Consider the following 576,716-nt stretch of genomic DNA (forward strand, 5'->3'; position numbering starts at 1 on the left):
TGACTGTAATTGGTTTCACTGAATGACTGAAAGGAGTGAATCTGTCGTCTGCACTCAGCTCACTTTTAGTTACTTTAAGCACCAGCAGGTTTTGCTTCATTTCACTGCTGCTGAATATGTATGTATGTCGTAGCATTGCTATCTAACTCTGCCATTACAATTACTGGCATATTCCTATGATGCATCCTTTCGTATTTACTGGACCAATACTGCAGTCACGTTAGGGACCAAGAGCACCACTTTTAACTGTGCAGACAAGCAGAAATATCGAGCTGGAAACTGTGACCTTGAGGTTTCCTGTTGAGGTACAGGTAGCTCAGGGGATACGGAGCTGGCCAACCATGATGTAGACCTAGGTTTGAATTCAGCTCAGTCTACCTGCCTCTGTCCTTGGTCAAGGTATACTGAGTGTGATATGCTATAATAACATACAAATATTAAATGTTTATGAGTTCAATGGTATGAATATTTCATGAGGTGAAAGATGGAACATTCCATCTTTCACCAAAATAAATATTCATTCCATTGAAAGAATGTAAAAACATTCGTTATTTGTTTTATACAATGACTAAAACAGATCCTTGTCATTTGATATTATATTAATTTATAAACAACAGAAAAGGGACTTACATTTTGGTGTGCATCATTGGTGCTTCGACATCAACAGTCCAACACAAACTTTAAATAGGAGTCCAAAATTGTTCTCAGTCAACTTTGAAAAACAGATGTAGTCTGTGACACTTCTAAAAAAAAAAAAAAAAAGACTTTGTGTAGTTCCTCAGTCCAGCGAAAAATCACGTCAGAAATTTGTCCAGGTTTTCAAGACGGCTTATGGCGTAGTGGATATTTGTGTGTGTTTGAAGAATTAGCAGTGTCAATTAGCTTGTTCACATCGTCGTGTGTCAGCAAAACAAACTCCACCATTTAGTTAAATGCCACCCCCATAGTGTGTGCATGGGCGGTTTTCGCAGCATGTAATGGTGCAAAATGTATGGAACCAAATTTGCACGGTAAATGGAACCATATTTGCATGCTAAATGCAGCACAACACAAATGGGACAAACAATCCATGTCACATGACATACAAAGCACTAATCAAATGACAAGGATCTACTCAGCTGTTATATAATGAAGGCTAACCAGTGTGGGCAATCCAAACTTTTGAGCATTGGTCATTTATTAAAACTAATTGTGCAACTGACAGCTGGTGAATACATGATGTCGACAGCAGTATGGAAATATGTATTTTATGTGTGTTAATGGCTGTAAAATTTAATTACTTCAGCCACTTGCAAGTATGTGCATTGTGCTTTTTTAACATATGAGCCCTGCCGCATAACTGAGTGTGTTCATGCATCAGTCATCCATCCATTTTCTATAGCCGCTTACTACAATCAAGGGTCATGTGGGGTGGATCCTATCCCAGCAGTCATAGAGTGTGAGGCAGGGTACACTCTGGACTGGATCCCAGTCTGTCACAGAGCCACATATAGCCAATCAAACACATTCACACCCACGTGCACACCTACAGAGAATTTAAAGTTTCTGATTCACCTAAGCTGCATGTCTTTGGATGTGGGAGGAAGCCAGAAAGCACGCAGAGGGAACTCACACAAACACGGGGAAAACATGCACCAGTGCTAACCACTAAGCCACCATGCTGATGCACTGGCAATAAAAAAAATAATTACACCTCTGTCAGAGTCTGGGAGTCCTTCCATCCTACGAGCCACACGATGGCCTGCACGAACAATGATGGTGCTGAGAAAGCGAGCCTGACAGCAGGGCTGACTCACCAGCCTCAAATGTGTTCTCTTGTGGGATCTAAAGACATGCCCAACATCTGGAAATGTACTATCCAGATGATCCTTGCAGACATTCAATATTTCCTCTGAAAATATAGATTAATTCCAGTATATAGAGAGTTATTGGCTCTTTATGACTCCACAGTGTGATTATTTATTTATTTACTATTAGAGAAAAAATTATTCATAACCATCCCAAAGACATATCGTTGTCTTTGGCTGCTTTCAGTGATGCCGGTATTTGGTTAGACTCTTTCTCTCCGATTGTTCTGTCTGAGTTATTTTCATTAGTCACTTCGTCCAAACCATCAACATGTCTATTAGACCCCATTCCTACCAGGCTGCTCAAGGAAGCCCTACCATTAATTAATGCTTTGATCTTAAATATGATCAATCTATCTTTATTAGTTGGCTATGTACCACAGGCTTTTAAGGTGGCAGTAATTAAACCATTACTTAAAAAGCCATCACTTGACCCAGCTATCTTAGCTAATTATAGGCCAATCTCCAACCTTCCTTTTCTCTCAAAAAATCTTGAAAGGGTAGTTGTAAAACAGCTAACTGATCATCTGCAGAGGAATGGTCTATTTGAAGAGTTTCAGTCAGGTTTCAGAATTCATCATAGTACAGAAACAGTATTAGTGAAGGTTACAAATGATCTTCTTATGGCCTCAGACAGTGGACTCATCTCTGTGTTTGTTCTGTTAGACCTCAGTGCTGCTTTTAATACTGTTGACCATAAAATTTTATTATAGAGATTAGAGCATGCCATAGGTATTAAAGGCACTGTGCTGCAGTGGTTTGAATCATATTTATCTAATAGATTACAATTTGTTCATGTAAATGGGGAGTCTTCTTCACGGACTAAGGTTAATTATGGAGTTCCACAAGGTTCTGTGCTAGGACCAGTTTTATTCACTTTATACATGCTTCCCTTAGGCAGTATTATTAGAAAGCATTGCTTAAATTTTCATTGTTACACAGATGATACCCAGCTTTATCTATCCATGAAGCCGGTACTTGGACCCAAACTGTTTATTTTGTATATCAATGACTTTGTGAATGTATCTAAAGTACTTGGCAGCATATTATTTGCTGATGATACAACATTATTTTACTCTGAATCAGATATACAGCAAGTAGTACAAGTGATAAATACAGAGTTGGAAAAAGTTAAACATTGGTTTGATATAAACAGATTGTCACTAAATCTTAAAAAGACAAATTTCATATTGTTTAAAGACAGAGTGGAAAAAATGATGTGTCATTAAAAATAGATGGAATGGACATACAAAGGGTAAAAGAAACGAAATTTCTAGGAGTCATGATTGATGAACATCTTACATGGAAGTCACACATAAATTACACAAAAGGAAAAATAGCGAAAGCCATTGCTGTTTTGCATAAAGTAAAATTTTTGTTAAATAGTTATGGTTTATTAACATTGTACAATTCATTGATTGTCCCATATTTAACTTATTGTGTAGAAATCTGGGGATCAACATGTACAACTTATACACAACCATTATTTATTCTGCAGAAAAGAGCTTTAAAAATGATTAGCAATAGTCGTTTTAGAGATCTATCTAATCCATTATTCATTAAGTATATGTTGTGTGGGCCGCTGAAGAGGAGGTACTGCTGGCTCACCACCACCAGAGGGCGCCCTGCCTGGAGTGCGGGCTCCAGGCACCAGAGGGCGCCGCCGCCCCACAGGAGCTGCCTCGGTAACAGCTGTCACCCATCACCTGAGACAGCTGACGGCAATTATCACTGGGGTATATCAGCAGGACGGCATCTCCACCTCATCGCCGAGATATCGTTCTACCTGGAAGGTAATAATCTCAGCTGACTGCTTGACAGTAACCTTTGTGATTTTTGTGAGTGATTGCAGACTTTTTTCCTCCAACGAGAGGTGGAGGTAGCTTCCCTGCCGTGCAGGTTGCTGGGTGCAAACGCGCCCACGTTTAATTGTGTTCTTATTCCTCGCCAGCAGTACCAGGTCCGACACGCGGAGGCAGTGGCCACCTGGGAGTTCGGAACTTGGCGGCTCCAGTATTCCCGGGGTCCTGTGGCGGAGGAAACCGTGTGGTTCCGGTTCTACTTTGGAGAGGCGTCTCCTATCTTCGAGCCTGCCCACACGACACCTTTGTGAATTGAACTTTGTCCATTGTTGTAATTTGTTGTTTTTGTTGTGCACGTTCGCAACAGTAAAGTGTTGTTATTTGACCTATTCCATTGTCCGTTCATTTGCGCCCCCTGTTGTGGGTCCGTGTTCCTACACTTTACCAACAGTATAGGGTACTTAAATTTCATGATTTAGTTGATTTGAAAATATTACAAACAATGCACCAAGCTAATAAAAATACCTTACCAATAAACATTCAAAATATGTTTGAAAAAAGAGTAAGTAGTTATAATTTGAAAGGAATAGAAGTCTTTAAAAAACCAAGATTCAGAACCAAAGTATAGGAACGGAGTATTGCAGTGAATGGTGTAAAATTATGGAACAACCTCAACAAAGAAATCAAAGAATCAAGGTCACTTAAATTATTTAAAAAAAAGTATTAAACTAGATGTATTAAGTAAGTATGAAACTATGAAATAAGTCAGTGGGTTGTGACAAAGTCTAAAATGTAATCTGTTAAATAATGTTGAATAATGATGCTTACAATTGAAAGATTGTATTGTAAAAAGGGGCAGAAAATATAAGACTTGTTCTTCCCTCTGCTCCTTTTCATTCATTGTCTTGTAATATATTCATTTCTGCTTTTCTGTTTTTCTTTTAAATGAATTAAATAAATATTGAAAAAAAAAAAAAAGCCAGAGGACACACACCAATTAGCTAAACTGCAGGATTGTCTTACAGACATAAAGAGATGGATGACCTCTAATTTCCTGCTTTTAAACTCAGATAAAACTGAAGTTATTGTACTTGGCCCCACAAATCTTAGAAACATGGTGTCTAACCAGATCCTTACTGTGGAGGCATTACCCTGACCTCTAGTAATACTGTGAGAAATCTTGGAGTCATTTTTGATCAGGATATGTCATTCAATGCGCATATTAAACAAATATGTAGGACTGCTTTTTTGCATTTACGCAATATCTCTAAAATTAGAAAGGTCTTGTCTCAGAGTGATGCTGAAAAACTAATTCATGCATTTATTTCCTCTAGGGTGGACTATTGTAATTCATTATTATCAGGTTGTCCTAAAAGTTCCCTGAAAAGCCTTCAGTTAATTCAAAATGCTGCAGCTAGAGTACTGACGGGGACTAGAAGGAGAGAGCATATCTCACCCATATTGGCCTCTCTTCATTGGCTTCCTGTTAATTCCAGAATAGAATTTAAAATTCTTCTTCTTACTTATAAGGTTTTGAATAATCAGGTCCCATCTTATCTTAGGGACCTCGTAGTACCATATCACCCCAATAGAGCGCTTCGCTCTCAGACTGCAGGCTTACTTGTAGTTCCTAGGGTTTGTAAGAGTAGAATGGGAGGCAGAGCCTTCAGCTTTCAGGCTCCTCTCCTGTGGAACCAGCTCCCAATTCAGATCAGGGAGACAGACACCCTCTCTACTTTTAAGATTAGGCTTAAAACTTTCCTTTTTGCTAAAGCTTATAGTTAGGGCTGGATCAGGTGACCCTGAACCATCCCTTAGTTATGCTGCTATAGACTTAGACTGCTGGGGGGTTCCCATGATGCACTGTTTCTTTCTCTTTTTGCTCTGTATGCACCACTCTGCATTTAATCATTAGTGATCGATCTCTGCTCCCCTCCACAGCATGTCTTTTTCCTGGTTCTCTCCCTCAGCCCCAACCAGTCCCAGCAGAAGACTGCCCCTCCCTGAGCCTGGTTCTGCTGGAGGTTTCTTCCTGTTAAAAGGGAGTTTTTCCTTCCCACTGTCACCAAGTGCTTGCTCACAGGGGGTCGTTTTGACCGTTGGGGTTTTTCTGTAATTATTGTATGGCCTTGCCTTACAATATAAAGCGCCTTGGGGCAACTGTTTGTTGTGATTTGGCGCTATATAAATAAAATTGATTTGATTTGATTATTTATTGTTTTCTACATACAGGTGTGGTCTTTATATACACTCATCATGTAGATGAATATCATGGCAATATTGGACCTTCAATTATGTCCTTATTTTTCTGGGAAACACAGCAAACATCTTTCAAAAAAATAAAAAATAAAAAAAATTAACAGCAACAACAAGTGCACAAGTTTTAATTTTGGGTTTTCTGAACTCAACAGTGGGTGAAAATGGACATTTTTCCATTCACGCTTCCTTCAATTATATGACGTTTGTCACTGCTGTTTGCTGAAAACCAGCCCCGCACTATGATGCTCCTGCCTCCAAACTTCACTGTTGGTATGGTGTTTCTTGGTTTGCAGTGTCATTTGACCTCCAAACATGGTGTGTATTATGGAATCCAAGAGTTCAATTTTGGTCTTATCTGATCAGACTTCACTTCACTGCCATAATTTAGGCTCTGTACCTTTGGCACATTTAAGGTAGCATTACTTGTATGTCTAACTAATAATTTCCATGGTTAACTGGCAGCAATTATCACCCACCTATCACTTTGTGTTCACTAAACACTATCTGTTTTTGTTTACATGCAACATATGCAAGAGAGAATGAAAGCGATAAAGATAGCAATGGGTTGTTGTTTGGTGTGTGTATTGTTCTGTGTGTGTGTACGCTGGCTGCTGCAGCGCGGTGGGCTGTAATAGAGAAGAGAGCGCATTAGGCACACTCAACAGTGAGGCAGCAGGAACTTGAAGCCGAACTCCACAGCATCCTCTCCATCTGTAATCAGCAGAGTGAGAGGGCAGTCACACCCTCCTTTTACCTCCACACAAACAATTCATGTTTCGTTCCAGCCTGTGTGCTTCTTTATCAGTGTATTTCCTCTGCTTTTTTCACCTTTGATTAATTTAACTGACAATGCTTTACATTGCAACTAACCTTTATTGACTTTGTTATAGGGTTGCTATAGGAGCTATGATTTTAGTGATGATATGGAAGGAATATCTCGATTCTGAAGCCAATTTATGTGAGCAGAGTAGCAGAAAGTTTGACCCTTTGTTTAAGTAAAAAAAGGGCAGTTTCATAGTTCAAATGTCTCTTGCTCAAATTGTAACGATCAGAGTGCGAGCTCCGTAGTATCTGTAACATTGTTCAAAATTAATACGTGTTATTAATACAGTCGTGTAGATAAGTATTTGGATGCTGTCACATTTTCTGTAATTTTCCGTGGCAAAAATGAAGTTGAAATGATCCATTCAAGATGTGACTGAAAAGTAGGTTGTTTAATTAAAGGTGCTGGACAAAAATATCGCATTAACCATGATGGAATTATAGCCATTTTAGTCTCCATTTTCAGAGGCCAAAAGTAATTTGACAAATTAACATAATTAGAAATATTAAGGATTGTTGAAAATGCTTTGATGAAAACCCACTGCTGTGAATGAGTGCCTGAAGTCTAGAGTCATCATCACCTGATGATGTTTCCTCTTCTGAGGTAATTTGCCTTTTGGACTTTACTGCAGACTCATTTAGCTGCTGTTGGTTTGTGGGTCTTTCTGTCAATTTTGTCTTCAGCAAGTGAAAAGAATGCTTGACTGGATCTATGGCTGATACACAGACCCTGATCCATGCATATTTTTCTTCCAGATTGCTGCTACCAGACTTTTAACAGGAAGCAGAAGGTTTGACCACATTACACCCATTTTGGCATCTTTTCATTGGCTTCTTGTCCCCGTGAGATCAGATTTTAAGGTTCTGCTATTAACCTATAAAATTATTCATGGACTAGCACTTCCCTATTTAGCTGACCTACTTAAACCCTACGTATCGGCCCAGGCTCTGTGTTCTCGGCACAGGACTACTTTGTGTCCCTAGGGTGAATAAAATGTCTGTGGGTCACAGAGCTTTCTCTTATTGTGCACCTGTTTTGTGGAATGATCTCCCTGCATTAATAAAACAGTCAGATTCTGTAGAGACTTTCAAGTCCAGACTTAAGACACACTTATTTTCCCTTTCGTATGGCTAGCATACTGGCATAGTATGTTACTATGCTTCCTCCCCTTTTAAATTCACTCAACCTTTTCTAAAATCTGGGTCTTTTAGTGAAGCTTAGGCCCCAGTCACACAGCACTAACGAAGGACACCAAAGCCAAAACAAAACAAGAAATCTGGACTTAGGCTGACATTGTTTAACCGTTGTCCACCTTCGTTCCTGTAGCTGGCGCTATGTCAGAATTTTTAAACTCTTAAAAAATATGAATGAATCCCAACAACAACCTCAATTCATCTGTATTTCATTTTGCTTTCTGTCTTGACGGTTCCTCATTGTTTGTGTAGTTCCCATAATGTTAGCATTGTGTTTGACAGTCATACAACTTCATACAACCTCCCAAGTCTGACGTCTTGCATGAACGTTGACTATATCTGACTGGATCAATAACTAAAGCTCCAACAAGCTGCACGTAACATCCTTGTATCGCTGATGACTTGTTCATGTGTGGGACAAAAAGTAACGTTGTCATACAGAACCAATAGCGCCAAGAATGTTTTATCAACTACTGTAACTATTTCCACATGTTCCAGCTGTTTGTGACTGGCCTGCATGTGCACACACGTTGTTGTCAAGATAACAAAACCCACGCCTGTATCTGATATCTGTCCGATAGGTTAATTTTGTGACTTCACCCTAATTATGGCCTCATAAACTTCCATCAACACCTCTTTGGACCTTGAGAGTTCTAATGAACAGCTACCAAAGGCAAATTCAACACTTGTAACAATGAGAAAACAGGCAACCCTATTAAACTGCATGTTGTCCAATTACTCATGGCCTTGCAAAATGGAGAGACTGTGTATAGTGGTTATATTTCCTTAATACCGAATGTGATTGTTTTTGTTAAATCCTTTGAATTAAAGCTGAAAGCCAACACTACAAGCACATCTTGATGGTTTCATTTCAAACCTATTTTGGTGATATTATGCACAGAAAACTACAAAAAGTGTCCCACTATCCAAATACTTTTTTTGCAGAGTGTTCACTCTCACACAACACACCACAAACTGCTGTCTGTACGTCACAGGCACTAATAATAAACCTGTTTCTTTGAACTCAGTGCATTACATTTCCAGTGATCTCCACTCTGAGTCTCATAGTGTACTATATAAACAGAAATGGCTGTCAGTTCAGCCTATTCTCATGGAAAATTTACAGTGAAACATAAAAAACATGAAACAGTTATATTGCACACTGTCTGCTCTCCTTGTCTCTCCATCCATCCGCCCATCACATCATGTGCTGACGGCTGCCCTCTAGATCCCTTAAGGAGCCAGTTCCTGAATAAATGAATAGAACTGTTAAATTACAAGGTTGTTTATTTTGTCATTATGTGTTATGCTTGCTCACTCCCTCTCTTTTCTCTGTGTATGTTAATATGAGAGATATGTCAATGTCTGCATGTATATTACTACTACAGTACTATATACTATGAAATAGTGCTGTTATATCAATGCATTGTTAATCAAGTCTATGAGTGCTGTACATTAGTTAACTGATGATTCATTTCTGAGAAATCATTTATTCATTTGTTTATTAATTTTATTTTAAAACAAAATTTAGGAAAGAAAGAATGAGAAAGAATAGGGCACCTGTTCTGAGAGTTGTAAAAATGTAACATATGCTCAAAATAACAATGAAATAATGCTCTCTATATTATAATTGTTGGTATGTTGGTGAATCAATTACATTGAAGAAATACGGCCAGCAAGCTGTATTTTTTCCATAATACCATATAGTGGTTTATAGCAACCCTTCATCACTTAAAAGTTAGCTCCAATCACTTTTTTTTTTTTTTACATAGCAAACAACAGAATAAAAAGAAAATCAAGCATAATAAATGACACAGACACAACATTAAATACATTGCAAGATTTTCTGATAAATTAGTCAAGGTGGAAGTAACCTTTGTTTATAGCTAACATATTTTTAAAAATGTTGACCAGTTAACAAACAATGTTTTTGATCTTCGGTACAAATTTAAGGTAACCACATGATTGTTTAGTTGCAACATTTCTGCCTGTGCTTGGTATGCTTTGCTTTATTTATTATTTTGTTATTTGATAGTATGTCTAAAGCAGATGGTCACCCCACCGAGTCTGGTCTGCTTGAGGTTTCTTCTTGTAATCAATAAAATACTTGAGGGAGTTTTTCCTGACCATTATTGCTAATTTGCATGTATTAACTATGTGATTAAGGTAGCAAAAAAATGAACTTGTACTTTAATTTCCTCCAGCGTATAACCAATATAAGACAAAGACAGGACAGGAAGCAGAAAGTTTGGCCACATTACACCCATGTTGGTGTATCTTCATTGGCTTCCTGTCCCTGTGAGATCAGATTTTAAGGTTCTGCTATTAACCTATAAAATTATTCATGGACTAGCACTTTCCTATTTAGCTGACCTACTTAAACCCTACGTACCGGTCCAGGCTCTGCGTTCTCAGGGCGCAGGGCTACTTTGTGTCCCTAGGGTGAATAAAAAGTCTGTGGGTTGCAGAGCTTTCTCTTATTGTGCACCTGTTTTATGGAATGATCTCCCTGCATCAATAAAACAGTCAGATTCTGTAGAGACTTTCAAGTCCAGACTTAAGACACACTTATTTTCCCTTTCGTATGGCTAGCATACTGGCATAGTATGTTACTATGCTTCTTACCCTTTTAAATTCACTCAACCTTTTCTAAAGTCTGGGTCTTTTAGTGAAGCTTAGGCCCCAGTCACACAACACTAACACATATAAGCACATATCTGTTGCTTAGTGGAATAAGAGGTTGGGTTGCCAGCAGGGCTGGACTGGGGAAATTTTTCAGGCTGGGCATTTTTAACCAAGACCAGGCCACCACCAGGTATCGAAGGGGAAAAAAATTAAGCCTGCTGTGACAGCGTGTTTTTTTTTTTTTTGGTCCCTTAACCGATTAATGTGCACCAGGAGACACATACATTTTAACACTATAAGAAGCATTATGAAAAGTTCTCCCGAAATACAGTTATCATAGGCTTATCAAAAGTACGATCTATTGACAGTAGGTCACATTACTTTTTAGACATAATAAGCCATCATTTCATTCAGCCTTGTTACTTAAATTTAGAAATAGAAATTATATAAAAACATTTGTTATAGAAATACTGTAGGCTACACTATAAATAATATATCATTACTTGTGTGATACAATTCATCATATAAAGCAAGAAATGACTGGATGACTGGACCAATGACTGGATACAAAGGTTGAACTTTTGAAACTGCAATACACAAAAAGCCACAAGATGGAGACAGTTGTCTATCTCACTACAAGATATAAGTAACATCAAGGATTTATTTTATTACCAATTTGTGTTGCTAATCAACTTAGAGAATGACACAATTTAAAGTAAAATGTTAGGTATGTGAAATTATTCCAGGACTTGGGAAAATACATTTTAGACAGGGACGCCGTTATACCACGCCACCGCACCACAGACTGTGCAAAACAGCATACTTCGTATGACCGACGCACGACCGTCACACAAATAGAATAAAGAATAACAAAACAACCTGGCGGCGACAGCATGGTAGCTAGCTATGCACACAATTTGCACAGGTTACATTGCTAGGCTAGGTTATGTGACTGGCAGAGTTAGCATGAACGAAAATAATATCCAACCTTGAGTGAATCTGAGTGACCCAGTTAGACAGCACTTTACTTCGGACCAGAAGATCAGAATGTCTCTCTCACACACAGATGTCTGATTTATGAACAAGTTAGGTTGCTGTTCATCAATTTATAGCTGAAGTTAACCTTCACTTACCGTCATGGCCGTAGTGGTCCCCACCTCACTTTATAGTCACCCTTTCTTGACTTCAATGAAAATAAATACTTGTTTTATAAAAAGTAAAATAAAGACCTCTTCCTTGACCTCATATTTAACTGTTGACAGCACTGTAACAGTAAAACTTGTAATTTCTAACCTACATTGTTTTAAATGTAACTATTAAATTCTTTCTAACATTTTTCTAACATTTAAATTTTCTCTAAACATTTTACTTGTCGAAATTATTATTATTTTAAGTAGTATTAGTAGTTGTAGTAAAAAAAGGCTTCAAAACTGGACCTTTAATCTAGGGGTGTTGTGAGGGGGGGACATCCCTGCCCCACGCCCCCATTCCATCTGGATTTGCCCCTGCTTTGGCATTTGCGCACAAAAAATGAATAACATTTATTTATGCAGAAAACATGACCAGATTTACAGGTCAGAAAGTTTTATTGCGTTTTCACATCATGTGGTCCTCAGAAATAGAGTTTAGGTGCATTTGAGTGGAAAATAGTGTTATTTGTTGATGCGTCGTGGAGGATCAGCTATTTTAACGTGCAGATACGGAGCGGCTCAGCACGGCTCAAGTTTATGTTGATATTTTGGACACTTTTCTTATCCCATCAATTGAAAGGATGTTTGGGGATGATGAAATCATTTTTCAAGATGATAATGCATCTTGCTATAGAGCAAAAACTGTGAAAACATTCCTTGCAAAAAGACACATAGGGTCAATGTCATGGCCTGCAAATAGTCCGGATTAATCCAATTGAAAATCTTTGGTGGAAGTTGAAGAAAATGGTCCATGACAAGGACAGCAATCAGAGAAAGTTGGAGCCAGATTGATGAAGAGTACTGTTTGTCACTCATTAAGTCCATGCCTCAGAGACTGCAAGCTGTTATAAAAGCCAGAGGTGGTGCAACAAAATACTAGTGATGTGTTGGAGCGTTCTTTTGTTTTTCATGATTCCATCATTTTTTCCTCAGAATTGAGTGATTCCATATTTTTTTCCTCTGCTTGGTCTAAAAAAGTAACTGTTACTGACTGCCACAATTTTTTTTTCTTGATTTCTTATAGTGTTTCTTAAAGCCAGAAAGTTGCCATTTGAAATGACTTTAGTTTTGTGTCATGTCTGTGATCTGCTTTTTTTCTACAAAACTGAACAAATGAATGAACATCCTCCGAGGCCGGTGATTCCATAATTTTTGCCAGGGGTTGTATATAGTCTGAGGTTTGAGTTCTGGTCTTGGTGCCTGTCTGTATTCTTGGACAGTTCTTCTTCATTGTCCCAGTTCACCCAGTTATAAGTGGGTACCATCCTTGGCTGGGGAAGTAACATCTGCTGAATTGGTGTCCCATCCAGGGGTAGTGGTAAACTCTCATCCACTTACGCTATGGAATCCAGAGATAAGCAGCGACTCCATTGAGCCTCTGGGCCTATGTAGGACTTGCTTCTTTCTTACATGTTGTCAAAAGTATCACCCTTTTGACAAGAACCCCATGGGACCTCTGCAGTCAACTCAGCTTCCCTTAGGAGAACAACATAAGTTAGATCACAGAAAATAACTGATCTATTCAAACTGATTTTCCTCTTCTCTTGCAATTGCTGTATCTCACAAGAACAGATCAGTTTGGTAAATTAACTCTGGCTTGTCACATTTCATTTTGTGTGTAGTTTTGGTGTACGTGGTACGTGGTGCAGCTAAGGGCCTGTATATTGCACATAATAGCTTATATCCATTTTATGGAATAACTTAAAACTGGACTAGAAAATGGTGAGTTGATAACCACCTGTGTCGTCCAGGGCTGCCACTCGAGTCTTTGTGTTGCCAGCTGTCACAGAGATGCCCAAACTTTGATGAATTAGCCTCTTGAAGTTGTGGAAGTGCATCTTAGACTGTGATGTGTGCGCAGTACTTATTGGCAGATATCTGCTGTGGATCAATTTGTCATTAAGAATACAAACACTTTGGAATTAACCAGGAGCTGGACTCTCCTTGGAGAAGGTCAACACTGTCGTGTGTGTTTGTGTATGTGTTCTTGCAGAGCATGCTCAACTGTGGTATGTATGTCTGATTTGATTAAGATCTGCAGGGACAGACAAATCCTGTAAGATTTCACTGCACAGACTGCTGGACCTGAACAAAGCCCAACAAACAAGATGCTCATAGATTCCTCTGAAGACTCCTCGTAGATTAAAAGAGAACGCACAAAAGAAATCCAGACCAATTTGTATAAGATGTTTCACAGCATCATTACGTATGTGTATAGAAATGCAATTATGATGTGAATAAGTGAAGTCAGTTTTTGGTGGTGTTAATGTGGTAATATAATACTGCCACTCAAAATAGTAACAGTAGACTGTACTCATAAAAAAGACCTACAGTATAGGTCACGTGTGCAAGCACAATAAGGCCTACAGTTATGTTTTGAAGTTAATGAACAGTGACGAATGGCAGCTGTGTACAAAAAAAGTACTACATTGCACAAGGGATAGTATTGTTAATGGTAGTGACAGCAATGGTAGTGGATGAGGACTATTACTGCTACTGTTGCAGTGGTAGTGGTAGGAAAAGTAGTAATGGTAGTGATAGATGTAGTAGTGGTAGTATTTGTAGTGACAGTAGTGGTATAGTTGCAGAGGTTGCAGAGGGAAGAGGTGGAATGGTAGCAATGTAGTACTAAGTACCTGAAAAGCTGAGTGAGGATTCGGAGTGTCTGGTTTGCAATTGGCTTAGATCAAGGCTGCGATCCAGGACTTACTGGACTCAGTCATCAGAGGTATAACTGTACAGTGCATTTTTTCACATTTTGTTATGTTATAGCCTTATTCAAAAATGGAGTAAATTCATTTTTCCCCTCTAAATTCTACTCACAACACAAAAAATGGGAAAATGTGCTGTTTTCAATTACATACTTTGTCCTGATTAAGTCCCTGCCAGGGATGGGTATCGACAACCGGTTCCTTTTGGGTATCGTTAAGAAATGGTTCAATCCACCGACATCAATAACCTTTTTACTTAACGATTCCCTTATCCGTCCTTCAGAGTGGCCGTTGTTTTTGGGGGTGTTTGTCAGGAAAATTATAATTTCTCTACATTGATTACAGACCCTACAGCGGGTCTGTAATCAACTTTTCTGCAGCGTGGCTTTGCTTTGAACCTCGAACAAATCGAAGCAGTGATTCACAGATCGAAGCAGTGCTTTGATCATTGCTTCGTTGATTAATTTTTTTCTTTTGCCTTCCCCCGCTAAAACCCTAGAGAGCATATGGCTGTGAGTATTATTTACCTTTTTTATGTTAAACCGACCTGTTATGGTCTTCTGAAACAGTTGATAGATGTATTTTATAACTTAAAAACGGGACTGATGCTAACATGTTAGCGTGTCTAAGACATTTTCAATGTTAAAGTTAGCATTAAGGAGTTGCAGCTGTCAAGCGTTTGTTGTTGTAAGAGTCAAATGTATTACAAATTGTAATATTTTTTACATTTATTTTTGTTTATATATTAATAATAATAGCAAGCACAACAATAATAGTAATAATAACTAATCTAATGATTATATATAATTTTAGAGAAAGAGACAAAAAGAACCTGAATAAAAACACTACAGAAAATATAAAACCAACTAACAATTATCATCATCATCAATTTTATTTATATAGCGCCAAATCACAACAAACAGTTGCCCCAAGGCGCTTTATATTGTAAGGCAAGGCCATACAATAATTACGTAAAAACCCCAACGGTCAAAACGACCCCCCTGTGAGCAAGCACTTGGCTACAGTGGGAAGGAAAAACTCCCTTTTAACAGGAAGAAACCTCCAGCAGAACCAGGCTCAGGGAGGGGCAGTCTTCTGCTGGGACTGGTTGGGGCTGAGGGAGAGAACCAAGAAAAAGACATGCTGTGGAGGGGAGCAGAGATCAATCACTAATGATTAAATGCAGAGTGGTGCATACAGAGCAAAAAGAGAAAGAAACACTCAGTGCATCATGGGAACCCCCCAGCAGTCTAAGTCTATAGCAGCATAACTAAGGGATGGTTCAGGGTCACCTGATCAAGCCCTAACTATAAGCTTTAGCAAAAAGGAAAGTTTTAAGCCTAATCTTAAAAGTAGAGAGGGTGTCTGTCTCCCTGATCTGAATTGGGAGCTGGTTCCACAGGAGAGGAGCCTGAAAGCTGAAGGCTCTGCCTCCCATTCTACTCTTACAAACCCTAGGAACTACAAGTAAGCCTGCAGTCTGAGAGTGAAGCGCTCTATTGGGGTGATATGGTACTATGAGGTCCCTAAGATAAGATGGGACCTGATTATTCAAAACCTTATAAGTAAGAAGAAGAATTTTAAATTCTATTCTAGAATTAACAGGAAGCCAATGAAGAGAGGCCAATATGGGTGAGATATGCTCTCTCCTTCTAGTCCCCGTTAGTACTCTAGCTGCAGCATTTTGAATTAACTGAAGGCTTTTCAGGGAACTTTTAGGACAACCTGATAATAATGAATTACAATAGTCCAGTCTAGAGGAAATAAATGCACGAATTAGTTTTTCAGCATCACTCTGAGACAAGACCTTTCTAATTTTAGAGATATTGCGTAAATGCAAAAAAGCAGTCCTACATATTTGTTTAATATGCGCTTTGAATGACATATCCTGATCAAAAATGACTCCAAGATTTCTCACAGTATTACTAGAGGTCAGGGTAATGCCATCCAGAGTAAGGATCTGGTTAGACACCATGTTTCTAAGATTTGTGGGGCCAAGTACAATAACTTCAGTTTTATCTGAGTTTAAAAGCAGGAAATTAGAGGTCATCCATGTCTTTATGTCTGTAAGACAATCCTGCAGTTTAGCTAATTGGTGTGTGTCCTCTGGCTTCATGGATAGATAAAGCTGGGTATCATCTGCGTAACAATGAAAATTTAAGCAATGCCGTCTAATAATACTGCCTAAGGGAAGCATGTATAAAGTGAATAAAATTGGTCCTAGCACAGAACCTTGTGGAACTCCATAATTAACCTTAGTCTGTGAAGAAGATTCCCCATTTACATGAACAAATTGTAATCTATTAGATAAATATGATTGAAACCACCGCAGCGCAGTGCCTTTAATACCTATGGCATGCTCTAATCTCTGTAATAAAATTTTATGGTCAACAGTATCAAAAGCAGCACTGAGGTCTAACAGAACAAGCACAGAGATGAGCCCACTGTCTGAGGCCATAAGAAGATCTTTTGTAACCTTCACTAATGCTGTTTCTGTACTATGATGAATTCTAAAACCTGACTGAAACTCTTCAAATAGACCATTCCTCTGCAGATGATCAGTTAGCTGTTGTACAACTACCCTTTCAAGAATTTTTGAGAGAAAAGGAAGGTTGGAGATCATATTTAAGATTGAAGCATTAAATAATGGTAGGGCTTCCTTGAGCAGCCTGGTAGGAATGGGGTCTAATAGACATGTTGATGGTTTGGATGAAGTAACTAATGAAAATAACTCAGACAGAACAATCGGAGAGAAAGAGTCTAACCAAATACCGGCATCACTGAAAGCAGCCAAAGATAACGATACGTCTTTGGGATGGTTATGAGTAATTTTTTCTCTAATAGTTAAAATTTTGTTAGCAAAGAAAGTCATGAAGTCATTACTAGTCCATCAGAGTAAATGTAAATGTTATTAAGAAATGATCAGACAGAAGGGAGTTTTCGGGGAATACTCTTAAGTCTTCAATTTCCATACCATAAGTCAGAACAAGATCTAAGATATGATTAAAGTGGTGGGTGGACTCATTTACATTTTGAGCAAAGCCAATTGAGTCTAATAATAGATTAAATGCAGTGTTGAGGCTGTCATTCTCAGCATCTGTGTGGATGTTAAAATCGCCCACTATAATTATCTTATCTGAGCTAAGCACTAAGTCAGACAAAAGGTCTGAAAATTCACAGAGAAACTCACAGTAACGACCAGGAGGACGATAGATAACAACAATAAAACTGGTTTTTGGGACTTCCAATTTGGATGGACAAGACTAAGAGTCAAGCTTTCAAATGAATTAAAGCTCTGTCTGGGTTTTTGATTAATTAATAAGCTGGAATGGAAGATTGCTGCTAATCCTCCGCCTCGGCCCGTGCTACGAGCATTCTGACAGTTAGTGTGACTCGGGGGTGTTGACTCATTTAAACTAACATATTCATCCTGCTGTAACCAGGTTTCTGTAAGGCAGAATAAATCAATATGTTGATCAATTATTATATCATTTACTAACAGGGACTTAGAAGAGAGAGACCTAATATTTAATAGACCACATTTAACTGTTTTAGTCTGTGGTGCAGTTGAAGGTGCTATATTATTTTTTCTTTTTGAATTTTTATGCTTAAATAGATTTTTGCTGGTTATTGGTGGTCTGGGAGCAGGCACCGTCTCTACGGGGATGGGGTAATGAGGGGATGGCAGGGGGAGAGAAGCTGCAGAGAGGTGTGTAAGACTACAACTCTGCTTCCTGGTCCCAACCCTGGATAGTCACAGTTTGGAGGATTTAAGAAAATTGGCCAGATTTCTAGAAATGAGAGCTGCTCCATCCAAAGTGGGATGGATGCCGTCTCTCCTAACAACACCAGGTTTTCCCCAGAAGCTTTGCCAATTATCTATGAAGCCCACCTCATTTTCTGGACACCACTCAGACAGCCAGCAATTCAAGGAGAACATGCGGCTAAACATGTCACTCCCGGTCCGATTGGGGAGGGGCCCAGAGAAAACTACAGAGTCCGACATTGTTTTTGCAAAGTTACACACCAATTCAATGTTAATTTTAGTGACCTCCGATTGGCGTAACCGGGTATCATTACTGCCGACGTGAATTACAATCTTACCAAATTTACGCTTAGCCTTAGCCAGCAGTTTCAAATTTCCTTCAATGTTGCCTGCTCTGGCCCCCGGAAGACAATTGACTATGGTTGCTGGTGTCGCTAACTTCACATTTCTCAAAACAGAGTCGCCAATAACCAGAGTTTGATCCTCAGCGGGTGTGTCGCCGAGTGGGGAAAAACGGTTAGAAATGTGAACAGGTTGGCGGTGTACACGGGGCTTCTGTTTAGGACTACGCTTCCTCCTCACAGTCACCCAGTCGGCCTGCTTTCCCGGCTGCTCGGGATCTGCCAGAGAGAAACTAACGGTGGCTAAGCTACCTTGGTCCGCACCAACTACAGGGGCCTGGCTAGCTGTAGAATTTTCCACGGTGCGGAGCCGAGTCTCCAATTCGCCCAGCCTGGCCTCCAAAGCTACGAATAAGCTACACTTATTACAAGTACCATTACTGCTAAAGGAGGCTGAGGAATAACTAAACATTTCACACCCAGAGCAGAAAAGTGCGGGAGAGACAGGAGAAGCCGCCATGCTAAACCGGCTAAGAGCTAGTAGCTGCGCTAAGCTAGCGGATTCCTAAAAACACACAAAGTGAATAATGTGTAAGTAATTTAGAGGTGATTCAGCAGAGGGAGTGCTTTAGTTAAGGCACGTGAAGATTACACTGTGAAGCAAATCGTTATCTAGGTAACTAGATCAATCTAACTGCGCAGATTAAACAGCTAACAGATACAGCAAAACACCGCTGTGCTCCGGAACAGGAAGTGATATAATACCGCAGTGAGAGCCAACCACCAGTAGAGGCAAGTCACTAGGTGTTCCTGTGAACACCTAGTGACTCTTACACCTCCATTTCATCCCTGTCTTATTTAAGTTTAATGACAGTTTGTTTCGGTCAAACCATATTTTTAATGTGTTAATTTCTTCAGTGTTTTCCTCCAGAACTATCTGCCAAGTTAGAAAACTGCTGCATCCTAGTAAGACCAGAATACTACTGGAATGAATTTGAATAAGGAAAGTTGTTTTTTTTCTCACCTAAATAGATGCTGCACTTGCTGCAGTTTATTGTCTGGAATTGTCCCAGATTGCATTTCAGAGCTTCTAGAATTGAAACATTTTCATGCGGGTGGTGTTGGGGGGTAATTTTGTGTTTCAGCTTTTTTTGTTTTTCACCACTTTCATCCCTGAATATGTGAAATCCGTGAGTCACTTTTGTGTGGATTAAAGTTACTAACTGGGACTCCTGTCTTGTTGCGAGAAAGAAACGAGAATCGTCCTCCGTTCTGTTCACACAGCTCCAAATGCTGCGCGGCTCTCTGCCGAGTCAAGTTAGAACGATAGAGTCCAGTCGGAATTAATAACTTCAAAGCGAAACACTGTTTTGTTTATTTTTTATTTATGTCCAGAGATCAAGGATACAGTGACAAATTTCATATTTATTTACTTTAAGACTCAATGAAATACATAGAAAACCTGTAAAGCCTACTTTTAGTACAAAATTCATAAGAGGTATCGATAAGGGAATTGATAAGGAATCGGATAGCTAAGCAGAATCGATAATGGCATTGATATCGATAAAATCTTATCAATACCCATCCCTAGTCCCTGCCATGTTCTCACAGTGTTTAACACTTTCCCACTGTCTTACCATGTGCATGATCACACACACACACACACACACACACACACCATGCACAATACATTCTCTCAGTGTTCTTATCACAAAAAATCACAACCCACACATGCGCCACATTCTCTGTCCTTCATCTGTCCTGTCCTTGCCAGTGCTCATTGGGCATTGTGTTTTTGTCATTTGTTCTGCAAGTTTTCTTGTGTCCACGTGTAGAAAAATGTGAAGTAAATTTTGAAGTAAATCTTGATTTGTACAAGGAGGTGGGGAGAATGTTGTTTTTATTTATTTATTTGGGGCTGTGTTTCAGCACCACACACAGCACCAATCACATTTTATTCACAAAGCAGTTCAAAGACAGCTGCTGGGACAGGATGTTCTTGCCACACTTGTACTATGTCAGTGCAGTCCCTACTAGGTTTAATTAAGTCATTAATGCATCCTGATTTAATTCTTATTGTGTCCTGACTCAACCACATCCTTGCTGCATATTTTTATGTCTAATGTTCATCCATGTCCTCTATGTCCATGGAGAATACTGTACACCACAACCTTAACAGTTTCCATTTCTAATAAATTGTTCAGGTAGTTACTGTGACTTACCAGTTTTTTGTGGACACTGTGGAAACATGGCTGAGTGTGATGAGGGTATAACCAGTGACCTCAGGTGATGAATGGATGTCTTTTCTGTCTTTTCAGAGAATCCTTGGGTAGTGCTAGAATTACTTTGCTTCAAATGAACAATTACTTAGGGAAACTAAGATGAGTAGCAGCGATGACAGTTTGGCCACGTGGCACATTTCTGAAGTGCCTCGGTGTTGAGGTCCCCAGCAGATGGAGAAGGAGAAAGAAAAAGCCCATGTTTCACACAGTGGAGGCAGATAGATGACTACTTTCAAGAATTGGCAATGGACTAGTTGTCTGCCTGGATGGTTGCCATCCAATAACCAAGACAATTCTGTAGTGTAGTGGATGTGGGGACATGCGGCACCAGTGAGCCCTCCCACACCTGACCTGAAGTAGTAGCACCTGTTGTTTCTCTTAATCATTTCATTATAATTGCAGTCGTAATAGTAATACTTTCAGTTCTACAGTAGTATCAGTCGTAATCGCCATGTAAAATTGTGTAAATCCTTGGGGAACATTAGAATAAAGAGGTGCTTAGACACCGATAGGATGCCCTCAGAAACTGTGCTCCTCCAGCACATTTTAATTGCTCCTGTTATTATGTTCTGAAAAGGATTGGCAAGACTTGAGAAGTTTAATGAGACAGAGTGTGGTTTGAACCTAAAGTGGCATGTCCTATTAGCACAATGTAAAGAGAGAGAAGGGGGGTTTGGATCACAGCGTGTCACGCTCACAGACTGAAGCACATTAGGGAAGCCGTATCTGTCACAAGGGCAATCATTGTGGAGGAGACGCTGAGCAGGTGTTCATTTCCTCAGTGTGTATCACCGCGTCATTTGAACCTGCTAAATTATATACAAAATATGCACAGCCTTAATGTTCCTAAAAATGCTGTGGCATAGAGATTTTCAAGAATGAAATCATAACAACTCAAATCTGTACAAAGGGGAATGATTTTTGGGTGATCTGGTCTCCTGGAAAGCTTATCCCTTACACTGTAAAACTCAATGAGTTAGTTGAACTCAGTCCATTTGAGGAAACTGATTGCCTTAAACCATTTGTTTGCCAACTTAAATAAAATAAAATAATTTTCAAAAATTTTATTGTTAAAGTTTAGTAACTTAATTTATAGTTAATTAAATGTATGTAAATCTGGTTTATGTTTTTAAATAAAAAGTGACAAATACATTTCTGCCTAAAAAATTTGCATTATATTTTGGATTACATTTTTTGATGCATTCTTTGGATTACTTGTTGACGATAATCTGCTTCTAAAAAAAAAAAAAAAAATCTAAAAGGACTACAACCGAATGAAAAATGCTAAATGGCAGCCCGTGACCAGAACTTGCAGCTCCCCTCAGGACGCGAACTCACGATCTCCGACATGGAAGTCGGACTCGCCAATCAGAAGGCTAAAACCCAGGGCTCTGGCCTTGTGACCAGAGAATTCTTTTGAGCTGTTGGGAGTGAGGTTTGCTAACTACATATGCACAGCGACACCTGCTGGCCTCCGTTGCATAAACTAAATTAAAATGAGTGAATGGAATACACTGGAAATACATCATCAAATGCCCAAAAACTTTAAATGCACTTAAAGGAACTGAGTTGCTATGACAACAATTCATTTTTGAGTTAGTTTAATTAATGGAAATGAGTGACTACAACTTTTTTCAAAGTTTGAGTTACATTAACTTAATTATTGTATGAAAATGGAGTGTTCAGTTTAACAGTGTATTAGTTTCTCCAGCTTGTGAGCATTTTTTAAAGCTATAATAGATGCACACAATCAGGAATGTGCACCTGCTTTGAAGGTGAAACACATTACTTGATAAGTAGAAACAGTCAGTGTCTTGGCTACTGACAAATATTAGTTCCAGCTATATTACTTTGGCGATTGGGGGAACAGTGTTGGCCAATACTTTGGTATGTATTGGGATTGAGGTAGTGCACTGGAGATGGGGAAATCAGTCAGTTCCCTTGAGCAAGGTGCTTAATCCCGAAATTGCTCCCTGAATGACTTGTATGGCAGCACCCTGACATCAGTGTGTGAGTGTGTATGCAAATGGACATCATTCCAAAGAGCTTTCAGGTGGAAAAATGCTGTTTAATACAGTCCATTTACCTTTGAGGTTAATACAAAATGACATTTGTCCGGACAAATTTGCAATCAGGTTTTACAGCACAACGTATTCTCATTGTGCATTTTTTTGTGATATGAGATGAGATGAAAAATTTCTGCAGCCATACAAATTTCTGCCCACATGCGCAATGGGCGTTTCGCATAAAATGTTAAAAAGTGCGCATTTGCATTTTGGTTATGGCTATCCACCCTCTTGGTGTCATGACATCACCACCTTCTGGCAGAAAAATAGGATGTGTACAATATCCACAAAAAAAAAAAAAAAAAAAAAGTACAGATTTTTGTGCACCATTTTTTTACTATGGATTTTTCATGAGAATAGGCTGTGCAGTGACAACTTTGAAAAAGGAAACCTTTGGAAACAGGTGAATGTCATGATTGGGTATAAAAGGAGCATCCCCAAAAGGCTCAGCCATTCAGAAGCAAAGATGGGGCGAGGATCACCACTTTGTGAACAACTGCATGAAAAAATAGTCCAACAGTTTAAGAACAATGTTTCTCAATGTTCAATTGCAAGGAATTTAGGGATTCCATCATCTACAGTCTATAATATAATCAGAAGATTCAGAGAATGTGGAGAACTTTCTACACATAAGCGTCAAGGCCGAAAATCAACATTGAATGCCTGTGACTTTGGATCCCTCAGGTGGCACTACATTAAAAACCAACATCATTGTGTAAAGAATCGTACAGCGTGGGCTCAGGAACACTTCAGAAAACTGTTGTCAGTTAACACAGTTCGTTGCTACATCTACAAGTGCAAGTTAAAACTCTACCATGCAAAGCAAAAGCCATATATCAACAACATCCAGAAACTCCGCCGCCTTCTCTGGGCCCGAGCTCATTTAAAATGGACAGACGCAAAGTGGAAAAGTGTGCTGTGGTCTGATAAGTCCATGTTTCAAATTGTTTTTGGAAATCATGGATGTTGTGTCCTCTGGACAAAAGAGGAAAAAGACCATCCAGATTGTTACCATTGCAAAGTTCAAAAGCCAGCATCTGTGATGGTATGGGGGTGTGTTAGTGCCCATGACATGGACAACTTACACATCTGTGATGGCACCATCAATGCTGAAAGGTACATCCAGGTTTTGGAGCAACACATGCTGCCATCCAAGCAACGTCTTTTTCAGGGACGTACCTACTTATTTCAGCAAAACAATGCCAAGATACGTTCTTCACGTGTTACAACAGTGTGACTTTGTAGTAAAAGAGTACGGGTACTAGACTGGCCTGCCTGCTGTTCAGACCTGTCGCTCATTGAAAATGTGTGGCGCATTATGAAGTGCAAAATACGACAATGGAGACCCCAGACTGTTGAACTACAGAAGTAGTACATCAAGCAAGAATGGGAAAGAATTGCGCCTACAAAGCTTCAACAATTAGTGTCCTCAGTTCTCAAAAGCTTATTGAGTGTTGTTAGAAGGAAAGGTGATGTAACACAGTGGTAAACATACCACTGTCCGAGCTTTTTTGAAATGTGTTGCAGGCATCCATTTCAAAATGAGCAAATATTTGCACAAAAACAACAAAGTCTATCAGTTTGAACATTAACTATCTTATTAACTATCTCGCTGTGAAGCAAAATAGCTAATCACTAAGCCACCCTGCTGCCATGCAAAACCCAGTACACAGAAAATGCCACTGTGTTCATCAGTTTGTTTCAGTGTTTAATTTGTCTGTCATAAGAAATGTAACTGGCAAATGTGCTCACAACTGTCTTCTGGATAATTGTCCAGAAGACAGGTGAGGTGAAGTGATGGTCTAGTGGTTAAGCGGGCTTTAGACCAGAGGATCCTCAGTTCAAAACCCAGCCAGACCGGAAAATTGCTAAGGGCCTGTGGGCAAGGTTCTTAATCCCGTAGTTGCTTCCGTTGTGTACTGAGTGCCTTGTATGGCAGCACCCTGACATCGGTGTTGTGCTTCAGCTGTCTGCCTCACTCCCCATCTCTTCCTGTTTCTCTGGGCTGCGTCACAGAGCTGATTGAACACACCTGCCAGAAATTATCCTCACCAGCATTTATACCTTGTGCTTTGAGAGCAATGCTTTTGGAGTCTTCCCCTTTAAGAGAGAGAGCTCTGTGTGCTGTGATGACGTCAGTGTGTGTGTGGCGGGCTGAGCGAGAGGAGACGAGCGTGGAATGGAGCAGGTTAGCAGGGAGAGAGCTAAATATCAGAAAGAAAAGTGTGGCTTTACAGAAGAAGTGTTTGGTTAATAACTGCTGTGAATAAATATAAGACTTAGAAGGGCAAAGTGTGTCCATCCATCTGTTCGCTGGCTGTGGTGCAGAGTCAGTCGGGTTGTTGAACCTGAAGCTAGTTCAGCCCTGGAGGACAACTGAATGTTTTCCCCTATGCTCCTGAACCACGGTCCAGGGGCCGAGTAGGAAAGTTCAACATTGGCGACCACGAAGGGACCTTGGAGTTACATAAGACGACAGTGGTGAGCGATAAACAGCAAATCAATATGGACAATAATTGCTATCTGATTAACAAGCACAAGATGCTAAGTAAAATGGTAGCCATTAGCTGCTGTCCTGCTGATGCAAACACAAGTCGCACTACTGGGGATGAAATGAATTATTCCAACCCGTTCATGATGGGGACTGCAGTTGGAGGATGGCAAGAGGATACTGAGTGAGCTGAATGAGAGACCTGGAAGTGTGAATCCCTTTCTCTGTGAAGAAGAGCCATTTGAAATGAGGCAAGGAGGGGCACAAAGTCCACATGAGTCCCAGTTTTCAAGCACAAATCCCTTCGCTGACAAAAAGTACTGTTTCCATGACTGTGACATATGGAACAAAGCACCATGCCACCATGCATATAACCACCAAATGCAGCATGCAGCTACGCCTTCAACTGCTGCCTACACAAACCCTTTCTCCTCTGCCCATATGGGGAGTTTCTGCCAGAGTATGCCAGTTGCATATAACCCCCCCATGCCCCACAGACCCAGGGCCACAGGCCCCGTACTATAACATACCACTGGACTTTGCTTGTGAACATTCACCACAGCAAAAACTCAGTCAGACTGTGCAGCTAAAGAGCCTTTCCCCCAAATCTGTGTGGCCGAAATCATGTGCACATCAGTCTCGGCGTGCACATCACCAGGTTTCATCAGAAAGTCAGGATGACTGGGATCAGAGAGAGCAAGTTCCAACCTTACGGCCTGGTCAATATGATGGCACCACCACATGGAACGAGTTCCTGCACCGGTTTGAAAGCTGTGCTAAAGCAAATTACTGGTCGGAAAAGTTCTGCCTGGTAGGTGCAGCAGGAGCAGTAGTACACAGACATCCCCACTCATCACAGTGAGATTACTGCCACTTGGTGGAGGAAATGGAGACTGCATATGGCCCTTCTTCAGAGCATGCAGCTGCAGTGGCTGTCGAGCTGAGACGGAGGGTTTGCAAACCGGGTGAGGCTCTTCATGTCTTGAGAGATGACATTTACGAGAAAGTGTCCGTAGCCTACAGCAACAGGACTGAGACTGAGCAGGACTCCATTGGTGTTGAAGTTTTTATTAATGCTGTAGGAGATACAGAAATGGTACAGAAACTGTTAGAGGAGCAGTCCCAAACACTAGCCCCAGCCTACGATATAGCCCACCGTCATGAGACCACCAAGCGGGCAGCGGCATATGTTACAGGCCTCATGCACTCAGGGGCACATGCCATGAACGAGAAGAGGACCCGCACTGCTGCCATCAGGGAAGGTGCAGAGGAGGAGGAGGAGTGGCTAAAGACTTCTGTGGCTCCACAAGCAGCCAGTTGGGAACCCAGAGCTCCTAACGCCAGCTTACATTTCCCGCAGACCTCCTTGAACTTAAAATATGTGCCAAATAAGGGGAGGGGCCGTAAAAACATGAACTGGGAGGAGATTCATTGTCACAACTGTTCAGGTTTGGGTCACATGAAGAGAAATTGCCCCTCACCAAAGAACGCTAACAAAGCCCAAGCTTCAACAGGTTTCCCCAAAACCTAGAGCCCTGCTGTGCTTCACCTAAAAGCACCAAGTCAAGAAATGAGCATCCACATGAGAGTGCATAAACTGGATGTGTGTGCTGTGCTGGACAGTGCAGCTCAGAAGAGTGTGCTACCTCTGTACTATTACAATGCCCTCCACCCTGCCGAGCGGCTTCCACTCCAGCCGTCAATCACAAAGACTCTGCTTGGTATCGGGCCTGGTGATGTGCCTGTGCCTGGACAAGAGTATCTGGTTCGAGGCCACCTTTGCAAAGAGAATGAGTTAGAGGTGAAGTAATGCTGGGCCCCACCAAAGGCTTTGCTGAAAAACACAAACTGTTAGTTGCCCAGCCCTCCAAAGCAGTGCCCCTCCATTGTTTTAACCCTGGCAATACCACTGTTATTGTAAAGGAAGGGGCCATTGTGGGGTTTCTCCACCCTGTCAAAGCTGTACAGCCCACAGAAGTCACAGATCAGGTAGAGCAAGCTGACAGCTGCACCACTGCTGTTCCCCCACACCCACAAGAGCTCCATGGCCAGCGCTCCACTGAACTAAAATCAGAAGAGCAGCTCCAGCTAGCCCAGCTCCTACGCACCTATGAGGGCGTGTTCTCCACTGGCCCCAGTGACCTTGGCTGGGTGCAGCATGACATTGTAACCCGGGCTGGCACTCCAATTAAGCAACCGCCACGTCAGATGGCAGCTGAAAAACAACAAAGTGCAGACCAGCAAATTCAGGATGGATTAGAGGCGGGAGTGGTCCGCCGCAGCCATAGCAGCTAGACTTCCCCAATAGTGATGGTGCATAAAAAGGATGTGACGTACCATCTCTGCATAGACTACAGAGCCCTAAATGATGCCACCATCAAGGATGCATACCCGATACCTCGCATCCAAGATACACTCGACATCCTCCCCACTGCCAAATGGTTCAGCACACTGGACCTCACTTCAATTTCAGTTTCAATTTATTTTCATTTATATAGCACCAAATCACAACAGAGTTGCCCCAAAGCACTTCACACAGGTAAGGTCTAACCTTACCAACCCCCAGAGTAACAGTGGTAAGGAAAAACTCCCTCTGAGGAAGAAACCTCAAGCAGACCAGACTCAATTGGGTGACCCTCTGCTTGGCCATGCTACAAACATAAATTACAGAACAATTCACAGAACAATTCACGGAAGAATATACAAGAAATGCTATTGGCGCACAGGACAGGAGGATCGCTAACACAAATACAACTCCCATCTCTGGATGGAGCTGCACCTTAAACAGAGAGAAAAAAACAGAATCAGGCATCAGAAAGACAAAAAATACTGTATAATTTGCCAGCATTAAACAACAAGAAAAACAGAGAAATACTAAGGTGATCGACGGCCACTAGCCCTAAACTTCACTAAAAGACCCAGAATTTATGGAAAGCTGAGGCCGCGGCCCGCTCCAATTACTAATAAATGAATTAAAAGACTAAAAAGTGTAAAACAAAACTGTACCAGTATGCTAGCCATATAAAAGGGAAAATAAGTGCGTCTTAAGTCTGGACTTGAAAATCTCCACAGAATCTGACTGTTTTATTGATGCAGGGAGATCATTCCACAGAACAGGGGCACTATAAGAGAAAGCTCTGTGACCCTCAGAGTTCTTATTCACCCTAGGGACACAAAGTAGTCCTGCACCCTGAGAATGTAAAGCCCGGGCCGGTACGTAAGGTTTAATTAGGTCAGCTAGGTAGGGAGGTGCCAGTCCATGAATAATTTTATAGGTTAGTAGCAGAACCTTAAAATCTGATCTCACTGGGACAGAAAGCCAGTTAAGGGATGCCAAAATGGGTGTAATGTGGTTGAACTTTCTGCTTCGTGTCAAAAGTCTGGCTGCAGTATTCTGAACCAATTGGAGACCCCTAATGCTAGACTGCGGTAAACCAGAAAATAGAACATTGCAGTAGTCCAATCTAGAAGAGATAAATGCATGGATCAGGGTCTCAGCATCAGCCACAGACAGGATGGGACGAATCTTCGCTATATTTCGCAGGTGGAAGAAAGCAGTCCTAGTAATATTTCTAATGTGGAGGCCAAAGGACAACGAAGGATCAAAAATTACCCCAGGGTTCCTCACTTTGTTAGTGTGATGTATGACACACGAGCCGAGGCTGAGCGTTAACTAGTCAAATTGATGCCGATGTCTCACTGGACCAAGAACCATCATTTCAGTCTTATCAGAGTTTAAAAGTAGGAAGTTTCTAGACATCCAGCTTGTCACTGATGCAAGGCAATCTTCTAAGGATTTTATGTGAACGAGATTACCAGCAGTTATCGGCATGTATAACTGAGTATCATCTGCATTACAGTGAAAGGTAATCCCAAAACGCCGCAATATGTGCCCAAGGGGTGCTATATAAATGGAGAAAAGGAGGGGGCCTAAGACAGACCCCTGTGGAACCCCAAATTTCATGTCACTAAGGTTAGAGGTAGTGTTACTGTGCAAAACACAGTGAGAACGACTGGTCAAGTATGACGTCAGCCATGCAAGGGCACTCCCAGTAATCCCAAAATGATTTTCCAGCCTATCAAGTAGAATATGATGATCCACTGTATCAAATGCAGCACTGAGATCTAACAGCAACAGAACCGTAGTGGTGTCCGAATCCATTGTAAGCAGAAGATCATTCACCACTTTAGTGAGAGCTGTCTCTCTAAAAGCAGAGAATATTTTTAAAATATTTTCTAAAAGCAGACTGCAGTGGCTCAAAGAGATTATTCTCAGTAAGATAGTCTACGAGCTGCCGTGACACCACTTTTTCCAGAATTTTAGAGAAAAATGATAGATTTGATATCGGCTGATAGTTTGTCAATACACTAGGGTCAAGATTAGGTTTCTTAAGTAATGGTTTAATCACTGCAGATTTGAAACATTTAGGAACAGATCCAGAAGTTAAAGAAAGATGAATAATTTCCAGCACAGGCGGCCCAAGGGAGGGCCACAGGTCCTTAAACAGTTTTGTTGGTATAGGATCAAATAAACAGGTTGTGGTTTTTGTTGACATTACGAGTGTGGTCAACATGCCTAGTGAGATACTATCAAATTCTGTAAATCTAGGTAATACCACAGTTGTGGTACCCACCTCAATAGCAGGGTGTAGTGGCTGGGTTAAGGCATGCCAGGATATGTTTAACCTGATGTCGTCTATTTTCTTCCCAATGTAATCCAGGAAATCTTGTGCTGTAGAAGGAGAGTGAACTACAGATGGTTGTCCATGCACAAGTGTTGCCACCGTGTCGAACAAGAACTTTTAGGCCTCTGCTGGTGGTTGGCTCTCACTGCGGTATTGTATCACTTCCTGTTCCAGAGCACAGCGGTGCTTTGCTGTATCTGTTAGCTGTTTAATCTGCATAGTTAGATTGCTCTAGATAACTAGATAACGATTTGTTTCACCGTGTAATCTTCACGTGCCTTAACTAAAGCACTCCCTCTGCTGAATCACCTCTAAATTATTTGCACATTATTCACTTTGTGTGTTTTTAGGAATCCGCTAGCTTAGCGCAGCTACTAGCTCTTAGCCGGTTTAGCATGGCGGCTTCTCGGGAGTGACATGTTTAGCTGCATGTTCTCCTTGAATTGGTGGCTGTCTGAGTGGTGTCCAAAAAATGAGGTGGGCTTCATAGATAATTGGCAAAGCTTCTGGGGAAAACCTGGTCTTGTTAGGAGAGACGGCATCCATCCCACTTTGGATGGAGCAGCTCTCATTTCTTTTCATTCAAAAAGAAAAAATAATATAGCACCTTCAACTGCACCACAGACTAAAACAGTTAAATGTGGTCTATTAAACATTAGGTCTCTCTCTTCTAAGTCCCTGTTAGTAAATGATATAATAATTGATCAACATATTGATTTATTCTGCCTTACAGAAACCTGGTTACAGCAGGATGAATATGTTAGTTTAAATGAGTCAACACCACCGAGTCACACTAACTGCCAGAATGCTCGTAGCACGGGCCGAGGCAGAGGATTAGCAGCAATCTTCCACTCCAGCTTATTATTTAATCAAAAACCCAGACAGAGCTTTAATTCATTTGAAAGCTTGACTCTTAGTCTTGTCCATCCAAATTGGAAGTCCCAAAAACCAGTTTTATTTGTTATCTATAGTCCACCTGGTCGTTACTGTGAGTTTCTCTGTGAATTTTCGGACCTTTTGTCTGACTTAGTGCTTAGCCCAGATAAGATAATTATAGTGGCCGATTTTAACATCCACACAGATGCTGAGAATGACAGTCTCAACACTGCATTTAATCTATTGTTAGACTCGATTGGCTTTGCTCAAAATGTAAATGAGTCCACCCACCACTTTAATCATACCTTAGATCTTGTTCTGACTTATGGTATGGAAATTGAAGACTTAACAGTATTCCCTGAAAACCCCCTTCTGTCTGATCATTTCTTAATAACATTTACATTTACTCTGATGGACTACCCAGCAGTGGGGAATAAGTTTCATTACAGTAGAAGTCTTTCAGAAAGTGCTGTAACTAGGTTTAAGGATATGTTTCCTTCTTTATGTTCTCCAATGCCATATACCAACACAGGGCAGAGTAGCTACCTAAACTCTGTAAGTGAGATAGAGTATCTCGTCAGTAGTTTTACATCCTCATTGAGGACAACTTTGGATGCTGTAGCTCCTCTAAAAAAGGGAGCCTTAAATCAGAAATGCCTGACTCCGTGGTATAACTCACAAACTCGCAGCTTAAAGTAGATAACCCATAAGTTGGAGAGGAAATGGCGTCTCACTAATTTAGAAGATCTTCACTTAGCCTGGAAAAAGAGTCTGTTGCTCTATAAAAAAGCCCTCCGTAAAGCAAGGACATCTTACTACTCATCATTTGTTGAAGAAAATAAGAACAACCCCAGGTTTCTTTTCAGCACTGTAGCCAGGCTGACAAAGAGTCAGAGCTCTATTGAGCCGAGTATTCCTTTAACTTTAACTATTAAAATTTTAAAATTTAAAATTTTAACTGTTGGAGAAAAATTTACTCATAACCATCAATCAATCAATCAATCAACTTTTTTCTTATATAGCGCCAAATCACAACCAACAGTTGCCCCAAGGCGCTCCATATTGCAAGGCAAGGCCATACAATAACCATGAAAAACCCCAACGGTCAAAACGACCCCCCTATGAGCAAGCACTTGGCCACAGTGGGAAGGAAAAAACTCCCTTTTAACAGGAAGAAACCTCCAGCAGAACCAGGCTCAGGGAGGGGCAGTCTTCTGCTGAGACTGGTTGGGGCTGAGGGAAAGAACCAGGAAAAAGACATGCCGAGAAGGGGGGCAGAGATCGATCACTAATGATTAAATGCAGAGTGATGCATACGGAGCAAAAAAAGAAAGAAACAGTGCATCATGGGAACCCCCCACAGTCTACGTCTAAAGCAACATAACCAAGGGATGGTCCAGGGTCACCCGATCCAGCCCTAACTATAAGCCTTAGCGAAAAGGAAAGTTTTAAGCCTAATCTAAAGAAGTAGAGAGGGTATCTGTCTCCCTGATCTGAATTGGGAGCTGGTTCCACAGGAGAGGAGCCTGAAAGCTGAAGGCTCTGCCTCCCATTCTACTCTTACAAACCCTAGGAACTACAAGTAAGCCCGCAGTCTGAGAGCGAAGCGCTCTAATGGGGTAATATGGTACTACGAGGTCCCTAAGATAAGATGGGACCTGATTATTCAAAACCTTATAAGTAAGAAGAAGAATTTTAAATTCTATTCTAGAATTAACAGGAAGCCAATGAAGAGAGGCCAACACGGGTGAGATATGCTCTCTCCTGCTAGTCCCCGTCAGTACTCTAGCTGCAGCATTCAGAACCAACTGAAGGCTTTTTAGGGAACTTTTAGGACAACCTGATAATAATGAATTACAATAGTCCAGCCTAGAGGAAATAAATGCATGAATTAGTTTTTCAGCATCACTCTGAGACAAGACCTTTCTGATTTTAGAGATATTGCGTAAATGCAAAAAGGCAGTCCTACATATTTGTTTAATATGCGCTTTGAATGACATATCCTGATCAAAAATAACTCCAAGATTTCTCACAGTATTACTAGAGATCAGGGAAATGCCATCCAGAGTAACGATCTGGTTAGACACCATGTTTCTAAGATTTGTGGGGCCAAGTACAATAACTTCAGTTTTATCTGAGTTTAAAAGCAGGAAATTAGAGGTCATCCATGACTTTATGTCTGTAAGACAATCCTGCAGTTTAGCTAATTGGTGTGTATCCTCTGGCTTCATGGATAGATAAAGCTGGGTATCATCTGCGTAACAATGAAAATTTAAGCAATACCGTCTAATAATACTACCCAAGGGAAGCATGTATAAAGTGAATAAAATTGGTCCTAGCACAGAACCTTGTGGAACTCCATAATTAACTTTAGTCTGTGAAGAAGATTCCCCATTTACATGAACAAACTGTAATCTATTAGACAAATGTGATTCAAACCACCGCAGCGCAATGCCTTTAATACCTATGACATGCTCTAATCTCTGTAATAAAATTTTATGTTCAACAGTATCAAAAGCAGCACTGAGGTCCAACAGAACAAGCACAGAGATAAGTCCACTGTCCGAAGCCATAAGAAGATCATTTGTAACCTTCACTAATGCTGTTTCTGTACTATGATGAATTCTAAAACCTGACTGAAACTCTTCAAATAGACCATTCCTCTGCAGGTGATCAGTTAGCTGTTTTACAACTACCCTCTCAAGAATCTTTGAGAGAAAAGGAAGGTTGGAGATTGGCCTATAATTAGCTAAGATAGCTGGGTCAAGTGATGGCTTTTTAAGTAATGGTTTAATTACTGCCACCTTAAAGGCCTGTGGTACATAACCAACTAACAAAGATAGATTGATCATATTTAAGATTGAAGCATTAAGTAATGGTAGGACTTCCTTGAGCAGCCTGGCAGGAATGGGGTCTAATAAGCATGTTGATGGTTTGGATGAAGTAACTAATGAAAATAACTCAGACAGAACAATCGGAGAGAAAGAGTCTAACCAAATACCGGCATCACTGAAAGCAGCCAAAGATAACGATACATCTTTGGGATGGTTATGAGTAATTTTTTCTCTAATAGTCAAAATTTTGTTAGCAAAGAAAGTCATGAAGTCATCACTAGTTAAAGTTAATGGAATACTCAGCTCAATAGAGCTCTGACTCTTTGTCAGCCTGGCTACAGTGCTGAAAAGAAACCTGGGGTTGTTCTTATTTTCTTCAATTAGTGATGAGTAGAAAGATGTCCTAGCTTCACGGAGGGCTTTCTTATAGAGCAACAAACTCTTTTTCCAGGCTAAGTGAAGATCTTCTAAATTAGTGAGACGCCATTTCCTCTCCAACTTACGGGTTATCTGCTTTAAGCTACGAGTTTGTGAGTTATACCACGGAGTCAGACACTTCTGATTTAAAGCTCTCTTTTTCAGAGGAGCTACAGCATCCAAAGTTGTCTTCAATGAGGATGTAAAACTATTGACGAGATACTCTATCTCACTTACAGAGTTTAGGTAGCTACTCTGCTCTGTGTTGGTATATGACATTAGAGAACATAAAGAAGGAATCATATCCTTAAACCTAGTTACAGCGCTTTCTGAAAGACTTCTAGTGTAATGAAACTTATTCCCCACTGCAGGGTAGTCCATCAGGGTAAATGTAAATGTTATTAAAAAATGATCAGACAGAAGGAAGTTTTCAGGGAATACTGTTAAGTCTTCTATTTCCATACCATAAGTCAGAACAAGATCTAAAATATGATTAAAGTGGTGGGTGGACTCATTTACTTTTTGAGCAAAGCCGATAGAGTCTAATAATAGATTAAATGCAGTGTTGAGGCTGTCATTCTCAGCATCTGTGTGGATGTTAAAATCGCCCACTATAATTATCTTATCTGAGCTAAGCACTAAGTCAGACAAAAGGTCTGAAAATTCACAGAGAAACTCACAGTAACGACCAGGTGGACGATAGATAATAACAAATAAAACTGGTTTTTGGGACTTCCAATTTGGATGGACAAGACTAAGAGACAAGCTTTCAAATGAATTAAAGCTCTGTCTAGGTTTTTGATTAATTAATAAGCTGGAATGGAAGATTGCTGCTAATCCTCCGCCCCGGCCCGTGCTACGAGCATTCTGACAGTTAGTGTGACTCGGGGGTGTTGACTCATTTAAACTAACATATTCATCCAGCTGTAACCAAGTTTCTGTTAGGCAGAATAAATCAATACGTTGATCAATTATTATATCATTTACCAACAGGGACTTAGAAGAAAGAGACCTAATGTTTAATAGACCACATTTAACTGTTTTAGTCTGTGGTGCAATTGAAGGTGCTATATTATTTTTTCTTTTTGAATTTTTATGCTTAAATAGATTTTTGCTAGTTATTGGTGGTCTGGGAGCAGGCACCGTCTCTACGGGGATGGGGTAATAAGGGGATGGCAGGGGGAGAGAAGCTGCAGAGAGGTGTATAAGACCACAGCTCTGCCTCCTGGTCCCAACGCTGGACAGTCACAGTTTGGAGGATCCAAAAAAATTGGCCAGATTTCTAGAAATGAGAGCTGCTCCCTCTAAAGTGGGATGGATGCCGTCTCTCCTAACAAGACCAGGTTTTCCCCAGAAGCTTTGCCAATTATCAATGAAGCCCACCTCATTTTTTGGACACCACTCAGACAGCCAGCAATTCAAGGAGAACATGCGGCTAAACATGTCACTCCCGGTCTGATTGGGGAGGGGCCCAGAGAAAACAACAGAGTCCGACATTGTTTTTGCAAAGTTACACACCGATTTAATGTTAATTTTAGTGACCTCCGATTGGCGTAACCGAGTGTCATTACTGCCGACGTGAATTACAATCTTACCAAATTTACGCTTAGCCTTAGCCAGCAACTTCAAATGTCCTTCGATGTCGCCTGCTCTGGCCCCCGGAAGACAATTGACAATGGTTGCTGGTGTCGCTAACTTCACATTTCTCAAAACAGAGTCGCCAATAACCAGAGTTTGATCCTCGGCGGGTGTGTCGTCGAGTGGGGAAAAACGGTTAGAGATGTGAACGGGTTGACGGTGTACACGGGGCTTCTGTTTAGGACTACGCTTCCTCCTCACAGTCACCCAGTCAGCCTGCTTTCCCGACTGCATGGGATCTGCCAGGGGGGAACTAACGGCGGCTAAGCTACCTTGGTCCGCACCGACTATAGGGGCCTGGCTAGCTGTAGAATTTTCCACGGTGCGGAGCCGAGCCTCCACTTCGCCCAGCCTGGCCTCCAAAGCTACGAATAAGCTGCACTTATTACAAGTACCGTTACTGCTAAAGGAGGCCGAGGAATAACTAAACATTTCACACCCAGAGCAGAAAAGTGCGGGAGAGACAGGAGAAGCCGCCATGCTAATCGGCTAAGAGCTAGTAGCTACGCTAAGCTAGCGGATTCCCAAAAACACACAAAGTGAATAATGTGCAAATAATCCAGAGGTGATTCAGCAGAAGGAGTGCCCCAATCAAGGCACCAAACAGGCCATGAAGCAGCACAGGCAACGCACGACAACGGTGCTAAAATAAAAAAAAAAAAAAAAAAAAATTAAAACGAAAGCGTTAGCAAGCTAGTTAGCCTGCCAATGCTAATGAAAGTTAGCTGATAAAAGTGCTCCGTCGTGATGTTTCGACCGTTAGAGGTCTTCCTTAGGCGTTGGAGCACAGTAAAAAGTAAAAAAAAAAAAAAAAATTAAAAAGTAAAAAAGTAAAAAAAGTAAAAAAGTCTTGAAAAAGACTGTTAGTTCAAGTCCAAAGCAGCAGGTAGCAGTCTCTATGTAAACAGTCCCAACAGAGAGCCCTCCAAATCCCGCAACACACGCAATCATGTGTGATTGCGTCAGACAAGCTTCCATCCCAAAGACATATCGTTATCTTTGGCTGCTTTCAGTGATGCCGGTATTTGGTTAGACTCTTTCTCTCCGATTGTTCTGTCTGAGTTATTTTCATTAGTTACTTCATCCAAACCATCAACATGTCTATTAGACCCCATTCCTACCAGGCTGCTCAAGGAAGCCCTACCATTAATTAATGCTTCGATCTTAAATATGATCAATCTATCGTTATTAGTTGGCTATGTACCACAGGCTTTTAAGGTGGCAGTAATTAAACCATTACTTAAAAAGCCATCACTTGACCCAGCTATCTTAGCTAATTATAGGCCAATCTCCAACCTTCCTTTTCTCTCAAAAATTCTTGAAAGGGTAGTTGTAAAACAGCTAACTGATCATCTGCAGAGGAATGGTCTATTTGAAGAGTTTCAGTCAGGTTTTAGAATTCATCATAGTACAGAAACAGCATTAGTGAAGGTTACAAATGATCTTCTTTTGGCCTCAGACAGTGGACTCATCTCTGTGCTTGTCCTGCAAAAACAATGTCGGACTCTATAGTTTTCTCTAGGCCCCTCCCCAATCAGACCAGGAGTGACATGTTAAGCCGCATGTTCTCCTTGAATTGCTGGTTGTCTGAGTGGTGTCCAGAAAATGAGGTGGGCTTCATAGATAATTGGCAAAGCTTCTGGGGAAAACCTGGTCTTGTTAGGAGAGACGGCATCCATCCCACTTTGGATGGAGCAGCTCTCATTTCTAGAAATCTGGCCAATCTTATTAAACCCTCCAAACCGTGACTATCCAGGGTTGGGACCAGGAAGCAGAGTTGTAGTCTTACACACCTCTCTGCAGCTTCTCTCCCCCTGCCATCCCCCCAATACCCCATCCCCGTAGAGACGGTGCCTGCTCCCAGACCACCAACAATCAGTAAAAATCTATTTAAGCATAAAAATTCAAAAAGAAAAAATAATATAGCACCTTCAACGGCACCACAGACTAAAACAGTCAGATGTGGTTTATTAAACATTAGGTCTCTCTCTTCTAAGTACCTGTTAGTAAATGATATAATAATTGATCAACATATTGATTTATTCTGCCTTACAGAAACCTGGCTACAGCAGAATGAATATGTTAGTTTAAATGAGTCAACACCCCCAAGTCACACTAACTGTCAGAATGCTCGTAGCACAGGCTGAGGGGGAGGATTAGCAGTAATCTTCCACTCCAGCTTATTAATTAATCAAAGACCCAGACAGAGCTTTAATTCATTTGAAAGTTTGACTCTTAGTCTTGTCCGTCCAAATTGGAAGTCCCAAAAACCAGTTTTATTTGTTGTTATCTATCGTCCACCTGGTCGTTACTGTGAGTTTCTCTGTGAATTTTCAGACCTTTTGTCTGACTTAGTGTTTAGCTCAGATAAGATAATTATAGTGGGCGATTTTAACATCCACATAGATGCTGAGAATGACAGCCTCAACACTGCATTTAATCTATTATTAGACTCAATTGGAAACTGAAGACTTAACAGTATTCCCTGAAAACCCCCTTCTGTCTGATCATTTCTTAATAACATTTACATTTACTTTAATGGACTACCCAGCAGTGGGGAATAAGTTTCATTACAGTAGAAGTCTTTCAGAAAGCGCTGTAACTAGGTTTAAGGATATGATTCCTTCTTTGTTATGTTCTCCAATGCCATATACCAACACAGTGCAGAGTAGCTACCTAAACTCTGTGAGTGAGATAGATTATCTCGTCAATAGTTTTACATCCTCATTGAGCACAACTTTGGATGCTGTAGCTCCTCTGAAAAAAGAGAGCCTTAAATCAGACTCCGTAGTATAACTCACAAACTTGCAGCTTAAAGCAGATAACCCGTAAGTTGGAGAGGAAATGGCGTCTCACTAATTTAGAAGATCTTCACTTAGCCTGGAAAAAGAGTCTGTTGCTCTATAAAAAAGCCCTCCGTAAAGCTAGGATATCTTACTACTCATCACTAATTGAAGAAAATAAGAACAACCCCAGGTTTCTTTTCAGCACTGTAGCCAGGCTGACAGAGTCAGAGATCTATTGAGCCGAGTATTCCCTTAACTTTAACTAGTAATGACTTCATGACTTTCTTTGCTAATAAAATTTTAACTATTAGAGAAAAAATTACTCATAACCATCCCAAAGACATATCGTTATCTTTCGCTGCTTTCAGTAATGCTGGTATTTGGTTAGACTCTTTCTCTCCGATTGTTCTGTCTGAGCCTTCAGTTAATTTCTTTAGTTACTTCCTCCAGACCATCAACATGTCTATTAGACCCCATTCCTACCAGGCTGCTCAAGGAAGCCCTACCATTAATTAATGCTTCGATCTTAAATATGATCAATCTATCTTTATTAGCTGGCTATGTACCACAGGCTTTTAAGGTGGCAGTAATTAAACCATTACTTAAAAAGCCATCACTTGACCCAGCTATCTTAGCTAATTATAGGCCAATCTCCAACATTCCTTTTTTCTCAAAAATTCTTGAAAGTGTAGTTGTAAAACAGCTAACTGATCATCTGCAGAAGAATGGTCTATTTGAAGAGTTTCAGTCAGGTTTTAGAATTCATCATAGTACAGAAACAGCGTTAGTGAAGGTTACAAATGATCTTCTTATGGCCTCAGACAGTGGACTCATCTCTGTGCTTGTCCTGTTAGACCTCAGTGCTGCTTTTAATACTGTTGACCATTAAATTTTATTACAGAGATTAGAGCATGCCATAGGTATTAAAGGCACTGCGCTGTGGTGGTTTGAATCATATTTATCTAATTGATTACAATTTGTTCATGTAAATGGGGAGTCTTCTTCACAGACTAAGGTTAATTATGGAGTTCCACAAGGTTCTGTGCTAGGACCAATTTTATTCACTTTATACATGCTTCCCTTAGGCAGTATTATTAAAAAGCATTGCTTAAATTTTCATTGTTAACGCAGATGATACCCAGCTTTATCTATCCATGAAGCCAGAGGACACACACCAATTAGTTAAACTGCAGGAATGTCTTACAGACATAAAGACATGGATGATCTCTCATTTCCTGCTTTTAAATTCAGATAAAGCTGAAGTTATTGTACTTGGCCCCACAAATCTTAGAAACATGGAGTCTAACCAGATCCTTAGTCTGGATGGCATTACCCTGACCTCTAGTAATACTGTGAGAAATCTTGGAGTCATTTTTGATCAGGATATGTCCTTCAATGCGCATATTAAGCAAATATGTAGGACTGCTTTTTTGCATTTGCGCAATATCTCTAAAATTAGAAAGGTCTCAGAGTGATGCTGAAAAACTATTTCATGCATTTATTTCCTCTAGGCTGGACTATTGTAATTCATTATTATCAGGTTGTCCTAAAAGTTCCCTGAAAAGCCTTCAGTTAATTCAAAATGCTGCAGCGAGAGTACTGACGGGGACTAGAAGGTGAGAACATATTTCACCCATATTGGCCTCTCTTCATTGGATTCCTGTCAATTCTAGAATAGAATTTAAAATTCTTCTTCTTACTTATAAGGTTTTGAATAATCAGGTCCCATCTTATCTTAGGGACCTCATAGTATCATATCACCCCAATAGAGCGCTTCACTCTCAGACTGCAGGCTTACGTGTAGTTCCTAGGGTTTTTAAGAGTAGAATGGGAGGCAGAGCCTTCAGCTTTCAGGCTCCTCTCCTGTGAAACCAGCTCCCAATTCGGATCAGGGAGACAGACACCCTCTCTACTTTTAAGATTAGGCTTAAAACTTTCCTTTTTGCTAAAGCTTATAGTTAGGGCTGGATCAGGTGATCCTGAACCATCCCTTAATTATGCTGCTATAGACTTAGACTGCTGGGGGGTTCCCATGATGCACTGAGTGTTTCTTTCTCTTTTGGCTCTGTATGCACCACTCTGCATTTAATCATTAGTGATTGATCTCTGCTCTCTTCCACAGCATGTCTTTTTCCTGATTCTCTCCCCTCAGCCCCAACCAGTCCCAGCAGAAGACTGCCCCTCCCTGAGCCTGGTTCTGCTGGAGGTTTCTTCCTGTTAAAAGGGAGTTTTTCCTTCCCACTGTCGCCAAGTGCTTGCTCACAAGGGGTCGTTTTAACCGTTGGGGTTTTTCAGTAATTATTGTATGGCTTTTGCCTTACAATATAAAGCGCCTTGGGGCAACTGTTTGTTGTAATTTGGCACTATATAAATAAAATTGATTTGATTTTGATTTGATTTGATCAAATCAGAGTAGTAGGTCCGCTTTGTAGCCATTAATGCATGCTTATAGTCTAAGATAGCATCATGCCACGCAAGGTGAAATACTTCTAATTTTGCATACGCCATTTCCGTTCTAGACCTCTTGCTTTATGCTAGAGGTCACGCAGATAATCATTGAACCAAGGTGACTGTGATTTGGGGGAGCGTCGTTTTAACACAGGTGGTGCAATCATGTCGAGTGTAGTTTTGAGCACTGAGTTTAAACTATCCACAAGTCTGTCTACTGACTGGGTATTTGACAAATGTGAAGCTAAGACATCAGGCAGTCTAGCTTCGAGTTCAGTCTTAGTTGAGGAGTTGATACATCGCCGTAATGATATACTATAAGGTTGTTGTTCAACTAAACACGGCAGCGAAACTGTAAACTTATTGAATGATCAGACACCACTGATGTAAGAGGCATGATGTCAATATTCATGACAGCAATACCACATGCGAGAACCAGATCCAGGGTATTTCCACTAATGTGCGTCGAATCCCGAATGCATTGCCGAAATCCTAATGCATCCACAATTTCCATAAATGATTTGCATAGGGAATCAGAAGGCTTATTTATATGAATGTTAAAGTCACCAATGATCAGAATGTTATCTACACTAGTTGACAAGTTAGAGATGAACGCACCAAATTCATCTAAGAATTCAGAATATGGGCCAGGAGGCCTATATACAGTGACAAAGTAATAATTAGGTCAGAATTATTCTTCTGACCTTGGCAATGTGTAATATCCTGAGCAGAGCGGAGAATCAGATGCTCAAACGAGTGATATTTGTAACCCCCAACAGCTAATAAGCTAAACCTAGATTTATAAATAAGAGCAACACCCCAGCCTTGCTTCGCATCACGAGGGATGTGACTAAATGTATATGCTGGTGGGCAGGCCTCATTTAAGGGGAGGACAGCTGTAGGTTTAAGCCAGGTTTCACATAGCCCAATCATATCTAAGTGATGATCAATAATTAGATCATTGAGCAACAATGATTTTGAGGACAGTGATCTTATGTTAATGAGACCCAACCTAAGGACATCAGTGGGGTTGACAGTTGAACTGTTTGGGTTTAGGGGTGGTTCCAGAGTAGCATATATAAGATGCCTAGTAGTAGGTTTAGGTTTGAGACATTCCACACGCATTGTAGGTAGCAGACACAAAATCTTTGCTATTGCTGGAACAACCACTGGGCCAATCTCAATTTCAGCATCATCCAATACAATAATGGGTATTAAGTTTGGAAAGCATATCCCTCTATGATTTTTATGGACACGACTACGGAAGCAGGCCACAGTCTCAACTTGTTGAAACAACAACAACTTCTTGTTGTTGTTCCGGCTACTGGCAGGTCGAGTTGACCCCCAGGGCACGTAAGGCAGCTGCCTTCTGCACCAGAAAAGGACTTTTTGAGTGGAACGTCATGCCGTTTGGACTGTGCAATGCACCAGCAACATTCCAGCGGCTGCTGGATCGTGTCCTTACTGGTATGCAGTGGGAGACCTGCCTGGTGTACTTGGATGACATAATTGTGCTGGGCAGGAATGTGATTGAGATGTTGCAGCGTTTGGGCCAGGTTTTTGACCGTCTTCAACAGGCCAACCTCAAGTTAATACCTGCCAAATGTTGTCTCCTCTGCCATCAGGTGGCCTACTTGGGAAACATCGTTTCAGAAGATGGTGTAGCCACTGACTCCAGCAATATCCAGAAGGTGAAAGAGTGGCCAACACCTACATCAACCCAGGAGGTCTGTCAGTTTGTAGGCCTTGCCTCATACTATCTGCGATTTCTGAAAGACTTTGCTGCTGTGACTGAACCCCTCCAGGCCCTTCATAAGAAATGTGCCTGGTTCCCGTGGAGTGCAGAATGCCAGGTAGCATTTGATGAACTTAAACACTGGCTGACCACAGCCCCTGTCCTGGACTATTCACTCAACAAAGTTGACATGATACTGGACACTGATGCAAGCGATGTGGGCATTGATGCTGTGCTCTCACAAATCGAGCAGGGCAAAGGGCACGTATTAGCCTATGGGAGTCGCAAGTTGTCAAAAACTGAGCAGAATTACTGCACCACACGTCGTGAGTTGCTGGCCGTGGTGGAGTTCACAAGACATTTTCGGCAGTATCTCCTGGGGCGGCCCTCCATCGTGTGTACAGACCACAGCAGCCTTCGGTGGCTCACACGCTCGCCAGGTGGTTGGAAAGGCTTGCCGAATACGATTTGGAAATTGTCCATCGCCCCAGCCGGTTGTACACAAACGCTGATAGCCTCTCTAGGAGACCATACCGCCAGTATTGTCCAAGTAAGCTTCCAAACCCTTCCCTTTACTCAGAGAATGTCAGTCATCAAGCTGTGCAGTGCGACTTGGACTCTGACATCAACCAGGTGATGTTGAGCCCAGTGGGAGCAGAGGGACCCACAGCTCCCTCAGTAGTAAATCCAGTGGGGGTACACAAGGAAATCCCAGCTGATGTGCACGGTTCAGGGTTTCCTGAAAGAATCTGTAGGTCTGAGGTGAATAACTCTGAGCTGTTCAGTGGTTGGTCCACAGAGGAGCTGCAGCAGGCTCAGAAGGCTGATCCAGATATTGCGTCTATCAGGACATGGATGGAGGCCAGTGAAGAACAGCCACCCTGGCTAACAGTCTCAGCACACAGCCCAGCCACAAAGACATATTGAAGCCAGTGGAAGTGGCTCTACATCAGAGATGGAATACTGGTCAGGTGTTTCTACTGCCTAGATGATACCCACTTCTACCCACAAATTGTACTCCCTCAGGCCCTTCGATCCGATGTCATGAGACAGATGAATGAGGGGCAAGTAAGGTGACACTTTGGGGTAGAAAGAACTGCAGCCCGCCTGCAGAGCCAATACTACTGGTGCAGAATGAGAGAGGACGTTACCCTCTGGTGCAGCAACCATATCAGCTCTGCAGTCAGGCCCCGGAAGACACTGCAGGCACCTATGTGCACTGTCAGAGTTGGAGCCCCCATGGAATGCATTGCCTTGGACATCATGGGACCATTGAATGAGACAGAATGTAAACGGTCATTTGTGCTTGTGATTCAGGATTATATCACAAAGTTGTGGAAGCTTTTCCCCTGCCTGACCAGAAGGCTGTGACTGTGGCCAGAGTGCGGGCCTCAGATTGGGTGTCCCGTTATGGAGTGCCACAGACGCTGCACAGTGACCAAAGCCGAAATTTCGAATCAGAGGTATTCCAGGAAATGTGCAAATTGTTCGGCATTGAGAAGACATGCACCACACCTTTTTGACCTCAGTCTGATGGCCAAGTTGAGAGATTTAATGCCACCTTGCAAAAGATACTTGCCTCTACCGCTGAGCGCTGCCATTGGGACTGGGACCTCATGATCCCCTATGCTGTAATGGCCTACAGAGCAACAAAGCACAGCATAACTGGTTTCACTCCCAACTTCATGATGTTTGGCCAGGAAGTGAGCGAACCAGTGGACCTGGTGGCCGGTGTGCCCCCAAGCATGATACAACCAACCCCATCAGCCCCTGAATTTGTCCAACAGACCCAAGAGCACCTGGTGCGAGCTCATCAAATTCCCAGGGAAGTCCATGGTGAGTCTGTAGAATGTGCAAAGAGACAATACGATAAAAACTGTTGCTGCACACAATACCAGATTGGCGATGCTGTGTGGTACCTAATCAAGGGCACCTGGAAAGTCAAAAACAGGGTTAAGAAATTTCTACCATCCTATGAGGGCCTTTACTTCACCTTGGGACATTTATATGATCTGGTGTATCACATCCAGAAAGGCTCGAAGACCAAAGTGAAGGTAGTTCACCATGATCAATTGAAGCCATACCTCTGCCGTGACCTACTGGACAACACCTGGGTTCTGGAGTGGGCTCGCAACTGGGCACCTTTGGAGGTGTCACCCCCGGTGTTGGGTGAGGATCCTGCAGACTATACCCTGGGTTTAACTCCACTGTTTGACAGCATCGACACCACAGCTGGTGAAGCCCCTGACTGCAACTCTTCAGATCCAACCATGGCCACCACACCTATTCCCCCCACCCTACCCCCGGACTCGGCTGCTTCTCTTGACTCTCAGGACAGTGGGGGGGCGGGGTGGTGGAACATCAGCAGGGTCATAACCCTTGGAGGCCGATTCGCCAGTGAAGGTCACCGGTCCGGTTTGGTGAGTGGGTTGACTGAATTCATCATTCATAAATGGTTTTTCTTATAAAAAAAAAAAGAAAAACGTGCACAGGTTGTAAGCACTCAAATAAAAAGAGTTCCAAGAGTGGCGTGTTTTGACTTTTGCATTGATATTGCTTTTGTTATTTTGCTGTTCAAGGTGAGGTTTGAGTGTTATAAATGTCCTGCCCTGAAATGTTCTGCTAACCGCTAACAAAGAGCCCCAGATGGAAGGGATTTAGCGATGTGACAGGTGATACTACTCCCAGATTCATGCGCCGTCATGTTGTGCTCGTATGTGTACTTTCATGGAGTGGAATTATGTAAATTGCCATCCATAGTGGTGGTAGTGTTATGAAAGCAGCTAATGCTTTCGGAGTGTTCCCCTTTAAGGGAGAGAGCTCTGTGTGCTGCGATAACAGTGTGTGTTGGCAGGCTGAGTGGGAGGAGACGAGAGTGGAACAGAGCAGGTTAGCAGGGACAGAGCTAAATATCAGAAAGAAAATGTGACTTTACAGAAGAAGTGTTCGGTTAATAACTGCTGTGAATAAATATAAGGCTTAGAAGGGTAAAGTGTGTCCGTCCGTCTGTTAGCTGGCTGCCGCGCAGAGTCAATCGGGTTGTTGAGCTCATTGTTCATGGCATACTTCTTCAGCATGGGCAATACAGCGATGTATAGGCCCATGATAAGAAGAGATGGTAACACTTTATATTAACTGCACGCTATAAAGCATTAGAAAAACATTTATAAAGTGTAAGTAAATGCTTATTCTTACAATGAAAGAAGAATTCGTACATACACTTTAAGAAATAAAATGAATTTAATCAATAAACTTAAGGTAACTTTTTCCCCATAACATTGTCAATTAAGTGCAAAACAATATTGTAGTGGAAATTAATTAAATCAAATAAAACATTATTACTTAAATCCCTAAAATTAACAATTCCAAGTATATTGAAAATAATAGTATTTATTACATTTACAGCCCCTGTGTTTCATTTCTAAGAGTGTAGATCCATCCATCCATCCATTTTCTTCCGCTTTATCCGGAGTCGGGTCGCGGGGGCAGCAGCTCAAGCAAAGCTGCCCAGACCTCCCAATCCACACACACCTCCCCCAGCTCCTCCGAGGGAACCTGTCGTGGTCCTTTTTTTTCCGGTCGTCTCAGGATGTCTTCTTTAGATAACACAAACTAATTGCAAGTGGTTTGCAAGAAAAGGACACAACACTTTGGAATAATTCAGCCTTAAGCAAGATAAAATGCACAGAGTTTTTAAGTTTATTTAAGCCTTCGACACAGAGCTTATACAAACTGAGTCCTCTAGAGAGACTGAATATGCGACGACTGCGTTCATCTATATATTGGAGACCCGCGGGCATCGCTCCTCCTTCGACTTTTTTATTTATTTTATTCCCAAGACATGGTTTTCTATTGGAAGCGTCCTCTAGTGAACCCTAAGCAGGTGTTAGGTCATTATTTCAATGTGACAAACGCTCCCATTAAAACCTGAAGGATTTACAACTGATTTTTTTAAAAAACACTATCTGCCACAGTTGCAGCTGGCCTAAGGCCCACTGCACCTGGCCTGCGGGCTCATCCCTGCTGGGATATCAGCCAACTTGGAAAGTACCTAAGAGGCCTTGGAAAGTCCCTGACAGACCGAATGACTAATAGAGCCCTTTTTTGGGTTGAACACCTGCTAGTTCAGCCAGAGGACATATAGTTCAGATCAGGACACTTGATAGTTCATCATAGTTCAAATAAGGACCTAAAAAGTCTTCTACAGTCCCTCCTCTGGGACTCGAAAGAGTCCCATTACATCAACTATACTCTTGGGTTGTTTACTGACAAGACATCCTCATTTGTGCATTGCAATAAAAAATCACATCACTCAAATTACTGATAACTCTGGTGCGGATATGAATATCAGTGATATTTCACACGGTAAATATATTTAAGTGCAGGTGAACCTACATACTAAAGCACAAGGTGATCAATTAGCTGGATTATATCAACGCAAGGTGACATTCAAACATTGAGTTTTGGTGTAAATCAAGGCACTTAAAATGGCCACATAAAACAAGTTACAGCAAACTCTTAATCATGGCAAAGTAAAGGCATTACATTGACATTAGTGCAACCAATCATCTTCTGGCATCTATTGTCTCACTCAACCAGAGGCTCCAACCCATTATACTTGGTTCTACATATTATTTTGTTAAAGCATCACACATTTATTATTTAAATGCATCAAATAACCCCTACGTTACCACTATTTAGTCAACCAATCAAGAAACTATTCTAAGGTTAGCGCAGCTATATCTAGTTAAATGATAAACACAATAAATGGTTTCCCTTCATGTCCGTCCTTAAGTCATTTGCCTTAATCAATCATATAATGGTTTTCATTATAGGCCATTTCTCAACATTTTCCACTTTGTTTTTCTTCTTTTTCAGCTTGTTTTCTAATGCCCTTTTTAGGCGATGCATGTCTCTTGAGGCATGCTATAATTTAAGAAAAAGGGGTCCCTATGGTGCATCTTTACTACTAAATCTCCAAACACGCCGTGTAAGGGTCCCCTTTTTATAACTTTGCAATGTGATATCTATGTGTATGCATTTAGCTTTATCTGTGTTACGCAGATGATGATAAGGACAGACATTTACCCGACCTTCGTTACTAACATATATCCTTCTTTGTTTTTTTTTATTTACACTCAGATTTCTGAATCCAGTCCGCAATTCAAACTCAAGAACCAAGATCATCATCCGTTTTCAGTGCCATTACGTCAGTCCGCGCTCCTTAGCATTTACTCAGCGTCTGAGGTTTTGGGAGAAGTTGGGGAATATGGGGAGGTTGGCCTTTCAGGGGTAGTGGGGGAAGGATCAGGAATTCTGGCTTTCAGACAGTCACGCAGTTCTCTGATGGATCTTTCCAGCTCCTTGTGCTGCTTGGCCAAGTTGTACAGGGCCCCCAGAGAATTCTTGCCCACATTCAGGGTGGTGGTGGCCAGCCCTAGGTGTTCCCTCTCCATATGCTCCATCATGCTGGCTAGCATGTCCATACTAGACTGAAGACAACACAGTTGAGTATGGAGGCCCTCCTGAGCACAAGAGATGTTGGCATTGTCACGGTGTATCCTTAACAGGTATGCAGCTGTCTGACTCAGTTGTGGCATAATTTCATCAAATAGCCCAGGGGGAATGTGATTTGTGAGGGGCAGGAGCTGCTCCAAGGTTTTTGGAGCAGACTCTTGTGGAAGACGAAGCTCTTGAGCCAAGATTGCCATGTCCAGTGGGGTGACCATGACCAGATTAAGGTTGTGCAGTCCAGGGGACAGGAAGTACAAGGGGGAAGGCATCTCGTGTGTGGGGGGAGTATTGTTGATGTCGCACGGGCAAGTGGTTGGGACACTCTGGGCATTTAGCAGCCTGTACAAATCTCCCCTCTGTCCTGGTGGGTGAGTTCGGCTAAGGTCCACCCCTGCTGATCCTCCTCCAGAGGCACTGGGCTGATCGGAATATCTCTCCTGCCTTGGGGGTGGAAAGCTGGGGACAGATCCTAGCAGTGAATTGGGTCTAGGATGCACTTGGGCGGTTGCTGCATATGGCCGACCTTGGCTGCCTTCCCTGGAGGGTATCGTTGCCACTGGCACATGTGACTGTCTCCATGGCATCTGCGGAAGGGGTGTGTTCCTGAGTCCAAAGGGTCCTTCAGATGATGGTGGAGTCCTCGGGCTGACTCTTGCTGCAGGCAGATTCTGTGAAGCCGTCATCGCCAGGTGCTGGAACGATGAGGATCTTTCTGTTGCCAACTGGTTTAGCTGCTGGATGGATGGCAGCTGTGGCGACCGATCATGGCTCGACCGTCCCTCCAGTATATCCTCTTCTCCAAACAGTTCTGAGAGTCCAATCAGACTTGATAGAGGCAGATCAGGCATAAGTCCCTGATCAGGGGAGTCTGGTCTCTCAGCCATACTCCTGTGTCCTATTAATATACATATACGGTCATTATTACTACTTCATGTCATTCTTTCAGATATTGTCTATCCTATCCCTCATTGTTGTGGGTGCATGTGTGTGAATGTAAATGTGCGTGCATGTCTTCTTCATCGTCTACAATATCACCAAGCACGGTCCATCCCAGTCCTCCCTATCTGGGGTATACGCCACAATATTAGGTAGCTGGGGGCTATCGGGGAGGATAATTGGTATTTCATCCATTTCCATATATTCTGGTTCTCTGTCTATTTCGTTTGTGCTTTCTTCTAGGGCTCGGACGGCTAACAGTGGGAGCTGTCCTACTGTGGATGAAATCAATTTGTTGACAAGAAATTTTATCAAGGGAATACCACAACATATTACCAGCAAGACCGCCACCCCTGTTAGTGCCAAGACTACACCTATCTGATATAACCAGTCTTTCCATGATATCCACCCTCTCCTTAGAGCCCCAAATAGTGTAAATAGTGGGCCAATATTCACTCCATTCCCTACGATGTATCCAGAATCGTCAGTTTCATTTCTCCCTCCTATGGAGTTACTTAATAGTTCCTGTTGCATCTCTTCAAGTGTGATTAAGAGCTCTGTCAAATTTTCGTCTTCCCCTGTACGCATGGGAATAGCTGTGCAACATTCGGTGGCTTTGATCATAATACAAACTCCTTGTTCATCAGCCATCATCATCTCGATAGCTAATCTATTTTGCATTGTCATTAGCGAGGTGGCCTGCAGTTGTTCGGTTAATGCTCCTACAGCTGCCAATGTCCAATTCAAATATCTTTGTTGATTATACCACAAGTAATTAATCCACTGCACCTCCTGGAACCTAGAACGGACTTTTGGAGTAACCCCGAACAGAGCCAATGCCCATCCCCATTTATCCCCGTCTTCATCTGCTTTAACTCTGCTACTGTCTATGGCTTCTAATTGTCGGGGTATCCCTTCTGGTATCCCGTTTCTTACTGTGACGTTGTAGTCTGTCTTAAATGTCATTATTCCTCTTTTCTTACGAAGTTTCTGTGGCATGGGTTGTATTGAATTTGGCATTTCAATTACTGTTATTGCTCCTGTGAGCATCACGGGAGCACAAAGGCCTTTCCAATTAGGGGACAGCGATGACAGGAGTTTCCTTTTTTGTCCGCATATCCAAAAGATGTCAGCCAAGGGTACCGTTCCCTTAGCTAAATTTGGAGTAGATACCCATGAAGCATGGGTGAGATTCAGTCCAATTACAGACCCCCCTGTGGCCGGTACTATTTGTTCACACTGTATGCCTGCTGCTGGCAGGGTGTGACATACGGTAATGTTCCATGATGCTTTGGCCGGTTTATATTCTTGCTGCTTTTGCATACACTGTATGTGGTGTTTTGACTGGGTCGTCCCTACCTGCCAATCGCTTATGTATTGTGCTACTAATCCTTTAGCTATACAAAATGGGTGTATCATCCCTTTCTCTATTTTAATCATAGGTGGAACGGTTCCTTCTGTACTTAGAGGCACTGGACAAAGTTTACTGTCGGCAGCATATTTTTCATCACCTACTGCCATTTTCATAACACATTGTGTATAGCATTCTGCTTGGTCTGAGTTATGTTGGGGGCTCCTATAACAGTTGTTGATATCAGGTAGGGGTTTAGCCTGAGGTATCACACCCTTCCGGTGACAGGCTATGCAAGGCTTTTCACTGATCTGTCTAGCCGAAAATTTCAACCATTGGTAAAATAAATTGGTCTTCAACCCTTGTGTGCGGGCTAGGTCTGTACTGGGATCCCATCTCCCTAAGTGACTGCTTGTTTCTAGGCTTCTAATTGTCCTCTCTTTCCTTGGTTTGATTTTTACCCATTTTGTGGCTTCATGTACTGTAACAGTTATGTCTTGCTTGGTTTCCCTGCATCCTCTTTTATCACAAATTACCTCTATGTTGAGTGTTCCCTCCTTTTCACATTTGATGCTAATGGCTTCGCCTAATATGTAATCCCCCAGCTTTCCCTGTATTCCTATGTTCTTGTAGGCTTTTGATTTAATGTATACCAAATTATATGTTTTTCCTGTGTTTAGAATGCCTTGTTTAGTTGCTATTGCGGCCATGGCCATGGCACAGTCCGTTGTATGTTTTGGATGTCTATTTTCTCCCATACTGACCACCAGTAGTATGGACAATCCCTTGACTAATTCCTTAATCATTGTTCTGGTGACTATTGAGATGTGCTACTAGATGTGCTACTGAGTGAGCCGTCGCTAGATGAGCTGTCACTAGGGATGTGTGGTGTATCTGTGCTTTGTCTGGGTTGTACTTCCTGCGGTTCTTCTGTCGGTAAATCTACTGAGTTGCTGTCCGAGTCTGATGTCTCCTGTGGCCTGTCTATCTGTCGGTCTGTATCTCTGTCTGTCTGTTGGCCTGCGTCTCCAGTTGTTTCTGAATCTGCATCTGAGTCTGTCGCTGCTCTATCTGGCAGGGATCCACTACTCTCTGAAGCTGTGCGTCGTCTTTGTTCAATCAGTCTCTGTGAGCGCCTTGGCCGGTGTTCGCCTGGCTGCAGGGAGGCGTGGCCTTCCCTCGGTGCTGCTTCTGGCTGCAGGGAGGCGTGGCCGTCCCTCAGTGCTGCTGTAGGGTCTCTGGCTTCTCTCGCTTCCCCCCTTGGCCCGGCGGCTCTGCCAAGACGAGCTTGCCGAGGCCGCAGGGGCGCTGGGCCACCAATCAATCAATCAATCAATCAACTTTTTTCTTGTATAGCGCCAAATCACAACAAACAGTTGCCCCAAGGCGCTCCACATTGCAAGGCAAGGCCATACAATAATTATAAAACACAGTCTACGTCTAAAGCAACATAACCAAGGGATGGTCCAGGGTCACCCGATCCAGCCCTAACTATAAGCCTTAGCGAAAAGGAAAGTTTTAAGCCTAATCTTAAAAGTAGAGAGGGTATCTGTCTCCCTGATCTGAATTGGGAGCTGGTTCCACAGGAGAGGAGCCTGAAAGCTGAAGGCTCTGCCTCCCATTCTACTCTTACAAACCCTAGGAACTACAAGTAAGCCCGCAGTCTGAGAGCGAAGCGCTCTAATGGGGTAATATGGTACTACGAGGTCCCTAAGATAAGATGGGACCTGATTATTCAAAACCTTATAAGTAAGAAGAAGAATTTTAAATTCTATTCTAGCATTAACAGGAAGCCAATGAAGGGAGGCCAACACGGGTGAGATATGCTCTCTCCTGCTAGTCCCCGTCAGTACTCTAGCTGCAGCATTCTGAACCAACTGAAGGCTTTTTAGGGAACTTTTAGGACAACCTGATAATAATGAATTACAATAGTCCAGCCTAGAGGAAACAAATGCAACCCTACAGCAGTGGTTTAAATGAAACCAAGTGTCCTTACCGTCTACTTTGACTGCTGTACGTGAGGCAAGAATAACTTTAAAAGGACCTTCTCGGCGGGGCCTGTCCCACTTCTTTTTGAACACTTTGACGTAAACCAGATCACCAGGCTGGATGGTCTGATTTTCGAGTGGAATCTCTGCTTCTCTATCTTCTGTAGCACCTTTGACCTGCAAAAAGATAGTTTTGTGTATTTGGGTTAACTGTCTCAGATAATTATGCCATTCGCCTTGTAGCTGCTCCAGCGATGGTCCTTCGTAGGGTCCTCTCAGGTATGGAATAGGCATCGGCCGACCTGTAAGAGCTTCAAATGGTGTCAAATGGGTTAGTCGGTTAGTTTGTGAGCGCATTGACAATAGAGCAAGCGGCAACGCATCCAGCCAGGTTAGTTTGCCATTGCTGTCTGCTATGATTTTTGCTAGTTTGTTCTTTAAAATGCCATTAGCCCGTTCCACCACCCCATTTGATTGGGGGTGATAAACACACCCAAATTTCTGTTTGATACCCAATTGTTTGAATGTTTCTTGTGTAACCTTGGCTACAAAAGCCCTACCGTTGTCAGATGAGATAGTATCTGGAATGCCAAATCTTGGAAAGACGTCTCGGCACAAGAATTTGGCTACTGTTTTATGGTCTTGATTTGCAGAGGCTACTGCCTCAATCCATCGGCTGAACCTGCATATCAATACCAAAACATATCTCATTCGTTTAACTCGGTTTTCAGCTCCCATGTCTATGAAATCCATCATAAGATGTCTGAATGGCCCATCAGGGACCGGAATGTGGGCTAAAGGGGCTGTGAATGATTTCCGGACATTGTACTGTGCACATACCTCACACTCATTCAACAAACGGTCCACTGTAGCTGCCATATATGGTGACCACCAGACAGCTTTTAGTTTGTTCATAATTTGGACTCGTGAACAATGATCGGGTCCGTGGGCCCAAATGATTGCATGTCGTAATAAATTGGTGGGTAACACAAAATGTCCATGACTACTGCGCCACAGCTTCTCCGCTGGCCCCTGACTACGTGTCTCAATAGCGCCTCGTTTAACCCACATTCGTTTTTCTTCTCCACCGGCCCTACTTTGAGCCACTATCAGTGCATCAAGTGAAACCAGTGGGGCCCATCTTGGATGGTTAACAGGGGAAACATATTTTCCCTTGTGCTCCTTTGCGAGCTGCGTCATCTGCTAGGTTGTTACCTTGAACTATGATGTTATTATTCTTTTGATGACCTGCACATTTAATGATGGCTACCTCAGACGGTAATTGGAGAGCTTGTAACAGTTGGGAAATCGCTTCTCCATGAGTGACAGGGGTGCCATCTGCTCTCAGGAATCCCCTTTGTTTCCAAATGTTTGCATGTACATGACATACGCCATAAGCGTAGGCTGAGTCTGTGTAGATGTTAACACGTTGATCTTTAGCTATCTGGCAAGCCATAGTTAAGGCTTTGATTTCTGCCAGTTGGGCTGAACAAGGCTGATCAATTCCTTGGGACTCCAGTAATTCAAAGGTCTCACCATCCGTGTTTAGTTTAACAATCCCCATATCCGCATGTAATCCCGCGGCATCCCGAAAGCATGAGCCGTCCACGAACAGGGTTAGATCTGCATCTATGGTGTGATGATGCAAATGTTCTCTGGCTCTCAAAATTTCTCTGTCTCTGCCACACAGTTATGTGGAGTACCATCTAACGGTGTGGTCAATTTGGTGGCGGGATTCACCGTGTGACAACGTTGCATTGTTATTTCTGGAGCGGACAACACAACTTCATATCCAGTGTGTCTAGCTTGTGTTAAGACAAAACGTTGACTGGTTAGCAGGGCATGTAACTGATGCGACGTGTACAACGTTACTGCATGTCCCATGATTATGGATGATGCTTTTTGAAATGCAAAGGCAGCTGCTGCTAGACCCTGATAGCATGGTGGCAATCCTGTTTCAATGTTGTCAAGCTTTGTACTATAATAGGCCAATGGTTGTTTTCCTTCATTTGTTTCCTGCATTAGTACAGCACAAGCATAACCAGCTTTTTCAGTAACATACAAATGGAAAGGTTTCCCATAATCTGGGTTACCTAACGCGGGAGCAGATTGCATGTCTGTTTTTATGGCCTCAAAAGCTCCCGTTGCCTCATCTGTCCAGACGAGGAGTGCTGCATTGCTTGTTTGCCCCACTGCTCTAATCATGGCACGCAAAGGTGCAGTTTTTATAGCATAATCACAAATCCACGGCCGACTGTACCCTGCCATCCCAAGGAATGAAAGCATCTGTCCCACTGTTTGGGGTTTGGGAGCCTTGATTATAGCCTCCACTTGGCTTGGGGCTATACATCGCGTGGTCCCACACAACTGTCTTCCCAAGTATTCTACTTGTTGTTTGCAGAACTGCAATTTGTCCTTACTTACTATATGACCTCCATCTGCCAATGCACGCAATACAATTAATGAATCTTTTTCACACTGTTCTTGAGTCTCTGATGCAATAAGGAGATCATCCATATATTGCACCAATGTACTGGGTATGTCAAGGTGTTGTAAATCTTCAGCCAGGACTTTGTTAAAGATGGCTGGGGACAGGTTCAGTCCCTGAGGTAGCCGTGTATACGTTAGCTGTTGTCCCAGAAATGTGAATGCAAACAAATGTTGTGAATCTGGGTGCACAGGCACACTGAAATAGGCTGAACACAGATCGATTACTGTGTACCATTTTGCTCCAGCAGGGATGCTTGATAGTATAGTATGCGGATCAGGTACTATAGGTGCATCCATTTCTATTATTGCATTGATAGGACGCAGATCATGTACCAGCCGATACTCTTTGGTATTGTTTTTAGGGATAGGATAGATAGGAGTATTGCATGGGCTTGCAGTTTTTATTAAAACTCCAGCTGCCATTAGTCCCTTAATTACTGGTTTTATGCCTTCAATAGCCTGAGGTTTTAATGGATACTGCCTTTGGTGAGGCAGTTTTGCTCCCGGTTTTACTTTTATTTTTACTGGTAAGGCTGTTTTTACTAGTCCTACATCTGTTTTGCTTTTGGACCACACCACTGGTGGTATTTGCTCTAACAATTTCTCTTGTTGGGCCGATAACACCATCTGTCCCTCTGGTCTAGGATTGAGCTCCACTTTTTGAGCTATAGCCTCATCATTTACTTTTAAGTTAATTCGTATAAACTGCTGGTCTTTTGACAGATGTACTTGTGGACTTTCCATGTTTTGCCATTCTTCAACTTCTGAGGCTGTCTTTACCATTGGACCTAGGTCATGGGATTCGTACTTTTCTGAGACTAAAAGGGTCACATGAGGCGTGGCATTCGGCACTTGATACCATTGTTGTTCAGCTGAAGTTAGCTCGACAGAAGCTGCGGCCCCTTGGGGGCCTAAATAAATTTCTGTGGTGGTTATGTGAAACAGCCGTTGATTCATCAATGCATCCCAGCAGCATGCATAGTCAGCCTGTTCTTGTTTGGCATCGAACATCAGGGTGACATGTAAAGGTAAACTAGGTGTATATACTGCTGCATAGTGTTGTTCTGCCCAGGGCTTCCATTTTTCCCATTCCAGTTGGAGATTTGAATTTTCTGGTTGTAACTTCAGCCAGTATACCATGGGTTGCACAGGTCGGACCTTGTTTTCCATGTCCATAAGCACCATAATGTTGGTGAGTGCTTCGTCAGGAAAGTGTATTTGCAGTCCTTGATGGGTACACACTATCTGGGTTTGTAGCTTACATAAAATGTCTCTTCCCAGCAAATTCACAGGTGTATTTTGTGAGTAAAACAGGGGTGCTTCAATTGTTTTTCCTGCAATCGTTACAGGAAGTGGGCGTGTAAAAGGTATTATTTGAGTTTTCCCAGAGAAGCCGATGGTCTTAATTACAGACCCAGAGAGGGGGAGATGAGCGCCCATTTTCCCTATGCAAGAGTATGTTGCCCCTGTATCCACCATGAAAAGGAAATCTCTGTTTTGTATATTAACGGTGACGGTTGGCTCTTCCTTAGGTATCATAGAAATAGCCAATGCCACCGTTTCCCCCTCTGTCTTCTCTAGGCCCCCCTATTGCCAATAGGCAGAGGGTCCAACCCAAGGTCGGGCTGGACAATTTATCATTCGATGTCCAGGTTGTCCACAGCTCCAACACTCATTAGAGGGTTGATCCCCTATTGGGGGTGTTGGTCCCATAGGCGGTCCCGCTTGACTGTTCCTGGGAGCTGAGCTTTGGAATCTGCTTCCAAATGAAGGTTGGCGAGATCCTCTTCGCCACCCTCCTCTTTGACCTTGAAAGTTCCGTGACTCTCCTCTCCACCCATGACTGTAGGTGGGTCCATTCCCGGGTGTGCCAGTGCTATGGTAGTGATAGTGATGCTCCACTGGTGCTGAGACTTCTCCTGCAGGAGTGCTCCCTGCTGCTCCTTGGGGGCTCTGTGTGGCTGTTACCACAGGTGCCTGTATGGTGGCAGCAGTGTTTGCCGTAGGGCCCATGCTTGCCGGCTCAGAAGGAACAGGGGTCATCATTGGTGCCTGGGTCTTTGTTTTTTCTTTCTTGCCTTTGGTTAGTTCTCCCAACTGCATCTGCACCAATTTTTTCGTCAGGGATTTTGCTACATCTTCTTCTTTTTGTTTTTCTTTCTTGTAGATTTCAAGATGGTGACAAATATGCTCAGAGTATAAAGCCCAATTCATTTTCGATAGTCCCACGACTCCATCTAGGGCTTTCTGAACCTTATCTGGTAGAGCCTTTTTTACAGTTATTTTAAACAGGATTTCAGTTGCTGGAGAATGGTTCCATGCATTTCCTGTTTCCTCCGCCCATCTCTTCTGGAATCGGTGCAGGAACCTCTTTGGGCACTCCTCAGGTGTCCACTCCTCATCATCCAATTTAGAGGGATCCAAGACCTCAGGGTACTTTCTTCTCAGTCCTTCCCACATGGAGTTTCTATAGCGATTAAAGGGGACTTCATCATGTTGATTTTTGCCCATCATCTGCGTTAGTTCAACCTTTTCTGCTAATTCTTCAGTGTCATGTTTTCCCATTACATGCATTAGCAAGGCTTTTATGTCACCTAAAGACAAGGTTACCCCTGCAGTGCCTTCTTCTAAGGCAGTTATCCATCTCCCAGCTCCTTGGGTGATGTCTGGCAGCCTGTTGGCCAGCCCCACCATGTCTGTCCAGCTCCATGGGGTATACACATGATGACCATTCCTGACCACCAGTGGGCATATGAGGTCTTCGTCCTCCTCTTCTTCTGTGGGGGCTCCATACTGTCTTCCAGATCGAGTGCGACTGACTGGCCCCAGGCAGTCCATCCAGTTGGTTATATCTTGTTCTAAAGCCGTTATGTCTTTGGCTACACATTGTTGTCTTTGCCTGAGTCGGGCTTCTTTTGCACTCTCAATGACGACCTCACCAGAAATATTCCGGGTGGGTGGCTCTATAATGTGATTCCCTCGATTGGGCGTTGATTGTTGTAATGTTCTTTCCTCGGCGTCCCTATGTCTTTGTATTCTTTCCTCCGCTAGCCAAAGTTGCTCAGCTAGTACTTCATTACCTTTTCTGGCTAGATCCAGTGTGTCACAGAAGCTCTTGTGCCACTCTTTGGAGCCTCTATAGCCTGAGAAGGTCCAGTTGGCTGACTTATGGTGGGAGGGGACGGTTTTCAGTGGACCTCGGGGCGCAGGTGGAGACTTCAGGTCTTTCTCTCTATCTTCGTCTAACTCAGTGTTACTGTTATATGTGGCTCCCCCTACTGGTCGTGATGGGAAACCACTTACTTCTGGACTTGGAGACCTTGTATGATCCATTTGACAGATCGAGGACCTGTCTCCTTGTGGCTCCCGAGCTTTTAGTGTCAGTGTGAATTTGCCCTCCACATCCATGCCTTGGTCCTCTTCACGAGTTCCTAATACAAATTGTCCAGCTGTCCTTCCCATATCATGACGTTTGTATGGGGGTGGCTCTGCTTCCCAGCTCGGTGCACTGGCTTTAGTCTCTTTGGATCTTTCCTCTGTCATTTTTTCTCTTTTCTGCTGTAGCCTCTGCGCTTCCTGCTTGAACAAGGCCAAAACTTCTTTTTCTTCAGTGCGTTTTTTGTTGTTATTCACGTTCTTCTGCTGATCTTTAATTTCTTTTTTCTGTATTTCTACCGCAACTGCTTCACACATCACCGGATCAAATGATCCCTCCAAAGGCCATTGCCTTCCCCCATGTGACCTTTTGTGCCACTTTCTCATACATTGGTTGGCCTTAGTGCGTTTTCCTGGATATTTTCTTAGTACTAAGTCTAGCGGGGTACTTTCCCGACCTTGACCTTGAGAGTTACCCATGTAACCCTGACAAACGCTATGTGAGATGTTTCTATGGTGCTCTGGTAGTCCCTCAGGGGCTGTCCTGATCCAGACCAATAACTTGCCGGCTGTAACACCTGTTTTGTATTTTAAACCCTTAAAAGGATTAAATTTCCAACTGTTTTGCCCTTCTTCTTTTTCTTTAACTAAATATGAAAATTTACCTGTTTCCCACTGAACCTTCCTTGGGACCACAGTCAGAGTCAACCTAGGAAACAGTTCTTCACCTGGATCGGTTGGTAGTGTTATTAAATGATTTAATGGTATGCTAATTTCTTTATTAGGATCAGCACAAAGCAGCTCCAGCCATGGGGTTAAACCCTGATGCCACAGACGTCTTATCAGCAGCTCCCAATTAATTAGAGGGAATTGTTCTTTCTTTTGCTTCAGATTGATTACCTTAGTAATCTGCCATAATTTCTGATTGATCTCTTGTTCGTCCTGCCAATGTTCTGCTCCTACACTGTCAAAATAGGTCCTTTCCAGCCAAAAATGTGTCCTGATTCCCTGGGTTTCGATGTCTCCGTCAGTCAAGTAATGTTATGGGAGTATTATTTCATCATCACTTAAGTCTTCCATCAATGACTGTCTCAAGCATTGATCAGTCTGTCAGCTTTTTCACTATAATCTAAGCTTTAACTCTTTTGATTTATAACCAACTTTATTTCTTTAATCCTCTTACAACCCTAACACTTCCTAATGTCTTTGCTCCTGACTTTCTATTTTCCTTCTAATTTCTCACTTTCCGCTTCTCTTATCTTTTTCTGCTATGTTTGTTTATTAGTTTTCTCTCTTTGAAATAATATCTACCTTCTCTGTATTTACATAGCAGTCTCTTCTCCTGTCTTTTTTTTCCCCACTGTCTCTGTTTTCTCACTTTCCTCTTTGCCCGTCATGCACCTCCCAAGTCCTTCTGTTGGGTCTAAACGTCTCCTCCTCCTCGTACTCTTCACATTAATCTTGTATGTCAGCCAGCCTGCAAGCCCTCACAGATTGCCTGCAACTCTCCGCTTACTCTCTGCTCTCCCACACAACAATCTTCAAAAGCTTTATACACAAAAATTATTAAAAACAAATTTCTATGTATCTCTATCTAGACTTCTGCCACTTTTCACTCCGTGGCCCCAAACAACCCCCTTTTTTAATCACTTAACATCAATGTGTTCTGTTTGAGTATGTATCTCTTCTTCACGTTAGACAGCTCTCCGCCGCTGCCAGCAACTCATATATTATTTTTAACAAGCTCCTCTTTGAGCGTACAATATTTCATTTACTTCTACACCTTACCGCGCCTCGCGTGCGTATCCTGTGCTTTTCTGCACTTTCTTCTCACTTGTCCTACGCTCTCCAAGCGTACATTATATCTACTTTTTTCACTTACTGAGCTCCTCGTGAGCTTAATGTGCCTTTGCACTGAAAATACTCTCTTTTTCCAATTCTTTTCTTATTAAAAAAAACTCATATTACTGTGTACTTAATTACTTATTCTTCTCCCACGCCCCACAAGCGTGTATTTGGTGCCTTACTGCACTATTTTCTGCTTCATTAATTCTCATGTATTCTGCACTAACTCTTCATTTCATTTTTTTTATAGTTTTTCTCTTTTCTTAAAAAATGACGTCCTTTATTGAGCTCTTTTTACTTACTGTCAGCTGTGCTTCTTTGCACTTTTTCTCTTTAAATCTCTTTATCACGTACGGTATTTCTATTGCGCCCCCTCAGGCGCTTATCTTGTGCTTCTTCTGCACTTATTCTCTGTTAAACTCTTTTTTCTCACTTATTTTACTTCAGTCTCTTTTTTCTTTAAATAACCTTGTATTACCTTGTACCTATTTGTCAGTATACTCCCCTAAACTAACCCCTACAGCGCATGCTATCAGCCGGCACGTTAGTAACGAATTTCAACACCAATTATTCCCCAAGCATCCAGGTTAGTTCTCCATGCACTCTTTTCCGCACCAGAGTTCATGAACATTCCTGACCTTTCACTCACACAGACATTCTTTTTCCCGGGAACACATACACCTTCTGAGCATTTTATCTACAAGGCCTGATAATTTTCAATCTTATCTTTTTAGTCTCTTGTCAATTTTCTTAGTCCAGGTTCTTTTGGGTAAGAGGCAATTAAAAATATCACCTGTCAACTTGGGCGGAAATCCCAACTCACTCCTCCAGATCGTGCAGAAGTTATAAAAGGTTTCTGCTTACCTTTTAGTCGTGATCACTGTTATTTATGGTCTGGAGGGATGAGCCGGACCATCCCCGGCTGCCGGAATGCCCCTGGACCCTCCTGAAGCTGGCTCGCCAAGTTCTGTCGTGGTCCTTTTTTTTCCGGTCGTCTCAGGATGTCTTCTTTAGATAACACAAACTAATTGCAAGTGGTTTGCAAGAAAAGGACACAACACTTTGGAATAATTCAGCCTTAAGCAAGATAAAATGCACAGAGTTTTTAAGTTTATTTAAGCCTTCGACACAGAGCTTATACAAACTGAGTCCTCTAGAGAGACTGAATATGCGACGACCGCGCTCATCTATATATTGGAGACCCGCGGGCATCGCTCCTCCTTCGACTTTTTTATTTATTTTATTCCCAAGACATGGTTTTCTATTGGAAGCGTCCTCTAGTGGACCCTAAGCAGGTGTTAGGTCATTATTTCAATGTGACAAACGCTCCCATTAAAACTTGAAGGATTTACAACTGATTTTTTAAAAAAACACTATCTGCCACAGTTGCAGCTGGCCTAAGGCCCACTGCACCTGGCCTGCGGGCGCATCCCTGCTGGGATATCAGCCAACTTGGAAAGTACCTAAGAGGCCTTGGAAAGTCCCTGACAGACCGAATGACTAATAGAGCCCTTTTTTGGGTTGAACACCTGCTAGTTCAGCCAGAGGACATATAGTTCAGATCAGGACACTTGATAGTTCATCATAGTTCAAATAAGGACCTAAAAATTCTTCTACAAACCCCAAGGCATTCCCAAGCCAGTCGAGAGACGTAGTCCCTCCAGCGTGTCCTAGGTCTTCCCCGGGGCCTCCTCCCAATGAGACATTTCCGGAACAGCGAGGCCTCCAGGGGGCATCCGGAAAAGATGCCCAAGCCACCTCAGTTGGCTCCTTTGGACATGGAGGAGCAGCGGGTCGACTCCGAGCTCCTCCCGAGTGACCGAGCTCTTCACCCTATCTCTAAGGGAGTACGTAGATAAAGTCTTTAAAACTACATACTTATAGTGATGGGGAAAGACACTTGAGCTTTGTACATTATTAACAAATGATACACGAAGTATTGATGAATAAGGATAAGCAGTAATTGCAATCTTTACAAATGTTATAACTGATACATTGAGCATCAACTAATGCATCAACTAAACTAGCATCAACTAAACTAACTAATCCAGTTGAAGATTCAAGCTTCTCTACTATGGAAACCACCTGGACAACTGAGAGCCTACACAGAAACATCAACTAATGGTTTATTAATGCTTAGTAAAGGCTTAATAATTTGTGAGGAAAGAATGTAAAGACAATAAAAATATGATTTGTAAAGTATGTTTATCACTAATGAATAGTGTCTGATTTTATGTTTGTAAATGATAAACTATTAATTATCAACCTTTTAAAAATGGTTTATAAAGAATTAAAAAATAATTTATAAATGTTTTATAAAGACATTACATATTTTGTTATTAATAATTATTAAGCCATCTATTTATGTTGTTACCAATGAGCAGCTAATAAAAAAGAATGCTTTGTAAATGTTTTACAATTACTTACTAATGCTTTATAGCATGCAGTTAATATAAAGTGTTACCGAATAGTTTTCTTTCTGTACTGAAACAGCTTTTCAATTATGCGTTTATTCCTGTTGGTTCCATCTACCGTCATCTTTTTAGCTGACAGTGTGTGCTGAATTTCCCAGATTCTGTCTTTGGCCTGGGAACTGAGTTGCTTGTTCAGGTAAATGCTGACAACAAGACTCTGGTATGTCAGCTTCTCCGTCACAGAGATGAAGGCTGGTGAATTTTAGTCCAAGAATAAGACACACCTCTTTCAGTACCTCTCTCAGCCGACCACTTGAAGTCATTGTACATGTCCCCATGAAGTCCTTCTACCCAGTATCCAAATGGCTCACAAAACTGCTTTGTAGCATTGTGTATATGGTGGCAGGAATCTCCATCAATGTCAAGCAGATGTGTGGCCTTGTCCCACAGTCTCTTCTCCAAACCACACTTGGACCCCCCCCCCATTACATTGCAGAAATCCATCAAAACAGACATCAGATTGTTCCACAGAATTCCTTTCTTGGCAAACAGATCCTTTATGGCATTATAAAGTGATTCTGAGTCCACCTTGGTTACAGCCAACAACTCCAAATGTTCCGCAACATGTCCAGCATCTGGGTTGCAGTAGCTGATGATAATACACAAAACCCTCTTCAGATTGTTGCTTGTAGATTCATCGATGTTCAAAGAGAAATTGTGACTCCTCAGGTTATCAATGGTTTCAGACTGGAATGTCTCTGCCATCCCATACCTCATCTTGTACGAGGCAGCTGTGCGTGACATTGATAGCTGATTTAGTGCTTTGGGTTGGATGCCAGGGCACTGGACAACTCTATAAACAGTGCTGGACACAGTTCTGCTAATCCGCCAACCGCTAATTATCAAAGCTAATGTTTTCATTATCGGATTAGCTTTTCGGATAACTCTGAAAACCATCATCCGACCAATTATCTTCTGATAAATTTTGGTCTGATAATTTTTAGATTGCTAACATGTTTTTGCAGACGTAGTGAATAAAGCCTTAATAGATAAAAACATTTATTAAGTCTGATATCAAAGCTTTTAGTGCTTAAATGTTAAATATTTTGTAGCAAATAAACAACTCTATTCTCTCTCTTCTAGGCTGGACTATTGTAATTCATTATTATCAGGTTGTCCTAAAAGCTCCCTGAAAAGCCTTCAGTTAATTCAAAATGCTGCAGCTAGAGTACTGACAGGGACTAGAAGGAGAGAGCATATTTCACCCATATTGGCTTCTCTTTATTGGCTCCCTGTTAATTCCAGAATAGAATTTAAAATTCTTCTTCTTACTTATAAGGTTTTGAATAATCAGGTCCCATCTTATCTTAGAGACCTCTTAATACAATATCTGCTCTTTCCTCTGCAGTCACAAAGGAACTTATCACAAGATAATTGCTCTTGACACTATACTAACCTACCGGCAATATCACCCAAGTCATCCAGAGGCATACAATTTTATCTTATGGTTAAAATTTTATAACCAAACTAATTTTGGGCATGTTATTTAAATTAATGTAACTTTTGAAGTTTTATAAAGTGAAAATATCAGCTATATGTTTTAGTTTTAAAGTATTGCACTAATTTTCAAGGTTTTAGTGTGGACATGCTGTCTCCACAGTGCATTATGGGTAAAAGTTCACAACAGGAGAAATGCTTTTGAGACGCTCTGACCAGGCTCCACACAGACAAAAGCATTAAACGCTTTGTATATTGTGCCTAAAACTCTCGTGACTATATTCTCTGGGTTTCTAGACATTGTTATTGTGTTTGTTTTATGTAAAAATGCCAGAAGAAGCTCAGGTTGCCTCTACATTATTTTCAGTTGGAATCACTGTGAGTTGCAATCACTTCCTGTTTGCTCCTTAACGTTGTGCTTATTGTCCTTTACAACATTGTTTGTCATCTTTGTTCCAGAGTAATATATATAAGATGTCTGACATTTGGTTTGCGTTTATTAAATTCCACGCAGATTAAATGTAGGTGTAGCAGACACAGATTATTTGGAATATTTGTTTTGGCAAGTTTCCACTGTCTCTACTGCCATCTACTGGCCAGTAGTGTTCATGGCAGTATTCACTCTAAGTATTGAGATATCCATAATCCTTTGCGCACCAGAGAGTTGTTGCAGCCTCTTGCTGCAGCTAAAGAAATAAAAATGTACATTTTGGTTGTATAATGTTCAATTACAATTGTCGGCGTGGATTCTCTCTTTGCTGTTTAAACTGCAGCAACTCTCTGGCATGCAAAAAAAAAAAAAACTCTGGTGCACAAAGGATTATGGGTTAGAGTTTGAGCGTCTGGGCACCAGTAGATGGCAGTTTTCTATGCATTTTGACCCCAGTTATTTCAGATGGTTGTCTAATCACAACTTGACTTTTGGCATTTTTACATATGAATAAAATGGCATATTTTACAAAAGTCAATATAAAAGCACATTTATATGTAAATACCAACACACACGTCACGTCACATTAACGTGTTGGTTTTTACATAGAATGAATGAGTCAACCAGTCAGTGTTAGTGGAGGCTCATTTTACCCATAATCCCTTTGGCTTCTGTCTGTGTTTGTTACAAAACTTCAGAATTAGTGCATTATTTAAAATTAAAAGATGTTATATTTTAACTTTGTACAAATGACATTAATGGAGTTATTCTATCCAGATTAATTTGATTTTAAATCAAAACCATAAGTCAAAACTGCTTTATTTTCCAAGACTGCCTCACAGTGGCACTGCTATATTCTGTTAAAGCTTGTTTTTTGTGTGTGTAGAGTTGAACTTATCTCCTCTCAACTGCTTCACTGCTGCAAAATATGTAATAAACAGGAGCTTCCAGCAGTGGGCAGGGCACACAAAGACAGAAGTGCTGACTCATTGTTTGGGTTTCTGGTCACCTTTGGTGCAACAATAAGTGATTGTGGTGTTACAACTCAAAATCAGCTTGTTAGTAGTTACAAATGTACCGGAGACAATAAAGTTATCAGTTAGCTGTAGCTTCCGATAAATTTTTGGGCGGCTTATCGGTTTAGCTTTATAAAAGATAACTTTTCAGTTAGCTGATTAGCGGTTATTGAAGCTAACCTTTTGGTTAGCTGTGCCTACCACTGTCTATAAGTACTGGAGCTATTGTAAAAGGCAAAGAATGTTCCGCCAGCACTCCCAGGATTATGCCCTGTTGATAAAATAAATAAATAAAATTAGGTACTGCAATATCTCATAATTATATATGGCTACAATTGTCTAAACTACTGAAATGTTAAGCAAAAAGGCCAGAATAATTAAAGCTTCATCATTTGAATAGTTTCTACTTCTCTCTGAATTAAAAGCCTAAAATTTTCATTATGACACAAATAAAGAGGTGCAATCAATGTGTATCATAACTGGAAATACAGGTGTAAAAGAACGATACAATAAAATTCTATGTCTTATGATCTAAAAATTATTTCATTCTTCATGACTGTCAAATATCAAAATATAAAAACAAACTAAATGAATATATAAAACAGCGTTAAACAAATAAAAATAAAACTAAGTGAAATGACAAAAAAATATACAGAAAAAGAGAACTAAACAAATAATTTAAGAAATGAAAAATAAAAAATGTAAGTGAAATGAAAAAAAAAACAAACTAAAATAAAATGAATACATTGCAATGACCATGCATGATTTATACAGTACAGTACAGTACTACATAAATATACATTTCAGTCTACTTACTTCAAAATTTTTCGACGTGTCATCCTTAGAGATGATCGTTTTGGCCACCTCTGGTCTTTTTCTTTGCATTTTGGAAAAGTGGAAGGACACCATATGACGCTGTTGAGGACTTGCTCGAACTGGGCAGCGTGTAGTTTGTCCATCTGGTTTTTAAAACTTTGCATTGTTTGCTGCTACTGACGTGACTGTCCAGCAATTTCACACTACGGGAACCGTAGGTAACAGTATCCTGGCAGAAAATGCACAACACTTTTCCAGGTACATCAATTTTGCAACACTCGCCGAGGACGCAATCAATAGCCTCCTCGTTTCACGCAATCTTGGTTTGCACAATTCAATCAAGCCAATCCCACCCGAAACGATTCTTGACCGTAGAGTCGATTTTGACTTTTGAGTCATCTTTTCAGTTCAAAATCCTGTGAGCCATGTCGCTAATTGCTAATTGGTGCACACCACAGATATGACCTGTCACTGACCTGGTCATAAATAAACAGCCTCCGGCGCAGGCCCGGCGCCAGAAAAAAATATTAAGCGGACGATGAGTTTATCACAGGGGGCGGGGTCACCCCCCCCCCCAAAAAAAAAGTGCGCACCGGAGGGTACGTGCCTCTGAGCGTGCGTAATGAATTGGGTGTGCTCCTAGAAAGCTCGTGTATTTAGGCTACACCGTTGTAAGAGACTGACTGAGTAAGAGTAAAGAGTGATGACAGTATTTTTTTAAATTATTATTTGAACGTATAGACCCTCGGTCAAGTGATCTCCTGCATACCACAAAACCAAACCAACAACTGATCTGAGAAACGACACAAGACAGTAGATTAACCCCACATACAGCCCTCCATCACAAGCGCAAACACAGCGCAATTGAGCATGACAGTCACACAACGGGTCAAAGATAAACCTTTCATGTAGATATACAGTGGTCCCTCGTTTATCGCGGGAGTTATGTTCTAAAAATAGCCCGCAATAGGCGAAATCCGCGAAATAGACAGCGTTATTTTTTACAATTATTATAGACGTTTTAAGGCTGGAAAACCCCTCACTACACACTATACACTTTTCTCAAACAGGCATTAACATTTTCTCACTTTTCACACTCTCAAAGTTCAAACCTTAGTAGAAAAATAAGACCAACCTGTTTTCAGGCCCAAACATTTGTTTGAGAAATTAAAATAGAATGTTTTCCTATAAATAATTACAATGGCTTTTAGAACTAATGAATTTAATTTTAACGATCAACTTACGAGGTTGGACACATAACAAATTATTAATAGTGACTGACCAGTATTTCACAGTTCCTCTGATCGCACCTCTTCATCCTGGCGCCGCGCCACTGTCCTTCCTTTTTCCACTCACACCTCGCTGCAGGTGTCTTTTTCCGAGTGAAGAACACAGTTATGGGTAGTTGTTGGCGCTCTTTTTTCTTCTGGGCGAGAAGATTCTTATAAACAGACACGCAGAACACAATGCGCATGCTCTCCCTTCGCGGTGCCGCAGCAGGTGTCCCGTCATCTCAACAGAACACCGGCCTGCTTGATGAGGACGCAGAGCACAATGCGCTGTAAAAAAAAAAAAAAAAAAGCATGCAAAATTGGATGAAAAAAATCAGCGAAACTGCCAGGCGCTATATTTTCCAGTATTTCTTTTTCTTTCGTTTTTATTTTTATTTTTGATAACCCTCACATCCGAGGGGGCGAAGGTTGATGACGTGAAGGGGCGTCGCCCCCAAACGCCCCCTTGTGGCGCAGGGTCCGCTCCGGCGGCGGCGCAAAAGTCCTTGGGGGGAACCCCCCCCCCCAAAAAAAAACACCAAACCAAGCTGCCTGTGGGATCTGAATTTAGCGACATCAGTGTCTGTTAAGGACCCAAAACTAAGGCAGACATCAGTCTAATATTCCCCTCATTTTTTTCTCAACAAATTTGCACTAATATAAAAAAAATGACCCAGGCAGCTCATAAAAAAGCAGAAATCCAGCAAAAAGCTGAGATTTTCCATCCCTGAAAAATGACAGATATTAGCTAACAACACTGATTAATGGATGTTGATAATTTCATTCTGGATTCACACGCCATTCCAGCAGGGGGCATAAATCATCTATATATTAAAAGCGTGTGTAATTTTATTTAGTAAGTTCAGTGGAAGTATATAATATAATTGTAAATATGTTAAAAACACAAGAAAGTGAAAACACTTATTTCCATTGTGGTCCATTTAAAAATCAAATGACAAAATAGAAGTAATAATAAAATAATACACTCAACAAAAATATAAACGCAACACTTTTGGTTTTGCTCCCATTTTGTATGAGATGAACTCAAAGATCTAAAACTTTTTCCACATACACAATATCACCATTTCCCTCAAATATTGTTCACAAACCAGTCTAAATCTGTGATAGTGAGCACTTCTCCTTTGCTGAGATAATCCATCCCACCTCACAGGTGTGCCATATCAAGATGCTGATTAGACACCATGATTAGTGCACAGGTGTGCCTTAGACTGTCCACAATAAAAGGCCACTCTGAAAGGTGCAGTTTTATCACACAGCACAATGCCACAGATGTCGCAAGATTTGAGGGAGCGTGCAATTGGCATGCTGACAGCAGGAATGTCAACCAGAGCTGTTGCTCGTGTACTGAATGTTCATTTCTCTACCATAAGCCGTCTCCAAAGGCGTTTCAGAGAATTTGGCAGTACATCCAACCAGCCTCACAACCGCAGACCACGTGTAACCACACCAGCCCAGGACCTCCACATCCAGCATGTTCACCTCCAAGATCGTCTGAGACCAGCCACTCGGACAGCTGCTGAAACAATCGGTTTGCATAACCAAAGAATTTCTGCACAAACTGTCAGAAACCGTCTCAGGGAAGCTCATCTGCATGCTCGTGGTCCTCATCGGGGTCTCGACCTGACTCCAGTTCGTCGTCGTAACCAACTTGAGTGGGCAAATGCTCACATTCGCTGGCGTTTGGCACGTTGAAGAGGTGTTCTCTTCACGGATGATGCGAAGGAGATGTGTTGCACTGCATGAGGCATATGGTGGTCACACCAGATACTGACTGGTATCCCCCCCCCCCCCCCAATAAACAAAACTGCACCTTTCAGAGTGGCCTTTTATTGTGGGCAGTCTAAGGCACACCTGTGCACTAATCATGGTGTCTAATCAGCATCTTGATATGGCACAACTGTGAGGTGGGATGGATTATCTCAGCAAAGGAGAAGTGCTCACTATCACAGATTTAGACTGGTTTGTGAACAATATTTGAGGGAAATGGTGATATTGTGTATGTGGAAAAAGTTTTAGATCTTTGAGTTCGTCTCATACAAAATGGGAGCAAAACCAAGAGTGTTGCGTTTATATTTTTGTTGAGTATAATAATAATAATAATAATAATAATAATAGTGTATATATGATAACAAGAACCTAAACAATTTATAAATACATTAAGACAGTAAATTAACCTTTAAAAAAATTATGTAATTAACAGATAATAAAAGGGTTGAGTTCTTCCTCTAAAACCTGAGGTCTAACATTCTTAAAACATTGTGGTCTGACTCGCCATTCAAACTCATTATAGAAACTCTGCATAATTTATTTCCACCTTTGAAAAATGTCAGCTATTTATTTTATAAACACTACCCAATATACAACCCCTGGCAAAAATAAAGGAATCACCGGCCTCAGAGGATGTTCATTCAGTTGTTTAATTTTGTAGAAAAAAAGCAGATCACAGACATGACACAAAACTAAAGTCATTTCAAATGGCAACTTTCTGGCTTTAAGAAACACTATAAGAAATCAAGAAAAAAAGATTGTGGCAGTCAGTAACGGTTACTTTTTTAGACCAAGCAGAGGAAAAAAATATGGAATCACTTAATTCTGAGGAAAAAATGGAATCACCCTGTAAATTTTCATCCCCCAAATTAACACCTGCATCATATCAGATCTGCTTGTTAGTCTGCATCTAAAAAGGAGTGAACACACCTTGGAGAGCTGTTGCACCAAGTGGACTGACATGAATCATGGCTCCAACACGAGAGATGTCAATTGAAACAAAGGAGAGGATTATCAAACTCTTAAAAGAGAGTAAATCATCACGCAATGTTGCAAAAGATGTTGGTTGTTCACAGTCAGCTGTGTCTAAACTCTGGACCAAATACAAACAACATGGGAAGGTTGTTAAAGGCAAACATACTGGTAGACCAAGGAAGACATCAAAGCGTCAAGACAGAAAACTTAAAGCAATATGTCTCAAAAATTGAAAAATGTACAACAAAACAAATGAGGAACGAATGGGAGGAGACTAGAGTCAACGTCTGTGACTGAACTGTAAGAAACCGCCTAAAGGAAATGGGATTTACATACAGAAAAGCTAAATGAAAGGCATCATTAACACCTAAACAGAAAAAAACAAGGTTACAATGGGCTAAGGAAAAGCAATTGTGGACTGTGGATGACTGGATGAAAGTCATATTCAGTGATGAATCTCGAATCTGCATTGGGCAAGGTGATGATGCTGGAACTTTTGTTTGGTGCCTTTCCAATGAGATTTATAAAGATGACTGCCTGAAGAGAACATATAAATTTCCACAGTCATTGATGATATGGGGCTGCATGTCAGGTAAAGGCACTGGGGAGATGGCTGTCATTACATCATCAATAAATGCACAAGTTTATGTTGATATTTTGGACAATTGAAAGGATGTTTGGGGATGATGAAATCATTTTTCAAGATGATAATGCATCTTGCCATAGAGCAAAAACTGCAAAAACATTCCTTGCAAAAAGACACATAGGGTCAATGTCATGGCATAGGGTCAATGTCAATGAGCAGATCTGATTTGATGCAGGTGTTAGTTTTGGGGATGAAAATTTACAGGGTGATTCCATAATTTTTTCCTCAGAATTGAGTGAGTCCATATTTTTTTCCTCTGCTTGGTCTAAAAAAGTAACCGTTACTGACTGCCACAATCTTTTTTTTTCTTGATTTCTTATAGTGTTTCTTAAAGCCAGAAAGTTGCCATTTGAAATGACTTTAGTTTTGTGTCATGTCTGTGATCTGCTTTTTTTCTACAAAATTAAACAACTGACTGAACATCCTCTGAGGCCGGTGATTTCATAATTTTTGCCAGGGGTTGTAGAACCTGTAGATCTCCACGGACAACGCGCTAGTTTTAAAATAAGGCTGTAACATAACAAAATCTGGAAAAAGCGCTGTGAATACTTTTTTCCCTGCAAAGGCTAAACACAGCAAAATTCAGACATAAAGGTCATCACGCCATGCAGAAGTTGCACATCAGCCCCAAACAACCCCATCAATTCTATATGAATACATTTTTCGTGCAACAAAGAGATTTAGGCCACACTCATCCTGCTGACACAGAATCATGCTACTACTTCACTGTGAGATACTCCACTGGGGGGCTGGATTAATTAATATGTCACATGCTCATTGAATTAACAGCATAAAAATTAATTATTTTTGGTGAATCTTGCAACTTAAAAATTTAACAGGCATGTCATCCTATTTCTGGCAATAATAATGATAGTTATGAAGACAAAATGGTGCTGGCAGTCCTCTTAAACACTCTATATATTAAATGTCAAGCGCCTCTGTAAATATGTGTACATGTGTGACTTTGATCATGGAGAAACTGGGGAGAGCTGACATTTGCTGTTTGGTATGCTTATGTATTTTGAGGCAAGGATGAATGCCGTGAAAATGGAAAGTTGATGGGACAAATATTTTTGGAGAAATTAGGGATATTAGGTAAGAGAGAAAACTGACCCACCTTTCGTCAAAAAAGTGACAGCTGCCAATCAAAATCGACTACGTCACTAAGCCCCGCCCCTCTATGACGTCATAGCCAATCAGAATCGATGACGTCACTATATCCCGCCCCTAAGCCCCTCCCCTAGTCCCGCCTCCCAGCACCGCCCCTTACGACGTCACAGCCAATCATAATCGATGATGTCATTATGCCCCGCCCCTAAGCCCCGCCCCTAGTCGCTCCTCCCCTAGTTCCGCCCCTGGCTCCTCCCCTAGCCCCACCCCCAAGCTCCTCCCCTAACCCCGGCCAAGCACCGCCTCCAAGCCTTACCTCCCCTCCCACCCAGGGTCTAATATTTTAATGTCATTTTATTTCATGAATTAAAGAACGATTAAAAATACCTAGATCTTTTTAATGTATTAAAGAATTAACTAATTCTGAAATAATTAAACATAAATCAGTGTCTATTATTTAATGCCCCTTTAATATCTTTAATTCTTAAATTATTACGTTTCCTTTTCTGTTTTTTAATTCGTAAATTAAAGAAGGGGAACAAATACCCGTCTCTCTCGGCTGTAAGTCTTTGCAGCAAGACGGTCAAATACCCACGCATAGAGCCGCTCGCGGAAACATGACCCCACGGCTGTAAAACCTGTTGCAGACGCTGTGTCTGTGTGAGTGCGTGCGTGTGTGTGTGTGTGTGTGTGTGTGTGTGTGTGTGTGTGTGTGTGTGTGTGTGTGTGTGTGTGTGTGTGTGTGTGTGGCGGGACACCCGCTGAGCGGAGATGCTGCCCCGAGGTGATGAACCGAAAGAACAATAAACAATGCTCCTTATCACTCACGCCAGATGATGTTTTCTTTTAAGATATTAGCCGATCGATCATGGTGCGCGGGACACCCGCTGAGCGGAGATGCTGCCCCGAGCCCGAACAATCAACAATGCTCCTTATCACTTACGTCCCTGGGAACGAGTCAGCGAGCATTTCCACTACGACCGGTGAAGAGTGAAGATGCCTGGACCCCCAGCTATGGGTATAAAATAGAATAAATTTGCGGAAAAAATCCTGGAAAACCATGTTGTTTAATTAAGTTTTCTTGTCTTCGAGCAGAGTGCGAAAACCGCATCAGCTTTCAGGGTAAGTGATTTAAGTAATCTGTTTTGATAGAAATGAGTGTTTTTAAATGATGCACGCCGTCTGAAACTGTCTTTTTTTTTTTTTTTTTTTAGACAAAACCACGCAGACGGTCCAGAGCGCGTTCGGTCCCGTCCTCGGTAATATATTTGAAATAGTACAGAATATCCGCTTGCGAGGGTGATGCTTTGTATTCATTTATTTATGTTAATTCTAGAAATCAAGTCAGAGCCCCCTGAAGAAGTTCGAAGGCTGGAAGCCCCGACTTCACCACGCAGATGTAAGTAGAGCGATCGAGATTAAATCACGGTTAAAAACTCTGGAATAACCCGATTTTTTCTGTCACAGCCCATGGAGAAGCGGGTCAGTGGGAGAGACCCGTAAAACGATCCGCGGATGTACACGGTAAGGAGTCGGAGTTTATGTATTTATTTATTTATTTTAAATATTTAATAACTAACGATTTTCTCTTTTTTCAGCACGCGGTGGAGGGAGACCGTCTATTTTCCACCGACACGCAAGGCTCGAAGATATTCTGAGCTGGGATTAACCTCATCACGCAACTTTCTTGAAAATGTGTAGTCTGTTTTTATTTTTTTATTTTTTCTCTTATTCCGATGGAACGGGATAATTCATTTGAAGAGGTATATTAACTGAATTTCTTGAGGTAGATTCTTCCTGCTACAGATTTTAAAAGATGGAAGGAGAGAATTCACATCGGGAAAATAACTTCGGACGTGTATTGGATTTAAACGCTTCAATAATCGACTCATCAGGGAGCGCTCCTGGAGCAGATGGTCCATTACCCGAGGCGTTAAATTCGCCGCCTCGAAATAACATCGAGTCCGGAGAGAGACTTTTAAGCCGTGTTCGTTTAACACCGTTAAATGAGGCTCTTAACAATTTAGCGGCTGAACGAGAATCGGAAGAAATTAACCCCTACATCATTTCTGCGATTAACGCGATAAATTCGACGGTCCAGTCTGATACTGAAGAGCCCCCTGACCCCCCGCACACCTCACCTCCAGACGAGTCCGGTCCCGCGGCGTTGAACCAGGTACGCCTGACTCCGTTAAATAACACCGTAAACCTCCTCGCGTGTGAAGTTAATCCTCACGTCCAATCCGCGGTGGATGAATTAAATCAAACGCCTAACGACGCTCGCGCTTTTTCACCTTTAAGAAGTCCCTCCCCGTGCAATGCGCGCGGAGAAGAGATTTTAAACAGAGCTCGTTTAATCCCGATAAACGCGGCGATCTCTGTTTTGATGGAAGACGGGGATGATGCACGACCGGGACCCAGCCGACACTCTCCCATGACGGGTGGTGGGGCTGCTAACGTCATCAGGAGACCTGCTTTTAACAATATCGAAATCAGGCTGCCTCTCAATTTCCAGCGCGCCGACGAAATTCCCGACTACGCGGAATTTTACCGTAACGTCGTAGGGGCTCTTCATAACTCGGTCGAAAAGGCTTTAACACACGCCAGGGCCGGGGACTTTATCCAAATGGAGATTCGTGGGGACTCAGTCTACAACGAGGCCGCTTTGATCAGCTCATATAACGACGCTGGCGATGTGACGGGCTTCCAAAATCTGTTAGAACGATTGATACAATCAAATTCCAACGTTTTATCCGACGAGTCTCTGGAATTAGTGGTTCAAGTCATCCGCAACCAGAACGGCGTGGGGAAGCGCAGAATAGATGACCTCCTCCATCACGAGGTTCTGAGGAAAAAATCCAAATGCCTTAATATCGTGTATAATCCTGACAACAGTTTATGTTTCGCGATAAACCTCGTTCAGTTATTGAATCCTCATCTGAGTACGCACGAGGCGGAGCAGCGCGGGCTGGCGTTACAAAATAGCGTCGGATTAACGGAAGCTACGCCGGTATCTTTAGAGCAGGTGGGAAAATTTGAAAACGCTCTGGGTTGTAAAATTGTGGTGTTTTTCAGAGTCGAAGGGGAGAGAAAGCTGACAAAATTCCAGACAGGAATACCGGCGCAGCAGAAAACTCTTTTCGTTTTTCTGTTTAATAATCATTTTTACGGAATCATCGATTTAAAGAGATTTTTGGGAGTGAAATATGTATGTAAGTTTTGCTTTGAGGGGTACAATAACCACGCCTCCCATAATTGTCCGTCATATTGTAAAATTTGTGAATCCACGCAGTGTTATGAGAAAAATAACCCTGTATTCTGCAGCAAATGTAACAAGGAGTGTCGCTCTCCCACCTGTTACAGCCTGCATAAACAGCCGAAGTATCGTCCTTCCGCCGGTAAGTTCGTTAATGTGTGTGATAACAGAAAAAAATGCTCTCGATGTAAACGTGAGTATTACATAGCGTTTTCTAAAAACAGCGCTCCGCACGTGTGTAAGCAGAAGAGGTGTCATATATGCGGCGAGGCTCTCCAGGAGCCGAGCGAGGGTCACCTCTGCTATATGACGCCGGTCAAAGCTGAAGAGACGCATTCAGAGAAATATGTTTTTTATGATTTTGAAACGTATGTCGATAATAACGGGGAACACGTACCGTTTTACGTCAGCGCTGTAACAAAGACGGGTGATTTTTGGAGCGCATGGGGGACAGACTGCGTAGCCCGCTTCTTTAAACATTTTAGAACGAGAAAATTCAAAGAATACGTGTTCATCGCTCACAACTCAAAAGGTTTTGACGGCTATTTGCTTCTAAAGTATTTAGTCCAGCAGGGCGTAACCCCCGCTGTGATTATGACCGGGAGTAAACTATTACTCATGACAGACGCCGCCTTTAAACAGAAATATATAGATTCGTTATCTTTCCTTACAATGCGCTTATCTCAGATGCCTAAAGCCCTGGGGATCCGGCTGAAAGACGAAATCATCCGCAAAGGTTACTTTCCGCACCTGTTCAGTTCAGAAAAAAATCTGAACTATGTCGGTCCGTACCCTGACTCAGCGGCTTACGGGGTCGCAAATATGTCAGAGGGAGAAAGAGAGGAATTTAACGCGTGGTACGTGCGGAAAAAAAACGCAATTTTCGATTTTAAAGCCGAGGCCGTTATGTATTGTGATAAAGATACAAAAATCTTGGCTGCAGCCTGCTCCAAATTTATGTCTGAATTCATCGCTGAAACACTCGTGGATCCTTTTACCTGCGTTACAATCGCCTCGGCGTGTATGAAAGTCTTCCAAACTAACTTTCTTGCTCCAAAAACGCTGGCGATCCCCTCCGCCGACAATTATAGAACGAGGCATAAAAAATATTCGGACGTGGCCGTGCAATGGTTAGAATGGGTTGCTGAGACGCAAAACATTATCATCGATCACGCTCTAAACAGGGGCGAGAAAAAAATAGGAGGTTATTATGTTGATGGGTATGCTCAGATTGACGGCCGGATAAAAGTGTGGGAGTTTCTCGGATGTTTTTACCACGGGTGTGCAAGGTGTTTTACACAGCACGAAATAAACCCTCTCACAAACACCTCATTTGGAGAGCTCCACGCAGCGTGTCAGAAAAAAATAGCCTTTCTGCGGGCTATGCCGGGCGTCAGCCTCAGCGTAATTTGGGAGCATCAATGGCTTGAAATGAGGCTGAGGGATGAGAGCGTTCGGTGTTTCCTCGCCCGCAGGGGGTTACCGGCCCCCCTCAAACCTCGCGACGCTTTATACGGCGGTCGGACTTGCGCGGCCCGTCTGAGGTACACGGCTGAGCAAGATGAGACGGTCTATTATGTCGACGTGACCTCGCTGTATCCTTACGTTAACGTAAATTTCACATATCCCACGGGGCATCCGGAAATTATCGAGAGAAATTTCAGAGACCCCAGGACTTATTTCGGGCTCATCAAAGCCATCGTGTACCCGCCCCAGGGGCTAAATTTCCCCGTCCTCCCACACAGAACTCCTCACGGTAAACTGGTGTTTACTCTGTGTCGCACCTGCGCTGATGAAAATAATCAAGCTGCAGCGTGCACACACAGTCAGCAGCAGAGAGCTCTGTCTGGGACTTGGACGACCCCGGAATTCCACAAAGCTCTGGATACAGGCTATGCTGTAGCTAAGATTTTTGAAGTCTGGCATTTTGAGGAAAAAAGTGATAAAATCTTTGAGGGGTACATAAACACCTTCTTAAAACACAAGCAGGAAGCCTCTGGTTTCCCTCCCGAATTTGATAAAGACTCCGAGAGCAGAGAAAAATACATCACGGACTACTGGCTGAATCAGAAGATTCGTTTAGACCCAGAAAAAATCAGTCACAATCCGGCAAAACGACAGATGGCTAAGATCTGCCTCAACTCCTTCTGGGGGAAATTCGCCCAGAGGGCAAATCTGACGCAGACCGCGCTCGTTAAAAATGCTGACGATCTGTTCAGGTATCTGTTTTCTGAAGAGTACGAGGTCACATATCTAACATTCCTCAGCAGTCAGGCGGCTATGGTTCAATGGAGGTACGGCCCGCGGCACGTCAGCCGACCGGGTAAAACCGTCAATATTTTCATCGCGGCGTTTACAACGGCGTACGCGCGTTTGACCTTGTACGGTTTTATGGAGGCTGTGGCAAATCCTGACAGGATTCTGTATTATGATACCGATAGCCTGATTTACGTTTGTAGGCGGGGTGAAACCCCGCTGCCTACCGGTAATTATCTGGGGCAGCTCACCGACGAGTTGAACGGCGACGTCATCACAGAGTTTGCAGCGGCGGGACCTAAAAGTTACGCATATAAAACCGCACGAGGTAAAACGGTCATGCGTGTGAAGGGGATCACTCAAACCCACGAAAGCTGTCAGAAAATAAACTTTGACAGCGTCAAAGATCTGGTCGAGGGTTATATAAAAGATCCCGCCCTCGCTGCATCTATCATAACGCCGCAGCAGGGAATTAAACGTCATAAAGCAGTTTCAGTTTGACAAACGTGTCATTTCAAAAATCCTTCAGGGTGGTGTATGACAAGCGGCGTCTTTTAAAGGACGGGGAAACCGAACCGTTTGGATTTTGAAACATGTCTCACTCTGGAAATACGGTGGAGATTGACCCCAGACTTCAGCTCCCATTCTCCTGTCTCATCGTTGGACCGAGTGGTTCAGGAAAGACTGTGTTTGTGAAAACATTGCTGGAAAATTGTAGCCACGCTATGAGATATGTGCCTGACAACATTGTATGGCTGTATACGTCTGAACAACCTCTGTATTCTGAACTGAAGAATAAAAATATTAAATTTGTAAGAGGACTCCCTGACTCATTTCTGGACGACAGCCTTTTCCCTGAAGGTCAGAATACAGAGGTTGTTCAGACGTATACAGCCATACAATGTTGTCAGGCACATATCTCATAGCGTGGCTACAATTTTCCAGCAATGTTTTCACAAACACAGTCTTTCCCGAACCACTCGGTCCAATGATGAGACAGGAGAATGGGAGCTGAAGTCTGGGGTCAATCTCCACCGTATTTCCAGAGTGAGACATGTTTCAAAATCCAAACGGTTCGGTTTCCCCGTCCTTTAAAAGACGCCGCTTGTCATACACCACCCTGAAGGATTTTTGAAATGACACGTTTGTCAAACTGAAACTGCTTTTATGACGTTTAATTCCCTGCTGCGGCGTTATGATAGATGCAGCGAGGGCGGGATCTTTTATATAACCCTCGACCAGATCTTTGACGCTGTCAAAGTTTATTTTCTGACAGCTTTCGTGGGTTTGAGTGATCCCCTTCACACGCATGACCGTTTTACCTCGTGCGGTTTTATATGCGTAACTTTTAGGTCCCGCCGCTGCAAACTCTGTGATGACGTCGCCGTTCAACTCGTCGGTGAGCTGCCCCAGATAATTACCGGTAGGCAGCGGGGTTTCACCCCGCCTACAAACGTAAATCAGGCTATCGGTATCATAATACAGAATCCTGTCAGGATTTGCCACAGCCTCCATAAAACCGTACAAGGTCAAACGCGCGTACGCCGTTGTAAACGCCGCGATGAAAATATTGACGGTTTTACCCGGTCGGCTGACGTGCCGCGGGCCGTACCTCCATTGAACCATAGCCGCCTGACTGCTGAGGAATGTTAGATATGTGACCTCGTACTCTTCAGAAAACAGATACCTGAACAGATCGTCAGCATTTTTAACGAGCGCGGTCTGCGTCAGATTTGCCCTCTGGGCGAATTTCCCCCAGAAGGAGTTGAGGCAGATCTTAGCCATCTGTCGTTTTGCCGGATTGTGACTGATTTTTTCTGGGTCTAAACGAATCTTCTGATTCAGCCAGTAGTCCGTGATGTATTTTTCTCTGCTCTCGGAGTCTTTATCAAATTCGGGAGGGAAACCAGAGGCTTCCTGCTTGTGTTTTAAGAAGGTGTTTATGTACCCCTCAAAGATTTTATCACTTTTTTCCTCAAAATGCCAGACTTCAAAAATCTTAGCTACAGCATAGCCTGTATCCAGAGCTTTGTGGAATTCCGGGTCGTCCAAGTCCCAGACAGAGCTCTCTGCTGCTGACTGTGTGTGCACGCTGCAGCTTGATTATTTTCATCAGCGCAGGTGCGACACAGAGTAAACACCAGTTTACCGTGAGGAGTTCTGTGTGGGAGGACGGGGAAATTTAGCCCCTGGGGCGGGTACACGATGGCTTTGATGAGCCCGAAATAAGTCCTGGGGTCTCTGAAATTTCTCTCGATAATTTCCGGATGCCCCGTGGGATATGTGAAATTTACGTTAACGTAAGGATACAGCGAGGTCACGTCGACGTAATAGACCGTCTCATCTTGCTCAGCCATGTACCTCAGACGGGCCGCGCAAGTCCGACCGCCGTATAAAGCGTCGCGAGGTTCGAGGGGGGCCGGTAACCCCCTGCGGGCGAGGAAACACCGAACGCTCTCATCCCTCAGCCTCATTTCAAGCCATTGATGCTCCCAAATTACGCTGAGGCTGACGCCCGGCATAGCCCGCAGAAAGGCTATTTTTTTCTGACACGCTGCGTGGAGCTCTCCAAATGAGGTGTTTGTGAGAGGGTTTATTTCGTGCTGTGTAAAACACCTTGCACACCCGTGGTAAAAACATCCGAGAAACTCCCACACTTTTATCCGGCCGTCAATCTGAGCATACCCATCAACATAATAACCTCCTATTTTTTTCTCGCCCCTGTTTAGAGCGTGATCGATGATAATGTTTTGCGTCTCAGCAACCCATTCTAACCATTGCACGGCCATGTCCGAATATTTTTTATGCCTCGTTCTATAATTGTCGGCGGAGGGGATCGCCAGCGTTTTTGGAGCAAGAAAGTTAGTTTGGAAGACTTTCATACACGCCGAGGCGATTGTAACGCAGGTAAAAGGATCCACGAGTGTTTCAGCGATGAATTCAGACATAAATTTGGAGCAGGCTGCAGCCAAGATTTTTGTATCTTTATCACAATACATAACGGCCTCGGCTTTAAAATCGAAAATTGCGTTTTTTTTCCGCACGTACCACGCGTTAAATTCCTCTCTTTCTCCCTCTGACATATTTGCGACCCCGTAAGCCGCTGAGTCAGGGTACGGACCGACATAGTTCAGATTTTTTTCTGAACTGAACAGGTGCGGAAAGTAACCTTTGCGGATGATTTCGTCTTTCAGCCGGATCCCCAGGGCTTTAGGCATCTGAGATAAGCGCATTGTAAGGAAAGATAACGAATCTATATATTTCTGTTTAAAGGCGGCGTCTGTCATGAGTAATAGTTTACTCCCGGTCATAATCACAGCGGGGGTTACGCCCTGCTGGACTAATACTTTAGAAGCAAATAGCCGTCAAAACCTTTTGAGTTGTGAGCGATGAACACGTATTCTTTGAATTTTCTCGTTCTAAAATGTTTAAAGAAGCGGGCTACGCAGTCTGTCCCCCATGCGCTCCAAAAATCACCCGTCTTTGTTACAGCGCTGACGTAAAACGGTACGTGTTCCCCGTTATTATCGACATACGTTTCAAAATCATAAAAAACATATTTCTCTGAATGCGTCTCTTCAGCTTTGACCGGCGTCATATAGCAGAGGTGACCCTCGCTCGGCTCCTGGAGAGCCTCGCCGCATATATGACACCTCTTCTGCTTACACACGTGCGGAGCGCTGTTTTTAGAAAACGCTATGTAATACTCACGTTTACATCGAGAGCATTTTTTTCTGTTATCACACACATTAACGAACTTACCGGCGGAAGGACGATACTTCGGCTGTTTATGCAGGCTGTAACAGGTGGGAGAGCGACACTCCTTGTTACATTTGCTGCAGAATACAGGGTTATTTTTCTCATAACACTGCGTGGATTCACAAATTTTACAATATGACGGACAATTATGGGAGGCGTGGTTATTGTACCCCTCAAAGCAAAACTTACATACATATTTCACTCCCAAAAATCTCTTTAAAATCGATGATTCCGTAAAAATGATTATTAAACAGAAAAACGAAAAGAGTTTTCTGCTGCGCCGGTATTCCTGTCTGGAATTTTGTCAGCTTTCTCTCCCCTTCGACTCTGAAAACACCACAATTTTACAACCCAGAGCGTTTTCAAATTTTCCCACCTGCTCTAAAGATACCGGCGTAGCTTCCGTTAATCCGACGCTATTTTGTAACGCCAGCCCGCGCTGCTCCGCCTCGTGCGTACTCAGATGAGGATTCAATAACTGAACGAGGTTTATCGCGAAACATAAACTGTTGTCAGGATTATACACGATATTAAGGCATTTGGATTTTTTCCTCAGAACCTCGTGATGGAGGAGGTCATCTATTCTGCGCTTCCCCGCGCCGTTCTGGTTGCGGATGACTTGAACCACTAATTCCAGAGACTCGTCGGATAAAACGTTGGAATTCGATTGTATCAATCGTTCTAACAGATTTTGGAAGCCCGTCACATCGCCAGCGTCGTTATATGAGCTGATCAAAGCGGCCTCGTTGTAGACTGAGTCCCCACGAATCTCCATTTGGATAAAGTCCCCGGCCCTGGCGTGTGTTAAAGCCTTTTCGACCGAGTTATGAAGAGCCCCTACGACGTTACGGTAAAATTCCGCGTAGTCGGGAATTTCGTCGGCGCGCTGGAAATTGAGAGGCAGCCTGATTTCGATATTGTTAAAAGCAGGTCTCCTTTAACGCCTCGGGTAATGGACCATCTGCTCCAGGAGCGCTCCCTAATGAGTCGATTATTGAAGCGTTTAAATCCAATACACGTCCGAAGTTATTTTCCCGATGTGAATTCTCTCCTTCCATCTTTTAAAATCTGTAGCAGGAAGAATCTACCTCAAGAAATTCAGTTAATATACCTCTTCAAATGAATTCTCCCGTTCCATCGGAATAAGAGAAAAAATAAAAAAATAAAAACAGACTACACATTTTCAAGAAAGTTGCGTGATGAGGTTAATCCCAGCTCAGAATATCTTCGAGCCTTGCGTGTCGGTGGAAAATAGACGGTCTCCCTCCACCGCGTGCTGAAAAAAGAGAAAATCGTTAGTTATTAAATATTTAAAATAAATAAATAAATACATAAACTCCGACTCCTTACCGTGTACATCCGCGGATCGTTTTACGGGTCTCTCCCGCTGACCCGCTTCTCCATGGGCTGTGACAGAAAAAATCGGGTTATTCCAGAGTTTTTAACCGTGATTTAATCTCGATCGCTGTACTTACATCTGCGTGGTGAAGTCGGGGCTTCCAGCCTTCGAACTTCTTCAGGGGGCTCTGACTTGATTTCTAGAATTAACATAAATAAATGAATACAAAGCATCACCCTCGCAAGCGGATATTCTGTACTATTTCAAATATATTACCGAGGACGGGTCCGAACGCGCTCTGGACCGTCTGCGTGGTTTTGTCTAAAAAAAAAAAAAAAGAGACAGTTTCAGACGGCGTGCATCATTTAAAAACACTCATTTCTATCAAAACAGATTACTTAAATCACTTACCCTGAAAGCTGATGCGGTTTTCGCACTCTGCTCGAAGACAAGAAAACTTAATTAACAACATGGTTTTCCAGGATTTTTTCCGCAAATTTATTCTATTTTATACCCATAGCTGGGGGTCCAGGCATCTTCACTCTTCACCGGTCGTAGTGGAAATGCTCGCTGACTCGTTCCCAGGGACGTAAGTGATAAGGAGCATTGTTGATTGTTCGGGCTCGGGGCAGCATCTCCGCTCAGCGGGTGTCCCGCGCACCATGATCGATCGGCTAATATCTTAAAAGAAAACATCATCTGGCGTGAGTGATAAGGAGCATTGTTTATTGTTCTTTCGGTTCATCACCTCGGGGCAGCATCTCCGCTCAGCGGGTGTCCCGCCACACACACACACACACACACACACACACACGCACGCACACACACACACACACACACGCACTCACACAGACACAGCGTCTGCAACAGGTTTTACAGCCGTGGGGTCATGTTTCCGCGAGCGGCTCTATGCGTGGGTATTTGACCGTCTTGCTGCAAAGACTTACAGCCGAGAGACGGCTATTTGTACCCCCTTCTTTAATTTACGAATTAAAAAACAGAAAAGGAAACGTAATAATTTAAGAATTAAAGATATTAAAGGGGCATTAAATAATAGACACTGATTTATGTTTAATTATTTCAGAATTAGTTAATTCTTTAATACATTAAAAAGATCTAGGTATTTTTAATCGTTCTTTAATTCATGAAATAAAATGACATTAAAATATTAGACCCTGGGTGGGAGGGGAGGTAAGGCTTGGAGGCGGTGCTTGGCCGGGGTTAGGGGAGGAGCTTGGGGGTGGGGCTAGGGGAGGAGCCAGGGGCGGAACTAGGGGAGGAGCCGGGGGCGGGGCTTAGGGGCGGGACATACTGACGTCATCGACTCTGATTGGATGTGACGTCATAAGGGGCGGGGGCTCGGAGGTGGGACTAGGGGCGGGGCTTAGGGGCGGGGCATAATGACGTCATCGATTATGATTGGCTGTGATGTCATAAGGGGCGGGGCTTGGAGGCGGGACTAGGGGATGGGCTTAGGGGCGGGACATAGTGACGTCATCGATTCTGATTGGCTATGACGTCATAGAGGGGCGGGGCTTAGTGACGTAGTCGATTTTGATTGGCAGCTGTCACTTTTTTTGACGAAAGGTGGCTCAGTTTTCTCTCTTAGGTAGCAACAGTGACCAATGGTCGTTAGTATGACCATTAATCAGTCCCTGGTAATCAGACTAGCTCTGAACAAAGGAAATATCTCAACCTTGCCATGACAAATGGCAAGGGGAGGTGATGGTCTAGTGGTTAAGGTGTTGGGCTTGAGTCCAGAAGATCATGGGTTCAAATCCATTCAATCACTAAGGGCCAATCACTAAGGGAAAATCACTAAGGGCCCTTGGGCAAGGCCTTTGATCCCTGTTGCTCCCGGTGTGTAGTGAGCGCCTTGTATGGCAGCACCCTGACATCGGGGTGAATGTGAGGCACAATTGTAAAGCGCTTTGAGCATCTAATGCAGATGGAAAATCATTTACCATTTAACACAATTTGCCACATCAATGAAATGTGGCAAATAAAAAATACAATTATTCACAAAACTTTCTCATTTTAATTTCCTGCACTTTCAGTTAAAATCACTGTTGAAATGTTGCTTAATGTATTACCACCCTTGAAAATTGTCAACTACCTATTAAAATAGGTAGCTGACATAAACACTATCCAATCTATAGCCCGTGGATCCCCATGGGCAACACGCTCATGGATGTTACAGCCTCGTGGTATCTCACCGAAATATTTGGAAGACCTATTACAGAATGAACTTGTTCTAAATTTGTCAGTTCAACTGGCTCACATTTTTCTCTGAATACTATTAAACAACTACAAAAGGCAATTAGCCATATTAGCATTCTGAACACAAGTGAGGAGGAGAAATAGGGACGAGGAGGCAGAGAGGTCTTGACCTTATCAAAGGCTGAGTGACAGAAGATCTGCTCAGAATATAGAGAATCTGTGTTTGAGGGTCAGTATTCTTGCTTTCACAGAGGAGATTATGATTTCAGAGGTATTTATATGTTTTGTTGATGGATGTTTATCTGCAGCTCTTTTAGTGGGAATGAGCCAATATTTTTAGTTAAATCTCATGAAACCTAGTTGAACACATTACAGGTGAACCTCGTTAAGGGCCCCTTCACACATAGTATGACTGTGGTCAAATTGTGCATGAATTGCACATGAAGCAGGAATTGTATGCAATACATGTAAAATCGTAGCTGCCTCTAAGGCCTCATACACCTGTTGCTACAACTATTTGTGCACACCAGCAACTGAAAGACATTCGATCCCTCTCGTGGCAGGTGCCGGCCAAATTCCAGGTGACACACACAAACATCTACACTAGAAAATGTGTGGCTATTAGCACAAAAACAGTCAGCAGACAATCACTTTCGAGCTGGATGTGAAATTTGTCTAAGTGCCCCCACGACTGTGAAGGTGCCAGAGTGCCCCCCCCCCCCTCCCCGCAGGCAGGGCGCCTCTCATCTGATCACAGAGTGACAACTTGGTCTGTGCGCTGAACAGAGACATCTCTCGTCCTGGACGTCATAGTTGAAGAACACATACCGTGTTTTGACGGACACACGCGTGTGTGTGCTTGCTGTCCTCACGTGGAAAGACAATAAAAAACATATATCGCTTTTGCATTGGGCTGGACAAACGGACCATCAGTTCATGTGGACATGGAGCAGGTGATCTGAATGTCACGTCTGTCTGACAGGACATGCATGTCGGGCCGGACATGCACGCGGGCCCGGCCCGACATGCGTGTCCTGTGAGCGGTGCAGACTATATGACAAACCAACAGTGCGACAAATATGCCAGTTTCAGTTACATATCAGCACAAATATGCCGTAACAAACGCCGTTTGGTTAGTTATTGTCATGCTTTGGTCCTGGACCGGCCCAGAACCTGCTTTTGTTCCCCAGTCTCCGTCCATTTCCCTGTCTTTGGTTCTTCTGTTTAGCTCTGAGTGTTTATTTTGTTTCTTACACTTTAGTCTTGGTTTTATGATTTGTTACACTTCATCCACGTTAAGTTTGGTTCTGGTTCTAGTCTCTGTTTCTTATTTAGTCATTATGTGTTATCACATTAGGTTTTGAGGATTATCTGTTACACTTCAGCCACTTATTGAGTTCTGTTCTAGTTTAGTCTTCATCCTTTACTTTCTGGTTATTCAGTCACTCTGTGTTGAGCACATTAGTCCTTCAGGTTTTTCTGTACACTCCTGCCACACGTTGAGTTCTCATCTAGTTTAGATCCAGCCTTTAATTTTCTGTTCTGTTTCTTCCTTTTCATTTGGTTATTCTGTTTCTCACATTTGGATTCTAGGTATCATCATTTCCTAATTGTTTAACATTTGTTCTGTCACTGTCACATTCCTCTTTTTACTGCTTTTGTCTGACATGCCCACTTGTCATTCCACTCTTGTCTCACTCAGCCACGCCTTCTTTCCTGCACCTGCATCTCATCACGCCCTGATTATCCTCTGCTTTTTAACCCCGTCTTCCACAGCTCACTGCTAGTTCATTGTGCATTCAGCCTCGTTCCAAGCCATCTGTATCCTGTCTTAGTCCGTGTTTTTGCCATTATCGACTTCTGCTTGTCCTTGACTACGTTTTTGCCTGAGCCTGTTAACCTGCTTCTCCGTGTCTGAACCCAGCCTGTTTTTGACTCTGTTTTTTGCCACCTCTTATGTATCTGTTTGCCCGTGCTGGAACTCTGCTTGTTTACTGTCCACGCCTCCGCCTGACGACCGTCCGTACCGCCGCCTGTCTGATTGTCTTCCTGTGCACCGACCAAGCCTGTTTCTGATTAAACCTTTACTAATCCTCCATTTGAGTAATGAGTCTGCATTGGTGTCCACCTGCCTGCCGTGCCACTTCAGCACAGATCCTGACAGTTATGAAGTCCCGTGAGTGGCATTTATTTTTTATTTAACCAGAGTTCTTTAACGGTGGGGTTCTGTATTGTGTCCCCTTTTATTTATTATTTATATCAACCCAGTGATATTCACTAATTATACACCTGGTTTTTATTTTATTCTTCTCCACATCAGCGGTGCGATGTGGTGCATCACGTCCCAGCTGCTCATGCTGCTCACACGACACTGTCGCATGCATGATGCCGTCGTAGTAGGTTTTTTCATGCCTGCCCGTCAGCTCGATGTTTTCGTGGTTCTCTCATATGAGCTGTTCTGCCGTGATTCGCCCTGATTTGTACTTAGTCATACTATGTGTGAAGGGGCCTTAAGTTGCGCAGGTTGGGGTCTACAAAATCGAACTACAAGTTATCTGAAACTGTGAGTTGATGTTGACCAAAGGCATATAGTAGCCTTTGTACAGTAGTCTAAATTTCCAGCACCCACAAATCGACCATGAGTGAAGCCGAAACGCGAATTACTCATACACGAGTTAATGGGGTTCACCTGTAATTTGATTTTTTTTTTTTTATTGTACTCCATTTATGAATTATAAATAATTTTAGAAATTCCTATACTATGGGTATTTTCCAACATTTTGCTCAGTTCCTCTGAAAGTAATATGTTCTTGGGGTGTCAGGATTTTCAGTTGAGCTCGTGCACCACTCTAGAGTATTAACATGCATCTGGATTTATTTGGATTATCTGGATTTATTTATTTATTTATTTCATCTTACATTTTGAACCTCAGTAGTTCACCACCATGACCAGTCTCTAATGGCTCTGATCCTATAGTGCCCCCAGTTTCCATAGCAACCATGAGATATTGTTTATGCACTGACCTGCGATCAACTCAGCAAAGTCTCCGCAAACCATAATGCAAAATGTGTTTGTGTGTAGTTTTCTCTGGGCCCCTCCCCAATCGGACCGGGTTTGACATGTTTAGCCGCATGTTCTCCTTGAATTGCTGGCTGTCTGAGTGGTGTCCAAAAAATGAGGTGGGCTTCATATAGATAATTGGCAAAGCTTCTGGGGAAAACCTGGTCTTGTTAGGAGAGACGGCATCCATCCCACTTTGGATGGAGCAGCTCTCATTTCTAGAAATCTGGCCAATTTTCTTAAATCCTCCAAACCGTGACTATCCAGGGTTGGGACCAGGAAACAGAGTTGTAGTCTTACACACCTCTCTGCAGCTTCTCTCCCCCTGCCATCCCCTCATTACCCCATCCCCGTAGAGACGGTGCCTGCTCCCAGACCACCAACAACCAGTAAAAATCTATTTAAGCATAAAAATTCAAAAAGAAAAAATAATATAGCACCTTCAACTGCACCACAGACTAAAAGTTAAATGTGGTCTATTAAACATTAGGTCTCTCTCTTCCCATGTCCTTGTTAGTAAATGATATAATAATTGATCAACATATTGATTTATTCTGCCTTACAGAAACCTGGTTACAGCAGGATGAATATGTTAGCTTAAATGAGTCAACACCCTCGAGTCACACTAACTGCCAGAACGCTCGTAGCACGGGCCGAGGTGGAGGATTAGCAGCAATCTTCCATTCCAGCTTATTAATTAATCCAAAACCCAGACAGAGCTTTAATTCATTTGAAAGCTTGACTCTTAGTCTTGTCCATCCAAATTGGAAGTCCCAAAAACCAGTTTTATTTGTTATTATCTATCGTCCACCTGGTCGTTACTGTGAGTTTCTCTGTGAATTTTCAGACCTTTTGTCTGACTTAGTGCTTAGCTCAGATAAGATAATTATAGTGGGCAATTTTAACATCCACACAGATGCTGAGAATGACAGCCTCAACACTGCATTTAATCTATTATGAGACTCAGTTGGCTTTGCTCAAAATGTAAATGAGTCCACCCACCACTTTAATCATATCTTAGATCTTGTTCTGACTTATGGTATGGAAATTGAAGACTTAACAGTATTCCCTGAAAACTCCCTTCTGTCTGATCATTTCTTAATAACATTTACATTTACTCTGATGGACTACCCAGCAGTGGGGAATAAGTTTCATTACACTAGAAGTCTTTCAGAAAGCGCTGTAACTAGGTTTAAGGATATGATTCCTTCTTTATGTTCTCTAATGCCATATACCAACACAGTGCAGAGTAGCTACCTAAACTCTGTGAGTGAGATAGAGTATCTCGTCAATAGTTTTACATCCTCATTGAAGACAACTTTGGATGCTGTAGCTCCTCTGAAAAAGAGAGCTTTAAATCAGAAGTGCCTGACTCCGTGGTATAACTCACAAACTCGCAGCTTAAAGCAGATAACCCGTAAGTTGGAGAGGAAATGGCATCTCACTAATTTAGAAGATCTTCACTTAGCCTGGAAAAAGAGTCTGTTGCTCTATAAAAAAGCCCTCCGTAACGCTAGGACATCTTACTACTCATCACTAATTGAAGAAAATAAGAACAACCCCAGGTTTCTTTTCAGCACTGTAGCCAGACTGACAAAGAGTCAGAGCTCTATTGAGCCGAGTATTCCTTTAACTTTAACTATTAAAATTTTAAAATTTAAAATTTTAACTGTTAGAGAAAAAATTACTCATAACCATCCCAAAGACATATCGTTATCTTTGGCTGCTTTCAGTGATGCCGGTATTTGGTTAGACTCTTTCTCTCTGATTGTTCTGTCTGAGTTAGTTTCATTAGTTACTTCCTCCAAACCATCATGTCTATTAGACCCCATTCCTACCAGGCTGCTCAATGAAGCCCTACCATTAATTAATGCTTCGATCTTAAATATGATCAATCTATCTTTATTAGTTGGCTATGTACCACAGGCTTTTAAGGTGGCAGTAATTAAACCATTACTTAAAAAGCCATCACTTGACCCAGCTATCTTAGCTAATTATAGGCCAATCTCCAACCTTCCTTTTCTCTCAAAAATTCTTGAAAGGGTAGTTGTAAAACAGCTAACTGATCATCTGCAGAGGAATGGTCTATTTGAAGAGTTTCAGTCAGGTTTTAGAATTCATCATAGTACAGAAACAGCATTAGTGAAGGTTACAAATGATCTTCTTATGGCCTCAGACAGTGGACTCATCTCTGTGCTTGTTCTGTTAGACGTCAGTGCTGCTTTTGATACTGTTGACCATAAAATTTTATTACAGAGATTAGAGCATGCCATAGGTATTAAAGGCACTGCGCTGCAGTGGTTTGAATCATATTTATCTAATAGATTACAATTTGTTCATGTAAATGGGGAATCTTCTTCACAGACTAAGGTTAATTATGGAGTTCCACAAGGTTCTGTGCTAGGACCAATTTTATTCACTTTATACATGTTTCCCTTAGGCAGTATTTTTAGACAGCATTGCTTAAATTTTCATTGTTATGCAGATGATACCCAGCTTTATCTATCCATGAAGCCAGAGGACACACACCAATTAGCTAAACTGCAGGATTGTCTTACAGACATAAAGACATGGATGACCTCTAATTTCCTGCTTTTAAACTCAGATAAAACTGAAGTTATTGTACTTGGCCCCACAAATCTTAGAAACATGGTGTCTAACCAGATCCTTACTCTGGATGGCATTACCCTGACCTCTAGTAATACTGTGAGAAATCTTGGAGTCATTTTTGATCAGGATATGTCATTCAATGCGCATATTAAACAAATATGTAGGACTGCTTTTTTGCATTTACGCAATATCTCTAAAATTAGAAAGGTTTGGTCTCAGAGTGATGCTGAAAAACTAATTCATGCATTTATTTCCTCTAGGATGGACTATTGTAATTCATTATTATCAGGTTGTCCTAAAAGTTCCCTGAAAAGCCTTCAGTTAATTCAAAATGCTGCAGCTAGAGTACTGACAGGGACTAGAAGGAGAGAGCATAGCTCACCCATATTGGCCTCTCTTCATTGGCTTCCTGTTAATTCTAGAATAGAATTTAAAATTCTTCTTCTTACTTATAAGGTTTTGAATAATCAGGTCCCATCTTATCTTAGGGACCTCATAGTACCATATCACCCCAATAGAACGCTTCGCTCTGACTGCAGGCTTACTTGTAGTTCCTAGGGTTTGTAAGAGTAGAATGGGAGGCAGAGCCTTCAGCTTTCAGGCTCCTCTCCTGTGGAACCAGCTCCCAATTCAGATCAGGGAGACAGACACCCTCTCTACTTTTAAGATTAGGCTTAAAACTTTCCTTTTTGCTAAAGCTTATAGTTAGGGCTGGATCAGGTGACCCTGAACCATCCCTTAGTTATGCTGCTATAGACTTAGACTGCTGGGGGGTTCCCATGATGCACTGAGTGTTTTTTCTCTTTTTGCTCTGTATGCACCACTCTGCATTTAATCATTAGTGATTGATCTCTGCTCCCCTCCACAGCATGTCTTTTTCCTGGTTCTCTCCCTCAGCCCCAACCAGTCCCAGCAGAAGACTGCCCCTCCCTGAGCCTGGTTCTGCTGGAGGTTTCTTCCTGTTAAAAGGGAGTTTTTCCTTCCCACTGTCACCAAGTGCTTGCTCACAGGGGGTCGTTTTGACCGTTGGGGTTTTTCCGTAATTATTGTACGGCCTTTGCCTTCCAATATAAAGCGCCTTGGCGCAACTGTTTGTTGTGATTTGGCGCTATATAAATAAAATTGATTTGATTTGTTGTTCCCCTTATTCTGTTTTCTTTTGTATGTTAATGTCATTAAAAATTATTTCCTTGTCAAACAACTGTTGTGAAATTGAGAACCTGCAGGGTGACTGTCCAATATTACCAAAAGGAATAGCACTTTTATCCTGACTTGTTACCTGAGTAGATTTTGACTTGTGGACTCATTGATTTTTTTCCAAATGTCCCAAATTTGCATCTGTGTCCCATCAAAAGGTCAGTTGTTATGATTTATATGATTTGCAATTCTTAGTTCTGTCTGTTCTGTTTTGTATTGCATGTGTGAATTGAAAAAAAAATGGATGCAATTTGTAATTCTAATGCGCATTTGACCGCCTACTGAAACTTTTATCACTCCACCACTAAATCATCAGCCACACCAAGAAAAACCTCATGAACCTCTACTACATGGGATAAAAACAAGTGAGATTTAATGCAGGTGGGGCAGAAATTTGTTTTTGATCAGCCGATGTACAATTAGTTGCTTTATTGCAACACACATGGCTGCAAATATGATGTTGATGTTATGTGTCGACGCGGGTTGAGGAGCGGACCTGCGTCTGACAGAACCCAGCGCTACAAATAACCAGAAAAGCGGTTCCAAAAACAATATATTTATTACACCCGCTGTGCATAAAAAGTGTAAAAACAAAAATAGCGTCCTTCTGGTGGAGTGACTGTTGGCACGCTCTCCAGCGCCCGCAAGGATCAAAGCCCGGCGCTCCTGGACTCACTACCACCGCCAAACACCCCCCAGGTGGACACGACAAACTGACTCTCTGTGAAGCAAAGAAGAGGTGAGGTAAGTCAGCAGTTATAACAATATCTTTCAAAAGACACACGCTATCAGCAACACATTCAGGTCTGTATCTTTTTTAACTTTATGCAAATGGAAGCTTCTCACAACAGGTGGAGGATCACTTATCCGCACGCCACAGCAGTGAGAAGCAAGCTGCACAATTCTCATCACAATTCAAGTATACTGTGTAACAAAACACCAAGTTACTATCAACAATTAATCAAACACTTAATTACCTTTAATGTGTGCTGACAGCATGTGTCCTCACCCTTCCTTGCTTCACGGGCTCGATGTGTCAAACCCAGGCGCGGTCCTCAGCGTCTCACAAACAAACATCACAAGGTCGCGTTCCCGGCAGTTCTGCTTGAATCACACATGACTTAAATGCAGAACGCCATCTAATTATCTGCTTCAGCTGAAAGTCTTTAAGGTTGCATGTGAGCACCAGTCACAGGTGCTACACATGATGTTGATAAGGGTGAGGACTCTTCAGCCAGCACCTTCTCCACAGACAAATCAGTTTCCATGCCACCTGAAGAGCAAAGAAAAGAAAAGAACACCAAAATATTCAGCCACACCCCCCAACACACAACAGTTGAAGTGCAATTTCATGTTGCCCAGCCTTTGTGGAAATGCAAGTTCTACCATTAAGACTCAGGAGAGTAGAAACAGTTAAAGATTTAATAATAAGTCCCATCGGCTTCTCCGTTGTTTTCTCTTGGAGTCTGCACAGCAGATCTGAAGTGGATCTGCATGTTGATTTAGCCCAAGTCGTATGCCAGATGCAGTTCCTGATGCAACTCCATATTACATGAAGAATGGGCAGGGGTTGGTTTGAACGAGGAGCTTTGACCACCAGCCTTACCCAACACTTAAAATTTAATACATAGTGATATTATACAGAATTTTGGGACATTCTTTAGGTCCCAGTCATGACAGTGAAGGGCAACGTTGATCTCTAATCCTGCAGTCAGAAGAAGGGCAGGGCTGAGCTTACCCCCTGCATCAGACAGGGACTGACTGGTGGGCGTGGGGTGGTAGAGGTAGTGTTTCAGGCCAGTGATTGCAAACAGCAGAGAGGTGAGTTGGTTGTGGGATTGCTTCCCACCTGTGACTTTTGTATGGAGTTTGCATGTTGTTTTTGTGCTTGCGTGGGTTCACTCCAGGTGCTCCAGCTTCCTCCAACATCCACACCCCAAGACATGCATGTTACGCAAATTTGAACTTTAAATTGACCGTAGGTGTGCGTGCTGCTGTGAATGAGTTGGTCTGTATATGTGGGTGATTCTTTAACTACGGGCACTATTGGCCTTGTAAATGTAATTTCCACCACACCATTGCCTTACAATATAAAGCGCCTTGGGGCAACTGTTTGTTGTGATTTGGCGCTATATACATGTGCTCTGATGTCACTGTTTATCTCCATAGAAACTACCCAAACAGTCTTTCATACAAACTGTTTAAAGGGACATTACAGTGTTGTGGTGGAAATTACGGCAATAGTGTGGGACAACTACATTTTGTTTAAAAAAATCACAACAGTTGTATGACATTGAATACCCCAATTATGTTTTGATTATTTTACTGATATTTTATTCAGAGATATTTTAAAATATTAGAAAAAACGTTTCTTTACCATTCATTTTTATCATTGAAGATCAAAAGTCTGGGTGTGGGACAAGCACAAAACGGCAATATTTGCATATAATGATGCTGAAAAAAAGGTGAAAAAGTCATCATAGACTACTAGAACAAAGTTCTTAACACACTTTCATTGTAAAGATAACTATGAAAGTGTGAAATTTCCCCTTTTTTTCTGTTTTTCATACAATATGATCAAAGGACATAATAAGTGCCCATAGTCTAAGAATCACCCATATGTGGCCCTGTGATAGACTGGCATCCTGTCCAACGTGTACCCCGCCTCATGTACTATGACTGCTGGGATATGCTCCTGTTCCCCCATGACCCTTAATTTGAGTAAGCGGGTATAGAAAAAGGATGGATGGATGTTACTAATTAGATGAATCTGAATGAAAGGTTTGATATCTGAGTCTTTCTGGTAGAATGTTACTCTACATTTTTCAGAGTACAGTCAGCTTCACAATGTTTTGGAAGTATTGAAAAGGTTCTTTCTGCACACAGGTAGGTTTATTCAAAAAGTAAAATACAAATCAGTTTCAATCATGAGGTCAGTTTTTGAGAAGTTGGAGGGATGATAAACTTAGAATTCAGTACACCAGCCTTTGTCTCGGGCTTTCTGCTGATGACGCACATCTGCAACAAAACTTTGGATAATGTTGTGAGGAGGTCAAAAGAAGATTTAACATGATGTTAGCCTACGCGGGATAGAAAAATGATGAGGTCTCTCAATCCCCAGGTTTCCCTGTTTCAGCTCCCCATCTGTGCCCTCACCAGGCTGGGGATCAATCCCTGCCTGCCCACCTCCACTCACACACTACAGACTCTTTATTAGGCCCTGCTCTGCTAGAGTGGATGCTGTAATTGCCGAGGGCCACTGAGAGCCAGCATCTTCGTCTACTGCGCTTTCGGAGAATGGGTCGCTAAGCATCAGCTGCGCACACTAATCCTTCCCATTATCCTGTGTGTTACTGCCGGGGCTGGAAAAACAGGCTGGATGTGGCGTGTTTTGTCAGTGCTTTTTTTATGTGTGAGACGTGTTTGTCAAATTTAAAACATGTTTTTTCCACACGTGTTTGTATGTATATGTGTTGTATTAGTAGTAGTAATAGTTGTGGTAGTCGTAGTATTACATCTAGATATGATAATTGCTGTCATCTTACTCTCTGCAGACACTGATGTGATAAAATATAAATTTTTGTTACCAGATGCTTTTCTTATGAATCTTGTTGATTGTACATGAATCAAACCCTTACAAATCTAACATCCTAGCTTTTAATGTTACACTCATTCATGCATGACTCCATAAACTGGCTCATGTTGATTCTGTTTGCTCAGTGTCTGATTATTTTTAGATTCAGTTTGCTTATATTCTCTTAGATCCGTATGTTTTATGCTCACTTAGATTTACAATCCCAAATCAGAAATGTTGGAATGTATGGAAAATGCAAGTTTAGAAGCAAACAAACAAAAGGCACTGATTTTGCATTTCATTGCAGACAGTATGAATCCATGATATATAAAGTTTTTCATGAGCAACTTCATTTCATTTGTTCATACTTGTATACTCAGGCGGCACGGTGGATTAGTGGTTAGCACTGGTGCCTCACAGCAAGAAGGTCGTGGGATTGATTCCCAGCCTATCTTTGTGGAGTTTGCATGTTCTCCCCGTGTCTGTGTGGGTTTCCTCCGGGTACTCCAGTTTCCTCCCACAATCAAAAGCATGTTTATTTAGGGTCTGCTCCTTTCTCTGCCTCTGACCAAAGCAGCGTCTACATCTGGAGTTGGTCTCCGGGCGCAGGACTGTGGCTGCCCACTGCTCCTAGTGGTTAGATTGTGTCTAAATGTAATTAGGATGGGTTTTGTTGTACGTATATATGTGCAATAACAATAAAGGCTCTATTCTATCTATTCCTGCATTGAAGGCCTGTAGCACATTCCAAAAACAGGAGGATGCTGAAGAATTTTCCACATTGCAATGTTATTGCTTCTCACAACACTTAAAGGACATTTTGGCATTTGAGGATACCGAGTCATGAAGCATTTCAAGTGTTATTTTGTCTCATTCTTCCTACAAATATGTCATAAGGTGTGCAACAGAACAGGGGCATTGTTGCATTTTTTGATTCAGTGTTCTATATACAGTGAAGAAATTAAGAAGTATTTGAACACCCTGTGGTTTTGCAAATTCTCTCACTTAGAAATCATGGAGGGGTCTGAAATTTTCATCTTAGGTGCATGTCCACTGTGAGACATAATCTAAAAAAAAAATCTGGAAATCACAATGTATGATTTTTTAAAATAAATTTATTTGTATGTTACTGCTGCAAATAAGTATCTGAACACCTACCAACAAGCAAGAATTCTGGCTCTCACAGACCTGTTAATTTTTCTTTAAGAAGTCCTCTTATTCTGCACACTTTACCTGCATTAATTGCACGTGTTTGATACCTGAATAAAATACACCTGTTCACACACTCAATCAATCACACTCCAACCTGTCCACTATAGCCAAGACCAAAGAGCTGTCTAAGGACACCAGAGACAAAACTGCAGACCTGCTCAAGGCTGGGATGGACTACAGGACAACAGGCAAGCAGCTTGGTAGAAGACAACAACTGTTCTGTTTATTTATTAGAAAGTGGAAGAAACACAAGATGACTGTCAATCTCCCTCGGTCTGGGATTCCACGCAAGATCTCACTTTGTGGGGTAAGGATGATTCTGAGAAAGCTCAGAACTACACAGGAGGACCTGGTCAATGACCTGAAGAGAGCTGGGACCACAGTCACAAAGATTACATTAGTAACACATGATGCTGTCATGGTTTAAAATCCTGCAGGGCAGCAAGGCCCCCCTGCTCAAGCCAGCACATGTCCAGGCCAGTTTGAAATTCACCAGTGACCATCTGGATGATCCAGAGGAGGCATGGGAGAAGGTCATGTGGTCAGATGAGACCAGAATAGAGCTTTTTGGAATCAACTCCACTTACCATGTTTAGAGGATGAGAACAACCCCAAGAAAACCATCCCAACCATAATGCATGGGGGTGGAAACATCATACTCTGGGGGTGCTCTTCTGCAAAGGGGACAGGACGACTGCACCGTATTGAAGGGAGGATGGATGAGGTCATGTATTGCGAGATTTTGGCAAACAACCTCCTTCCCTCAGTAAGAGCATAGAAGATGGGTCATGGGTGGTTCTTCCATCATGACAATGACCCCAAACACACAGCCAGGGCAACTAAGGAGGTGCTCCGTAAGAAGCATTTCAAGGTCCTGGAGTGGCCTGGCCAGTCTCCAGACCACTGGACCATCTGTGTAATCCCCATAAAATCGTCCCTGAAAGCCATCTGAATTTTCCGAATGGTGTCCACCTGGAGGTCTCTCACAGTTTCTGGAAAGAATTGATGCAGCAAAGCTCCAAATCGTTCAGACATTTATTTGCAATAAACTCCGACGAGAGGGGTGGACCACTGCTCACACAAAGCCTGCTCACAGGCGAATGATGCAACCGACAGGCGTGAAAAAACTCACGCATGTGCACGAAGGTTCAAGCTTGGCTGATGCAATCACACGTGATTCAAATCCATATGGTTTTTGAAAAAAATAAAAAGGTCGGATACTTTTCTAACAGACCTCGTATTAACATTCATTTTCACAGGTGTTGAAATACTTAATTGCAGCAGTACCATACAAATAAATTATTAAAAAATCATACATTATGATTTCCGGAATTTTTTTTTTTTTTAGATTATTTCTCTCACAGTGGACATGCACCTAAGATGAAAATTTCAGACCCCTCCATGATTTCTAAGTGGGAGAACTTGCAAAATTGCAGGGTGTTCAAATACTTATTTTTCTCACTGTATTCCTTGTAGGGGACCAGCTGGGACTGCAGGTAGGCCAGTTCTCTTCCTCCACAGCTGTACCTTTGTAATGTGTGCAGAATGTTGTTTTGCATTGTCTTGTTGAAAAACAGATGTTCCTGTAAAAGATGATTTGGCAGCATATATTGCCCTAAAATCCTAATGTACTTTTCTGCATCAATGCTGCCATCACTGAAATGTAAATCTCCTTTGCCAAGTGCACAGAATACAACCTCATACCATGACAGACCCTGGCTTTCAGACGTGTTGCTGATAACACCATGGATGGTCCTTTTCCTCATTGGTCTAGATCACACGACATACATTTCTCCCAAAAAAGATCTGGAATACTAATTCATCTGACTAAAATACATGTTTCCACTGTGTGATGGATCCAACCCATATAACTCCAAGCCGAGAGAAGTTGACATCACTTCTGTCTGTAGAAAAGAACGTATGGGTGTGCCTGCAGTTGGGTCTGTCCCCAACAGAGAATGTGTGGAAATTTTTTGAACAAAAAATGCAACAATATATTCTGTTCTTTTTTTTCCAGTTTTACATTCTGTTTACTTTATATTCAATTTACTTCATTTTTAGTTTTTTGAACAAAGAAGTTGTATAATTACAGTTCTATTAATTCCACGGAAAACGAGAGGAGGTAGCTCAGTGGAAAAGGAGCTGTCCTGCTTAAGGACCTCTACATCTGTACTCCAATCACCTGTTCCATTCCGTTACGTTATTTTTACTTAACAGTGAATATAGTTTTGCCTATTTTACTTTTTTTTTTACTTCGAACAGAAGCCTTTTTCCTTTCCTTTTTCTTTTCTTTTCTTATTGTTTATGCACCAATAACACCAGATCAAATTCCTTGTATGTGCGAACTTGCTTGGCAATAAATTTGATTCTGATTCTGCTAATATGGATCTGACTCATATAAATGGTAAATGAACTGCATTTATGTCTCATTCAGTGCTTTTCCATCTGCATCAGATGCTCAAAGTGCTTTACAATAATGCCTCACATTCACCCCGATGTCAGGGTTCTGCCATACAAGGTACTCACTATGCATTGGGAGCAACTAGGGGATTAAGAACCTTGCCCAAGGGCCCTTAGTGATTTTCCAGACAGGCTGGGATTTGAACCAAGGATCACTCTATTATAGAGTGAAATTACAGCTACCATCTTGTCAAATCAAGTTTGTCAACTCCAATCAGAGTCATTCACAGACTGTGATAGAACTGATTTAGCATTGTGATAGAGTATATTTAACTCTGTTTGGACTGGGAACAAATGTTATCCTGGTGGAGAATATTTTACTTTGCAAAATTTACTGTGGTCTAACAAAGCCCACTTCCTTTCTGTGGTGATCTTTTGTCTGGGGAAGGGGCAGGTTTCCTTCCACCATCAAAACATGTCGGGTTGCAACCCATTACGCCACAGTGAGATGGTGACAGGATTTCACACTTCAGTCCCTGTAAAACCATTAGCTTTTCTTGAGACAAGGTGCTAAAGTGGCACCTCGAAATCTTCCCTCAGACTCATTAAATTTTCATGCAGCCGTTCTCTGGTGATTCATACTTCACAGATAATTTTGTCTCTTAATCATTGTGATTACAAGTCTTAATTTAGGAATTAAAGCAATTTACATAATGGTAATAGTAATTTGCAGGGTCAATTCCAGTCTTTGACAGCCTAATGAGATATTAAAGCACCTTTTTTTCCAACTCTCTGTATGTGTTGTGCAATTATTAAAAGGGGCTTAGAAAGACGTTCAAGGCAACATATGGTTGGGGGAAGACAGAGGCGGGCCAAAGCCGCACACATCTCATTTTATTTCTCAACATACTGCATAGCTACGAGTATATAATGTAATCACATGCTTCGTGTGATCATGCAGGGCATTTTGTTCTCAGTACATAACACAGTTCAATGTTTGCAGGCTATCAGGGTTTCAAGATCCAGATTATCAATCAATCAATCAATTTTATTTATATAGCGCCAAATCACAACAAACAGTTGCCCCAAGGCGCTTTATATTGTAAGGCAAGGCCATACAATAATTACGTAAAAACCCCAATGGTCAAAACGACCCCCTGTGAGCAAGCACTTGGCGACAGTGGGAAGGAAAAACTCCCTTTTAACAGGAAGAAACATCCAGCAGAACCAGGCTCAGGGAGGGGCAGTCTTCTGCTGGGACTGGTTGGGGCTGAGGGGAGAGAATCAGGAAAAAGACATGCTGTGGAAGAGAGCAGAGCTCAATCACTAATGATTAAATGCAGAGTGGTGCATACAGAGCAAAAAGAGAAAGAAACACTCAGTGCATCATAGGAACCCCCCAGCAGTCTAAGTCTATAGCAGCATAACTAAGGGATGGTTCAGGGTCACCTGATCCAGCCCTAACTATAAGCTTTAGCAAAAAGGAAAGTTTTAAGCCTAATCTTAAAAGTAGAGAGGGTGTCTGTCTCCCTGATCTGAATTGGGAGCTGGTTCCACAGGAGAGGAGCCTGAAAGCTGAAGGCTCTGCCTCCATTCTACTCTTAAAAAAACTAGAAACTACAAGTAAGCCTGCAGTCTGAGAGCGAAGCACTCTATTGGGGTGATATGGTACTATGAGGTCCCTAAGATAAGAAGGGACCTGATTATTCAAAACCTTATAAGTAAGAAGAAGAATTTTAAATTCTGTTCTAGAATTAACAGGAAGCCAATGAAGAGAGGCCAATATGGGTGAGATATGCTCTCTCCTTCTAGTCCCCGTTAGTACTCTAGCTGCAGCATTTTGAATTAACTGAAGGCTTTTCAGGGAACTTTTAGGACAACCTGATAATAATGAATTACAATAGTCCAGCCTAGAGGAAATAAATGCATGAATTAGTTTTTCAGCATCACTCTGAGACAAGACCTTTCTAATTTTAGAGATATTGCGTAAATGCAAAAAACCAGTCCTACATATTTGTTTAATATGCGCTTTGAATGACATATCCTGATCAAAAATGACTCCAAGATTTCTCACAGTATTACTAGAGGTCAGGGTAATGCCATCCAGAGTAAGGATCTGGTTAGACACCATGTTTCTAAGATTTGTGGGGCCAAGTACAATAACTTCAGTTTTATCTGAGTTTAAAAGCAGGAAATTAGAGGTCATCCATGTCTTTATGTCTGTAAGACAATCCTGCAGTTTAGCTAATTGGTATGTGTCCTCTGGCTTCATGGATAGATAAAGCTGGGTATCATCTGCGTAACAATGAAAATTTAAGCAATGCCATCTAATAATACTGCCTAAGGGAAGCATGTATAAAGTGAATAAAATTGGTCCTAGCACAGAACCTTGTGGAACTCCATAATTAACCTTAGTCTGTGAAGAAGATTCCCCATTTACATGAACAAATTGTAATCTATTAGATAAATATTATTCAAACCACCGCAGCGCAGTGCCTTTAATACCTATGGCATGCTCTAATCTCTGTAATAAAATTGTATGGTCAACAGTATCAAAAGCAGCACTGAGGTCTAACAGAACAAGCACAGAGATGAGTCCACTGTCTGAGGCCATAAGAAGATCATTTGTAACCTTCACTAATGCTGTTTCTGTACTATGATGAATTCTAAAACCTGACTGAAACTCTTCAAATAGACCATTCCTCTGCAGATGATCAGTTAGCTGTTTTACAACTACCCTTTCAAGAATTTTTGAGAGAAAAGGAAGGTTGGAGATTGGTCTATAATTAGCTAAGATAGCTGGGTCAAGTGATGGCTTTTTAAGTAATGGTTTAATTACTGCCACCTTAAAAGCCTGTGGTACATAGCCAACTAATAAAGATAGATTGACCATATTTAAGATCGAAGCATTAAATAATGGTAGGGCTTCCTTGAGCAGCCTGGTAGGAATGGGGTCTAATAGACATGTTGATGGTTTGGATGAAGTAACTAATGAAAATAACTCAGACAGAACAATCTGAGAGAGTCTAACCAAATACCAGCATCACTGAAAGCAGCCAAAGATAACGATACGTCTTTGGGATGGTTATGAGTAATTTTTTCTCTAATAGTTAAAATTTTATTAGCAAAGAAAGTCATGAAGTCATTACTAGTTAAAGTTAAAGGAATACTCGGCTCAATAGAGCTCTGACTCTTTGTCAGCCTGGCTACAGTGCTAAAAAGAAACCTGGGGTTGTTCTTATTTTCTTCAATTAGTGATGAGTAGTAAGATGTCCTAGCTTTACAGAGGGCTTTTTTTTTTATAGAGCAACAGACTCTTTTTCCAGGCTAAGTGAAGATCTTCTAAATTAGTGAGATGCCATTTCCTCTCCAACTTACGGGTTATCTGCTTTAAGCTGCGAGTTTGTGAGTTATACCACGGAGTCAGGCACTTCTGATTTAAAGCTCTCTTTTTCAGAGGAGCTACAGCATCCAAAGTTGTCTTCAATGAGGATGTAAAACTATTGACGAGATACTCTAGCTCACTTACAGAGTTTAGGTAGCTACTCTGCACTGTGTTGGTATATGGCATTAGAGAACATAAAGAAGGAATCATATCCTTAAACCTAGTTACAGCGCTTTCTGAAAGACTTCTAGTGTAATGAAACTTATTCCCCACTGCTGGGTAGTCCATCAGAGTAAATGTAAATGTTATTAAGAAATGATCAGACAGAAGGGAGTTTTCAGGGAATACTGTTAAGTCTTCAATTTCCATACCATAAGTCAGAACAAGATCTAAGATATGATTAAAGTGGTGGGTGGACTCATTTACATTTTGAGCAAAGCCAATTGAGTCTCATAATAGATTAAATGCAGTGTTGAGGCTGTCATTCTCAGCATCTGTGTGGATGTTAAAATCGCCCACTATAATTATCTTATCTGAGCTAAGCACTAAGTCAGACAAAAGGTCTGAAAATTCACAGAGAAACTCACAGTAACGACCAGGTGGACGATAGATAATAACAAATAAAACTGGTTTTTGGGACTTCCAATTTGGATGGACAAGACTAAGAGTCAAGCTTTCAAATGAATTAAAGCTCTGTCTGGGTTTTTGATTAATTAATAAGATGGAATGGAAGATTGCTGCTAATCCTCCGCCTCGGCCCGTGCTACGAGCGTTCTGGCAGTTAGTGTGACTCGGGGGTGTTGACTCATTTAAACTAACATATTCATCCTGCTGTAACCAGGTTTCTGTAAGGCAGAATAAATCAATATGTTGATCAATTATTATATCATTTACTAACAGGGACTTAGAAGAGAGAGACCTATTGTTTAATAGACCACATTTAACTTTTAGTCTGTGGTGCAGTTGAAGGTGCTATATTATTTTTTCTTTTTGAATTTTTATGCTTATTAACTGATTGTTGGTGGTCTGGGAGCAGGCACCATCTCTACGGGGATGGGGTAATGAGGGGATGGCAGGGGGAAAGAAGCTGCAGAGGTGTGTAAGACTACAACTCTACAATTATGACACCAGCATACTCCGGAAACATCACGCGAGCATGTGTGTGTGTGTGTGTGTGTGTGTGTGTGTGTGTGTGTGTGTGTGTGTGTGTGTGTGTGTGTGTGTGTGTGTGTGTGTGTGTGTGTGTGTGTGTGTGTGTGTGTGTGTGTGTGTGTGTGCATAAAGAATATAATTTAAAACTGGCCCTATAGTTTTGACCAAAATTGGTAGGAATATTACTTTGATTAGTGTCTAGAGTTGAGTAATTTTTGGAGCAAGTTGGTCAAATTGGTCTGGAAGTTCAGAGATCAAATCAATCAACCAGAGATTTAATTTGAACAGTTAATGAATTAACAAATCTAAATGATTCATTTTTGCACTTATCCTTGTCCGAGTTGCGGTGGCAGCAGACGATGCAGCTCAGTCCACACTTCCTTAACCTCAACCAATTCTTCTAACTCTTCCTGGGCAATCCCAAGCTCAGGGGGCATAATAATAATAATAATAATAATAATAATAATAATAATAATAATAATAATAATAATAATAATAATAATAATGCTGTTTTCCACAGAGAATCCTTAACTATTTGATGTTCAAATTACAAGTGCTGGGAAAAACATTGCCAGAGGCCTGCCTGCCTGCCTTATATACTGTTGAAGCTGTTTACTTAGAATACCATGGAATATTCTATAACTTTGTGGAAAAGCACAGTACTAAGTGCAATGTTACAGAACATGCAGGAAAACTCCAGAAGGCCACAGAACAGTCTAGACTAATCAAGAAATAAGCATGATTTAGTTTATCTGTAAATAGAGGAATCATTCTAGGCTGTTCCACAACAAATAATAATAAGTTACTGATGTGGTTTAAGGAACATTTATGTTTTGGAGTTTGAAGCATGTGCATAGTGATCTGAAATATGTAATCCCACCGGAGATTAGGAGAACAGTGGGTTGGAAAGATCAAACACTCACTAGGACTAATGCAGTCACATAAACCTGACCACACATTTCATGTTCTCATCTAGCTTCTTTTGGCTCCCACTCTGTCTAACCCATGTTGCCAAACCCAGCGGTCCATGCTGTGCAGCCCTCTCCAAACCTGCTGCCACACAGCATTTACAAACACTTAGAAGTGAACTGGATCCATTCACAAGCTACAGGTGTTGATATTAAGCCTCCAAAGTGGCCTTTGTCCAAAAAAAAAACCAAAAAAAAAAGGGGAAAAATATACTGAGGTGAAGAAATATAGAAGATGTTCATCTGAGAGGCGCGGTTCTGACAACACACGGCCTGACTCAATGCTGCCATCTGCTGGACACACCTGAGAACACAGCTAAAGAAATAGACCGCATCAAATACACGTTCCTCACAAATTAACGAAGTTTTGTGTCTCTATCTGGACAAACTGGATGAATCGTGTTGGGGCCAAAGCAAATAAAGATGCAGCTTTTCGTGTGTCAGAGTTTATAATCCTTTAATCATGTATCAGAATTTGACTTGAAGTGAAAGTGAAGGTTTTTATTCTTAGTAAGCACATACAATCTAATTAATGTAGGCATCTTTACGTGTTAATAAATAAGCACAATGATGTGCTTTGATAAACAAGTTAACCTTTTGTTGCTTTATGCCGGACGTTTGAAATAAAGCCACACAGAGAATACATGCACCGGCCTGAAGTGGACAGTAGAAAGTACAACCCCTGGCAAAAATTATGGAATCACCGGCCTCAGAGGATGTTCATTCAGTTGTTTAATTTTGTAGAAAAAAAGCAGATCACAGACATGACACAAAACTAAAGTCATTTCAAATGGCAACTTTCTGGCTTTAAGAAACACTATAAGAAATCAAGAAAAAAAGATTGTGGCAGTCAGTAACGGTTACTTTTTAGACCAAGCAGAGGAAAAAAAAATATGGAATCACTCAATTCTGAGGAAAAAATTATGGAATCACCCTGTAAATTTTCATCCCCAAAACTAACACCTGCATCATATCAGATCTGCTCGTTAGTCTGCATCTAAAAAGGAGTGATCACACCTTGGAGAGCTGTTGCACCAAGTGGACTGATATGAATCATGGCTCCAACACGAGAGATGTGAATTGAAACAAAGGAGAGGATGTTCAAACTCTTAAAAGAGAGTAAATCATCACGCAATGTTGCAAAAGATGTTGGTTGTTCACAGTCAGCTGTGTCTAAACTCTGGACCAAATACAAACAACATGGGAAGGTTGTTAAAGGCAAACATACTGGTAGACCAAGGAAGACAAAGCGTCAAGACAGAAAACTTAAAGCAATATGTCTCAAAAATCGAAAAATGTACAACAAAACAAATGAGGAACGAATGGGAGGAAACTGGAGTCAACGTCTGTGACCGAACTGTAAGAAACCGCCTAAAGGAAATGGGATTTACATACAGAAAAGCTAAACGAAAGCCATCATTAACACCTAAACAGAAAAAACAAGGTTACAATGGGCTAAGGAAAAGCAATCGTGGACTGTGGATGACTGGATGAAAGTCATATTCAGTGATGAATTTCGAATCTGCATTGGGCAAGGTGATGATGCTGGAACTTTTGTTTGGTGCCGTTCCAATGAGATTTATAAAGATGACTGCCTGAAGAGAACATGTAAATTTCCACAGTCATTGATGATATGGGGCTGCATGTCAGGTAAAGGCACTGGGGAGATGGCTGTCATTACATCATCAATAAATGCACAAGTTTATGTTGATATTTTGGACAATTGAAAGGATGTTTGGGGATGATGAAATCATTTTTCAAGATGATAATGCATCTTGCCATAGAGCAAAAACTGTGAAAATATTCCTTGCAAAAAGACACATAGGGTCAATGTCATGGCATAGGGTCAATGTCAATGAGCAGATCTGATTTGATGCAGGTGTTAATTTGGGGGATGAAAATTTACAGGGTGATTCCATAATTTTTTCCTCAGAACTGAGTGATTCCATATTTTTTTCCTCTGCTTGGTCTAAAAAAGTAACCGTTACTGACTGTCACAATCTTTTTTCTTGATTTCTTATAGTGTTTCTTAAAACCAGAAAGTTGCCATTTGAAATGACTTTAGTTTTGTGTCATGTCTGTGATCTGCTTTTTTTCTACAAAATTAAACAACTGAATGAACATCCTCTGAGGCCGGTGATTCCATAATTTTTGCCAGGGGTTGTAGTTCATTACTGAGACAGTAATTCACGAGTATGACAGAAAGCAAAAAATGACATAAAAAATGTAACCCAGCAATGTATCTATGCCTCCTAAACATGGGCAAGTGAATTTCATTAAGCTTACTTGCCCAAATTTGTCACATAGGCCTAGGCCAGTGGTGTCCAAACTATTCCAGAAAGGGCCGAGAGGGTGCAGGTTTTCTTTGCAGCCACTGACTCCAGCAGGTGATTTCACTGATTAACTTCCCTTTGAGCAGGTGGGATGAGTTCATCAGTGACATCACCTGCTGGAGTCAGTGGCTGCAAAGAAAACCTGCACCCTCTCAGCCCTTTCTAGAATAGTTTGGACACCACTGGCCTAGGCCTATACACAATAATGGCCCTATATGGCTATCCAAAATCTGAATAACTGTCCAGAATGCGCTGAATAACTGTCCACACTTAAGCAGTTACAACTTTTACATGGGCAAGTGAATTTTGGCGCCACCTGCCCAGATTTGTCAAGTACCCTTGCCCCATCATCCCACCTTTCATTTAACCCCATCCCACCCCTTAATTTCATCAATATAAATGATAACCCAAACTAATGTCTGGAATTTTAATCACTGTCCAGATATTGAATAGCTGTCCACACTTAAGCAGTTATAACTTTTACATGGGCAAGGGCACTTGACAAATCTGGGCAGGTGGCGCCAAAATTAACTTACCCATGTAAAAATTATAACTGTATGAGTGTGGACAGTTATTCAGAGCATTCTGGACAGTTATTCATATTCTAGACAGTTATTCAATTTCCAGACAGTAGTTTGGCTTATCCTTGAAATGGGTCATATGGAGGGGTGGGAGGGGGTGAAATGGAGGTTGGTGGGCATGGGGCAAGGGCACTTGACAAATCTGGGCAGGTGGTGCCAAAATTCACTTGCCCATGTAAAAGTTATAACTGCTGAAGTGTGGACAGTTATTCAGCGCATTCTGGACAGTTATTCAGATTCTGGAAAGTTATTCAATTTCTAGACAGTAGTTCACCATATCATTAAATACAGTGAAATCGAGGGGAGAGAGGGTGTGAAATGAGGGTTGGGTAGGATGGGGCAAGTGTACCTAACAGATCTGGGAAGGTACACTTGCCCATGTAAAAATTATAACTGCTTAAGTGTGGACAGTTATTCAGTATCTGGGCAGTGATTCAAAATCCAGACAGCAGTTCAGCTTATCTTTAAAACTGATGAAATTGAGGGGTGGGAGGGAATGAAATGGAGGGTGGGGAGGATGGGGCAAGTGTATTTGACAAATCTGGGCAGGTGGCGTCAGTATCTGGACAGTGATTCAATTTCCAGACAGTAGTTCAGAAAGGGGTCATATGGAGGGGTGGGAGGGGGTGAAATGAGGGTTGGGGAGGATGGGGCAAAGTCACTTGACACGGGAGGTGGTGCCAAAATTAACTTGCCCATGTAAAAGCTATAACTGCTTAAATGTGGAAGGTTATTCAGCGCATTCTGGACAGTTATATTCAGATTCCAGACAGTGGGCCTAGTCTAGCCTCATCTTATTGTTGAAAGTCCTGAAATTGACTTATTGATGGGTGGGGGGAGGTCAAATGAGGGTTGTCTGGGGCAAGCAAGAGATAGATAAGCTTACTTGACATTATTGAGTCAGATCATCTGATCTGGGCAGATGTATTTTTCGTGGTAGGGGATCTAGAGGCCAACGGTAGGCCTAGATAAGTCTTACTCAGTTAGCTCTACTTGTCTTGCAATTGATGATGGATTTACTTAGATGGGGCCAAGCCTGGGTTGCTGGGGGTGGAGGGGACAACGACCATTCTAAATCTTTAGGCCTAACCACAATACCACCATTCTAGAACCGTACACTAGGGCTAGCCAGACAGCAAGCTTACCTAATTTTGTGTTTTGAAATCTACTAAATTTACAGTTGATTAGGCCCAGGCCTGGATGATTTGTTTGGTTGACAACTCACGCCATTTTGAAAAGATGTAGACCTATCTAAACACAGACAAGTTAAAATCAGAATTTTCGAAATATTATTTGTACAGTAGTCACTTGTCATCTTGACTATTTTTTGATTTTAAATTTGTTTTTGTCATTCTTGTATTTCTAGTTGTTGTTTTTTGATGTGTAACTGTCAGTTCTTTTCATAATTGTTTTTGCAGCACTTTTTTTTTAAACTCAAGTTGTGACTAGAGTGAGGTGTAAGGAGTTGACAGATTTAATTCAAAGCACAAGCCTAATAAATGAGTATATGTCTGTTTACGCTTTCCATATTCTGTCGTTGTATTTTTGGTTTAAGCATCAAAACCAAATTATTGTTTTATTTTGGATTTTTTAAAGGTAGAATTCAACAGGGCACGTTTATTTCCATTTTAAAAACCTTTTTTGCCCATAATACAACCAGAACTGCTTCATCGTGAATTACTGTCTGAATAATGAACTACTGTCTAACTTCACGCCGGTAATACAAGCTATGTTGCCATGGCTACTGAGGTTTAATATCTTTGCATTGCATGAGGGTTCTTTCACTTATTCTCCAGAAATGAAACGCTGCTACCAGCTCAGCACGCTGCCGTCTGGGTGAGAATAGAAATGTATCTGAACTACAATAAGATAAGACCATATTCAATTTAGTTTCAGTCTCCAGTCTGCTCTCTTACGTAACAGACAAAAGTACCAAAATAAAGAAAGAAAAAGCAAGAAACAGCTCAAAATGTACTCAGAGAGTGCATCCCACTGACATGTTCCCTTTAAATTAAATTAGCACCCATATTCCAATCTGAATCCACCACTGTTGTCCACCAGAAACAGATTATTATCTGGATCCTGACAAAATGCACTTATAGACGATCATGGGATCCTTCAACATCCACTTTTGAGTCTGATTGCTGATCTTTGTTTTTGTTTAGTTCACCTTTGTTCCTGCTTGTGATCCAGATCTTTACCTTTCTTCTTGGTCTTTCATCTTATATTCTTATCACTCATTTTAACTTCTGCTCACTGCTCTTTTATTTTAAGAAGCTTTAATGCGTTTCATTGATCTTTGATCCTGACTCTTGGCCTTGATTGCTGAATGTATGTCCTCATTGCTCATTGTGTTGTGAACACAAGAATCAGGATCAAAGGAATTTGGATCAAGGGGAATGATATAACCTTTGATCCAGATTCCTTTGATTTTCATGTCAAGATTAACACAATCAATTGCTGAACTGCTCAGCAATCTTGGGTGTGCAGGACAGATTAAGATTAGTAGTAGGAATTAGGATTAAAGAAATCAGGATCAAATATCAATGGCAGGCTCTACCCCCAAAATGTAATCAAATCTCCTTTGACTCACCAAATGTCATTGAAAGCTATTTGTGACATTTTTGAAATATCAAAATCAGGTTTATTACCAAGTACATGTTCATATACAAGAAATTCACCTTGTTGAACCAGTGCAAACATAAGGGCAACACAAAAAAGTAATTATCATAAGATAATGAACTATATATGTCTAGAAGGCCAAACTGACTGATGAGTATTATGTGCAGAAATTAGTCAACGAAAATAAAAATTACTGTGGTAGATAACGGGCCTAGAGCAGGCAAGATATAATTCCACTTATCAGGTGTAGACATGGCTGTTTTAAATATTGAAAAGTTTTAGTGTGTGGAAATTGTGATAGCTGAAAGAAGGAGCAACAATTTCCCATTTTGACAACGCATAGGGGAGGCCTCCTCAGCCTCCCCGGTAAGGTCTATTCCAGAGTACCGGAGAGTAGAATTCGACCGATGGTCGAACCTCTTATTCAGGAGGAGCAGTGTGGTTTTCGTCCTGGTCGCGGCACACTGGAGCAGCTCTACACGCTCCATCGGGTGCTCGAGGGTTCATGGGAGTTCGCCCAACCAATCCACATGTGTTTTGTGGATCTGGAAAAGGCCCTCGGGGCACCCTGTGGGGGGTGCTCCGGGAGTACGGGGTCCGGGGTCCTTTGCTAAGGGCTATCGGGTCCCTGTACGACCGCAGCAGGAGCTTGGTTCGCATTGCCGGTAGTAAGTCAAACCTGTTTCCAGTGCACGTTGGCCTCCGCCAGGGCTGCCCTTTGTCACCGGTTCTGTTCATTATTTTTATGGACAGAATTTCTAGGCGCAGCCAGGGTGTAGAGGGGGTCTGGTTTGGGAACCACAGAATCTCATCTCTGCTGTTTGCGGACGATGTGGTTCTGTTGGCTTCATCAAATCAGGACGTTCAGCGTGCACTGGGGTGGTTTGCAGCTGAGTCTGAAGCATCTGGGATGAAATTCAGCACCTCCAAATCCGAGGCCATGGTTCTCGACCGGAAAAAGTTGCTTTGCCCTCTTCAGGTTGGTGGAGTGTCCTTGCCTCAAGTGGAGGAGTTTAAGTATCTCGGGGTCTTGTTCACGAGTGAGGGATGGATGGAGCATGAGATCGATAGACGGATCGGTGCAGCATCTGCAGTGATGCGGTCGTTGTATCGGACCGTCGTGGTGAAGAGAGAGCTGAGTAGGGGGGAAAAGCTCTCGATTTACTGGTCGGTCTACGTTCCGATCCTCACCTATGGTCATGAGATTTGGCTCATGACCGAAAGAATGAGATCGCGAGTACAAGCGGCCGAGATGAGTTTCCTCTACAGGGTGGTTGGGCACTCCCTTAGAGATAGGGTGAAGAGCTCGGTCACTCGGGAGGAGCTCGGAGTCGAGCCGCTGCTCCTCCATGTCGAAAGGAGTCAGTTGAGGTGGCTCGGGCATCTTTTCCGGATGCCCCCTGGACGCCTCGCTGGAGAGGTGTTCCGGGCACGTCCCATTGGGAGGAGGCCCCGGGCAAGACCCAGGACACGCTGGAGGGACTACATCTCTCGGCTGGCTTGGGAACGCCTTGGGGTTCCCCCAGAGCAGCTGGGGGAGGTGTGTGTGGATCGGGAGGTCTGGGCGGCTTTGCTTGAGCTGCTGCCCCCACGACCCGACTAAAGCGGAAGAAAATGGATGGATGGATAGATGGATGGATGGATGGATGGATGGATGGACAATGCATAGGGGCATGCCAATTTACAGACGTTTTATAACAGTTCGGCCCTGCCCATTAACCTTGCAGGAATTCTGACAGAAAAAGCACCACAGGGGGCCAAGACAGCTTGTCATATGCATTGCCAATTACCCACGCAGGGGCCGAGACAGGAAACATCAATATGCACACCTCGGCGTGTTAACACCTGCAGAACAGGGGACACACTCTAACCACCAGTGGTGACACTTCGGTATGTGTTTCGCACATCTGGGCATTGTAGCGCCATAGCCTCGATTCGCCTAATTAAATAAAGTGCATTAATGCCACAAAAACCTGAGTGCAACTGGAGACAGAGACTGTGTTTCCACCCCCAGTTGAGAAATTCCTAAGTCATCTGGAGATCTTCAGATAAGTTTTGGAGACGTCCCCCAATGGTCCAACACTGCTTCCAGAGGAAAAAAACAAAGCCATAATTCAAAGTTCTTCAAAGAGAAGCCCTCGTTTTTATCTGTGAATTTTCGGCCATTATGAATTACATGACATTATAATGGCTTCACGTCAGAATCTGAGCTTCTCCAGGCCAGAAAAACCTAAACTTTATGATCAGACTAAGACAGGAACCTCTCAAGACTGCAAAAACTTCCCCCACGACAAGATGGGGCCATAAATCTTTGAGTCTCCACAACTAACTACTTTCTTTGTTTAAAGCAAAGACCTTTGGGTTGAAAGAAAAATTTAGATCAGCATTTCTTTCATTTATATCTAAAGACTTATGTTGTTTGCCTTTATGATTCAAACAAAATGCTTTGCATTTAATCATTCCAGATGTTGACATGTACTCATTTTTAACTGATGTGTGTTTAAGTGATCTTTTTGCAGTGTCAACTTGTTGATGAAGTATTCTGTTTTAACCAAATGGAGTGTTTAAGTGTCTGTTGATAATGGGTGTCCATTTGAGTGTCTGAGAATAAATAGTATTTCAAATTAATTAATGTGTTTAAATAACTGAATCATTTCTGTCTGCCCTCTTTTGTAAGACATGAAGCTTTCTGTGAGATTACACACACCCTAAATGGGCGGGGTTTGGTGACATCAGTCCCCCTTTAAAAGTTACAACAGAGTCTTGCCGTTCTCGCTTCTCCATGCTCTCTCTGCCGCTCTTCTCTTTTTCTTCTTTGTAAACACTTTGGACCAAGGGCCCGTTGCTAAGCTAAGCTAAGCTACCACGTGGCATTCATTCATTCATTCTTTCCTTTTGACAAAGTTTTAACCTGACGCTTTAAGGTGCGTCAAGTCTTTTTGAATTTTTAAGAGAACTTCCAAGCTGAGCTTTTCAAATTAAGAGCGAATTTACAGAAAAGCGACTTTTCCTTTTTAATATCATCTTTCAAAGCTCTTCAAGTTTTACTTTTTTTCTAAATTCACAAAGACTTTAATTTGGCTCTAACAGTTTTTAAAGCTACCAGACCCCACTTTCAACAAACACCTTCTACCTCTGGGTTCCTGCAAGCTGACCACGGAGCTGATTTCAAACCTGACTGGAAGTAGCCATCAGCGAAGCCAGCCGACACAAGCCCTGGGATCACTCGGGGACATCTCTGAGTTAACCCCTCTGACCCAGGTGAGTTCACGCTGCCCGGAGCATGGACATCCACAACGGACGGATCGATCATCCGAACCATATCTCCAACAGCAGCTAAGTGACCTAGTCGACGGTTCCACTAAAAGGGTTTGTTGTCTATGGATACAAAGTGGCTAATTTAAGCCTTTGGGTCCTTTAAACATATATATATGCTTGTAATATTTTTCTTCATAATTGGCTTCAAAATTCATCACTAAATTCCAATCAGATTTATTTACTTAACGTTTTAAGCTTTATCACTATTTCTTCCAACGTCTCATGAGTGAGTAAGAAAATTGCCTCCATGAATGAACTTATTTCTAATCACTGTCCACTGTCTTGTATAAATTGTAAATAAATTGTAAATATATTTTCTGCTGTGGCTTATTTTATGTACAGAAGGAAACTCTTGGTCAACCGTATCATAAGAATTCATGACTTTCAGATCAGAGATTGATTAAATTAAATCGAGACTAATTAATTAATTTGAGACTGATAAATTAATGTTTAAATTATAGTACCTATGCTATACAAAATAAAAATAGGTGGTGTCCCCATCTAATAATTAAATAATAAGTATTAAACCCTAAATTAATTATTTTGGTGACCCGTCACATTGGGCCTAGTCCAATCTAACTCTATTTAGGAGTTTAACTACTCATTCACTATAAATTGCTACATGCCTCTGGTTACCCGTGTGTGGGTGATTCAGTAATAAAGATTATTCCACAAATAAATGTTACATCTTTTGGGGCCCGCATGTGAAGGCTTTATTATTAAAACTGTCACACATCTATTGATGCTCCCATGTGGAGGCATAAAGATTTAAATAAAAACATTACATTTCATGGTTCCCCGTCGCGATGCCTGAATATCTGTAAAGCAAAGTGTCTCCAATAACTTACATAAATGTTACAGCATGTTACCACATACCAAACAGGAAACACACTTGGTATGGTGAATTATGTCCATTATGTGTTGAATGTCCACCACAAGTGTTTCTTTTCCTCATGTGACTGGACAAGTAGCACTGCATCGTCACCACTGCAGATGTCATTTACTCTAATGCAACAATCATACGCACCCTTTCTCTCTCCTACCGATGTCAACAATGGGAGCCAACATCCAGCACTGTCAGGTGGAACTTTCACACAGCTTCACAGCTTCTCAGAAACAGCGGGTCTGCAATCAACTTAGAGAAATGATAGTTGTCCCGATACACACCCTCAAAAACAACGGACCCTCCGGCGTAATGTGAACTGAAGGACCAATAAGGGAATCGTTAAGCAAAAAGGCTATTGATGTTGGTAGATTGAATCATTTCTTATTGATTCTTAACAGCAACTGGTTTTCAATGCCCATTCCTAATGCAGAGTATTTAAACTGAAATCTCATAGAGTCCGTTCGCAATAGCTGTGCACCGTGCAGCTGCTGTTTACTTATAGTTGGTAAGAAACCCACTTCCAAAATTGTGCCCATGAATATCGTGGGATTGGGATATATCGCCTCAAAATAATAATAATAATAATAATAATAATAATACGAGCGAAGCGACATGCAAATGGCATGAGCTTACTCATGGTACAGGGAGTACCAAATGCTGACTATTTACTTTGTATATTGCATGAAGTTTTTTAGCCATGCTAATGCTCCCCACAACCATTTACTGAAATTAAAGTCTGAAGGACCTAAATGAGATGGTGAGTACTTTCCAGGCATGTGAGAGGCAAATAAAGAAAAATGCTTAAAATGGCAGTGGCGGGGAGGGGGGAGCTAAGAGGGATGTAGTTGGGGTGAAGCTGAATGTTTTAGCCATGCTAATGCTCCCCGGAAGCATTTAGTGAAAAAAGTCTGAAGGACCTAAATGACATTGTGAGATACTGAAGAGCTTTGCTCATTCATGTCTGCGACATATACATATTAATAATATTAATATTATAATATTTTAGTTTTTTGAGTTGTTTGAGCAATCCATAGTTTCCCATTTCCATTGAGATGAGGATAACAACAACAACAGAAAAAACAAACAAACTAAAAAAACACCCTATCTAAGTTCTCTTCATTAGCTCAGTGACGGTGGCATAGTGGTTCGCATTGTTGCTTCACAGTAAGGAGGTCATGGGATCGATTCCCACCTGTGGGCTTTCTGTGTGGAGTTTGCATGTTTACGTGGGTTTTCTCAGGGTGTTGTGGTTTCCTTCCAAAGACATGCAGGTTAGGTGAATTGGGAACTTTAATTGTCCAGGCTTCCCTTGCAAGAGATCTTGATCCTGGTAAAATTAAAATGTGTCTTTCATCCTTTTGGCCAGTAGATGGCACTGTCAACCTCTGTGTCATGAAGCTGCGAGTGGTCAAATTTGTTTTTGATACGTTTGTGGCTCCACCAAATAAACACAAATAAAATAAAATATATATTACATTATGCGTTTTTTGTGCTATCCTCGCTGTTTTATTTATATGTGGAATATGTACTACGTATGCACTTTGTCATGTATAATGAATGTTACCCAATAAACCAAACCAAATGACAAATCAAAAGGTGTCAAAAAGAACACGTCTAATAAAGTAGAATGAACACGTAAATAAAGCAAAACAAAATAGTATAAATTATTAAATTAAACTAATATGTAGTAGTGTGTTGCGGTATTTATTTTGCAACAGTGAACTAATTTGTGACACAAACAAAATAAAACTTTCACAGTCCGCTATTTTTACATTAATTGAAATAACGTTCGCCAAATAAGGTTCTCACGGGGAGTACGCTGTGTTTAGTTTATTTTATTTGGTTTGTTTACATAAGTAAATTAGGTTATATTGAGATATGAATAGTTTCCTAACATTTCGGCTTATTAAGACAGGCTCTTGTATATGTTTGTGTGACATCTTTACACAATTTACTTCCATTAATGCAGTTTTAAACGTTAGGTTTGCTCTTTTGCTTTAAATGAAGTTGTAAATGTTAGTGTTAATATAACATTTCTTTTTGTTTCGTTGGGGTGTCAAACGCAAACTTTGGAGTGAACACTCTTTTCAAATAACAAGCTTTGATTCATCTTCGCTGTCGTGCGTCATGACGTCACGGTGGCGAAGGGCGGAGCGTAGGTTTTTGACGGCTCTCAACACACTCTCATGAGCGCTAAGGAGAGCGGTACGCTGAGCAGGGTGGGCTCTCAAAGGAGGAGTTCGCTCACTATCAGCTTCAACTGTTTGACATCAACCGAGTAAGTGCGAGTTTATTTTATTATTAATATTACTGTATTTTAGTTTTGTGAGTTGTTTGAGCAGAACTTTCTTCGCAGTTGTGTTTTTGTATTGATTGCGAGGAGACGTTGCTGGAGACGAGCTGCCATGTACGTGTTTCGTCTGTAAAGCTGAGTCCCAGCGCTGAAGTGACACCACTGTTTATCTTATTTACAGTTATATAGAAACACAATCCTGTGCAGACTTTCTGAGTTTATTTCTATAATAAAGAAAGGAATAAAAGATCTCAAGTTGTAAACCTCACAGATACATGCCAAATAATAAAATGATTGTAAAATATATCATAAAAATAATAATATTCCAGAGCACCACAATGGTAATACGTAGTTTATTATGCGTTAATGGGCTATTGTTGGTAATTTTATACCTGGATTTATTGTATACATTTTTCCTATATAAATTAAACAAGATAATTAAAAAAAATTATACAGTACAACCCAATTTTCTTATTGGAAGTGGCTATAGAAGGGCACAGCTAAACGTCACTTCCGGCGAAGGGGCGAATCCGAAGGCAAGAATTTGTACTTCCGTGACTGGCCGCCGCTAAAAACGTACTCGGGCTGTATTGATTGTCTGTTGGAATCAGCTGGTTTGGTTTTGTCTCTAGCTTGCTTCTAACAGCCAGCTGATAGTTATTATTGCCTGGAACAATGAGATTTATACACAGGGGTGCACATAACTGGTACTCATGGTGCTCATGTGTGCTAAACATCATTGATGCACAGCAGAGGCAAACACACTTTCTACAGTCTGTCACTGGGGTCATTCAATGTCAATTCAATGATTATTTGAGGGGCCTCACGCACTTTGTCTCAGATTTTCTTTAAATTTTAATCAAATATTCCCATACTATTCAGAACAACAAATCTGAAGTTTGAGGCCTGTAGGCCAAGTAGTTTCTGAGATATGGCCAATTTAGTGTGCCGTTTTTTAGGCAAAAAATATGGCTGTCATTTCTGAAGCCATGTTCAAGGTAGAATATCTCAGCAAATAATGGACTTAGAACCCTGACATTTTCTGTGGCAGTTGTCATGGACACCCAGACTTGGACTATAGTCAAACAACAGACATTGGGCCTCATGTATCAACGTGCGTACGGCGATATTTGAGTGTATATGGGGTGTACGCCAAAACGGCTGCGCTACTTGGCATTTATCAATGTGGTCGTTGGCGTACGCTGCGCTGAAAATATACACCAGGTCGAGAGGTGGCGTAAATTATACACCAAAATTAACCAGCGCTGGAATCCACATAAAAATGAAAATGATCAACATGATAAACAGTGCCATTATACAAATCAATGCATATGTTACATAAATAACACTTTCCTGATTATACTACATAATAATCAATACAAATCCCGCTTTTGCGGGATTGCTGGTCTATCGAGCACAATCCGTGGCCACAGTGCTGACCGCAAAGAAAGCGCTGCTCGCCTTTTTCTCCAGAGCCTGGAGACAGAGCAGCGCTGAGCTTAACTTTATGTGGTGTGATCATTTTAGACAATGGAATTGATAATTACAACTGTTGTCATTCCCTTCGCCCGTGCTGCAATCAGGTTTTGTTTTCTCCATTTGTTTGTTACAATAAAATAAATAAAGAAATACATCTTAAAAATAAAGAAATCTGAAAAATTAGGCGTGTCTTATTAATTGAGCGAGCAAATATCCACATGTCAAGAATTATTGACATGTGAAAAGAGAATACAGTGGTCCCTCGCTATAACGCGGTTCACCTTTCGCGGACTCGCCGTTTTGCGGAGTTTTTAGTCCAATTTTGCATGCCTTTTTTTTTTTTACAGTGTTCTGTGTGCTGCATGTCTGTTTATAAGAATCTTCTCGCCCAGAAGAAAAAAGAGCGCTAACAACTACTCATAACTGTGTTTATCACTCGGAAACAGACACCTGCAGCAAGATGTGAGTGGAAAAAGGCGCGGCGTCAGGACGCAGAGGCGCGATCTGTGAAATACTGGTCAGTCACTATTAATAATTTCTTATGTGTCCAATCTCGTACGTTGATTGTTAAAATTAAATTTGTTAGTTCTAAAAGCCATCATAATTATTTATAGGAAAACGTTCTATTTTTATTTCTCAAACAAATGTTTGGGCCTGAAAACAGTTTGGTCTTATTTTTCTACTAAGGTTTGAACTTTGAGAGTGTTTACACACGAGAGAAAAGTGAGAAAATGTTCATGCCTAATTGAGAAAGTGTATAAAGTGGTTTTACAGGGGTTTTACAGCTTTTAAACATCTATAATAATTGTAAAAAATAACGCTGACTATGTCGCGGTTTCGCGTATTACGGGCTATTTTTAGAACGTAACTCCCGCGATAAACGAGGGACCACTGTAACACTTTTTTGATTATACTACAAAACAATTGATAGGACGGCCGCTTTTGATGCTCTATTGGCACGCATCGTGATTGGTGGAGTTCTTTGTCTTTGCTGTCTACCTGGCTTCCATGTCGTAAAATGAGGATGTGTCTGTATCGGAGTCTGAATATTTATGGGCGTTTTTATTATAATTACGATTGTTTTCACCCGCCGCATTTATCAAGGTCATGTCAGGCGTACGCTGGAAATGGGCAGGTGCGCACTGCTTGATACATGTCACGGCAACTTTGGTGTACTTCAAATTTACACCGTAAATTTACGCCACAAGTGCGCAACGTTGATACATGAGGCCCATTGACACTAAACTGTGAAGTTTATGTATGCTCAAACTGTGGAAAATATTACATTGACTGTTGCGAGCATCCATGTTTGAGACACTGAAGCATACCATTTCACTCAAAGAAGCTTCCCATTTCTTGGCTCCTTAATGCCAGCTATACTGAAATCTGAAAAAAACCCATTTTGTGGTCAAAATTTATTAGAAGAAAAGCTAATGTGGGCAGTAAATAAAACTCTTCAAACTGATTCCATATTGAAGGTATTGATATCTACTTTATGTGTTATAAATATGGCCTTCTTTATGAAACTCCTTCCTGGTTAATTTAAGCATCCAATTAAGCTAATTTGTGCACTTGCGAATGTATGTTTCTAGTGCTGAAATGACAATTTCCTTTTAATTGTGTGCACACACTGCATTCATATGATTCATGGCACACCCCAGAATGCTTGCACATAGCTCTGCCAGGGGGATTCCCCAAGGTTTCCACAGTTACTAGGCTTCACTGCATTGCTCATCATGCAGGTGGATATAAGCCTAGTAACGGTGAAGTGCTTCCCTTTTGTTTTCTGTTGTGCATCATTTATTTTTAGCACGCAGAAGCACTATGAGTACCAGTTATGTGCATGTCTGTTTATACACCAAGCTGACCTGACATGAACCACTGTACATTAAATTGACTTTATTGACAAATCTGATCCCTTTGAAAAGTGACCAAATTACAAGTATTTGTATTGAGTTTGACAATGTTTTCAGCGGCCAAAAATGGCCTCCAGCGGGCACACGGGTAAAGTCTGCGCCTGCCTATTTGTACGTCGCTGTATTAATAAAGTTCGTACATAGCACAGCCTGGTTAAGGTTAATGTTAAGGTCAGGGGTTAAGGTAGGATTAGTAGTTGTGGTTAACGTAGTTTAAGAATCTATGTATCAATAGCAAATACACGTACAAGTGCTTAGCCTCATGATCACGTGACCTATATTGACCAAAGACAGAGACGCTATGTGAAGTTCACTATACGAATACGGCTACGTATGGATAGCCTCTGCCTTTCTTACAGGCTCTTGCTGTTGATATGGTGCCATATGCAAACCACAAATTGCTATTAGTATGGCACCCATTGTTATTTAAACTACTCAATATCCCTTAACCTAATTTTAGTGGTTGAAATTCGTCAATTGCCTCCTGTACTGTGTCAATGTTATGTTGTTCCTTTTTATCTTGCAATAATCACTGCAGTTTATTATTGGATGCCATAATTTGAAAACACTAGTAGGTACTGTATAAATACCTAATTCCACTTCTTATAAACTACCAGGATCATCAAAAATAAGTTTCCTTGTATGGTAGCTTTGGGCATGCATTGTTCATGCAATTTTACTTATTTATATTTACATAAAAATATAACATGTTCAGCAGTACATATGTATTTAAATTCAATGATTCTCTTACGCCTTCTGTATTGCGTGACTAGTTGGTCGCAGGCCAGTAAATCAGTGCTAAAGCCACTTGAATCAGTGTTCAAAAGGGCAATAAAAATTCACGATAGGAAATCCAGACAATATCATTATTGTCTTATTCTTTCTAAGTATGATTTTCTAAATTTTGACAATCTAATAATACATGCAAATATCTGTCTACTCTTTAAAATCATCTGATATGGCTGCTCCTCCCCTAAGAAGGTTTGTCACATTGTGCTCAGAAAGAACAACTCGAGCTACAAGGGCGACCCCTAGAGGAGAGTGCAGCATCGCTAAATGTAGGACCTCTTTTGGCAAATCTGCCTTTTCTGTTGTTGCCTCTAGTCAGTGGAATATCTTACCATACGACATAATGAAATGTACAACTTTTCCAACGTTTGCACAGCTGACAAAGAAATGGCTTTTATCAAAGCAAGTTTGCACCCACCACTGATGAATGTATGTGTATGAGAGTGTGTGCACGTGAGAGCACAGAGTGCAGGTGTCTGAAAGTATGATTTGTATATATGATGTATGTATGTGCCTATGTGTGAGAGTATAGTGTGAAGATGTTTGAAAAGTGTGACTATATATGGGTGATTCTTTAACTACGGGCACTATTGGCCTTGTAAATGTAATTTCCACCACACCATTGCCTTACAATATAAAGCGCCTTGGGGCAACTGTTTGTTGTGATTTGGCGCTATATACATGTGCTCTGATGTCACTGTTTATCTCCATAGAAACTACCCAAACAATCTTTCATACAAACTGTTTAAAGGGACATTACAGTGTTGTGGTGGAAATTACGGCAATAGTGTGGGACAACTACATTTTGTTTAAAAAAACAGTTGTATGACATTGAATACCCCAATTATGTTTTGATTATTTTACTGATATTTTATTCAGAGATATTTTAAAACATTAGAAAAAACATTTCTTTACCATTCATTTTTATCATTGAAGATCAAAAGTCTGGGTGTGGGACAAGCACAAAATGGAAATATTTGCATATAATGATGCTGAAAAAAGGTGAAAAAGTCATCATAGACTACTAGAAAAAATTTCTTAACACACTTTCATTGTAAAGATAACTATAAAAGTGTGAAATTTCCCCTTTTTTCTGTTTTTCATACAACATGATCAAAGGACATAATAAGTGCCCATAGTCTAAGAATCACCCATATATATATATATATATATATATATATATATATATATATATATATATATATATATATATATATATATATATATATATATATATATATATATATATATATATGATGAGTGTGAGTGTGAACAAAGTGGTATCTTTTGTATATGTCTGTGAATTGATAAAATGTTGAAAGTTTTTATGAATGGTATATTTGAGGGGCGAGGTATGATATGTTTACAGTATGAATAGTCTTTGTGCTAAATGGATTTTCTTTTCACTTACAAACTCTGTCTCTTATAGTTAGACATCAGCCTGTCCAGGGACTACAGGTGGGAATTAGTATTTTTGCTATAACCTGGCACAATGCATCTTTCCTGTTTTTTAGGTCAATGTATTATTGTGCACTGTCCCTGAGAAATAAAATCATACCATACCATACCAGTTTTTCTTATAGGTCTTAAAGTGTAGGTGACACCAAAAATGTGCACAAGCAATCACTAAAAATGATGACATGTTGATATTAAAAAAAAAAAAATACTGAATAAAAAAGTCAATGATAAGTGCGCAGGTGAAGGATGAACAGCTGTCTGAAGCCTGCACTATTTCAGCCCTCAGCCGCGGCCATATTGTTGCTACGTCATCACGAGAACGGGACCTGCTGATTCAAGCACAAATCAATTTGCAAACACAGAGATCGAGCTGTTTTTCGGACAATTTTTTTTTTCTAGTTTGGAGCTTTTTTTTGTTGTTTTTGTCCAGTTTGAAGGTGATTCTAAAGCAGCTATGAGGAACACAGCCTTATGGGTTGTTTTTTTTTTTTTTTGCCTTATTTATATGACAATGAGGGAGAAGAAACTTTGGAGGAAAACCTTCAGTCTGACAACAGTGACGATAGTGGTAGAGTTCAGAACACAGAATGATGATTATAAAATAAATAAATAAATAAATAAATAATGCTGGTGATTTCAGCATGCAGGAGATGATAAACTTTTTTCTCAGCTCTGTGGTCATAATTGACTGATTAAAAAGTTTTTAAAAAGTTTGTTTTACTATCCTTGACATCAGAAAAAAGTGATGAGGAAGTGTGAATTTTTTGTTTAGGTTTTTTTTTTTCTTAGAAACAGGTACATACATTTCCAATCTGAAAAATGACATGAGGGACTGAAAATATCCGCTATTTTTAAAATAAATGTTGTTTCCTCCTTGAATACAGTTAATGTACTGTATGTTAGTAGCATGATAAACATGCTATATGCTATTGAATATTAAAACTATTCCCACATGGAGTACATAATATAGTCTTACCTCTCCGTTTCAGTGAGATCATCTTCAGTGTGATGGAAACATCTAAAAATTATAGAATTCGTTGTCCTGGCTGAAGAAAAGTCCATGATGGTACAAGTCTCTGCTGTTAACGAGCCGCTTTGCACCACAAGTTGAAAGACTCCCAGCTCCTCATGTGCTCATAACGTCTTAGTCTGCACACAATGAAATTATCCCATGATACATAAAATAAAATAATGTGAAAATGCTCACATTCCGTTCCTGGTTTTTAAGTGACGCGCAGTTCAAAATCTGAATATCTATCTCTTCAGTCAGTTTTAGTCTTAAATACTCAAAAAAACTGTTACATATAGTGTCACTTAAACTTTAAAGGTGTTAAATTTGTAGAGGCTATTTTGTTTTTTCCATACATTTATCATGCTTGTATGCCGGTGTTAAATTTGTAGAGGCTATTTTGTTTCTTCCATACATTTATCATGCTTGTATGCCAGTAATCTGCATGAGTGAGTGTATCCACATTCTTTCAGACATGGTAACTCCAAAACTATGAATGCCAGTATCTTGTTATTTACCATGTCACTTGTTGGTATGTAATAGATGATGTGATTAATTATTGGTTGATATAGGTATTAGGTAACATGTTCAACTATTGATTGATCTTAAAACCACTTATTACCAAACAACAGTTTTGAGAGTTGATCAGTTGTTTCCATCATTTATCAGCCAAAACATTCTGAACATTTACTCTCTGTAGATTCTGCAGGATTTGTCAGTTTTCTGATTTGTGTCCCTGTATATAGAACTCTTTGGATGTTGGACTTGTGGTCAGACCAAAAAACACACATAGTGAGATGATAATGCCCAGCCATTGTTATCTCTGCCAGCTGACAGGGGAGGTTTTTGAAAAGACAGCATGGAGATAAAAGATTTGTAATCAGGACGGAATATGCCTCAAAAAGTAATTGGCTCTTCTCCTCACCCATGGACTATTTGTCCACAAAATGTTATTTGCTTCCTCTGCTTTTTGAGTTACTGTGCACACAGACAGAACAACAGAACATCTGATCACACAGTGTTTGACCCTGTCAGGTTGCAGATGTGTAAATAAAGTAATTTTAAATACAAATGACCATGTCTCAGGAACTAGACATGGTAATGACACATGGTTTTCATGCACTGCTGGGGCTAGCAAACTTATGAGATCAATGATGCTAAGTGAAGTTGAAAGCTGGAGGCACAAGACAGAACAGTCATCTATGCCTTGTCTTACTGGAGATATTATTAGTCTTTGTTGGTCACAGACAGTGGAGCAAAAAACATTTAATTATTTACACTACACTCTACATATAAATAAAATAAAATGAGTATGTTCTCTTTGCAACATAGTGAAGACCAGCTGGCCAAAGTGTCATGTTATTTACTTTACACAGATTTAAACATATAAAAGCAGCAAATCCTCATGCTTGGGGAAAAGTCCTGATAAAATAAAAAACTGGTATCTTCAAAAGGGACTTTTACCCTTCCTTATCTTGTTGTAATTGGTCTTGTGTATGTCTGTATGTAGAGAAAATAAATCAAAAATTGTTTGGCTGACCGTTTTTGGCAGGAATATTCTTTTGGGGTCTTCAGATGATTAATGTTTGGAGTAGATCAGTCAAAGATCAAGATTGTCAGAATTATTGTTATGAACTGTAGCACAAAAGATGATGTAAAGTTTATACAAGGGGCGATTGAGAAGTTTTGATCCTGACCCAGAAAACGTAGGGTGTGGTTCTCCGTCTTTTGCATTCTGAGAAACCAATATTTCTCAACATTGCACCCAGTGAGCCCAAATTTCACATACTGTCGAGAAATGTCGGTTTCTCAGAATGCAAAAGATGGAGAACCACCACACCCTACTTTGTCTGGGTCAGGATCAAAACTCAAGTATCCCTCGTATCAACACATTCATTTCTAATCAAATGGCATGACTAGAGTTATGATGATAACATCACAAAGATCTCATGAAATTATGCCATAGTAAGTAAGTCTCTTCAGGCTCCTCCCTTGTTTCAGTCGGCGTCGCCACAGCAGATCTGCGGTGGATCTACAAGTTTTACACTGGCTGCCCTTCCTGACACAACTCCAGATTACATGGAGAATGGGCAGCGGTGGCCTTGAACCGGGAGACATCCGCACTGGAAACACACACACTTAACTGCTTGGCCACCATCCCTGTCATATTTGTCAAAAACAAAAAACTTTCTGTTGGGAAAGTGTAAGTACACGGACCCACAACAGGGGGCGCAAATGAACGGACAATGGAATAGGTCAAATAACAACACTTTACTGTTGCGAACGTGCACAACAAACACAACAGATTACACAATAGATCAGAGGTCAAATTACAAGGTGTCGTGTGGGCAGGCTCGAAGATAGGAGACGCCTGTCCAAAGCAGAACCGGAACCACACGATTTCCTCCGCCACCAGACCCCGGGAATACTGGAGCCGCCAAGTCCCGAACTCCCAGGTGGCCACTGCCTCCGCGTGTTGGACCTGGTACTGCTGGCGAGGAACAAAAACACAATTAAACGTGGGTGTGTCTGCACCCAGCAATCTGCACGGCAGGGAAGCTACCTCCACCTCTCGTTGGAGAAAAAGTCTGTTATTACTCACAAAAATCACAAAAAGGGCTTTCTATCAAGCAGTCAGGCTGAGGATATTACCTTTCAGGTAGAACGATATCTCGGCAAAGAGGTGGAGATGACGTCTTGCTGATATACTGATGCAGATCAGATGAGTGGTGACAGCTGTCACAGGTGATGAGTGTCAGCTGTCACCCCGGCTGCTCCTGTGAGGCGGCAGCGCCCTCTGGTGCCTGGAGCCCACACTCCAGGCAGGGTGCCCTCTGGTGGTGGTGGGCCAGCAGTACCCCCTCTTCAGCGGCCCACACAACACTTTCATAGACAACAGTGATCCTTCAAAGCTCAATGCTGGTGCTACGGTCCAAAACATTACACAACAAACACAGTATTGTATGCATGCATAGGTTAAGCATTGCCTCTTGGGCAATATCCTTAATCCCCTAGTTGCTCCTGGTGTGTAGTGAGCACCTTGTATGGCAGAACCCTCACATCAGGGTGAATGTGAGGCATTATTTGTAAAGCGCTTTGAGCATCTGATGCAGATGGAAAAGGGCTATATAAATGCAGTCCATTTACCATTTAATGTGTATTGGACACCCTTGACCTCATACGAGACTGGTGGACAAGGTCAAGGGTCTTGAGGGGCCAGTCTCCAACAAGTGTTGCTTTTAAAGGTGTCCATGGTGGCTTATGATGTTGCGCCACCATCACATATTTCACTATAATTGACCATGCAGTAAATCTTTGAACTATGAATCTCGGATAATCAAAATATTTGACAGTTATTTGCCAATGACCAAGAAATCCTTTTTCCTTAACTATTCATTTCAGCTCAGCTGGCAAATCTAATGGAAAAAATTACATATAAGATTTGCATTGTGTAAAAATAGTGTCTGCACATTCTAATGTCAAATTCTTTAGGCTTATGTTTCTGCGCCGTTATCCTAAATGCACTCTGCAGCAGGATAAAAGTCGTGTGTAAGTGGTTACTAACAGTGATTTTGTATCGTATTCCTTTTAATTGCTGTGTTGTCTTATTGCTTATCTTCCTTGTTTTTACAGCTGCCAGGACCTTGTTAATGGTTGGCAGCTAACACAGGATTTAATAACCTTTTAGCGAGGTTTATTTTGGTCTCTGAACTGACTATTGCAATATGATGGGCTGAAGGCATTTTACAGATTGGTCGTCTGCAGCCTCATTACGTTGTGACGTGGAGTGTTTTCACTGCAGAGACCCATATTTGCTGCAACCTGTTATTATCAGTCTGGGAGACAGACACACTCACAGGCTTGGTAACAGGCAGACCGGCAGGCACCACAGTATGATGTGCCAAAGAAGCATTTGGAGGATTACACTTTCCACCTCACTTTCTCCTCTTCGTTGTTGAAGACCTACAAGGATGATGTAGTGGTGTTCTCTGCAATCAAAGACAGACCCTCTAGCATGAGCATGATGGACTGAAGGTTGGTTTTCATCCACTTACTCTGCTCTTGCCTGCTGATGCCCGTTTTATCCTCTGTGCATTTTCATAAAGTGTTACAGCTTATTGACTGGGCTGTATGAAGATAAACGTGTAGAGAGTTGTTTCCCGCTGTCTGGTGAGTGGCTCTGCTGCCCCTTCAGGGCTGTGTAAACACAGCCATTCATGTCTCATGCTGATGGTCAGGCCACCACGATGCATCATCACGTCACCATCCTTCTCTTGCTTCTGTACTCTTGTTGTCCTTCCTAACGTTATGAGCTGAGCTTGTGTCTATCATGCCTATAAAACAGATCACTGTAGTGTCTAAAGATGTAGTTGCCTCCTCTCCCCTGTGAGCTGTATGGTACAGCACTTTAGCGTCGGTTGTGATGATCTTTTATTTTAGATCAGGTGATGACATTGACAGCTTGCTCTGTGCCCGTCATGACTCATGACTAAGGGATCGCCTGCTTTTCAATCAATCAATCAATCAATCAATTTTTTTATATAGCGCCAAATCACAACAAACAGTTGCCCCAAGGCGCTTTATATTGTAAGGCAAGGCCATACAATAATTATGTAAAACCCCAACGGTCAAAACGACCCCCTGTGAGCAAGCACTTGGCTACAGTGGGAAGGAAAAACTCCCTTTTAACAGGAAGAAACCTCCAGCAGAACCAGGCTCAGGGAGGGGCAGTCTTCTGCTGGGACTGGTTGGGGCTGAGGGAGAGAACCAGGAAAAAGACATGCTGTGGAGGGGAGCAGAGATCAATCACTAATGATTAAATGCAGAGTGGTGCATACAGAGCAAAAAGAGAAAGAAACAGTGCATCATGGGAACCCCCCAGCAGTCTACATCTATAGCAGCATAACTAAGGGATGGTTCAGGGTCACCTGATCCAGCCCTAACTATAAGCTTTAGCAAAAAGGAAAGTTTTAAGCCTAATCTTAAAAGTAGAGAGGGTGTCTGTCTCCCTGATCTGAATTGGGAGCTGGTTCCACAGGAGAGGAGCCTGAAAGCTGAAGGCTCTGCCTCCCATTCTACTCTTACAAACCCTAGGAACTACAAGTAAGCCTGCAGTCTGAGAGCGAAGCGCTCTATTGGGGTGATATGGTACTACGAGGTCCCTAAGATAAGATGGGACCTGATTATTCAAAACCTTATAAGTAAGAAGGAGAATTTTAAATTCTATTCTAGAATTAACAGGAAGCCAATGAAGAGAGGCCAATATGGGTGAGATATGCTCTCTCCTTCTAGTCCCCGTTAGTACTCTAGCTGCAGCATTTTGAATTAACTGAAGGCTTTTTAGGGAACTTTTAGGACAACCTGATAATAATGAATTACAATAGTCCAGCCTAGAGGAAATAAATGCATGAATTAGTTTTTCAGCATCACTCTGAGACAAGACCTTTCTGATTTTAGAGATATTGCGTAAATGCAAAAAAGCAGTCCTACATATTTGTTTAATATGCGCTTTGAATGACATATCCTGATCAAAAATGACTCCAAGATTTCTCACAGTATTACTAGAGGTCAGGGTAATGCCATCCAGAGTAAGGATCTGGTTAGACACCATGTTTCTAAGATTTGTGGGGCCAAGTACAATAACTTCAGTTTTATCTGAGTTTAAAAGCAGGAAATTAGAGGTCATCCATGTCTTTATGTCTGTAAGACAATCCTGCAGTTTAGCTAATTGGTGTGTGTCCTCTGGCTTCATGGATAGATAAAGCTGGGTATGAAACTTATTCCCCACTGCTGGGTAGTCCATCAGAGTAAATGTAAATGTTATTAAGAAATGATCAGACAGAAGGGAGTTTTCAGGGAATACTGTTAAGTCTTCTATTTCCATACCATAAGTCAGAACAAGATCTAAGATATGATTAAAGTGGTGGGTGGACTCATTTACATTTTGAGCAAAGCCAATAGAGTCTAATAATAGATTAAATGCAGTGTTGAGGCTGTCATTCTCAGCATCTGTGTGGATGTTAAAATCGCCCACTATAATTATCTTATCTGAGCTAAGCACTAAGTCAGACAAAAGGTCTGAAAATTCACAGAGAAACTCACAGTAACGACCAGGTGGACGATAGATAATAACAAATAAAACTGGTTTTTGGGACTTCCAATTTGGATGGACAAGACTAAGAGTCAAGCTTTCAAATGAATTAAAGCTCTGTCTGGGTTTTTGATTAATTAATAAGCTGGAATGGAAGATTGCTGCTAATCCTCCGCCTCGGCCCGTGCTACGAGCATTCTGACAGTTAGTGTGACTCGGGGGTGTTGACTCATTTAAACTAACATATTCATCCTGCTGTAACCAGGTTTCTGTAAGGCAGAATAAATCAATATGTTGATCAATTATTATATCATTTACCAACAGGGACTTAGAAGAGAGAGACCTAATGTTTAATAGACCACATTTAACTGTTTTAGTCTGTGGTGCAGTTGAAGGTGCCATATTATTTTTTCTTTTTGAATTTTTATGCTTAAATAGATTTTCACACAACAACATTTTCACACAACAGTGACGATCTGTAAGGGCCCCTTCACACATAGTGCAAATTTGGTCGAATTGTGCATTAAGTGCACATGAAACAGGAATCGTATGCAAACCGTGTAATTTTGTAGCTGCCTCTAATGCCTTGTACACCTGTTGCTACAACTGTTTGCGCACACCAGTGGCTGAAAGACAGAGTGTGCGCTGTGAGAGCCCATCGAACCTTCTCACAGCAGGTGTCGGCCAAATTCCAGGGGACACACACGAACATCTAGCACCGCTCGCATGGCTCTTAGAAAATGTGTGGCCATTTGCACTCTTGGCACAACAACAAACTGCTTTGTCTAAGTGCCCCACGAGTGTGGCTTTGGTGTGTGCGCTGAACTGACAGGAGGTGTGGCTATGACAGAAGCGGCCGTGGAGATCAGTCATTCTGGACATCCCAGCTGGTCAGTACTGTGTTTGGACAGACATGGACATGGACTAACAACTGACCACTGTGGCGCACGTGTGTCTGTTTGCTATGATCAAGTTGACATAAATAAAAACATATATCACTGTGGCGACGGGCTGCAGCAAGCTGCGCGTGCACATGGACAGGCTGCCTCCAGGTTGAAATGGACCATCAGATCATAACATGCAGCAGGCAATCTGTCTGTCATGTCACCCACATGAGCTCTGTTCCACATGACGCAGTGTCCTGCGGTGCGCCATCCACAAGACACGCGTGTCGGCAAGACGTGCACACGGGCCAGCAGGACATGCGCCAGCAGATGTGGACATGAATGAGACAAGCGAACTGCTTCTCATTCATGTCATTTCATGACTGTATGTCAGTGACCATGGGTCATCTGCAGAGGAACAGACGGATCATATTTGTATTGCTCGCTTGATAAGAAGGATTTAATACAATGCAAGGTTTTTATATGGTATGTCATTTTAATTTTTTTTTTTTTAATGCGTCCATGTGCTTCCTGATATAAGGCAGTGTTCAGCACCTTTTACAGGACAGTGATACATGTTTTATGAAATATTTTACTGATTTGCTTAGGAAAAGAGGAAATTATCCAATTATAGACAACTTTACAATAAAACACACCCTTTCATGCATTTTAAAAGGCTTTAGGAAATCTGAGAACCCCACCCCCCACATGCCGGACCTTTCTAGAGATACATGTAAAAAGAACATAAGTCAAACCAAAACATCAAATGTAAAAATCTGGCAAAAACTGATAACCAACCACTTTAACTAATCATTTGACAGTCAAAATTCACGTGGGAAAGGTATATTTCAAAAATGAATTCAACTTGTATTGTAAAGTTGGGGGTTTCATAAATAAGTTGCACTCTTTTTCATGTTGCACTCTTGGTCATGTCCCATTTTTCATGGAATTGTCCATGGTTTTTGTTTTATTAAAGAGAGACAAACCACCATCATGCCATCTCTGTAGAATCACCCTGTCGCTTAATGGCCTGGTCACACAGCACATGACGATCGCTGAATGAAGGAAAAAAAAATCACAAATCATCAAGAAAAAGTGGACGAATGAGCCTGCACTTCTCCCATCACCGAAAAGCCTGTGAGTCCAGAGACGCAAAGAATGAAACAAAACCGAAACTAACAAAAGAAAAATGAAGTGAACGGCGACCTTGACGCTTTAAACAAAATCAAAATGAAACATTCATGATGGCGTGACTTGACAATGGGTATCAGACCGAGCGCCAGCCTGTGGTCATTTCTGCAGCTAGCCTGCACTCTCCACAACACCTGCAGCTGTGGGATCTGGTTGTCTTGACAACAGGTTTGTCTTCACAACAACGTGTGCGTAAATATTTAAAGTAGTTGATAAAACATTCTTGCCGCTATTGTGTCTGTATGACAATGTTGCTTTTCATTCCACACATGGACGAGTCACGTTCAGCTCATCTGAGCTTTAGTTATTGTTCCATTCAGATGTCAGGTCCCATCTTATCTTAGGGACCTCATAGTACCATATTACCCCATTAGAGCGCTTCGCTCTCAGACTGCGGGCTTATTTGTAGTTCCTAGGGTTTGTAAGAGTAGAATGGGAGGCAGAGCCTTCAGCTTTCAGGCTCCTCTCCTGTGGAACCAGCTCCCAATTCAGATCAGGGAGACAGATACCCTCTCTACTTTTAAGATTAGGCTTAAAACTTTCCTTTTCGCTAAGGCTTATAGTTAGGGCTGGATCGGGTGACCCTGGACCATCCCTTGGTTATGTTGCTTTAGACGTAGACTGTGTTTCATAATTATTGTATGGCCTTGCCTTGCAATGTGGAGCGCCTTGGGGCAACTGTTTGTTGTGATTTGGCGCTATACAAGAAAAAAGTTGATTGATTGATTGATGTCACCAATGTTCGTGCAAGACGTCGGACTTGGGAGGTTGGACGAAGTTGGACAACAATCAAAGGGAATGCTGATGGTACGGGAACTATGCAAACAATGAGGAACCATCATGACAGAAAGCAAAATGGCATACAGCTTATTGTCCATATTAAATGGACAATAAGTGCTGTTTTGTTCATTTGGAATATGCAGTCCTCAGTGCGCACCATTAATAGATCAAGTTGTCCATTTGTTTATGGGTGATATGGAGTTTACGTGTATTTTTATAAACATAGGCCTTTAGTAAGTGAAGTCCAGTGTGTTTAAAATAAAGTATTACAATTTGTAGTTTGAGTTAAGCAAATGCCTCTTTATGTCAACAGTGCTCTGTTCCCTTAATTAAATCATAAAACTCTAGCAAAGAGGAAACACTGTCTTATAGAGGAAATTTGCTTTCCTCTGTGTATTTTATTCTCTTAAATCCTTCTGTTACCTGTGGTGTCATAATGCACATATTTTAAATGCCACAAACAAAAAAGTATGCTTCATCTGTGTTCTTGTGCTATCAGAGGTTTAGTCAATACCTTTAAAGATCAATCAAATATATCTATACAGACTACCCACTCACAGGCCTGTGAATTCACTGAGATTATTCTGTCCAGCAAGATAGACTCCTTCACTTCCACAATAAAGGTGAAATTCCTTTTTAAAGGCTGTGGTTTCTCATGGCAGCGAGCCTCCCTCTGATCCGCTTCCTGTTTGAAGGCAGAAGCACAAAAGCAATAAGGGTCACACAGCATCTTTACAGTTCCCACTGTAAAATGTGACTATACTTAAATCACTTTCAGTCTGTTTTAAATGTGAAACTAACTATTGCAAAATTATTGATTGTAGGGTGAAAAATTTTAATATTTTAAAAACAGTCAACCAGTAAGTTGTCTTTGGTTCTAACCAATGAACATCCAATAACCTCTCACAATAACAACCTCAGCACTTAAGTCTGGATGTTATAATCCCCATTATTATCACTTTACCGAAGTGTTGCTAGGCCGGTAGCGTAGATTTACGTCGACGCTACCTGGCTGTACCCACCCGCAATAGCGAACGAGTATCGGTATACCCGCCCGCTGTGCGTAAACAAATGACGTCATAGCCCGTGCACAGCCCAAGAACTGTCCGCAGAGGAAAAGATGAAAAGGCGAGAAGTGTGTGTTGGTCCCAATATGGATATTCCGGATGATTTTCTCATGGATAGTACGACAGTGAACAGCAGCCAAAGCAGCCAGCTTGATGAGGACGCACTGGAGAATTTGGAGAGCAGCGCGTGCCAGCCGACACGACAAAAATTAAAGTGAGCCAACTTTTTATGTACGCGTTTGCTGGGTGTCGTGCGTTTTGAAATTACATTAAATATTGTTAATGTGATTCCACGTGTTGTGTATCTCAGTAAGTGATAATAATGCAAATAACATGCTGTTGTCGTGCGGTATGCATTTTCAGAGTCTCTCCATCCATGCCATCGCCCGCAATGACAGCTATTCGCTCTCGTCTAACTCGGGCGAATATCTGTCATTTTGGGCGATTGGGCATGGACGTCGGGCCTCTGAAAATGCATACTGCCCTCTAAAAGCATGTTATTGTATTATTACCACTTGTAGTATGCTGGAGAGGTGTCTGGTTACTTGAGCTCAGTAGTTTTTTTTTAAACAGATGACAATATGGCTGATTATTTTATACCTGTGTGCATAAAGATGTTCTCACCTGATGACACCACAAAGACCCATCAGCCACATTTACTAAACTGGGGGAGAAAAAAGCATGATTTTACTTCATAGCCAGGATGAAGCAGTTTGAGGTACAGCATCTTGGTCAAACTCATAGAGATCTAATGAGCAGCAATGAAACATTTCTGGAAAATGCCAGATTTCCATGTTTTGGTGGAGAACTGATATTTTGTACAGATATATTTGTGCTATGTTTGACCGGTGATGGGCCGTAAATCGCACATTGAGTATATTTGGTTTAGGCAGCACTCTGCATGTAACTTTAATCTGAAAGCAAGCAAGGAAGGAAGCATTGATTACTTGATGGTGCACTTTGTGTCAGATCAGGTTACAAGCATGTTCACATTTCTTTGTCCTTTTAAACTATCCACAAACACTTTGCGATCACACAGTAATTATTTGCTTCATCACAGACTGAGTGTAAATGAGAGAAAACTGCAGAGAAGTCTAAAGCGAGAAAGTTACCCTGTTTTTCATGTTTTTATACATATCTACCTGCTCTTATTAATACCTGATTATTTATCTCTTAACTGTTTCCAACTTTCCTGAGTTAAACATATATGGCTGGAGCTGGGAGAGTTTGAAAACCTGCAGGGCAGGTGCTCTCCAGGAACAGATTTCTGGAAAAGGCCCAAATTAAAACCTGGGAATGAATGAGGTTTGGTCCAAAAGGTCCAATGGAGCCTCAGAATCACAACTAAAGAAATGATGGAGTTGGTGGCATCAGATAGAAATATGACATTAACTAATTGCAACAACCTAAAAAGCTGTTGGCCAAAGACGAAGGCATTAATTAAATATTAACATCATCCAGAGCATTTACCAAGCAATTATACCAAGATCTGGAATTTTTCTGGATTCTTACATGTTTGCAGATGGAGGCAACTTGGTGTATGTTAACATTTGACCCACTGAAAATCTGATATCCTCAACAAAAACTGAAATAAATTGGTTCATTATTATTTTAAGGTAACTTAATACAGAAATAAGAATTTCTTACTGGCTGAAAGGTGGAGTTTGGAAAAAGCTAGCTTTAGGTAAACTTATAAAGTCTACTTGTTAAACAGTTGTTCTTACATTAAAAACATTTAAAATGAAAACCGTTTTCAAACTAAATGGGGAAAAGTGAAGTAAAAATGCAGGCTGTTTTTCAGTCTTCTGCATTAAATGCAGAAACACTGACGAAACATTCAGGAGAAATTTAAACAAAAATAGTTTTTGGTTATGGCTAAATAAGAAATTATTGTTGAAGAAAAAACCTAATGCTGAACTTTCATTAATTATTTTGGATTTTAATTGTCTGCGTTGATGTGTTTTATTATTATTGATGTTGTATTATTTATTGATAAAAGTTAAAAGTTTGAGAACTAGGAACAAATTATAAATATAAACATTTGAACCAAAACAAGTACCTCAGTAAACCTTAATCAGATTGAATTCCACACTAAATGTAACCAAGCCCTCTTTCTTGTCCATCCTTAATCACTTTAAGTTGTTTGCTGTGAACAGTCTAACAAAAACAAAAATACAAATGAAAGCACAATGTTTGCGATTGTCCATTTGATCTGATTCTCCTTGGATGTTGTTCTCCATGGCTTCCAGTTCTTCCTAGTTCCAGTCTTCCCTGGCCTCCAGCTCTTATTGAAATTCACCCTCATATTCTGTAAGATGCTGCTGGTAAATGCTTCTCTGCATCTGCCATTTTCTTCTTGTGATGGTCTCTCAGAGCTACTTGTTTTTTTTTTAAATGTATTTATTAATTTTGAATGTTCTTCCTGTGCTTCCAGCTATGTCTTAAAATGATCGTCTTTGGCCTTTAAGTTGTTGTGGTACTGGCGCTCTTTCTCTTGAAGACAATTGTCCTTGTCATCCAACTTTCTTCATGTCTTCGAGCTCCCTTCTTAAACCTTTTGCCAGTGCTATTTGCTCTATCCTTTTTATAATTTATCGTTAAACATTGTGCACATTTGTGCCAAGTAACCACAAACTGGCCATACTTTGGGAACACCCATCAAACAACAAAGGCCAACTGCTTATTGGCCTCATTGTAGCTAATGTGACTGTAGGGTAATATCTGCACCTTACATGTTTGCCACTGATTAATGCAATTTATTTTTCTGTGATTTATTGATACCATAATATCTGGCTGTGCATGGCTTTGGCAACTGGTGGTTGGCTCTCACTGCGGTATTGTATCACTTCCTGTTCCGGAGCACAGCGGTGTTTTTCTGTATCTGTTAGCTGTTTAATCTGCGCAGTTAGATTGATCTAGTTATCTAGATTACGATTTGTTTCCCAGTGTAATCTTTACGTGCCTTAACTAAAGCACTCCTTCTGCTGAATCACCTCTAAATTTTTTACACATTATTCACTTTGCGTGTTTTTAGGAATCCGCTAGGTTAGCGTAGCTACTAGCTCTTAGCCGATTTAGCATGGCGGCTTCTCCTGTCTCTCCCGCACTTTTCTGCTCTGGGTGTGAAATGTTTAGTTATTCCTCGGCCTCCTTTAGCAGTAACGGTACTTGTAATAAGTGTAGCTTATTCGTAGCTTTGGAGGCCAGGCTGGGCGAATTGGAGACTCGGCTCCGCACCGTGGAAAATTCTACAGCTAGCCAGGCCCCTGTAGTCGGTGCGGACCAAGGTAGCTTAGCCGCCGTTAGTTCCCCCCTGGCAGATCCCGAGCAGCCGGGAAAGCAGGCCGACTGGGTGACTGTGAGGAGGAAGCGTAGCCCTAAACAGAAGCCCCGTGTACACCGCCAACCCGTTCACATCTCTAACCGTTTTTCCCCACTCGACGACACACCCACCGAGGATCAAACTCTGGTTATTGGCAACTCTGTTTTGAGAAATGTGAAGTTAGCGACACCAGCAACCATAGTCAATTGTCTTCCGGGGGCCAGAGCAGGCGACATTGAAGGAAATTTGAAACTGCTGGCTAAGGCTAAGCGTAAATTTGGTAAGATTGTAATTCACGTCGGCAGTAATGACACCCGGTTACGCCAATCGGAGGTCAGTAAAATTAACATTAAATCGGTGTGTAACTTTGCAAAAACAATGTCGGACTCTGTAGTTTTCTCTGGGCCCCTCCCCAATCAGACCGGGAGTGACATGTTTAGCCGCATGTTCTCCTTGAATTGCTGGCTGTCTGAGTGGTGTCCAAAAAATGAGGTGGCCTTCATAGATAATTGGCAAAGCTTCTGGGGAAAACCTGGTCTTGTTAGGAGAGACGGCATCCATCCCTCTTTGGATGGAGCAGCTCTCATTTCTAGAAATCTGGCCAATTTTCTTAAATCCTCCAAACCGTGACTATCCAGGGTTGGGACCAGGAAGCAGAGTTGTAGTCTTACACACCTCTCTGCAGCTTCTCTCCCCCTGCCATCCCCTCATTACCCCATCCCCGTAGAGATGGTGCCTGCTCCCAGACTACCAATAACCAGCAAAAATCTATTTAAGCATAAAAATTCAAAAAGAAAAAATAATATAGCACCTTCAACTGCACCACAGACTAAAACAGTTAAATGTGGTCTATTAAACATTAGGTCTCTCTCTTCTAAGTCCCTGTTGGTAAATGATATAATAATTGATCAACATATTGATTTATTCTGCCTTACAGAAACCTGGTTACAGCAGGATGAATATGTTAGTTTAAATGAGTCAACACCCCCGAGTCACACTAACTGTCAGAATGCTCGTAGCACGGGCCGGGGCGGAGGATTAGCAGCAATCTTCCATTCCAGCTTATTAATTAATCAAAAACCCAGACAGAGCTTTAATTCATTTGAAAGCTTGTCTCTTAGTCTTGTCCATCCAAATTGGAAGTCCCAAAAACCAGTTTTATTTGTTATTATCTATCGTCCACCTGGTCGTTACTGTGAGTTTCTCTGTGAATTTTCAGACCTTTTGTCTGACTTAGTGCTTAGCTCAGATAAGATAATTATAGTGGACGATTTTAACATCCACACAGATGCTGAGAATGACAGCCTCAACACTGCATTTAATCTATTATTAGACTCTATTGGCTTTGCTCAGAAAGTAAATGAGTCCACCCACCACTTTAATCACATCTTAGATCTTGTTCTGACTTATGGTATGGAAATAGAAGACTTAACAGTATTCCCTGAAAACTCCCTTCTGTCTGATCATTTCTTAATAACATTTACTCTGATGGACTACCCAGCAGTGGGGAATAAGTTTCATTACACTAGAAGTCTTTCAGAAAGCGCTGTAACTAGGTTTAAGGATATGATTCCTTCTTTATGTTCTCTAATGCCATATACCAACACAGTGCAGAGTAGCTACCTAAACTCTGTAAGGGAGATAGAGTATCTCGTCAATAGTTTTACATCCTCATTGAAGACAACTTTGGATGCTGTAGCTCCTCTGAAAAAGAGAGCTTTAAATCAGAAGTGTCTGACTCCGTGGTATAACTCACAAACTCGTAGCTTAAAGCAGATAACCCGTAAGTTGGAGAGGAAATGGTGTCTCACTAATTTAGAAGATCTTCACTTAGCCTGGAAAAAGAGTCTGTTGCTCTATAAAAAAGCCCTCCGTAAAGCTAGGACATCTTTCTACTCATCACTAATTGAAGAAAATAAGAACAACCCCAGGTTTCTTTTCAGCACTGTAGCCAGGCTGACAAAGAGTCAGAGCTCTATTGAGCTGAGTATTCCATTAACTTTAACTAGTAATGACTTCATGACTTTCTTTGCTAACAAAATTTTAACTATTAGAGAAAAAATTACTCATAACCATCCCAAAGACGTATCGTTATCTTTGGCTGCTTTCAGTGATGCCGGTATTTGGTTAGACTCTTTCTCTCCGATTGTTCTGTCTGAGTTATTTTCATTAGTTACTTCATCCAAACCATCAACATGTTTATTAGACCCCATTCCTACCAGGCTGCTCAAGGAAGCCCTACCATTATTTAATGCTTCGATCTTAAATATGATCAATCTATCTTTGTTAGTTGGCTATGTACCACAGGCTTTTAAGGTGGCAGTAATTAAACCATTACTTAAAAAGCCATCACTTGACCCAGCTATCTTAGCTAATTATAGGCCAATCTCCAACCTTCCTTTTCTCTCAAAAATTCTTGAAAGGGTAGTTGTAAAACAGCTAACTGATCATCTGCAGAGGAATGGTCTATTTGAAGAGTTTCAGTCAGGTTTTAGAATTCATCATAGTACAGAAACAGCATTAGTGAAGGTTACAAATGATCTTCTTATGGCCTCGGACAGTGGACTCATCTCTGTGCTTGTTCTGTTAGACCTCAGTGCTGCTTTTGATACTGTTGACCATAAAATTTTATTACAGAGATTAGAGCATGCCATAGGTATTAAAGGCACTGCGCTGCGGTGGTTTGAATCATATTTGTCTAATAGATTACAATTTGTTCATGTAAATGGGGAATCTTCTTCACAGACTAAAGTTAATTATGGAGTTCCACAAGGTTCTGTGCTAGGACCAATTTTATTCACTTTATACATGCTTCCCTTAGGCAGTATTATTAGACGGTATTGCTTAAATTTTCATTGTTACGCAGATGATACCCAGCTTTATCTATCCATGAAGCCAGAGGACACACACCAATTAGCTAAACTGCAGGATTGTCTTACAGACATAAAGACATGGATGACCTCTAATTTCCTGCTTTTAAACTCAGATAAAACTGAAGTTATTGTACTTGGCCCCACAAATCTTAGAAACATGGTGTCTAAACAGATCCTTACTCTGGATGGCATTACCCTGACCTCTAGTAATACTGTGAGAAATCTTGGAGTCATTTTTGATCAGGATATGTCATTCAAAGCGCATATTAAACAAATATGTAGGACTGCTTTTTTGCATTTACGCAATATCTCTAAAATCAGAAAGGTCTTGTCTCAGAGTGATGCTGAAAAACTAATTCATGCATTTATTTCCTCTAGGCTGGACTATTGTAATTCATTATTATCAGGTTGTCCTAAAAGTTCCCTAAAAAGCCTTCAGTTAATTCAAAATGCTGCAGCTAGAGTACTGACGGGGACTAGAAGGAGAGAGCATATCTCACCCATATTGGCCTCTCTTCATTGGCTTCCTGTTAAATCTAGAATAGAATTTAAAATTCTTCTTCTTACTTATAAGGTTTTGAATAATCAGGTCCCATCTTATGTTAGGGACCTTGTAGTACCATATCACCCCAATAGAGCGCTTCGCTCTCAGACTGCAGGCTTACTTGTAGTTCCTAGGGTTTGTAAGAGTAGAATGGGAGGCAGAGCCTTCAGCTTTCAGGCTCCTCTCCTGTGGAACCAGCTCCCAATTCAGATCAGGGAGACAGACACCCTCTCTCCTTTTAAGATTAGGCTTAAAACTTTCCTTTTTGCTAAAGCTTATAGTTAGGGCTGGATCAGGTGACCCTGAACCATCCCTTAGTTATGCTGCTATAGACGTAGACTGCTGGGGGGTTCCCATGATGCACTGTTTCTTTCTCTTTTTGCTCTGTATGCACCACTCTGCATTTAATCATTAGTGATCGATCTCTGCTCCCCTCCACAGCATGTCTTTTTCCCGGTTCTCTCCCTCAGCCCCAACCAGTCCCAGCAGAAGACTGCCCCTCCCTGAGCTTGGTTCTGCTGGAGGTTTCTTCCTGTTAAAAGGGAGTTTTTCCTTCCCACTGTAGCCAAGTGCTTGCTCACAGGGGGTCGTTTTGACCGTTGGGGTTTTACATAATTATTGTATGGCCTTGTCTTACAATATAAAGCACCTTGGGGCAACTGTTTGTTGTGATTTGGCGCTATATAAAAAAAATTGATTGATTGATTGATTGATTGATTTGACAGTCGACCAATTCTGTTCAGAGTTGAACCACTTAATCCTTGATTTACACCCAATCCTTCCACCATTTTTAATCCATTTTGGCTCTAAACTATTTGAGTGAAATAGTTATGACCTTGAGTTTGGCCTGTCATGGTCACCCAAGATCAAAAATCATGTGACCAATAGAAAGCTGATATATTGCTACTTCATATTTATTCATACATAACATAGAAAAGTATATGAACAGATGATTCACAGTTTTCAGCCCAGTTATGAAAGCAGCTAAAGAGATGTAACAAAAGTGTAGAGTTGAGCTCTCAGAATAAAGTGTCACGATAAACCGTAGTGCCCTCTAGTATCCTGTTTATTGCATAATCATATAAAGTGATAACTTGACTTGAATTATGAAAATATGTAATTATAGTATATAATATAAATTATAATATATAAAATAAACATTATTATCATATACAGTATATATCTAATAATAATATCTATCCACATCATTCCAATTCTAACTTGTCTCTGTGCCTCTTGACTAAATCCTGACCACAGACTTTTAACAGCAAATGAGATTTTGCACTGGCAGAAAAAAAATGTAAATCTGGTTCTATTTGTGCAAATAACCTGGCATTTTGTTAACTTCAATCTTACCCTTTATCGTTCCCTATTGCTGTGTGGCTGTAACGCTCTCTCTGGTATGAGGTGTCAGCTGGTGCGTAGGTGCTTTCCAGTCTGTCGACAGTTGATGATGCCTTGCCAAAGCTGGTGGAATATGAGCCAGGTTGACCGAGTTGGAGACCTTCCCGAAATTAAACACTTGTCAGGTTAGTGAGTAAGGGCTCAGCATGTATTTCATACACTAATATCTTTTCCTCTTGTCCACTTGCAGATTTGAGAAATATTTTTACTGCTAGGCAGCTGAAATACTGGCAGTCTCCAGTAGGTAAATACTGGGATGCTGTTGTAATCAACAACTGAGGAGTAGTATTGGAGTCATTCAGGAAACACTCTGGTGGTGAGCTCATTTGCAGGCTCTCCATTTGACAAGGCATCCCCAGGATATGTCCGACCTCATTCAGCATGATGTTTTAACAGGCAGATTGAGGACTCACTGTTTGTTCTTTGTCAGGCTTCTCTTGTGACTTCCTTCATCACTCTTATTCCACAAAACCTTAGAGGGAGATTTTATACAACCCCAATTCCAATGAAGTTGGGACATTGTGTAAAATGTAAATAAAAACAGAATACAATGGTTTGCAAATTGTCTTCAACTTATTGTTGTGTGGGCCGCTGAAGAGGAGGTACTGCTGGCCCACCACCACCAGAGGGCGCCCTGCCTGGAGTGCGGGCTCCAGGCACCAGAGGGCGCTGCCGCCTGATGAGAGCAGCTAGGGTGACAGCTGTCACCCATTACTGGACACAGCTGACTCCACTCAGCACGGAGGTATATCATCAGGACGGCGTCTCCACCTCAGTGCCGAGATATCGCCTTGAGATAGAGGTAACATTCTCTGCAGCATATTCTGTGTTAAATTGATAAACTTGTTAAACCTTTCAGGACAGCTGACTACCGCTGGCCGAGTGATTAGATAAGTACTCACCTTCCTGCTTTTTTGGGACGAGAGGTGGAGGCAGCTTCTCCCCTCTCCGTGTTACTGGGTGCAGCCGCATCCACACCTATGTGTTGTTGCTCTCTCTTGCCAGCAGTACCGGATCCGACGAGCGGAGGCAGTGGCCACCTGGGAATTCGGGACTTGGCGGTTCCAGTACTTCCAGGGTTCGGTGGCAGAGGAGATCTGGATGGTTCCGGTTCGACCTGGACGGACGTCCCCTACCTTCGAGCCTGCCCACACGACACCAGCAGAATTCAGCTTAACCCCAAATTATTGATTGTTGTATTGGTTGTGCTCGTTTCACAATAGTAAAACTTGTTATTTATCTTCTCCATTGTCCGTTCATTTGCGCCCCCTGTTGTGGGTCCGTGTTCCTACACTTTCACAACACTTATATTCAAATGAATACACCCCAAAGACAAGATATTTAATGTTCAAACTGGTAAACTTTATTGTTTTTGTGCAAATATTTGCTCATTTTGAAATGGATGCCTGTAACATATTTCCAAAAAGCTGGGACAGTGGTATGTTTACCACTGTGTTACATCACCTTTCTTTCTAACAACACTCAATAAGTGTTTTGGAACTGAGGACACTCATGATTGGGTATTAAAGGAGCATCCCAAAAAGTCTCAGCTGTTCACAAGCAAAGATGGGGCGAGGATCACCACTTTGTGAACAATTGCATGGAACAATAGTCCAACATTTTAAGAACAATGTTTCTCAATGTTCAGTTGCAAGGAATTTAGTGATTCCATCATCTACAGTCCATAATATAATTAGAAAATTGAGAGAATCTGGAGAACTTTGTTGTGAAAGTGTAGGAACACGGACCCACAACAGGGGGCGCAAATGAACGGACAATGGAGGAATCAAATAACACTGTTTTACTGTTGTGAAAAAGGCACAACGAATACAATCGATTACAATATGGAGATAGAGTCTAATTACAACGGTGTCGTGTGGGCAGGCTCGACGATAGGAGACGTCTGTCCAAGTCGAACCGGAACCAACCCGATTTCCTCTGCCACCGAACCCCGGGAATACTGGAGCCGCCAAGTCCCGAATTCCCAGGTGGCCACTGCCTCCGCTCGTCGGATCCGGTACTGCTGGCAGGAAACAGAAACAGTCAGGTGTGGATGCGGCTGCACCCAGCAACACGGAGGGTGGAGAGTCCACCTCCACCTCTCGTCAACAACAATCAAGAAATGTAGGAAGGTGAGTACTTATCCGAACGCTGTCTGGTAGTCAGCTGTCCTACAGATAATCACAAGAACACAATTAAAGTCACACGTATGTGTAGGCTGAGTTTGTTACCTCTTTGGTAAGGTGATATCTCGGCAAATGAGGTGGAGATGCCGTCCTGCTGATATACCTCCTTATTGATTGGGATCAGCTGTCTCCGGTGATGGGTGACAGCTGTCATCCTGGCTGCTCCCGTAAGGCGGCAGCGCCCTCCGGTGCCTGGAGCCCGCACTCCAGGCAGGGCGCCCTCTAGTGGTGGTGGGCCAGCAGTACCTCCTCTTCAGCGGCCCACACAACAGAACTTTCTACATAAGCGGCAAGGCCGAAAACCAACATTGAATGCCCGTGACCTTCGATCCTTCAGGCGGCACTACATTAAAAACCGACATCATTGTGTAAAAGATCTTACCGCGTGAGCTCAGGAACACATCAGAAAACCATTGTCATTTAACACATTCACTACATCTACAAGTGCAAGTTAAAACTCTACCATGCAAAGCAAAAGCCATACATCAGCAACATCCAGAAACGCCACCGCCTTCTCTGGGCCTAAGCTCATTTGAAATGGACAGATGCAAAGTTGAAAAGTGTGCTGGAGTCTGATGAGTCCACATTTCAAATTGTTTTTGGAAATCATGGATGTCGTGGCCTCCAGACAAAAGAGGAAAAAGACCATCCAGATTGTTACCAGTGCAAAGTTCAAAAGGCAGTATCTGTGATGGTATGGGGGTGTGTTAGTGCCCATGGCATGGGCAACTTACACATCTGTGATGTCACCATCGGTGCTGAAAGGTACATCCAGGTTTTGGAGCAACACATGCTGCCATCCAAGCAACGTCTTTTTCAGGGACGTCCCTGATTATTTCAGCAAGACAATGCCAAGCCACATTCTGCACGTGTTACAACAGCATGGCTTTGTCGTAAAAGAGTGCAGGTACTAGACTGGGCTGCCTGCAGTCCAGACCTGTCGCCCATTGAAAATGTGACGCATTATGAAGCGCAAAATAGACAACGGAGACCCCGGACTGTTGAACAACTGAAGTCGTACATCAAGCAATAATGGTAAAGAATTCCACCTACAAAGCTTCAACAATTAGTGTCCTCAGTTCCCAAACGCTTATTGAGTGTTGTTAGAAGGAAAGGTGATGTAACACAGTGGTAAACATACCGCTGTCCCAGCTTTTTTGAAATGTGTTGCAGGCATCCATTTCAAAATGAGCAAATATTTTCACAAAACACTAAAGTTAATCAGGTTGAACATTAAATTTATTGTGTTTGTGGTGTATTCAATTGAATATAGGTTGAAGAGGATTTGCAAATCATTGTATTCTGTTTTTATTTACATTTTACACAATGTCCCAACTTCATTGGAATTGGGGTTGTATATATATGTGTGTTGTCTTTTATTTTGTTAGGCAAGTGTGTGGTTTCATTTAAAAAAAAAATGCATTTATGTACTGTGAATGATTGTGCATCTTCCAGTTTGTCCTGTTCCTGGAAAACTGAGCTCAAATGTTGTGTGGGCCGCTGAAGAGGAGGTACTGCTGGCCCACCACCACCAGAGGGCGCCCTGCCTGGAGTGCGGGCTCCAGGCACCAGAGGGCGCCGCCGCCTCACGTGAGCAGCTACGGTGACAGCTGTCACCCATCACCTGAGACAGCTGACGGCAATCATCTGTGGGGTATATCAGCAGGACGGCACCTCCACCTCATTGCCGAGATATCGTTTCTACCAGAGAGGTAACGTATCGAAGCTACGGAGTGTATCTTTTTGGATTTGTGCTTAGTTTGTGGATTACTGTTCCAACGAGAGGTGGAGGTAACTTCCCTGCTGTTCGGAGTCCTGGGTGCAAACGCGCCCCCATCTAACTGTCCTTTGTTCCTCGCCAGCAGTACCAGGTCCGACACGCGGAGGCAGTGGCCACCTGGGAGTTCGGGACTTGGCGGCTCCAGTATTCCCGGGGTCCTGTGGCGGAGGAAGCCGTGTGGTTCCGGTCTTACCTTGGAGAGGCGTCTCCTATCTTCGAGCCTGCCCACACGACACTTTTGTGAATTGACTGTTGTCCATTGCTGTGATTGGTTGTATTCGTTGTGCACATTCACAACAGTAAAGCTTGTTATTTTGACTTACTCCATTGTCCGTTCATTTGCGCCCCCTGTTGTGGGTCTGTGTTCCTACACTTTCCCAACATCAAATGTGACTTGACCTCGGTTTCATGCAGCACACTAAAGAGCTGTGCCAGCTTCTGTTGCAAAACTACTTGCACTTTCACCTCCTCATTCAGACACACACCCGGGTGGAATGTAACATGACCAGGCTGAACTCAGTGTGTCCTGTCGGATGCCTTTGATCCAGTGCACTGTTTGCGATGCCTTCTAACTCTTTTCTCACTGATTCGCTCCTCTATTGGATCTGAAATGCATCTCTTATCACACTGTTTTCCACAGTGCTGACATCATCTCCTGCTCTGTCAGAGCTGATACAATCACGCTGTCTTTGGCCCACTGACACCCGTGCACACCATATGAATACAGTAACAATTGTTCCTGTTTCCTGCCTGCTATTGTTGTTATAGAGCTGCTAAATGTGATATGATCCATATCCCATTAAAGAGAACACATATATCCACTTTGCCACACAGTAAAAATACACTACTCATTTTCTTTTTTTCTCTCTTTTCTGTTTGTTACTAGCACATTCACACATGCATCACAGCCAGAACTCTCTGGCCTAATTCTCTTATTGATTTGTGTCTGTCAGGGAACGAGGCAGACAAAGAGCAGTGATAGTCCACTGTGTGGCTCAGAGTGAACAAAGAGCGTTCTATTCCATGCTGGCTCCCAGACTCCTCTAGAACACTGCACGGCCTTGTTTAAGCTATTGCCATATTTTCAGTTGACCAACTATATGTTTGGCAACATAAAAATGGTGTAGCTGCTTCAGTTTCAAACATCACAGGCCAGAATGACCTCTACTTTGTGTTGGTTATAATCACATCAATATTTGGTCCACTGTCGATTTTGCAAGTTTTCCCCCCTACAAAGAATGCAGAGGTCTGTAATTTTTATTGTAGGTACACTAATGATTTAACCAACTTAGAAATAAATACTAGTATTGCAAATTGAATATGTGGGAAAACTTAGGAAACATTGCCAATGACTCTGATATCATCAGAATTGAACTACTAAATCAAAATGACCACTACCTTGAAAAATAGCCACATTTCGATTTTATTTATTTTCGCTTCTCTCTCTCTCTCTCTCTCTCTCTCTCTCTCTCTCTCTCTCTCTCTCTCTCTCTCTCTCTCTCTCTCTCTCTCTCTCTCTCTCTCTGTGTGTGTGTGTGTAAATGAGTTGTTAATAATAAGTAATGTACTGTATTTTCCTGAGCATTAGTCATAAGGTTTTTTTAATGAGTTTGGGAAATCCTACAAATTATACTCCTGTGTGACTTGTATACCAAAAAAATCACACTTTCGATGATGATGATGATGATGATGATGATGATTATGAAAATTCAGTAAGGTAAGTCTTCTATAATATATTCCAATTCTAAGGAGAATGTTACTAGTGTACACTAAGGTATATCTAAAAAAGGAAGAGTAGAATAGAAGTAGTCTGGGCCCCAGGCACTGAAAATTTCAGAGGACCGGTCTCGACTTGCTACACTTTTTTCTTGTTTTTTTCTTTTAGTATGACCCCTAAGGACACCTGAATAAGTGATCTGCTTTGCTGGAAATATTGCGAACTGAAACTGTGGCCATTTTTGTATATGCACCTTTGGTCGCTTCACCAAAAATAGTGAAAAATGGTATTTTCTCTTAAACTCCTTAGTGGGTTGGGTAGGCTACCAAAAAATGCACCCCAGGCACACACAATACATGTACTGACATCATCAAGTTCAAATATGCATTTAAAGAACATTTTTTTATTACTTATAACCAGAAAAATCTGAAAATTAACCCCAATTTTCATCATTTTCTCACAATTTTTCACATATACTTCATTTGTAATAAACTTTTCCTTTTAGTAATCATATCAAGCAATGTGTCATTCTTTCATGTGCAGAATATAGACTCTTCTGTGAAACAAATGTGAAAAATTGACAAAAAATAAAGGATCAGTGATGATTTTAGTGAGTCTCACCCTCAGGCCTCATATTGCAATTTGACCAAAACTATTGCTGTTAACAATAAATAAGAGAGGTAAACAGGAGAATTCCAGCTAATAAATAGCAATAAACAATAAATTTTAACTATTAGAGAAAAAATTACTCATAACCATCCCAAAGACGTATCGTTATCTTTGGCTGCTTTGTGATGCCGGTATTTGGTTAGACTCTTTCTCTCCGATTGTTCTGTCTGAGTTATTTTCATTAGTTACTTCATCCAAACCATCAACATGTTTATTAGACCCCATTCCTACCAGGCTGCTCAAGGAAGCCCTACCATTATTTAATGCTTCGATCTTAAATATGATCAATCTATCTTTGTTAGTTGGCTATGTACCACAGGCTTTTAAGGTGGCAGTAATTAAACCATTACTTAAAAAGCCATCACTTGACCCAGCTATCTTAGCTAATTATAGGCCAATCTCCAACCTTCCTTTTCTCTCAGAAATTCTTGAAAGGGTAGTTATAAAACAGCTAACTGATCATCTGCAGAGGAATGGTCTATTTGAAGAGTTTCAGTCAGGTTTTAGAATTCATCATAGTACAGAAACAGCATTAGTGAAGGTTACAAATGATCTTCTTATGGCCTCGGACAGTGGACTCATCTCTGTGCTTGTTCTGTTAGACCTCAGTGCTGCTTTTGATACTGTTGACCATAAAATTTTATTACAGAGATTAGAGCATGCCATAGGTATTAAAGGCACTGCACTGCGGTGGTTTGAATCATATTTGTCTAATAGATTACAATTTGTTCATGTAAATGGGGAATCTTCTTCACAGACTAAGGTTAATTATGGAGTTCCACAAGGTTCTGTGCTAGGACCAATTTTATTCACTTTATACATGCTTCCCTTAGGCAGTATTATTAGATGGCATTGCTTAAATTTTCATTGTTACGCAGATGATACCCAGCTTTATCTATCCATGAAGCCAGAGAACACACACCAATTAGCTAAACTGCAGGATTGTCTTACAGACATAAAGACATGGATGACCTCTAATTTTCTGCTTTTAAACTCAGATAAAACTGAAGTTATTGTACTTGGCCCCACAAATCTTAGAAACATGGTGTCTAACCAGATCCTTACTCTGGATGGCATTACCCTGACCTCTCGTAATACTGTGAGAAATCTTGGAGTCATTTTTGATCAGGATATGTCATTCAAAGCGCATATTAAACAAATATGTAGGACTGCTTTTTTGCATTTACGCAATATCTCTAAAATTAGAAAGGTCTTGTCTCAGAGTGATGCTGAAAAACTAATTCATGCATTTATTTCCTCTAGGCTGGACTGTTGTAATTCATTATTATCAGGTTGTCCTAAAAGTTCCCTGAAAAGCCTTCAGTTAATTCAAAATGCTGCAGCTAGAGTACTAACGGGGACTAGAAGGAGAGAGCATATTGGCCTCTCTTCATTGGCTTCCTGTTAATTCTAGAATAGAATTTAAAATTCTTCTTCTTACTTATAAGGTTTTGAATAATCAGGTCCCATCTTATCTTAGGGACCTCATAGTACCATATCACCCCAATAGAGCGCTTCGCTCTCAGACTGCAGGCTTACTTGTAGTTCCTAGGGTTTGTAAGAGTAGAATGGGAGGCAGAGCCTTCAGCTTTCAGGCTCCTCTCCTGTGGAACCAGCTCCCAATTTTTCTTTCTTTTTTTTTCTTTTTAATATTTATTTCATTCATTTAAAAGAAAAACAGAAAAGCAAAAAACAAAAGCACCACAATACCAGAATGAAAAGGAGCAGAAAGAAGAACAAGTCTTATGATTTCTGCCCCTTTTAACAATACAATCTTTCAATATACAGCATCATAGTCAACATTATTTAACAGATTGCATTTCTTTAACTTGTCACATACCACTGACCCATTTCATAATTATGACCATTAATTAATAGATTACATCACTGACAGGTTATATTTAAACTTAAGACACTCCAAACATTATTAACAGTTTACTTTTTTTTTTTTTTTTTACTTTCTTGCAGCCCACTGACTTACTTCATAGTTTCATACTTACTTAATACATCTAATTTAATATGTTTTTTAAATAATTTAAGTGACCTTAATTCTTTAATTTCTTTATTAAGATTGTTCCATAATTTGACACCATTTACTGCAATACTCCTTTCCTTTACTTTGGTTCTAAATCTTGGTTTTTTAAAGACTTCTATTCCTTTCAATTTCACTTTCAACAGACACCCTCTCTACTTTTAAGATTAGGCTTAAAACTTTCCTTTTTGCTAAAGCTTATAGTTAGGGCTGGATCAGGTGACCCTGAACCATCCCTTAGTTATGCTGCTATAGACTTAGACTGCTGGGGGGTTCCCATGATGCACTGAGTGTTTCTTTCTCTTTTTGCTCTGTATGCACCACTCTGCATTTAATCATTAGTGATTGATCTCTGCTCCCCTCCACAGCATGTCTTTTTCCTGGTTCTCTCCCTCAGCCCCAACCAGTCCCAGCAAAAGACTGCCCCTCCCTGAGCCTGGTTCTGCTGGAGGTTTCTTCCTGTTAAAAGGGAGTTTTTCCTTCCCACTGCCAAGTGCTTGCTCACAGGGGGTCGTTTTGACTTGGGGTTTTTACGTAATTATTGTATGGCCTTGCCTTACAATATAAAGCGCCTTGGGGCAACTGTTTGTTGTGATTTGGCGCTATATAAATAAAATTGATTGATTGATTGACTTATATTCAAGTCTGAAGGAGACATCATCCTTCCTGTTAGTGACAGCATATAAGAGTGCAGGATAACCTTGATCTGTCAGTTTTTGCAGGGGTCCAGAGTTAGTGTCTGTTTTTTTTCTGGCATATTAAGCAAGCAGTATAATTTGTAACAGGCCGCTTTCTCTTTGGTTGCTTTGTTGAAAATTTGGGCTCGATGATTCAGGAAGCAAGTCTTCAGATTTTCACCTGTCTTCATTACCTGCAACAGCAATAAGTAAGTCCCTTCGGCTGCTCCCTTTTTTGCACTTGGGGTCGTCACAGCAAATCCAAGGTGGATCTGCATGTTGAATTGGCACAGGTTTTACGCCGGATGCCTTTCCTGACGCAACTCCACATTACATGGAGAAATGTAGCAGGGGTGGGATTTGAACCCAGAACCTTCTGCACTGAAACCAAGCGCATTAACCACTTGGCCACCACCCTTCTGCAACAGCAATATATAACAAAGGTCAACAATGGTTTTGCTACCTGGTGAATATTAGCTGATATAAGGTATTTCAGGTATGCTGATTCCAAATCTGTAATCAGAATTTGTCTAGCACATCAGGTTCTTGAGTTATGCACATGCCAATATTTAGCTAATCTATTGATATTATGGCGCTTCTCATGCAAATGTAGATTGTGTTAAAATTTTCTAATTTTAGAATAAAACAGAATTTAACACTAATTTGGGTGATTTTGGGTTGCTGAATCCAAATATGGTAAAACAATTCAATCAATAAACTGCCAACATTGAGGGCCAACATTGCCAGAAGTTTGTAATTTTTTTTTATAATGATTGCTTTGATCAGTCTACAGATGAAAACCAAGTTTTTGTGGTACATGTACATCAAGTGATGGAATACTACTGGAGCCCTGAATACATATATATATATGATTAATCTAACCTCAAAAATGGTTTGTTCAATGTTCTAAAATCAGAAATGCAAAATATGAAAAAAGAGACCTAGAGATATTTGGCAAATGCATCAAATCTAGCACACTGCAAATGTTTATGAGAAAGGAACAATCTGTCAAAATCAAAATCAAGACGTGGCCGGAACGAGTCCAAGTTGGAAAACACAATGTAAAACACCAGGCATTGATTGATCCACAGGAAGTATACCTTCCTCCCCTGCATATAAAACTTGGCCTCATCAAGAACTTTGTGAAGGCAGTGGATCATAGCTCAGATGGCTTTAAATACCTGAAGCAAAAATTTGGGGCAGTCCAAAGTGATGCCAAGCTTAAAGCTGGGATTTTTGATGGACCTCAAATACGTGAGCTTATTAGAGACAAAGACTTTCCATCTAAGCTCAGACCCCTTGAACTAAGAGCACGGGAATCATTTGTGCAAGTGGTACAGAATTTCCTGGGCAGCCACAAAGCCACAAACTATGAAGAACTAGTTGACAACTTGCTCAAATCATACAAATGCATGGGCTGCAGAATGTCACTTAAGATTCACTTCCTGCACTCTCATCTTGAGTTCTTTCCACCCAATTTGGGTGATGTGAGTGATGAGCATGGTGAAAGATTCCACCAAGATATCTCTGAAATGGAGACCAGGTACCAGGGTCGTTAGAATGCAAACATGATGGGTGACTACTGCTGGTTTCTACAGCGTGAAACGTCTGTGACCCACAAGCGCAAGAGCAAGTGTTTGGCTCACTTTTGAACTGTTAAGACTAATTGTGGAGTGTATTAATTTGAGTTTCCTCATAATGATTGATATTTTGGTATCTGTGTAATTTTTTTCACCAGTTGTGTGTTCATTTCTAATGAAATCATTGAGAACAATTTGGCGACTGGCGTTTATTGGTATAGTCACATAACTCAAAATGTTGACATGCTAGAGAAATTCTGTTTGCATATTTGAAATCAGTATACTCAAATTAGTCAAAATCAGTTGTTTCTCTTCAGGTAGCAGACAAAAAGTTTTTTTTTTGTTGATCAGTGTAATGAGTGAACATTATAAGACAGGCAAGCCAGATCTTTATCTACTGTTTCTTACCACTAATTGCAGCACAACTCCAGAAACCTGCAGAACACAACAAAGTATATACATATAAATTGATTGTATTTTATAGGGACAACCCCTGGCAAAAATTATGGAATCACCGGCCTTGGAGGATGTTCATTCAGTTGTTTAATTTTGTAGAAAAAAAGCAGATCACAGACATGACACAAAACTAAAGTCATTTCAAATGGCAACGTTCTGGCTTTAAGAAACACTATAAGAAATCAGGAAAAAAAAATTGTGGCAGTCAGTAACGGTTACTTTTTTAGACCAAGCAGAGGGAAAAAAATATGGAATCACTCAATTCTGAGGAAAAAATTATGGAATCATGAAAAACAAAAGAACGCTCCAACACATCACTAGTATTTTGTTGCACCACCTCTGGCTTTTATAACAGCTTGCAGTCTCTGAGGCATGGACTTAATGAGTGACAAACAGTACTCTTCATCAATCTGGCTCCAACTTTCTCTGATTGCTGTTGCCAGATCAGCTTTGCAGGTTGGAGCCTTGTCATGGACCATTTTCTTCAACTTCCACCAAAGATTTTCAATTGGATTAGGATCCGGACTATTTGCAGGCCATGACATTGACCCAATGTGTCTTTTTGCAAGGAATGTTTTCACAGTTTCTGCTCTATGGCAAGATGCATTATCATCTTGAAAAATGATTTCATCATCCCCAAACATCCTTTCAATTGATGGGATAAGAAAAGTGTCCAAAATATCAACATAAACTTGTGCATTTATTGATGATGTAATGACAGCCATCTCCCCAGTGCCTTTACCTGACATGCAGCCCCATATCATCAATGACTGTGGAAATTTACATGTTCTCTTCAGGCAGTCATCTTTATAGGGATATGATTCCTTCTTTATGTTCTCTAATGCCATATACCAACACAGTGCAGAGTAGCTACCTAAACTCTGTAAGTGAGATAGAGTATCTCGTCAGTAGTTTTACATCCTCATTGAAGACAACTTTGGATGCTGTAGCTCCTCTGAAAAAGAGAGCTTTAAATCAGAAGTGCCTGACTCCGTGGTATAACTCACAAACTCGTAGTTTAAAGCAGATAACCCGTAAGTTGGAGAGGAAATGGCGTCTCACTAATTTAGAAGATCTTCACTTAGCCTGGAAAAAGAGTCTGTTGCTCTATAAAAAAGCCCTCCGTAAAAGTAGGACATCTTTCTACTCATCACTAATTGAAGAAAATAAGAACAACCCCAGGTTTCTTTTCAGCACTGTAGCCAGGCTGACAAAGAGTCAGAGCTCTATTGAGCTGAGTATTCCTTTAACTTTAACTAGTAATGACTTCATGACTTTCTTTGCTAACAAAATTTTAACTATTAGAGAAAAAATTACTCATAACCATCCCAAAGACGTATCGTTATCTTTGGCTGCTTTCAGTGATGCCGGTATTTGGTTAGACTCTTTCTCTCCGATTGTTCTGTCTGAGTTATTTTCATTAGTTACTTCATCCAAACCATCAACATGTTTATTAGACCCCATTCCTACCAGGCTGCTCAAGGAAGCCCTACCATTATTTAATGCTTCGATCTTAAATATGATCAATCTATCTTTGTTAGTTGGCTATGTACCACAGGCTTTTAAGGTGGCAGTAATTAAACCATTACTTAAAAAGCCATCACTTGACCCAGCTATCTTAGCTAATTATAGGCCAATCTCCAACCTTCCTTTTCTCTCAAAAATTCTTGAAAGGGTAGTTGTAATACAGCTAACTGATCATCTGCAGAGGAATGGTCTATTTGAAGAGTTTCAGTCAGGTTTTAGAATTCATCATAGTACAGAAACAGCATTAGTGAAGGTTACAAATGATCTTATGGCCTCGGACAGTGGACTCATCTCTGTGCTTGTTCTGTTAGACCTCAGTGCTGCTTTTGATACTGTTGACCATAAAATTTTATTACAGAGATTAGAGCATGCCATAGGCATTAAAGGCACTGCGCTGCGGTGGTTTGAATCATATTTGTCTAATAGATTACAATTTGTTCATGTAAATGGGGAATCTTCTTCACAGACTAAAGTTAATTATGGAGTTCCACAAGGTTCTGTGCTAGGACCAATTTTATTCACTTTATACATGCTTCCCTTAGGTAGTATTATTAGACGGTATTGCTTAAATTTTCATTTTTACGTAGATGATACCCAGCTTTATCTATCCATGAAGCCAGAGGACACACACCAATTAGCTAAACTGCAGGATTGTCTTACAGACATAAAGACATGGATGACCTCTAATTTCCTGCTTTTAAACTCAGATAAAACTGAAGTTATTGTACTTGGCCCCACAAATCTTAGAAACATGGTGTCTAACCAGATCCTTACTCTGGATGGCATTACCCTGACCTCTAGTAATACTGTGAGAAATCTTGGAGTCATTTTTGATCAGGATATGTCATTCAAAGCGCATATTAAACAAATATGTAGGACTGCTTTTTTGCATTTACGCAATATCTCTAAAATCAGAAAGGTCTTGTCTCAGAGTGATGCTGAAAAACTAATTCATGCATTTATTTCCTCTAGGCTGGACTATTGTAATTCATTATTATCAGGTTGTCCTAAAAGTTCCCTAAAAAGCCTTCAGTTAATTCAAAATGCTGCAGCTAGAGTACTGACGGGGACTAGAAGGAGAGAGCATATCTCACCCATATTGGCCTCTCTTCATTGGCTTCCTGTTAATTCTAGAATAGAATTTAAAATTCTTCTTCTTACTTATAAGGTTTTGAATAATCAGGTCCCATCTTATCTTAGGGACCTTGTAGTACCATATCACCCCAATAGAGCGCTTCGCTCTCAGACTGCAGGCTTACTTGTAGTTCCTAGGGTTTGTAAGAGTAGAATGGGAGGCAGAGCCTTCAGCTTTCAGGCTCCTCTCCTGTGGAACCAGCTCCCAATTCAGATCAGGGAGACAGACACCCTCTCTACTTTTAAGATTAGGCTTAAAACTTTCCTTTTTGCTAAAGCTTATAGTTAGGGCTGGATCAGGTGACCCTGAACCATCCCTTAGTTATGCTGCTATAGACGTAGACTGCTGGGGGGTTCCCATGACGCACTGTTTCTTTCTCTTTTTGCTCTGTATGCACCACTCTGCATTTAATCATTAGTGATCGATCTCTGCTCCCCTCCACAACATGTCTTTTTCCTGGTTCTCTCCCTCAGCCCCAACCAGTCCCAGCAGAGGACTGCCCCTCCCTGAGCCTGGTTCTGCTGGAGGTTTCTTCCTGTTAAAAGGGAGTTTTTCCTTCCCACTGTAGCCAAGTGCTTGCTCACAGGGGGTCATTTTGACCGTTGGGGTTTTACATAATTATTGTATGGCCTTGCCTTACAATATAAAGCGCCTTGGGGCAACTGTTTGTTGTGATTTGGCGCTATATAAAAAAATTGATTGATTGATTGATTGATAAATCTCCTTGGAACGGCACCAAACAAAAGTTCCAGCATCATCACCTTGCCCAATGCAGATTCGAAATTCATCACTGAATATGACTTTCATCCAGTCATCCACAGTCCACGATTGCTTTTCCTTAGCCCATTGTAACCTTGTTTTTTCTGTTTAGGTGTTAATGATGGCTTTCGTTTAGCTTTTCTGTATGTAAATCCCATTTCCTTTAGGCAGTTTCTTACAGTTCGGTCACAGACGTTGACTCCAGTTTCCTCCCATTCGTTCCTCATTTGTTTTGTTGTGCATTTTTGATTTTTGAGACATATTGCTTTAAGTTTTCTGTCTTGACGCTTTGATGTCTTCCTTGGTCTACCAGTATGTTTGCCTTTAACAACCTTCCCATGTTGTTTGTAATTGGTCCAGAGTTTAGACACAGCTGACTGTGAACAACCAACATCTTTTGCAACATTGCGTAATGATTTACCCTCTTTTAAGAGTTTGATAATCCTCTCCTTTGTTTCAATTGAACTAGCTCGTGTTGGAGCCATGATTCATGTCAGTCCACTTGGTGCAACAGCTCTTCAAGGTGTGATCACTCCTTTTTAGATGCAGACTAACGAGCAGATCTGATTTGATGCAGGTGTTAGTTTTGGGGCTGGAAATTTACAGGGTGATTCCATAATTTAGTCCTCAGAATTGAGTGAGTCCATATTTTTTTCCCCTCTGCTTGGTCTAAAAATGTAACCGTTACTGACTGCCACAATTTTTTTTCTTGATTTCTTATAGTGTTTCTTAAAGCTAGAAAGTTGCCATTTGAAATGACTTTAGTTTTGTGTCATGTCTGTGATCTGCTTTTTTTCTACAAAATTAAACAACTGAATGAACATCCCCCGAGGCCGGTGATTCCATAATTTTTGCCGGGGGTTGTACATTGTACAGTGCAACTAGCAAGGTAAGTGAAAGACAGGGCATTTGCCTCATGCCTATTCTGTAGTATTTTAAAAAACATTGTCTCCAATATGTAGCTGCTAGTTCCTGAAACAAGTGTAAATAGCATAAAAATACCATAATTATAAAATATTTTAAATTTATACAAATTTGTATTACAGTGAAGTAGCCCTCATGTATGTTTATTGCTATTTATTAGCTGGAATTCTCCTGTTTACCTCTCTTATTTATTCTTAACAGCAGTAGTTTTGGTCAAATTGCAATATGAGGCCTGATGGTGAGGCTCACTAAAATCTTCACTGATCCTTTAGTTTTTGTCAATTTTTCACATTTTTTTCACAGAAGCGTCTACATTCTGCACATGAAAGAATGACACATTGCTTGATATGATTACTAAAAGGAAAAGTTTATTACAAATGAAGTATATGTGGAAAAATTGTGAGAAAATGATGAAAATTGGGGTTAATTTTCAGATTTTTCTGGTTATAAGTAATAAAAAAATGTTCTTTAAATGCATATTTGTGTTGTGTGGGCCGCTGAAGAGGAGGTACTGCTGGCCCACTACCAAAGGGCGCCCTGCCTGAAGTGCGGGCTTCAGGCACGAGAGGGCGCTGCCGCCTCACAGGAACAGCCGGGAGTCAATCAATCAATCAATTTTTTTATATAGCACCAAATCACAACAAACAGTTGCCCCAAGGCGCTTTATATTGTAAGGCAAGGCCATACAATAATTATGTAAAACCCCAACGGTCAAAATGACCCCCTGTGAGCAATGGTCCAGAGTTTAGACACTGTCACTCATCAGCTACGACAGCTGTCACCAATCACCAGGTCATCACCCACACTGCAAAAGCCGGACGACATCTCCACCTCGTCGCTGAGATATCGTCTACCTACGAGGTAAAACTCTCAGCCGTTATTGTGCCGAACGCACGTAATCTGTGTTTGAGACTTTTGCAGACTTACCTGGTGATTACTCTCAGCCGGAGCTGGGGTTTGCGGATTGTGGAGGAGTCGACGCTCTTCACTCCTCACATCAAACCTGATAAGTAGTTACTCAGGCTCTGCACGTACTGTGTACTTGTTTCGAAGGTGGAGGTGTCTTTCCCACCTTAACAGAAACCATTGTTCCAAGCTGACTGTTTACTGCGTGTGTTTCCACACACTCATTATATCTGTTCCTCTGCTTCCTGCCAGCAGTACCAGATCCGACAGTCGGAGCCGGTGACCACCTGGGGACTCAGGACTTGGCGGCTCCAGTATCCTTTGGGTTCGGTGGCAGTGGAAATCGTGTGGGATCTCGTTCTTCTCGGGATGGACGTCTCCTATCCTCGAGCCTGCCCACACGTCACCTTGTATATTTTGATTGTAACCCAAAGTCTGTGTTTGTCTGTATTCTTGTTGTGCACATTTCACAACAGTAAAGTGTTGTATTTTGACTCATCTATTGTCCGTTCATTTACGCCCCCTGTTGTGGGTCCATGTCATTACACTTTCCCAACAATTTGAACTTGATGATGTCAGTACATGTATTGTGTGTGCCTGGGGTGCATTTTTTGGTAGCCTACCCAACCCACTAAAGAGTTTAAGAGAAAATACCATTTTTCACTATTTTTGGTGAAGCTACCAAAGGTGCATATACAAAAATGGCCACAGTTTCAGTTCGCAGTATTTCCAGCAAAGCAGACCACTTATTCAGGTGTCCTTAAGGGTCGTACTAAAAGAAAAAAAAACAAGAAAAATGTGTAGCAAGTCGAGACCGGTCCAACCCTTTTTTTTTTTTAGCTTTAGAGTCGGTGGGGCCCAGACTAAAGAGTAAAATAGAGTAGAGTAGAGCCACTTAGGTGCCTGGTCTTGAGACCCAGGGATGGTAGGTTGAAAAGCTTTTTTATCCCATGGGAGCTCTCCCTACCCACCCAAGCAGCTCAAGAAATTGGAATTATCATATTATTATATCATAAGACATATAATAAGCCATGCTAGCTTATTATAGGAAGACAAATTACAAAATATATATGTTATCAAAAGGAAAACCTAAAACTATGTATTATATGTTGATATCTATTATTATTAAAAAGTAAGTCTCTTCGGCTGCTCCCTTGTTTGCACTTGGGGTCGCCACAGCAAATCCAAGGTGGATCTGCATGTTGAATTGGCACAGGTTTTTACGCCAGATGCCCTTCCTGACGCAACTCCACATTACATGGAGAAATGTGGCAGGGGTGGGATTTGAACCCTGAACGTTCTGCACTGAAAGCAAGCGCATTAACCACTTGGCCACCACCCCCACTCATATATCTATTATTATTATTATTATTATTATTATAGGACTTTACCAGGAAATAAAGCATTAAACAAAGTCAACTCCAATAATAAAAGAATAAATGCAGTAATAAAAAGTACGCGACAACAATTCACAAAAATCCCAAATGAAAAAGCTGATAATACAGAGAAAAGGTGCAACCTATGCTCCAGTGGGACGTATACTTTGGTGTGACTTATATATGGGGTTTTCCTCTTCAAGAGGCATTTTTTTCACAGGTGGGAATTAAATGCCAAAAATACAGTACATACCAAATTTGAGAAACAATGTGATTTTATGTTTCATTACTCAAATCTCAAACCATAAACTTTGCTTTCAAAAATACAAACTTTCTTTTGACTCTTTTCCGAAGTTGGCTGATTTTCTCAATGGGTTTAGCGTCAAGTGTTTATGTAGTTAAACTGTATTTTTGATCCAGTGCATTATTTCACACTTGTCACTGTCTACGCAATGAGTCATTATGATTCCCTGCTGGTTTTGTTTTGTTTTTGTTTTTTTTTACCCCCTCCACTTCATCAATGCCAAAGCTCTACTGTTCTTTCACAGTCTGTTGGTTTGAACTGGCTGAAGACAATGATGGCAAGACTGGAGAGGCAGCAGTTCAGCTGAAGGGAAATGACCACAAAGGGAGGAATAGGACAGTGACACGTGTCTGTGTGTGTTGACATGTGAATGTGTCGCACTGTTCCACAGAGGCCACTGTGCGTGTGGTCATTTATCTTTCACCTTTGACAGAGGTGGGATGTTTCAGAGAAAGTGCTGACTCACTGAGGCCACCGACTCCTGCTGTCTCTGATAGTCTGATCACCAATACATCATACTGATATATTTTTGTTAATTTGAGCACAATAATTGTGATCAAATTGTTTCTAAGGCTGAACATGAGTTCATACAATTCTAAAAGTTTTGCAGGTTTTTTTTATTAAAACTGTGCACACCTTTCAATGTTCTAACTGCTGAGAAAAGATGAAATTTAAATTGAAATTTCTTTAGTTCATTTTTGAAATATTTAATTTCCAGCTGATTGGAGATCCAACCCCCATTTCTTATTTCTATAAACGATTTGCATATAATCTTGAAAGATACTGTACGTGTTAATGCAGGATCTGTATGTGCACTAACTGTCGGCTTAAAATATCAAATTCAAAATGAGTGCAACCTGAGCTGATTCACATCTGTTGTAGTGTGTTTCTGGTGTAGTATGTTTCAACACCAAATTAGAGCATTTCAAAGCAATTTTATTTCGAATCAGTTGGTGACATAATGAGGCCCTGTTTAGCAGAGCTCGTGATTTTTTTCCTATGTTCTCCAGAACAATGTTTGAAACAAACAAATGCTCCAGAGCAGTGTTTGGAGTTTGTCATCACTAATTTGCAGTACAGAAAAGTTTTGGCACTGTGCACAGCTACATCTTATATATGTTGTTTATTGTGGTTTTAGTTTTCCTTTCTGTTATATATTTGGCTCCAATTTATCCATTGAGTCAGCATTATGTTTGCAGTTCCTAGCTTGTTAGCCCGGCAGACTGGTGCGACTATCATACATGTACTGTAGGAAGCAGACAAAATACATGAATTTCCACCACAGCTGTTAGTAATTTTTGACAGTTTATCCGGGATCCACTAACCACCATGTTAACTGATCCTCATATGAAGGCAGTCACCTCACCTAATTATCCAGCAGGTGGCAGACACGTTAATGGGCTGTTACATAGGCAGTTCCTCTTTTGGTCTCCCTAGTGCGTCACCTGATGCAGAACATTTTGATTTTTTTTTTTTTTTATGGGCCTGATTTACTAAGATCACAGATAATGAGTGCTAAATTGCATAGGCAATCCACACCTTTGAGTGTTGAGCTGGCGACAGTATTACAGATGATTTACTAGAGTAACTCTGCAATTAATAGCCGGCAGTAATGTATCGCAGACAGCAAGCAGCAGTATGTAAATGAGGATTTTGCACCTGGTAGTGGCCATAAGTGCAAAATTTAATTAAACCAGCCACTCAAGTTAAATTACTGGATGCAGGTGCAAAGTATCTCTTTAAGGTCTAATATACGTGAAGACAACTCGGTACTCGAACAACATGAAATTTTATTGATTTATGTAATCCATCAATCCATTTTGCATACCTGCTTATTCCAGTTAATGGCCAAGTGGGGCTGGAGCCTACCCCAGCAGTCATAGGGTGTGATTTGGTGTTCACCCTGGACAGGATGCCAGTCTATTGCAGGGCCACATATAGACAAAAACCACATTATCTAATGCTGTGTGTATTATCTTTACTATCATTATTTCTCCAATGTGAAACTGATTGATTTCAGTGCTGTTGCGGGGGGTTTGAAAAGTTTTGAGTCCCACCAAAAAGAAACCACAATTGAATTAATGGAATGCTTTTATTTTTCAGCATAATCCCCCACGTAAATCCACACATTTCCAGTGTTGCTGCAGTGCCTTAATACCGTTCTCATAGAAGGTATGCTAGAGAACCATGCCCTCCTTTTTCTGGGCCAGGCTCAAAACCTTTCAATCACCCCTCGTACTATGTCCTTTGGCAGGCTGTTCCGTATAGCCACCACTCTTACTGTAAATATGATATTCCTTAAATCCAGAACTGTCCTTCTTTTAAATAATTTCTCACTGTGACTGTCTTCTGATCATGATAGATCAAGAGTACATACACTGTGCATCTTGTGCTTTGTTTGGCACAACCTCTGCCTGTTAATGCACTCGCAGTTTAAAAAGAAAACAGTGTTGTATGGTTGGGGGTGCCTGGCTGCCTTTCGTTTCTGTCTTTTGTTTCTGTCTTTTGTTTTTCCTTCCAGGTGGCACGCGTTTAGGACTGAGTGGCTGTGTGACTGAGTTATCAGGACCTCACCCTGATCACCTGAGGCTGATCATGTGCAGCTCGTCAGGACTCACAGCTGTGGTGCATCTACACGGATTGGAGCATGGTGGCATTTAAGTCTGGAGTACACAGTGTGTATTTGCCAGAGACTCGACCTTGTGACCAGATGGGTGAGATCGTCGTCTTGAGAGCCATCTCATCATCATGGATGCAGAGACCGTCCAGGTTTGATGCTATGGTCTGTGAAAGAGGAGGGGGTGAGGTCTCACGCTCCTCAGCACACTTCCTGAGGTACGTTAGGTTTTGTGACTAACATAAGTACAGTCAGTAAATGTGGTGTCCCTCACACCTTATTATATTGAGCTGTTATGTTAGTCGTTTAATCAGCTGCCACTGCAGTTGAGAATGTGAACTGGGTGTTCCATGCCTGCAGGGTGGGAAGCTGATTAGTGATTAAGCCAGGAAGTGTTTGCTGTTTATGTACACCTTTGAGTGGTCTCTCTGTGTGTGGAGTGTGGACTCACATGTTGGTTTCTTCTTTCACAGACTCGGTTTGTCGCGGCCACCTGGGGGGTGTCGGCGAGGTCCTTGGGTCCGAACTGGTTCTGGCTCCGGACCGTTTGTGCTGCTAGGAGCGCACTGCTAATCCACCTCGCCAGACCGCGCACTTTTTGTTTGTACTTTTATCACATCACTGTTATGTCATTAAATTTTGTTATCCTTTGTACCGTGGTCTGCTTATTTCATACTGGGTCCTTCAAACGCTGGTCGGTTCTCCGTCCTGCGTCCGACACATAACAAACAGTCTCTTATCGCAGACATTTAATTCTGGTTTTATCCATGGTGTTCTAGCAAACTAGTGAATAATTATGGTACATTCTGCTGGTGGAATGCACACAGAGAACTTTGCAGTTCTTTGTGCACTCCACTGGCAGAGTTTTGATAAAACAAGCTGCCTCAAGGCGCTTCACACAAGTAAGGTCTAATCTTACCAACCCCTAGAACAAGCACACAGGTGACAGTGGTAAGGGAAAAACTCCCTCTGATGATTTTGAGGAAGAAACCTCAAGCAGACCAGACTCAAAGGGGTGACCCACTGATAAGGCCATTCTGACATTTCCAAGATTTTGCAAAGTTTTACAAAACAGAATATAACACAACACAAGAAGATGCATTTGATGAGAAATCCATGCAGGCATCCAGTCCACAGGCAGGGGTCATCCAGCAGTGCTCATGCCATTCAGTGGGCATGTTCCCACAGCAGAGTCCATTCCATTCAAGCAGACCAGACTCAAAGGGGTGACCCACTGATAAGGCCATTCTGACATTTCCAAGATTTTGCAAAGTTTTACAAAACAGAATATAACACAACACAAGAAGATGCATTTGATGAGAAATCCATGCAGGCATCCAGTCCACAGGCAGGGGTCATCCAGCAGTGCTCATGCCATTCAGTGGGCATGTTCCCACAGCAGAGTCCGTTCCATGTCCGTTTCAGAAATTATGCAGTTGTCAAATCCAGCACATGACATTGTGACATCTGCACCTCAAACAGAGGAAAAAAAGCAGAATCAGTCAGCCAGAATAACTACACCTAAGGTATAATGCATCAGCATTAAGCAACAGGAAAGCAGAGGTGATCACCGGCCGTTAGCCCTAAGCTTGAAACAAGCATAGTTAAATATGCCTGGTGTTTGCAGTAAATGGTTTATTTATTTGTTTAATTCTGTGCGAACTCTGTGCTGTAAGAGCATTCTGTCGAGTGCATTCGGTTAACACCAAGGTTTCAAATTCACAACTGCAGACTCTCTAAGCACCTGCTTCCTTTTAATCTTCATAAATTGTGCTGCATGTGCAAACCACACCTAAATTGACAATCTGTGATATTTTGAGCATTTGACAGATGCTGCCCTTGTTGTGCACTGTTAGTAACTCAGCATGCAGGTGTATTTCTGAGTGCAGTGATGTTATTGCCTATATTGTGGATTAATGCTAGAAGGACGGGTTGGGTCTGTGGTGACGCAGAATATTTTGGTCAGAATAGGATTGCTGTAATTCACGTCCATGTAGTGTTTGTTTTTTCTGAGAATACTTAATCAAGGTGGAAATTTTTTTTTTCTCAAACTGAACAAACATGCAGGATGCGTGCATCAAGTCGGACATATAACTTGGGACTCCGGCAAGGGCGGTCGCATCTCCTCCTCTCTCCTCTATCTCTGCTCCAACCTTCATGTCCCTACTTCACCTTACTGTGAATTCCTCAAACTATATTGGATTAACCATGGAATTGATCAGCTGGTCTTTGAATGCTATTGACACCATTTTTTCAACAAGGAAATCAGGGCTGGGGGACCCTGCGTGCCCAGATGGACTACCCTGCGGGCTATGTTCTTGACGCCTGGGAGTAATGGCGTGTCGCATGCTTGGTGCCATTCTCTGTGGATCTATTTATATTTGGTTTTATTGTAGGAGGGCTGATACTTATTAGTTCATGTGCTGCCCTGACCTACCAGAGAATTGGCAAGACGGCTGCCACCAGAACCATGACCCCTCATCTGTCCGTCGTGATTAATGAGTTGGGCAAGGCGATACATTCTCAGACTGCATTAACTCTTGAACTCAGACCCAAATCGGATAACATCTTGGAGCAAATGCACACCTTGCAATGGAAGATGTCGGAGACAAGGAAATACTCATAATTTGGATCTGGTTGTTCATGTGAGCTGCGAAGGTGTTTTCACTGCTCAACCATAAACGTGGCAGGCTTATCAGCCTCTGAAAGACAAAACGCCCTGTTGTTTTCCTCCAGAAGAATTTCTACGGCCTTGGTGAACTATTCGGCTGCCTTCTTTCTTATCTTCTGCAACTCCAGCCCACACGGACAGAAACTGACATAAACTTAACATATTTGCCACTCACACATGGACAGAGACTGATACACATGCCCCCCCCCCCCCCCGTCCGCATCCCAGCCCCCGCTCGCGCCACTCCCTTCCCCCTCCAGGGTGCAGTGCAGTTTTAGCTGCTGTAGCTCCCCGTTCTCCCCCAAGCTGGTGGCTGCATGACCACATGTTGCTGCGGCCCCACACTCACATTGCCTCAATTCAGATAACGGACTGTTTCAGAGTTTAGTGCACATAAACAATGTTGTCTTTAATTCTGATGTGTGCCATTATTACGGTAAACTGGTAATAATTGTGGATTAATTACTGTATCTTGTCTGTGGTAATTGGAGTGTGGACGTAATCTCATTGTTATTGTACTCGTGTAATGACAATGACAATAAATCTCATCCATCCATAAAGCTTTGGCCTCTTGAAAGAGGATTTATTTTAATATATAACTGCAAACAATCAAGAAAACATTCAATCCAATGTTGAGCTCAGTTGTCAAATGAAGAAGGGGATTGCAAGACACAGATTAAGGAACACAAACGGAGCTTCAGGACAGGATTAACTTTTATTATTCACTGTGCACTCACGACATCAAAAATAAGCACACTCCACCATTATAAGCGATATTGTGACTGCCAGTAAAGGCCAGGTAGAAGCTTAACATGCCTCATTGTTAGCATTCTTGATTCGTTAGATATGTGACGGGGTTCAGGAAGTGATCAAGTTAAAGATACCAACAACTAGTGATGAAACATCTAGCTAATGAACAAAAACATTCATGAGTTATTTTGATGATCATCTGTTTGAGTAATTTGTTGAAGAAGTATGTTATATTGTTTTGATACACTTCACATGATTCCATATATATATATTCCAACTTCACACTCATCACCCTGTCAGACACTCGTTTAACCTCCAACACACTTTTAACATACTCATCCTTTAAAATGACCCCAACACCATTTCTCTTCCTGTCCTCACCATGGTACAATAACTTGTACCCACCACCGATGCTCCTGCTCTTACTTCCCTTCCACTTGGTCTCTTGCACACACAATATATCTATCTTTCTCCTCTCCATCATATCAGCCAGCTCTTTCCCTTTACCAGTCATACTACCAACATTCAAAGTCCCCACTCTCATTTCCACCCTTCTAGGTTTCTTCTTCTCCCGCTGTTTTTAGAAACGTTCTCCTCTTCTTCTTCATCGTCTTCGCCCAGCAGTAGCCCAATTTCCACCGGCACCCTGTTGGGCAACAACACCGGTGGCGGACGTTGTTAACCCGGGCTGCGACCGATCCGGCATGGAAATTCGATTCTTAGTCTGCATAGTTGGTTGGCTTGTTTTACGCCGGATGCCCTTCCTGACACAACCCTCCTCATTTATCCGGGCTTGGGACCGGCACTCAGAATGTACTGGCTGCACACCCCATGTGGCTGAGTTACATGGCTTATTCACTCTTAACAATCATAATGCATTTTTTTTGTTGAACTAAAGTGTTGTATATGTACACTCCACCATTATAAGCGATCACGCTATTGTGACTGCCAGTAAAGGCCAGGTAGAAGCTTAACATGCCTCATTGTTAGCATTCTTGATTCGTTAGATATGTGACGGGGTTCAGGAAGTGATCAAGTTAAAGATACCAACAACTAGTGATGAAACATCTAGCTAATGAACAAAAACATTCATGAGTTATTTTGATGATCATCTGTTTGAGTAATTTGTTGAAGAAGCATGTTATATTGTTTTGGCCCAAATATGAGGCTAAGATTTTAAATGCACAGCTGTCTTAAAATTGCAGATTAGAATGTGACATTGTGTATATATACATCCAGGACAGTAGGTGTAGAGAAGGTAGCTGAATGCATAAGGAGTTGACCTGCCATTATTTAGAGCTGGGTTCGAGTCAGGCACATGCTACCTGTCTGTGTCCTTGGACAAGACAAGTTCTGGCTCACCCAGCTGTGAATGAGTACCAGCCTTGGCTGGGAAAACAAGACTTTTGTTGTTTTTTAAAATGCATCATATTCACCAATTACATGTATAGGTGGTGGGCAGTTTGTTCTTTTGGTTTCTCCCTTTTTCATTTGGGGTTGCCACAGCAGATCCACTGTCATCATAGTCCATGAGCCAGTCATCAATGTTGACCTAATCGGTACCATTGAAGGTGACTAAACGACACTTAGAATCCAGCCTCAGTGTATCATGGCCAACACAAAAATGTATGATAGCCATCCCAGGGTGGTAGCTGTAGCGAGGTTGGGGTCAGTGAAGAATTACATAGTGGTCAAAATTTTAAATTGCTCCAATCACATTGAAAACTATATCATATTATTTGTCTGATCATAACAATTCCAAAAAAGTATAGTTTGTACTATCTATGATGGAATGTTCTGTGGTTATGGGAAAAAAAGCAAAAATGGTGACAACGGTCAATTTCAGTTTGTACAGGGGTCAAAAAAAGTTGCTAAAATTCAGTAAAAAAAATGATGCAAATTATTGTTTGGGTTAATAGGGTTCTAATAAGGAATAGTTTGCACCATCTGTCATGCTTAGTTATCATATTACAGGGTAACATATGTCACATGTCATAGAATCCAATAGATGTTGACCTTGTTTGACCTTTACCTTGGAGACCAAACATTCAACACAGTCAAAACTATTCCATTTATTAATCTTTTTATTTCAACCAATAATTTGCATCATTCTGTACTGAAATTGGAGCAACTTTAACTTTTGACCCCTGTACAAACTGAAACTGACCTTTGCCACAATTTTTGCTGTTTTTACCCCATAACTCCAAAACATGTCATCACAGATAGTCCAAACTATACCTTTTTGGAATTGTTATGACCAGACAAGTAATGTGATATAGTTTTCAACATGATTGGAGCATTTTTAAAGTTTGACCTCTGTGTAATTCTTCACTGACCCCTACCTGGCTACAGCTACCACCCTGAGATTGCTATCATACATTTTTGTGTAGGCCATGATACACTGAGGCTGGATTCTAAGTGTTGTTGAGTCACCTTAAGTGGTACCGAAAACCTGCTTGGCCCATGGACTATCATAAAAGATTTACTACCAACAATATATAATACATGCAAGCAGCTAGTATTGCAGAATGGGTGGTATCGGTTTGCGTTTGCTCACAGATCCCTAGTTTGATATTACTTGAGCTCTGAGAAATCACATGACCCTTGTACTGACCAGACTGGGAAAACAAATAAACAAAAAGCATACACTTTTGAATTTGAATCTGAATCAATTACCACCCCATGTGGCTGAGTTACATGGCTTATTCACTCTTAACAATCATAATGCATTTTTTTTTTTTGTTGAACTAAAGTGTTGTATATGTTTCAAGCTGATATATCATTTATTATATCTGCGCACAGTTGCTTGGATATTGTTTCCAGTCCTGTCCATCTGTGTGAATGAAATTAATCACTTAGGTTTGATCTGAGTTGGAATAAACTTGGTGAAATGATTGAGGGTCAGAAAAGCAAGGTTATTTGATTTTGAGAAAAATTAGTTGAAAATAAAGATCACAGGCCAAGGCCAAAAATTTGCTCTGATGCTTATGTGATGGAGGCCAGCAGGAGTTGCTGTGCAATAGTAGTTAATGGGCCTCACTCCCCCAAAAGCCCAAGGATACTCTGGCCACTCAGGCCAGGGCCCGTTTTTTTTTTAGCCGACTGGTCAGAGCATCTGCCTCTCTTGCCAGAGATTGTGAGTTTGCATCCCGAGGGGAGCGAATGGGAGGAGTCATACACAGCACAGAGCAGCCGCTACACTTATATATGCCATATGGGATAAGGGTCAAATCTTTGCGATATTACGTATGCAGATGAAATGTAGTTTCTGTAATGTATGTGTGAAAGTTCAGCGTGGGCTTAATGATAACCCTGAGATTTGTTTGCTTTATTCCTACGATGAATGGCACATGCATCCAGTATTAATGTTAGCTGATTAAACTGGTATTTTGGTCTCATGAGACCAATGACCATGATCTCAGTCTTGTCTGAATTTATGTAACAAGGTGAAGTCCAGATTGAAAAGATGTTCCTACTAGTGTAGGTGCTAGTTGTCCATCAAATGATGGAAATCCGTCAAAATCGAAATTCAGTTTCTGTCATTTCCGTCAGAAGTTCTCACTCGCTAAGTTAAAAAATGATTTTAATGCTTTACTTTGACACAAATCGGTTGAAAACCAAAGAATTTCGTAGTGTTTTGCAATAATGGAGGTTGCCATTACCGGAAATGAAACCGAAGCGAGTTGATTTGTTACACGAGCCGTGAATGGTTGGATTTCGAAGCGACTGTCACTGCACCCTCGAATACAATAAGGTAGGTATAGCACATGGGTTGAAGTTTTCCGTCACCACGACGGATTTCCGTCATGGAAAATTTAACCAACATACGCGCACGTGGTGTCATTTGTGTTTTGGAGTCGAAATATGATACTCTCACTGTCAAAGCAACATCCCATTCTGCGCTAATCAAAGCAGCAGCAATGTGCGCGTGGATTGCGCTGCACCACAGAGGAAGGGACTGTGTGAATTTTCACTCCTCTCTGCTCTGTTTACTGCTTGCCATGGGCAGTCGGTCCTTCTCCTCCCTGTCTTTGTGGGAACATTGGCAGACCTTCCCCAAGTAGAGCAGGGCGTGGCTTTGCTTTGAACCAGTTAAGCATTGATCCGACTCGCTGCTTCGATGATTCATTGTTTTATTTCGCTTTATCTTAATTTTGCCCCGCTAAAACCCTAAAGAGCATATATCTGAGCAATATTGACCTTTTTTATGTTAAACCAACCTGTCATGGTCTTCTGACACAGTTGATAGATGTATTTTATAACTTAAAAACGGGACTAATGCTAGCGCGTTAGCATGTCTATGGCGTTTTCAATGTTAAAGTTAGTATTAAGCTGTTTGCATTTGCATCTCAGCACAGTTTGTGTGCATTTGTTTTCTGTATAATAATTAATGGCTCAGCATTTGTTGTTATAAAAGAGTCAAATGTATTACAAATTGTAATATTTTTAATTTTTTATTTATATATTAATAATAATAATAATAGCAACAACAACAATAGTAATAATAACTAATAATGCCACAATACAATTTTAGAGAAACAGACAACAAGACCCTGATAAACAATGAACATAAATATAGAAATAAATAACTGTTTCCTGTGAACATCTAGTGACTCTTAAACCTCCACTTCATCCCTGTTTTATTTAAGTTTAATGACAATTTGTTTCGGTCAAACCACATCTAAAAGCAGTGTTTTTACATAAGAAAAAATAAAATGAAGTAAACTGCACATTTGTGTCTTTTTTCATGAAAATATATTATTTAAGATCACATATTACACTTTAGTCAGGCCTTTGAAATGCTTTTGTGGACTCTTGCTGTAATATGTTGTCAGTGGTTGAGATAGTTGCTGTAGGCATCTAAAAATGCTCATAATCAGGTAAAACCTGATGGAAATCTCTTTGTGGTGTGTCGGTGATGTATGTATATGCAAAATAAAACAAAACTACTCCAGGTATGTTTTTGACACGAATATAACATCATAACTTTGTTACAAGCTCAAACGATGTTGCGTGATAAAGGCCTTTTAATAATAACTCACTTAAAGAAATAATGACAGTGGAAACAATGGCAAAACTCACATGTAAGTAAAAAAAAGAAAACAAAAAAAAACGGTTAATTGAAAAAATAATCGATTACTAAAATAATCATTAGTTGCAGCCCTAGTTTGTTTTACGAGTGAGAGCATTTTACCGATTAAATGTGAATAAGCCAGTTTTGAGTTTCTCAGTGCGTACAGTATGTGTTTTCAATACTGGTGACAGTGTTACTTTGTGCACAGCAGAACAACGTTGTCAGTTGCTTTAGTCCCTAATTTTGTATTTTACTGACTGTACAGCCAGCAACCCAGCACATGTTTGGCCATTAGAACCGATCAAAATACTACAGAAGACAAAGAATTTTTACTTGACAGTTTGAAGTGAGTTTTCTTTGTTTCAGAGGGTTTCATACCCATTAAAATTCACTAGAATATACAAAATTTGACTTGCTCTTTTAAAAAATTTCTGGGGTAGATGCCCCAGGCCCCCCATAATCAATACTTCACAGTTTGAAGTGACTTTTATTTGTTCATTACCTTTATGGACAGAATTTCTAGGTACAGTCAGGGTGTAGAGGGGGTCTGGTTTGGGAACCACAGAATCTTGTCTCCGCTGTTTGTGGACGATGTGGTTCTGTTGGCTTTGTCAAATCAGCACCTTCAGCGTGCACTGGAGCGGTTTGCAGCCGAGTGTGAAGTGTCCGGGATGAATCCAAATCTGAGGCCATGGTTCTTGACCAGAAAAAGGTGCTTTGCTCTCTTCAGGTCGGTGGAGTATCCTTGCCTCAAGTGAAGGAGTTTAAGTATTTCGGGGTCTTGTTCACGAGAGAGGGACGGATGGAGCGTAAGATCGACAGACGGATCGGTGCAGCGTCTGCAGTGATGAGGCCGCTGTATCGGACCGTCGTGGTGAAGAGAGAGCTGAGCAGGGGGGCAAAGCTCTTGATTTACCGATCGATCTACGTTCCGACCCTCACCTATGGTCATGAGATTTGGCTCATGACCGAAAGAACAAGATCACGAGTACAAGCGGCGGAGATGAGTTTCCTCCGCAGGGTGGCTGGGTGCTCTCTTAGAGATAGGGTGAGGAGCTCATTCACTTGGGAGGAGCTCGGAGTCGAGCCGCTGCTCCTCCGCGTCAAAAGGAGCCAGCTGAGGTGGCTTGGGCATCTTTTTCGGATGCCCCCTGGATGCCTTGCTGGAGAGGTGTTCCGAGGATGTCCCATCGGGAGGAGGTCCCGGGGAAGACCTGGGATACGCTGGACAGACTACGTCTCGCAGCTGGCTTGGGAACGCCTCGGGGTTCCCCCGGATGAGCTGGGGGAGGTGTGTGTGGATCGGGAGGTCTGAGCGGCTTTGCTTGACCTGCTGGCCCCGCGACCCAACCTTGGATTAAGCGGAAGAAAATGGATGGATGGATGGATAGATACACTTTTTTATTTAGAAAAATCACTGAGAAAAAGTGATTTTTATAATTAAGAAGTGTGTGTCCAGAATTCCCCAGAATGCACCAAAATGCACCATTTTTTAAAAAATTTCCGGGGGGCATGCTCCCGGACCCCCCAGTACACTTTGCGTCTGCGAGACACAATTGCATCTGTTGCTTCACCGCACAAACCGTCCACAGCCAAAAAATGTTTAGTCAAACATTTTTTCTCACCAGCACCCATGTACTAGCTTGATTAGTGGAGAAGACCACCGTGAGCAGATCATTCACTCCTTCAATAAATTTTGTCTCTGTGGAGTGATACGTTCTGGAGAGGGGACAATTAGTCGACATGACACATCTTTCTGGCAAGGTCATATGTCCTCAGTGTGTCCATTTTTGTGACCTCAGACAGTCGCATCCTTACGTCATTGGCACCAAAATGGATCACAGTGTTGCTATAACTGGTGTTATGCCTGAGTCAGCTGTCTGACCTTGTGTGTTGCCGACATCCTTAAATGCTGGCATATATCACCTTTCCATTGGTCACTTGACTTTTGACAATGGGTGACCTTGAATGAATTGATCAAATGTCAACACCATAAACAATGATATATTATGGTGTCACTGAAACACATAATTTTCATGAAATGGTGTCAAACATTTAAGGCTTGGGTGCTGCACTCTCTGAATGCCATATGTTTTCATATCTTTTATTACACATTCTCACTCCCAACTTGTCACATTTTTATGCTTTCAGTGCTCCTTTCTGTCATGATGTGACTGGTTGGGGGATGCCTGTTGTGTCATTTCATGACTAGTGGTGAGACGTTTTTGTTTTTTTTTTTGGCAGCAGCATTATTTCTTTAGTCTGAATGACGTATTGTTGTGGCGAAATCCAGTATTCACAGAAATTAAAAGATTACAGTGGTCGTTAGTGAGTGTGTTACAAACAAAATGGGTGAATGCACGGCATTAAATTTTAGAGCGTCTCATAATCCCTGTTCTTTCTCCTTCCACGAGACAACCTTTCTACATTGTCCCTCTTTGAACTTGTTGCTCTGATCACCAGCTGTTCCAAACATCTCAGTCCATCCTTGCCTTAGTTCCCTTGTGTAACCTGCTGTTTCCTGGTCCTCTGTCTGCCCCACACTCTGTTGCGTTCTCACCTTCTGTATGATGTTTTTGTAGCAGGGTGCGTGGTATTGTCGATCCTCTCTATACTACCCCATCTTGAAATTCATGAAAAGTCAAGAGATTTTTAACCTATCAGAGTATCTCACCTTTTGTAAGAGGGTCTGAAATGCTAGGGTACTTCTTTGCAGTGAGCACAAGCAGCTGTTCAATCAGTGCACACCCTTTTTCTTGCTAAACCATCACCTCACCTTCTTCTTCATTTGTATCCGCAGGGTTCAGCACCATCTCTACACTCGATGATGCTTCGGGGTCCTGTGCTGACTCTGATTGCCTCCCTATCCCTGTTATTCCTGCCACAGCTGCTCAGTGCTCAGCCGCTGCATGCACGATGAGGCGTGGGACCAGCCTGCAGGGTCGGCACTCTAAGGGATCAGGGTCAGAATGTGGAAGTGGAGATCCCATCCTCAGAAGCAGCCCCCAATTTCTGCACCGTCGCCACACCCACGATCCACAGCGGCACGTCACCCGACCATGGTTCTCTTCCACCGTAGACACACACACAGCCAACAGTCCCGCCCATGGATATGCAGCCAGTGATGTATTGCTTTTGTCAGGATACCAGTCCACAGAGGAGGCGGACAGAGTAAGTGACAGCACCTGTGAATCATATTATCACAAGTGAGGGTGGAATGATACATAGCATATCGTCACAGTTGGGTGTGATTACTTTGCAGTGTAGTCAGTTATTGAATACAAATTACAATCTAAATACTTTTGGTTTATTTGGATTGCTTGTAATTTCAATTCTTTTGAGAAACAAATATATATACGAGGTCTATTAGGTCTAATAAACCGACCCTTTTATTTTTTTTTAACTATATGGATTTGAATGACGTGCGATTACACCAATCATGCCTGAACCCTCGTGCGCATGCGTGAGTTTTTTCACGCGTGTCGGTGACGTCATTTCCCTGTGGGCAGGCCTTGAGTGAGATATGGTCCCACCCTCTCGGCTGAATTCCTTTGTTTCACACGCTGCTCGAGACGGCGCGCATTGCTTTATCAAAATTTTTTCTGGACCTGTGAGGAATATCCGAGTGGCCACTATTCGAGAAATTAAGCTGGTTTTTGGTGAAAGGTTTAACGGCTGATGAGAGATTATGGGGTGTTTCTGTCGCTGTAAGGACTTCCCATGGAGCAGGACGTCGTGCAGCGCTTCCAGGCACCGTCGTCGGCCTGTTTCGACTTGAAAACATCCTAATTTAAGGCTTAATTCACCCAGGACGTCGTGAGAGAACAGAGAAGATTCAGAAGAGGCCGGCATGAGGACTTTATGCGGACATTCCACTGTTTAAGGACATTTTGTAATGAAAGACGTGCGGGCAAATTCGCCGAGTCGTTTCCGTGACGACTCGGCGAATCTGTGTGCACCGCCACAGGAAAAACACCTCTGTGTTGAAAACCATTTGTAAAATTCAGGCAGCTTTTGATGGCTTTCAACAAGTGAGTAACTGAGAAATTGTTTAACAGCTTGGGCATGTTCCAACTTGTCCGTTAAGGTTTCCAACCTTTCCTGTCGCGACCCCCCGCGGTTGGGTCCGGCCCGACGTGCGACTCTGCCCGCATGTTCTTTCATTACAAAATGTCCGTTAACAATGGAATGTCCGAATAAACTCCTCATGCCGACTTCTTCTGAAAGTTCTCTGTTCTCTGACGACTTACTGGGTCAACAGAGCCTGAAATGTGGAAGTTTTCAACTTGAAATGGCGAGACGCTGCCGCCTCGAAGCGCAGATCGCCGTCAGGCACCGTGGGCCGTCCTTACGGCAACACTACCAGACCAAAATCTCTCATCAGCCGTTAAAAGTTTTACCGAAAACCAGCTGAATTTTATTGAATGGTGTCCACTCAGTTGTGCCTTACAGTTTTGAAAAAATTTTGATCAAACAAAGCAGCAGTCTCTGAGCCATTCCTAAACAATGAAAAAAAACGACGAGAGGGTGGGTGACTCCTCACTCAAAGACTGCCCACAGGCGAATGACGTAACCGACAGGCGTGAAAAAACTCGTCTGATGTAATCACACGTGATTCAAATCCATATGGTTTTTGAAAAAAATAATAAGGTCGGATACTTTTCGAATAGACCTTGTATATATATATATATATATACGAGGGCTGTCAATAAAGTTACGGTCCTTTTTATTTTTTTCAAAAACTATATGGATTTCATTCATATGTTTTTACGTCAGACATGCTTGAACCCTCGTGCGCATGCGTGAGTTTTTCCACGCCTGTCGGTGACGTCATTCGCCTGTGAGCACTCCTTGTGGGAGGAGTCGTCCAGCCCCTCGTCGGAATTCCTTTGTCTGAGAAGTTGCTGAGAGACTGGCGCATTGTTTGATCAGAATTTTTTCTAAACCTGTGAGACACATCGAAGTGGACACGGTTCGAAAAATTAAGCTGGTTTTCAGTGAAAATTTTAACAGCTGATGAGAGATTTTGAGGTGATTCTGTCGCTTTAAGGACTTTTCACGGTGCGAGACGTCGCTCAGCGCTCTCAGGCGGCGTCATCAGCCTGTTCAAGCTGAAAACCTCCACATTTCAGGCTCTATTGATCCAGGACGTCGTGAGAGAACAGAGAAGTTTCAGAAGAAGTCGGTTTCAGCATTTTATCCGGATATTCCACTGTTAAAGGAGATTTTTTTAATGAAAGACGTGCGGACGGGTCCGCGCGTCGGGACGCAGCCGACGCGGTGCGGCGGCACAGGAAAAACACCTCCGTGTTGATAACCATTTGTAAAATCCAGGTGGCTTTTGATGGCTTTCAGTGGAGTGAGTATATGAGAAATTGTTTAACAGGCAGGACATGTTCCAACTTGTCCTTAAGGCTTCCAACAGAGGTGTTTTTCCTGTGGCGGAGCGTCGCGGCGGCTGCGTCCCGACGCGCGGACCCGTCCGCACGTCTTTCATTAAAAAAATCTCCTTTAACAGTGGAATATCCGGATAAAATGCTGAAACCGACTTCTTCTGAAACTTCTCTGTTCTCTCACGACGTCCTGGATCAATAGAGCCTGAAATGTGGATGTTTTCAGCTTGAACAGGCTGATGACGCTGCCTGAGAGCGCAGCGCGACGTCTCGCACCGTGAAAAGTCCTTAAAGCGACAGAATCACCTCAAAATCTCTCATCAGCCGTTAAAATTTTCACTGAAAACCAGCTTAATTTTTCGAACCGTGTCCACTTCGATGTGTCTCACAGGTTTAGAAAAAATTTTGATCAAACAACGCGCCAGTCTCTCAGCAACTTCTCAGACAAAGGAATTCCGACGAGGGGCTGGACGACTCCTCCCACAAGGAGTGCTCACAGGCGAATGACGTCACCGACAGGCGTGGAAAAACTCACGCATGCGCACGAGGGTTCAAGCATGTCTGACGTAAAAACATATGAATGAAATCCATATAGTTTTTGAAAAAAATAAAAAGGACCGTAACTTTATTGACAGCCCTCGTATATATATATGGTCTCAAAAAAAATGTACCCAAAAGTATTTTGACAGGTACAGAAAAACCAATCAATATTATCAGACATTTTCTGCATGACCATGTGGCTGAAGCATGTAATTTTTCTCCCCAATGCACAGTTTTTAGTTCAGTCTTTCCTTGTTGATGTTTTAACTCTTTATTTTTTACACCACATGATCAATGTAACCTCCTCACCTCTGAAGTTTCCTAAGAAACAAATCATCTGTCTCCAGTTTTACGGAAAACCACCTAGCAAATTCAAGTCTCCTTGCCATTTACTGGGGAGTTAGTTCGCTCTGAGACTGAATTTTCTATGGAAAGAGATGGAAGTCAGCCCTTAGGATGCATTGCACAGAACTCGACGATTTTTGTTCTCTGAATTAGGGTCAACTGCAGCATTTTTCCTGGACAATAATGTCTTGCAGAACAAAATGTAGGGTTGCTGAAATGAGAAAACACCATTATTTCCCAGTAAAACCATTTCCTGGTATTCATATTTCAGAGTACTTTTTGGTACTTTTTTTGAGACACCATATATATATATATATAAAAGGAAAAGTATCCGGCCTTTTTATTTTTTTCAAAAACCTGATGGATTTGAATCATGTGTGCAGCACGAGCCAACCTTGAACCTTCGTGCGCATGCATGATTTTTTTCACGCCTGTCGGTTGCGTCATTTGCTTGTAAGCAGCCTTTGTGTGAGGATGGGTGTTGTCTCTCGTCGTTTTTTCTTTGTAAGGAAATGGCGGAACGACTGGAGCAGTGCGACTGCATCAAATTTTGCCAGAAACTGGGCGACAGCTAGGTGGAAACCATTCGGATTATTCAGACAGCTTTTGGTGACGATCCTATGGGCATCACACGGATTAAGGAGCGATACAACCAGTTTAAAGATGGCCGCTCCATCAACACGCTGAAATGACCGGATCATTCCAAAGTGAACGCTGTGATGATGTGGGACTGTCGTGTGACTATCCAAGAAATTGTGGAAGAGGTGGACATCAGCACTTTTTCGGCACATTCCACTCTGACAGAAGATTTTGCCGTGAAAAGAGTTGCAATGAAATTCATCGGCATGAAGCTGATGGCGCAGCAAAAGCGCCTCCATGTTGAAGCCTCACAGGACATGTTGTGACATGCCCAGCCGTTGCACCATTCGGAAGATTCAGACGGCTTTCGGTGGCTTTTCAGTCATGTGACTATCCGAGAAATTGTGGACGAGGTGAGCATGCCCCAGCATGTCCTGTGAGGCTTGTTGATACTTTTTCTAACAGACCTCGTGTATATATATATATATATATATATATATATATATATATATGTATGTATATATATACACTCAACAAAAATATAAATGCAACACTTTTGGTTTTGCTCCCATTTTGTATGAGATGAACTCAAAGATCTAAAACTTTTTCCATATACACAATATCACCATTTCCCTCAAATATTGTTCACAAACCAGTCTAAATCTGTGATAGTGAGCACTTCTCCTTTGCTGAGATAATCCATCCCACCTCACAGGTGTGCCATATCAAGATGCTGATTAGACACCATGATTAGTGCACAGGTGTGCCTTAGACTGCCCACAATAAAAGGCCACTCTGAAAGGTGCAGTTTTATCACACAGCACAATGCCACAGATGTCGCAAGATTTGAGGGAGCGTGCAGTTGGCATGCTGACAGCAGGAATGTCAACCAGAGCTGTTGCTCGTGTATTGAATGTTCATTTCTTTACCATAAGCCGTCTCCAAAGGCGTTTCAGAGAATTTGGCAGTACATCCAACCAGCCTCACAACCGCAGACCACGTGTAACCACACCAGCCCAGGACCTCCACATCCAGCATGTTCACCTCCAAGATCGTCTGAGACCAGCCACTCGGACAGCTGCTGAAACAGTCGGTTTGCATAACCAAAGAATTTCTGCACAAACTGTCAGAAACCGTCTCATCTGCATGCTCGTTGTCCTCATCAGGGTCTCGACCTGACTCCAGTTCGTCGTCGTAACCGACTTGAGTGGGCAAATGCTCACATTCGTTGGCGTTTGGCATGTTGGAGAGGTGTTCTCTTCACGGATGAATCCCGGTTCACACTGTTCAGGGCAGATGGCAGACAGCGTGTGTGGCGTCGTGTGGGTGAGCGGTTTTCTGATGTCAGTGTTGTGGATCGAGTGGCCCATGGTGGCGGTGGGGTTATGGTATGTGCAGGCGTCTGTTATGGATGAAGAACACAGGTGCATTTTATTGATGGCATTTTGAATGCACAGAGATACCGTGACGAGATCCTGAGGCCCATTGGAGTGCCAACATCCAAGAACATCAACCCCTTGTTGCAGCAGGATAATGCACGGCCCCATGTTGCAAGGATCTGTACACAATTCTTGGAAGCTGAAAATGTCCCAGTTCTTGCATGGCCGGCATACTCACTGGACATGTCACCCATTGAGCATGTTTGGGATGCTCTGGACCGGCGTATACGACAGCGTGTACCAGTTCCTGCCAATATCCAGCAACTTCGCACAGCCATTGAAGAGGAGTGGACCAACATTCCACAGGCCACAATTGACAACCTGATCAACTCTATGCGAAGGAGATGTGTTGCACTGCATGAGGCAAATGGTGGTCACACCAGATACTGACTGGTATCCCCCCCAATAAAACAAAACTGCACCTTTCAGAGTGGCCTTTTATTGTGAACAGTCTAAGGCACACCTGTGCACTAATCATGGTGTCTAATCAGCATCTTGATATGGCACACTTGTCAGGTGGGATGGATTATCTCAGCAAAGGAGAAGTGCTCACTATCACAGATTTAGACTGATTTGTGAACAATATTTGAGGGAAATGGTGATATTGTGTATGGAAAAAGTTTTAGATCTTTGAGTTCATCTCATACAAAATGGGAGCAAAACCAAAAGTGTTGCGTTTATATTTTTGTTGAGTATATATATATATGTATGTATATATATATATGTATATATATATATATATATGTATGTATATATATATATGTATATATATATATATATATATATATATATATATATATATATATATATATATATATATATATATGTGTGTGTGTGTGTGTGTGTGTGTGTGTGTATGTGTGTGTGTATAGCCATTATCGGCACCAGATTTGACATTGGGATCCAGTTTTTGAATTGTTCAAAAATTTCATCCTGATTCTTGAAGTCATTGATAATACATGGTAACTTTTGGGTATTTGTAGTCTTAATGGCTTCAGTCATGTTTGAATTTCATTAAATGGAGTATTCACAGTGACTACAGCTTGAAACTCTTGTGTAATCGTGCTCCATCAGAGTAAAAATCTGAAGTTGAACTAATGTTTGTTGCGGTTTTTGATCAAAGTTGAACAGCTCGCTCATATCTGGCTGAGGGCATAGCTCCTTTCTTTTGTTTTTGGGCGGGTTACCAGGTCTGCACTTTATAAACCAGCCTGCTAGAAGGCAAGCCGGATTAAGCCGTTTCATCCTGTTTTTGCACTTTTTTGGATCATGGGCGATTGTAAGAGAACAGCACCCTGTGGAATAGCCATGTTAAACATTGAAGGACCCCAACCTCCTCAGGAAGTAGAGCTGGCTCTGTGTTTTCCTGTAGACCAGTACAGCTTATTGTCCAGATGTACACCTAGTTATTTGTATGTATTGAGCACCTTGTTAACCCCCAAAATGTGAATCAGCTGCAAATCGTGAATTATCCGCAAACCGTCAGTGTCAAATCCGGCTTCAGAAAGTAAAAACCCTTCCATGTGTTGCTTCTACATGTGCACCTATAACAGGTGATCTCAATAATTAGCTCATCCACCTGCCTGAAGAGCTGAACAAATTACAGTCAGCTGGTTTATTGGGAAGATGGAACAAATATGTGGCTGGACTTTTACTTTCTGAAGCTGGATTTGACACCTCTGCAAACCGTCAATTGCAAAACGTGAATACTGAAAAAATATTTCACAAAACATGAACACGGGTCTCAGTTTGGAAAAATATGCAAAAATTTTATTTTAGTGAATCATGACTTATCTTAATGATTAAAAAAAACCCACTAAAATCCAGTTTTGCACATTTTTCCAAACTGAGTGATAGTATAACCAGCAGGACCCACTGACGTATGCAGAAAATTTTGTACCACTACACCGTATAACATTGACGCTATTGAAAATTTAAACAATAAAAAATTCTCCCTTGTTTTTCACAATGACATTTTTTCCAAACTGAGTGTTGTAGTATAACCAGTAGGAGACCACTGATGTGTGCAGTGAATTTGGTGACACCACACCTGAATTTATTGAATATTTTACTGATGTGTTTTTTTGCACTTTGTAGACGGTCCCTACGCTTCAGTTTCTCCTCCGTCTGCTCGTTCAGCTCAATATTATTTTTCTCGCTCAGAGGACACCTCATATGGATAAAAAGTCTTGGATGCACTCTGTCAGGGCCAGCTGTTTTCCTGCGGTGTAGTCTTTTCACCTTTCATCTCACCTGATCCACGGTGATGGTGATGGTGGGGGGGGTCTGTTTGTCTTTGATGCTGTGGTAGCAGCAGGGCAGAGGGGTACTTCTGTGGGTGGTGAAGGTTGAAGTACAGGGGCTGCAACAAGTGGCGAAAAGGTAAGGCCCCTTTCACACCGATGCTGCTTCGAGTTGCTTCCTGTGGCGTCATGAAGATGCAGGAATGTCTGCGTCAGGTGCGAGCAGCAGGTGGGAGAGAGGAGGTGAGGACGCAGCCTACAGGTTCTCTGCACATAGAAGTCAGAGTGCACAGTTTGGCTGCAGCCAGACTGTGCACTCTGATTCCTCTTCTAGTTTATATTTGTTCTTGTGCTGAGCTGCAGGTCTGCGCTCTGAGTTCTGTTATAGTTTATCTTTTTTCTTTGACCGTGAGCTGCTCGTGCAAACGACCTGTCCGTGTGTAAATGTGGAGATGTCTGGAGTTATACTTGATGTGGACACGTCCTGTCTCCGGCAATCAGTCTGTTAGTAAGACTTATGTCCTTTTTTGTCCTTTATTTAACACAGTGATGAGACAGTTTGAGGGGAGAGTGAGGAGCTGCAGCAGCCAGCCAGTTTTTTTTTTTCTTTTAATTGTTCACATGTGCGCATGCGAACGAGTCGTTCATGAGTGGACTGGAGATGTCCGGACTTTTTACTGGATGTGGACATGTCCTGTCTCTGGCAATCAGTCTGTGAGCAGGACTTTTATGGACTTTATTTAAACACATTTGTGAGAGACTGTTGTGTGGGCCGCTGAAGAGGAGGTACTGCTGGCCCACCACCACCAGAGGGCGCCCTGTCTGGAGTGCGGGCTCCAGGCACCAGAGGGCGCTGCCGCCTCACAGGAGCAGCCAGGGTGACAGCTGTCACCCATCACCTGAGACGAGACAGCTGATATCAATCAACAGGGAGGTATATCAGCAGGACGGCATCTCCACCTCATTGCCGAGATATCGCTCTACCAAGGAGGTAACGTATCCAGCCAAACAGATCATCTTTTGACCATTAAATACTTTTTGCCTTTACACAGAAAGAGAAAAGACAGCAGGAGACTGTATTTTGGATAAGTACTCACATTCCTGCACTCACCTGTATTTTCCTGACAAGAGGTGGAGGTGGTGTTTCCACCCTGTGTGTTGCTGGGTGCAGCCGCACCCACACCTGACTGTTTCTGTTCCTTGCCAGCAGTACCGGATCCGACGAGCGGAGGCAGTGGCCACCTGGGGTTCGGGACTTGGCGGCTCCAGTATCCCCGGGGTTCGGTGGCAGAGGAAATCGGGTGGTTCCGGTTCGACTCGGACAGACGTCTCCTATCGTCGAGCCTGCCCACACGACACCTTTGGAATTCGGTTACTGCTGTATTTGTAATCTGTTGTGTTTGTTGTGTGAATTCACAACAGTAAAACTTTGTGATTTGACTTTCTCCATTGTCCGTTCATTTGCGCCCCCTGTTGTGGGTCCGTGTTCCTACACTTTCCCAACAGAGACAGTGAGCAGCAGTCAGGCTGAGCATTTTTTTCTGTGCTCTTTTTGAGCGTGTAGTTTTACTGCATTGTGTACACGGTATAAAAACAATCCTGCGTGATTTATACTTCGGGAACAATGGAACACAGCAGGAATATATATATATATAAATTGGTGCCGGGTTACGTTGTATTGTGAGGGCGTGGCTTCCAGTCACGTTGAGTACCGTCGCGTTGCCCTGATTTGCGCCGAAACCACTTAATTTCTGCATCAAGCACAGGATGCAAAAAAATTAAACATTTAATTTTTGGTGTCCGATTCGCTTTGTCCTTTGCGCCCCTCGCGCTGTTGTGGCGTTGAGCTACATCGTCTCAGCACTGGGTTGCTTTCCAGGTGGCGTCGTCATGACACCGCACAGCGCAACTCAAAGTGGGCCCGGTGTGAAAGGGGCTTAAGAGCTGCTAGTGGGGGAGGTGCAGGGATGGTGATTGGGCAGACCCTAACAGAAGCAGCACTGGTACACAATCTGCCGTACCAGAGAGTAAAATCATTGTAAATTACAAGTGTGCAAAGAAAATTTTGAATTGTTCAAAATCTCTGGCACGTATTAATTATGTGAGCTTCATATGAACATTGTGCAAACAATTCAAAACACTGAGTGTCAGTCCGAATCATTGCGTCAGCGCAGCACATGACAGCGCAGCTCATCCGAACGATTATGACAAGATGTTAAATCTACCATAAACATAATTTGACAGATATTTATAAGAAGGAATGAAAATGTAACTGTTTTACCAAGCTATTACAATCTAAATATTACAAATAATTACCTTTTAGATGATTCCAAATATGTTCTCCACGTCATGAAGTGAGAGAGAGGGTGAGAGGGATTGGGGGAGAGGGGAGCAGTGTGGGGGTGAAATGCATGCGTGTCAAGGTGCCTTTAAATCTACATCACAAGTGTGTATCCTTGTCACATATAGAGTAATTATTGTTGCTGTATTGAAATGGTGTGTTTGATATTTGGGGTGCACTGTTGTGTTTTGTTTTTACTTCTGTCATAGTAAATAAGTAGTCTTGTGTTAATTATATGTATTTGCATTGGTTTGCTTGAACCTCACAGATGTCTTTTTGGTATTCATAACCTGAAGCTATTTGAAATCATGCAGGCTGCACTTTCTCCTTTGTGTCACCAGAGGTCGTTGTCAGTTCAGATGACATGCTGTGAATGGCACTGGACTTTGTTCATGTGGAGCTTGTGTTTGCATTATGAGCTCATGTTTGTGGCAAAATAGACTGATTCTTGGGTTATTGACATAAGTGTTGCACACCCCCACCCAAGGATCAGACAGGCTATCATGGTCACCATCTCAAATTGTTGGATACACACTAGTTTTTGGGACAAAATTCACATAAGTGGCTTTGGCAGATGCTACCAAAGGTCACACCCAAAATTACTAAATTCTGTGTGGTGAAAAAAGATAGAAATTGTTGGCATCCTGCTATTTTAAGTGTCTTTATGTCTCCAGACAGAACTCTTCAATAATCATTTCTATAGGTTTCTGTGTAGGCTCTCAGTTGTCCAGGAGGTTTCTCTAGTAGAGAAGCTTGAATCTTCGACTGGACTGGGTTGCTTGACGCGAGGACGTTTCGCTTCAAATCGCAGAAGCTTCCTCAGCTAAAATTCTCGCTCTGGTAGTCTGACTTCTGCGTGACCCTTGTTGAGAAGAACAAACAGAAGCCACAAAAGCTGGAGTTTTAAACCTAACCAGACCCCTTCTACCGAGAGGCAGACTGCTGTGGCTAGTGACTAAACAATTGCTTTAATTAGCACCTATTGTGCTCTTGTTAGCACCCTCCTAATGACAGGGTAGCTGTCCCTCCTAACAATGGGACTGACGGCTCTCCTGATGACATGAATGACTCATTACCATGAACAAAAGACTGAAACTGCTTTGATCTGAGTACCCCATTACAAACACGGGACAAAGCGTGTCTCAGACCCCCTCCCCGGTTAAGGCTGGGTTTCAGCTGTTTCACATAGAATGCCTCCTTCACCCCTCTCTCAAACCATTTCTTCTCTCTGGCTAAGATTTTAACTTCCTTGTCCTCAAACATGTGGTTAGTGTCTTTAAGGTGGCGATGAACTGCAGACTGCGGTCCACTGGTGCCCTCTCTGCGGTGCTGGTATAGCCTTTTGTGTAACAGTTGCTTAGTCTCACCTATGTAGTGTTTGTTACAGTTTTCCTGACATCTGATAGAATACACTACATTGCTCTGTTTGTAACTAGGGATCCTGTCCTTAGGGTGAACTAATTTCTGTCTCAAGGTGCTAACAGGTTTAAAGTAAACTGGGATTTTGTGCTGTCTGAAGATCCTCTGTAGTTTTTCCCCTACTCCTGCTAAATAAGGGAGAGACACTCCTTCTTGTCTCCGTCTCCTGTCTGTCTGGTCTCTTTGTTCTCTGGGACTTCTGCACTTTACCCAGGGACCATTTCTATAAGGGAAAGTCTTTACAGATTATTGGGCTATTGGGACCATGCAGACAACACCCCAACCTCTTAAAAGTAAAACTCGACCTACCAGGTGAACTGTAGGTGTCCCTTCGGCCTTCTTCAGCCACTGGCGTCCTCAACATCGAGGCACCTGTGTGCCCACTCATACCCATAGAAAAGTGTTACAGTGATGTGAAAGTTTTTGCACCTTTGAACTTTTTACATGTTTGAATTTTTTTATGACAAAAAAAAGCAAGAAAAAAAATTTCAGGCGTTTTATATTGAAATTTTTAAAATTATGCCTTTTAAACTCACAGTGAAATAATCCCTACATCACGAATTAAACTAAATAAAATTCTGAAAGCCAAAAGGATGGTGTGCACAAATAAATGCACCCTTTGTCACACATGTAAACCGTCACTTTTACATCCAGTTTTCTTCACACAAGTCAAGGAGAAATGATGGAGAAATTGCACATTGTGCAAGTTTTGCATTTGTCTTTACTATACTCGCAGCAGCTTCATAGTGGAGTTGAGCTGAGAAGGATTTTCATACAATAAAACAGATCAACCCTTTGCTTGCATCTCTCGTGCTTTCTGGCAAACTGTGGTTGAAGTTTAAATTCTTACTTTTTAAGAAAATCCTTCTCTCTACCATTTCATGATGAAGCTGCAGAACTGGTGAAGTAAAGTGCAAAACTTGCTTTTTGTGTAATTTCTCCAGTCCCAGGCACAGAAGCGATAACATCTTCGGGGTTGTCTTGTCGCCTTGGTGGTGTTCCTCACTTAGTCGCCTTCTACATAATGACATTGCTGTCCACACTAATTATGCAGAACTTATCTGTGGTGAATATTTCAAGAAACAAATGATTTTGAAGTATAAATTGTTATTCTCTGTCCTTTTTGTATACTTTTTAAATAATTTCTGGTTCTTCTGCAAGAGATCATTGTTTTTTTCATGCAGTAGTTGACTTTTCAAGTATCATGATATTAATAAAAAAAATTACAATATGATTATTATGATTATATGTGTTATTATTTTCAGTATACTTGGGAGTGGGAGTTGCTGTAATTGTGGATGAATATAAACCATGTTACACATTGACATGTTCCATACAAACCTACATATTTACATAATCAATGTACCGTAAATCAATGATGCTGCCATAGCTGACTTCAGAGGTGTGTGCAAATATACAGCTTGTCTTTATTTGTGTCTCTATCAGATGTCATTTTATTAGTTCTTTCTTCCTTCCTGTCTTTTCCACATCATTTGGTTCTTTTTTTTTTCTTTTCTCCTCTGCTCTCATTGCCTTTTTGTTCCTGTTCCTCTTCTCTTTCTCTTCCTCCTGCTCTATCCCCCTGCTTTTAGTCTCTGGAGAGAGTCAATACAGACTGTCAGCTGGTCCCTCCTTCTCTACCACTCCTCTTCTTCCTCCTCCTCTCCCCCACCCTTCAGCTCTGACAGGAAGCAGGAGGCAACCTTGCCTCGTCCTACAGGAGCTGAGCAGACTGAATGCCATGTGGGGCGCGAGTGAATGGGTTCTGTTTCACAGTGTTTAATTGCTCTCTTGGAAGAAGATGTAGATGCTCTTGACGTACAATCTGTCTGCTGTGTGCCGTGAGCATCTTGCCTGAGTGATTGACACAGAGGGAGTTCTGGGGATCAGGATGAATACGAGCTGAGGGCAGCACAGCTGAGCTGGCTTTATCTCTGCTTGCTCTCCCTCCTGTTTTTCATTTCTCTTTTCTTATCCCTTGTCTGTGTATTGCATGGTAGCTGAGGGCAGTATGTATCAGAAAAGTGTGTGCATATCGATGTTTTGGGATGCAGAGTAGATTGTGAGCTGATGAGTACTTTAGAGGGACCTCAGTGCGTCAGCAGAACGTAGTAGAACCGGGCTCGTTCTGTGGCTCCATCAGGATGGTGCAGCGCTTCAGTCTCCGTAGACAGAACTTAAAGGTAAGATTAAAAAATATATCTTATGCACTCTGAGAGTCATGTCTTCTCATGCACACTACATGCTGCAGCTCTTTATAATGATAGTAGTACTTTAGTGGGGGTTGGGGGGTATACTGCAGTCTAATGCTGCGTGATACCTGTTATACTCAACTTGACTGTGCCTGCCTTTTTTGGTTGTCCATTGGCCAAACCTGGCATCTGTTCCTGTTTTTGGTATCACCTGCATCACAGTTCCAAGCGAGCTGAGGCAGTGCTAAAAGGTGACGTGAAGACAGAGAGAATCGTCACTATCACTGTGTCATCATTGTGTCAGGTGGGAGATAAAGTGAAGAAAGCCACCAGTTTTAACATGTTATTAGGCAAGTAGCGCTGTCTACGCGGTACTGTAACGCAAAACCTAAACCAGAGGTCTCAATCTCATTCCAGAAAGGGTCGAGAGGGTGCAGGCTTTCTTTGCAGCCACCCCCTCCACCGGGTGATTTCACTGATTAATATCACTTTGAGCAGATGGAATCAGTTAATCAGTGAAATCACCCGGTGGAGGGGGTGGCTGCAAAGAAAGCCTGCACCCTCTCGACCCTTTCTGGAATGAGATTGAGACCTCTGACCTAAACTATTCACTGATTTGTGTGTGTCACACTTTTCTTTTGTGTTTTGTTGAAGATGACATCATGGCAGTTTCATGTAACATTGCTATAAGGTTGCTACAGTCAGCAGTGGAAAAGGAAGCATCTGGTACCAAAAGTGAGTCATGTCATGTTGAGCTCGTACCTTGGGGTGGGGGGGTGGGGGTGTCATTGATGCACATTTGTTGCATTTCAGCTTTTCAAATAAGCATACTTTTTATCTTCGTATATAGTTTATTCGATACATGCAGCAATTTTATACATGTTATCTCACCTCTTCTTAAACAGCAACTTTTGCTCCAGCTTTAACAGAGATAACTCTATAATGTTTCTAGCAGTCACCACATAAAGATGTAATAATATATTTAAATGTTTGATATTTGCTGATAGGAGAGCTTTTATGACTTGCATAAAAATAACAGGCACTTTTACAGTGTGACACAATTACAGTCTTTGTCATATGTGTCTCCTGATGGTTGTGCAATCTTAGACAAACAGCTTACTTTGAGCTTGAGGAGCCCACTGATAGCAGGAGGTGGTAATGGTAGAATTTTTTTTTTTTTTTTTTTCCCCCAAATATGCTTACGTCCACTTCAGAGATTGTGCATTGTGTAATTTGGGAGATATTTCATATAGGAAGTGGGTGTCTACCATGACAAAAAAAAACCCACCCCATGCAAAAAAGAAAACTGCAATATATACTGTAATTTTAACATCTTTCGAAATATTAGAATGTAATTGTTTTGACTTCATGATTAGTTTTGATGAACCCTGCATTGAACACAACATTCAAGTTTATGATATATATACGAGGTCTGTGAGAAAAGTAACGGACCTTTTTATTTTTTTCAAAAACTATATGGATTTGATTCATATGTTTTTACGTCAGCCAAGCTTGAACCTTCGTGCACATGCGTGAGTTTTTCCACACCTGTCGGTTGCGTCATTCGCCTGTGAACACGCCTTGTGGAAGGAGTGGTCCAGCCCCCTCGTCGGATTTTCATTGTCAGGAAATGGCGGAATGATTTGGGCTTTTTTTTCCATCAGAATTTTTCAGAAACTGTTAGAGACAAGCTGCTGGAAAACATTCGAAAAATTTATCTGGCTTTCGGTGAAAATTTTACAGGCTTCACAGAGAATAAGGACTGTTACTACAGCTTTAAGGACGCCCCACAATGGCGCATGGCGCGCCGCACTCCGAGCCGCCATCGAGAGACAGAAAACACCAGCAACAAGCCCAGCTCTCCACAATTTCTCTTATACTCACTGGTCTGGTAAGCATTGAAAGCCGAGATAGGCATGTCCCAACTTGTCCCCTGGCACTCCGAAACAGAGGTGTTCCTTTTTCTCGCTCGATCAGCGAATCGGTCCTGACGTGCGAAGCCTTAACGCAGCTTTCCATGACAAAATCTCTTGTTAAAAGTGAAATCTGCCAGAAAATGGCTGATGTCCAGCTCTTGTAATAACCAGAGAAATTGCTCACGACGGTCCCAGCTCCACACAGCCATCCGCTTAGAAATGATGTGGTGTTTTCTGCCTCTCGATGGCGGCTCGGAGCGCGGCGAGCCGTGCGCCATTGTGCGGCGTCCTTAAAGCTGTAGTAACAGTCCTTATTCTCTGTGAAGCCTGTAAAATTTTCACCGAAAGCCAGATAAATTTTTTGAATGGTTTCCAGCTGCTTGTCTCTAACAGTTTCTGAAAAAATTCTGATGGAAAAAAAGCCCAAATCATTCTGCCATTTCCTGACAATGAAAATCCGACAAGGGGGCTGGACCACTCCTCCCACAAGGCGTGCTCACAGGCGAATGACGCAACCGACAGGCGTGGAAAAACTCACGCATGCGCACGAAGGTTCAAGCTTGGCTGACGTAAAAACATATGAATCAAATCCATATAGTTTTTGAAAAAAATAAAAAGGTACGATACTTTTCTCACAGACCTCGTATAATACTCCTAACTTGATAGTACTTGTTTTAGAGAAGTCACAAAAGCTACATAAGTACTGATATTATTACAGTGATCATGCAATTACACATGTAATTTCAAGTCACAGCATGGCAAGTTGTAGTAAATCAAGTGTCATGGCCAAGCCAAAAACAAGATGATCTCAGGCTAAAGAATTTGATAAAACCTTTAACAATGGTTTATGTTTTTAAATTTTTTGAAGAGCATGGCCTCCTCCTAAGTTCTGTTATTCACACAGTGTTACTGAAATAAAACCTTTGTGAAAGAATTGTGTTTATAAAGTTTTTGAAGAGCATGGACAAACTTTACACATAGCAGAATAGCCAGATAATTGAGAGAAGCCGCGTCCCACACGGCTTCCACCACCAACGGTCTGAAGAACACCGGAGCCGCCAAGTCCCGAGTCCCCAGGTGGCCTCCGTCTTCGGCTGTCGACCCTGGTACTGCTGGCAGAAAGCAAAGACAAGATGAATGAATGTGAGTCCGCACACTCAGTAATCCACAGTCTGCACACAGTTAGGAGGGAGCACCTCCACCTCCAATCACACACTCGTGCAGCTCCTGTTTAATCCACTTATCTGGTTTGGGGTGTGAGGCAAAGCCGTCGCTGTCACACCAAACGCCAATCTCACAGACAAGGACGAACACCACAGGATAACGGCTGCAAAAGAAGCTCAGATTATCACTCAACGATATGAGTCAGCAGAGAAAGTTACCTCTTCGGTAGTCGATTTCTCGGCGGTGAGGTGGAGTTGCAGTCCGGCTTATATAGTGGTGTAGATGAGTGACAGCTGGTGCGATGAGTGACAGCTGTCACTTCTTCTGGGTCTGGCGCCCTCTCGTGCTTGGAGCCCGCACTCCAAGCAGGGCGCCCTCTGGTGGTGGTGGGCCAGCAGTACCTCCTCTTCAGCGGCCCACATAACAGGACCCCCCCCTCAACGGGCGCCTCCTGGCGCCCGACCTGGCTTGTCCGGGTGTCTTTTGTAGAAATCGGCCAGGAGGGCCGGGTCCAGGATGAAGCTCCTCTTCACCCAGGAGCGTTCTTCAGGTCCATACCCCTCCCAGTCCACCAGATATTGAAACCCCTGGCCCTTACGACGGACGTCCAGGAGCCTGCGGACTGTCCAAGCAGGCTCCCCGTCGATGAGCCGGGCAGGAGGCGGCGTAGGTCCAGGTGCACAGAGGGGCGAGGTGTGGTGTGGCTTGATGCGGGACACATGGAATACAGGGTGGATCCGCAGTGAAGCTGGGAGTTGGAGCTTCACTGCGGCCGGGTTGATGATTTTGAGGATTTTAAATGGTCCAATGTATCTGTCTTTCAACTTAGGGGAGTCCACACAGAGAGGGATGTCCTTTGTTGAAAGCCACACCTCCTGCCCGGGCTGGTATGTGGGGGCCGGGGAACGCCGGCGGTCCGCATGGGTCTTGGCCCTCGTCCGGGCCTTCAACAGGGCAGAGCGGGCGGTCCGCCACACCTGGCGGCACCTCCTGAGGTGGGCCTGGACCGAGGGCACACCGACCTCTCCCTCCACCAGCGGGAACAATGGGGGCTGGTACCCCAAACATGCCTCAAAAGGGGAGAGGCCGGTAGTAGACAAGACTTGGCTGTTATGGGCATACTCGATCCAGGCCAGATGGTGACTCCAGTCCGCCGGGCGCGCGGAGGTGACGCAGCAAAGGGCCTGCTCCAACTCCTGGTTAGCCCGCTCTGCCTGGCCGTTTGTCTGGGGGTGGTACCCGGACGAGAGGCTCACGGTGGCCCCCAGCTCCTTACAGAAGCTCCTCCAAACTTGCGAAGAGAACTGGGGACCACGATCTGATACGATGTCCGATGGTATCCCATGCAGCCGCATGACGTGGTGGACCAGGAGGTCTGCCGTCTCCTGGGCCGTCGGGAGCTTCGGGAGGGCCACGAAGTGGGCAGCCTTGGAGAACCGGTCCACTATCGTGAGGATGATGGTGTTGCCCTGGGACGGCGGGAGGCCCGTGATGAAGTCCAGGCCGATATGAGACCAGGGGCGGTGAGGCACCGGCAGGGGTTGGAGGAGTCCCGAGGTCCTCCGATGGTCTGCCTTGCCCCTGGCGCAGATGGTACAGGCCTGGACGTAGTCCCGAACGTCGGTTTCCAGGGACGCCCACCAGAAGCGCTGCTGGACCACTGCCACGGTCCTACGCACTCCCGGATGACAGGAGAGCTTGGATCCATGACAGAAGTCCAATACGGCAGCTCTGGCCTCTGGTGGGACGTACAGTCTGTTCTTGGGGCCGGTCCCCGGGTCCGGGCTGCTTGCCAGGGCCTCCCGGACGGTCTTCTCCACGTCCCAGGTAAGGGAGGCCACGACAGTGGACTCGGGGATGATGGTCTCGGTGGGGTTCGACAGCCCCGCCTTGGCTTCCTCTTCGTGCACCCGGGACAACGCATCCGATTTTTGGTTCTTGGTCCCGGGGCGGTACGTGATCCGGAAGTCAAAGCGCCCGAAGAACAGAGACCAGCGGGCTTGCCTGGGGTTCAGCCGCTTGGCGGTCCGGATGTACTCCAGGTTCCGATGGTCCGTGAAAACCATGAAAGGCAATGACGCCCCCTCCAGTAGGTGTCTCCACTCTTCAAGAGCCTCCTTCACCGCGAGGAGCTCCCGATTGCCGACGTCATAGTTCCGTTCAGCTGGGGTCAACCTGCGGGAAAAATAGGCACAAGGATGGAGACCCTTAGCCTCCACGCTCTGGGACAGCACGGCTCCTATCCCTGAGTCAGAGGCGTCCACTTCCACTATGTACTGGCGATCAGGATCAGGCTGCACCAGAACTGGTGCAGTCGAGAACCGGCGTTTCAACTCCTTGAACGCGGCTTCGCACCGATCCGACCAGGTGAAGGGGACCTTGGTGGAGGTCAGGGCAGTCAGGGGGCTAACTACCTGACTGTAGCCTTTAATGAACCTCCTGTAGAAATTTGCAAAGCCGAGGAACTGCTGCAGTTTCCTGCGGCTTGTTGGTTGGGGCCAATCTCTCACCGCCGCAACCTTGGCCGGATCAGGGGCGACGGAGTTGGAGGAGATGATGAACCCCAAGAAGGACAAAGAAGTGTGGTGGAACTCGCACTTCTCGCCCTTCACAAACAGCCGGTACTCCAACAACCGCTGTAGGACCTGACGTACATGCTGGACATGGGTCTCAGGGTCCGGGGAAAAGATGAGTATATCGTCCAGATATACGAAGACGAACCGATGCAGGAAGTCCCGCAAGACGTCATTTACCAAAGCTTGGAACGTCGCGGGGGCGTTAGTGAGGCCGAACGGCATGACCAGGTACTCAAAGTGACCTAACGGGGTGTTAAATGCCGTCTTCCACTCATCTCCCTTCCGGATCCGAACCAGGTGGTACGCGTTTCTAAGATCCAATTTTGTGAAAATTTGGGCTCCATGCAGGGGCGTGAACACTGAATCCAACAGAGGTAACGGGTATCGGTTGCGAACCGTGATCTCGTTCAGCCCTCTGTAATCAATGCATGGACGGAGTCCGCCGTCCTTTTTGCCCACAAAAAAGAAACCAGCACCCATCGGGGAGGTGGAGTTCCAGATCAGCCCGGCAGCTAAAGAGTCCCGGATGTAGGTCTCCACTGATTCGCGTTCCGGACGTGAGAGGTTGTACAACCTACTGGACGGGTACTCAGCGCCCGGGACCAAATCGATGGCACAATCGTACGGTCGGTGCGGGGGAAGAGTGAGCGCCAGATCTTTGCTGAAGACGTCAGCAAGATCGTGGTACTCCTTTGGCACCGCCGATAGATTGGGGGGGACTTTAACTCCTCATTAGCCATCGTGCCGGGAGGAACCGAGGATCCTAAACACTCCCGGTGGCAGGTTTCGCTCCACTGCATCACAACCCCGGACGGCCAATCTATCCGGGGATTGTGCTTCACCATCCATGGAAATCCCAAAATCACTCGGGAGGTAGAAGGTGTTACATGGAACACTATCTCCTCCCTGTGATTTCCAGACACAACCAAGGTCACTGGCTGTGTCTGATGTGTGATTAATGGAAGCAGGGTGCCATCTAGTGCTCGCACCTGCAATGGTGCCGGCAGAGCCACCAGGGGGAGCCCTACTTCCTTTGCCCATCTGCTATCCAGCAGATTCCCTTCCGACCCCATGTCTACCAGTGCTGGGACGTGAAGGGTTAGATCCCCACAAAGGATCGTCACTGGGATTCGTGCAGATTTGCGGGATTTCCCCGCGTGCGTGTTATGGCCCACCCTTAGCCCAGTTTCTAAGGACGGGCGTTGTAGTTTGACCGTTTTGGGGCAGTCCTTCTGCATATGCTCACAAGAGCCGCAGACAAAACACTCCCCGCGGGCCAGCCTCCTTTGTCTGATGTTTGTTTTTACTTTGGCCCTGCTCGTGTCCATAGCCTCCTCAGCAGGGGGAGCTGTAGCCACACGGAGCTCTCTGGCAGTGAAGCGTAGGGACGACGTCACCTTTTCGGAACCGGAAGGGGGAGGGACGGCTTGTGCCCGGTCACGCCCCCCGGCCTGCTCCCGACGATGCTCATTTAAACGGTTGTCTAAGCGTATAACCAAATCGACAAGCCCGTCAAAATCCTGCGGTTCCTCCTTAGCCAGCAGGTGCTCCTTCAGGACCGGAGACAGTCCATTTACGAAGGCGGCGCGGAGCGCAACGTTATTCCAGCCGGACCTCGCTGCCGCGATGCGGAAGTCGACTGCATACTCGGCTGCGCTGCGACGCCCCTGTCTCATTGACAGCAGCACGCTCGAAGCGGTCTCGCCTCTGTTGGGATGGTCAAACACTTGTTTGAACTCCCATATAAACCCAGCATAAGACGTTAGGAGCCGTGAATTCTGCTCCCAAAGCGCCGTAGCCCAGGCGCGTGCCTCTCCTCGAAGCAGACTAATAACATAAGCCACCCGGCTGGCGTCTGACTCGTACATGACAGGACGCTGTGAAAAGACGAGCGAACACTGCATGAGGAAGTCTGCGCACGTCTCAACACAGCCCCCGTACGGTTCCGGAGGGCTTATGTATGCTTCAGGGGACGGTGGGGGGGGTCGTTGAACGACCAGTGGAACGTCTGTTACGGGCCCAGGACCAGCAAGAGGAGTGGCTGCAGCAGCGCCCTGATCGCGCGCTTCCACCCTGGCGGTGAGAGCCTCCACCCTCCGGTTAAGGAGAACATTCTGCTCGGTCACTAAATCTAGCCGAGCCGTGAAGGCGGTTAAGATCTGCTGCAGCTCACTCAACATGCCTCCCGCTGACGCCTGCGCTCCTGGCTCTTCCATTGGCCGTTCAAGCACGGGTTGACGCCCCTCGGAATCCATGACGAATGGCCGAGAAATCCTGTTGGGAAGGTGTCGTAGCACGGACCCACAACAGGGGGCGCAAATGAACGGACAATGAATAAGCCAAAAAGTAACAATTTAATGTTGTGACAACACACAACTAAATACACAAAATTTGCAAAGTCAATTAACACCAGGTGACGTGTGGGCAGGCTCGAAGATAGAAGACCCCCGACGAGAGAGAAGCCGCGTCCCACACGGCTTCCACCACCAACGGTCTGAAGAACACCGGAGCCGCCGAGTCCCGAGGTGGCCTCCGTCTTCGGCTGTTGACCCTGCTACTGCTGGCAGAAAGCAAAGACAAGATGAATGAGTGTGAGTCCGCACACTCAGTAATCCACAGTCTGCACACAGTTAGGAGGGAGCACCTCCACCTCCAATCACACACTCGTGCAGCTCCTGTTTAATCCACTTATCTGGTTTGGGGTGTGAGGCGAAGCCGTCGCTGTCACACCAAACGCCAATCCCACAGACAAGGACGAACACCACAGGATAACGGCTGCAAAAGAAGCTCAGATTATCACTCAACGATATGAGCCAGCAGAGATAGTTACCTCTTCGGTAGTCGATTTCTCGGCGGGGAGGTGGAGTTGCAGTCCGGCTTATATAGTGGTGTAGATGAGTGACAGCTGGTGCGATGAGTGACAGCTGTCACTTCTTCTGGGTCTGGCGCCCTCTCGTGCTTGGAGCCCGCACTCCAAGCAGGGCGCCCTCTGGTGGTGGTGGGCCAGCAGTACCTCCTCTTCAGCGGCCCACATAACAGTGGGGGGTTATTTTCAAGATATAGGATTCATTTTGATGCCAAAATGTTGGTAGTAATATTGTTAATAATTTCCCAAGTGGATGTATTGAAATTCTGACTTGTGATTTTACCACCTCCTGCTACCACTGATTTGCATCTGGTGATATTAATATGAATTACTACCAGATTAATGAATTGACTAATTATCGATTTATTGACTGCACTATTTCTTAATTGCATTGATTGGATATGTAGATAGTTTTGTGTTTGGACTGGATAGACTGCACCTAGGCTGACCGAGACCAAAGTAGTTTTGTGTTTCCTCTTCTTGGAATGGAATGGAGAGATAACAGAGGCATAAAACAGGCAGAGGAATATGTGAAGTATCAAAGGTGCCTAATGCTTTGAGTTGAGCACATACAGTTGTATGTAAAAGTTTGGACATCCCTGATGATTTCCATTATTTTCCTTTATAAATCATTAGTTGTTTGGATCAGCTATTTCAGTTAAATATATCATATAGCAGACAGACACTGATATTTGAGAAGTGAAATGAAGTTTATAGGATTTACAGAAAGTGTGCAATAATTCTTTAAACAAAGTTAGGCAGGTGCATAAATTTGGGCACCCCAACAGAAAAAAATACATCAATATTTAGTGGATCCTCCTTTTGCAGAAAGAACAGCCTTTAAATGCTTCCTTTAGCTTCCAGTGAGAGTCTGGATTCTGGTTGTAGGTATTTTGGGCCATTCTTCTTTACAAAACATATCCATTCAGTCAGGTTGTTGGTTTCTGAGCATGGACAGTCCACTTAAAATCACACCACAGATTTTCAATAATATTCAGGTCTGGGGACTGAGATGGCCATTCCAGAACATTGTACTTGTTCCTCTGCATGAATGCCGTAGTAGATTTTGAGCAGTGTTTAGGGTCATTGTCTTCTTGAAAGATCCAGCCCCGGTGCAACCTCAACTTTGTCACTAATTCATGAACATTGTTTTCAAGAATCTGCTGATATTGACTGGAATCCATGTGACCCTCAACTTTAACAAGATTCCCAGTACCTTCACTGGCCACACAGCCACACAGCATGATGGAACCACCTCCAAATTTTACTGCATGTAGCAAGTGTTTTTCTTGGAATGCTGTGTTCTTTTTCAGCCATATATTCTGCCCGTTATTATGTCCAAATAACTCAATTTTCGTTTCATCAGTCCATAGCACCTTATTCCAGAATGAAGCTGGCTTGTGCAAATGTGCTTAAGCATACCTCAAGCTACTCTGTTTGTGGCATGGACGCAGAAAAGACTTCCTCTGCATTACAGCATCATACAGCATCTCTTTGTGCAAAGTGCGCTGTATAGTTGAACGATGCACAGAGACACTATCTGCAGCAAGATCATGTTGTAGGTCTTTGGAGTCTATGGGTTGACTGTGACTGTTCTCACCATCCTTTGCTTCAGCTTATCTGAAATATTTCTTGGCCTGCCACTTTGGGCCTTAACTTGTACTGTGCCTACGGTCTTCCATTTCCTCACTATGCTCCTCACAGTGGAAACTGACAGCTGAAATCTCTGAGATAGCTTTTTGTATCCTTCCCCTAAACCATAATGTTGAACAATCTTTGTTTTCAGATCATTTGAGAGTTGTTTAGAGGCTCCCATGTTTCCACTCATTAGAAGAGATGCAAAGAGGCAAAACATTTGAAAATGGCCACCTTAAATACCCTTTCTCATGATTGGATTCACCTGTGTAAGGAGGTCAAGGGTCATTGAGCTTACCAAACCAATTTTGTGTTACAGTAATTAGTGCTAAATGTATTCAAATCAATAAAATGACAAGGGTGTCCAAAGTTATGCACCTGCTCAATTTTGTTTAAATAATTATTGCACACTTTCTGTAAATACTAGAAACTTCATTTCACTTCTCTAATATCAGTGTTTTCGTCTGCTATATGATATATTTAACTGAAATTTCTGATCCAGACAACCAATGATTTATAAAGGAAAATTGTGAAAATTATCAAGGGTGTCCAAAGTTTTGCATACAACTGTACCGCCTACAAGACTTTTCTGTAGATTTTCTTGACCCTTGTCCTCAAGAGTAGGGTGTTATTTGTTTTCCAACTTGACCGCAACCTATGTTTGTTGAAATCGCCATGTTCAAGATTTGTCATTCACACTGGCCCAATTGCTTGTGCAGGTATCATAGTCTCTTATTCAAGTCAATGCTTTTTGTTCATTTTCCACGCAAACATGTTTTCAACAACGCCTTGTTCTGGAGGAGGGTTGTTGCTTTGAAGCAAGTTTAAGATCAAACCATAGACTGTATACAGTGAGGAAGATAAGTATTTGAACACCCTGTGATTTTGCAAGTTCTCCCACTTAGAAATCATGGAGGGGTCTGAAATTTTCATCTTAGGTGCATGTCCACTGTGAGAGACATAATCTAAAAAAAATCCAGAAATCACAATGTATGATTTTTTTTAATAATTTATTTGTATGTTACTGCTGCAAATAAGTATTTGAACACCTGTGAAAATCAATGTTAATATTTGGTACAGTAGCCTTTGTTTGCAATTACAGAGGTCAAACGTTTCCTGTAGTTTCTCACCAGGTTTGCACACTGCAGCAGGGATTTTGGTCCACTCCTTCATACAGATCTTCTCCAAATCTTTCAGGTTTGGAGTTTCAGCTCCCTCCAAAGATTTTCTATTGAGTTCAGGTCTGGAGACTGGCCAGGCCACTCCAGGACCTTGAAATGCTTCTTACGGAGCCCCTCCTTAGTTGCCCTGGCTGTGTGTTTGGGGTCATTGTCATTTCTGGAAGACCCAGCCATGACCCATCTTCAATGCTCTTACTGAGGGAAGGAGGTTGTTTGCCAAAATCTCGCAATAAGTGTAAAACCAAAACCAACAAAACACAACAAAAAGATGTTACCCTGTGGGCCAACAGAGAGAGAGTGTGTTGCTGGAGCCCTGCTTATATAAAGAGCCCCAGATGACTCCAATCAACATGGCCCTGCCTCTGCCTGGAAGAGGACCCGACCCTGCAGGGCCATGACAATAGCAACTGCAGCACTCTTCATGAGGCTGACCAACTAATAACTATGCCTTGTGCTGTTTTGTTAAAAAAAAAAAAAAAAAAACAGAAAATAAGAAATGCTGAAAGTGTAACAAACACTCAGCCTATAGCCTGAGATGATAAATGAGAGGATAGGGCTGGAACAAGCTTCAGGATAGCAGGTGATGTGCAGTGTCACTCACTGAGTACCTAATACTCCTCAGCTTTTTTCCTGTTCAATCAACGATGTGCAATATGCATGAGTATTCAAACAACTGCCCACAGTATGTATACTGCACATTGTTACATAATGTGTAAAATTTCCTAAAAAAAAAAAAATTCCATGCTTGCAACTTTGGAAATGACAGGTTTCTGTGCTGCTGTCTGCGGGATTTCCTTAAAATCATGCTTGTTAGAGTCAAGTGGTAACCTTCGACAGTACCAAATGAGGCATACCCGGAACAAGAAAAGGGTGTAGTTACTTGACTGTCTTATTGAGACTGGCACCAAAACAGAGTAGGATCCCATAGGTAATCAGGTTAAAAGGCGGTGAGGCACCGGCAGGGGTTGGAGGAGTCCCGAGGTCCTCCGATGGTCTGCCTTGCCCCTGGCGCAGATGGTACAGGCCTGGACGTAGTCCCGAACGTCGGTTTCCAGGGACGCCCACCAGAAGCGCTGCTGGACCACTGCCACGGTCCTACGCACTCCCGGATGACAGGAGAGCTTGGATCCATGACAGAAGTCCAATACGGCAGCTCTGGCCTCTGGTGGGACGTACAGTCTGTTCTTGGGGCCGGTCCCCGGGTCCGGGCTGCTTGCCAGGGCCTCCCGGACGGTCTTCTCCACGTCCCAGGTAAGGGAGGCCACGACAGTGGACTCGGGGATGATGGTCTCGGTGGGGTTCGACAGCCCCGCCTTGGCTTCCTCTTCGTGCACCCGGGACAACGCATCCGATTTTTGGTTCTTGGTCCCGGGGCGGTACGTGATCCGGAAGTCAAAGCGCCCGAAGAACAGAGACCAGCGGGCTTGCCTGGGGTTCAGCCGCTTGGCGGTCCGGATGTACTCCAGGTTCCGATGGTCCGTGAAAACCATGAAAGGCAATGACGCCCCCTCCAGTAGGTGTCTCCACTCTTCAAGAGCCTCCTTCACCGCGAGGAGCTCCCGATTGCCGACGTCATAGTTCCGTTCAGCTGGGGTCAACCTGCGGGAAAAATAGGCACAAGGATGGAGACCCTTAGCCTCCACGCTCTGGGACAGCACGGCTCCTATCCCTGAGTCAGAGGCGTCCACTTCCACTATGTACTGGCGATCAGGATCAGGCTGCACCAGAACTGGTGCAGTCGAGAACCGGCGTTTCAACTCCTTGAACGCGGCTTCGCACCGATCCGACCAGGTGAAGGGGACCTTGGTGGAGGTCAGGGCAGTCAGGGGGCTAACTACCTGACTGTAGCCTTTAATGAACCTCCTGTAGAAATTTGCAAAGCCGAGGAACTGCTGCAGTTTCCTGCGGCTTGTTGGTTGGGGCCAATCTCTCACCGCCGCAACCTTGGCCGGATCAGGGGCGACGGAGTTGGAGGAGATGATGAACCCCAAGAAGGACAAAGAAGTGTGGTGGAACTCGCACTTCTCGCCCTTCACAAACAGCCGGTACTCCAACAACCGCTGTAGGACCTGACGTACATGCTGGACATGGGTCTCAGGGTCCGGGGAAAAGATGAGTATATCGTCCAGATATACGAAGACGAACCGATGCAGGAAGTCCCGCAAGACGTCATTTACCAAAGCTTGGAACGTCGCGGGGGGCGTTAGTGAGGCCGAACGGCATGACCAGGTACTCAAAGTGACCTAACGGGGTGTTAAATGCCGTCTTCCACTCATCTCCCTTCCGGATCCGAACCAGGTGGTACGCGTTTCTAAGATCCAATTTTGTGAAAATTTGGGCTCCATGCAGGGGCGTGAACACTGAATCCAACAGAGGTAACGGGTATCGGTTGCGAACCGTGATCTCGTTCAGCCCTCTGTAATCAATGCATGGACGGAGTCCGCCGTCCTTTTTGCCCACAAAAAAGAAACCAGCACCCATCGGGGAGGTGGAGTTCCAGATCAGCCCGGCAGCTAAAGAGTCCCGGATGTAGGTCTCCACTGATTCGCGTTCCGGACGTGAGAGGTTGTACAACCTACTGGACGGGTACTCAGCGCCCGGGACCAAATCGATGGCACAATCGTACGGTCGGTGCGGGGGAAGAGTGAGCGCCAGATCTTTGCTGAAGACGTCAGCAAGATCGTGGTACTCCTTTGGCACCGCCGATAGATTGGGGGGGACTTTAACTCCTCATTAGCCATCGTGCCGGGAGGAACCGAGGATCCTAAACACTCCCGGTGGCAGGTTTCGCTCCACTGCATCACAACCCCGGACGGCCAATCTATCCGGGGATTGTGCTTCACCATCCATGGAAATCCCAAAATCACTCGGGAGGTAGAAGGTGTTACATGGAACACTATCTCCTCCCTGTGATTTCCAGACACAACCAAGGTCACTGGCTGTGTCTGATGTGTGATTAATGGAAGCAGGGTGCCATCTAGTGCTCGCACCTGCAATGGTGCCGGCAGAGCCACCAGGGGGAGCCCTACTTCCTTTGCCCATCTGCTATCCAGCAGATTCCCTTCCGACCCCATGTCTACCAGTGCTGGGACGTGAAGGGTTAGATCCCCACAAAGGATCGTCACTGGGATTCGTGCAGATTTGCGGGATTTCCCCGCGTGCGTGTTATGGCCCACCCTTAGCCCAGTTTCTAAGGACGGGCGTTGTAGTTTGACCGTTTTGGGGCAGTCCTTCTGCATATGCTCACAAGAGCCGCAGACAAAACACTCCCCGCGGGCCAGCCTCCTTTGTCTGATGTTTGTTTTTACTTTGGCCCTGCTCGTGTCCATAGCCTCCTCAGCAGGGGGAGCTGTAGCCACACGGAGCTCTCTGGCAGTGAAGCGTAGGGACGACGTCACCTTTTCGGAACCGGAAGGGGGAGGGACGGCTTGTGCCCGGTCACGCCCCCCGGCCTGCTCCCGACGATGCTCATTTAAACGGTTGTCTAAGCGTATAACCAAATCGACAAGCCCGTCAAAATCCTGCGGTTCCTCCTTAGCCAGCAGGTGCTCCTTCAGGACCGGAGACAGTCCATTTACGAAGGCGGCGCGGAGCGCAACGTTATTCCAGCCGGACCTCGCTGCCGCGATGCGGAAGTCGACTGCATACTCGGCTGCGCTGCGACGCCCCTGTCTCATTGACAGCAGCACGCTCGAAGCGGTCTCGCCTCTGTTGGGATGGTCAAACACTTGTTTGAACTCCCATATAAACCCAGCATAAGACGTTAGGAGCCGTGAATTCTGCTCCCAAAGCGCCGTAGCCCAGGCGCGTGCCTCTCCTCGAAGCAGACTAATAACATAAGCCACCCGGCTGGCGTCTGACTCGTACATGACAGGACGCTGTGAAAAGACGAGCGAACACTGCATGAGGAAGTCTGCGCACGTCTCAACACAGCCCCCGTACGGTTCCGGAGGGCTTATGTATGCTTCAGGGGACGGTGGGGGGGGTCGTTGAACGACCAGTGGAACGTCTGTTACGGGCCCAGGACCAGCAAGAGGAGTGGCTGCAGCAGCGCCCTGATCGCGCGCTTCCACCCTGGCGGTGAGAGCCTCCACCCTCCGGTTAAGGAGAACATTCTGCTCGGTCACTAAATCTAGCCGAGCCGTGAAGGCGGTTAAGATCTGCTGCAGCTCACTCAACACGCCTCCCGCTGACGCCTGCGCTCCTGGCTCTTCCATTGGCCGTTCAAGCACGGGTTGACGCCCCTCGGAATCCATGACGAATGGCCGAGAAATCCTGTTGGGAAGGTGTCGTAGCACGGACCCACAACAGGGGGCGCAAATGAACGGACAATGAATAAGCCAAAAAGTAACAATTTAATGTTGTGACAACACACAACTAAATACACAAAATTTGCAAAGTCAATTAACACCAGGTGACGTGTGGGCAGGCTCGAAGATAGAAGACCCCCGACGAGAGAGAAGCCGCGTCCCACACGGCTTCCACCACCAACGGTCTGAAGAACACCGGAGCCGCCGAGTCCCGAGGTGGCCTCCGTCTTCGGCTGTTGACCCTGCTACTGCTGGCAGAAAGCAAAGACAAGATGAATGAGTGTGAGTCCGCACACTCAGTAATCCACAGTCTGCACACAGTTAGGAGGGAGCACCTCCACCTCCAATCACACACTCGTGCAGCTCCTGTTTAATCCACTTATCTGGTTTGGGGTGTGAGGCGAAGCCGTCGCTGTCACACCAAACGCCAATCCCACAGACAAGGACGAACACCACAGGATAACGGCTGCAAAAGAAGCTCAGATTATCACTCAACGATATGAGCCAGCAGAGATAGTTACCTCTTCGGTAGTCGATTTCTCGGCGGGGAGGTGGAGTTGCAGTCCGGCTTATATAGTGGTGTAGATGAGTGACAGCTGGTGCGATGAGTGACAGCTGTCACTTCTTCTGGGTCTGGCGCCCTCTCGTGCTTGGAGCCCGCACTCCAAGCAGGGCGCCCTCTGGTGGTGGTGGGCCAGCAGTACCTCCTCTTCAGCGGCCCACATAACAGTGGGGGGTTATTTTCAAGATATAGGATTCATTTTGATGCCAAAATGTTGGTAGTAATATTGTTAATAATTTCCCAAGTGGATGTATTGAAATTCTGACTTGTGATTTTACCACCTCCTGCTACCACTGATTTGCATCTGGTGATATTAATATGAATTACTACCAGATTAATGAATTGACTAATTATCGATTTATTGACTGCACTATTTCTTAATTGCATTGATTGGATATGTAGATAGTTTTGTGTTTGGACTGGATAGACTGCACCTAGGCTGACCGAGACCAAAGTAGTTTTGTGTTTCCTCTTCTTGGAATGGAATGGAGAGATAACAGAGGCATAAAACAGGCAGAGGAATATGTGAAGTATCAAAGGTGCCTAATGCTTTGAGTTGAGCACATACAGTTGTATGTAAAAGTTTGGACATCCCTGATGATTTCCATTATTTTCCTTTATAAATCATTAGTTGTTTGGATCAGCTATTTCAGTTAAATATATCATATAGCAGACAGACACTGATATTTGAGAAGTGAAATGAAGTTTATAGGATTTACAGAAAGTGTGCAATAATTCTTTAAACAAAGTTAGGCAGGTGCATAAATTTGGGCACCCCAACAGAAAAAAATACATCAATATTTAGTGGATCCTCCTTTTGCAGAAAGAACAGCCTTTAAATGCTTCCTTTAGCTTCCAGTGAGAGTCTGGATTCTGGTTGTAGGTATTTTGGGCCATTCTTCTTTACAAAACATATCCATTCAGTCAGGTTGTTGGTTTCTGAGCATGGACAGTCCACTTAAAATCACATCACAGATTTCAATAATATTCAGGTCTGGGGACTGAGATGGCCATTCCAGAACATTGTACTTGTTCCTCTGCATGAATGCCGTAGTAGATTTTGAGCAGTGTTTAGGGTCATTGTCTTCTTGAAAGATCCAGCCCCGGTGCAACCTCAACTTTGTCACTAATTCATGAACATTGTTTTCAAGAATCTGCTGATATTGACTGGAATCCATGTGACCCTCAACTTTAACAAGATTCCCAGTACCTTCACTGGCCACACAGCCACACAGCATGATGGAACCACCTCCAAATTTTACTGCATGTAGCAAGTGTTTTTCTTGGAATGCTGTGTTCTTTTTCAGCCATATATTCTGCCCGTTATTATGTCCAAATAACTCAATTTTCGTTTCATCAGTCCATAGCACCTTATTCCAGAATGAAGCTGGCTTGTGCAAATGTGCTTAAGCATACCTCAAGCGACTCTGTTTGTGGCATGGACGCAGAAAAGACTTCCTCTGCATTACAGCATCATACAGCATCTCTTTGTGCAAAGTGCGCTGTATAGTTGAACGATGCACAGAGACACTATCTGCAGCAAGATCATGTTGTAGGTCTTTGGAGTCTATGGGTTGACTGTGACTGTTCTCACCATCCTTTGCTTCAGCTTATCTGAAATATTTCTTGGCCTGCCACTTTGGGCCTTAACTTGTACTGTGCCTACGGTCTTCCATTTCCTCACTATGCTCCTCACAGTGGAAACTGACAGCTGAAATCTCTGAGATAGCTTTTTGTATCCTTCCCCTAAACCATAATGTTGAACAATCTTTGTTTTCAGATCATTTGAGAGTTGTTTAGAGGCTCCCATGTTTCCACTCATTAGAAGAGATGCAAAGAGGCAAAACATTTGAAAATGGCCACCTTAAATACCCTTTCTCATGATTGGATTCACCTGTGTAAGGAGGTCAAGGGTCATTGAGCTTACCAAACCAATTTTGTGTTACAGTAATTAGTGCTAAATGTATTCAAATCAATAAAATGACAAGGGTGTCCAAAGTTATGCACCTGCTCAATTTTGTTTAAATAATTATTGCACACTTTCTGTAAATACTAGAAACTTCATTTCACTTCTCTAATATCAGTGTTTTCGTCTGCTATATGATATATTTAACTGAAATTTCTGATCCAGACAACCAATGATTTATAAAGGAAAATTGTGAAAATTATCAAGGGTGTCCAAAGTTTTGCATACAACTGTACCGCCTACAAGACTTTTCTGTAGATTTTCTTGACCCTTGTCCTCAAGAGTAGGGTGTTATTTGTTTTCCAACTTGACCGCAACCTATGTTTGTTGAAATCGCCATGTTCAAGATTTGTCATTCACACTGGCCCAATTGCTTGTGCAGGTATCATAGTCTCTTATTCAAGTCAATGCTTTTTGTTCATTTTCCACGCAAACATGTTTCAACAACGCCTTGTTCTGGAGGAGGGTTGTTGCTTTGAAGCAAGTTTAAGATCAAACCATAGACTGTATACAGTGAGGAAGATAAGTATTTGAACACCCTGTGATTTTGCAAGTTCTCCCACTTAGAAATCATGGAGGGGTCTGAAATTTTCATCTTAGGTGCATGTCCACTGTGAGAGACATAATCTAAAAAAAATCCAGAAATCACAATGTATGATTTTTTTTAATAATTTATTTGTATGTTACTGCTGCAAATAAGTATTTGAACACCTGTGAAAATCAATGTTAATATTGGTACAGTAGCCTTTGTTTGCAATTACAGAGGTCAAACGTTTCCTGTAGTTTCTCACCAGGTTTGCACACTGCAGCAGGGATTTTGGTCCACTCCTTCATACAGATCTTCTCCAAATCTTTCAGGTTTGGAGTTTCAGCTCCCTCCAAAGATTTTCTATTGAGTTCAGGTCTGGAGACTGGCCAGGCCACTCCAGGACCTTGAAATGCTTCTTACGGAGCCCCTCCTTAGTTGCCCTGGCTGTGTGTTTGGGGTCATTGTCATTTCTGGAAGACCCAGCCATGACCCATCTTCAATGCTCTTACTGAGGGAAGGAGGTTGTTTGCCAAAATCTCGCAATACATGACCCCATCCATCCTCCCTTCAATACGGTGCAGTCGTCCTGTCCCCTTTGCAGAAGAGCACCCCCAGAGTATGATGTTTCCACCCCCATGCGTTACGGTTGGGATGGTTTTCTTGGGGTTGTTCTCATCCTCTAAACATGGTAAGTGGAGTTGATTCCAAAAAGCTCTATTCTGGTCTTACTTGACCACATGATGACCTTCTCCCATGCCTCCTCTGGATCATCTAGATGGTCACTGGTGAACTTCAAACGGGCCTGGACGTGCTGGCTTGAGCAGGGGGACCTTGCTGCCCTGCAGCATTTTAAACCATGATAGCATCATGTGTTACTAATGTAATCTTTGTGACTGTGGTCCCAGCTCTCTTCAGGTCATTGACCAGGTCCTCTTGTGTAGTTCTGAGCTTTCTCAGAATCATCCTTACCCCACAAAGTGAGATCTTGCATGGAATCCCAGACTGAGGGAGATTGACAGTCATCTTGTGTTTCTTCCACTTTCTAATAAATAATCATAACAGTTGTTGTCTTCTACCAAGCTGCTTGCCTGTTGTCCTGTAGTCCATCCCAGCCTTGTGCAGGTCTACAGTTTTGTCCCTGGTGTCCTTAGACAGCTCTTTGGTCTTGCTATGGTGGACAGGTTGGAGTGTGATTGATTGAGTGTGTGAACAGGTGTCTTTTATACAGGTAATAAGTTCAAACAGGTGCAATTAATACAGGTAAAGAGTGCAGTATAAGAGGGCATCTTAAAGAAAAATTAACAGATCTGTGAGAGCCATAATTCTTGCTGATTGGTAGGGGGTCAAATACTTATTTGCAGCAGTAACATACAAGTAAATTCTTTTAAAAATCATACATTGTGATTTCCAGATTTTTTTTAGATTATGTCTCTCACAGTGAACATTCACCTAAGATGAAAATTTCAGACCTCTCCATGATTTCTAAGTGGGAGAACTTGCAAAATTGCAGGGTGTTCAAATACTTATTTTCCTCACTATATATACTTGACAAACCCTTCATGACGTCAACCATAGGTTTTCTGTGGAGATCCTGAAGAGCCGATATGAAACCCAAAATTTGCTGTGGTGGGTGTCGCCATGTTGGCAGCACTTACTCTGCCTACGTCACAACTAACCCATATTTAGATGAAGCGGCAGTGCATGGGTGACACCATGCATGACCTGGGCAAGAATAATGAAGCCAGAACATGCCCCCCATCTTCAAGTTACTGGCAAGGTAAGCTAACTGGCTAACATCTGATCAGAGCTTTATTTAATTTTTTGGGACTGAGCAGTGGTTGTCATAATGGTTTATGTTGGTGTTGTCATGAAAAATTATGATGCGCTTATTTTGTCAGTAATTGTGGATTAGCTGATCAAGCTACCGATAGCTGCTTAAAGTGCTAATGCTGTTAGCATCCAAAATTAAATCACATGATCATTTCACCTGATGGAAATAGTGACACACAGACATCTTAGATGATCCATTAGGAGAAGTCACCACACCACAAGCTATTACAAATATAAGTAATAAAATGCTCAAAGCAACAGACATAGCTAGCAGCCACTGCCAGCTGTCTCTAATATAGTGATGCTGACCCGAGACTCAGCAACACCACTAACTGTCACGCAAAATGGCCCTAATTGTGCATAACCTTATGGCTTGGTAAGGTTAGATCTTACCCATGTGAAGTGCATTGAGACAGCTCTGTTCTGATTTGGTTCTATATAAATAAATAAATACAATTACATTGAAATGATGACTTAAAACCTTTTACACTAAGAAGTTAAAATAAAATTCACCCTCTGTATTGTCCTCATGGAGGGGAAGACTAGCTATAGAGACCAAAACTGTTTTTTTTTTTTTGATCAGGTTGTAAACATCCTTTTTTTTTTGTCCTTTAAAGTTGGACTTTTAACCTGATTACCTATGGGATCCTACTCTGTTTTGGTGCCAGTCTCAATAAGACAGTCAAGTAACTACACCCTTTTCTTGTTCCGGGTATGCCTCATTTGGTACTGTCGAAGGTTACCACTTGACTCTAACAAGCATGATTTTAAGGAAATCCCGCAGACAGCAGCACAGAAACCTGTCATTTCCAAAGTTGCAAGCATGGAATTTTTTTTTTTTTTTAGGAAATTTTACACATTATGTAACAATGTGCAGTATACATACTGTGGGCAGTTGTTTGAATACTCATGCATATTGCACATCGTTGATTGAACAGGAAAAAAGCTGAGGAGTATTAGGTACTCAGTGAGTGACACTGCACATCACCTGCTATCCTGAAGCTTGTTCCAGCCCTATCCTCTCATTTATCATCTCAGGCTATAGGCTGAGTGTTTGTTACACTTTCAGCATTTCTTATTTTCTGTTTTTTTTTTTTTTTTTTTTAACAAAACAGCACAAGGCATAGTTATTAGTTGGTCAGCCTCATGAAGAGTGCTGCAGTTGCTATTGTCATGGCCCTGCAGGGTCGGGTCCTCTTCCAGGCAGAGGCAGGGCCATGTTGATTGGAGTCATCTGGGGCTCTTTATATAAGCAGGGCTCCAGCAACACACTCTCTCTCTGTTGGCCCACAGGGTAACATCTTTTTGTTGTGTTTTGTTGGTTTTGGTTTTACACTTAGACATATTTGCATATGCATGCCTACACACCCATGCACTGCATACATTTTACATATTGACACGCCACACCTCATTACTTTGTTTTATTTAAAGTTAATTATTATTTACAATAAAGTTCTTTTGGTTGGCCTAAACCTTGTCTCCCCTCATTTGTTTGTTGCATGCTAGGAGCTGGCTTGTGACACTGTAATAACTTTTTCTTTTTTTTAAACCAGGCTACCCTCTAGTCTGGGTAAATACCTTTGCAGTACCATGTTGTCAAACTTGTGTATAATTAAACAATTGAGTTTCGACTGAGAGAGAGAGAGAGAGAGAGAGAGAAATGATGAGGAAGAGGAAGCTTGATGTCATCCCCATGCTGTTTGCCAACCACCACCCATCACAAACTGCTTTTAAAGGTGTGTGTGTGTGTGTGTGTGTGTGTGTGTGTGTGTGTGTGTGTGTGTGTGTGTGTGTGTGTGTGTGTGTGTGTGTGTGTGTGTGTGTGTGTGTGTGTGTGTGTGTGTGTGTGTGTGTGTGTGTGTGTGTGTGTGTGTGTGTGTTGTTGTTGTTATTGCTGGCGTTGGTGTACAATCATGGCATTCTGTTTCTAGGAATAATGGACATCTGTGGCATGTCACATCTTGGGATAAATGGTTTTGTCTGATGCATGACTCGTCTTGTACTAACTTTCAGAGTAAAGGTGTCTTTTTTAAATGCTCATGTCTTTTCTACTGTAATTTCTTCCTTATTATCAGTCTACTAAATCATTCTTGAGGTCATTGATCTGCAGAACAAATGGCAGCATAGACTTTAAATTAAGCTTATTGTTCTGCTCTTCTTGCCCTTTGTCCTCTCTGTCTCCTCTGGCACGCCACTGCCTTCATTGTGTTGTTTGTTTGTACTGTAGCATTACACGACTATACATTTACCATATTGTAATTGTTGGGTATTTTCTCCTCCAAACATTTTTAAAACCTTTAACAAGACAAACAGAGTCAAGAAACACCAGTGAGACAGAAAGTCAAATTTTACACGCGGAGTGCGGCCAGGCTGTACACCAAGGCTACACTCAAGTCTGGCCTGCTTTTCCGCTCTTTTTATTAAGAGACGCCCTCATCACATAAACAAAAAACTTGTCCTAAGGGTGGGGGTGATGACGCAAGACAAGTTTCTTCCCGTAACATAAACGCATACGTCAATAAGTGCAGCTGTAAGGAAGGACACTTTCTTTTACACAGGTCAGCACATCTCGTTCGTCTGTTGCAGTTATCAGCTGTTCTGCATCTGCCTGAAGTGTCCTGTCCTTCACACTCCTTCACACTAAGCACCACATCACAACAGTCAAAACGTTCTCTTACTCCCAGTCGTTAGAGGCTGCGAAAACAAAGTTATATTATAATAATAAGTACATCCAGCCCTTCATTCCCAGCTCAGATTGACCCCAGAGTGCTAAAACAAAATTGAATTCTCAGGCTTGGTTAAGACAGGTGCAAAACAGCACAACACCGTTCTCATGAGAAAGAAGACAAAGCTAAAACAAGGTTGAATAACACATACATTCTCAGGGTGAAGTGCAAACAGCACAACACCGTTTTCATAAGAAAGAAGACGAAGGTACAAATGTTTAACAGTGATAACATATATATATATATATATAAAATCCTTAACAGTAATTGCTGTATTTCCCACAATAATAGCAATGTGGTGTTTTTTTTTCATCCAACCATGCAGCTCTAATGTGGACCAGACTAAAACAAAAGGCAAACAAATTGGTTTGTATTTACCCGTTATTTAACAAGGTGTGTCGCTCAGACTGAATGTCTTCTAAGAAAGACCTCGTCAAAACAGTGGCATCAAAAGAGCAGAGATGAATTAACTGAGTTGAAAAGGGTCAGCCGGTTTAAAATGGAATTGATCAATGGTTGTTTCTTTCCATTCCTTTAAAATATGCTGTAACTCTCCAAGGGTTAGCAGTTCGGATATAGTTTTAATTACTCCTGCAAAATGTCCCAGTTGGAGAGTGCAATGCAGCACACTTTAATTTTTTTTTTTATTCCCCTTTCTTAATCCCTGACATGAGGAACAATTGGCTGTATGTAATCATCTGTGAATATATAAATGCCACATTTGATATGTAAGCAGTTGTAAGACAGCTTGGGCAGTTTTGCGCCGGGTTTGTAATCAGAGAAGAGGTTTTATCATTGAGCAATGGGCTACATCTGCTGCACTGCTTACTGGTGTTCCTCTTTTTTCTTTGTCTGCTTCCTGAACCTTGTCAAAGCTCTCGTCTCACTGCCTCATGCTGACTGAATCACCTTACCGCTGTGTGCCTGGTTTCAAGTCAATAGGGACTGTATCACGCCCTTCGTCTTTCAGCTATGCCCCATGTACAGCACTCAGATAGTGGAGCTGGCTGCCCGTTTCCCTGGTAACAGAGATGTTCAAAGAGGACCAAAGTGACTTTCTGCTGGGGATATTTGCAGGTCTCACAGCTACCTCATCAGCTTCTTTGCTGCAGTATAACCTCGTACACCAGGGAGGAAATGTCTTCCAGTGTAAGTCCTTTAGCTAATTCACTGTCAGTGCTGCCTTTGTATTAATTTCTAATACATATACACTACCAGTTAAAAGTTTGGACACATTTTCCCTTCAAACTGAATTTGCACTTTCAGTTGGAAGGGGATGTGTGCAAACATATGTCAGGGCTGTCAAATTTAATCATATTAATTATAACATTTGTGTTTGATAATCTAAATTAGTCATATAAAATTTTAGTACCCCCCCCCCGCAAAAAAAAAATCAGGAGGCACACAGAACAGAAAATGCAAGTTACTCAGCAATACAAAAGCAGTAAGCAACAAAATTTCACTCAGTTAAAAACAGTTTCAGATTTTTTTTAATATATAATAATTTTAATAGTTAAAATCAATTAAAATAAACTATTAGTGATCATGTTTTGGTGTTTAGTTATGATCTCCACGCTACTCAGTTTCTAGTATACAAATAATGAATGTTTATGAGTTCAATGGTATGAATATTTCATGAGGTGAAAACTGGAACATACCATTCAACGAGGCGGAGCTGAATTAAATATTCGTACCATTGAAAGAATGTAAAAACATTCATATTTATTTTATATATTGGCTAAAATAGATCATTGTCAGTTGATATTTTATTAATTTATAAACAACAGAAAAGGGACTTACATTTTGGTGTTCCACTATGATATATAGTCCAGTGATGCTGTGCACTGACTTCAGACTTCCATAAAAAAAAAAGACTTTGTGTAGTTCCTCAGTCCAGCCAAAAATCACATCAGCGTTTCATGTTAGCAGCTTTTCATGCATCTAGACGGCTTACAGCGGAGTGGATTTTGTGTGTGTGTGTGTGTGTGTGTGTGTGTGTGTGTGTGTGTGTGTGTGTGTGTGTGTGTGTGTGTGTGTGTGTGTGTGTAGCAACGTCAGTTAACTCAATCAAGTCATCATGTCGCTGTCCCCTGCACGCGTGCACACACCCCGCAACCTGGTCGGCACTTGTGTGTGTGTGAACAACAAAAATAAGACTGTATACGTCCTCAGTGCAGCAAAAAAAAAAAATCACATCAGAAATGAGTCCAGCTTTTGTTCTTTCTTCCTGCTAACAACCTCCAGGCAGCACAGTGGGTTGGTCTTGTGTGTGCGTGTGCACGCACACGCGCATATGCGCGCATGTACTCACGCGCGAGCATGTCTGTGCACGGGTATGCACACACGTGCATGAGGACGTGTGCGCGTGCACATGGGAGTGCAATGGTACCAAACGTATGGAACCAAATTTGCACTCTAAATGGAACCAAGCTGCACTCTAAATGCAATGCAACACAAATGGGCAGTGGTGGGCACAGATAACCAAAAAATTAACTTCGATAACATAATCAGATAACTGAAAAGTTATCTTCAATTAATATAAAACAATAAACAATGGAAAAGTGTCCCATCCAGAGAGACTTTCACTCTTTTCACTCTTAAACATCTTGTGTTACTTGTTACTATAATATAAACATAGAAGAAATTTGATTGGGCAATGCAGAGGCGAAAGTATAAGTCGGAGCTCAGCACATACAGTCCTCTTCAGCCGGAGCACAGAGCCTTTCACCGCTGCAGCAAGTGCTGTGTCTGATATAAAACACGTTTAAAAAAAATAAAATAAAATTACAATAGGGTCCTCGCAGGACTTTGTCCTACTCAGGCCTGAAAATATATGTCAGGTTGAATCTCCGTCCCCGCTGAGGAAGAGGAAGACTGTGGACGGTGAAAACCGTCGCTTCGGACACCAAACGCACACACGCCGACGCGCACATGCTGACGCACACACACACATACACTGGAGTGCAGCGCACGATCCGAGTTAACACACATGTAGGGGAAAACTACCAACAAAACGAGCCGGCGTGTCTTACATTTTATTTATCATTTGAAATGTTCACGGAGAAGCGCTGCGTAAAAACGGCTCTGCGTTTTGGATTCAAGAACGCAAAGAGTGCTGCGTTTGGTTGCTTTGCAGCGATTGTTGGTGGTGATGCTTAGAAAGTTTTTTTTTTTTTTTTTTTTTTACTTTTCCTTAAATTTAGCACAACTCTGTAGCTATCAGTGACTGTTTACAAGAGCCCGGCTGTTGTGTTTAACAGAAAAGTGTGTGTCTTCCAGGAAAAAGAGCAGCACTCACCACGACACCATCCAGTCTTTGCAGCATTCCCATCGGATTCATCCCACCGTGCATGTCTTGTTTGTGTAAAGCATGTTTAGTTCAGTCCTCTCTTTCTTCTGGATAGTTGACCACCAATAGAGTCCTCTGCTTCACTTACATTCACTAGACTTTGGAGGAGACTGAGTCTTTCTCAAGCAATAATAGAGCTAATTGAAGTGAGAAGGAAAGAAATTGAGTCTATTGAGTCTCCAACTAAGTCTGCCAGTTATAATGTCGATAGAACACAAGTCTTTAATCAGGATTTAAACTCCAACTCCACAGAACCAGACAGTTTTATCTCAGCGGGCAGACTATTCCACTGAAAAGGTGCATGAGAATAATAGCTCTGTGACCTGCTGACATGTTTACCTTGGGAACACACATTAATCCTACATCCTGAAAACACAAAGCAGAGGCTGGTATATATGGTTCAGTAAGATCTGCCCAATAGGGAGGCACTAGTCAGTTATTTTAATAATCAATTACCATAATTGAGAAAATGGGCAACCAAATAATAGATTAGTTGTTTGGTCCAGAAAATGGTGGAAAATGTGGGTAAATATTTTTCTGAACCCAAGATGATGCCTTCAAATGTCTTTTGTCCACAAGTCAAACCTATTCAGTTTATTTCCAGATAGGAGTCAAGATACTAGTAAAATAAACCAGTGTTAAAAAAAAAAGACTCAAACTGATCAAACGATTATCAAAATAGTCAGCTAATTTAATGGTTGACTAATGATTAATTACTAATCACCTAGTTAATCATGTGAGCTTCGGTGATTAATTTTGTGTCCAGTTATCTAACACTGAGAGCTGACTACAATTTTTGGTTTGGGAGTTTCAAAAAATGACAATTTAAATTACACTTGTCTTATTAGTGGGGAAAATGCAGTTTTTTCCATCCAGTTCAGTGATCCAAGTAAATGCTTTCCTCAGTAAATGTCTATTTGTTTAACATAGGACAACATATGGATTTTTTTTTTTAATGGAAAAACATTTAGTAGTTACTTACTGAGGTCAGCATTATTATATATATATATATATATATATATATATATATATATATATATATATATATATATATATATATATATATATATATACGAGGGCTGTCAATAAAGTAACGGTCCTTTTTATTTTTTTCAAAAACTATATGGATTTCATTCATATGTTTTTACGTCAGACATGCTTGAACCCTCGTGCGCATGCGTGAGTTTTTCCACACCTGTCGGTGACGTCATTCGCCTGTGAGCACTCCTTGTGGGAGGAGTCGTCCAGCCCCTCGTCGGAATTCCTTTGTCTGAGAAGTTGCTGAGAGACTGGCGCGTTGTTTGATCAAAATTTTTTCTAAACCTGTGAGACACATCGAAGTGGACACGGTTCGAAAAATTAAGCTGGTTTTCAGTGAAAATTTTAACGGCTGATGAGAGATTTTGAGGTGATTCTGTCGCTTTAAGGACTTCCCACGGTGCGAGACGTCGCTCAGCGCTCTCAGCCGCCGTCGTCAGCCTGTTCAAGCTGAAAACCTCCACATTTCAGGTTCTATTGATCCAGGACGTCGTGAGAGAACAGAGAAGTTTCAGAAGAAGTCGGTTTCAGCATTTTATCCGGATATTCCACTGTTAAAGGAGATTTTTTTAATGAAAGACGTGCGGACGGGTCCGCGCGTCGGGACGCAGCCGCCGCGATGCTCCGCCACAGGAAAAACACCTCTGTTGAAAGCCTTAAGGACAAGTTGGAACATGTCCTGCTTGTTAAACAATTTCTCATATACTCACTCCACTGAAAGCCATCAAAAGCCGCCTGGATTTTACAAATGGTTATCAACACGGAGGTGTTTTTCCTGTGCCGCCGCAGCGCGTCGGCTGCGTCCCGACGCGCGGATCCGTCCGCACGTCTTTCATTAAAAAAATCTCCTTTAACAGTGGAATATCCGGATAAAATGCTGAAACCGACTTCTTCTGAAACTTCTCTGTTCTCTCACGATGTCCTGGATCAGTAGAGCCTGAAATGTGGAGGTTTTCAGCTTGAACAGGCTGACGACGGCGGCTGAGAGCGCTGAGCGACGTCTCGCACCGTGGGAAGTCCTTAAAGCGACAGAATCACCTCAAAATCTCTCATCAGCCGTTAAAATTTTCACTGAAAACCAGCTTAATTTTTCGAACCGTGTCCACTTCGATATGTCTCACAGGTTTAGAAAAAATTTTGATCAAACAACGCGCCAGTCTCTCAGCAACTTCTCAGACAAAGGAATTCCGATGAGGGGGCTGGACGACTCCTCCCACAAGGAGTGCTCACAGGCGAATGACGTCACTGACAGGCGTGGAAAAACTCACGCATGCGCACGAGGGTTCAAGCATGTCTGACGTAAAAACATATGAATGAAATCCATATAGTTTTTGAAAAAAATAAAAAGGACCCTTACTTTATTGACAGCCCTCGTGTATATATATATATATATATATATATATATATATATATATATATATATATATTATTATTATTATTATTATTTTATTTTATTTTATTGGTATTTGTGAGGATGAGATCATGTGCGTTTATGTCTACATGTCAACAGTCAGTCACTATAGGTCATCTGTTGTATATTTATTTTTGTGCTGCAGCTGGTCCTTCCTCTTTTGAGCTGTCGTTTCTTTGTGTGTATGTGAGAAAGCATGCACGTGAATCTATACTGTTTTCTCAGCCGTTGCAGAATTGCCACATATTTGGTCGGTCAAGACGTTCTGTTCAACTTTGACCCACATGTCTGGGTGGGTTTATTGTATGCTCAACTTTGTGACTTTCAGTGTGACTGAAGCAGTAGTTTTAAATAAAATAATGCACACCTATTTATGGGTGGGGGGGTGCTTTTTTGCATTTGGTAGACTCTTTTCAAAGGGAAACTACTGATTCTTGACGAGGTAGGGAGGAAAAAGCATGCAGACAGACTGGGAGAGGGCACGCTCTGCACCTCTGCCACTCCCTACACGCTCTGTATCACATGTGGCCGTCTGATGAATTATGAATGAGACTATAGATCGCTGAGCTCATCTCTGCTCTACTGACCCACTTACCACACACACACACACACACACACTTCAAATCTGACCATAACCTCCAGAGAAACCTCTTTGTATTCGATCTCCAGCAGAAACCAGTCGTATATATCATAATCATGTCTCTGCTTGTAGCAACGCTTCATTTCCACATTTTTTTGCTCTTTTTGTCACGTTTACTTTCCATAGCATGTTTGCTGCTGTTTAGACAGTAACACAGTTGACTGAAGATGTCCCATCTGACATAATGCTGTATTACAGTGGACAGAGATTCGCTCATTATTTAAAATCAATTATTTAAAATTTTCATCATGGCCTTTCTTGACATTCTGTGTAATTACAAACTTCTGCATTCCACCATTTCCCATTGTCACTACTAGTATTTTACTGTTCTCTTTAGCATCTGAGCACAGACACTATGAGCCCATAAAGCGTATGTTAGGTTTAATAGAATGTTGAAATATGTGCAAAGTGCTGTTTGTCTCAGGAAGGAAATTACTATTATTGAGCGAGACGATACTGGCCACATACAAACTAGAACATGAAGCCTGTCAGGAAACAGTGGTAGTCAAAGATATGGCCCAGTAACAGTGTACTGTCTCTACCCACTGTTGGCTGTGCTCTCACTCCCCCCAGTGGTCTTTAACTGTAGTTGTCGTGATATTCTTTGCTGGTTGCCTTTTTTCATGGGATAATAATCCAGATTCATTCCACAAACAGAATATCGGCTGAGGAAGCGAGAGGTTTCAGTTGAAAGCCTCCTGGGTAGTGTTCATGCAGAAATCATATGGACCTCCAAGCTTGTTTCGAGTGTCAGTGATGATGATGATGATTGTGTCAGAGAACAGGGTTGTTTCCCTTCGACATTATGCACTGGCATGTGGAAAATGTATCCCACAAAAGTTAAAGCAACAAATGCAGCTTTTGTGGTTTTTGAAGGATTTTCATTCAAGATTGTCATGAGATATTATTATACAAATAATGAATGTTTATGAGAGCAGGAGAATATTTTCATGAATTAAAAAGATGGACTGTTCCACTCAGTGAGGCATCATTGAATACAACATTCCATCTTTCAACTCATGCAGATGTTCTTTCTATTGTATGAATGGAAAACATTGTTTGTTGTATATGACACCTAAATAGCATCTTGTGATTTGAGTCTTGTGATTTCTTATGCAACCCATCAGCTTGGCTTTTATATTTTGAATTCATTTATATCAAGTTGTAGAGATTTGCTTTCAGTTTGCATTTAAGGAAGATAATTTTAGAAAATTTTATTTCTTTGTATTTTTTATTTATTTATTTATTTATTTTGTATTTGAAATGGCATAAACAATTTAAAATATGTGAAATCAGTAGTTGATGAGAAGATCAGAATTGGCAAGATGCCATTTCTTATGTAATGTTGTGAAATATGCTGCTTGGTGATAAGCTAATTCACACACATTGATCACTCACAGTTCCAGAACAGAAATCAGGATCCAGATTATAGAATAAAATCTATTTGAAAGTGGGCATAGCCCTGGGACAGACTGGCATCCTGTCCAGGGTGTACACCGCCCCACGCCCTGTGACTGCTGAAGTAGGTTCCATCCGCCCCGTGTCCCTTAATTGGAGTGGGTATAGAAAAAGGATGGATGAATGAAAGTGAGCTTTCACATTAACATGTGTAATCACAGTGTGATAAAGAGCTTTTGGAGGATTCCGTATTGAGAAAGCACTCACCAAATCCTATTTCAGATCAGAAATCATCAGAGTGATTGGCTGCATCTTCCTGCTTATGAATGGGCTTGCAGTGTGTTTGAGCCAGCATTTAACATCTAGCCAGACCAGCTCTGTGTTTTTGGTCAGTGCCCTCTCTTGTTTCTCTGTTGCATAACAAGGATAGGCTGGGCAAAAACAAAAATCTGCTCCATCAAATACCAGCCACCACCAATGAGGGAACACTAAACACTAGACCATGGGGAAATATTAATTAATGCATTTCTAGACATTGTGTATCATAAATTGTATTAACAATAATTGAACATCACCACATATTTGGTAATTAAATAATTTAAATGCCTTTTTTGCATTACATTTTGGGCAACGTTTAGTTAATTGGTATGTCATGATTTCTGCAGGGGCATCATGCAGGGAACACTTGCTATATTGAATGATTTTTTTTTTTTTAACCATTAAACCTACAAATGAACACTTGCCCCTGTACCTAATCTTTACACTCTCTGGTTACTACTGTTATGTGGGCCGCTGAAGAGGAGGTACTGCTGGCCCACCACCACCAGAGGGCGCCCTGCTTGGAGTGCGGGCTCCAAGCACGAGAGGGCGCCAGACCCAGAAGAAGTGACAGCTGTCACTCATCCTCAGCACCAGCTGTCACTCGTTCATCATCATCATCACCATAAAGGCCGGACTGCAACTCCACCTCCTCGCCGAGAAATCGACTACCGAAGAGGTAATTTTCTCTGCTGACTCAAATCGTTGAGTGATAATCTGAACTTCTTTTGCAGCCGTTATTGTTGTGTGGGCCGCTGAAGAGGAGGTACTGCTGGCCCACCACCACCAGAGGGCGCCCTGCCTGGAGTGCGGGCTCCAGGCACCAGAGGGCGCTACCGCATCATGGGAGTAATCTGGGTGACAGCTGTCACCCATCACCAAACACAGCTGTTTCTACTCAGCACCGAGGTATATCAGGAGGACGGCGTCTCCACCTCAGTGCCGAGATATCGCCTAAGACCAAGGTAACATTCTCTGCAGCATATTCTGTGATTGATAAACTTGTTAAACCTTTCAGGACTGGTGACTACTGAGACCCTCCTTCTTTGGATAAGTACTCACCTTCCTGCTGAACTTTGCCAAGAGGTGGAGGCGGCTTCTCCCCTCTCTGTACTGGGTGCGTTCATCCACTCCTGTGTGTTCTTGCTCTCTCCTGCCAGCAGTACCGGATCCGACGAGCGGAGGCAGTGGCCACCTGGGAATTCGGGACTTGGCGGTTCCAGTATTTCCGGGGTTCGGTGGCAGTGGAGATCTGGGTGGTTCCGGTTCGACTGAGACGGACGTCTCCTATCTTCGAGCCTGCCCACACGACACCAGCGGATTCGACCCTAAACATTGTGTTTGTTATACTACTCGTGCTTGTTTCAGTAGTAAATCTTGTTTTTTTACTTCCTCCATTGTCCATTCATTGCGCCCCCTGTTGTGGGTCCGTGTTCCTACACTTTCACAACAGTTATCCTGTTGTGTCTGCCTTATCTGTGGGATTGGCGTTTGGTGTGATCAGCGACGGCTTCGCCTCACACCCCAAACCAGATAACTGGATTAAACAGGAGCTGCACGAGTGTGTGATTGGAGGTGGAGGTGCTCCCTCCTAACTGTGTGCAGACTGTGGATTACTGAGTGTGCGGACTCACACTCATTCATCTTGTCTTTGCTTTCTGCCAGCAGTACCAGGGTCGACAGCCGAAGACAGAGGCCACCTGGGGACTCGGGACTTGGCGGCTCCGGTGTTCTTCAGACCGTTGGTGGTGGAAGCCGTGTGGGACGCGGCTTCTCTCTCATCGGGGGTCTTCTATCTTCGAGCCTGCCCACACGTCACCTGGTGTTAATTGACTTTACAAATTTTGTGTATTTAGTTGTGTGTTGTCACAACATTAAATTGTTACTTTTTGGCTTATTCATTGTCTGCTCATTTGCGTCCCCTGTTGTGGGTCCGTGCTACGACACCTTCCCAACAACTACTCCTTTAAGTAAACAACTATCCGTGCTCAGTTTGAACTGTGGCAAAATTTCTCAAGGTCAGCCATTATTTTATTTTATTTATTTATTTATTGTGTCTGAAATAGAGGCGACATCAGGTATTAATCAAATTAGGGCTACTGTACATCGCCCTTTGTTGAACAAAAGTGGTGCTACATTCCTTCCTCGTTTCCACCACCAATTGAATTTCAGTTATATTGATTCTGGACTTTAAAAACCAGTTCTCATATCTTAAAATTGCATAACGTGACATAGCGATTCCCCCCAGCTCCTATATTGCAATTTATTACAATTTTATAATTGTACAGATAAAAATGGAAATAATAACTAAATTGCAATATATTGTTCCTCATTCAGTGTATGAGGAATTAGAATCTCCGTCTCTTGCTGTCTCTCTCTCTCTCTCGCTCTCTCTCTCTCTCTCTCTCTGTTCAGTTTTTTTTATAAGATACTTTAGTTACTTACATTTTCTTCAATTACAAGTTTTATCATATATAAGTAATATAATTGTTGATGGTTACTCATTTTATTTCAAAATCCAACTCAAGCTGATATTTTCTTTAGGCAATCAGGTTGAAAACATTTAATAAAATATCCCTGCTGTTGTTTCTTGAATGAGAATTGCATCCCAAACTGCTAAATTCTTGAAACCTTTTGTCTACTCTTCAATAACATCTCGTGGAAAATAGTTTTTCACAATGCTAGTATTATGTTTGTTTTATCATTGTCAGACAGCTTGATGGAACATGCTTTGTGGATTTAATTTAATTTTTTTGTATTATTATTTGCCAGAGCTATGAGATGGGGGGTTTTATACAATAGATTTATCTGATGGGTATTGACTCGAGTTGTGGATCTTGTTGTTGCTGTCAGTGCTGCAGTAGATCACAAAACAAAGGAAAGGTGCTTCATGTCTGCTCCTGAATTTATTCGTCTCTGTTTATCTACCTATACATCTGTCTGTCTCAAGCATGAATCTTCAATGTCCTCAGATGAAGCCCTTCTGGAAAAATAAAATATTGCAGTTCCTTGACTGGCTGCTTGAGGCTGGCTCCTAAAGGCAGCACATTCCCTTAGGAATCCATAATAAAATGTCCAAATGTAGAGCAAAAATAAACTCAGTGCATAAAGAGCTAAAGCATATAGGTCACTGTGTGATGAAAGAAGCCTGAACACATCCCTCTCTTCGAGTTGGAACCAGCTAAGCCTGGTACAAAAATGATTTTGGTCTCAATAAGTAGTTCACTACTGTATGGAGGCTGAATTTTTTTCTAACTTCTTAGTTTAAGATGTATTAAGCCATAAACGTATCTATAATTAGAGGCGTGGTCACCTTGGGTGACAGCAGCTGAGTCCATTGTCTCTACCTCTCGCAGTGTCTGACCATAACTCAGACTCTCGATGCAGCTGTTAGGGCCCAGTCACACGGCATATGACGATAGCTGAACGAAGGAAAAAAGTCACAAAGTCACAAATTGTCGAGAAAAGGTGGATGAATGAGCCTGCACTTCTTCGATCACCGAAAAGCCTGCGAGTCCAGCAGGTATCAGACTGAGCGCAGTCAGCCTGTGATCATGTCTGCAGCCAGCCTGTGCTGTTCACAGCACCTGCAGGTGCAGGATCTAGTTGTCTTGACAACAGGTTTCAACAACATGTGCGCACAGGTGCGTTCCAGCCACAAATGGCTGGAACGTGCATAAATAGCTAAAGTAATTGATGAAACGTTCTTGCCACTATTGTTTCTGAATGACGTCGCTTTTCGTTCCACACATGGACTAGTCATATTCAGCTCATCTGAGCTTTAGTTATTGATCCATTCAGATATCGTCAGCGTTCGTGCAAGATGTCGGACTTGGGAGGTTGGACGACAACCAAACGGAACGCTGACGGTACAGGAACTACGCAAACAATGATGAACTGTCAAGACAGAAAGCAAATGGGAATACGGACGAATTGAGATTGTTGTCGGGATTCATTCACATTTTTCAACAGTTTGAAAATTCTCACAAAGCACCAGCTACAGGAACGAAGCTGGACGACTGTTAAATGATGTCTCCAAAAGTCAGCGTGAGTCCAGAATTCTTGTTTTGTTTGGGCTTTGATGTCCTTTGTTAGTGACGTGTGACCGCGGCTTTACCTGTTGTGGAGGCTGTGTCTGTCATTTTGGAGTACTGTATTTTATTATAAACACCTGGAATAATATGGCTTGTTGCGTAAAGACACATCTTAACTGATCTTCTAAGACATCCTTGCTGTAATATTCGTGCTGAGTGAAATTCTTGTGGTATTTAATGTTGTACTCTACCGGTGTTAGCACTTCTGGCAGCTATCGATAGCCTGATCCATTAGATCACATTAATGCAGGATTACTGAGAAGATAAGCGACTCATAAGTTTTAATGTCCACACCAAAGCAAATCATAATGAGAACTGCCACACAGTCCCCAAAAATATGATTTAATAAACACCCAACCGAGGTTAGCCTGTTGGCTTAGCTAGTTCCGACTCAGACAGGCACATGTTCAGGCTTCTTTCATCACACAGTCTATGGTCTATCTCATCTCTCTATATTTGTACACCTCTATTTGGATATCAAGATACTTGTCTAGATACAATTACAAAGACATTGAAGAGACTCAGTCTGCTCTCAGACATTGAATGACCCTGATAATTTGTTGTACTGCTGCTATTATGTGTTATTTTCTTTCATACTTGGCTCTTGTACATGCCAGCATTTGATCTCTCTACTAAAATATTAGATGCTCTCTGACCTCTTGAGTCATAATAGCCCCTGTGTATAAAGAGTGCAGTTGTAGCTGTTAATAGGGCCAGTGATCAGACTGGATCATAGATTAGGAAGAACTGGACATCCACAGTTGCACAGGGGACTTCTTTTTATGGGGAAGATATTGTTCAGACAGGCCTGAACCCTGAGTCATTGTTGTCTTTCTCTTCAGACTTGAATTACTCCCAGTCTTTACAAAGTCCTGCCTCTTCTGCTTTTATATAACCATTCACAGCCCTGTACTCTTCCAGAGCACTTTTTTTGTCTTTGTGGATGTGACTGTGGTGGTCAAGTAACATCATGGCAATGTTACTATAGTGCACATACGGCAGGATTTACACTAGTACCAAAACCTTTTGCCATGTTTCAATTAAACATGGTTTGGACTGAGCTGTTTTGGGCTCTCTGGCATGCTAACACAGTCTGTCGGAGAGAGATGCAGATGTCTCACTCTGTGAAGATAGAGGAAGTATAGTGAGCACCAACACTTTTCCTTTAAAATCAGTAGGCTCAGAAATAAACAGCTTTCTTAATATTAATTAACAGATGTTCATGTTTGTAGTTAAACATGAATATCTGCGGGGGTTTTTTTGTTTTGTTTTAAGATACACTGTAACCTATGTTAATTTGCTGAATAGGTGTTTAATATGACCTTCCTGGATAACTGACAATCAGACATAAAGCTGTCACCCAAATGCCCATACAGTGCATCCAGAAAGTATTCACAGCACTTCGCTTTTTCCACTTTTAGTTATGTTACAGCCTTATTCCAAAATGGAGTAAATTAATTTTTCCCCTCAAACTTATACTCACAACACCCCATAGTGACAACATGAAAAAAGTGTTTTAAAATTTTTGCAAATTTGTAAAACAGTTTTAAAAACTAAGAACTCACGTGTACATAAGCATTCACACCCTTTGCTCAGTACTTTGTTGATGCACCTGTGGTAGCAATTACAGCCTCAAGACTTTTTGAATATGATGCCACAAGCTTGGTGTACTAATCTTTGGGCAGTTTGTCCCATTCCTCTTTGCAACACCTCTCAAGGTCCATCAGGTTGGATGGGGAGCACAGCCATTTTCAGATCTCTCCAGAGATTTTCAGTCAGATTCAGGTCTGAGCTCTGGCTGGGTCACTCCGTTGATAGCTTGGCTGTGTGCCTAGGGTCATTATCCTGCTAAAACATAAGTTGTCACCCCAGTCTGAGGTCAACCCTGACTCATCTTAATGCCGCTGAAAAACATCCCCACAGCAAGGTGCTGCCACCACCATGCTACACTGTAGGGTTGGTGCCTGGTTTCCACCAAACATGATGGCTGGCATTCACACCAAAGAGTTCAATCTTTGTCTCATCAGACCACAAAATTTTGTTTCTCATGGTCTGAAAGTCCTTCAGGTGCCTTTTGGAAAACTCCAGGCAGGTTGCCATGTGCTTTTTACTAAGGAGTGGCTTCCGTCTGTCCACTCTACCATACAGGCCTGATTGGTGTATTGCTGCAGAGATGGTTGTCTTTCTGGAAGGTTCTCCTCTCTTGACAGAGGAATGCTGGAGCTCTGACAGAGTGACCATCAGGTTCTTGATAACCTCCCTGGCTAAGACCCTTTTTCCCTGATCGCTCAGTTTAGACAGTCAGCCAGCTGTAGGAAGAGTCCTAGTGGTTCCGAACTTCTTTCATTTATGCATGATGGAGGCACTGTGCTCAATGGGACCCTCAATGCAGCAGAAATGTTTCTGTACCCTTCCCCAGATTTGTGCCTTGAGACAATCCTGTCTTGGAAGTCCACAGCCAGTTCCTTTGACTTCATTCTTGGTTTGTGCTCTGACATGTACTGTCAACTGTAGGATCTTGTATGTAGACAGGTGTGTGCCTTTCCAGTTCATCAACTGAATTTATCCAAGATAGACTCCAAATAAGCAGTAGAAATATCTCAAGGATGATCAGTGGAAGCAGGATACATCTGAGCTCAATTTTGAGCTTCATAGCAAAGGCTGTGAATAATAATATACCTGTAATTTGTTTCTCTTTTTTTTAAATCTCCTAAAAAAAATTTGCACTGTCATTATGGGGTATTGTAGATGTTTGAGGGGGAAAAATTCATTTCATCCATTTTGGAATAAGGCTGTAACATAAAAAAAATGTTGAAAAAGTGCAGCACTATGAATACTTTCTGGATGCACTGTATAGAATACATTTGTTTTTAAATAAACAAAGCTAGCTAAATGCTAACTAGCTAAAATTGCATGGCAACACACAGTGCCCCTTATTTAAAGTATGGCAATGTATACAAATTGATGCATGGAAAATTTGTGTCATGGGGCGTGAGCAAAATATTAATGCCATACAAATTGATTGATAGCTGTTTTAGAATATTTATTAAATACTTTATTACAGACATAATACAAATCACATTAGAATTACTATAACATCCAATCTCGTTTACTATCGTATGATTTCTAAGAAATCACCAATTGAAAGTGTAAATGTAAGTGACAATAACGCACTATAGTTATATATTTGCTGAAAAACTTGTAGACAATACTTTTGGACAACATAATAAACTTTTCCAAAATTATATTTTGTCACATTGTGCTTTTTCCACAAGCTTTCCATAAAACATGGCAAATCAATACGCAGAACCACATCAGATCTGCTGTGGTGACCCCAAGTGAAACAAGGGAGAAGCTGAAGTGACAGATGTTTTGTTGTTCTTGTTGTTTTTTTCCCCACATACTGGAAAATATGGAGTTCCCATATATCTTTCACATATGGGTTGTTTTACATTACCACACTGCCAAAGAATTTTGTTGTGCTCTTTAAGTATTCTTATGTGGTTATTTTACTTTTAGACAGATTTCAAATATGTGTTGTTATATGTGTTCGTATTGTAGACACATTTTGTGTTTTCACCAGCAGAAAGTGCCTAAAACCTGTTTTCACCAAGACAGTTTTTGCCAGTTTTTAATGGGGTTTTAACCATGATGTGTGTAAAATGTCCCAACCCTGAAACTCATGTTAGTTTCATTAACAGAAAAAAAGACGATGCATCGCATCATCATCTATCATCTGCCAGTACAGACTACAGTAATTCTGCTCTAACAGTCATCATGTGACTGCAGCATTTGTCATTTTGCATTCAGGTGTTGATGATCTGTGTGAATGACATGCACAGGCTTTGAGCAGTCCGTAATTAATAATAATTAGTCACCAGTACTGACAACATAAAAAAAACTCTTCTCAAGGTATTAACATCTACACTTAGTTTTTTCTTGAAACATCAGTCACTTTTCAGGTCATGAGAGCTCTCTGCCCGGTGTCTTTGTCAAAACCTAACCACTCTGCTATTTGGAGCATGCTGTTCAGGCACACTAAGGGCCAGAAAAAAACTCTTGCATCACTCTGAAAGTTTGGACATCACTGGACTGACAGGAGCTACTGCATTTACATAGCTCCCACAAGGGATGAGCACCTCAGGCTGGAATGACACCAAGAATGTGTGTAATGCATTTGTCTCTGGAAGGAACCTGTTAGTCAGAATATCCACTATGTGTTGCCCTAAATAACCAGTGTTCTTTTCTGTTTGTTTGTTTTTTCTTCTATACTTTTTAAATGACATTTGAAAAACAGCAGTATTTGTAAGTGAATGGAGGCCTTTGCCAGCTTAGTTTATTTGAATCACCATAAAGATTCCATGGACTCCAATCTTCTTGGAGTCCATGCAGATATATTGTGATACAAAGCATATTTTCTGTACTATAAGTGTTGTGTTGTTGTTTTACTTGTCTTGTAGGTCCTGCAACTTCTGTTTCAAAGCCACTTATTTTTTGAACAATGTTTATTCAAAAAGTTGTCAACTCAATACACACTTACAGCATAGTGACCTAAGAACAATGAGAACAGAGCGATTCAGCAAGTGAGCCATTCAAATACAGTATTACAAGCCTACTGGAAATAATAGGGGTACACCCTGCAAAATATTGCACAAACACAATGCAAGCAGCTGGGACGTGTTGCACCACATCACCCCGTGGTCGGCTGCTCTCAGCTATCGTGCCAGGAGCATGAATAGCCCCGCGCTTCTCTAAGTGTCCAGCGAGTAGTGTTGGATGTTCGTGTGTGACACCTGGAATTTGGCCGACACCTTCCAAAAGGGGGATCGAATGAGCACGTGCATGGTCTTTCAGGCGCTGTCTTTCAGCCATTGGTTTGTGCAAAAGGTTATAGTGACAGCTGTACAAGACATTTGAGGCGGCTCTGATTTTTCAAGAGTGGCATTTGACGCCTCCTTCGTGCACCATTCTGCCTCAATCGTGTTATGTGTGAAGAGGTCCTAAACAATGACAGGAGCCCACAAGTTCAGAAACAAGTCCATTTTCAAATTAAGCTTTATAGTAATTTTCTCCATCAGATATACATTTTTTTAAACCCTTGTGCCATTGAAGAAGAGTGGGAGGTAGAGGTAGTGCTTTTAGCCAAGACCTTGTTATCATTTTCTTTTCCACCAGTAAACAAATGTGAAGTAATTGTACTTCCCCTTTTCTCAAACCACCCACTGGAGTCAACCCTATAAAATAGTATTTTGGATCAAGCAGTAAGTTAAAACTTAGTATGGCTCAAATCTCTCCTTGAATCCCTTGACATTAAAATTTCAATTTTGGTTAATCACCAAAAGGTTTGAGTGGAAGTCTTGTTTTTATTTTCCCTTTCTTCCTCAGCGAGCCAGTGGTGTGGAGTTTAGCTGGCCTAGAACGTCTAACAGAAGAAAAGCCCCCTCCCTTAGTTGAGCTTTCTCACAACCCCTCTTTGCTTTGCTTTCTTTTTCGCTCTCCCTCTCATGCTCAGTGACAGCTCATGTTGCGCTGTTTTTGGCAGTTTTCTCCTTTGCTTCTCTCAGATCCTTCCTCTGGACCTCTGCCTCTTTTTTTTTTCCTTTTCTCTTCCTTGGAGGATTTTAAGCCCAGCGGACTTTCTGAACTTCACAGTCAGCTCGTCCTTCTTTTAACCCAACCTTCATCCAGATTCATCCTTCATATGATTGACTGTCTGGGCTCTCTCACCCCCAGACGTGGAGCAGACGGATTCTTTAGCTCTTCTTCACTCACCAGCTCTGACCGTCTGCTGTATCTGTGCTTGTGTTGCCACACATATCTGTGTTCGTAGTGGCACTGTGTTAGCAGTGAAACACAGTCACACACTTTGAGAAGCAGCTGGTCTGTGAACCAGCAGCATAACACTCAGAAGCCTGAGCTATCAATAGTCATGATTCACTGCTGGAAAGACAGAGTCTTCTCTGGATTCTGGATATTCAGTCAACACATCATTAATTCCTAGGAGCCTGGACTTCTTTCCTGTCAAGTGGAGTCTTTGTCCAGTGGACTTTGATTCGAGTGGATTTTGTTTGCGGGGTGTCCCAAGTGATTAAATGTGCTCCTTTCCCTCTACTCCGGCTGTGGTTGTCTCCTGAGGGACAAACACAGACAGATCAAACAAAACCCAAGACCAAGCTGTGCACGTGGGCCATGCAGGTCATCTTCAACCTGATCATTCGTGACACTGCTTCACTTCCTGCTTCCATCACTGTGAGTCTCCACTTGAATACTCCTTGTGAATATATGTGTGTTTTTTCATGACCATCTTTTCCAAACTGTCGTTTTGACATTTATTCCTATAAATGGTGTATGTGAATCGCAGCAACTTTTCTGTATATACAGGACTTAGAATCAAGCTTATGCTTGTATTTCAGAGTATGATATAATGTTGTATGTATTTTAGAACTAGGGTCATTAAAAATGCTACATTTTATTACTGCATTGATGGCATAAAAAGTGTTGAAACAAACTAGATAAAGTTTTTGTTTGAATATGATTGCTAAATCACGGGGTTTCAACTAGAGCAACAACAATTAACTGATTATTAATTGTCAACTATTTTGTTTTTCAGTTGATCATTTTGATCTTTGTCTAAATTCTCTGATTTGAGCTTCTTAAATGTGAATGACTTCAGGTTTTACTTCTCTCTGACAGTCTGTTGACTATCTTTGGGTTGTGGACAAAACAGAACATTTGAAGCTTGGGTTTTGTAAAAAATTGATTAATATTTTTTACCATTTTCTGATGCCTTATGAACCAAATAAGTGATGGATTACTCTAGAGAATAATCAACAGCTTAATAGATTAGAATGACAAAAATGTTGGTTGCAGACCTCTGAAATATGTCATGGTTTAGTTTTCTGTCTTTGTGTAATTGTGTGTTTGTCTCAGGAAGAGACAAAGCAGTGTGCAAGATTTTCTTCCATTTTTTTTTTTTCCATTAATGCCTTTTTTATTTTTGGTACTTTATGTCTTTTATATGTTGGAACTTTTAAAACTTTTTATAACAAATACTGAAATTCAAGTTATTGATAAACTTTATGGTTATCATTCCCTGATAGGTTAAAGACTAAATTGAGTAATTGAAAAATAATAGATAGATTAATCTATTACAAAATTAACTATTAGTTGCAGCCCTAGTTTGTCAAATATTGTGCACATACACAACCTAGAGTCAAGCTTGTGCTGTTAATTTCGAGTGTGATATCATGTTGTGTCGTTGAAATAGTGGCATTTCAAAAACCCTTTTGTTACTTTGTCGAAAACATAAAAGGTGTTGAATTTTGTTAAATTCCAAACTCTTGGTTTGAATAGGATTTTGTCTATAAATCACAGGGTTTTTTTTTTTAGTTTTTTTGTTAGAAAAGCGCTACTTTCAAATATCATTTGTTTTCACACTCAGATCTGTGTTTTTCTTTCTGGAGGAAGGCAGCAGGAAACGCTTTTCTCAGTGTCCTGATCCCATAAATACTTTCACACTGCCTGGTTGTGTGACAGTGTGTGCCCAGCCTTTTGTCTAAATTTCTTATTTTTGTTATTATTCATTTATTGAGTAAACTGCTTCTTGTTCAGCATCACATGGAATTACATAATTTTCCTTATTTAGTAAATGAGTTAATTGTTTCTAGCTGTAACTGAGGCAAAAGTGGATTTTGATTTAAATGATCATTTTTGTGTCAATATGACCACAGACTAAAAGCAGCAGTGGGCCTCAGGAACAAGAGATTTACATCGTTTCCAGCTTCCCCAACTCTGCCCACACATACAGTAATTACTTAGGGGAGGTGTGTTCAGCCAATCAATTGCTGGAACCAGTATAAATACAGCAGCGAGAAATAAAAATGCCTCAGGACCCACTCCTAGAACCACTATCTTAAAGGTTTAGACCCCCTATAATCTGTTTTGTGGTGAAATCCACAGTAGTTATTATGATGTTTGTTAAAAATTACCTTAGTATATCACAAAATCACAGCTGATTTTATTGCTAGTGAAGTATTTATTTTGTGGGTATTCCGTTGCAAATATAGTGACTTTGCGACATGAGATTTTGCAGAGGACACGAAGGAGGAAATGCATGTTTGTGTGCTTGGGCAACGTTCAAAGTTTATTCTACATTCAATGGAAACTGGGAACTCAGAGGTTTTGACCTCAGAGTAGTCTCCACTGACACCCCAAGAAGGCTGGAAGTATCAACATAGCAAGCCACTGTTCCACTGCACCATGAGGCTGTCTCACTGGTGATGCAGCAGACCAATGTCACACTGGTCACTGGTTTTCCAGTCACAGGCACAGACATCTGTCACTTCTTCCTCCTAAAATAAGGAGTAAAGGTCCTTATTTTAGGAGGAGTAAAGCTGTACTGTACAGTAAAGCTGTATGTACAGGGGGAGGTCATGGCCTAGTGGTTAAGCATTGGGCTTGGCCAGAGGATCCTTGGTTCAAATCCCAGCCTGACTGGAAAATCACTAAGGCCCCTTGGGTAAGGTCCTTAATCCTCTAGTTGCTCCCGGTGTGCAGTGAGCACCTTGTATGGCAGCACCCTCACATCAGGGTGAATTTGAGGTATTGTAAAGCGCTTTGAGCGTCTGATGCAGATGGAAAAGCGCTAGTGCTATACGCTTTGCATTTTTTTAATGCAATCTGCAGTCAGAGGGAGTTTTTCCTTACCACTATCGCCTGTGTGCTTGCTCTGGGGGTTGGTAAGGTTAGACCTTACTTGTGTGAAGCGCCTTGAGGCAACTTTGTTGTGATTTGGCGCTATATAAATGAAAATAAATTGAAATTGAAAATGATTGATGTAAAGCATATTCAGTGACTTGGAAATATCCATGTATCCATCCCATCAGTCATCTCAACAAAACTGGCTGTAAAAGTGAATATGTACTTACGCGTAGCCAAGGGTGGGCCTGGATGGGCCTGGGCCCGCCCACTTGTCAGCCAGGCCCGCCCCATCCAATGAGAAGGCTGAGTCGACACTCGACAGTCACCTGTTGTTGCCTCATTGTATTCCTATGATATGGTATTGCATTAGCACTGAGTGACAATTAATACATTTTGTCAAAAAAATCTGGTTCATCTTCTGTGATTTTTATTAATTAATTTTCAGAGTACAGTGGTCCCTCGTTATAACGCGGTTCACCTTTCGCGGCCTCGCAGTTTCGCTGATTTTTTTAGTGCAATTTTGCATGCTTTTTTTTTTAAACGGAGCATTGTGTTCTGCGTCCTTATCAGGCGGGCCGTTCACGGCACTGGTCGGCATCACCGCGATTGCTCTTACTGCCTCCGATGTGCTTTCTGCAGGCTCAGTAAATGCAGCAGCGGGCCACCTCCTCCTACCTGCTGTGCGGAATTTCGCCAAATCTGGCAACAGGTCCAGAGACTACGCTCGCTGTTTTGATCCAGATGTTGACCGCAGCCGCAGAGCTCCGTGGCCACTGAGAGAGGACTTGGATTCTTTGTGGGTCCCACATCCGTACCTCGGGAGGCAGTGAGCGAAGGGAGAGCACGCACATTGTGTTCTGCATGTGTCTGTTTATAATCTTCTCGCACAGAAAAAAAAGAATGTTTACACAAGAGAGAAAAGTGAGAAAATGTTAATGCCTGTTTGAGAAAAGTGTATAAAGTGTGTAGTGAGGGGTTTTACAGCCTTAAAACATCTATCATAATTGCAAAGAATAGCACTGACTTCGCGGATAAAAACATCCACCAGAACATCCACGTTGACTCACAGACTGAATGCACTCTCCGTGCTTTCCCTTGAAAGAGAACTGACCGAATCGTTGGACTGTGATGACGTGATAAGAGAGTTCAACAAAACCCCCGTCGTCTCCTGCTGTAGCATTAAAAGGATTCGTCAAATGTAAGTGTGAGACCATTAATTACTTTTTTCTTCTAAATAGGCCTAATTGTTAATATTATATTGCAACTGCCACGAATCATGTTGGTGTCCGTTCTGATGGTTTTTAATTTGGCCGTCGAGCCATGGTTTCCACTGTTTATCAACTTCATAATTTGGCCGCTGAGCCAACCTGTTTTCATGTTGCAGATATATTTTGAATTTTTATTTTAAAGGACTTTACATGACTAAGCGTTGCGTTGCTGCTTGCATTGTCCATGGGGTGCTTGTGTCTGACACTTTGCGTCTGTATAACTGCACACAGCATCTGTGCAGTTGGCTGAGATGTGTTCATCATTAAACTTGGAATTCATTTTTGAAACAATGCCTTATTTTAATACCTATTGACGTTTTGGGTTTAGGCCGAGCCAAGTAGGCTACCAGACTTGCACTGAGTGTGTGTGTGTGTGTGTGTGTGTGTGTGTGTGTGTGTGTGTGTGTGTGTGTGTGTGTGTGTGTGTGTGTGTGTGTGTGTGTGTGTGTGTGTGTGTGTGTGTGTGTGTGTGTGTGGCGCTGCACTGCAGCTTGCATTATCCATGAAGAGTACTTGTGTCTGACGTGTCGCGTCTGTGTGCTCACTTTGCCAGTGCTGTAGGCTAAGTGATAACATTGCTTGCGATGTCCAAACGAGGCATACTTTTTCAAACGGTGTATTATAATACCTACACCTTACCTACAACCCCAAAGGTTGGGCCAGTCTGATTTTTTTCTGGGTCCACCCATTTTATGATTTCTGCCTACGCCCCTGAATATGCATTGATAATAATCCTAATATATAGTTCATCCAGTTACTTATGGCTCTGCAAATGGAGGGACTGTGCCTGCAAATGGTCATAATTCCTAAATGTATAATGCACTATTTTTGTTGAAACACTTGATTTAAAGCTAAGCGTCTACCCTACAAGCACATGTTGATTGTTTCAACTACATTCCATTGTGGTGGTGTACAGAGATGAAATTATAAATATTGTCACCGTTGAACTACTTATGAGCATGACTATAATTTGCCTGAGACCCAACCACATTGTGTAAGACACAAAATGACAAACTACTGGGATCACTCAGTCAAGTTGTTGCTGTGACAATTATCCCTTCTGATCCCCAGAGTGGAGGGTTAAATATCAAACGAACTATTCAGGAGTGTGACGCTGAGCCAATCAGAGTAGTGAAGTTAGAAATTGAAGCGGAGTGTGTGTAAAATGTTAGAATGACTCTCTGCAGTTTGGAGGAGCACAGACACTATTGAAGCTCAGATCTGCACCAAGAAACTCTGTCTTAACACTAATCCAAGGTCCCATCTGTAATGGATATTGGACTGTAGATAAGGCTGGGTTTGAACGACACCTTACTCGGCCTGCGGTCACAAAAACCTTCCACGTTTTCTGTACTTCAAGGAATGCTGTAATTGGATAAGTGTAGAACAGAGTAAGGTTGCCAGACAGAAACCTGAAGTTGCAGGGTCTCTTCACTATCACTCTTACATATTGGCATGTGAAACTGCTGCTGCATGAAGAACAAAAGCTGAGAGGAAGTTCAGATGCACTCTGCAGGAATGAGAGGGATTACTAACCAGGTACTGTGGAGGACTCTTCATTCTTTCTTCTTCTTCTTTTTCACAATAGAAACTTCATAATAGAGAACATAATTTTTGTGTAAAACAAAACTGAAAGTTTATAAGGTTGGTCTCCAGTTGTTAAGGGGTTTAAACTCAAATTATTGCATCTTGAATACTTGCAGAGGTTTGACTTATACTGTAGTTTAATCAGCATGTTTACCTTGCTGATTGTATATAACTACCTTTAATATACTGCATTTTCTGGACTATAAATCACACCAGAGTATAAATTGCATCTTTTTCCTGGATTACCAGCTCTTTAATTAATTAATTTATTTATTTATTTATTTTGTGCATTGTTGTAGTGTGCGTCTTATTATTGCATTCTTTTATTATTAGCATTTGTTTTGTTTAGTGCTTTGAGTCCTGGGAAATTCCAATAAGAATAGTCATTATTAGTACTACTACTACTACTAGTAGTAGTAGTAGTAGAAACAAATATGTGATTTTATTTTTTCTAATATAAGTTGCAGGACCTCCCAAACTATCTTAAAAATGCAATTTATGCTCCCAAGAATAGATTATGCAAAGTGTGATTGATTCTTATGAAGAATTCTTAAACCTGTGTTGCCACAAATCTCTATATTTTGAAACAATAAGTAGCAGTCAGTGACAGTAAAATGTCTTAAATTTCAGGATGTGGATATGAATCCGTGTGTAACGAGCATTGTTGCCACATTACTTTGACAAGTTACTTTATTATTTACTTTTTACAGTTACATTTTACAGTTACTTTATACAGTTACTTCATTAGCAGCTGCCGACAACGTATTGGCAGCTGTAACTAATAAAGTAGCTAGTAATCTAACTTGGTTATTTTCAAGATTGAGTACTCAAAAAAGTAACTATTAATTACTTTGCTGATTACTCAATCTTAAAAGTAACCAAGTAAGACTACTAGTTACCTTATTAGTTGCATTATTTATTAGTTACAATTTGTTGGCAGCTGCTAATAAAGTAACTGCATAAAACTGCTAATGAAGTAACTGTATAAAACTACTAATGAAATAACTTTTCAAAGTAACTGTGGCAACACTGGTAACGAGGCTCTTGAAACCGTTTTGACTCCTTGCCCCCATGAGAACTTTTCAGTAATATCTTCAACTCACCTGATTATCAAAACTAAGACATGTTACAGGATTTAATTGAAGATAATAAAAAAATGTCTGGTAGGGGAGGTGATGGTCTAGTGGTTAAAGCGTTGGGCTTGAGACCAGAGGATCCTTGGTTCAAAGGATGTACTCCTGGATATGCAGCAGTGTCTGAAGGACCTCAGTTCAAATCCCAGCCTGACCGGAAAATCATTAAGGGCCCTTGAGCAAGGTCTTTAATCCCTTAGTTGCTTCCGGTGTGTAGTGAGTACCTTGTATGGCAGCACCCTCACATCGGGGTGAAACTGAGGCATTATTGTAAAGTGCTTTGACCAGCTGATGCAGATGGAAAAGTGCTATTTAAATACAGTCCATTTACCATTTATAAAGCAGAAGATGATTTATATCTCGATATGGCGGCTAAAGCACTACCAAGAAAAAATGTGTCTTTTGTGACATTATTTCATTTTCCACTCAGTGCATGGACTTGTTTCATATTTGTGTGACTTTGAGAAAATAACACATCTGTAGGTCTGAGCATTGAAGTTTTTCTGGCTTTTTCCAGAACTCTGGTGGGTCTAAGGTAAGCCAGGTCATGGCTATAATCAGCTTTACTGGGATCAGAAACTGTTGCATAACTTGGCCCCTCAGCAGGCGGACCCAGTTTGTGATGTAAGCAAGGGTGGAGTGAGAACAAGCTCATCTTTGATAGTGTGTCTGTATGCAGAGGTCTAAAGGGCAGCAAGCTGATCCACTCCGACCCTTTGTCTGACTGATAAAGTGTAGGCAGAGCGAGATCAGGCGGATCCTGCAAAGTTTCTCTCATTAGGCTCCGGTTGCTCTTGTGATGCAGCTCCTGTCCTTATTTGCTTCAGTGGCTCAGCACATTGGCATGTTTGCATCTGTTCACACTGGGGAATAAGCCTAATCTTCCACCGGCTTTAATTATGTGCATGATTAGTCACAGGAAAACCTGAATATTTGGAGATGGTGTTGATTGTACTAAAAAAAACCCTACATGTTCAGTTTCTGTAACTGTCATAAGCTAGTGATGAAACATTGCTTTGGTACATGTCAAGTAACATTGCAGTATCATAAACCAGTATGACAGCATGAAAAATGACATCATAACTATACAGTGACCAATGATCAAGAATATATCGGCTATCTCGAAGACCATAAATGATTTATCATATCTCTGGAACACTCGAGCGCCCACTGATAGACCTGTTTCACTCTGCTGGCATTTAGTTTATGCCATCAATCAAAGTATATAGATGACTTGATGGCGTTCTGTTCAGATCACTAGACCTCCTTATTACATCAGCTAAAACCTCTGTCCGCTCTGCACTGTAAGAAACTGCAGTTCAGTGTGTTTGGCTGACTGCTACTTTGCCTTCTTTATCTAATATGTATAATGCCACATTAGTATGTTTACTACATGTGAGACACGTGTGAGATGGCAAATCTTTGGATGAAACTGGCCTCCATTCATGCTTTATGTAAATAAAGCCGCTTGAGTACTTTTGTATTTTCAGCCAGAAACAGTCACCAGTCTTCTGGCGTGCCAGAACAGCAAAATATTCTTGTTCCCTGTTTAATGCAATCACCTTGGCTGCCGGTCAAGAGAATTTGCAGTGATCAGACTGACTGTTCACGACATTTGTTGGATAAATTTCCTCATGGATTGTGCCTCATTTGTGTTCTTCAAATAATTAATATGAAAATCATATTAACTGAGATTTCAAATTATTTGGTGTGTGTGTGCGTGTGTGTGTGTGAGAGAGAGAGAGAGAGAGAGAGAGAGAGAGAGAGAGAGACAGATTTCGGGGGGGTGATGCCAGACTGGATTTTCTTTCCTTGTATTGCATAGTTTTGTTGGCTGCCACAGTCCCAGATTAGGACCTGATGTAATCTTGTATTACGTGTCACAGTGCCCTCCAACTTCTTGTTCATTTCTGTTTACATTTCAAAACATTTATACCAAATATGTGTCTTTCTGTCTGTCGTCTGTCTGTCGTCTGTCTGTCGCCGTCATTCATGGTTTAAATGTCGGAATACTGGGGACAGTAGTACTATTAACGTGAGGAAAATGGCTCACACAGTGTAGCTGTTATTGAAGGTCTTCAGTTCATCTGCTCTCCAGGGTGACTTTAGGAAAATAGATTAAAACCTCCCTCCAATTTAGATAGTGTCTGTGACTTCTTCTTTTTTTTCGCAGTGTTCTGTGGGGAGATGGGGATCGGGTCAGCATCTGAATCTGCGCCTGTTATACACACAAATCAAATATCCTGTCCATCGTTCTCCCTGAATACAAAGTATTATATTCTTATCAGTCTGCATGCACGTTTCACTGGAGACAAAGAGGTGTGGGTGAAGCTCTGGATTTATTTTCATATCAGTTTATTAGCCATATAGAAGCAGATTTTTTTTTTAATGTTACTATTTATGCTTTCATTTCATTAACAACTTTTAATTATAAAAACTTTCGGTTTTCTTTTTCAAGACAGTGATCTCTTGTGCCTCCCCTCTTCTGACATAGCTACATACAGAAATGCAGAAGAAAAGCATCTTATTTCAGAAAATTGGGGAAATGACTAAGATGCATTTAACCGAAACTCAGATATTCTTCCGTCTCCTCTTTTTCTATTTTATCACTCTCAGACTGACCAGCTAGAAGTGAATGACTTGGGCCAGACACCCCTGGCCATGCCGTGTGTGGCCGACTGTTCAGCCCTAGCAGGGGAGGACAACACGCCAGACCCCCAGCGCACCAAACAGGTGATCGCCCAGCTCCAGCAGAAAATCCTCAGGCTCACAGAGCACCTCAAGATTGAGCAAACAGCCAGGGATGACAACGTCGCAGAGTACCTCAAACTTGCCCACAGTGCTGACAGGCACCAAATTACACGCATCAAGCAGGTAGGATGGCTGAATCGGTTAATTTTATTGTTTTGTTTGTTTTGGGGGGTTTTTTTGGTGGTGGGGGTCCTGGTAGCTAATTGCACATATCTAGGCAGTTAATTTTATGGGGGAACTAATCCTGTTAGATCACATTTGTATCTTTATAGCTATGTCTCATTTTAATTGATTTATGCAGTGTTATATGTTAATTCCCTTTGCTCATGAGCAACTTGTTTCCGGCCGTCAGGTTTTTGAGAAAAAGAATCAGAAATCAGCCCAGATCATCCAGCATCTACAGATGAAATTGGACCACTACCACAGGAAGTTGCGTCGAGTGGAGCAAAACGGAATTCCCCGGCAGCCAAAGGATGTACTTCGGGATATGCAGCAGGGTCTGAAGGATGTCGGAGCCAAAGTCACAGACTTCAGTGAGGGTGTGGTGGACAGCGTGAAGGGAGGCCTCTCCAGCTTCTCTCAGGCCACCCATTCTGCTGTCTCAAAACCCAGAGAGATCGCCTCAATGATTCGCAACAAATTTGGCAGCGCCGATAACATCGCCTCGCTCAAAGACTGTCTGGATGACTCCTCCATAGATGAAGGAGTGATAGGGGCCCATCACCTTCAGTCCAGTCCCAAATACGGTAGTGAGGATGATTGTTCTAGTGCTACATCAGGTTCAGCCGGGGCCAACAGCACCACAGGGGCTCCCGGAGGTCCCCCCAGTTCCAGTTGTTACACCCTGGACAGGAACCACAGTTCTAGTCTGGACATGTTTATGCAGGAGGTGCAGGAGCTGAGGGACTGTCAAGCAAAACTGGAGGAGAGCATCGATGGCCTGAAGAGTCATTATGAGAGAGAGTACACCGTTGTTATGCAAGCACTACAGGAGGAACGCTTCAGGTACAGAGACATTTTTTTTCTCCATAAAATATCAATCTAAGTCTTCAGCATTTGTCTTCTAAGACCAAAATAATATCTGACCACTGCAGCCTTCTCATCAGCCAGTGTTCTGGGAATAATTACAAACAAATCCTGTTCTTAAATAACTCTGCAGTGAATAAATCCATCTTTACCTTCACCAAGAAAGACCCAAACAAAAATCACCCAAACCAGCTGTCAGAGTTGAACCTGGTGGAAAAGACAACTCAAATTATCACAGAGAATGACCACGCGAGAAACACCGAGTTTCTTTTCTGATCAGGATAGAGAGTCGACGGGCATGACCCTCATCACTGCTCGTCAGACAGCTCTGAAGGGCCCGCCCACTCACCTCCTGTATTTATTGAAACAAAGTTGCATACAGACATATGGAGAAGACAATATACAAAACACTGTCTATTCTCACATTGATATAAAATGTTATGGCTGTCCACCTCTAGTCTCACGGTTTGTTCTCAGATATGAAACAAAACAGCGTCAACCCTGAGCTAGTGTACAGGTCACATCGCTCTCTGCCCAAGGCCGCTCTGTTAATTAAAATGTACATCTGTGCTTAGTAAAAAACAAGGCTTATGCTCTCACACACTGTATGTCGGCAAAAGTTCATCTTCCCGTGTGAGCAGTTCAATGATTAATTTAGCAGTTCAGTGATTAACTTAGAAAGTAATATTAAGTGAAATCACATGTGTGTATATATATATATATACACATTGGTTTTATTATTGGTGGTTCTGACATTATTAATAACTTACCCTGCACGCCACCACACCAGAAGTGTATTGTATTCACTTGTGTGAGTGGGTGGGAATATTACTTGGGTTAAGGTCTCCAGATGATTGACTTTTTGAACAGTTTGAAGCAGGTTGGTCAGTAAAATATTTGTGATTGAATGGTATTAGTGACTTCATGATGAAGTCATACGATTACGTCATATACCTTTAAAAAACAAAAACTTGCTCTGTGTGGTCCCTCAGACCTCAGTGCATGTATTGCTGAGGAAAAGCCTTCAAAATTCATCATATAAGCTTATATTTCAGTAGGGAGAGCATGCAGGATATGCATCGGCTCTGTGACACCTTTAATTTGTTTTTGTGATACGAACAAATTTTTTAAATGCATAAAACATAGGAGTCAGATGTGAACCTTTTGAATGGCCTATTTTGACCAGCAGACACGGAACCAAAAAATGTGGGGGGTGAAGAGAAGAAAGAAGGCGATGACTTAAAAATCTAATGTCATGATGAGAGTCATTTTTCTGAAACCTGATTTTCATTGCTGTGTATTATGTGTTGGAATTTTACAGTGTGAGGTTGTGCCTCATTTTAGATTTTGTTTCTTGAACCAGCCTTAAGGATTATGTTTATAGCAAACAACCATGAAAGCCATATGAGCTTTTGCTTAGCTGTGTCCTGTCTGTACTCCTGTTAACCAGAAGAAGTTGCAAAAACACACACCTTTATAATACTGTGCATAATTCAGTCAGGTACCACCTGGTCAGATGCCTTCGGGGTCTGTCCTGCATGTTTCTTTGTTTATGCCAGTTATGCCCCAGACTCTTGTCTCATGTTGATCACGTACTCAGGTGTGAATGTCTGGAGGAGCAGCTGAATGATCTCACAGAACTTCACCAAAATGAGATTCACAACCTGACACAGGAGCTGGCAAGCATGGAGGAGAAGGTCGCCTATCAGTCCTACGAGAAAGCAAGGGACATGCAGGTCTGTCTATGTCAACTGACATCCACAGTCACACAAAAACCCCCAATCTGCATTCACATTTCAAATGAATTCTCAGTCACAGCTGTGCGCATTTCAAATATCAGCACAAGTTGTCTTCCTGGGAGAAATTTGAGGCTAAAGCATTGTTTCACTTTTGATCCATTTGTGTATCTGTTGGATATTTTAGAGTTTTGCACTAAAATACAGAAAATACTGGGAGGAACAACTCATGTAGACTGTTTGCATTAGCTATGACAAGAACATTGTATACATTTGTTGAGAACTCTACCATACTTTACAACTCTGGTTAGCACTTAACTGCTTTTCTTTTCTCTGGCAGCAGGAGCCGGTTAAAACCTGTGAGGTGGGAAAAAAAAATCATACGAGGTCTGTCAATAAAGTATAGGTCCTTTTTATTTTTTTCAAAAACTATATGGAGTTCATTCATATGTTTTTACGTCAGACATGCTTGAACCCTCGTGCGCATGCTGTTATGTGTCAACGTGGGTTGAGGAGCGGACCTGCGTCTGACGGAACCCAGCGCTAAAACAACCAGAAAGCGGTTCCAATAACAAAACAATTTATTTTTCCACCCTTTGGTGCATAACAAAGTGTACAAACAAAAGCTGCGTCGGTCTGGCGGAGTGAAGGACGGCACGCTCTCCAGCGCCCAAAAGGATCGAAGCCCGGCGCTTCTGGACCCACGTTCACCGCCAAACACCCCCCAGGTGGACACGACAAACCGACTCTGCGAAGGATAGAAAAGGTGAGGTAAGTCAGCAGCTACAACTAATATCCTTCAAAAAACACACACTATCAGCAACACATTCAGGTCTGAATTTAAGCTTTATGTAAATGAGCAGCTTCTCACAACAGGTGGAGGATCATCAGTCCGCATGCCACGGCAGTGAGAAGCGAGCTGCACAATTCTCATCAAAGTTCAAATATACTGCATAACAAAATACCAAGTTACTGTTAACAATTATTCAGATAATCAATCACCTCTGATGTGTGCTGACAGCATGTGTCCCTCACCCTTCCTCCTTCACAGGCACGATGTGTCAAACCCAGGCGCGGTCCTCAGCATCTCACAAACGAACATCACAAGGTCGGGTTCCCGGCAATTCTGCTTGAATCACACATGACTTAAATGCAGAACGCCATCTCATTATCTGCTTCAGCTGAAAGTCTTTAAGGTTGCACGTGAGCACCATCCACAGGTGCTGCACATCATGTTGATGAGGGTGAAGGACTCTTCTGCCAGCACCTTCTCCACAGACAATAAATCAGTTTGCATACCACCTGGAGAGCAAAGAAAAGAAAAGAACACCAAAATGTCCAGCCACACCCCCCCAACACACAACACATGCGTGAGTTTTTCCACGCCTGTCGGTGACGTCATTCGCCTGTGAGCACTCCTTGTGGGAGGAGTCGTCCAGCCCCTCGTCGGAATTCCTTTGTCTGAGAAGTTGCTGAGAGACTGGCGCTTTGTTTGATCAAATTTTTTTCTAAACCTGTGAGACACATCGAAGTGGACATGGTTTGAAAAATTAAGCTGGTTTTCAGTGAAAATTTTAACGGCTGATGAGAGATTTTGAGGTGATACTGTCGCTTTAAGGACTTCCCACGGTGCGAGACGTTGCGCAGCGGTCCCAGGCGCCGTCGTCAGCCTGTTTTAAGCTGAAAACCTCCACATTTCAGGCTCTATTGATCCAGGACGTCGTGAGAGAACAGAGAAGTTTCAGAAGAGGTCGGTTTCAGCATTTTATCCGGATATTCCACTGTTAAAGGAGATTTTTTAATGAAAGACGTGCGGGCGGATTGCAGCGTCGGCTCGACGCTCCGCCACAGGAAAAACACCTCTGTTGGAAGCCTTAAGGACAAGTTGGAACATGTCCAGCTGTTAAACAATTTCTCATATACTCACTCCACTGAAAGCCATCAAAAGTTGCCTGGATTTTACAAATGGTTATCAACACGGAGGTGTTTTTCCTGTGCCGCCGCACCGCGCTGGCTGCGTCCCAACGCGCGGACCCGTCCGCACGTCTTTCATTAAAAAAATCTCCTTTAACAGTGGAATATCCGGATAAAATGCTGAAACCGACTTCTTCTGAAACTTCTCTGTTCTCTCACGACGTCCTGGATCAATAGAGCCTGAAATGTGGAGTTTTTCAGCTTGAAAAAGGCTGACGACGGCACCTGAGAGCGCTGCGCGACATCTCGCACCGTGGGAAGTCCTTAAAGCGAGAGTATCACCTCAAAATCTCTCATCAGCCGTTAAAATTTTCACTGAAAACCAGCTTAATTTTTCTAAACCGTGTCCACTTCGATGTGTCTCACAGGTTTAGAAAAAATTTTGATCAAACAAAGCGCAGTCTCTCAGCAACTTCTCAGACAAAGGATTCTGACGAGGGGCTGGACGACTCCTCCCACAAGGAGTGCTCGCAGGCAAATGACGTCACCAACAGGCGTGGAAAAACTCACGCATGCGCACGAGGGTTCAAGCATGTCTGACGTAAAAACATATGAATGAAATCCATATAGTTTTTGAAAAAATAAAAAGGACCTATACTTTATGACAGCCCTCATATATATGTACTTGCTGTGAAGTCACCTTTGCTGACTTGATTTTGATTGCTTCTGTACAGGAGGCCTTGGAGGTGTGTCACACGCGGATCTCTAAGGTGGAGCTCCAGCAGCAGCAGCAAGTGTCCAGTTGGAGGGGCTGGAAATCGCCACGGCGAAGAGCCTCTTAGGAAAGCTTATCAATGTGCTGCTGGCCCTTATGGCAGTCCTGCTGGTCTTTGTCTCTACCCTGGCCAACTGCATGGTCCCTCTGATGAAGACCCGAACCCTTTCCACGGTCATCTTCATTGTCCTGCTGGCTTTCTTGTGGGCAAACTGGGGGGTTTTCTCTGACTACACGGATCTGACTCTGGTGTTCACCTCAGTATGAACAGACAGAAACCTGCACATGTTGCTTTGTTGATGACAGAATCTGCTAAAAGTAGCTGCAGTTGAGCAGGATGGTTGGAGAACGAGAGCAGCCAAAGCTTCTAAAGTCACTGGAAGTTCGAGATGAAGACAGAAAGCAGATTTCCATGTCGTCCGGAATAGACCGTTTACATTTGTTTTATTTCTTTTTGAGCGGCTGTGAATCATCACCGAATACAGCATTGGAGGTTTTTTTTATCTTTAATCAATTGTAATGTTATTACTAATATATTTATTCAGTGTGCCATGTAGCATTATGCTCCTCTCAAAACTTCACAAAGGGGAGTTTGTCAAGAAACTAGGCTGCTGATTACCTCAAAGGGCCAGTCTTGTTTTAGTGACATGCAAACGTGTCGTTACGGTTGATTGCCTTCGGGATGAGAACTCTTACCCACCTGTGATTCACCTGAACTCATGGCTAAAAGCGTTCCTCCAAACCGTTCTTGCTGTGATGAATTTGTTCCGCCGGGACATTTTGAAGAACAGATCGTGCCTGCTGAATGTCCTAACAACCACAGACCTTTTGTGCTTTCTTGCAATTTCTAATTGTTTAAGATTATATGCTTTCACTTGTTTTTTCAAGTACAGCAAAAACAGTATTAAATAGGGCCACTTAGTATAAACGAAATTCCTGCACTTTAGAAGGATCCTAATGGCACATACATGGAGTCTGTACATTGTGCAACATGCCAATACTAGTGCACATTTTCATTTAAGAACCTCACACAGAAATGACTTGTACTTTTAGAACTAACTGCACAGGAAACTCTGAGTAATAGTGGGACAGATATGTATAAAATATCACTGCAATTGTGAGATTTATGGTAAAAGCTTTAAAATGTTTCACAGATAGTGTTTGATACATAAGTCCAAAAATAAATATAATGGTAAGCTCTCTTTTTTTCTTTTTTAATCATTGGAACTGCAGCATAAACAGATTCAGCATGCAAGAAAACATACTGAATCCATTCCAACCACAATTACATTTATTCAAAAAGAAAGGAGAAAAATAGAGCTGAGCACTATATCAACTTTTTTATTATATATCAAACAGTGTCTGTGCAAAATTTGGTGCCTTTACCATGAAAAACACAATCGTGTGACATACGGTGCATCCAGGAAGTATTTACAGCGCTTCACTTTGTCCACATTTTTTATGTTACAGCCTTTTTCCAAAATGGATGAAATTCGTTTGTTTTCTGTAACCTTCTACACACAATACCCCATAATGACAATGTAAAAAAAGTTTTTTATTTTTGCAAGTATTCACAGCCTTTTGCCATGAAACTCAAAATTGAGCTCTGGTGCATCCTGTTTCCACTGAGCATCCTGAGATGTTTACAGCTTAATTGAGTCCACCTGGGGTAAATTCAGTTGATTGGACATGATTTGGAAAGGCACACACCTGTCTACAGGACAGCATTTTTTTTTTTCTGTGCTCTTTTTGAGTATGTAGTTTTACTGCATTGTGTACACGGTATAAAAACAATCCTGCCTGATTTATACTGCGGGAACAATGGAACACAACAGGAATCATAAATTGGCGTCAGGTAACGTTGTATTGTGAGGATGTGGCTTCCAGTCATGTTGAGTACCGTCGCGTTGTTCTGACTTGCTCTGAAACCACTTAATTTCTGCATCGAGCACAGGATGCAAAAAAAAAAAAAAAAATTAAACATGTTTAATTTTTGGCGTCCGATTCGCTTCATCCTTTGCATCCCTTGCGCTGTTGTGGCATTGAGCTACATCGTCTCTGCACTGGGTTGCTTCCGCGTGGGCGTTGTTAGATGCAACTGGAAGTGGGCCCGGTGTGAAAGGGGCTTTAATTTTTTTATTTTTAATTGTTTTGCAAAAAAAAAATCTTTATGTTGTCATTATGGGGTTTTGTGGGAATTTTGGAATGACACTGTAACATAACAAAATGTGGAAAAAGTGAAGCGCTGTGAATACTTTCCGGATGCACAGTATCTGCCTGCTGTAAGTAAAACCAGTTTGCCTGGATCATTACCTTCTACTGCCACATTTGACCTGATTGGGTTCAGAAGGAGCAGCCACTGCTGCTTATTCAACTCGATCTCATTTGTAAGAGGAATGCTGCTGCTGTACATGAAGTGAAAGTTGCTGACGCTGTCATGTCAGTCAGATGCACATTGTGATGTTTTACTGTTCATCACTCTCCCTGTTAATGATCTGTGTGTTTTGTTTTTTTACTAGAAGTACACAATGTTACGATATAATCAGACAGTGCCAAATCTTAAACTACGCAGGGTTGCCTGAGCAGTCGATGGGTCGAAACACAAGATATCCGTTTGAAGAAGATCCTCAGCAAATGTATGCCACCATATTCTTATGACTCGTTTTGTATGATGTCATACAGAAAGTTAAATGCAATATTCCGTGCATATTCCTATGAATCTCCATGTGCATGCATAATGCACGTTTCACATTTAGTGTTCAAAAATGCACATTAGAGTTGCAGTTAGGTTTGGGTTTAGGGTTACAGATGTTTCACCATCTTGTCTGTGAAATTATCGCAGACTCCTAACTGTGCAGTACATGGAATATGTACAAATTAATCTGAAAAATGTGTAAGAATATGTGCAAATATTTGTGCATTGCTTTATCGTCTGCTTCACTATGAATTTTTCACGAGAATAAGCTGGCTTATTTGCATATGTCTTGAATGTTTGGGTATAAGCATTTACCTTTTTATTTTTATTTGTAATGAATAAAAAACATCTCCAAGGAAAAATATTAAGAACATTTCCCAATTTGAAAGGGAACCCCAGACCTTCAGGTTCTGTTTCAGGTTCGTCTTGCTTCCTGAAGTAGATTTTGTTTGCTCATTGACATCCAGTTATTAACATCTCTGCCATCTTGTCAAAGATGTGGCAAGACGACTGTACATAAGTAGGTTCATCCTGCATTTCATATCGAGGAGTTGATTTCGTAATGGATAATTGGAACTGTACAATTGCACTTTATCAAACTGCTCGATAACATATTCTGTAGGTCAGTATGAGACATTAGAATGAGGGCAGACTTCAGGGGTTGAGCACTCTTAAAGCAGTAGTCCTCTGTCAGATATGACAGGTTGATTCAGGTCAGGTTTACTGTCATTTCTCTGAGGAGTTTAGTCATAAATGTGCAGTACCTTGTAAACAGAATTGTTTTACCCAGTACTGTAGAGAACTACAGTGATACAGTGCACAAGAGTGAACTGAACTGTGACCTTACTTTGAACTTGGAGTAACTCTTGTGATGTACTGTTTTGTGCAAAACCAATCGAGTGCCTTCTGATGGTCTTTTCTAAGTGTTGGAAAAAATAAAGTGCATTCGTGACTGTTTAAACGTAGTGTGTCTGTGCTTCCCTGGACTTACGTCTGGTCAGTGATCATTAGTACAGTGTCCAAGTTTTTGCATTTTTAATAAATGAAACAAGATGTGCTTTTAGTGTAGACTTTGAACTTTCACTCACTGAGTTTAGCAAAAATATCACATTAACCATTCAGTAATTACAGCCATTTTCAGATACCATAAGTAATTGGTCAAATTTTAAATGTAAATGTCAGTGCAAATAATCATTGTTCATTTCTTCTCCACTTTGCGTCATTGTCCCAATCACGACGGAGCACCCTAAACGTTTCACATCCTGCAGATCACCGACTTCACCACTAGATGGAGGACGTTTGCCTCTTACATTCTTGAAGGTCATGCATGGGATGAGAGGTGAATGTTGGGCGGTGTGTGTGTGTGTGGGGGGGGGGGCTCTGCGCACACAGAGGTGTGTGACTCCTTATCAGGAAGGAAACAGGTTGACAGGAAAGTCCCTTTAAGCAGAGTTTTGCAGCCAAAAGTCAGTTTGGGTCAGCAGGGGAAATATTTTTTTTTTATGAGAAACACAGTCAATGCCGCACCTCAGCCGCTTGAGTTGAACGCGGTTTGCCTCCATTTAATGTGATGTGGTCGAACAGCACGCACGCGCACACGCTGCGGAGCATATGGACTGTGCCACCTTTTTTGAATGAGGGGGGAGGGGTGATTGTGTTAGACTCTATCAGAACCTTCTCACCCTTTTCACGTTGCCAGATTTCATGCGCAATGGCTGTGCGCCAAAATAAACCTGGGGCGCAGTTATCAGCTCCACTTAAAGTGACAACTGGTGATGGTGGGGGGGTCGGTCCCCAGAGGGGCCCACGGTAAGCAGGCACAGGCATGGCCAAGCGTCAACTTTAATTATTGCGCGCATTTAGAGATAGCACTTAATTTCCCTTCCACAAGTCACTCATTTCTGTACGGAGACCTGAACGCGCGCGCGCTCCATCCATCCATTCATAATCGTGCGCTTATGAGTGCAGCACGTGTGTCGAGTTTGAATATAAGGGAAAAAGTGTGTGTGTGTGTTGGGGGGCACAAGGTTCCCATCTGGTCGTGCTGTAACTGCGCTTACCGGACCGTCTGCACGGAACCAACCGGATCTCTAGAACTAATCTGAGAGCAAAGGAGGAGACGGTGACCTGTCATTAACCCCGAGATGAGCCAAACCACAGCAGACATTCATCAAAAAGAACAACACACCTCATCTCTAATGTGATAAAAAAAATAGACATCAGGTGTAAAATATGATTTTAATTTGCTAAAATGACCAATCGCAGCTGATAAACCCAACCATCCGATTGGATGACAAATTAAAAACGGGCTTCAAGATTTACCCAAAAGTGCAAATAATGGGGGCAAAAAAAAACCCCGTTCTGGTCCTACATCATGTTGAAATTACGCGTCACCAAAGCGGCTGAGTTGTTTGGTGGCGGTGCAGTGAGTGTTTGGTGTGAGCGCGGAGAGGCTGCACGGCGCGCACAGGCACAGAGGAGGAAGCGCGCCTCGCTCACCGCGTCATTCTGGGTTTAGGCGTTGAGCAGGAAACAGCCTTTCCTCTCGGATTGTCGCAGTCGGAACAAACACACTATTTTGTCTTTGCTCAATGCACCCCTCGGCACAGAACACGCGGAAGCCGGTCAGAAGGAAAAATGCCTCCTTCTATAGAGATTACCGTCCTGCTCCTCGGCGTCCTGGCGTCTTTGGAGACGCGCCGGTGCACCAGCGCGCTACAGATCCAACACACTTTCTCTTCTCAAAACCAGACCAATAACTTCGTGGTGGATCCGGTCTCTAGGAAGGTGTTCCTGGCCACCGTTAACATGGTGTACCAGCTGAACGGGACGCTGAGCGTGGAAGTCGAGAAGAGGACCGGACCGGTGGAAGACAACCTGTTGTGCCATGCGCCACAGCTGCCCCAGGCTCCGTGCGAGCATCCCAAATCCCTCACCGACAACTACAACAAGCTCCTGGAGCTGGACCGGGAGCAGGGGGTGGTGGTGCTGTGTGGCTCCGTGTATCAGGGCTTCTGCGAGCTCAGGAAGATTGAGAACATCTCGGAGATCGCCGTGGAGTTCCCGCCGCAGGGCGAGAAGACTGTTTTCCCCAGCATGCTCAACATCGCTGCCAATCACCCCAACGCGTCCACGGTGGGGCTGATCTTCAGGAGCCACGGTGGCAACACCCGGCTTCTTGTCGGGGCTACCTACACAGGGGCCGGAACCCAGTTTTTCCCCAAGAACCACAGCAAGGAGGACCTGCGCTTTGAGAACACCCCGGAGATCGCGATCCGCTCCCTGAACACGAAGGACTTATCCCGACTTTTCACGTACGACATTAACCCCTCAGAGGATAACGTCTTCAAGATCAAACAAGAGGTGAAAACCAAAAACAAGCTGAACTTCGTGCGCGCCTTCATCCAGAAGACGTACTCCTACATCGCCTTCAACAACGACGCCAAGACGGGCCACAAGGAGAGCCAGCCCAACAGCATCCTGGCCCGGATCTGTCTGGACACCGACAACCCCCGAAAACTCAGCGGGCCGGAGAGTCGCAAGCTGACGGAATCCTACATCCAGATGCCTCTTCAGTGCGGCCGGAACGGGAACATTTTCCCCCGCCTGTTGTCCGTGTACGCGGCGGACATCCACGCAGGTGAGGACGGGAGCCCGGAGGAGCCCTACCTGTTCGGAGTGTTCTCCAAAGCGGACAGGAAGTCCACGCTGTGCGCGTTTAAGTTCGGAGACATCGAGGAGGAGATCCGACAAGGTCGGAGGAGCTGCTCCAACTCCCCGAGCAGCGACGTGCAGGTGCTGGACAGCGTGATCCAGGGCTCCGGGGCCGCCTGCATCCAGAAGGGCAACCTGGTGGTGAGACCTTCAGCTGTTCTCTTCTTCATCATAATTAAATAATCAGACAGGATGAAATAATTATTTATGAAGGAAATTGAATGATTCTGCCTTGATTTCTCATTTCTACATAATTATACGATCACCTTTCGAAAAAATACATCACTTTTAAATGTCTTAGATTACGCACATTTTTTGTTTATTTAATCCTGTCGTGGAAAATTTAATTTTCTACACACGTCAGTAGTGGAGGTCACACGCGGGTGCTTCTGTGAAAGCAGCAGCAGGACTCTCTTATCAAATATGAACGGGTCAAAAGGTGACTTTGGTCTTAGAAATCGCTTCAACTCCACTCTGTCCTCCTGAGCAACACAGAGTCGGGTCCATAAATATTTGGACGCCGGCAAAGTTTTGCTTCATGTGAAAACTGCTTATTAGCCTCAAACAAAGTGCTTAAATACAATAAAGTATTATATCATGGATATATACAAAATAATAAGAAAACAACAAATACCACAAAGATGTTGGGGGGGGGGGGGGGCTGAACAGTTATGCTGGAGTTGAAAGGAAATGATTGTGATCTCAAAGTGCAGGCTGTCAACTTTAATTTGAAGAAAACTGCACTGAAATTACACTGGGAAAATGAAATGTGTGCACGGTTTCTGGTTCTGTCAACCGGAACCATAAAACTTGGTTGTTTAAAATGGGAGAATAACATACAATTAACTGCAAAAATTTGTTATAATTCACTTTTAAGTCTTTTTTTCTTTTTTTTTTTTGAATGAACATTGGATTGTTTTCACAAATTATTATTTATTTATTTTTGTCATACATAAGATTTTTGGATTGTATTGGCAGTATTTTTTTATTTTTTTTTTATCATTTTACACTGTGAATCAGTTTGATATTTTAACTGATTGTGGAAAAAAATACAAAGTCTGAAATAGTTTAGAATTCACCACCTGGTTTTGTCAACAGTCATATCCACAACAGCACTCAGAGCGCACATTCCTCGGCCATCTGTCTGCCTTTGACTGTGCTGAAGTACCACTGGGGAACTGTTTAACCAAAATATGAACAATATGGAACCAGTGAGAGGCCTGGGTGATACTAAAAAATGATCATTTTAATAAAACTTCCAGAGCTATTGACATACTTCAAAATCTACAACCGTTCCTTCACAAAAGAGCTTCTGCTCTACAAAATTATTAAAATCTATTCATATTACATTGATTTCAATTAAGTTAAATCAAAATTGCTTCAAAAGTACTTTCAGAGCAAATATTCAATGTGCTTTTTAATTTAAAATACTATTATTGTACAAGAAATTAAAAAGTTACATTATGTCATCCATAAGAAAAAAGAAAACATTATCTGGAATCATTTCCTTTTCTTTCATTTAATTTCATTTCCTTAACTTACATGTCAACCTCCTGTAGAGTGTTTTTGATTGGGCTAAACATTATAAAGGTTTTTTTTTGTTGTTTTTGTTTTTTTTTGTTTTTTTTTTGGCTCTACACACCTTCACAGTGGAAATAAAGTTAAACAGTCAAGATGATGTGAACTTTTAGCTTTAATTCAAAGGAGTTTAACAAAATTATTACATTAACCATCTCAGAATTACAGCCTTTTCTAAATAAATAGTCCCTCCATTTTCAGAGGTCATGCATAATTGGAGAAACTAAATATAAGGATTATTGTGAAATAAAAACATCACTTTGACAGCCAGTTTTCTTTAGACAAGTCAGGGGATTAACACATGAACATTTCCAAGCCATGGATTATGCTTGGATTACATTTATATCAATCATTAAGAAATACAAATATTGTGGTACTGTATACATCTGTCTGGAGTAGACACTTCTCAAAAACTGAGTGACCTTCCAAGAAGGAGATAAGTGAGGGAAGCCACCAAGGAGAGGGTCTTAAGCTATGATTGGGGAAAGTATTTAATGCAACCTTAGTCTGTTGTACTAATTATACAGCTTAAAGTATAATTGGTGGAGTGGCATAGAGAAGGATCTTCTCAAAAAGAAGATGTGAAGTTTCAGCTACAGTTTGCCAGAAGACATATTGCAGTCGTGAGCTTAGATACGGGCACTTTTCTTTTATGAAAATCCTTCTATGCTGTGCTCTGCACAGGGGTGGCGGCCAAATGGTTAAGTGTGTTTGTTTCCAGGTTCATGGCCATTCCTGCCAATTCTCCATGTAATGTGGAGTTGCATCAGGAACGGCATCCAACATAAAACATGTGCCAGCTCAACATGCGGATCCACCTCTGATCTGCTGTGGTAAACCCAAGTGAAACAAGGGAGAAGCCTAAGGGACTCACTTACTTCTCTGCTGTACTCCACCACAAAGCTGTGATGGTACAACAGTCCAAAGTTGCACTGTGCACAGTTTCTCCAGCCACACCCACTAAAGCCTTGAAGATCTTTAGAATTGTCTTGGTGGCTTCCCTCACATGTATCCATCCCCTGACTTGTCTAAGGAAAACTGGCTATTTGTACAGCATATTAACAAAAATCCTTCTGTTTTGTTTGTCCAATTACTTATCACTGAACAGTTTACAAAATTGCTGTAATTCCTAAATGGCTCATGCAGTATGCAGAGTATGTTTGCTAAATACCTTGAATTAAAGCTGAAAGTCTACATCTTGTTTCATTTCAACAACACTGTCAAGGTATTCAGAGGTAAAATTACAAATAAATAAAAATAAGTTGTGTCACCGTTCAGTTATGTATGAATCTGACAAGTAAATGCAACAAATTCCAAATGCAGTTCTTGAAATGTAGTGATGGGAATAACACACCTGACCATAAAATAACAACGCAGCCATTTATTTTGGACTTTCAAAACTATAGGTACCATACAGAAAAAAATGTACAAATCTTCTATTTTTCACCAAATGTGGATGAAAACACCCTGTCCTTAAACCGGAACATCTGAATTTTAAGAGGACAATCTTTAAGCATCAGAGCTTGAGGTAACACCGATTCTCACCATATACTTATGAGATGACTTTATTAGCTCAGTCTGTTATGAACCTAAAGTGAATCTATTGTTTTTAAGTATGTGTTTTTGCATGTGCATGCTAAACTAAACATTTGTTTTTAAAGTAAATGGTGCTGCACACACTTTGGCATCTTGTCTTCAGTCTGTACTGAAGTGGTGTTATGATAAAAGCAGCTTTGCACAGTTTTGCAGGAATGTAGTGAAATTCCAGCTTCTCATTGTGGGGATTTTGATTGACAGGGCAGAGGTTAAGGGACGCTGCCCCGTGCCCGCTGTGCTGTCGGGTCACAGAGTTGCCCTCCTCACTGTGACTGTCTCGTCGACTTTGGTCCAGGGCAGTTTCTCCCGTGACCTGCCTTCGGAGCTCAGTTAGCCCCCAGAACCTTTCTTAGATAAACAACTGCTTATACTCTGAGAGCAGTTCAGGATTAAAAAAAAAAAAAATTCCCACTGTAATCCTTCTTTCTTCTGTGAGAATAGGGTTCGTATTTCCTCCGTTGACTCTTTAGTTTGCTGATCTGAGAACGCTGATGTTTTTTTTTTTGTAGTCGACACTCTGAAGGCCAGAGCTGAGGGAAAGCCAGACACAATTTATGATAAGAGAGACGGAGCCGTGAGCAGAAGGGCCCGTGGGAAGCCAGTCTACAAATATCTTCTGTGCTTAATTCATTCTTGCCTCTGCGTGTTTTAAAATATTCCCAAAATTCCCTGTAGATCCCAGTGCTCATCCTAGCATGGCACTGATGTTTTATCATTGCCCACTGTGGATTCAACAAAAGAATCTTGTGATTGTTGAAGACTCTTGTACACAGGGTTCAAAAGCATGACGTGCAACATCCTAATAGCCGCTATTGCCTCACTTTCAATTTTTTTCTTATTCGTACTCTGGTCTTGTCTCTTTTATCATCATAACATGGACACTGATTGGAATTGAGTGTCATCCCAAATGAACACATTCCAAGTTAGACATGTCCAGAAATGGAGACCCATTCACATAATCATAAAGTTGTCTTGTGGCTAAAAGGAGTAATTGGGGAGGTGATGGTCTCGTGGTTAAGCGTTGGGCTTCAGACCAGAGGATCCTCGGTTCAAATCCCAGCCTGACCTTCACTAAGGACTCTTGTGCAAGGTCCTTAATCCCCAAGTTGCTCCCGGTGTGTAGTGAGCACCTTGCATGGCAGCACCCTGGCATGTGAGTGTGTTTGTGTGAATGGATGAATGTGAGGCATAATTGTAAAGCACTTTGAGCATCTGATGCAGATGGAAAAGTGCTATATAAATGCAGTTCATTTGCACATACGAGGTCTGTTAGAAAAGTATCCGACATTGCTCCTCCTGAATCCGAGGTTCGACCATCGGTCGAATTCTCCTCTCCAGTACTCTGGAATAGACCTTACCGGGGAGGCTGAGGAGTGTGATCCCCCTATAGTTGGAACATACCCTCCGGTCCCCCTTCTTAAACAGAGGGACCACCACCCCGGTCTGCCAATCCAGAGGCATTGTCCACGATTGCCACGCGATGTTGCAGAGGCGTGTCAGCCAAGACAGTCCCACAACATCCAGAGGCTTAAGGTACTCAGGACGGACTTCATCCACCCCAGGAGCCTTGCCACCGAGGAGCTTTCTAACCACCTCGGTGACTTCTGCCTGCGTAATGGATGAGTCCGCCTCTGGGTCCCCAGTCTCTGCTTCCTCTTCGGAAGACGTGACGATGGGACTGAGGAGATCCTCGAAGTACTCCTTCCACCGCCCAACAACATCCCCAGTCAGGGTCAACAGCTCCCCACCCGCACCGTAAACAGTGCCGGTGGAGAGCTGCTTCTGCCTCCTGAGGCGTCAGCCGGTTTGCCAGAATCTCTTCGAGGCCGACTGATAGCCCTCCTCCATAGCCTCCCCGAACTCCTCCCAGACCCGAGTTTTTGCCTCTGCGACCGCACGGGCTGCGGCACGCTTGGCCTGCCAGTACCTGTCAGCTGCCTCTGGGGTCCCACCTACCAACAAAGATAAGTAGGACTCCTTTTTCAGCTTGACGGCATCCCTTACTTCCGGTGTCCACCACTGGGTTCTGGGATTGCCGCCGCGACAGGCACCAGAGACCTTGCGACCACAGCTACGAGCGGCCGCATCAACAATGAAGGTGGAGAACATGGTCCACTTGGACTCCATGTCTCCAACCTCCCCCGGGATCTGGGAGAAGCTCTCCCGGAGGTGGGAGTTGAAGACCTCCCTGACAGAGGGTTCTGCAAGTCGTTCCCAGCAGACCCTCACGATACGTTTGGGCCTGCCAGGTCTGACCGGCTTCCTCCCCTCCCAGCGGATCCAACTCACCACCAGGTGGTGATCGGTCGACAGCTCTGCCCCTCTCTTTACTCGAGTGTCCGAGACACGTGGCCGAAGGTCAGATGATACGACTACAAAGTCGATCATTGACCTCCGGCTCAGGGTGTCCTGGTGCCACGTGCACTTATGGACACCCTTGTGCTCAAACATGGTGTTCGTGATGGACAAACTGTGACTAGCACAGAAGTCCAACAACTGAACACCACTCGGGTTCAGATTGGGGAGGCTCTGTTTCCCGATCACCCCCCTCCAGGTCTCACTGTCGCCGCCCACATGGGCATTGAAATCCCCCAGGAGAACAATGGAGTCCCCAGTCAGAGCGCTATCTAGTACCCCTCCCAGGGACTCCAGGAAGGTCGGGTACTCTACACTGCCGCTCGGCCCGTAGGCCGAGACAACGGTGAGAGATCTGTCCCTGACCTGAAGGCGTAGGGACGCGACCCTCTCGTTCACCGGAGTGAACTCCAAGACATGGCGACTGAGCTGGGGAGCAATAAGCAATGCAACCCCAGCTCTATCGCTTCTCCCCGTGGGCAATGCCAGAAAAATGAAGCGTCCAGCCCCTCTCCAGGAGTTGGGTACCACAGCCCATGCTGTGCATGGAGGTGAGCCCGACTATCTCTAGTCGGTATCTCTCAACCTCCCGCACAAGCTCAGGCTCCTTGCCCCCCAGTGAGGTGACATTCCACGTCCCAACAGCCAGGGGCTGTGAGCATGGACCGGGCCGCCGGGCCACCCGCCCTCGACCGCCACCCAATCCTCTCTGCACCCGACCCCCATGGCCCCCTCTGCAGGTGGTGAACCCACAGGAGGGCGGGCCCACGTTGCTCCTTTGGGCTGAGCCCGGCCGGGCCCCATGGGCTAAGGCCTGACCACCAGGCGCTCGCGCGCGAGCCCCAACCCCAGGCCCAGCTCCAGGCGACGTCTCGGTCCTTGATCCTTTCACTGGTCATGGAGGTTCTGAGCTGCCCTTAGTCTGACCCGTCACCTAGGATCTGTTTGCCTTGAGAGACCCTACAGGGAGCACAAAGCCCCCGACAACATAGCTCTTAGGATCATCCGGGTATGCAAACTCCTCCACCACGATTAAGGTGGCAGCTAGAGGGGGAGTATCGTATGGGACCATCGTGGTGAAGAGAGAGCTGAGTAGGGGGGCAATGCTCTCGATTTACCGATCGATCTACGTTCCGATCCTCACCTATGGTCATGAGATTTGGCTCATGACCAAAAGAACGAGATCGCGGGTACAAGCGGCCGAGATGAGTTTCCTCCGCAGGGTGGCTGGGCGCTCCCTTAGAGATAGGGTGAGGAGCTTGGTCACTCGGGAGGAGCTCGGAGTCGAGCCGCTGCTCCTCCACGTCGAAAGGAGTCAGTTGAGGTGGCTCGGGCATGTTTTCCGGATGCCCCCTGAACGCCTCGCTGGAGAGGTGTTCCGGGCACGTCCCATTGGGAGGAGGCCCCGGGGAAGACCCAGGACACGCTGGAAGGATTACATCTCTCGGCTGGCTTGGGAACGTCTTGGGGTTCCCTCGGAGGAGCTGGGGGAGGTGTGTGTGGATCGGGAGGTCTGGGCGGCTTTGCTTGAGCTGCTGCCCCCGTGACCCGACTCCGGATAAAGCGGAAGAAAATGGATGGATGGATGGATGGATATTACATTTCATCCTTTTAGCACTTTGGTTTTTATGACCCCAAACGCCTCCTACTTCTTGGGAGGTATATTGACAGACTGCAGGAGGTACACAGCAGGTACATTTTAAGTAAAAAAACACACACACACCTTAACTTGCATGCTGTGCGCACCGGCTTGTTCGGATTCTTATTAAAGTCCACCCTCACCAGCCGCTACGACGTAGTAAAGTGTGATATTTGCTACCTGACCTGAGTACAATGTGAACTGTGAAAATAAGGGCTCCAGTGAGCGGGTCGTGATCTAATATATAAGGGTGACTGTGACCCCAGTGACATCCCCCTTGGTGCCCCCCAGTCACCATACAAAGTTTGGTGTCAATTGCTTAATTACTGTGGCTGTGCATAGATGTAAGACTAACTGTGTGTGTGTGTGTGTGTGTGTGTGTGTGTGTGTGTGTGTGTGTGTGTGTGTGTGTGTGTGTGTGTGTGTGTGTGTGTGTGTGTGTGTATACGCGCGCGTGCATTTTTCAACCTAAGGGCCACAATGACCTCCCCCTTGGTGCCCCCAGTCACCATACTAAGTTTGGTGTCGATTACTTAATTACTGTGGCTGTGCATAGATATGAGGCTGACCGTAGTTTGGTGTGTATGTATGCATGTTTGTGCACATGCACTTTCAACCTAAGGGCCCCAGTCCCAGTGACCTCCCCCTTGGTGCCCTCAGTCACTATACCAAGTTTGGTGTTGATTGCTTATTTCCTGTGGCTGTGCATAGATGACCGTGAACGCTGACCACGTGTGTGTGGGTATGTGTGTTCGCGCATGTGCACTTTCAACCTAAGGGCCCTGACCTCCCCCTTGGTGCCCCCAGTCACCATACCAAGTTTGATGTCGATTGCTTAATTACTGTGGCTGTTCACCCCGAACACAAACCGTGCCACAGACATACAGTAGTGTTCAGAATAATAGCAGTGCTATGTGACTAAAAAGATGAATCCAGGTTTTGAGTATATTTCTTATTGTTATATGGGAAACAAGGTACCGGTAGATTCAGTAGATTCTCACAAATCCAACAAGACCAAGCATTCATGATATGCATACTGCTAAAGCTATGAAATTGGGCTATTAGTAAAAAACAGTAAAAAAAAGGGGGTGTTCACAATAATAGTAGCATCTGCTGTTGATGCTACAAACTCAAAACTATTATGTCCAAACTGCTTTTTTAGCAATCCTGTGAATCACTAAACTAGTATTTAGTTGTATAACCACAGTTTTTCATGATTTCTTCACATCTGCGAGGCATTCATTTTGTTGGTTTGGAATCAAGATTTTGCTCATTTACTAGTGTGCTTGGGGTCATTGTCTTGTTGAAACACCCATTTCAAGGGCATGTCCTCTTCAACATAAGGCAACATGACCTCTTCAAGTATTTTGACATATCCAAACTGATCCATGATACCTGGTATGTGACATATAGGCCCAAAACCATAGTAGGAGAAACTGCGGCCCTTGAGACCCCAAAAGAACAATTTTACTCTCATTAGTCCACGAAATATTCCTCCATTTCTCTTTAGGCCACTTGATGTGTTCTTTGGCAAATTGTAACCTGTTCTGCACATGTCTTTTATTTAACAGAGGGACTTTGCGAGGGATTCTTACAAATAAATTAGTTTCACACAGGTGTCTTCTAACTGTCACAGCACTTTTGCTCATTTTGAAATGGATGCCTGCAACACATCTCAAAAAAGTTGGGATGGAGCAAAAAAAGTCTGGGAAAGTTGATGAATGCTCAAAGAACACCTAACTGGAAACAGGTGAGTGCCATGATTGGGAATAAAAGGAGCGTCGCCAAAAGGCTCAGCTGTTCACAAGCAAAGATGGGCAAGGATCACCAGTTTGGGAACAAGTGTTTCTGTAAAGGCTGTCAGTTGTCCAGGTGATTTCCATAGTAGAGAAGCTTGAATCTTCGACTGGACTGGGTTGCTTGATGCGAGGACGTTTCGCTTCAAATCGCAGAAGCTTCCTCAGCTAAAATTCTTACTCTGGTAGTCTGACTTCTGACCCTTGTAGAGAAGAACAAACAGAAGCCACAAAAGCTGGAGTTTTAAACCTAACCAGGCCCTTCCTACCGAGACACAGACTGCTACTGGCTAGTGACTAAACAATTGCTTAATTAGCACCTGTTGTGCTCTAGTTAGCATCCTCCTAATGACAGGGTAGCTGTCCCTCCTAACGATGGGACTGGTGGCTCTCCTGACGAGTCTCCTGATGACATGAATGATTTATTGCCATGAACAAAAGACTGAAACTGCTTTGACCTGAGTACCCCATTGTAAACAAGGGACAATGCGTGTCTCATACCCCATCCCCAGTTAAGGCTGGGTTTCAACTGTTTCACATACAATGCCTCCTTCACCCCTCTCTAAAACCATTTCTTCTCTCTGGCTAAGATTTTAACTTCCTTGTCCTCAAACGTGTGGTTAGGGTCTATCAGATGTCAGGAAAACTGTAACGAACACTACATAGGTGAGACTAAGCAGCCGTTACACAAAAGGCTATACCAGCACTGCATAGAGGGCGCCAGTGGACCTCAGTCTGCAGTTCATCTCCACCTTAAAGACACAGGTTTTGGAGCAACACATGCTGCCAACCAAGCAACGTCTTTTTCAGGGACGTCCCTGCTTATTTCAGCAAGACAATGCCAAGCCACATTCTGCACGTGTTACAACAGTGTGGCTTCATAGTAAAAGACTGCATGTACTAGACTGGCCTGCCTGCAGTCCAGACCTATCACCCATTGAAAATGTGTGGCGCATTATGAAGCGCAAAATACGACAACAGAGACCCCGGACTGTTGAACAACTGAAGTCGTACATCAAGCAAGAATGGGAAAGAATTCATTCCACCTACAAAGCTTCAACAATTAGTGTCCTCAGTTCCCAAATGCTTATTGAGTGTTGTTTGAAGGAAATTTGATGTAACACAGTGGTAAACATACCACTGTCCCAGCTTTTTTGAAACATGTGGCAGGCATCCATTTCAAAATGCGCAAATATTTGCACAAATACAATAAAGTTTATCAGTTTGAACATTAAATATCTTGTGTTTGTGGTGGATTCAATTGAATATAGGTTAAAGAGAATTTGCAAATCACTGTATTCTGTTTTTATTTACATTTTACACAACATCCAACTTCATTGGAATTGGGGTTGTAACACTAACCTTGACCTATTTTAAGATGTATTTTAAGAGGTTAAAAAGTCACATTCTGTTTGAATCTGTTTAGTTTTGTTATTGTGTGATGGGGGTAACAGCCAGAGTAGAGCTGCACCGTGATGTCAGTGGCTGGTCTCTCCAAACCGGCTTCATTTTGTGCGTTTATATGCATGTTTCTCATATATTATGTAAACGCTAGCAAGAAATAAGCACTTCTAAAACTGGAAATGCTGTTTTTGGAACCCAATAACACCTCTTTACTTATCTACAAGACATTTAGCAGACATTAGCATGGTGATGTGACGTCACAGGCTGGTAGCTAGCTGCAAACTCTGTTTCATTTCTGTGTAAATATAACCTTTGTGTCATATATTGCGTAAAAGTCAGCGAGAAATAAACAGTTCTAAAACTGAAAACGCTGTTTTTGGAACCTGATAACACCTCTACAGTTAAGACATTTTGCGAGCGTTAGCGTGCACGCTAACTTCCTATGGAGTTAAATTTGTCTCATTAATACCTGCAAATCTGCAGAGGGTGATGTACAATTATTCCTTGATTTGCACAACATGAACAAATGATGATTTTATATGAACATGTACAAACTGTATGTGAGACAATAGGATCTTAATAATTAAACAACTGCAAATTATAAAGAACACAATGCTCATACAGCCGAGGGTATTTTAGCATTGTGTTATATTTAACTTTTTAATTAAAATCATCTTTACTAAAAATTTAAAAAGCTATCTTGTCAGAATTTGCATGAATATGTGTCGTCCGGGGACAAAAATACACATGTTCACCTGTACAAATATTTCACTGGACAAAATTTATTCAAACTGTACATTTCGAACATACATTTGCTCAAGCTATATCAATAAATCTGTCATCAGACTTGTTAATTTTTTGTATGATTAATATTTACTCAATATCAACACACCCTACACACTCCAAAGTTTGCGTAATAATGCCTCACTTACTCCGACTGAACCTTAGAGGGGTCATGAGGGGTCACAGGATAGACAATTTGAGCAAAACTTGGCAAACAAAAATAATAATGCCTACTTTACAATCCTCAGGATTTTGGTTTCTTTCATTTTCAGTACTTTCAATATTTATATTTTTTCTGGATGGGTTCAAGCCCAAAGGATTCCCCTGTTGCCACTTTGGAAGAGAACTGATGAGATTTTGTTGATTCCCGTATGCCTGATTCCTGATTCCTAATCAGTTTTCTGTGCAGAAAAATGTAGCTCTATGCAGGTATTCAGTGTTAGTTCAGTCATTTTCCTTGTTGCAAGATGGATATTTTGGAGTTGTGATGTCAAATCTGAAGTCATGATGCATGAGTTTTTGCAAAACTGAACTGTCAGAAAACCATGGCGGCATTAGCAAGAAGAATTGATAACATCTGACATACAATTCTGATGGATTGAAAAATTGAGTACCAGTAATCAGTCCCCTTGGGGATGCAAACAAACCCACGTGGTGGAAGATACTATCTTCTGTTTGCAGTGGTTTCAGCAACTTTAAGGTGTAAAAGTATTTTCTGGGTACAAAGAGGGTTTGGTATTATTTACTAGTTCTGGGTCTTATGCAAAGTATAATATCATAAAGTGATGTGTAGTCAGTATGCTAGAATAAAATTGTAGAAGGAGAATAAATCAGTCTTCCAGCTATTGGCCAGTATTACTACTACTACTAAATATGACAAAATGTGCACATTACAAATAAAATATGCAATTAATACAACAGATATTTGTATGATGCATCCATGTGGACCTAAATGTGGAATTGATCTATCTTTCTGTCTCTTTTTCCTCTCCCTAGCTGCAGCCGGAGCAGCTGGACTGCGGTGCGGCCCACCTGCAGCACCCTTTGGCCCTACGAAGGCCTCTGAGGGCTGTTCCCCTTTTTGAGTACCCAGGCCTCAGTTCGGTTTGTGTGGACAACATGCACAACCACACCGTGGTTTTTCTGGGCACGAGTAATGGACGACTCCGTAAGGTGAGAGCGCAGCGCGCACACATCACGATGACAGAGGAGGGGTGGTTCAAAGCGCGGTTCTTTTACAAACTGCGACTAACCCGCGGGTCAAAATGCATTTGTAGCATATAATATTCTCCGCTGAATAGAGTTTGTGTTTTTAAATGTGTTCAAGCCCTTAAGCTCAGAAAAAGTGTAATGCTAAGAGGGTTGCGTCACGGCGCTCTGATGTGGCTCGTGAGTCTTTCAATAAACTGAAGGTAGGTGCTTGAGGAAACACTAAGCAGGAATGTTTCCTTTCATCTTGTAGGTTCTCATCTCTGTCACTCCCAACCCCCTCGCTCCATTCAGCCATGACCTATCGTGCTCCATTAAAGCTCATCTGAGTGGTCCTAATCTTGTGCGCTTTTGTGCATCAGACTTGGTTGTTGTCTTGGGGGGGAAGCTGTTTAACAAGCACAACTGATGAAGTATGGCTCAGTCCCACTGTGCGTTGATCAGTTGAGTCTACCCACCTTAGCTTTTTGGAACATCTGCAGCCGGTCCAGGTTGTGAAAACCTTCTTTTGCAATTAGCAGCATTCCTTAATTCTGCCTCAGCCACATTCCTGGTCACCCCTGACTGGGCTGGAGAAACAGCAGACTGCCTGCAAGCACCACAAGCTGCTCCTCAGCTGCTGGCGGAAACATAAACGGACTCCCAAAAAGTTTCCCGGCTTGATTGTTCAGCATTAGATTGGTTACCTTTAAAAATCCTTCTGCTCCAGGCTGTTTCGTTTTGGGCCTCCTTGTTTTCCTCTCCAGATGACGTTCCAGCTCAGTGCGTTGTAATTGTTTTATTTTTTTAAGGCTTTATTCCAGATGCACAACATTAGCTCAGATGGTGTTTGTGTGTCTGTTTGCCTGATTGCAGGTTTGACTGTGTTTTTAGGTGTTTCACTGCGTCTCTCAGCCAGTGCGAGCGATTTTTGCATTCTCGCGTGTTTACTCGCTCAGATACGCACCCTGTGATTTTGAGCTTTATGTGTGTTCTCTCAGCATGTGTTATATAGGGAGCGCGGTAACTCTCCGACCTTGGTCGTCCTGGTCTGCGCATTTATATTTTATGTGTGTTTCTGTGTTTGTACATGTGTGTGCGTGTCTGTCTGTGCATGTGCCCCGAGGATAGAGCTGTTACAGGGGTTAATGGTGCTGTTAGTGTGTGTAATGTGATTCTGACTGTGAGTTTGGCTCAGGCTAAACTCAAGGGAACTGTGGTTGAGATTAAGTTAGGCCTTTTTACTGTCTTTGAGAGAGCCCTCAGTGAAGTAATTTGTAATTACATGCATTTTTTAATGAAGTCTCTCCTTCCCCATTACGGCTGACTTCCATTTTCTGCCTCTTGCAGTGGCCGGCTTTATCTCAGTCATTCTTTTCCAATTGGACTCTCCCTCAGCCAGTCCAGCCTCACGTCTCAGTTCATTGCTCATTGTCCCGTCTCTGTGTGTGTGTGTGTGTGTGTGTGTGTGTGTGTGTGTGTGTGTGTGTGTGTGTGTGTGTGTGTGTGTGTGTGTGTGTGTGTGTGTGTGTGTGTGTGTGTGTGTGTGTGTGTGTGTGTCTTCACTCCCTCTCAGATGTAACAGGCACTTTGATTCATGTTGCAAACTGACTCTCTCTTTTGGGGGCTTACTTATTTATTTCTGGTTGTGTGAGGATACATGGTGACTAATGGCATTACTACAATGAGCAGGAAATATACAGCACATGGGGAAAAAAGGTTTAATATCTTCTCACAAATTAGATAAATAAACAGTAAACAGTCATTTCAACAATGAAGGAGGAATATAATGAGCTTGGGAAGCCATAATTCAGTCTTAAGTCCTGTTCTCACTTTCAAGGCTTTGTATCTGAAGCCAGGTCCCCATTTGACACCTGTTTGTGTATGTTTTTGGTGGCGTCATTTCAGAACATTCAAATTGTTAAATGCCAAGATGATTTGTATATTTAATTCTTTAAATGTACAAACCAAATGAAAAAAAGCACCTGGCTTCAGTTACAGCCAATCAGAATGCCGCTCTCGAGAACGATCCAATCAGAGTAAGGCTTACTAAGGGGGATTTAGATTCGGCCAATAGTAAATGTAAAAATGCATGTGTTTTTTTTGTTTTTTTTTTTGCTAATCTCTATTTCTCATGATAATACTGAGAACGTTATTGTGGCCTTGTTTTTTGTTCGTTTACTGTTTGTTATTGCATTTGTTGAAATAAAGATTTGAGAGAAAAAACAATCTCAGAACATGGCGCCATTTTGGGTTCAACTGCGCTGAACTACTGAATGGACCTTTTATGTTTTCAACATTTTTTTTTACTCATTTAACCACATACAGCAACACATCCAGGTACAGGTGCCATCAAAATAAATATAGAAATAGTTAAGCTATCAAATTTACAATTTATGATGATTTCTTTAATTAATTTAAAGCCTGCTTTATGCAGCTGCTGCTCTTTAACTCCATGTCATGCAATGACGTGCCTGACAGTTTTAAAGTTCTACGATTCTGGATTAATGTTTTATTCTGGACTAATTTGACCCTCAACAAGCTTTTCTTTCTACAGTCATCACCTCCAAATCAATGGTAAGCTGTACATTCTCCTCTTTTACCAACTGTGCTGTAAATGTGATGTGGACTTTTCTGATCAATTTATCAGCGTGCGCGCTATATAATATGATGACAGACAAAGGATTAAAAGCAGAAAAGTGTCAAATCACAGCCATTTGTGTTTGATTTAACAGGTGCACGTCAGGCTGCGGGGTCAGAGTCTGAACACCATTTGAAAAAAACGAAACAGTCTGACTTTTAATCACAGAAATGATTCCTCTCCCACTTTCCACAAATCGGCAAGTGTCAGAGCTGAACTTTAATTTGTACCTCTGTATGTCCAGACTGCTCAGAGTTTTTAATGGAAATATACTGTGATCAGACGGGACATTTTATCCAATGTGAGATAAATATCCGCTGTACAAAATCCGTTATATACGGTGTTTATTACATGGAAAACAATACAAAAACTTTGGGACTTTTTTGTCCAGTGACTGTGAATGTCTGGTTTATACTTTACTTTACATTGGATTGAACAATAAACTTACCTCTCAAAGCTTTGATGATGATGTCAGCTTTCATCCCACATGGCTGACTTTATTTTCCCCAATTTTTCTTCTGTTCAGATCTGAAGGGAATCTGTACATCTTGAAGCCCTTGCTGTGTCTATTTGTGCATCAAAATGCACAGCAACCTCGCATTTTCAGCAAATAAATAGAATAGAATAGAATAGAATAGAATAGAATAGAATAGAATAGAATAGTGATTTTTATTGTCATTATACACAAGGTACAACGAAATTAAAAGACAACTCCCGTAGTGCAAAGGTGTAAAAAAGTAAATATAAAAAGACAAATAAGAATATATACATGTATTTACAAAGGAGCCAGTAGGTGTATATATAAGTAGTGCAGACTGTAGGCTAATGTGCATTCCCATGCCCATATTGCACTTGGGTAGAACATGTTGTTGAGTCTGGATATGGATGGACTGGTACCTCTTTCCTGAGGGCAGCAGTGAGAACAGGTTATGAACCATCGAAGCTGATGCTTCTGGCCCTGCGCAGACATCTGGTGTTATAGATGTCTGACAGAGAGGACAGATGCGCTCCTATGATGTACTGTGCTGACTTCCTGACTCTCTCCAGAGCCTTCTTGTCAGCCTGAGAGCAGCTCCTGTATCACACCAAGATGTTGTTGGTGAGGACGCTCTCTACAGAACACCTATAGAAGGACAGCAGCAGTTCCTGGGACAGGTTGACCTTCCTCAGTGACCTTAAAACGACGCTGCTGTGCCTTTTTCACAAGGGCATTGGTGTTGGTGCCCCATGTAAGGTCCTGAGAAATGTATGTTCCCAGGAACTTGAAGTCACTGACCCTCTCTACGGTGTCTCCCTGAATGAGAAGGGGGGGGGGGGGGGGTCCTCCCTCTTCCGCCTGAAATCTAGCACCAACTCCTTTGTTGTTGAGGAGTTAAGTGCCAGGTTATTTAGGGAGCACCAAGTAGTGAGGGTCAGGACCTCCTCTCTGTAGGCCGTCTCATCGTTGTTGTGAATCAGCCCAACCACAGTAGTGTCACCCGCAAATTTGACAAAGATGTTGCTGCTGTGGGTTGGTGCACAGTCATGGGTGTACAAAGTGTATAGCATGGGGCTGAGCACACAGCCCTGAGGGGCCCCAGTGCTCACTGTCAGCACTGAGGAGTGGTGGGACCCCATCCTGACTGACTGCAGACGGTTGGTGAGAAAGTCTCTGATCCATCTGCAGGTGTGCTCACCAATGCCCAGACTGCGCAGTTTGAACATCAGTCTGCTTGGAACAAGTGTGTTAAAAGCAGAACTGAAGTTCACGAACAACATCCTCGCATAATTGCCAGACTGTTCAAGATGTTGACACACTGTGTGGAGGGCTGTGTTGATGGCATCACCTGTGGACCTGTTGGCTCTGTATGCGAACTGGTGCTGATCAAGGCTAGGAGGCAGTAAGGATTTTATGTGCCTCAGCACCAGCCTCTCAAAGCACTTCATCACAGTTGAAGTGAGAGCCACAGGTCTGTAATCATTCAGACTGCTGACCGACTTGTCTCTTGGGGATGGGCACGATAGTGGCAGATTTTAGGCAGCTCAGGACTGTGCAGACAGCCAGCAAGAGGTTAAAAATGGTGGTAAAAACCTCTGCCAGGTGGTCTGCACAGCCCTTCAATACCCTCCCCTGGACACCATCGGGACCAGCAGCGTTCAACGGGTTCACACCCCAGAGCACCCTCCTGACCTCTTCCGTGCTCACAGTGAGGGCCAGATTGTCAGTGGGTGGCAGCATGGGGTCACTGCTGGACAAATAGCTGGATTTACATGCAGACACATTAACAGCCAACACTATTTTTGCCCCAAGATGGCACCACGAGTCACGTGACCGATTTTTTTTGACTCATCATGCCGCCACTCTCTAATAAAGGCACTCTAACCTAATCTAGCCCTGAAAACTGATGTAATCTGTGGTAAAAGTAGCACAGTAGAACAATGTGAACAATCAGGAAACTTTTAAACATTTAAAAATAAATTTGTGATGGCGGGACACATCATGATACACAAAATATGAATAATCAAAGGTCATTTGTATAGATGGAGGTAATATGTTAATATTTTTAATATTTTGTGATTCAGATGGCAACAGATACATTTTAGCTTTTAGCTTTGTGGAAAAGTGTGAGAATAGCCGTGTGAGTGCCACATAGTATGGTCATGTAGGACTTGTACACATTTGGGGTAGCTTGTAATAATAGTAGGAAACATGAATTTTGGCTGCTATTTTAATAAATCTGATCTGATTTCCTCACATTTGTTATTGGCACTTAATCTGGGGCCAAATATTGGGAATGGAGCCCAGCTTTTGAAGGTCATCACATGAAACCTTATTCATACTTTGGAAAACCTTAGATGGTCCAGGATAGTGAACCAGGAATTCTGTCATTGTGCCATTTTTGTTTTTTGTTTTTTTTTTGTTTTTTGTATGTTTTTTGTTTGTTTTTTTAAGTGTGGCAGGATTTTCAAGATGTCTGAAAATTGTTTTTCCACGAAGAGCATTGGCATACTTTGGTAATCCCTTACATTTTACTGGAGTCCATGATATTGTCTTCACTGGGAGGTTTTCTGTAAGTAACAAGGTTGTGCAAAAGTTCTACTTTGGGCATGGGATATGGTTGTTTCTGCACACATCACATGATACAAGTCTGCCACGTTACATCGCCACACTGCACATTAGATCACATTTGTAAGCAAGTGTGTCTTCCATGCACCAGTTTGTCATGGTTACATACCATAGCTTTCCTGGATGCACAAGTAGATCAGTGGTAAATGGGTTAAATTGCCTCCCAAAAGACTTGAGTTCAATTTCGGCTGAAGCTGTCTGTTTGTGTCCTAGTCAAGATACATCATCTACAGTGTCCCAGAACACATAGCTGTAAATGGGAACAAGCCTTGGCATCCCATCTAGGGGCAGCCATAGACTCTCAACTACTTCACAGTACGATATCCACGGATAATCATCAACCAGATGGGCTTTAAAGTCTATATTGGATTTCTTGATTTCTACTACCTTCTGGGATGCATAACAGGGCTTAAAGCGTGCCACCATCGGCACTACGGTGGCTTAATGGTGAGCATTGTTGCCTCACAGGAAGAAGGTCCTGGGATCACTTCCAGCCTGGTCCTTTCTGTGTGGATTTTGTATGTTCTCCCCGTGTCTGCATGGGTTTCGTCTGGGCACTCTCCCAGTTTTCTCCCACAATCAAAAACATGCTTATTTAAGGTTTGGTCCTGACCAAGGCAGCATCTCTACATCTGGAATTGGTCTCCAGGCGCCGGATTGTGGCTGCCCACTGCCCCTAGTGGTTGGATTGTGTCTAACTGTAATTAGGATGGGTTAAATGCAGAGGACAAATTTCATTGTATGTATGTACAATGACAACAATGGCCCTTCTTAAAAGCTTGTGCACGTATATTTTCACTCACATACAGTTTCAATCAAAGTTTTGGACACGCTTTCCCATTTAGACTGTATAGTGTTCAATGTATGTACAGACAGGTGACAAATTGAAAGGCAAATCTGAATAAATGAGTAGAGGAACACAACAAATGCAGATGGTTTCACACAGGGGCACTGCATGGTACAACTATACAATTAACATCCAGTCATAATCTGTGACATGTACAAAAATAAAACCACCAGACCTAAACCCAATTGTACCAGACCTTTGGGAGAGTTTGGACTGACATGTTGGATGCCACACTCCATCACCATCATTAAAATACCAGATCTGGTATTTTAATGACGGTGATGGAGTGTGGATGGAGTGTGACATATCTTTTGGAAGAATGGTGTTCCATTCTGCCAGAAGAGCTGCAGAGGCATGTAGAATCAATGCCATTTGTTGGTGTTCCCTCTAATTTTTCAACCGACCTAATATTTCCCACATTGTGACAGGTGCCACTGCAACGAGACTATCAATGTTATTCACTTCACCTATCAGTGGTCACAATGATGGCTGATCTGTGTATATTCTCACTCTCACATCCATATAGTCTTACTCTATTCTTATTCTCACATCCACTTTTTCAGTTGCAAATACAAATATTTTCACTCTCTCATAAACATACATACTGTATATTCTCACTCCTGCATTCTGATGGCTAAATAATTGGACCTGAGTATCTCCAAAACTGCAGTTCTTTTGGGGTGCTCCCAGTCTGTAGTGATGGGTACCTACCAAAAGTGGTCCATGGAAGTAAAACTGTTGACACAGTGTAGTAGCTTGCTTTATGTTGTGTTTATGATCCTTCCCACTCACTCCCCCCAGGACACAACTCCACAATCACCAGCATGGGAGGCAGATACTCTGACTAGTTGGCCAAAACCTGGGCTCTGGCTTGAGTAGCCAGAGTATCCTTTGGCTGTCAGGTTAGTGAGGCCTGTTGACTACCATGTGTACAGCGACTCATGCTGGCCTCCGTCACACCAACAACAGGGTCATGGGCAGCCAAGGCTCATTGTTGTGTGTGGAGACTGAAGGTTGGCCCATATGTTCTGATCCAATAGAAGGATCTACTGCTAGTGTCTTGGTGCCAGATACCACAGCACACCTTCAGAGATCTAGGGGAGTCGATGCCTTGATGGATCAGAGCTGCTTTTTAGTGTCAAAAGTGGGCCCTCAACAATAATAAGCAGGACGTCCTAATGTTATGGCGCACATCTTTCATTAAAAAATGTCCTTAACCAGTGGAATGTCCGCATAAAGTCCTCATGCCGGCCTCTTCTGAATCTTCTCTGTTCTCTCACGACGTCCTGGGTCAACAGAGCCTTAAATTAGGATGTTTTCAGGTCGAAACAGGCCGACGACGGCGCCTGGAAGCGCTGCACGACGTCCTGCTCCGTGGGAAGTCCTTACAGCGACAGAAACACCCCATAATCTCTCATCAACCGTTAAACTTTTCACCGAAAACCAGCTTAATTTCTCGAATAGTGTCCAGCCAAGAATTCAGCCAAGAGGGCGGGACCACATCTCACTCAAAGCCTGCCCACAGGGAAATGACATCACCGACACGCGTGAAAAAACTCACGCATGCGCACGAGGGTTCAAGCATGATTGGTGTAATCGCACGTCATTCAAATCCATATAGTTAAAAAAAATAAATAAAAGGGTCGCTTTATTATCTAATAGACCTCGTATATATATATATATATATATATATATATATATATATATATATGTGTGTGTGTGTGTGTGTGTGTGTGTGTGTGTTTATTTATTTTATTTATTCAATGTTTTACCAGGTAAGTCAATTGAGAACACTTTCTTATTTACAATGACAACCTGGTGTGTGTGTGTGCGTTTGTGTTAGAGAATAAATGTATTCACAGTGCTTCACTTTTTCCATATTTTGTTATGTTACAGCCTTATTCCAAAATTGAATAAATTCATTTTTCCCTCAAACTTCTCCTCACAACACCCCATAATGGAAACATGAAAAATGTTTGTTGTTTTTTAATTTTTGTTAAACTATTTACAAAAAATTATTTGCAAAGGAAATCACGTGTACATAAGTATTCACACACTTTGCTCAATACTTTGTTGATGCACCTTTGGCAGCAATTACAGCCTCAAGTCTTCTTGAATATGATGCTACAAGCTTGGTGCACCTATCTTTGGGTAGTTTTGCCCATTCCTCTTTGCAGCATCTCTTAAGCTCCATCAGGTTGGATGGGGAGCGTCGGTGCACAGCCATTTTCAGATCTCTCCAGAGATGTTCAATCGGATTCAGGTCTGGGCTCTGGCTGGGCCACTCAAGGACATTCACAGAGTTGTCCCAAAGCCACTCCTTTGATATTTTGGCTGTGTGCTTAAGGTTATTGTCCTGCTGAAAGATGAACCGTCACGCCAGTCTGAGGTCAAGAGCGCTCTGGAGCAGGTTTTCATCCAGGATGTCTCTGTGCATTGCTACATTCATCTTTCCCTCAATCCTGATGAGTCTCCTAGTCCCTGCCGCTGAAAAACATCTCCACAGCATGATGCTACCACCATCATGCTTCACTATAGGGTTGGTGCCTGGTTTCCTCCAAACATGACACCTGACATTCATACCAAAGAGTTCAGTCTTTGTCTCATCAGATCAGAGAATTTTGTTTCTCATGGTCTGAGAGTCCTTCCAGTGTCTTTTGACAAACTCCAGGTGGGCTGCCATGTGCCTTTTACTAAGGAGTGGCTTCCATCTGGCCACTCTAGCATACAGGCCTGATTGGTGGATTGCTGCAGAGATGGTTGTCCTTCTGGAAGGTTCTCCTCTCCCAAGGTTCTCTCATCAGGTTCTTGGTCACCTCCCTGACCAAGGTCTTTCTCCCCCGATCACTCAGTTTAGACAGGCGGCCAGCTCTAGGAAGAGTCCTGGTGGATCAGAACTTCTTCCATTCACAGATGATGGAGGCCACTGTGCTCATTGGGACCTTCAAAGCAGAAGAAATGTTTCTGTACCCTTCCCCAGATTTGTGCCTCGAATCAATCCTGCCTCGGAGGTCTACAGACTTCATATTTGGTTTGTGCTCTGACATGCACTGTCAGAACTGTGGGACCTTATATGTAGACAGGTGTGTTCCTTTCCAGATCATGTTCAATCAACTAAATTTACTCCAGGTGGACTCCAATTAAGCTGTAGAAACATCTCAAGGATGATCAGTGGAAACAGGATGCACCTGAGTTCAGTTTTGTACTTCATGGCAAAGGCTATGAATATTTATGTACATGTCATTTCTTTGTTTTTTATTATTATGATGATTATTTTTAATAAATTTGCAAAAATCTAAAAAAAAAATTTCACCTTGTCATTATGGGATATTATGTGTAGAATTTTGAGGCAAAAATGAATTTCATCAACATAAAAATGTGTAACAAGTGAACGCCCTGAATATGTGAGAATATGTATGTGTGAGTGAGAATATAATGTGAGCATGATGATATATGTTTGTAAGTCAGAATCTGGGTATGTGAGAGTGAGAATATATGTGGATGTGACACAAATGACAATATTTCTGAGTGAGAATATGTGTACTGGAAAATGTAAATGAGGCAGAGAATAGAATGTGTATGTGAGAATCAAAAAAATGAGAAGGCTTCTACAGCCCTCTATTGGCCGGCGGGGATGGGAGGGGACTGTACAGACTATAAAACTGGAAGAGGACTAGTCTATGAAGGCACGTCTGGAGTTGGTTTCAAGCACCACACCCACCTCTTGAACCCATTGCTGCCAACCACCAATATGAGGTCCCAAAGTGGTGCAACACATCACCATTCTAAAAAACCCAAACAAACTCATCAGAGGGACACCAAAACTCCTGCCATGGCTACATTATCCATTACCCCAACAAGCAAGATTGCACATAGTAGACCCAGATCACCAAAACACTAAAAAGATCTTAAATAAGAAACTTGGTGGGCAGTGGGACAACCTATCTGCCACAGGTGACCAAATCAAGAACACCATCTCTTTTTCTCTATTTTCTGCCCTTCCTCCTGCTTTTATTGTCTTTGTGTTCTTCACAGCCAGGTACACGTCCAAACATTCACGCTTACGCAGACAACAGCAGCTGAGTGCTTCTTGTTTGAACAGGTTCTTTCATGTGCAAGCTGACGGAGAATAGAGTCCAAACAGAGCCGCAGGTGTTGTGCTGCTTGACCTGGTGGCGCATAGTACCACAGTTCTATTAGCTCCTATTCAGCATTCAGTCCAGGTGTGTGGGCTGCTGTTTGCTCACTCTTTGTCACTGCATGAGTTTCTATGTGGTCGGGGTAAAGATGTGTCACAGGCGTTTGTGCGAGCATCGATGGGTGGGTGGTGCTGTAGAGGCGATGGTGATATTTGGAGAATGGGATAAAGCTTCTTATTGCAGGCTAAGCCAGAGGTTTTACTGAGGGTCTGGCTGGTCCCAGTGCAGCTCAGTGGGTGGCAGAGGGCTTCCTTGTGTGTGTTTGTCTGTGTAAGAGGACGTTTGTGTGTTCAGTGAATGAAGAAGTGAGACAACCTGTGTTTGTCAGCAGATGTTGGTCAGTTTGCCAGTTCCTCAGAATGCCAGGATGTCTCCAGTGAACAGAGACCTGACAAATCTATGAAATCACAACATTTGCTGTCTGCCTGACAGGAAGTCTCAGTCAGCAAAGTTTGTTTTTCTGGGCAGCACTGTGTGTGTGTTTCTCTGTGTGCATACTTGAGAATGTGTTGCCCCTTTTATTATCTTGAGCTGTGGCCTGTGCAGATAAACCACTGCCTAATGAAATAAGATTAAGTATACAGATGCCGAACAAAGGGTCTCAAAACATGTGCAGTACATGAGAATGTACTTTTTATATTTTTTATGTTACATTTTATATTTTAACACTATATTTGTAAAAATAGATATATGTGTGCAGCATTTGAGTCCAAGACTAGTTTACCTATGTGCAGTGGTGGGTACAGATAACCCAAAAATTAACTTCGATAACAGATAATAAGATAACTGAAAAGTTATCTTTGATAAAGATAAACCGATAAACCACCCAAAAATGTATCGGAAGTTACAGATAATCGATAACCGATAAATTCTGGTGTTGTCTATAGGACATATGCAGTTACTAAAGAGCTGAAATTGATTTTTAACACTCTCGCTTTTGAAAGCATCGAAAGCGGTAAAAGATCTAAAGAATAAGCAAGAACATTTGACCATGCTGCCCCCTGCAGGAAGCAGCACCCACAAAATAAACTCTTTACTAATCATAATCATTTTTCCTTTAACATTCTACTCCTGCTGGAAGCTCTTGTTTACAACCACTCTCCCACCACAGAGGTGGGTGATTCTTAGACTACGGGCACTTATTATGTCCTTTGATCATATTGTATGAAAAACAGAAAAAAGGGGAAATTTCACACTTTTATAGTTATCTTTACAATGAAAGTATGTAAAGAAATTTGTTCTAGTAGTCTATGATGACTTTTTCACCTTTTTTTCAGCATCATTATATGCAAATATTGCCATTTTGTGCTTGTCCCACACCCAGACTTTTGATCTTCAATGGTAAAAAAAACGTTTTTTCTAATGTTTTAAAATATCTCTGAATAAAATATCAGTAAAATAATCAAAACATAATTGGGGTATTCAGTGTCATACAACTGTTGGGATTTTTTTTAAACAAAATGTAGTTGTCCCACACTATTGCCGTAATTTCCACCACAACACTGTAATGTCCCTTTAAACAGTTTGTATGAAAGATTGTTTGGGTAGTTTCTATGGAGATAAACAGTGACATCAGAGCACATGTATATAGCACCAAATCACAACAAACAGTTGCCCCAAGGCGCTTTATATTGTAAGGCAATGGTGTGGTGGAAATTATATTTACAAGGCCAATAATGCCCGTAGTTAAAGAATTACCCAGGTACACAGAGAGCAGCCACAAGGCCAGCTCCCTAGCAGTTTCAACACTCCGGTCAGGCGGAGGTCTTGAAAAATAAAGTCATACTAACTTATGTTTTTTTGAAAATACTGATAGAATAACTCCATTAATGCCAATTCTGTCATTTGTACAAAGTTAAAATATAACATATATCTTTTAATGTTGAATAAGGCACTAATTCTGAGGTTTTGTAACAAACACAGACCGCAAAGCATTCTGGGTAAAAGTGCTAAACAGTGATTGGTTCAGTAATCCATTATGTAAACCAACACATTAATGTGACATGTGTCGTGTGTTGGTTTAAAGATAAATGTGCTTTTGTAAAATATTCCATTTTTATTTGTAAAAACAGGCATTTTTACGGAGCCCTGGAAGTGTCATCGCAATTGCATGTTTTAAAACTTTTATGATGTTGTAAAATGTGCACTCAATATTAGTAAGTAAGTAAGTAAATTTATTTATATAGTGCCTTTCACAGACATAAGGCCATGTACACACGTTGTCGGGTATTTGTAAAACCGAATATCTTACCCTTTCAGTTTGGGGAAAAAACTTCATCCACACTACGTCGTTTAAAAAAAAAATCCATCCACATCGAACTGTATAAATGTGTTGTTATTAGTCTGCCAAACCTTTGGGTGGCGGTACTTATTAAAATTCTATCCAATCAGGAGCCTTATTCTCTTGTCGTCACTTCCACAAAAACTAAAAACATGGCGCCAACCTTGTTCGTGTGGACCAATAAGGAGTCGGAATTACTTCTAACCGTAGTTTTAGAATACAAAGTTAACATATATGCACACAAAAAGCACCTGGACAATGGACAATACCAACACTTTGAGAGCAGCCATGTACCCAGACGTTTAATACTGCCATGAACACTCCTGGCCAGTAGATGGCAGTAGCGGCCTTGAAAAAAATGTCAAACAAAATTCCAGATAATCCGTGTCTGCTACATTTAAGATGCGTGGAATTTAACAAATGCAAATACACTAACGTCTATAAACCCAGAGAATATATTCACGAGAGTTTTAGGCACTAGAGTTTAATGCTGTTATCTGTGGACCATGAACAGAGTGTCTGAAATGCATTTGTCCTGTCGTGAACGTCTGAGATTACCTTATGCTACCCATAATGCATTGCTGCATGGCACAGCATGTGCTCACAAAACCTTAAAAATTAGCACATTACTTTAAAACGAAAACATATATCTGATATTTTCACTTTATAAACTTCAGACATGACAATAATTTTAAATAACTTGTCTAAAATGAGTGGTTAAAATTTGAACCATAAGTTAAACATGTATGCCTCTGGATGACTTGGTGACATTGTGATTATATTAGTATGGTGTTAAAGGAAATGACTTTTTTTTGGGGTCACCAGTACTCCTTTGCTTATAGACGATAGAGTGGTTTCTGATTGCAGAGGGTAGAACAACATGTCTATTAGAAAACTTTTAATAGATAGGTCTTAACAGTTTTAAGAATGTTTTTCACTGTTCAGCTTAGTTTAGTACATTATCGGTCTAAAAGTTATCGGACGGTAATTCATCAGAAGATAATTAGTCCGATGATGGTTTTTAAATTTATCTAAAAAGATAGTCCGATAATGAAAACATTATCTTCGATAATTATCTGTTATCGGATTATTGGAAGTGTGCCCACCACTGCCTATGTGGACAATAAAGTATGTTGTGTCGCAATGTATCGCATTGTATCGTATCGTATTCTATCTTATCGTATTAGATCACTGCTATATGTGCACAGCATTTGAGTCAAAGACAAATTTCCCTATATGGACAATAAAATGTGTCATAATGTACTGTATTGTATCGTATTGCCTCATATTATATCATATCGTATCATATTGTATCATTTCGCATCGCGTCATATCATATAATATCACAATGCATAGTATCGTATCGTATTGTATTGTATTGTATCATATTCTATCTTATCGTATTAGATCACCAATATATGTGCACAGCATTTGAGTCAAAGACTAATTTCCCTATGTGGACAATAAAGTGTGTCATAATGTATCGTATCATATTTTATCGTATTATATCATATCGTATCATATTGTATCGTTACACATTGCGTTGTATCGTATCATATATTATCACATCGCATCGTATCATATCTATATCTATGTAGAATTTAAGTCCAAGACAAATTTCCCTATATAGACAATAAAATATCATATATTGTATCATATCGTATCCTATATGTATTCTATAAATGATGGAAAATTCGGATAAAAAATTTAAAAGAAGCATTTTACCAAAGGTGACAGAAATGTTTAAACATTTGTATGATCATGTTGTATGGTGTAACCAAATATTATTGGAATACTGATTTTACTTTTTACAGATTATTTCTACAAGTTTAATTTGGAGAATATTCTTTTTGAGAACAGCTTTGTTCCATACAACAAGCACTGAAATATTGATTTAAAAATATCAATAGTATGATATATTTGTGAGTCAAGTGCCAAGTGACAAATTATTTTATTTAACAATGTGAGAAATGCTATTTTGTTAAGGGTGAGAATGGCATTCGAATAAATGTATTGGTATATTTTATTCCTCAAGAAGAATAAATTGCAAACCATTTATTCTGTACTTTTCCATTCAGACTGTTATCGACTTAAACTAACAGAGCTTTAGGTTACCTCATATGCAGTCGTATTAGGAAATTTTAGTCTGATTAGGCTGAGATAAAAACTTTCTCATAAGAAGTAACTTAAATGTCAACATTGGACGTCAATTGCAATGTACATTCTTGCAGAACAGGGAAATGAAATTAAAAAAAATTCAGTTAAATAAAACAACATCTCTTCCTAACTAAAAATATATTTTTTAACAAATGTGTATTTTAAAACAAATACACTACACTAACTACCAAGACCAAGTACAAATAAGCAACGTGTGTACTAATGCACAAATTGACCATATGCTAACTTTAGCCATTCATTCACTTGTGTTTTATTATGTTTCAACACCAGAAGAGGCAAATGTGAAACAAAAGTGGAACATTTCCAAACATTTTTTTCAAAACAGTTAGCAACATAATGAGGTCCCATTTAATGCAGCACATGATGTGCTCCTTTTGATATGGACTCATGAATAATGTTCCAAAATATGGACATTACAAATGTTTAAAAAATGTGGCAGAACAGTGTTTTGAGTTTGATATCACTAATTTGCAGTGCAAATGAAATGGTATCATTCTTCGCCTAGCAAAGACAGGAGAAAACATGTTGACCACATCGTAGGCAGCATGTTTTCCCCCGTTTTTGCTAGCTAAGCTTGTCAGCTGAAGCTGACAAGATGGTGGGCACGAGTGGGCAGATTCCACCAATGATCCCATCATGTGCCCAGTGTTTGTCAGTTGGCAGACAATCTACATTTAATTTGAACAGCAGCTGTTTGTAATTCTCCATGAGCCATCCAGCAGGTGGCTGATATGTCAATGGGATAATACATAGGCAAAGCAAAACAAAGTTGCTTATTTGATTGATCTGGTGGATTAAAATTAACCACAATCTATTCATGTCCCCCTTATTGTGTTCCTTTAATGTGGTGAGTTACAAGGTGATGGCATTTGTTGTTTTTGAGTTATTGCCAAGCCCCATTCACCGGTTGTCCAAAAATACAGCCACCCAGAAGAGGAAAATCTTGCAGTTCCTTGAATGGCCACTTGGTGCTGACCCCAAGAGCCAGCAGATTCTTATAGAAGCCCATGTTAAAATGTCTAACTTTGGAGAAGAAATAAAGAAAAAAACTGTTTTGGTGCTATGGCTTGTTACTCGCTCCATGACAACTGTATGGTGGTGATTTATATATATATATATATATATATATATATGAGGTCTGTTAGAAAAGTATCGGACCTTTGTATTTTTTTCCAAAACCTGATGGATTTGAATTGCGTGTGCTTGCATGAACAAACCTTGAACCTTCGTGCGCATGCGTGAACTTTTTCACACCTGTCGATTGCATCATTTCCTGGTAAGCAGCCTTTGTGTGAGGTGTGTGTCGTGCGCTCGGCATTTTTTCATTCCAAGGAAAAAGACGGAACGACTGGAGTAGCACTGCATCAAATTTTGCCAGAAACTGGGAGACAGCCAGGTGGAAACCATTCAGATGATTCAGACGGCTTTCGGTGATGATCCTGTGGGCATCACACAGATTAAGGAGCAGTACAACCGGTTTTAAAAAGGTCCGCACAACAGTGGAGCCACGCTCCGGTCGGCCATCAACATGCTGAAATGACCAGATCATTCCAAAGTGAACGCGGTGGTGATGCGGGACCATCGTGTGACTATCCAAGAAATTGCGGAAGAGGTGGACATCAACATTTTTTCGGCACATTCCACTGTGACAGAAGATTTGGCCATGAAAAGAGTGGCGGTGAAATTCATGCTGGTGCTGATGGCGCAGCAAAAGCACCTTCGTGTTGAAGTCTCACAGGACATGTTGTGACATGCCCACCTCTTCCACAATTTCTCAGATAGTCACACGACTGAAAAGTCACTGAAAGCCGTCTGAATCATCTGAATGGTTTCTGTCGCCCAGTTTCTGGCAAAATTTGATGCGGCGCTGCTCCAGTTGTTCCGTCTTTTTCCTTGGTATGAAAATCCGCTGAGCGCACGACACACTCCTCACACAAAGGGTGCTTACCAGAAGATGATGCAATCGACAGGCGTGAAAACGTTCACGCATGCGCACGAAGGTTCAAGGTTTGCTCATGCAAGCGCACGTGATTCAAATCCATCAGGTTTTTGAAAAAAATAAAAATGTGCCAGTTCGTGAACACTTTTATAGATTAGTAGCAGAACTTTAAAATGTGATCTCAGTGGAACAGGAAGCCAGTGAAGGGATGCCGAAGTGGCTGTAAATGTGGTCGAACGTTCTGCTTCGTGTCAAAAGTCTGGCTGCAGCATTTTGAACCAATTGGAGAGCCCTAATGTTGGACTGTGGTGAACCAGAAAATAGAACATTGAAGTAGTCCAATCTAGAAGAGTTACACCCATGGATCAGGGTCTCAGCATCAGCCATAGACAGGATGGGACAAATCTTTGCTATATTTCACAGGTGGAAGAAAGCAATCCTCGTAATATTTCTAATGTGAAGGTCAAAGGACAATGTAGGATCAAAAATTACACCAAGGTTCCTCACTTTGTCAGTGTGATGTATGACACACAAGCCTAGGCTAAGCTTTAACTGGTCAAATTGATGCCAATGTCTCACTGGACCAAGAACCATCATTTCAGTCTTATCAGAGTTTAAAAATAGGAAGTTTCTGGACATCCAACTTCTCACTGGTGCAAGGCAATCTTCTAAGGATTTTATGTGAAGTTTCTGGACATCCAACTTCTCACTGGTGCAAGGCAATCTTCTAAGGATTTTATGTGAACAAGATTACCAGCAGTTATCGGCATGTATAACTGAGTATCATCAGCATAGCAGTGAAAGGTAATCCCAAGGGGATGCTATATAAAAGGAGAAAAGCAGGTCGCCTAAGACGGACCCCTGTGGAACCCCAAATTTCATGTCACTAAGGTTAGAGGTAGTGTTACTGTACAAAACACAGTGAGAACGACTGGTCAAGTATGACGTCAACCATGCAAGGGCACTCCCAGGAATCCCAAAATGATTTTCCAGCCTATCAAGTACAATATGATGATCCATGGTATCAAATGCAGCACTGAGATCTAACAGCACCAGAACCGTAGTGGTGTCCACATCCATTGTAAGCAGAAGATTGTTCACCACTTTAGTGAGAGCCGTCTCTTTGGAATATTTTCTAAAAGCAGACTGCAGTGGCTCAAAGTGATTATTCTCAGTAAGATAGTCTAAGAGCTGCCGTGACACCACTTTTTCTACAAATTTAGAGCAAAATGATAGATTTGATATTGGTCGATAGTTTTTCAATACACTAGGGTCAAGATTAGGTTTCTTAAGTAATGGTTTAATCACTGCAGATTTGAAACATTTAGGAACAGATCCAGAAGTTAAAGAAAGATTAGTAATTTCCAGCACAGCTGGCCCAAGCGTGGGCCACAGGTCCTTAAACAGTTTTGTTGGTATAGGATCAAATAAACAGGTTGTGCTTTTTGTTGACGTTACGTGTTTTGTCAGCATGCCAAGTGAGATACTATCAAATTCTGTAAATCTAGGTAATACCTCAGTAATGGCGCCCACCTCAATAGCAGGGTGTAGTGGCTGGGTTAAGGCATGCTGGGAGATGTTTAACCTAATGTCTTCAATTTCCTTCTCAAAGTAATCCAGGAATTCTTGTGCTGTAAAAGGAGAGTGAACTACAGGTGGTTCGAGGTGTTGAACAAGAACTTTGAGTTATGCTTGTTTTTGTTGATCAAATGAGAGTAATAGGTCCACTTTGTAGCCAGTAATGCATGCTTATAGTCTAAGATAGCAACATGCCACACAAGGTGGAATACTTCTCATTTTGAACAACGCCGTTTCGTTTCTAGACCTCTAGCCTTATGCTTGAGGTCACGCAGGTAATCATTGAACCAAGGTGACTGTGTTTTGGGGGAGCGTGGTTTTAAGACAGGTTGCGCAATCATGTTGAGTGTAGTTTTGAGCACTGAGTTTAAACTATCCACAAGTCTGTCTTCTGATTGGGTATTTTCCAAATGTGAAGCTAAGACATCAGACAGTCTAGCTTCAAATTCAGTCTTAGTTAAGGAGTTGATGCATCGCTGTAGTGATATATAAGGTTGTTGTTCGACTAAACACGGCAGCGAAACTATAAACTTAATAAGTGAGTGATCAGAGACCACTAATGTAAGAGGCATGATGTCAATATTTGTGACAGCAATACCATGTGCGAGAACGAAATCCAGGGTATTTCCACTAATGTGCGTCAAGTCCCGAATGCATTGCCCAAATCCAATGCATCCACAATTTCCATAAATGATTTGCAGAGGGGATCAGAAGGCTTCTTTATATGAACATTAAAGTCACCAATAATCAGAATGTTCTCTGCACGAGTTGACAAGTTAGAGATGAATGCACCAAATTCATCTAAGAATATATATATATATCCATCCATCCATCCATTTTCTTCCGCTTTATCCGGAGTCGGGTCGCGGGGGCAGCAGCTCAAGCAAAGCCGCCCAGACCTCCCGATCCACACACACCTCCCCCAGCTCCTCCGGAGGAACCCCAAGGCGTTCCCAAGCCAGCCGAGAGATACAGTCCCTCCAGCGTGTCCTGGGTCTTCCCCGGGGCCTCCTCCCAATGGGACATGCCCGGAACACCTCTCCAGTGAGGCATCCAGGGGTCATCTGGAAGAGATGCCCGAGCCACCTCAACTGACTCCTTTTGATGTGGAGGAGCAGCGGCTCGACTCCGAGCTCCTCCCAAGTGACTGAGCTCCTCACCCTATCTCTAAGGGAGTGCCCAGCCACCCTGTGGAGGAAACTCATCTCGGCCGCTTGTACTCGCGATCTCGTTCTTTTGGTCATGAGCCAAATCTCATGACCATAGGTGAGGATCGGGGAGAGGCGGAGAGCTTGGGTCACATTGCTTATTGCTCCCCAGCTCAGTCGCCATGTGTTGGCGTTTACTCCAGTGAACGAGAGGGTCGCGTCCCTACACTTTCGGGTCGGGGACAGGTCTCTCACCGTTGTCTCAGCCTACGGGCCGAGTGGCAGTGCAGAGTACCCGACCTTCTTGGAGTCCCTGGTAGGGGTACTAGATAGCGCTCCGACTGGGGACTCCATTGTTCTCCTGGAGGATTTCAACGCCCACGTGGGGGCGACAGTGAGACCTGGAGGGAGGTGATCGGGAAGCACAGCCTCCCCGATCTGAACCCGAGTGGTGTTCAGTTGTTGGACTTCTGTGCTAGACACAGTTTGTCCATCACAAACACCATGTTCGAGCACAAGGGTGTCCATAAGTGCACGTGGCACCAGGTCACCCTGAGCCGGAGGTCGATGGTCGACTTTGTAGTTGTATCATCTGACCTTCGGCCACGTGTCTCTGACAGTCAAGTGAAGAGAAGGGCAGAGCTGTCGACCGATCACCACCTGGTGGTGAGTTGGATCCGCTGGGAGTGGAGGAAGCCGGTCAGATCAGGCAGGCCCAAACATATCGTGAGGGTCTGCTGGGAACAACTGGCGGAACCCTCTGTCAGAGAGGTCTTCAACTCCCACCTCCGAGAGAGCTTCTCCCAGATCCCGGGGGAGGTTGGAGATATAGAGTCCGAGTGGACCATGTTCTCCACCTCCATTGTTGATGCAGCCGCTCATAGCTGTGGTCACAAGGTCTCTGGTGCCTGTCGCGGCGGCAATCCCAGAACCCGGTGGTGGACGCCGGAAGTAAGGGATGCTGTCAAGCTGAAGAAGGAGTCCTACTTATCTTTGTTGGTAGGTGGGACCCCGGAGGCAGCTGACAGGTACTGGCAGGCAAAGCGTGCCGCAGCCCGTGCGGTCACAGAGGCAAAAACTCGGGTCTGGGAGGAGTTCGGGGAGGCCATGGAGGAGGACTATCGGTTGGCCTCGAAGAGATTCTGGCAAACCATCCAGCACCTCAGGAGGCAGAAGCAGCTCTCCACCAGCACTGTTTATGGTTCAGGTGGGGAGCTGTTGACCCTGACTGGGGATGTTGTCGGGCGGTGGAAGGAGTACTTCGAGGATCTCCTCAATCCCATTGTCACGTCTTCCGAAGAGGAAGCAGAGACTGGGGACTCAGAGGTGGACTCATCCATTACCCAGGCCGAAGTCACCGAGATTGTTAGAAAGCTCCTCGGTGGCAAGGCTCCTGGGGTGGATGAAATCCGTCCTGAGTACCTTAAGTCTCTGGATGTTGTGGGACTGTCTTGGCTGACACGCCTCTGCAACATCGCGTGGCGATCGGGGACAGTGTCTCTGGATTGGCAGACCGGGGTGGTGGTCCCTCTGTTTAAGAAGGGGGACCGGAGGGTGTGTTCCAACTATAGGGGGATCACACTCCTCAGCCTCCCTGGTAAGGTCTATTCCAGAGTACTGGAGAGGAGAATTCGACCGATGGTCGAACCTCGGATTCAGGAGGAGTAGTGTGGTTTTTGTTCTGGTCACGGCACACTGGACCAGCTCTACATGCTCCATCGGGTGCTCGAGGGTTCATGGGAATTCGCCCAACCAGTCCACATGTGTTTTGTGGATCTGGAGAAGGCGTTCGACTGTGTCCCTCGGGGCACCCTGTGGGGGGTGCTCCGGGAGTACGGGGTCCGGGGTCCTTTGCTAAGGGCTATCCGGTCCCTGTGCGACTGTAGCAGGAGCTTGGTTCGCATTGCCAGTAGTAAGTCAAACCTGTTTCCAGTGCACGTTGGCCTCCGCCAGGGCTGCCCTTTGTCACTGGTTCTGTTCATTATTTTTATGGACAGAATTTGTAGGCACAGCCAGGGTGTGGAGGCAGTCTGGTTTGGGAACCACAGAATCTACTGCTGTTTGCGGATGATGTGGTTCTGTTGGCTTCGTCAAATCAGGACCTTCAGCGTGCACTGGGGCAGTTTGCAGCTGAGTGTGAAGCGTCCGGGATGAAAATCAGCACCTCCAAATCCGAGGCCATGGTTCTCGACCGGAAAAAGGTGCTTTGCCCTCTTCAGGTCGGTGGAGTGTCCTTGCCTCAAGTGGAGGAGTTTAAGTATCTATCTATATATATATGAGGTCTATTAGAAAAGTATCCGACCTTATTATTTTTTTCAAAAACCATATGGATTTGATTCATATGTTTTTACGTCAGCCAAGCTTGAACCTTCGTGCGCATGTGTGAGTTTTTCCACGCCTGTCGGTTGCGTCATTCGCCTGTGAGCACGCCTTGTGGGAGGAGTGGTCCAGCCCCCTTGTCGGATTTTCATTGTCAGGAAATGGCAGAATGATTTGGGCTTTTTTCCATCAGAATTTTTTCAGAAACTGTTAGAGACAAGCAGCTGGAAACCATTCGAAAAATTTATCTGGCTTTCGGTGAAAATTTTACGGGCTTCACAGAGAATAAGGAGTGTTACTACAGCTTTAAGGACGGCCCACAATGGCGCACGGCGTGGCACGCTTTGAGCCGCCATCGAGAGGCAGAAAACACCACTTCATTTCTAAACGGATCGCTGTGTGGAGCTGGGACCATCGTGAGCAATTTCTCTGGTTATCACAAGAGCTGGACATCAGCCATTTTCTGGCACATTTCACTTTTAACAAGAGATTTTGTCATGGAAAGCCACGCGGAGGCTTCACGTGTCAGGACCGATTCGCTGATCGAGCGAGACAAAGGAACACCTCAGTTTCGGAGTGCCAGGGGACAAGTTGGGACATGCCCAGCTCTCCACAATTTCTCTTACACTCACTGGGCTGGTAAGCATTGAAAGCCGAGATAGGCATGTCCCAACTTGTCCCCTGGCACTCACGACGTTCCCGGCTCCACACAGCGATCCGTTTATAAATGATGTAGTGTTTTCTGCCTTTTGATGGCGGCTCGGAGCGCGCCGCGCTGTGCGCCATTGTGGGCCATCCTTAAAGCTGTAGTAACACTCCTTATTCTCTGTGAAGCCCGTAAAATTTTCACCGAAAGCCAGATAAATTTTTCGAAATGGTTTCCACCTGCTTGTCTCTAACAGTTTCTGAAAAAATTCTGATGGAAAAAAAGCCCAAATCATTCCGCCATTTCCTGACAATGAAAATCCCACGAGGGGGCTGGACCACTCCTCCCACAAGGCGTGCTCACAGGCGAATGATGCAACTGACAGGTGTGGAAAAACTCACGCATGCGCACGAAGGTTCAAGCTTGGCTGACGTAAAAACATATGAATCAAATCCATATGGTTTTTGAAAAAAATAATAAGGTCGGATACTTTTCTAATAGACCTTGTATATATGTGTGTATATATATATATGTGTGTGTATATATATATATATATATATATATATATATATATATATATATATATATATATATATATATATATATATATACACTTAACAAAAATATAAATGCAACACTTTTGGTTTTGCTCCTATTTTGTATGAGATGAACTCAGAGATCTAAAACTTTTTCCACATACACAATATCACCATTTCCCTCAAATATTGTTCACAAACCAGTCTAAATCTGTGATAGTGAGCACTTCTCCTTTGCTGAGATAATCTATCCCACCTCACAGGTGTGCCATATCAAGATGCTGATTAGACACCATGATTAGTGCACAGGTGTGCCTTAGACTGTCCACAATAAAAGGCCACTCTGAAAGGTGCAGTTTTGTTTTATTGGGGGGGATACCAGTCAGTATCTGGTGTGACCACCATTTGCCTCATGCAGTGCAACACATCTCCTTCGCATAGAGTTGATCAGGTTGTCAGTTGTGGTCTGTGGAATGTTGGTCCACTCCTCTTCAATGACTGTGCGAAGTTGCTGGATATTGGCAGGAACTGGTACACGCTGTTGTATACGCCAGTCCAGAGCATCCCAAACATGCTCAATGGGTGACATGTCCGGTGAGTATGCCGGCCATGCAAGAACTGGGACATTTTCAGCTTCCAAGAATTGTGTACAGATCCCTGCAACGTGGGGCCGTGCATTATCCTGCTGCAACATGAGGTGATGTTCTTGGATGTATGGCACAACAATGGGCCTCAGGATCTCGTCACGGTATCTCTGTCCATTCAAAATGCCATCAATAAAATGCACCTGTGTTCTTCGTCCATAACAGACGCCTGCCCATACCATAACCCCACCGCCACCATGGGCCACTCCATCCACAACATTGACATCAGAAAACCGCTCACCCACACAACGCCACACACGCTGTCTGCCATCTGCCCTGAACAGTGTGAACCGGGATTCATCTGTGAAGAGAACACCTCTCCAACGTGCCAAACGCCAGCGAATGTGAGCATTTGCCCACTCAAGTCGGTTACGACGACGAACTGGAGTCAGGTCGAGACCCTGATGAGGACGACGAGCATGCAGATGAGCTTCCCTGAGACGGTTTCTGACAGTTTGTGCAGAAATTCTTTGGTTATGCAAACCGATTGTTTCAGCAGCTGTCCGAGTGGCTGGTCTCAGACGATCTTGGAGGTGAACATACTGGATGTGGAGGTCCTGGGCTGGTGTGGTTACACGTGGTCTGCGGTTGTGAGGCTGGTTGGATGTACTGCCAACTTCTCTGAAACGCCTTTGGAGACGGCTTATGGTAGAGACATGAACATTCAATACACGAGCAACAGCTCTGGTTGACATTCCTGCTGTCAGCATGCCAACTGCACGCTCCCTCAAATCGTGCGACATCTGTGGCATTGTGCTGTGTGATAAAACTGCACCTTTCAGAGTGGCCTTTTATTGTGGGCAGTCTAAGGCACACCTGTGCACTAATCATGGTGTCTAATCAGCATCTTGATATGGCACACCTGTGAGGTGGGATGGATTATCTCAGCAAAGGAGAAGTGCTCACTATCACAGATTTAGACTGGTTTGTGAACAATATTTGAGGGAAATGGTGATATTGTGTATGTGGAAAAAGGTTTAGATCTTTGAGTTCATCTCATACAAAATGGGAGCAAAACCAAAAGTGTTGCATTTATATTTTTGTTGAGTGTATATATATATGTATATATATATATATATATATATATATATATATACATACATACATATATATATACTCGTGTATATATATATATATATATATATATATATATATATATATATATATATACTCGTATATATATGTATATATATATATATTTAGTGGCGTTTTATATATTTGGTCATATATAATTAGAGGTGTGGCTGGTTTGAGTGACAGGTTTCAGGTAGCATGTGCAGCTGAGCAGTTTGTAGAGCTCAAGCTATACTAGGTATAACTGCTAGTTGTTGTAGAGGACCGTGCCTGTCCTTTCTGAGCATTTTATTGCAAATATCAGTAATAATATGGATTTTTGTGTGGTTAATTGCCTACTTGATCATCTAAGAAGTCTGTGCACCAGTATTTCTGTCTAGTTAAATTTCTGTTATTTAATTTTGTATGTTCATGGCATTAGCACTTTTAGCAGCTGTCGATAGCTTGAAAAAGTTAGCTCCAGTTAATCCACAATTATTGATGAAAGGTCACACAGTAATTTTTAATTCCCACACCTAAGCCACCTGTTGTGAAAATCACACCCCGTCTCCAAAGATACAATTTAATAGAACACCTGAACCAAGCTAAGCCTGTTAGAAGATTTGTGCAAGTGAATCATATATATATATATATATATATATATATATATATATATATATATATATATATATATATATATATATATACACACATATGAATCTGCAGTTATATTTCAGAATTTATCATATCCATATGATGTGCGAAAGAAGGAGTGAGTGGTGCTCAGTTTCTCATGTAAAATGAAGTTTGAGAAAACACTTTCTGCTCATGTTTGTTCCAGCCTTGTGCTCTAACATGGTCTCATCTTTGATGTCTTTTTATTTTTTTTCACAGCTGACCCTTCTGCCAAACATGACCTTGGCCAGTCAGTGGACACTCAAGCTGCCGTCCAGCGAACCAGTTCACCACATCATGACCTTTGACCCGAATGACAGGAACTTTCTTTATCTTATGACCTCCCACCATGTAAGAACACACCACCAAGGAAACCTCACACTCAAGATGTTGATTCTTACCACGAGTGTTGTCTGTTCTGCTTATGTAGTCATGAAGATGAATCATAACAGCAACAATTAAAGCCTCATTTATTGTTAAAAGAATTTTCCACATTTTGTAGCTGAACTGGCACATATTTGTGGCAAAGACAGCACATGCACAATCTCCGTGGTATCACCCCGGCAGAAAACATGCACCTGCGGTAACATTAAAGTGGCTCATATTAGGCTAAATTAGTGTTGAACACTCGTGCTTTTTCTAAGTCAATATGGTTGTGGTTAATGTTAAATAGCCACAACGTCCCACAATCCTATTTTTGTCCATGCAAAAACTCCTGTGCTGTCAGCAAAACTAAGACCTGAAACAGCTTTTTTTTTTTTTTTTTAGGCTTCTGCGACGTTGTTCACTTGTGGGACAGGATTCCCAAAAGTACATAAAAGCTGAGAGGGCTCACTCCCACAAATGTCTTAAACCAAAGAGGTTTTTTTCCAGAAATGATCATAAGAGGCTTGTTGAGATGATTAGACATTAATGTGGACATCCTAAAGCTTTGAGGAAATTTCAGAGGCTCCAGAATCTGGAGATCACCAAAAACTGCAGGATTCATCTTTTATTTTGGTTCATTCAACCACATTTTAGGTCTTTGACAAAACCACTGATGATGTGAAGTGGCGTCTTATGCACACACACACACACACACACACACACACACACACACACACACACACACACACACACACACACACACACACACACACACACACACACACACACACACAGTTTAATTTACTACAACAGGAGTGTATCCTCTGTAGGATTCATATCTGAAAACATATTCTTGTTCCTCTACAGGATTGCAGTTAAAAACAAGCACTCAGAGAATTTGTGTATGTGCTGCATATATTGCAGACACAGCAGCAGATGTAGAAAATTATTATTGACTCCATGAAATCACAGTCAAAAGAAATGAGAGAAATTACTAAATACTCAGTTCTAAACAGAAACTGTACATATCATGATCATATAGACAAGGATTATTGGTTGCTAGAAACCATAATCGGCTTCACCGGCAGTGACCAGGAGGCTGAGTAAAGGAGTGTAGTGGACAGGTTTGTGGAGTGGTGTGGATTCAACCACCTGCAGCTCAACATACAGTATCTAAGATGAAGGAGCTGGTGGTTGACATCAGAAGATGGAAGACCCATCCGAACCCAGTTACCATCATTGGAACTGAGGTCGACATTGTGGACCACTACAAGTACCTGGGTGTCCACATAGACAACAAATTGGAATGGACTGTAAACACAGATGCTGTCTATAAGAAAGGTCAGAGTCGACTGTACTTCCTCAGGAGGCTCAGATCTTTCAATGTCTGCAGAAACATGTTGCAGATGTTTCATCACTCGGTGGTCTTCAGCATCATCTTTTGCACTGTAGCGTGCTGGGGGAGCAGGCTGAAGTTAGCTGACATGAACAAACTCAACAAGCTCATCAGGAGAGCTGGCTCTGTCCTGGGGGTTGAGCTAAAATCTGTGGTGGAGGTGTCAGAGAGGAGGATGTTGAGGAAACTGCTTAGCATCTGGGAAAGCACCTCCCACTCCCTGCATGCCACAATGACTCTCTGTCAGAGCACATTCAGCCACAGACTGAAACCACCGAGGTCCACCACAGAATGCCACAGGAGGTCTTTCCTACCTATGGCAATCAGAATGTATAACCTTCTGCAGGATGAAGACATAATGAACAGAGGTATATAGTTAATCAGAGTTATGTGCAATATTGTTGAATATCTTGTGCGTATGTCTTTAAAAAAAGCATTGTTCACTGTTTACTGTCACTGTTTCAGTACTCTGGCAAAATAATTTTCTTCAGCATAAATAAAGTTGATCTTATTCTTTATTAATAATGTAACATGACGACATCATCATGGCAACACGTGACGTTAAAATATGTCATTCTATCTTCTGATTTATATGCACTCTGGATCATCCTTTTAGCTCTGCTAGGATCAAGGTTACTGAGGAAATGTTGGTTTTGGATTGTATATTGTCATATGACAGCAAACAATGACATCATGATGACTGTGGCAATTTGTTTTCTGAATCACATGCACTTGAAACCATTCCTTTAGTTCTTTTTGTTTCACAATTATTTTGAAAAATGTGATTAAAAAAATCATTTAATGTCACATACCATCATTTGGAGACAACACCACATACAGATCAGCAGGGAGGCTTGTGTTTGTGATTCATACGCACTTGAAATTGTTTTCATTTTCTAGCTGTCTTTGTTTTGAAGTTATTGTGAAAAATATGACTTTTCATGGTGTTCAGTCACCTTGATTGAAATTGACCTTTGACCTTCATATTAATGTGCACTATGAATGAAATTGACTAAATGGTTCCAAGGAAATATGGATACACACGCAGAGAGATAAAATGATTGCAAGGGTCTCTCAAAACCTGGGCGGTCTCAAGTAAAATCCTGGGCCCATATGCATGAAGCAGCATAAGGCTAAAAATAGCTCCTAGTGACGTTATTCTGAGACAAATCTTAGAATTTCTCAAATTCTTAGACATTTCTTAGAATTTTCCCTTGGTAAGATGAAACTTGTCCGCAAAGCACCCTAGACCTTAAGAGGGCTCCTAAGGTGCCAAACTGGTAAAAGTAGTGAGGAAGACTTTTAAGAAGCCTAAGTGTGTCTTAAGCAGAAAAGTTGGTGGAAAAAACACAGAGGAAGCAGAGAAAAAGTGCAGTGAAAAAAAAAAATCACGTCAGAAATGAGTCCAGCTTTTCATTCTTTGTTCCTGCCAACAGCCTCTAGACAGCACAGTGGATTTGTTGTGTGTGTGTGTGTGTGTGTGTGTGTGTGTGTGTGTGTGTGTGTGTGTGTGTGTGTGTGTGTGTGTGTGTGTGTGTGTGTGTGTGTGTGTGTACAGTAGTGTTCAGAATAATAGTAGTGCTATGTGACTAAAAAGATTAATCCAGGTTTTGAGTATATTTCTTATTGTTACATGGGAAACCAAGACCAAGCATTCATGATACACACACTCTTAAGGTTATGAAATTGGGCTATTAGTAAAAAAAAGTAGAAAAGGGGGTGTTCACAATAATAGTAGTGTGGCATTCAGTCAGTGAGTTCGTCAGTTTTGTGGAACAAACAAGTGTGAATCAGGTGTCCCCTATGTAAGGATGAAGCCAGCACCTGTTGAACATGCTTTTCTCTTTGAAAGCCTGAGGACAATGGGACGTTCAAGACATTGTTCAGAAGAGCAGCATAGTTTGATTAAAAAGTTGATTGGAGAGGGGAAAACTTATACGCAGGTGCAAAAAAGTTATAGGCTGTTCATCTACAATGATCTCCAATGCTTTAAAATGGACAAAAAAAACAAACAGAGACGCATGGAAGAAAATGGAAAACAACCATCAAAATGGATAGAAGAATAACCAGAATGGCAAAGGCTCACCCACTGATCAGCTCCAGGATGATCAAAGACAGTCTGGAGTTACCTGTAAGTGCTGTGACAGTTAGATGACGCCTGTGTGAAGCTAATTTATTTGTAAGAATCCCCCACAAAGTCCCTCTGTTAAATAAAAGACGTGCAGAAGAGGTTACAATTTGCCAAAGAACACATCAACTGGCCTAAAGAGAAATGAAGGAATATTTTGGGGACTGATGAGAGTAAAACTGTTCGTTTTTGGTCCAAGGGCCGCAGACAGTTTGTGAGACGACCCCCAAACTCTGAATTCAAGCCGCAGTTCACAGTGAAGACAGTGAAGCATGGTGGTGCAATCATCATGATATGGGCATGTTTCTCCTACTATGGTGTTGGGCCTATACTCGTATATCGCATACCAGGTATCATGGATCAGTTTAGATATGTCAAAATACTTGAAGAGGTCATGTTGCCTTATGCTGAAGAGGACATGCCCTTCAAATGGGTGTTTCAACAAGACAATGACCCCAAGCCCACTAGTAAACCAGCAAAATCTTGGTTCCAAACCAACAAAATTAATGCCTTGCAGATGTGAAGAAATCATTAAAAACTGTGGTTATACAACTAAATACTAGTTTAGTGATTCACAGGGTTGCTAAAAAAGCAGTTTGTACATAATAGTTTTGAGTTTGTAGCATCAACAGCAGATGCTACTATTATTGTGAACACCCCCTTTTCTACTTTTTTTTTTACGAATAGCCCAATTTCATAGCCTTAAGAGTGTACATACCATGAATGCTTGGTCTTGTTGGATTTGTGAGAATCTACTGAATCTACTGGTACCTTGTTTCCCATGTAACAATAAGAAATATACTCAAAACCTGGATTAATCTTTTTAGTCACATAGCACTACTATTATTCTGAACACTACTGTATATGTGTATGTGTGTCTTACAAGAATTAGCAGCGTCAGTTAGCTCAATCAAATTATGTTTCGGGAGAGTCGTTGTCCCTCACGTGCGCACACACTCGCAATCTGGTCGGACCTTATGCGTGCGTGTACTACCAAAAAAGACTGTACATCCTCAGTGCAGCGAAAAAAAAAATCACATCAGAAATTAGTTCAGCTTTTTATTCCAACTTCCTGCCACCAGCCTCCTGACAGCATAGTGGGTTTTTTTGTGTGTGCGTGTGCGCGCGCATATTGTGTGCGTGCACGCACGCATATGTGTGTGCGCATGTGAATGTGCATGCACGAGCACGTGTGGGCGTGCATACATCAATCAATCAATCTTTTTTTTTTTATATAGCGCCAAATCACAACAAACAGTTGCCCCAAGGCACTTTATATTGTAAGGCAAGGCCATACAATAATTATGTAAAACCCCAACGGTCAAAACGACCCCCTGTGAGCAAGCACTTGGCTACAGTGGGAAGGAAAAACTCCCTTTTAACAGGAAGAAACCTCCAGCAGAACCAGGCTCAGGGAGGGGCAGTCTTCTGCTGGGACTGGTTGGGGCTGAGGGAGAGAACCAGGAAAAAGACATGCTGTGGAGGGGAGCAGAGATCGATCACTAATGATTAAATGCAGAGTGGTGCATACAGAGCAAAAAGAGAAAGAAACAGTGCATCATGGGAACCCCCCAGCAGTCTACGTCTATAGCAGCATAACTAAGGGATGGTTCAGAGTCACCTGATCCAGCCCTAACTATAAGCTTTAGCAAAAAGGAAAGTTTTAAGCCTAATCTTAAAAGTAGAGAGGGTGTCTGTCTCCCTGATCTGAATTGGGAGCTGGTTCCACAGGAGAGGAGCCTGAAAGCTGAAGGCTCTGCCTCCCATTCTACTCTTACAAACCCTAGGAACTACAAGTAAGCCTGCAGTCTGAGAGCGAAGCGCTCTATTGGGGTGATATGGTACTACGAGGTCCCTAAGATAAGATGGGACCTGATTATTCAAAACCTTATAAGTAAGAAGAAGAATTTTAAATTCTATTCTAGAATTAACAGGAAGCCAATGAAGAGAGGCCAATATGGGTGAGATATGCTCTCTCCTCGTGCATGCGCAATCACGTGTGCGCGCATGCACGAGGACGTGCATGTGCGTGTGTGTGCAGAGTGCAATGGTACCAAACGTATGGAACCAAATTTGCACTCTAAATGCAATGCAACACAAATGGGATGAATTAATCAATGTCATGTGACATACAAAGCACCAATCAAATGACAAGGATCCACTCATCCATTATATAATCATGCATATGTAGGGGCACAGAGTGCATTTATTTTTTATTTCCCCTTCCATTTCCATGACAACCAATCACAGCTCTTAGAGGACCATGTCATACCTAGCAATGATGTCAACCCTGCCTCCTCACTAAGATAGGAGTTTCTGTTAACTTCTTGCCCAGAATTGCTCTCAGACACCTCGTGGGTCTCTCTGAGGCTGGGTGTCCTTGCCAGGATATTATAGTTATGAGCTCTTTGAGAGGACTTTGAGATGCACCAAGGATACGGGCCCTGATCTTTTTGATTATTATGTACCAACTTCTCTGGTGCCTGTCGCGGCGGCAATCCCCGAACCCGGTGGTGGACACCGGAAGTAAGGGATGCCGTCAAGCTGAAGAAGGAGTCCTACTTATCTTTGTTGGTAGGTGGGACCCTAGAGGCAGCTGACAGGTACCGGCAGGCCAAGCGTGCCATGGCCCGTGCGGTCGCAGAGGCAAAAACTCGGGTCTGGGAGGGGTTTGGGGAGGCTATGGAGGAGGACTATCGGTCGGCCTCGAAGAGATTCTGGCAAACCGTCCGACGCCTCAGGAGGTGGAAGCAGCTCTCCACCAGCACTGTTTACGGTGCGGGTGGGGAGCTGTTGACCCTGACTGGGGATGTTGTCGGGCGGTGGAAGGAGTACTTCGAGGATCTCCTCAATCCCATTGTCACGTCTTCCGAAGAGGAAACAGAGACTGGGGACTCAGAGGCGGACTCATCCATTACCCAGGCCAAAGTCACCGAGGTTGTTAGAAAGCTCCTCGGTGGCAAGGCTCCTGGGGTGGATGAAATCTGTCCTGAGTACCTTAAGTCTCTGAATGTTGTGGGGCTGTCTTGGCTGACACGCCTCTGCAACATTGCGTGGTGATCGGGGACAGTGCCTCTGGATTGGCAGACCGGGGTGGTGGTCCCTCTGTTTAAGAAGGGGGACCGGAGGGTGTGTTCCAGCTATAGGGGGATCACACTCCTCAGCCCCCCCGGTAAGGTCTATTCCAGAGTACTGGAGAGGAGAATTCGACCGATGGTCATACCTCGGATTCAGGAGGAGCAGTGTGGTTTTCGTCCTGGTTGCGGCACACTGAACCAGCTCTACACGCTCCATCGGGTGCTCGAGGGTTTATAGGAGTTTGCCCAACCAGTCCACATGTGTTCTGTGGATCTGGAGAAGGCGTTCGACCGTGTCCCTCGGGGCACCCTATGGGGAGTGCTCCGGGAGTACGGGGTCTGGGGTCCTTTGTTAAGGGCTATCCGGTCCCTGTACGACCGCAGCAGGAGCTTGGTTCGCATTGCCGGTAGTAAGTCAAACCTGTTTCCAGTGCACGTTGGCCTCCGCCAGGGCTGCCTTTTGTCACCGGTTCTGTTCATTATTTTTATGGACAGAATTCTAGGCGCAGCCAAGGTGTAGAGAGGGTCTGGTTTGGGAACCACAGAATCTCGTCTCTGCTGTTTGCGGACGATGTGGTTCTGTTGGCTTCATCAAATCAGGACCTTCAGCATGCACTGGGACGGTTTGCAGCTGAGTGTGAAGCGTCCGGGATGAAAATCAGCACCTCCAAATCCGAGGCCATGGTTCTCGACCGGAAAAAGGTGCTTTGCCCTCTTTAAGTCGTTGGAGTGTCCTTGCCTCAAGTGGAGGAGTTTAAGTATCTTGGGGTCTTGTTCACGAGTGAGGGATGGATGGAGCGTGAGATCGATAGACGGATCGGTGCAGCATCTGCAGTGATGCGGTCACTGTATCGGACCATCGTGGTGAAGAGAGAGCTGAGTAGGGGGGCAAAGCTCTCGATTTACTGATCGATCTACGTTCCGATCTTCACCAATGGTCATCAGATTTGGCTCATGACCGAAAGAACGAAATCGCGAGTACAAGCGGCCGAGATGAGTTTCCTCCGCAGGGTGGCTGGGCTCTCCCTTAGAGATAGGGTGAGGAGCTCGGCCACTCTGGAGGAGTTCGGAGTCGAGCCGCTGCTCCTCCATGTCGAAAGGAGTCAGTTAAGAGCATCTTTTCCGGATCCCCCCTGGACGCCTCGCTGGAGAGGTGTTCCAGGCACATCCCACTGGGAGGAGGCCCCGGGGAAGACCCAGGACACGCTGGAGGGACTACATCTCTCAGCTGGCTTGGGAACGCCTTGGGGTTCCCCCAGAGGAGCTGGGGGAGGTGTGTGTGGATCAGGAGGTCTGGGCAGCTTTGCTTGAGCTGCTGCCCCCGCGACCCGACTCTGGATAAAGTGGAAGAAAATGGATGGATGGATGGATGTACCAACTTTAGTTATGTATAATTAATTTCCCTCATCAGAATATTTCTTGATGCAACACTGCAGCATGTTCATTTTATCAAAATGAACTGTTGCTTTTCATGATATTCCATTTTTCATTTCACTGTTTTTGAGTTTATGTGTGTACAGACAACTGTCTATGTATTGTGAACTGTTCAGACACAATGAAAGCTCCAGAGCTCACATAAGGCTCAGCTTCCATTATGAATACTGTAACATTTAACACCTATCTAACGTAATATACAACAGCTACATACTCTTGTTGTTTAAATACTCTACACAGTCATTTAAAAGCTCTCCACTGTTAATTTTTTTTTACATCTCTTCAGCACCATGGACAGCTCATCTCTCATCAGCTCTTAACAACATCAGCATGTGTTTTGTCTAATGAGCTGCAATGGGAAATGAATGTAAAAAAAAAAAAAAAATTCAGAGCAACTGAGAAGCTGAGTGAGGAATCAAAGTGTTTAGGTTTGCTATTTTCCAGAATCAAGACTAAGATCCAGGCTTTCAGTGACTTCCTGGACTTGGCTGTCAGAAGTGTATCAATATGTGGTCAAAGTGTTGAACTTGTTGAAACATTCACTTGTCTCAGTAGTGACGTTCATGTCTTTGGGTCCTCAGCCTTTGAAGTTGAGAGACACCTTTGGCGCGTCATGAGTTTGGTGGTCCGATGTAGGTTGGTGATGCCTTCATCTTTACAGGAGAGCAAAGGCAGTTGTGGTGCTTCTTGTCTGACTCTATGGATGTGAGACTTAGTGCCTAACCAGTAACCTAAGACATTAACTACTACTGTCTCTGGTACTAAGTGTCTTTAAAAGATCCTTGGGTACTGCTGCAATGAATTTGTGTCAAACAAGTGGCTAGTGAGACTGATGAAGAGTGTCACTTGCATTGTGAAGCAACATGAGCTGTTCTCAGACTGTCCAAAATGACTGACCAAAATGAGGCACAACAAGAAGGAGAAAAAATTGCAGTTCCTTGACTGACCACTTCAGGTTGGCTCTAAGAAGGAACAGGTTCCCATAGAAGCCCATGTTAAAATGTCTAACTTTAGAGTGGACATAAACATGTTTGAAGTCTGGTACAAAAACAATTTTGGACTCTATAGCTAGTTTCCCCCTCCATGACAACTATACTATGGTGGAATTTACTTTCTATAACTTGATAGTTTAAGATTATTTTAGCTATAATTAAAGTGATGCATGATTTACTTTGAGTGACAGCTAGTGTTTTGCTGCTGTGAGCTGAACTCAGAGCTCTGGTTGCTCAGAGGCCACCAGCTGTGGGTGCTGTGGAAGACCGTGTCTGTCCTTCCTGTGCAATTTATTGCAAATATTTGTAATAATATGGCTTGTTGTGTGGTTAAAGGTCCTAATGGATCATGTAAGATGTCTGTGCTTCAATATTTCTGTCTTGTGAAATTTTCATTTTATTTAATGTTGTATGCGAATGGTTTTAGCACTTTTAGTAGCTATTGGTGGCTTCATGACATCACAGTATATCTGGAAAGTATTCATAGTGTTATGTTATAGCCTTATTCCAAAATGGATGAAATAGATTTCTTTGTAACATGACAAAATGTGGAAAAAGTGAAGCACTGTGAATACTTTCCGGATGCGCACTAGTTAATCTAGGATTTCTGAGGAAATAAAGCTCTCATGATTTTTAATGCCCACAGCAAAGAAACAGTTCTAAAAACCACCATGCAAAAATATGATTTAAACACACTGAACCAAGGTTAGGCTGTTATAGTACAGCAGATAACTGAAACAATCGTTCAAATGGGGAAGCAAGCACCAAATTTGGCACAAATACTCCTTATACATTACTCTTTTGAAAAACCAACTGGCCACTTGAATTTTGTAATAAATGGGATAGTTTTGACTGTGTTGAATGCTTGGTCCCCAAAGTATAGGTCAAACAATGTTGATGTCCATTGGATTCTATGACATATGTGACATATGACATATGTTACCCCATAACATGACAACTAAGGATGACACAAGGTGCAAACTATTTCTTTTTGAAACCCTATTAACCAATAATTTGCACCACTTTTTTTTTTTTTTACCAAAATTGGAGTAACTTTAACTTTTGACTCCAGAACATTCAGGCACAGATAGTCTAAATTATACCTTTTTGGAATCTTTATGATCAGTCAAATAATGTGGTATAGTTTTCAATATGATTGGAGTGTTTTTAATTTTTGACCCCTGTGTAATTTCTCAGTTGACCCCTACCTGGCTGCCGATTAAGCATTCAAGTAGCCAGTTGTTTTTTCAAAAGAGCAATGGAGTGTTTCTGATGAATTTGGTGCTTGCTTCACCATTTGAATGATTCTACTGTCAATATTTTGTTATCTGCTGCACTATTAATTTAGCTTTTTCAGTAACCCAAAGATGGGGGAGTGTTTGGGCATCAGTTGTTCCGCACAAATCATACAGGGTTGCGCCCATGCTCCACCTCTTTTACCATTTATGGGTTGATCATAACATAGGCAGAGTTGGCACTGCCAACATGACGACACACAGAACAGCTCTTCCAGATCTCAGAACAACTCTTCCAGATCTCCACAAAAAACAGTCGAGTCCAACTTAGCCGTCCTGAGCTCTGTGCAACAGCACATTTTTTCATTGAAAGCAACAAATACTCAGACGTAAAATTTATTATTTTTATTTTAAAATGCACAACCTCAAGATCTAGGTAGAATTTTGGTGTTCAAAATATAATGATTTGAATTTCCAAGTAGCCAGTGTTAGCTGGTTGAAAATGTGGGTAATCGGTGTGGTTTAAATCCCCTCCTTAGAAATTGAACTGTCAGTTTGGCGTGCTGACAGTATAAAGCTCTTCTGAAGATAAACACATACACAGCAAAACACTGCACCATCTAACATCTCCAATACAATGCATACCTTCCAATATAGTTCTACTATACTGTATGTATCAGCAGAGTCTTTTGTGCTCGTTTGATACCTGTTCCAGCAGTGCTTACATTACTTTTTGGGAGGCACGGTGGCTTAATGGATAGCACTGGTGCCTCACAGCAAGAAGGTTGTGGGATTGCTTCCCACCCTTTCTATGTGGAGTTTGCATGTTCTCCCCGTGTCTGCTTGGGTTTCCTCCGGCTGCTCCGGTTTCCTCTCACAATTAAAAATATGCTTATTTAGGGTCTGCTCCTTTCTCTTCCCCTGACCCAGGCCGCATCTCTACATCTGGAGTTGGTCCCTCGGCACCTGACTGTGGCTGCCCACTGCTCCTAGTGGTTGGATTGTGTCTAACTGTAATTAGGATGGGTTAAATGCAGAGAACAAATTTCATTGTATGTATGTACAATGACAATAAAGGCGCTATTGTACTCTATACTTTTTGATCAATTATGTGCATGTTTGTGTTTTTGCAGCTGTTGAGGGTGAAGGTGGCAGAATGTGACCAGTGGAGGACCTGTAAAAACTGTTTAGGCGCAGTCGACGCCCACTGTGGTTGGTGCACTCTCGAAAATAGGTATGTCTGATTCTCTCTCTCTCTTTCTCTCTCTCCCTCCCTCCCTTTCTCCTCATGATTTATTCTCAGATTGTCTCAGACTCACTTCTGCTGCCAGTAAAACATGTAATTCACTCAAATTATCAATGACGGCTTTGGTGTCATGCACATGCCACATGCTGTTCTGCATAATCTGATGATGTGGTCATGTTTTCTTCCTCTAAAATCTATATTCATGCATGTCAGGAATGAAAAAAAATGTAGCATTGCTGCAGTGTTCATGCTCACACTGATGCAATAAAAGACCAGATTAATAGCATAATAAAAGAAGAATAACAAAGCCTTTTCTGACTCTCTCCCTGTTGATCAGTTTGTTGTCTTTAAAGTTGATTGTGTCTCGTCCAATTTGATACATGTATCGTGCTGTTTTATAGTAGCACTTTATGGAAGCAAATATTATTGCTTGAGAATTCTTTGAGCTGGATCATTTCATACAGATTGACTTTTTATGTCAGGATTAGTTTCTCAATGGTCTCACAGGTCACGTATTGGTTCTAGTCCTATTCTGAGGTTTTGGCTGAATGTCTTTTAGTGTTTTACTCTCATAGTGTTCATTACTTGTGCTCTTCTTACAACATTTTGTCTGTCTTTGGTTACTTTAGCTTCCAGGTTATGATTTCTGTGTTTGTGCGTCCCTGTCCTTCTGGGGTTGATTGTTTGGTGTCTCTTATAGCTGCCATTACATTGTTCCCCAATGCCAGATTGTCTTAGGTTTCACCCTGCTCTCTAGTGTTCTTGTTGCTATGCTTTTAATTCCTTGTTACAGGCGTTTTGCTGCCATGTTTGATTCTTGTCTTTCCCCTGTCGTCTTGCACTGATTTTGGGATGAACATTATCAGTTACTGAACCCTCTCTATTTCTGGATTACTCTTTTGCTTTGCTCTCAGAAAGACTGTGTGCTGTTTGGATTGATTACCCGTGTGCCTGACCTCAGACTATTTTTGGCCATTCTTCTTGTCTGCTGCAAAGAACCTGTTAACTGCTTTTAAATTGCTAATTCTAGATAATAAAACTAGCTAACCTGCTTTTCGCTGTGGTTCTCTCTGTTTGCGCCCTTACCAAACCCCATTACAAATGACAGAAAGGTCAGGTTAGGTCCACACTAGAGAACTGCCCTGAGTGTTGATAGGCATCCACACTTCTCAAAAGTTGCCATCTACCTGCCACAGCCAGGTGATAAGTGGGCTTCTTCTTGGCTTTGACCTCCGCGCTGGATATTACTCAAGCAAATACACCACATGGCCATAGTGTCATTGCTGACATTCCCTCACAATGCGAGTGGTTTGCCTCATCTGAGTCTGGCTAGTAACTGCGTATTTGACACAAAGTTATTCCAATGGTACCCAAAGATTCTCTGGAGATAATATTGCAACATCTCAAGTGTACAATTTCATCCGAGATCTGCAAGGGACAGTTTGTGGTTGCTACACAATGTAGCAACACAAAAACTAACTATCTGAACCATGCTCCTTCTTTTTAGATCAGTTATTTTGGGTGAATCACTCAAAAAACAAGCACCTTCTGTGCCCATGCACCAGTGCTGCCATCTTTATTGGAAACTTTTGTGCGTCGATTTTCACCCCACAAACATGCATTGGATTATGTTTTGTCAACATTCTAAAAGTATCAATGAAATTTTGCATAAATCTTTAATGAAAACCTGTCTACTGCAGGCCTAGATCTTAGTCTTAATCCAGGATCATTACAAACCCGGACACTCCAACTCCTCACTCAGCTTTCCAAGTGTTGCAATCAGGCATTTAACTGATTCTCTAAAGATCAAAGCACCATCTCCAAAGTCAAGGTCAGTAAAACTTTCTTCAGTGACAAAGGCCCCAAGTTGCTTGTCTGCATGGCCTTACTCAACACCAAGTTCACCAGAACACATCCCTGGTGAACACCAGAATTCAAAAGCACTCTGTTCTGGGAAACATTTTCAACTCTCCAGGACTATACATGTTCCTCCTGCCTGCCAAACTATAAAATACTTCATAAAGCTCAACATGGGAAGATTGCTAGTTTCTGCACTCTGTGGGAGTAACTCTATGACACAAGGCTGTCTTGATCCTCATCCCTGGGGAAATAAGACATCATCAAGAGCAAAGAGGGTCTTGTCTCTGGAGAGTGGTGGCTGGTGAGATACTTAGGGCTGATCAACTGCATGGCAGAGCCCAGGTCCTACTTTGAAGTGTTAGCAGACACCTGGAACATCCTTTTTATTTCACTGAGGAAAGATACAAAGTACAATTAGACAGTCCTGTCAGAATTATTGCCAATCTAAATTTTTATATATTATTTAAAGTACATTCAGATCTAAATGCCATGGAGTTTTTTTTTCTCGCAACTGATCCGGATAACTTCTGAACGTCTGCTGCCGCCTTCCCGGCGCGTTACCGTCTCTGCTACCGCTGGGTCCGTGATGTTTGGCCAGAGACTACTGTTATGTGTCGGATGCAGCCCGGAGAACCGACCAGCGTTTGAAGGACCCAGTATAAAATAAGCAGAGCACGGTACAAAGGATAACTGAGTTTAATAAACATAACAGTGATGTGATAAATATACAAACAAATAAGTGCGCGGTCTGGCGAGGTGGTAAACGGTGCGCTCCCAGCAGCACTAACGGTCCGGAGCCAGAACCAGTTCGGACCCAAGGACCCCGCCGACACCCCCCAGGTGGCCGCGACAAACCGAGTCTGTGAATGAAGAAATCATCATGTGAGTCCACACTCTACACACAGAGAGACCGCTCAAAGGTGTACAAACAGCAAACACTTCCTGGCTTAATTACTAATCAGCTTCCCACCCTGCAGGCATGGAACACCTTGTTCACAAACTCACTGCAGTGGAAGCTGATTAAAACGACTAACATAACAGCTCAATATAATAAGGTGTGAGGGACACCACATTTACTGACTGTACAAATGTTAGTCACAAAACCCAACGTACCTCAGGAAGTGTGCTGACGAGCGTGAGACCTCACCCTCTCCTCTTTCACAGACCATGCATCAAACCTGGACGTTCTCTGCATCCACTGATGATGAGATGGCTCTCAAGACGATGATCTCACCCGTCTGGTCACAAGGTCGAGTCTCTGGCAAACACACACTGTGCACTCCAGACTTAAATGCCACCATGTTCCAATCCGTGTAGATGCACCACAGCTGTGAGTCCTGACGAGCTGCACGTGATCAGCCTCAGGTGATCAGGGTGAGGTCCTGATAAACTCAGCTACACAGCCACTCAGTCCCAAATGCGCACCACCTGGGAGGAAAACCAAAAGACAGAAACAGAAGACAAACAAAAGCCAGCCAGGCACGCCAGCCACAACATATGCACCTTTCAGAGTGGCCTTTTATTGTGGACAGTCTAAGGCACACCTGTGCACTAATCATGGTGTCTAATCAGCATCTTGGTATGGCACACCTGTGAGATGGGATGGATTATCTCAGCAAAGGAGATGTGCTCACTATCACAGATTTAGACTGGTTTGTGAACAATATTTGAGGGAAATGGTGATATTGTGTATGTGGAAAAAGTTTTAGATCTTTGAGTTCATCTCATACAAAATGGGAGCAAAACCAAAAGTGTTGCGTTTATATTTTTGTTGAGTATATATATATATAATCAGAATATTTATTAAAATGCCCAAAGTTAATGACAACAACAAAAAATACTTTCATGTCATGAAATTAATTGAGAAAAAAAAGAGATACCACCATAAAATGTGTATGTCCTAAATTTTGGTAACTTTTGAGGATTTTTAGTAAATGATCACTTTCCAGGTTTTCTTTAGATAGGTCAGGGAATGGATATGTACAGACTTCATTTGGATCCGTCTTTAAGAAGTGGAACCAGTATGGTACTAATACAGTAACATGCTTTTGGTGGGCTGTATGCATTTTCAGAGGCCCTCCGTCCATGCCCAGTCACCCAAAATGACCAATATTTGCCCAAGTTAGACAAGGGTGAATATTGGTCATTGCAGGCGATTGGGCATGGATGCAGGGACTCAGAAAATCCATACTGCACGACAACTGCATTTTATTTGCGTTATTATCACTTACTGAGATACACAACATGTGGAATCATATTAACAATATTTAATGTCATTTCAAAATGCACGACACCCAGCAAACGCATACATAAGAAGTTGGCTCACTTTAATGTTTGTCATGTTGGCTGGCACGCGCTGCTCTCCAAATTCACCAGGGCGTCCTCATCAAGCTATCTGGTTTGGCTGCTGTTCATTGTCGGACTATCCATGAGAAAATCATCTGTAATATCCACATTGGGAGCAACACACACTTCTCGCCCTTTCATCTTTTCGTCTGCAGACAGCTCTTGGGCTGTGCACGTTATGACATCATCAGTTTATGCACAGTGGGTGGTATTGGGATACCTGCCCGTTACTGCGGGCGGGTATAGACAGGTAGCATAAATGTAATCTATGCTACCGGCCCAGCAACACCTCAGTAAGTGATAATAATGAATGGTAAACCTATCTGGAGTGACCGTGCTAGAAGAAGACTAGTGAGGAAAGCCACCATGACACCCAGAGTACTCTGAAGAAGAAAAAAGCCTTAAAACTGTGACTGGTGGTGTAACAGACAAAAGTTGCACTATGTAGATTCATGGTGATGCGGAGCAGAGAAGGATTTTGTTGTAATAAAGCAGATCATATAAGGCTCCTAAGTCTCCCATGTCCCTTCTGGTAAACTGGAGCTGAAATTTCACATTTTATTATTAAGAAAATCCTTGTTGTTGTTTTTGTTGTTGTTGATTTTGGCCATCACTGTGGTTGGTTGGACCTGATGCAAATAATTTGGTACCAAACTCTACACCATATGACAACTGATTCCTGAGTTACTCCAGAACATTCAATGGATGTGCACAAGTGGAACAGAGCACCCTATGTGTAATTTTTATTTATGTATTAACAGTTTTTAAATTTGGCCTTTGTTTAGATGAATACAGGAAATTGACAGGTTGGGATGTGGGTCCTTCTATTTTTTGCACAAAGCTTGGTGAACAGGTTGAGCCTGGCCTGGAATTGATCCCACTGAATTTTGTGGTGGATCCAGGTTGTTTTATTTAAAAAAACACACACACACACACTTCTTAGCATCGTGTGATTAGGCATGGGATCTTGGCTGCAGTTTGCACTTCTACTTTTCATATGCTTCACTCTCAATTGCAAAATGTCAGGCGGCTGAATGAGTCTTGGCAGTAACAGATGTTTTTTTGGCTGGAAGGCTGTTGTTGGACAGATCGGAATAGACCGGCTTTTTATTAACTCCTCAGACTTGGGAGTAACCTCATTGTTTGGATCAGACTGGTTCTTTGGTGTAGGGATTGACGGGCTGGGATCGCCTGGCGAGGCCTGACTTGGCTGGAGCGTGCAAGCGAGGGAATGTACACTGTGTCAGGACTGGCTCTGCATGTCGCAGCTTTTGGAGGGGAGTCAGTGCGGCGCTGAGCTTTGTTTGTGCATCACTTGGTCTTTTGGTGGCTGTGTGATTAACGCAGATCAGACAAGATAGTGAATTTTGTGACGAGTTGGGTCGTTTCTCCAGAGGCCCAGGCTTTGCCAGCGGGGTCGAGGGAGTCTTTCGGAGCAGGGAGCGCGGAACTGATTGGAGATGTGTCTCGCTGTCATGTCTGTCTCCTCTTCTTATTTATCTATCTGCCGTCCTTTTATCCTACCCTCTTTCTCGCTTCACTGCATTGTTTTACCCTCGTGATTCTTCCTCAGCCTTCTCCACCTTCGTTTTTTTCGTTCTCGCCCTCGTAGCTTCCAGTAGCTTTGAGATTTTCCTCCTCATCCTTCTCTCTCTCTGTCTCTCAGTCCTCGTCTCCTCCCTCGGCGCTCCCTGCTCTCCTCTCTTCGCCTCTACAAAGAGTGTTGATTGTGATGATGGTGGTGGGAGGGAGAGTGCACACTGGCTCTTTTGACAACGAAATGTCAAAGTGCGTAAGCCTGTTGTGACCGTGTGTGTGTGTGTGTGTGTGTGTGTGTGTGTGTGTGTGTGTGTGTGTATAAGAGAGCAAGAGAGAGGCAAATAGAGGCCAGCCAGCTGATGTCATGTGTGTTTGATGCTGTGTTTGGACACTTATGCCGGCACTGTGGCCTCAGAGCCCGAGGGATCACCGGGTTGACGTGTGGGGGTGGACGGTCTCCTCCCATCGCCTCCCTTTTTGCCGAACACAGAAGAAAAGTCCCACTAGTGGACGATCACACAACCTCTGTCTCTGTGTGCGTTTGCGCAACTCGATGCTGTTACGTCTCTTGCAACGTCCGCACACAGAAGGACCATGAAAACCCGCCTGTTCGCTCAACGGAGACGGCATTGTTGTCTGAAAAGAGAGACTGTTCCGCTGATAAAGCTGAGCCTTTCATCACACTTTTCCCCTGTTTGATCCGTTACGTGTGACATGAAAAGCACTTTATCCGATTCAAATTGCACTTCTTGTGCGGTCTTTAACATTCACAAATTATCGCACTGATCTGCATGTGTTTGCAACTTTGTGTGTGTCTGTGTGCTTTCAAGATCATGTGTTTCTCGTAGCCTCACTGTTTTGGCACCTTACGTGATGTTTCAGCCACTTCAGAAGTGATGATTTCTCTCAGGTCATATTTTAGCTGCATATGTTCACAATGTTTATTTTAAGGAGGTGTTTGAAAAGCTTTTGCAGTCTCCCGACTGCACCATGAGAAGTGATAAGTGTGTGCATGTTTGTGTGTGTGTGTGTGTGTGTATGTGCGTGCACTTGATGTATATTCACTTGCATTTACATGTATAATATCTAAGTGCATTCAATATCACATTTTACTAGCATTAATTTCTGCTTAAGAGTTCACTGTGCCCACTTTTCACAAATATTGAGTTAGACTGGTTCATCCAAATGATAGGATCCCTCAAATAATGCCAATTGCTATGGATTATCACCACCCACCCACCCCCCATTGTGCAGTTTCAGTCTTTTGTTCATGGTAATGAGTCATTCATGTCATCAGGAGAGTCGTCAAGGGAGCCATCAGGAGAGACTTCCGTCCCATCATTAGGAGGGACAGCTGCCCTGTCATTAGGAGGGTGCTAACTAGAGCACAATAGGTGCTAATTAGAGCTATTGTTTAGTCACTAGCCTGTAGCAGTCGGCCTCTCGGTAGGAGGGGTCTGGTTAGGTTAAAAACTCCAGCTTTTGTTGGCTTCTGTTTTATTCTTCTCTACAAGAGTCAAGACGGAAGTCAGACTACCAGAGCAAGAATTTTAGCTGAGGAAGCTTCTGCGATTTGAAGCGAAACGTCCTCACGTCAATCAACCCAGTCCAGTCGAAGATTCAAGTTTCTCTACTATGGAAACCACCTGGACAACTGAGAGCCTACACAGAAACATTGGTTTTTAATGCAGTGCCACCTGAGGAATCAAAGGTCACGGGCATTCAATGTTGGTTTTCGGCCTTGCCACTTACGTGTAGAAAGTTGTCCAGATTCTCTGAATCTTCTGATTATATTATGGACTGTAGATGATGGAATCCCTAAATTCCTTACAATTGAATCTTGAGAAACATTGTTCTTAAACTGTTGGACTATTTTTTCACGCAGTTGTTCACAAAGTGGTGATCCTCACCCCATCTTTGATTGTGAACGGCTGAGCCTTTTGGGGTTGCTCCTTTTATACCCAATCATGACATTCACCTGTTTCCAATTAACCTGTTCACCTGTGGAATGTTCCAAACAGGTGTTCTTTGAGCATTCATCAACTTTCCTAGTCTTCTGTTGCACCGTCCCAGCTTGTTTGCAATGTGTTGCAGGCATCCATTTCAAAATGAGCAAATATTTGTACAAAAACAAAAAGTCTATCAGTTTGAACATTAAATATCTTGTCTTTGTGGTGTATTCAATTGAATATAGGTTCAAGAGGATTTGTAAATCATTGTATTCTGTTTTTATTTACATTTCACACAACATCCCAACTTCACTGGAATTGGGGTTGTAGATAGATATTTAAAAGCCTGTATTTATCAACAACCTGACAATTCTCTCATCTTTTTATTTTCCTCAGACAGTCTAAAGTCATTTTTTGCCTCCACGATAGATAGATAGATAGATAGATAGATAGATAGATAGATAGATAGATAGATAGATAGATAGATAGATAGATAGATAGATAGATAGATAGATAGATAGATAGATAGATAGATAGAAGCAAGGCTTTCCTCTGTATATTTGATGTAAATACAATTTTGGCTGTATTTTTCTGTGCACCTCAAGAATTGCTGTTCAGAAATGTTTCTGTTTATTTAATGAAATGAAATTTCCACCAATGTCTGGCTTTGCCCTGTTCATGGCAGAGACTTTTGAATAAGACCCAAAAGTGATTGATCTTCACATGTTGCGTCAGCTTGCTCCTAACATGGGAGAGTTGATCCATCATTATCTTGCAATGGACTGTGGGCTCAAGTCAGGAGGTGCTGCATTTCAGTCCAGCTCCAGTCAACCTAGAAAACCTTTCCAGGGCACTTGAGGTCACATTTTGAAGAAACCATTAGAACTACATCATGGACAGAAACAATAGACCCTTAATTCTCTTTGTGATGCTGACAAAGTCCAATACCCACGCAAAACCTTTTCCCAAATATATGGTGAAAGTTCTCACCATGGTTACACGGGGATCAGATATCCCTATAAGGTTATGACTCACTATTTTCCCCCCAAGACATCCTGGTGGGTCCAGTCACATAGTACATTTCAAAGTCCTCAAGTCTCACGTAGACTGGATTGAAAAATTCCCACTGCTCACTCAAGGATTTATTATTTTTTAATATAAGACACACTGTTTGTTTTGGGAATTGTGCTTGTGTTTGTACATTTCGAGATATGAGGGGTATCACTTGCACAGTGAGAATGCATCAGCTGTGACATTTTGGCACCAGTGGTGAGTTTCTCTGGGCACAGTCCAGCATGAATGACTTTGTAACTTGAACTCTTTATATTCTCTTTTAAGTTAAAACAAGGACTTTTAAAATGTGCAAGTTCAGTCTGCCAGCATGGAGTGGTGCCATACGTCACCACATCGACCACACAATGGAACCACCTCTGGTCCTGGATGACAACCACCGAAGTAGACAACTGAACCATTAAACATGTTTCCATCCTTTTAAAGTGAAAATTGAAAAGTCAATAAATACGATCACAGCAAACTCAGTGGGGAAGATTGTATTTTTTTGTTAAACTAGGGGGCTGATTATGAGCTTATTTGTGTGTGTGTAGATTTTTGAGCAGCTTCCCGAGCCACTTGTCCTATTTTTAACTCAGCAGCTGGCCTCGTGGTCCCTCTAAGTCCCTCGGTGCCAGAGGGACTTGGAATGTGAATATTCACGATGCTCAGACACAAATAGTCGCACACAGAGGCACACAAAAAGGCGCACTTTATTTTCAAACAACTGTGTAGGTGTGAAAGGAAGGTGGGGACGCGCCATATTCATTATGTTGTGTGTTTGGACGGTGATAATGGTTTCTCCTCAGTCTGAGGTCACTTTGTCCTTCCATTCTGCAGTGGAGATGAACTGAGCTGCGAGCCAGTGGCGGCGAGAGTGAAGTTCATTAGTGAATCAGAAATCAGAGGATGAGGCCACCCTGTGTGCTGAAATCTTCTGTCCCAGACATTCATTATACTCACAGATCGGCCCAGAAGGTTTTAGCTCAGACTGTCAATCAGTACGTGATGAATCATGCTGGTGATTTTTTTTTAACTTAAAAATTTTTTTTAAAAATACAACTATCGGTAACTTACCTCTGATGTTAGTGCCTGTGGGATGGGTTGCCATGGTGATGAGAGTGACCTAGAGTCAAATAGTCTCCTGTGTCGACTCTGAAAAACTGACAGCTGAGGTCTGAATGTGACATTAGGAAAGCGGAGCGCCTCATGAATCTGCGGGAAGCCGACCATGAAACCCAACAGTGAGAATTCTTCACAATGAAAAGGAAACACAATGTGATTTTTTTCTCACATCGGATCAAATGTTGACTTTAAAGGTCTGTGATTGCGCCCCGCTGTGGCGGCCTGATAGAGTCTCAGCAATTAACAGCTCTAGCATTGATAAGCAATTATTGTGTATGAGATGAGATGGCGCTTGATGCATGATAATGGCAGTGAAGTGGTTGACTTTAACCTCTGGACACTGGTTTCCTGAGTTGCACATCATGTCATCATACTTTTTTTAATTTCTATCTCAAATCTCCGAGCTACACTCATGTGAATATGTCATGTTGAATATGACTTGTGTTGTGCTCTCAGATAAAGTTTCTCACTCTGTCATCCTGTCCAGATGTACCATGCAGGAGGAATGTGCTCATGGGCTGTTCGCTCGCTCCTGGATCAGTGTGAGTGAAGGACCCCAGCAGTGTCCATCCATGACCCTGACCCCCCCAGAGATCAGCATCACAGCAGATATCAAGGTATCATTAACTTTATTCGTGTAGTTTTTACCCCTCACCCCGCCCAGGCTGGCGGGGGATTGTGACTGTGCTCACCATTCGTGTACTTCTTTGTCCGTATGTCCACATCTATGTGTCCCTTGCTTCTCCATATCTACAATAAAGCAGTACTAGGGGAGCTACAACCACTACCTTTGCACCCTCCCCAGGACTAAACCAAACCAACTTTTTTAGGTTCCTTAGATGACCCCAAAACACAATCAGGATGTTTCCAAAAATAAAAAATGGCCTCAAGCCAGTTATCCAAGATGGCGTCCAAGATGGCCACCAAAATGGGGGTTTTCACTAAAACACCTTTAAACAACATAGGCCGGTGTGTGATGGCGTGTGGTTGCATTCCTAGTTGCATATGGTTGCTTACTGTATGCTTACTGCCACATACTCGTATCCTCTCCGCTATTTTTCTGCCTCTCGCAGTCCACTCCTGCCTACTTTTTGGGGGTATTTGTGGCATAGTGGAAATGCTCTCTGTTCAAAATGCTACAAAACTGGTTATATAGTTGCACACACACACACACACACAGTGAGAGAGAGAGAGAACCTTGCGCGCAGAGGGACTTTGGCTCCATGACACCACTGCCTGGACATGCAGATTTGATACATTGGATTTGATACATTGGAAAAAGTCAGAATACATTATTTCTAGGAGTTAATGGACTTTATTAATGTGCCACAATCATGAGAGAACTTAAGAACGTGAAAGTGCAGTGGATCGGCAGCTGGCAATCGCGCACGCATTCCGCCCACAAGGCGTGGACAGTGGACACATCTTTTCCCTGGCCATCCATCCGTGAGGAGTTATAGTGGACGTGGACATGTCCTGTCGCTGGTGATCAGTCCATGAGCAGGAGAGCAGAAGTTAATGGGCTTTCTTTAACTTGCCACAATCTTGAGAGAACTTGGAAGTGAAAGAAAGCTGTGCGCTGCAGCACGATGGCATGCAATCCATCCGTGAGAAGTGGACGTGGACATGTCCTCTCGCTGGCGATCTGTCCATGAGGAGTGGATGTGGACATGTCCTCTGAACGTGGAAGCTTGGCCTGCCTTTTCTTCTTCCGTGGCTTTGAAGCTTCACTGCCAGCAAAGTCCACCGGGATGGATAAAATTTATCAATCCAGGTATGTACAAATAAAACAACCTAAAAGGATTTTTCACCCTAGCGTGTCGAATTGCAGAGGCCTGCTGTACAGTAGCGCAGTGCTGTATAGATTTACATGTAGTTGCGGAATGTTGCGTAGACTTGCTTAAAAACTGCGTACTTTCTACATCCAGTGCTCTACGCCGGAAAAACATGCCTCGCATAGCCCGCAGCATACTGCTGCGTAGGGGAGCAAAAACTCCATAGAGCTGCGTAGAGCTGCTTAAACTCGGCATAGAGCTGCATAACTCGGCCTAGTCAGTACGGCGCAATATGCAACTCTACATTGGTCCCGGTGTGAAAGGGGCTTTAGATTTACAGTCTTTTTTAATTGCACTGCAACATGCAGCTGTGAAAACAAACACATGCTGTGCAATGAAATACAATTCAGAGTAAATGGAATGTATTTTTTGTTTTTTAGATTTGTTTTTTCCTCATTCTCCCAGGCTACAGTATTGTGATTTTGGGGTTGTAATTCCCTTTTTACGTCCACCAAGGATGTAATAAAATCATCAGCGTTTATTTATTTGTCTGTCTGACTGTCTGTCTGACTGTTAGCAGGGTTACGTCAAAACTCCTGCACAGATTTTGACAAAATTCACGTGTTCTCATCAAATTTGCACCATACATAGATATTAGACCATTGAAGACTCCATTAAATTTTGGAGGTGATCCGGATGCAGATCCCGATTCTGGATCAAGATTTCACTTTTTTTTTTAATAGGCTTTTAAGGATTATGTCAAAACTACTTCACGGATTCTCACCAAATTTGCACCACAGCTAGAGATTAGGCCATGGAAGACTCCACTGAATTTTGGAGGTGATCCGGATCGAGAATATGGATCAGGATTTCAATTTGTACATTTCACTTTGTCTGATTTTGCGAATTACATCAAAAGTGCTTAACAGATTTTCACCACACATTGGTGTTAGGCCCTGGAAGACTACATTAAATTGTGGAGGTGATCTGGATCTGGATCCGGATCTGGATTCTGGATCAGGATTTCACTTTGTACACATTTAAGGATTACATCAAAACTACTTCACAGATATGACATCACGATGTAAAACCAAGATCAGGAAGACACTACTTTGTTTCAGCTTTTGAATTAACTATCAGATTTCAACATCTTGATCAATCAGACCATTCTGGATCATTGTGCAATTATTGTATTGTGTTGTGGAATTTGGAGCCAGGTAAAGTCCAGGTCACGATGTGAATCACATGTTTTATTTTGAATCCTTGCCAACCCTTGGCGGACATTAGAAATCTCCAATTGCTCTTGTTCCAACTCCAAAAAGCCTGAAAATTCCGCAGAGCTGGAACACACAATATACCGAATGCTGGCACTTGTGGCAAAAGTGAGCTTTAATTACTGTTCACAATTAGAAGGTGCAGGGGGGCAACAGGTGATTAATTGGTTGATTAATTGGGGGTAGCTGCTTGTTATGTAGGTCAGCCTGTCTGGACTGTAATAGATCCACCAGCTGTGTGATGAACAGGCATCATTCCGAGCCGCAGGAAGCTCAGCTCAAGGTGGTCTCCCAAAACAGGATGCAGCGGGCAGGACGTCGGCTTTTTCAGCCAGGAAATGATCAGATCCACCAGACAATAGATCACATTCTGAAGTCAAGATACCGCGTTTCCAGGCGAGTCACTGAGTGTACCATCCTGATCTTCATCTCTGCTAAAAGCAGCCTCCTCCAGCTTCCTCTCACTTATTTCTTTTCTCACACTGAAATCACTGAGCTGCTATTCAGTGGTGTCAGTGAGGTGTTATGTTTCTCATTATATATCTGTCATACCTCATCACATAGGCAGATTTAGATGTGAAATGCAGCGCGGCACCATCTGTTTCTTCAGTGCGCTTGAGTTTCTCTATTTCTTTGCCTCAACCCTTGATCAAAGTTGAAGTAGCGGCAACATTGTTCAAAAGACGCTTTAATCTGATCTGTGTTTGTTTTCCTCTGTCTGTTTCTGTTCTAGTATTTGGGTATTTTAATAAATGGCAGCGTTCCTGATCCAGCGGGTTCCCGGGTGGAGTGTGAATACAGGCCGGGTGTCTCCACAGCCGCCACCGTGCACCTGGACTCCGGTCCTGCTCAGATTCAAACCTGTCCCCTGCTCCCTTGGGAAGACTACCAGTCCATCCCTGTGGGCAAAGGTTAGAATGAAGACAGGAATCTATTTAACTGTGTGTCAGTTTTGCCTCCTCCTGAAAATGTCACTTACTAAATGTCATCCTGAGATTTGAAGCAGTGCTCAAGTTGTTTTGGGTTGAAATTTAATTCAGGCTCAGCTCTTGTTCCGTTTCTGTGGAATTTGTCTTCAGCCTCTTTTTTAGTATTTCGAACATGTGAGTTGACCCAGATCGACCTGAGGGGACTCACCAGAGGTGGGACGAAGTCACCAGCAAGTCATTCTCAAGTCATGAATCGGCAAGTCTCAAGTCATAATGACCACCAATTGTTTGCAAGCTGACTTGAGACTTGACTTGAGACTTGTCATTTCATGACACGAGAATGACTTGACAGTAACTTCGTCCCACCTCCGGGACTCGCTGTCACCTCAGGTGAATTGTAATGACTGCAGGAGAAAAACATTTTTTTGACAGTTCAGCAAGTTAAAACCAGAGTGATCCTGTCAATTACAACTGTAATGTTCTCTGTCAATCAAAAACATGCCTTCTTTGGATCAAAATCAGACAAAATGTGTCATTTTCTGATGACGTGGTCTTATTAGAATCCAAAGAAATGCCCAATATCCCGATGTATATATATTATATCTATTATATTATTATATATTATATCCCGATGATGTAATTTCTGGAAGGTGTTTAAATCTTAAAGTTCTTCACTGCAATTTAACAGTTGACAAGCAGATGATTTGATTGATGGGTCAGTGGGACAGTTTCCATGTCTAAAATATGTCAAATGTTCATGAAAAGGGAGAAAAGGTGATGCTGAAGACAAAGCAAAATTATGTTCTTAATGTAATGTGTAAATTTGCATATTTGATGGGAATTCTTTTGATGCAAAATTCAGTTGCTTTGGAACTTTGATGAGGCCCAAAAGATCTCTAGTACACATAAATATCCTGCTATAGAACCATATGTGATTTTGAGTTGACCTAGAGTGTACATTTAATTCTTTTTTGAATTTGTCAAAGTGTATGTTGAAGGTATCTTTGCGTATACTTTGTGGTAGAACAAAGGTACAGTGTTGAAACCTAAAGCTGTGAAGTGCAATGAACATTCCTCTGTTTGTCAGATCACTTGACAGTTGAAGTGGAAATCAAAGTGAACGGCACATCTGTGGTATCTGGGAGCTTCATCATCTATGACTGTGAGAGGACTGGCGCAATAAACCCCAAAACACCGTAAGTTAAGCATGTACTCTTCCATAATAATAATTAATCATTAAAATGCACCTATGACTGGATTTTTCCAAGCAGTTACATATCGCACAGCCTTTAAAATGTGTCCTATTTCAGCTGGTTCAGATTGAACATGGGTGGGTATTTGTGCTGGAGACCCTCCTGTCCTGTGCACCAACAGTATTTCCTGTATATTCATTTTGTGAATTGTTCTGTAATTTATGTCTGTAGCATGGCCCAAGCAGAGGATCACCCCTTTGAGTCTGGTCTGCTTGAGGTTTCTTCCTCAGAGGGAGTTTTTCCTTACCACTGCTGCTCTGGGGGTTAGTAAGGTTAGACCTTACGTGTGTGAAGTACCTTGAGGCAACTCTGTTGTGTTTTGGTGCTATATAAATTAAAATAAATTTAAACTGAAATTGAAACATTAGCGCAGTCTCAGAATTAGGGAAATCTGGTCCAGTTTTTTTTTAAATAATAGGCAAAATTTGTATTGCATACTTAAATAAGGGCGTCACTGAGTATTGCCAAATACACCCGAGTACATCCAATTGTTTTTGTGCATGCACTGGCACTACTATGTCCATGTTTTTTCCGCACTTTTCCAAAAAGCTAAAATGTCTCTGTTAAAGTCTCAAAACTGTCTTATGCTGAAGAGCATGGCATGCTTTTCATGGATTTCATGTTGTGGAGCATCATCAGAAGGAGGCTTCTGCTCAGAGAATGGTAGGTCCCAATTATACCAACTTGTCCACTTTCACCAACTTTTATACAAAACTACCCTCGACCTACACCTGCTTAATCTGATTATTCACATTTTGTGGATCATGATTCATGTTTAAAATGTTCCTGTATGCTCACAATGTTGTACAACACTCCTTTTACCACTGATCACACCCTATTTCACACCCTGATTGAGTATCTGCTTTTTTGTTGTTTTTCTTTGTGGTGGGCTTTTTGCAACAAAAGGCAGACAATCGGGTATCAAAAGTGTGCAATGGCAAACCGCCCTTGTAACATCAGGAGAATTTTATTTATTTATTTATTTATTTTTTTGTCAAGCTAAGATTTTATTTGCTATTTTGAACATTTTAAAGAAGAAATTTTGTGAAACAGCTGTTTTGTGTATCTGAATGTTTTGAAAAGCCCTCTTTTCCTTTTCCTGTGTAGAATACTTCAAACCTGAATGCCACCCCTCTAGCTCTTCCTATGCTGGCTTTGATTTGCAGAAGACCTCTCCAAACCAAACAACCCATTGCAGATTTTGAAATTTGTCTCTGGCATTTTAGGCATTATGTTCGCCTGCATTTGTTTCTTATCTGCCCCCCCCGGAGTCATCCTCTGCTTCCTATTAAGGCCTCAGTAGGTAAATATTGCCTTCACGTCCACTAGGATGGCCTATAGTGTATTTGCTTGCTCAAGCTTTCAGTTCAGGATAAAATGTGGATTAATATGCTGTAAACGTTAAGCCAAAGGAAATTGGATGTGAATGTCCGGCTGGTTATGTTGATAGTTGTTTTTGTGAAAGACCTCAGCTCATACAGACAGGTGACAAAGAGGGTTTTCTCATAACTGTAGGCAATCCAGCTGGATTCTTCCTGCATGTCGGACCAGGCTGAGGGATCCATTTTATCTGCCAGACAGATCTTAGGCTTAGAAAGTCATCAATGCGTGTGTGTGTGTGTGTGTGTGTCTGTGTTTTTGAAGGATTCGCTGAGATGAAACAGACAGACATTAAATCCATTTGGGGCGTGTCCCTTTTGTTCTTTTTTTATGATTAGGGTTATTTTAAACAGTCAGATGGTGTCAACACAGTAGCTACAGGTATGTGTGTGTGTGTGTGAGACTTCCCCCCACTATGTATGCACGGCCTCTGTGCACAGTGAGGTCCAGGAGTGTGAAATTAGATAGTGGATTGTTGAAGGTGATAATGAGCCAAGTGCCGTTCTCACAGGATGAGTTTTGGACTGCAAACTGCAACGCTGCTACACTCTGATTTTAATCACTTCAGGCTGTTTTTTTTTTAAATAAACCCAAAAGATTTGTTCACACGCCAGTTCTCCTGAATTTAATGAGATAATAGATGCCTTTGTTTCATGCCTTATCAGAAAACATTACTGAATTTAATGTTATCTGAAATTTGCAGATTTTTTATGTACTTATATATTTATGTTTTGTTTTTGTTGAATTGTTTAATGGTGATCAGTCCATGCAGTACCCTGAGTCCAGCCTGTTCTGATGATGGTGATGGCTTCATTTCTATCGGGTTGCGTTGTTGTTGTTGTGTGTTGCCCAATTTTTGTCCAGTGAACTAGCTGAATATTAATAGAGTATCATTCCCTTAGAGTCTTGGACAGTGGCTGTCAGGATGATGAATATTTTTATGTTGCTAAATTTATGCCATCCTGTAGTACGTTTATGGGTATGTATTAAACAATTTAGTTAAGAAAATAGTCGTTGTGCACTGGGGGGGCAGCACATCCAAGAAGGACACATCCGGGCTGGACAAACTGATCAGGTGGGCTGGCTCTGTGGTTGGCATGAAGCTGAACTCTCTGGTGACGGTGGCAGAGAAGAGAACACTGGACAAACTGCTGGATATTATGGACGATGCCAGTCACCCTCTGCACACCGTCATCAGCAACCAGAGGAGCCTCTTCAGCCACAGACTGCTCCTTCCCAAGTGCAGGACCAACAGACTGAAAAACTCCTTTGTCTCTCAGGCCATCAGACTGTAAAACTCCTCACTCAGGGGGAGGAGGAGTAACAAGAAGATAGAGGACGGGAAGGAGAGGAACATCAGTAGTCAGTAAGCCAGTAGCGAGCAGTATTTCTGGTATTTACATTTTGCAAATTGTTTTTTACTTCTACTTTTGATACTCTGTGTGCTTCTTACCCTGTATGCTGCTGGAACCTCAATTCCCTGAAGGAGTCTTCACAAGGGATTAATAAAGTTCTGTCTAATCTAATCTAAATATGCTTAGTTTTGTATTAAAAAAGATAATGTTTTCACTCATGCCTATTGGTTGATTGGTTGGCTTTTTTTTTTGTTTTGTTTTAGTTCCAAAAGCACAACTGAAATGTCTGTTACAAATAATATTGAAAAATTCTTGACCCTTAAATTTATTTTTATAAATAGGTAAGAAAATCAAAAAGCATCAAAAACAACACATCAACTGTGGTCAGCGTAGAGGGCGACAGCATCCAAAAAGTAGAACATTTCAGCTTTAAAACTTTAAAGAATGTCATGACAGTTGTGTGTGGGTGTTTTCAGTGTCAGATTGTGTTGCTTTTTTTTTAAGGAGTGCACACGGGTTTTGACAGTTCTTCCATGGCCCACTTCAAGCGGTCACTGGGCAAAGTGTTAATAACAACCAGACCAGCGCATTCCACTCTCACCAAACAGCCCGGCAGGAAAACCACCTAACTGCTCCCCTCTTCCTCTCGCCGCTTTATTTGTGTTTTACTTCTCACGTTTTAGTGCATCTCATTTCATCTTTCCACCCTCGCCTGCCTCCATTTTCTCTCTCTGTCTCTTCCCTCTGAAACTTGCCTTGTTTTCTGGAGGTCTTTGACAGAGATGTGATTGAGGATGTGTGTTTAACCGCTGTGTCCACTGACACTGTGGACTTAGTGTGTGTGCGTGACCATTATGACTCGACAGGAGGGGGGCAACGGTGACACAGTGGCATTTACTACTACCGAGGGGGTGACGTTGTGAACATATTTGCGGATGGTTATGCAGAGGTGTTTTAGGAGGACTAAGTTGGGCGAAGCAGTCACGCTGATAACAACCTTTAGGGGACCGTCTGCTTTGAATCAGTACATGCTCACACACACTCAGGCAACTTTCGATTACATTTCCACAGCTCGTTGTACTTCCCCATCTTTCTCCTCCAATCTAAAGACCGCCTCAGAGTGCTGTTATCACTGCAGGCGCTATCATTACAGTGTGGGACATCTGTCTCTTCCCGGAGGCAAACAGTGAGACACACATATGTCGAGGTGTTCCACTTAGGTAGTGTTCCTGCAAAGACACACACTCACTAATCTATTTTTACTCTCTCCACAGTGAGCACTGCCACTGACAGAATAAAATCCATAATTCCATACGTTTATGAATGTCATCTGCATAGCTAGTTTTACGTCTTCCCCTAATATTAAAGGATCAATTCACTCAATTCACTCAAACTCTGGAAACTTTTATTATTACCTCCACTAATGAGGTAATATTTTGTCTGCTGACTGATCTGTTGTGTGTTTAATCAAAAATTAAAGAGGAAACAATCATTAGAAAACCAGTCAAGCCTATGCATAAGTAGAACCAATTAAAATCTATAAACAGCTGTGGAAAAACATGCAGCTACAGTATATGAATTTTAAAAATATATATTTTTGGTTCACTGTTTGCATTGTTTTGTTATCATGCATAGCAACTTGTCTGTTCCTGAATGTGCTTCAAAATAAAAATATTTTTGCTCAACTTTGAAAAAGCCATGGTATGCACCGTGCAAAACACAGTGAGTGAAAAGATAGATACAGTCAAGTCCATAAATATTTGGACACTGACAGTGAGGCTTATGATGTGCGTCAGGAAGGGCATCCGGCGTAAAACTTGTGCCAGTTCAACATGCAGATCCACCTCAGATTTACTGTGGTGACCCCGAGTGCAAACAAGGGAGCAGCCGAAGGGACTTACTTTACTGAAGTTGATGACGATGGTGATTATTATTATTGTCTCCTCTGTGCACCAGTTTAATGGGTTCCAAATGGAGCAATCAAGATGTGATTGTCATGTAGATTTTCATCAATAGATGGATTGGGGTGGCATCTGATGTTTTTTTGGACGCTGTAAAGGACCGTCATGGTGAAGAAAGAGCTGAGACAGAAAGCGAGACTCTTAACTTATCAGTCACTTTATGCACATAAGCTCACTTATGCCCATGAACTTTGTGTAATGACCTAAAGAATAGGGTTGCAACCATCCAACGAGACGCGGGTCCAATGCAGGTTGCTTCAGCTGGTACCCATTCACAGCTGGGAGAACAACTGGGAGACAATGCACATGAAAGTTGTTGTCCAAGGACACAGACAGGTAGCGTGAACAGGAATAGAATCCAGGTTTCAATGTTGGAAGCTCAGGTCCTAGCCTGTTGAGCTGTCTGCTCTGAGGAAATGCTAATCGTGCTCTACTGGCCTTTTTTTCTTCTTCTTCCCCTCAGGACCACTGAGTTAGCTAATTCTGAATTTCAGACTTCCTAGTTGTTGGGTAGCTCCTTCGCGTCGTTTTGTGACATGTGGGGAAAACCGCTAACGCTAAATCCAACTCCGACCCTAACCATATGCTCAACCATGACCACCACAACCCGATCTTATGCCAGTTTGTGATTGCATCACTAAAAGTGAATAATCTATTAGTTTGTGATAACGTCATGAAATGCCCCACATTTATGTAACAGTGTCACAAATTCATTTCGTGATGGTATCACGAAATGTGTGGTGATGCAGGGGGTCTGTGGGGGTTATGGTTAGGGGTAGGGTTAGAAATAGTAACATTTTTAAAAATGCATCACGAAAATACAACTCAGTTTGTGACGGGATCGTGAAAAAATGTGAGACTGGCCTGGACAAACATGGTTGAGCTTATGGTTAAGTGGAGGAACATGGAAGTGAAACAGATCGTTCTGAGTGTTGTCTGAGTGAAATGACACTGCTGTCAAAAAAAACATGCATGCATGTCACAAAATGACGTAAAGCGGCTAGTTAACACATCAAGCATAAATATGTGATGAGTTATGAGTGAGAATGTGTAGCTTCAAGAAAGCAATGAGCAATTTCATTTAAACTTGGTGGGTAACTCAGCAGACCATGCTGTCGCAATGTCAAGGTCATGTGTCTAAGGTCAAGGTCAAATCATAGATTATCATCTAAACTACATGAATGAACATTACTCAGGAACTATATGAGATATTGAAACACTGTTTACTGCATAGACATCTGGTCTCCTGCGTCTAACAAATGTATCAGACATCTGACATCAGTGACGCCAAATGATGCCGTCAGTCAAAGTTGAAAAGTTAGCTGGTGACAACGAGGCACTGCAATTGTCTGGATCCCTTCTTACTATCATTGTTATTTTTGTTAGCATTTCCAAAATGTTTACCACAGTGCTGTTAGTTCACACTGGGACATCAAAGTCAACCATTTCCTGAGTTTGGGTGGGGGGGAGACAAGAGATCAGCTTTCATTAAAGTCCCAAATTAGGCAATTTCCAGTTGTGGTGTGAAACAAATACATCATAACTGCCCTCGCAAAAGTTTGATAAGTGGCTGATTTCAACCAGTTTGTGTGGGTGTGTGCCTTTGGAAAATGTAACTTGTTGCTTAATTTTCAATGGTGTAAGTCATGAGAAATGCAAACATACAAAGACACGAGGCAACTCCAACTGCTGACTCGTGACACACACATACCAATGCAAAAGGCATAATCATTTATCAGTGTTGACAAAGACATTTTGTGTTTTTCATCTCAGCAAATCTGTTCCAGTTCAACCTCACATCTGTGTGTTTTATAACTGCAGAACAAATGACTGCAACTGTGACTAATCAGTACTTCCTTTAATTAAAACTCAAACTTTGATGACTACAAAAAGTTCAGCCTCTGAGTTTGTAATAATCCAGCTTTTTGTTAATGTATGTATAAAATTATCAGAAGGAAAGATTACAAGTGGTGCAGTGTTCTCCAAATGTTGGGTTGAAATACAGATTTTTTTGGTTTTGTTTTGATTTGTTTTTAGACTCAATGTACTTTGAGATTTGAAACTCTTGAAAATTATATCTTGACTTAGGTTTATATCTGTCTGTTTTTAGATGTGAAAGTTGCCTCAGCACCAGATGGAAGTGTTATTGGGACCAACAGAACCACCAGTGTGTTTCAAGTAAAGATGACACAAAACACAATCTCCTAGAGGTGAGTAGTTTTCTTAAAGGAGACCTGCATTGAAAAAAATGCAGTCAGATTTTTTGAACAAAAAATCACTTACATTTACACATGAGATCCTTCTGAATGTAGTAAAGTAAATCTGCAAGCCCAGATCTGTCATTCAACAGAGAAATCTTCATTTGAAAATGACAAATTTACAGCTAACATTTAGCCCTCCGCAAATTGTCCCTCTCATCATGGACGCTGCCGAGACGTCACGGACAAGACCCTCTCCCAGCATGCATTGCGCTAATTATAATTTGTGGATTTACGTCAGTTTGCATCTGCACCTTTTTCTTGTCTTATACGGAAGGATTTACTTTTTTTAAAACTTCATATTGTCTTGCGGCACGTTTGGTGAGTACACATTTCTTTTATTTGTGCTTGAAAATTATTTTGGGGGACTTTTTCATACGCCCATTTGATTGAGTGGTGTCGCAATGAAAATCTACTGTCTTTCGCCTCCGGTACCATCGTGGGATATGGAGGCGAGACCCGCAAAGAATCCCAGTCATTAAAAATATATAAACCTCTCTCAGCGTCCATGGAGCTCTGGGGCTCTGATTGCCGAGACGTGCGGTGCTGTGGATTTTGCCGCAAGAAGTCTGTCCTTGCAGCAACAGGTGTACCAGCTGCTTCACATTAAAACAGCGAGCGTAGTGGAGGCAGAGAGCGCGAGAGGAAGAATGGTGCCCGCTGTCGATGTCGTTGCTGATCTGAGCACACAGATCTGTATCTCACATTCATTGCAGCTTACTTTTGGATGTTGAAACCAGGACGTGTATAAGTAACATTACTAACAGATAAAATCAATTTCAATGCGGGATCGGACTGAAGGCGGGAGCGCGTCGTCTTGTCCCTGACGTCATGGAAATGATACGACTGTACAAACTGTTTTCACAGAGGGCTAAATTTTAGCTGTAAATTTGTCATTTTTAAACGAAGATTTCTCCGCTGAATTACAAATTTGGGCTTACAGATTTACTTTATTGCATTCACAAGGGTCTTACAAATACATATCAGCTATTTCTTTCTGAAATCTGACCACATTTATTTCAATGCAGGTCTACTTTAAATTCGGCTACCCAACAGGCATCTCGAAAATGTCATGAAATTAAAGTAAGACATAATCAGCATGTTGCTGTTCAACTACTTTATATATATATATATGCAGCCCCGGACCAGACAGCATGATCTAAAGGACTATGCTGTGTTATATATGATGTATTATGCCTTAGCATAGTTGACCTGCTGTTGTTGTTCTTGTCTCACACAGTACTAAGTGTTTTGCAAGTAGTTTAAAAGTTACATTCTCTCTTTTTTTCCAGCGTGGGCTTTCAGTTTGGAAACAAGATTTCCTAAATGTACTCATTTTTCCCAGACAAAGAATGTTTTATTCTGGTCAAGCATATAGATGGTGCCATCTTGTGGCCATAGCTGATAATGCACTATATATATATATATATATATATATATATATATATATATATATATATATATATATATATATATATATATATATATATATATATATATATATATACTGTAACGCACTTCAGAATATAAGTCGCAGGTCCTCCCAAACTAGTAAAAAAAAGACTTCATAGTTTGGAAAATACAGTATTCCTTGATATTATGTAGGTTGCTATGGATTTTGTAGGTTCATATTTGGCATTGTTAAGGTGAGGGTATTGACTGCTCGAAGTGTGGAAGGCTTGAAAGCTTAAGCAAAACCAACAGAAAATTATACAAAAACAGCAGAGGCTTGTTACATTTAGCAGCTCCCCAGATATCAAGTGGAACAATGTGCATGTTCCGGATATCAACAAGTAAACTGTTTTATTATTCCTGGTCCCTTTGGAGTTTTGCCACCCTGTCTGGTCCTATGGCCTCAGGCGGTATTGGGCCACTCATAACACTGGTCCCAGCTAAACAGAAGACGATATGACTCACAGTCATCTGCCTTACCCACTGGTTAATACTGTGGTACATTGTTCATTTTTTATTCTTAGCTTAATCTTGTGCTTTCCATCACAAGACCTTCTGAAAATGAATGTGCTCTATTTGTAAGAGACATCGTAGCATATTTGTCTGAGCAAGCACAATAAACAGCGGGCGGCCGTACTGCATGAGATCCCAAGACACACAACATATGAGATCACAAGAGGCTTATGTCTTAGTTATTCAAATTAAATTATGCTTGTTAAACATGACAAGTCTACCAGGATTTCGTAATGTAGGTCAGAATGAGATGCGATGAGGTTTTTTTTTTCCCTGCTCTGCTGAGCCCATCATGGTGTCCGGTGGGGCTGTTTTCCTAATCCCTCATTGTCTCTATCTGAAGTCATTGTTGTTTCCCTTCGAGCAAAACTTGGCCTTCTCATTTCCTCCTCCTCCAGATAAACAGGATAGGTATTTTGGGATGTGGAAACATGTAGGAGAGCCATTGTTTTCTTTAACTCCTATATGTAATTTCCTGCCCTACCTCAGAATGCCGCGTCTTGCCCCAGCCTGGTCGACACCGAGGTTCCTCCATCACCATCAGGGATGACCCAGGACTTCACCATATCACTCGTCAACGTCCAGGAGGTACAATAACCAGTTGGCTAATAAACCATTTCAGCATTTCAGTGTGTTTTCCCGACCCAGCATGCATTGGGACTAAGTGCTGACAGCAATGTAAATATTGAAGATTTTGAGTGCTGTAAAGTCGATGTTTTGAAAGAATTTTGCAAAAATGCAGGCTGCAAAATAGGTGGGAAGTGGCAGAAAAAAACCTGTGGCCCTAGCTCATGCACTCACACTACAAAATGCCCCCATAGTATGAACTAAAGAAGATGGTTGGGAAAATGAAACATCTGCAACAAGCAAATGGCCCCAAGGGCAAGATATAAATAGATCACACACCCCCATAATGTGGTTTCTATACTTTGTTTCCTAAAGTGGGTAAGCATGAACTTTGATCATGGTCACAGCGCATGTGTTTTGATAATGATGATTTGGCTTATTAGCAAAGCTAACACTTTTGTTATCAGATTAGCTTTTCAGCTATAACTTTGAAACACAGTTGGCCCAGGTAGTTTACACTAAATGTTTTAAATTTAACTTTAAGTCATCTAAAAAAAATAAATAAATAATAATAATAATAATAATAATAATAATAATGAAGCCAAAAATATTTGTAAAGTCTAAAATCATATATTTGTTCCTCTTGGAGTTTATACACTAATCCAGTAAGTGAAACTAACCCAGTGCAAAGGCAACTAGTGTCACCTCGAAGAGATGGAGGAGATCAAGCCAGATAAATTCCGTTATTAAAATAATTTTCCATCTTTGTATTTCTTATATGTCATATTCATTTAATACTTTGAATAATTGTGTGTTGAATAACTGCATGTGTTTATTCAGTTATTTGTGTGTATCTTGACCATTAACTGATCTGGCACGCTAAACGTTTTTGGAAACTTCCATGTTTATGCTTCAGTTTCAGCTTGTTAGGCCTGTTTTCAGGATTTTAGAGCCAAAAAGTAAAACAAAACAAAATCCAAAGTTAAATTAATGTAATAAAAGTTAGCGGTAGCTTCTACGAAGTGTTTTAGCAGTTTATTAGCTTTATCACCGTTACCCGCTAACCCATTAATTCAAACGGTAATGGTTAAAGTCACCTTTGATGACCTTATCAAAGGTAACTTTTAGTTTTGCTGTACCCAACACTGACAATAGCGAAGGGCTATCGATTGAAATTGCAGAACGCACGCTGTCTAAATGATTAGCATAAAACCGAAGCATACGGTCTGATTGCTTCAAGCGGCGTTCACCACAGATGGAAATTTGTGTACTGTGGGGTGAGTCAACTTGTGAGCCAAACCTGAGCGAACGTATTGTGAGGCAGGCATGAGAGTGAAGAATGAGTGAGTTTTTTTATGCTTACGGTATGCTGCTCACGCCCCACCCCAACCCCACCCCCAGCGCCTCTGGTATCTAACTGTGACCAGCTGAGTTATGTCCGCGTCAGCACAGCGTACAATGCACCGTCCTCTCTGAGGCGTCACACATGGCTGGAGCTTTATTTCCCTCATCTTTCCACACTTTTTTTTCTCCCCCATTCTTACACTTAATCCACACTGTGACAGACGCTGATGGTGCATCACCTGAAAATTCCTAACACATTCACAGGCGTGGTCAGCCACATGTCTAACCCCAGCTGGCCTTCTTGCTCTGAGCTGCTGTGTTGCTATGGTGACAGACATTAAGTCACACATACACACACACATGCACACACACACACACATGCACACACAGTTCCTTGTACCAGCCTTGATGCACCATTTTTATTTCTTTTATATTTCATCACCAAGGTTTACCCAAAATAAAGTTGTGTAATTTCTCAGTCATCAAAGGAAATGTGATGTCAGTCGCAGTCACCACCACCAAGTCTGACTGTTTAGGAATTTACAATGATTGGTTTCCACAGAAAGCAAAAAAAAAAAAAAAAAAAAAAAAGTTTCCTAGAATAAGTAAGTAATCTGGATTTACCGGTAACTGTGATAAACAGATCATTTGCACGCTCTTCACACGGTATATATTAGTTTTCAAGCTACAGAGATTGCCGGGGAAATAAAACTGCCAGATGTCATAAAAGGCAAACGTACTGATGTTAAAAAAATAAAAATAAAAATAACAAAGCCTACAAGAGCCAAATCTAAATAGACCATTTTATGCTCTCAACATTCAGACAAATACTTTCATCCACTTTAGGCACTTATGTGTTATTGGTCTTACGTCTCTTATTTCTTTATTGTCTTACTGTCACACACTTTGGCTCACATAGACTTAGGGTACTCTTTTTATGAAGAACAAATTCATATTCATTACTTTGGCTCCCACATGATTTACCGAGGTGTGGGAGTCCAGATGTTTATGAATATGAATTTTGAATGAATTGCATTTTTTCTTGGCAGCGACAATTATTGCATGTTACTTTTGTTTCCTGTTACGCATTGACAGTTGTTTCCAGACATATTTGAATGAGCGTTTCTTTCCTACAGCTTTCTGATTTGTTTGGTTTTTAAGCATTTTGAGTATTATACAGTTATTTGCATGAAAAAAAACTAATGCATTTATTTTAAAATAAGTATATTTTTTTTCTTATCAGGGAGAGGAGCTGGAGTGTGACTTTGGGACAGAGCAGCGATATGAGACCACATGGTTGAACAGCTCTACTATCAAATGCAGCGCAGTGACGGTAAGTATATTTGAAGATTCAGTCAGTTTGGAAAGCCTGAACAAAGATAAGTTAAGCTTATTTACTGTGTGTGCACATTCTGTGCTCTTTTTTTTTAAACCCTGTTTTAGAGACACTGCCCGAGGCATGCACTCGGGATCTCCTTGGCCTTTACTATATGTTTGAATGTTAGAAAAATATCGTAAGTCTGCAGTTTGTAGGATTTAGGGATGTTCATTAACAGAAATGGAAAATAGCATTCATATCTATCTGTTCATTAGTGTTTAATTACCTGGAATGACAAATCAATGTGTTTACATGAGCTTAAAATGAGCTGTTCATATCTACATGGAAGCTGACCCCCTCACGGAGGCTGTTATGTGTCACTGCCATGTTGATACAGTAGCCAAAAAGAGACATGCTTACTCTTCCATTTGCATTTTAAAGTGGGGCTGGAAGATCAAAGAACAAAGAAGAGGTGGGCCCTGACACTTGCACGACTTTGATCCATACACTTGCACATACTTCGTCGTGATGATCCCAGCCGCTGTGTTCCCAGCTGGATGCCGTGCTTTGTTCCGCTGAATGCTGTGCATTGTGCACTGGATGCTGCATATATAAAATAATTATTTTGTAGCAGATTAATCATTTTCTCTCAGAGCTGTCTGTTGAAAACACCTCTGATCACTTCCGAAATCATGGAGGACCATTTCATCTGGAGCTTTTCTTTTCTCTCTCTCTCGTGCGCTTAATGAGGTGGAGAACGCATTTGGAACCGTCTTAAAGGTAATTATTTGTAATAAATAGACCTATTATAAATATTGTAATAGCTTGGTAAAACAGTTGCATGTTCTTTCCTTTTTATGAGTAGCTGTAAAAATATGTTTATGATAGATTTAACATCTCGTTATTATCGACCGTTATTATTTTCTTTCCGCACTTGCACGAAGCAGTGCACAGTTTACAGCGGTTGACAACGGTTTGCGACAACTTAACTCTCCTGCACGGTAGAGTGCATGCAAGTGCATGGATCAAAGTTGTGCAAGTGTCAGGGCACCTTAACAAGTTTGAGAACACTCACTTTTGTGAAATGGAGAATCGTATATATTGCTTGTCACAATAGAAGGCAAGCAAGCTTGAATCCCCATCACAAAAGAAGCCAAAAAAACACAAAGTGAAACAAAATCATGACCAGTGACGGAATTATTCAATGTGCAAGCATACCACTACATGACAGTAAATTCTACCTACTGTAGCTTTAAGAGTGCCTGCTCTAGTGTTGATTAGACTTGGCAAGTACATTGTGGAAATGGATGGAAAAAAGAATAATTGATTTTTGATGAAGTTTGTTAAACAATCAATCAATCAATCAATCAATCAATTTTTTTATATAGCGCCAAATCACAACAAACAGTTGCCCCAAGGCGCTTTATATTGTAAGGCAAGGCCATACAATAATTATGTAAAACCCCAACGGTCAAAACGACCCCCTGTGAGCAAGCACTTGGCTACAGTGGGAAGGAAAAACTCCCTTTTAACAGGAAGAAACAATCACGATCAGAGGTGTAAATTAGATTTCCGACCTCATGGTAATATATAAGAAATTGGCTAATTTTATGGAAATGAGCTCAGATAGTTATTGCTTTGTTCCCGAACTGACCAGTTAAAAGACCACATAACATTGTCTCTGCATTCCTGATACTTTACAGAGGAGGCAGTTCAATAGGACAGGCTCAGCTGGCCTAGCAGTATGTAGACCTAGGTTTGGTTTCAGTTCATGCTAACTGTCTGTGTCCTTGGACAAGATACTCTGTGTTGTTCCAGTCCACCCAGCTGTAAAAGGCTACTGTTTTTTATTGGGAAAGTAACCTGTGTCAGACTGGTGTCCGGTCCAGGAGGAGTCATAGACTCATATCCACTTCACACTATGGAATTTAGGAATAAGCACAGGCACTCGTGGACCTGAAAGTCTATACACTACGGGAGGCCAATTCACACAAATGCTTGACCAAACAAGGCACCACATATCAAGCTGTACACACGGCGCAATTCACCTTGGTAGCATACTGTTCAGTTGGATGTAGCATGTGACCCAATACAGGACCTAACTTACTGACCCAACTCTGTCGCACAGCACTTTTTGACCAGTCATAGTGCACGGACCAACTCTGTAGCACGCCATTGTACAACTGGATGTATAAAAAGTGTCCCAACTGGACAGCACACCTGACCAACTGGACATTGTGTGTAACCTGATTGGATAGCACCACTGTTCAACGGGACAATGCACAACCAGACCTAGGAGGGCACAGCTTTATTGAAAGGAGAGCTGGACATGTGCTGCCTGCCTTGGCCAGGCTTTTGAATTGTTCCACCCACCATAATGCAAACCTAACATTTCAAAGTACGTAATACTTTGAAATGTGGGCGTGGTATTGCTGTACTCTTTGAGCATGTTTGACCTTGTTTTAAGATACCATCAACCACATACAGGATGGACTTACTCAATAAGGTTGGCAAACTGTTTTACACCCTAGTTTAGACATTCTCCTAAACACTGCAGTGTAAATGAACCCAAAGTGTTGCTTACATTTATGACTTCTCTAGCATAATAACCATTTTGTTATATGACTACTTTTGTCTTTCTGTAGCTGTACACCACACAAAGAAGTCAAATTTATCAGCTCAGCCTCAAGAGGAGAGGATACGCAGATAAATTTGTTGACAGTCCTGACCCCATGACAGGTAAGATAATAACACCCATAATTATATGTAGAACTTAAAGATATCTTTAATTATGTTTCTGGTGAAAGCAGACAGTTGCATATATTTGATCGTCACTGCCACTTCTGAATGTTTTCCACCTGAGCGTGATTGTGTCCTGGTCAAGCTGTTGCACTGATTGCATCTAGAGAAAAATAAAGAATTGCTTGCAGGTACTGACAGTGCCACTCAGCCTTTCACTGGTGATTATAGTGCTTTAGGAATTACAGCGCACAATTTGTCATCAACTAGTAATTTATCATAATATCATATTCTACTTCTGTGTAATTACATATAATGATCAGAGAACACAGAGAGCTGTAATTTAAGGTGTTTTCAAAGACACTTATAGACCGCTTCTCTATGCATTGATGTGTTGTGTGCGTGCTGCAGTGAAAGCGACCCGTGTGTTGTGGAAGCTGGCATTATTGCTACAAGCCCGTCCTTGCCTATCCTCGCTCCCAGATGTGCTGCTCACAGACAACGCGTCTGTGACTGTTGCTTCAGAACTTGCATATTCGCCAGATTTTTTCTTTTATTTCCAAAGGCACTTTATCACACATGTGCAGGCGTGTGCACTCATATACTTGCACAGGCACACATGCGGCGATACAAATGGGACTTCTGACTGGGCGGCACATGAGCATGAACATAATCATCTGTTTCTCGCTGGCTTTGTTCGCTCCACAGCGAGCTCTCCTACTTTCTGTCCTGGTTTATTTTTACAGCCGTGAATATATCATCCTGAAAATGCTTATGCTGTTTATTTGCAGCCGGCAGACCATATGGTTTGCATAATCGATGTGAGAACGCCAACAGTGCAACAAGTTAACCAGACAGGCCAAATCCTGCTAGAGGAAAAAAAATGTCTATTGCGAAACAGTTGTTCTGACTCTTTCTTTCTTGTTGTCTCTCTCCTGCCATCTCTCCCTAGTGGAGGTATATAACTGTGGGGTGGGGAGTTGGGACTGTTCCCAGTGCTGGGGCCGAGATGATCAGGGCCACCTGTGTGGCTGGTGTGAGAACAGCTGTAAGCTCAGGGATGACTGCCAGCCAATCAGAGATCAATGTCCCGCTCCTGAGATCCATAAGGTAAGATCACAGCTTAAATGTGATTGGACACTTCCAATCTTCCTCCTTTCATGAACCTTCCAAGCTTCGTTTTTTTTTTTTTTAACAAGGGGTCACTTGTGTTTGTTACATGAGCTTTCCGCTGCCAAATATCCAGATAAAAGCGGTTCAGTCTGTACACAAACAGCCACATAGCTGCAGCCTCCCGAGACACGAATCAAATGATGTGCCATGACTCAGAAGGACATGGAGCACCCTTTTTCCATGTGTGTTTGAGTGTACGTGTTTAGATTGTGCAGAAAGCCCAAAGGAAAGCTGCGTGATCTCGTGTGTGGAAACCGCCAAAATCAAAACAAGGCCTATGAGGTTTCAGCCCCCCCTTCCCCAATCTGCTCTTTGCTTTCAAGTATCACCGTAAATCAATTAGCATGACAGCAGTGAAAACATGCACGGCTGTCCACCAGATCTACATGATCCAGCTGATCCAGACTTCTTATGGTAGATGCAGTGTAAGGTCCATAACTATTAGGACAGTGACTCCATATTTGTACACCCCAACAATGAGATACAATCAAGGTGTGAGTGTTGTGTCGACTTTCAGATTTAATTCCAAGGGATTAACATGAATATCACATTGACCATTTAGGAATTTGGGTCATTTTTACATGAAGTCCCTCCTTTTTCCAAATCCATGCATAATTAGAAAAGCAAAATATAGGGATTATTGTTACAAATCATCACTTTAACACCCAGTTCTCTTCAGAGAAGTCAAGGGATAGATTTCAAATCCACTGAATATACCTTGGATTTTATTTACGTCAATCATTAAGAAATAGAAACAGTATGATACCGTGTGATGATTCTGTCTCAAGGAGGTAGTTCAAGAAACAGACAGGTGACGGAAGCTACCAAGACATTTGTGACAACGCTGAAGGAGCTAAAGGTTAATGTGGCTGTGACTGGAAAAACTGTGCAGAGTGTGACTTTTCTCTGGTGCATCACCAGTCACAGCTTCATGATGGAGTGGAACAGAGAAGGATTTTCATAAAAGACAACAGATTATATTGAGGCTTGAGTCTCCCATGTCCCTTCTGGCAAATCATACCTGAAATTTCCTATAATCTTTTGAAGAAAATCCTTCTCTGTTCCACTTCACCATGAAGCTGTATAACTGGTGATACATCAGACAAGTTTCACTAATCCCAATCTCTGCAGTAACAGACGTAGAAAGCTATAACTCCTTCAGTGTTGTCATGGATGCTTTGGTGGCTTCCCTCATTACTCATCTTCTTGCACGGACCTCCTAGTCCAGACAGATTTGTCATAGAATACCATACAGTGTGTATTTATTAATGACTGATGTAAAAGGCACATTCAGTGACTTGGATTCCTGACTTGTCTCAAGAAACGTGGCTGTAAAAGTGATTATTTGTATTAAAAATATATATTCCATTTGTTAATTACTTGTGCCCTCTTAAAAAGGAGGAACTGTGTATAAAAATATCTAATATTTTTGTTGAACACGTAAATTAAATTTGAAAGTTTTTTTTGCAACTCCATTGTGGTGGGGAACAGAGACAAAAAAAAATTATAATAATAACTTCAAGACATCCAAAGCGCTTTACAAGTTGCATTATTCATTCACTCACACATATTGGTGGTGGAAAGCTACTAGTGTAGCCACAGCTGCCCTGGGGCAAAGTGACGGAAGCGTGGCCATTCTGCGCCTACGGCTCCTCCAGTCACCTCATTCATACACAGGCAAGGTGGGTAAAGTGTCTTGCCCAAGGACACAATGGCAATATGCAGATTTTTGACTGGTTGGGAGCCATATTCAAACCACCAACCCTTTGGTCATAAGATGGCTCGCTCTACCAACTGAGTTATTGCTGCTGTTGTATAAAAAGGGTCACTTTAAATGCCTATGGACCTGACTGTATCTCCTCTTTTTAGAGGGTTATGTATAGCACCACAAATATGAGACAAAACAGGCCTGTGTCTGTAGCCACTTAAAAAGAAATTTACAGTGTAGATTCTTGTCTGGATCCAGCTGAATTCTGGAGGAGCACTTAGTCATAGTGATGTAATATCTTTTGTAAAACATTTTAAAAAAATAACACAAGAGAAAGGAGCCAAACTGTTAACTTTATCCAGATCTCTGGATCTTGGTGATATTCAAGGACAGATCCAAGGTGAAACAACACCCTGGGTAAATCTTTGAAGTCATATGGAGGCGTATCTCTGGAACTAGTGGTTAGTATGATGAAAACAGCCCCAACTCTAAATGGTAAGCAAAGACTGAAATAAATTAAGAAAAACCTGCAGTGTGTCCAGAATGCAGAAGAGATGCAAACCACAAGGACACCCTTTCTTATGTAATATTTGAACTTAAATCAGAGTCATTTTTTTGAGGTATACTAGTGAATATACAGACATACCGGAACATTTTCTAGAATAATAACATATTATAAGGAGTTTTTTATGCTTTGCAAACAAAAATGTGGAGGGGTATTTAGGAATCATGTCCATGAAGGACAGCTCTGCTTGGTGCATTTCAATGAATTGTTACACAATGGTAGGACAGCATATGAAGACTGCGCAAAAAAAAAAAGATCCCCATCTCACATTGTCAAGGAGAGATAATTGGAATGTTGTGATTAAGTGTTGCATCAACTTCGTAAGTGCAACTCCAGCCAAACCACTTTGAAAAAAATCACAAACTCACAAATCGTCGAGAAAAGATGGACGATTGAGCTTTCACGTTTTCTATCACCAAATAGCCTGGGAATCAAGAGCGCAAAAGGAATGATGAAGGAAGAAGGAAGTAAGAAACTCTGTTCGTGCGCGTCATATTTGAAACATCCATACATAGTTGATAAAACGTTCTTAATGCTATTGTTACTGTATGAAAATGTTCAGCTGGTCAAGGCTTTAGTTATTGATTCGTTCAGATGTCATTGTGTTCGTTGAATATGTCGGACTTGTGAGGTTGAACGAAGTGTAAGCAAAGTCAAACAAAACGTTAACATTACAAAAGCTAAGAAAACTATAAGAAACCGTCAAGAACGACAGCAAAACAAAATACGGATGAATTGAGGTTTTCGGCGGCATTTGTTCAAATTTTTTGACAGTTTAAAAATCCTGACGAAATGCCAGCTGCAGGAACGAAGCTGTGCAAAGGTTAAACGATGCCAACAAAAGTCAACGAAAGTCCAGATTTCGTGTTTTGTTTGAGGTTCGTTTGGGCTTTGTTGCCCTTCGTTAAGTGCTGTGTGATACACTAGGACAATCCTGGTGGATAAATCCACTCTAATCTTGTTGAAATCCCCCAAAATAAAAACACTTAAAATGTATATTATAGTAAATTCATCTATTTGCAACATGCATCTGTCTGTGTGTGTGGCTCGCATAACTCTCTGACTGTTTGTCGGATCAGTCTCAGCTAAATTAAAGAAATGAATAATACACAAACAGTCTGAGAGATAAGTGAGCTACACACACACAGACACTTGTTGCTTTATTATCACACGGCAGAACCTTCTCACGCGCCATCTTTGCCAAAGATCATCAACAAAGCTCCCACTTTTCTATAGGAATACTTATTTCCTGCATGCACTGCACTAGTGGTGAGAGCCAACCACCAGCCTCTACTGGTGGTTGGCTCTCACTGCGGCACTGTATCACTTCCTGTTCCGGAGCACAGCAGTGTTTTTCTGTATCTGTTAGCTGTTTAATCTGCGCAGTTAGATTGATCTAGTTATCTAGATAACGATTTGTTTCCCAGTATAATCTTCACGTGCCTTAACTAAAGCACTCCTTCTGCTGAATCACCTCTAAATTATTTACACATTATTCACTTTGCGTATTTTTAGGAATCCGCTAGCTTAGCGCAGCTACTAGCTCTTAGCCGGTTTAGCATGGCAGCTTCTCCTGTCTCTCCCGCACTTTTCTGCTCTGGGTGTGAAATGTTTAGTTATTCCTCGGCCTCCTTTAGCAGTAACGGTACTTGTAATAAGTGTAGCTTATTCATAGCTTTGGAGGCCAGGCTGGGCGAATTGGAGACTCGGCTCCGCACCGTGGAAAATTCTACAGCTAGCCAGGCCCCTGTAGTCGGTGCGGACCAAGGTAGCTTAGCCGCCGTTAGTTCCCCTCTGGCAGATCCCGAGCAGCCGGGAAAGCAGGCTGACTGGGTGACTGTGAGGAAGAAGCGTAGTTCTAAACAGAAGCCCCGTGTACACCGCCAACCCGTTCACATTTCTAACCGTTTTTCCCCACTCAGCGACACACCCGCCGAGGATCAAACTCTGGTTATTGGCGACTCTATTTTGAGAAATGTGAAGTTAGCGACACCAGCAACCATAGTCAATTGTCTTCCGGGGGCCAGAGCAGGCGACATTGAAGAAAATTTGAAACTGCTGGCTAAGGCTAAGCGTAAATTTGGTAAGATTGTAATTCACGTCGGCAGTAATGACACCCGGTTACGCCAATCGCAGGTCACTAAAATTAACATTGAATCGGTGTGTAACTTTGCAAAAACAATGTCGGACTCTGTAGTTTTCTCTGGGCCCCTCCCCAATCGGACCGGGAGTGACGTGTTTAGCCGCATGTTCTCCTTGAATTGCTGGCTGTCTGAGTGGTGTCCAAAAAATGAGGTGGCCTTCATAGATAATTGGCAAAGCTTCTGGGGAAAACCTGGTCTTGTTAGGAGAGACGGCATCCGTCCCACTTTGGATGGAGCAGCTCTCATTTCTAGAAATCTGGCCAATTTTCTTAAATCCTCCAAACTGTGACTATCCAGGGTTGGGACCAGGAAGCAGAGCTGTAGTCTTACACACCTCTATGCAGCTTCTCTCCCCCTGCCATCCCCTCATTACCCCATCCCCGTAGAGACGATGTCTGCTCCCAGACCACCAATAACCAGCAAAAATCTATTTAAGCATAAAAATTCAAAAAGAAAAAATAATATAGCACCTTCAACTGCACCACAGACTAAAACAGTTAAATGTGGTCTATTAAACATTAGGTCTGTCTCTTCTAAGTCCCTGTTGGTAAATGATATAATAATTGATCAACATATTGATTTATTCTGCCTTACAGAAACCTGGTTACAGCAGGATGAATATGTTAGTTTAAATGAGTCAACACCCCCGAGTCACACTAACTGTCAGAATGCTCGTAGCACGGGCCGAGGCGGAGGATTAGCAGCAATCTTCCATTCCAGCTTATTAATTAATCAAAAACCCAGACAGAGCTTTAATTCATTTGAAAGCTTGACTCTTAGTCTTGTCCATCCAAATTGGAAGTCCCAAAAAACAGTTTTATTTGTTATTATCTATCATCCACCTGGTCGCTACTGTGAGTTTCTCTGTGAATTTTCAGACCTTTTGTCTGACTTAGTGCTTAGCTCAGATAAGATAATTATAGTGGGCGATTTTAACATCCACACAGATGCTGAGAATGACAGCCTCAACACTGCATTTAATCTATTATTAGACTCTATTGGCTTTGCTCAAAATGTAAATGAGTCCACCCACCACTTTAATCATATCTTAGATCTTGTTCTGACTTATGGTATGGAAATTGAAGACTTAACAGTATTCCCTGAAAACTCCCCTCTGTCTGATCATTTCTTAATAACATTTACATTTACTCTGATGGACTACCCAGCAGTGGGGAATAAGTTTCATTACACTAGAAGTCTTTCAGAAAGCGCTGTAACTAGGTTTAATGATATGATTCCTTCTTTATGTTCTCTAATGCCATATACCAACACAGTGCAGAGTAGCTACCTAAACTCTGTAAGTGAGATAGAGTATCTCGTCAGTAGCTTTACATCCTCATTGAAGACAACTTTGGATGCTGTAGCTCCTCTGAAAAAGAGAGCTTTAAATCAGAAGTGCCTGACTCCGTGGTATAACTCACAAACTCGTAGCTTAAAGCAGATAACCCGTAAGTTGGAGAGGAAATGGCGTCTCACTAATTTAGAAGATCTTCACTTAGCCTGGAAAAAGAGTCTGTTGCTCTATAAAAAAGCCCTCCGTAAAGCTAGGACATCTTTCTACTCATCACTAATTGAAGAAAATAAGAACAACCCCAGGTTTCTTTTCAGCACTGTAGCCAGGCTGACAAAGAGTCAGAGCTCTATTGAGCTGAGTATTCCATTAACTTTAACTAGTAATGACTTCATGACTTTCTTTGCTAACAAAATTTTAACTATTAGAGAAAAAATTACTCATAACCATCCCAAAGACGTATCGTTATCTTTGGCTGCTTTCAGTGATGCCGGTATTTGGTTAGACTCTTTCTCTCCGATTGTCCTGTCTGAGTTATTTTTATTAGTTACTTCATCCAAACCATCAACATGTTTATTAGACCCCATTCCTACCAGGCTGCTCAAGGAAGCCCTACCATTATTTAATGCTTCGATCTTAAATATGATCAATCTATCTTTGTTAGTTGGCTATGTACCACAGGCTTTTAAGGTGGCAGTAATTAAACCATTACTTAAAAAGCCATCACTTGACCCAGCTATCTTAGCTAATTATAGGCCAATCTCCAACCTTCCTTTTCTCTCAAAAATTCTTGAAAGGGTAGTTGTAAAACAGCTAACTGATCATCTGCAGAGGAATGGTCTATTTGAAGAGTTTCAGTCAGGTTTTAGAATTCATCATAGTACAGAAACAGCATTAGTGAAGGTTACAAATGATCTTCTTATGGCCTCGGACAGTGGACTCATCTCTGTGCTTGTTCTGTTAGACCTCAGTGCTGCTTTTGATACTGTTGACCATAAAATTTTATTACAGAGCTTAGAGCATGCCATAGGTATTAAAGGCACTGCGCTGCGGTGGTTTGAATCATATTTGTCTAATAGATTACAATTTGTTCATGTAAATGGGGAATCTTCTTCACAGACTAAAGTTAATTATGGAGTTCCACAAGGTTCTGTGCTAGGACCAATTTTATTCACTTTATACATGCTTCCCTTAGGCAGTATTATTAGACAGTATTGCTTAAAATTTCATTGTTACGCAGATGATACCCAGCTTTATCTATCCATGAAGCCAGAGGACACACACCAATTAGCTAAACTGCAGGATTGTCTTACAGACATAAAGACATGGATGACCTCTAATTTCCTGCTTTTAAACTCAGATAAAACTGAAGTTATTGTACTTGGCCCCACAAATCTTAGAAACATGGTGTCTAACCAGATCCTTACTCTGGATGGCATTACCCTGACCTCTAGTAATACTGTGAGAAATCTTGGAGTCATTTTTGATCAGAATATGTCATTCAAAGCGCATATTAAACAAATATGTAGGACTGCTTTTTTGCATTTACGCAATATCTCTAAAATTAGAAAGGTCTTGTCTCAGAGTGATGCTGAAAAACTAATTCATGCATTTATTTCCTCTAGGCTGGACTATTGTAATTCATTATTATCAGGTTGTCCTAAACGTTCCCTAAAAAGCCTTCAGTTAATTCAAAATGCTGCAGCTAGAGTACTGACGGGGACTAGAAGGAGAGAGCATATCGCACCCATATTGGCCTCTCTTCATTGGCTTCCTGTTAATTCTAGAATAGAATTTAAAATTCTTCTTCTTACTTATAAGGTTTTGAATAATCAGGTCCCATCTTATCTTAGGGACCTCGTAGTACCATATCACCCCAATAGAGTGCTTCGCTCTCAGACTGCAGGCTTACTTGTAGTTCCTAGGGTTTGTAAGAGTAGAATGGGAGGCAGAGCCTTCAGCTTTCAGGCTCCTCTCCTGTGGAACCAGCTCCCAATTCAGATCAGGGAGACAGACACCCTCTCTACTTTTAAGATTAGGCTTAAAACTTTCATTTTTGCTAAAGCTTATAGTTAGGGCTGGATCAGGTGACCCTGAACCATCCCTTAGTTATGCTGCTATAGACGTAGACTGCTGGGGGGTTCCCATGATGCACTGTTTCTTTCTCTTTTTGCTCTGTATGCACCACTCTGCATTTAATCATTAGTGATTGATCTCTGCTCCCCTCCACAGCATGTCTTTTTCCTGGTTCTCTCCCTCAGCCCCAACCAGTCCCAGCAGAAGACTGCCCCTCCCTGAGCCTGGTTCTGCTGGAGGTTTCTTCCTGTTAAAAGGGAGTTTTTCCTTCCCACTGTAACCAAGTGCTTGCTCACAGGGGGTCGTTTTGACCGTTGGGGTTTTACATAATTATTGTATGGCCTTGCCTTACAATATATAGCGCCTTGGGGCAACTGTTTGTTGTGATTTGGCGCTATATAAAAAAAATTGATTGATTGATTGATAGTTAAATTAATGAAATGTATAAAATTGGGCACTGCGGTGGCTTAGTGTTTAGCACTGTTGCCTCACAGCAAGAAGGTCATGGGATCGTTTCCCACCTGAGGTGTTTCTGTGTGGAGTTTGAATGTCCTCCCCATGTTTGTGTGGGTTCCCTCCATGTACTCCGGCTTCCTCCCACATTCAAAGACATGCAAGTTAGGTGAACTGGAAACTTTAAAATGACTGGAGGTGTGCATGCAGGTGTGAATGTGTCTGTTCATGTGTGGACTACACTGGATTGGCGTCCTGTCTAGGGTGTACCCCGCCTCACGTCCTATGACTGCTGGGATAAGCTCCAACCCTGCCATGACCCTTAATTGGAGTAAGCGGGCATGGAAAATGGATGGAAGTGTGTAAAATCTCACAAATAATAACTTGCCAACATTGCACATAGCATTAGCATGAGCTAAGTGCCTCCACTGTGAGCAATGGGATTTATAATGTGCTTAAAAAATACATAATTGTGGCAGCTGAGGACATGAGCAATGGGAATGCCTTAAAGCAGTGAGTCATGAAGGATTTAATAGCACACATGTTTTGAAAAGTCACTCTCATCACATAATGTGATGCTAACAGGCTAACAGCATGGAAACCCAGCCAGTGGTATGTCAAAGTGGTGGTTGGGGTGTCACTGAAATGCAAAACCACATGAGTTAAATGAATTAAGGAGTGTTTATTTGACACAGGAACTGAGTTCAGCTGCATTAAAGTGTATAAGATCCTCTATTCGGATCATTTAGATTTGAGTCTGTTTGTTTGTCGAGCTACAGGGCTGCTGTGTTTGAAGCTTTCCAGCAAACCTTGTCTGCTGTTCACTGTTGGCTCACAGTGGAGTGTGTGCTTAAATACATAATTGTGGCATCTGAGGACATGAGCAAGGGGAATTCCTTAAAACAGTGATTCATGAAGGATTTAATAGCGCACATGTTTTGAAAAGTCACTCTCATCACATAATGTGATGCTAACAGGCTAACAGCATGGAAACCCACTAGCTTCACATAACAGTGTTAATGGGCATCGGCCTTAGGTCGCTGGTTCGAATCCGGCTTGAAGGACCAAGATGTCAGAGTTGTTCAGAGTTGGACCTGAAAAGAACAACTCAGTTAATACAGAAAATAATCACGCAGGAGGAACTGATTTTCTTTTCCTGATCAGGAGAGAGCAAACAAGTGTGACCCCTTGCCAACAACTGTCTCGTCCGCTCTGAAGGGCCTCGCCCATCTGCCTCTCCTATTTATTGAAATAAAGTTACATACAAGCATAATGGGGCAACAATATCACAAAACAAGAAAAAGACACAGAATCTGGTCTCATGTTGATATGAAAACTGTTATGGCTTTAAACCTTCAGTCTCCTAGCCTTCCCATAACAACGTCCAGCCCTGAACCAGTGTGCCGGTCACACCACTCTTCCCTCAAGGCTGAACTGTTAATTAAAGATGCACATCTGCGCTTAGCAAAAACATAGCTTTAGCAAAACAGTCTGCACATTCACTAAGCCAAAGATCATCTGTTCACTTTCCCGTGTGAGCAGTTTTAATGATTACTTGAACAGTTCAGTGTATATGATTGCTTTGACAATGAGTGATTAATTAAAAGAGTAATGGTACATGAACTCTCACATATGCATATATGTATATATGAAAATAGAGAACAGAATCAAAGACAGTACATCAAAGTAAAGGCATTAATAATCAAAGTAAAGACATTAATATTTGATAATAATATTGCTAATATATAGAAAACCTTGTCACATAACATGATACTAACGGGCGCCCCACAGTGCAGTGCTAACTGGCAATCGTTAGCATGAGCTAAGTGCCTCCACTGTGAGCAATGGGCTCACAGTGGAGTGTGTGCTTAAATACATAATTGTGGCATCTGAGGACATGAGCAAGTGGAATTCCTTAAAACAGTGATTCATGAAAGATTTAATAGTACATGTGTTTTGAAAAGTCACTCTCATCACATAATGTGATGCTAACAGGCTAACAGCATGGAAACCCACTAGCTGAACATAACAATGTTAATGGGCATCACATAACATGATACGGGCGTCCCATAGTGCAATGCTAACTGGCAATCGTTAGCATGAGCTAACTGCCCCCATTGTGAGTAATGGGATTGAGTCATTTTACAGGTTGCATGAAAAATGACAGTCTAATTTTAATTGCTCTTATTAGTTCAGGGACAAATGGAAAATGTGCAGTGCTTTGGGTCCCAAGGACCAAGATTAGGAAACACTGCCTCATAGAAGTATTGTATAGATGCAAGCCAGTGGTATGTCAAAGTGGTGGTTGGGGTGTCACTGAAAGTGCAAAACCACATGAGTTAAATGAATTAAGGAGTGTTTATTTGACACAGGAACTGAGTTCGGCTGCATTAAAGCGTTTGAGATCCTCTATTCAGATCATTTAGATGTGAGTCTGTTTGTTTGTCGAGCTACAGGGATGATGTGTTTGAAGCTTTCCAGCAAACCTTGTCTGCTGTTGCTGAATGGTCACGGTAGGCGGTCACGGGAAGCATGGCTCACATGAGGCCCAGTCGGCCTGAACTTCCTGTAGATAAAGCCAGGCGAATAAGTGAGCAGAACAAAGCGGGCTGAAACTCGCTCACTGCTTTCAGTCGACCCAGAGTCTCTCACACAAATAGGCCATATTGAAGGATTCATGATTAATCCTCATTCTTTGTCGCTGTCGGCATAGTGTGACTAACAGGATGTTCTAACATATGTGGACTTCTGCAGTTACCCTGGTTGAGACGTCGGTTTAGGCGAAACACTGTTGTCACACTGTTTGATCGCCATGTTTTCAATGTTCTCCAACAGAATCCACACGGGATTCTGTTGGAGAGGAAAGGATCAGCTCGACCTAAACATTCACACACATACCACAGCGCCTCTGTCTTCTACAGTCCTGGCAGCTGTGTGTAAACTTAGACAAATTAAACATTTTTCTTGTCACATATGATTTCTGTTACAAGATGCTGTAGGACCAAAATATCATTATTCTCCAAGCTTTGCTATACACCACTTAATCCTCTGGAGACTTTTACATGCTTTTATATGCTTCACATTTTTGATGGCACAATTTTATATACGGTGTAGAGAATAAAACCCAAAATATAAGGGTCATTAAGAGTGATTCAGTCCACCAAGCTCCAAAATACCCAATCGCCATAATTTGAGAAACTTTCTGGGTGAAACGTGTTGAGTGCCTGCAGGTTGAACCCTTAATGGTTTTGCTTTGAGAAAGTCAATGTCATTTACGTCAAAAGTTAAAATTTTTGGTTTATCAGGTCCTTTAGCTGATTTCAACCACAGAATTGCCCTGAAAGGGTTTGGTTTGCCAAAGGTGAAAATTATGTTGTATTTTTGTTTATGAGATTAGATAGAAGTTTACTGATCCCTTGGGAAGACTCCCTCAGGGAAAGTGAGGTTCCAGCAGCATTGTATAGCAGCACAGAGAGTATCAAAAGTGAAAGTAAAGAATAAAAACAGTTTGCAAATATAAATACCAGACATACTGGTTTAGTGGGTACTACTGTTCCTCTCATTCCCGACCTCTGTCTTCCTGTTACTCCTCCTCCTCCCGAGTGAGGAGGAGTTTGTTTTTGTTTGTAAAACAACTTTATTGTTGTTTTACTTCAATGCCTACTAAAGTTAACACAGATACATATGTTGGTGTGTTCAGGATTTGCCCATATCAAGTCAAATGTGCCAAAAGGCATGTCAATGGGGCCAAGGCCTGTTTGTTGGCCTCCTCCCCCAAGGTCTTTTGCTGATTTCTATCAAACCTGGAATGTCAGTGAAGGTTGGCCCCGAAATTGTCATTAAAAAAAAAAATCCAGATCAGTGAATTTGGTTTAATGTACACTGTAACAAATTTCTGTTTTAATTTACAGTACCTTGCCAACAGGCAGCAGAATGGCTTAGTGGTTAGCACTGTTGCCTCACAGCTAGAAAGTCATGGGATCACTTCCCACCTGTGGCCTTTCTGTGTGGAGTTTGCATGTTCTCCCCATGTTTGCGTGGAGTTCCTCCCACATTTAAAGACATGCAGGTTAGGTGAATTGGAAACTTTATAATTGTCCAGGTCTCCCTTGCAAAAGAGATCTTGATCTTAATGGGACTAACCCGGTTAAATAAAGGTTAAATTAAATTAAAACAACAGTTGGACTTGCCAGCATTATACTGCTATTCTAAAGTGTGCCTGCTGTAATATACACGTTGTTACTGAAAAGAGGTTAGGGGCTGTCCCACTGTTTTGTCATATTAAGCCAGACTAATTCTGTAGGGGAAAAAATACAGTAAAACACTACAATCAAATGTCATTGGGGTTCTTCCATTTTGCTTGAGATCACCTCAGGAGGTTTGTTAAGTTGGCTTTGCTAACACAACTCCAGCTGTACATGGAGAACGGGGCTTGGCCAGCCTTGAACCAGGGATATTCTGTTGGGGAGACAAGTGTACTAAATGCATGCACCATGAAATGCATTAATGTCATGGTCAGCTTAATGCATTGGTTTTAGCCTGTGAAACGCTTTATGTTAATATGAAGAATCTAGAAAAATATCATGTGTGTTAAAAACTGAGTAGGCTGCATCAGCAGGTTCAAACTGCATCTTATAACATCTACTATGTTCTCCATCGCATTTATCTCTCCATCTCTTATTTTTTGGGGATTTAAAAGAAATTCTGTGTTAAAAAAATGTGTTCCACATACAGAAAAATGTGTGATTTATCCTCCAGACAATAAGGGAAGTGAATAAATTGAACAACTTTGGACCCTGTACCTTACATTGCACTCAGAATACACACCGTGTAAATAGCCAAATGGAATTGACACACCCCAAATGTACTTGCGCTACAGGCTGTGCTGTAGGATCTGATGTGTCTTGTCCAAGGGCATAGACAGGTAGCCTCAAGCAGACACTCCTGGGCTTAAACCCTGGTCAACAGATTATAGTCCAAGTCCTTCAGAGCAGGTGTCTCTATGGCTCAGGGAAGACACCATTATTTAACTTTATTAATTTATGATACCACATCTCATGGGCTAAAACATTAGAAGTGTGATTGCCATAATAATGTTTGACCTTTGGTGGCAGTTCCTTCCTAACAGAAGTGCAAAAACAAACAAACAAGAAAATCATTTAAATCTTCAGATAAGGACACATACAGTGGCTGGCAAAAGTATTCAGCCCCTTGATATATAGATAATTGGCAAAGCTTCTGGGGAAAACCTGGTCTTGTTAGGAGAGACGGCATCCATCCCACTTTGGATGGAGCAGCTCTCATTTCTAGAAATCTGGCCAATTTTCTTAAATCCTCCAAACCGTGACTATCCAGGGTTGGGACCAGGAAGCAGAGTTGTAGTCTTACACACCTCTCTGCAGCTTCTCTCCCCCTGCCATCCCCTCATTACCCCATCCCCGTAGAGACGGTGCCTGCTCCCAGACCACCAATAACCAGCAAAAATCTATTTAAGCATAAAAATTCAAAAAGAAAAAATAACATAGCACCTTCAACTGCACCACAGACTAAAACAGTTAAATGTGGTCTATTAAACATTAGGTCTCTCTCTTCTAAGTCCCTGTTAGTAAATTATATAATAATTGATCAACATATTGATTTATTCTGCCTTACACAAACCTGGTTACAGCAGGATGAATATGTTAGTTTAAATGAGTCAACACCGAGTCACACTAACTGTCAGAATGCTCGTAGCACGGGCCGAGGTGGAAGATTAGCAGCAATCTTCCATTCCAGCTTATTAATTAATCAAAAACCCAGACAGAGCTTTAATTCATTTGAAAGCTTGACTCTTAGTCTTGTCCATCCAAATTGGAAGTCCCAAAAACCAGTTTTATTCGTTATTATCTATCGTCCACCTGGTCGTTACTGTGAGTTTCTCTGTGAATTTTCAGACCTTTTGTCTGACTTAGTGCTTAGCTCAGATAAAATAATTATAGTGGGTGATTTTAACATCCACACAGATGCTGAGAATGACAGCCTCAACACTGCATTTAATCTATTATTAGACTCAATTGGCTTTGCTCAAAATGTAAATGAGTCCACCCACCACTTTAATCATATCTTAGATCTTGTTCTGACTTATGGTATGGGAATTGAAGACTTAACAGTATTCCCTGAAAACTCCCTTCTGTCTGATCATTTCTTAATAACATTTACATTTACTCTGATGGACTACCCAGCAGTGGGGAATAAGTTTCATTACACTAGAAGTCTTTCAGAAAGCGCTGTAACTAGGTTTAAGGATATGATTCCTTCTTTATGTTCTCTAATGCCATATACCAACACAGTGCAGAGTAGCTACCTAAACTCTGTAAGTGAGATAGAGTATCTCGTCAATAGTTTTACATCCTCATTGAAGACAACTTTGGATGCTGTAGCTCCTCTGAAAAAGAGAGCTTTAAATCAGAAGTGCCTGACTCCGTGGTATAACTCACAAACTCGCAGCTTAAAGCAGATAACCCATACGTTGGAGAGGAAATGGCGTCTCACTAATTTAGAAGATCTTCACTTAGCCTGGAAAAAGAGTCTGTTGCTCTATAAAAAAGCCCTCCGTAAAGCTAGGACATCTTACTACTCATCACTAATTGAAGAAAATAAGAACAACCCCAGGTTTCTTTTCAGCACTGTAGCCAGGCTGACAAAGAGTCAGAGCTCTATTGAGCCGAGTATTCCTTTAACTTTAACTAGTAATGACTTCATGACTTTCTTTGCTAATACAATTTTAACTATTAGAGAAAAAATTACTCATAACCATCCCAAAGACGTATCGTTATCTTTGGCTGCTTTCAGTGATGCCGGTATTTGGTTAGATTCTTTCTCTCCGATTGTTCTGTCAGTTATTTTCATTAGTTACTTCATCCAAACCATCAACATGTCTATTAGACCCCATTCCTACCAGGCTGCTCAAGGAAGCCCTACCATTATTTAATGCTTCAATCTTAAATATGATCAATCTGTCTTTATTAGTTGGCTATGTACCACAGGCTTTTAAGGTGGCAGTAATTAAACCATTACTTAAAAAGCCAACACTTGACCCAGCTATCTTAGCTAATTATAGGCCAATCTCCAACCTTCCTTTTCTATAAAAAATTCTTGAAAGGGTAGTTGTAAAACAGCTAACTGATCATCTGCAGAGGAATGGTCTATTTGAAGAGTTTCAGTCAGGTTTTAGAATTCATCATAGTACAGAAACAGCATTAGTGAAGGTTACAAATGATCTTATGGCCTCAGACAGTGGACTCATCTCTGTGCTTGTTCTGTTAGACCTCAGTGCTGCTTTTGATACTGTTGACCATAAAACTTTATTACAGAGATTAGAGCATGCCATAGGTATTAAAGGCACTGCGCTGCAGTGGTTTGAATCATATTTATCTAATAGATTACAATTTGTTCATGTAAATAGGGAATCTTCTTCACAGACTAAGGTTAATTATGGAGTTCCACAAGGTTCTGTGCTAGGACCAATTTTATTCACTTTATACATGCTTCCCTTAGGCAGTATTATTAGACGGCATTGCTTAAATTTTCATTGTTACGCAGATGATACCCAGCTTTATCTATCCATGAAGCCAGAAAACACACACCAATTAGCTAAACTGCAGGATTGTCTTACAGACATAAAGACATGGATGACCTCTAATTTCCTGCTTTTAAACTCAGATAAAACTGAAGTTATTGTACTTGGCCCCACAAATCTTAGAAACATGGTGTCTAACCAGATCCTTACTCTGGATGGCATTACCCTGACCTCTAGTAATACTGTGAGAAATCTTGGAGTCATTTTTGATCAGGATATGTCATTCAAAGCGCATATTAAACAAATATGTAGGACTGCTTTTTTGCATTTACGCAATATCTCTAAAATTAGAAAGGTCTTGTCTCAGAGTGATGCTGAAAAACTAATTCATGCATTTATTTCCTCTAGGCTGGACTATTGTAATTCATTATTATCAGGTTGTCCTAAAAGTTCCCTGAAAAGCCTTCAGTTAATTCAAAATGCTGCAGCTAGAGTACTAACGGGGACTAGAAGGAGAGAGCATATCTCACCCATATTGGCCTCTCTTCATTGGCTTCCTGTTAATTCTAGAATAGAATTTAAAATTCTTCTTCTTACTTATAAGGTTTTAAATAATCAGGTCCCATCTTATCTTAGGGACCTCATGGTACCATATCACCCCAATAGAGCGCTTCGCTCTCAGACTGCAGGCTTACTTGTAGTTCCTAGGGTTTGTAAGAGTAGAATGGGAGGCAGAGCCTTCAGCTTTCAGGCTCCTCTCCTGTGGAACCAGCTCCCAATTCGGATCAGGGAGACAGACACCCTCTCTACTTTTAAGATTAGGCTTAAAACTTTCCTTTTTGCTAAAGCTTATAGTTAGGGCTGGATCAGGTGACCCTGAACCATCCCTTAGTTATGCTGCTATAGACTTACACTGCTGGGGGGTTCCCATGATGCACTGAGTGTTTCTTTTTCTTTTTGCTCTGTATGCACCACTCTGCATTTAATCATTAGTGATTGATCTCTGCTCCCCTCCACAGCATGTCTTTTTCCTGGTTCTCTCCCTCAGCCCCAACCAGTCCCAGCAGAAGACTGCCCCTCCCTGAGCCTGGTTCTGCTGGAGGTTTCTTCCTGTTAAAAGGGAGTTTTTCCTTCCCACTGTCGCCAAGTGCTTGCTCACAGGGGGTCGTTTTGACCGTTGGGGTTTTTACGTAATTATAGTATGGCCTTGCCTTACAATATAAAGCACCTTGGGGCAACTGTTTGTTGTGATTTGGCGCTATATAAATAAAATTGATTGATTGATTGATATTTCACGCTTTTAAATTTGTTTATGGCATTTCAAATACAAAAAGTAAATCAGGCTTCTCAATATAAAAATTTCTAAAATTATCTGCAAACTCAAAGCAAATCTCCACACTGATTTACCACAGAGTGCCATACTGTTTGTATTTCTTCATAATTGGCGTAAATAAAGTTCAAGACATATTCAGTGACTTGGAAATGTTCATGTATCCATCCCCTGACTTGTCTGTAGAAAACTGGTAATTAAACTGATTATTTACAGGTGTTATACCAAAGGGGCTGATTACTTTTAGCTTGACTTTTATATTTTTAATTACTTTATATCAAATTGTAGAGATTTACTTTCAGTTTGAGTTTAAGGAAGATAATTTTAATTTTTTTTTTATTGAGAAGCCTGATTTTCTTTTTGTATTTGAAATGCCATAAACAAATTCAAAAGCGTGAAATATCAAGTATCAATCATACTTTTGCCAGCCACTGTATTCAGTGAGTGGTTTTGAAATCGCAAAATTTAAACGAAACAGGAAACGTTTAAGCAAACCAACGAGCACCTGCCTTATTGATGGAAATGAGAACAATGGAATTTCCAAACAGATCTGTGTCGGCGGACTTTAGAAGGTTAATTGAGAAAAATGCACTCTATTCAAAGCATTGATGTAAGACAATGGAGACATTTATTATCTGTGCCGGCCCTTTATTCTTGTCATATGTGTGGGCTAATGAACCACATAAAATAACAGCAATGGCAGTCAGTTACTTTGGCATCCAAAACAGGAACTGCCAAACATAGTTCATCCACAACTTGAAAAGAAAAGAGAACCGAGGGACTTTTGTGAGACATAAATGGAGACTGGCTGAGAATGACTTGGACAGAAAAAAATGGTGCCAAATGCCTCAATGCACTGACAACCTTTTTCCTGTTTTTGTCCACACTTCCTCATTTTTTTATGTGTGAGAAGGAAGAATTAGAGTGAGGATAGGATGAAAACTCAGATATGATGAAAAACTATACCATGTAGATTACATTACGTAGATGATTTAACTAATACATCTTAAAGTTCAATGGATAGTGACACTTTTTATTTATTTATTTGGAATGTTGCCTTTGTATACTATCACAATGGGGCTGAAAACAACAATCAAGTGTTGGAAGTGCTTGTAGTGTAGATTTTGAGCTTTAATTCACGGAGTTGAACAAAAGTATTGTTTGTATGTACAATAAGTGGGCAAACTAAATATAAGGACTCTTGTGAAGACAATCGCTTTCACAGCACGTTTTCTTTGGACATGAATGTTTCCAAGTCACACTTCATTTACATAGATCAATAAAACAGACAAACAAAAGAATTTTCTTCAAAAGATGTAAAATTTCAGATATAGTATGCCAGAAGAGTGTAAGGATACAATCATAGATTTAGAAATTAGATTAGATTAGATTACAGAGAACTGTATTAATCCCTGGGAAGACTCTCTCAGGGAAATTGAGGTTCCAGCAGCATTGTATTGCAGCACACAGAGCATCAAAAGTAGAAGTAAAAAACAATTTGCAAAATGTAAAGAAAAATATAAATACCAGAAATACTGTTCACTACTGGCTACTACTGTTCTTCTCCTTCCCATCCTCTGTTTTCCTGTTACTCCTCCTCCCCCGAGTGAGGTGTTGTACAGGCTGATGGCCTGAGGGACAAAGGAGTTTTTCATTCTGTTGGTCCTGCACTTGGGAAGGAGCAGTCTGTGGCTGAAGAGGCTCCTCTGGTTGCTGATGAAGGTGTGCAGAGGGTGACTGGTATCATCTGTAATAATTTGATCTGTTTTGTTGAAAATCCTATTTCATTTTTTCAGTTGCTTACACCTCTGTAAACGGAAGCACTGTGTATAAGAATAACTCCTCAATGGTTAATACAATATTTTTTGTTAAACTCTTTGAATTCAAGAAGTAACTAAGTCCAATGTCAGTCCTGAGGCCCACTGGCGCCACTGCTTATCTCCAGATTCGGCAATGTGAAGCTGATCAAACCTCCTGACAGAAACAACTACCCCTGGATGTGATGCCAGTCCACCATATGTTACTTCCCCAGTCAAGGCCAGTACCCATTTCCAGCTGGGTGGACTGGGACAATGCAGATGTAGCGGTAGAGGTAGCATGTAGTCCAGCTCCTTATCCCACTGCGCTACCTGCTCGGAATTAAAGCTGAAAGTCAAAACTATTGTGGTGGGGTACAGACTGTTCAAAATTATCACTGTACATCATAAAACCCTTTTAGATTTTTATTAATAAGGTACCAGTGGGTGGAATAATTATTATTTATCGGCTCCAACATTTGAAGTAGAGGTTTTTTTGCAGAGACATGTTGGCACCATGTAATCTCCCTGGAGGCCTGGCAGAGTTTGGGCTGTAAATCAATACTCACAGACTTGTAAAAGGTGTAAATGAACAGCGTGCCGATTTGAATGCACAGTGGCACCACAGAGACACATGAGGTGCTATGAGACGCATGGTGGCAATAAATAACTGCTGAGCTGTGTAGAAAAGCTGCGTGCATTTATGCGGAATTTATTCAGCGTGTGTGCTTGAAAAGACTGTGGATCTGTGCTTGTGTTGGGTTAGTATGTATCGCTGGTGGAAGCAGTTGAAGGGTGACATGTAATATAACTATACAAATGCATAATTTCCTGTAGCGCACTCAGGGGGTTTGTTTTGACAAGGTACTAAAAGCTATACGCTGTTTCTATAATAACTTCAGCAGAGGAATATATAGTTTATTTATTCGCGCTGTCAGTCTTAAATTGTCCCAATGCCGACATGAGGCTGGTCCTCTCAGCTAGACCAAACACAACGACTGTTTTCATTCTTAAGCTGGGATTGTGATAGAGCCTCAGCCAGGGTCACGGTGACCTCGGCTCAGTCAGAGGTCAACCAGGCGAGCACGCATGCTACTGGGCTAGCTGGGCCACAGTGGAAGCATGACGGTAGATTGCTTCTGTCTGAGCGCCACAGATGCTATCTTTAAAGCTTTGTATCCATGGCGACTGGAGAGGTGATGGTCCTCTCCTTTCTCTCTCGAATGGAAAGTCGAGAGACTAAAGGCGAGGGCCGAAATGATGCATGAGATTACGCTTCTGAACAGCTGCAGAAATTGGACCAAGGAATTTGTCACAATACACAGGAAAACAAATGAAAGTGAACAGCGCCGAGCGTTAATTCCCCAGCTGAGGCTTTGCTCTCTGGCTGCCACCGTCAGCGTTCGTTCCCCCTCTCGACAGTCAGTTGCCTAAATTGCTTCTCCACTCAGCCACCTTTCTGCGGTGCTCTCCAGCTCGCCCCTGCAGCCCTCGTTCTCTCTCCCTCTCTCTGAAGGCAGCTCTTAGATTGCTGCTCTTTATTTGCATGCGCTGTAGAGGATTAAAGGCTGAAGAGTCTCAGACTGACACAGTTAAGTGTCTTCTTTGTGTGTGCGCACCTAAAGTACTTCTCTCCAATTACATCTCAGCATTTAGCACAAGAACACTTAGACGGGCCGCTTGTCCTCATCGTTGTGTGAGGCAGACTCCGTGTCATCGACTGCATCTCTGTCACGTTCATTATCGCGTGTCATTACAGGAACATCTTTTATGGTTATAATCTACTTATAACTTTGAGTGTGCGTATATTTCAATCTTTTTTCACGCTCTTTTCTTTCTGCTTCTGTCTCTTTCAGATCTCCCCCCTGAGCGGTCCATTGGAAGGTGGCACCCTGCTGACCGTACAGGGCAAGAACTTGGGCCGGAGGGCCAGGGCTGTGACGGTCTCAATCGGAGACATAGCGTGCACTCTCCTGCCTGAGCTCTACACGGTCTCTGTGCAGTGAGTATTACAGCATGTAGCACCTTTTTCTGTGTAGAGACATGGTTTTGGAAACCATGTCTGGACATCTGGATGTCTGACAGCATTTGGCCATTTTCCCCTTTATTTTGTTGTGTAATGATGTTTTATTTTCATGGCACGTGTCACACACATCTGATGCTGTGAGATCATGGAATTAAACGGGCTAGATCACGATTAATACTTTGGTGGGAGAACAGTAGGAGCAATTTGGGAACAGTAGAAGCTGTGATCATGAGATTAGATTAGATTCAATTAAATCCCTTGGGATTTAATTGAATCCCAAGGGATCCCTTGGGAAGACTCCCTCAGGGAAATTGAGGTTTGTTTCTCCATGTAGAAATGGAGTTGTGTCAAGAAGGGCTTCCAAAGTTGTGGCAAATCCCACATTCAACTTTCAACTTAGTTATTTCAACTTTCAACTTAGTTAATGCTGCAAGACCTCTCTAGTTACCTAAGTTGAAATAACTTTAAAAACTTTAAAAAATCTATGCAAATTGTCACTTTTACTCATTGAGACGGCGGTTCATTTTTTTTTTAGAGTGTAGAATGGTTTATTGACATTGTACAGGAACACAGAAATGCAAGTACAACAAAATTGCAATGGCTGCTTCACGGTGCTGGGTAAAAAATAAAGAAAAGAAAAATAATAAAATAAGGTGCAAATTAATGCAGTTATAGCATTTTATAGATTTATGTTGTCTTGTTTTCATATTCTTCTTCTATAAGGCCCACTGTTACCAAATACAAGTACAATGTATTCACTGACCATAGCACCATTTCTACTTACATTGTCCAAAAAAAAAGGAAAATATATTTGCTGTCAGTGGATCTGACCTTGAGTTAAACTCGCACTGCAGTTTTTGTATTCTGTTTTAATATTATATTGCACTGTTTCATATTGTTTGAAAATAGGACTTTTTTATTATTCATATTGTGGGTGCTGTCAAGACTTTCTAAATATGTGCACAAAATCTGAACAGGAACTGGTTGTATTTATATTATTTAATTTAATTATGTTTCATTGTTATTTGTTGTTTTCATGTGTGTTTGTTTGTGTGTTAGATCGGCAGTTAATCCTTTAAGGTGTGTCATACGGCTGTTATCTATTAATGTTTGGAGTGTTCGCACGGAGGGCTGTGTGCCAAACCATAATCTCGCCTAAGGCATAAAAAAAGGCTAGAGCCGGTGTCGCCGACTGAACGGTCGCCCCTAAAAATCAGTCCGCCTTGCCTTCACTGCACATGCGTCATCAGCCGTGGTTCACAGATTAACACCTCGTTTCTGCTTCAAACTGCACTCCAGTCATCATCTATCTCAGCAACAGACATCTGAAGCTTTTGTACAACAATCATTTCCACATAAATTCAGCATTATTTCATCATAAAAGACGGATGAAGCAATCAGAGCACCGCGGCTACACAAGCTGCTAGCTGATGCATTCACTGCGTGTCGTCATTTCAAATTGTCACAGAGTTTCGCCTCTTTCTGCTTAAAACTGACTTCAGAATGATTTAAGAGGTTTTACCTTTATCATCTGATGGTTAATAATCACATTATTCCCTTTGATCTCTTTGGGTGAAGAGAGTCAGTCTCAGACGAGCTGCTGTGGTCCCAAACGACGCATGCGCAGTGAAGGCAGGTGGACCAATTTTTAGAGGGGACCGTTTGGTCTGCGACACCGGATCTGAAGCTTTAGTACAACAATCATTTTCACATAAATTCAGCATTATTTCATCGTAAAAGGTAGCGGAAGTGATCAGAGCGCCGCGGCTAAACAAACTGCTGGCTGGTGCACGTCGAACATTTCAAAGCGTCACAGAGTTTCGCCTTGTTTCTGCTTAAAACGGCCTCATTTCTGCTTAAAACTGACTTTAGAATGATTTAAGAGGGTTTACCTTTATCATCTGATGGTTAATAATCACATTAATCCATTTGATCGCTTTGGGTGAAGAGACTCAATCTCAGACGTGCTGCTGTGGTCCGAAATGACGCATGCAAGATGCAAAAGGCGGACCGATTTTTAGGGGGGCACCGTTCGGTCTGCAACATCAGCTCTAAGTGGTGGTCTGACACTTTGAGTGGTTATGACATAACCCAGTAGCCCCATGTGGAATTTTACATTGTATTGCAGTACTACTCCTTTGTGAGTGGTTTTCTAAAGAATTTCTAACTATGTAAAATTGTTGATCATTGTTGATCTTTTTGTGTGACGTATCATTATTTTGAATTTTGCTGGAAAATGTATGTGACACGGCAGGAATATCATATGTTGTACCTGCAGCAAGTAAAAGGGAAAGATAATAGAGCTTTATGGATTTGAACATGGATAATCACCACATGCACCCGGAATTGTAGTAGTACTGCAATATAATGATAATACTTCTGGGTTCTGACTTAGTTGTCCAAGTGTCACTTTGCATCCCCATTGTAAAAGTGAGGAAATCAGGCCTGATATCTGAAAACAGCAGGAAAAAATTTGTATTTCATGCTGTTATATGACTGCTTACAAACAAGCATAATCCATGACTGCTGAGTATTGCAGAACATTGACAAATATACCCAAGTACGGGTGATTCCCATTACACGAGTGCACATGCACACAATGCTGCTGTCACATTTTTCCCACACTTTTCCACAAAGCTAAAACTGATCTGTTTACATCTTTAAAATGTCTTCTGTTGAAGAGCGCAACACACTTTTCATGGGATTTATGTTCCTTAGGAAAATCAGAAGGAGGTTTCTGCTGACAGACCAGTAGGCCCCTTTTACTGCATATTGTACCCGGATGTCCACTGTCACCTACTTTTGCTAAATATTATCTCTGTTCTGCTCTGCTATGCATATTTACTTTTTTGGATAATGATGCATCCTGATGTCATATGTTTTTTAAAGATATTAAAAAAACCCATTCACTTGGAATGTTCTGTAATGCTGATTACACCCAGCGTTAGCCCGCGATATGGTTTCAGATTAGCTTTTGCACCAAAAGTTCAGGCGTCAGACATCAGCAATGACAGACTAAAGTAAGTCAGACATTCACAGAACTTTACAACAATGCCTCACATTCTACCATACACACACACACACACACACACACACACACACACACACACACACACACACACACACACACACACACACACACACACACACACACACACACACACACAGCTTAATATCATACGTGCAAATGACTAAATGCTTCCTTTATTGTTAATTAAAAGCTGAATATTTCCATGGTAACACCAAATTTCAAGTGTTTAGGTTGAGAGAAGCAATAAAATGCAAGAGGGAAACTGTGATGTAAAGATTAATCATTTTATCATAATTAGTAAATAAAAAAATGCTGAGATGTGCACCTTATCTCAAATGCACAGAATGAGGCCAGAACTGTTCTAGCAAAAATAAAGAAATAAATGAATAAACTTTAATAATTTTCATGATTCGTGGGGTGGCAGCGCTCCCGTAGGATCACGCTTCATCTGCTGGGGGAAGTTGTGAGGTGTTCTTGTGTACAGCATTTGTCACATTTTGAGGTGTGAGTTTTGTTATTAAATTGAGGAGGTGGTAGCCGAGAGGTTAGAGTGGGAGGCTTGTGACCAGAGTGTCCTTGGTTTGAATCCCAGTCAGATATGAGACTCACTGTTGTGCACATACTGTCACATTATATAAAAAAGGTATGCTATTGCAGTGTTTAGAATTTTCTACACGATCATGTAAATTAATCATTTTGATAGGACACAGTGTTCGTCCTCTGTTCAGCCACACTTCTCACTTTCACCTGACTTTCACAGATATGCATCCAAGAAGTGTGTGGTTTTAAACCACGTCCTTATTGTGAAAAAAAAAAAAGTAAGCGTGTCGTGCAGGGTTTCTTTGGTGCATCAGGATATTCCATCATTGTGTTGTGATCTTGTTGTAACTATGGCTGAATTTTTAAGATGTTCGAGTCTGTGTTTTGACATACTTTCACAATCCTTTGCATTTCTGAGGTGTCCATTATTGTACATGCAGTAATATCACCTGCAGTTTTCCAGAATCTCCACTGTTGTTTTGGAGTCATGGTACTGGATGTTGCACCATATATAAGCAAACGTAAAGTGTCCTTCTAGATCAGCAAAATGAGTCTGTCTCCCAAACCAGTCATTGTGATCGTCTGATTTGTGCAGTAGTCACAGGTGCGGGACAGAAGTGATGCCATGGGTGATGGAGGTGGATTTGGTGGTGTTGTTGAGGTGTTGCTGCACATAGTTGGTTATTCTTGATGCCAGTGTCACCCGATTGACTCGACACTCCTTTTAGATGTTACAAAAATGATCATATAAGCTATATTTTATTCAATAGTCTATCACTAATGCTGGACTTAATAAGCTAGCTTTTGCTGGGAACATAGTTCAGCCTAACTGGAGTGAGCTATCTGTTCCTGACATTATTTCTCTGTACGTTAAGCCCCTTTCACACCGGGCCAACATAGAGTTGCGTAATGCAGTGTACCGAGCCGACTACACTGATCTTATGCAACCGTACATGGCAATATGCTGAGGGATGCCAAAGGGTCCGCGAAATGGACACAAAAAAATTAAACATATTTAATTTTTCATGGCCTTTCGGCACCTGATGCAATGCTCTACACAACACTCCGCTACTGTATGTAAGTCTATGCAACACTGCGCTACTGTACACCATGCCTCCGCAAATGAGCACAACCCTACACTAGTCTGGTGAAAAATCCTTTTAGGTTTTTTATCAGTACATACCTGCATTGTTAGATTTTATTCATCCCACTGAACTTTGCTGGTAGTGAAGCTTCAAAACCACAGAAGAAGAGGATCACCAGCGAAAGAACATGTCCACATCCCCTATAACTCCTCACAGACAGATCACGCACGCGATCACCAGCTGCAGCTCCGCCTTCAACTCTTCAAGTTCTCTCATGATTGTGGCACGTTAAATATAATAAAATATAATGTATTCTGGCTTTTTCCAATGGATCAAATCCATCTGTGTGTCCAGGCAGTCTATTAACAGCATCATGGAGCAAGCTTCTCCCTCCTGCGTGCAACTTATGCAGCCGTTCCTGTTGTTGTTGTTTTTCATGCTCCTATCACAAAATGATTAAAATTTTCGCAACAGGGTTTTTTTAACTCACTATTACTAACCCTACTCCTACTCCCAACCCTAACCTGAACCGTAACCTAACCCTACGCCTTCCCCTAACCTTAACCACCCACGACCCCCCCCACCCCCCGCACGCTTCACTTTTAATTACATGTAGCCATAATGGAATGTATTACAATGAATATGTGCAGCCGTGATGAAAATGAGGCGCTTTTTGTGACAGTGTCACAAACCAATAGATTAATGTATATTTCATGCTGCTGAATCATGACATGCCGTGAGACAGGGTTGGCATACTAGATACACAGCACAATGCAACTCTACGGTGTGTAAGGGGCTTCAGCACAAAAGCCAAAGCTCCGAATGTAAGATCTCAGTACAAAATCAAGGGATCATTATCCAAAAGCTTGTCCAATATACTGCTATATTATTAACGTTAGGTGTTTTATGCAGTATGTTCAGTTTATTATCTGATTTTATGTTTAAGAAAACAGCATTATTACCTCTGCCAAAGAGGTCACGGCTTTGCCTCCCTCTGCCTGACTGTGTGACACAAATTACTATATTATTTTTTTTCTTCTTACCAAGTGGAACCAGAGGTTGTTATAAAAGAAAGACCCATTACAGTAAGTTGTGTTAATGAGCCATTCTGCATTTTGATGCACACTTGGCAGACACTTTTAACAAAATCGCCTAACACTCACATTCACACACCGATGCCAGGAGATCACATGTAAGGTGCTGACCTGCATACTGGGGCAGTTTCATAGTTTAGTATCTTGTTCAAGGGCACATGTGGGAATCAATCCCATGACCCTTCAGTTAACGAATCAGTCTCAACATAACATGAAGTGAGAAAATGTGCTGTATAAGTGAAAATTTCTTACCAACATATTAATGGGTGTTTTTGATCTTGTTTTTTGCCTGATTAACAAAAGCCTACATACCTCCATAGAAAGGTCATACTAATGTGATCTCATCAACTGCCGGCTTTTGGTGGAATTTTATCCTCTTACAAGTGCTGCAATAAATCATAAGTAGAATCATTAAAATACAATGTCACACATCCATGCATAGTTTTTTCCTATTCATGAGGCTCATTTTAACAAATATTATTATGCAGCAGGCTTCTCAATTTAAATGACTCCCTCAGCAGCTCAGGGACCATCACACTGTCACCATGGAGACAACAGGACCCCACTTTGACACCGTCACAACAGGGCTTGGTGAGAGTCAATAATCCCACAGTTTCATCCGTACTTCCATTCTGTGTTTGTAATTTTCCTTGTTTGTCCGTTCTTGCTCCACTGGAGCTAATCGTTATATTAAAACCAGCTGGAGGGTAAACTGCAGCTTGTACCTGTCACTCCAACTGCCTGACACATTACATCCACAACGCATGTGCTGAAATCAGCCAATTGCATTAAAGTCCGGGAATGATCTCATCTTACTTGGTCGTTCGTCATTGGCTCCTGAGTCCAGTTGTTATGACACCGAAGGATATCATTGCTGGGAGTATTGCTGACAAATCATATTATGACAGTGCATCTGACATCGATGATGGATTTGGTGCACATGCGCATGCATACTGACATCTCTGACCTTCACTTCTGTTCAGTGTGCATTCGACCTAAAAGTATAGATTTAGCTCAATCTAAACCAGATTCTACACCACTAAACCCAAAGCAGGTTAAAAAAAATCTACTCGCACCGACTGTTTAACACTGACAAAAAATGCATGCACACGTACGGCACACACTCACACCTGAACGTGTGACCTCATTTGCCACGGCTGTTGAGACAGGTGTCTGCTTGTGCCCTGGGAGGTGAAAGGTCACATCTGCATGCCAGAAAAACAAAAAACAAAAGGTGCAGTGCCGGAGAGACGGCGCACCGCTCGCTCTGTGTCAACATTTTAATTAATGACACCCTCAGTTGAGGCACATCTCATTCAACAGAGCACTTCTGTAGATATTTGGCTCGGCTGCTCTCCGCTGCCCTCGCCGACATTTATGTCGGAGCGTTGAGTGGCCGTCATTCAGGTGCTGATTTCCCTACATACACAAACCTTGATTATCCTCCTCATCCGCATGAGTTAAATAATGACAGGCATCTTGCGTACTCGCCAAAATATCATTCTCTGAAAGCCACAATGTCTCCACAGTGGGGCGGTGCCGGAACACGGAGCAGGGGTCAGTTGAGGCTTTGTCCGCTGCACTTACTGGGAGTCTGGGACTGTCTGTCCTCTGGCCGGAATCACAACGCATCAACATCACAGTCAGCTGCCAAATGCAGCACCACTCACAGTACATATTGTTTAATTGATGCAGGTTGACTTAATCAACATAACGTACTTATTGGCTGTTTATCTTCACTGTTTGCCAGCAGAAATTTTAGTTGATTATTTTTCAGTATGCTTTAAAGTAGATATTTTTGATAAGATGACCAACTATTATTTGTCAAATACAGATTTCTGTACGCTCTCATGGAAAACACTGTCAGAAGGCAAAGTGCTACCTATGATTATTGCCAAAAACAATGCCATGTGCCATCTGAAATTCGATTGAAATGTGATAGTGGACTTGGGTCTGAAATCATTTAGACAGTCCAACTTGTTGAAACTAATTACTTTTTTTGCTGAAAATGGCAAGAAATCACTTCAGTGAAGTCACTCATCACTGCATCTGAGTGACCACTGATTGATTACCAATGGATCTAGGGCTTAATTTTCTCAGTGACCCCAAGTTCCTATTTGCTCATATCAAGTATTTGCACTACACAGAAAGATCTGTTTTGATCTTTGACCCATATGAAATAATCCCTGCTGTGTATCACCAATCACTGAGGATAGAAAGGAGATTTTGGCTTTAAAATAGAGTCCTCAAGTTGCTATTTGCTTCATAAACATTTGGGCTGAAAATATCCAGAAATGTTTGTGTTGATGTTTTTCCACAGTGAAATTACCTCTGCTGTATTTCAGCAATCACTGAGGATAGAGAGCAGATTTTGGCATTGAGTTACCCCAAAGTTCCTATTTGCTCCTTCAAGCATTTGCACCAAAAATAGCCAGAAACATCTGTTTTAATCTTTGACCCCGATGAAATCACCCCTGCTGCATTTCAGCCTCCACTGAGGTTAGAGAGCAGATTTTGGCCTTAAATTACTTAGAAATTCCAAGTTTCTTGGGGTAATTTTGTTCACACATGGATGGACAGACACACAACACCAAAAATAATGCCCTATTTTGAAGGCCAGGTGTCATATTTGTAGGAAACCAGGCACCATCCCTACAGTGAAGCATGGTGGTGGCAGCATCATGTGGTGGGGATGTTTTTCAGCCGTAGGAACTGAGAGACTATAGTCAAGATTGAGGGAAAGATGAATGCAGCAATGTACAGAGACATCCTGGATGAAAACCTGCTCCAGAGAGCTCTTGACCTCAGACAGGGCCGCCGATTCATCTTTCAGCAGCATAAAGGCCATCAGCACACAGCCAAGATATCAAAGGAATGGCTTCAGGACAACTCTGTGAATGTCCTTGAGTGACCCAGCCAGAACACAGACCTGAATCCAATTGAACATCTCTGGAGAGATCTGAAAATGGCTGTGCACCGATGCTCGCCATCCAACCTGATGAAGCTTGAGAGGTGCTGCAAAGAGGAATAGGCAAAACTGCCCAAAGATAGGTGCGCCAAGCTTGTGGTATCATATTCAAGAAGACTTGAGGCTGTAATTGCTGCCAAAGGTGCATCAACAAAGTACTGTAGTGCACGTTACTCGTGTGAAGCTCCTTGAGGCAGCTTTGTTGTGATTTGGCATTGTATAAATGAAATTACTGAAATTGAATTGATATTGAATCATTGACTAAAGTATGTGAATAGTTATGTAGATGTGATTTCTTTGTTTTATTATTTTTAATAAATTAGCAAAAACTAAAAAAAAAATACTCTTTTTATGTTGTCATTATGGGGTGTTGTGAGTAGACTTTTGAGGGAAAAAATTAATTTAGTCCATTTTGGGAAAAAGGCTGTAACATAACAAAATGTGGAAAAAGTGAGGTGCTGTGAATACTTTCTGGATGCACCGTATCTGTCAGAGTCAGGTGAAACACGGGCATCAAGAATACCCAAGGATCCTCTGAAGAGACCTCGTACCCTAAAGAACTGAAACTTCATTCTCCTGCAACGACATCAGCAAAGACTCTTCATGCTGTTGACTTGCAGAGTAATCTCATGCTTCATGTCATTTGTCCCTTTTTGTTCATCAGTAGAGTAGAGGATGTAAATGTCTTTAACAGGCACAGTCACTCTTGCTGCTGATGGTAGGTGGCATCAGCACAGTCTGAGAATAATACATTTCAACCTGATGCTGTAATCTGAGCACCTCCTGTAATTAATGAAACTTTGCTGTTAACATGTGGTTGGGGTTATTTTGGAATATGTTTAACCGTCTTTCAGGCTCATGAAGAAAATACATGTTTCTGCACAGTAATACCGTTGAAACTTGAGTTTAGTTGCAACTCAACTCGTGACAGTTAGAGCCAAATCAGGCTCCGCGTTTTAAAACAGCCTCAGAAACATCTCTAAAGACCTGAGCTGGACTTCAGCCCTGACAGGATGGCCCCAGCCAAACACAAATCTTTTCATCCCAGTTTCATCTTACCATAGCCCTGTCAGATCCTCCTACATAAAACACAGCTCCGATACACATCCAGATCCCCAACTATCCTGTCAGTCATCCTATGACTTGTGCAGCTGAGAATTTCTAACCACTGTAAGCACCAGACACCTGACTAAATAAAACAACAGGGTTTCAAACTGGGACTGCATCATGTGAAATGATAAAGGTTGCGCCCTTGTAGACAAACCCCACTGGAACCTCAGAACAGTAGATCCCTGTGTCTCGGTATGCCACAGTGTCATTAATATGAAACATCTCTGTAGAGCGTGCACTGATGACACAAGGCTTAATCACAGCCAAGAGCAGAACAAGCCTCAACAGCGCTTTAATCTTCTCTGTGGTTAGACACATCTGGTCTGAGGGAGCCCTGAACTGTACGTCTCTATATATCTGAAATCTAAAGGCCTTATTGGATTCCATATGTAAATCCAACGGGATGGGATAAATCACATTGTAACCGCTATCCTCCCCTTCAGCATTAATTATGTGTCTTTGTTGAGCGGTCATCCTTTCTTCGTCTTTCTAAATTCTTTCTCCTCAGTTGCTGTAATTAATTTTAGGTTTTTGTTACTTAAATTAAAATTTGGGGATGCTGATATATTTACAGAGTAATGAAGGTCCACGTTTTCAGGGTCTTTGGTGCTTCCAGGCTTATCTTCAATGTCATGCTGTGGAACATCTACCAGGGATAACAGATAGAAATTAGCCAATGGCTATAATCTGGCTTGTTTACTTCACTGTATGGTGATGTACATGAACTTGCACTGTCCCTTCACAAATAAATAAATAAAATTCCATCAGGTGAGTACACAGTGCAGTGTCAGTGTTATTAGTATACAGCCCACACAGTTGCGGTTTTCATGCCCAGTGGCCATGTCCTTTAAATCCTTTGGGAAGATTGGTTAGGCACAGTGCTGCACTGTAAAAAACAAACAAAACAGCAACAACAAAATTCAGAAAATTCTGTTGTTTTTACAAGGGGAAAAACAACAGCTGTGGTTGCCAGAATAGTTCTGTAAAAAATATAGTAAAAAATATAAATATTAATATAAAAAATCAGTCATTAGAAAACAATCCTGCCCCTTGTCAGTGCAAATTAATATCAGCTAGTTCAGTCCCAATTGATGGCCTGTAAAAAGGTGTCTCATTACCAAGGTGCAACATAAGAAATATCTCATGATGGGTAAAAGCAAAGAGCTCTCTCAAGAGCTTCCCAACCTTATTCTTGGAAAAGATCCTGATGGCAATGATTACAGAAGGATTTCTAAAGGAATGTCCCAGTGAACACTCTTGGGGCCATAATCTGAAAGTAGAAAGAGCATCATTTCACCATAAACCAGCCACAATCACATGCACATCCCAAGATTACTTATGGAGGACTGGAAAGAATTATCAGATGGGTTGTCCAAGAGCCAAGGACCAATTCAGAAAGACCTGGCATTAGCAGGTACAATTGTTTCAAAGAAAACAATAAGTAATGAACACAACTGCTATGGCCTGTATGCACGCTCACCACACAAGACTCCATTACTGAAGAAAAAGCATGCTGAAGCTCGTTTAAAGTTTGCTGCACAACATTTAGAGAAGCCTGTAAAATACTGGGAGAATATAGTCTGATCAGATGAGACCAAATTTGAACTCTTCGGATGCCATAATACACACCATAAATGGCACTGCACATCAGCCCAAAAACACCATACCAACAGTGAAGTTTGGAGGTGGGAACATTATGGTGTGGGGCTGTTTTTCAGCATACAGCACTGGCAAACTTCATTGAAGGAAGGGTGAATGGAAAAAGTACTGAGACATTCTTGATAAAAAAAAATCTACCAGGATGATGAAAATGAAACAAGGGTGGACATTTCAGCAAAACAATGATCCCAAACACAGCCAAAGAAAATCTCAACTGGTTTCAGAGAATGAAAATGAAGCTGCTAGAATGGCCCAGCCAATCACCTGATGTGAATCCAATAGAAAACCTATGGAAAGAACTAGAGAAAAGGTCCACAGAACCTTCAAGATTTGAAGACTGAGCAGTGCATTCAACTAGTTTCTCCATACAGGAGATGTCTTGAAACTGTCATTACCGACGAAGTATTTAAATAAATTTCAGTAAGCATGTTGAATGTCATTCCATTTTGTTACACTTATTTGTTTTGAATTCTTTACATCTATGGGTCACTTGGGTTGTTAACATCTGGTTAAAATTTCATGTCAGTTGCACCTTTAGAAATATATTTAGCGAGAAAAAATGTGACATGTTGAATACTTAGCCTACTTAGGTCTAAACAGACATGATTTTTGCACAACCCCCATATTAGCACACTTACAAATACAGTAAAAATATGATAATATGGCAATATGATACAAAATTTGTTATATTTTCAGAGTAGTTCCTCTTCTGTGATGGCATAGTAAGTGTACTTTCCTCCCAAGCTCAGCATCCCACGCTCAAGGATGCCAAAGCTCCATTCACAATACAGCTGGAGCTGTATTGGCAGCTTTGCCCATTAGCAAAATGTAAGCTATATAACAAAATCTGAATGAGATTGAAAACCGAATCAACAGAAGTAGAACATGCATTAAAATAGTTAGTTCAAATATAGCATGATAATAATAATTTAGCCCAAAAAAGTTTGATTTATTGGATTAAAATGTAAAAAAAATAAAATAAAGTACAACAGCTTTATGCCATAAAATTTACAGGTTGTTATGTAAAGATATTTGCATATTTTATCTGTATTTTTTAAATAATTATTCTGGCAGCAACTGTGTTTTGTTACGTTTTTTAACTGTAAAAACGATTTTTTATTACAGTGTGGTGAATTGCTTTTGTATGGCAGCAGGAAGCAAATGCATCACAGACCAGCAAAAATCTGGTCTACAGTCCAGCACAGAGTTTTCCTGCAATATATAGGCTGGGGTAGTCAGATATATTTTACATGGTTCATGACACATGCACACTCTGTGCACAGGGATGTGCAATAGCAAATCATAATACCATGAAATTGGATTGAAAAGCAAAATTAACAATGAAATTAAAGTAATAACTGAATGGGAATTCAGTTTTCACAGAGCATCTGAACGTTAAACATGGTTGAAGCAAACGTACCATAATCAAGATGCGTAACGAGCCATGTTTTGATACAAAAACACATTACAAACTCTAATCACATAATCAATCCTTATCAGAAAAAGAAAGGCTTATTCCATATCTACTTCAGGATGCAGTGGAAAGAGGACACCACACCTTCATGGAACAAGAGTTTTCATTTTGAGTCAGAATGAACAGTCTTTATCTTACTGTTGTAGGAGCTATGGGCATCTTAAAGTAGCATCTTAAGAGGTCCTTATCTTTCTGTTTATTCAGTGTGTTAAATAAACAGTGATGAAGGTAGACTCAGATGAGGTGTAGAAGTTGGACTGTGAGGAAACATCCACTTTCACACCATGGCCTTCGTGCAAAAACCACTAGTACTTGTTCATAAATGATGTGTTTAAGCAATTCCAGAGAACTTCCTGCATTCACCAGTTTTCCCCATATTTTGAGCATTTTTGTAGCTACAAACAAAGCTTGAGCTTCCAAATGGTCCAGCCCTGTCGCAGAAGTCATGTGCGGTTATGTTTGTAGTGACTGACTGAATATTTCATTATTCTGGAGCAGGTTTAGTTTGAAGAACCTACATGAATTGCACATCATAATTAGTGACCCTTAATTGGATTAAGCGGTCTTAGAAAACAAAATGCACAGATACCTTTATTAGTCCTGTAATGGGGAAATATGCAAAGCTTTTGCAGGTGCTCTGCACAGCTTAATATTCTTGATAATCACAGAGCAAGTTTGATTCCATGTTTGTCCGCTTGAGGATACTTTTCAATGCCTTTGGTCAAGACACTTCCTCTACATTGTCTCAGCCCAACCACCTGTAAATGGGTACCCACCTCAAAAGGGGACGGAACTTGCGAAAGACTGGTGTCCCGTCAAGGGGAAGGTGTAGACTTTCATTCACTTCATACTCCAGAAACCAGAATTAAGCACTTACTATTTTAAATGCATTAATCATGAGATTGCAAGTTGATTGAATTCAAATTTTTAGTGGGTCAAACAAAACATATCATTTTAGATAAACTTGTTAACCTTTTTGAACTCAAAACAACAGTGTTAGCCCTATCTCCAAGGGACAACAGTAACTGCGCCAAATGTAGATTATGGTGATCAGGATTATATCAATCAATCAATCAACATTTATTTATAAAGCACTTTACAGCACCGACTGGTGTCCAAAGTGCTTAACATTAAAAACACAAATTCACAAAAATAAAACACATATAGAATAAAATTTTAAAACAACACATAAAAAAGAACATAAAAATAACAGAACATATATGTGTTTGTCCACATGCATTACTCAACAACACCTCATCCAATGAACTATAACATTTTGCACGAGGTGAGGTATTGCCTTGGTTTGATCATCCTTCAAGAGCGGCAGATCTGTGTGTCCAAATATTGATTATTATAGTATTTTTTTTTTAAGTATTATTGCCCACTGAGAGAAATGGCTGTTCTGTGTAATTTGTTCTCTAACTTCAGGGTCTAAATGAAATGTCGCCTCACTAATGTTGACAAATGTCGATGAAATTGCAAAGACTACAACATGTATTTCAATACAGTGAGTAGTAACGTGTTTCTGTAAGTTTCATATTATTGTGACAATCTGTAAAACAAGGCAACCCCAAGTCAGGTAATTCTATTTATACAGCACTATTCAGGCAATGCAAAACATTTACCAAAAACTCAAAATGACAAAATAAGACATTTGAAGGTATAAAAAATAAATGCAAAGGCAAAAGAACAAATAATTGTAGTGGAGGGGCACTAATCAGCATGGAGGAGAATCGGCATGATTTGTATATTTTGACCACCCAAAAACAAGATCCAACCCTATTTCTTTATTCCTCAGACTGGTGTGTGTCACCGGGATGTCTGACAACGAGAGGACAGATATTGTCCAAGTGGATGTGGATCAGAGTGGGACGGGCACATCCAAGGAGCACTTCTCATATTTAGTGAGTATTTTCACCCACTTGTTTTCTCTCTCTCTCTCTCTCTCTCTCTCTCTCTCTCTCTCTCTCTCTCTCTCTCTTTCTCACTCCCTCACTCCACTTTCTTCTTCCCCTTTGTCTTGTTCCCTGTTTCCCACTGGGAAAACCGTCCCCAGAATGTCAGTTGAGTGTTAACAGATGCGTTTTATGATTCCGAGGAATGCGAGTGTGTGGGAATCTTCAAACTTTCGTCTGAACTGCAGACTAAGAGCCGTTGTCATTCTGAACTTGCTTCCAGCAAAAACAAATATGGTGCATGATGGACCGTCCCTCTCACTCAATTCAGTATCGCTCAAGACAAGCTAGCTGTCTAATGTTGTGTTAATTGACCTCAACCCACACGGTCTCCCATTGGATTAGGGATGTTTAGCCAGTGGAAATACCCAGTCAAGCCCTTTGTTTCTTTTTGTTTAGAGACAGAGTTTTTCATAAATCATTGCTGGAACAGTCGATCAGTTCAGCTGCTTCTCAGAGCCGCTTTGCCTGGCTCACCACGGACACAAATCACTCCGACGTTGAAGCCCTACTTGATGTATGAGGTTGAAGTAAATCCAAAACAACCATCACACCCCACTTTTGTGGGAGATTTTTTTTAGAGTCGGGTGCTGAGGGAAAGATGTGAGAGAAAGGGGGAAATGGTTTGGAGACAGGATATGTGCTTCTAACGCATCTCCTTCCTTGAACCTTGGGCCGGAAACATCTGCCTCCTTACGCCCACTCTGATACACACAGACACACAATAGTTCTCCACCCTGTGCACACCGAGGAAGTGAATCCTGTCAGTGAGGATAAGGGGTTTCCCTTGAGGTGAGGTTCACGGAAGGGATACAAAGTTCGGAAGGAACGACGAATGCTGATGCGGCGGTAGCTGCATAGCCGGACAAGCGTATTCATCTTCACCTATAAGGGACCTTTGTATGTTTATTGTGTGCATGTGCACATTTGGCTGCCAGTACAAGCAGCTTTTTCATGTGTTTGCCATCATTGTTGCTTCCAACCAAGAGTTGCTGTCCTGCAAGCATGAGTCCAACAGCCAATTGGTTTCAGCAGTAATTTTACTTCCACCAACATAGTTGAAGGAGGTTATGTTTTCACACCTGCTTGTTTGTTTGTCTGTTTGTGAACAGCCGGGAGCCCCCAATTTTTCATACATCAATATGACATTTTTACAGAATTTCTATATGCTGATAGACAAGAACTAATTCAATTATCAAGGTCATAGGTCAAAGGGCAACGTCAAGAAAAATCTTGGAAAATTGGAAAAATCCATATCTTTAACATCAAATGAATTTTCAAAAACTCATAACTCTGTCAAAAAAGTTCAAATTTCTTTCATATTTGAGAGCATTTTGTAGGATGGTATCCTTTACCGACTGACAAAGTTTGAGTCGGATCTGATCCAGATTACAGATTTTGTGGCCATGTAAATTTAACATTGAAAACCATATTTAATGTTTATTTTACAATATATCTTAATCAAACATGCTCCAATCACGCTCATATTTGAACGTGAGGTGCAGACTAGCACTCACTGACATTTGATCTGGATCTGATCCGGAGTGTGTATTTTGTGGACATGTGAATTTAATATTGAAAAGCCCATTTGTTGTACATTTTGTATTACATCTCAGTCAAAAGTGCTTCAATCACTCTCATTTGTGACAGCAAGGTACAAATTGGCACACTCAAGTTTGATCTAAGTTTGATCCGCAGCTGATCTGTATTACGGATTTAATGTATATTTGAGTTTAACTTTGAAAAGCCCTTTTGATCTATATTTTGTATTATATTTTCGCTTATGAAAAGCCACTTCTAACAGGACTTTGACCTTGAAAATTTTTTCCAAGGGAAAAATTTGTGGAATTGGAAACTAGTGTTGGCAGAGGTTTGCGCTCTATGAGCACAGTGCTCTAGTTAATATATTGCAGTGTAGGCTTTCTGCACAGTTTTCTTCACTAAGTTATGGTTATACTCAGCAGCTGTCTCAGCCAGTCTGGAGAGACAAGATATTTGAATCCCAAAGGATCAAGAGAGGTTTGATGTAATGCGCACAAGGTCATTTGATCATGTCAGAAACTGTCAGCCGTAACTTTGATTTCTTGTTAGTCGTGAACTTTTCTTATTCTGTGTATTCAGGTCCCGAAGCTGCTGTCTATGGAGCCAAGGAAGGGCTCACGCGCTGGCGGAACCAGAGTGACCATCAGGGGCAAACATCTGGATGCTGGCTCTGAGGTCAGAGTCAAGGTCAACAACACGCAGGAATGTGCCATCATAATGTGAGTCCTACTTGATTTAAATGGATTAAGATGCAACTGAACATGTTTATATGAAATATCCTCTTGCTAAAAAAAAAGTGACTTTGTATAAGTGAGAAAATATTTGAAAATTGAAAACTTAAGTTGTGTGTTTCTAATTTTATTTTATTTTTTATAAAGGCAAACAGATGACACCATTGAGTGCACCATGCCTGCAGCCTCACAGATGCACACAGAACCAGTGTCAGTGTGTGTGGAGTTTGAAAACATTCCTTGTCAGAATGTGGAGCTCAGCACCACATACACCTACGAGAAGAACCCCACCATCAACTCCATCAACCCAAAAAAGAGCTACCTCAGGTAGAACACACCTCCACACCACAACACAAGCATTAAAACACCAAGGCCTTAAAGATCTGAAGGAGCTGCGGTTTCCCTCCCAGAGTCACCAACATAAGTCATCGCTATAATGTTGTCCTGATGTGCGCCATCATCTCCCTTTTGTGTTGTCAATAAAGCAGCATGTGTGTGACAGCAGAGCAGCATATCTGCTAAACTTGTGCAGAGCTTCACTGCAGCAGAGCTGTTTTGCATTACTCTGATGTTCTCTGATTGTGTTGTAGTGTTCCAAAATATTTGCATATTAGAATGAATTTGCAACACGCTTTAACGGTTGGCTACCTGTGTCTTTGTGTTGCAGCGGTGGCAGGACCATCACCGTGACAGGTCAGGGTTTTGACCTGGTGCAAAGCGTCTCCATGCAAGTGCTGGAAATTGGACTAACGGTGAGTAACCAGCTGATTTCTGTTGTGGAGTCGGCGATAGTGGGGTATTGTTTTCACTGGCGTGTGTCTGTGTGTTTGTGGACAAGATAACTCAAAAATGGCTAGATGAATTTCCTTCAAACCTGCTGAGAATATTACTTGGGTAGATATACAGACGTGATTAGATTTTGGAGTAGTTTGGTCAAACATCAAAGATCGAGGAAAACATGGTCCGAAAAACTAATTTTATTTATTTATTTATTTACCTGTTTTTGTATATCTCACCATCAAAGAAGCCCTAGATCATATAAAGCATACTGATCAGTAACTGGCCTATAAAATTGTTCATGGACTGGCACCTCCCTACCTGCTGACTTGGTTAAGCCCTACGTACCGGCTCGGGCCTTGCGTTTGCAGGGTGCAGGGCTGCTATATGTACCTAGGGTGAATAAAGTCTGCGGGTCACAGAACCTTTTCTTATCATTCCCCGGCTCTGTGGGATGAGCTCCCTGTGCAGATACGGCAGTCGGACTCTGGAGATTTTTAAGTCTAGATTAAAGACCCATCTTTTTTTCCCTGTTTTATTGTTAGTATTTTATGTTATTGTGTGTTTTTTATTCTTTTTACTTTTTTATGTTTTTATTACTTTTTGTGCTTTTTAATCTTTTACTTCATTTTGTTGTATTTTTCAAGTTGTGTTGTGTGAAGCGCCTTGAGGCGACCACATTGTGAATTGGCGCTATATAAATTAATAAACTTGATTTGATTTGATTTGATCAGCAAAAATTGGTAATTGATTAGTATGAATGACTGAAGTCACACAGATGTCATATGATGAGGTTATACATAATCAAAAACATCATTTCAGACAAATTTATAGTTACTTGTACATTAAATCATGGTGTGGTTTCATGTATTTAGGCTGGTGTTTTGAATGTTGTATTCCTCATATATTTATGAATGAGTACAGCAAAACTATTTTCCTATAAATTATGTAAAAGTAGGCTTGGTTAAAACTGAAGCGATTTGGGGTTCTATCCTGATGGCAGGTATAAAGTCGCACAAATGACTTTGGGGCTTGTCTAAGTTCTATTTGTTATTCAGTGGTTGCAAAGGGGATTGAAATTATTGTGTTTATTATTCATGGCATGGGTGTGTTGTAATGTGAACATAATATCAAGTCAGAGTGACAGCTGTCATTACTTCAACCAGAGTGTGCCACGTGCACAGCGTTGTGGTATTGATTGCAAGGAGACTAGTGAGGGAAGCCAATGAGACACCCAAGACAACTCTGAAAGAGTTATAGGCTTGTGTGATGGTGACTGGAGAAACTGCAGAGTACAGCTTTTGTCTGGTGCACTGCCAGTTATACAGTTTCATGGTGGAGGCGCAAAGACAATTTCACATTTTAGCTACATTTTGCCAAAAAAGCATAGAGGAGACTCAAGCCAAAAGCTGAGCTTGTTTCTTTTATTAAACTTGTGCAACTTCACCAAGAAGCTGTGGCTGGTTATGTAATACACTAAACCTACCCTGTCTCCCACAACTTTCTCACCTCTAGGGTTACACCACTCAAAAGACAAATGTGAAGGAGTATTTGGTGGCTTCCCTCACCGGTGTTCTTTCTGCATGGCCATTCAGTTTTTAGGAACTGCCTACTCCAGTCAGATTTGCTACATGGTACCATGCAATTTGTATGTTATGATTTATGTAGTAAATGAAGTCCAAGCCATCTTCATTGACTTAGAAATGTTCACATATCCATCACCTGACTCGCCTTAAGAAAACTGTCTGGTTGTAAAAGTAATATATACTAAGAAGAAGTAAATATGTCATATATAGGTCCTGAGGTGACAATCTCTAGATTCTGTGGCATGAAGCCTATGAGAGTCCATGACTCACCTTGGATGGGACACCATTCTGATGCAGGTTACTTCTCCTGCTAAGGCCTGTACCCATTTACAGCTAGATGGACTAAGACAATGCAGATTAAGTGTCTTGTCCAAGGATACAGACAAGGAGCTTAAACAGAATTTGAACACAGGTTTGCATATTGGCAGGACAGCTCCTTATCCACTGAGCTACCTGCTCTGTGTTCTGTATTAACTACCACAAATACCTGTTTATTAGAATGTGTAATCCAAAATGTTAATAATAAATTAATGAATGCGTTGACTGTATCATCTTATTTAGAGAGTGAGTTGTTTGAAAAATACTTTAAACAGTGGCCCTGGGTGCTGTCATTTTGTGTGAGTTATTGTCATCACCATTGAACGTAATATCATTCAATACTTTGCTGAAGCAAATTGGAGAAATGAAAGTAACTTAGATTAAAATGCATGTGAGATCAAGGCCATATTGCCCCTGTTTAACTATATATGGTTGACTGTGCATGGACACACAGAATGACAGAGACTTTAGGTGCATTATCTATAGGATTTATAGTAACAATAATCCATGTATATAGCTTGTCCAGTTGCTTGTGACCTCTAAAATATAGGAACTGCGATAAGCTGTTAAAACATTTAGTTGAAGTTACTGGTAACTACTAACTTTTATAAAATGATTTAGTTCTGGTTTTAGTTTTCTCTCTCTCTAAAACCCCAAGGAGGTGAAATTTTAATATGCTGAAGCGTTTAGCACGCCAAGATAAGATGATGATGAAGATGTACACAAATACTTTTAATGAACAAATGAAATTAACATTCAACATATTCACAGTTCAGAAAGTATTAAACTAATAATATTAAGGAATAAAAATGTACATGGATAGTAATTTTAATGATCTAATTAATACACTTCCTCTGGCTTGATCTCCTTCTCCTTTACCTTCCAAGGGGGATACTTGTTGCCTTAACAAGGTTTTGTCAGCTGTATTTGTTTCTCTTAATGGATTAACAGGAGCAGTAGCATTTTAGCGTTAACAATTTTTGACCATTAAAATATCTTCAAAAAATATTAGCTGACTAAAAGCTAGCAGAATGAAACTTAGTGGAAGCTAACAGGTCTGTTAATGTTTTTTAAAGTTAGCTGAAAAGATAATCCATTAATGAAAAAAGTAGTATCAGCACCTCCAAATCTGAAGCCATGGTTCTCGACCGGAAAAAGATGCCTTGCCCTCTTCAGGTTGGTGGAGTGTCCTTGCCTCAAGTGGAGGAATTTAAGTATCTCGGGGTCTTGTTCATGAGAGAGGGACGGATGGAGCGTGAGATCGACGGACAGATCAGTGCAGTGTCTGCAGTAATGCGGTTGCTGTATTGGACCATCCTGGTGAAGAGAGAGCTGAGCAGGGGGGCAAAGCTCTCGATTTCCCGATCGATCTACGTTCCAACCCTCACCTATGGTCATGAGATTTGGCTCATGACCAAAAAAACAAGATTGTGAGTACAAGCGGCCGAGATGAGTTTCCTCCGCAGGGTGGCTGGGCGCTCCCTTAGAGATAGGGTGAGGAGCTCGGTCACTCGGGAGGAGCTCAGAGTCGAGCCGCTGCTCCTCCACGTCAAAAGGAGCCAGCTGAGGTGGCTCGGGCATCTTTTCCGGATGCCCCCTGGACGCCTCACTGTAGAGGTGTTCCGGGCACATCCCACTGGGAGGAGCGCCCGGGGAAGACCCAGGATACGCTGGAGGGACTACGTCTCTCGGCTGGCTTGTGAATGCCTCCGGGTTCCCCCGAAGGAGCTGGGGGAGGTGTGTGTAGATCAGGAGGTCTGGGCGGCTTTGCTCGAGCTGCTGTCCCCGCGACCCGACTCTGGATAAAGCGGAAGAAAATGGATGGATGGATGGATGGATGGATGGATGGATGGATGAAAAAAGTAGCTTAACTAATTAGCCGTTAATTGGTTAGATGAACTGTGCCCACCAATAACTGAAATCACTTGAAAAATAATAGAACAAAACCATCACTGGTTGTAGTCGACTCACCCACAACTGTGAGTTGTACGCCAATGCTGGCATGCCTTCTTTGCATGTAAGGCGATATACACATCGGATGACTCTGGTTTACAAGGCTCTTATTGGGTTGGTTCCAGTTTATTTCAGAGATTTGAAAGCCGTTATGCTTTGCACTCAAATGACATATTGCGCTTTCATGTGCCTTGTGTTCGCACCGAAACAGGAACGAAAGCTTTTAGTTTTTTGCTCCCTCTGATTGGAATGTCCTCCAATCTGAATTGAAACAGTCTGGGTTGATTTCTTTGAAAGCTTTCCACTCTATTTTAAGAGACTGCTAAAGGAAACACAGTACCTGTGTTTTTAAATTTTAAACTGTTCTAACATATAGTGTTACTATGATCAAGTTGATTGTTTTATCTGTAAATTGCTTATATTTTATTTGTGTTTAACATTCTTTTGATGTTGTTAACTTGTTTATGACTTGTGCTGCTGCCTTTCTATGCCAGGTCATCCTTGTAAAAGAGGTTTTGATCTCAATGGGCTTTTTATCTGGTTAAATTAAGTTTTATACACACACACACACACACACACGCACACAATGAATGATCCCCAAATACATGTTTGTCATCATCTGACTCATAGTTAAATGTTAGAGAAGTGATATTTCATGACTTTTCTGAATTGGTTTGTTTTCAGGAATGCACAGTGCTCAACCCCTCCATGATTATGTGTCCATCCCCGGCATCTGGTCAATCCCAGCAGGCCTTGGTGCAATTCTTCCTGAATGGCGTCCTTTACAAAGGAGACACTCCTGAATCTTCTGACAGCGAGGTGGAGGAAGAGGAGGATGAGCCTCATAAAGGTCACTTTTTGCTAGAGTACGTGGAGGACCCTCAGTTTTTCACCGCCAACAAGGAGAAGCTGATTAAGCACCATCCGGGAGAGCCGCTGACACTCATCATCAACGTGAGTGATTTGTGTTACACCCATATGTTATGTTGCAAAATAAGTCAACCAAATATTTGTCTTTCATTAGTTATTCATGTTTGCCAATAAGATGGGCCTTCAGTCAGTTTTTAATTACATACTTGTATTACAGGAGATGAATACTAAAAAAAGACATAATCTTTCTCAACCCTTTAATCTGTGTTTGACAGCCCATTTCAATGTGACAATAATAACGCAATGTGTTGGTAACTTTTTTTTTCAGATTAGTGTTTGAAGATCATCCTATCAAATCCTTTACCGTGTCTTATCAAAACTATATGGGTTTAGCAACATTCATACACATGAACTAAATAACTAGCATCTTAAAGCTGTAATCCCCTTTGATGTTTAACAAATTTGACAAAATGTACTTTGTGTTGAAACCTAGTTATAAAGTACCGTTATTTTGTGGTATATCAAAAAAAATGACAACCCTTTTTTGCTGGTAAAATATGTATTTTGACAGGATTTCATAGCAAATATAGTCAGTTTGCATCATGAGATTTTGCAGACAACATTAAGGAGGAAACACGTGTCCATGCACAGGGTTCAATGTTCATACTGTATTACAGCAACTAGGAAAATAGGAAAATACAAATAGGAAAATACATATGTAGTAAAGCCATGACAAAACATTAGTCTCTCCAACAACTCGTTTGGGTAAACAAAGTAAAAATGTTACAGCTGTAACTAACGTTAGTAACTGTCACAGGAAATCTGTCATTGTTGTCTTGCCTGTCCAGCAGATATCCAGCAAAATGTTTGTATGAAATGTGTCCACATTTTTTTCTTCCCAACGGGATCTTTGGTTTCTTCTCCCACTTTATTTATGCTTCAGGTTTGCATCTTTATTTGGTACTTTTCATTACATTTGAAGATTTGTGTTTCTTGATGCTAACAATAGCATGTTTAGTGTCGTATTGCTGTTGGAGGATACCCCCCATACACACACACACACACACACACACACACACACACACACACGTCAACTATGACGTTACATCATAAAGAATGTGCTTTGACATTGCTTTGTAACTGGTCAAAATCTTAAAACTTTTCCACGCAAGGTGGATCTTGATCATATTGACCACATAAGATAGTAAATCCTTTATCTGAACATGAAGGGAAAAAAATCATAGCAGTATTGAAGAAAATCCTTTTTAGGACTTAAAGGTAAAAATATAACGCAATGCTAAAATACCCTCGGCCATATGAGCATTGTCTTCTTTATCATTTGCAGTGCAAAGTGTATGTATGTGTATGTGTGTGTGTGTGTGTGTGTGTATATATATATATATCTGTACACTGAAAACCCATTTTTATTCTCTTTCTTATGAATAGTTTTTATTTTTTTATCTGTTTTATTCCTTTACTTCTGCTTTTAATTATGTATTTGAAATTTTTGTTATTAATTTTTAATTATTTATTTTATGTTGTATTGTTTTGTGTAAGGTGCCTTGAGATGGCTTTTGCTGTGATTTGGCGCATTATAAGCTAATTAAATTTATTTAAAAAACATTATATATATATATATCTATATCTATCTATCTATCTATCTATCTATATATATATATATATATATATATATATATATATATATTATTGTTATTATTATTATTGTTTGCTTATTATTATTATTGTATTATCATTGTTATTGTTATTATTGTTATTGTTATTTACATTCATTATTATATTATTATTAACAATTACAGGCTTTTGTCTTACATACAATTTGTACATGCTCAGTAAAACCCCTCTATCATTCAATCAATAAATCAATCAATCATAAATAATATTTATGTTTTAACGGCATCTGCAAGAAGGCATGCATGTGCACATACATGAGCTTTTGACAAGAGCAGAAATTAGCTTTGAGTTAGCATGCATGCTGACGTCTGCGAAATGTCTTGTAAATCACTCCAGAGGTGTTATCAGGTTACAGTTTTAGAAGTGTTTATTTCTGACTAGCTTTTACATAATATATGACAAAGTGGTTATATTTACACACAAACAAAATGGAGTTTGCAGCTAGCTAGACCAGTCACTGACGTAACGGTACCACTCCACAATGGTTAGCTGTCACCCCTGCCCCTCAAACAAAAACGAAACAGAATAAAACAGAATGTGACTCTTTAACTTCTTAAAATAGGTCAAGGTTAGCCATCTTTGAACTTGTCCACAGTCTGTGTCCCAAGAATGTTCCCTTGGCAGTAATCGGACTGGAATTATGCTGAGCACAGATGGACGGAAAGTCTTCTCAATACCTAATGGCCATATTTGTTGGCCTCAGCTAAAAAATAAACTACACCTTTAAATATAGATTACACGTTTGCTGTTTGATGAAAGAAAACCAGACTACCAGAACAATGCAGTTATCTTACTAATTTAAAATCAGATCAAAGCAGAACCCAGCCAAGAATTTTAAGACACAAGCATTATCATCATGCAGCACAGATGCCGACTAATATAGCTATCATCTTTAGTTGGAAAAATAGCTAAATTGAAAACTACTATCTGCAGAAAGCACTGCCTGTCACCAGGTATGGTCTAAACAGGCGGTCCGCCTTTTAATTTTCCATATCAGTCAAACGCAAGACCAGTTGATACTTTCTGGAGGCTTCCTGTTCCTCACCTCTAAAAGCACCGCTGCTATAAACCAGACTGCTCCCACTGTGAACATCACACAGCGTCGAATGCTCCCCTATTCATATTCACATAAAACTGAGGCACATTAAACACATCAAAGGCGCCGTCCTCTTAATCAGGTTGATTTTGGTTGTGGGAAGGGGGGAGATGCCGACATGGTGGGAGGTTCCACGTGCTTGTGTTTCTGGCTGATCTAAGCACCTGTCTGCGTTCATCACTGCTGGGTGTGATGTAGTATGAGGGTCACATGGTAGTGACACATACAGGGACTTTTTAGGATGGCAGCGCTTCCTCTTTGAGTGTTTGCATGTGAGGAAGAGGCTCCTGAAAGCATCGCTGTCTCAGCCCGTCTGTATGGGCGACTCTTTTGTTGTTTCCTGTTTTCTTTAGGAAGATGGATTCCACTTGCAGTGGACCTGACCCGTGAGAGGAACAGGGAGAGGAACGTGTGTTCAGAGCTCGTTAGTCAGGCGGTTCCTATATTAAGGATGGGAGAAGGAATGTGGGTGGGTTTGTGCTCTGTCATCCTGTTTTGGTCTGTAGATTTGAATATGAATGTTTGTGTTTGATAGTCTAAAGGTCTGAGTTAATCTGCAATTTTGCCAGTTATGTCTTTTCTAAAAAGTTGTTTATTTTCTATAGTGGACAGTTGCTTTTTAATATTACAACAAAGACAAATTCACTTTATCTTTGTGCAGTCTGCCACATAATTAAATTTACAGTTAACCAGCCATAATTGTACAAGCAGCAGTGGTCTTCGTGGCCTCCAGGGCCTCATAATTAGTAACAAGGCTGCACAATTAACTTGATATGATCGACTGTCTTTATTTAATATTATGGCAAAGTGCATGTTAAAAGATGCCAACGTGACCTAAAATAGGAGGTTCACTGCTTCTCACCTGCATGTATTAAAGCCCAAAGTTTAAAGGTGAATGTGCTGTAGTTTTAGCCAACTTACGTACAAAAATTTTTTGGACCTACTCACACACTGACTCACTTTATTAATCCTCATCCAGCTAATCACACGGAAAATCAGATACAATCTAGCCACTGTATTTTGATGCTGGGAAACAACTGACCCAACTGAAGACCCTTACTCTGTCCAGCACGGTTATTAACCGCTGCACTATTGTGTTACACTAAATGCTGGTTGGAGAACAAGATGTAGGCATATAAATGTGATTGTGAACATTGCGGTTAGGCAGTAGAAGTGCACTATATCGGGGAGGTTAAACAGCAAGTTCACATTTTAAGCCTGATGGAGCTATTCCACAGAGTGCTGTTCCTTCCGTCTTAATTCCAAATAGGAAATCAAGCCACATTATGAAGCATTACAGTAATGTTTGGGTGGTGCAGGCCCCTCCTGCTGCGGCCTTCACCCACTTTGCCTCAATTCAGCTGACAGACTGCTTCAAGACATAAACAATGTCAAATGTATTTGTGTTGTCTTTAATTCTGATGTGTGCCATTATTACGTTCAACTAGTAATAACTGTGGGTTAGTTGCTATATTTTGTGTGAAATCTCATCTCATCTCTCATCTCTCAACTTACTGATCCATCTTTGTCAATTTTGAACAAACCTTGTATATGTAGTCGTTATGGCTATCATCGGTGCCAGATTTGGAATTGGGATCCAGTTTTTAAATTGTTCAACAATTTCATTGTGATTCTCATAATTCATGATAGTATGTGGCAACTTCTGGGTGTTCACAGTGTTAATGGGTTCAGTCATGTTCGAACGTCTTTAAGTGGGGTATTCGTAGTGACTACATCTTGAAACCTGTGTGGTCACACTGTTTCAAGGTAAAAATTTGAAGCCGAAGCAGCGATTGTTGCAGTTTTTGATCATGTCTGGCTGATGGCGTGGCTCCTTTCTTTCGTTTTTGGACAGGTTGTCAAGTTTGCACATTAAAAACCAGCCTGTTAGCAGGCAAGCCAAAATAAGTTGTTCCATCCTATTTTTGCACTTTTATGTATCATTGGTGATCGTAGTAGAAAAGTGCCCTGTGGCATAGCCCTGTTAGTCCTAAACATTTTGTTAGTAATCAAGGCTCTGAGTGTTCTACTCACTACTGATAGCTGCGTAATATAAAAGAAACCTGTTTTTCTACAGAAATACGGTGCACAGTACAGATACAGATCTAAATGGGGGAAAAAAAAGCTTCACATTCTTTCATTTTATGATTACTTACAAAGCATGTTGTTTTAGATTAAATTTCTTGTACTTCCATTGAATATTCAATGTCTCCTTTGTTGTTAATGTTTCAACAAACGTTAGAAAAAAGCTGTATGTTAATGTTAACTGGTTCAGCTCATTGTAAATGTGTGTCACTTCCATCTTGGCTCACTTAGCAGAGCAGCTCACTCTTTTTGTTGCTTCTGTTATTTATATTCCATGAATTTTGTTTTATTCTATTCTTCAATATATTATTAATAAAGGTGGCTTTAAAGCACTCGCAAGGCAACACCTGTGTGCTATATCCCCAGTAAATTCACTAACTGAATTGAATTTGCTCTCCTCCAAATAAAGAAATATGTGAGTAAAAATCACATCAATGCAATAAAATATACACAAAGATGAAAAAGGCATTAACATTAAATACAACACCATTCAGTCGTAAGGATTGTTACTCAGCAAAAGTTGGAGAACAAAATCTATAAAACCATCATCATTTGAAAACATCTTCTCACTCTGACTAGACTGTGCATAATCATCATCTATAATATATTGTATAAAACTCATATCATGTAAATCACAGAAGTGACTCACAAGAAGGCAATTATGATTCTGCAAATTATCACAGAAATGCAAATGTATTATATGGATGTAAATGACTGCATTCATATGCATTCATATGTAAATACAAACAGAATACAGTAATTTGCAAATCCTCTTCAACCTATATTCAGTTGAATGCACCACAAAGGCAAGACATTTAATGTTAAAACTGATAAACTTTAATGTTTTTGTCCAAATATTTGCTCATTTTGAAATGGATGCCTGCAACATGTTTTCAAAAAAGCTGGGACAGTGGTATGTTTACCACTGTGTTACATCACATTTCCTTCTAACAACACTCAATAAGCGTTTGGGAACTGAGGACACTAATTGTGAGTGTCATGATTGGGTATAAAAGGAGCATCCCCAAAAGTCTCAGCCATTCACAAGCAAAGATGGGGCGAGGATCTCCACTTTGTGAACAACTGCATGAAAAAATTGTCCAGTAGTTTAAGGACAATGTTTCTCAATGTTCAATTGCAAGGAATTTAGGGATTCCATCATCTACAGTCCATATTATAATCCGAAGATTCAGAGAATCTGGTGAACTTTCTACATGTAAGCGGCAAGGCCAAAAAAAACAACACTGAATGCCCGTGACCTTTGATCCTCTAGGCGGCACTGCATTAAAAATTGACATCATTGTGTAAAGGATCTTACCGCGTGGGCTCAGGAACACTTCAGAAAACCATTGTCAGTTAACACAGTTTCTCGCTACATCTACAAGTGCAAGTTAAAACTCTACCATGCAAAGTGAAAGCCATACATCAACAACATCCAGAAATGCCGCAGTCTTCTTTGGGCCCAAGCTCATTTAAAATGGACAGACACGAAGTGGAAAGTGTGCTGTGGTCTGATGAGTCCACATTTCAGATTGTTTTTGGAAATCATGGATGTCGTGTCCTCCAGACAAAAGAGGAAAAAGACCATCCAGACTGTTACCAGCTCAAAGTTCAATAGCCAGCATCTGTGATGGTATGGGGGTGTGTTAGTGCCCATGGCATGGGCAACTTACACATCTGTGATGGCACCATCAATTCTGAAAGGTACATCCAGGTTTTGGAGCAACACATGCTGCCATCCAAGCAACGTCTTTTTCAGGGACGTCCCTGCTTATTTCAGCAAGATAATGCCAAGCCACATTCTGCACGTGTTACAACGTGTGGCTTCGTAGTAAAAGAGTGCGGGTACTAGACTGACCTGCCTGCAGTCAAGACCTGTCGCCCATTGAAAATGTGTGGCGCATTATGAAGCGCAAAATACGACAATGGAGACCCCGGACTGTTAAACAAGTGAAGTCGTACATCAAGCAAGAATGGGAAAGAATTCCACCTACAAAGCTTCAATAATTAGTGTCCTCAGTTCCCAAGCACTTATTGAGTGTTGTTAGAAGGAAAGGTGATGTAACACAGTGGTAAACATACCACTGTCATGGCTTTTTTGTAACGTGTTGTGGGCATCCATTTTAAAATGAGCAAATATTTGCACAAAAATAATAAAGTTTGTCAGTTTGAACATTAAATATCTTGTCTTTCTGGTGTATTCAATTGGTTGAAGAGGATTTGCAAATGTTTGTATTCTGTTTTTATTTAAATTTTACACAACGTCCAAACTTCAATGGAATTGGGGTTGTACATGCTGTTTAAATACCGCACGCAAGATTTAAACAATTCACATAAAGAACAGTTTTCACTTTATTTTTACAGATACTATGAATGCCAGTGATACTGTAATAACTTAGCTTGCAAACTTTCCATGTAGAACATGAATCGTTTTGTAATACTGATCCAATCTTACAGGATTTGCCGTTTCGCTAAGACACATTTCTTGAAAGCTGGTCTCCTTTTCTCTAAACTGTGAACACAAAACCCAATTTTCAAGCTACATGCACAAAACTCCAGACTCTTCTTGCCTCAAAACAGTTCAATGTGTGCTCATAACTGAACTCTGTTGTCAAATCGTGCCTCGAGTCAATCAAAATTAAAAACACTACTGAGCAGTCTCTAAACACTACATGGAAAAATAGAAAATACAATGTTCAGGACATGAAGCTGTAGACATAAATGTTTATTGTTCACTGTAGGATAAATGCATGTTGCAAAACAAAAAACCCTCTGCATTTAGCACTTGTACATAGTAAAAAAAAGTACAAGTAACAGAAATCCTGTGCATTTACACGTAGCACTTGTGCAGTACAAAACAAACAGAAATCATGTGCATTTAGCACTTGTATACAGTACGCCTACTAAAGTACAAAAATATACATAGAATACTAGGCCTACAAACAGTTAGTCTAACCCTCTATTATAATACTACAGTACATTGGCACAGTGATGTACTGAAACATGTATTTACTTACAGTATACTGTGGTACAGTAGTCATACAATAATTCCTGTCAACATTTCTATACTATAATGTTCTCTTCTCTAAATCTTCAGATTCTGGTGGACGCAGTGAATCTACTGATGTTTGGTTGGACCCTTTGTCCGGCCTCCTTCATGCTCATACCGTGGATAAGAACATGGTCAATCACAGTAGCTCTACTTTGTCTTTGCTGACCACCTCAACCACCTCAACCACTTCTCACACCAACTCCTCCTCTCAGATTTCTATCCATTGTAGTGCATCACAAACCAGTGCTCTCTGAACTGGCTTATATATGTTTCCTCACATCATTGGCCACAAGTGTGATCAATTTTGAGTTGTTGTACTCAACCGGTGACACCAGTGCTTTAACTGTGTTTGACTTTTGCCACCTGTGTTCACCATTATGCAACACAGGAGCATCACAATGAAGATCTGTTGGCAAGTTGTGTCTAAACAGGTGAAAAGTGCTTATGGTTTTGTCAAAAGACTGATTCAATCAGTAGGTTCAGGCAACTGAGCATTTGGTTCAGACAATAGGGTTTAGTGTTTTAGCAATTGAGAAAAACTGTAATGTGTTCCTTAACATGTACTGGTATAAAGTTGGTAGACAAGTAAATACCAAGATACTTAATAACACAGTTATTAAGTATCTTGGTTTCAGTTCAGTTTCACTAAACGCAACATTACTCAAAAATCAATGAGGCCTAGGAGTAAGGAATGAGTTTCCAAAAATGGCATTTTCTGTTTTCGTCTGATTAAAACCTTGATCGTGGCATACAATATAATCATTTGCAAGATGAATCATATTCCATAAATCCAACGCTGTTAAAAGTGCCACTAATATGTTGTCTGTGTAACCAAACACATTAAAAGATTTGCCCAAACTTAAAATACTTTCTGAGGCATTACATAACAGCTCTATAAGATCACGATAAAGCATATTATGAAGCAAAGACGAGGTCAACCCTCCTTGTCTAGTACCCTTATGAACATAAATAATGTTACTCGGGCTACGACCCTGTCTGATCTGAACAGACAGATAATTATACCAAAATAATAGCACTCTCCAGCTTTGAGCCAGATTTGAATTAATATATTTAAATGTAGGTTGCTAGCATTAATTGTTGCTAATTTCAGTGTATGTGGGACTCTCAAAACTTCATTCACCAACATGCGTTACTTCTGAAACTTTTTCCGAAGTTTTCAAAAAAGGGATTTCTTGCAAATAAAACAGTCATCAAAGGTGAGTGTTATGTGTCGGACGCAGGATGGAGAACCGACCAGCGTTTGAAGGACCCAGTATAAAATAAGCAGAGCACGGTACAAAGGATAACTGAATTTAATAACATAACAGTGATGTGCAAAATACAAACAAATAAGTGCGCGGCCTGGCGTGGTGGAATGCCGGTGTGCTCCCAGCAGCACTAACGGTCCGGAGCCAGAAACAGTTCAGACCCAAGGACCCCGCCGACACCCCCCAGGTGGCCGCGACAAAACGAGTCTGTGAAAGAAGAAACCATCATGTGAGTCCACACTCCACACACAGAGAGACCACTCAAAGGTGTACATAAACAGCAAACACTTCCTGGCTTAATCATTAATCAGCTTCCCACCCTGCAGGCATGGAACACCCAGTTCACATTATCACTGCAGTGGAAGCTGATTAAACGACTAACATAACAGCTCAATATAATAAGGTGTGAGGGACACCACATTTACTGACTGTACTAATGTTAGTCACAAAACCTAAAGTACCTCAGGAAGTGTGCTGACGAGCGTGAGACCTCACCCCCTCCTCTTTCACAGACCATGGCATCAAACCTGGACGTTCTCTGCATCCATGATGATGAGATGGCTCTCAAGACGACGATCTCACCCGTCTGGTCACAAGGTCGAGTCTCTGGCAAATACACACTGTGTACTCCAGCCTTAAATGCAACCATGCCCCAATCCATAGAGATGCACCACAGCTGTGAGTCCTGACGAGCTGCACATGATCAGCCTCAGGTGATCAGGGTGAGGTCCTGATAACTCAGCCACTCAGTCCTAAACGCGTGCCACCTGGAAGGAAAAACAAAAGACAGAACAGAAGACAGAAACAAAAGGCAGCCAGGCACCCCCAGCCATACAACAGTGAGTCCAGCAATCAGAGGCTTAGTTACTAACAGTCATATAATATTTAAATTTTAATTTAACCAGGTTACTCCCATTGAGATCAAGATCTCTCTTACAAGGGAGACATGGACAATTAAAAAGTTTCCAATTCACGTAACATGCATGTCTTTAGACAATATGAATAGGAATGTTAAAAAAAGTGAAATCAACCTTTAAAGCAGCCAAGAGATTAGATGTTCCAGGTGCCCGCCTACATCAGCCATCAGCTTAGGGTCTGAATAATGCCATGTAGTGTACAATCCCACAAGGGTGCCCCCTTGGTCATTTCACCTGGATGCAGCAGATAGGTGGCTACTTTTAAGAAGTTGGATGGACCTGGAATGGGATCCAGGAGCTGAGATGGCTTTGTTGTGTGGTGAATGTGGCGGCGCATGGCATTGGTGCATGATACCAGACCTTAACTTTATGGTGGGAGCGTAGTTCATCAAACAGTGGTCACGTGACCCCTAATGAGCAGGTTAGAAAAACCTTAGGATATATAGTTCTTTGACTCCCTGCACATGAACTTTGAGCAGGTCGGCCTCACATGAAGGATATATTGATGAAACAGGATTGGCAACAAATAAAACGTGTGTGGTTGTACCAGTCACCACATGGAATAAATAAATAAATAAATATGGATCATAATATTGATAAAACGCACAACTTTTCCAACTGTATCCTCAGGGTGTCAAAGAAGATACATGCCGAAGGCTTAACATCTTGAAATGACAGAGGTCATGTGACAGCCGACTGAGGAAGTGTGCCTCAGCTTTTAGAATCCTGCTGAGGATACAGGAACAAGAATGTGAGTGTGTATATGAGAGGAAACATTTGTTGACAGAGACCCAGGGGGGTTGCATCCTGTAGCACGAAGTGGTCAGGAGCCCGGGTTGTAATCAAAGTAACAAAACACACTGAAGATAAACACTCACATATGCATTTCCTCACTCGTCATCCTCACTTAAAAGCCCATATGTCTGTCTTTTCAGTTGCTCTTGTCTGCATGTCTTGTCTGTAATTATTCATCTATTACATAAATGGGATGAATGTGACTCTATAGGGACTCCTCAGTTTAATTAAACAACTTTAATTAAACTAGGTGTTCCTGTTTAAGAAGTGAATCATATGAGGTATTTATTTTAATGTTGCGATAAGAAAAACTCACAACTCTGACTTGGATTGCATTTGGCTGTTCAGAGGTCACCCTTCACATTGTTATTTAGACAGTGCCACAACTCACTGCAAACAAATCATTTACTATTATGTTGGAGTATGCTGTGAACTCTTGCCACTATTTAGGTCCCATTTCCATCCCAGTTTCAAAATTGAGGAAACTGGGTCCCTATTTTTTAAAATAGGAGATACATTTCATATTACTAACTAGTTTATATTCACTTACATACAAGTGTAACCAATTATTGCTGAATACACTCAAATGAGTATTATTCCTACTACATGACTGTTTTCCCCCCATACACAAAATACTACTTCCAAATTTTTAGTTCTATTTATTATCTGGGGCCTATGTTACCAAACAATCCAATCTCACACCATTTCGTGATGGCATCATGAAAAGTAAATTATTCTATTGGTTTGTGATACCGTCACGAAAAGCGCCACATTGTCATGACCGGAGCACAAGTGCATTTCGTGTTGGTATCATGAAATGTAGGGTGACGCGGGGGGGAGAGGGGGTGTCTGTGGGGGTTGTGGTTAGAGTTAGGGGAAGGGAGAGGGATAAGTTATGTTAGGGTTAGGAAAAGGGGTAGGGGTAGGGTTACAAATAGTAAAAACATAATGCAATGCTAAAATACCCTCAGTCATATGAGCATTGTGTTCTTCATAATTTGCCGTTGTTTAATTAATGATTAAGATCTTACTGCCTTACGTACAATCTGTACATGTTCAATAAAGTCCCTCTATCTATCAATCAATCAAACAATTAATCATAAACAATATTTACCTTTCAACGGCGTCTGCAGGAGGGCGTGCGTGTATGTGTACATGTGTATGTGTACATGTACATCACATGTACACATCACATGTGTACATGTGATGTGATCTTATCTTTCTTATGTCTTATTATTTATTATAGTATATATACTTTTTCTTGAGCCGTTTGGGTGGGTAGGGAGAGTTCGCATGGAATAAAAAAGCTTTTCAACCTACCACCCCTGGTTCTCAAGACCAGGCACCTAAGTGGCTCTACTCTACTCTTTTCTACTCTTCTATTTTACTCTTCCTTTTTAGATATTTAGATATACCTTTATATACTAGCGTAGTTCCACCTTAGAATTGGAATATATAAGATACACCTTACTAAATTTTCATGAGCTTTTGACAAAAGTTAGCTTTGAGTTCCTGGAAGTTAGTGTGCAAAGCTAACGTCAACATCATGTCTTCTAAATCACTTCAGAAGTGTCATTAGGTTCCAAAAACAGCATTTTCAGTTTTAGAAGTGTTTATTCCTCGCTAGCTTTTACATAATATATGATAAAGGGGTTGTAGAACACATTTATCATATATTATGTAAAAGCTCATCAAATCAGATCTGCTCGTTAGTCTGCATCTAAAAAGGAGTGATCACACCTTGGAGAGCTGTTGCACCAAGTGGACTGACATGAATCATGGCTCCAACACGAGAGATGTCAGTTAAAACAAAGGAGAGGATTATCAAACTCTTAAAAGAGGGTAAATCATCACTCAATGTTGCAAAAGATGTTGATTGTTCACAGTCAGCTGTGTCTAAACTCTGGACCAAATACAAACAACATGGAAAGGTTGTTAAAGGCAAACATACTGGTAGACCAAGGAAGACATCAAAGCGTCAAGACAGAAAACTTAAAGCAATATGTCTCAAAAATCGAAAATGCACAACAAAACAAATGAGGAACAAATGGGAGGAAACTGGAGTCAACGTCTGTGACCGAACTGTAAGAAACCGCCTAAAGGAAATGGGATTTACATACAGAAAAGTTAAACGAAAGCCATCATTAACACCTAAACAGAAAAAAACAAGGTTACAATGGGCTAAGGAAAAGCAGTCGTGGACGTGGATGACTGGATGAAAGTCATATTCAGTGATGAATCTTGAATCTGCATTGGGCAAGGTGATGATGCTGGAACTTTTGTTTGGTGCCGTTCCAATGAGATTTATAAAGATGACTGCCTGAAGAGAACATGTAAATTTCCACAGTCATTGATGATATGGGGCTGCGTGTCAGGTAAAGGCACTGGGGAGATGGCTGTCATTACATCACCAATAAATGCACAAGTTTACATTGATATTTTGGACACTTTTCTTATCCCATCAATTGAAAGGATGTTTGGGGATGATGAAATCATTTTTCAAGATGATAATGCATCTTGCCATAGAGCAAAAACTGTGAAAACATTCCTTGCAAAAAGACACATAGGGTCAATGTCATGGCCTGCAAATAGTCCGGATCTTAATCCAATTGAAAATCTTTGGTGGAAGTTGAAGAAAATGGTTCATGACAAGGCTCCAACCTGCAAAGCTGATCTGGCAACAGCAATCAGAGAAAGTTGGAGCCAGACTGATGAAGAGTACTGTTTGTCACTCATTAAGTCCATGCCTCAGAGACTGCAAGCTGTTATAAAAGCCAGAGGTGCTGCAACAAAATACTAGTGATGTGTTGGAGCGTTCTTTTGTTTTTCACGATTCCATAATTTTTTCCTCAGAATTGAGTGAGTCCATATGTTTTTCCCCCTGTTTGGTCTAAAAAAGTAACCGTTACTGACTGCCACAATTTTTTTTCCTAAGTTCTTATAGTGTTTCTTACAACCAGAAAGTTGCCATTTGAAATGACTTTAGTTTTGTGTCATATCTGTGATCTGCTTTTTTTCTACAAAATTAAACAACTAAATGAACATCCTCCGAGGCCGGTGATTCCATAATTTTTGCCAGGGGTTGTATTTAGCCAAAAACAAAGTGACATTAGCAGCTAGCGACACCAGGAAGTGACGTCACCACGCTAACATCCGCAAGCTCATACCATAAAAATAGGAACAGAATGTGACTTTTTAATCTCTTAAAATATGTCAAGGATAGCCATCTTTGACCTTGTCCAAGAATGTTCCTGGTGAATCTCAAGAGTCTGGCAGTAATAGGACTGGACTTACACTGAACACAGACAGACGGACAAATGGACAGACAGACAGACAGACAGACACACAGACGATAACAAGCATTCGCAATACCGATGGCCATATTGATGGCCTTGGGTAATAATAATATTAAAAAAAAAAAACCTTCATGAAACTGTAATTCATTTTGTGACGGGAGCACGAAAAACAAGTGTGAGACTGCGCCGTGTCAAACCATGTTTAAAGCCCAGATCCTCTGTGAACACCCACAGAATAAGCCTCATACAGCACACAGAAGTTTGGATATGAATAACTGTGTTACAGAGATCTAAAACAAGCCGTTTCAGACCTAAATTTTGCTTATAACAAGGATTTTCAACATGAACTTTTGGTTTTTTTTTAATTTAAAACTCATATGTCACAGTAACAGGTAGATTAGAAATATATTTGCATGTATGACCTCTTTATACATATCAATGAAATTTTGTTGCTATGTGAGGATGTATCTTATTTTAGCCATCAAAGGGGACGTGATGAAAAGCATTTGGGACTTGCTGGATTATCTGAACACAGGAAACATTTGGCGTGATGGAACAGTCTATGCAGCTGATGATAGCAGGTTCCTTTAAAGGTTGTGGGTGTTATTTTGGGGAGAGGCACAGACGACTTTCAGTGGGTTTGTTTGTAGAAGCTTCTCTGGTCATGTGAGAGAGGAAGTATGGAAGTTTGCTGCTTTAAGATGAACTCCAGCCCAAGCTGGTTGGCATTTTCTGCTGGCAGTGTGGCAGCTGCGTGACAGGGCCGCCATAGATCAGCATCTGTGTTTGCACGAAAACATCTATACATCTGCACGTACGGTATGTGCAGATAAAACTGTGCCTTCTCTGTGCCTTTTAAAAGTGGCCTCTTTCTGCTTTTTGCTTGCTTCTGGTACAGAAGGGGCCGAGCGATCTGGAGCTGATGCCGGAGGAATACTCTGTGATGATTGGCTCCTATCCCTGCAACATCAGCTTCCATAACGACCAGCTGTTCCACTGCACCATCAACGAAGTGCTGAGTTCCAGTGAGAGTGAGCTGCCTGTCACCGTGAGTACGCAAGCAAGCGCTGAGCACCTGTTGAGAATATTGCAGGACAAACTATAATAATTTAAAGGACTCACCCATCTGTCACACAATACTCAAGGCTGTCTGCAACCAATCCAAAAACCACCTGTGATGTCTGATCACACAGATCTCTGAAAATCCGTGCACAGTCCCTGATAAATGTCAGTGTTCATCATACTGTAATGTGAGCAACATTTGTTTGTTTGTTACTCTGCTCCTCCCAGGTCCTTTGGCTGAGTTCCACCAAACTTTATATGTGGAAGACAGTCAACACCCGAGTTGCTCTAAAAGGGGTTTCTTTTGTATCATGTATGTCATCATAGTACAGAAACAGCATTAGTGAAGGTTACAAATGATCTTCTTATGGCCTCGGACAGTGGACTCATCTCTGTGCTTGTTCTGTTAGACCTCAGTGCTGCTTTTGATACTGTTGACCATAAAATTTTATTACAGAGATTAGAGCATGCCATAGGTATTAAAGGCACTGTGCTGCGGTGGTTTGAATCATATTTATCTAATAGATTACAATTTGTTCATGTAAATGGGGAATCTTCTTCACAGACTAAGGTTAATTATGGAGTTCCACAAGGTTCTGTGCTAGGACAAATTTTATTCACTTTATACATGTTTCCCTTAGGCAGTATTATTAGATGGCATTGCTTAAATTTTCATTGTTACGCAGATGATACCCAGCTTTATCTATCCATGAAGCCAGAGGACACACACCAATTAGCTAAACTGCAGGATTGTCTTACAGACATAAAGACATGGATGACCTCTAATTTCCTGCTTTTAAACTCAGATAAAACTGAAGTTATTGTACTTGGCCCCACAAATCTTAGAAACATGGTGTCTAACCAGATCCTTACTCTGGATGGCATTACCCTGACCTCTAGTAATACTGTGAGAAATCTTGGAGTCATTTTTGATCAGGATATGTCATTCAATACGTATATTAAACAAATATGTAGGACTGCTTTTTTGCATTTGCGCAATATCTCTAAAATTAGAAAGGTCTTGTCTCAGAGTGATGCTGAAAAACTAATTCATGCATTTATTTCCTCTAGGCTGGACTATTCATTCATTATTATTATTATCAGGTTGTCCTAAAAGTTCCCTGAAAAGCCTTCAGTTAATTCAAAATGCTGCAGCTAGAGTGCTAACAGGGACTAGAAGGAGAGAGCATATTTCACCCATATTGGCCTCTCTTCACTGGCTTCCTGTTAATTCTAGAATAGAATTTAAAATTCTTCTTCTTACTTATAAGGTTTTGAATAATCAGGTCCCATCTTATCTTAGGAACCTCATAGTACCATATCACCCCAATAGAGCGCTTCGCTCTCAGACTGCAGGCTTACTTGTAGTTCCTAGGGTTTGTAAGAGTAGAATGGGAGGCAGAGCCTTCAGCTTTCAGGCTCCTCTCCTCTGGAACCAGCTCCCAGTTCAGATCAGGGAGACAGACACCCTCTCTACTTTTAAGATTAGGCTTAAAACTTTCCTTTTTGCTAAAGCTTATAGTTAGGGCTGGATCAGGTGACCCTGAACCATCCCTTAGTTATGCTGCTATAGACGTAGACTGCTGGGGGGTTCCCATGATGCATTGTTTCTTTCTCTTTTTGCTCTGTATGCACCACTCTGCATTTAATCACTAGTGATCGATCTCTGCTCCCCTCCACAGCATGTCTTTTTCCTGGTTCTCTCCCTCAGCCCCAACCAGTCCCAGCAGAAGACTGCCCCTCCCTGAGCCTGGTTCTGCTGGAGGTTTCTTCCTGTTAAAAGGGAGTTTTTCCTTCCCACTGTTGCCAAGTGCTTGCTCACAGGGGGTCGTTTTGACCGTTGGGGTTTTTCCGTAATTATTGTATGGCCTTGCCTTACAATATAAAGCGCCTTGGGGCAACTGTTTGTTGTGATTTGGCGCTATATAAATAAAATTGATTTGATTTAATTTTGATTTGATTTTGGGTCATTAAAGGGAAAAATCAAAATAGTGATTTGTTTTTCCTCACTCCAGTGTCCACCAAATTTGGAATGGTGCCGCAGATAACAGAATATTGACAGTGGAATCATTCAAATGGTGATGCAAGTACCAAATTCGGCAAAAATACTCCTTAGACATTACTCTTTTGAAAAAACTGACTCGCCACTTGAATGTTTAATAGGCAGCTAGGTAGGGGTCAATTGAGGTCTTACACAGGGGTCAAAAATCAAAAATGCTCCAATCATATTGAAAACTATACCACATGATTTGACTGATCATCAAGAGTCCAAAAAAGTATAGTTTGGACCATCTACGAATGAATGTTCTGGAGTTATGGGATAAAAACAGCAAGAATGGTGATAAAGGTCAATTTCAGTTTGTACAGGGGTCAAAAGTTAAAATTATTAAAATTATTGGTTGAGTTAATAGGGTTTCAAAAAGATATAGTTTGTACCTTGTGTCATCCTTAGTTATCATGTTATGGGGTAACATATGTCACATGTCATAGAATCCAGTGGATGTCATCATTGTTTGACCTTTACTTTGGAGACATTCAACACAGTCAAAACTATTCCATTTATTAATCCTGTTAGCTGCCTGGCTAACAGTATTGCTGCACCATTTGAATGATTGTTTCAGTTATCTGCTGTATTAGAACACATTTGGAGGTGGATTCAGTAACTGCCGAGGCAAAGTCAAGTATGCCAACAGTCAATAACTGGATTCAAGGTCATTGGAGTCATTGGTCAAAATTTAGGCTTTTCACCCTGACTTGCACCAAACCTGGCACACATATGGAGGTGTGATCTCAAATTGCACAACAAGGTCAGATTTTCCAAAGCTCAATACTTGGGGTCAAGGTCATTTCTGCCTCTGTGTTTTTTGGCCAACTCCTCCCAGGTACTTTTGTTTATTTCTGCCAAACATGATATGTCAGTAGAGACTGACCCCAAAATTTCCCTTAAATAATTCATTTTAGAGATCGAGCTCACGGAGTTTGATTTTCAGATGGATTTGGACTAAATATGGCACAAACCTCCTGAATCACCATGGTAAGGTCAGCTAGAGGTCAATTGTTTGGGGGAAGTCAATGTCATTGAGGTCAAATGTCAGGCTACCATATTATAGAAATGCACAAATTGGCTCTGACATTGTTCCAACCCACTGCTAAAAATAAATCATCCACACGTCAACCACCTGAGTGGCGGCCTGTTTATTGAATAGCCACACCAGTGTTTCATTTATATTGAGCTTATTACATTACTTCACCTCCTTATATAATATCAGTAGTTCAGCCCAAACCTGGAGTGCAGTGTGCGCAGGCCAGCCAGGAAGTGTGGAGGGGGAAAGTCATGCTGCAGACATCTCTGAACCTGTCAGGACACAATTTCACACTCCATTTTGGCATGTGGCTTTAACCCCAGTCACCAAATTTTACAGTGACAGAACTCAGCGTGGCTTTTGTACATGTTGGAAATATGCTCGTTGACTGATTTTCCCCCCACGCTACATCACGCTACATCGCCCCCACACTCATTTTTTTCAGTGACAGTGCGAATGTGGTTGAAATAGAGTCTGCAACTAATATGAGACTCTACATATTAGTGCCTGATGAAAAATTAAGTTTTAAATATGTTCACATTTCACAAAATGTACAGTAGTTAGTAATTTATTTGCTAATGACTTTCTATCACTTGGCCTGCCTGATATATCTGTGGATATATCCTTAGATACTATCTGCACATATCCTTCCGTATCTGTTATCGTCTTGAGGACTACAAATACTATTACCAAGTGTCATGGCTTTGGCTAAGCAGTAAGTACGTGAGAAGCTGCTATTGTTAGAGGGGGACTATAAATGCCTTTTTGGAGGAAAAACACCTGGTAATGAGTTTAAATTTAAACTTTATTGTAGAAAAAGAAGATATATAAATATTTTTTTCTGTAATTTTGCTGCCTGCAGCTACTGACATTTTGTGAAATACCCAGTTATGCTCAAATCATTATTTTCTAGAGAACTTTCAATATGCATCCTTATATGTCTGACACACATAAGGCTGTTCTCATTCAGCCATTAGATCTAATGTAAGGAAAGTTTCTCAATGGAAAAATGAGAATCTGCCAGTGTCACTGTCAATCTGTCCTTGGTCTTGCCTAATGGGCCTTTTCTGGTTCTCTTGCTCTCCATGGTATTCAACAATCAACTTGAAAGATGTCCAAAAAGGAATGAAATGAAATAATTCAACTCACGTTTTGAAAAATAAAATGATAAAGAGTAAAGGTTGAATACACTAATACACTAAGTGACTGCTTTGTTTGGTCTGTCCATGTCAATGTCAGTTATGCGGTGAAGCTAGTATGATGTTGTGTGATCTGCCTGAAGACAAAAAATATGGTATCTTGTTTATGGTATTGACAAATTGTTAAGAGAATGCTGGTTAAACACAGCCACATGTGACTTACAATGATGCAAACAATATAATAGATGGAGAACTGTGGCAGTGGCAGTCGTCATACGATCATTTAGTATTGTTTATGGTCAATCAAGTAGCAAGTTTTCTTTAAAATCTTAAAAGTAAGTGAATGCATGCATTCAGTTTGGCCACATAATGGTCTACATGATTTTGATAATAAATAATAAACTCTCTCGGTGTGTTATTTAGGCAAAAAGCAAAAAAACACATATCTGCAATTTTCACATATATGCTAGTAGCCAAGGAAAACCAACTCTAAATACAACATAATATTGCAAAATTGAAGTTTTTATGGATATGTGGTTAATTTGAATTCATTCCCAGCATTTTTTGAATTACAGAACACTCCACACACCACCCCCCCCCCGCACAGCCGCCGCCGCCCCACTACTATGCACCACAGCATAACAGTAAAACATTTGTTTTTGCTCTTTATCTTTTTAAATATTTATAACTACATAACTACTTCTGCCTATGACACCAGCACCATGTGCTTAGGTCAGAGGTGTCAAGGTGATTCTAGAAAGAAAGGGTCGAGAGGGTGCAGGTTTTCTTTGCAACCACCCACTCCACCAGGTGATTGCACTGATTTGCTGATTCCATCTGCTCAAAGTGGTGTTAATCAGTGAAACTGACATCTATGGCTTACGTAAATCACTTATATAAATCACCCAGTTCATCTGAGTCAGCGATGATTAGATGCAAAACTTGATTATGAAATGTTTCCCTAAATTGAAATCAAAATATTTGTTGTTTCTTTAAGAAAAATACTTTAGCAAATTAAATAATTATCCATATCCAGAATACCTTTTTTATGTATGACACATCGGACCTTGTTGATCATTTTGTCAATAACTCAGCCAATAGCAAAAGGTGATACATTGATAAAATTGTGGTGGAAGTGTGTGTTACACAACCCAGTATCTACAAAGGCAGTGTGACAGAATATGAATACACAGTCACTTTCAACATGTTGAGATTACTTGGAAAAGGTCAGTAAAGTTGAAAAGTTAAAGAAATCGATTCAAATAACATCAGCATATTAGATTAATGGTATATGGGTTTTTTTGACAGGATGGTTAAACAGAACTCTGCAACGGTTTAAGCACAGTTTTCACAAAACCTTTTTTAAAATAACGATAAGCCATATATATATATATATATATATATATATATATATATAAATGATGAATTAACTTAGGATTTACTTCTAATTATACTTGGGAAAAACAAGGCAATCTGGGTTTTTTTTTTTCTTTTTCAAAGTAAACAGGACATGTTAGATTTTTAATTGGCTTACTGTACTTATTTGTGTTTTTAGAATGTTTTTCTTAATGAGTCATCATCCGCAACTGTCTTTGTGTTGTCAGTGAGCCGGCACTACACTTCAAAAATAAATCCCCAAACCTGACAAAGAGATTTTTAACATCAGTTACCCCTGTGAGCAGCTGTAGTGCATGCAGAGGTAATGTTTTTGGCCCTGTCAGCCTGTTCATGTGTGAACAAAATAATTTGAAGCGTTTGTAAGCAATTATAACCAAAGTGATTGGAATGAATGACACTTAGCCACGGACAAAGTGATTTGATGTTGAGAAAAATCTCTTAAAAGTCAAGGTCATAGGACAAGGTCAAAATTTGGGCCCAATAAGGAATGTCTAGCGTGAATATTCTGAGGAAATATAATTTACATGAAACACTAATATGAAATCACATATCAACTTTCTCTTGATCACATAACCATTAACCTTAAGTGACCTTAAAAGGTCAAACACAAGGTCATAACTGTGTAACTCCATTTGGAACCAATATTGATTAAACATGATGGAAGTGTTGTATGTTAATCAAACACAAAGTGGTTCCATTTTGAATAGAATTGATGAAATGTCAAGACCACAAAGAACCATATATAATGTCACAAAGAAATAATTTGCATGAATCCTTGCCAAACATATTGTAAAGCATGGGTGGGTGTTGCACTGAGTGCCCATTCTAATTTGTATTGATATTTTTGTGTTTTAGTGTGTATTTTAGTAGGGGAGGGCTGACAGAAAAGCACTGAGAGAGCACCTACGAATGCTTCATCCCAGCAGTTTCAGCCTTTTCAGTGGGAGATAAAGCCTGGGCATGGGATTTGTTTTGTTGACAACAATAAACAGCTAATGACTAACTTATAATACATTGATGAAAAGTACTCACCCTCAGCAAGATCCAAGCATCTGTGAAATCTGCTATCACAGATAAGTTTTTGTGTTTCTATTGTGATAGATTTTGAGTGACAGTCATATTTCCAGATACCGGCACAGCGTTTGTGGATGTCTCACATTTTTTCCCCGTCACAAGCTTATTACACAGAAATCTGAGTAACCGACAGAGTAGCATGAAAGGATGAAGGTAAACAGCAGCCAGTCAGTTTTTAGAATCTCTCCGCTGCCCTGCTGGCAACCATCCTGATGTTTCCGTAAACCTTTGAAGGTGGACTTCCTAAAATCAGATTACAGATTGCTGTTCGAGCCATCTTGATATTCTGGAAGGAGCCTAAAATGTGAATTTTTGTATCTGCGAAAACTATTTGAGTCTTTGTGACATTTTCAATCGTGAATTTGGTTTTTCCTCCTTTACCCGCTATTCTGCCGACGGCTCTGTACAAGTGGTCTCCTTTCAGAGGTTTCACGTCCGTAACATCAAAGCTTTCCAGGAAAAGCTCGTCCAATCTGATGAGAGCGAGGGCATCTTCAACTTTGAATCCTAACACAAATGCTTTAACAAAATCTGCTGCTTTTGTCAGGGAGCTGATGTCCTGCATCTACATGTTTACATGTTCTGATTTCAACGTTTCTCATTTTGAGGTTGAACCTGATTTGAAGGTGGAGGACCTCAACAATTGGTGTGAAAATCTTTGTCCAGTTTTCCTTCAGCGGGGTGTATCTGTGAGCTGGAACTGGGATTTTACGCACCTCATCGGGTCCCTTTATTTTATCGCCTGAAATCGGCACAAACTGCGGCCTCTTGCTGGCTCCAGAATCTTCCGTCTCCATGTCCACTCCGTCACATTTTCACTTCTGACTCTTTTTAGACTTTACCTTCACGAAATCATCTGTTTCAGTTGTGCCCACAGCAGTGTCGGGGGCTGAATTTGTATCTGTTTCCATGCCAAAATTAAGCTTTTAAGCAACTTAAAAAGCCAAAAATATGACAAACGCTGCGCCTACTGGGAGGCATGAACAGATATATCAGCAAATCAGCAAAAATGAACGTCTCTGCCCAGTTGCCTGAAAAGCCACTGCAATGACGTCACGGCAGCTTTCTGAAAAGTTTGGAGTGGACCACTCTCAAAAACAGACAGCAACAGCATTTTTTTAAATTAATCAATTAATCATTTTTTTATGGAATCAGCATGTGGAGCAATATACTGTGTTCTCATTGAGAACGGTGCCGAATAAAAAACCCAAAACTGTATGAACACAGGGCCTAAATCTACTCTAACTTTTGCGTGCACACACACATACACTTTATTTAAGATGTTATTGAGAGACAGCATTTCAGAGCTAGGCTTGCACCCTTCTGCTTCATTACTTCACAGTCCCAGTAGCCTGTTAGCCTGTGATGGAGTTATGCTCTCTAATTACTGCTGCTTTGTTTGCTTGGTATCCACGTTCTCTCCATCACAATTAAAGGTCTTGATTAAGATGTAGTTGAGCAGCACACAAATGAGGTAAAATCCCACAAGCTTTCACATCTGTTGTTGTTGTTGGGGCTTTATTAGTGGAAACACTGTCATCTATATTTATATGACAGACTTAAAAGCACTATTCGTTGTAATCCTGTAAGAATATTTCCCTCAATTTGTCAAAGAAACAAGCTCTTGTTTTCTCTCTCTCTCTCGCTCTCTCTCTCTCTCTCTGTTTACCTGTGGTGCACTTTATCACCCCCCCTCCCCGCCCCACACCACCGCCACTACCTCCATCTGTCTCTCAGGAGGTCTGAAAATAAACAGTCAATTAGCAAAGTCATAAAGGCAGGGCGAGGGTCAAATGAGATGTCATAACACAAGTGGCTGCCCGAATCCCCCTCTTGCACATGCACGGTAAATATGATTTGTGCACGCTAGAGACAGGGGCATAAATACAGCAGGGGTTACTACCTCCCTTGGCGTCGGCTCATTTGAATAAATGCATAGATGGCGTACAGCTTATAGCCGGTTGCGTTTCTTCACTTACTTGCAGCCATGGATCTGTTTTTTGCAATCAGGTATTCTGCTTGGCTCTAAAGTGGAGCTGAGCCGCACAAGTAGATGGTGGAAGCAGTGTTTTCATAGCTTCAGTGAAACAGGAACAAGGAACAATACATTTTCCCCTCCATTACACCCGGCCGAGTTGGTGCAGTGTCTGGAAGAAGGCTTTCTCTCGCTGTGCTGGGTAAATAAATGTGTGGACCAGAAAAAGAGATGGAGGGAGTGGGCCCAGTGAGCTGGTTTCCCCCTCAGAATAAGACCAGTGTAAGAAGGATTTGGTGTGAGGATTGGAAGCTTTTTATCAGAGGCTCTTTTTATGAAGTCTGTTGGGTAAGTAGCAGGAAAAATGTTAGAAGGGGCCATAGAGAGCCTGCTGACTAATCACAAGGCAGAAGTGAAAGTCCTTACTTGTCACATCTGGGTTACTATGAACTGGGTGACTTCTCCAGTATGCTGCCATTTTTCAAATCTGCAGTGTGTGTCATTTGTGTCTGCACCTGTGTCCATGCATACGTGCAGAGCATCGTGCAGGTCCCTTGCTATAAAATAGTGTTGCTGTCTTTTCTATGGGTGTACTGATTGAACCTAACAGCAGCTAGGTTCATTGGGTGCATTGATTCTTTCAAAATGCATCATAAATCTCACATTGTGTTCATAATTTGATTCATTCAGATCCAATATGATTAACTCTGGGCCTTCTACAAAAACTGCAGGTTAATAGTGAGAAACTTTACTAAAATGTAGTGAAAGATTTAATCTCCAAGATTACAGCAAGGAATGATTCTGGATATGGTTGGACAAACCAAAGTGGGTTTACAATGAGTATGTTACTGTCTTTGATTTTCTTTATTAACCCTTTGGGGCCGACGCCGTCGTGTACGACAGCTAAGACCAAGCTTTACTAAATTATAAATAACTTTTTAATGATATGAGATAGAAACTTACTCTTTTTTTGCTGAAAAGTTAACTCTGCGGACTTTCGAGCCAGCCATCGGCCATCTTTGTACTCCTCATAGAAGCTGTGTGATGACATGCGCAATGTGAGTGTCCAATCGGAATTGGTTCACCGTCACATGGTTTTCCAAAATCAAATCGTAGGGCAGATTCACCTCACGTGAAAAGCCAAAGATCGTTTTCAGGAGTGATGTGTTACTAGTTGGCCTGTTTGAATAGCCCCCTGGGTGCTCCAATGAGTACATACTATTGGGCTCCAAATGCACCCTGCGCCATTACGCACAGCGATCACTGAAAGCAGACGGAGTAGACGGAGAGTCTCTGATGACAATCTCAAGTGCTCAAACAAAGAGCGTGTAACTATCAGGATTGCTCCACGAGTTTGCATGTGAATGTCACTGGATAACTCTGTTGCTTTTACCATGAAGACAAAAAAATGCATAGACCATATTGTATATATTGTTCAAAATGTGCATTTGTGTTTATTGTTTGAACCTTTTTGTTGTACAGTCTTTCACACAAGACCTCAAATTACCTTTATAAAGTGTCAAAACAGTTGTTTATTATAGTTTGCTGTGTGTTTTGAATAAATGTGTGTGGAAAATTATTTTTCGCTTTACTTTTTTCTTTCTTCTTTTTGTTTGTAAACCTTTATTACACTTATAAAACACAACAAAAGCATATATATTCTGAAAGCACAGGTTATCCTGGAAAAAAAAGAGACATAAAACTTGATTGTGGGATGCAGGGAGAGCTGTTAACAGCAATAATAAAACATTTATGCTAGGCGAGTGAACTGTCCAAAAAATGCCCTCGGACCAAAGCTACTATTCGATTATTTTAAAATCGCAAACCCAGACACTAAGATTCCTCACTCAGCTTCTCAAGTGCTGTAATCAGAGTATCCATTGATTTTGCAAAGATCACACCATCGTCTGTGAAGTCAAGGTCAGTAAAGCTTTCCTCGCCAAGACAGGCACCCAAGTCACTGGCTTCCATGACCCTACCCAACACGCAGTCCATGCACAGTGTAGGAGCCAGAACACACCCCTGAGGAATGCCAGGTTTCACTGAGAACAGCCCAACCGGATGTTGCACCTGTCTAGGAAAGTCAACTAAAGTCAGTTGGTTTCCAGAACTGCCCTGGCAAGGTCATTCAGAGGTCAATCATTTGGATGAAGGTCAAGGTCACTGAGGTCATCATATGTCACATTTCCATAGCCCTTATCTATCTATTATCTAGTTAAAGAATTCTGTCAGGGGCAGCACAGTGGCTTAGTGGTTAGCACTGTGCTGCCCCTGAATGGGGCAGCACAGTGCCCCATTCAATCCCATGACATGCTGAATGTCATGGGATTGATTCCCACACAGTAAAATTTGCAGAGTAAAATATACTCCATCAGGATAACATTTGGCCCTAGTCTAAATACGGTTAAATACACTCTATTATAGAGTGAAATCAGCTTTACCGTCTTGTCAAACCAGGTTTTCAACTCCAATAAGAGTCATTCTCAGCATGATAGAGTTGATTTTACCCTGTGATAGAATTGATTTAGCACTGTGATGGAGTATATTTAACTCTATTTGGACTGGGACCAAATGTTATCCTGGCAGAGTATATTTTACTGTGCAAAATTTGCTGAGCACCTGTGGCCTTTCTTTGTGAAGTTTGCATGTTCTCCCCATGTTTGTGTGGGTTCCCTCCAGGTTCCTTCCTCCCACATCCAAAGACATGCAGGTTAGGTGAACTGGAATCTTTAAATTGTCTGTAAATTTAAATTGTCCAGGGTGTACCCCGCCTCACACCCTATGACTGCTGGGTTAGGCTGCAGCCCTCCCGTGACCCTTAATTGGAGTAAGCGGTTGAAGATGAGTGAGTGAGTGAGTGAGTGAGTGAGTGAGTGAGTGAGTGAGTGAGTGAGTGAGTGAGTGAGAATTCTGTGGGTGATGGATTTGGCTTTTATAGTTAATGAATATTAAATGCACCGCCTGCGTTGGCCTATTAATTTCCTTGCTGTCTGTTTTTCTCTCTCTGTTTTAGGTGCAAGTGGGAAATTTTCGGCACACAATAGCCAAAGTGCAGCTCGGCGGCAGTGAGCTGGCCATTGTGGTATCCATTGTGGTGTGCTGTGTGCTGCTGCTGCTGTGCACTGTGGGTAGGTTGTTGTGTACATGTACAGATGATGGATGTCACAGATGTGGAACAGATAAAACGGATTTTGGGGTCATGGTTTCCCACATTTGGCTCATCCTTCCTCCATACAGGGACATAAAGACTGCACTGTTTGAACTGTTTGTGTGTGTGCTCAGAAGATGAATGGGTTCAAAGTGCTTGTGTGAATAATTTTTTAATGTCAGACATTCTCAAAACTTTCTTTTTTCCATCACGTTGTTGCCTCACTGTTGAACTATCCCCTTCTCACAAAACATTCTACAGCTCGACATATGTTCTATTCACAGGCTTTTACATTTTCCACAGTAACAATGTATTTTCCCCTCCTGATTTTTATTATTTGAGTCTCTTATTCTCATTTTTTTAATTCTCATTTTTCCTCATTTTATTTCGAGAGCTGAAACAGACCTGTTTGTAAAAGTATTTGCCTACAGTGATAACTGTGTTCAGCTAGACTTGTCAGGTACTATTCAATCAAATCATCACTTAAACAGAACTGTTTCAGTCACATGATGTTCGCCAAAGGTTCTCACACAGCAGCGCAAAATACAAAAGTCAAAATAAACTCCAGAAGAAGCTGCTTCTAAAGCCCCAGTCACACATAGCAAGAATGTACAGGAACCAGGCTGAAACAGCAAATATTACCATCATCGGACACAGTCAGGAGGAAAAGAGGCATGGTCAGCAGTGTCAGAACGCATCCAGATTACCTCGTCCACACCTGCACGATAGCATCCAGACAACAAGCGCATGTAGACAACAGGTAGATGACACAGACGGCCATAAAAGGCGCTGAAGACTGCCTGATGTCCAATGACTGCCCGATGATGTCTGGATGGCAAACACGGGACCGGAGTGGGAGGCAGCGCTGTGTTCCTCACACGCACATGCACACGAGTGCACAACGTAGGGCTGAAATTATCACTCAGCTGTGTGTGTGTGTGTGTGTGTGTGTGTGTGTGTGTGTGTGTGTGTGTGTGTGTGTGTGTGTGTGTGTGTGTGTGTGTGTGTGTGTGTGTGTGTGTGTTCATAATGCCTGCATGAGCCACTGCACGTGTGCGAGAGCCATTGGATACCTTTGCTGAAAGGTTGCTGGCAGTCAGACGCAGCCTTTCCAGTGAACTTTAATTTCTTTTTTCTTTTTTGCTCACTTCAGGAGCACAACACAACTCTGTACACTGTGATGTTGGTTGGAATATCACATGGGATTTAATTTTTGCAGCTGGGATGAGGCTTTTCACCACAGGCTGCGGTTTGGTTCCTGTGCGCACTGGGCTGTGAAACGATCGTGGTTCCGTGCTAGAGGTGAGTTTCATTTTTAATAACGTTGTCACGGCCTGGGGTACAGTTCCATGTCACACCTTCTACAGATTTTAGATGGTGATCAGGTAATAATATGCATATTACAGCGATGAGATCCGTTCAGCTCCGTGCCTGACGTGCACTGCGCCTGAGACCACAGAGAGGTGCAGCGGCACACGGTACTTTCGGTTTGATTGTGCACAGTTCACAGTCCCGTGGAGTGGAACATCTCACAACATGCCGGCAGGCTTTGCCGTGACCGGTTGATCTCAGAGCTCAATCAACCACAATCAGATCATTTAAGATGCTGTTTTGATGCTGTCAGAATATGTAGACTGCGATAACATGATACAAAAACTGCATATAGACCCCCGTCAGATGTGCGTTCCATCTCAATGGCGCCAAGAGTGTTTTGAACATCTGCAACACACTTGGGACAGCGGAGCTAATGGGACCAAATAGGTAGATGCTCACAGACTGCTGTCCTTTGGTCTTCAGACTGCAAGTCAGTATTTCCTGTTTATGGCCGGATGTGTCATTCTGACACAATTCGGCCTCAATCGGCGTATGTGTGATGGGGGTATAATCAATCAATCAATTTTTTTATATAGCGCCAAATCACAACAAACAGTTGCCCCAAGGCGCTTTATATTGTAAGGCAAGGCCATACAATAATTATGTAAAACCCCAACGGTCAAAACGACCCCCTGTGAGCAAGCACTTGGCTACAGTGGGAAGGAAAAACTCCCTTTTAACAGGAAGAAACCTCCAGCAGAACCAGGCTCAGGGAGGGGCAGTCTTCTGCTGGGACTGGTTGGGGCTGAGGGAGAGAACCACGAAAAAGACATGCTGTGGAGGGCAGCAGAGATCGATCACTAATGATTAAATGCAGAGTGGTGCATACAGAGCAAAAAGAGAAAGAAACAGTGCATCATGGGAACCCCCCAGCAGTCTATGTCTATAGCAGCATAACTAAGGGATGGTTCAGGGTCACCTGATCCAGCCCTAACTATAAGCTTTAGCAAAAAGGAAAGTTTTAAGTCTAATCTTAAAAGTAGAGAGGGTGTCTGTCTCCCTGATCTGAATTGGGAGCTGGTTCCACAGGAGAGGAGCCTAAAGACTAAAGAACTACAGTGGCATCCATTTTTTTTTCCCAAATGGAGAATAATAACCTTCCCACATGTGGTCAACCATCCAGAATTCCTCCAAGAACACAGTGACAACTCATTCAGGATGCCAAAATAAATAAATAAAAGAAACTGTAGTCCTCTATCACATCAATAAAGATGACTGTTCATGACTTTATTATCAGACATCAGATAAAATTGGCATCCACATTTTAGTGATGAATCAGAAACAAATGCTATCCCAGAACAATAACACTCCTGGGAATTTTGCCAAACATGATGTACCTTGTAGTAGTATTTCTCTGTGGCATGAAAGGAGCAGCCTTGCAGACAGGAAGGCATTGGGGAGGGTCATGAAGGCAGCAAAGAAGATTATTAGGGTCAGGCTGCCAACTGTTGGTGAACTGGCAGAACAGCGCTGCTAGTCCAGGTCAAGAAGTATAATCAGGGATACTTCACATCCCTTTAACAATTTGTTTTCCCTCCTGCCCTCAGGTAGACAGTACCATAGCCTGAGTTGCAAAACATGCAGATTCAGGGACAGCTTTTACCTAACTGCCATAAGACAGTTGAATACGAATTGATAGAAAGGACTGTGCAATATAGAATGTAGGATATAAAATACACTGTAGCATCTGGTAACAACTTTATCCTTGTAGCATCTTCATATGTGCAATATCCTGTGTCCTTTATTTATTATTGCATGTTGTGTATACACAGATGCACACACAGATGAGAGTGTTTTGGAATGATTAGATAAAAGCAGAACTGTATTGAAGATGCATACATAAATTTCCATTAAAAGAACATGAAACATGGTTTTGGTATCTGGTCCTGAACACTTAGCGTGTTGTATGCTTGTTTGTGCCTGGGTTGTACCTAGTTTGTAACTTTAACTAGCAACATTGGGGGAAAAAACGTGATGCCCACTACATGGACCGATATCACAGAAGTAAAACTAGAATTAAAGACTGGATGGAATGTGTGGCTGGGTATGGTATCAAAACTTCTCACTGCCAATTTCGTGATGACTAACTTGAAACACTGCTCTGGAACTTTTCAAAACCTTTGCAACATCCATGTGTTCAAGCATTATTATATCCATATCAAATGGAAAACATCATGAGCTTTGCTGCCGTACATGGAGCCTCAATACATCAATTCAACACAAATGTGTCAAAATGTTCTTGTTGATTTGCATCCTCTGGTGAAATGAATTTAATATTTAACATCGATGGTCAGCGCAGGTTCTGTACGTGTACATATTGTGTGTACATGTATGGCACATCAGTGACTCCAAAAATGTGTGTTTCACGCAAGATGGACGGTGGCAGGTCATTGAAAATGACTTGAAATAGCTTTTGATTTTACTCAAAAAACATTTATGATTTTTTTTTTATGTAAAAAGAAACAATAAAACAGAGCGGAGGGATTTTAAAATTGCATGTTATTCTTCATTTATCTGACCAAGTTGAACATTTTGTGGTTCGTGTGTCTCTCTCTCTCTGTGTGTGTGTGTGTGTGTGTGTGTGTGTGTGTGTGTGTGTGTGTGTGTGTGTGTGTGTGTGTGTGTGTGTGTGTGTGTGTGTGTGTGTGTGTGTGTGTGTGTGTGTGTGTGTGTGTGTGTGTTTCAGTCTTGTGACACAGGACACTGCATTTGAGTTTCATCTCAAACTTCTGACCTTTCTAACTTCTCTTCCTTCTCTTTTACAAATAAGGACATTTTGTGTCTGTTATTCCAGTAAAATGACATCAGTCTTTATCTTATTTTGCATTTCTTCACCCTTTCCTCTCAGCCGGTGAACACTGAGTCCATGTTGGTGTTACGTGATAATTTAGTGAAGGTTGCCACAGCGTGATAACGGTCTTTGGGTTGAAACTAAACCACATTGATGTTTTCTCTCTATCTTTCACAGCTCTTGTTGTCTACTGCACAAAGAGCCGAAGGGCAGAGCGTTACTGGCAGAAAACACTCCTCCAAATGGAAGAGATGGAGTCTCAGATCAGAGAAGAGATCCGTAAAGGTGTGTTTAAGCAATCACACTCTCGTGCACACACACGGACACTCCAATCAAAATTTTTTAGGATTTGACTGATGGTGTGTGTCAACGGATGTGAAAAAAGAGCTTGTGGGACGACAGAATTATCGACCACATTTATTTATTTTCTCTGTGTGTGTGTGTGTGTGTGTGTGTGTGTGTGTGTGTGTGTGTGTGCATAGTATGTTTCTAGCGTGTGCAGTGGGAGGGAGATACGGTGGTTGACAGATTTGTGCCATGTAAGCGTGACTCGTAAAACACGGTGTCTGACAAATGATCAGTCGCATACAGACATTGTGAGAGCCCAGTGTCGAGTCTGTCCTCCGTCAGCAAGGCCTGCACACGCACGTTCGGGTCTGCGGCATTTAGAGTAAAGCCGTATGAAGGCCACGCCGTGTCTGAGCACCCAGATTTATAGGGCAGAGATGCGGCCGATGAATAGAGAAAGAGAAATGGAAGGAGAGAGCGATAGGAGCGTGGGGGCCAGGGCCACGAGTCTGAGGAGAGGCTGAAGTGTGGGAGGGAGTGGAGGTTATTTAGTCAGAGGACACATAGATTTGTGGCTGAGTTCAGGGTGACTGTGCAGGAAGTGAGGGATAGTTCTGCTGCTCTGAGGAGGAAGGCAGAAGACAGCGGGACCAAGGATGTTGGGAAAACTGATGTTATCGGAATGCTATGGTTTTTGGTAATTGCCTGAAACCAAAGGTGAGGGCAGGTTGTCTTTATGCATCCAGAGGTGGAGCAATACACGGGCTGAAGACCAGGGGCCCCAAGTCACATAGGATCCCATGTTTTCCTCAAAAGTCTTGTGTTAGCTCACACAGTAATACAAACACTAGCACAAAGAACATAATTAAAACAAACAAACAAAATAATCAGTAAAGCCCCCTTCTCATTTTTAGGGATCTTCATCCCAGAAGGTCACTGTTTGAAACCTTGTCCTTACCTTGGAAAACCTTAGTGGGTCTGGCAGGGTGTCTGTGGTGATCCAGGATATTCCTTCATGCTCTGATCTTCGTTCAGCCATGATGGCACGGCGGCTTAGTGGTTAGCACTAATGCTTCACAGCAAGAAGGTCATGGGATCACTTCCCGCCCTTTCTCTGTGGAGTTTGCATGTTCTCCACGTGTCTGCGTGGGTTTCCCCCAAGTGCTCCCATTTCCTCCCACAATCAAAAACATGCTTATTCAGGGTTTGCTCCTTTCTCTGGTACTGACCAAGGCAGCGTCTCTACGTCTGAAGTTGGTCCCTGAGCACCGGACTATAGCGACCCACTGCCCCTAGTGGTTGGATTGTGTCTAACTGAAATTAGGATGGGTTAAATGCAGACGACAAATTCCGTTCTATATGTGTGTGCAATGCCAATAAAGGCACTTTACTACTACTTAATTTTGTACAGGTTCCAATTTTTTTTCTTTTTCCACTCCGATCTTTCAGATACTTTGGTAATCCCTTATCCTTTCTGTTTTCATAGAGCTCATATCATTGTCGCACATGTTGAAACATCATCAAGAGGATTTCTGAAAGTGCCACAGTGCTGCTAAAGTTATACTACAGGCATGCTATGGTTGCTTTTGTGCATGTAACATGGTACAAGCATAGGGCATGCTAGACTAGTGTTATGTCATAAAACCACCCACTTCATTACATTCATTGGCACCCACCAACTTCACACGCTTGTTTGTCATGGTTCCAGACTGTGTCCTTCTGGGGTACAAATCGTGAAAGTGAAAATGCGGCTTAAAGCTACAACATGTAGGATTTAGGTGTGTTTATTAGCAGAAATGGAATATAGAATTCATAACCATTTATTCATTAGTGCTTAATTGCTTGCAACAAGGATTCAGTGTGTTTTCATGAGCTTAGCCCTTTATTTCTACATGGGACTGGACCCCCTCAGGGAGGCCGCCATGTTGATATAGTATTCCAAAAGGGACATAGTTAGTGGGTGACACAGTTCCTTAGTGGTTAGTGCTGTTGTTTCTCAGCATGAGGGTCACCAGGGCCTTTCTATGTGGAGTTTGCATGTTTCTCCCACTTCCAAAGACACACAGGTTCAGTGAATTGGTAACTTATAGGGTATCCTTACTACTGTGGATGAGTTTGTGTGTCTATACGTAGCGGTGGACTGGTGTCCTGTTCAGGGTGTACCCTGCCTCTCATGCTGTGACTGCTGTGATAGGCTCCACATCCCCCAACCGTGACCCTTGTTGACTGTAGTAAGCAGGTATAAAAAAAAGAATGAATGAATGAATGACTTACTCAGTTTGCATTTTGAAGCGCGGCCAGAAAACAGGAATAAGTGGTTGCTCGTGCAGGCTACCAAGTTGGAGAACCCGCATTTTTATGGAATGGGGATTTATACATATTGTCTATCACAGGAAAAGGCAAGGGGGCATTAATCCCAAAACTGAAAAATGCAATCTGCAATCTCACAACTAGATGACACTTGATCCTACATGCTGTAGCTTTAAGATATAATATGTATACGTCGCAGACATGAATGAGTGAAGCTCTTCAGCCTCTCACCATTTGGGTCCTTCAGACTTTTTTTTTAGCAAATGCTTTAGGGGAGCAATAGCATGGATAAAAACTTTCCCTAATTACAGCCCTGTTAACCCCCTGCTACTTTAAGCATTTTTTAATGTAGATGTAAATTACTACTCAAAGTTTTCAGCTAGTTGACAGTAGGGCTGTACAATATGGCCAAATTATCGTATGTCAATATTGTCATATCAATATGATATCCGATATGACTACGATTTCACACAAAGTGCAACAGTGAAAATTAAGCATTCTTAAACAAAACAGGAATAATACCACACTCATTTTGCACTCATCATAAGGTTAGGATACTGTGCCCTCCAAAAGTATTGGAACACTTGGAATTTCACACATTTTAATTTGTTTATGCCATTTTAAATACAAGAAATACAAAAAATATATATATAAAGAATAAAAATTTCTAAAATTATCTTTGTCAAACTTAAACTGAAAGCAAATCTCTAAAACTTGATAAAATCTGTAAATAATCAGTTTTATTGCCAGTTTTCTTTAGACAAGTCAGGGGATGGAAACATGAACATTTCCAAGTCACTGAATATGTCTTGGACTTTATTTACATCAATTATGAAGAAATACAAAAGTTTCTTTCACCAAAACATGAAATCTAAGCTTTCACCTCAAATGTACTGTCTGTCTAATTGTAGCTGAACTTTCAGGTCTTCTTTATAAGAAAATCCTCCTCTACATTACTTTATCAGGAAGCTGGATTTTATATTTTCAATTAATTTATATTAGGTTGTGGAGATTGCTTTCAGTTGGAGTTAAGGAAGATAACTCAGACAGCAAAATTGAGAGGTTATTTAAAAATAAGTCCTTCAGAGAGCAAAATTAAGAGGTTACACAGGTTTTATACAGAACACAGGAGGAGTAAATTACCTGTATTTCTTTCAGCGTGAGTGACTTAATGTCATATCTCATGAATCAACAGTTGCCTGCTTGTTTGAAATCAATGGACAAGCACGCATATATAAGGAAACCCAAACTAAAGGAGAAATGCCGCTTATAACAACCTGGACCTCATTTCTGGCATAAAATACAGTCGTTTACTCACCAGTGTAACTTTGGTGTCATTATTAGTCCACGGTTCAAATGACATGTTCATTTCAAATCTGAGGCAAACATTGTTCTTCTTCTACTAAGGTGGATTAGAACTTTTTGTGGTATACAGCACCAGCTACTGTACAGGAGGAACCTAAGAGTCAGTATGTGTCACCGATTTCAAAATGCAGCTCTTTTTTTTTCTTTTCTTTTTTTTTTTGCATGTTACACTCAACAAAAATATAAGGTGACATCTCATATAAAATGGGAGCAAAACCAAAAGTGTTGCGTTTAGATTTTTGTTGAGTGTACATGTCAATCATCTGTGTCCAGTTTAATTTTAGGGGAGTCCAGTGCAATCCTCTGCTCTAACTCCACCCATGCCAGGAAGTGTTCAACATTTGACATTTCTTGTTTCCCTGTGGACTCAAAATTTGGCACTTCCTGTTTCAGTATAAACTTGCCACTGAGTTCCTGCGAGATTCCATGAAATCTCGTCTGTCAATCCAGGAAGTGTCGATCCAGGAAGTTTTTGACATTTCCTGTGGACTCAAAATTTGTCACTTCCTGTTTGGGACCCAGTGTACCATGTGCAAGCTTTGCACCACTGCGCGACGCTTCGCTCGTATTAACACAAACAGAATGCTGTCCCTGTTTCTAATTGGAATTGAGAGACCTCAGGAATGTGTTTGTTGATTAAAATGACATTTAAAAAGTGTCCAAAATGTTTTGAACCACTTCCTGACAAAATGTTTCAGTGAAACACATATTTTCACAGATTTCTCAAGTATATAACGTAGTGATAAATGCTTTTTTTCCTGTTCATTTAACAGTAATTTTCCTGTTAATTTTCCTGTTTCATTTAACAGTATTTTAAGGGCCCACAGAGAAGTGTACCCCAGGGGTCCAGTCACTGTATTACCTCAGTATTTGATGGTATAAAGTGTCTGATGGTGTTTGAGGCCGCCTCTATGCATAATCAAATATATTTACACTCCAAATCTGTCATGTGTAGTATTCCTTTATTCTTCAACATAACTGCAGTAACTACTGTTGTAACCCAAATATGTCTCTCACCATGTGACAGCAAGAGCTTTTCCATAAAGGGATCTCCAGCGTCTCATTATCTGAGCGCATGTTTTTCCATAAAGTGGACACATTAGCATTCTGATTTAGTTAAGCGTGTGGACATGTGGTTTGTGCAGCTCTCACACCGTGTAAGCCTATGCCTGCACACATCTTTTGGCTGATGGCTTCAGACTGGATTTGTCCGCTTTCATTGTTGTTTGGTAAATATTTGCGTGCACGCTGTGCTGGATTGCACACACCAGCAGAGAGAGAATAAGAGCGACAGAGTCATCAGCACGTCAGTGTTTAGAATATTTAGTATTCACCAGGGACTCGACACCAGATCTGCGATATTAAATGATACAATCATTGCTTTTCTCTTGTGTCTGACCTAAAATTTCTCCCTCTGAACTCCACTAGATTGTTCCAGATCCCAGCGTACACAGAGAGAAAGTGATAATAATCAGCGTTTAATAAAATTTCAGCCAGCGAAGAGATGTCTGGCTCAATTTTCTGAGCAACAAACTATTCTTTGTGATCCAGAAATATGACAACCATGGTTACAAAAGAGTCATTTTTATCCAAAGCCAAGTGAGACTTTCTGTGTTTCTTCATTCCAGGATTTGCAGAGTTGCAGACGGACATGACAGACTTGACCAAAGAGCTGAATCGCAGCCAGGGCATCCCCTTTTTGGAGTACAAACAGTTTGTCACACGCACCTTCTTCCCCAAGGTGAGAAAGCTTCTTTTTCTCTGCTATCTGGTTTGGATTCAAACTAATAGTCCAATTATTATCCATGGGATTTTCACATTTACTCCTACATATTGCATTTCACATCCCCTGCTGCGTGTAATAAGGCGGATAAGAATTCACCTTGGAACTTTTAAACAGACAGCACATGTCTTGCACTCTGTACTGCCGCTTGGCACCCTGAAGGAGAGCTAATGCGTTCTCTGTCGGTAAGCAGTTTCCTGATGTGTGATCCACCCTGAAGGTAGGCTGTGGGTCTGTCTGCGGGTGGGTGGGTGGTTGTTTCCAGCGGTACAGACAGACACCGCCTAGCGGGCTTTGTCTTCCAACCACAGGCGTGGCCTTTCAAGGAGACAGAACAATGGTAGGCGCTGAGACAAGGAAACTTTCCCCCTGATTTCTCAAAACGCACTCAGCTCACACTCCCCCACACTGTTGCACAACGGTAGCAGGACTGTGTTGTTGCAGTGGACAGCAGACACTGCTCGGAGAATTTGCAAAATCTGCAAGTACTGTTGCAAATGTCATGTAAAACTATAAACTGTATATATATATATATATATATATATATATATATATATATATATATAATATAAAGGGCTATGTCTGTCTGTCTGCCTGTCTGTCTGGGATAAACTCCCAAACTATAATATGCATCCCTAAAAACTATATATATTCTGAATCCTCATGACATGGGGGACAAACTGGTACCATTTTTTTTAAAGATGAACTGAAAATTACCCCCAAAATAGCCGGCTGTGGGTATGACCAGGCAGATTCAAATTTCCAGCCCTGTATATGTGTTGGCCATCTCTGTTTATTTAATCCCTTCCTTCAGCTATGTTCTCAACTGTTAAGCACCTGACTGTCTTGTACAACCCAGTTTGCCTTCCTATCTGAATACATTCATTTTATGTTTGTAAAATTGCAATGTAAAAACAGTGAAATACACCACTACCTCAATTTTGATTCATTGATATTTACATTTACTGTTACCTACCTTTTGTTATAAATTTGATTGCAAAACAAAGTCTACATGAAGGACTTCAAATGTGTTTGTCTTTTAACCAAGTATTTCCACTTAGTTTGGGGAGTCGAGCTCTTATAGTTCTGCTGGACAAACTTTAGTCCATTAACTACCTTCGGTTGCTCCCTTGTTTTTGTACTCAGGGTCACCACAGCAAATCCAAGGTGGATCTACACGTTGAATTGGCACACATTTTACACCAGATGCCATTCCTGACGCAACTCCACATTACATGGAGAAATGTGGTAGGGGTGGGATTCGAACCGGGAACCTTCCACACTGAAACTGAGGGCATTAACCACTTGGCCACCACCTCTACTATATACGAGGTCTCTTAGATAATAAACCGACCCTTTTATTTTTTTTTTAACTATATGGATTTGAATGACATGCGATTACACCAATCATGCTTGAACCCTCATGCGCATGCGTGAGTTTTTTCACGCGTGTCGGTGACGTCATTTCCCTGTGGGCAGGCCTTGAGTGAGATGTGGTCCCGCCCTCTCGGCTGAATTCCTTTGTTTCACACGCGGCTCGAGACGGCGCGCGTTGCTTTATCAAAATTTTTTCTGGACCTGTGAGGAATATCCGAGTGGACACTATTCGAGAAATTAAGCTGGTTTTCTGTGAAAGGTTTAACGGCTGATGAGAGATTATGGGGTGTTTCTGTCGGTGTAAGGACTTCCCACGGAGCGGGACGTCGCGCAGCGCTCCCAGGCGACGTTGTCTGGCTGTTTCGAGCTGAAATCATCCTAATTTAAGGTTCTGTTGACCCAGGACGTCGTGAGAGAACAGAGAAGATTCAGAAGAGGCCGGCATGAGGAGTTTATGTGGACATTCCACTGTTAAAGGTCATTTTGTAATGAAAACGTGCGCGCAAATTCGCCGAGTCGTTTCCGTGACGACGACGCAAATCTGTGTGTGCCGCGACCAGAAAAACACCTCCGTGTTGAAGACCATTTGTAAAATTCAGGCGGCTTTTGATGGCTTTCAACAAGTGAGTAACTGAGAAATTGTTTAACAGCTTGGGCATGTTCCAACTTGCCCGTTAAGATTTCCAACGGAGGTGTTTTTCCTGCCGCGACCCCCCGCGGTCGGGTCCGGCCCGACATGCGACTCTGCCCGCACGTTCTTTCATTACAAAATGACCGTTAACAATGGAATGTCCGAATAAACTCCTCATGCCGACTTCTTCTGAAAGTTCTCTGTTCTCTGACGACTTACTGCGTCAACAGAGCCTGAAATGTGGAAGTTTTCAACTTGAAACGGCGAGACGCTGCCGCCTCGAAGCGCAGATCGCCGTCAGGCGCCGTGGACCGTCCTTAAAGCGACACTACCAGACCAAAATCTCTCATCAGCCGTTAAAATTTTTACCGAAAACCAGCTGAATTTATTGAATGGTGTCCACTCAGTTGTGCCTTACAGTTTTGAAAAAATTTTTATCAAACAAAGCAACAGTCTCTGAGCCATTCCTAAACAATGAAAAAAATCGACGAGCGTGTGGACGACTCCTCACTCAAAGACTGCCCACAGGCGAATGACGTAACCGACAGGCGTGAAAAAACTCTCGCATGCCCACGAGGGTTCAAGCATGTCTGATGTAATCACACGTGATTCAAATCCATATGGTTTTTGAAAAAAATAATAAGGTCGGATACTTTTCTAATAGACCTCGTATACGGTCATTCGATAAATTCAGCTGGTTTTTGGTAAAAATTTTAACGGCTGATGAGAGATTTTGGTCTGGTAGTGTCGCCGTAAGGACGGCCCTCGGCGCCTGACAGTGATCTGCACTTCGTGGTGGCAGCGTCTCGCCGTTTCAAGTTGAAAACTTCCACATTTCAGGCTCTGTTGACCCAGTAAGTTGTCAGAGAACAGAGAACTTTCAGAAGAAGTCGGCATGAGGAGTTTATTCGGACATTCCATTGTTAACGGACATTTTGTAATGAAAGAATGTGCGGACAGAGTTGCATGTCGGGCCAGACCTGACCGCGGGGGGTCGCGACAGGAAAAACACCTCCGTTGGAAACCTTAACGGGCAAGTTGGAACATGCCCAAGCTGTTAAACAATTTCTCAGTTACTCACTTGTTGAAAGCCATCAAAAGCCGCCTGAATTTTACAAATAGTTTTCAACACGGAGGTGTTTTTCCTGTCGCGGCGCACACAGATTCACCGAGTCGTCACGGAAACGACTCGGCGAATTTGCGCGCACGTCTTTCATTAAAAATGTCCTTAAACAGTGGAATGTCCGCATAAAGTCCTCATGCCGGCCTCTTCTGAATCTTCTCTGTTCTCTCACGACGTCCTGGGTGAATTAAGCCTTAAATTAGGATGTTTTTAGGTCGAAACAGGCCGATGACGGCGCCTGGAAGCGCTGCATGACGTCCTGCTCCGTGGGAAGTCCTTACAGCGACAGAAACACCCCATAATCTCTCATCAGCCGTTAAACTTTTCACCGAAAACCAGCTGAATTTCTAGAATAGTGTCCACTCGGATATTCCTCACAGGTCCAGAAAAAGTTTGATAAAGCAACGCGCACCATCTCGAGCAGCGAGTGAAACAAAGGAATTCAGCCGACAGGGCGGGACCACATCTCACTCAAGGCCTGCCCACAGGGAAATGACGTCACCGACACGCGTGAAAAAACTCACGCATGCGCACGAGGGTTCAAGCATGATTGGTGTAATCGCACGTCATTCAAATCCATATAGGTTTTTTTTTTTATAAAACTGCCGGTTAGTTTTATAAGATACCTCGTATATATATATATATATATATATATATATATATATATATATATATATATATATATGTTTTGAAGCTCAAATGCCGCGGCTCCAAATGTCACCATCTTGGTTGTGCCTGATTACTTGCAAGAAGCTGCCCCCCCCCCATTCAAAATATTCAAATAGCACTGTTGTTCGTTTATGCTGGTTTGTGCCGTAAACATTTTCGTTTGTGCTGTTAAAGCTTTTGAGTAATTCAAAAATACATTTTCTGACCGGTGACGTCACTCAGCCCCAACCCCCCATGTCCCCCCACCCCCACGTCCAAATCAGTCCAAACTGGTCTCTATCATTTGTGCTCCGTTTGTGCTGTGAAAAGAAACATTTGTGCTTTTCACCTGTTCACAGCTTAGGTCTATGTTTTTACATGCATGACGTCACCCTAAGTAAAGCTGGCTTCCCGCATCATTCACAATAGTCAAATAGTGCTGTTGTTCATTTGTGCTGTTAAAATAATTTGCTTAACTGTTAGCCTTCAGCTTACGTTTTAGACCTCCGTGTGCCACCTGACCGCATCGTGGGTTAAGCGGTTGACGTGCGATGGTCACCGCCAGTGGGGTTGTCTGCAGCCTCCTGTGCGCTCCACCCCCATGCCGTGCTGCCCTCCTGAGACAGCCCCCCGCTGCATGCACAAAAACGAACACCTTTTCGGCTATGACCTCAGATCAGACGAGACAACTTGCTGAATTTAAGCATTTTACTAATTAGATGGAGTTTACCGCCCATCTGCACTCCCCATTGCTGTGGTTATATGACACCACACTTCAGAGCTCTGTGGAGAGTGACTCACTTTTGGAGCCCGCTTCACGTTTTGGCACTTCTGGCCTGGCTTCATTTTACAGGACCGGAAGTATGAAGGCTGAAACTTCACTCTAACAACAGACACGTCTGTTTTATGCACAGAGGCTTATGCACACTCCTCCTCCGGAACCCTTCCTGCTCTTCTTTAATATTAGAAGAACGGCTGCTCCTCTTAGATTACACACACAAAACCTACGTAGCTGTCCAGAAATGGCAGCACTAGAAGGCTGCCTCTTGGCTCTCAGTCAGACTTCTGTAACACCATTAACCCACATTTGGTGTCACAGCCTCATGTTTTCTTTTCATGATCAGTCAGGTCCTATTCAGCGACTCTTCATTAGATTATGCTCTTTAGCTCCAGTCTGTTATCAAAGGTTCAAGGCCAGCTGTGTGTTGTTTGTGCATCTATCCTACTGTGCTTCATCACTAGAAGTGACTGTGTATTAAACGAGCAATCTAATATGCATTTTTAGACAGCTAATATAAGTCAGAAGGTCTTTTAAAAAGCACTTTGCAGCCAAGAATATCCCCCCAAAAAGCTATTTTCTGTCTGTTTCTATGTTATGTTAGTTTAAATGGACTATTCACAACCAAAATCCACTGTGCTATATTTAGTACACAACTAAAACCTAATATGCAACGTTTTATTGCTTCTGAAACAACATTCATTGGTGCAATAACTCTTTGATCTACATGTGCAATGTGCACTTTATTATCTGTGCAATATCCACTGTGTTTGGAATGCAACATGTGCAATAACTGCTGTGCACTATGTCCATTAACCTGGACAAAGTTAATAGATAGATAGATAGATAGATAGATAGATAGAGATAGATAGACAGACAGACAGACAGACAGACAGACAGATTCCCACATTTTGGTTAATTTATCGACAACATAAAATTAGTTCCCATGTTTTAATTATTTCATTGGCACAAGATAAACAAATAAATGCTTTTGGCAGTAAGTAAAGTCCACTCATTCATTCTATTCAGCACTTACTGAAAGCACTTCTCCTTGTTGATAATTATACATAGTGACTCTTTAATTAGCCTTTATTTTAGCCTGGGGATGAGTTACCAGGACATGTTGGCAGCATCTAAAGGGCAATTAGTGAGAATATTGAGAATAATTGAAGCAGGTGCAGCAAACGTCATGCTTCAGGGAGAAAGGGTGAGTAGGTTCTGCTGGCTCGCTGTAGATACACTTATCTTATGTGCACAAATTAATAAAAATGTGCAAACAAATTGCTCGAAATATGGGAACAATGTAATCAAACAACTGGAACAAATCGTTTCTCATGCTCATGTGACAGCTTTTCGGGCAAGTAAATGGGGTCTTGCTGTGTGTACTGTATATATTCACACTCTGTGGCGGGTCTGGGGATCTGTAGTTTTCAAAAACAAAACAAAACACAATTTGCTTTTTGCATGTTCATGCCTACAGTCTAGGATTCATGTACACAGCACTTTTTTTCTCACGAGAAAAAAAGCAGTTTTACAACAAAGATGCAATTCATTTTAAGGTTCAAACGTGGACTTGCATGACGTATGTCGCAGAATTTCTACATTCAATTTTGGGGTTCTTGAACATGATTCTCCGACCTTATGTAACTGTATCAGACTTTGCATACTGTGACCCTTTTGAAGAGTTCTGTGTGTGTTTTTCAGATGTGTTCTGACTATGAGAAGAGCCTGGTCCGGCCTGTTTATGAGAACGATGGCCTCGGCCCTCGAGCGCTGCCAGAGACACACCCGCTGCTGCAGGACATGCAGGTGAAGTCAAGTGAAGTGCTTTTTCCTGCCTTGAGTCGGGTCTTTTTTCACTCCATCGCTTCTCAACTGGGTCAGGCTGATTCTTATTAAAGTTCCAGCATGAGTTTGTTGTTGATGAGGAGCAGAGAATAGCCTATTGTGCATTTCTTTTTTGGGGGGGAGATTGGAACTGTGATTTATTTATTTATTTTGGTACATTGTGTCTGTGAAGCATTTCTGTACAGTGCAAAATGCCTCATTTGGGCCCGTGTGGATACTAATGCACGTAATTCAGGGCTACTAGTGCCACAGAGAGTTTTCAGCTGAAGGCAGGTTGCTGGCACACCACCCGCTGTCTCTAGACAGGAGAGAGTAGTATGCTTTTCACGGAAGGTGTTTCTGCCCGTTATGTGCATTTGTGCGTAATCGAGGGGGTGGGTTGGACCCGTGTGTGAAAGCATGCTGAAAATAAAAGGATGCTTGCATGTGTGTGCATGTTAGACAGTGAGAGAGAGAAAGTAACGATTGCTACTTTTTGGGTTGGCAGCCGGGGGAGTCTGTCTAACGGTGATGAAGTGCCTTGGATCCACACCGTCTTCCCGGGAAGTGTTTTCCAGGTCACAGCAAATAAATCTCGCAGGCGGGCATTTATCTTAATGGACACCCCTGTTCTCCTTGTGTCAGGCTGCAAATCTCACCATATGGCTGCAGTCCAGAGGGAAGACTTCATCACACCACTGCTTCGTCGCACCCATAGATAGACCATACTCATTAAGTCAACTCTGCACATTTAGACACAAACGTGCATATTCAGGGACGAGGGTGTCAGATATGGCAGACGCAGATGAAGTCAACAAAAGAGGAACCGTGACAAGAAGATTTGTAGGGACCACTCGAGACATGAGGTAGTAAAACAGACTCGGGAGGTCGGTGGAATGACGTTCAGGTGAAGTCACGCAAAGAAATAACTGATTGAAATAACTGACTGAATCCCCTTTTACTCCCAGGCCACCAATACAACACAACCTAACATGGAAGAAGGCATCACTCTGTTCTCCACTCTTCTCAACAACAAGCACTTCCTCATCACCTTTGTCCACGCATTGGAACAGCAAAAGGACTTTGCTGTTCGGGACAGGTAACATCTACCACACAAGTCAGTGAAACTGTTGCAGACTAGATGGGCATTCAAGCCCAGTTCTCACTTTCACAAATATGCTATTGTTTTAATACTTGTCCATATCTTGGAAATCCTTAGAGGGTTAGAGAGGGTGTTACCCTGTTGGTGCTGTGGGCTAGTTTTAACAGGTCAGGTTAGGTTTTGAGAGCTGGTCCATTCTCACATCTATCTACCACATCCAGGAGAAACAAGGGCGTCCCCTTGGCCTTCTCCAGCTGTTGGACTCCTCAACACTAATGCACTTGGGTGCTGGATCTTGCGCCGAGAAATGCACCACATGGCCAGAATGTCTTAGCTGACGCTCCCCCACCATGCAATGCATACTTCTCCTCAGAGTCTCACTCATTTGGCACAAAGTCATTCCAGCAGTAGCCAAGGATGGAGCAAAAGACGCAGTATCAAAGATATCCAGTCATCGCCTTAGGTTACGAGCCAAGTCTCAGAACCATTCAGTAACTTTAGTTTCAAAGTGAAGTCAGTCCCTTCGGCTGCTCCCTTGTTTCTCACTCAGGGTCGCCGCATCAGATCCAAGGTGGATCTGCATCTTGAATTGGCACAAGTTTTACATGGGGTGCCCTTCCTGACACAACTCCACATTACATAAAGAAATGTGGCAGGGGTGGGGTTTGAAACAGTAACTTTTCACACTGCAACCAAGCACACTAACCACTTGGCCACCACCCCTAACATTGATTTCAAAGTAATTACTAATTTCTTTGGGCTTCTCCTTTTTTTTTGCTTGAGGTCACCACAGCTGATCCAGTATGGATCCACGTGTTGATGTAGTGCAGGTTTCGTGTGAGATGCCCTTCCAGGCACAACTCCAGGTGAAGATGAAGAATGAGGCCCAGGCAGTTTTGAACCAAGGACATTCAATGTTAGAGGAAACTGCACCAGCCACGTTAATCCCTTGAGTAACTGTGGAGCCCATAATGTCATACCTGCTGTGACATCATCATGAATTCTGGAAGTATAAAGACTGTGCTAAACTTATACCGTGATTATGCTACAGTTACAGTACAGTTGTATTTTCACGTTACATGGTACATCCCTACATTACGTAATCAAACTCATGTTAGATCACGTTTGAGGGCAACCTTGATCTTCACACGCTGGTTTGTCACAGTTATTGTATAGACTGTGATCTTTCTGGATTTGTTATAGTGTGAACGGGGCCTCGGAGAGCAGATACTGTATGTTGCTCAGAATTCAAACCTTTTACTCTGATCTTTGTAATGTAGTAACTTAAGGTAAGAATATTAAGGTATAGATCAAACAAAAAGTCTCAGAGTAAATCCAGATCATCAACAGAATCTGCTCTTTCCTGACCCACGGACAATATTTCCACAAAATTTGGTTGAAATCTGTCGACCACTTGTTGAGATACACTGTGATGTTGAAGGATGTAAGAAACCCGGTGATTACGTAACCTCCTTCCTCCTCTTTTGGTTGGGAGGGCCAGTTACAGGATCAGTGTCAATACATCAGCTATTCCCAAACTGTTAGAAAATTTGAATGAATGTAGGATTCATATGGGTAAAAAAAAATCATTTTGAAATCAGAGAGGATCAATGTTTCCTGTCATTCTGAGAAAAAAAGAAGTAGGTCAAAAGTAAAACAGGTGGCACTCATCAAAAAAACATGTTAGTCAAATCCAAAATAGGATGATGTGGCTATTGAATATCATGTTGGGGCGGGGGTTGTTTTGTTTCTTTTGTTCAACATGTTCAAAGCTGAAATAAAAAGCGCAGGACACAAGCTTGGTCAGGTTTCTTCAATAAAACTGAACTTGGATTCAGTTTTACTAATACGCAAATAAAAATGTACACCGATCTAAAGGGGAAGGTGCAGTGGGTGGCAGGGTGGGGAGGGGGGCAGAAAAGAGTTTGAAAACATTAAACGGTGCACAGTGTGACAAGAAAAACAGGAGACTCTTTAAACTGTGAGGAAATCCACTGGCGGCAGTGTAATAAATATTAAGTGTCAGTGAAGTGTTGCTTTAACTACAGAGTATATTTTACAACCACCAAGGAGGTTATGTGTGGAGGTTATGCTCTGTTATGTCGATTTAATTTTGAAAATTCAATTTTAATGGATTCCCAGTAGATACCATTAAATCTTGGAGCAGATCTGGATCAAATGGGGGCAGGCAGGGAACACTCTAAAGAGGGCCCTTCAAATTAAGAGTGTAAATAGAGATAACCATAAAAGATAATGATTTTGGACTCATTCCAGTGACATTTTCTTTTTTTTTTTTTCTTTTTTTTTTGCAGCTCCATCTGTAGCATACCATCCAAAATGCCAAGGAACCATTTATTGTTTAAATCGTACATAAAAGATGTTGGTAAAAAAAAAATTAAAACATTTCTGAACATCCAGTAATTTACAATGCAAAAAAGGGTTGTCTAGAAACAAGATAAAAACACTAAATCTGAGGGAAATGATCTTGCTGCATGGACAGATTGACACTTGACAAGATGTCTTGAATTAAGATTGTTCAACCTAGAAAAAAGCATGTTAAACACTTAAAATAAGAAATTAACCCTTAAAACAAGATAAATTATCTAACACTTATAAATCTAAAGGTTTTTTTATCTTGGTACACAGCAAATTATTTGGTTCTTACCAAGATTAAATAAATTTATGTACATATGTACATTCTGCTTGCCTGCACATATCATCACCAGTCACCTGCAACAGTGTAAAATTAATATGATGATTATTATGTTCACAGTAGGCAAAGAAAAAACCTCATGATTTAGCTCGCTCTCTCTCTCTCTCTCTCTCTCTCTCTCGCTCACTTGCTTGCTCTCTCTGTCAGACAAGGCAACATTATATGCAAAAAATACACAACAAAAGTGAATTCAAATTCAGTCATTAAATTAAATAAGAGTAAAAAAAAAGTAGGAAAAAAATCACCATGCTGCAAGCTTCACCTTAGGGATCTTTGGTGGCTACTGTCCGCTGTGTACTGTGACAAGTTGGCACTAACCTGTTTCTGAGTCAGTAATTCTTCAACTTGTATCTGGTTCAGTGTAGTTCAAAGGGAAGGACAGGTGCCACTGTGATTGGTTGATATCATGTTTGGACTACGAATCACCCATGAATAATATACACTGGAAATCCAACCCTTTTGTGCAGAGTTGCCCTGGTTGTGCCGGAATTTCCTTCCGCTTAAATAGGATAGCGCTCTCAAACACACCCCAAATAGGATTGCGGCCTCTGCACTAGGCCTTTTTTGTGTCTCTCATAATAACAGAGCTATAAATATGAACAGGACAAAAGATAAAATACTTTTTTATTATCATTATTATTATTACGAATTTTTTTTCATGAAATTGTTAGTACTTATTCCATATTACGCTCAAGCTTTTTACCAAATTTATTGAAATTTCCTTTTTTTAACTAATGCAGCAAGAAAACAAAACAACTGGTTGTGATTAGTCTCATACAGCTCCACGACATCTGGAATAAAAAAATTAAAAAAAATAGCCAGTCATTGTGGGGAATCTTTAGTGACCAGAGAAAATTTCCAGATCTGAGACCACATCCCAATCCCACCTCAACATCAGCACTTTAGACTGATGTAAATTCTTTCTGGTGGATTAAAGGGGCTTTGTTAGGGAAATCCCCAGCACCTCTGGACTCACTCACCCTGACACTCCCTGCACTGGATCACTTATTTGTCTGTGCAGTCACAGGTGCAGGAGGGAGGATGGCTCAGCTTATTGTTGTTTCTGTAGCTGCAGTTATTTTAAATCCCTGACCACACACTGACAGGCCCGGTGTGTAAGAGCATGGTTTTGCTCATCTGTCCATAAAGCTGATATATTTTCTCACCCTCAGATGCAGCCTGGCATCCCTGCTCACCATCGCCCTCCATGGAAAGCTTGAATATTACACCAGCATCATGAAGGACCTGCTCGTTGATCTGATCGATGCTTCCGCGTCCAAGAACCCCAAACTGATGCTGCGTCGCACCGAGTCTGTTGTAGAGAAAATGTTGACCAACTGGATGTCCATCTGCATGTACAGCTACCTCAAGGTACCTCCAGCACCCGCGCCTGGCATGTTTGATACGGATTCATTCCATTTATTTCTTTGTGGTTCAGCGATACCATAATATGTGGTTCTGTGAGGCGTTAACATTTGATCCATTCTGTCCAAAATTGAACCACTTTATCTGAGAGTAACAAACAAACCTTCCACCATGTTTAATTCATATGGACTCCAAACTGTAAAGATCACCTTTCAAGGTGACATATGACTTCATATAAGGGCTTCATGGTAGCTGTAGGTGTATATTTAAGCACTTTATCAACATACATTTTTCACTCTAAAATGCTGCCTGACAATGACAGAGAGCCTGTAAACCAACAAAGAAAGCTATTTTAGTAGCATTTTCTTTTGTCACACACAAAAATAATATTACGGGAGCATTGTAGATATTGTGAGGTTTGAATAATGTGAACATTTATGTCCATAATGGTCCCTTTCTGAACATGTCGGTCATAGTTCACAGGGAGCTTCTTGTGGTCCTTCATGAGGCAAACAAGGTCACTCAATTTCGGCATGGAAAGGGAGGTATTTCGAGCATAACGAACCTCCAGGTAGAGATGTTCTACCATTCTCAGGCAGCTTTTTGGAGTGAAAAATGCATTTGGGTGGGTTTCGAACTCAGGGGGTATGTACAGGGGGGTTAGACTAGATCATTTGGTCAATGATAGGCACTTTCCTGTTCATAATAACCGTCCCCACATTTTTTAATCTTGTCCTTTGACCTTGACTTTTTAACCGATTGTTCTCAAAATCAAATCACATCATCCTCTGTTGACCACTGAACAATACACCATGTTTCATTTTGTTTAATTTGGGCAATTTTTGTTTCTGGTTAAGTTTTTGTAAGCTTCATTTGCTTCCATTCACCTCCCACACAAGGCTTTGAAGTGGTTTCAATCAATCAATTCAATCAATTTTATTTATATAGCACCAAATCACAACAAACAGTTGCCCCAAGGGGCTTTATATTGTAAGGCAAGGCCATACAATAATTACGTAAAAACCCCAATGGTCAAAACGACCCCCTGTGAGCAAGCACTTGGCGACAGTGGGAAGGAAAAACTCCCTTTTAACAGGAAGAAACCTCCAGCAGAACCAGGCTCAGGGAGGGGCAGTCTTCTGCTGGGACTGGTTGGGGCTGAGGGAGAGAACCAGGAAAAAGACATGCTGTGGAGGGGAGCAGAGATCAATCACTAATGATTAAATGCAGAGTGGTGCATACAGAGCAAAAAGAGAAAGAAACACTTGGTGCATCATGGGAACCCCCCAGCAGTCTAAGTCTACAGCAGCATAACTAAGGGATGGTTCAGGGTCACCTGATCCAGCCCTAACTATAAGCTTTAGCAAAAAGGAAAGTTTTAAGCCTAATCTTAAAAGTAGAGAGGGTGTCTGTCTCCCTGATCTGAATTGGGAGCTGGTTCCACAGGAGAGGAGCCTGAAAGCTGAAGGCTCTGCCTCCCATTCTACTCTTACAAACCCTAGGAACTACAAGTAAGCCTGCAGTCTGAGAGCGAAGCGCTCTATTGGGGTGATATGGTACTATGAGGTCCCTAAGATAAGAAGGGACCTGATTATTCAAAACCTTATAAGTAAGAAGAAGAATTTTAAATTCTATTCTAGAATTAACAGGAAGCCAATGAAGAGAGGCCAATATGGGTGAGATATGCTCTCTCCTTCTAGTCCCCGTCAGTACTCTAGCTGCAGCATTTTGAATTAACTGAAGGCTTTTCAGGGAACTTTTAGGACAACCTGATATTAATGAATTACAATAGTCCAGCCTAGAGGAAATAAATGCATGAATTAGTTTTCAGCATGACTCTGAGACAAGACCTTTCTAATTTTAGAGATATTGCGTAAATGCAAAAAAGCAGTCTTACATATTTGTTTAATATGCGCTTTGAAAGACATATCCTGATCAAAAATGACTCCAAGATTTCTCACAGTATTACTAGAGGTCAGGGTAATGCCATCCAGAGTAAGGATCTGGTTAGACACCATGTTTCTAAGATTTGTGGGGCCAAGTACAATAACTTCAGTTTTATCTGAGTTTAAAAGCAGGAAATTAGAGGTCATCCATGTCCTTATGTCTGTAAGACAATCCTGCAGTTTAGCTAATTGGTGTGTGTCCTCTGGCTTCATGGATAGATAAAGCTGGGTATCATCTGCGTAACAATGAAAATTTAAGCAATGCCGTCTAATAATACTGCCTAAGGGAAGCATGTATAAAGTGAATAAAATTGGTCCTAGCACAGAACCTTGTGGAACTCCATAATTAACCTTAGTCTGTGAAGAAGATTCCCCATTTACATGAACAAATTGTAATCTATTAGATAAATATGATTCAAACCACCGCAGCGCAGTGCCTTTAATACCTATGGCATGCTCTAATCTCTGTAATAAAAGTTTATGGTCAACAGTATCAAAAGCAGCACTGAGGTCTAACAGAACAAGCACAGAGATGAGTCCACTGTCTGAGGCCATAAGAAGATCATTTGTAACCTTCACTAATGCTGTTTCTGTACTATGATGAATTCTAAAACCTGACTGAAACTCTTCAAATAGACCATTCCTCTGCAGATGAGCAGTTAGCTGTTTTACAACTACCCTTTCAAGAGTTTTTGAGAGAAAAGGAAGGTTGGAGATTGGCCTATAATTAGCTAAGATAGCTGGGTCAAGTGATGGCTTTTTAAGTAATGGTTTAATTACTGCCACCTTAAAAGCCTGTGGTACATAGCCAACTAATAAAGATAGATTGATCATATTTAAGATCGAAGCATTAAATAATGGTAGGGCTTCCTTGAGCAGCCTGGTAGGAATGGGGTCTAATAGACATGTTGATGGTTTGGATGAAGTAACTAATGAAAATAACTCAGACAGAACAATCTGAGAGAAAGAGTCTAACCAAATACCGGCATCACTGAAAGCAGCCAAAGATAACGATACGTCTTTGGGATGGTTATGAGTAATTTTTTCTCTAATAGTTAAAATTTTATTAGCAAAGAAAGTCATGAAGTCATTACTAGTTAAAGTTAAAGGAATACTCAGCTCAATAGAGCTCTGACTCTTTGTCAGCCTGGCTACAGTGCTGAAAAGAAACCTGGGGTTGTTCTTATTTTGTTCAATTAGTGATGAGTAGTAAGATGTCCTAGCTTTACAGAGGGCTTTTTTATAGAGCAACAGACTCTTTCCAGGCTAAGTGAAGATCTTCTAAATTAGTGAGACGCCATTTCCTCTCCAACTTACGGGTTATCTGCTTTAAGCTGCGAGTTTGTGAGTTATACCACGGAGTCAGGCACTTCTGATTTAAAGCTCTCTTTTTCAGAGGAGCTACAGCATCCAAAGTTGTCTTCAATGAGGATGTAAAACTATTGACGAGATACTCTATCTCACTTACAGAGTTTAGGTAGCTACTCTGCACTGTGTTGGTATATGGCATTAGGGAACATAAAGAAGGAAACATATCCTTAAACCTAGTTACAGCGCTTTCTGAAAGACTTCTAGTGTAATGAAACTTATTCCCCACTGCTGGGTAGTCCATCAGAGTAAATGTAAATGTTATTAAGAAATGATCAGACAGAAGGGAGTTTTCAGGGAATACTGTTAAGTCTTCGATTTCCATACCATAAGTCAGAACAAGATCTAAGATATGATTAAAGTGGTGGGTGGACTCATTTACATTTTGAGCAAAGCCAATTGAGTCTAATAATAGATTAAATGCAGTGTTGAGGCTGTCATTCTCAGCATCTGTGTGGATGTTAAAATCGCCCACTATAATTATCTTATCTGAGCTAAGCACTAAGTCAGACAAAAGGTCTGAAAATTCACAGAGAAACTCACAGTAACGACCAGGTGGACGATAGATAACAAATAAAACTGGTTTTTGGGACTTCCAATTTGGATGGACAAGACTAAGAGTCAAGCTTTCAAATGAATTAAAGCTCTGTCTGGGTTTTTGATTAATTAATAAGCTGGAATGGAAAATTGCTGCTAATCCTCCGCCTCGTTTAAGGTTTAAGGAAGAAAAAAATCAAGCATTTTTTAAAATGTTTGTTTCAAATAAATGTAACATTCTTTTATTGCAAATTCAAATATTTTATGCTTGCAATAAGTTGGTGGTCAGTCATCTACATCTTTGAACGGTGGACAGAAATTTACCAGTAGCAGGGGATTAAAGGAAACTGTGATGTGGTCTCCCTGTTTCTAACTAAAGAAATGAACATTGTGCTCTAAATATGGTTTTAAACATCAACTTCATCCATGGTTGATGGACAGGCTATTGTTGTTGTTGTCCTTTCAGCTGCTCCCAATTAGTTTGGAGTCCCCACAGCGGATACAGTCAGATCCGCATTGGTATTTGGCACAAGTTTTACGGTGGATGGCCTTCCTGACGCAACTCCAGTTTTCCCTGGAGAAACATACACAGCCCCTAGCGTTCCAAAGAGGTCTCCCATCCAAGTACTAACCAGGACACACACTGCTGAGCTTCTGAGATCTGACAGGATCAGGCATAAACAGAGCAGACTGGCTGCAGGTGTACAGGCTATCTTAAAGATAAATAATGATGGAAATAGTAACTAGCGTCACTTAGGCTAAACAGTAATAAGGTCTTTTATCTTTGAGATCAAGACACACCTGGGAAGAGCTTATGGAGTCATGAGGTCACTGAACAGAGGTGTTTGATGATGCTGATATCTTTGCAGGAAAATTAAGGTCTTAGTCTTTTGGGTCTTGTTGCTTCCTGTCTTACTTTATGGTTGTGAAACTACTTGGATGCTGACCAGAGGTCTAAGGTGACAACTGGATGTCTTTGGTACTAGGTCTGTTTCACAGACCCTTGGATACTGCAGGAATGACTTTTTGTCAAATGAGTGGTTACTTCAGGAGACTCAGTTAAGAAGTATCACTTGCATTGTGAGGGAACATCAGCTTTGACATTCTGGCCTCAGTGTTGAGGACCCTGGTGTCTAGAAAGGTGGGAATGGTCCGGCTGTCTGCCTGGGGGTTTCCGTCCAGGACCAAAGTGGTTCTGTGGTGTTTAGCACCAATGCACGCTCCAGGACTTGACTTGAACTGACACGGCCTTACATAGAACGTTATTAACAGGGATTTTCTTTGGATCACACTGATTCCAGAACAATAATTTTTAGGTAGAACTCAAAAATGGAAATGTTATCAAAGTGATTCTCAAAACAAACCAATTAAATAATAAAAATCTGGTTTGGAGCCCTGGTCGTACTTCTGTCAGATTGCTGTAAATCCAGTCATGATGCCAAGATTGCGTGATTGTCTGCTCCCATCACGTGCTACACTGCCCCCTATGGTCAACTGAAACACAACAAAGGAAAGGAAGTCTATGTATGAGTCCAAAATTTGTTTTTTTTTCTCACATTTTCTTCCCACTGACTAAAACTAATAGAGAGAAACCTGACTCATGTTGAGAATGACAGTACCGGTACTTAAGTGTAAAATATCAAATGCAGTGATGCACCTTTGACTCCTCCATTCCACCGCATTCCTCAGGAAACAGTGGGAGAGCCGTTCTTCCTGCTGTTGTGTGCAATCAAGCAGCAGATCAACAAGGGCTCCATCGACGCCATAACAGGGAAAGCACGCTACACACTCAACGAGGAATGGCTGCTACGGGAGAATATTGAGGCCAAGCCACAGGTCAGACACCACCCACACGCACACTTCACAGGTCACGCCCTCAGTGTTGCTTTTTAGTGCTAAGATGTAAATGTCAAACTCAAGCAGTTGTGACTTTGTCCCACTTTCAGTGAAGATTAGGAAAATATTTGTGAATATCAAAGTAATGCAGAAGTTTGCACATTTTTTAGTGATATATGGCATTTATGTTTTTTGCAGAACATCAACGTGTCCTTCCAGGGCTGTGGCATGGACTCGCTCTCCGTCAGAGTCATGAATACAGACACAATCTGCCAGGTGAAGGAGAAGATTATAGAAGCCTTTTATAAAAACCTGCCATTCTCCCAGTGGCCCCGAGCAGAGGATGTAGACTTGGGTAAGAAAACGTTTTCTGTGATTCTTCCCTTCCCTTCTCTCCCCGACCCTCAGAGATATGATAATCTCCCTTGCAAAAGGTCAATTCCTCTCATGAAGCTCGGCTAACCTGAGGCTGCAATAAAATAAATGGCAGAATGCAATGAGGAGGGTGTACAGTAATAATCACAAAGAGTTATTGCTTTCAAAAAGCCACGCAGCCTGAAGAGGCGACTTGATTAATGGCCTTAAAATATTTCCACAGGTTGTGACACAGAGACTTAGAGAAAGGCTGCCCACTACCTCACATATTCTTCCCCAAATTTAGGATGAAATTATTAATATCATGCTGAGTTCCTCCCTTCTACTTTTTTTTTCTCCAGAGTGGTTCGACTCTGGAAGCAACAGTAAGATTTTGCAGGACCTGGACAACTCTTCAGTGATGGAGGACGGTCGAAAGAAACTCAACACAATGTTCCACTACAAGGTGTGTGTTGTTAAGGTGGTTACAATATCTCTGGATAGCTCTGACGCTGTAGCAGTTAAAAACGAGAAAACACTCTAATCCTGTCATTCATTCACGTGGCACAAAGTGGTCCAAAGTGGCATAAAGTGCCACAAATATTCTTAGTAATACACAACTGACACAATTTAAAGCTATAGGGCCGTTCAAATTTCACATAACTGAGAAGATTTAGTTTCTACTGAAATCCAAGCATTACATTATAGGTTTATTTTTGTAACATGTCAAAATTACAGCTAATTTTATTAAGCACATATTTATCTGGGGAGAAATTCCATAGTAAATATTGTCTTTTCCTTCATCACTGTCATGCAGACTAACTGCAGGAGGAAGTGTGTGTGCATGTGTGTGATGTTTTGAGATTACCAGTGACCCATCTTACATTAACATCCATGAGATTTCCAAATCTACCAAATGTTGGTCATCACATTAGAACCCTTGAATTTCGTCCCCTCTGGGGTTGAAATTCTAAATTGTTTCCAGACAGCATGATTTTGATCATATTGGCAATATCATATTATGAATCCCTTATCTAAATGCTAAGGAATAAAATTGTAGTGTGCCAAAAGAAAATTCTTTTTATGATTTAAATCTTTAAAAACCCAGTGGCACTATACCTTTAAGCAGCAGTGGACAAATGGTTCAGTGCAATTGTTTGCAGTGCGGAAGGTCCCCAGTTCAAGGGTGCTCCTGTCCATCCTTTATGTAATGTAGAGTTGCATCAGGAAGGGGATCCAGTGTAAAATCTATGCCAAATCAACTTGTAGATCCACCTCAGACCTGCTGTGGCGACCCTGAGTGGAAACAAGGGAGAAGCTGAAGTGACTTACTTGACCGCCTCATTTAATTTGAAATTTCACTTATAACGATAAAATCTTCACCTTTACAGCCAATTTTCATGAGACAAGTCAGTGGATGGATAAATTAAGATTTCCAAGTTACTGAATATGTCAGATTTATTACAAACAGCATGGTAAATCTGTCTGGAGTTGGTAGTTCTCAAAAACTGAGTGACTGTGCAAGAAGGAGACTGGTGTGGGAAGCCACCAAGACACCCTTAACAACTTTCAGTTTTCACAGAGAGTCAATCAATCAATCAACTTTTTTCTTGTATAGCGCCAAATCACAACAAACAGTTGCCCCAAGGCGCTCCACATTGCAAGGCAAGGCCATACAATAATTATGAAACACAGTCTACGTCTAAAGCAACATAACCAAGGGATGGTCCAGGGTCACCCGATCCAGCCCTAACTATAAGCCTTAGCGAAAAGGAAAGTTTTAAGCCTAATCTTAAAAGTAGAGAGGGTATCTGTCTCCCTGATCTGAATTGGGAGCTGGTTCCACAGGAGAGGAGCCTGAAAGCTGAAGGCTCTGCCTCCCATTCTACTCTTACAAACCCTAGTCAGAATCCAAGTCAGAAATACTTTATTAATCCAAAAGGTAAATTTGATTTTCATTGCAGTAACTTTCACTAAGAAAAGAAACAGAGCTAAAATTAGGAAATACGTAAATATATATAAACTACAATACTAATAATAAGTGTGTGATGCTGAGTATTATACTGATGAGTTATGATTTCACAGTTTACAGTGATGGTGAATAATAATAACTGAGAATGTCAGTTGCTGATAATGAAGTCTGCGTTAAACTGCACCAGAGTGCACATTAGCACGATGTTGTTCTTTGTGGAACATAGTGCACTGTAATTTTGACAGTGACCACAAGTGAGGCAAGCTGTGCACAATTTGAGAATGCAAAAGCGAAAAAGATGCCACCAAAGCTCCCTGAGGTGAAGCAATGAAGCAGGAAGGCTTTTGTTTTCAATTTTTTTTTCTGTATACAACTGAGCACTTTGTGCACCTGCCTATGTAAAGCGTATCTGATTATTGCACCATGTAAGGAGCAGAAAACCTCTTCCTTCGACTTTAGAACAGGAATTTGATGATCTACGGCATAGCTTTCTGCCACTTCACGAGAGCAGTTCTCCAACACTGCACCTGACCACACCTCATTTTAAGACCATCATGTTCATAGGTGCACAGATGAACACAAGTAAAGTTGCTATTTCAAGAGTATGCTGGGCATGAAAATGACAGCAGCTTTGGTTGGAAACTAGCAATGACACTTGTGCTGTGTGCTGTTTTTTCCCCAAGTGTAAGATCAGACCTGTTGATTTAAAACAGCATCATGTAAATATGTCATCAATAAGAAGGTGTATGTTTGCTTGTTAAAGTCATTGTCCATTTGTGGGTGCATAAATGGACATTCAGTGACCCTCGACCTTTGACCTGTTACCTGTACTTGTTAAGTGGTCTGTTTAGTTTTTGCTGAGCCGTGGGGACAGAGCTGTGAAAGCAGCAAGCTGCAGCATGTACTAACAGTCTGGGTTCACCGGCACGGCTGTTCAATCCATTTCACCACAGGTTGACTTTAATGAGCTCAGGCAGTCTCCCACAGACATGCCAACACTCTAGATACACACAAGAAACACACACACACATATGCACCCCTCAACACCACGCGCCCCTCGAGGCTGTGCTTAACGATGCTGTTCTGGTGCACCACAAGTCACCCCTGACCCCGCGACCTCTGTCCTCTCTCTTCTCTCCTTCCTTGTCTCGTCTCTCCCGTCAGATCCCAGAGGGGGCATCGCTGGCCATGAGCCTGAAAGATAAGAAGGAGAACACCCTGGGGAGAGGTACGCCACCTGCAGGCCCACCCACGCCATGTCACTCTGTCACACCAGCACAGTCTCACATTTTTGTTTCATGCTCACGTCACGAAATGCATCAAATTTTCATGACGCTTTTTTTTATTTTACTATTTCTAACCCTAATGCTAACAATAACTTAACCCTCCTTCCCCTAACCCTAAGCATACCCACCCACCCCATGTCACCCCGCATTTCATGCTCCTGTTACACAAAGAATTCATGCTCCTGTCATGAAAAATGCTGCATTTTCATGACAGGAGCATGAATTCATTTTGTGACAGGAGCACGAATCGTAAATTAATTTATTTTTTGTGATGCCATCATAAAATGGCGTGAGATTGGGGTGGTTTCACACACTTGGGTAAACACGTGCAGTCACTCAGTCACACGGGAACACTAATGTAAACAGTCAGGAAAACAAACTCCCTCCTGCCCCCAGTAGGCACCTGGAGGCACTGCGCCTAATAAATCAGCACGCAGACGACCCTGAAGTTGTGCTGTCGCCTCGTTCAGGGCTTGTTCTCCGCATTATAGACGTATTCTATTAACGAATGTCAGCATGTGGGGAAAATGCGGCACGTGCTGGCCTCAGACAAGCGGGAACATAATGGGCGCTCTGCGACTTGACAGATGAGTTTACATACAGCATTTAATGGGCTTGTCCTGCCTTTGTCTGGGCTCTGCCTTACATAATCAGTACCAGACCAGAGCTCGGTTCTGTTCCAGCACTGTCCGTCAAAGCCTCTTCTCTCATTCATACTGCACCAAAAATAGGCTTTTGTGGCTCAAACCTGGCTACAGCTTCAAAGCATTAAATTGGGGGTGGGGGGGTGGGGGGTGTTATGAGCTTGTAGTGCTCCCTGGCTAATAGAAAACACTGCCTGTCTGGGATCAGTGCTTACAGTTTGGCACCAGCATCACTTTCACACTACAATGAGAACACAACCTACCTGCACAAATAATTGTCCTTTTTTGTTGTTTTTTGTTTTGGGGTTTCTTCCACCCCTTTAGTGTACGGGCAGTTTGCTGTATTTCTTTTACTCTGAACGTGCACTTGCCTTTTGCACATGCATTCATGTGTTCACAACTGAAAACAAAAGCGGCCACTTTGTGTGCATGTGTTTACATCTATATATAACCCAGTAAAGTTTAATGCTCTTTCCCAGCTTTGGCCGAACATTACCATCTCATTACACCGACTCCAGAACCAATCAGAGGCTCTGTGCGTCTCTCTTTTCTCTTTCCGTTCACTCGTAATCGTTCTCTTTCATTCTTTCAGACAGCTCCCCTCCCCTACCGGCCTGCAGTCCACCTTAATCACTTTCTTTCTCGCTTGTGCTCCATCTCCCTTACTTTCCCGTCAGTCTCACTGTTATTTTTCTCTCCTTCGCATCTGTCGCTTCTTTTTTCTCCCCAGTTTCTCCTTTCATGCTTTCTCTGATTGCACATTGTCTCATGCTAAATGTTCTCTCTCTCTTTCTCTCTCAGTGAAAGACCTGGATACAGAGAAATATGTACACCTGGTAAGTTTTTTAGTGTTTCAACCAAGACCAGACTAATCTTAACCTACGTCCTCAAAGCCCAACCTTGAACTTGTGCAAGGTGTGATGATCTACAGTAGCACCTTTCATGGTGAGCCACAAAGTTCTTGTTGAATTATCAGAAACATGTGGCCCCCTAGTTAGAATCTAAATGTGCCCACCATCAAATGTAACTTGATTTCACCTTAATATATGAAGTCTTTTTTAAGATATCACACACGCACATAAGGTTTCAGAGAAACCTGCCAAGGGGGTAGGTGTGGAAAATATTCCTTTAAGAAATGAGACACCACTTTACTTCATCATAATCATGTAAATAAAAAATAAATAAGCAAAAACACGTGAAAAATGCTGGACTGCCGTACAAATCATGCAATAATGATGGAATGTTAATGTTCGAAAACTTCAAGTTTTATTTGTTTATTTTTACTTTTCAATGAAGAACAAAGTTGTAAATAAGCTACAGTATATGGTCACAATTTAATGGAAACCCTTCTTGAGACATTTGTGCAGCCATGTTGCCAATGTGCTGGAAAATTTGTCCGTCTCAGGCACTTGTGGTCCTGAAAAAAAAACTTAATTTGAAGGGCAATGTGGCCCTGCACCTCCATCCAAAAGAGAATCTGGATAACCCTCCCTCTGACATGAATGCACAAAATGATGGCAGGGTAGGGCTTAAATGGAGGACTAAGAGGTAGAAATGAGATTGGTTCCAGGCATCACATACCCAAGGTTTCAGAGACTGACACCCCTGACGTATAAAATGTCAAATTTGTCCAGAGTCTTAGTGAGATGCCTTTATATATAAAGTCTTTGTTAAGATATTGTGTACACAAGGTTTCAGAGACTCAGACCTGTGGTTCCCATGGTTAGAAACAAAAACGTGTTCAATATAGATCGTTCCCAAAGTCTTAGTGAGGTACCCTTGTGTACCAAGCTTCACCTATATAAACTATAAGTGAGGGGTCCCCAACCCTGCTCCTTGAGACGACTCGTCCTGCATGTTTTCCATCTCTCCCTTCTCTGCCCACTGCTAATTACTTAAGACAGGTGTGATCAGCCAGTCAAGAACTTAGAAACACCAGACTTGACTAATCAGCTGTGGTTGCAGCAGATACATATGGAGAACATGTGGGGTCCGGTGATCTCAAGGAGCAGGATTTTTGACAGTTGCACTGAGGCTTTTGTAAAAATACACAAGTCCTGCAGGTGGCCACAAGTAGAATCAAACCACACCCAATGAAGAATTTGTCTGAGGTCTTTATGAGTTACCAACTTTCATCTTGTCAAGATGCCACAAACACATTGATCATGTATCCAGAGACACACAGAAGACACACACAGAGTCGAGCAGTTCTTAGAGCTGCTCTACATTCGGCAGTGCTGGTAAAAATGCTCCTGCTTGTGGCAGCGTTGCTGAAGCCTGAGTCGGATTGACGACAGACAGAATGAGGGTGAACGGAGGTGAACAGAAAAGCTGCTGAGAGGGCATGACAGCACTAATGCCACTAAAGCTCCTTTATAAACGCCAGCCAAGATATGGGCCCTTTGACTTTACAATAATGAGTTCCCGGGAACACAATTTGCCGGGTGAATAGTTATTTTACGGGACAGCTCCATAGTCTTTTTTTGGGCATAATTTGTTGAAATTCGGCTGCGTCTTTCTTTTGCTCTTTATTCAGCACCTGGCAGCATCTTGAGAATTTCTAGACTCCCATTACTCCCTCAGTACCATATATTATTCAGCCTTCGTAGAATATCCAGATGTGCTTGCTGGATTGTGTGTCTAATGGAAGCAGCAGAAAATCTCCCTTCTGAGCATTCATTTAGCTCCTCCTGAGGCGGTTTATTGGTTCAACCTTTGTGCAGTGAGCTGACTTTTGGCCTCTGGTGTTTCAGGTCCCACCTCATGATGAGCTCATGGAGACCAAGAAGTCTCACAGGCAGAGCCACCGCAAGAAGGTGCTGCCTGAAATCTACCTGACACGCCTGCTGTCGACAAAGGTGAGCACTGCCTAGTCAGAACCATATGCTGTCTTGTTACCTTTTTATTACTTGTTTCACAGCTCACACAAGCCTCAAGAAAGGTTTCAAATTCCTACATCCTATGAAACCCCATCTTTACCTCACCGAGAAGCAGCATTTTTATTTTTTTTCCATTGCTCCACAGGGAACTCTTCAGAAGTTCTTGGATGACCTCTTCCAGGCAATCCTCAGCATCCCCCCAGACCGCCCCCCTCTGGCTGTAAAATACTTCTTTGACTTCCTGGAGGAGCAGGCTGACAAAAGGGGCATCACAGACCCAGACACACTGCACATCTGGAAAACCAACAGGTAGACACTTTCAAACTAGGATTCCAAAAACGCATTTTCATGTGCCTGCCTCAATGTACATACAAGTGCATGGCAGTGATGCTTTATTTTCCCCTCGGTGCAGTTTGCCACTGCGTTTCTGGGTGAACATCCTGAAGAATCCCCAGTTTGTGTTTGACATTGATAAGACGGACCACATGGATGCCTGTCTGTCTGTCATCGCCCAGGCCTTCATCGACGCCTGCTCCATTTCTGACCTACAGCTGGGCAAGGTGAGACTATCTATCTGTCTGTCTGTCTATCTATCTATCTATCAGTGACGTGCAGTGAGGTTGATGGCTGGTGAGGGACTGACTTCATCACAATCAGATTTACAAACATGAACCCCACAGTGTACCTTATTCACATTCGATTGGCAGCACTTAACGTGTTATGTTTAAACTCTCATATCAGCATTCTTTACACATACAAACTATAGCGCACAAAAAGCACATTTAATAAAAAAAAAAACATTATGGTCTTACCCTTACCTATAAATGAAGTCCATGTGCCACTCCTTCTGAACAAAAGCATCGATGACTTGTTTGTAGAAGTGTTCCTTATCTTTCTTCAGTTTTAAAAGTCTCTCTGTCTCAGTGGAGCTCACTGCCAGGTAAGAAAGTCGTCCTGTTCCGACTGTATGTTTGGAGACTTTTCTGGCTTTGAATGTGAGTGGTCGACCGCTCGTGTATGGTGAGAAAATTCTTCAGGTCACAATATTCCATCTGAGTCCAGACAGTCACAAGTTGAAAAAAGAAGGCAGCAGAAAAGACGTTTTCTTGCTGGACGTCCACACACCAGCCTTTTAGTGTGTCCAACTCCATTTGAAAAGAGTAGGTCTCCTGTACTGCAATCTGAAGCAAACCTTTTAGCTCTGGTGTTGGTCTTCCTTTAATTCTTACCTCCTGCTTCGATTGAAAGTCCAGTTTAGAAAATTGTTTCAGTTTGGATATGTAATCCTCCATTCTGAAAGTAAAATAAATTGACCGCTGCTCTTGACTTGCAGCTTGCTGTCACTTATTCTGCAGCTGAGGAGTTGCTGCAAGACAAATCCCTGAGATCACTTAGTGTCCCCTACCATGAGGCAGGAGAATTGTGTGCCTCACCTGGTGCCTCTTTGCAGCCGTTTTCTGATTGTTCAGCACACGAAACACACACGCATACAGTTGTTGACAAAAAACACTGTACTTTATCTACAGCAGCTAAACTATGGAATTTAAATTCATATAACTAAAGTGTTTGACCATTTTAAGAGCAACATACAGAGAAACAGTAATACAGTCTTAGTGCACAGCATGCTAGCAGTTAGCCCAGTGATTGCACAATCCGCAGTGAGGCACATATTTATAGAGCGCATTTCAAGACACCCAAGTTGCATTATTCATTCACTCACACATATTGGTGGTGTGTAAGCTACTAGTGTAACCACAGCTGCCCTGGGGCAAACTGATGGAAGCCCGGCTGCTATTCTGTGCCTACAGCCCCTCCAACCACCACCTCATACACAGGCAAGGTGGGTTAAGTGTCTTGCCCAAGGACACAACGGTAATATGGAGATGTTTTGACTGGTTGGGAGCCAGATTTGAACCACCAACCCTTCAATCATAAGACAGCTCACTCTACCAACTGAGCTATTTTTTTTTATCTCTAAATGTTACCGTTTCCATCAATCTAGCTATGTCAGTCTCTTTTTATATCTATTTGTTTTTATATCTATCTCTATTGGCCTCAATCTCTTTCTATCTCTCTCTCTTTCCTACATACCTCTCATGTCATTTCAGCCCAGTCGGCTGATCCAAGGTCATGAGCACCAGGGATCCTTTTGTGTCACATACAAGCGTGTGTGTGTGTGTGTGTGTGTGTCTGTGTGCACGTACGCTCGAGTCTTCAGGCATGTGTCTGTCTGTGTGTACTTGCATGTCAATGTCCTTACTGCTGACAAATCCGTCTCATCCTTCAGACACCGTGACCCTGAGCACGCTCTGCTTCCTGTCTCTCTGACTGGCTTCCTCCCTCGAGGGAACTGAAGACTCATCAAATAATGCTCCTCTTTCACTGGGAAACAATATGATTTCTGCACTATCGTCAGAGCCACTGCCCTTACTACGTGGCCACTACTACTATCTGCCACAATATCACATGCATGCATATGAACACATACATACAAAATGTTTGGAAGAACGCACTGACATCCAGCTTCAACAGCTAGCAAGGAAACTTAAGTGGTGTCTTTAAAACAGAACCTGCAGACTGATTTACTGCATAGCACAATATAGTCAAGGGGTTATATTTTTGCTCATTGAATTTTTACCTTTGACATTGAAGTGCTGTTGCTTCATGTTAAATATCCTCAGCGTCCCATGATTCAGTGCTCGTGATAAATAGACTTTAGACCTGAATCTGTGCATTTGAGACTTCTGTGATATATGTCATAGGAGTTCAAATACGTATGGGTCTGAGTGTATTATTATAACTCATTTAAAGAGATACTATACAAGATTTATAATAGAAGACAACAAAACAAGAAAGTGCATAGGTGGAAGAAAAAACAAAATGTGCAATCAACTTAAGTAAAACAGGAAAAAAATGGGGGTGGGGGTAGGGATCAGGTAAGCTGTATTAATGTGTGGTATTTTTTGATATCTGATTTCAGCTTCTGAGAATTTGTGTAAGGCTGCTAAAAAGCCCAATCACCATATTTATGCAGACATTGTGTGAAGTTGTATAACAGCTGTGTTCATGGCTGCGGTATGGTTTGAAAAGAGCACCTTGAAATTTGTGTGGATTTATTGGTGATGAATACGATGACGAAGGCCAAAGACAGAAAAACTATTCCAACAAAAATTATATATTTATTTCTTCTTCTGGGATTTTTGTGGGGGGGAAAATAATTTTTCAAAGTAATAAATGTGCTCTGGTTTCTGCTTTTCTATCTCTGACATGCATAATTGGTGTTATTGAATTAATCATCTGAGAAGCTGAGGTCATACACAGATGAAGTGACATGTGACCTTTTTCCTATTTGTATATTTGTAGAAAAATTTGGAAATCATTCCTGAAATTGTCAAGAAGACATTGGTGTAGAGAAGTTAAAGAGTGTATGTGTGTCTGTGTGCGTTTAATCTGTTTTAGTTTACTTTAGCATGGTGTCTTTTCCCAAATCACTGAGCTCAAGGAATTGTCTGATAGTGGAGCAGATAAGTATGACTTTTGGCCAGAATTGTTCACTTGGTCATACAAGCATCAGATTTGGCATGGATGTTCTTCATAAATCAGTGTTTGAGAAAAAAGTGCTGGCCACTTGAAAATCCAATATGGTGGCCAGGTAGGGGTCAATGAAGAATTACACAGGGGTCAAAATTTAAAAATGCTCCAATCATATTGAAAAGTATAACACATTTGTCTGATCATAACTATTCCAAAAAGGTATAGTTTGTACTATCTATGATTGAATGTTCTGGAGTTATGAGATAAGAACAGCAAAAATGGTGACAAAGGTCAGTTTCAGTTTGTACAGGGGTCAAAAATTAAAGCTGCTCCAGTTTTTGTAAAATGTGATGCAGATTATTGGTTGAGTTAATAGGGGTTTTAAAATGAATGGTTTGCCCAATGTGTCATGCTTAGTTGTCACGTTACAGGGTAACATATGTCATATGCCATAGAATCCAATGGACGTCAACATTGTTTGACATTTACTCTGCAAACCAAGCATTCAACAGTCAAAACTATTCCATTTATTAATCCTATTAATTCAGCCAATATTTTGCACCACTTTCTACCAAAATTGGAGCAACTTTAACTTTTGACTCCAGTGCAAACTGAAACTGACCTTTCTTACCATTCTTGCTGTTTTTACCCCATAACATTCAGTCATAGATAGTCCAAACTATACCTTTTTGGAATCTTTGTGATCAGACACATAATTTGGTATAGCTTTCAATATGATTGGAGCATTTTAAAATTTTGACCCAGTGTCATTCTTCATTGACCCCTACCTGGCTGTCATATTGGATTTTCATGTGGCCAGCACTTTTTTTTCAAACACTGATTTATGAAGAACCTTCATGCCAAATCTGGTGCTTGTATTGCCATGTGAAGGATTGTTTCAGTTATCTGCTGCACTAGAGTGTTGCAACATTTCATAACATTTCAACAGCAGAATTGAACTTGTGACTTCAGCACAAATACCTCAAAATTAAGACAGGATCATATCATCACCTGCTTGTTAGTTGGTCTTTCTCAGCAGATGAGGGCAGATGTGTTTGCCTGTCTTTGCTTACAGTCAATCAATCAAACATTCAACATTTATTTATAAAGTGCTTTACAGCACCGACTGGTATCCAAAAAAAAACATTCACAAAAATAAAACACATATAGAATAAAATTTTAAAACAGCACATAAAAAACAGAACATGTCACCTCCCCACTAAGTGTTAAAAGCCAGTTTAAATAAATACAGTAGTGTTCAGAATAATAGTAGTGCTATGTGACTAAAAAGATTAATCCAGGTTTGAGTATATTTCTTATTGTTTCATGGGAAACAAGGTACCAGTAGATTTTCACAAATCCAACAAGACCAAGCATTCATGATACACACACTCTGAAGGCTATGAAATTGGGCTATTAGTAAAAAAAAAAAGTAGAAAAGGGGGTGTTCACAATAATAGTAGTGTGACATTCAGTCAGTGAGTTCATCAATTTTGTGGAACAAACAGGTGTGAATCAGGTGTCCCCTATTTAAGGATGAAGCCAGCACCTGTTGAACATGCTTTTCTCTTTGAAAGCCTGAGGAAAATGGGACATTCAAGACATTGTTCAGAAGAACAGCGTAGTTTGATTAAAAAGTTGATTGGAGAGGGGAAAACTTATACGCAGGTGCAAAAAATTATAGGCTGTTCATCTACAGTGATCTCCAATGCTTTAAAATGGACATAAAAACCAGAGACGCGTGGAAGAAAATGGAAAACAACCATCAAAATGGACAGAAGAATAACCAGAATGGCAAAGGCTCACCCACTGATCAGCTCCAGGATGATCAAAGACAGTCTGGAGTTACCTGTAAGTACTGTGACAGTTAGAAGACGCCTGTGTGAAGCTAATTTATTTGCAAGAATCCCCCACAAAGTCCCTCTGTTAAATAAAAGACATGTGCAGAAGAGGTTACAATTTGCCAAAAAAACACATCAACTGGCCTAAAGAGAAATGGAGGAATATTTTGTGGACTGATGAGAGTAAAATTATTCTTTTTGGGTCCAAGGGCCGCAGACAGTTTGTGAGACGACCCCCAAACTCTGAATTCAAGCCACAGTTCACAGTGAAGACAGTGAAGCATGGTGGTGCAAGCATCATGATATGGGCATGTTTCTCCTACTATGGTGTTGGGCCTATATATCGCATACCAGGTATCATGGATCAGTTTGGATATGTCAGAATATTTGAAGAGGTCATGTTGCCTTATGCTGAAGAGGACATGCCCTTGAAATGGGTGTTTCAACAAGACAATGACCCCAAGCACACTAGTAAATAAGCAAAATCCTGGTTCCAAACCAACAAAATTAATGCCTCGCAGATGTGAAGAAATCATGAAAAACTGTGGTTATACAACTAAATACTAGTTTAGTGATTCACAGGATTGCTAAAAAAGCAGTTTGAACATAATAGTTTTGAGTTTGTAGCGTCAACAGCAGATGCTACTATTATTGTGAACACCCCCTTTTCTGCATTTTTTACTAATAGCCCAATTTCATAGCCTTAAGAGTGTGCATATCATGAATGCTTGGTCTTGTTGGATTTGTGAGAATCTACTGAATCTACTGGTACCTTGTTTCCCATGAAACAATAAGAAATATACTCAAAACCTGGATTAATCTTTTTAGTCACATAGCACTACTATTATTCTGAACACTACTGTAAGTCTTTAACTTAGATTTAAAAAGTGCTAGGTCAGGAATAGTACATAACTCAAGTGGTAGCTCATTCCCCAGTCTGGGGCCAGCTACCGCGAAAGCATGGTCACCCTAGCGTTTATATCTTGACCTTGGAACATCTAAGTAAAGCTGGCCAGATGCCCTTAATGTCCTACTGTAGGTGCGCAAAGTTAAAATTTCAGACAAGTAAGGAGGTGCAAGGTCATAAATAGCTTTAAAAACAAACAATATTTTAAAATCAATTCTAAAACGAACTGGAAACCAGTGGAGTGAGTACAGGATGGGCGTAATATGCTCATGTCTAAAAGTGTTTGTTAAAAGACGAGCAGCAGCATTCTGCACCAGTTGGAGACGTGCAAGAGATGACTGCTTAATGCCAGAATAAAGTGCATTACAATAATCAAGTCTGGAGCTGATGAAAGCATGAATGGCTGTCTCAAGATCACGTCTGAGAAAGTGCTTTATTTTAGCCAAAAGGCGAAGTTGGAAAAAACTAGCTTTGACAAAAGAGTTTATCTCAACCAGCTGTCAAATATCACTCCCAAATTCTTGACAGCTGGTTTTACATAGTTAGCCAAAGCACCAAAATTTGATGTTATCACATTTGGTATGCCAGAGCGCTCAAACACCATGATCTCCGTTTTACCATCAATCAGGTAAAGGAAGTTTTGGGACAGCCACTGCTTTACATTGCGAATACAATAAATAATGATGACAAAGCATCGCTCCCATTAGTCCTCATAGGCAGATAGATTTACAGTGGTATGTAAATGTTTTGGCATCCCTGATGATTTCCATGATTTTTCTTTATAAATCATTGGTTATTTGGATCAGCAATTTCAGTTAAATATATCATATAGCAGACAAAAACACTGATATTTGAGAAGTGAAATGAAGTTTCTAGTACAACCCCAATTCCTATTAAGTTGGTTCGTTGTGTAAAATGTAAAAAACAGAATACAATGATTTGCAAATCCTCTTCAACCTATATTCAATTGAATATCAATCAATCAATTTTTTTTATATAGCGCCAAATCACAACAAACAGTTGCCCCAAGGTGCTTTATATTGTAAGGCAAGGCCATACAATAATGATGTAAAACCCCAACGGTCAAAACGACCCCCTGTGAGCAAGCACTTGGCTACAGTGGGAAGGAAAAACTCCCTTTTAACAGGAAGAAACCTCCAGCAGAACCAGGCTCAGGGAGGGGCAGTCTTCTGCTGGGACTGGTTGGGGCTGAGGGAGAGAACCAGGAAAAAGACATGCTGTGGAGGGGAGCAGAGATCGATCACTAATGATTAAATGCAAAGTGGTGCATACAGAGCAAAAAGAGAAAGAAACAGTGCATCATGGGAACCCCCCAGCAGTCTACGTCTATAGCAGCATAACTAAGGGATGGTTCAGGGTCACCTGATCCAGCCCTAACTATAAGCTTTAGCAAAAAGGAAAGTTTTAAGCCTAATCTTAAAAGTAGAGAGGGTGTCTGTCTCCCTGATCTGAATTGGGAGCTGGTTCCACAGGAGAGGAGCCTGAAAGCTGAAGGCTCTGCCTCCCATTCTACTCTTACAAACCCTAGGAACTACAAGTAAGCCTGCAGTCTGAGAGCGAAGCGCTCTATTGGGGTGATATGGTACTACGAGGTCCCTAAGATAAGATGGGACCTGATTATTCAAAACCTTATAAGTAAGAAGAAGAATTTTAAATTCTATTCTAGAATTAACAGGAAGCCAATGAAGAGAGGCCAATATGGGTGAGATATGCTCTCTCCTTCTAGTCCCCGTCAGTACTCTAGCTGCAGCATTTTGAATTAACTGAAGGCTTTTTAGGGAACTTTTAGGACAACCTGATAATAATGAATTACAATAGTCCAGCCTAGAGGAAATAAATGCATGAATTAGTTTTTCAGCATCACTCTGAGACAAGACCTTTCTGATTTTAGAGATATTGCGTAAATGCAAAAAAAGCAGTCCTACATATTTGTTTAATATGCGCTTTGAATGACATATCCTGATCAAAAATGACTCCAAGATTTCTCACAGTATTACTAGAGGTCAGGGTAATGCCATCCAGAGTAAGGATCTGGTTAGACACCATGTTTCTAAGATTTGTGGGGCCAAGTACAATAACTTCAGTTTTATCTGAGTTTAAAAGCAGGAAATTAGAGGTCATCCATGTCTTTATGTCTGTAAGACAATCCTGCAGTTTAGCTAATTGGTGTGTGTCCTCTGGCTTCATGGATAGATAAAGCTGGGTATCATCTGCGTAACAATGAAAATTTAAGCAATACCGTCTAATAATACTGCCTAAGGGAAGCATATATAAAGTGAATAAAATTGGTCCTAGCACAGAACCTTGTGGAACTCCATAATTAACTTTAGTCTGTGAAGAAGATTCCCCATTTACATGAACAAATTGTAATCTAGTAGACAAATATGATTCAAACCACCGCAGCGCAGTGCCTTTAATACCTATGGCATGCTCTAATCTCTGTAATAAAATTTTATGGTCAACAGTATCAAAAGCAGCACTGAGGTCTAACAGAACAAGCACAGAGATGAGTCCACTGTCCGAGGCCATAAGAAGATCATTTGTAACCTTCACTAATGCTGTTTCTGTACTATGATGAATTCTAAAACCTGACTGAAACTCTTCAAATAGACCATTCCTCTGCAGATGATCAGTTAGCTGTTTTACAACTACCCTTTCAAGAATTTTTGAGAGAAAAGGAAGGTTGGAGATTGGCCTATAATTAGCTAAGATAGCTGGGTCAAGTGATGGCTTTTTAAGTAATGGTTTAATTACTGCCACCTTAAAAGCCTGTGGTACATAGCCAACTAACAAAGATAGATTGATCATATTTAAGATCGAAGCATTAAATAATGGTAGGGCTTCCTTGAGCAGCCTGGTAGGAATGGGGTCTAATAAACATGTTGATGGTTTGGATGAAGTAACTAATGAAAATAACTCAGACAGAACAATCTGAGAGAAAGAGTCTAACCAAATACCGGCATCACTGAAAGCAGCCAAAGATAACGATACGTCTTTGGGATGGTTATGAGTAATTTTTTCTCTAATAGTTAAAATTTTGTTAGCAAAGAAAGTCATGAAGTCATTACTAGTTAAAGTTAATGGAATACTCAGCTCAATAGAGCTCTGACTCTGTCAGCCTGGCTACAGTGCTGAAAAGAAACCTGGGGTTGTTCTTATTTTCGTCAATTAGTGATGAGTAGAAAGATGTCCTAGCTTTACGGAGGGCTTTTTTATAGAGCAACAGACTTTTTCCAGGCTAAGTGAAGATCTTCTAAATTAGTGAGACGCCATTTCCTCTCCAACTTACGGGTTATCTGCTTTAAGCTACGAGTTTGTGAGTTATACCACGGAGTCAGACACTTCTGATTTAAAGCTCTCTTTTTCAGAGGAGCTACAGCATCCAAAGTTGTCTTCAATGAGGATGTAAAACTATTGACGAGATACTCTATCTCCCTTACAGAGTTTAGTTAGCTACTCTGCACTGTGTTGGTATATGGCATTAGAGAACATAAAGAAGGAATCATATCCTTAAACCTAGTTACAGCGCTTTCTGAAAGACTTCTAGTGTAATGAAACTTATTCCCCACTGCTGGGTAGTCCATCAGAGTAAATGTAAATGTTATTAAGAAATGATCAGACAGAAGGGAGTTTTCAGGGAATACTGTTAACTCTTCTATTTCCATACCATAAGTCAGAACAAGATCTAAGATATGATTAAAGTGGTGGGTGGACTCATTTACTTTTTGAGCAAAGCCAATAGAGTCTAATAATAGATTAAATGCAGTGTTGAGGCTGTCATTCTCAGCATCTGTGTGGATGTTAAAATCGCCCACTATAATTATCTTATCTGAGCTAAGCACTAAGTCAGACAAAAGGTCTGAAAATTCACAGAGAAACTCACAGTAACGACCAGGTGGACGATAGATAAATAAAACTGGTTTTTGGGACTTCCAATTTGGATGGACAAGACTAAGAGACAAGCTTTCAAATGAATTAAAGCTCTGTCTGGGTTTTTGATTAATTAATAAGCTGGAATGGAAGATTGCTGCTAATCCTCCGCCCCGGCCCGTGCTACGAGCATTCTGACAGTTAGTGTGACTCGGGGGTGTTGACTCATTGTAACAAATAGCTAATTTGTTACTTAGTGATTTTATAGCTGTACAGTTACTTTAGTTAGGAAGCACCTTGATGTATGTAGGATTGAGTATTGAGGTGTGTAGTTGTAATTTGTCTTCCTTACCTCATGTCTTGTGTCCAGGCGGCAAAGAGGTCCCACTGGAAACTGTTGCTATGATAAAGGTTCTGGGATAGACCAAGGCAGGGGAGTCATGGGGGGAGATGTGTTTAAGGGGGTTTATTGGTGTATGAATTTTAGTAAATAGGTGGTTTTGGGGGGTTTAAGTTTAGGTTTAGAGATGGTGGGATTTTAAATGGGTTTTGGGTTGGTTAAAGGTATGGAGGGTTTTGATAGGTGTTAGGAGCTAGTTAGTTAGCTCTTACCTTTTTAGATTTTAATGGTTTAACCCGATTAGTCAAACCAGATAAAAGGCGCCTGAGAGATCATTCTGGAGTGGTAGTTGGGGAGAGACTATTCCCACCACCTCTCTGGGTATTTGTACTTTATGCACGATTTTCTTTGTTCTTTTTGGAAGGGTAGTGATAAAGTAAGAAAATTAAAGTTGTGGACCACATCAAGTTGCCTCGGCCTCTGTCTCTGCTTCTGTCTCATTGGGGGTTTGACCGCTAGGGGCCAACCGACGTCACATTTGGTGTCAGAAGTGATTTGTGCCTTGGTGAGACAGGATGGGAAGGAGAAAAGGGGGAAAGCGAGGCTCAGAAGATGACAGTGAATCGGCCGAAGCCTATAATGAGGGGGCAACGTCGAGGGGTCGAGATAGACTGGAGGAACTGATGGACCTGGTTAAGATACTGGCCGAGTCCCAGACAGCAAGAGACCGGGAGAGGGACAAAGACTGGTCTTTACAGGAGCAGCGTTGGTCGTCCATGCAGCAGCAGGTCCAACAAGTTCAGCAGCAGCTGTTAACAATGCAGTCAGAGCAATCTGCATATCAAGAAGAGGAATTAGTGGGAGTGCCAGCAGAGGCTGTAGGGGTTGATGGGGTATAATGGCAGCTACCACAGGCCGCAGCAGGAACCAAAGTTGTTACCGTTAGCCCCTGAAGACAATGTGGAGCATTTTCTCACTACTTTTGAGAGAATGGCTCAGGTGTGCAGGTGGCCAGTGAAGGAGTGGGCTTTTCGATTGGTTCCGCTCCTTACAGGCAAAGCCCGTAATGCCTATGTGTTAATGGATTTTGCAGATACGGAAGACTATGATAAGGTGAAGAAAGCTATTTTAGCAAAATATGAGATTACAGCAGAGACGTACCGACGTCGCTTCCGTTCCTTGAAGATGGAGACAGAGGAGACACCGTGAGAACTGTATGTGAGGCTTAAGGAACTGTTTTACAGATGGATTCAGCCAGAAAAATCTACTGTTTATGCCATATCCGAAACCCTCATCATGGAACAGTTCCTTCGTATGGTCAATCCGGAGTTGGAGGTGTGGATTCGGGAGCATGACCCTACCACTGCTGAAGAAGCGGCGCGGCTAGCAGAGGTCTTTACAGCTGCTCGTAAAGGGCCCAGAGCTACCTTCTTTGGCCGGGAACTAGGCCGGACCTTGCCAAGTAAGTCCTTTGGGGGTGATAGGGGTTTTGGTTTAGGTCAGGGTAATAAGCCTTTCCAGGTAAACCCACAGTCTCATTCTGGTAAAAAATCTTCTAGAATGGCACCGCAGGAGGTCAGATGTTATAATTGTGATAAGCTTGGTCATATACAGCGCTATTGCCCAACTTTGAAATCTAAGTATTCTTTGCTTTGTTCTGTGCCGAGGCCGGCATCGGTCCAGACTGAGTGTAGGAAGGGGCATACGACGCCAGTGTTGGTAAATGGCCAGCGTGTGGAGGCATTGTTAGACTCCGGGTGTTTTCAGACTGTGGTTTTGGCTGGTTTGGTTCCGTTTGAAGGTCAGTGTACCAAGGAAGCCCCTTTAGTATGTATACATGGAGATGAGCATAGGTACCCTATGTCAGAGGTTTATTTAACCGTAGGGGGACAGACTTATTTGGTTTCTGTTGCTTTAGCAAAAAACCTACCTTTTCCTGTCATTCTGGGCAATGATATTCCAACTCTTCCTGATTTGCTAGTTCAGGCTAATCAGGGTAAGCCGGAAGCGGGGGGACAACTTGTTTTGGAGCTGGGGGGACAGGGTACCTTTGAATCAGCTGAGCGGTGTAATGTTTTTACCAGAGCTCAGTTAGTAAGGGGAGATTTTGAGGAGTTACCGTTTTGTGATGAGGAATTGGAGGTTCAACCAGGAAAGACAAGGAAGTCTAAGTCTCAAAGGAGGAGGGAGAAGTTTGCTGGGTCTCAGAGGGAGGCACTGGTTAAACCCCTTAGTCTAGGGGAATGGGATATCCCTTTAGACATAGGGACTTTGCAGAAACAGGACCTTACCCTTAAGCCCTGGTTTGATAAAGTTAAAGAGCAGGAAGGTGCTGAAGTGGGAAAAAGTATTTGTTTAGATGAGGAACGTTATGTAATTAAAAATGGTCTTCTCTATCAAGTGAGAGGTAAAGTGGATGTCTTAGCTTTGCCACAAGAGTTTAGAGAACGAGTTATGGAGCTCGGGCACTCAATTCCTTGGGCAGGCCATATGGCATTTCAGAAAACACTTCGGCGGATTGGGAGTCGGTTCGCTTGGCCAGGAATGTACTCACAGGTCTCCAAATTTTGTAGTTCCTGTGAGGTGTGCCAGTTAACAGCAGGAAAGAGGGTAGCTCAGGCCCCTCTGCACCCTTTACCGATTATAGGTACGCCTTTTGAGAGAATTGGCATGGACATTGTAGGCCCGTTGGAGAGGAGTGCAGCGGGCAACCGGTACATTTTGGTCATGTCGGATTATGCTACACGCTACCCAGAGGCCTTTCCTCTTAGATCTATTAAGGCTAAACAGGTTGCCAATTGTTTGGTGCAGCTGTTTTCTAGGGTGGGGGTGGTTAAGGAGATACTGACTGTGGCACTAATTTTTTGTCGAAACTTCTTCGACATGTATATCAATTGTTAGGGGTCAGGGGTATTAGGACCACTCCATATCACCCTCAAACGGGCGGTTTAGTGGAGCGGTATAACCAGACGCTTAAAAATATGTTGCGCAGGTTTGTCTCCTCTACAGGCAAGGATTGGGACCAGTGGTTGCCATATCTGCTCTTTGCTTACCGGGAGGTCCCCCAGGCATCTACTGGTTTCTCACCGTTTGAATTGCTGTATGGACGCCAGGTGAGAGGACCTTTAGATCTGTTGAAGGAGCACTGGGAGCGGAAGGAAGCAGATGGAGAGAACATTGTGGCGTATGTGTTGAAGATGAGGAAGAGGATCGAGGCAATGGCAACTTTGGCACAGGAGAATCTTAAGGAGGCACAAAGGGCACAGAAGACCTGGTATGATAAGAAGGCGAGGGATCGGACCTTTACACCAGGCCAAAAGGTACTGTTGCTTTTACCGACTAGTGACAATAAATTATTGGCAAAGTGGCAGGGGCCGTATGAGGTTATACGGCGTGTTGGGGAGGTGACTTATGAACTTTATATGCCAGAGAGACTTAAAAAGTATCAACTTTTTCATGTTAATCTACTGAAACAGTTCATGGTGCGTCAGGAACCTTCCCAGCAGCTGTTGGTTCGTGGGGTGAAGGATGATGAGGTGACGGAGAAGTTTTTTCCAGTTCCAGCCACTGAGCCGGTTTCCATTGACTTGGCGCATCTTTCTCCCTCTCAGCAGGGTGATATGTGCTCTCTTCTGGATCCAGAGCTCTTTAAGGAGACTCCTGGTTTTACCTCTCTAGTGCAACATCATATCCGGCTCAAGAAGGATGCTCCAGTGAGACAGAGGAGCTATCGAATTCCTGAGCGGTTGGTTATGGAATTAAAAAAGGAAATTCAATTGATGTTGGAGCTTGGAATTATTGAGGTTTCTAACAGTGAATGGTGTAGTCCTGTGGTGCTTGTGCCAAAGAAGGATGGTTCTCTTCGATTTTGTATTGATTTCAGATATTTGAATTCAATTTCGAACTTTGACCCTTACCCAATGCCACGCATTGATGATCTGCTGGAACGAGTGGGGAGTGCCTCCTTTATTACAACTTTGGATTTGTCAAAGGGCTACTGGCAGCTTGCGTTGGCGCCTGAAGCGCGAGAATTAACAGCTTTTAAAACACCTGTTGGCTTGTATCAGTTTCGGGTGATGCCCTTTGGGCTACAAGGGGCGCCAGCCACGTTTCAGAGGCTCATGGATCATGTACTTCGGGATGTGACTGATTTTGCGGCAGCGTACCTGGATGATGTTGTAGTGTATAGTCAGTCTTGGGAGGAACATCTTCAACATCTCCGGGCGGTGTGTCAGAGAATTCGGGCTGCCGGATTGACTATTAACCCTCGTAAGTGTGCGGTGGCACATAAGGAAGTGGAGTACCTGGGGTACACTATTGGCTTTGGGAAAATTAGACCACAGGTCCAGAAAAAGAGGCTATTTACTCCTTTCCGGTGCCTACTACAAAGAAGAAAGTGAGGGGGTTTATCGGACTGGTGGGATGGTACAGAAAGTTTATCCCCCAGTTTGCTGAGCGAACGAAGGTCCTCAATGATTTGACTAAGAACTCTGCCCCAAATAAAGTTTGTTGGAAAGAGGACTGTGATCAAGCGTTTAAGGCTTTGAAGGAGGCCATAGGTACTCGACCTGTGCTTCAAACCCCGGATTTTGGCCGGCCCTTTATCCTCCAGACTGATGCGTCAGGGGTGGGATTGGGGGCAGTGCTCCTGCAGGAAAAGGATGGTGAAAGACGACCGGTCGTGTTCCTGAGTCGGCGGTTGTTGGACCGGGAAACGAGGTACTCGGCGGTGGAGAAAGAGTGTTTGGCAATGAAGTGGGCCATTGATTCTTTGCGTTATTATCTGTTGGGGCGTCACTTTGTCTTGGAGACGGATCATCGGGCGCTGCAATGGCTGCATAGGATGAGGGAGGCAAATGCTCGTATTGCCGGGTGGTATCTTGCCTTGCAACCTTATGACTTTACGGTTCAATACAAACCAGGGAAGACTAACATTGTGGCGGATTGCCTTTCAAGACTGGTAGAAGAGTGATAATGGCCTTTGAGAGGAGGGGGGAAGTGTAACAAATAGCTAATTTGTTACTTAGTGATTTTATAGCTGTACAGTTACTTTAGTTAGGAAGCACCTTGATGTATGTAGGATTGAGTATTGAGGTGTGTAGTTGTAATTTGTCTTCCTTACCTCATGTCTTGTGTCCAGGCGGCAAAGAGGTCCCACTGGAAACTGTTGCTATGATAAAGGTTCTGGGATAGACCAAGGCAGGGGAGTCATGGGGGGAGATGTGTTTAAGGGGGTTTATTGGTGTATGAATTTTAGTAAATAGGTGGTTTTGGGGGGTTTAAGTTTAGGTTTAGAGATGGTGGGATTTTAAATGGGTTTTGGGTTGGTTAAAGGTATGGAGGGTTTTGATAGGTGTTAGGAGCTAGTTAGTTAGCTCTTACCTTTTTAGATTTTAATGGTTTAACCCGATTAGTCAAACCAGATAAAAGGCGCCTGAGAGATCATTCTGGAGTGGCAGTTGGGGAGAGACTATTCCCACCACCTCTCTGGGTATTTGTACTTTATGCACGATTTTCTTTGTTCTTTTTGGAAGGGTAGTGATAAAGTAAGAAAATTAAAGTTGTGGACCACATCAAGTTGCCTCGGCCTCTGTCTCTGCTTCTGTCTCATTGGGGGTTTGACCGCTAGGGGCCAACCGACGTCACACTCATTTAAACTAACATATTCATCCTGCTGTAACCAGGTTTCTGTTAGGCAGAATAAATCAATATGTTGATCAATTATTATATCATTTACCAACAGGGACTTAGAAGAGAGAGACCTAATGTTTAATAGACCACATTTAACTGTTTTAGTCTGTGGTGCAGTTGAAGGTGCTATATTATTTTTTCTTTTTGAATTTTTATGCTTAAATAGATTTTTGCTGGTTATTGGTAGTCTGGGAGCAGGCACCGTCTCTACGGGGATGGGGTAATGAGGGGATGGCAGGGGGAGAGAAGCTGCAGAGAGGTGTGTAAGACTACAACTCTGCTTCCTGGTCCCAACCCTGGATAGTCACGGTTTGGAGGATTTAAGAAAATTGGCCAGATTTCTAGAAATGAGAGCTGCTCCATCCAAAGTGGGATGGATGCCGTCTCTCCTAACAAGACCAGGTTTTCCCCAGAAGCTTTGCCAATTATCTATGAAGCCCACCTCATTTTTTGGACACCACTCAGACAGCCAGCAATTCAAGGAGAACATGCGGCTAAACATGTCACTCCCGGTCCGATTGGGGAGGGGCCCAGAGAAAACTACAGAGTCCGACATTGTTTTTGCAAAGTTACACACCGATTTAATGTTAATTTTAGTGACCTCCGATTGGCGTAACCGGGTGTCATTACTGCCGACGTGAATTACAATCTTACCAAATTTACGCTTAGCCTTAGCCAGCAGTTTCAAATTTCCTTCAATGTCGCCTGCTCTGGCCCCCGGAAGACAATTGACTATGGTTGCTGGTGTCGCTAACTTCACATTTCTCAAAACAGAGTCGCCAATAACCAGAGTTTGATCCTCGGCGGGTGTGTCGTCGAGTGGGGAAAAACGGTTAGAGATGTGAACGGGTTGGCGGTGTACACGGGGCTTCTGTTTAGGGCTACGCTTCCTCCTCACAGTCACCCAGTCAGCCTGCTTTCCCGGCTGCTCGGGATCTGCCAGGGGGGAACTAACAGCGGCTAAGCTACCTTGGTCCGCACCGACTACAGGGGCCTGGCTAGCTGTAGAATTTTCCACGGTGCGGAGCCGAGTCTCCAATTCGCCCAGCCTGGCCTCCAAAGCTACGAATAAGCTACACTTATTACAAGTACCGTTACTGCTAAAGGAGGCCGAGGAATAACTAAACATTTCACACCCAGAGCAGAAAAGTGCGGGAGAGACAGGAGAAGCCGCCATGCTAAATCGGCTAAGAGCTAGTAGCTACGCTAAGCTAGCGGATTCCTAAAAACACGCAAAGTGAATAATGTGTAAATAATTTAGAGGTGATTCAGCAGAAGGAGTGCTTTAGTTAAGGCACGTAAAGATTACACTGGGAAACAAATCGTAATCTAGATAACTAGATCAATCTAACTGCGCAGATTAAACAGCTAACAGATACAGAAAAACACCGCTGTGCTCCGGAACAGGAAGTGATACAATACCGCAGTGAGAGCCAAATGTATCTCTCGATTGAGACATACATGATGAATTATGTGAGACATAATTGTAAAGCGCTTTGAGTGTCTGATTCAGATGGAAAAGCACTATATAAATGCAGTCCATTTACCATTTAGTTGTTCACAAAGTGGTGATCCTCGCCCCATCTTTGCTTGTGAATGGCTGAGCCTTTTGGGCATGCTCCTTTTATACCCAATCATGACACTCACCTGTTTCCAATTAGCTGTTCATCAACCTTCCCAGTCTTTTGTTGCCCTGTCCCAACTTTTTTGAAATGTGTTGCAGGCATCCATTTCAAAAAGTCTATCAGTTTGAACATTAAATATCTTGTCTTTGTGGTGTATTCAGTTCAATATAGGTTGAAGAGGATTTGCAAATCATTGGATTTTGTTTTTATTTACATTTTACACAATGTCCTAACTTCATTGGATTGAATTGGGGTTGTATTTACAGAAAGTGTGCAATAATTATTTTAACAAAATTAGACAGGTGCGTAAATTTGGGCACCCTTTTCATTTTATTGATTTGAATACATTTAGCACTAATTATTGGAACACAAAATTGGTTTGGTAAGCTCATTGACCCTTGACCTCCTTCTTCTTCTTCTTGTTCTCCTTACACAGATGAATCCAATCACGAGAGGGTATTTAAGGTGGCCATTTACTAATGTTTCTTCTCTTTGCATCTCGTCTAATCAGTGGCAACATGGGATCCTCTAAACAACTCTCAAATGACCTGAAAACAAAGATTGTTCAACATAATGGCTTAGGGGAAGGATACAAAAAGCTATCTCAGAGATTTCAGCTGTCAGTTTCCACTGTGGGGAACATAGTGAGGAAATGGAAGACCACAGGCACAGTAGTAGTTAAGGCCCGAAGTGGCAGGCCAAGAAAAATCTCAGATAAGCTGAAGCAAAGGATGGTCAGAACAGTCATAGTCAACCCACAGACCTGCTTCAAAGACCTACAACATGATCTTGTTGCAGATAGTGTCTCTGTGCATCGTTCAGCTATACAGCACACTTTGCATAAGGAAATGATGTATGGGAGAGTAATGCAGAGGAAGCCTTTTCTGCATACATGCCACAAATACAGTTGCTTGAGTTATGCTAAAGCACATTTGGTCAAGCCAGTTTCATTTTGGAATAAGGTGCTGTAGACTGATGAAACTAAAATTGAGTAATTTGGACATAACAAGGGGCGGAAAAAGAACACAGCATTCCAAGAAAAACACTTGCTACCTACAGTAAAATTTGGAGGTGGTTCCATCATGCTGTGGGGCTAGTGCAAGTACTGGGAATCTTGTTAAAGTTGAGGGTCACATGGATTCCAGTCAGTATCAGCAGATTCTTGAGAACAATGTTCAAGAATCAGTAACAAAGTTGAAGTTGCGCCGCGGCTGGATCTTTCAACAAGACAACAACCCTAAACACTGATCAAAATCTACTAAGGCATTCATGCAGAGGAACAAGTACGATGTTCTGGAATGACCCAGACCTGAATATTTTTGAAAATCTGTGGTGTGATTTTAAGCGGGCTGTCCATGCTCTGAAACCAACAAACCTGACTGAACTGGAGATGTTTTGCAAAGAAGAATGGTCCAAAATACCTTCCAGAATCCAGACTCTCACTGGAAGCTATAGGAAGCATTTACTGGCTGTTATTTCTGCAAAAGGAGGATCTACTAAAATTTCTGTTGGGGTGGCCAAATTTATGCACCTGCCTAATTCGTTTTAAGTAATTATTGCACAATTTCTGTAAATACTATAAACTTCATTTCACTTCTCAAATATCAGTGTGTTTGTCTGCTATATGATATGTTTAACTGAAATTGCTGATCCAAACAACCAATGATTTCTAAAGGGAAATCATGGAAATCATCAGGGGTGCCCAAACTTTTACATACCACTGTATATGTCTGCAGACACTTGCTGTGCAAATTGTAAATGGTGAATGGACTGCATTTACAGTATATTGCGCTTTTCCATCTATATCAGACGCTCAAAGTGCTTTACAATAATGCCTCGCATTCACCCCAATGTCAGGGTGCTGCCATACAAGGCAGCACTACACACCGAGAGCAACTAGGGGATTAAGGACTTTGCCCAAGGGCCGTTAGTGATTTTCGGGTCAGGCTGGGATTTGAACTGAGGATCGTCTGGTTAACCACTAGACCTGAATCCAATGAAAGACTCGTTAGCAGGCTTTTAATGAGCCTTTCATTGGATTCAGGTGTGTTGGAGCGGGGAGACCACTAAGAGTGTCAGGAAGGTAGATCTCGAGGACCAAATTTGAGCACCCCTGCTGTCGACCATCACCTCCCCTTTGTGATAAAGTTTTGCAGAGTGATAGCCCTTAGTCAAATGTTTGGTTATTTACCTCTAAATATTCCCTTTAATCTCTTTCTTTGTGAGATACTGAAGGTTTTCCTTCTTTGGTGAACATCCTAACCTTACAATATCATAAAGAACAGAATCGTGATTGCAATGATTGTCATAATATAAAATATATGTGTATATATTATTTAGATTAATTATTAAGATCCTATTGTCTTATTTACAATGTTCAATAAATCCCCTCTATCAATCATTCAATTAGTCGTGAACAGTATTTATGTTTATGAGTTTTGACGAGCAGAAGTTAGCTTTGAGTTAGTGGAAGATAGCATGCACGCTGATGTCTGCAAAACATCTTGTAAATCACTTCAGAGGTGTTATTAGTTTATAAAAACAGCGTTTTAGAAATGTTTATTTCTCGCTAGCTTTTGCAGAATATATGAGGAACATGTTATACGTATAAACATATAAATGAAGCGGTTTTCACAGAGACCTGAAACTGATGTCATGGTGCCATTCTACTCTGATTGGCTGTCACCCCTACTACTCACAATAGAAAAACCAGAGCAGAATGAAACAGTATGTGACTTTTTACCCTCTTAAAGTACTTCTTAAAATAGGTCAAGGTTAGCCATCTTTGAACTTGTCCAAGGTCTGTTTCCCAAGAATGTTCCCTGTGAATTTGAAGCCCGTGGCAGTAAAAGAACTGGATTTATGCTGAGCACAGACGGACAGACAGACTGACACAAAGTCTTTGCAATACCCGATGGCCATATTTGATGGCCTCGGGTAAAAATTCAGCGTTACTTGGATAGAACCTAGAGCAAGGCATTTGTTATTCGTATAATTGTGAGATTGTACATGAAGAAGAGCAATCAATTTTCATGAAATGATAAGCAAAAATGTGTGTAGTAGCATTTTAGTGTGGATCTGGATAAAGGAGGTGAGCCAAGAAATAAAGTAAAAATAAATGCATTAATAAATCATTCTTCAAATTGCTAAATATAATATATTATTTAAATATTTATTTATTTATTACTACATCCCATTTTCAAGGCTTTGGAAAAGCAGAGTCATATACCCTATAAAATCCAATGAGTGAATGAATAGAAGCATGAGTACATCACCTTCAGTTTGTTGTTTTTTTTCTTTCAGCTGGCCTCATTTTTTTGTGCTTAGGGTCTCTCCTTACTGCTGCAACTCCAGATGTAGCATGTAGACTGGTGTACTGGTTGCTTTGAGGGATCTTTTTGTTAGCAGGCAAGAGCACAACCTGTTCCACAGTGTTAAATCAAGCACAATAAATGAGATCATCTTGTTAAACACCAAGTTAAAATGGCATATAATGAGGAGAAACTGATTAGATGTTGATTACATTTGATAAACCAGATTAATCCAAAAAGAAAGTTTGTTTTGCAGGGAATGCATGGTTGCAGAGAATGATCTTATCATCACGAGCATGATGGAAATTAGGAGCAGCTGTGGTTGAAGTTACATTTATCTTTTTAACTGAGTTTGTTTGTCAGTTTCTTTCATTTCCAAAGCCTAGGTCTGGTGTCCACCAAGGCCACTGTTTGCATTTTTGCATTTTAGGTTTTTTGCACAAATGAGTGTTTTAATTGTTGGCTTGAAATAAGCAGCAAGTATTCCAGTTAATGAGGCACAGATTGTGGCAGCAGCCTCATCCTTGCTGTGTTATTTTCGTTTGTGTGCATATTATGAAGTCACCAGGTTCAGGTTTATGGACACAGTTTGTCCTGCAGGTCAAGGAGAGTGACACCTCTCCATGTACCTTCGGGGTTTGAGCATTCAAATGAGTGCGCGTGCATGGGCGTGCGCATGTGGAAGCCTGGAGATGGAGGAGGGAAGGGGGTCCGGATTAGTCAGCGGACAGCAGGGGTGGCAGACACGGGTAGGAAACTAAGCAACCCATGTTGTGCTGTTTCCACAGAAACCCTTTTATCTGGCAAGGTGCAGGTACGCAGGGCCACTGGGTCACAGGAGGGTTACCAGGCAGATGGGCTAGCGGCAAGAAGTGTCCTTGTGGACAGGAAGAGAGAGGGTCTCCTATCAGGAGGAGCGTCTGTGGTGTCGGACTTTTGGTCTCACAGCACCTCCACACAGATGCACAAAAGCAGACACACACATGCAAAGGTGACACAAATGACTCATGACACATAGAAATATTAAGGTGTGCTGCAAGCACATTCACTGATGCTGAAAGCTGAGGCTGACCGTCTCTTTTTTTACTCACTTGTTTTCTCTCTGCCCTACTTTTCTCTCAGTCCCTCGTACACACACAAAGCCCCACGCACGCACATTCCCTCACAACAGTAGTCACCACTAAAACCCAAATATGCCGACAACCTCGAGTCCTGCTACTTCACTTTCTGCCGAATAAACATTCGTGTGAAAGAGCGCGGTCGGGCGGTATTGTTTCAACTGGATGATGCTTTTTCAGCCTCAGCCCCTTTGAAGAAAACACTTTTTTTTTTTGCCATTTTTAGCTGAAATGTCATTATGAAGGTTTTTAAAATTTGTTTATATCAGTTATTAATGCCTATGTGTGAACAGCGTTTAACCCCCCCCCCCCCCCCCCCCCCCCCCCCCAAAAAAAAACAAGCCATTCTCCAACTTTCTCGGATGCCTTTAACATTCTTGTATGCTTTTCTCACTGTGAAAGAATTGTTTTGGATTTTGTCCGTAAAATCCATTTCCCTAAATAGGATGTGATGTTAGGTGCTTTCCTGAGTTTCTTGCTCTTTAGACTGTAGCCAGAGAGGATTGCAGTTTGTATTCCAGGGTCAGTTGTGCAACTAGTTAAAAACATAGAGTCCACTGACGTCAAGAAATGACCAAGTCCCACCACAATACTTAGACTGAAAGCATTCTAAGACTTAACAAACAAAATTTTATTCCCTGTTGGCATAGGTGCGGCTTTTGTGAAATTAGCAGACCTGGGTTTGATTTGGGGATCAAAGCCAACTCCATACACTGCCTCCAGAAAGTGTTCACAGGGCTTCACTTTTTCCACATCTTGTTATGTTACAGCCTTATTTCAAAGTGGATGAAATTCTTTTTTTTTTTTTCTCAAAATTCTACACACAGTACCCCATAATGATAATGTGAAAAAAGTTTGTTCTTTTTTGCATGTGTGCGTGCATGTGTATGGCTTCAATCACACAAGAACCGGGGAGAGCTGACATTTGCCATTTGGTTTGCTTATGTATTTTGGGTCAAGGATGAACGCTGCAAAAACAGAAAATTGATAGGACTAATATTTATGAGAAATTAGCAATTTTAGCTAACAATAAACAATGGATGTTGTGCTGCAATGCACCATGGGAGTTTGGGGTGTTGGGGTTTTAAATGTTATTATGGTTCATGTTCTTTTAACAGTGTTGTTAGTGTTATTGTTTATTGTGATTTTGTACTTCCATTGGTTTAGTCACTTTAGTTAAGTTATGTTGCCGTTACCACGACTGAGTTAAGTCTCATGTTGCTGATACCATGAGTGAAGTGTGCATTGTGTTTGATCTCCACCCTGTATGTGTCTAAAATTAGAAGCACCTGTATGCGGTAAAAACAAACAGCTATTTGTGTGTGTGTGTGTGTGTGTGCGCGCGTGTGCGTGCATGCATGCGTGTGTGTATAAAACTTCGATCACAGACAGACTACAACTGACATTTCCTGTGTGGTATGCTTATGTATTTTGAGTCAAGGATGAACACTGCCAAAACAGAACACTGGTAGGACTGATAGCTTTGGAGAAGCTACGGATATTAGTTAACGTTGCTAATTACATTTTGGACTCACTCCATTCCAGCAGGGGGCAGTAAATCATCTTTATATTAAAAGTGTGCATGTGTGACATTATTTAGTAAGTTCAATGTATGTCCATAATATAATTGTAAATATGATAAAAATACATGGATGACACAAGAAAGTGAAAACATTTATTTTCATTGTGGTCCATTTAAAAATAAAATGACAAAATAGAAGTAATGCTAAAATTAAAATAATAATAATAATAATAGTGAGTATATGATAACAACAACCTACACAATTTGTATATACATTAAGACAGGAAATAAAAAATTACATAATTAACAGGAAATAAAAGAGTTGAGTTCCTCTTCTAAAAACTGATGAGGCCTGAGATTCTAAAACATTCTGGATTGACACCATTCCAGTTCATTGCTAAATTTCTTACCACCCTTGAAAAATGTCAGCTATCTATTTCATAAACACTAACCAATCTAGAGTCGGTGGATCCCCACAGGCAAAATGGTAGTCCTGGATGAAAACCTGCTCCAGAGTGCTCTTGACCTGAGACTAGGGCGATGGTTCATCTTTCATCAGGACAATGACCCTAAGCACACAGCAAAGATATCAAAGGAGTGACTTCAGGACAACTCTATAAATGTCCTTGAGTGGCCCAGCCAGAGCCCAGACCTGAATCCAGTTGAACATCTCTGGAGAGATCTGAAAATGGTTGTGCACCAATACTGCCCTTCCAACCTGATGGAGCTTAAGAGGTACTGCCAAAGGTACATCAACAAAGTATTGAGCAAAGGGTGTGAATACTTATGTACACGTGATTTCTTAGTTTTTTATTTTTAATCAATTTGCCAAAATTAAAAAAAAAAATCATGTTGTCATTATGGGGTGTTGTGAGTACAATGTTTAGGGGGGAAAATAATTTACTCCACTTTGGAATAAGGCTATAACATAACAAAATATGGAAAAATTAAAGCGCTGTGAATACTTTCTGGATGCACCGTGTGACTCCTTTGTCAACTCTTTGTGAGGTCATGAGAAAATGATTTTAAAGTAAGAGTTTAAAGGAAAAGCTATCACATAATCTTCAAAACACCTTTTGAGGCAACAATAATCAATATTTCTGAAACGGGAGGATTGCTTAATGAAATCATACAGTGAAAATATCGGAACATTACTGGCTTTAACTATTATGTATTGGCTTCATGCATTGACAGCATAGTGTTGTGGTAACTCATCTTACTCGCTGACTGACAGTGGGAAAGAAGAATAAAAGTAAATTTTGCCCTAACTGATGGTATTAGTATAGTATGCCATCTTAATGTGGCTGAAGCTGAAGCTGCTGTTCCCTCCCTGCATTGTCTCAGCTCATCAATGAGTAACACCCAGTCGGGATGAACAGCTAATTATTAGGACAGTCACACCTCACTGCAAATTGATCTAATCAATAATGCACAAACATTTCCATCAAGGACTCAATCTGTGGTTGGACAGGAGTTCAGCAATGATGAGAAAAGTAATTAGATTAGTTGAAGTCATAGTAGCACAGATACACCATAAAACTATTCAATTATCAGCCGGTGTCCTGCAGTCAAAATTTCACAGAAATAAAAGCACCTTTTCCTTCAGTTCTTATACATTCAAAACTGACTCTTTCTGTCCTTTTTTGACATCATAAAACATAGCTTAATCAAGTGTACAAAACTTTTGTGATGTCATTAGACCAGTTCTTCAAATACGTGGAAAAACATTCAAAATAAAATTCTGAATCAGATCCACATTTGCCTCAAAATTTGATCAAGTCCTTCCTGACCCAAGGAACGTCTCCCCGTATACTTTCACTGAAATCCCTCGTCTAGCTTTTGAGTTATTGCGTACACAATAAGGCCGACAGTTGTCTGTGGGTTGTTGGAGGTAATAACACTCAAGCAGCATTTTAATGTCGTACCTGCTAAAAATGGAGCTAACTGTAGCTGCTTTAAGAAGTACTGTGTGGCTCAATACATGAAAGTACATCAGGCTTTGTAAAATGGATATTAATTCCACAAAGTATAAAGTAAATGGACTGCATTAATACAGTGGATTTCTCCAAAGCCCTTTACGGTAATACCTCACAATCACCTGTGTGTCTGTGCATGTGTGCACATACACAGATGCCAGGAGGTTCTGTGCACATGAGGAGAAATTTGTAATTCAATGACTTGCTGAAAGGGAACGCCAACATGCACACTGCAGCAGCCAGGAAATCAAACCTGTAACCCAAAGTTTAAAAACTAGCTTTCTATAGCCACAACAGCAAAAATCTTTTTTTTCTGAAATGCAGTGAAACAGATGTTTAAAGTAGCAAAAGACTTTGAACGATCAAGTAAAATGTGTATACTTGACTAAATTTATTTTATACCACTGGAGCTGAGTGATGAATTATTCATTTTGCTTTGAATTCTAACCTCTGGAGATTTTAAATTAGAGTTTGAAGATGTGAAGCATGTCTTTTTTTATTGTGCTTGTTTGTTTCTTTGTTTGCAGGACTCCCCGACCAACAAGCTGCTGTATGCCAAGGAGATCCCTGAGTACAAGAAGAGAGTGCAGTGCTACTACCAGCAGATTCAGGAGATGCCTCCTCTCAGCGAGCAGGAGATGAACGCTCACCTGGCTGAGGAGTCACGAGTGAGTGAACGCTTATTAAAATCTCATAATTAGTCACGTGGATTGATAAATACCCACAATTAGATGCATGTAAGCATTATTTTACCTCCATCGAGGAGGTTATATTGTTGTGTTTGTGTATCTTTTTAGTCACTAGGACATGAACAGACTTCAACTTGTTGGGTTACATTTCGATGTAGATCCAGATTAAATGCTAGATTTTATCTTTGAGGATAAAGCTTTGGTATTTCTTTTTGACTCCTTTGGAGCTGTATCTAAGATTGCTGATTAGTTCAGTGGCTAGGATCAAAGGCTAGGATTCATCCCTTCATCCTGATTTCTTTGATCCTGAGTTAAGGATCATAGCAAGACTGAAAAATAAAAAGCAGTGGAAACATAACCTCCTTTGTGAGGTTCAAAGATTGGACAAAAAAAAAATTAAATCTGGATCAAAGTTGATCTAATGAGGATTTCAGACCCTGATCAAAATTGAGTGGCCAGGATTAAAGGTAAGCAATCAGGATCAAAGGTCAGCGCACAAGATAAGCAATTCAGATCTATGTTCAGTAAATGAAATCAAACAGCAATAAAGTTCAGCAATCAAGACCAAATGACATGGTGAAAGATTAGGGATTAGAATCTAAATTTAGAATTCAGTACCAACGACGTGGCATTAGTAGTCTGGATCAAAACCTATCACAAGCAAAGGTCAGCAGTCAAGGTCAACACTTGAATCAGGATCAGAGATAAGGGCTCCCACTATTTCAGCAGTCTGCATCAAACGTCAACCATCATGACCATGGGTTGGGGTCACAGATGACCAGGAAGGATCTAAGATCAGGATTCAGGATCAAAGATGAGTGAACATGTTAAAGGTCATCAATAAGGGTCAAAGTTATGTGATCAGAATCAAGGCCTTCTTTTGTCTAAGAATGACAGAAGAGATCAAAGGAACAGCCCTCGCACAATGAGAAGCGATAAAGGTCAAACCACAAGGGGGTGGGGGGTGTTGGACCTTGGTGGAGGTGTGCACTGTTGTTGTACTTTACAATGTAGACCAATCCATTGCTCTGTTGTCTGTGTTCCAGAAATACAGAAATGAATTTAACACCAACCTGGCCTTGACAGAAATCTACAAATACGCCAAGAGATACCGAAACCAGGTGAGCGATGTCTCTTTATGTCTGTAGCTTTCTGATCTCATTTTTGGATTAGTCATGATGCACGTGCACTTTCTGCTGACACCTCAGTCTGTAGTCTCTGTTAAGTTTCAGAGCATGCGGCATCTGTGAGGAAGACCTCGTGCATGCTGAGCGGCCTGACGCACTGTGAACAGTGGTACAACCTGTCACTCACCCGGTTGGGCAGCAGATGCCTCGGCTGTCTGCGCTACATGATTATTTTATTTGCCATTTTCAAAGAGGAAACGCTGTCAGTCAGATTTCAACTGCAGGCGCTTTTGTGTCTGTGTTTCGGCGCCCACATGCACCACGGCTTTCACAACAAAGCAATGTGCTGATTACATCTCTTCTTGTAACTGCCTCGCGCCGCTATCAGCTATATGACACTGTTATTTTCCTATCTCCTGTTTCACTCTCAACTCACCGTCTTCAGCCCGTGTTGTCCTCCCTCATGTCTCCCTTAATGTTACGGCTATTTTGTGCAGAGGCTTAGTCAGCAGTGACTGTGCGCCCTCATAATAACACCATTTAGCTGCTTTCCTCTGTCGTACTACTGTACTGACACGGACCAGAGGCTTAGATGGTGATTCACAGAGCTCTGTGAATGGCCTCTGATTGCCTATTCTCTCACCCCAGCTTAGCACGCTGTTGCTAAGAGCCAATAAATCCCTCTGACACCGTGACAACCATAGGGCATGAAAAACAGAGCAGATGTGGGTTTTATTAATATGTGAAGAGCAAATGCTTCTGTGGTGTGGAGGCATGCGTGAAGGCAGAAGAGGAGGTTCCTCCAAACTCACTTTCTGTCGTTCCATATGAAAGCAGGTGGCTGATTTCCACTGTGATAACGCTAAACCAATAAACTGCTAACAAATCTAGATGAAGTTACAGCTAACTTCTAACTTTTATTAAATTAACTAAATTCATATAATGCAACACATCTGGATACGAGGACAATGTGGACAAGCGGCTGCCTGTAAAGATCCGCTAGCATGTCATACGTACAACCAACATTCACTCCTAAACGCCAGTTTAATAGTTTGCGTTTAATAACGAGACATTTGACTAAAATATTCTGTCAGAATGTTTCTGTGTAGGCTCTCAGTTGTCCAGGTGGTTTCCATAGTAGAAAAGCTTGAATCTTCGACCTCCACCTTCATCTCCACCTGAAAGACACTAACCACATGTTTGAGGACAAGGAAGTTAAAATCTTAGCCAGAGAGAAGAAATGGTTTGAGAGAGGTATCAAGGAAGCATTCTTTGTAAAACAGTTGAAACCCAGCCTTAACCGGGGAGGGGGTCTCAGACATGCTTTGTCCCCTGTTTACAATGGGGTACTCAGGTCAAAGCAGTTTCAGTCTTTTGTTCATGGTAATGAGTCATTCACGTCATCAGGAGAGTCGTCAAGGGAGCCATCAGGAGAGACTTCCGTCCCATCATTAGGAGGGACAGCTGCCCTGTCATTAGGAGGGTGCTAACTAGAGCACAATAGGTGCTAATTAGAGCTATTGTTTAGTCACTAGCCTGTAGCAGTCGGCCTGTCGGTAGGAGGGGTCTGGTTAGGTTAAAAACTCCAGCTTTTGTTGGCTTCTGTTTTATTCTTCTCTACAAGAGTCAAGATGGAAGTCAGACTACCAGAGCAAGAATTTTAGCTGAGGAAGCTTCTGTGATTTGAAGCGAAACATCCTCGCGTCAAGCAACCCAGTCCAGTCAAAGATTCAAGCTTCTCTACTATTCTGTCAGAACTGGTAAAACCACCTGGGTGTTCTTGAATTACTGTCGACCCAGAAAGCAATTTAGGAGGTGAAGAGTGAGGAAGCAAGGTCAAAGTTGCTAATGCTAATACTGGCTAATGCAACAGAAAGACTCATACAAATCTTCACTATATTTTCATTATAAATGCAGGCTCACTAGCCAACAAAATGGAACAGCTATCTGTGCAGAAAAACATGCCACGTGCTGAATATTAAAAGTGGCTCAACCTGATGATGTCAGGAGAAGCTACCAGGCTAGTACTGCAGGATGTACAACTAAATACTGCAGCAGGAAAGGACACCACTAACAAGACAGGACAACTTTATATACATACAAAAAAAAATAACAGATGAACAAATGGAAACTCTACTGTTCTCTGATATTGCAATAGTTATCAGTAAAATATCCCCTGTGATATCAGTGCAAATGATATAAACCATAGGTGTCAAACTGATTCCAGAAAGGGCCAAAAGGGTGAAGGTTTTCTTTGCAACCTGGTGATTTTACTGATCAGTTTGAGCAGATGGGATGAGTTCATCAGTGAAATCACCTGGTGGAGTTGGTGGTTATACAAAGAAAACCTGCAGTCTCTTGGCCCTTTCTGGAATCGGTTTAACATCTATGATCTAAACTCCAACAGGACGAAACTTGTGATTTTCATCTTACAAAAACTGATTGTACTTACAAAAACGTTAATCTCGCTAATTAGTGGTTAGCGGATTTTCAGAATTGTGCCCATCACTGCTGATTTCCTCCCTCTGTTCATTTCATGAAGGTGCAATGACCAATGCAAGTAATCTTTGTTGTGTTTTATTTTCCTCTGTCTGAAACTATCAGGTGGTGAACGCGCTCGAGTCGAACCCGACTGCACGCCGCACACAGCTACATCACAAGTTCGAGCAGGTCATTGCGCTCGTGGAGGACAACATCTACGAGTGCTGCAGTGAAGCCTGAACGTGTCGCTGTCGTTTCTACTAGCCATTCCCGCTCCTGCTGCCAGCTGCCTTCTCACTACTGACAGAAGTCATTTGGGAACGTCCGTCACTTAGGAGTTAGCCTTCATAAGTGTCGTTATTGTTCCCAATCTGAATAACCACAGACTGGAACAAACATGGCCAAATAAGGGACTCAAACTCACCTCTCAAGTGTTGTACATTTGCGAGGCATTGTGCACATCCGTGTGGTTTCTCTCTTTCCTACGGACAGAGTTCCAGTCTGGCTCAACTATGCTTTCAGCCAAAGGCGGAGGGAAGGTGTTGGAGCCTGGAGATGGGGCTCTTTTCTGGATGTCTTCACAGTTACTGGGACCTAAAGCCCTGGTGGCAATCTTAACGCACTGACCCTCTACCTGAGGGATTGAGCCAATGATGCACTGTACTGTATTATAATGTCCATAGCAATATTTATAGATGTGCTATAATGCTTTTAAGTGGCCTGTTCATCAGGAAGATGGATAAACTCCTCCCATGCCCTAAAACCTGCAATGTTCTCAGGTGTGACTGGTGGAAAACAAACGACTCACTACCACTGGTGCTTTGCAAAGCATAAAAAAGAAAGAAAAGAAAAACAACATTCCCAGTGTGCTTTGCAGGTTGATGATGGGTGGAGGAGGAGTGGAAAGAGGAATATAAATCATTTTTATCCACAGGTAATTGCTGCAAAATGACTGAAAAGTATTGAATCTGATGTAATGTAGTTCACTGGGAAGAGCTGCATCTGTATTGTGTGGTTGTAAACAAATGAGAGCAATTTACAAGAGGGAAATTTACTTTTAAGGAGAAAAAAAATAGCTCAGTATAATCAACGGAGAAGTGTCTGACATGACTGTATTTGTGATGCCAAATGATTTGTGAAATAAATTACAGTATTTAGGATTTCAATGTGTCTAATTGTGAAACTGTTTTTGTATTAGGTTTTATACTGTTTATTTTCTGAATGTGTCACAACATGAAGAGTTTTAACATTGGAAAGCTGGTAAGTTCTGGTATAGAATTCATAAAGATTGTAAAATACATCTGGACCTTTTCAGGAGACCTTCTAAAATGAACAAAGTGAAAGATGTGATGAGATTTTTATTTTTTAACTGCAGGAACAATATCTAAAAGCCTTTATAATAGCGCCCCCTATAATACACATATATCAGTTAAAAACAAAAACATGCCAGAGCAGACACATTATTGTAGTATTCTCCGCCGTACAGTGTCCCTTTTCCATTCCACGTGTTTGCGCTCATCTCTCACAAACCAGAGGACGGCTCTCACAACTCCCCTGAGTTTAACAAATTTCAAACTAATTTCACTGAAGAATTTGTGAACAGATTTGAAACCCTGCAGCAGTTATTCATGAGTTTAAGCAGCAACTGTTTTAAAGGTCTGATATATTGACCAGAAATGGATTTATGTTTCTGCCATAGTGGTGTAGCTGAGGAGTTTAAGCAGGACAAGTATTGATCAACCAATACTAACTATACTGTTGATAGTTTAAAATTAATTTACAGTAATATATATTCCAGTTTGACTTTTTGCTCACAAAACTTTTGCCTGGATTAGCGTCAGCTGATACGGCTGATTTAAATGATTAAAAACATGTCCCTGTCGAGCGTTAAACTGTTTAAAAATGTGCAAAATGTTCATACCTTAACCTCACATAGTAGCGAGAGTGAGAAACCTCTCCATTTGCCTTTTCACAGCTACATCTGCAAAACACATGCACAAAGAAACAAGAACTACAGTACTTCCAGTCACTATAGCGTAGCTTAAAACTGTTGCTACTTAAATCCATTATTCATGAATCTTAGCTAAGGGTACAAGAGCCATCTCTCAAGTGGTAGCGGCTACATTTCCACATGGTGGCACCCTGACTTTTTCAGCGGCTACGACAGACCTCAGTATGCAGTGTATGAAATGCATTACTACTACTAACCCATGTGTTGATTATCCATAACGTATCTGTTTTTACTTTCTGTGGTATGCCACTAACCAAACATCTCGTGCAATTTCCATCAAAATTAAAAATGGCAATGCAAGTTCTACAAAAAGATCAGTAATTTTATATTGTTTGAGGTTTTTCTGAAACCTCCCGTAAAGTAGTAAATGGACTGCATTTATATTTGATCAGGATATGTCATTCAAAGCGCATATTAAACAAATATGTAGGACTGCTTTTTTGCATTTACGCAATATCTTTAAAATCAGAAAGGTCTTGTCTCAGAGTGATGCTGAAAAACTAATTCATGCATTTATTTCCTCTAGGCTGGACTATTGTAATTCATTATTATCAGGTTGTCCTAAAAGTTCCCTAAAAAGCCTTCAGTTAATTCAAAATGCTGCAGCTAGAGTACTGACGGGGACTAGAAGGAGAGAGCATATCTCACCCATATTGGCCTCTCTTCATTGGCTTCCTGTTAATTCTAGAATAGAATTTAAAATTCTTCTTCTTACTTATAAGGTTTTGAATAATCAGGTCCCATCTTATCTTATGGACCTCGTAGTACCATATCACCCCAATAGAGCGCTTCGCTCTCAGACTGCAGGCTTACTTGTAGTTCCTAGGGTTTGTAAGAGTAGAATGGGAGGCAGAGCCTTCAGCTTTCAGGCTCCTCTCCTGTGGAACCAGCTCCCAATTCAGATCAGGGAGACAGACACCCTCTCTACTTTTAAGATTAGGCTTAAAACTTTCCTTTTTGCTAAAGCTTATAGTTAGGGCTGGATCAGGTGACCCTGAACCATCCCTTAGTTATGCTGCTATAGACGTAGACTGCTGGGGGGTTCCCATGATGCACTGTTTCTTTCTCTTTTTGCTCTGTATGCACCACTCTGCATTTAATCATTAGTGATCGATCTCTGCTCCCCTCCACAGCATGTCTTTTTCCTGGTTCTCTCCCTCAGCCCCAACCAGTCCCAGCAGAAGACTGCCCCTCCCTGAGCCTGGTTCTGCTGGAGGTTTCTTCCTGTTAAAAGGGAGTTTTTCCTTCCCACTGTAGCCAAGTGCTTGCTCACAGGGGGTCGTTTTGACCGTTGGGGTTTTACATAATTATTGTATGGCCTTGCCTTACAATATAAAGCGCCTTGGGGCAACTGTTTGTTGTGATTTGGCGCTATATAAAAAAATTGATTGATAACGCTTTTCCATCTGCATCAGATGCTCAAAGCGCTTTATAATAATGCCTCACATTCCCCCCGATGTCAGGGTGCTGCCATACAAGGCGCTCACTACACACCTTAAGGACCTGGCCCTTAGTGATTTTCCAGTCAGGCTGGGATTTGAACAAAGGATCCTCTGGTTTCAAGCCCAGTGCTAACCACTAGACCATCACCTTCCTGTAGTAGTAGTTCTATGATACATTGTTAATCACCGTATGGTGCTATTGGGTACTGTTGTAGCCAGAGTGTCAGAGCTCCACTACGTGGAAATGACTTATCTGTAGCCGCTGCCAGTTGGGATGCACCTACAGCCGTGTCCTTTATGATTGTGGATTTTTTTTTTTTTATTCATTTCTGACCAGTGATGTGACTTTTTTGCTTAATGTGGATCTTGGAACACGCTCAGTTGGAGTTCCTCCCTAGTGATGCTGAGTTAACCTTGGAGAACCAAGCTTAACACTTTCCAGGCATAAATGGTTGAAAACACACATAGTGACTCTTGAGTGTTGCTATGAGTTCAGTCGTACAAAAAAAAAAACACAGACAGGTGAATCAAGAGGCAGAGCTCTAACTGCAGAGAGACACATGATGAAAGAAAAGATCAAGCAGGGGCCACTTGGCTGGAGGAGATGGAGGAAGACTGGGTTTTGAAGGTGGTAGTCACGACGGTATCTTCCTCTTTAAACGGGTTCTTTCCGCAGCACACTGTAGTTATCATGCAGTTCCTGAACTGAAAGCCATTAAGAAGAAGTGGGTTAGAATGTAATATCACACACCAAGCAACATTACAAACAGGCTAGGCTAAGGAAATGAAATAAATTCACAAACAAACAATTTTATAGCCACGTGTAACTTCAAACCCATACACTCATACAAAATCATGGCCATTTGCATAAACAGATGCAGGAAAAGGACCTCCAGCATCAAAATAGACCCCACACATCTTTGTTCCTCTTCCTTTGGGCAGGAGGCTGTGGAACAACATGTGCCGAACCACCAGACTGAGAAACAGCTTCTTTCCAGAGGCTGTAAGGCTGTTGAGTTGTGGTGGAGCACTATAGCTCTATTTCTTCCTGCACATTAACCCGTTTATGCCCAGATTTTTTTTTTATAAGTGGAAAAAGTTGCATTAGTACCTTTGAGATTTTTTTTATTGTGAGTAGAAAATGACAACAATACACTTCAGCAACAATTGTTGCCAGTGGGGCAAAACAGGTTAACATTAACTACACTACCTCGGATGGATAAACGCCTGTTAATACCTTGGTTGCACAACACCTTGGCTTTTTGCACACCAGTATTTACTGTAGCACAATAACTGGATTTCTGCACAATCGTATATCTGCACAACTGGACAATTGAGGTGCACAACCATATATAATTTTTTGGTTTTTTTTACAATAATCCTGTCATGCTGCTTGTTCCAATTGTGTTGCTTTTTATTTTATTTTATTCTTGCTCTTATTTATTTATATTCCCTAGTCTAGTTTTAGTTTATTTAACCACCAGGACCTTTTGAAAGGTAATCTCGTATCATGTCATGTAGAAGCATATATGGTATGACAATAAAGAATCCTCTAATCTTGAAATCATTTCTGCAGGATTATGCAGAGGTATGATTGTGCTGAGTTTTAGGAAATAAGTGCTGTTTCAAAATAACAGTTTCTTACTTTAATTTTAGAGATATCTGTGCAGAACCACTCTCTGACACACACTATGATATTCGATCAGTCATTCTATTTTTAACATAGCTCAAGACATACTGACTCCTTTCTGCAGTATTATGTGGAGGTATGACATGTTATTTGAGCTTTAGAGCATAAGCACTGTTCAACAATCAGAAGATAAATTTATTTCTTTAATCTTGGAAATTTCTGTGTAGAACTGCTCTCCCTCTCTCTCTCTTACAGACCCCACTCACTGTGTGCCACAATAGACCTTGCTGTCTTTTTTTTAAGACAAACTCAGACAAAATCCTTTCTGCAGGGTTGTGTGGAGGTATGGTAGTGTTATTTAAGTTTTAGAACATAACAACTGTTAAACAATCAGAAAGTTACAGGGTTGGGTGTCGAGTGGGGTGTTCTGCGATTTAGTAAATTTCTGCATGGAAGTGTTAGTCTGTCACACTGACAAGCACCCCTGTTCCTAATCCATCATTAATCCAGCATCTACTAACCATCCAGCAGGTGGCAGACATGTCTATGCTATATTCCATAAGCAAAATAAAGTTGCTTGTTGGATTGATCTGGCGCAACAACTTTCACAAAATTTCAATGAGTTTGTCCTCATTTTGTGAGTTACAAGATGGCCTCGTTTATTGTTTTTTTTATAGTGTTCGCAAACTGGAGATAGACTCATTTTTCTATGTATTCACTCACTGTATGTGCAGGTTACATGCCTAGGTCTTTCCAAAACCTTGGAAAATAAAACGTGAACAAAGTACCTGTCTGTTTAGCAGAATATAGATAACTGGGTTGTATAAAGTGGCAGATTTGGCGAAGAAGGCTGGAGCTGTCATGAACACCGGTCCAAACTCGGTTCCCTGATTGGCAAAGATGTACCACGCCACTGTTGCATAAGGAACCCAGCACACCAGGAAGGAGATCACCATGACGATGACCATGCGGGTCACTTCTTTCTCTGCTCGCTGGGTGGTTTCAGACTCTTGCTGCTGGACTGCAGCCTGAGTTCAGACAGACACAGCTGGACTTAGACACAAACTCTGATCCGAATCCAAAACAAAAGGTTTCTCAACAATCACTTTACTAGAATACATGTGCTGCAAGCATAATGTGAACACAGATGTAAACTTGGTCAAAACACTGAGTTAAAACCATCACTAAGCCAACTTCTACAAATCTCCATTAGCATGCAAACGTTTTTAAACACCCTCCTGTTTTTGCATGAATCTGGTATTTAATGCTTTTCTTTCACTAATATGTCAGTAAAATAATATTTTTTTTAAATAAAACAAATGTTTTAATGTATATATACAAATATAGCCATAATGCAGTTGGTCAAATCAGCTGCAGATCAATCCGGTGATGTTATCACATGTCTTTCAAGATGAAAGAGTAATATCCTGCATGATTTCTAATCACACATAAATTATTAGCATTGATATATCATTAATGAGAGCATTGGAACAACATGGTGAGCAGGCAGATTGTCCTTCAGATGGAACACATGGTTATAAGCTGCTGTGTTGGCAACGATCTGCCCTCCTGAAGTGTCCTTGAGCCTTTAAATCCCTGTGATCCCCAGAGACACTGCTCTGCTCCAAACCTCGCTGTGCAGGAGAGCAAGGTGGAAGAAAGGTCCTCTCTGCAGGCACAAACATGGTATCAAACCCTGGCATCTGGCAGTGGTGCTCGTACCGCTCGCACGGTGCACAGCAGGCGACTGTAGCAGAAGAAGATGATGACAAGCGGGATGCAGAAATGGAGGACAAACATGTAGATGACGAATGAGGTGTTGTTGATTTCCGGCTTGGGGGTATAGTAGTCAATCCCACAGGAGCACTGCATTCCCTCTGGAATGTACCTGCAGCCAAATATAAATGTAGGACTTAGTGGTGGAAAGTAACTAAGTACATTTACGGGAGTACTAGAATTTTAGTTGAGTATTTCTTTTTCAGTTATAGTTCTACTCCACTGCATCTCAGAAGAAAATGTACCTTTAGTTCTACATTTAGCAACTGCAACTCGAAGGTGATGAACACATTAATGCAACACATTACCATTTTTATAGTGCAGTACTTTTACTTACACTTGGTAAAGGTTTGATTATTTCTTCCACCACTGATGAAAATTTACATCATCACATACAGTATTTACTGCTGGCTTTTCAATATCATTTGTAAGGTCAGTGGTGGCTCCAGAGATTTCATTCATACTGAGATGAAAGAAATGGGAACAAATATCAATAGGGCACCGCAGTCTCGTTTGAACCCTGCGTGATATCGTGGGATTTGACCACTAATGCGGATAGCCGCTCCCGTTGTGCAATATATACACAGCATAACTTCACACAGATAAATGGTGTACTGTTGTGTTTTCGGCTGCAATCACTGAAGCAGTTGCGAAAACTGCAGTTTTTTCGGGTCCCAGTGAAGGAGGGAAGATGACCCCAATGTGAGCGGTCATGTCCATAAGTGTTAGCCTACACAGCTAACCAATGTCGCTGCGTTCTCTCGCCTGCAAAACCGCCTCGACAAATTTGAGCTTCAGGTCATAAACAACCCGCAACACATGTCCACTTTCCACCACTTCGCCACTTTTTCTTTGCATGCAATTTGTCCAAAAACCCAGAGAAAGTGCCGTGTTTCTGTCCCCGGAAGTAGAGAAATTACATCATATGCGTCATATCTGACCCCTTTACCACCTGCCCTCAAACAAGACTATGCTTCCCTTTAGTAAAGTAAATTACAAGTGTGTGCTACATACATGTTATTACTACATACATACAATACACAACAGATAAAATTAACAAAAGAAATTGTTAACATGGCAATTACCCTTCAGACAGTAAACAAATAGAAATTTGGAAAATTTTGGAAAATTTTTAAAAGCTTACAGATAGAATCATTTAAAAAAAAAAACTGAACAGCAAATCATATAACAAAGGAGTTGCACTACTTTAGGTGGAGCTGTTTCTGATCGCTTTCTGAACAGCAAAGTTTCCCTTAATTTTTCCAGGTTCTGATTCCTGGGTGGAATTATTTGACCAGTAATGATCCTTTAATAATAAAGCCAACCTAACAAAGCGAAAACAGAAACATCAACAAAAATATTTCAACATACGAGAGGATATCAAAAAGTTTTGAGCCTCAAACAGAAAGACACCCAATCGGTAGAGTGCAACCGATCTTGGTCCCCTAACCAGCCCTCCGCTGCAGAAGTCAGCTCATCATCATCCACAAATCTCTGGCTGCGAAGGTATTTTTTCAGCCTGGGAAAGAGGTGGAAGTCGCTAGGGGCTAGGTCTGGAGAATAGGGTGGGTGAGGAAGACGTTCATAGTCACACTCACACACAGCGTCCATGGCAACCCGGCTGGTGTGGACTGGTGCGTTGTCCTGGTGAAGCAGAATGCCACAACTGACACTGGAGAGTACGTCTCTTCCACACAGTGTTATGCCTCAACAATTGACGTGAGCAATATGATCCGACATGAAATAGCTAAGGCATTGATGTAGATCAAGTGTGATGCATTGTAATATCCGACTGGGAAAAATGCGCGATGCTCAAAACTTTTTGACATCCCCTTGTAAATATACATGAATTTTATAATACATAAAATATATAAATATGTCTTCTGATATGTGAGTGGTGTGAAATTGCTCAGTGAATCAGAGTGGAGTGCATGGGCGCAATTTGGTGGGGGATAGGGGGGACATGTCCCCCCCACCTTTTCAATCAGGGGGGACAGAATATGGTATGCCCTCCCACCTTCTGACATATATGTGTGTACTTGAAACATGCTATGCCAGTCTTATGTGCAAGCCATGTCAGAATAGTATCTTTGTTTCTGCAAGTTTGTATTTTTAGCAGCATTGACTTGTTTACAACACCTGTTTCTTGTTTGTCACATTCGGAATTTTCTGGGACTGCATTTGCCTAGATTTGAAACCAAAAATAGTTGTCTCTAGGGACTAGTGTCTACACATAAGTATCAATGGACCATATGCTAATTTACTAAATTCTGAAAGTTAGAAAAGGAAATCAGAAAAGCTATCTGGGACCTCAGAAAGCCCATCTGCAATTATTGCTTGATCTCCAAAATCAGTCTATGCAAGTGAAATTATGTTCAGTATGAGTGTTGTCATTAGTGCCACTTCAAAAATTAAATTCATGATAAGTAATTTATCATAAACTTATGATCTGTTGTTTTTTCAAACTTATGCAAAAAGAAATCTTGAGAAAAAAATACAGTATGCGATAGTTAATAATTATTAAGAGCCTGTTCTTTCATATTTATGAATACATTTTACCACATTGCAGTTGTTTTTTTTAATGAAAACTCAACCTATCATTCTTTTTTAGTTCTACACATGTGGTGATACCTTATTTACACCAGGATGTTAATAAAATCAATGCTGGCTATTCTTAGAATAAAGTACTTATATCTACAGTTTCAAATTGCATAAGTCAAATGGTGTCCACTTTATGGTCTTCTCAAAACATTAAAATTACTGTTCTGGATGATCAGAATGCATCTGAGCTTATCTAGAAACCGTTGACTTCTGGGGGCCTAAAGCGGCCCCCAGACTCCCAGCCTATGGGCTTTGGCCTTGTGGGCCTCGCACTTTGCCCCCCCAATTTCTAGTTCTAAATTGCGCCCTTGGTGGACTGCATATGTAAATAATAGCTCACAGGTGCTAGAGAAACTAGGGGTGCTATAAGATCTGGAATGGTAGTGATGGTCAGAAAGTGAGGCTGAAATCAGATGTTGAATTTCCTGATGAGGTTATGATGTAGTTATACCAAAACTTGGAAGGGGGGGGGGGGAATCATAGCTCCATTGATCACCATCCTAGATCCGCCTTTGTATGACATTCTATATTATGTGAATGACAAAATATTTGCAGTTTCCACATTAGAACCATACGTTACCGTGACCATCCGAATAGTGGAGGTGCTGCACAGGTCAAAGCCATGATCCATGTAAATGCAACCCCGGAAATGGCATGTTTCTCTCCAAAGCGGAAGTTGCTCATTGGTTTACACACCACAAAGTAACGCTCCACAGCCAAAACCACCAGAGACCAAAGAGCAATCTCTCCTGGGACATAAAACATACTTTTTTAATCATACAAGACTGTATTATCACACTTTCCAAAAATGTCTTGGCAGCTTTCCGACATCTTACCTCCTAAGGTGGCAAAGAATCCTTCGATATTGCAGCCAGTGATGCCCAAGCTGAAGTATCCATGCAGGGCTGTGTAGAGCGTGACAGTGAAGCCGCCCACCACCATGAAGAGATCAGCTACAGCCAGGTTGAGCAGCACATAGTTGAGCGGGGTCCTGAGTTTTTTGTGTTTGACGGTGACATAGAGAGTGAGGAAGTTGATGGGGAAGGCGGTGATGATGAGGAACAGCATGTAGGTAGCCAGAAGAGAGTACTTCCACGGCTCAGCCAGGTAGTACTGAGGGTGCTCAAACGGGCTGAGCACCAGGCCCGTCCTGTTGGACATGGGCACGTAAAAATGAGGTCCTTCAGTGCCGTTCATGACTGCTGTGGAGAGCAAAACGAAAATGATCTCTGCCCTGCAAATGAGTCAAGCAGCTGAAGCAGAGGTCGAGGAGGTCGATATCTCCTGCAGCCCCCTGAGGTGCGGCAGCACCTTTTAACAGGCCGGCCGGATTAAGAACACGCGTGATGCAAAGATTTAATGCTCTCAAGTCTACAAACAGCAGCAGTACAAGAGGTAAAAGTATTTCACAAGATAAAGATTCCAAAAAATAAAGAGAATTCAGTGATGCAGAAAAATGCTGCATTCACCATTCATAGGGTCAAAGGTCACAACCACAGCTACCCCCCCCCCCCCCCCAAAAAAAAATCTATCATGCAAATGCATTATCATACAGTCTGTTTGAAGGCAAGGGTAAGCAAATTGCATGTGGACATGAAAAACCCACTTTAAGCCGAAAAACTATCAATCAATCAATCAATTTTATTTATATAGCGCCAAATCACAACACAGTTGCTCCAAGGCGCTTTATAAGGTAAGGCAAGGCCATACAATAATTACGTAAAAAACCCCAACGGTCAAAACGACCCCCTGTGAGCAAGCACTTGGCGACAGTGGGAAGGAAAAACTCCCTTTTAACAGGAAGAAACCTCCAGCAGAACCAGGCTCAGGGAGGGGCAGTCTTCTGCTGGGACTGAGGGAGAGAACCAGGAAAAAGACATGCTGTGGAGGGAAGCAGAGATCAATCACTAATGATTAAATGCAGAGTGGTGCATACAGAGCAAAAAGAGAAAGAAACACTCAGTGCATCATGGAACCCCCCAGCAGTCTAAGGGATGGTTCAGGGTCACCGGATCCAGCCCTAACTATAAGCTTTAGCAAAAAGGAAAGTTTTAAGCCTAATCTTAAAAGTAGAGAGGGTGTCTGTCTCCCTGATCTGAATTGGGAGCTGGTTCCACAGGAGAGGAGCTTGAAAGCTGAAGGCTCTGCCTCCCATTCTACTCTTACAAACCCTAGGAACTTCTAGTAAGCCTGCATTCTGAGAGCGAAGCGCTCTATTGGGGTGATATGGTACTATGAGGTCCCTAAGATAAGATGGGACCTGATTATTCAAAACCTTATAAGTAAGAAGAACAATTTTAAATTCTATTCTAGAATTAACAGGAAGCCAATGAAGAGAGGCCAATATGGGTGAGATATGCTCTCTCCTTCTAGTCCCCGTTAGTACTCTAGCAGCAGCATTTTGAATTAACTGAAGGCTTTTCATGGAACTTTTAGGACAACCTGATAATAATGAATTACAATAGTCCAGCCTAGAGGAAATAAATGCATGAATTAGTTTTTCAGCATCACTCTGAGACAAGACCTTTCTAATTTTAGAGATATTGCGTAAATGCAAAAAAGCAGTCCTACATATTTGTTTAATATGCGCACTGAATGACATATCCTGATCAAAAATGACTCCAAGATTTCTCACAGTATTACTAGAGGTCAGGGTAATGCCATCCAGAGTAAGGATCTGGTTAGACACCATGTTTCTAAGATTTGTGGGGCCAAGTACAATAACTTCAGTTTTATCTGAGTTTAAAAGCAGGAAATTAGAGGTCATCCATGTCTTTATGTCTGTAAGACAATCCTGCAGTTTAGCTAATTGGTGTGTGTCCTCTGGCTTCATGGATAGATAAAGCTGGGTATCATCTCCGTAACAATGAAAATTTAAGCAATGCCGTCTAATAATACTGCCTAAGGGAAGCATGTATAAAGTGAATAAAATTGGTCCTAGCACAGAACCTTGTGGAACTCCATAATTAACCTTAGTCTGTGAAGAAGATTCCCCATTTACATGAACAAATTGTAATCTATTAGATAAATATGATTCAAACCACCGCAGCGCAGTGCCTTTAATACCTATGGCATGCTCTAATCTCTGTAATAAAATTTTATGGTCAACAGTATCAAAAGCAGCACTGAAGTCTAACAGAACAAGCACAGAGATGAGTCCACTGTCTGAGGCCATAAGAAGATCATTTGTAACCTTCACTAATGCTGTTTCTGTACTATGATGAATTCTAAAACCTGACTGAAACTCTTCAAATAGACCATTCCTCTGCAGATGATCAGTTAGCTGTTTTACAACTACCCTTTCAAGAATTTTTGAGAGAGAAAACTACAAGTCAAAATTTTATTTTTTAGCCTTTCATCTTATTTGTATCTGCAAAAACCTGATTTTAAACCACTACATGATGCAACACTGCAGCCTCACACTTACAATCAGCCAGAATCACAGAGGGATGCTGCTCACGATCATGCACTCACAAGCACGAATCAAAGTGGTCATTATTACTGAAGATGTCAGCGGGTGTCAGTGTTATTTTCATCTGCATGGCAGTTGGTTTCTTTGTAGAGTTAGTAAAAACCCACAAACGGAATATAAAATAAAATATTTGTTTATGGGTGCAAAATGGGGCAGAACCAGGAAATTAAAGTTTTTTGTTGTTGTTGTTAAAGGTTGAGTAAATCCTGGGACAGATATTTATATTCTGGTGCAGATCCAAAGGTGTGGAGCCAGGATACTTTCTGATAATTTTTAATCATAACACAAGTTGTTTCTTGGGGTTAGGGGAATTTTAACAAATGCCTTTTAAAATGTGCTCGGCCTGAAATAAATAGATAATTTTTTGAAGACAATCTAAAATAAATAAGTAAATAAATAAACGGTAAGAACATTTTAGCCAAGAAAAAAAAATGTAACACTATGAAACGGTGCAAGCTGCAATAAAAGCCATTACATTATAGGGCAGACCTGCTGAAAAATTAGTTGTTGTGTTGCCACAACAGCTCTACTGCAGATCTACATAGGAATTTGTCACAAATTTTAAAGCTACTGTAGGATTTAGGAGTGTTTATTAGCAGAAATGGGGTATGTTCATTAGTGTACAACTACCTGCAACCAATCGTTTTCATGAGCTTGGAATAAATGCTATTGATCTACATGGGTGTTGTCATGCTGATACTGTAGCCCAAAAGGTACTCTGCATTTGCTATTTGCAACGTAGCTTGAAGACTGAAAAAAAAGGAATCAGTTTGACTGTCGACTGCTTGCTAGTGCAGGCTAATACGTTTGAAAATCCTCATTTACGGGATACGGAGGATCATACATATTGCTGGTCACAAGAGAAGGTGAGGGCACATGGATCCCCATAGCCAAAGAGAAAGCGTGGAGAGAAACAAAATCATGATGCAATGGCATAATGCAATCTGCAACATCTCACCACTAGATGACACTAAACCCTACACACTGTAGCTTTAACACTGCACTGGACATTTCATGACATATATGCACTCCCATGAGTGCTATTCTATTTAGAAAATGAAATAAATAAGAGACCAACAATCATTTTAATACAATCATAAAAATAGTTTATTGAAATAGCTTGTTTCTTTATGACAGTCTAAAAAAGACATTTCAGGAGTAAACATCACATGACCTTCAGCTTTGGCATTTTAATGCGTGGGATGTATTTGCCGGCAGATAGTTTTTGGAGAATGATAATGTCCTTTAAAAATGTGTTTTTTATACACCTCTGATTACTGTGTGTGTGTTAGTGTAATCAGTGCCAGCTCTGAGTAATCTGATCCTAATAATCCTGCAGGGCTGACATGGCACTTTTTATAATGACTAACACAAATACTGCAGGTTCACTCATTTATCAGAACAAGAGGACAGACAGCAACAACACCTAACACACTAACATCATCCTGCCAATAAATAAGTGCCTACATAGTACACGCAGTATAAAATAACCACTTTCTCAATGTCAAAACAGCCACAGGTTTGACTGTACATTACAATCAGTGAAGGTCAATCAACAAAAAAAAAGATCAACGGACAGGTGTCCCGTCAGTTTGGTTCATCTATTGGTCGGCGACAGTATGGACAACAGCTGTGCTGAAGTACCAGAAGCTCATAATCTTCACTGTGGAACATCTACAATGAAATACAAACACGTCAGCAAAGAGCGAAATCAACATGAAAACAGGAGCTGCCAGCAAACACGCTAGGGTGAGCAGAATTTCTAAAAGCTGCACCTTGAAGCAGGTGGGGCACATGGTGATGCTCATATCAGGCAGCAGGGAGCGGAAATATTCCCACTTGAGTGGCCGTGGCCAGCGTTTGATCAGGACATCCCTCCTGCTCATGGAGCACAGTGCCGAGCGACTCACCTTAACCGGGACAAAGTCTGAGCCCCCCTGCTGTGGGACACAAATCAGCAGCAGCACATTTTAGCACAGGCCCCTTTTTACCTGCTCCACCTGCTACCACCAGTTGGCAAAATAATAATTGTCTCATCTGCTCTGTCAGATTCTTGATTTACCTCGAAGCTCATCTTAGCTGTGAAAGGGTCGTCGTCTGAATCGGCCAAATGATCATCCATCCTCAAAGCCTGAGGCTCTGAATGGAATCAGTTGAGAATTCAAACCATGAAATTCATCTTATTAACTGGTTACAAAATCATGCTTGTATGTTTTTTTGGCAAGACACAAATTTAAACAGGGGGAAGAATAACTGTCTCTGAGTGTTTCCCAAGAACAAGAGTGTTAAAAACGCCAATCAGCCATACCTGTCAATCACGGCGTGGCTCTGCAATAACAGCGCAGACCCCGGTGCCCTTGAGCGTCTGCCGTCTAAAGCAGGTTAATCCCCACAGTACGGCTACGGCTGCGGCTCTCCGAGGGTTAGTGTCATTAAGATGAGACACGAGAGCCGCGCTAACCCTATTAGCGCAAGAGCTAAGATGACTTTGCTCTGACAGCTTACCCACCAGCACAGAACTGAGGCCAGCGTAGAATAAACAGCTTCTTAGTGCCGTTACGAGTTTAATTTCAAGGAGATGTGTAGTGTGTGAAGTCAAGACAAACAGGCTATGGAGAATGTTCGTAAGTGAACATTTATACAAAGCATGTCAGGGACAGATGCTAATATTTTTAAGCCCTGGCCCCAATGACGCATTCAGTTTGGTGGCCAGAGAAAATTTATGGTAGCCAAAATGTAAATTTAAAAACTATTCAGAAACAGCAATTTTACTCAAGTTCTTTTTTCCCCTTAATGTCATATTTTAATAAATGGAAAAATTATTATTAACAGAATGAAAAGTGAATCTATGTTGGACCAGTCCTGAAATTGGACCACCACCCATTTTCAGTTCCATACAAGACTATTACATCATTGTGACACCAGATAATGTGCCACATGAGATGTTGTCTGCTCATGTTATTGATATTTTGATGTTACAATGACATAAGAGCCAGAATTGAGAATGGATGGTGGTCCAATTTCAGGACTGGTCCACCATAAGCAAGCTTCCTCCTAAAATTAGGCAATTCAATTTTAATTTCAATTTATTAATTTATATAGCGCCAAATCACGACAAAGTCGCCCCAAGGCGCTTCACATAATTCACAACACAAATTAATCTAAAATCAAAATTAAAAGCAAGAAAAGCACAGTTAAAAGATAAAACACAGTAGAATAAAAAGAAATTACAAAGCAAACACAAACAGATTAAAAAATGAATGATAAGACAGTCTAAAAAGTGGGTCTTCAGTCTTGATTTAAAAATCTCCACCGTGTCAGACTGCCGAATAACAGCAGGCAGATCATTCCAAAGAGCCGGACCACGGTAGGAGAAGGCTCTATACCCCAGACTTTTTGTTCATCCTCGGAACACACAGAAGCCCTGCGCCCTGCGAACGCAAAGGCCTCGCAGGTACGTAGGGCTTAACCAAGTCCACCAAGTAGGAAGGCGCCAGTCCATGAACAATTTTATAAACCAACAATAAAACTTTAAAATCCAATCTGGCAGAAACCGGTAGCCAATGAAGGGATGCCAGAATGGGAGTAATGTGGTCAAACCTTCTACTCTGTGTCAAAATTCTGGCAGCAGCATTCTGCACCAACTGAAGCCCTCGAATGCTAGACTGCGGCAGGCCAGAGAATAAAGCATTACAATAATCCAATCTAGAAGAGACAAATGCGTGAATCAGAGTCTCAGCATCAGCCATAGACAGGATGGGGCAAATCTTTGCTATATTTCTCAGATGAAAGAAAGCAGTCCTCGTAATGTCCCTAATGTGGAGGTCAAAGGACAACGTAGGATCAAAGATTACCCCAAGGTTCCTCACTTTGTCAGTATGATGTATAACACATGAACCTAGGCTAAGCGCCAGCTGATCAAGTTGGTGCCGATGTCTTGCTGGGCCAAGAACCATCATTTCAGTTGTATCAGAGTTCAAAAGTAGAAAGTTGCTAGACATCCAACTTCTCACTGCTGCAAGACAGTCCTGTAAGGATTTTATGTGGACAGGATTTCCAGCAGCTATCGGCATATACAACTAAGTATCATCAGCATAACAATGAAACGCAACCCCGAAACGCCGCAAAATGTTCCCAAGGGGTGCCATATACAGGGAAAAAAGCAGGGGACCCAGAACGGATCCCTGCGGAACCCCGAACGTCATGCCCTTAAAGTCAGCGGTAGTGTCATTGCACAAAACACAATGGGAACGACCAGACAGATAAGACGTCAGCCACACAAGAGCAGTTCCAGTAATCCCGAAACAGTTTTCTAGCCTATCAAGTAGAATATGATGATCAACTGTGTCAAACGCAGCACTGAGATCCAACAACACCAATGCTGTAGTAGTATCCGAGTCCATTGCTCGCAGAAGATCGTTAACTACTTTAATAAGTGCTGTTTCTGTGGAGTGATGTCTTCTAAAAGCAGACTGCAGTGGCTCAAAAAGGTCATTCTCAGTAAGATAGTCCACAAGCTGCCGTGAAACCACCTTTTCCAGAATTTTAGAGCAGAATGACAGATTTGAAATCGGCCTATAATTTTTCAATTCACCAGGATCAAGATTAGATTTCTTGAGTAGTGGTTTAACCACTGCAGATTTAAAACAATTTGGAACAGATCCAGAGTTTAAAGAAAGGTTAACAATTTCCAGTACAGTCGGCCCAAGAATGGGCCAAAGATCCTTAAACAATTTTGTTGGTATAGGATCAAATAAACAAGTTGTGCTTCTAGTAGACATCACGAGTTTCGTCAGCACACCTTGTGAGATACTGTTAAATTCTGTGAATCTAGGTAGCACCTCAGTAGTAGTCCCCAGCTCAGTACCTGAATACAATGATTGGGCCAAAGCATGCTGAGATGTGCTCAACCTAATATCTTCTATTTTCTTTTCGAAATAGTCCAGAAAGTCATGTGCTGAAAAAGGAGAACGGCCAACAGGTGGCTGTCCATGAATAAGAAATGCCACCGTATCAAACAAGAACTTTGAGTTATGCTTGTTTTTGTTGATCAATTCAGAGTAATAGGCCTGCTTCGTAGCCAATAAAGCATGCTTATAATCTAAAATAGCTTCACACCACGCAAGGTGAAACACCTCTAGTTTGGAACTAAGCCATTTCCATTCCAACCCTCTAGCCATCTTCCTAAGGTCACGCAAATAACTGTTGAACCAGGGTGTCTGTGCTTTGGGAAGGCGTGGCTTTAATAGAGGAGGCGCAATCTTATCAAGTGTGGTTTTTAGCACTAAATTCAGGCTATCTGCAAGACTGTCTACTGACTGAAATTTCATCAAGCTTGAAGTTAGGATTTCAGGTAGTCTCGCTTCGAGTTCAGTCAAAGTTGAAGATTTAATTTGTCGCCGCAATGATAGGCAAGGTTGTTGCTCCACTAAACGCGGCAGCATAATTGTAAACCTAACAAGCGAGTGGTCAGAGACCACTGATGCAAGAGGCAGGATGTCGATATTTGTGACAGCAAGGCCACGTGCAAGAACCAAATCCAGAGTATTACCACTGATATGCGTTGAACCATGAATGAACTGCCGAAATGCTAGTGCATCCATGATTTCCATAAATGATTTACCAAGGGGATCAGAGGGCTTATTTATGTGAATGTTAAAGTCACCAATAATCAAAATGTTGTCTACACTAGTTGAAAGACTAGAAATGAACGTGCCAAATTCATCTAAAAAAAAATCAGAATATGGGCCAGGAGGCCTGTAGACAGTGACAATATAACATAGCTGATTTCCAGTTTTATGACCTTGAGAGTACTTAGCATCATGGGCATAACGGAGAATCAGATGCTCAAATGAATTATATTTATGACCCCCAACAGTTACTAAAGTAAACACGGATTTATAAATAAAAGCAACACCCCTGCCTTTCTTCACATCACGTGAAACGTGACTAAAAGTGTACTCCGGTGGGCAGGCCTCATTCAGAGGAAGGACAGCTGTGGATTTAATCCAGGTTTCACATAATCCAAGCATATCCAGACGATGATCCACAATTAAGTCATTCACCAGCAATGACTTCAGAGACAATGATCTGATGTTAATGAGACCCAAACTAAGGATCTCAGTGGGATCAGCAGGTTTTAATGAGGTCATGCGGAAGTTCTGCTCCTCAGCAGCCAGTGACGCAGCGTGTTTCAACGGCCGGAGGAGCTCAGGTGAAACACCACGTCTGAGAGCCCGCAGACAACAGCACCAGCGTAAAAACTCCGCAGCCCGGCGAGAGGCTGCAGCGGGAAGCTGCGGCACAAACGGGCACAGCTTTAGCGGAGCCGGTCCGGTCATCAGTTCAGGAACAACAGGACGAATCCAGCAGCCTCTCGTGCGCAGCGCGCGCTCCCACGCCCAAAAATATCGTCCATCCCAGAGGAGGCGAGGATCAGACCCTCTAGTGAAGGCTGCCAGGTAAAACTTAAATTTCACCAACACACCGCTCCGCTTTCCGCGCCTTCTAAAGCGCCTCCTCCGGAGAGGAACGCAACGAAAACAGAGTAGGTGGAGCGGGACGTCCGCGAGCACAGGTGGCAGAGCAGGGCAGGGCAGGGCAGGGCGGGGCGGGGCCCTCCCAGCCAGGACCCAGACGACAGCAGCGGCGCATAACGAGCATTAATGTCCAAGAGACACTGGTGACCATACACAAGCAAGGCTGAAGTGTCCCGGCAGAACACACAGTGCAAACACACAGCAACAAATAGCAAAAAAACTTGACGAGCGACAGGGCTGACGGCATGCCAAACACACAGGCGCCATCTTGCCAAACACCTAAGAGTGACACCTAACAGAGTTGCCTCTTCTCAGCCAATTCAAGTTATTTTTATTTATAGGTGATATTAAGTACAATATGTGAAGCCATGCACCACTGACATGGGCTTTTCCCATGAATTGTAATGTGATGTTGCCTGAGGTCATTGTTTGTAATGAAAAATAAGCAAGCGGAACCTTTCATTTTATTTTTGTTTTGTCATAGTTCACCTGTGGTGTGTATCTGCTTCAAGTTGTGGAATCAGTGGCAATGAGAACAGTATTCATACAGAAGTCTTTGCTAACAGCGATGTAAGTGCACGGTTTCCTATTTTTGTCGCATTATGAACTAAAAGCTGTGTCCCGGGGTGTTTGGGGAACTGCAGGAATCAGGATGTAGCTGCATTTGTGAAGGCTTGTAACACTGTGGCCACAGGAGACTACCTACGTGGGATATTTGGTGGCCACAGAGCAACCTTTTGTAGCACGTGGACTATCAGGTGATGTTTAATGTTATCCTTGCATGTGAACCATTTTCCATCTAATGATATTCAAAGGATACCACTGCTGTCTTGGGAGTGTTCAGTCTTCAGGACCGTGTGAGGAGATTCCAGGTCAATAAGAGACACTGCCTCCTCATCACTGATACCCTCCTCCAGGTAGAACTGCACCAGGGGTAGCACCTCTGTCCACAAAGAGCCACATGCTACATTAACAACACAAGCGGAATATGTTCTGCCAGAAACTTGACAATGTACCACACTGACCATATGACGATGCAGAGTAGATGAAAGGCTGCCTGCAGTTGATGCACATGCTGCCCTGTGTGCTCAGCAGTGGGTTGTTGGTGGAGCAGCGGTAGCACATCATGTCCTCGATCAGGTCCTGCAGCAAAGAAAGAAGTTTGACCTGCAGGTCCAAGTACGAAGAGTCGGGATACTCACTGTGCATTCACAGATAATACGTATAGAGAAATGTTTCACTTCAGATCCAACATGCCTCTCTGTCATTTAAAGTCAGCTCTTTGACACACCTCTCTGTCATGGCAGGGTTTGGAACGAATCCGGAGGCTGCCCAGTTCTATAGCGTCCTGGAAGCCAGAAGAAACGTGCAGTTCCTGGAGCTTCTCGTAAGAATTCCTGGCAAGTTTATAAGCACCCAGTTTTTGACTCTGCTTCACCAAAGTGTACAAAGTGTTACTAACTGCCAGATCAAGGAAAGCAAACATCAAATTTTGTAAACAGACATGGCAATCTACAATGGTCTTAGGGTACTCCTGATGATGTCACAGCCACTGGACAACAGCCCTTTTGGGGGACGTAGATGTAAACACAACGTGCACATTATACAGCGTAAAGTGACAGACATGTAAAGTATAATTCAGGCCAAACAATGCACTGAGAAATGGCCTGATATCACCCTAAAGCTAATACTAGCTTGTTAGTGAGCTACTGTAGCTGATTTGACCTTGTAATTCAGACTCAGCAGCCAATCTGTCATTTCAGGAAGGCCCGCATTGTGCTCTGCCAACAATAACGTGACTAGAGAGTGCTCTGAGAGAACATACCTCTGCCAACACTTCACACTCATCTCTGTAACTATTAGACATAAAAGTTTGCAGGATTAAGCAAAAACTTCAACACCAATTTTCTTTAAACTTGGTTTAAAGGTGGGGTATAAGACAAAGAAGAAACTATTCACTTTGGAGCACTTCTGATTTAAGGGGGTGGACCTAGAAGTTTGTTTCCACTTTCTTTAATATTGTAAGATAGGGCATTTTTCAACATTTTTGTGCATTTCCCAAGAAATAATGTAGAATATCTACATTATGTTAAGAAAATGTTCTGCCCCTGAACCAGATGCACTCAAAAATTTAATGGTTCCTCGTTGGCCCATACCCCACTTTTTTTTTTTTTTGCTTGTTTTACCAATTTTCAAGATAATTGGTTCAGTAGTTTTTGCATGATCCTCTAACAGTCAAACAGTACCAAAAAAAAAACCCAAAAAACATTATCTGCTTGGCGGAGGTAAAAAAAAAAAAAGAAGATGTAGGGCACCAAGTAAATTCACATGGCCTTGATGTCAATTAAGAACATCCTATTGTCAAAAACGTAAAGTGATGTATGACTGTGTACATTCCTGTATTTCCCTCATACATAGAGTTGCACTGTCACTAACACTGTTTTGTCAGTAACCCTCTATAATGTATACGAGGTCTCTTAGATAATAAACCGACCCTTTTATTATTTTTTTTAACTATATGGATTTGAATGACATGCGATTACACCAATCATGCTTGAACCCTCGTGCGCATGCGTGAGTTTTTTCACGCGTGTCGGTGACGTCATTTCCCTGTGGGCAGGCCTTGAGTGAGATGTGGTCCCGCCCTCTCGGCTGAATTCCTTTGTTTCACACGCTGCTCGAGACGGCGCGCGTTGCTTTATCAAAATTTTTTCTGGACCTGTGAGGAATATCCGAGTGGACACTATTCGAGAAATTAAGCTGGTTTTCTGTGAAAAGTTTAACGGCTGATGAGAGATTATGGGGTGTTTCTGTCGGTGTAAGGACTTCCCACGGAGCGGGACGTCCTGCAGCGCTTCCAGGCGCTGTCGTCGGCCTGTTTTGAGCTGAAAACATCCTAATTTAAGGCTTAATTCACCCAGGACATCGTGAGAGAACAGAGAAGATTCAGAAGAGGCCGGCATGAGGAATTTATGCGGACATTCCACTGTTTAAGGACATTTTTTTAATGAAAGACGTACGCGCAAATTCGCCGAGTCGTTTCCGTGACGACTCGGCAAATCTGTGTGCGCCGCGACAGGAAAAACACCTCCGTGTTGAAAACCATTTGTAGAATTCAGGCGGCTTTTAATGGCTTTCAACAAGTGAGTAACTGAGAAATTGTTTAACAGCTTGGGCATGTTCCAACTTGCCCGTTAAGATTTCCAACGGAGGTGTTTTTCCTGCCGCGACCCCCCGCGGTCGGGTCCGGCCCGACATGCGACTCTGCCCGCACGTTCTTTCATTACAAAATGACCGTTAACAATGGAATGTCCGAATAAACTCCTCATGCCGACTTCTTCTGAAAGTTCTCTGTTCTCTGACGACTTACTGCGTCAACAGAGCCTGAAATGTGGAAGTTTTCAACTTGAAACGGCGAGACGCTGCCGCCTCGAAGCGCAGATCGCCGTCAGGCGCCGTGGGCCGTCCTTAAAGTGACACTACCAGACCAAAATCTCTCATCAGCCGTTAAAATTTTTACCGAAAACCAGCTGAATTTATTGAATGGTGTCCACTCAGTTGTGCCTTACAGTTTTGAAAAAATTTTTATCAAACAAAGCAACAGTCTCTGAGCCATTCCTAAACAATGAAAAAAATCGACGAGCGGGTGGACGACTCCTCACTCAAAGACTGCCCACAGGCGAATGACGTAACCGACAGGCGTGAAAAAACTCTCGCATGCCCACGAGGGTTGAAGCATGTCTGATGTAATCATACGTGATTCAAATCCATATGGTTTTTGAAAAAATAATAAGGTCGGATACTTTTCTAATAGACCTCGTATTTTTTTCTGACTGAGTTAAGGAAACTGTTGCCTCTTTGTGTTCATTCTGAGACAGATTTGTTTGAGAGGAGCTCTGAGAGCAGCACTGACAGGTCAATGAGTTGCAGCTGCAACAGCTCTTAGCTGGCACTCCTCCATCACCTAAAACCTAACACGACTCGTCTCCACTCAGCTGCTCTCCACCTCCTCCCACACACCCAGTTCTGCTCCACTGCTGGAATTGTTGATGAATGCAGGTCCTCCCATTGTGTAACATATTTAGTGAAGCTTTTCAGTGACGTGCTGAAAAATTGCTCCATTTGAAACAAAACCAAGGCAGCCAAGTTTGTAAATCCAGATTCAAAGTTTCTGGAACACCTTGGTTTGGCCACAGACGATCCTGGCTGCTCAGCCTGTTCACCTCCTCAGAGGAAGACAGGCTTTCCTTCCTCACATCTACACTGTTTTATTGCAGAGAGCAATGCAGAGTGGCTGTGCTGGGTTCTGTTGTTTTGTGTTTATATTCCATCCAAGTATTCACAGCGCTTCAATTTTCCACTTTTTGTTACGTTACAGTCTTATTCTAAAATAGATGCAATTCATTTTTGTCCTCAAAATTCCACACACAATACCCTATAACGACAATGTGCCCCACGAACATGATCAGAATATTTCGAATGCCGTTTTCATGCCGTACGAATATTTAGATTGCAGTCAGACGGCACTCCGACTGCCTTTCAATATTTTTCCACCTCAACTGCTTTGCACATGTGCAAAACATTCAGGGCAGCCACAGGAATCTGCCCGACTGTTTAGACTGCTATCAGAATGCTGTCCGATGATCTCGAATTCACGTCAACACTTCTTGAATGTGGGCCGAACTTTCATTTGGCCTCTAGTGTGACGGGGATATAAGGAATCACGTGTACATAAGTGTTCACAGCATTAGCCATGAAACTGAAAATTGAGTTCAGGTGCATCCTGTTTCCACTGATCATCCTTTAGATGTTTCTACAGCTTAATTGCAGTCCACCTGGGGTAAATTCAGTTTATTGGTCATGATTTGGAAAGGCACACACCTGTCTATATATAAGGTGCCACAGTTGACAGTGCATGTCAGAGCACAAACCAAGCAGGAAGTCAAAGGAATTGTCTGTAGCCCTCCAAGATAGGATTGTCTTGAGACACAAACCTGTGGGGAAAGGCACAAAAACATTTCTACTGCTTTGAAGGCCCCAGTGAGCACAGTGGCCTCCAACATCTGTAAATGGAAGAAGTTCATATCCACCAGGACTCTTCCTAGAGCTGGCCACCTGTCTAAACTGAGTGATCAGGGGAGAAGGGCCTTAGTCAGGGAGGTGACCAAGAACCCAATGTTCACTCTGCCAGTGTTCCAGAATTCCTGTGAGAGAGGAGCATCTTCCAGAAGGACAGCCATATCTGCAGCAGTCCACCAATCAGGCCTGTATGGTAGAGTGGCCAGATAGAAGCCACTCCTTAAAAGACACATGGCAGCCCACCTGGAGTTTATCAAAAGGCACCTGAAGGACTCTCAGACCATGAGAAACAAAAACTTCTCTGGTCTGATGAGCCAAAGATTGAACTCTTTGATATGAATACCAGGCATCATGTTTGGAGGAAACCAGCACCATCCCTACAGTAAAGCATGGTGGTGGCTCAGGAACACTTCAGAAAACCATTGTCAGTTAACACAGTTCGTCCCTACATCTACAAGTACAAGTTAAAACTCTACCATGCAAAGTGAAAGCCGTACATCAACAACATCCAGAAATGCTGCCGCCTTCTCTGGGCCTGAGCTCATTTGAAATGGACAGACGCAAAGTGGAAAAGTGTGCTGCGGTCTGATGAGTCCACATTTCAAATTGTTTTTGGAACCATGGACGTTGTGTCCTCCAGCCAAAAGAGGAAAAAGACCATCCAGATTGTTACCAGCGCAAAGTTCAAAAGCCAGCATCTGTGATGGTATGGGGGTGTGTTAGTGCCCATGGCACAACTTACACATCTGTGATGGCACCATCAATGCTGAAAGGTACATCCAGGTTTTGGAGCAACACATGCTGCCATCCAAGCAACGTCTTTTTCAGGGACGTCCCTGCTTATTTCAGCAAGACAATGCCAAGACACATTCTGCACGTGTTACAACAGCGTGGCTTCATAGTAAAAGAGTGCGGGTACTAGACTGGCCTGCCTGCAATCCAGACCTGTCGCCCATTGAAAATATGTGGCGCATTATGAAGCACAAAATGACAACGGAGACCCCGGACTGTTGAACAACTGAAGTCGTACATCAAGCAAGAATGGGAAAGAATTCCACCTACAAAGCTTCAACAATTAGTGTCCTCAGTTCCCAAACGCTTAGTGAGTGTTGTCAGAAGGAAAGGTGATGTAACACAGTGGTAAACATACCACTGTCCCAGCTTTTGTGAAACATGTTGCAGGCATCCATTTCAACATGAGAAAATATTTGCACAAAAACAATAAAGTTTATCAGTTTGAACATTAAATATATTGTCTTTGTGGTGTACTCAATTGAATATAGGTTGAAGAGGATTTGCAATTCATTGTATTCTGTTTTTATTTACATTTTACACAATGTCCCAAGTTCATTAGAACTGGGGTTGTACATGTGACTTTATTTTTTTTATTTTAATAAATTTGCAAAATGTTGTCATTATGGGGTGTTGTGGGTATAATTCTGAGGGGAAAGTGAATTTACTCCATTTTGGAATAAGGCTGTAACATCACAAAATGTGGAAAAAGTGAAGTGCTGTGAATACTGTATGTCTATTATATACACATATAGAATTGAGCAATGCAAGCATTTGCTTCAATAACACTAAATGTGCCTGTTTGTGGTATACTTCATCACGCCTGTTCTTTCTCTCAGCAGTAGTGCTATTAGTACAGTGGAGCAAAGTCTCCACTTAGTCCCACAGCTGTATCTTTTTCACTATTTTATCATCATTCTTTCTGTCACTTCAGACAGGCATGTTGATTATAGAGCATCATCCAAAGAGGAAAGAAACACCACATTATTTTCTTCACTTGCACAAGTATCTTATTAGGACAGCTTTCTCTGAAAGAAGGATACACTTTAGAAATGCCCGGTGGTATGTCCTTGGTGAGGTTGTTCAAGAGGAACCGGCAGATGTTGAAAAGTGTTTCTGGCATGTGGGAACTGAAGGGCTCATCCTGGGAAACAAAACAAAAAAAAACAAAAACAAAGGTTAAGTAATGTTTTTTAAATGAGGGGAACTGTTTAAGTTCAACTGAAATGACAAAAGTCAAGCATTTAACAGTTCAACCCACATCACACATATGTCAAATGAGGACGAATGGCATCAGAATGACACATCTGGCCTCAATTGGGAAGTATTGAGGTGCGGTCTGAAGACCTACAGACGGCAGTCTATGAACAGTCTACATATTTGGTCCCATTCACTCGGCTGTCCCAAGTGTGTTGCACATGTTCAAAACACTCTTGGCGCCATCGAGATGGGACGCACATCTGACAGCGGTCTATGTGCAGTTTGTGCGTTATCTAAATTCAATCTACCTATTCTGACAGTGTCATAACAGCATTTGAAATGATCTGATCATGGCTGATTGAGCTCTGTGATGATCCATTGCCCTCCAGGGAGGGCAAAGGAAATGTTGATATGTTATGACATGTATGTGGCACTGTGCGTGCGTCAGAGGCTCGGTGCAGCACCCCGCAACGCAGCTGAACGGGATGTCACTGCTCTAATACACATATTATTACATGTTCACCTCCTAAATATGTAGCAGGTATGATGTGAAAATGTTTCCCCAGCCCATGATAACATAAATAAACATGCAACTCATCTCCGGTACCTTGTGTTCCACAGCGCAGCGCGGACAGCTGGTGAAGTCCCTTTCACCCAGCTGCACTGCGTGCTGGCAATGTCGATCGGATGCAAATGCATAATCCACCTCAACATAAATAAATCCCATGTGAAGTGCCGTCCCGCACCGATAATCCAACTACAGATGTGTTAAGATGCGTATCAAGTAAAATGGCCACAAAAGAGTTAAAAAAAAAAGAGAGAAGAAAAAGTTCAGTGGCTGCGTCTGAAGAATGTTGCGCAGCTGCTCCGGGGGAACCCCAAGGCGTTCCCAAGCCAGCCGAGAGACGTAGTCCCTCCAGCGTGTCCTGGGTCTTCCCCGGGGCCTCCTTCCGATGGGACGTGCCCGGAACACCTCTCCAGCGAGGCGTCCAGGGGGCATCCGGAAAAGATGCCCAAGCCACCTCAACTGGCTCCTTTCGACGTGGAGGAGCAGCGGCTCGACTCCGAGCTCCACCCGAGTGACCGAGCTCCTCACCCTATCTCTAAGGGAGAGCCCAGCCACCCTGCGGAGGAAACTCATCTCGGCCGCTTGTACTCGTGATTTCGTTCTTTCAGTCATGAGCCAAAACTCATGACCATAAGTGAGGATCGGAACGTAGATTGATTGGTAAATCGAGAGCTTTGCCCCCCTACTCAGCTCTCTCTTCACCACGACGGTCCGATACAGCGACTGCATCACTGCAGACGCTGCACCGATCCGTCTATCGATCACACGCTCCATCTGTCCCTCACTCGTGAACAAGACCCCGAGATACTTAAACTCCTCCACTTGAGGCAAGGACATTCCACCAACCTGAAGAGGGCAAGGCACCTTTTTCCGGTCGAGAACCATGGCCTCGGATTTGGAGGTGCTGATCTTCATCCTGGACACTTCACACTCGGCTGCAAACCGCCCCAGTGCACGCTGAAAGTCCTGATTTGACGAAGCCAACAGAACCACATCGTCCGCAAACAGCAGAGATGAGATTCTGTGGTTCCCAAACCCCCTCTACATCCTGGCTGCGCCTAGAAATTCTGTCCATAAAATAATGAACAGAACCGGTGACAAACGGCAGCCCTGGTGGAGGCCAACGTGCACTGGAAACAGGTTTGACTTACTACCGGCAATGCAAACCAAGCTCCTGCTGCGGTCGTACAGGGACCAGATAGCCCTTAGCAAAGGACCCCGGACCCCGTACTCTGTCCGGGTCATTAAATACTTTTTATTTTAATAAAAAAAATAAAATTCATACATATTCACTACTGGCAGATACATTTAACATTATTAATGAACTTGATCTGTGGCAAAAAAGAAAGGAAAAAAAAAAAACATGATCAGGAGGAATTCTCTCACAGCAAAGACACAAAATGTGATAACAGTCCATCATTACGTTTTATATTTGGTATAATTAATGGTGCATGATAAGGAATAGCATGGGTCATAAACTACTGGCTCGTGGCCCTTATCCAGTCCATGGGCTGTCAGTTTGACATCTTTGATCTAACACATCTCATTAGTCTTTTCCCAAAAACTGGATGGTTCAGATCAAAAAAGCATGCCTGGGAAAGGTAAAGTATGATCGAACGTTTTCCAGTTCTGGTCTGGATCACCATGATGTTACAGGGACATGACCGCAACAAAGCAGAAAGCTGAAACAACAAACCAAGGACACTGATGCAGGCCAGGTCACCCCCATCAATGTCAGAAACAGGAACTGCTTGTTTGTATGTAGCTTCAGGGTGGGGGCTTTTGGAACCACTGATTAGGTAGTTGTTATGATCAATCCAGAAGGTCACTACAACGGTGACAGGGGTTAGGGCAGAATGAGGAAATGAAGCAATAGGACTGACAGATAAAAGGCAGTTACTTGTAGTGTCTGATATTTCATGACACATGATCTGTGTAACAATGTATTATATAATGGCATTTCATTTATTTTATTCTCAAATTTCTTTTTGAGTTGACAAAATTATGCCTCACCGGACCTCTGTTTTACAAACTCAGACAAAATTGCAGAAACATTGTAGTTTGGCTTTTTATTTCCAGCTAAAAAACCCCAGCTAAAAACACTTTTGCTTGCAACCAATTATGGTAGATAATTAACCCAAAAAAAAAAAGAAAAGAAAGAAAAATCCAGCATCCAGGGATAAACCATTTCAATTTCCCATCCAATCAAACTCTTCCTGTGAGAGTTTCATGGCAAAGACACAACACAGGCGTCTGACTGTGCAAAGTTTGAGTCACGTTCTCACCATGTAACGCTGAATGGAGCGATAGACGTGGTAGAGCTCGGCTAGATGCTGAAAACGCTCAAACTTCTCCAACATTTCATCTATCTGTTCTTCATTTTCTGGTTGAAATAAAACAGACATATCAAACAAATTAGTGGGAAAAACTGCATGAACCTCAAAAGCTCAACAGTCAAATCTAATTTTCTCGTCTCTCCACTGTATGTGGACTGTGTATCAGTGCAGTGACGATGGGCCTCACCCCTTGCAATATCCAGACACTGCACAGACAGCATCCAGTAATAGTAACCCGCGTCACTGAACCTGTTCTCAACCACTGCGTTTTCGGTCAGCTGCTCCAGGACTTTCACAGCTTCATTCTCCTGTCCTGCCTTATGAAATGCTGAAAGAGTCAAGAAATTAAGTTAATTGGTACTGTGAAATGAAAATAAAGTGGGAACACAAGACACAGTGTTTTATTACTACCTCAGTCAAGGAGAATATGATTTCATGTGCATGTTTGCTGATTTGTTAGCAGGACAACTCAAAACCAAACAAATTGAAAGTCAAGAAACATGATGAAAACATTGGATCTGGTCTGTAACACAAACTGAAAAATTCTGGAGCCAAACCCGATGTCCGGAGATAAATAAGCAAAAACAACAACAAAAAAAAAGTAGAAGATTTTGGCCATTTCAAATTAAAGGAGACCTGCATTGAAAAAAATGCAGTCAGATTTTTTGAACAAAAAATGACTTACATTTACACATGAGATCCTTCTGAATGTAGTAAAGTAAATCTGCAAGCCCAGATCTGTCATTCAACGGAGAAATCTTCATTTGAAAAATTTCATTGACAAATTTACAGCTAATATTTAGCCCTCCGCAAATTGTCCCTCTCATCATGGACGCTGCCGAGACATCACGGACAAGACCCTCTCCCAGCATGCATTGCGCCATTTGTAATTTGTGGATTTACGTCAGTTTGCATCTGCACCTTTTTCTTGTCTTATACGGAAGGATCTACTTTTTTTAAACCTTCATATTGTCTTGCGGCACGTTTGGTGAGTACACATTTCTTTTATTTGTGCTTGAAAATTATTTTGGGGGACTTTTTCATACGCCCGTTTGATTGAGTGGTGTCGCAATGAAAATCTACTGTCTTTCGCCTCCGGTACCATCGTGGGATATGGAGGCGAGACCCGCAAAGAATCCCAGTCATTAAAAACATATAAACCTCTCTCAGCGTCCATGGAGCTCTGGGGCTCCGATTGCCGAGACGTGCGGTGCTGTGGATTTTGCCGCAAGAAGTCTGTCCTTGCAGCAACAGGTGTACCGGCCGCTTCGCATTAAAACAGCGAGCGTAGCGGAGGCAGAGAGCGCGAGAGGAAGAATGGCGCCCGCTGTCGATGTCGTTGCTGATCTGAGCACACAGATCTGTATCTCACATTCATTGCAGCTTACTTTTGGATGTTGAAACCAGGACGTGTATAAGTAAATTACTAACAGATAAAATCAATTTCAATGCGGGATCGGACTGAAGGAGGGAGCACGTCGTCTTGTCCCTGACGTCATGGAAATGATACGGCTGTACAAACTGTTTTCACAGAGGGCTAAATTTTAGCTGCAAATTTGTCATTTTTAAACGAAGATTTCTCCGCTGAATTACACATTTGGGCTTACAGATTTACTTTACTGCATTCACAAGGGTCTTATAAATACATATCAGCTATTTCTTTCTGGTGGTTGGCTGGCCTCTACTGGTGGTTGGCTCTCACTGCGGTATTGTATTACTTCCTGTTCCGGAGCACAGCGGTGTTTTGCTGTATCTGTTAGCTGTTTAATCTGCGCAGTTAGATTGATCTAGTTACCTAGATAAGGATTTGTTTCACAGTGTTATCTTCACGTGCCTTAACTAAAGCACTCCCTCTGCTGAATCACCTCTAAATTATTTACACATTATTCACTTTGCGTGTTTTTAGGAATCCGCTAGCTTAGCGCAGCTACTAGCTCTTAGCCGGTTTAGCATGACGGCTTCCCTTGTCTCTCCCGCACTTTTCTGCTCTGGGTGTGAAATGTTTAGTTATTCTTCGGCCTCCTTTAGCGGTAATGGTACTTGTAATAAGTGTAGCTTATTCGTAGCTTTGGAGGCCAGGCTGGGCGAATTGGAGACTCGGCTCCGCACCATGGAAAATTCTACAGCTAGCCAGGCCCCTGTAGTCGGTGCGGACCAAGGTAGCTTAGCCGCCGTTAGTTTCCCTCTGGCAGATCCCGAGCAGCCGGGAAAGCAGGCCGACTGGGTGACTGTGAGGAGGAAGCGTAGTCCTAAACAGAAGCCCCCTGTACACCGCCAACCCGTTCACATTTCTAACCGTTTTTCCCCACTCGACGACACACCCGTCGAGGAACAAACTCTGGTTATTGGCGACTCTGTTTTGAGAAATGTGAAGTTAGTGACACCAGCAACCAGTTAGTGACACCAGCAACCATAGTCAATTGTCTATCAATTGTCTGTCAATTGTCTATCTATCGTCCTCCTGGTCGTTACTGTGAGTTTCTTTGTGAATTTTCAGAACTTTTGTCTGACTTAGTGCTTAGCTCAGATAATTATAGTGGGCGATTTTAACATCCACACAGATGCTGAGAATGACAGCCTCAACACTGCATTTAATCTATTATTAGACTCAATTGGCTTTGCTCAAAATGTAAATGAGTCCACCCACCACTTTAATCATATCTTAGATCTTGTTCTGACTTATGGTATGGAAATTGAAGACTTAACAGTATTCCCTGAAAACTCCCTTCTGTCTGATCATTTCTTAATAACATTTACATTTACTCTGATGGACTACCCAGCAGTGGGGAATAAGTTTCATTACACTAGAAGTCTTTCAGAAAGCGCTGTAACTAGGTTTAAGGATATGTTTCCTTCTTTATGTTCCCTAATGCCATATACCAACACAGTGCAGAGTAGCTACCTAAACTCTGTAAGTGAGATAGAGTATCTCGTCAATAGTTTTACATCCTCACAGAAGACAACTTTGGATGCTGTAGCTCCTCTGAAAAAGAGAGCTTTAAATCAGAAGTGCCTGACTCCGTGGTATAACTCACAAACTCGCAGCTTAAAGCAGATAACCCGTAAGTTGGAGAGGAAATGGCGTCTCACTAATTTAGAAGATCGTCACTTAGCCTGGGAAAAGAGTCTGTTGCTCTATAAAAAAAGCCCTCCGTAAAGCTAGGACATCTTACTACTCATCACTAATTGACGAAAATAAGAACAACCCCAGGTTTCTTTTCAGCACTGTAGCCAGGGTGACAAAGAGTCAGAGCTCTATTGAGCCGAGTATTCCTTTAACTTTAACTAGTAATGACTTCATGACTTTCTTTGCTAATAAAATTTTAACTATTAGAGAAAAAATTACTCATAACCATCCCAAAGACGTATCGTTATCTTTGGCTGCTTTCAGTGATGCCGGTATTTGGTTAGACTCTTTCTCTCCGATTGTTCTGTCTGAGTTATTTTCATTAGTTACTTCATCCAAACCATCAACATGTCTATTAGACCCCATTCCTACCAGGCTGCTCAAGGAAGCCCTACCATTATTTAATGCTTCGATCTTAAATATGATCAATCTATCTTTATTAGTTGGCTATGTACCACAGGCTTTTAAGGTGGCAGTAATTAAACCATTACTTAACCCAGCTATCTTAGCTAATTATAGGCCAATCTCCAAACTTCCTTTTCTCTCAAAAATTCTTGAAAGGGTAGTTGTAAAACAGCTAACTGATCATCTGCAGAGGAATGGTCTATTTGAAGAGTTTCAGTCAGGTTTTAGAATTCATCATAGTACAGAAACAGCATTAGTGAAGGTTACAAATGATCTTCTTATGGCCTCAGACAGTGGACTCATCTCTGTGCTTGTTCTGTTAGACCTCAGTGCTGCTTTTGATACTGTTGACCATAAAATTTTATTACAGAGATTAGAGCATGCCATAGGTATTAAAGGCACTGCGCTGCGGTGGTTTGAATCATATTTATCTAATAGATTACAATTTGTTCATGTAAATGGGGAATCTTGGAGTTCCACAAGGTTCTGTGCTAGGACCAATTTTATTCACTTTATACATGCTTCCCTTAGGCAGTATTATTAGACGGCATTGCTTAAATTTTCATTGTTACGCAGATGATACCCAGCTTTATCTATCCATGAAGCCAGAGGACACACACCAATTAGCTAAACTGCAGGATTGTCTTACAGACATAAGGACATGGATGACCTCTAATTTCCTGCTTTTAAATTCAGATAAAACTGAAGTTATTGTACTTGGCCCCACAAATCTTAGAAACATGGTGTCTAACCAGATCCTTACTCTGGATGGCATTACCCTGACCTCTAGTAATACTGTTAGAAATCTTGGAGTCATTTTTGATCAGGATATGTCATTCAAAGCGCATATTAAACAAATATGTAAGACTGCTTTTTTGCATTTACGCAATATCTCTAAAATTAGAAAGGTCTTGTCTCAGAGTGATGCTGAAAAACTAATTCATGCATTTATTTCCTCTAGGCTGGACTACTGTAATTCATTATTATCAGGTTGTCCTAAAAGTTCCCTGAAAAGCCTTCAGTTAATTCAAAATGCTGCAGCTAGAGTACTGACGGGGACTAGAAGGAGAGAGCATATCTCACCCATATTGGCCTCTCTTCATTGGCTTCCTGTTAATTCTAGAATAGAATTTAAAATTCTTCTTCTTACTTATAAGGTTTTGAATAATCAGGTCCCATCTTATCTTAGGGACCTCATAGTACCATATCACCCCAATAGAGCGCTTCGCTCTCAGACTGCAGGCTTACTTGTAGTTCCTAGGGTTTGTAAGAGTAGAATGGGAGGCAGAGCCTTCAGCTTTCAGGCTCCTCTCCTGTGGAACCAGCTCCCAATTCAGATCAGGGAGACAGACACCCTCTCTACTTTTAAGATTAGGCTTAAAACTTTCCTTTTTGCTAAAGCTTATAGTTAGGGCTGGATCAGGTGACCCTGAACCATCCCTTAGTTATGCTGCTATAGACGTAGACTGCTGGGGGGTTCCCATAATGCACTGAGTGTTTCTTTCTCTTTTTGCTCTGTATGCACCACTCTGCATTTAATCATTAGTGATTGATCTCTGCTCCCCTCCACAGCATGTCTTTTTCCTGGTTCTCTCCCTCAGCCCCAACCAGTCCCAGCAGAAGACTGCCCCTCCCTGAGCCTGGTTCTGCTGGAGATTTCTTCCTGTTAAAAGGGAGTTTTTCCTTCCCACTGTCGCCAAGTGCTTGCTCACAGGGGGTCGTTTTGACCATTGGGGTTTTTACGTAATTATTGTATGGCCTTGCCTTACAATATAAAGCGCCTTGGGGCAACTGTTTGTTGTGATTTGACGCTATATAAATAAAATTGATTGAATTGATTGATTGAAATCTGACCACATTTATTTCAATGCAGGTCTACTTTAACAGAATTATGAAGTGCTTTTATTGGATTATTAATTCTATAGAAAACTTCACAATCACTTTATTTGCAACAGGCCTTCTCAAAAGTACGATTTGTAGTGTCTCATAGCAGGAAAACTTCAACTGTAACAATCAATCAAAACAAAGTTTGCACAGAATGAACTCCGCCATCAAATGCAACCAACTGCACTTCAGCAATCTCGTATTACTGCAATTCACATCAACCTTGTCCAAATGTATAATTCACTGTAACACAGTCTGCCCAAAATTTGACCTGTTGATTGGCACTGACAGGATTCATCGAGCTCGGTGTTTCAGTATTCTATGGAAAAGTTGAAATGAGACCCAAGTCCATAAAAGTTTCATTATGTCACCAGAATCTGCAAAGAATTACTAAAGCTGTATTGAGAAATTGACTAATGTTAAGAAATGCCAAATGTCCTGTGAAAAGAAAGCTATATACCTACCCTAAAAGGCATTCCATTGTGCTGAGTATCCCTCCTGGTAATTTGCACCATGACGTCCAATTGGCTAAATACAGGCTTTATCACTTTTGTAGATAAATGAGCAGGTACTGACTGAAGCATTATGTATTTTGTGTCCTGATACTGTATTCGGAAATAAAAATCAACCAACTGTGTTGCTGACCTACCATGGTAACACACAGGAATTTAGGGAAATAAAATATTGCCAATTCTGTTTTCAAAATTGAAAGTCTTATCATTTATGTAGACAAAATGCTGATGTTTTTGTGTAGCTGAATGGTTAGAGTAGGGACATGAAAAAAACAGCCAGCCTATACTGACGAAAAGCACACATAAAAAAATCTACAGCTACCCTAGGAAAATAAATTACAATAAATAAAAACAAATAACAACATTAAAGCGGGCTGTCCTTAGATGGTCTTCATGCTCAAATGGGAATTCAAACAAGATGAAGTCATTTAGGATGCCCAGTTGAAATTTTTGTTTTGTCCAAGTTATCATGTGGACAAGAAAGTGTGATTAACCATATGGCCAGCAGGGGATAAAAACATCCTTGGTGGATGAAAGTAATGGGTGACAATCATAGCTGCATTCCATTTACCTTTTTAGCATCGACGCTGGCTGCATGCATACTAGCTAACTTTGATAGCTACTAATACAAAAAATAACCTGAAGTGAGTTATTTGTAATATTACTCAATGCCCCGTGCATTTCCTTTGACGAAAATTCAAAATTCATGAGTAAGAAACAAAGACAAAATGATTCTGTATCATCTATCAAAAATAAATAAATAAATGTAATATAAAAAAAGGAGGGGAAAAAAAAACAGTAAAACATATGTCCTCTAGCTTTTGAATGATGGCAAACCGCTGTGGTGGACAGGAGACAGAACAGTAGCTCAGACTCAATTATAATTGCTAGTAACAAAATACTGTGCCACCACCTCACTAAAAACACACAATCAGCAAAGACGAGCTCCAGTACAATCAGACCTGTTCAGTCATGTGTTACATGTCGAGACAGGCAGAAAAAGATTATGTACGAAAGGAAATATGCCTGGTGAGATCATAATTATAAATCTATGAGCTGATTATAACTATGGTTACAGTAGGTAATCATCATCAGAGCCGCTTGTAGTAGTGGTGATTAGAGGCATGCATGCATGTCATTCACTTAAGAGGCAGCACAGCTCTTCAACAAAGAGGATCATGTTTTACACTGCTTACAGAGAAGCTTGAGAGACTAGTGGAACATTTCTAAGTCCAGAACTGGCCAGGCTTTGGCATTCTCATATATAATCTTTAGCTGTTGCCATAGATTTTTGGAGCACAGTGAAATAGTTCTGTAAATATACATTTTGAAGGGACTAATATAATATGGACACATACAAATAAAACATCCTGTTTGAGCTGCTTTGGATAAAGACGCACTTTGATTAGTCACGCACACGCACCCTTTTGCGCCTCCTCAAAGCGGTCATTCTCTGCCAGCCACTGGGCATAAGGAACATAGACATCAATTCTGAACTGAGAATGATTCTCCACCAGGGAGAAGGCCTGAAAATGGAGAGAAAGTTAAGGGTAACATCTACTACAGAAAGAAAGAAAATTCTTCAAGCCCAAATTCAAACTACAAATTGTCACAGGCTCACAAAATGGTACCACCTTGTTTTCCATACTAGTCGAGGGGAGATTGAGAAGTTTTGAGCCTGACGTAGAAAATGTTGTACATGGTTCTACATGTTTTGCATTCTAAGAAACCAACATTGATCCAGAATGTGTGACGTTTTGACTTACTGGGCGCAATGCTGAGAAATGTTGGTTTCTCAGAATGCAAAAGATGGAGAACCACGCCATGCTTTTTCTGGGTTAGGTTCAAAACTTCTCAATCGCCCCTCGTATTATACATACCAGTGGTAGTAAATAATTTGTGGTGAAATATGTGAATTAACAAAACTGGTCAATGTCTGTATTGAAAAGCCCAAAAGGGCTCTTTATATAGGTACATGTAACTAACAAATGCATTTGTTTGCTTTTTAAAAGTCCAATTATCTTCCCTTGAAGATGTCAGACCAGAATTATTTTCCTTCATGCACATCTTCACGTAATGTGCTACCATTAAGTGACGTTTCATTGAAATCCATCAACTGATTTAGGAGTTACAAGACTCGTACCGACAAACAGACAGACAGATGGCAGGATGGGCAGGATTATTCCTATTATTATTATTATTATTATTACAGAACTGTGTGAAGACCGAATTGCATGTAATTGGCAACTGAGGAGTTATTACGTGTTATATGAGGAGAGCATTACTTCCAGTTCAAGCACTGCAACAGTATTGTTATTAGGAGAGAATCAAGAAGAGAATACAAGTCAATTTCACACTCAGTTAGACAACAACTGCAGCTTATAGCTGTTTGACTAACAGGGTGTGAGGAGTCCCATGTACACATATCTGCCTATCACTGTGAGAAAAAAGCCTAAATGTTCTGCTGAAAAACTTTAGTCAAGAAACACACTAGTCACACTACATAGTAACACTAGAAGGGCACTCAAGGAGAATATAACCCTGGCAATGGAATAAACATTGTTATCACCATCAGCACACAACAGAGGAGGGGATATTTAAGTACTTTGTGACATCATGAGGTGATATATTTAGAGAAAATTTGATCAACACTGCCTGCTGCGCAATATTTCTTCATAATCTGTTGATTACCTGTCCATGACAAACTCACAGAGGTGATCACATAACAGCCACACTCCTCTGTCACTTGGGGGGAGATAGTAAATAAAGTCTGTGTCAGTCTGTGTCCAAGGCCAAAGTCTAATCTCATTTTCCTTAATGTTTAAAAAAAGTCTGGAAGTAGAGAATTGTATCCATATGGCCCACTGCTGCCTGGAATTCAGTCTGTGCTCTCCATCTCCCCTGGAGAAACACATAAAACAGAACAACTCTCCCAACACTTGTCTCTGTCCTTTTCCTTTTCTCTCTCCAAGAATAAAATAAAATTAATATCTAGGCATAGCTCCTCACACACCCCTGCAGAATCACGATCAGGTCTGATGTTCTGTTTTTGGCTCTTGTATTTGAGAATGCAAATCACCAATATGCATCTCTGTAACGCCTTTAACTCGATTAAAGACTGCTGATGGATTAAGGAAATGCAATATTTTCTTCTCCTCTGTACCACATCATCCAACCTGATGGAGGAATTTGATTAGAAGCAGAACTGAGCTTTAAGCTGACACTCTTTCAGTGCAGCAGAGTATTTTGTGCTTCTCACTCTAATCATTATGTGGGCAAGGATTCAGAGGAATCTAAAGCTGGATGATTAGCTCAGGAGCGTGTGCACGGTTTTAGTGTGCACTATACGGAAATGAGTTTTAGTGTCATTGTATGCTCCAACGCTGGTGTATATTGCAGTTTATGATATGGCTTTCTGTGGACAGCAGCAGTTTATTTAGCACAGAGCTCTGTGATTCAGGTTGCATTTATATGATTTTCTGAGGACACTCTATGTATGTCATGATGAGCTGTGCAGGTGTGCAGACTCTAAGTGTGTCAGACCTCTTCCCAGTGGTGGGTTTCCACATGCAGCTGCACCAGAGCCTGCAGGTCTCCCATCTTGGAATAGGTCTCTGAGGCATAGCCATGGTGCTTCAGCCTCTTGAAGTAGAACGCACATTTTGACAGGGATTCACGATCTGCCTTGTCCAACTTGCGAGCAATATTGATGAGCCTGGATAACAGGAGAGAAGCTAATAGAAAGCACCTCAGATGGCAGGTCTCCTGAGAAATTATGGCGAAAATTGGCAAAATCAACACTAAATGACAAAGAACTCCTGTTTAAACAGACAGTAAAATTAATTTATATTTTCTACTGAAAGATTTACTTGATATTAATGTCTTTTGAGGGCAGCACAGTGGCTTAGTGGTTAGCACTGTTGCTTCACAACAAGAAGGTCATGGGATTGATTTCCAACTGTGCCTTTTCTGTGCGGAGTTTGCATGTTTGTGTGGGTTCCCTCCAGCTGCTCTGACTTCCTCCCACATCCAAAGACATGCAGGTTAGGTGGACTGGAAACTTTAAAGGAGATCTGCATTGAAAAAAATGCAGTCAGATTTTTTGAACAAAAAATGACTTACATTTACACATGAGATCCTTCTGAATGTAGTAAAGTAAATCTGCAAGCCCAGATCTGTCATTCAACAGAGAAATCTTCATTTGAAAATGACAAGCTAACATTTAGCCCTTCGCAAATTGTCCCTCTCATCATGGACGCTGCCGAGACGTCACGGACAAGACCCTCTCCCAGCATGCATTGCGCCATTTGTAATTTGTGGATTTACGTCAGTTTGCATCTGCACCTTTTTCTTGTCTTATACAGAAGGATCTACTTTTTTTTAAAACTTCATATTGTCTTGCGGCACGTTTGGTGAGTACACATTTCTTTTACTTGTGCTTGAAAATTATTTTGGGGGACTTTTTCATACGCACGTTTGATTGAGTGGTGTCGCAATGAAAATCTACTGTCTTTCGCCTCCGGTACCATCGCGGGATATGGAGGCGAGACCCGCAAAGAATCCCAGTCATTAAAAATATATAAACCTCTCTCAGCGTCCACGGAGCTCTGGGGCTCTGATTGCCGAGACGTGCGGTGCTGTGGATTTTGCCGCAAGACGTCTGTCCTTGCAGCAACAGGTGTACCAGCCGCTTCGCATTAAAACAGCAAGCGTAGCGGAGGCAGAGAGCGGGAGAGGAAGAACGGCGCCCGCTGTCGATGTCGTTGCTGATGTGAGCACACAGATCTGTATCTCACATTCATTGCAGCTTACTTTTGGATGTTGAAACCAGGACGTGTATAAGTAACATTACTAACAGATAAAACAATTTCAATGCGGGATCGGACTGAAGGTGGGAGGGCGTCGTCTTGTCCCCGACGTCATGGAAATGATACGGCTGTACAAACTGTTTTCACAGAGGGCTAAATTTTAGCTGCAGATTTGTCATTTTTAAACGAAGATTGAATTACAAATTTGGGCTTACAGATTTACTTTACTGCATTCACAAGGGTCTTATAAATACATATCAGCTTTTTCTTTCTGAAATCTGACCACATTTATTTCAATGCAGGTCTACTTTAAATTGTCCGTAGGTGTTCGTGTGGGTGTGACTGTGTTTGTTTGTCCATATGTGGCCCTGCGACAGACTGGCGTCCTGTCCAGGGTGTTCCCCACCTTGCACCCTATGCCTCCTGGGATAGTCTCCAGCCCCCCCGTGACCCTTAACTGGAGCAAGCAGTTGAAGACGAGTGAGTGAGTGAGTAATATCTTCTGAATCATTAGGCACTCCAGTATATTCCTTTACCATTTTGAATGAACTCTGAAAGACAGCATTAGATTTTGAAAACTCGTGCACAAGAATTTAAAGAGGCTGTTTAAGAAAAGGTTCACCACACTGAGTGACACCTACATGTCTGCCCAACCGTGCTCGCCAATAATGTCAATGGCTTTGAGATGTTCTCCTGCTGACAGGTACATCTCTGCTGCTGCCCGGGGCTCCTTGCTGCTTTTAGCCCAGTCTGCCTGCTTGGTCATCAGCATTCGTGAGCTCTTAGGGTCTGTCACTCCTACAAAGTCCTGTAGAGAACAAGACACACAAGTTAACTAGAGATCTGTGAGCAAACCCACAAAATGATAGCCCCTTCCCCTCACCGTGCCATACAACCTGCTTGTACTCGTATGTATTATATCAGTGGTAGTAAATCTTTTGTGATCAAATACGTGAATTAAGAAACAGCTCAACTTCTGTAGTGAAGTGGCCAACAGGTCTGTTTATACATTAACTGACAAATAAGATACATTTTTTGTTTGTTTAAGATTCATATGGTGTATAAAGTATATTGTGCAAAGTTGAATTCCACCAACTGGTTTAGAAGAAGTTGCACTTACAACACTCATGGAAATGGACATCATGGAAATGTATTTCTTGAAGTGATAGTACATAGGTTTTGTCTTGGTCTACTCTTGTCCATGATTACAGTACTACTGTGCAAATTCAGCAATAAATATCATCATAACCTATAACACCCATGGGTACTGGCTTGCAACAATCTAGATCAAAGTTCAGGCTGAGTTAAATGCATTTTATGGTACCAATGCTCCCCCTTATCATGACGTGTTACAGGCGGAGTCATTTGCACAGGTTTTATAGGTAGGTTACTAGTCCAAACATCTACTCTGTCTTACTCATTGCTCTTGTCTAATGTTAGTAGTACTGTGTCAATCCCTTGATTCCTACGTGATAATAACATATAATCTTACTGGTCTAAACAGCATCTACTCTCTCTTTTTTGTTGTTCCTCTCTAAATCTGGTAGTACTGTCTCAATCCCTTGATTCCCTTGATGTGATTAGCAGACAGCCAGACAAAAAGGGTGATTCATATATACCCCCCACCACAAACTGTTGTTTGGAGGGGTATAAAAACAGTCACTGAAGCAATAAATACTGTTATAGAGCTGAGTTGTAGAGCTCAGTGATTAAACTTTTAACAGTCACAGTTGCTGCCATTTTATAACACAGCATTTTAAAACAAAAAAAATTTCATTAACCTTAATGCCAGAGGGGTGTGAGGTGAAAAAGAGCCAAATAATATAACAAGGGTGTTTCTTATTTCCAATAACGTGACTCACAAGTTCCCAAAATTTTATTTCTGTATATCAAACATACATTCCCTGTTACTATGTTGAAAGTACAGAACAGATGGAACCCATTTTGGATAGAAAATCTCCAAAGCAGCTTAGACACGTTCAATATGCATGTGGAATATTTTGGGAACATTAGTGCTCACACAGTAAGAAGACATCCACAGTCTATTCATAATTTGTTCATGAAACAATTCAAGAGCCTCAGAGTTAAAATCAGGTACACCATTGTAGTGTTCTGGCATTTTAGTGCAGCCTGAGCTGAAGAAGACAGTCATTAGAGAATAATGTTATTTTTGCAGATCAATGCAGCATAACTCTTGTTTGGTCACATTACAACATTTTATTCTAAATATAGCAGCAACTTTTGGCAAGTACTTAAGTTGATAACCTACATTAAAAAAATGCAGTGTGCTACTCTTTTTATCAATGTAACAGCATACAATTTCACATTTAAACATGCTATTATATATTATTTGAGGACCATTTGCTTGTTGTTCCACTATTCCTCACAGGTCTTTGTTTGGATTATGACCAAATATAGTGTGAAATACATTAAAGCGCCACCAATATGTAGCCGAGCTGTCACTGATTCAAAAAGCTGGGAACAGCTTTGTTGTGTCTTCAGCAGTTGGCCCTTTGTAGATGTATGTTCTAGTGAATGATGGGAATTATTCTTCATATTCCAATGCAGTGGAGCAAAGACACAAGGGAATATATTGGCACACAGTGCACCACTGAAAATAGCACTGACCCTATATAGTGAATCGACGATCCAACAAAGAATCCAATTTAAATCAAACAATGAGATTCACAAAGGTACTGAAGTGAGAAACGTGTAACAGTTATCTTTACAGGGTATTTTACTACTTCTAGTCAGAAGGAAGAGCAAAAAAGGGGTCCAGTTCAGAGAGTGGGAACAGAGTGGGTCAAGGCCAGCACAGGAGGACGTCACACAAACAGCAGGAGACGGCTTTTCCCTGCAGTGTCCATCCCACCTAAAACAGTCTGTAGGACCAGATGGTCACACAGCCACATAAATATACAGTAGCCACATCAAACACACAAACAAGCTGATACATACACAGGAGAGCCACGGCTGTGTCATCTGCTCCCGCAATGTGAACACAGCGGTGATGATCAAAGCATCCCCCACGTGTAAAAATAACAAAGCATAAACTGGAATCCACTCCACCTGACCTCATGCAAGTATTCGTGTAAGAGTATACACACCATTTCCACTCCAACTGTCAATGTGTTGCAACTTAGTGTCATGTTGCACAGTGATACGTGTGTGTAAAAGAATATGATATGGAGATTGCAGATACGGGTTATTGCAGTGATGTATGAGGGGATGAAAGATGGACTGTGAAAGGGAGAGGGAACTGTTTGAGCAACTTGCTGTAACTACAGGATAAAGAAAAACACATGTTCCACATCTCTAAAACATGAAATTCTTTTCTTGGCCTTTCTGTCTGCTTCCATAAGACAATATGTTTGTGCGCATGTGTGTTTTTTGTGTCATGCGACATTTTAATCACCTTAGCGTAGTCGAACATGCGCAGGTCAGTGTACATGCTCAAGGCTCTGGATTCATGGCCGGCACGTTTGTAGAGTTTGGCCGCCTCATGGAATTTCCCCTGGTAGGCATAGACGTCTGCCAGAAACAGCTCATTGTCGTTCTCACCCCGCTTCTTCCGCTCCTGCAAATCAGTCAGCACAAACACTGACGTGGGTACCGCAATGAACAGTGACACAAGTCTTGGCATGATGGGGGAACACATGCTCACCACTGAACCTTCACTAAAATCTTGTACAACCAGTTCTGGAAAAAAAAAAACAAAAAAAAAAAAACGAAGCGGGGGATACCTTTTATGTTAAATAATCACTTTTTCTTTCCATACTAACTCATATAACTTACAAAAAGCATGTGATTTGTGATATGCATATTTTCTCTTTTCAAAAGAAATCAGGCTTACATTTTGGAACGTATTTGTCTGCTTTCATATGTTTGTCTTTAACCCTCATTAGTACATATCATGAAATTTACTAATCTGTATACCTGGGGTCTATGTGGACCCCACCAGAATTTCTTCTTATGGGTGTTTGTAATATACAGTAACTAGATAGGATCACTTTGCAATTATTTTGGAAAAAAAAAAACTTTTGATTGTCTGGCTAATGAACCACATTTCATTTGGAAAGACTTGACAATTTTTTTTTTCTCTTTGTTGAGCATGACTTTTCAGTACAACAATTCAATACTTACCCCTACACCCTGAATAAAAAGTGCTCTGACAGTTCAGTAGTTATGAAAAATTGACATCAAGCTGAAAATGTTGCTATGTGGAGACTGACCAGATACCATTATATCAAACTGGGGTCCAAGGGGACCTCATATGAAAAATTATTATGGAGGCCCCAGTATTTCGTCAACTGGATCAAAATAAGTGAAATTGAAAATAACTGTATAGGTGACAGTTGAATAAGTGTGACAATTGAGAAAATATATATAAAAACATAACCCTGGGGTTGCTAGGACTCCAGGTGTGCTGGGTAGGGTTAAATCACAAATTGTTTTTTTTTCTAGTCGACACCCAAGCCAGAAGCCTCTAAAACTACTAAAATGAAGATAGATTAATTGTGAGTGATCCAAACTTAATTTCCCCATTCATGCCTCCCTTTTATGATGTCAGATTTCAATCATCACAAACGATAGAACTTTAATTTAATTTGGCCGTTATGAAGGGTAGCTTTTACCTCAATGCTATTAATGAGCTCCAAATACCGCAGATCCCTTATCCTAATAAAGGCCTGAAAATGAGAAAAGAGAAAAAACATTTTAAAACACAGCTGTTTGGAATCTGTTGTTTTGTGTCTGTTGTGACTGCTGAAATGAAAGCCAGAAAAATAAAGCTGATATCAGTACAACTGGTTGTTGAACAGGACAGTAGTAATCAGGGCCGTATTTTATATAAATAGTTGCTATGGCCAGAGAGTAATTCCTCACATCTTGGGCACAAGGACTATGTGGGCGTTTCCCAGCACACATTGTGGTTTTGCTTAGATAGACAGAGGGTTTAAATCAGTGAACATGCACTTTTTCCAAACAATAACATTGGACTGCAAATTGTGGGAATTGGGGGGTGCTATTTCAACTTCAACTTCAACTTTTTTCTTGTATAGCGCCAAATCACAACAAACAGTTGCCCCAAGGCGCTCAAATTTCCAAATTTGAACAATTTGGAAAAAGTATACCTTTAAATATTTATTTTGCATTCCCGTTTTAAATGTATCTACTGCTCAGCACTAAAATGATTTACTTTCTTCAGTACTGTACTGCAAATAAAGCTCACTTCTCTCAAGTATTCAATTTGCACTGTTGCTAAAAATTACTACTTCATCAAGTGACTTTAGAGCAACGTCTAAGACCCAGTTTCTAGTAAAACACCAACAACCTCATTTGTACTGCCTCATTTGAAACTCCTAAACAGCTGAGTTCACATCTCTGGTTTCACTGAGCATAAAAACACCAAAGAATTTTTATTTCTCTGGAATCATAAAATATATAGTGCATGCTTGCTTGGATTCTTGAGCATACGGTTGTGTGTACATGTCACTGGCCTTTTTGGAGGTATCAAAGTCAAGTCCCTCCAGGGCCTCTGTTGCTAAATCCCTCCAGTCACTATCTGTCACACCCAGACAGGCAATCTGGTAGGCCTCCTTAAACATTCTCCTCTCCAGGTACTGATACATGGGAGCCGACTGTGAAAAATACCGCAGACAAGTGGTTGGAAATCGTTGAATAAATGAGAAGAAAACATCAAGTAATGTTCTGAAGACACATCTGTCTCGGTTACTGACAGACATTTAGTATAACCACTTTTCTTGTTTGTGGTACAAAAGTCTTGGCAACTCTGCAAAGAGAAGTGAAAATCATGTCTACCATTTGCAATACATTAACTATTGCACAATACACGTGTGTGGCTGTCATTTCTACATCCTATCCACTTAGCATAACCTCAACACGTGTTTAACAGCACTCCCACCTGAGGCACCTCCACAGCAGACATGGAATAGACGTGGAGACAAAAAATCTTTGAGCCATTGTAGCCAACCACAAATCCCTGCATCTTCTGCTGGTGTACAGGGAAGTCACTGGTCTTGATGTTAAGGTAACCATTGCCAGAGAAGCAAAGCATGTCTTCACACTGTGTGTTCCAAGCCACACTGTTGGCATTAGGCTCCTATACAGATTAAGAGGTGGTTAAAGGAGGTCACAAACAAAATATCTCTGGAAATGACTGTGGAAGACAGACAGAGTATCTGAGCCCGATACAGATCTTAACTTAATAAAAATACATAGACATGCACTTTCCTGCAGCTGAAACTCTGTCTAGCTGTTTGCCACCCATACCCTTTATCTTCTGACCTGAAAAAGCAATAATTTACTGTTGATATCATAAACCAGAAGGGTGTTGTGCTCATCCACGACAGCCAATTTACTGCGGGAAGTGCTCATGTCCAGGCAGCGCACTGATGTCGACAACTTCAGCAGCGTGATTGGAAAGGGGTTGTCAACAAATATTTTCAAAATCTGCAATGCAAAAATAATAGCCAGCTGAGAAAATCACAAGGACAGCTGTTTTCATACTTTTTCTATCTCCTAGATGACAAGTTTGTACAATACTCAGCATAGTTATTTAATGTATGTATGCATTTTCTCAAAATACTCACAGCTCCATTTTTTAACCCAACTAGCAGACCCTCTCTGCCCGGTGGCCCACCAATCACTTTGATGTAGCGAATCAGAGACTCCATCAACCATTCTTTTTCCCTGACACTGGTGAAGGACATGCATTGGAGTCGCTTCTCCTACACAGAAGCAGAGCCAGAAAGGTGAGTCCGCAATCGCAGTTTGACCTTGGGCAATTTATTTTGGCTTTATCATTTCACAGTCTGTTAATCTCACTGTTTATATCATTTAAGTAAGCTCCTAAAAGTCCAACAAATCTTAACGTGTTGTCTTTTTTCCTTTTAAACACTGTAACATGTGGTGAAACATCACAAAGCAGCGCAATGAGCTATCATTCGATGTGACATGGATATACGCAGGCCATCCGAGCACAGCCCATTATATGGCCTAAAAGCTGTCTTTAACATGAAACATGAGTATGCCTGTTAGAGAGAAATCTTAAACACCTCTGTCTCACAGACATTTAAACGGAAATAACCTCACTTTTATGGTTGCTAGTCCCCCCCATCAGCTTCTGTCAAACACATACAGACAAGAAGCAGACAGAAACCCCAAGAGACACCGTTTCCACAGGGTTTGTTGCTTCACGTTCATCCAACTGTTTTACTGTATTCAGTTTGACAAAGGCTGAGAAGGAAAGAAACAGAGTCTGTGGTGCACAGCTGCAGCCTTTTGCAAACCATGCAGAAACATCTGTGAAATATGTAAGCAACTCCATTATATTATCTCCCCCCCCCTCTCTCTCTCTCTCTCTCTGAGCTTGTTTGGACAGGTAGTGAGTGGCTGTTTCACTCTGCGTCCATCATTTTAATAGTGCCAAACATCTCTTTGTACTCTTCTGCAATTTGTCAACTGCACATTCATTTACATGGTCCAAAAATGTAAATGCAGGTCAGTGGAATTTAGACTGAGATGACTAAATTAATGAAATGTAAGGAAATGCACAACACACAAACAGCCTATGTCTTGAAAACTCAACTGTAAACTGAGTTTTTTTTTTTCAAGGCTATGATTAAGCAACTGCTTTATGGAACCTTAGCCCAGGAACAGACACTAAGCTTGACCTAGTCGAACAGTTAATCTAAGCTGGTTTTCTGTGTGTGTGCTGTAAAAAGGAGCCATTTCAGGGAAAAAGGATATGTAAAAGGGCAAAATGTGAAGTCTGTGTTCTGTCAGAAAACAAATAGTTAAACCAAGAAATTGAGGTTCCACCAGGAGTCACAATCAGATTCCTGTTTTCTAACCACTACCTGACAGATGTCACAGGAGGATATTGTAGTCTTAAGTAGGAGGAAAAGTGAGGACTGATGTCCATATGGTGTTCCACTTGTCACGTAATATATCACAGTTCATCAGTCCACTGACTCTGGTCAACTTGATATTTCTTCAAGTCTGGGAGCTTACGCTGGTATTGTGCTACCGCTTCTATGACATCACAACAATACCCTGGGTCCTGAATGGCAACCACCCAGGTAGACAATCTGCCCATCACCACCTCTAAAAAGTAGCCATCTATCTATCTGCCACTTATCTGCCTGGATGTCCCCTTGGCTTTCTCCAGCTGCTGTGGGATCCTCAACACTCAGGTGCCTATGTGCTGCATCATGCATAGAGAAATATGTCACATGGCCAAAATATTAAACCAGATGATTTTTCATCATGCAAGTGACACTTCAAATTTGAGTCTCCCAAAATAACCACTCAACTGACACAAAGTCATAGCAGTAGTACCTAAGTATCCTTCAAAGATACCTGGAAACAAAGACATCCAGTTGTTGGCTTAAGACAACACCTTATAACTTCTGACACCGAAATCCATAAACTCATTGAATGCCTGGATCTTAGTACAACCCCTGGCAAAAATTATGGAATCACCGGCCTCGGAGGATGTTTATTCAGTTGTTTAATTTTGTAGTAAAAAAGCAGATCACAGACATGACACAAAACTAAAGTCATTTCAAATGGCAACTTTCTGGCTTTAAGAAACACTATAAGAAATCAAGAAAAAAGATTGTGGCAGTCAGTAACTGTTACTTTTTTAGACCAAGCAGAGGAAAAAAAATATGGAATCACTCAATTCTGAGGAAAAAATTATGGAATCACCCTGTAAATTTTCATCCCCAAAACTAACACCTGCATCAAATCACATCTGCTCATTGATATTGACCCTATCCCATGACATTGACCCTATGTGTCTTTTTGCAAGGAATGTTTTCAGTTTTTGCTCTATGGCAAGATGCATTATCATCTTGAAAAATGATTTCATCATCCCCAAACATCCTTTCAATTGTCCAAAATATCAATTGGAACAGCACCAAACAAAAGTTCCAGCATCATCACCTTGCCCAATGCAGATTCGAGATTCATCACTGAATATGACTTTCATCCAGTCATCCACAGTCCATGATTGCTTTTCCTTAGCCCATTGTAACCTTGTTTTTTTCTGTTTAGGTGTTAATGATGGCTTTGTTTAGCTTTTCTGTATGTAAATCCCATTTCCTTTAGGAGGTTTCTTACAGTTCGGTCACAGACGTTGACTCCAGTTTCCTCCCATTCGTTCCTCATTTGTTTTGTTGTGCATTTTCGATTTTTGAGACATATTGCTTTAAGTTTTCTGTCTTGACGCTTTGATGTCTTCCTTGGTCTACCAGTATGTTTGCCTTTAACAACCTTCCCATGTTGTTTGTATTTGGTCCAGAGTTTAGACACATCTGACTGTGAACAATCTTTTGCAACACTGCGTGATGATTTACCCTCTTTTAAGAGTTTGATAATCCTCTCCTTTGTTTCAATTGACATCTCTCGTGTTGGAGCCATGATTCATGTCAGTCCACTTGGTGCAACAGCTCTCCAAGGTGTGATCACTCCTTTTTAGATGCAGACTAACGAGCAGATCTGATTTGATGCAGGTGTTAGTTTTGGGGAAGAAAATTTACAGGGTGATTCCATAATTTATTCCTCAGAATTGTGTGATTCCATATTTTTTTCCTCTGCTTGGTCTAAAAAAGTAACCGTTACTGACTGCCACAATCTTTTTTTCTTGATTTCTTATAGTGTTTCTTAAAGCCAGAAAGTTGCCATTTGAAATGACTTTAGTTTTGTGTCATGTCTGTGATCTGCTTTTTTTTCTACAAAATTAAACAACTGAATGAACATCCTCTGAGGCCGGTGATTCCATAATTTTTGCCAGGGGTTGTACTAATCCAGGACAATTGCAAGTCCCGCAAAGCCAGACATTCCAATTCTTCACTGAGCTTCTCAAGTGTTGCAATCAGGGTGTCCAATGCTTCCACAACAATCGTATGTATGAAGTATGCATGAAGACTTCATGCATACTTCACAGTATGCATGAAGACTTCATGCATACTTCACAGTATGCATGAAGTCAAGGTCAGTAAACCTTTCCTTGCCAACAAAAGCAACTAAATCACTAGTTTCGAGGAGTTTCTTTCTATAATTAAAAAAATGTTGAGGGAGTTTAACCTTACCACAGTCACCAATGGCTTGTGGCATGATCTGGCAGTGTCAATATACTAAATTGAAGTGATATGGTTAGATTACAGGCTGTTTCCGTTTACCAAATCGCAAGTCACAACTTTTTTTTATGTCTACTACTAACAGCACAACAGCGACTAAAGAAATCACTTCTCTGTATTCACCTGACACAGGATAATATGCTGAGAACAGACCACCAGCAAGTTGCACTCAAACATTCTGCAAATTTTTTCCTTGATTCGGTAGTGCATGTCTGAAGAATCCTCTGAGTAGAGCTCATAGATGATGATCTTCTCGGGCAGCTGGATAGCAAGACGGTTTCTGTAGATGGCAATTTTCTTTACCAGCTCACGGCACCTGATCCTCACTGGGAAAAGAGGGAAAAGAGAGGAATGAGGACGTATAAAAAGCCACAAAGGTTTACAGTATCTAAACCAATGTATCTTGCTGAATCAGCCTTGTCATAGCCAGTAGCACAAAATCCCAACTACGCATGTCATCCACCATGTGAATAACACAAAGCACCTAAAAAGCACAAAACTGGAAGAAGATGACTGTTGATATAGAGTAGCTGCATTGATTGTATGTAGACTATCACTAATAGATTCCAGTTTTTATTCATGTTTTCAGAACTTCATTTACAAAGTAATTACTATTCCTTAACATGATCGTGCACCACAGCATTTTCAAAAGTTAATTATGGTGCCCCAAAGCTCTGTCTTAGGCTCTTATTTGTTTTCTCTTTATATAGCACATCTTTCTTAGATCACACAGGAAATGTCTCTCACATTTGGAACTTTGAGGCTAATCTGTCTGAAGTGAGAAATTGGTCTCCATGTAACATTTTACAAATGAATCCTGAGAAAACTGCAATAACAATCATTGGTCCGGCCACACTTCTACATCAGTGGAATGAATTGACGATTCCGCTGGATACTTACGTGTTAAAGTAATTAAAGCTAAGAATCCTGTAGTAATTTTACACCAAAATGATTTTTTAAAAACTTGTGTAACCCTCCAAAGATTTGGTCTATTTTGACCTATGCTATATATTCATCCTTTTGTCTCATCGAGAGTTTATTATTGCATTTCTGTCTTTGGTCTGTTGTAGTACTACAAGTCTACAAATCATTCAAAATGCTGATTTTAAGGTGTTGCTGCTAAAGTATAAAATCCTGAATGGTCAAGTGCCCTTTCATCTGAAAAATATTTATTATGTACCACCTCATACCATGCATTCTCAGTACACAAGATAGGGTTATATCCTCAAGGTAAAAAATGCCATCAGTGGAATGTAGGGCTTTCACACATGGGGTGCTTTTATGAAAATAACTTGTCACTTACAGATCGGCAGTCTAACTGTTGAAGTTTTTGCTTTTAAATCGACACTCAAGATGCACCAATTTGCTTTAAGTTACAATTAGCCGCTGTTTGTCATCAATTGCTTCTGTGTGACTTGTACACAGAAGCGGAACAGAAGTAGAACAGAAATCCAGCAGCAGCACAGTGGCTTTGTGGTTAGCACTGTTGCCTCACAGCAAGGAGGTCATGGGATTGATTCCTACTGTGGGTTTCTGTGTGGCATTTGCATGTTCTCCCCATGTTTGCATGGGTTCTCTCTGGGTGCTCTGACTTCCTCCCACATCCAAAGACATGCAGGTTAGGTGGATTGGAAACTTTAAATTGTCTGTAGGTGCGCGTGCAGGTGTTAATGTGTTTGTCTATCTATATGTGGCACTGCGACACACTGGCATCCTGTCCAGGGTGTACCCCGCCTCACACCCTATGACTGCTGGGATAGGCTCCAGCCCCCCCAGTGACCCCTAATTGGAGTAAGCAGTTGAAGATGAGTGAGTGAGTGAGTGAGTGATAAATCCAGTACAAATGGGTAAAATTAAACTGAACTGAATCATGTCCATCATGTATGTACTGTAATGTTTCAAGAAGAATAAGTATATATCCCCTGAGGACCATTGATGTCTGTGCTTATCCCAGGATAGGCTGACTGTATCAAGACATAAAGCTATTATTTGAAGGGCCATAACGGTGTCTATATGTCCCTTAGTGTATGAACACATCTCTGAAGAATCAATATCCTGTTTCTGAAATGAAAGTAGACCTTTTTGTTCAGTGATGAGGTGCTGAACAATGACATCGGTCATGCCGTCTCTATAAGCGTAGCGATCTTTGTAGAGGCCATGAACTGTGCTGAAGATAAGTTGGTAGCAGGCAATGGTCCCATCCTGGCAGCCCAACACCTAAATAAGAGATAACAATATAACAGTACATCCCATTAACACCTCTAAGAAAAGATTGTGAGTGTGGAAAAATGTTCCTGTTGTTAAAGTATCTACCAAGTAAAACTGAGAGAATCAGCCACCAACCAATTCTCTCTTGTATTCCTCATTACTTTCAGTTAAGTATAGTGAAATGGAAAGATGCAGAGCTGTTACTGTATGATAAAGCTATTTTTATACCTGCATAGATGAAATGATGCTGCATAAGCAGATCCAGAAAATCTATGAAATAGATTCTAACACTCTGACTGCCAGGTATGAGAAATGATGATGTCAAGCGGTCATGTCTTTTCTGGTTTACTTCCAAAATATAAGTGTTTATATATCTGGGCTTATTCTCGACATCCAAATGTTAATGAGAAAATCCTCCCTACTTGGAAATTGTCAAAGATACAACCAGCTACCAGCAGTCACACAGTATCCCACAAATTAATCAGTATTTTCTCTTTGCTTATTTGTCAAATCGTAGGATTATGTCTAGCTAAACACATCCAATATAAATAATACCAGGTTCCGGAACAAATGGGCCATATACGGCCAAAACGAATCAACAGTAGCAGAAAGGGACTGGAATTAAACAACAGATCTTCTCTCAACTGGGGGATGAATCAAAAGCATTTTGCAGGACTGTAAATGAGAAATACATGCACATCATGCAGACTGGCTCCAACATATGAGCAAAGATGCACTGGCATCAATGTGACTTTCTACTGCCAATTGCACAGCCTCAAAGCAAAATGGCACAATGCAAACACAAACACACACATACACACAAAACACAACACACAGCCGTATACACATCCATTAATTCTTTTCAGCATGTGGATGGGAGATGGAGCATTGCTCTGGAGGCCAGCAACTGAACCAGCGACTACAAAGGTGCAACTAATAAGTCAGTGGTTTGATCTCCCTCCTCCAAAACTGCCATGCAAATGTGGACAATTTCTCATCTTTGAACTAATTACATTTACATTTGATAACAGGAAATGTTCTGAACAAAATGCAGGACATTAATCAGTTAACCCATGAAAGCTGAAAGAGCAACATGAAAATATTAGCAATGTCCTGTATGCACTGATGATGGATGAAAGCACAGATTTATTATTCATTTACATGATTATTACATTATTTCTTCTTTAGTTATGTGACCATGGGTAACAATTGACATAATACAAAAAAAATGCCATATCAGCATTTAAAAAGTTACTTATGCTGGGTTTATTTGCTTGCTTGCTTGCTTTTCACTGTCATGATTGCTTGTTTTAGACATGAGTTCTGGCAACACTGGGTCTGGGCTTCATCTACGTTTTCAGTTACAGCATATTTTTCGAGCTCATTTTCTGTCCATGACATGCTCTAAGGATAAGATATGTTCTCTGGGCATAAATTCCCATAGGCTGTGGACCCACCACAAAGTTGGAGTCAGGCTTAACCCGGCACGTCCACACCCAGGAATTCTGTTCTCCAACAGTGCCCAACCGCACCCCGTTTTTAGTGTAGAGGGAGGCCTGCTTGTCAGAGCCACCCATGACTATATATTCACCCTTAGAGAAGTAACTGACACAACACGGGTCATAGGTCAGCATCCTGTCTTTCCCAATCTGAGAGAGAAAAAGAGAGAAGCAGACATCAAAACAAAGTTCATATACATATTCCTCATTCTTACTGATCACCAGCCAACACTTGCCACCATCTGGGCTAATGCATATCAAAGTCAATAATATATTCAACCAGTTTGAGTATTTGATAAAACAATATTCCTCAAGAAAGGGTTTCTCTGTTCTAAATGGCCTATCTTGTATAAGTGTTCAAAGTACATTTGCACAACATCAATCATAAATCAGTTATCCAACCCCTGTGCATCTGTTTCTACTCATCCTGGGAAAAAGCTGTCTGAAAATCCATAATCATATGAGAACAATGTTGTATGGTAATCAAAACCGAATGTTCACTGCAATAGATGAACAAGCCAGTGACAATACATAAGCCTAAGGCATAAAGCAGAGTAATGAACCATACATATTTGTCTGTAATTATGGTATGCCCAAAAGGTTGTGGGGAGCCCATTAATATAGAACATGGTCTCTGTTATGTTTCAGTAGACCCAGGCTGATTACACCAGGAAATACAAATCCTATAATCACTTAAACCAATACAAAACTTGGTGTTTCTAATTACTATAGGTGAGTGAGAGTGACAACATACATAGCTATTAGTCAGTTGGTGTTTCTCATGTGAGGTATTAAATTACTTACAGACAGACAGACAGACAGATAGATCATTGTGCACAGTGATATTCACCTGTTTTCCACTGAGCTGATAAAAAGACAACTTCTGTCCCCAGTCTGTCACAGCTAGAATGTCATTGTGTTCATCCCTACAAAATCACAAGCATGAATTAGAGGGTAGGTTCTCTCGTATTCTCCTAACACACTGTTCTTTGATAAAAGATATTGCTTATTAAATTTTTGACTATTTGCTCTTCAACCACTGGAATTCTGTTCAAGATCTGGGTCTATATTCACAAGGCACCTCAGAGTCCTCTCAGAGAGCTCCCAACTGAGCCTAAAGATTCCAAGCAAGGCATCTTCTTAGCCTGTGAGTGATCCAGGAAGTGTCTGAGAGCAGCTCTGAGCAAGGAGTGGACAGAAACTTTTATCTTTGTGAGGAGACAGGGTTGACCCCATGGCTAGGTATGATGCAGTCTTCTAAGAGCTGTGATTGGTTGTCACAAAAAGGGAAAGAGACAAAAAAAATGTATAGTAAAATCAACCGATCATATAGCCTGAACTGTATGGAGAAATGTGTAACCGTGAAAATAACGTAATTTCACGATAATGAAAGTCAGGAAAATTAAATAAATTGTTGCGCAGCCTCAAAATGTTTGAACGTACCTTAGTCACATGCCGATCTTAAGGCTTAAGATGCTTTGTTAATAACTTTATCTTACCAAGGGAAAATTCTAAGAAATGTCTTAGAATTCAAGGAATTAGAATAGAATAGAAACTTTATTATCATTGCACATATACACATACAATGAAACTTGTCCTCTGCACTTAACACATCCTAATTACAGTTAGACACAATCTAACCACTAGGAGCAGTGGGTAGCCACAGTCCCAACACCCGGGGACTAACTCCAGATGTAGACGCTGCCTTGGTCAGAGGCAGAGAAAGGAGCAGACCCTAAATAAGCATGTTTTTTGATAGTGGGAGGAAACCAGAGCGCCCAGAGGACACCCACGCAGATACGGGGAGAACATGCAAACTCCACACAGAAAGGCCAGGAATCGATCCCATGAACCTTCTTGCTGTGAGGCACCAGTGCTAACCACTAATCCACCGTGCTGCCCAGACAGACAGACCAAGATTTTTCTGAGAGTGATGTCACTAACAGCTACTTCTTATAACCTTAGAATGCTTTGTGAATATGGGCGCTGGTGCTTAGAAATATATATGTTCTTGTAAATATCTACAACTATGACTACCAGCTCAAGCATCTCATCTTATGTGAATTAATATCTAGCATATTTTCTGATCTCAGCTATTACCTTTGGTATTGTTTCCCTCAAGGCAGCAATGGTTCTGCTGAATGCCTCTAACGTGAATTTCAAGCTGCCATTTTTCCCACATGACATGCTCAGAGGTTTTTGTGAGGATTACTGCTAACTGTCTGCCTTTGGCTGCAAGGGACAACAGCAAGAAGACATGGCATCCCAGTATGCCAGTGTGGTACACAGTATCACAGAAAAGACTACCTTGTAAAATCACTCTGGTTAAGCACTGCCACCTGCTGGTGCTAGAATGGTAAACTTACTGGCATCATGAAGCAAGCAATTATAATACCAAATCAAGAGGTGACAGCGTATCAAACAGATATGAGAGCAATTGAGAAGTTTTAAGCCTGGGCCACAAAAAGTACGGCGTGGTTCTCCATCTTTTGCATTCCGAGAAACCAACATTTCTCAAGAATGTGTGAAATGTTGGTTTCTCAGAATGCAGAAGATGGAGAATCATGCCCTGCTTTTTCTGGCACAGGCTCAAAACTTCTCAATCACCCCTCGTATATGGTTACATCCCTGTTTAATGATATGCCCTCACCTACTGATTCAGTATTATAGTCACTTGCTTCAAGCCTGACCCATTCACACGCACTAAATGTAACACCCATCATCACTTTTATTCATTGTAGTCATGTTTTGTAATTTCCATAGTTATTATCAAAGTTCAATTAGCAAAAACACTACAAAATGTACTTTAACATATTTATTAACTAAAGTATAAAATAAACTGTTATTCCTGCATGATGTAGTAATTTTCAACTTATATAGTTTTTTCTTCATATTTTTGGAATAGAGAGGTAATTCTAGGCCATTAAGTGTGTGTGTTTAGGGAGGGGGTTAATAATGAGAGATACAATAAAAGCATTTTGCTTGTATGGGGGTACTTCTGTTACATACGAGGGCTGTCAATAAAGTAACGGTCCTTTTTATTTTTTTCAAAAACTATATGGATTTCATTCATATGTTTTTACGTCAGACATGCTTGAACCCTCGTGCGCATGCGTGAGTTTTTCCACGCCTGTCGGTGACGTCATTCGCCTGTGAGCACTCCTTGTGGGAGGAGTCGTCCAGCCCCTCGTCGGAATTCCTTTGTCTGAGAAGTTGCTGAGAGACTGGCGCGTTGTTTGATCAAAATTTTTTCTAAACCTGTGAGACACATCGAAGTGGACACGGTTCGAAAAATTAAGCTGGTTTTCAGTGAAAATTTTAACGGCTGATGAGAGATTTTGAGGTGATTCTGTCGCTTTAAGGACTTCCCACGGTGCGAGACGTCGCTCAGCGCTCTCAGCCGCCGTCGTCAGCCTGTTCAAGCTGAAAACCTCCACATTTCAGGCTCTATTGATCCAGGACGTTGTGAGAGAACAGAGAAGTTTCAGAAGAAGTCGGTTTCAGCATTTTATCCGGATATTCCACTGTTAAAGGAGATTTTTTTAATGAAAGACGTGCGGACGTATCCGCGCGTCGGGACGCAGCCGACGCGGTGCGGCGGCACAGGAAAAACACCTCCGTGTTGATAACCATTTGTAAAATCCAGGCGGCTTTTGATGGCTTTCAGTGGAGTGAGTATATGAGAAATTGTTTAACAGGCAGGACATGTTCCAACTTGTCCTTAAGGCTTTCAACAGAGGTGTTTTTCCTGTGGCGGAGTGTCGCGGCGGCTGCGTCCCGACGCGCGGACCCGTCCGCACGTCTTTCATTAAAAAAATCTCCTTTAACAGTGGAATATCCGGATAAAATGCTGAAACCGACTTCTTCTGAAACGTCTCTGTTCTCTCACGACGTCCTGGATCAATAGAGCCTGAAATGTGGAGGTTTTCAGCTTGAAACAGGCTGATGATGGCGCCTGAGAGCGCTGTGCGACGTCTCGCACTGTGGGAAGTCCTTAAAGCGACAGTGTCACCTCAAAATCTCTCATCAGCCGTTAAAATTTTCACTGAAAACCAGCTTAATTTTTCAAACCATGTCCACTTCGATGTGTCTCACAGGTTTAGAAAAAATTTTGATCAAACAAAGCGCCAGTCTCTCAGCAACTTCTCAGACAAAGGAATTCCGACGAGGGGCTGGACGACTCCTCCCACAAGGAGTGCTCACAGGCGAATGACGTCACCGACAGGCGTGGAAAAACTCACGCATGCGCACGAGGGTTCAAGCATGTCTGATGTAAAAACATATGAATGAAATCCATATAGTTCTTGAAAAAAATAAAAAGGACCGTTACTTTATTGACAGCCCTCGTATGTTACATAAGTTTAAAATGAGCTGTATCAGGCCTGAATTGTTTATAGCAGGAAAATGTCTGTGAGAATTGGAAACTTGACAGTATGCGTGCGAGTGTGAATGTGTTCGTCTGACTATATATGCAGCCCTGTGACAGACTGGTGTCCTGCCATGGGTGCACCCTGTTTCACACCCTATGACTGGTGGGTTAGGCTCCAGCCCCCACTGTGACCCTTAACTGACTCAGCAGGTATGGAAAAAGGATGAAAGGATGGAATGTTTGTGAGCACAGTGATAGAACTGTGGGACTTTGAGGATGTTTAGTATAAAAATTTAATGGAAATATAAAAGTAGATAACTCATATTGCACGTGACCTTGTTAATAAATATTTGGTGAATAATTTATTATGACCCGTTTTCATTTTCAAATCTGCCACTTGAACATTAAAACCTGGATTATTTTTAACTTAAACTGTTAAATTACATTTCTCATCTTTGAAAGTATTAACTTTGACTAAATGTAAAGAGTTATGAACTGGTGCGCGTGAACTCTGCCTGTTCTCCTGTGTTACTTCATTCGCTGCACAGTATTTTAAGAAAGTGTGCAATCGGTGAAGAATTCATAGCAATATATTGTTTACACTGTTTTACAAATAAGTGTTGTGTTGCACAAACTCATGCATTAACAACCTCTGTGCACGCTTGTGTGAGGTTCACACAATAACATTTTACAATATCTTTCCACTTCACTAAACGTCATCACATCCAAATACTGTTGGGAAAGCAGTTGCTGTTGGAAATGCGAGCGTCGTTTCAGGCACACGCCTGGGGCCCCATGTACTCTTTTGCACAAGTGTTACGTTCAGTGTGTTTCATGACACAACTGCATCTGTACAAGAGGATGGAGCAGAAGTGGCCTTGAAACTGTCACTCACTCATCTTCAACCGTTTACACCAATAAAGGGTCATGGGGGCTGGAGCCTATCCCAGCAGTCATAGGACATGAGGCGGAGTATACCCTGGACAGGATCCCAGTCTGTCATAGGGCCATATACAGACAAACAAACACATTAACACCCGCAAGCACACCTACAGACAATTTAAGGTTTCCAATCCACCTAACCCGCATGTCTTTGGATGTGGGAGGAAGCCAGAGCACCCCGAGGAAACCCACACAGACATGGGGAGAACATGCAAACTTGACACAGAAAGGCCACAGATGGGAATCGATCCGATGACCTCCTTGCTGTGACGCAATAGTCCTAACCACTAAGCCACCGTGCTGCCAGCCTTAAAACACACACACACACACACACACACACACACACACACACACACACACACACACACACACACCTTCAACCGCTTAGTCCAATTAAGGGTCACAGGGAGCTGGAGCCTATCCCAGCAGTCACAGAGCGCGAGGCGGGGTACACCCAGGACAGGACGCCAGTCTGTCTCAGGGCCACATATAGACAAACAAACACAGACACACACACCTATGGACAATTTAAAGATTCCAATCCACCTAACCCGCATGTTTTTGGATGTGGGAGGAAACCAGAGCACCCGGAGGAAACCCACGCAAACACGGGGAAAACATGTAAACTCCACACAGAAAGGCCACAGGCGTGAACTGAACCCATGACCTTCTCGCTGTGAGGCAATAGTCCTAACCACTAAGCCACCGTACTGCCGGCCTTAAATCAGTGACCTTTTAATTAGGAGACACCCATTCTGACTTCTTGCACCACAAAAAATAAATAAATCAACCCCATTCTCAACGGCTGAGATTTTTTCTTTTGGTAAATTACTTAAATAAAAAAAAAAAGTCCCTTCAGCTACTCCCTTGTTTTTCACTTGGGGTCACCACAGCAGGTCCGATGTAGATTTGCATGTTGAATTGGCACAAGTTTTACACCGGATGCCCTTCACGACAAACAGTAGACTATTATTTTCTATTCGTCATCTAATCAGTTAACTGATTAATTAAGAGAATGTGACCTCAAGTACCATCTGTGATCTCAACACAAAGATATACACTTCTTAAAGTGGATGACTTGGATGTTGATTTCAACAAGCAGTATAACACTTACCTAAAATGTTGTATATCCATTTGTTAATTTAAATTTTCACAAGCAATAATCCTGGAAGTACGGGAAGTTCAGTCTAATAACAGCCAACCTTAACATGGCATTACAATGGTAGTAGTACAAAATGTGAGTAACTGCCAAAGAGAAATTATATTCAAAGAACACACAGTAACCCCTGTGCATGAGATGTCTGTAGAATGTTAATCTGTCATTGAAATCTGGTCAGTGAATTAAAGTTACTATAGAACAGCACACATCTTGAAGTTTCAGATGTATTGGTCACTTTCAGTTGGACAATTTGTAATCATTGTCCAGTTTTACTAAAATAGGGCAACTGATGCAAAGCCATAAATCATTCATGAACAGAGCTGGAGTTTGTAATTTCTCAGTTGTATATCTTGGCATATTGTAATACCTCACTGCAAATTTGTTTCCTTCCACATTCTTTTACTCATTAGTGAAAGCAAATACAGTTTTAGACAATCCAAATGTTGATCTTTATCACTGCTGGATCTGTTGACACAATATCCCAGACACAGCCAGTATTATAATGACAGTCAATATTCAGACAGAGCTCCCATTCACGTCTGCACAATTAGGAAGAAAACAATTCACTATGTCTAAAACATCAATAATTTAAAAAATATGTGACAAGGATTGAACAATGAGACAGTGAGAAGAATTAAGTTACAACATTATTATAGATGCTGCAAAAATTAAATCAGTACTTAGAGGGATTCCAGGCTATGGACCAGATGGGTGTGGAGGAGCCTCCAGGGCGCTCTATCTTGACCTTTTCCTCTCCGTTCTTGTTTCGGATGCTCACTACTCCATTCATCATGCCAAGGGCAAGGTACTGGCCATCATTTGTCCATCTGTAATCAAATATAATCCTGTAATCAATATACATGTGCTGCCCAACAGTATACAAATGCTGCAGATACTTCACTTACCCACAACATGTTATTTTGCTGCTCACTTTGTTTTTGTTCACAGATTTTTGCTCTGGAGACCACAGACCTAAAAATGTAGAAGTCCCTCAACAATGGATTGGTCAACATGACAGTTGTATCTTTTCTTAAGGAGGTCACATCCTAATCCAGTTACATTTCTTCCGCAAATCTGATTGGTTAATCGTGTGAGATTTAAGACCATAAAATATCACGTTGGTCATGGCAAAGTATTTGACCGTTTCACATTTGATGTATTACAACCCCAATTCCAATAAAGTTGGGATGTTGTGTAAAATGTAAATAAAAACACAATACAATGATTTGCAAATCCTCTTCAACCTATATTCAATTGAATACACCACAAAGACAAGATATTTAATGTTCAAACTGATAAACTTCATTGTTTTTGTGCAAATATTTGCTCATTTTGAAATGATGCCTGCAACACATTTCAAAAAAGCTGGGACAGTGGTATGTTTACCACTGTGTTACATCACCTTTCCTTCTAACAACACTCAATAAGCATTTGGGAACTGAAGATATTAATTGTTGAAGCTTTGTAGGTGGAATTCTTTACTATTCTTGCTTGATGTACGACTTCAAATGTTCAACGGTCCAGGGTCTCAGTTGTCATATTTTGTACTTCATAATGCGCCACTCATTTTCAATGGGCGAGAGGTCTGGACTGCAGCCAGGCCAGTCTAGTACCCGCACTCTTTTACTATGAAGCCACGCTGTTGTAACACGTGCAGAATGTGGCTTGGCATTGTCTTGCTGAAATAAGCAGGGATGTCCCTGAAAAAGATGTTGCTTGGATGGCAGCATGTGTTGCTCCAAAACCTGGCTGTACCTTTCAGCATTGATGGTGACATCACAGATGTGTAAGTTGCCCATGCCATGGGCACTAACACACCCCCATACCATCACAGATGCTGGCTTTTGAACTTTGCACTGGTAATAATCTGGATGGACTTTTTCCTCTTTTGTCCGGAGGACACGACATCCATGATTTTCAAAAACAATTTGAAATGTGGACTCATCGGACCACAGCACACTTTTCCACTTTGCGTCTGCCCATTTCAAATGAGCTCAAGCCCAGAGAAGGCGGTGGCGTTTTTGGATGTTGTTGATGTATGGCTTTCGCTTTGCATGGTAGAGATTTAACTTGCACTTGTAGATGTAGTGACAAACTGTGTTAACTGACAATGGTTTCCTGAAGTGTTCCTGAGCCCACGCAGTAAGATCTTTTACACAGTGATGTCAGTTTTTAATGCAGTGCCACCTGAGGGATTGAATGGCACGAGCATTCAATGTTGGTTTTCGGTCTTGCCACTTACGTGTAGAAAGTTCTCCAGATTCTCTGAATCTTCTGATTATATTATTGACTGTAGATGATGGAATCCCTAAATTCCTTGCAACTGAATGTTGAGAAACATTGTTCTTAAACTATTGGACAATTTTTTTCACGCAGTTATTCACAAAGTGGTGATCCTCACCCCATCTTTGTTTGTGAACAGCTGAGCCTTTTGGGGAATGCTCCTTTTATACCCAGTCATGACACTCACAATTCGTGCCCTCAGTTCCCAAACACTTTTTGAGTGTTGTTAGAAGGAAAGGTGATGTAACACAGTGATAAACATACCACTGTCCCAGCTTTTTTGAAACGTGTTGCAGGCATCCATTTCAAAATGAGCAAATATTTGCACACACACAAAAAAAAAGTTTATCAGTTTGAACATTAAATATCTTGTCTCTGTGGTGTATTCAGTTGAATATAGGTTGAAGAGGATTTGCAAATCATTGTATTCTGTTTTTAATTTACATTTCACACAACATCCCAACTTCATTGAATTGGGGTTGTACTCCACGCCCTGACCGCGCTGCTACACAGATGTCAATAATGGCACTGACAGCTGAGAATGAGACAAACTAGTGCAGTGACGATGACGAAATGCGTGGATTTAAGATACCATATGAAAGTATTTTTGTGGATTCTGATACAGAATTACTCAATGCAGCTGATGAGATGGAGAAATCTGTGGGTCTGCTCACAGAATTTCCAGTTTGGCATGAAGACACCATTGCTATGGTAAGCTCTGACGAGCTGACCACACCCTTTCACAATGATTCAGAAAGTGGCCAGTATAAACCAAATAAACAAAATAAACCGTGCAAGTGATAGAATCAGATTAGAAATGGAATAACCCTGTTGTGTCTGATGATTTGCAGATGTTAATGCTGGATTTTATGGCCCCAAATTGAGTAAAATGGATATCTGCGACTGTAATCCAGCATTATCGTTACGGGGTTATTCCCTAATTCTATACCCCAGTGGCTGCTAATAAGATGAGTGACCTTGTGCTTTCAAAACAGGATTTTAGGTATTAAAAATATACACATACACACACATAAATATATATATATACGAGGGCTGTCAATAAAGTATAGGTCCTTTTTATTTTTTTCAAAAACTATATGGATATCCATCCATATATATATATATATATATATATATATATATATAGTGTTTCACGAAAACCCTGCACTGGAAGAGTAGTTTTTGTTACTGCAGCACATACGTAGTAGACATGTCAAGATGCTTGACATAAAACACCAACCATAATAAACTGTAAAAGGTAGATAAATTATTTTGTACAATATGACCCCTTTATGTTAATATGTTTATCATATACAACATTTGAAATCTAAAACAGACCAAAACTTGTGGTAAACTCACCAAAATCACCAGAAGAGCAGGAAGCAAGTTGATGGGTGACAGGGTTGTAAGCAACACACTGGATAGAGTCATTGTGACTACAGATACACATATTAAAAGACAAAAAGAGCTGAATGAATGTGCATTGTTGAACACACCATAACACTAAACTAATGTAAGTATAAAAGCTGCACTTACGTGTATTTCAAAATACCCTCGAGTTTAGCTGTCCAGATGATTATACTCTTATCTGCTGATCCAGATGCAAATCTTTTGCCTGCAAAAGAATGCAGTATTGTGTGAAATTACATGATGGCAATTATCCAGTCGGTAAATATATACTTTACATGCAAAGAGTGAGGTAAGTACCATCTTTGGCATATGCCACACAGTATACTGTGTCTTTGTGTCCTTTAAGCGGGTGAAAATTAGCCCCATCTGACATGTCATAAACCTGCAACAAGAATGAAATTTACAACTCCAAATCAGAAAAAGTTGGGATGATATGGAAAACGCAAAATTTTTAAAAAATTAAAAAGCAGCAGTGATACTTACATGTACTTTGACTGCATTACAAACAGTATGAACCCAAGATGTTTCTTGTTTTATGTGGTCAACTTCATTTCATTCATTAATATGCATCTATTCCTGCATTTAAGGCCTGTAGCAGTGCAGCACATACTGTATCAAAAAAAAACTGTGGGGGCAATATATTCTACATATGGGCATTAAATCACCACTTTTACACCCAGTTTCTTGAGACAATGGATGGAGGCATGAACATTTCCAAGTCACGAAATATGTTTTGCACTTTATTTATGGTACATCAATTATTAACAAATACAGACAGTATGGTACTGCATGGTAAATCTGAGGCAAGTAGGCAGTTCTCAAAACTGAGTGAGCATCCTGAAAGGAGACCAGCGAGGGAAGACACGAAGACATCCAGACATCTCTGAAGAATATACAGGCCTCTGTGGTTGTGGTTGGAGTAAATGTGCATAGTGCAGCTTTTCTCTATTGCATCACCAGTTATATAGCTTCACAATGAACTGGTACAGAGAAAGATTTTCTTAAAAAGAACATGTAATATTTGAATTTAAACTGCAGTTTGCCAGAAGGTACACGGGAAACTGTTAAAACTGAGCCTAGATGTGATCTGTTTTCCTGTTTTGCAATGCTTCTCTACTCCACCCCAATATGAAGCTACACATGGGGATGCAAGACATAAATGTTGCACCATTCCCAGTTTCTCCACTCACATCTACAGAAGCTTCCAGCATGGACACTAAATTTTTGAGAACTGCCTACATGACTCAGATTTACCATACAGTATCATATTGTTTGTATTTCTTATATGACTGATGTAAATGAAGCCAGACATATTCAGTGACTTGGAAATGTTCATGTATCCATCCACTGAATTGTCTCAAAAGAACTGGCTGCAAAAGTGATGATTTTACTCTTATATTTAGAATAAATTGCAACCTTACAACATTATTTGGACTGTGGTGCAGGCCTGAAATTCAGAAATGGAAGTATATTCACATATAAAAATGAAGGTAACCATACAAAATATTTAATATTTTGGGTTCATATTATCAGCAATTAAACAGAAGTCAAAGTAAATGTAAGCATAAGTACGGTGGGAGGTGGGAGTGTAATTTCCATTTTCCATGTCGCCCCATCTTTTTCTGATTTGGGGCTGTATAAAATTGGTGATGTACTCTTTGCATTATTCTTTGCCAAAATACAACTACAAACTCTTACCAGGACACGAGGTCCTGCAGCAATAATGAGTTGGCTGCCATCTGGCTTGAAGGCAAGGTCATAAATACTGTTATGACAAGAAAGAGAAATCCTGGTCACACAAAAATGACAAACACATTGTAAAGCCAAGAGCATCAGTGAAAGGCTGGATGTCTAGCAATTTCTTTCTTATAAACTCTGACAAGACTGAAATGATGGTTCTTGGTCCAGCGAGACATCGGCATCAATTTGACCAGCTAACGCTTAGCCTAGGCTTGTGTGTCATACATCACACTGACATAGTGAGGAACCCTGGAGTGATTTTTGGTCCTACGTTGTCCTTTGACCTCCACATTATAGATATTATGAGGACTACTTTCTTCCACCTGCGAAATATAGCAAAGATTCATCCTGTCCTATCTATGGATGATGCTGAGACCCTGATTCATGCATTTGTCTCTTCTAGATTGAACTACTGCAATGTTCTATTTTCTGGTTTACTGCAGTCCAGCATTAGGGGTCTCCAAATGGTTCAAAATGCTGCTGCCAGACTCTTGACAGGAAGCAGAACATTAGACCACGTTACACCTATTTTGGCATCTGTCTCTGTGAGGTTGAATTTTAAGGTTCTGCTATTAGCCTATAAAATTATTCATGGACTAGTGCCTCCCTACTTAGCTGACCTAATTAAACCCTATGTACCAGCCCAGGCTCTGCGTTCTCAGGGTGCAGGTCTACTTTGTGTCCCTAGGGTGAATAAAAAGTCTGTGGGCCACAGAGATATCTCTTATCGTGCACCTGTTTTGTGGAATTATCTTCCGACAGCAATAAAGGTCAGACTCTGTGGAGACCTTCAAGTCCAGGATTAAGACGCATTTATTTTCCATCTCGTATGGCTAGCATACTGGCATAGCATGGTACTATGCTTCTTATCCTCTTAATTTTATTAGTAAACGGAGTAGGTCTCGGCCTCAACTTTATCTAAATACTAGGTCTGTTAGTGAACCTTAGGGCTAGTAGCCAGCGATCACCTTAATATTTTCTCTGCTTTCCTGTTGCTTAATGCTGATGAATTTTACCTCAAGTGTAGTTTTTCTGGCAGACTGTTTTTTTTCTCACTGTCCGAGGTGCAGATGAAGTCATGACATCATGTGCTGGATTGGACGACTGCATAATTTCTGAACTGGACATGGAATGGACTCTGCTGCAAGAACAGCTTTCACATGATGGATGCCCCCTACATGTGACTGGATTCCTGCATAGACTTCTCAGCAAATTCATCTTTCTGTTTACTAAAACTTTGCAAAATCTTGTCACCCCTCTGAGTCTGGTCTGCATGAGGTTTCTTCCTCAATATCATCAGAAGTTTTCCCTCACCACTTTCGCCCGTGTGCTTGCTCTAAGTGTTGGTAAGGTTAGACCTAGTTGTGTGAAGCACCTTGAGGCAGCTTTGTTGTGATTTAGCGCTATATAAACTAAAATAAATTGAAATAAATTGAAATTGAGCAATCAGATCTTCCAAGCCCTCACTCAAGCTGATTATTCTACAGCTACAAAAACACATATTTCTACTCATATGATCCAGATTATTTTGCTGATCTGGGTCATTCATGCATAATGGGAGCTAAATTGGACAAATGCACTTGGTCCATCGTATTTATGTAGTGGAATGGAAATACTTGAAAAGTCAACAAGAGATCTGTAGAGATCTACAAATCTAAGACCTATACTGCACCACCTCCTCTGACTCCCAGGCAAACTGTTGAAACTAGATGACTTGAGTCATGGTGTTGACACCCTTCCTTGTGTAAACACTACAATATTCCAAACTAATGAATAAATTAAGTCCAAGGTGTATATGTTAATTTAAGGTATGCATGCACATACAGTGGGGTGCATGCATGATGCATAGTGTGCATGTCAGCAACATCCCAACACTGCAGGCTAGCAGTAACGTCGATGCTTAAACTAACGTATGAATGGACAACAAATGAAAGCTCCCACGGTGAGTTGTTGACTGTACTTTAGCAGATTAGCTACGTGAAAACATAAACCAGCGAAAGTATTCATGTAAACAGCGCGAAACATATGCATGCTAGGTAGCTAACTAGCTAGTTTGCATAGCAACCACCGTTACTAACCACCGGCATAATCAGAGTTTTGATATTAAAGATTCTCACCATTGCTCACGAAATGTTTCCTTCCACGCGAGCACCGCTCTCATTTCCACTCTTATGTAATGTCGTCCCACCGTGCAAAAACAACTGACGCTATATTTTCCAGTCCTCTCTCATTTTGCACAACTCACATTCCGAACCGAGTTTCAATCCAATGAGTCGGACTTCAGTTCGAGATAAGAGTCGTTCGAATCTCAGCAACTCCTGAACCAAGAGGAGAGACAGCAGCATCCCTCTAGTGGCACTGGCAGGTAGTGCCACCTCGAGCAGCAGGCTGCACAGTAACAACTGTGGCATCTATAACATATATATATATATATATATATATATATTACATAGCCTACATATTAATAAATGTATGTTTGCTAAAAACAACCTGATGACACAATGTTTACAGAAGAAAATGTTTCTCTTCCAATCATAAAACAAATGAGTTTTTTAATGCAAGTGGAACACCATAGAAGAGCGTCATTGAGATATGATGCTAGATTCGTGCAAACAGAACAGATCTGGCTGGTGGTACAAATCTGGTATTTACGTTATCAGCCCCACAAACAGGTACAGCTACCATTTTAAACAACAAACCACAACTGTTGTCAGTCTAGTGAAATAAGTAAAATGTTTTCATCACAATAGCCACACAAAATACAATAAAGAGTCTGTGAAAGAGTTCTGCAACATACATCTTCTGCACTAGATGAAATTTTCAATTTTCGTTGACATCCACTCCAATTCAAGTGGTGGCGACGTTACACCAAACAGGGAGTGTGTCAACCAGTAATTCTAACGAAGAAGAAACTGGCACCCTGTGCAGCTAACGCTAGTTAATGCTAATGAGTAAACAAGTCGATTATTTCGCTCTGAAGACACCGTTTACAGTGAAAGTGACGATCAGGTAGGACTATATTTTCCAGATTTCCTTACAGCCTCTCATTTATTAAGTTCTAAGCACTTTGTCGTATGCTATTACTCATGTTTACAAGCTGCTCCACACTGAAATAAACTTTTTTTTTCCGTTTCGTCAGAGGCAAAGTGAAGTAAGTGTATTTTATACTTTGTGTTCTCCTCGGTATTTTTGTGTATGTGTATATATATGTATGTAATTTGTGCATTTTTACCAATGAAGTCACTGTGTTTCATAATGAATAAATATTCAAAAACATGAGGTGGCAGCAGTTGTGCAAAGGGTTGTGGCATTTTACCTTTACATGAAGTACAGTGACAAAATATATTCCCATAAAGGGAGAAGTTTCATTTCCCAGCCTCACAATTTGTTCTCTGTTTATAATAATAATAATAAAAAAAAAAGAAATCCACCCTCCCTCATCACTTTTTTTTCTGATGGTAAAGATGATAAACTTTTTTTTTTTAATAGGGCCTAATGCACACCTCCCGTGACAAACCGTTTCCAAATCACCTCTGTTTTTGTTTTGATGAATGTTCATTAAATAACATCTTCAGTTAAACGTGTTTGTCTTATTGTGCGCATAGCTACAAGCGGCTGATTCAATTTCATTTTGCGCTTACGATCATTAACACACACAAAATCCTCATTTACATACTACTGTCATGCGCACAATTATTCTTAGTAAATCATCCGCAAAACATTCACCAGCCCAACATGAAAAAGTTTGGAAAACCCACACAGTTTACCCCTTTGATTTGATATTCAGCTGCAAGAACAACAGTCACCTTGTGTAGTGTGCAAATTTATTTTTTTTGTTTCAAAATATAGTCAGTATTTGAAGAGTACAAGTTTATGTTTTGATGTAAAGACCATGTAAGACCATGTAAAGACCAACACTGAATGCATGTTTTCCATTCTTTTGAATCATGTAAAATTCTATGGAGAGCTGCTGTTTTATCATACTGAATTGAGCCATGACTTGCAGATCTGTTCTGCTGATCAATAACCTTCTCGGTCAAAATGGAAGCGCATGATTGGCTGCTGATGTGGAAGCATGAAGTCAGCTGCTGGAAGATTTGCTAACAGGGCACTCGGACTGTATGTCTCACCGACGCACAAACTGTACACAGAGACAACGGAACACATCTGAAAATGCATCGCAGTAACTCTGATATCCAGTTGGAGACCAATGGAGACATAAATAACCAAAATCACAAGGATATGGTTGATGTGTGCCACAATACCAGCTTGCCCTCTGGCTGGATCAGAGAGATGAGAATGCGGAGAACTGGCAAGACAGCAGGCAAACTGGACGTCTACATCACAAGGTAACTGTTTTTTCTGTAATCATGCCTTACATGGTTAAGTGCTTTAGAGATGCAATTACACACATTTCACATAGTAACTGATCTTTATTGCTGAAGTCCCCAAGGGCACAGGTTCCGGTCAAGAGCATCCCTGCAGGCATTTCTACTCAAAAATGAAGAAAACTTAGACATCAAGCTTTTTGATTTCTCCACATCCAAAGATGGTAATGATAATTCTTCCCAATTACTGGCCTCTCAAGGGAAACAAAGGAGAGCAAAGAAAGAGAACGTCAAAAGGCATCTGGAAACAACAGAAGGTGCAGAAGGATTATTTCCTCCACCTCAAAATAAGTCTAAAGTAATGTCTTCTTTTGGGAGCGATACTAAAGGGGAAGAGGTAAAGCAAACGGAAGATGCCAACAATATTCTGACTGACATTTTAACAGAAAACAGCCTGGATGTGATGGAAAGCGGGGCTGAAAATACTGATGAGATGTTGAAGTGCTGCTTACAGGCTGTACCTGCACCTTCAACCACAGCAGATGGTGTGAAACAGCGTAACAGCCCTCAGAGAACAGGGCTGCTCAAAGATAAGCTCCTCAAACTAGTTCAGTTACACATGCCACACAACACTCTGAGTGTTGTGCAGGACGCTGAGGCGCAGCCTTCACCTACAACTCTGAAAGCTGAACCTGCACCCGACACTGAGAATCAGGGTGACAATGAACAAGATGGAGATGAGATGAAGATTCACACAGAAGGTGTCAATGAGCCTAATCCTGAACTGGATGGTGATGCTGACAGTCAGCGGGACGTGGAAGAAGAGTTGTTGATACCTGACATTACTGGCAGGCACTGCACACCAGAGCGAGATTCCCAGAATAGTACGTACTCCATGATTGTGTCTGACAACTTGATACAAGAAGCAGGTCTAGTTGTATCCCCTGCCCCCAAATCCCCCATGTGTTTTTTGTGTTTCTAGAATCCAAAAGTTTGAAAGACAACCGCAAAACAAGCCCTTACTTCAGCAGGAAACCCGGTAATGTTTGAATGTGATACAAGCGTCGCAGTCCTGGTTTCTGTTAGGTCCATTTAGAAGTGGCTAGAAATTAATATGAACCAGTTATATGCCATCAACCTTAATTTGTAGGTGATTGCATTCACATTAGGGGAGCATTGTAGGAACTATAGCAATTTTTTTGCATGGTCAACTATTTTTAATGGATCAAAAGTATTTGGACATTTCACTGCAACCATGTTTTATGGCGATGATGTGTTACTCGTCATTATACAATTGCTAAGTTATCACATAAATGGTCAGAAGTTCATGTCAAGTGGGAGAGTCTGTCCCAGTAGTCACTGGGCGAAAGGCAGGGCACTTCTTGAACAACCCACCAGTCAATCATAGGGCTGACACATACCGACAAACATATTCATGTTTTCACCTCCCCATCAGTTTAGTCACCAGTTCGCCTAACCTGCATGTTTTTGAAAGTGAGATTGTTGGAGCACCCAGAGGAACTCACAAACTTTGAGAGAGCATACAATCTCCACACAGAAAGCACCATGCTGGAAGTGAACTGTGGACCTTCTCACTGTGAGGCAGCAATTCTAACCACTAAGTCACTGTGCTGCCGCTCAGTCAAATTAGTCATTAACAAATATAAAGTTCACGAGATTGTCTAGTAAATCTGCCCAGAGTAGGCTGCCCTCACAAACTGAGTAAATGGGCCCAAAGGAGACTAGTGAGGGAAGCCACCTAGGCTACTGTGAATTAGTTACAAGCTTCAGTGGCAGTTGCAGAGATTGTGCATTAAGTACAATGTAAAAAGTAGTGGTTGCTGCTTTGCCACTCAGCAAGGCTGTCCTTTCACTGGCTTGTGTTTCGTCTACAATTAGGATGGGTTAAAAGTGCCAGAAGACATGGAGGGCTTGAGCCTAGAGTTCTGTTGTTGTTGATGTCTTTGTAGCTTTTCACTTGTGTCCTTTGTACACTCAGTTTTTGAGGCTAGCCTGTTGTTGGTGGAATTACCGTACTGTGCCATACATGTCCCATTTCTTTCTTTTTCTGGTTGAAATCTCAGGGATATGTAAGACTTGGAACACACATCTGGTCATGAAACAGCCCAGCAATCAAATGTTCAATTGCTTTTGGTGCCTTAAAAATTGCAGACCACACACAAAGTGTTACACTTCCTACACCATTCATCCAATTTGGATGTAATTACACTCAGATTGATTGTTTGAATTACAATCTCATTTCTTGCTGGCTTTCAACTCACACATACTGTGACATGACTAAAATGAAAAACAACTTTGTCGAAGGACAAATATAGCTATATCTGGATCTAATTATGCCTGAACATATATGAAATAAACTTTGGATTGTGTGGTTTATACAAACATATACTGTTTGTACACAGGCCTGAGCCCACCCAGGAGGAAGACCTTCAAGAAGTGGACCCCCCCGCGTTCTCCCTTTAACCTGGTGCAGGAAACCCTTTTCCATGACCCCTGGAAGCTCCTGGTTGCTACAATTTTTCTCAACAAGACCAGTGGTATGATCCAGCATTCATATTATACAGATAATGAATGTTTATGAGTTCAGTGGTACGAGTATTTCATGAGCTGAAAGCTGGAACATACCTTTCAATGACGTGAAAACATGTTGAATGGTATGCGCCAGCTTTCACCGAAAGCTGGAACATACCATTTGTTCCATTGAAAGAACGTAAAAACATTTATTTGTTTTATATACTGTCTAAAATAGATCCTTGTCATTTGATATTTTATTAATTTATAACCAGAAAGGGGACTTACATTTTGTTGTTCCACTGCTGCTAAAGTCCAAATTGTGAGGTGTAGTCCAGTGATGCTGTGCACTGACTTCGGACTTCCATAAAAGGAAAAAAAAAAAGACTGTGTAGTTCCTCAGTCCAGCCAAAAATCATGTCAGCTTTTCATCTGAACAGTTCTTCATACATACAGACAGCTTACAGCGAATTGGATTTTGTGTGTGTGTGTGTTTTACAAGAATTGGCAGCGTCAGTTAGCTCAAGCAAATCGTTGTCTCAGTGGAGTCGTTGTTCCCGTGTGTGTGTGCAGACATAACCGGGTCAGCACTTGTGCGTGTGTGTACTACCAAAAAAAAAAAAGACTGTGTACATCCTCAGTGCAATGAAAAAAAAAAATCATGTCAGAAATTACTCCAGCTTTTCATTCTAACTTCCTGCTAACAGCCTCCAGACAGCGCAGTGGATTTCTTTTGTGTGCTTGAGCACGCGCATTCGCGTGTGCAGAGTGCAATAGTACCAAATGTATGGAACCAAATTTGCACTCTAAATGCAATGCAACACAAATGGGATGAATTAATCCATGTCATGTGACATTCAAAGCACCAATCAAATGACAAGGATCCGTTCAGCCGTTATATAAAGTCATATATTGGATGTTGTGCCAATTTTATTTTAAGTTTTGTTTTTTTTCCCCCATCCCTAATACTCCAGGAAAGATGGCCATTCCAGTGCTGTGGCAGTTCTTTGAGCGTTACACATCTGCAGAAGTGACCCGGAAGGCCGACTGGAAACCCATTTCTGAACTCATGACGCCTCTGGGCTTATATGAGCTTCGAGCCAAAATAATCATCCGTTTCTCAGGTGAATGGATTAAAGTATGTATTTTAACTGCAGATTTTCAGCTTTAGTCAATAAATGCTTCACTGTGAAGCTCACAATATCACATCTCCTTTGTAGATGAATATTTAACTAAACAGTGGCGTTACCCCATTGAGCTGCATGGTATCGGGAAGTATGGCAACGACTCCTACAGGATCTTTTGCCTCGGAGAGTGGAGACTGGTGAGTACAGTCATATGTAACGCTGTAATTGCTGTACTTGTTATGCCAGTTATTACAATTCATTACGGTTCTATATTTTTCAAAGGTGACACCTGAAGATCACATGTTAAACAAGTATCATGCCTGGCTGTGGGAGAATCACGAGACACTGGGTATCTGAACTAAGTCTGAACAGTTTGCAAGGAACAAGAAAAAACCCAAAACAAACATTGAAATTATGAAATCATTTTAGTGTTAACAGTGTTATTGCTGTAAAATTGCTTTAAAATTATGCAGTGATATTTATACCATTATTACTCTTCCTTTTAAATGTTTTATTCAAAGGTTTAATAAAAAGTTTTGAAATGTTCCAAAAGTTGGATTGATGACTACATTTTTCTTTTGGAAGGGAATTTCTGTTTTGAATGCTGATAGAATAATTTGACACTGTCTGATTAGTCGTTTGTCACAGACTGGTAAACTTCCCTTTTGAGTACACTGCAATTACACCCCATGCAGCTTTCTTTAGTGGGGGAGTAACCTGATTCCCACGGCAACTGTTGCCATTGCAAAACACTCTGTGAGCGCACAGGCACGAGACAGTTTAATCTATATCTAGTAGTAGAATTACTTTTACCATTTAAGATAATGCTGTAATTTAGTATTAAGAGTTTTAAGAAAACCCTTAAATTTTGAGTACATTTTACATACTGGAGATGTGCACATCATCTGAAGTCTGCAGGTGGACGAACAGAAAGGACAACCTAAGCTACAACATGAAGCTCCGTAACGAAACTTTTGTTTTACATTTCTTTATGCCATCATTGTTGTGTTAATATTGGAATATTGAACTATTTTTACAGTTTGCTTGTTTGTTTTTAATCTTGCATTTCCACACCTGTGTCTGTACCTCATGACACACCTCTTCCCCGGCGGAGGTGTTGCTTGTTGGTTACTCCGTTGAAGTTTCCAACCATTTCAAGCCCTGCTCAGTTGTGGACAGGCAATCAGGTGAGTATAAATTCACTGACTCTGCACATGTCCCAGTAAGATGGATTGTTAGGGGTGAAGGCAGGGCGTGAATCATTCCCCAAATTGAATTGCCTTAGTTGTGCCTTGAGACTAATTCCTACTATTATAATTCCCAGACTATTCCGAGACTTGATCCTTTACATCCACCTCGAGTTGTTAAGCGCACCGTCAGCCTAGAGACACCAGCTGTTCACCACCACAACCACCAGAGGTCACTAATCATGCAAAGAAGGGAGCATTACAGGTATAATGAACATCAGTGAAACTTGTTCTGCAGAAAGGTGCACAGAGGGTGTATGTTCCACGCACTGTGCTGACCAGAGGAAAGTGAGAATTTTTAAAAATGTTTTACTACTGAATATCACCATCATTTCTGGAAGAACCTTGTTTCTAAACCTGTCTCTGCTCTGCAAATTATTTTGTCTAAAATGACGTAGTTATGACAAGAATAAACGTTAAGGTATAATTTAGGTAAAAATGCATAAACTGTTTGAATGATATAGCTGCTTTTGGCAACAGCTTTAGGCAGTTCTAGGAGTCTTGCCCATAAGCATAATTCTGACGTGGTCCATAATTCAGATTTGCAAAATGCGGGGAACATCGACACCTCCAACCAACAGAGGAGGGCAGTTAGTATTTGTTTATTCCCATCAGAGCCTTGTCATCATATGGTATCCTTACAATGATAAAAAGGGACCACCAGTTCACAAAACGTCATCGTAATCCACCGCCTTTCCATTCAGAACAGCCACAGATAAGGGCAGCCACATAGCCTCCAGACTCCTTTGTTTGGTGGTAGAGGTGATGATTGAAGAACCACAGTAAAAACATTGCATATGTGTGAGTACATTCAGTGACCTTTGCTTGATGTATCAGGTATCATCAAGTTTGGCGAAAACCATTTTATGGAACCAGCAATGAGAGAGAAGAGTACAGGTAATGGTTTGAACCACCTCACCTCCACAACTCTTAAATATGAGCTGTTTCCATCTTATTAATATTTGTCACAAAAATCCATCTGTTTTTTGTAGGAAGGAGCTTCTGGAGCACCTGAAAAGACAGATGGAGGAGAAGAGTGTATCACTCAGGCTGCAGCTGGCCACAAAAGTGGAGGAAGCAGAGTATTTACAAGAGGTGGATCGCCTCGCCCTGTCAAGTGAGAAAGAGAAAAGGATCCAGCACAGCAAAGCAATGATGGTGTACAGGGATGAGAACAAGAGGGTAGGACCCGTACAGCGCACGATGAGTCCACTGCAAATGCTTTGGATCTTTTACAGTAATATACTTAAATCATTTTAGCTTACCTCCTATTCTCAGATTGCAGGAAATAACTGTGCGATTTTGTCCTGTCTACAGCTAATGGAGGAGAACTGGAGGGTTAGACCACTGATGCATTCCCAGGAGGCGCTGAAGGAACGAGAGCTGCTGTGCCTCAACCCCATTAACTGGAGTGGAACACTGAAATAGGTGGAATCACCACTTGAAGAACCAAAACAAAAGACTTGGGCCTCGCTGTAGCACTTAGTGATACATAAGTGCCAGATGGGAACGTGGTGTAACATACAAAATATGTTACATGGGATCAGAACTGATGGAGTAGCCATTTTTCAGGGACCAGTCATTGCTTCAGTTTGTAAGAATCTAAACTGAATTCTCCCAAGGCCCAAATCTGTGTCTGTTAGTCTGTATGGCAAAAAAAAAAAAAACCTCTAAAACCACTTTTTTTCTCCAGGTAACACAACATTAGCTGAAAATGTTCAGTAAGATTTTTCTAAGGAAAATTTTAACCAATTACTGTATTTTCCAGAATAGACGCACCATAGTGTAAACCGCACCTGCAAAAAATACTCCTTGAAGTGAAAGAAAAAAAAAAATCATACACAATACTGCACAAAGCCTGCATGACGTCACCCAAAGATTTTCTATAGAGACCTGGAGCAACTGTTACGAAGCCCATATCTGGGTGTCGGCATGTTGACAGCAGCGGCACAATGAACTCATTAATATATAAAGAGGTGGAGCGTGTATTGCTCCGTGTCTGACAAAAGAAGGCTAACCTCGGTTCGGGTGTTTATTCATATTTTTACATCAAAATAACAAATTAATTCATTTTTAAGGGGGTGCTATGACTAATCCAGGGGGAGCTATAGAGGTAGATGGAGTTTCTGCCAGATGGAGTTTTCACCTAGTGAGTATGAATCCATCCAGCTTCCATGTATGACATTCAATGCATTGTCACTGATCACTGTTTTTTTTTTTTTTCTTTTCATCCATATTTCATCAAGGTAGGTCACTGACAATTATCTGAAGATGTTTTCTAAGGCAAAAACATCCACAGATTCCAAATCTGACATCACATTTGCAGCAGCTATTATGGTTTAGGCGCTATGGGCCCCGTTCTGACGCCGAACACAGCACTCAGGCACAGCCCCCCCCCCCCCCCCAAAAAAAAAACATAAAAACAGTATAGTTTTATGAAAGTATTGCTTCTTAATTATTTCAAACAAATGTCAGCATGTTTTTATTACACTCTTTCCAGTCATGCTTTGAATTTCATGCATTCTCAATTTATTATAAAATGTCATTCCGCTTGGGCAGAGCCCCCAAAAAATGCACAAGTTTAGTTTTGTGAAAACATTGCTTCTTCATTACTGCAAACAAATGTCAGCATGTTTTTATTACACTTTCTTTCCAGTCTTGCCTTGAATTTCGTGCACACTCATAATTTATTATAATCTGTCATTCCCATCATACGTCAGTATACAGTAGGTGGTGCTGTTACTGCTGCAAATGTCTTTTACGGTCACTTGGTGATAGATCAACCTCAACGTAATAAAAAAAATTAAAAGTTACATCCATTTTCATTACACTACAGAGTCAGTCATAATTATTAGGACTTAAAAAAAAGATGACATTTAACCTTCTTAAATAAGGGCTCAGTGTCTGTTATAGCTGCTACTTCAAAATGCTTTGAAAGCTTTCTTTTAGAAGCTAGTACATTGAGTATACTGCTGCACACTTTCCCATGTCAGTGACTCACGATTAGTACACGCTTTCTTCACTGTGAAGGACAGATGCTTTGCTAGTACATAATGAATAAAGAAATAACCAAAATTGATAGCCATTGTACTTAATTGAAATTTATGAAAAAATATTTTAAAATATTTTTATTTTGGGAACTCCATATAGAATGGATTTATCCACATGGATTACACTAATGCAGATATTTTAATATTTGGTTCTCTCGTCAGTTGCTTTCTTATCCAATAAAAGCCTATAGCTGGTAATGATGCGGTTTAAAATTTCCAGACTCACTTATTTAAAACTTAAAGGTGCATGAAAAAAAGGCAGTTTATTGTAAAGCAAACATAATTAACCATTTCACACTCAATAAGATAGATGGATGGTGATACCTCATTGGCAATCTAACATTATGCTACTTTAGCTGCTAGAATTACTTGTCCACATAGTTTATGGCAGAAAAACAGCAGGGGTGTCAGCAAAATTTGAAATTCCTAATAAATAATATAAAAATACATTTAAGGCAACAAAATGGCAAATATCTAACATTTCCATACACACGTGAAAATGATACTTAAACCTATGACATAACAGCTGCAATATTGATGATCCAGCAGCTTTAAGTTTTCCATGCTAATATGAAAATAAATTAAGAGTGCAGTGCTTTTCATTTCAAGTAATTCACATGCATTACTACCCAAAAAGAATAATTGAGGACACACACACAGATTAAAAAGTCTAAATGCAATAACCAGTGGTTCATAATGGAAAATACCAGAGTTTCAAAGAGCTTTCACTGTTGGGGTGATGATGGAAATGCTTAAGATTCCCTTCACCTAACAACGCTCACGGCACAAAGTGAAGAAGTAATCGCCTGCCACAGTCAAAACCCACAGGTCCTTTTACTCACAGGAGGAAATTGAGAATTTCATCAGCAACATAGAGGGCATGTGAAATACAAATGCACAAATCAATTTTAACAATCAGTAGTGGTCTTCATCTCACCCTTGTTCCCAAAAAAGTTGAGGTATGGGATTTATTCCAGTTATCAGTGCAGTGTCGATCTATTAATTCCTCCTCAATAATCACATCTTCATACTCCGTCACGCCAACATCTTGTTTTCATCATGTTCATAAATAAATGAGCCAAAGCGTGTTCAAGTAACTCCCCAGTTCTAAAGTAAATCTGACATCTCTATAGGAAGTTTTATATTCCTCTCGAGTCTTATCTTCACTGGATGGTTTTCCAACATCCTTCCCAAATCCTCCTAGCGTCCCTTCAGGAATCCATCCAGCATGTAGTCTCCCTTTTCTGTCAGCCAGTATCCAGCCATAGCAGCCACACCGCCAATGAAAATGGCAGTAAAAACCATGTCGCCCTTTGCAGCAAGTGTTGCCAGGGCACAGATTATGACGCCAAAGAACATCTGCTGCAGGACAAGCACTTCATCGTCTGTCATGTCATCGAACAGCCCCTTCTCAGGTTCAGCTGAGGTTGTAAAGGAAAGAACCTTGAGATAATAAGCCTGGAAACTGCGAGTCAATCTGGAGGTTTGCGTCTGTACTTACTAGGAGGCTTGTTCTCAACACAAATGCTGTCTCTGCGGATGAAGCCATCAGCACACTCGCAGTGGAAGGAGCCCTCCTCATTAATACAGGCCTCGTTTAACCCGGGGCAGGCGAACGCAAGGTCACTACATTCATCTATGTCTGTGACCAAAACCAACCAAAAACAAGTTTGACGAACATTAGAACGTAGCTCAAACAGACTCTCCCCACCCCAAGAAAAATAAAAAAGCTGTCGAAGTGGTAATGCAGTTGCATTATATTTAGGGGTGTGTGCCTGAATCAAATATATTTTTTAGAGATGTAGTTTCATTGTGTTTCAAAAGAACACATTAGGCTCTCAGTTGTCCAAGTGGTTTCCATAGTAGAGAAGCTTGAATCTTCGACTGGACTGGGTTGCTTGACGCGGGGACGTTTCGCTTCAAATGGCAGAAGCTTCCTCAGCTAAAATTCTTGCTCTGGTAGTCTGACTTCTGTCTTGACCCTTGTAGAGAAGAACAAACAGAAGCCACAAAAGCTGGAGTTTTAAACCTAACCAGACCCCTCCTACCGAGAGGCAGACTGCTATTGGCTAGTGACTAAACAATTGCTTTAATTAGCACCTATTGTGCTCTAGTTAGCACCCTCTTAATGACAGGGTAGCTGACCCTCCTAACGATGGTACTGACGTCTCTTCTGATGAGTCTCCTGATGATGTGAATGACTCATTACCATGAACAAAAGACTGAAACTGCTTTGACCTGAATACCCCATTGTAAACAGGGGACAAAGCGTGCATCAGACGCCCTTCCCGGTTAAGGCTGGGTTTCAACTGTTTCACATACAATGCCTCCTTCACCCCTCTCTCACACCATTTCTTCTCTCTGGCTAAGATTTTAACTTCCTTGTTCTCAAACGTCTTTAAGGTGAAGATGAACTGCAGACTGAGGTCCACTGGCGCCCTCTCTGCAGTGCTGGTATAAGCAAAATGTCCTCCCACCAAGCAACCCAGTCCAGTCGAAGATTCAAGCTTCTCTGCTATAAAAAAGCTGTATAAAAATAATGAATTTTAAATGGATTGTTATGTCCCAAAAATGAATGAAAGCCTTTACAGAAAAAGCCTGATTGTGTGGATGTTTTATAGCCAACACAAGTAGAATTCTTACCAAGACACTTGGCTCCTTTCAGTTTGTAACCACGTGCGCATTTCTTACAGCGTGCAGGACCACTGCCCATGCAGCCCACACATGCCTGGTCACAGCCTGGACACAAGATAAACATTAGACACTCCAAATCTATGAATCTTACTACAAATTTTCCCCACAGATGCCTCTTGACATTATATTAAGACAAGATACTGTATAACATAAAATGTTACTGCAAATAATGGCCAATTCTAAAAATCGAATGTATATAATGCTGTCACAAACTTACAAACTCATGCACGTGTTACAATCATGCCCATATCTGAGCTTACCTCTGCATTCATATGAGCCGTCTGTGTTGTGACAGTAGGTGTTGGAGGGACAATGAGCGAGCTCTGTGCCACACTCATCAATGTCTAAGAGACACACACAAAGGAGTGAGCACACAAAACGGGCACAGGAATAACAGCATATGGTGACAGACTCACCCACACACTTGTTGTCGTGAAGGATCCAGCCTGGTTTGCAGTCAAGGCATTTATAGTCCTGTGGCCCAGAGCACTTCTTACATGAGTGATAGCAAGCTACAAACAATGACAGTCGGTCAAATACATGTGAGCTGGGACACATCTGGTTGAAGTATGTGTCTGAAGCAGGTACCTGCACAGGCGGCTGTGCTGTCATTAGAACTCTTTTCTCTGTAGTAGCCGTCAGCACAGCTCTGGCACAGTGGCCCCGAGTATCCAGGATCACAGACACACTCTCCATCTCCCAGACGAGTTCCCTCTCCTTCACAGCGGCCCAAACCTCCACACACACCCCCTGGGCCGAATGGACACTCTACAGCAATACAATATGGTAGTATACGAGTATAATCGTACTATTCTGGAAAATACCCAAGCATGGCTCTTTGTATTATACAGGTGAGCGCTATTAACTCGCACATGAGTAAGTTGCATCTCGGCTTTAATCGTAGTTAATTTGTGGACCCCGAAAATTTTGACTATTGTAAAAAAGTAAATTCTGATTTGACCGTCTTTGGCACACCTCCCAAAAACAGTCAAATCAGACGCGTGCTTTGGGTCTGTGTATAAATTCCGTCCGAATCTGAACTGGCCAGGACCTAAGAGGAAGATCACATCCGGATCCGTAAACAAAAAACTTTGAATCATCCAGATTCGGCCACACTGACGAAACTCATCACTGAATTGCAACAGCCCGAGGAGGAAGAAGAGGAGAAACACTCCAGATGAAGAAATCATCACCATCCAGGAAGAAATCACACTTCAAATACTTGAGGACCTGTGTGCATGAAGCCTGTCTCATCATTCTCTGTGGTTTTGGTGTTGTCTGTGTGGGGGAGCTGTGTGATGTGGGTGCTGTGCTCACGCTGTTAGGGGCTGGTGTCATTATGGTGTGCGGCCTTCGTGTGTCTTATGTGTGTGTACCTGCGCAATCACCTCTGTAATTGGTGGACATGTTGCAGCATCAGGCTGGCCTGTGTTTGGTGGTCCAGTCTCCCTACTAGTCGGCTCAATCAGAAATGTGGCTTGGTTTGTGAGTCTGCCTATCAGTAGAGCTTCGACCTGCTCCAGTGTTTCATCCTTTAGGCGGCGGGCTAGGTTCCTTTTAGCCCAGATGGAGGCCACTTTAAAGGGTGATTTTAACTGTTTTTGGTCAAGCCTATTAACTTGCAGCCTGATTTTGTGGACACCAACTTGTGCGAGTTAATGGGGCTCACCGGTATTTTCAAGAAATTCACATTGGCCATATACAGTGCATCCGGAAGGTATTCACGGCACTTCATGTTTTCCACATTTTGTTATGTTACAGCCTTATTCAAAAATGGAAGGAATATAAGGTCCTACATTTGATGGTGCATGTCAGAGCACAAACCAAGCATGAAGTCAAAGGAACTGTCTGCAGACCTCAGACAGGATTGTCTCAAAACACAAATCTGGGGAAAGGTACAGAAACATTTGAAGGTCCCAATGAGCACAGTGGCCTCCATCATCCATAAATGGAAGAACGTCAGATCCACCAGGACTCTTCCTAGAGCTGGACACCCGTCTAAACTGAGTGATTGGGGAGTAGGGCCTTAGTCAGGGAGGTGACCAAGAAACTGATGGTTACTCAGTCAGAGCTCCAGCATTCCTCTGTGGAGAGAGGAGAACCTTCCAGAAGGACAACCATTTCTGCAACAATTCACCAATCAGGCCTGTATTGTCGAGTGGCCAGATGGAAGCCACTCCTTAGTAAAAGGCACATGGCAGCCGCCTGGAGTTTGCCAAAAGCCACCTGAAGGACTCGCAGACCATGAGAAACAAAATTCTCTGGTCTGATGAGACAAAGATTGAACTATCTGGTGTGAATGCCAGGTGTCATTTTGGAGTAAACCAGGCACCATCCCTACAGTGAAGCATGGTGGTGGCAGCATTATGCTGTGGAGATGTTTGCCAGCAGCAGGAACTGGGGAGACTAGTCAGGATTGAGGGAAAGATGAATGCAGCAATATAGAGACATCCTGGATGAAAATCTGCTTCAGAGTGCTCTTGATGTCACAGTGGAGTGACTGTTCATCTTTCAGCAGGACAATAACCCTAAGCACACAGCTAAGATATTGAAGGAGTGGCTTCAGAACAACTCTGTGAATGTCCTTGAGTGGTCCAGCCAGAGCCCAGACCGAATTAACATCTCTAGAGAACTCTGAAAATGTTTCTGCACTGAAACTCCCCATCCAACCTGATGGAGGTTGAGAAGTGCTTGCAAAGCGGAATGGACAAAACTGCCCAAAGATTGGTGCAACAAGCTTGTGGCATCATATTCAAGAAGACTTGAGGCTGTAATTGCTGCCAATGATGCATCAACAAAGTATTGAGCAAAGGGTGTGAATACTTGTGTGATTTCTTAAGGGTTTTTTTTTTATATAAATTTGCAATTAAAAAAAAAAAAAAACACACTTTTCATGTTTTCATTATGGGGTGTCGTGAGTAGATTTTTGAGGGGGGAAATGAATTTACTCCATTTTGGAATAAGGCTGTAACATAAAAAATGTTGAAAAAGTGAAGCACTGTAAATACTTTCCAGATGCACTATAATAATAATAATAAAAAAAACTTTGATTGGGTAAGCTTTCCTTTTGTATTCCAAACCTTTGCAGTCAGGTCCAAAATGTCCAGGTGGACAGCACAGTCTCAGCTCCTGAATGCAAAGCCACTCAAACAGATCAGGTGCCTCCTGCTGCCTGCAGGACACACACAGACACCATCAGGGCAGTGATACAACTGGGTATACAACCCCCGGCAAAAATTATGGAATCACCGGCCTCGGAGGATGTTCATTCAGTTGTTTAATTTTGTAGAAAAAAAGCAGATCACAGACATGACACAAAACTAAAGTCATTTCAAATGGCAACTTTCTGGCTTTAAGAAACACTATAAGAAATCAAGAAAAAAAAATTGTGGCAGTCAGTAACAGTTACTTTTTTAGACCAAGCAGAGGGGAAAAAAAAATATGGACTCACTCAATTCTGAGGAATAAATTATGGAATCACCCTGTAAATTTTCATCCCCAAAACTAACACCTGCATCAAATCAGATCTGCTCGTTAGTCTGCATCTAAAAAGGAGTGATCACACCTTGGAGAGCTGTTGCACCAAGTGGACTGACATGAATCATGGCTCCAACATGAGAGATATCAATTGAAACAAAGGAAAGGATTATCAAACTCTTAAAAGAGGGTAAATCATCACTCAATGTTGCAAAAGATGTTGGTTGTTCACAGTCAGCTGTGTCTAAACTCTGGACCAAATACAAACAACATGGGAAGGTTGTTAAAGGCAAACATACTGGTAGACCAAGGAAGACATCAAAGCGTCAAGACAGAAAACTTAAAGCAATATGTCTCAAAAATCGAAAATGCACAACAAAACGAATGAATAGGAGGAAACTGGAGTCAACGTCTGTGACCGAATTTATGAAACCGCCTAAAGGAAATGGGATTTACATACAGAAACGCTAAACGAAAGCCATCATTAACACCTAAACAGAAAAAAACAAGGTTACAATGGGCTAAGGAAAAGCAATCGTGGACTGTGGATGACTGGATGAAAGTCATATTCAGTGATGAATCTCGAATCTGCATTGGGCAACGTGATGATGCTGGAACTTTTGTTTGGTGCCATTCCAATGAGATTTATAAAGATGACTGCCTGAAGAGAACATGTAAATTTCCACAGCCATTGATGATATGGGGCTGCATGTCAGGTAAAGGCACTGGGGAGATGGCTGTCATTACATCATCAATAAATGCACAAGTTTACGTTGATATTTTGGACACTTTTCTTATCCCATCAATTAAAAGGATGTTTGGGGATGATGAAATCATTTTTCAAGATGATAATGCATCTTGCCATAGAGCAAAAACTGTGAAAACATTCCTTGCAAAAAGACACATAGGGTCAATGTCATGGCCTGCAAATAGTCCGGATCTTAATCCAATTGAAAATCTTTGGTGGAAGTTCAATCAATCAATTTTATTTATATAGCGCCAAATCACAACAAACAGTTGCCCCAAGGCGCTTTATATTGTAAGGCAAGGCCATACAATAATTACGTAAAAACCCCAACGGTAAAAACGACCCCCTGTGAGCAAGCACTTGGCGACAGTGGAAAGGAAAAACTCCCTTTTAACAGGAAGAAACCTCCAGCAGAACCAGGCTCAGGGAGGGGCAGTCTTCTGCTGGGACTGGTTGGGGCTGAGGGAGAGAACCAGGAAAAAGACATACTGTGGAGGGGAGCAGAGATCAATCACTATATGATTAAATGCAGAGTGGTGCATACAGAGCAAAAGGAGAAAGAAACACTCAGTGCATCATGGGAACCCCCCAGCAGTCTAAGTCTATAGCAGCATAACTAAGGGATGGTTCAGGGTCACCTGATCCAGCCCTAACTATAAGCTTTAGCAAAAAGGAAAGTTTTAAGCCTAATCTTAAAAGTAGAGAGGGTGTCTGTCTCCCTGATCTGAATTGGGAGCTGGTTCCACAGGAGAGGAGCCTGAAAGCTGAAGGCTCTGCCTCCCATTCTACTCTTACAAACCCTAGGAACTACAAGTAAGCCTGCAGTCTGAGAGCGAAGCGCTCTATTGGGGTGATATGGTACTATGAGGTCCCTAAGATAAGATGGGACCTGATTATTCAAAACCTTATAAGTAAGAAGAAGAATTTTAAATTCTATTCTAGAATTAACAGGAAGCCAATGAAGAGAGGCCAATATGGGTGAGATATGCTCTCTCCTTCTAGTCCCTGTTAGTACTCTAGCTGCAGCATTTTGAATTAACTGAAGGCTTTTCATGGAACTTTTAGGACAACCTGATAATAATGAATTACAATAGTCCAGCCTAGAGGAAATAAATGCATGAATTAGTTTTTCAGCATCACTCTGAGACAAGACCTTTCTAATTTTAGAGATATTGCGTAAATGCAAAAAAGGAGTCCTACATATTTGTTTAATATGCGCATTGAATGACATATCCTGATAAAAAATGACTCCAAGATTTCTCACAGTATTACTAGAGGTCAGGGTAATGCCATCCAGAGTAAGGATCTGGTTAGACACTATGTTTCTAAGATTTGTGGGGCCAAGAACAATAACTTCAGTTTTATCTGAGTTTAAAAGCAGGAAATTAGAGGTCATCCATGTCCTTATGTCTGTAAGACAATCCTGCAGTTTAGCTAATTGGTGTGTGTCCTCTGGCTTCATGGATAGATAAAGCTGGGTATCATCTGCGTAACAATGAAAATTTAAGCAATGCCGTCTAATAATACTGCCTAAGGGAAGCATGTATAAAGTGAATAAAATTGGTCCTAGCACAGAACCTTGTGGAACTCCATAATTAACCTTAGTCTGTGAAGAAGATTCCCCATTTACATGAACAAATTGTAATCTATTAGATAAATATGATTCAAACCACCGCAGCGCAGTGCCTTTAATACCTATGGCATGCTCTAATCTCTGTAATAAAATTTTATGGTCAACAGTATCAAAAGCAGCACTGAAGTCTAACAGAACAAGCACAGAGATGAGTCCACTGTCTGAGGCCATAAGATGATCATTTGTAACCTTCACTAATGCTGTTTCTGTACTATGATGAATTCTAAAACCTGACTGAAACTCTTCAAATAGACCATTCCTCTGCAGATGATCAGTTAGCTGTTTTACAACTACCCTTTCAAGAATTTTTGAGAGAAAAGGTTGGAGATTGGCCTATAATTAGCTAAGATAGCTGGGTCAAGTGATGGCTTTTTAAGTAATGGTTTAATTACTGCCACCTTAAAAGCCTGTGGTACATAGCCAACTAATAAAGATAGATTGATCATATTTAAGATCGAAGCATTAAATAATGGTAGGGCTTCCTTGAGCAGCCTGGTAGGAATGGGGTCTAATAGACATGTTCATGGTTTGGATGAAGTAACTAATGAAAATAACTCAGACAGAACAATCGGAGAGAAAAGAGTCTAACCAAATACCGGCATCACTGAAAGCAGCCAAAGATAACGATACGTCTTTGGGATGGTTATGAGTAATTTTTTCTCTAATAGTTAAAATTTTATTAGCAAAGAAAGTCATGAAGTCATTACTAGTTAACGTTAAAGGAATACTCGGCTCAACAGAGCTCTGACTCTGTCAGCCTGGCTACAGTGCTGAAAAGAAACCTGGGGTTGTTCTTATTTTCTTCAATTAGTGATGAGTAGTAAGATGTCCTAGCTTTACGGAGGGCTTTTTTATAGAGCAACAGACTCTTTTTCCAGGCTAAGTGAAGATCTTCTAAATTAGTGAGATGCCATTTCCTCTCCAACTTACGGGTTATCTGCTTTAAGCTGCGAGTTTGTGAGTTATACCACGGAGTCAGGCACTTCTGATTTAAAGCTCTCTTTTTCAGAGGAGCTACAGCATCCAAAGTTGTCTTCAATGAGGTTGAAGAAAATGGTCCATGACAAGGCTCCAACTTGCAAAGCTGATCTGGCAACAGCAATCAGAGAAAGTTGGAGCCAGATTGATGAAGAGCACTGTTTGTCACTCATTAAAGACTGCAAGCTGTTATAAAAGCCAGAGGTGGTGCAACAAAATACTAGTGATGTGTTGGAGCGTTCTTTTGTTTTTCATGATTCCATAATTTTTTCCTCAGAATTGAGTGATTCCATATTTTTTTTCCCTCTGCTTGGTCTAAAAAAGTAACCGTTACTGACTGCCACAATTATTTTTCCTGATTTCTTACAGTGTTTCTTAAAGCCAGAAAGTTGCCATTTGAAATGACTTTAGTTTTGTGTCATGTCTGTGATCTGCTTTTTTTCTACAAAATTAAACAACTGAATGAACATCCTCCGAGGCCGGTGATTCCATAATTTTTGCCAGGGGTTGTAGCAACACACATTTACACAACATAATTGCTCACTGTATATACACTGTACGGCATGCTACAGTCTGGTCCACAAGACTGCATGACACCCTGACTGCACTGGAAAGCTCCGTCAGTGACAGGCAGCTCCACCCCAAGTGTGTGTAGGAGCGATACCACAGGTCCTTCCTTTCTGCTGTCAGACTCCACAACCAGCACTGTTCCCAGTAGACCACTCAAATCATTAATACTGTTAACAATTTTTAAGCCATTTGCAATAATACTACACACTCTGTGCAATAATGCTTGTACACTCATGTGCAACATCACTTGAACACTCATGTGCAATATTAAGAAGCATTCTTTTTCTGCGTGTATATAGTGTACTCTACTGTACACGGGGTCTGTTAGAAAAGGTACCTTTTTATTTTTTGCAAAAACGGAGAAATTCACAACGGAGCCGCTCATGGCGCGGGACGAAAGCACCTCCGTGTTGGTCTCACAGGACAAGCCCTAACATGCCCAGCTCTTGCACCATTCGGCAAATTCAGACGGCTTTCGGTGGCTTTTCAGTCGTGTGACTATCCGAGAAATTGGGGACGAGCTGGACATGCCACAACATGTCCTGTGAGGCTTCATCACGGCATTGCTTTTTGTTCTGTGCCCTGCGCCTCCGTTCCGACACGCGAATTCCTCCGCACGTCTTTTCATGACAAAAAACTCCTGTAACAGTGGAATGTGCCGAAAAAGTGCTATGTCCAGCTGTCTTGCCATTTCTCTGGTAGTCAGACGACGTCCCGGATCAACACAGCCTTCACTTTGGAAATGATCTGGTCGTTTGAGCCTGTCGATCGCCGCTCGGTGCGCCATCCGCCACTGTGGGCCGTCTTTAATTCAGTTGTAATTGTCCTTAATCTGTGTGATCCCCATAAGATCTTCACCGAAAGCCATCTGAATTTTCCAAATGGTTTCCACCTGGCTGTCTCTCACACTTTCTGAAAAAAATTTTCATGAAGCAAAGCGGCAGTCGATCAGCCAATTTCCTGACAATGAAAATCCGACAAGGGGGCTGGACCACTCCTCCCACAAGGCGTGTTCACAGGCGAATGACGCAACCGACAGGCGTGAAAAAACTCACGCATGCACACTAAGGTTCAAGCTTGGCTGATGCAATCACATGTGATTCAAATCCATATAGTTTTTGCAAAAAATAAAAAGGTCCGTTACTTTTCTAACAGACCTCATATATTGTTATACAGCACAGAATGGGCCTCATGTATCAACGTGCGTATGGCGATATTTGAGCGTATATGGGGTGTACGCCAAAACGGCTGTGCTACTTGGCATTTATCAATGTGGTCGTTGGCGTATGCTGCGCTAAAAATATACACCAGGAGAGGTGGTGTAAATTATACACCAAAATGAACCAGCGCTGGAATCCACATAAAAATGTAAATGATCAACATGATAAACAGTGCCATTATACAAATTAATGCATATGTTACATAAATAACACTTTCCTGATTATACTACATAATAATCAATACAAATTCCGCTTTTGCGGGATTGCTGGTCTATCGAGCACGATCCGTGGCCACAGTGCTGACCGCAAAGAAAGCGCTGCTCGCCTTTTTGTCCAGAGCCTGGAGCCAGAGCAGCGCTGAGCTTAACTTTATGTGGTGTGATCGTTTTAGACAATGAAATTGATAATTACAACTGTAGTGTTCTCATTCCCTTCGCCCGTGCTGCAATCAGGTTTTGTCGTCTCCATTCGTTTGTCACAATAAAATAAATAAAGAAATACATTTTAAGAATAAAGAAATCCGAAAAATTAGGCGTGTCTTATTAATTGAGCGAGCAAATATCCACGTCAAGAATTATTGACATGTGAAAAGAGAATACAGTGGTCCCTCGCTATAACGCGGTTCCCCTTTCGCGGCCTCGCCGTTTCGCGGAGTTTTTAGTCCAATTTTACATTCCTTTTTTTTTTTTTTTTTTTAACAGTGCATTGTTTATAAGAATCTTCTCGCCCACAAGAAAAAAAGAGCGCTAACAACTACTCATAACTGTGTTTGTCACTCGGAAACAGACACCTGCAGCCAGGTGTGAGTGGAAAAGGCGCGGCGTCAGGACGCAGAGGCGCGATCTGTGAAATACTGGTCAGTCACTATTAATCAAAATTAAATTCGTTAGTTCTAAAAGCCATCATAATTATTTATAGGAAAACGTTGTATTTTTATTTCTCAAACAAATGTTTGGGCCTGAAAACAGGTTGGTCTTATTTTCCTAATAAGGTTTGAACTTTGAGAGTGTTTACACACGAGAGAAAAGTGAGAAAATGTTCATGCCTGATTAAGAAAGTGTATAAAGTGGTTTTACAGCTTTGAAACGTCTATAATAATTGTAAAAAATAACGCTGACTACGTCGCAGTTTCGCGTATTACGGGCTATTTTTTAGAACGTAACTCCCGCGATAAACGAGGGACCACTGTAACACTTTTTTGATTATACTACAAAACAATTGATACGACGGCCGCTTTTGACGCTCTACTGGCACGCGTCGTGATTGGTGGAGTTCTTTTTCTTTGCCGTCTTCCTGGCTTCCATGTCGTAAAATGAGGGTGTGTCTGAAGCGGACTCTGAATATTTATGCGCGTGTTTATTATAATTACGATTGTTTTCACCCGCCGTATTTATCAAGGTCACATCAGGCGTACGCCGGAAATGGGCAGGTGCGCACTGCTTGATACATATCACGGCAACTTTGGTGTACTTCAAATTTACACCGTTTTATGCCACAAGTGCGCAACTTTGATACATGAGGCCCAATGTGACCTCTATTTTTGTATTAAATTTCCTTTAGCTTATTTTTCATACTTGCACTGTTGTTCTGTGACTGTCCCTGTGGTGCTGTAACATAGTAAATTTTCCCATCGTGGGACTATTGCAGGATTATCTTATGTTACTTATCAAATGTTATTACTTTGCAGAAAATGAAGAAAAAGCAATATTAGGCTATTCAAAAAAAAAAGTTGCATTTGTCTTTACAAAGTAAAACATTTACTGTACCCTGAAAAACACTTGAACATTTAGTTTTCCTGCGAATCACTGAACGAATATATAGTTGTATAACCACTGTTTGAGAAGTGCTTCACATCTGTGTCACATGAAGTTGACCAACTTCTAGCACTTGTAAACAGGTATCCAGCCCAGGGCAATTCGACTACATTTTACAATTTATTTGAATTTCTTGGTTTTGCCTCAAACAGCATTTCTGATGTCACCCCACACGTTTTCTATTGGATTAAGGTCCTGGGATTGGGCTGGCCATTCCATAATGTTAATGGAACTCATTATTGTCTGAGTCTGTGTCATTCTGGCTATTCTTTGATCCATTCAAATGGTGGCTGTTTTCTTCCACGTTTTTCTCATTTTGTTGCCATTTTAAAGCACTTAAAATCATTTTAGCTGAGGAGCCTCTCATTTTCTGCATTTCCTTATATGTTTTCCCCTTATAAAACAAAGTACACTGTCCTTCTGAAGACTGCTAAATGGACCATTTATATAGCACTTTTCCATCTGCATCAGATGCTCAAAGTGCTTTACAATAATGCCTCACATTCATCCTGATGTCAGGGTGCTGCCACACAAGGCTCCCTACACACCGGGAGCAACTAGGGGATTAAGGACCTTGCCGAGGCCCTTAGGGATTTTTTAGCCAGAACCAAGGATCCTCTGGTCTCAAGCCCAACAGCTTAACCACTAGACCATCACCTACCGCAATGTCTCGAATGACCCATTTTACTCAGATTTTCAGAGAGAAATGCCCTACAACAAACATGCCCTACAACAACATTTGCTGCCTACATCATTAAATAAGGGCCACCTGTTTGACACCTGCTTTTATTTTTACAGAAAGAAAATGCAGACGTTGCTATTTTTGAACACTATTATTTCACAGAAAGCAAAGAAACATGAATATTAGGAATAAATTTAATACATTTTTCTTTGTGTATTGATTCAGAATAGAATGTACAGTGTTCCCGATGCATTTGCATGTATGGAAATAAAAGTTATTATAAGAATTTTGAGCTTTAACTCAGCCACACGGGGTGTGCAGCCAGTACATTCTGAGTGCCGGTCCCAAGCCCGGATAAATGAGGAGGGTTGCGTCAGGAAGGACATCCGGCGTAAAACAAGCCAACCCAACTATGCAGACTAAATCGAATTTCCATACCGGATCGGTCGTGGCCTGGGTTAACAACATCCGCCACCGATGCTGCTGCCCAACAGGGTGCCGGTGGAAATTGGGCTACTGCTGGGTGAAGACGACGAAGAAGAGGAGGAGAACGTTTCCAGAAACAGCGGGAGAAGAAGAAAACTAGAAGGGTGGAAATGAGAGTGGGGTCTTTGAATGTTGGTAGTATGACTGGTAAAGGGAGAGAGCTGGCTGATATGATGGAGAGGAGAAAGGTAGACATACTGTGTGTGCAAGAGACCAAGTGGAAGGGAAGTAAGAGCAGGAGCATCGGTGGTGGGTGCAAGTTGTTGTACCATGGTGAGGACAGGAAGAGAAATGGTGTTGGGGTAATTTTAAAGGAAGAGTATATTAAAAGTGTGTTGGAGGTTAAGCGAGTGTCTGACAGGGTGATGAGTGTGAAGTTGGAAATTGAAGGGGTGATGATGAATATCATCAGTGCATATGCCCCACAGGTAGGTTGTGAGATGAAGGAGAAAGAAGATTTCTGGAGTGTGTTAGATGAGGTGGTGGAGAGTGTGCCCAAGCATGAAAGAGTGGTGATAGGAGCAGACTTCAATGGGCATGTTGGTGAAGGGAACAGAGGTTATGAGGAAGTAATTGGTAGATATGGTATCAAGGATAGGAATGGCGAAGGACAGATGGTAGTTGATTTTGCAAAAAGGATGGAAATGGCTGTGGTGAAAACCTACTTTAAGAAAAGGGAGGAGCACAGGGTAACATAAGAGTGGAGGAAAGTGCACACTGGTGGACTACATTCTTTATAGGACATGCAAACTAAAAGAAATCAGAGACTGTAAGGTGGTGGCAGGAGAGAGTGTTGTTAGACAGCATAGGATGGTTGTTTGTAGGATGACTTTAGAGGTAAAGAAGAAGAGAGTGAGAGCTCAACATAGGATCAGATGGTGGAAGCTGAAGGAGGAAGACTGTTGTGTGAAATTTAGCGAGCAGGTGAGAGAAGCACTGGTTGGAGGGGAAGCAATTTTGGACAACTGGAAAAGTACTGCAGATGTGGTGAGGGAGACAGCTAGGGCATTACTGGGTATGACATCTGGACAGTGGAAGGAAGACAAGGAGACTTGGTGGTGGAATGAAGAGGTCCAGAAAAGCATAAGGAGAAAGACGTTGGCGAAAAACTTTTGGGATAGTCGGAGAGATGAAGAAAGTAGACAGGAGTACAAGGAGTTGCAGTGTACGGCAACAAGAGAAGTGACAAAAGCGAAGGAAAAGGCATATTGTGAGCTGTACAAGAAGTTGAATAGTAAGGAAGGTGAAAAGGACTTGTACCGATTGGCCAGACAAAGGGACAGAGCTGGAAAGGATGTGCCGCAGGTTAGGGTGGTAAAAGATGCACATGGTAATGTGCTGACAAGTGAGGAGTGTGTGCTGAGAAGGTGGAGGGAATATTTTGAAGAGCTGATGAATAATGAAAATGAGCAAGAGAAAAGGCTGGATGACGTGGTGAGAGTAAATCAGGAAGTACAAGAGATTAGTAAGGAAGAAGTGAGGGCTGCTATGAAGAGGATGAAGAGTGGAAAGGCAGTTGGTGATGACATTCCAGTGGAGGCATGGAAATGTCTAGGAGAGATAGCAGTAGAGTTTCTAACCAGACTGTTTAATAAAATCTTGGAAAGTGAGAGGATGCCTGAGGAGTGGAGACGAAGTGTGCTGGTTCCTATTTTCAAGAACAAGGGTGATGTACAGAGCTGCAGTAACTACAGAGGCATAAAGTTGTTCAGCCACAGCATGAAGTTATGGGAAAGAGTAGTAGAAGCTGGGCTTAGAAAACAGGTGAAGATCTGTGAGCAGCAATATGGTTTCATGCCGAGAAAGAGCACTACAGATGCAATGTTTGCTCTGAGAATACTATTGGAGAAGTACAGAGAAGGCCAGAAAGAGTTACACTGTGCGTTTGTGGACTTGGAAAAAGCTTATGATAGGGTGCCAAGAGAAGAGCTGTGGTATTGTATGAGGAAGTCTGGAGTGGCAGAGAAGTATGTTAGGGTAGTGCAGGACATGTACAAGAATAGTGTGACAGTGGTGAGATGCACAGTCAGAATGACAGACTCATTCAAAGTGGAAGTGGGATTACACCAAGGATCAGCTCTGAGTCCTTTCTTGTTTGCAGTGGTGATGGACAGGTTGAAGGATGAGATCAGACAGGAGTCCCCATGGACTATGATGTTTGCAGATGACATTGTGAGCTGTAGTGAGAGTAGAGAGCAAGTTGAGCCTAATCTGGAGAGGTCGAGATATGCTTTGGAGAGAAGCGGAATGAAAGTCAGTAGAAGCAAGACTGAGTACATGTGTATGAATGGGAGGGAGCCCAGTGGAATAGTGCAGTTACAAGGAGTACTGTAGAAGTGGCGAAAGTAGATGAGTTTAAATATTTGAGGTCAACTGTTCATAGCAATGAAGAGTGTGGTAGAGAGGTGAAGAAGAGAGTGCAGGCAGAGTGGAATGGGTGGAGAAAGGTGGCAGGAGTGATTTGTGACCGAAGAATATCAGCAAGAGTGAAGGGGAAAGTTTACAAAACAGTAGTGAGACCAGCTATGTTGTATGGTTTAGAGACGGTGGCACTAACAAAAAGGCAGGAAGCAGAGCTGGAGGTGGCAGAGCTGAAGATGTTGAGATTCTCTTTGGGAGTGACAAGAATGGACAAGATTAGGAATGAACATATCAGAGGGACAGCCCAGGTGGGACGGTTTGGAGACAAAGTCAGAGAGGCGAGACTGAGATGGTTTGGACACGTGCAGAGGAGGGACCCAGGGTATATAGGGAGAAGGATGCTGAGGATGGAGCCACCAGGCAGGAGGAGAAAAGGGAGGCCAAAGAGGAGGTTTATGGATGTGCTGAGGGAGGACATGCAGGTGGTTGGTGTGACAGAGGAAGATACAGAGGATAGGGTGAGATGGAAACGATTGATCTGCTGTGGCAACCCCTAACGGGAACAGCCGAAAGACAAAGATGATAAGAATTTTGAGCTTTACTCACTTAAAAAAAAAAAAAACACTGCTGTTATTTTCAACACAAATGTACATCAATCTTTAAGGAATACAAACAGTATGGTACTGTATTGTAAATCTGTCTGTTGTAGGCAGTTCTCATAAACTGAGCAACTGAACAAGGACACTACTGACAGCTAGGGGTGCCAACGATACACAAAAATCACGGTTCGGTATGTACCTCGGTTCTGATGTCACGGTTCAGCTTATTTTTGGTACAGTATGGAAACAAAATGCAAAACCTAAATTTGCTTGTTGTTTAAACCAACAACTTATTGTAACATTATACAAACAGAAAAATAAAATAATTGCAAAGTGCTGCCTGGAAATAAGTTGAACAAAATGTTCTCAAATAAACGACAAATGTATGAAATATTACACTCAACAAAAATATAAACGCAACACTTTTGGTTTTGCTCCCATTTTGTATGAGATGAACTCAAAAGATCTAAAACTTTTTCCACATACACAATATCACCATTTCCCTCAAATATTGTTCACAAACCAGTCTAAATCTGTGATAGTGAGCACTTCTCCTTTGCTGAGATAATCCATCCCACCTCACAGGTGTGCCATATCAAGATGCTGAATAGACACCATGATTAGTGCACAGGTGTGCCTTAGACTGCCCACAATAAAAGGCCACTCTGAAAGGTGCAGTTTTATCACACAGCACAATGCCACAGATGTCGCAAGATTTGAGAGAGTGTGCAATTGGCATGCTGACAGCAGGAATGTCAACCAGAGCTGTTGCTCGTGTATTGAATGTTCATGTCTCTACCATAAGCCATCTCCAAAGGCGTTTCAGAGAATTTGGCAGTACATCCAACCAGCCTCACAACCGCAGACCACGTGTAACCACACCAGCCCAGGACCTCCACATCCAGCATGTTCACCTCCAAGATCGTCTGAGACCAGCCACTCGGACAGCTGCTGGAACAATCGGTTTGCATAACCAAAGAATTTCTGCACAAACTGTCAGAAACCATCTCAGGGAAGCTCATCTGCATGCTCGTCATCCTCATCAGGGTCTCGACCTGACTCCAGTTCGTCGTCATAACCGACTTGAGTGGGCAAATGCTCACATTCGCTGGCGTTTGGCACGTTGGAGAGGTGTTCTCTTCACAGATGATGCGAAGGAGATGTGTTGCACTGCATGACACAAATGGTGGTCACACCAGATACTGACTGGTATCCCCCCCAATAAAACAAAACTGCACCTTTCAGACTGGCCTTTTATTGTGGGCAGTCTAAGGCACACCTGTGCACTAATCATGGTGTCTAATCAGCATCTTGGTATGGCACACCTGTGAGGTGGGATGGATTATCTCAACAAAGGAGAAGTGCTCACTATCACAGATTTAGACTGGTTTGTGAACAATATTTGAGGGAAATGGTGATATTGTGTATGTGGAAAAAGTTTTAGATCTTTGAGTTCATCTCATACAAAATGGGAGCAAAACCAAAAGTGTTGCGTTTATATTTTTGTTGAGTATATTTAAAAAAAATATTCCTGGTAAACAGCTTTTAACAAAACCTTTCCACAAGTAAAGAGCAGCGCAACGATTCCAGCATGAAGCCCTGTTCAATTTTATTCAATCTTAATATTTTTTGCCAGAAAAATGAACTTGTCCAAAACTGTCACACACACTAAGGGATTTTTTAAGAGAATTAATGTTAAAGAATCCCTTTACTTTTGTACAATTTATTAATGTTTGTTAATATATCTTTTACAATAAAGTTTTGAAACCAAAAACATTGTGGGAGAGGCAAAAAAAAACAACAAAAAAAAAAAACCCGTAAAACCACTTTAAAATATTTAGAACCACAAATAAACTTGATTCTTGGTTTGTTTATTTATTTGCCATTAAAATTGGCCATCACTTATTAAAATAAAATGAGTTCTCAAGGCCAGGGCTTCTCAAAGTCTGGGGACTATATAATCACAGCGAAGCAAACGAGGTCAGTAGGCTGAGCGAGTCCGAGTGAGGAGGATTGTGGATATCCCTCTGCTCCGTGCTTTCAGGCTGCAGCAGTCAACGGAGGAGGGGGGTGGAGACCCGCTGCTGCTCGGTTACAACAGAGACTTTCACGTTCAGTCACCAAATATCAGAAAAGTCTCTGGTAATGCCAGGAAAAGTAGACAGATTTGTCGCTAGTCGCTTTTGAGAAAATAAGTCGTCAAGAGGGTTTGGAAAGTCACCAGATTTAGCGAGAAAGTCGCTAAACTGGCAACACTGAACGTAAACACATGCAACGCGAACTTACCCGTGAACAGCCCTGTACCGAACCGAATGTCCTGTACTGAAACGGTTCAATACAAATACATGTACTGTATTATTGACAGCAGTTACTAAGACACCAATGACAATGCTTCTGTGGCTGTGATTAGAGAAACTGCATGTGTGGATTTTTTTTTTTTTGCGCCTGTTGCATAGCCAATCACAGCCTCATGATGAAGTGGCAAAGAGTAGGATTTACATGAAGAAAGCTCAAATCTCAATGAGTCTCCCATGTGCCTTCCGGCAAACTAGATGAAATTTAACATTCATTTTACTAAAATCATCCTCTGTGCTACCAAATGATTTTCGGTGCCTGATATGTCAAACAGTTTGGCAGTGATGTACACAGAAACCTTGCAGGGTCCAGGTGGTTTGTTGCACAGATGACATCTTGGCTACGTCAAAGGTTAGCAACAGTACACAAAGTTGGAGAAACACTGACTGAAACACTAAGAACCCCCATTTTCCAGAAATGCTCCTAATCCGCAATTTTATTTTCTCAGAAACTGCTTCTTTGCTGTATCACTGTGATTTAGAAGGACTTATAGAAGGATTTCTATAGTGCCTCACATTTACTTCCCCAACCAAGAGTGATACCCATTTTCATGGCTCGGTGGCCTGGGACAACACAGATTAAGTGTCTTGTTCAAGTCCACAGACCGATAGCATGAGCAGAATTTGAACCAAGCCCAGGTCTACATACTGGCAGACCAGCTCCTTTATCCACTGAGCAACCTACTCTAAAGATTTAATTCCATTACATAATGTACAAACTGTATTTACCTGTGGAACCACCATGTCTCCACTTGGTCCTCAATCTGCTCCAGCAGTCTATTACATTCAAAATCTGTTTTCTCACAAGCAGCTTCTACTATCTCCAAAAGCCGGGTCTCACTGAAAAAAGAAATTAATAATTAGTCATGAGAACACATTGAACAACAGTTCAAATTCAGCCTGACCACCCCATAAAGGTGTACGTACGTAGTTAGTCACAGCAAGACTGATGCAATCTCCTTAAGTTTTGTCCACAGATCTGTAACCAAGCTACAGAATGACCCCACCCCACCCCTTCAAAGCAGATGCATTCATTGACAGCAGTCATAATAAATATTTTTGAAGAAATACTTCAATTACTAAACTGATCAGCATATGCAATGGATAAGCCCAACAGGTCTGTTTGTACACGCAACTGATCAATATGATGTGTTAAAAAACTACAACACAGCAACAACAAAAGGATTTTCCTTTACATGCATTTATATGCAGCATTATCTGTGTGAAGTCTCATCAGAATCCATCAACCAGTTTAGGAGTTATGCTTACAAGACTCATAGACAAGGTGACCCCAATACCATGCCCTCTCACACCCCCACCCCCAACACTGTCGTACATATGTATGTTTTCAACAGTGAACTCTCCAGACTTTGACTCTGAAACCAATGATGCATTCATACCATTACCTAACCCAACATATCATGATACATTTAAATAAAAATAAAAAACTATATTAATTATGTGACTAAAACTTACCTGCGTGCATATTTTGCCAGTTTCTCTTCCTCCCAGGCAGTGTTGCCCCCACCAAAATTTTTGTTGGCTGTTCTCTCCAACCCCTAACATGAATAAATAAAATACAAATATAAAATGGTACATTTGTAAGATCCAGAAAAATATAAAGCTTGAGGTAAGAGAACGTAAGCACGAACTAAAGGTAGATTAACCTGTGTACCTTAATGAAATTGTCAGTGAGTTTTCGACAGGTCTGACACGGAGCCATCTGCACCCTCACCACAGACAGCTCTGACAGAAGCACCAGAGCAGGCAGGAATGGCCACACCCACCTCATGACTGTTCAAGAGGAACGTATATAAACTCATTAAGCAGGACTGGAGTCAGAACTAAGCAAAAACAAAAGTAACATAAATTTGACCAATTCAAATCTGGCATTTCTTTTTTTACAGTGGAATTCATCCATTCTGCTTTCAACTCCATCAATTATTATATACTCAACAAAAATATAAACGCAACACTTTTGGTTTTGCTCCCATTTTGTATGAGGATGAACTCAAAGATCTAAAACTTTTTCCACATACACAATATCACCATTTCCCTCAAATATTGTTCACAAACCAGTCTAAATCTGTGATAGTGAGCACTTCTCCCTCAAATCTTGCGACATCTGTGGCATTGTGCTGTGTGATAAAACTGCACCTTTCAGAGTGGCTTTTTATTGTGGACAGTCTAAGGCACACCTGTGCACTAATCATGGTGTCTAATCAGCATCTTGATATGGCACACCAGTGAGGTGGGATGGATTATCTCAGCAAAGGAAAAGTGCTCACTATCACAGATTTAGACTGGTTTATGAACAATATTTGAGGGAAATGGTGATATTGTGTATGTGGAAAAAGTTTTAGATCTCTGAGTTCATCTCATACAAAATGGGAGCAAAACCAAAAGTGTTGCGTTTATATTTTTGTTGAGTGTATGATGCTCAAGTTATCACAATACAAAATGTTATTTCCAACATGTTTTTTCAGAGCATTTATCCAACAGACCTGAGTGACACTTGTTACTTGTTGGATGTTCAGGACATCTGGGCCCAGTTTCATAAAGCAGTCTAATGTTTATTCGAATAAACTCACTTAACTCATTTTTTTTTGTTAGTCGTTGCACAAAGTGCTTAGTCGGCTAAAGTTTCACATTACCCAACTAAAGTTTTTCGTCTGGTACAGAGGAGGCTAATCTTATTTTAGTCGACAAAACTTTAGTGTCTTACCTCAAAAAATAGCAGCTATCATGTACCACCACTTGATGGAACACTCGAGAGCACCACTACATCGCTCATATTCCTCCAAAAGGAGAGCTTCATTCGCTTTTGGCCATGGTTGTACCACACGACTCTCATGTGATGTGTTAGTGACAGTTCTTACATTAGCCACTGGGCATCGCTGTTACAGGGAAGGAGTGTTGTGTGCACAAAAAAGCTTGATGGAAGAGCTATAAATACGTAGAACTGCTAGGCTAAGAGCTATGTACGTCATTCTGCAGTTCATGTGTGTCCATAAATGTTAATAAAGACAGTTAATGACACAAAGGCTGGATAGTGCATGCAACAACCAAGACAACAACCAACCCAGAAGTAAACAAAACTCTCACACACTGGAGGCGTTTCTTGGCAACGGCACTCATGAGGCTGTTAAGTCTGTGAAAATCGTTGACAAACCTAAGACATAATCTACAAGTTTAGCCGTCAATGTGAAACGGTGATTAGACGGATAATGTTGGGTGACTAACAATAGTCGACTAAGTAAGTTTAACAGCATAAAAGATCAGACTGCTTTATGAAACCGGGCCCTGAAGTACATTTGAGTACTTTGAAGAGTTGCAGCTTCCACAGCAGTTGCTGAATGAATCTTCAGCTTTGTCACTGCAAGCAAAGTGGAGGAATCAGTGACTCCCAATTTCAGGACTCAATGTCGCTTTGTTAAATTTAGGATTCAAACTGTAACTATTACACATACACTTCAGCTGTGTACAAAGTCCAGTTTAAATACACAGTTTTCTACAATGAGCCAAGTGTAACAATTCTAACAATTAAAAGTGAGAGCGGGCAATGCGCCTGTGACCTGACTTACTTAGGCTGACCGAATACCACTCACAGCTTCACGGGGGAGATGAGCAGAGAAGGATTTTAATACAATGAAACAGGTCAAATCTATGCTTGCATCGCTCATATGCCTTCAAGCAAACTGTAGCTGAACTTTTAATTCTTCTTCTTAAGAAAATCCTTCTCTATACCATTTCATGATGAAGCTGTAGAACTGGTGATGCAAAATGGAAAACTTGCACAATTTCTCCAATGGGACAGTACAGTCTCGTTTGAACCCCTGCGTGATATTCCAGTCTTTCCAGGGGTGAAGGAAAGAAAAGGCAAATGGGAGAGATCGTGTCAGTTAAGTTTTAGCAAGATTTAATGTGAATAATGATAATGGGGCTGTCCCCGGAAGTACAATTTTTGCGTCATATGCGCTTTCATTTAACCCCTTTATTGCCCACCCTTAAATGAGACGACAGTGCCCAATTACACACACATAAACCAATCAATCAATCAATCAACATTTATTTATAAAGCGCTTTACAGCACCGACTGGTGTCCAAAGTGCCCAACATCAAAAACACAAATCTACAAAATAAAACACATACAAAATAAAATTTTAAAACAACACACAAAAAAAGAACATAAAAACAACAGAACATGTCACCTCCCCACTAAGTGTCAAAAGCCAGTTCAAATAAATAAGTCCTTAACTTAGATTTAAAAAGTGCTAGGCCAGGAATAGTACGTAACTCAAGAGGTAGCTCATTCCACAGTCTGGGGCCAGCTACCGCGAAAGCATGATCACCCCAGCGTCTACATCTCGACCTTGGAACATCCAAGCAAAGCTGGCCAGACGCCCTTAACGTCCTACTGTAGGTGCGCAAAGTTAAAATTTCAGACAAGTAGGGAGGTGCAGGGCCATAAATAGCTTTAAAAACAAACATTAAAATTTTTAAATCAATTCTAAAACGAACCGGAAGCCAGTGGAGTGAGTATAGGATGGGCGCAATATGCTCACGTCTAGAAGTGTTTGTCAAAAGACGAGCAGCAGCATTCTGCACCAACTGGAGACGCACAAGAGACGACTGATTAATGCCCGCATAAAGTGCATTACAATAATCAAGTCTGGAGCTGATGAAAGCATGAATGGCCGTCTCAAGATCACGTCTACTGAGAAAGTGCTTCACTTTAGCCAAGAGGCGAAGTTGGAGAAAACTAGCTTTGACAACAGAATTTATCTGTTGATCGAACCCCAAACAGCTGTCAAATATCACTCCCAAATTCTTGACAGCTGGTTTTACATAGTTAGCCAAAGCACCAAAATTTGGTGTCACCACATTTGGTATGCCAGTGCGCTCAAACACCATGATCTCAGTTTTACCATCATTCAGGTAAAGGAAGTTTCGGGACAGCCACTGCTTCACATCACGAATACAACCAAATAATGATGACAAAGCATCACTCCCATTAGTCCTCACAGGCAGATAGATTTGCAGATCATCTGCATAACAATGAAAGGACAAATTGTGCTGGGTTATAATTGACCCCAATGGCAGAATGCACAAAGAAAACAGAATCGGCCCAAGGACAGATCCCTGCGGCACTCCACAGCACAGAGGAGCAGTCGATGAGGAAAGGTCCCCAATCATGACAGAAAAGCTCCTCTCAGCCAAATATGATCCAAACCACTCAAGTGCAGTACCATGAATGCCAATAAAATGTTCCAACCGGGAAACAAGTACTGTGTGATCCACAGTATCAAAGGCTGCTGTGAGGTCCAACAGAACCAGCACAGCAGGATTCCCTGCATCCACCGACAGAGTAATATCATTATGAACTTTTAAAAGTGCTGACTCAGTGCTGTGTCGCGATCCAAACCCAGACTGGAATTTTTCAAGGATGAGATTGTCTTCTAAAAATGATTGTAACTGTAAAAAGACAACCCCTTCCAAAACCACAGATAGAAATGGCAGATGAGAGACAGGTCTAAAACTGGACAAAACTGATGAGTCCAGGTGAGGTTTTTCAAGAAGAGGTCGAACCACAGCATGTTTAAAAGCAGCTGGAACAGACCCTGATCCAAGACAAGCATTGATAAAAGTTAGGAGACCCACCCCAACAGCATTAAAAACCCCCTTCAGCACCTTAGCTGGAACAACATCAAAAGGACAACTTGTAGACTTTATGTTTTACAACATCAGCGAGAGATGCAAAAGAAATGGGCTCAAACTGTTCGAGCACAGCAGAATGTGCACGAGGAGCAGACAACTCAACACTACAGTTCTGATCAGCATTCTGTCTGACTGATGAAACCTCCTCAATAAAAAACCGAAGAAACTCCTCACAGGTTGTGGTTGTAGCGTCCAACAAAACAGAGGTGTGTGGATTTACAACTGAGTTTATAGTCTGAAATAACACACTGGGACGACGACAACTGCTCGAAATAATATGAGACAGATATTGTGCTTTTGCCTCCTTCACAGCCTTCTGATAGTCAGTTAGACTGTCCCTCAGAAAACCCAGAGACACCTGTAGTTTGTCCTTTTTCCATTCTCTCTCCTGTCTTTTCTGTCTTGTCATCTTGTTGGCTTTCCTCACTTAGTCGCCTTCTTGGACAGTCACTGACTTTATGGGAACTACTGCTTCTGGACAGATTCACCACACAGTACCATACTTTTTAGTATTCCTTAATAACGGAATGAAGTCCAAGACATAATCAGTCTGATATCATGGGATTTGAAATTCTCTTCCTCCTCACCGTGTATACAAATGTTTCTTGTAACTCTGTATTTCTCATACTGTAGCTGTAGCCACATTCAAACACCAAAAACCAACAATTTATGTAAAAATTCTCTTGAGTATTGTAAACTCATGTAAAGATTTACTACCCCCTAGTGGTTCTATAAAACCATGACATTTATCACTCCTTGTTGGTTGTATGAGGTAAAAATAATAAATTAATTCTCTTTTCAGCTTACGTTGACGTTTATTGTAAATCTCAGTGGACTGCAAAAAACTAAAGAAGTCCTCAGGCTCGTCAGGTTTCACAGTTAGCTCAGCATCAGCTGCAGCACCACCGTGCTACGTTAGCCAGCTAACAGCTGAGACCCACACTTAGCTGCTAGCATGAAGCATGAAAATAAAAGCTACTGTAGCATGAAAAATAACATTACCCGTAATAGTTAATCGCTGCTGCTGCTACCTTTAAAATTATACCATACTCGTCGACAGCGTTACTTAACTAGCGTTCTTCTGTCTGATATTAGCTTTGACTGCTAGCCTCACTTACCTGATGTAAATCCTCTGCACCACCGCTGTCGCTGCTGATTGCCCTGTTGGCTCACACGTGTACACGCAATTTTACATTTTTAGAGGTCCACTTTTAATGCTTCGTACATGCCATTTTACTTTGCATTCGCCACAAACAGCCAACAGACTGACTAAAGGGTTCATGTTACACGAACAGCTTCCAGTCGCTTCTATTTCCCTGCAGCTGAGCCGCACGTCGACTCCGCCCAGAGCTCAAGCAAGCTGTCTTCGAACATTATTTTAAACGATCTACTTGGGAGAATACTGATATGTTATAGAAACAATCCGTAAAATCGACTGGTTTTGCCATATTTACATTTCAGCAGATAACTCACAACCAGAACTGAAAGGTGACCTTTTGAAATATTTTACCACCATCTACTGGTGGTTAGGGTGAACTACAAATAATTTAGCAGAGTCAAGAACGTGTGTGTGTGCGCGCGCTGATGTCCTGATTAGTAGTTGGTTTGGAGACGCTTGGGAAGGGCTCATGACCACCCACAACCCCGTACCAGGTGTCACAGACCGAACGGTACCCCCTAAAAATCGGTCCGCCCTGCCTTCACTGCCTATGCGTCAGTTCTGTGCGTCAGCCAGATTGAATGAATGAATGAATTTATTCAGCATACAATTCAACATTAACAAAAAACATAAGAAAACAACTCTACAATGAACCCGTGCAACCGAAACCCTGTCAACACACATGCGGGCCCTTATGGGTTACATAAGGGCTGGTGAGTGGGCCCCATCTGGGACCCAGTCAGTTTTGTCCGGGGCTTTCATAGTGGCTTCACATGGGCCCTAACTAAAACCCACGTGGGCAACCCAGGTTTCTCCCATCTGGAGCACACGTTAGGTGGGCCCCATGCAGGCTGATTATGGGCCTCCCATGGGCCCTACCTAATACCCGCATGTGCAACCCAGGTTTCTCCCATCTGGAGCCCACCCAGTGTGGGCCCCATGCAGGCTGATTATGGGCCCCCAATTGCACCCATAGGGGTAACTATTATAATTATGGGCTTAACAAATCCATTTTTGTCACATACAGTTCTTTAGACAAGCTAGGGCTGTGCTCAGAATGCAACAACCTCTGCCAACAGAGTAGTCACATTTTTCAATGTCATACTGGTGCAGTACAAAATTATATTGACCTTTTGTTAAACACACATTATGGGGTGTTTGCTACAAGCTCATTTACAAATACAAGGTCAAGGTCATTTAGAGTTTCCACTTAAATTACAAATTAATGTTATATTGAGATGGAAACATCAATTACATTATAACAAATGGACTTAACTTAGCAGTCAATATTGGTATTCTGATTAAGATTCTGATTAAGCCAAGGCATCGCCAAGCAGTGGAATTTGAAAAGGTTTAATTTTTAGTCTCATTTGATAATGCACTTAAATCTCCCACAATACTTGTCACACATGAAACACCTATGAGGAGCAATATGGGCCAAGTTGGAAGGCCCTATGATCACAGTTCCAAAGTTATGGCCAGTTATGTTCTTGTAATCTTGTTCACAGACAGATGAAAAAAAAACCAAATACTTTTGAAAACATTTCGTCTGCATACACTAATAATAACAAACAACCAACAGGGACAGTAACATTTGAACATGTTCATTTTTCAGAAGAAAGATTTGAAGTGCAACAAAAATTGTTTTTTTTTGCGTGGGAATAAAGAGCAAAATTGGACGATTCAAGTAGGAAAAACAGAACACATACAGTGGCTTGCTAAAGTTCATGTATCTCTCCCGACTTGTCTGAAAAAACTGGCAATTAAAATGATTTACAGGTACGTATTAGACCGAAGGGGCTGATTACTTATGCAACCTATCATCTTGGCTTTTATATTTTTAATTAATTTATGTCAAGTTGTAGAGATTTACTTTCAGTTTGAGTCTAAGGAGGATAATTTAAGCCTAATTTACATTTTGTATTTGAAATGCCATAAACAAATTAAAATTTGTGAAATACCAAAGGGTGTGAATACTTTTGCAAGCCACTGTATACGTTCTGTTTATCCTACTTGAATCTTCCAATCTTGCTCTTTACTCCCTCTGTGCAAACTGCGGTCCATATGAGGTATTGCTCATTTTCAAAGGCTGAGAACATGAGAGACATGAATGTCCTGTAATGTCTCTACAAGGTCAACACAAAGTGTCACAGACAGAACTGGTTACTGTCCACCTCAAGTGAGGCTGAAGCCTGAAGTCTTCATTGAGGGGTTGCCTGTCGGGCCTGTCTATTACCCCCCCCCCCCCCCCCCCCCCGATCCCGAGCACCTATGAGCCACTTAGACACGGCCTTCTCAACATCTTTACGGGTGATGTCGCTTGTCAAGGAGTTTCTCTTCAAGCCTCCTGCAAGGAACAAATATAATGGTCACTTACTTCATATGTGCTAACACCTCTCAACAAGGACTGTAAGGCAACTATGTTAAGAAAAGCACTATAGGCAATTCCATATCAATCAACCAAAACCTTGATTTTGACACAATGGTCCTCAATATTTTTGTCCAAACATTCCTCCATGTCTGGAATTTTCAGCATTTCATTCATATGCACCACATTTTTTTCATATCCCTCTCCTCTCTTAATGCAACCACATTCTTTCCTAAAAATGTGAACACTGGGGCAGTACCAGGGCTGTGAAATGAAAATTGTAAAATCAGAGGAAAATTTGCAGGGGTCTGGGGGGCATAGGCCCCCAGGAGCCGGGGTCCCAGAAACCAAATTCTTATTATCTTACATTTTCTGCATCTCCTGGAACAAAAAGTCTCAAAATTAGTGCATATTTAAATGACCAAGTATTCAATGATTATGTTGAAATAACAGATTATGATGTGGATTTCATTTTAATTTTAAACCAAATATGTATTAACCCAGAACAATTAAACTACATGAAAATCATGAAGACTGAAAAGACTGTTAAAGCATTTCCAAAACCACAGCTAAAGATGGAGAATAGTCAAAAATCATGGTAAAATATAAAATAAGATAAACTTTATTGATCTCAGAGGACAATTTCACATGTTACGTCAGCTCTTGAGAAAACACACAAGGTGGGTTCAAGTTGAGGAAAATGTTCACCAAACAGTGTGTGCAAGATAAGCAATAATAATAATACTTGTAATAGTACAAGACATAAGAAATGAGGTAGAAATAGAATATGTGTGTGTATACACACACACACACACACACAGTAGTTTTCAGAATAATAGTAGTGCTATGTGACTAAAAAGATTAATCCAGGTTTTGAGTATATTTCTTATTGTTACATGGGAAACAAGGTATCAGTAGATTCAGTAGATTCTCACAAATCCAACAAGACCAAGCATTCATGATATGTACACTCTTAAGGCTATGAAATCGGGCTATTAGTAAAAAAAAATGTAGAAGTCTCTGCCACGACGTCGTTCCGTGGCAGAGACATGCTGCACAAGTCTTCTTTTAAAAACTTTAGCGCTCTAAAGGTTTGCGATGTCCACAAGCTACATTTAGCTTAAGTTTTGTGCAGGAGACACACAGCGTCACCGTAGCAACCAACCAGTCCCGCTTTATGACAACTGTCGCAACAGCCAGGCTTTTTTCTCCTCGAAACTCCGCGGATCCAAGGACACTGATTTGTATCTGTAACACACAGATCAGTGTCCGCAGACCGCCGCGGTCTTGTAAAACTTGTACGATGTTTGCGATAGACATTTTAAAAACTCAATGATGATCACGATTACAGACAAAAACACTAACACTCCCCCTCCTCTCCATGATGAAATCCGCAGAATTTCACAGATCCGGAGTTTTCACAGCCCTGCAGTACCCTGTGTAGTTGTCTAATATCACACTGGCATTACAGTCCTTCCCACAACTGAAGACATATTCATCAAAACAAATCCATATTTTTTAAAGCAATAAAAAAAAGCATTTTTGTTCTCTTATGATCATGAATGTTGGGCACTCACATTTTCAAAATCTGGAATATACAGTCCATGAGTACATGTTGAAGAAATTTTGAGATGGTTTGTTGTCATCTTCAAAAGCTACAATCCCTCAAAGGTGGCCATTTGTTTTTTATTAAAATGCCAATTTTATTGCCTTTTTTTAATGACTAGAGGAAATGCAAACCCAACTTTTCTATTTCCTTGCAATAGTATGCCACTCTTAATGTCCCCTCAGAACATGTCTGAAGTTAGGAAAAAATTGAAAACTGGTAGGTAGTATTACCTTTGAATCATTTAAATAAATTAAAAGAAAAAAGGAACTGAGGACCATGGTGTATGGCCAGTTTCAACTGATATGAAATTGCCCCTATACTACACACACACACACAACTTTGAACACACCAGTTAAGCATGCAAAAGACATGTGCAAACACACTACCCAGCCAGAACAACAAACACTCCATACACAGTATTTAAAATCAACATATTTATAACAGGGTATTGTGACACCTTCTAGTATCACTAGAACTTAAAACATTAACATGTACACCTACCATATTTAACTTCAAACAGTTTCAAGACCCTGAACTCCCTCTTCCCATTTCGACTCATGAAGTTATACTGCCTGGCTAGGGCATCGTTTAGGAGGAAGGTCATCATTCTTCTTGTGGCCTCGTCAACAGTTGCCCCCCCATGTCAGCCACAGCTGCAACCTGAGGGAAAACCAAGGCAATACAAAGCAAATTCAAAATTTATCTCTATTACTTACTGGAGTAAACCACTCAACATGAAAGAATTGCCAGAAACATGCATGTGATCACACTTGGGAAGTTCCAGATCAAATTAACTGCGAGCCCCCAATAAAACTGAATTGAGTTACACTGCCCCGAACTTAACATACATACCACTTCGGACATGAAATTTGGGTTTGCCAGCTTTTCTTCCATGATTTCAACATCACGAACTGCCTTTAGGGGGAACCCTTCTGGAATAGAAGAAACTGTAGTCCCAACGTTGCCATGCTGTTGTAGTAGTGTTTGTAGGATCCTCCCTTGGATTTTCTGAGTCTCTTTCACCTCCTCAATCAGCGTTAAGAGGCGAGCAAACATGCTGTCCCTAATTTGTGTTTGATGGGTATGTGGTGAAATGGTGACATCATGACAGGCCTAAACAGTGGGCCATCTATAGTTATCCTGAGGCGGTGGAGGTGAAGACCCGAGGGTGGATGGAGGCGGCGGAGGTGTCTGCATAACCCTGAGCGTGGATGAAGGTGGTGGAGGTGAAGATCCGAGGGTGGATGGAGGTGTAGGCCTGCTGCCGGACCAATCATCATCCTCATCCTCACTGGACAAAATCACTCGCCTAGAAATATATAATATACAAGCACAATCAATGAGTTAAAGCATTTTTTAAAACATTTGGTAAGAAATACAGTGGTCCCTCGGTATAACGCGATTCACCTTTCGCAGTCTCGCAGTTTCACAGATTTTTTTTGTGCAATTTTGCATGCTTTTTTGTTTACAACGCATTGTGTTGTAAACGCGGCTTAACACTTCTGGTGGTCACACAGGGTTCGACTGAGGACAGGCGCCATCTTGTTTCTCGCACTTGGAATCCAACTCAGACTACCGTAGTAACAAAATGCATAAATAAGTGAAATAATACAAAAGTAGCTTCCAGTACCAATAAAGGTAAATTTGTCAGCTTAATTAGCGCTTATGTGGCGCACTCCCACAACGAAAAAAAGGGAAAAAAAAAAAAACGGACAACGAACAGGCCCGTGCTTCAATTAAACACAGAATTCAGTTTCAAAATTACCATAAAACATCTGCCACCACATTTCTACGAAATGACCAAAATGTCAAAATATTTTTGGCAT

The 576,716-nt window shown here is 41.7% G+C and overlaps 7 protein-coding genes and 1 long non-coding RNA gene across 10 annotated transcripts; 3 read left to right on the forward strand and 5 right to left on the reverse strand.

Moving 5' to 3' along the window:
- The first annotated feature begins 127,106 nt into the window (after positions 1-127,106).
- Positions 127,107-244,832, forward strand: tmcc1a (transmembrane and coiled-coil domain family 1a). The gene is given in 7 exon segments (XM_034172729.1): positions 127,107-127,385; positions 173,447-173,817; positions 237,951-238,208; positions 238,438-239,090; positions 240,712-240,847; positions 243,496-243,555; positions 243,558-244,832. Coding segments are annotated over 6 exon segments (1,608 nt in total). The 5' UTR covers positions 127,107-127,385; positions 173,447-173,562; the 3' UTR covers positions 243,804-244,832.
- A 3,823-nt stretch (positions 244,833-248,655) lies between these two features.
- plxnd1 (plexin D1) lies at positions 248,656-467,344 on the forward strand. The gene is made up of 36 exons (XM_034172730.1): positions 248,656-250,086; positions 262,093-262,269; positions 288,294-288,425; positions 299,836-299,936; positions 310,305-310,434; positions 313,600-313,777; positions 314,883-314,991; positions 321,855-321,954; positions 324,457-324,555; positions 327,122-327,211; positions 329,842-329,935; positions 330,888-331,045; positions 351,886-352,031; positions 366,815-366,920; positions 369,093-369,232; positions 369,392-369,571; positions 369,912-369,996; positions 374,563-374,832; positions 389,848-389,997; positions 401,694-401,808; positions 406,171-406,278; positions 411,585-411,697; positions 418,001-418,105; positions 419,092-419,222; positions 423,111-423,309; positions 428,844-428,990; positions 429,189-429,345; positions 429,707-429,810; positions 432,481-432,544; positions 434,048-434,082; positions 436,000-436,104; positions 436,271-436,434; positions 436,538-436,685; positions 462,409-462,549; positions 463,617-463,691; positions 466,302-467,344. The coding sequence occupies exons 1-36, from the start codon at positions 248,869-248,871 to the stop codon at positions 466,416-466,418; spliced, it is 5,691 nt and encodes a 1,896-aa protein (XP_034028621.1). The 5' UTR covers positions 248,656-248,868; the 3' UTR covers positions 466,419-467,344.
- LOC117512603 lies at positions 325,138-333,894 on the reverse strand. Its single transcript, XR_004561337.1, has 3 exons — positions 333,885-333,894; positions 328,268-328,270; positions 325,138-325,209 (listed from the first exon to the last, which is right to left on the reverse strand). It is a non-coding gene; the product is annotated as an uncharacterized LOC117512603 (long non-coding RNA).
- Positions 396,790-397,711, reverse strand: LOC117512601 (RNA-binding protein PNO1-like). The gene is given in 2 exon segments (XM_034172736.1): positions 396,790-397,267; positions 397,269-397,711. Coding segments are annotated over 2 exon segments (735 nt in total). The 5' UTR covers positions 397,617-397,711; the 3' UTR covers positions 396,790-396,880.
- Positions 467,345-470,147: 2,803 nt separating the features above from the next.
- LOC117512600 (rhodopsin-like) lies at positions 470,148-476,933 on the reverse strand. Its single transcript, XM_034172735.1, has 5 exons — positions 476,475-476,933; positions 476,219-476,387; positions 472,984-473,149; positions 472,050-472,289; positions 470,148-470,336 (listed from the first exon to the last, which is right to left on the reverse strand). The coding sequence occupies exons 1-5, from the start codon at positions 476,833-476,835 to the stop codon at positions 470,208-470,210; spliced, it is 1,065 nt and encodes a 354-aa protein (XP_034028626.1). The 5' UTR covers positions 476,836-476,933; the 3' UTR covers positions 470,148-470,207.
- Positions 476,934-480,197: 3,264 nt separating this feature from the next.
- On the reverse strand, positions 480,198-534,414 carry ift122 (intraflagellar transport 122 homolog (Chlamydomonas)). Its single transcript, XM_034172731.1, has 29 exons — positions 534,254-534,414; positions 532,095-532,161; positions 530,694-530,778; positions 530,523-530,601; positions 530,346-530,422; positions 527,609-527,675; positions 527,384-527,530; positions 521,084-521,159; positions 520,192-520,383; positions 518,605-518,743; positions 516,650-516,852; positions 512,972-513,109; positions 512,667-512,831; positions 512,284-512,481; positions 511,859-511,999; positions 510,995-511,048; positions 509,776-509,937; positions 507,002-507,168; positions 505,096-505,267; positions 502,976-503,078; positions 495,812-495,952; positions 495,574-495,671; positions 492,564-492,664; positions 486,941-487,106; positions 486,675-486,792; positions 486,470-486,592; positions 481,173-481,249; positions 480,886-481,050; positions 480,198-480,784 (listed from the first exon to the last, which is right to left on the reverse strand). Exons 1-29 carry the CDS (start codon positions 534,295-534,297, stop codon positions 480,698-480,700), a joined length of 3,552 nt encoding a protein of 1,183 aa, XP_034028622.1. The 5' UTR covers positions 534,298-534,414; the 3' UTR covers positions 480,198-480,697.
- Positions 534,415-536,162: 1,748 nt separating this feature from the next.
- mbd4 (methyl-CpG binding domain protein 4) lies at positions 536,163-540,514 on the forward strand. Of its 3 annotated transcripts, none has more exons than XR_004561336.1 (7): positions 536,163-536,485; positions 536,582-537,351; positions 537,417-537,503; positions 538,888-539,022; positions 539,971-540,134; positions 540,217-540,320; positions 540,406-540,514. XR_004561336.1 is itself a non-coding variant. In XM_034172732.1 (7 exons), the coding sequence occupies exons 1-7, from the start codon at positions 536,310-536,312 to the stop codon at positions 540,478-540,480; spliced, it is 1,497 nt and encodes a 498-aa protein (XP_034028623.1). In that variant the 5' UTR covers positions 536,163-536,309; the 3' UTR covers positions 540,481-540,514. The 3 variants fall into 3 exon arrangements, 2 of the variants coding, with proteins under 2 accessions (XP_034028623.1, XP_034028624.1); XM_034172732.1 differs by having other exon boundaries at positions 539,971-540,120; XM_034172733.1 differs by having other exon boundaries at positions 536,167-536,485; positions 536,582-537,348; positions 537,447-537,503; positions 539,971-540,120.
- Positions 540,515-544,666: 4,152 nt separating this feature from the next.
- On the reverse strand, positions 544,667-571,118 carry LOC117512599 (protein disulfide isomerase Creld1). The gene is made up of 12 exons (XM_034172734.1): positions 570,873-571,118; positions 565,712-565,830; positions 565,513-565,595; positions 564,766-564,876; positions 550,195-550,286; positions 547,703-547,882; positions 547,531-547,626; positions 547,375-547,458; positions 547,064-547,159; positions 545,922-546,062; positions 545,568-545,841; positions 544,667-545,450 (listed from the first exon to the last, which is right to left on the reverse strand). The coding sequence occupies exons 2-11, from the start codon at positions 565,826-565,828 to the stop codon at positions 545,621-545,623; spliced, it is 1,221 nt and encodes a 406-aa protein (XP_034028625.1). The 5' UTR covers positions 565,829-565,830; positions 570,873-571,118; the 3' UTR covers positions 544,667-545,450; positions 545,568-545,620.
- Between the last annotated feature and the right edge of the window lie 5,598 nt (positions 571,119-576,716).

Source organism: Thalassophryne amazonica, chromosome 6 (genome assembly GCF_902500255.1).
Source record: "Thalassophryne amazonica chromosome 6, fThaAma1.1, whole genome shotgun sequence".
In the NCBI taxonomy this organism is placed as follows: Eukaryota; Metazoa; Chordata; class Actinopteri; order Batrachoidiformes; family Batrachoididae; genus Thalassophryne; species Thalassophryne amazonica.

Bases quoted from the DNA above. Each gene is read 5' to 3' on its own strand.
- plxnd1 (XM_034172730.1), top strand. From the start codon at position 248,869: ATGCCTCCTTCTATAGAGATTACCGTCCTGCTCCTCGGCGTCCTGGCG. The intron at 331,046-351,885 runs GTAAGATCACAG...TGTCTCTTTCAG, and splicing joins CCGCTCCTGAGATCCATAAG to ATCTCCCCCCTGAGCGGTCC. The intron at 463,692-466,301 runs GTGAGCGATGTC...TGAAACTATCAG, and splicing joins CCAAGAGATACCGAAACCAG to GTGGTGAACGCGCTCGAGTC.
- mbd4 (XM_034172732.1), top strand. From the start codon at position 536,310: ATGCATCGCAGTAACTCTGATATCCAGTTGGAGACCAATGGAGACATA. The intron at 536,486-536,581 runs GTAACTGTTTTT...TTATTGCTGAAG, and splicing joins CTGGACGTCTACATCACAAG to TCCCCAAGGGCACAGGTTCC. The intron at 537,352-537,416 runs CGTACTCCATGA...TCCCCTGCCCCC, and splicing joins GCGAGATTCCCAGAATAGTA to AAATCCCCCATGTGTTTTTT.
- ift122 (XM_034172731.1), bottom strand. From the start codon at position 534,297: ATGAGAGCGGTGCTCGCGTGGAAGGAAACATTTCGTGAGCAATG. The intron at 530,779-532,094 runs GTAAGAGTTTGT...TTCTTGTTGCAG, and splicing joins CTGCAGGACCTCGTGTCCTG to GTTTATGACATGTCAGATGG. The intron at 530,423-530,522 runs GTAAGTGCAGCT...GTGTATCTGTAG, and splicing joins GAGGGTATTTTGAAATACAC to TCACAATGACTCTATCCAGT.
- LOC117512599 (XM_034172734.1), bottom strand. From the start codon at position 565,828: ATGAGGTGGGTGTGGCCATTCCTGCCTGCTCTGGTGCTTCTGTCAGAG. The intron at 550,287-564,765 runs GTAAATACAGTT...TGTGTCCTGCAG, and splicing joins GAGACATGGTGGTTCCACAG to GCAGCAGGAGGCACCTGATC. The intron at 547,160-547,374 runs GTAAGCTCAGAT...TCTTGTGTCCAG, and splicing joins CGGCTCATATGAATGCAGAG to GCTGTGACCAGGCATGTGTG.
- LOC117512600 (XM_034172735.1), bottom strand. From the start codon at position 476,835: ATGAACGGCACTGAAGGACCTCATTTTTACGTGCCCATGTCCAACAGG. The intron at 472,290-472,983 runs GTACGAGCACCA...GTCTGAACTCAG, and splicing joins TGCTGTGCACCGTGCGAGCG to GCTGCAGTCCAGCAGCAAGA. The intron at 470,337-472,049 runs GTACTTTGTTCA...AATGGCTTTCAG, and splicing joins ATATTCTGCTAAACAGACAG to TTCAGGAACTGCATGATAAC.